Raw genomic sequence first — 564,366 nt, 5'->3', positions numbered from 1 at the left:
ACGCGAAGGACCAATCTCAACAAACATAACAATCCGAAAGAACATGCTCGACCCGCCACAATTTCCCACCTGAACCATCCAACATCCACACAACAGTATTGTTTTATTTATTTATTTATTATTTATTTATTTCGTCCAATACACATTGAAGGAACTAGACAAGTAGTAATATATATAAAGAAAAGGATAGAAGAAAAGATATAAAAATAGGGGAGAAGATATATGAAATAAAGGAGAGACAATTGACGGGAAGGCACACTAGTGCACTTATGTACACCCTCTTAGGAACCTGGAGAGGTCAGTCGTGGATAGTCTAAGGGAAAAATGTTGGGGGTTAGAGGTTGACACTACTGAGTCTGGTAATGAGTTCCACGCTTCGACAACTCGATTGCTGAAGTCATATTTTTTAGTCAAATTTGGAGCGGTTAATATTAAGTTTGAATCTGTTGCGTGCTCTTGTGTTGTTGCGGTTGAAGCTGAAGTAGTCATTGACAGGCAGGACATTGCAGCATATGATCTTGTGGGCAATACTTAGATCGTGTTTTAGGCGTCATAGTTCTAAGCTTTCTAGACCCAGGATTGTTGGTCTACTTTCGTAGGGTATTCTGTTTCGAGTGCAGGAGTGAAGGGCTCTTCTGGTGAAGTATTGTATTATGTTGTCCAGAGAGGTTCACTGATGCTGACCCCCTAGTACATTGTTAAGCGCAGTTATAGCTCTGGAATGAAAACTCTTCAGAAAACGTGTGGTTCGAATTTTAATTGTTCTGTAGAAGCGGAACGTCTTCCAAAAAACAAAAAAACCCAGAAAGTCCAGTTGCCTCTTGAAAAAGCACCTTTGAGACCACCATTTATTAATTTTATTTATTTATTAGATTTGTATGCTGCCCCTCTCCGTAGACTCGGGGCGGCTAACAACAATAATGAACAACATATAGCAAATCTAATATTTAAATTAATTAAAAGACCCTTATTTAAAAACCAAATATACACACAAACATACCATGCATAAATTGTATAGGCCTAGGGAGAAGGGAATACAGTGTTCCCTCGGTTTTCGCGGGTTCGAACTTCGCAAATAGCCTATACCGCGGTTTTTAAAAAAATATTAACTAAAAAATACTTCACGGGGTTTTTTCTATACCACGGTTTTTCCCACCCGATGACATCATACGTCATCGCCAAACTAATAATTTTTGCAAATACTGTAAATAACAAAAAAAAGGTATTATTGTTAATAAATAATTATGTTTATAAATATCAGGATCGCTAAGTGTCTTATTCAATGGTGAGTACCAGTAATAATTTTGAGTAAATGGTTGTTAAGGGAATGGGAAATGGTAATTTAGGGGTTTAAAGTGTTAAGAGAAGGCTTGTGATACTCTCCATAGCCAAAAATGGTGTATTTACTTCCGCATCTCTACTTCGCGGAAATTCAACTTTCGCGGGCGGTCTCGGAACACATCCCCTGCAAAAATCGAGGGAACACTGTATCTCAATTCTCCCATGCCTGACGACAGGTGGGTTTTAAGGAGCTTACGAAAGGTGAGGAGGGTGGGGACAATTTTGATCTCTGGGGGGAGTTGGTTCCAGAGGGTTGGGGCCGCCACAGAGAAGGCTCTTCCCTGAGTCCCACCAAACGACATTGTTTAGTTGACAGGACCCGGAGTAGGCCAACTCTGTGGGACCTAACTGGTCGCTGGGATTCGTGCGGCAGAAGGCGGTCCCGGAGATATACCATGACATGGATGACTGAGTCTCTCCATAGACAAGATCTAGAAAGATTTGCTGCAAACTTAATTTAGTTCACCTCCGGATGTAGGCCAGGTCTGAGATATGGGCATTTTGGAAAATGCATGCACTCTTGATTCAGAGGTAGACTGGCAAAATTGCTCTGGTTGCCAGGGCCAGGCAAATTCCCTTCCAATTCTGGTAATAAATGTTGTAGGATCTCATTCTTGGAGGGTTGGACTAGATGACCTGCAAGGTCCCTTCCAACTCTGATAATAAATGGTGTAGGATCCCCTGCTTGGGTGGTTGGACTAGATCAGGGGTAAGCAAAGTTGGCTCTTCTATGACTTGTGGACCTCAACTTCAAGAATTTCTAAGCCAATCATGCTAGCTCAGGAATTCTGAGAGTTGAAGTTCACATGTCATAGAAAAGCCAACTTTGCCTACCCCTGGACTAGATGACCTGCAAGGTCCCTTCCAACTCTGATAATAAATGGTGTGGGCACAGAAGCGAGGTTGCTGCCGGTTGGAGACTGTCAGGCTTGAATGCTGCCAAGTGCTTTTTTAATCAGAAAACTTTAGCAATTCAATGTAGGAATCTCAAAGGTTTCTACCAAGTTCTCTTGCTGTTCCAACGTGCATGAAGATACCCTGGTGGAATGATTTCTAGCAATTCTTTTCTCCAAAGGTTCTGCCTGTGCCCATTTAATTTCCATCTTCCTTTTTCTCCAAAAGTCTCCCAACCCCCAGTCAAAGAAATAGTACGTGAAAGACTAGTTTATGTTTTGTTTGGAAATTTATTTTTGGATTTTTGGATTTTGGATTATTTTAATAATTTCTAAAAAGTAAATTCATTTATTGCTATTTTCTAGATATAACTTTTTTATTTTTCTCTACCATAGAATAAAACAATACATAGTTACAAAACACAAAAACAATGCTTATAGTCAAACATATATAAAACTTCTTTTTCTTATTAAACTTTTAATGGAGGCTCTTATCTCTCTTTGCTCATCTAAAAAAACATTTCTATAAAATTTATACAACATTATAAATCGGTTGATGATGATTTATTGCTATTTATTTTATATCTTAGTTCCATAACTTGCTCAACACACAAAGTATTTGCTACTTAATGAATATGGAATATGAATGGATAATTAAATGCAGTTTACAACAATGGAAAGATATCACAAAAGGATAAATTCAACATGAATAAAAGATGGCAAGCACAATGAATTGGGAGGGTCTCAGTCTGTCTCACTAAAGGCCTAGGTGAAGTCCAGAGTAATAAAATATTTATGCATGCCCATAACAATATAACATAACAAAACAAAAAATAGTGATCATAATGCATTATCAAACAAGAAAAAACAAAGTGCTATAATTAAGTGAAAAAATTCAACAAAAACAATATATGTCAAATGGTCACAAATCTATACATCTAATGTAAATATTCAAAATGTGTATATGATACATTCATAAATTTTAACCTATTCTCTATAAATGTGCCCCATATTTCATTACATGTGCAATTTATTCACGAGGGACAACTGCAATCAAGTTTAGTCCATTGACTAAAAGGGAATATACATTCACAGTATATTTTGGAGTATAAGACACACCTTTTTATCCTCAAAAAGAGGGTGAAAACTTGGGTGTATCTTATACACTGAATATAGCCCCATCCAGCTAGCCACCACTCTTTGGCTTCTGCTTTCCAGCAATTCACCTCCTTGCAGCAAATTGCACAGAGCCTGATTAATACAAGCAAGTGATTATCAGCCTCCTGCCCCACAGCTGATTCAGCACAGGCAGGCTAAGTGCTAGAACTGAAAGTGAAACTAGCTGCAAGGAGGCAAATTGGTGGGGGGGTGGACTTATTTTTTAAGGACTGCTTTATTATTGTATGACTGTTTTAACCGTTTTAATCATTGGATTTTACTGTGCTTTGCTGTTGTGAGCCATACAAATCTAATAAATAATAATAATAATAATAATTATTTATTAGATTTTGTTAAGTTGTCTAGAACAATAATAATAATTATAATAATTATTATTATTATTATTGTTCTAGACAACTTAACAAAATGAAGAAGCTATTTAAAATAAATGCTTGATGTGAAGAGACCCAGTGCTATTGTATCTTCTTTTGAATAGTAGAGAATAACTATATTTCCAGAAAGCCACATTAAATTTAGAGTTCTGTAAAAGTATAATCTGAAATATAAGTCTCCTGTTTAATAGTAAGATAAGGCAACTGGGTTAAACCCTGACTTAGTCATATTTGGAGTAGATCTATTTAAATAATTGGATGAGTTAGTGTGATTACATTTAAGAAAACTTTCTGGAATTAATATGTAGTCACAATGTACATTTCTCCAATTTTTTGATATTTTTATGGGCCATACACATATGTACAGAAATACACAGCAAACAGCGTATATCAGCGATGGCCAACCTTTTTTTCTCGAGTACCAATGGGACCATACGTGCACACAATATCGCACACGTGTGCCCACACCCATAATGCAATGTCCCCCATGCACGTGTACACAACCTCCACTGTGCTTTCCCCACCCCCCTTGCATGTGTGCAGGCCTCACTGAAGCCTCCAGACTGGATGGCGAAAAATTGGCCCAATGTGCCTATCAGAAGTTTGAAAATGAACTTCTGGTATGTCGGTTGGGTTGGTTTTTTGCTATGCACAGGCTCTGGAGGCTCCCTTGATGTCTGGGGAGAACAAAAACTGCCTCCCTTGCCCTCCAGAAGGCCGAAAATCAGTTGGCCAGCACACATCCACTGGAACTGATGTGGCTCTGTGTGCCGCCTGTGGCATGCGTGCCATAGGTTCGCCAATGCTGGTGTATATCATCTGTATTTGCTATTTGACAAATTGCTGGGTGGCAGAAGACTTTTTTCCTTGTTTTCCTCCCCAAAAAGTAAGTCTACTCCAGTGTGTCTTATACTCCAAAAAATATGTTATCTTTCCAAATGTCAGTCTTTTGGTCTTAATAAGGCAATCAAGAATTCATTTATATTGATCAGTTGTCAAATTCCTTGTTCAGGTGTGTAGTTCAAGACAATGTTATCGGATAATTTTAGCTTCTGTAGCACAATTGTATTTATGTAATCCATTACTTTTTAAGCATTTATGGCTCTTGATTTTTATATCAAAATCAAATCTATGTCATATCAATGACACTGCTTCACATTTATTTTCCAGGAGTATATTATACATTCATTGTTTCTCATAGCATAACCATCAATGTCAGCATATTTGTTGCTAGCTTGCTCAGAAGACATTGCCAATTAAGAATAATATCTTCTCCTATGAAAAAAATAATAATAACATTTCATTGAACAAGAATTTTGGTAAATATAAAAAAAAATCAATATATGCAGTATAGAAATAAAAGGAAGGTACCCTAGTAAAATTACTTGTAAGCAAAGAAAAATATACAACTGAAATCAGCTACTTTTTAACAGGTTGGCAATGGAAAGCTAGAGAACGTACAAAGAAATTTACCTAACAGAAGTTGCTGCACAATAGCATGCCCATCCCCAAATTATATATGTGCTATAAGTTATTTTAAACCACCTGACACAGTCATATAAATGATGTATTTTCATCTTAAAATAGTGATCTTACCGTGAAATTATTACCTGTAGGTATGAAGACAAAGTGTGTTTTTTAGAGCGGGGAATCTTCATAACTAGCAACACAATACCTTCTTTGGGCTTCACAGGTACAATTGCTAAATTAATAGGGAGACCATATAATTGACAAGATAAACCAAATTATAAGACTTAAAAATACATATGCATTGTTTGAAATTGGCACATGAGAATGCCTGTGAGTTTATGGACTGCTCTTATTTTACCAATGCTAAACTCAAAATACTGTAAATGTGCTGATTGGAATGGCAAAAACCTTTTCCTCAAAATACGGTACATATATATCACTACATATGTCCTATATTGATATTTGGTAGAATATGTATCTCAAATTATTACTACACTTCCTTCAATATAAATAATGTAAACAAATAAATGCTCACCGTTTTCTCTTTTGCAAAAGGACAATCCACATCACACCACCCAAAATGAATAAAAGCAATAAGATACTTCCCACAGAACCTGTTAAAAACATATAAATATATTTTTATTTATTTAGTTATGATTTTCTCTAAAAGGAAAGGTTAAAGAAAGCACTGATTTTATTATATGTAAATTAAACTGAATATTATGCAAGCGAGAAGAGCAGTAAAATTTCTAACATTAAAATGCAATGGAAATGGACTTATTGTAATGTATTTAAGTAATGCACTGTAGAATCCACTCTCTAGAATTCAGAATATTCAGAATCACTGAATTTTCTTCTTCTGTCAAGTTGCTTCAACAACTTTGCTATTATATGCACAACAATATCTTTTCCATTATGGTCTTCCCTACATTATCATGATTGCTCTTTATTATAAGACCTCATCTGACAAAGACAACTAAAGAACATAGACATTTGATTAGTAGCCACTGGCCTGTCATATCTAGTGTTTATTGAAAGCAAGGTCCACAATGCTGTGCCTTTCTACATTCAGTGGAGGGTTCTAGAAATTACTTACCAAAACCTATTGTAGCAAAATTGTAGGAGCCTAAAGAAAGAAGCAAAGCAAGAGTTACAAACCATCAACAACAGGGGAAATTAAATTTATCAGCTCTTGAAAATATTTTTGAGAGATTCTCCAGACAGTATAAATTTAAACTTTCTGTCAAATCTTTAGAGCCTTATTTCTAACTTACTTTTTTTACCCAGTGTACATGCTGGCACAGAGACATCCCGTCCTATCTGCTGCGCTTGAATAGGAGAAGAATCATTCCTGACATAGCCGTTTTCACACTCCAGAGGCACTTTAGCGTTAGACTGAATCACATTTGTTGCTTCTGTTTTGGTGGTACCAGAAAGTGGTGGTACCGGGCAGCCATCTACTGAAAATCAAAGTTGAATAAAAGTTCTTAGACACTTTTTTTTTTGGCAGCAAGGAGCCACACTTGCCTTTACAACTTTGCCAGAGATCAAGTAATATCATTCTAAGAGGTAAAGCAAAAACATTTTTATTGGAGAAATTTAAACAAGAGTAATAGAAAATGGAAAAGTTGGTGTACAGTATTTTCATATTAATCCACATTTTCATCCTTACTGACAATCTCCTGTCTCTACCTAAATGAGCTTGTTGCTACCGAAGACACTTATGCTAATACATTTCTGGGAGGAGAAAATCTACTAATAAACCAGGGATGCCAAACCATGTGCAGGCCATGCCCATCCCAACTCCACGAAGGAAAAACAGCGATACATGACATAATTGCAACGTGACACCATGAGTTTGACACCCATATAATAGAGCGATAATTTATCTATAGCTGGCCATCATAGTTTTAGAGGAAAATGGACTCTCATGCTATCAAAAATTATCCTGGACAGGAAACAATTTTTTGTAAAGGTACTTTATTGGAGGCTGCAGGTTTTAATTTATCTATACAGTACTTTTGAAATAGGATATGGATCCTAACTAATTATTATATTATTCATCATTTATTAACATGCTGTATCTGGGGCCTCATTCTGGGATATTTATGAATTGCATTTAAAAATTCAAAACATCTAAAAAATCATTGATTTACAATACACATTAATGGATAATGTGATATTTAAGCAATAATAGCCTACGGCCTATGAGACAAGGTAAATATTTTATAAGACTCAAAAAAAATGGCAGAAATAGGCAAATGCTATTATTCCTTGTATGGATCCAAAAACTCCAGGGAATCAATTACAGACTTCATGGTGAATTGGTTCCAGAAGTCCAGTAATGAGGATTCTCTGTCTGCCATTTAGTTCAAAACAAAGCAAGCTCAAAATAAATGATATCCTTAGGCAGCATTGTCTGATAGCCCCACTTCTGAAGATTTACATTTAAAAGGATTTGAACAAGGGACAGTGTTGGATAGCTTTCATTTAAAGTTATCACTCATGTTTCAGGCCAATATTATGCAATTGTTTCTCTTCTATATATTTTAAATGCAAATATGATTCAGAATAATAATCTACTAGTTTTGATTAGAAACAATAACCATCCACACACCCCATTCCCACTTATTAAGTACATATGTAATTTGTCTAGATGTAATTGATACATAATTTCCTATTTCATAGTATTGCTTATATAGAAATATGCTATCAGGGCCGCCATCAGGAATTTTGGGGCCCCATACAGCCTAAGTGTCTGCCCCCCCCCCCCGCCATTTTAAAACTACTTTTTTAAAGTTTTTAAGAAGATGTTAGATAATCATCTGAAAATAGCTGTAAATAAAACCCGATGTTCCCAGAATTAACTTTATTCATAAGATTATGATAGCAACAACTTGACCTTAGTTTTACTGGAACTATAGAATAATCATATAATAACCGCTGATGTTACAGGCCGTATAACTATATAAAGAAGGAACTGTGAGGATAACAGTTCTAAAGGGACGGGGGTGGTGTTTGTTATGTTGTGTTGTTTTGTTGCTTGTCTTATAAAATGCAAATACAAAATTTAAACAAACAAATAAGTATATTGTAAAATGATAGATTATGTACTATCTTATTTTTTTAATGTTTACATAATAACTACTTTTTTTAAAAAAAATCATCTGTCTGAAGTAGTGTAGGATTCCTGTCTAAGCAGGGGGTTGGACTAGAAGACCTCCAAGGTGCCTTCCCACTGTTATTCTATTCTAATTATCCAGGGGGTTGTGTAGTTATCAGTGGTATTAAAATAGGAGCTGTTAAAAAAAAACCAAATACAATTTCATATTGCTTCACATCTCAATATCCTTTTCGATCTAGTTTTTACGCCCATCGGTGAACGCAGGTCTGAACGAGCCCATGGTATCCAAGTTAATTTCAAAGTACACTGCTCAAAAAAAAGTGAAGGGAACACTTAAACAACACAATATAAACTCCAAGTTGTCAATCAGCGTTGCTTCCTAAGTGGACAGTTTGATTTCACAGAAGTTTGATTTACTTGGAGTTATATTGTGTTGTTTAAGTGTTTCCTTTATTTTTTTGAACAGTGTAGATCAGGGGTCCCCAAACTTTTTACACAGGGGGCCAGTTCACTGTCCCTCAGACTGTTGGAGGGCCGGACTATTAAAAGAACGTGTGAACAAATCCCTATGCACACTGCACATACCTTATTTAAAGTAAAAAACAAAATGGGAACAAATACAATATTTAATATTTATTCTTCCTCTTTCTCTCTCTCTCCCTTTCTCTCTGTCCTTCTGTCTTTCTAATTCTCTCTCTCTCTTTCTCTCTGTCCTCTCTTTCTCTTTCTCTTTCTCTCTTTCTTTCTCTTCTCTCCTTCTCTCACTCACTCTCTTTCTATCTCTCCCTCTTTCTCTCTCCCTCTCTCTGTCTCCTCCTTTCTCTCTCTCTCTCCCTTTCTATCTCTCTTCTTCCTTTCTCTCTCCCTCTCTATCTTTCCCTCTTTCTCTCCCCCCTCTCTCTTTCTTTCTCTCTTCTCTTTCTCTCACTCACTCTCTTTCTATCTCTCCTTCTTTCTCTCTACCTTTCTTTCTCTTTCTCTCTCTCCCTTTCTCTGTCCCTCTCTTTCTTTCTCTCTGTTCTTCTCTTTCTTTCTCTCTGTCCGTCTTTCTTTCTCTCTGTCCCTCTCTTTCTTTCTCTCTGTCCCTCTTTCTTTCTCTCTGTCCCTCTCTTTCTTTCTCTCTGTCCCTCTCTTTCTCTCTGTCCCTCTTGCTTTCTCTCTGTCCCTCTTTCTTTCTCTCTGTCCCTCTCTTTCTTTCTCTCTGTCCCTCTCTTTCTCTCTGTCCCTCTTTCTTTCTCTCTGTCCCTCTCTTTCTTTCTCTCTGTCCCTCTTTCTCTCTGTCCCTCTTTCTTTCTCTCTGCCCCTCTTTCTTTCTCTCTCTTATCTCTCCTTCTCTCACTCTCTTTGTATCTCTCTTTCTCTCTCTCCTTCTCTATCTCTCCCTCTTTCTCTCTCCCCCTTTCTATCTCTCCTCTTCCTTTCTCTCTCTCTCTTTCTCTCTCATGCACCACGCCAGCAACAGAGAGAGAAAGAGAGAGAGCAGAGGGCGGCTTGCCGGTCCACGCCCGCCTGGATAAGCGGTCCCGCATGGCCCCAGCGCCGGACTCCCCCGTTGATCTCCGCCCCCGTTCGGCTCTGCAGCTGAGAAGCAGCAGCCACATCCACCCCTTCGCCCTCCCCCCGCGTCCCCGGCACCCAGCGTCTGGCCCCACACCGCCTCCACCACCCGGTAACACGCCCGATCTCTACCTCTCTCTTTCTCTCTCTGCTGCTGGTAAAGGCAGGCAGCCGGCAAAAGAGGGAGGGTACAGACTGGGCATGTGCAAGGAGCCGCTGACTGCGGGCCCCAATTTGCCCGGGCCCGGTACGGCGCTCCCAGTAGTACCGGTCTATCGGCGGCCCTGTATGCTATCACAGATACAAAAAAATGGCAACTTGCGCCCTCCAGCTGTGGCTGAGTTATAGTTGTATTTATTGTAAGCCATCCAGCATCACTTTGGATAGTGAGATGGGCAACATATAAATGCAAAAAATAAAATAATCATTACATTTCTTACCAAAGCTTAAGAAATATTGATATAGTTTTATAGAAATATAATGAATCATTAAACAAGAACACAGTTCTTCATCCTGCCTTCCTATTGGAAGCCAGGAAACGCACCTTCTCCGCTGCAATTTCTAACCTCTGGAAATGCATCTGTTTGGTTCCCACCATTCAGTTGGTCTGTTTGGTTCCCACCATTCAGTTGGTCTGTTTGGTTCCCACCATTCAGTTGGTCTGTTTGGTTCCCACCATTCAATTGGTCTGTTTCGTTCCCACCATTCAGTTGGTCTGTTTCGTTCCCACCATTCAGTTGGTCTGTTTCATTCCCACCATTCAGTTGGTCTGTTTCGGTCCCACCGTTCAGTTGGTCTGTTTCGTTCCCACCATTCAATTGGTCTGTTTCGTTCCCACCATTCAGTTGGTCTGTTTCGGTCCCACCGTTCAGTTGGTCTGTTTCGGTCCCACCGTTCAGTTGGTCTGTTTCGTTCCCACCGTTCAGTTGGTCTGTTTCGGTCCCACCATTCAGTTGGTCTGTTTCGGTCCCACCGTTCAGTTGGTCTGTTTCGGTCCCACCGTTCAGTTGGTCTGTTTCGTTCCCACCATTCAATTGGTCTGTTTCGTTCCCACCATTCAGTTGGTCTGTTTCATTCCCACCATTCAGTTGGTCTGTTTCGTTCCCACCATTCAATTGGTCTGTTTCGGTCCCACCGTTCAGTTGGTCTGTTTCATTCCCACCATTCAGTTGGTCTGTTTCGGTCCCACCGTTCAGTTGGTCTGTTTCGTTCCCACCATTCAATTGGTCTGTTTCGTTCCCACCATTCAGTTGGTCTGTTTCGGTCCCACCGTTCAGTTGGTCTGTTTCGGTCCCACCGTTCAGTTGGTCTGTTTCGGTCCCACCGTTCAGTTGGTCTGTTTGGGTCCCACCGTTCAGTTGGTCTGTTTCGTTCCCACCGTTCAGTTGGTCTGTTTCGGTCCCACCGTTCAGTTGGTCTGTTTCGGTCCCACCGTTCAGTTGGTCTGTTTCGTTCCCAACGTTCAATTGGTCTGTTTCGTTCCCACCATTCAGTTGGTCTGTTTCGTTCCCACCGTTCAGTTGGTCTGTTTCGTTCCCACCATTCAGTTGGTCTGTTTCGGTCCCACCGTTCAGTTGGTCTGTTTCGTTCCCACCGTTCAGTTGGTCTGTTTCGTTCCCACCATTCAGTTGGTCTGTTTCGGTCCCAACGTTCAATTGGTCTGTTTCGGTCCCAACGTTCAATTGGTCTGTTTCGTTCCCACCATTCAGTTGGTCTGTTTCGTTCCCACCGTTCAGTTGGTCTGTTTCGTTCCCACCATTCAGTTGGTCTGTTTTGGTCCCAACGTTCAATTGTTCTCGAAGCCTTTGAATATTGGGCTCTCCTCCAAAGATTAGTGGGGTTAAGGTGGTTGCTAAGTCCTTGGCAGTTGTCTTGTTGATTTTTGAATGTATTGTGTTTTTTACAAATGATCCAGTTACTTCTTCTATTTCATTATTCCCATCCTTGGTCATCTGAGAGTCTCTTGCGAGTTTGGTAGCCTCTGTATCTTAAAAAGAAAAAAAATGAAGAAATTCAGCATTCCATACCACTATGATTTTTTTTTTAAATAGCTTGATAACAAATAGTGTGATCAGTTTCCCTAAACCAAAAACTAATCATTTGCATGGTTTCCGCACTACAAAGAAATACTAATAGTCCTCAATTAATGGATCATAATTTCTCTTGCTAAGCAAGGAAGTTATGTTAAGTTAGGTCACACCCAACTTTATGACCTTTTTTGCCAAGATTGTTAAGCAAAACACTGCAGTTGTTAAGTGACTCACAAATATAGATTATTGATTTTACTTGTTGGAAGCTGGCTAGCAAGCTCACATGTGGCAATCACATGACCCTGGGACGTTGCAACCATTGTAAATACAGATTGGTTGCCAAGGGCCTGAATTTTGATCCTGGGGATGCTGTAATAGTTATAAATGCAAGTAATGGTTATAGGCTTCTTTTTTTCAGTGCTATTGTAAATTTGAATGGTTGCTAAACAAACAGTTGTAAGTCAAGGACTACCCATAGTGCCAAAATAATTAACAAAACAAAATGCTCATTAGCTTATGAAAGAATATTTGTATAAAACACCACTTCTAAATTTGCTCTTCTGGAAGAAACAAAGTTTAGCAGGACAACACAGGCCTTGCCTGTATTTTGGCACAATGCATCTTCATGACAAAGCTCTCAATTGTGACAGTGACAAAGCCCTCAATTCATTGGCCCATGTATTTCTCCCAGATATTGCCAGTTTTGGTTACTGAGGTCTAAGCAGTGTAGCTCTTAGGAGGAACCCCATGCCCTTGGCACCGGATGTCACTTAACACTATTGCGATACAATCAGTTTAACAACTAGCTCTCACATACATTCTCTTCTTTTACACTGCGGGACAGGTTGATTCCATGTTCCAGTAGTCTGGCAGTAAATGGTTGGTGCTCCAATAAGAAAAAAACCTGGATCACAATGATAAGTCACAGAGGTACCATAGGGGAAATCTTCCAAAATAGTCTTGTCTCGTTTGCTATGGGCGATATTTGGTGGCGCAAGGCAACCTACAGAGAAGAAGTGATGCAACTGTATTACCACAATGTTGATTTAGTTCTCAAATTCCACCCAAATTATGACATTCAGATTGACTTGGATGCACCATCCTAGTCCTTCAATAAATACTGCTTATAAAAATTATTAGCATGACAGCATACACTGTCCAATGATAGTACTCTTTGTCATCTAGCTTTAAGCACCCATCCCTACCAAGCCACCCCAACTCCTGTGAAAGGCAGCAGAGAATTCTGAACTACTGATCATCAAAATACATGCAAAAAAGGACCTTGGCATCTAGGGGTTTCACTCCATTTTACAGAGTTTGAGCTGTTCCAAATACACGTAACACTGTAGTTTCCAATGCAGGAATAGCCGGCATCACAAATATAGATTATTGATTTTCCATATGTGAAGTCTTCACCAACACGCTTCCCATGTATGATATTTGGGGGTGCGGGACAAAGCATAACTACAAAAGAGCAAAAGAGTGATAAGTATGGAAAGTATCTTCATTCTAGATCTGCCAAAAGCTATAACTATTCAAATATTTTCCACCAAGAAAATAGTTGTTGTGACAGATGTGATGCATGTATTCTCCAGAAACAAACTTTTGTCATTCTGCCCAGGGTAATCACCATTTAGAACAGACTGAGAATAACAGTGCATTCTTTTTTTGAGAGCTATTTATTTTCAGTCAGGCCAAGGGAGTTGAACAATCCCTAGTGAGTTAGAAGATAATGTTTTTTTCCACAATTCTGAATGGTTTCAAATGTGTGCTTGAAAAACAATAAATTGAAGGAAAAGACTAGTAGGTACAATATACAATCATGATAATCCATGTTAGCCCAGAAAGTACATATTGCAGTTGTTATTACCTTCACAGGAAGGCACAGGAAGGCTCCAGTTTCCAGAAGGTCCACAGAAAATAGATGCCTTTCCAATAAGCAAATAGCCCGGATCACAAGAATAGGTTACAGACATTTCAGAAGTAAACATTTTCAAAGCTAAACCATCATGTTTTCCATTGGCTATGCTTGGAGGGAAGGGACATTGTGATTCTAAAAGAAAAGAAAGAGAAAAAAGGAAGTCAGAGAACAGTGTTCAGAATTCCATTTCGATGAGATATTTAATGCAAAGTTGCAATTAAGGTCCATTTATTATAAGTTTTCCACTTTTCTATGGGGCTCAAGGCACATTGTGTGACACCTTCATGGCACTGGACCAGAATATCTCCGAGACCGCCTCCTGCCGCACGAATCCCAGCGACCGATTAGGTCCCACAGAGTGGGCCTTCTCCGGGTCCCGTCAACTAAACAATGTCGGTTGGCGGGCCCCAGGGGAAGAGCCTTCTCTGTGGTGGCACCGACTCTCTGGAACCAACTCCCCCCAGAGATTAGAACTGCCCCTACTCTCCCTGCCTTCCGTAAACTCCTTAAAACCCACCTCTGCCGTCAGGCATGGGGGAATTGAAACACATCCCCCGGGCATGTTCAATTTATGCATGGTATGTTTGTGTGTGCGTCTGTTAGTATATGGGGTTCTTTTAAATCTTGTATAAATTTTAAAGTTATCTGGATTATTTATGATTTGTTCTATCTTGTTGTGAGCCGCCCCGAGTCTTCGGAGAGGGGCGGCATACAAATCTAAATAATAAATAAATAAAATAAAATCTCTTCTTATATATTTTTTTCATTACTGCAGAACCTAGTGCAGTAGATTAGATATGGCTTAAACTGTGTTTTGTTAAATAGAGTGGTTCGCCTATAAAAGCCACAATCCACCTTTGTTGAGTTCACTAATATTCAAAGTCAGAACAAACAAACCATATTTTGGGCCTTAGTGCAATTAGGGAACCCTGGCAATATCTCATTTAAAGTAAGTGAGACTCATGGCTGAATAGATTCTTTTAACCTGCATGTCCAAATTCAATCCCAAAGTCTTCTTTTTATGCTATGAAGGTTTATGCTACCAGCAGCAATTAATTTTTAAAAATTACTTTCGCAATGGGGGGCAGGAAGGGTCCACATGCCAGAGTCTGTGCAATGAATAGTAGCATCTCCAACTAAGGTATAGCCAAAGTTGCATGTATATTTCACACACATTCCTCTTCTGAATACCATTACTTCCTGGTTGCTGTGATCCCCATTCTGGATAACTGGAGGTGACTTGCATTCAATCTCTGAAAAGAAAGATATAAAACTACTATTATTTTTAAAGAGTTACCGCTATCTTTAAAAGGTGTGCACATTCTTAGGAAAAATATAGTTTATAGCAGGCAAGAATGCATACAAAGAATTACTCAGGTCAGATGGCATCTCTCTCATGGATGGCCTATGGCAGTGATGGTGAACCTTTTTCCCCTCGAATGCTGAAAGAGCATGGGCATGTGCTATCACACATGCACAAGTGCCCACACCCATAATTCAATGCCTGGAGAGGAGCGAAAACAGCTTTCGCTGCCCCCCCCCCACCCCCCCCCTGCCCCCCCCCCCCCGAGGCCCTCTGGAAGCCGGGAAAAGACTGTTTCCCAACTTCTGGTGGGTCCAGTAGGATCATGTTTTGCCTTCCTCAAGCTCCAAAGGCTGTAGAAACGCCCTTCCCCATTCCCCCGCCCTCTTTGGAAGCCTGAAACATCCTCCCAGAGCCTCTGTGTGAGCCAAAAATCAGCTGGCCAGCACATACATGCAGATTGGAGCTGAGCTAGAGCAACAGTTCATATGCCAGCAGATATGGCTCCGCGTATCACCTGTGGCACCCGTGTCATAGGTTCGCCATCATTGGCCTATGGAATCTAAAAAGGGGTAGGGAGGGAAAGGACTCAGAGGACCCAATACCATTTTGATATCATATACAGTGGAAAGTTGTAATTAAATATGTTTCTGGTTTATTCCCTGTTTTTTCAAGCAGGGCCCTATTTCTAAACTCAGTTGATAAGAACAATACAATTGCAGGGGAATTTGCATCATTTTATGACTAAAAGATCATTTAATAGACTAGTGTTGAGGCAATCTGTCTATTTTTCTTTGCAAAATGCAATTGATATTTGAAATGAGGAATCTGGTTTATGAAAGTCAGATACATGCACTTGCAGATACATGCATTAGCATACTTTACTACAGAAGCATATCTTCATTAAATCATATGGATGTAAAATGTAAAGCATTATCTGCCTCTTCTTCAGAGAGACACTCACTTAAAAATGATCTTGCACTATAATATAAAAGGAATTCAGTGGTGCAAAATTAGCTCTGCTAAAGCTCATTTCTTCAGTTGTAGTTTGGATTCCTTGACTGAAGGAATCTTTGCATCATTTTATATACCACTACATTTTAAACCTAAATATTCCTTGGTCTGATGCTTTAGTAGTTTTGAAGCAACCTTATACTAGGGATACTGTATGTTCAGAATCATTCTATTCAATAAAAATCAGCAAAGATGTGTGAAGACTAATTATTTCTGTACCTCTCAGCCCATCCCAAGAAATGTACCTTCACAGTTAGGGGCAGGAGAAGACCATGTGCCATTATCCATACACTGAATGGTTGCATCCCCAATCAGAGCATAGCCATGATTGCATGTGTATTTCACAAGCATTCCACTGGGAAATAATGTTTCCTGGTTGCTGTGAATTCCATTTTGAATGTCTGGGGGTGGCTGGCATTGCAGTACTGGAAGAAAGGCGAAGAATAAATTAACCAATTGAACAAATTAAAACAAAGTTTACTTCACCGTGAAGAAAAGCAAATTAAGAATCTACACTGGCTACATTTCTTTCTAGTCTGAGCAGCTCTTCCTGAAAAAGAGATTGTGAAATGGTCCAAATCATCCTTCCAAACTAGGTAAATAGGGATTCTTCCATTCTGAATGTCTGAATTCACACAGTCTGGAACTAAAAATTGGCTGAGTCCTGTGCAAATAATGCCTTCTTGAGAACTAATTCACTGAACAAAGAGTAAATATAGATTTTTTAAAAAGACGTCCTAAGACCATGATACAATTTAGCTGAGTATTAATGGACAGGAATAAGAAGGGGAATAAGATCAAAGATATGCATGTGACACATTGGTCAGTTGATTCCTTGTTGCAGGAATTCATAAATTGATTCATAAATCAATGCATAGAAAGAGTTGATATTAAGATAGTCCTTGACTTATGACCATAATTGAATACAAAATGGGAGGGGAGGGGTGTGGAGGGAAGGGAAAGGGAAGGAGATTGTCTCTAATTAATATAATGCATACTTCATATTCAATAAAAGCTTTCAATGCCACTTTGTCAATAGAGTAGTTGCAACAATGACCATACAGTCCACTGTGAGAGAATGAAAAAGTAATGCTTAAGTCAAATGAAATAAAACATAGCAGCAAACATTGTTCAAAAAAGTGGAAAATCCAGATTTAAACTTACCCTGTTCACAGACAGGTATTGGGGGATCCCACCTACCATCCTCTTGGCAATAGATCTCACTGGAACCAACCATCTTGTGGCCCCCAACGCATTCCAAGCTAACTTTCTGTTTATATTTGAAATCACTGGAAATTCCAGCAGCAATCCTTCCATTCTTAATCTGAGGATATGGACATTGTGTCTCTGAAAAGGATACATACCGTATATCAGAAGCAGATAAGGAGAAAATTACTCTTTTACAAATGTTTCATTATCTTCAATATAATTTGCATCATTTCATTTGTCTCTATAGATTCTGTTTTAGAATTCTGGCATTCATTGAGCCTTCTCTTATGAATACCCTAGGCTAGATCTGCATTTTGGGTGCTGCTTACTCTGGCAATAAGGAGGGTCACCTGTCCATGCTACTGTTTTACCAAACAATGCACAGCTTCTGGAAGACTTGCCAATAAGCCTATACCTGTAGCAAGACAAAAGAAACATCATATAATAATTTTATTTTTTTTGTAGAAGAATGCAGAATATAGATGGTTGGAATCAAACGAGGTTTTACATCCTTTTGTTTACTCTAATTCAAAATGAGCTGCTTAGAGTTGTTTCCATTCTGAGGTGACTTTCAGGTCTGAATAAAATGCAGGGATAAAGATGACTAAGGACCTCATACAGTATTTTAGCATTCATTCGTCCCATGCTTTTTTATTCATGTGGTGTCAGTTGATAATTATATGTATTCATATGTGTAAACAGACAGCATATGTGTATATGTAGAGACAGATTTCTAGAAATAAAAATAGCAAAGAGTAGGAGAAATTAGTTTTCATGATTTCTAAATCTTATTTTGGCCAAAAGTCTTATATGTTTATAACCATAGAACAAAAGGAGAAATTTCCTACTGATTTGTTTTCTAGAGAAAATATATCAGAAAAAAGAACATGTTCAAGTCTTCTTTTCATTGATACAATCTGTGTACCTGGAAGTGGTCCTTCCTTTTAATTCAGTCTAGTCCTAATTTTTGCTTATGATTTTGTTTTATTTATTTATTTATTGGATTTGTATGCCGCCCCTCTCCATAGACTTAGATTGAAAGGGAAAGATACAAAAGCTGCTACAGCAGACTGGAGCCTCCCAACCTGGCCATGACAGGCTTCCCTGGATACTGGCCCAGATGACAGAACCTACCTCTGGGAATTTTGGAAAAGGACACAGAGCAGTGTGGGTAGGATGCAGGAGACTCCATGCCAGGAGTGGATGGGCAAGAGGTGAGGCCAGGAACATTGGAAGTACTACTGGGGTAGCAACTGGATGAGTGCCTGACTGAAGAGGAAAGAACAGAGATACAGGTGCAGTTGGGAAGCTTAGATGACCAGCTAGAGGTACAGGGTGAAGAAGAGGTATAGCTGCTCATGGTCAGTGGAGACAAGGAGGAACTGGCTCCCATTCCAGATCCAAGAGCATGTAGCAGAGAAAGGCACGTGCTAATCAGTGAGGCTACTCGTGAGAAAGCAGCCTCACCCCTCCTAAAGAGTTGCACTGGCTGGTGATAATAAGCCGGGGTGGCGCAGCAGGTAGAGTGCTATACTGCAGGCCACTGGAGCTGAGTTGTATATCTGAAGGTCAGTGGTTCAAATCTCATCACCGGCTCAAGGTTGACTCAGCCTTCCATCCTTCCGAGGTGGGACCTGGATTGTGGGGGCAATAGCCTAGCTCGGTTAAAAAAATGCTATTGCTAACATGTTGTAAGCCGCCCTGAGTCTAAGGAGAAGGGCGGCATAAAAATCGAATAAATAAATAAAATAAATTCAGTCTGATACATCGAGCAGACTGAAGTATAAATAGCCAACCATTCACTTCCTCCCAATTTGGACCAGCTCTTCCTGAACCATTAGCAACCCGCTGGTGATGTACGTAAGATTGGCATTGTGGATCGAAATTCTATTGGTTCCAGTCTCTGGACCCCCATTATTTTTTCTGATTTTTTGGCAAATTTTCCTGTGTTTGGATGGCTTCTGCTCAGTCTCTGCTTGGGAAAAAACCTTCCCACCTGCTCCCAGATTAATGCTGACCTTTATCTCTTTGCCCAAAGCACAGCTGATCAGCTTCTCAGATGTGTTTCGGGCTGAATCCACCTTCTGAGCATGCGCAGAAGTGAAATTGCACAAGGGGACATGCGGGTGCAAGCCGAGCACAACATCACAATGTGAACCGCTGGTAAAGGTAAGTGGAATTCACCTCTGATTCACTTCCCTGATGTGTACGTGTTCTGACGTCATGTTTCCTGATTCTGGACCTGTGCCTTGTTTTCTGACCTCATGTTAGGACCCTGGATTTTATGCCTGGATTTGGACCTTGGATACCAAGCCTGGACTTGAGGCTTGGGCCTGGACTTTGGATTTTGTGTTTGGATTTGTGGACTTATGCCTTGACTTCAGACTTCGTATTTCATGGTTAGATTTCATGCCTAAACTTTGTGGACTCTATTGGTGGAGGGTCTTGGTGGAGGGCCATTTGCTGACAAGCCTCTGCTCTGGCCCCTGGGGAATAACAATGGGGGCTTGCAGTGTTTGAATAAAATATTAAAAACTTATTGACATGTGTGTATGCCTCTTTCCCATTGAGGTACAGGCCTTGCCCAATGACTGGTGAGGAAAGTGAGATTTCCTATACACATACCTTCCCCAAAGAGTCCTCACTAAACAATTTCAGGTTACACTATTCAAAGGAAAGAAACAGGAAGAATCTCATCCCTGGAAATTTTGTTGGATTCCTTGAAACTTACCCTTCCTCACACTGATAATTTACCGTGGAACCAAAGCGAAAATCTCCTGTTACAAGCAACCTGGCACCCTCTGGTTCTCCTGGATGTTCACATGCTTTTCCTAGTGGAAAACAGAGATATTCTACTTTCCCATGTTATGTTTTGGGTAACACTAAATGTATAAAACTGATTCAAGGTTTCTATCTGTATTTAGCAACTGACAAATATATTCCCAAGGGTTAAGTTGTACAATTTGATACCCCATTGAAAAGCCATTTTGCACAGTTTGCAATGTTGCTTAGCTTATTATTAATTGAATACATGTGCTTTTATGTTGTTTCTTTTTTTAAAAAAAATAATCTAAATGTATAATTTTCAAAAACTAAATTCACACTAATATCACATCAGTCAGAACGTTTTCAAACTTTTCATAGCTCTCTGCAGCTATTCCAAACTGAACACTAGAGATGGGAAGAACAGCAGCACGAGGGCCCCAAATGGAATGGCCAAAGGAAAAGGCTTGTTGTCAACAACAAAGGGGCATGCATAAGTGCCCTAGAGTGCCTTCCATCCCCTGCTCTCCTATATCTCCTGTACCTTTCTTCTATTCCTATATCTCTTCTTCTATTCTTTCATTGATATATCTTATTCCCACATCTTCTCTTCTATTCTTTCTTAGATATATTTTACTATGAGTATATCCTCTATAACCTTCATTATGTATTTTACTATGAGTATATCCACTATAACCTTCATTGTGTAATGGACAAAATCAATCAATAAAAATAAAATAAATAAAATAGCATTTTCTCCTTTTCTAGCCCCCTTCAATGAAGCTTCAAATCATCAGTTATAAAATGTTGCACTCTACCCTAAATATTCCTAGTTCTGACATGAGAGCAGCTTTTGAAGCAAGTTAAGGGTTTTTTTTGAAACTCTTCATTTAGTAAAAAAGTAGAAATCCAGGTGAAGAGTGACCCTCTGTTTCTGGACCTCACTCCTTCAAGAGCTTCAAGAAAAAATATTGTGGTTATTATAAGAGTTACCTTCACAGTTAGGAGCAGGAGACGACCATTTCCCAGCATTTGTGCAATAAAGAGTTGTCTCTCCAATCAGATCATACCCGGGATTGCATGTGTATTTCACAAATATTCCACTAGGAAATACTCCTGTTTCCTGGTTGCTGCGAGTCCCATTTTTAATATCTGGAGGTGATGGACATTGAACCACTAAAGGAACGAAAGAGGAAATGTGGGGAAAAAACTAGAATAAGAATATACTCTGTGTTGATACATCAGGGAAAAAAGTAAGAGACTAGTTGTTTCCTAGCCCAGCTGCAAACACCATAGCTCCCACTAACTGAGAGTGAAAGTAAGTGGAATGCACAGTCAAAACAGAACAAAGGTTTAATAGTGTTCAAAAAATTGAAAATCCAGATTCATTCTTACCATGTTCACAGATAGGTGTGGGGGGATCCCAAGTACCATCCACTTGGCAATGGATCTCTCTAGAACCAACCATCTTGTGGTCCCCAATGCACTCAAAGCTAACTTTCTGATTATATTTGTAGGTGCTAGAAACTCCAGCCACAATTCTTCCATTCTTAATCGTAGGAGATAAACACTGTGTCGCTGAAAAATGAAACATAAATCAGAAGCACACTAGAAGAAAAAACTGGAATCACCCAGTAAAAGTGTCAGGCTTGATTACTTCAGTTTGGGTAGCTGAGGAATAGAAAGAGACAAAACTAGTTTGTCAATGTAAGGTCCCCAATGAAATATTTGAAGGAATCATTTTAAATATTTCCAATTAGCAACTGATGGTCCTTGCTTGAGAAGGAACACAAGAACGAAACATTGGGGAAGGAAAACTCACCTCCACAATATGCACGGCCACTCCATTCCCCATTTATCCCATCCTTAGATGTACAGGAAATAGAGACATTTCCAAAAAGCGGGTAGCCTTTGTCACATCTATAAGTTACAGTTGTCCCATAGAAGAATCTTGTCAAATATTTTCCAGTGTGCATGCCATGGGGAATATCTGGCGGTGATGAACACAAGATAGCTAGAAAGAAGTGGAGATTGCATAAGAAAGATAAATGAATTTCATTTTGCTTATTCGAGTGTGGATATAAAACCTGGAACATTTATAATATCCATGATTCTAATGTAATATGTGCTGTTAAAAAGTGGTCAAAGAGAAAGTGCATGTTATATCGAGCATCATTATCTGTTGTGGCAGTTGCAACTGTAAATGAATTACAATGGAGTTAATATTTTCCCTTTTTAAGGCTTTTACAAGCAATTGCATATTGACAATCTTAGTGCTCTCTTTTTCAAAACAGTATAACTATCTCTGACACTTAATTTCTCACATTGTTTCTTTGATATTGTTTCAAAGACGTACAGAAAAAGGATTTAAAAATAAAGGAAAAAAAGTCAAGCCATTTTCATTCAATTAAAAATTATTATCTAGTAAACTTTAATTAGGTAAAATAGTCCAAAGAGAAGAAAGTATTATTCAGGGAGAATCAACATGGGGAAAGAAATCATTGTTGAAATTAAATACTGAAAGTTACCAAAACAGAAAATACATCAACGTTGTGATGGAAGAGAAAATTTGTAGCACAGGGTTGAATTGCGGGTCTTTGGTGTCCTCTGACGTTGGTGGTTTTCTTCCAGATGTTTCATTACCAAACCACATAGCGTAATTACTTCTAAATAATTGTTTTTTGTCATGATCTCTGGGCTTTAAGCATGTCTGATTGAGTGATGACATTTAACAAGTGTTGCGGTATATTTGCTTTTCTCTTTTCTTGTATATCTGAAATGAACTTTAACTGATGCTGGGAAGTTGACATGTAGATGGAAGAAATTACTGGCTGAAGAAAATGAAGATTTGGGGTTTCATTGAAGTTTGGCACTGAAGACCATATCTTCAGTGGTGGCACAGTGGTTAGAATGCAGTATTGCAGGGTAATTCTACTGATTGCCAGCTGACTGCCAACAGTTCAATTCTCACCAGCTGAAAGTTGATTCAGCCTCCCATCCTTGTGAGGTTGGTAAAATGAAGACCCAGATTGCTGGGGACAATATGCTGATTCTCACTTAGAAAGGGCTGTAAGGCACTGTCAAGTGATAAATATATTTAAGTGCTATAGTTATTGCTAACTGCACTATAGCTGGATCACAGTCTGGTCAGCTTTCAGGTTCTTTCCCTCCAGGCCTCCCTATTGCAGCCCTCAAATCCATTTCTCTGGCAGCAATGGCACAATATTAAAAATGGATGGTCCCCCATATGACCAAGACTTCTTCTGCTGACAGCCGGGGACATCTATTCCTATAGCATTTTTAAATCAACCATTGCCACCAAAATACCGATTTGATTTCCTTTGAGAATATGACCCCAAATGAGCATAATAAAGAGAGGTGGGAAGTGATACAATTGGAATATTTCAGACCGCCTTCTGCCGCACGAATCCCAGCGACTGGTTAGGTCCCACAGAGTCGGCCTTCTTCGGGTCCCGTCGACTAAACAATGTCGTCTGGCGGGATCCAGGGGAAGAGCCTTCTCTGTGGTGGCTCCGACCCTCTGGAACCAACTCCCCCCTGAGATTAGGATTGCCCCCACCCTCCTTGCCTTTCGTAAACTCCTTAAAACCCACCTCTGCCGTCAGGCATGGGGGAACTAAAACATCTCCTCCTTGCCCATGTTGTTTTGCTGTTTGATTGATTGTGTGCTTGTTCTTTATATATATTGGGATTGTTTTATGAATTTCTTAACTTAAAACTTTAATTGGATTGGTGGGCATTGGATTTGTCACTATGTACTGTTTTTTTGCTATTGTTGTGAGCTGCCCCGAGTCTGCGGAGAGGGGCGGCATATAGAAACATAGAAACATAGAAGTCTGACGGCAGAAAAAGACCTCATGGTCCATCTAGTCTGCCCTTATACTATTTTCTGTATTTTATCTTAGGATGGATATATGTTTATCCCAGGCATGTTTAAATTCAGTTACTGTGGATTTATCTACCATATCTGCTGGAAGTTTGTTCCAAGGATCTACTACTCTTTCAGTAAAATAATATTTTCTCATGTTGCTTTTGATCTTTCCCCCAACTAACTTCAGATTGTGTCCCCTTGTTCTTGTGTTCACTTTCCTATTAAAAACACTTCCCTCCTGGACCTTATTTAACCCTTTAATATATTTAAATGTTTCGATCATGTCCCCCCTTTTCCTTCTGTCCTCCAGACTATACAGATTGAGTTCATTAAGTCTTTCCTGATACGTTTTATGCTTAAGACCTTCCACCACTCTTGTAGCCCGTCTTTGGACCCGTTCAATTTTGTCAATACAGTGGAACCCCGACATAAGAGCTGCTCTACTTAAGAGCAACTCGAGATAAGAGCTGGGAGGGGAGAGATATTTTTGTTCTACTTACAAGCCCAAATTCGAGATACAAGCGCCAAGGAGCTGTCTCCTGAAGCCAAACGCTAACTTCCGCGTTCGGCTTCAGGAGACAGCTGCGAAGCGGCGGCGTGTTTTAAAAGGTTGCAGCCGGCCTGGGGGGCTCGGGGGGGTGCTTGCAGCTTTCTTTCTTGCTCTTTTTCTTTCTCTCTTTTACCTTCCCTTCCTTTATTTCTTCTTTTCTTTCTCCTTCCCACCTTCTTCCCTCCCTCCCTTCACTCATTCCTCTCTTACTCTCCCCTTTCATAAGTTTCCTTGCTTCCTTCCTCTGTTCCTGTCCCTTCCCCCTTTCTTTCTTTCTTTCTTTCTTTCTTGCTCTTTTTCTTTCTCTCTTTTACCTTCCCTTCCTCTATTTCTTCTTTTCTTTCTCCTTCCCACCTTCTTCCCTCCCTCCCTCCCTTCACTCATTCCTCTCTTACTCTCCCCTTTCATAAGTTTCCTTGCTTCCTTCCTCTGTTCCTGTCCCTTCCCTCTTTCCTTCCTTCCTTCCCACCCTCCGTCCATTCATTCACCCATTCCTCTCTTGATCGCTTAAAGCCGGTCCCTGGTGCAAAAAGGGTTGGGGACCTCTGTCCTACAGGATTGGGTGGCAGAGAAGTTGAACATATGTAAATTTAAAAGTTTAAGAAAGTTTACAAGTTAAGTGAAAGAAACTTCATTATTCATTTATATGTACATGTACATTTCTTCATTAAAAACATGTCTTTCTGCATAATTTAGACTAACTTTGTGAGTTTTTTGAGGGCTGGAACCAATTAAAATTATTTACATTAATTCCTATGGGGAAAAGTCGTTCGAGATAAGAGCTGCTCGACTTAAGAGCCCAGGTCCGGAACGAATTAAACTCGTATCTCGAGGTACCACTGTATCTTTTTGTAGGTGAGGTCTCCAGAACTGAACACAGTATTCCAAATGTGGTCTCACCAGCATTCTATATAGTGGGATCATAATCTCCCTCTTCCTGCTTGTTATACCTCTAGCTATGCAGTCAAGCATCCTACTTGCTTTCCCTACCGCCTGACTGCACTGTTCACCCATTTTGAGACTGTCAGAAATCACTACCCCTAAATCCTTTTCTTTTGAAGTATTTGCCAACACTGAACTGCCAATACAATACTCAGATTGAGGATTCCTTTTCCCCAATAAATCTAATCTAATCTAATCAATGGGAGCTGTTTTTGAACAACATAGAATATTATATATAGAAATCCATAGGTTCATCAAAACTATGCTAAAGGCTCTGAAATGTTCTGAATTTTTTTTATAGACAATTGATTTCCCTGTGCCTACTAGCAATGGCAGTTAAATGTATATACTGCTTCATAGTGCTTTATAACACTCTCTGAGTGGTTTACAGAGACATTATATTACCTCCAACAATCTGGGTCTCCATTTTACCAAGTTTGTAAGGATAGAAAGCTAACTCAACCTCGAACCTGTGAGGATCAAACAAAATTCCATATGTTTTACTTTAGGTCATAACTCTCCTTTCCCAGATTCTAGGGGAAACCACAAAGATACGACAAAAAATGGATTCAGGCAAATAATGTGACTTTTGGATATAATGGCAGAAATATTTTTAATTTCTTAGAATTTACAAAATTAATTAATTCCATTGCAACACAATTGTGTTCATGACAGCTTATGTAAGCCACATTGAAAATGATAAAATGAACCTCCCACATTTTGTTTAGTTAATAACAATTTTTAAGTTATGCTATTTAATCAGTTTCTAATGGGATAGAACAACAGTTAGTTAATAGCAATTATTTTGTTCATAAATTCTTTAAATAAAAAATGTAATCCCTAAATGTGTATGTACCCAAGTGATTTATTGATAGATTTTAATACTTACATACTCAAATACAATTAAGATTATTTTATGATACATATAGTACCCAAAATTATATAGCGTTTGCACTGCTGTGCTCTAATATCAGACATTGATTTGAATGGAGTCTACAAAAGAGAGATTAATGGTAGGTTGGACCGCATTTTGGATAGTGATATTACCAACTCAGACGAACATGCTTCATACACTCAACTAAAGCTTTTTTCTTGTAACTTGGCATTCTCCAGGTTAATAGCATTTTAGCTTTCCAAATTCAATTCAATTCAGAATAGAGGTGGAAGAGATTTTTGGAGGTCTTTTAGTCCAACGCCAACTCCTTTCAGACAAATGGCTGTCCAGTCTCTTCTTCAAAGCCTCCAGTGATGAAACATCTACAACTTCTGAAGGCAAGCTGTTTCATTGGTTAATTGTGCTCACTGTTAGGAAGTTTCTCCTTAATTTGAGGTCGCTTGTCTCCTTGATTAATTTCCATCCATTGTTTCTTGTCTTACCTTCTGCTGCTTTGGAAACTAAGTTGGCTCCCTCTTCTTTGTGGCAGTGCCTCAAATACTGGAACCCTGCTATCATGTCTCCCCTAGTCCTTCTTTTCTCTAGACTAGCCATAGACAAATCCTCATATGACTTAGTCTCCAGGCCTTTAGTCATCTTAGTTGCTCTTCTCTACACTATTTCCCAAAATGAAGAATTACAAAAAGTACATGCTATGAAACACGATTTTGAAAAAAAGTCACAATGGAATAATTATTTAGCTAAAGAAATATGAGTGTATGCTCTACTTACGCTGGCATTCAGGAAGGCTGCCACTCCATTTTACTGTTTTTCCATTTAAGACACATTGTCTAGAAGATTGTCCAATCATTTTGTATCTGCATTAAAACAGAAACTATTATGGAATGGCCACTTATTCTCCGTGAGTTAAATTTTCTATCACCAATTCCCAAAAATGTGAATGGAAAATAATAGAACAGTTACAACTCAAGAACGTCTACATTACCATGTGGATATAATGCTACATATAAATAGTAAAAATCTATTACTTACAAAGATGAAACAACGTTTATGTATGTTGAAGAATTATTACAGGAAAAAATATCTCATCCAAGCCATTATTTTGCAGAGTCATCTTACAATATTCTACCTTTGGATCCTAATTACCTATTTCTCAATTACCCAGTCTTGTTTAAGTAAGCAATATAGGCCTTTCAATTTAAAATATCCATACATAAATATAGGTAGTCCTTGACCTATGTTTACAATTGAGCCCAAACTTTATGTTGCAAAGTAAGACAGTTAACTTAAGTGAGTTTTGCTCTATTTTATGTCATATTTGTTAAGCAAATCACTGCAGTTGTTGAGTTAGTATCAGGGTTGCTAAGTGAAACCAGCTTCCCCATTTGCTTGGCAGAAGGTTGCAAAAGGTGATCATATGACCAAGGACACTGCAGCCATCATGAATATAAACCAGTTGCCAAGCAACCACAGTACTGTCTTATGTCTAAGGATATTTACCCAAGTAGTAGGGTTGTATTACTATTATTCTCTTTTCTATCACATTCGCCACTGGGAGCTTATGATTATATACTTTGTTGTTGTATATGCACTGGGAGCTTATGCACCAGAGACAAATTCCTTGTGTGTCCAATCACACTTGGCCAAAAAAGTGTTCAGTTCCATTGTGTTGTGTTGCGTTGCGTTCATTGCATTGCATTGTATTGCGTTGCGTTGGCACATACATCCTGAAGATCTGACTTGAGCTCTTAGCTCTCAAAAGGATGTGATCCTTTTCTAATGGAAGAATATTATCGAGGGAGGACATTTTTAAATGTAAAGAGTAGTAGTATACATGTGCATGCAGAAGCATATAAAAGGCAACAAAAAATGTCTCATGCACATACCTTCTTTGGAAATATGCTCAGTTTACCATAATAACATTTTTCTTGGCCATTTATTCTAGCTCAAAATCTATTCCTCTGAAAAATCAGGATGTAAATTTCCATCCACCAGTCTTATTGCAAAATAAATGAAAATCATACAAGTTTTCTCTTTACTTACCCTTCCTCGCAAGTAAAATGTAATGTAGAACCAAACAGAAAATCTCCTGATACAATCAGCCTACCATTTTCTGGTTCTCCTGGATGTCCACATGATTTTTCTTGCAAAAAAGAAAACAAGTTGTATGTTTCTTATGCTAAGACATTCAGTACTGAAATTTATGACTATATATCATAGGAACACATTCACAAAACATTCAAAAATAGAGAATATTTCCATCTATTTTTAAGAATAGGAAAAAAACACTCACTTTTACAAAATTCTTGAACTTCTGACCAAACCTGATTCCGGATACATATAGAAGAAGCATTCATTCTAGGGTACTTAAAATAACCTGGGTTGCATTTGTATTTTACCAATGACCCAACAGAAAAGGAATTCATTTTCTGATATACATCGTAGAGCTCTGCAAAGTCTAATTTAATGGGGACATCACAGTTACCTCCTGATTTAAAAAGAAGAAATAAAGAAAAAAAAAGATCTCAGTGTTTATCGTTAGATTTTGTGCTTCAATCTTCTAATTAATTTCCTTTACTTAAAAAAAATACCTCAACATTTGAAGGGCCAATATACAAAATGCTGTGGTCATGTAAAGTACCTTCACAGTTAGGGGCAGGAGAAGACCACATGCCATTATCTAAACATTGAATAGTTGCCTCTCCAATCAGAGCATAGCCGGGATTGCATGTATATTTCACATACATTCTACTGGAAAATACTGTTGTTTCCTGGTTGCTGCGAGTTCCATTTTCAATGTCTGGGGGTGGAAGGCATTGCACCACTAGAAGAAAAGGGGGAAGATTGAGAAGTAAAACAGATTAAGAGTGTACTTTGTGCTGGTACATTTATTTCAAAAATGAAAGTTTTCCTTCAAAAAGTGATTGTAAAGTGTTCCAAAACATCCTTTCAATGGGGGTGGGAGAGGGATTTGGAAATCCTTTTGATGATCAGGTGACAGTTGCAGTAGGGGGGCATTTGCACAACTTCATTTTGTGCCCATTCCCAGACTGAGGGATCCTACTCATGATCATTTATGCCTTGGTCGCCTCCTGGTTAGATTAGTGGAATGCACTCTAACTGGAGCTACCCTTGAAGACTATCCAAAAACTTCAGCAGATGCAAATTAGAGAAATATAAGCAGTTATGTATGTTCCTGGTAAAACATACATTACATCTCTGCTTTGCAAACTGCATTGGTTTCGAGTTTGCTTCTGGTTCTAATGTAAGGTACTGGTGTTTACACTGAAAAGCCCTTCCTGGAATAAAAGTGGGATACTTGAGAAACTCTTTTTCCCCAAATCCATCCATACACCCCACCAGACCCAGCAAAGGGAACTGTGATGATCCGGGGCTGGGCATGGAAGCAGCCGGAACAGCCATGACAGAAACATGGGGTCTGTTGGCTAGGGAGCTACATTTGGCATCCCTGGGATAGTAGGCCTTTTTTGGCTGTGATAAATGCCATTACAGTGAGGTCTGAGCTTCTGAAGGTTCCTTAAGATTTGGTTATGTCAGCAGAACTGGCAGTCCCAGAGAACAGGAGAATTAATATATTTCGTTATTATTAACATCCTTTTGTTTGCTACCCCGGCCTAAGAAGGCCAAATGGGGAACTAGGATAGCGCTATTTCGGCCTTGTTCTGGACTTGATCCTGTGTAGGGTTTTTTTTTTTGTAAAATCAGACCTCGAAAAAACCCCTTTACTGGGATTTGCTCTGGCAAATCCTGCCTTGTAAGGCAGAATTGATTTTAATGCGAGCAAAGGCTCGCCCCTGGGCCCCTAGGCCTAACAGGCTGAAGGCCTCAACCAGGCCTGCAAGGCTACACACACACAACCCGGCACCAGGCCACCCCAGGCCGAAATGGGGGAAAAAAACCCCAGAGGGGAAAGGCAAGCGCCCAGGAAAATTCCCCCCCTGTATTCCGGGGGGGGTCTCTAATCTCTCCGCCCCCCCCACGACCCCCAAACCAAGCCTCGTCCACGTTGCAGCCTCTAAAATGGCCGACGCCACGAGGCTGTCTTTCAGAATGCTGAGGGTGAAGAGCGAACCCCAGCCGGGTGTTCGCTTGCTCGTCGTTGGGGCGAAAAGGAGGCCCCAAGCCTGCTCAGCCTCTTTTATAGGGCTGGCAGGGCCCGCCCCCAACGACGTCATCGGCCTGGGCCGATGACACAAAATGGCCGGGATCTCGCGAAATCTCGCGAGATCCCAGCATTCAAAATGGCGGCTGCGGCAAGGGCCATATCTCCCTGGCCCTGCAGCAAATCCGGGCTGGGGGTGAGTCACTGGCCGCGCATTATAGTGCTTCAGATTATACAGTATGTTTCCCCAGCCAGGAATAAACAACCCCAAATCTGTGATTTTTCCAAAGTTAAATTCATGCATCAGTCTCAATAAAATATTCCCAAACTATTCACAACTCACTGCAACCTTTCCCAGGTAAACACCATAGATGGGGACAGCAGCATCACCATCTCTCCCAAAAGGAATTGTCATCAGTTATTCATTTCAGGGTTATTCTCTTCAATGAACTGTCAAATCAATAGTTAGAAAATTCTGGACTCTACAACAAAATTTTCCTACTTCTGATACCAAATGTAAGTTTAAAAGCAGCCTTTAGTTGGGGATTTCTTTAGAAAAATCCAATTCACTCCTGAATGAGCTTACAGAAAAAACAAGTTGTGGTCACAAAAGTACCTTCACAGTTAGATGCAAGAGATGACCATCTGCCATTATCCATACACTGAATAGTTGCATCCCCAATCAGAGCATAGCCAGGATTGCATGTGTATTTCACAAATATTCCCCTAGGAAATACTCCTGTTTCCTGGTTGCTGCGAGTCCCATTTTGAATGTCCGGAGGTGGTGGGCATTGAACCACTAAAAGAAGAAAAGAGGAAATATGGAAGAAAACAAGAATAAGAATATACTCTGTGATGATACATCAGGGAAAAAAGTAAGACACTAGTTGTTTCCTAGCCCAGCTGCAAGCACCATAGTTTCCACTAACTCAGAGTGAAAGAAAGTGGAATGCACAGTCAAAACAGAACAAAGATTTAATAGTGTTCAAAAATGGAAAATCCAGATTCATCCTTACCCTGTACACAGATAGGTGCGAGGGGATCCCATGTACCATCCCCTTGGCAATGAATCTCTCGGGAACCAACCATCTTGTGGCCCTCAATGCATTCAAAGCTAACTTTCTGGTTATATTTGTAGGTGCTGGAAATTCCAGCCACAATCCTTCCATTCTTAATATGAGGAGATGGGCATGGTGTCACTGAGAAATGAAACACAGATAAGAGAAAAAACTGGAATCACTCAGTAGAAGTGTCAGCTTACTTCAGTTTGGGCAGCTGAGGAATAAAGATAACTAGTTTGTCTGTGTGAATTCTTCAAGGAAATATTTGAAGGAATCATTTTAGCAGCTGATGGTCCTTGCTTGAGAAAAAACACAAGAACTGAAGATTGCAGAAGGAAAACTCACCTCCACAATACGCGCGGCCACTCCATTCTCCGTTTAACCCATCCTTAGATGTACAGAAAATAGAAGCGTTTCCAATAAGAGGGTAGCCTTTGTCACAGGTATAAGTTACAACTGTCCCATAGTCGAAATACTGCGAATACTGTCCATTGTGCTTGCCGTGGGGAATATTTGGTGGCGTTGAACATGGAATAACTAGAAGAAATGGAATAGTCAAAAACTGAAAAGAATATTTTGTGCCTTTTTTAGCTGAATATGTTCTTGTCAATTAATTCATTGGTTCCTTTTCTTCTGGACTTAAATTGGCATGAAGCAACAAAATAATATATTGCACAGTACTACTTACTCTCGCAATGGGGAACTTCATCACTCCATTCCATTTTATTGTTCCGTACTTTGCACACTCTGGTAGTTGTGCCAATTACCCTATACCTGTAGGAAGACCAACCAAATCAAACCAAAACAAAACCAAAACAAACAAAACAAAACAAAACACCAGCATACTGTATAATCATTTTATTTTTTGAAGAAGAATGCAAAGTTTAAATGGTTAGGATCAAATGGATATTTTAGATTCATTCGTCTATTCTAGTTCAAAATGAGATGCTTAGAGTTGTTTTTAGAGGTTGGTCTGAGTAAAGTGCAGGGATAAAGATGACTAAGGACCCCATAAAATATTTTAATATTCATTCATTCCATACGTTTTTGTTCATGTGGTGTCAGTTGATATTTATATGCATTCAGAGCATATGTGTATGTCTAGAGACAGATTGCTAGATAGCAAAATAGCAAAGTGCTGTTACTTTCCCTAATTGCAAAGTCTTCTTTTAGCAAAAGTTTTATATATTTATAATCATACAATGGAAGGAGAAATTTCCTTTTTAAAAAAAAATCTTTAGAGGAAATATATCAGAACTCTGCTGTTTATTTATGTGATCTCTAAACCTGACAGTTGTCCTTTCTTTTCATTCCGCTTAGTCCTAATTTTTGCTGATGCTCTTGTTTTAGCATCTTAAATTTCAAAAGATGCAAAAAGGCAGCAGCATGTTGAAAGCTCCCAACCTAGCCACTACTGTTCCTGCCCCATTTAGGCACAAGCCTTGTCCAATTGTTGAAGAAGTGAGATTTCTTGCATCCAATTAAAAAAAAAAAGTTCTTACCAGACAATTGCAGGTTACACTGTTAGAAGGAGGAAGAAAGAAACAAGAGGAATCACACCACTGGAAATTATGTTGGATTCCATGTAACTTACCCTTCATCACACTGATAATTTGCAGTGGATCCTAAGGTAAAATCGCCTGTTACAAGCAATCTGCCACCCTCTGGTTCTCCTGGATGTCCACACGATCTTCCTAGTGGAAGACAAAAGAACGTCTACTTTCTCATGTGACCTTGTAGCACAAAATATATAAAACTGATTCAAGGTTTGTGTCTGAATTTAGCAGAAAAACATATTTTCTTGCATAAATTTATGGAATTTGTTTAATCACAATAAAAAAGACTTACCTTTACAGAGCTCCTGAACTTTGGACCACTTCTGGTTTAAAGTACAGCTACTAGAATACATCCCTGGCTTTTTCATGTAACCTGGTCGACATTTGTATTTCACTGTTGATCCAACAGGGAAGGTATCTTTTTCTTTATATTCATCCATTAACTCAGCATAATTTAACCTAGGTGGGTAGCCACACCTATCTAATGGGGAGAAAAAAACCAGCAATGACATTTGCACGATTCAAATTTCAATTTAATTTTCAGCTCACCATATCTTAGAAGCAGCTCATCGTATCTTGGAATATAAGGGAATGTGGTCATACTTGCAGAGCAGACTGGTTCACCCAAACCAGTAGCAAACCACTGGTGACATCACAATTACATCATGGAACTGGTTCTGTTGGTGCCGGTTTGTGGCTGCCACCATCTTTTTTTGGGAGGGAATTTTTTTGGGGGAATTTTTGCCGTTTCTGGCACTGTGTATGCACCACCACCTGTGTATGCCGTTTCTGGCACTGTGTATGCACCAACTAAAGCTTCTATTCTGGGCTTTTGGGAGGGGAATTTTTTGAGAATTTTTGGAACTGCGGATGCACACAAAATGCGTGCATGCTCACAAGGAGTGCCCAAGCAGCATAGGAGGAAGCGAACCAGCGGTGAGGTAAGTTAGAACTTACCTTTGTTACAGAATTAGAGCTGATTTATTCCAGAAAGTTCCTGGACCTCTCCCTAAATTTCAAATTCTAATTTTTAAAAATCCTCTTTCCCTTTAACAAATAAAAATGTAGATTTTGTTCAAGTCAAGAGAATAATGCACAGAATAATGTCTAATGGAAAGCAATTGTGCAGAATGAAACCTGAAGTCTTAGATCAGTGTTTTTCAACCAGTGTGCCGCGGCACACTAGTGTGCCGTGAGACATTGTCAGGTGTGCCGTGAAGCTCAGAGAGAGAAAGAAAGAAAGAGAGAGAGAAAGAAAGAAAGAGAGAAAGAGAAAGAAAGAAAGAGAGAAAGAAAACAAGAGAGAAAGAAAGGAAGAGAGAGAAAGAAAGCAAGAGAGAGAGAAAGAAAGAAAGCAAGAGAGAGAAAGAGAACAAGAGAAAGAAAGAAAGCAAGAGAGAGAGAGAGAGAAAGAAAGAGAGAGAGAGAAAGAGAGGGAGGGAAGGAAGGAGAAAGAGCAAAAAAGAGAGGAAGGAAGGAAGGAAGAGAGAAAGAGGGATGGAGAGAGAGAGAAAAAAGAAGGGAGAGAAAGAGGGAGGGAGAGAGAAATAGAGCCGAAGGGAGGAGAGAGAAAAAAAATTTGTCCAAACTTTTTTTACCCCCCCCCCCCAACTCAATGTGCCCCAGGATTTTGTAAATGTAAAAAATGTGCCATGGCTCAAAAAAGGTTGAAAATCACTGCCTTAGATCCATCTGTTGCCATAACAAAAGGAGCTCTACTTAACAAAAGAGGTTGTGGGGGGTGGGTTCTTATATTGATCAAAACAATATGCAAACATCTTCTTATGAACTAGTTTTTTTGGGGGAAAATATTCCTAAAGTACCCAGTACAGAAAGCATTTGCTTTTTTTTTTTTTAAGACTAATTCTTTTCAATAGAAAAGCTTTCATACCCATTCCCAACGTAGTAAACTATTCTTTTAATCAAGGGCATAAGATCTTGTGGGAAATTCTTGTTTCCCCTTTGCTATGTGTTTATTTAGATGATCAGGACTAAACCAGGCAGAGTTAAGCAGATCTAAGATGAACACGCGTGTCTTGTTTCAAAGCAGGAACCGTGTGCCTCAGCAATTCTCCCAAACATCCTGGATAGATTCCTGTTCAACAGGACTAAAACCTGGATTTCAATTCTTCTGGGGTTCAGTGGAAACAGAATGTGAAAGGGCGGTGTGAGTCAAGTATGGCAAGACTTGTGTACAGTAGTCCCTCGCTATACCGCGCTTCACCTACTGCGGCTTCACTTCATCATGGGTTTCTGAGGAAGTCGATCGGCAGATTTAAACAGCCCGCCGAACTCGATCGGCAGTTTGTTTAAAAAAAAATATATCTAAAATTGTAAATACTGTATTTAAATACTGTATCTAAAATAAATACTGTGTGGGAAGGGTGAAAAGTTATCAAACAATTACAATATAAATACTTAAATAAGTACTATCAGTCGATAAATTCCCCATCGCGGATTTCACCTATCGCGGCCAGGTCTAGAACGTAACACCAGCGATAGGTGAGGGACTACTGTACTGTTATCTCCTTCTTATTTTGCATGGTCCATGTGCTGGCCCACCAGCCCACCTTCCCAGAATTTTTGCTTCCTTTTCACTTCAGAGGTGGTTATAAGATGTTCTTTCAAGACAAACCATAGTAGATGGGAGATGCAATTAGAGGCTTATCTAATAAAGTTGTGGGGATATTTTGTGAAAAAAGCTTCAAAGGAGACTGGAGGGATCATACCATTTTTTAAAATACAGCGTTCCCTCGATTTTCGCGGGTTCAAACTTCGCGGAAAGTCTATACCACGGTTTTTCAAAAATATTAATTAAAAAATACTTCATGGGTTTTTTCCCTATATCATGTTTTTTCCCACCCAATGATGTCATATGTCATTGCCAAACTTTTGTTTGCCTTTAATAAATATTTTTTTAATAAACTTTAATAAATAAACAGGGTGAGTAATAATCTAAATGGTTGCTAAGGGAATGGGAAATTGCAATTTAGGGGTTTAAAGTGTGAAGGGGAGGCTTGTGATACTGTTCATAGCCAAAAATACTTCCACATCTCTACTTCGCGGAAATTCGACTTTCGTGGGCGGTCTCGGAACGCATCCCCGCAAAAATCGAGGGAACACTGTATTGCATTCTAACCCATAGCTCTATTCATTATAACAAGTCATGGGCTCCTCCCCCCACATGGGGGTATGCAGTCTGACCAGTGGAAATGGTCCAGGAATGGCACAATCGATAGATTTTGGCTCGGGAATGGCACGACGAACAGATTCCTGGTGAAAATCGCCAGGTTCCCCTGAAGAAAAAAGATTGAAAAACACTGCTGTAGAGCCTTACTTTTGTTACCTCGTCTCAGATGCAACTGTGTTACTGCCACCATTTTTCTTTGGCTTTTTGTCACTTTTCCCGAGACAATTACATTTTAAATTCAAGTTTTGGTTTTTAATATGGATCAAGCACATCTTGGGTCTGTATATTGGTTACTAGCAACTAGCTGTCCCATACATAGAGCATTTTACACATCTCCTGGGGGCAGGAAGTAACAAGACAAAATGTCGCAGGATGACCTGTTTTCTACCATCTAGTCTGTTGCTCTTCCTTATCTGTCCTACAAAGCAGACACGATCAAGAAACAGATGCTATGTATGCAGTGATGGGCTCCTATGGGTACGAACAGGTACGCATAACCGGTAGAAAAAATTTAATCAGGTACACAGAGCAGGTAGAAAAATGTTATTTTTTTTTGCCCCTTCAGGGCTCTGGGTATATTTTTCCTATTGCAGTAAATGAGGTTGAATGTGTATAATTTTAGAAGAGCTGTGCGGGTGTTTGTGTGCATACATACACTTACAGTTTATATAGTAAATAACGTATATTTATGTGTGCCTATGTGTAATATGTACAAATATGGCATATATACATAGAATGAAAGAGTATATTTTGGATGTTCATTAATAATAGATAGGGAAATTGTATCTCTGAGGCAAGGAGAAGTCAGGCACCTAAGCCTAACCCAAACCCTTAACATGAGTGACATCAAGTTGGCCACCTTTAAGCCAGTCACATGATATTTAAGCCCCCATCACCTGATCATGAAGCCACTCCCATCTGGTCACATGGCCAGCAAGCCACACCTACAGTGATAGTAAAAGGTTTTGCAGCCCTTCACTGTACGTAAAACTTTTTTTAAACAATTCTCTACAATAATTCTGAAAATCTGAAACGTTCCTCTCCCCGCTCTTAGGTATGTATGAATTAAGGCAGAGAGTTATCTAAATAATTTTCATAAATCTCCACTTGGTATGAGTTTAAGATATTTTATGCTCATTTCTTTGATAATCAATCTTTCCAACAAGGCCATTCCCTCTATGCCACTAGTTCTTAGCCTGGGGGTCAGGACCCCTTTGGGGATTGAACGACGGTTTCACAGGGATCACCTAAGAGCATGGGAAAAGACAAATTTCCCATGGTATTTATTTAATTGGATTTGTATGCCGCCCCTCTCCGAGGACTCAGGATTAGGAACTAAAGCTTCTATTCTGGTGCCTTGGAACATATTTTTACAATCCAACCAATCAGGCGTTTACAGTCTGGGTGGCCCTCTGATCTTCCTGCCAATCAGCTTAAAGTTCTGTGGGGAGAATTGGCAGTACACTTATGGTTAGAGGTCACCATATGAGGAACTGTATTAAGGGGTCGCGGCATTAGAAAGTTTGAGAACCACTGCTCTAAGGTATAGTCCCCCTTCCAACCCAGGGACATTTCCTACTACTCAAGATTCCGAGTCTAGCCTGGGCAACTTCTTTATATGTAAGAACGCAATTATGAAACTGTTCAAACATATTTGTGTCAGACAAGACATATTGCACTAATTAGAGCTGTCCGTGAGAAATAGTTAACTTTTTTCTGGATAACCAGAAGTTATGTTTAGGTTTCATCGTTGTGGAATAAGCAATTTCATGTTACATCAATTTCCAAGAGATTTCCCTTTAGTTTGTAAGTCAAGATAATTTCAGCAAATTGGAATTTTAATGCGAAGCACAGTGTCAGTAAACATATAAAGCTGGTATTTAAAAACATGCAGAGATTACATATTCCCCAGAGGGTACTAGCCCATTTTTTATTATTTCAAGTTTCAAAGTTCCATGAAAACAGAAAGCAAAATCTGTTGAAGGATCCTATAAAGACTGAGAAATAGTTAAATCTAAAGAAAAATGGCTTTATTATCTGCGGTTATAGCTATCAAAGTGTCTCTTCTGTAAAGAGTAGCTAGCTTCAAAGTATTGCTTCTTACCTTAAAAGACTTTCATAGCATGCGTCCAAATTATTTGAGGAACTGTCTCACGCCAATGGGATTGGCCCACCCCACCCACCAGAAAGGAAATGATGCAGAATGTGTTAGTCAAAGGCAGGCAGGGTCTAGGAGAACCTTTTCTGCTATGGAACATCTGTCCCCTCCTGAGGTAAGATCCAAACCCACATATTTTGCCTTACAAACAGGACCTAAAGACCTGGCTCTGGTCTGTGTCCCCGATGGGGGCATGTCATTCTTGAGGTGGCTAATTGGAGGCAGTGATTTCTTGCAGTTAGTTTGATTGCTAGGTGAGAATAAAACAGAGAAGACACTACATTTGCTACTTTATTTTGCTGGAATAATAAAAAAAGTATGTATTGGCAAATTTTAAAGATGTCAGTTTATTAAATCTGACAGAATTGTGCAAAAATTGGCAAGAAAACAATTTCCATTTCTAGTAAATTAAAACGTTGGCAAAGCTTTAACGAGAACCAATTCTCAGTCATACTCATCCAGAGAGTTCAGTGGATAATCAGAATTTCTCAGTTTAAACTAATAGTAGGGACTGAGAAGCTACATTTCAGTTGGTCTGCGAAGTCAAGTAAGTATCTTTAAATTTCTCATTTTTAATTTCTAACACAGCCAGTATCAATAGATATAATCCATATAAACCAAAGCTTTTTGGCTTCCTCAATCATTTTAAATAATGTAAATGGATCCTGAAATCAAACTGTTGAAGAATCATTTTTCTAAGACAGGCTTGAAATGCAACACAAAATGAATTCCTCTTAATTTTAAAACTATTTTAAAAGTATTTGCCTACCTAATACGCAAGGTAAAAGGCAAACGTATGGAGGAAAAGTAACAGAATTCTAAATTCAGCCAGGATGAAGACCAGTATTGGGATTACCTGATTGTATTTACAGGTCATATGTCAGCTTCTGTGAAGACCTATGTGTACCAACCAGGAACTTGTGAACATACCATAACAATAAAACTTGGTTGACAGCTAAACTTAAGCAATTTTGTCATTCTAAAGAGAGCCTACAGAAAAAGTGATAGAATGCTGTACAATCAGGCCTGAAAGGAAGATCAGAGCAGCAAAAAGAAACTACTCTGAAAAACTAAAGAATCAGTTCTCAGCAAACACGTGGAAAACTCTCAAAAACATCACCAGTTACAGCAAACCACCTTCCCAAGCTGGAGGAATTCAGCAACTGGCAAATGATCTGAATGTAGGCTTGAAAAGAAACTTGGTTGCTGATTGAGATACTTTTTTTTTACTTTTTAAGTTATTAATACCAGGTTAAACTTAGAGTTAGTTTACTGGTTTTCTTTGAAATAAATATTCTAAAACATTTAATCTACTGATGCCTCAATTAATGTAATTTTATTGGTTTCCATTTTTATAAGTTACCAATAGCCACTGCATTTTCCACCCTAGGCTTATACTCGAGTCAATAAGTTTTCCCAGTTTTTGTGGCAAAAGTAGGTGCCATGGCTTACAATCAGGTCGACTTATACTTGAGTATATACGGGTATTTAAAATGTGCAGTATAATACAGTAGAAACCTTCACTTGATTTAAAGCCATTAGATCTGAGCTGGAAATATCAAGACTAATGGAAAATAATAAGGAGATAATCTGCCATGATTTATTATTTGTTTTTGAAATTTGGCAAGCTAATTCCGATAGGCATAACTCCAATGTATACAAATAAGCTCTTTTCTCCCAGGTGAGGATCAAAATTCAGAATGAAAGAATTATCAGAACTGGAACAGAATACATAGCTAATTTTAAAACCATTTGTGCAGAGAGAGGGTTGACACAGAGAGAACATTACAGAAGCTTGAATGACTTCCATCTCCTCACCTTGATTGCCTAAAGCAGCAGCCAGGAAGGTAGCAGCAAACAAAAGGCTGAGTGTGCAGGCAGAAATCATTGCTCCTGTTTCAATGATGGCTATGAAGCTGGCAGCAAACTAATGCCCTTATATATATAAATACAAAAGAAGAAGCAGCAATAATAGTAAAAAAATTAAAAGGGGATTTTGTACCAAAAGCCCCAGGGGAACCAGATTTAGACAATGGGACTTTCTGTTTCTTCGTACATTGTGAATATTTCATTTTGCACATCCTGCGGTTTTATCAGTGAAATCAGTTTCGGAAGTACTGGTTCTAAGCACCCCCATAAATACAGCATATATACAAGTCAGTGTACGCCTATTGGTCACCCCAATAGTTCAGTATCCATTTAGTCTGCAGTGGGATAAAATGCTGGATTATTATCACGGTTGTTGTTGCTGTATTTGGCTAGGAAAAGTTAAGATAATATTTTAGAAATTAATGAATCTTATCAGCTAACACAAGGAGAAATTAGCATTGGAATAAAAATCATATACAGCAGTCTATTGTCAGTAATGATTGTTAAAAACAGGTACCAAACTGCATTTCCCAATTAGATAAGATGAATAGGAAGAACTGTTTGTTAAATGCTACATTTAATAACTGCCACAAAATCTCTTGTGGAAAATTGTTTTGCATGATCTTTAAAACAACAACAACAAAAAACCACCAGCCCATTTAAAGAAATGCAGTATTTAGAACTTTTTGTCTATTAAGATAAATCAATCAAAATAAAAAATAATTTTCTCCTACCATTCAAAATATGCAATTCTAACACACTTATATTTAAACCAGTAAAAACCTATTTTGTTGCTGTAAGACTTCACTTCTACTCACAAAGCTTTTTATTCCACTATGCATAATCTATCACTGGTAGTTTCTTGTCACTGTTAAGAATTTTCATACCATCAACTCCCCAAATAACTTTATATAGAACTGAGGTGTTCAGTGCAACTCAATCTTTAGTATTACAATTGCCAGACATTTATCTATATATAAACCTTGCATTCATTTTTTTTTCATATAAGGAATATAATAACATTTACAAATACAACTTTTGCAAACTAATGTAAAATACTTTCTTGAACATGAATACTTTCTGTATTCATGCTAGCCAGACTGATGCCAAAATGACATAATGTATGTTGCAATATCACACAGAACATCACAACACACATTTTGTCACCACCACCACCCTGCCGCAAACACCTAGGATTAACATTTCAGGATCAGTTCCATTCACTCAAAATATACCTTCTCATCACAGTGATGTTGATTGTTAAAATATAAAACAGAACATAATTTATATTAGGCAAAGCTTACTGTTCCAATATAAATTTTAAACCTCCAAAGCAACTTTTCTTTGGCTGTCACATGACCTCAGAAGCCTGATTTAAAATCCAGGCTGTTAAAAGAACCCTACAGAAGGACCGTTGACTTACCTGAACGGTCTTCTCGATGCACTGCAAGGAGAGTCCAGGATGGGATATTCTCAGCCTGATTGGCTGGGACTGAGTTTAATTTAAATATTTAATATTAGCCAGGCACCGCCCCCTTAGCCCTCCAGTCTAATAATTACGAAGGAGCAGTAATGCAAAAACTAACGATTTATTATCAGAAAAAAACATTCCCAAGTGTCAACAACCAAAAGGTAACTGTGACCCTGGTCCCGAGAACCGGGTGGGTCTGGACTCTCCTTGCAGTGCATCGAGAAGACCGTTCAGGTAAGTCAACGGTCCTTCTCCAATGCACTTGCAAGGAGAGTCCAGGATGGGATATACCCAAGTTTAGTCAAAGGGAGGGAGAAGGTTGGACCAGGGGCGCTGAAAACGAGCAGACCCCTTGCAAGACCCTCCTTCCAAAGGCTGCTTCTGATGAAGCGAACGAATCAATCTTGTAGTGTCTTATAAAAGTGGATGGAGCTGCCCACGTGGCTGCTCGACAAATGTCCTCAAGAGATGCTTGGGTCCTCCAGGCCGATGACGTGGCCGCACTCCGGGTAGAGTGAGCAGTTATCCCTTGTGGAGCTGTGGTGTTTTTAGCAGCGTAGGCCTCGGAAATGCAATCCTTCAACCAACGACTGATCGTAGGAGGTGACACTTTCTTCCCCATCGTTCTGGTGGAGAAAGATACGAAGAGACCTTCAGAAGACCGTAGGTCTTGGGTCCGACGAATATAAATTTTTAAGGCACGTCTAACGTCTAATTTGTGCCATCTCAGTTCAGAGGGATGGCTGCCATGGGAGCAAAAGTCTGGTACCACAATGTCCTGTGCTCTATGAAAGGAAGTGTTCACTTTCGGAATAAAGGCCGGGTCCAATCTCAAGACAACTCTGTCCGGGTAAAATCTACAGAGGTCCTGCCGTACTGACAGTGCCGCAATTTCAGAAACTCTCCTGGCAGATGTGATGGCTACCAGAAAGGCAGTTTTGATGGACAGAAACCTCAAGGAGATGAGCCTTAACGGTTCAAAGGGAGGGCCCGTCAAGGCATGAAGGACCAAGGACAAGTCCCAGGAAGGAAATCTGTGAACCACCGAAGGCTTCAAGTTGTTTGCTCCGCGCAGGAAATCTCTGATCCACTGGTGCCTTGAGAGGGACCGACCGTGGTCTTTGGCAAGGACCGTTGATAGGGCCGCGACCTGTCGTCTAAGTGTATTAGGAGCGAGACCCTTGTCCATTCCCGCTTGCAAGAAGGAAAGCACCATCAAGGGAGTGGCCCCCTGTGGGTCCACCTGACGTTGTGTGCAGAAGTCGGCGAACGCCGCCCAGGTCGCCTGGTAAATTCGCCTTGTAGACGGCCGGCGAGCCGCCTGCATAGTATCTATGACCGCGTCTGGCACGAGCTGACTCCTCAGATGTTCCCGCTCAAGTGCCAGACGGTCAACTGCCACCACTGGGGATCTGGGTGACTCATTGCTCCCTGTGTGAGGTGCAATTGGTGATCCGGAATTCTCCAGTGTGCCGCAATTGATAGTTCCACTAGATCGGCAAACCAGATGCGCCTCGGCCAGAACGGGGCCAGTAGGAGAACCTCCGCCTGTTCTTCCAATAGTTTCCGGATTACTTGCGGTATTAGAGGGATCGGTGGAAATGCATAAAGAAGGCCCGACGGCCATCTTTGATGTAACGCGTTCACTGCCTCCGCTCCTGGGGAAGGAAAGCGGGAGAAGAAACGGGGGAGCTGGGTGTTGTGGGCCGTCGCAAAAAGGTCCAATATCGGTAGGTCGAACCTCCTCACCAGCTCCCGGAAGATCGCGGGGTCCAGTCGCCACTCCCCGGGGTCTAGAGTCTCCCGACTCAGCCAGTCCGCGCATACATTGTGGATCCCCGAGATATGTTCCGCTGAAATAGAGGCTAAGTTGGCCTCTGCCCACCGTAATAGGGACTCGGCCTCCTCCATCAGGCGGCGAGAACGTGTCCCGCCTTGTCTGTTGATATGTGCCCGGGTAGCCACATTGTCCGTGAGGACCAGAATGTGTCGCCCTCGAACCCAGGGGGTGAAGCTCCGGAGGGCCAACGAAACCGCCTTCAACTCCAGGAAGTTGATGTTGACCTGTCGTAAATCCCGATGGTCCCATACGCCCTGGGCCAACTGGGAAGCAAGGTGGGCCCCCCAACCAAACAAACTGGTGTCTGTCGTCAGCGTAAGATGGTGTTTTGGCAGGAAGGAGGAACCCTTGTCCAAGGCCGGAGAAATCCACCAACGAAGAGAATTGCGAACCCCGCCCGGGAGCAGAATCCTCCTGTGCAGGTGGCTGGATTTTGCTTTTTGGAAGGGCAGCAGGAACCATTGTAGCGCTCTCAAGTGATGCCTGGCCCAAGGGACAACCTCTATGCAGGATACCAGGGTCCCCAAGATCTTTGACAGGAAGGAGAGTCTTGGGAACCGCTGACTGTTCAGATCTCTTACGAGTTTCCTGATGGAGGCTCTCCTCCCTGGGGAAAGAAACACCATGCCCTGGGTGGTATCGATGGTAGTCCCCAAATGAGCCAGCCTCCTTGTTGGTGTCAGGTGGCTCTTGTCCCAGTTCACTGTGAAGCCATGGCGTTCGAGCGTAGTGATGGTCAAGTGTAGATCCCGAAGCGCCTGGTCGTTTGTCTTGGCCAGTATCACAATGTCGTCTAGGTACGCCATGAGGCGCACCGACTGCTGTCTCAGGGAAGCTGTGAGAACATCTAAAAGCTTCGTAAAGGTCCTTGGGGCGGACGAAAGTCCAAAGGGCATTGACTTGTATTGGAAGTGGGTCCCTTCTAGGCAGAACCGGAGGAACCGCCTGTGCGGTGGGAAAATGGGGACGTGTAAGTAGGCCTCTTTGAGATCTATTGACGTCAAGAAGTCCTTGTGCCTGATAGATGCGAGAATAGTCCGCAGTGAGTACATTTTGAAACGTCTGTACTTTATATAAATGTTCAACTGACGCAGGTTCAGAATTAGTCTGACCCCCCCAGAAGTCTTGGGAATGAGGAAAACTGGGGAGTAAAACCCCTTCCCCTGCTCTTCCAAGGGCACCTCCTCTATGGCCCCTATTTCCAGTAGATGGGAGACCTCTTTGTAAAGGAGGCCCTTCCTTCGGATATCCAACGGGATGGGGCATGTGACGAAGCGGTGAGGGGGAAGTTGAAGGAATTCGAGCCTCAGGCCTTCTGCCACAGTAGTTGCCGCCCAAGTGTCTGAAGATAGCAGGGCCCATTGTTCTGCGAAGTGGATGAGCCTGCCCCCCAGTGGAACGGAGGTGAAGGAGTCATTTGTTTTTTCTAAAACCCCTCCCAGCCCCTCTGAAGGGTCGGCGTCCCTGATAGGATCTGCCGCGGTCGCTAGTAGCTGACCTGTCCGATCGGAATGACCCCTGGTTGAAAGAGCCCTGGAAGTAAGGCCTCGATGCCTGGGTAGAGCTCGAGGAGGGCTCTGACCGAAAGGGCTGGCGCCTTTGGTAAGGAGTGAACCTTCTTTCCGTCTTTTTGGACTTCGGCATGACTTTCTTTTTATCCTTGTCCTCGACCAAAACGTCGTCAAGGACTTCCCCAAATAATTTCCCGGCCTTAAATGGAGCTGAGGCCAAGCTCCATTTGGACTTAACGTCCGCCTGCCAGCTGCGTAGCCATATGAGCCGGCGGGAGGACACTGATGAAGCCATGGCCCTGGCCGCGAACTTGGCCGCATTGACCGTCGCATCTGCCGAGAATTCGGTGGCGGCTAAAATTTTGTTCAGGTCCTGTCGAAGGCGGCCGTCTTCAGGATCCACCCGTGATTGGAGGTCCTTGATCCAAAGGAGGGTTGCCCTGTTAAAAAATGAGGCCGCAGATGAGGCCCGAATGGCCCAGGCCGCCATCTGGTGGGTTTTACGCACGACATTTTCGGCCCTCTTGTCCTCAGCCCTAAGCCCCTCTTGAGACTCCGAGGGGACCAGGGCATTGGAGACTAGGCTGGTGACCGGTTTGTCCACTGTTGGGAACGTTAACAGGTCCTCCATTTGCTGGTCAAATGTATAAAATTTGCGGTCCAGGTTGGATGGGCCCTGAGCCGCTGCTGGATTTTCCCAGGGTCTCCGCACAGTCTCCAAGAACAGATGGGAAGAGGGAATGTCCACTGTTTCTTGCTTTGGCAGTACGAAGAGGCCCGCCTTGGGCTGGGATGAGTTGGGGTCATCCGGCTGGCTGCCCTCTCCTGCCTGCTCAATGGTAAGTTTGGCCTTATTGAGTAAGAGCCGGAATAATGATGACTTAAAGAGACCTGCGAAGACAGGTGGCTCTGGAGGGTGTTCATCCCCTGAAAGGTCATCCTCGTGGTCACTGTAGTCATCCCTAACAGAGTCCTCCTCTTCCATAGATTCAGACATGGAATGTGAGGCTGGAGCAGTCCAGGGACTCCTGTGTTTTTGTGGGGGGTGACCCATCACATTTTGCTGCTGCAGAGCCCCTGTCTCAACTCCTTGGGAGAATACATTGGAGATTAAATCCTGTAGGGCCTGTGGCATGCTCTGCCAGGAGTCCTGGGCGTTGCGCAGTCCTGCAGCTGTTGGTGTAAATGTGGAGGATGGTGCTGGGGCAGGTTGAAAAGGAACGTAAGATTGAGGACCCAGGTTGCCAGGCCACATGGTCGCTTGTCTGCCCCAAGGAAACCCTTCTGCAGGAGAAGGCAGTATGGGCCTTTCAGGGGACCAGTCCTGCTCCAAGGCCGAGCCTGCTACCCCTGTTGGGATCGCGGGGGAGGCTGGCGTGGGTGTGGGAGCAAATCCTTTAGCAGGTAGGAAAGCCTGTTTTTGAGAGGCTTCCAATTGCCTTTCCAGGGCCCTTATTCGCTTCTCAGCCTCTCTGAGTGAAGAACTCTGAGAAGATTTGGATTTTTGGCTTTTTTCCTTAGGGGTACTGGGCCTAGCAATGGCGTTGGCCTCCTCCCCTGCGTGAGATGGTGTTTCAGCCATGACAGAAAACTGAGATAACTCACGGTCAGCCAGGAAGAAAACTCGGAGGGTGAGCAAGAAATCTCTCTCGTTGTATTAAAACAATGACGGAGTTGGATTTCTGAGGCTCTAATGCGGCTGCGTAGCTCCCGGCAAACCAAGAATACAAGGAGAAGCTCTTCCTCGGCCTTTCCGGCCTTCGCGCTCTCCTATTGGTTTGCCGGAATGTCACTCAGACGTTGCCATGGCAACCTTCGATCCGGAGTGACAGCTACCTTGGCCTTATGGAGGGCAACGGTCCGACCACAAACGAGTAAACAGGAGGTGGGCGGGGATTCGACCTCCGCCCGTGCCTGTTACTGGCCTGTCGTTGTCATGGCAACCGCCCCTGCGGTCATGACGGAGCAGGCAAAGGAATGGCCGCTTTATTCAGGCGGGAACTCTTCTCCGTTCCCGCCTTTATCCCCCCCCAAGATGGCGACGCTCGAAGCCGGTACGTAGCTGTCCTCCCACTGGCTTGGTGCTCAGCGCGCCGGGGGGGGAAGGGAGGGGGCTCCGTCGGGGCGCGAGGCTTCCTTCTGTCTTCAAGCGGCATATCCGTCATGGGGAGCAGGCCCCCCATGGCGTCAGCCGACCGCCTATCCACCGGGCGCTGTCGCGGAGACAGGCAACCCGGGCGCTCCTCTCAAAGCCCTCCCTGAGCCTCCAGGCTTGTGGGCTAGTCAGGAGAGGAGCTGCAGCCTAGGGGGTTAGTCCCACTGGGGGAATTAACCCTCGCTGCCAACAAGAAGCCGCCCCTCGATGCCTGAAAAATAAAGGAAAAAGAAAAAAGGAGTTAAAAGCACAATATAAACATATATAACATTTATTAAAACTCAAAGTATACCCTATTAAACCGTGTTTAACAGGAGCAATAAACTCAATGTCCCATTACTGCGACTGAGTTTTTTTAGACTGGAGGGCTAAGGGGGCGGTGCCTGGCTAATATTAAATATTTAAATTAAACTCAGTCCCAGCCAATCAGGCTGAGAATATCCCATCCTGGACTCTCCTTGCAAGTGCATTGGAGAAGTTGTTGACTCTTCCATTTGAACAACAAACTCAATGACTCCAGACCTATTCCACTATTCATAGGACCCAAGAACAAAGAATACCATGATGACCCATCCAAAGCCAACCTCTTCAACTCTTTTTTTGGCTCTGTTTTTGTTAACAGCAATGGCTCTTCCCCCATCTTCGCAAATCGCACTTGAAACCCACTAAAAAACCTAACCCAAATCGTCTTCACTGTAGACCGTGTAGAAAAAGCAATCCATGACCTCAAACCTTCCCTATCTGCCGGACCAGACGGTCTCTGTGCATACTTCCTAAGGAAACTTTCTTCTGCTCTTGCTGAACCCCTAAGCATTATCTTCCAAAAATTCTTCAGGACCAGCACGTTCCCCAAGCTGTGGTCAAAATCAGTAGTCATCCCCATTTCCAAAAAAGGAGACCCTTCACTAGTGGACAACTAGAGACCAATATCTCTCTGTTGCGTCCCTTGTAAAATCATGGAATCAATTATAAATCGATCAATCACCCTCTACTTAGAATCTAATAACCTACTCTCAAACAAACAATTTGGATTCAGAAAGAAATTATCCTGCAACCTACAACTACTTCACTGCAAAAACATTTGGACTAGCCACCTCGACCAAGGAAAATCCATTGATGCAATTTATATAGACTTTTGCAAAGCCTTCGACTCAGTGGTCCATGACAAACTACTCCTAAAACTCAAATCCTATGGCATCTCAGGACTCCTCCACAACTGGATTACTGCACTCCTGTCAAACAGGCAACAAATTGTCAAAATTGGTAGCGCCATCTCCACCCCCGCCCCTGTCATAAGCGGCGTTCCCCAGGGAAGCGTACTAGCTCCTACTCTCTTCATTCTGTACATCAATGACCTCTGTGGCCATATCGAAAGCAACTGTGTTCTTTTTGCCGACGATGTGAAACTTTTCAACACCACTGATAACACACGCACTCTCCAAAAAGACCTGGACTTTGTCTTAGACTGGTCTAACACCTGGCAACTTCAAATATCAACCAACAAATGCTCTACCCTCCACATCAGCAAAAAGAATCCAAACCGCACATACGAACTGAATAAACAATCTCTCACTGCTAACCCACACTCAGTAAAAGACCTTGGAATACTAATATCGAATGACCTAAGTGCTAAAGCCCACTGCAACAATATCGCCAAAAAAGCTTCTAGAGTTGTTAACCTGATCCTACGCAGCTTCTGTTCAATCTCACACTACTCACAAGAGCCTACAAAACTTTTGCCAGATCTATCCTAGACTACTGCTCATCTGTCTGGAACCCATACCACATCTCAGACATCAACACCCTTGAAAATGTCCAAAGATATTTCACCAGAAGAGCCCTTCACTCCTCCACTCGAAACAGAATATCCTACGAAAATAGACTAACAATTCTGGGCCTAGAAAGCCTAGAACTACAGCACCTAAAACATGATTTGAGTATTGCCCACAAGATCATATGCTGCAACGTCCTACCGGTCAATGACTACTTCAGCTTCAACCACAACAACACAAGAGCACACAACAGATTCAAACTTAATACGAACCGCTCCAAACTTGACTGTAAAAAATATGATTTCAACAATCGAGTTATCGAAGCGTGGAACTCATTACCGGACTCAATTGTGTCAACCCCTAACCCCCAACATTTCTCCCTTAGACTCTCCACGATTGACCTCTCCAGGTTCCTAAGAGGCCAGTAAGGGGCGTACATAAGTGCACTAGTGTGCCTTTCGTCCCATCTAATTGTCTTTCCTTTCTTTCACCTATCATATATATTCTCTTCCTTTCATATATTCTCTCCTCTAAGTTCACTTTTACCCTTATATATATTACCACATGTCTATTTTTCTTCCTATGTATTTGTGTATTGGACAAATGAATAAATAAATAAATAAAATAAATATCATATCTTGATAGCAGCATAATAATGCATTATCCTTGAAGCAGAAATGTGATAGGTCCCTCAAATTCTGTAGCTGAGTGATAAGAAGCAGACACACTAAGAGATACTCTGAAAGGATTTAAGTACAAAGTATTAAAATGTAGACGCAGCCTATGTAGTCTTGTAGTTCATGTTGTTTAATGTGTAAACTGCCTCGTCCAATGGTCAAACTGTAAAACTATGAACTTTGAACTCAGATCTTCAGTGATTTCCTATCTTCAGTTGTCAAGTGAAGGTTATTGATGCTTTATTTCAGAAGTTCAATGGACTCAGATCAGTCTTTTAATTTTTCTTGCAAAGCCACATCTTTCTCTGCAACTACATGATAATTATCAGTAGAGCCAGGATAAGTGTTAGCTTTCCTGTATAAAAAAGTACAAATTTATATTTACAGTTTTCAAAGTTTTCAAAAATTATTTTCTTCAATCCTGTTAAAAAGCAAAAAAAGCAACTCACACAGATACACACTTAATCCTGTGCAATAAAAGAAAATGTATCTTAATTAGTAAAATCCACCTGTGGAAACTAAAGCATTTTACATTAATACAAAGAGAATATTTGACATACAAATATTTGACATACAAATGACATAGAAGGGAAGACAGATATCTTTAAATTAGAAATTAGAAAAATGAACAGATTCAAAAAGGAAAGATCCAGGAATTACTAATAAGCAATAAGACAGTATTTCATAAATGCTAGAAAATAGAAAGTCCACAATAATTCAATAATAAATTAATAATAAAAATAATAAAAGTTCACAGAAAGCAACAGAGTGGTCAATGCCTGGAATGCACTGCCTGACTGTGGTTTCTTCCCCAAACCCCTACAACTTTAATCTTAGACTGCTACTGTTGACTTCACCCCATTCCTAAGAGGGTCTGTAAGAGGCATGCATAAATGCACCATCATGCCTATCATCCCTGTCTTAATGTCCCCATTTATTTGTATCCATTTCATGTATTCATAAACAAGTTTATACTTATATCTCTTATCTTATTCATGATTGACAAAAATAAATAAATAAAGATATTTTTTTTGCAAAGCATCCCATTACAGCTTCCTACAGATTGCAAAGGTGTTAAGTCTACTAAGACTCTCAAAAACATCTATAATAAATACTCTATCAAAACATGTTAAGATATTCATGAATTGGGAGTGTCATGGTAACAAAGTTAGCCAATGAATAGGCATAGCCAGAGTCAGCCAATGACAGCTAACCACATCTGAGTCTGTGCAAAGAATCGAAACTGGAATTTAAGCTTAAGGCTGGGTGTGGCTCCAGGTCCAATCTGCACTCACTCTCTCTCTTCTCTCTCTCTCTCTTTCTCTGAATCCTGATGAAATGAAGCTAACTATTCTCTGCTGTCTGTAACTGCTCGAAGAACTCTGCTAATGGCATTGTAAATTCATCTGTGACTATGTTTATAAAGAGGTTTATGAATCCAGCTGAATCAGTCATCTGTGGGTGCTTCTGGTTTTGATTTTTGCAACAAATTTTAGTAAAACATTACATCTATATACATTTAAAAGTAAAAATAAGCACATGTAATGAGTGATTAAAGCATTACTGCTCAAAGTACCTGTGGTTAAGAAAACTGATTTGAAAATCAATTTCTGAACAAATCTAAATTAGTGCTTATAACATTTTGAAACTATATATGGATGATATGAAAATACAGTTAATAATGCTGTATCAAAAACAATACTCCTGCATAGAGACAGAAAGCAAGCAACATACAAGACAGGATTTCCATTGTAATCTGTCTAGAAAGATACCAAAATTGCAAGTCGACTAACAGCTGTTCCAAAAGAACAATACAAATTTCACTTAGAACCATTCCAATGATTCCATTTCATCAGAGTACCAGGAAGTCAGAGACAAAAAATCTCTGATATCAGCAGAGATCAGGGCAATATGAATAATCTTACTTTTTTCAACAAACATTACTAAGCCTGCAATTAAACAAATATTTTCCAGAACATTGGTGCTGGAGATGTGATTAAATTCAGATTAGCCATTCTAGACAAACTCTAATGTTTTGTTCTTCTTCCTCCTTTGCTGCAGATCTTTGCAATTGTTCAAGCACACAGCACAGAAGTTACTTCTGGAAACAAAGCACATTTATAAGAAAATTGTAGGCTGTAAAGATGGCACTGGCAAGTTAGAGATGGCTGCTCATGCAGCTACGAAGAAGCTAGAAAGAATCAGAGACAGCATATCACCCCTTACGATGGGACCATTTCACAGCTGCAAAAATTAAAGCAGCCAGAACTATAATGGAAATGACAGCTCCTTGAAGGAAAAAAATGTGATAGCTTCAAATTCAAAATTATACAAATCATCACATACAAACTCATTGTATATACAGCGGATACTAAAGGTCAGGACCCACAGACAATTTTGTACAGAAATTACAATACCTACCTTATTTGAATTAGTGACCATTTTTTTTCAACATTTCCTTATTTGTTGCATTACCTTTAAACACCTAGCATAATTTTCTTTGAAAATAAATAAATGAAATATACTCTGATTGGCCTATGGAGACTGACAATTGGTACACTCCCTTATGTATGCAAAAACATCTGACTGCAGGAAAAATGGGATTTGAATGGCTTTAAAAAGATGCTTTGGAATGCACAGAAACACATTTGCAGCATCCACATGAGATTAATTAAAGTCTACATTTTTTAAATCTGGGATCATGTGACTGCAAAATGGAAGCTTCAGATTCTGCTGAGCATTCCTGAATTCTACATAGCTGCAGCTTTATGCTTGTACATGTTCTGAATAGAATCTGAGGTTCAACATTCGATATTGAATCTTCATAGAAAAAAAAGTCAAATGCAATAATAATGAATAGTGATAAATGGCAAAAACCCCCAAAAATTATACCTAAAAATTACCTAGAACAGGATAATCTGCAGATTATTGCTTATGATCTTGTCTCTCTTGATTACAATAATTTTGTGCTGGTTACCAAAGTGTTTCCTTGCGTAATTAAAAGTTCTGGTTCTTTAAGACCCTCTGGGGCAGGGGTCCTCAAACTTGGCAACTTTAAGATTTGTGGACTTTCAACTCCCAGAATCCTGGGAGTTGAAGTCCATAAGTCTTAAAGTTGCCAAGTTTGAAGACCTCTGCTCTATGGCATGGGGCTGGGTAGCTGACAAATTACTTTTCTTTTATTGCTCCTACTCATTGCACTTTCCCCAAACTGTTTCTGCCCATCCCCAATCAAGAATGGTTTGCAACCTAACACTTTCAAAAATAGTAAAAACTGATTTTTCAGAAGGACTTTGGGAATTGGTTAATTACTGCATGCAGGTGTGTGTGTGTGTGTATGTGTGTGTGTGCGTGTGCACGCGCATATACATGAATATATGTAAAGGGTATACTTTTGTTCCGTGCTACTATTTGCTATATTTTTATGGAATTTTAAAAATATAAATTTTGCTATTTTAATATTTGCTGTCCCCTGTGATCCTTGAGAATATGCAGTCTGAAAACAGATACCTTGAATAATAAGCTTACTAGGAACCTATAGTTGTTCCATTTTTGGAGGGGGTAGGGAAGGATGAGAAATACAGTTGTCCTCTTGGAATGACCGTTTTCTGGAACAACCACATTTTTTTTTCTGTCTAAGGGATTCCAGTTGTGAAAATGACCCTGACATAAAGAATAAAAACCCTCACCGTGTAACCAAAATAATATCTCAAGTTGAAATATTCTCCCATGAGTTTAACTAACAAACTATCAAACAAACAAACACAGGAAACAAAATATTTAGCTTTCTAATTATTGAATTTGTATTATATATTGTTTTCTGTTACTGTTGTGAGCCGCCCCGAGTCTGCGGAGAGGGGCGGCATACAAATTTAATAAATAATAATAATAATAATAATAATAATAATAATAATATTTAAAAATAGCCAAAGCATGGGAAAAATTGTGAGGGCTGAAAAAGATCTTGCGTTATAAAAAGGGATGGGAGTCACAGCCCCGTCTAAAGACAAAAGGGGGAGGGGAAATTGTGCATTAAATAGTCTGTGTTCATTTCTGTCAAACATTAAATGCAACCACAGTAGTTCAATCTGTAAGTACTTACCAACAGCAATTCCAATAGCTTTGCTAGATTCTAAAAGAGAAGAGAATCCACACAAGAAACATGATCAAAAGCTTGAACATATTTAGTAAATGAAAGAAAACATTTTAGTTTCATGGTGTTTTAACATGCATGCATACTAAATCTATCATTTATTTATTTATCTGAGTTAAAAGGGATCTTGCAGGTCATCTAGTCCAGGGATAGGCAAAGTTGGCTCTTCTATGACTTGTGGACTTCAACTCCCAGAATTCTTGAGCCAATCGTGGTAGCTCAGGAATTCTGGGAGTTGAAGTCCACATGTCATAGAAGAGCCAACTTTGCCTACCCCTGATCTCGTCCAACCCTCTGCTCAGGCAGGAATCCTACACCACCCCAGTAAGATGGAAATCCAATCCCCTCTTGAATATGTCTAATGTTGGGGCATTCACAACCTCCACTGGCAGACTGTTCCATTGGTTGATTGCCCTCCCCCTCAGAAAGTTCTTCCTTATTTCCAGGTTGAATCTCTCCTTGGTCAGTTTCCACCTGTTGCTCCTGGTCTAGCCTGTTGGTGCCCTGGAAAATAGTATGACTCCCTCCTCTGTATATATTGCTATAATGTCACCTCTGGCCCTCTTTTTCACTAGACTATCCATGCTCAGTTCCAGTAACCTCTCTTTGTATGTCTTGGTTTCTAGTACCTTTATCATTTTGGTTGCTCTGTTTGGTATCTTTTCCAGAGTTTCCATGTCCCTTTTGTAGTGAGGTGAGCAGACTTGAGTGCAGTCCTCCAGGTGTAGTCTGAGTAGGGCATTATATAGTGGTATTAATACTTCTCTAGTCTTGGATTATATCCTTCTGTTGATGCAGTTTAAGATTGTGTTGGCTTCTGTAGCCGCTTTGCTGGTCATATTTAGTTTGTTATCTACCAAGACTCCGAGATCTCTTTCACAATCACTACTGCTAAGTGTGGTTCTTCCCAGTTTGTATATGTGTCTTGGGTTTTTCTTGCCTAGGTGTAGGACTTTTCTTTTCTCGACTTTGAACGTTATTTTGTTAGTTTGGGCCCACAATGTTAATCTATTGAGATCTTTCTGTATTTTGAGCCTGTCCTCTGGGGTGTTGGCTACCCCGCCAGCTTGGTGTCATCTGCAAATTTAATTAGTTCTCCCTCTATTCTTTTGTATAGATCATTAAAATGTTGTAGAGCACTGGGTCCAGGACTGAACCATGTGGTACCCTGCTGCCTACTTCCTTCCATGTGGACTTGGAGCCATTGAGGACAACTCGTTGGGTGCGGTTCGTCATCCATCGTTGGGTGCGGTTCGTTTATCCATCTACATGTTTTTTCTAATTTGTGGAGTAGGAGATTGTGATCTACTTCATCAAATGCTTTACTGAAGTCCAAGTATATTAGATCTACTGTGTTATGTTGGTTTACTGATTTGGTTACCGTGTTGAAAAAAATGATATGAGATTGGTTTGGCATGATTTGTTCCTGACAAACCCATGTTGGCTGTTGGTTGGTTTGTTTCTAGGTAGTGGCAAAGCTGTTTTTTGATTATTTTTTTCCAGTATTTTTCCATGTATAGAAGTCAGACTGATGGGTCTGTAGTGGCATGGGTCTGTTTTTTTATTCCCTTTTTGGGTAAACAAAATTACTCAAAGCATGTAAAAAGTATAAACCAAATAAATAAAAAATATGAAATATGAGATAGCTAAAATGATTAAGGTTAATTCTGCCAATATAATTCACTACTTGCCATATCTTCTCTTGTCCATACTTTCATTCATCAATACCTAAACATCTTTCCCACTTTTTTTAGTTTTGCACACACACACACACACACACACACACACACCCATGTACAGAAAACTAAAAAAGGGGAAAAATATTGACGTTCTAAATGAAGGTACTTGAATTTGAATTACTGAATTACAGTGGTACCTCTACCTACAAATGCTTCTACTTCCGAACTTTTGTAGATAAGAACCGGGTGTTCAAGATTTTTTTATTTTTCTCAAGAACCATTTTCCACTTACAAACCCGAGCCTCCAAAATTGTAACCGGAAAAGGCAGGGAGAAGACTCCACATGGAGCCTCTCTAGGAATCTCCTGGGAGGAAACAGGGATAGAAAAGGCGAGGAGAAGCCTCCATGGGGTCTCTCTAGGAATCTTCTGGGAGGAAACAGGACCTTTATCCTCTCTGTGGTTTCCTCAATCACACACATTATTTGCTTTTACATTGATTCCTATGGGGAAAAAAATGCTTCTTCTTACAAACTTTTCTTCTTAAGAACCTGGTCATAGAACGAATTAAATTCATACATAGAGGTACCATTGTATTCAAATTCCTTTGAAGGTGACTAAATTGTTTAATTTGTCAATTTATTATCTTTAACAGTGATTCCAAAAATATTTCAGTACTGTATTTTAAAATATAGGATTATACAAGAAATTTTGAAATACATTTGTATGAAAGTAGCCAGAAAGATTTAACAAGGGATTCCTGAATAATTCATAATATTCCCTCCCTCTCTTTTATCTCTCATATTTCAGAGAATTTAAAGAAAACTATTTCAGAACAAAAAGCCAAAGGTGACCTCTTATAGAGAGTCAAAAGGTAGTCTAAATAATTACTTTTCATCATTTATATTTTGGGGTTTTACCTGGTACATCCTTGAGAACTGTTTCAGTTGTAACTGGGGGCACAGTTGCTATAAGGGGAAAAAAAAAGGCTTAAACACTACTCTGGACTTTTTAGGCAATGTCATGCATAACATTTAACAGGATGAAAGACTTGTCTGGGAATAATGGTTCCTCAATGCACGTATTATACAAGAACATACCATACCGTACCATTAGTACAGTACCATACTAATACTATACTGTACTGTACTGTATTGTACTGTACTGTACTATGCTATATATTCAGCTTTTTTCAGTTAAATTGTTTATCTATCACACTCGTGCTGGCATGAGACGGACTCTACAACCCACACAAGTGGCTCAGATAGTGCAGCTCATCCAGGGTGGCATATCAATGCGAGCTGTGGCAAGAAAGTTTGCTGTGTCTGTTAGCGTAGTGTCTAGAGGCTGGAGGCGCTACCAGGAGACAGGCCAGTACAGCAAGAGACGTGGAGGGGGCTGTAGGAGGGCAACAATCCAGCAGCAGGACCGCTACCTCCACCTTTGTGCAAGGAGGAACAGGAGGAGCACTGCTAGAGCCCTGCAAAATGACCTCCAGCAGGCCACGAAAGTGCACGTATCTGCACAAACGGATGGTATGAGGGCCCAACGTCCACAGATGGAGGTTGTGCTTACAGCCCAACACAATGCAGGACACTTGGCATTTGCCACATTGAACACCAGGATTGGCAAATTCGTCACTGGCACCCTGTGCTCTTCACAGATGAAAGCAGGTTCACACTGAGAACATGTGACAGAAGTGACAGAGTCTGGAGACGCTTTGGAGAGCAATCTGCTGCCTGCAACATCCTTCAGCATGACCGGTTTGGCAGTGGGTCAGTAATAGTGTGGGGTGGCATTTCTTTGGAAGGTTGCACAGCCCTCCATGTGCTCATCAGAGGTAGCCTGACTGCCATTAGTTACCGAGATGAGATCCTCAGACCCCTTGTGAGATCATGTGCTGGTGCGGTTGGCCTTGGGTTCCTCCTAATGCAGGACAATGCCAGACCTCATGTGGCTGGAGTGTTTCAGCAATTCCTGCAAGATGAAGGCACTGAAGCTACGGACTGGCCCGCCCGTTCCCCAGACTTGAATCCAATTGAACACATTTGAGACATCAGGTCTCGCTCCATCCACCAACGTCACATTGCACTACAGACTGTCCAGGAGTTGGCGGATGCTTCAGTCCAGGTCTGGGAGGAGATCCCTCAGGAGACCATCCGCAACCTCATCAGGAGCATGCCCAGGCATTGTAGGGAGGTTATACAGGCATGTGGAGGCCACACACAATACTGAGCCTCATATTGAGTTGTTTTAAGGACATGTATCAAAGTTGGATCAGCCTGTAGTACGTTTTTCCACTTTAATTTTGTGTGTGACTCCAAGTTTAGGCCTCCATTGGTTGATAAATTTGATTTCCATTGATGATTTTTGTGTGATTTCAGCACATTCAACTTGATACAGAGCAAAGTATTCAATTAGAATATTTCATTCATTCAAATCTGGGATGTGTTGAGTGAGCCGCCCCGAGACTTTGGAGAGGGGCGGCATACAAATCTAATAAATTGAATTGAATTGAATTGAATTGAGTGTTCCCTTTATTTTTTTGAGCAATGTATATGCTAACATATGTTATAAGTAAAATTCTGAAAGAGTAAACTCAGTCAGTATATTAACAGCATCTAGCTTAGTCAGAATTAAGCAATGAAAACATTAATTCAACACAAAACCCAAGGCTGGGTGGGCCAGTAGAGGCAGTGGCAGTGGGTATATGAACTACATATGGACTACATATCTCAATCAGAGCAAATCAATAGATGCAATTTACAAAGACTTTTGTAAATTCTTTGACTCAGTGGTTCATGACAAACTACTTTTAAAACTGAAATCCTATGGCATTCTCTGGAGCCCTACATGACTGGATAACTGTGTTCCTATCAAACAGACAACAAGTGGTCAAACAGGGAGTGCCATATCTAATCCTGTTCCTGCTAACAGCGGTTTACCCCAAGGCAGTATACTAGGACCAACACTCTTTATATTCTCTTTAAATGACCTTTGCGATCATATTACACGCAACTGTGTTCTTTTCGCTGATGATGTAAAACTCTTCCTCACCACCGTTAACACTGCTACCCTCCGAAAAGACCTTGACTTTGTATCAGAATGGTCAAACATCTGGCAGCTCCAAATCTCAACCAAAAAATGCTCTTTCCTACACATTGGCAAAAAGAATCAGAATACCAAATACAACCTGAATAGATAAGACCTTGCAGACAACCCTCACTCTGTAAAAGACCTTGAAATACTCATATCAAATCACCTAAGTGCCAAAGCCCACTAAAACAACATTGCCAAAAAAGGCTTCAAGAGTTGTTAATCTAATCTTACGTAGCTTCTTCTCCAGTAATATCACACTACTAACCAGAGCATACAAAATTTCTTGGCAGGCCAATCCTTGAATATAGCTCATCTGTCTGGAACCCACACCATATATCAGACATAAAGACATTAGAAAGTGTCTAGAGATACTTTACAAGAAGAGTTCTCCACTCCACTATTCGCAACAGAATATCTTACGCAACCAGACTTGAAATCTTAGGCTTAGAAAGCTTAGAACTAGGATGCCTTTGACACAACCTAAGCCTAGCTCATAAAATCATCTGCTTCAACATCCTTCCTGTCAATGACTACTTCAGCTTCAATCACACAATACACGAGCACACAACAGATATAAATTCAAAGTAAACAGCTGCCTGACTGTAGAAAATATGACTTCAGCAACTGAGTAGTTAATGCCTGGAACTCACTCCCCAAAACTTTATCCTTAGACTATCCATTGTTGACCTCACCTGATTCCTAAGAGTTCAGTAAGGGGCGTGCACAAGTGTACTAGGGGTCTACCGTCCCTGTCCTAATGTTTCCCTCTTATTAGTACCCATCTCATGTATATTAACACCGTTATATCTATGTGTCAAGTATTCAATAAGTACTTGACAACATACTGTAAATAAATAAATTATTCCCACTTTGTATCTAATGACTGGAATTGCCCAAGCTTTGATTGTTTTGATGGTATTTCTTCCATTGAATTTGGACTTTAAAATCTTCACTCTGGATCTTTCCATCTCTATTTTATTTTTTACTTCAGTGTGCTTGATGTAGTCAGCTTTGAAGAACACCCAAGTATTTGTACTCATCATCTTCATCCAGATTTTTGATGTTGTTTTCATACTGCATCTTGATTCTTTCAGTTTTTCACTATTTTTCCCTTTAAGATGGTGGGAGTGGCATATTTTTCAGGTCAAAATTCTACTGCCATATTTTGCCTATAGAGCATGTAAGTGTTTAGCAGCAATTCTATTTTAGTTACTGTTTTTCCACAGTGTGTCATTAATGTGAGGGGGTTTGAACTTCTCCAATCTCTCACCTGCAACTGTGTCTTCCACTGTGCCAGTGATCTTTGCCCAAAGCTTCTAATATTTCTACAGAGTCCTGTTATTTCTAAGCACTTGGTTATAGAGTCACGTGGCAGAGAATTGAATGCCTTTTTGTAATCAATCCATGCTACGTTTAACTTGGTCTTTTTTCTCTTTTAAGTTTCCGCAAATCTTAATGTTGTTATTTCTGTTATTATTTAAATAAATTCCCCTACTGACAATGCATTGTCTGTTTAAAAAGAAAAAGCATAAACAACTGAAGCAGAAGTTAACAGGAACAATTAATAATAATTGCATTGAGTCAGATCTCCTGATGGCTGATGAAGAAGGTGCCTGATAGAATTTCCTCCTTTTAAAGCCTCAAAGGAACCAAAAGGGCAGAAGGAAGGTTAGCTGAGATGTATAGAACATCAAAGAAAAGCAAGATGCAGAAATACACTCTCTAAATTAGGCCTTCTGGGAAACTCTAGAATTAAAGAAAGTCCAAAAATCCCTAGCAATAAAATAAAATAAAACTAGGAATTCCAGCTAACTCACCTCTGAATTAAGACAACAAAGGTTGGCATTATTAAATATGTTCAGCTCATATTGGCATAGTTTTAGAGTAAATTTGATGAGTCAAAAATGTTTTGACTTGGAGAACTCCAGCTGATATATATATCATAATCAAGGGTGGGTTCTACTTACCTCCCCACTAGTTTGCATTGCGATGGAAGTACATGTTTTATCTTCCTGGAAATGATTCTCTGTACATGCACAGTACTTTAAAAAAAAGCTTTTGCGTATGCATAGAACTAAACAACAAGATGGCGGTGCCTAAAGCACTGCCAAAAGAAATGGCTCAGGGGCATGGCAGGCCTGAGTCGCTACCAGTTCCAGCAATCCAGGCCGCCAAGTTACTACTGCTTCTATAAAACCGGTCCAAACCGGCAGGAACCCAACTCTGATGATAATTTCAGAGATGTGTGTAGAACCACTCCCCCCCCCCTTTCTTGAAAGGTTTAAGATATATTTCCCCCCTTAAATCCACCCACCCACCCAGAAAATTATTTTGTGTACATAGACTCCAGATGCACTTTGGGGGTTAAAGTTCAGTAAAGAGATCCCGTCAATTGTGTTATACGAAAGCAGAAAGCTGAATTTTTGTAGCTACCTGCACTTTTGGTAGATAACTCACATAAAGCAAAGCTGCAAATATTGCCACAGCTTCCTTAGAGAGACTTCAGATCCCAAGAGTTATTGTCACATGTCAGCTGTTGATATATATTTACATAATGATTATGCTGGTTAATGAAAACTAGAAAGAAAGATCCAAATAGCTTTATTAGGCCAGAAATAAAGAAGTCCAAGTTCAAACAAACAGAAAGATGGTGCTTTTGAGGCACTGAGAAAATGGACCAACTCTATTTAATGTTAACTGATTGAAGAAAGAGCAATATATCTAATGACAAAATGTTGCTTTGCAGTAAGATCTCTATGACAGTCAGAGAGATATTTTGACTGGCATTTTTGTCCTCCTACAGATAGTTATTGACTTATTACCAGGATTAAGCTTAGAGTTTGGGTACAATGTGCGGCCGGTGAATCTTCCCCGGACCGGATTTGCCACAGGGCCAGGGAGACATGGCCCTCGGCCTAGCCGCCATCTTGGGGCCAGGATCTCGCAAGATTTTGCGAGATCCTGCCATCTTTGGGCATCGGCCCTGGCCAATGACGTCGTCGGGGGGCGGAGCCTGCCAGCCCTATAAAAGAGGCTGTGCAGGCTTGGGGCCTCCTTTTCGCCCCGACGACGAGCAGGCGAACACCCACCCGCCCTCCCTATCTTTCAGTGTGCCACTGTGGGTCGCCCTTACAGGGCCGAATAGGAATTTTTGGTGGTCTCGGTATTTTCTGCGACCGTTTTTTTGCCTATTCTACACTGTGGTGACGGATGGATGGTTAGGGGGCGCTTCGCTCCCCGATTAGTCTAATTGGCTTACCTTTGGTCATTTGGGTTGGCAGGTTAGGGGCGGAAATTGGGTGGTGTTTAGCAACTGCGTGTTCTCCATTGGGCATCTTTGGGGATGATTGACAGGTTTTCTCCAAAGGCTCATGGTGACTTTAGTTCGATCTGAGCAATTGGGGGGAACCTGCCTTTGGGTCCCGCCCATTTCTATCCCCTTGTAGGGGTTAGAAAGCGAGACCTCCCACATGCAGGTGCATGGCAGAGATCCAGGTGAGGGCGGGGCCCTTCACCTGGATCAGCATGGAGCTACGCCCATAAGTTGCCATGTCTTGTTTATTATCTTCTTTGCCTACATTTTTGATGTACTAGCTATGTAATACTTTGCCTTCTTTCTTTTTTATTCATCATTTGTTTTTTCTTCTAAGCCAATTTGGTCTCTCCAGTACTTAGTAAGCCTTCATGGTGTACTAGCTTCAGCGCATCCTTTTCACTATTCTTCAGATATTCTTCCAATAACCTTTTTTTCCTATTGTCTAGTATACTTGCAACATTCCAGGCCCAACTATGCTCCTTGATAAGCATATGGGTAAGTACTGGAGATGTGATATTTTGTACTTACTGGTATGCTGGATTCTCTATATACTGTATGTAAAGACAGTTGATGTTCCAGGCTGACAAACAAATGCCACTTGACAAATTTCTCTATAACCATAAAATTTGCAAGAAACTCAATGTCTGATTCCCAAAATGGCTATCGAACAACAACCACAGCAACAACAAAAATAGAAAGCAACGCAAACTGTTACACTGGATACATAATTATCACCTTCTAATAGAGAAAGCAAAAGTTTGCAAAATGACAACTAACATTTAACATGGGCTCCAGTAGATTACCAGTGTTTCATGCACACTTGAAAAAAGATGCATGAAGGTTCCCAGGAAACGTGAGTCATGGCAAAAGCTTTGGAAATAATTGAAGATGATGGGATTAGAATTTGAAGCTGTAAGAGCTTACGTCCTGCTCCCCAAGAGTGGTTCACAAATGGATGAATGATTGCAAAAAAGCAAAAAATACTTACTAGGCAATATTTTCAAGAATTTACAGTATGATACCCCAGCAAATAGAAAAAAAGCCCCTTCTATCTAAGGGGAAGATTTAGTTCTGCAACAATGAAACTTGCAAAACAACTCCTTCAAGGTCATTAGGTCAAGACTAAAAATCTCAGAGAAGAGCAGTTGTCCTAAATTCGTTCATGCATAATAACAATTAATTTTTAAAAACCCAATAAAATCATTGAAATGTAAAAATGGGTAAAATATAAAAAATTCCAGGTCAACGATAAGCTGAGAAAACACAGTATTATCCTGGTTTTGAAAGATCAGTGAGGGCTGCATCTAGTCCTCTGTGATGGTGAACCTATGGCATGCAAAGCCACATCTGAGAGCACACGAAATGTTGCTGTATGTCAGCTCCAGCATGCAAACCACCTGATTTTGGCCTTCTGAAGGCTGGGGAGAGACCATTTTCACCCTCCCCAGGCTTCAGGAAAGCCTCCAAAGGCTGTGGATGTTGAAAAATGGGCCCAATGGGCTTACTGGAAGTTTGGAAATGAACTTCCAGTAGGCCATTCAATGGTCCTACTAGATATTCATTTTCACAGGCTGGAGAGGCAACACAGGGGGATTGTGTGCGCATGCGCATGGCATTATGGCTAACCTTTTGGCATTCGAACAAGAAAAGGTTTACGAGCACTAGATTATATGAAGAGAATTCTTGCCAAAGAATCAATAAATTCCAGAAGACTGTCTACATAACGAGTGTTAAACTCGCTGCGTCATGTTGCTGTCACATGAACATTTCGTGATTTTTCTTCTTTCATGGAGCTGGGTTGGGTCTGGCCTGCATGTGATACACCCAGCCCATGACCCGCCAGTTTGACACCTCTGGTCTACATTAGTCAAAGTTTGAAAATCTGCAGAATCACCTTTCTCCATGAGTTTCTGCTGTGGCCCACCAAAAGAACAATGTCTTAAGATGTCGCTATTGTGATGCCTGCCTTTTAAAATCACACCCAAAGCTGACTGTGTTGCTCTTTAAGAGGGCCTTAAAGATCTAAACCACTAACATTTCTTTTAAAAGTTGTAAAATTCATTTACAACCATAGTAAAGTGTAGTCAGTCACACTATAGGATAATTTGTTTACAATCAGTGCTCCACGGGGGTCCATATTTACACCTGTTTCTTAGACCTCAGCTCATGTTCCATTCCTCAAGTATGCACAACCGCATAATTGTGAGCCATTCTGCAGATTAGCTGCACAAGAAAAGGATGGAAAGCTGATAATATAACACAGATGCGGCTACAGGGTCTTTCCTCCAGGAACAAATCATCTGAATCCTGGAAAAGGGCCGTGATTTGCAATCCAATCATGTGATGACTCACCTACAGTGATATCTTCTTTTGGAGTGCCAGGCCTAGGGGGAATTGGGGGAGTAGAAGGAACAGCAGGTGTGGGGTATTTGGTTGGTTTGGAAGTGGTAGGGGCTACACAAAAAGAGAGGGGAAAATGTTTATGTAGTTTTTTCCAGACAGAGGATGCTCAACTTTAAAGTTTTCAACACTGATGTTCAACAAAGTTTTTAAAAAGATTACTTATTCTCAGAACACCATGGACCAGCCGGTTTCCACTGGCTATCAGCATCACATTCACAGCCTCCTTTTTGCAATATACAGGTCCCCAATGAAAGGCAGATTGGTAGCAATTGTTTTTTCTGTAATTTTTAAAACTCTAAAGGTTCTGGAACTGAAGACCAACAATGCTGGAGAGTATTCAACTGGGAAAATACTGGCTGATGGTGCATGCTTGCAGTTGTAGTGGTATTCTTATTAAATGCTTTTTTTAAAAATCATGTTTTATAGAATAGCATGGAATAGGAATAGAGCTGAAAAGCACCTTGGAGGTCTTCTAGTCCAACCCTGCTCAAGCAGGAGAACCTGTGGCGTTTCAGATAATTGACTTCTAGTCTCTTCTTAACCCCCCCCCCCCAGTGCTGTGGTAACGTCAGTCATTATACAATGATTGTAAATCAAGGACTACCTGTACATGTGGGCACAAGCAACTGTATAAATTCTATTGAATTAATTAAAATATTTTTTTTAATTTAATTTTTGCCATTCACATTTCATTCTGTCCCTCCCTTTTGCATCCTTTCTTTAATTATTCTATTTTACATTATATATCTATATGTATCAGTGCAACTGTTGTCCCACAGTGAGTTGGCTGTGGTGAGTTGTTCTTCAGTGAGTTCACCATGGCGAGTTGGTTATGGGGAATTGTCATAGATCCAATGCTGCTGTTAGAAATCTACCACCTCTGAAAGAGGTGGGAAATATATAAAAAACCTTAGCAGGATCGAAAACTATGCCTTTGATTCCCCATACATATATCTTTGGAGACTTCTGAAAGAGACATGCAACTTTCCATGGACACTCAAAGATTTAAAATTTGGATTTGGATTTACTTTCCCAGTCGATGACCTGATAGCCTTTGAAAACATTTTTTTAATTTTACAACAAGGAAGCCTTTAGTGCCAGATAGCATCCAATAAGGGTAGAGTTAATACTAGGCTGATGAAAAAATATTTATTATGCTATTACATATGTCAAGCCAAATGTTAAAAAATTATTCAAGGTCTAGAACAGCACACTCTATAAATAAAGTATTTAAAATATATTAATTTTGTACTTACACTTAAAGTTAAGTACATATATTTCCTATATATAATTGTATTCAACAAAATATATAATGTTTATTGTTAAATCCAGAAGTGTCATATTGCATATGGAAGGGAGAAAGAATTTTTCTTACTTAATATAAAATTCTTAATGGAGAAAAAAGAACAAAACTCCAAAGTATGTTTTTTTGTGGAACCTGCTCATGCTATCTGTGGAATAGTATCACTGCCATACTCAACGTGTTTCTTTTTTTATAAACTTGGGAAAGTATCTAAGCATAAAATATTAAATATTATGCAAAACATCAAATTTAACAATTCATATTTATATGAATTCATATCTTTTTCTAAAAATAATAAAAATCACTGAATTAAAAAGTAAAGCATAATAAATATATAAATGTAAGTAAAGCATAATTTTAAAAAGAGGTTGTATTTTACCTTTGCATTCAGGAACAGACTCTCTCCAGATCCCAGTTTTATTATCTTCAGTTATACAATGCAGAAGATCATCTCCAGAAAGTGAAAAGCCAAGGTCACAGATATAAGTCACATTTGAGTTAAGGGGAAAAGTTCCATTCTTTCCTCTAGTATAATTTCCATTCTTTATTTCTGGAGGAGGAGGACAAGTGGGTCCTGAAACACAGATAACATTTTGTGATTGGTAAAAAATTATTATTATTATTAGGACAGGAAACGATTCCCTCTCTCTCTCCCTCCCTCCCTCTGTCCATCCATCCATCCAGTTGGATATGGATCTTATAATGGCTACCAGTCAGGACTGACCTGATTATTTGGGGGAGGGGAATTTGATAGATAGGCCTGAGGAATTAGATAGGATCTTTCAAGCTGTTAGCTTGGCCATCTTTGTATTAGATCAGTGCCTCTCCTGGCTGGTCAAGCAACCTTTGGTTGGGTTCTGATAATGGTGAATTCCTTTTGAGAAAGGGGGTGTTCCTGCCATCTCTTGGTTCACCTCTCACAAAGGGCCATTAGTAAGGTCTCACTGTACTTAATAATTTCCATCCAGTTGCCAACCTTCAATTTTTAGGAAGAATTGTAGAGAGGGCGGTTGTTCTAAAGATTTAGAGGGCCCTGGGAAAAATCAAATTGTCTGGAGCCTTTCCAATGAGGATTCAGAACTGATTTGGCAATGAGACGGCATTGTTTACACTCTTGGATGATGTCTAATGAGAGCAAGATGGAAGTGATGCGTCCATCCTTGTTCTTAAATCTCTCGGCAGCTTTGATACCCTCAATCATGTTACCTTCTGGGGTGGCTCTAGGACTTGGGTGTGGGTGCCATAGTGTTGTCCTGATTCTCCTTCCTATAAGGACAATTATAGTTGATGTTGATATGAGGGGGAGGACATAAGAGTCTAGCCTGTGTTCCCTCTAGTCACCCAAGAGTCTGGGATGAATTATAGTAACGTCACCCTAGCTACCTTAGTGTTGCTGTGGAGGCCCTCTCAATGTGTGGAAGTTATGGAGGCCTGAAGGGAGCCCAACAGGCGTCTGCTCAGCTTGAGCAAAAGCAAATGGTTTGGGGTTTTGCGGCTTCCTTGTTCCAGGAGCTTCCAACTTTGGTTGTAGATGGGTGGCACTTCCCTAGAGAGGCCTGGTATGCAACCTGAAGGACTCTCCTGTACTTGCTTCTCTTGCTCAAGGTTTTTGCACAGTTTTGGGCTGTGCATCAATTGTGACCCTGGGTCAGGGAAACCTGCTTGCAATCACTCATGCCCTTGTGACCTGCTGCAATGTCTTTCAATGGCATATGGAGGCTTCAGCTACTGGAGAATGCAGGGGAGTGTCAAGTTAATATCATTGGTTTTATGGCACATATATTACTGTTCTACATGCTGCATTGACTTCCAGCATGCTTTCAGGGACATTTCAAACCCTTAATGGGGTTTCCCCAATTATTTCCATCCATCCCAGATCTGGCATTGGCTAAGGTATGTTGGCTGATGGACTCAGGAAGATGGCGTTTTCTGCTGTGGCACCCGCCTATGGAATATCATTCTACCTGAGATTAGGTTAGCTCCAAACTTGCTGTCCTTGGGGGTATTATTTTTACCACTTTTGAATTAGATCTAGGCTCCTCTTGGTTAAGCCTTCTAGGAGGTAATCAATATCAGAATCCAAATGATGGTTAATTCCTTATTGAGTGAAGAATTGTGCCTGCTTCTTCAAAAAAAAATATCACTGGATTCAGTAGTTTCCATCTTTGGAGAAGGCAGCGGAGATTGTATATAGTAGCTCTATAGAGCTATGAAATGATAATTTCAGTTGAGTTTTCGATCTGAATGCAATAGTAACCTGATATTGATTGCACTTCAAAATCATCCTTCACAGGATCAGGATTAAAAATAATGCAATTTTCCTGGTCCTGTTTGATTTTTCCATGGCATTTGCTACCATTAACTATGGCATACTTGTGGACTATCTTAAAATGTTGAGAGGGGGGACACTATTACAATTGTTCTCCTTCCTTTGGAATTTGATCCAGTTGATATTAGTATGTAAAACAAATCCAGTCCAAGGGTCCTGTTGTGCAGTACAAGGCCTACCACTCTTCCCATTTCTGTTCAACATCTACATAAAGCCAATGAATGAATTCATCTGTCAGCATGGGAATATAGCACATGATACCTAACTTTTTATTTCAATTCCTGGCCAGACAAGCCATGGAATCCTAACCTGGTTCCTGGAGGGCATTCAAAATTACAAGGATGGAGAGAGGGAGGGAGGGAAAGAAAGAAAGATAGATAGAAAGAAAGATTAAAATAAAACAAACAGAAAAGGGAAAAAAGCCATGGATGCTCATATGACAGCTAGTTCTCTGTATCAGCTTTAATCTAATTTTTCAGCATCTGAAACTAACATGAGGAGCTGCTCAAGTTAGATGTGCTCCAGTGGGATCCCATACTGTTTGAAGCATTTCATATACCCATTCAGTCCCCCACTGCAAACCACAGGCAAATCCTGGGCCCAGGCTGTTCAAAAGAATTTAAAGAATCTTACTGAAACATATTGGAGGCTTTGGTTTCCATACAACTGTATTATTAGAAAATGAACGTGATAAGCACTGGATTGTAGGTGATCCAATTAATTCATACCTCAAGAAAAGAAAAAGAACATAATACATTTTAATTTCTTTCTCTGTTAAATATTGGAGAATACCATGGATAGCCAAAAAAAAAGACATGTATTATTGATATTTACTGCATTGTTTAAAGCATAAACCAGAGTGCCCCAAGCTTTTAGACCTCAGGGATCACTAAGGTCATAATTTTAAATCCTGTGGACCACCAAATTCATAATTTTAAATCCCACAGACCACTAATATGATTTTTTTAAATAAAAAGTTATATACATTTGTAAAATAATAATAAGAGAATTTCCATTTTATTTATTTATTTATTCATTCATTCATTCATTCAATTTTTATGCCGCCCTTCTCCTTAGACTCAGGGCGGCTTACAACATGTTAGCAATAGCACTTTTTAACAGAGCCAGCATACTTCCCCCACAATCGGGGTCCTCATTTTACCCACCTCGGAAGGATGGAAGGCTGAGTCAACCTTGAGCCGGTGATGAGATTTGAACCGCTGACCTTCAGATCTACAGTCAGCTTCAGTGGCCTGCAGTACAGCACTCTACCTGCTGCGCTACCCCGGCTCTATATTAATATGGAATGCACTTATTTAATGTAACAAAATGATAAATGCTTACTTAATTATAACAAAATGATAAATGCTTATATAATAATAAAATCTTTAATGGTTATTTAATTGTAACAAAAGTATTAAAGTTAGTGTAATTATTATAAAATAATTTAAGCTCATTTGATGGTGGCTTGCTGATGTTGTTGGGAAAGTCAGTCCCATATTCCAGAGCTATAGCTTTGTTTCTTTCCTCCCTTCCCTTCCCTTTTCTTTCCTTCTTTCCTTTCCTGATGAAGATGTTGAAAAGTACTGCGTCTAAAATAGAAACTTGGGGTACTCCACTGCATATTTCCCTCCATGTAGATGCAGTTCCATTGAGCAATACATATTGAGTGTGGTTGGTCAGTCAGTTTTGAATCCATCTGGTGGTATTGCACATTTTTCAACTTTATCTAGTAGTAGGTTATGGTCTATTTATCAAATGCCTTCCCGAAGTCCAAGTAAATTATACTGACAGCATTCCTCTAGTCCACTAATTTTGTCACTTTGTCAAATAATGCAATAAGATTAGTCTGGCATGATCTGTTTTTGACAAAACCATGTTGGCTTTTGGATATTATTTTGTTTGCTTCTAAGTGTTCTAGAATCTTCCCTAGTACTGAGGACAGGCTGATAGGTCTGGATCTATTTTTTCATATTTTTTTTGAAGATGGGAACTACATCAGCTCTTTTTCAGTCCTCTGGCAGTTTCCCAGTGCTCCACCATCTTTGAAAGATGTGTCGTTCTGAGATCTTGTCTGCCAGTTCCTTCAGAACCTTGGGCTGTAATCCATCCAGTCCTGGTGATTTGACCTCTTCTAGGGTAGATAGGTGTTCACTTACCATTTTCTTCCCATTTTTAACTTATCTTCCTAAACTATTTTGTGTGGGGCTGTTTTTGATAGGTTGGACTTTTTTCCCCCATTTGTGTAAAGACAGATGCAATATTATCAATTATATCTTTTATGTATACTGAGAGCTTATGCATCAGAGACAAATTCCTTGTGTGTCCAATCATACTTGGACAAAAAAGAATTCTTTTCTATTCTATTCTATTCTTCCTTCTTTTCTTTTTCATATTTGCTTACATTGTTAAGAAGAAATCTAATCATTTTATAAGTGGCAAAAAAAAGTCCAACTCCACTATAAAAAATTTCATCCATAGCAAAGAAAACTTGGGAAAACAAATCATGAAAAAGTGGAACATTTATTTTTTAAATTCAACCTGATGAATTTACTATTTACTGTGTTCGTGCCATGCCGACCACTTATCTCTGCATGCCCTCCACGCTACATCTACAAGTGTCTTGTCAGTCATGTACTCTTTTGTCTGAGTCTTGCTGCTTTACAAGTGCATCACTTAGCAAAAAAAAATTCCAGTCTCAATTGTTGTCTAAAATAAAGGATTACTTGTATAATAATTCGATTTTTCTAAGGCAGCCAATTTAATACACACCCTTCATTACACATGAAATTTACTTTTGCTTTTAGCAGGAAATCCATTGGAATAATACGGTCACCATTATCTGGTGTCCCTGGATCACCGCATGATTGTCCTAGGCAATAGAAAAACAATTGAGAATTAGCATTCTATGGTCCTCTATATTTATGGCAATAAAAGATAATTTCAATCCATCATAAAGAAAGCTTATACATTTCCTTGGGAGAACAGTCATAGTGGAAAGACAAGCTAATTTATATATTGTAATTTAATATAATCAACACAAATTAATGCCCTGAAAAATGCTGAACATTAGATAGAAGATAACTTTATTATAACACAGATATCAATGAATAAAATTATGAATTGCAGTTTCAAAATGTATTCTAGCTGAATTCAGATTGATGAACTCTAATAATATATATGAGCCCTGGGTTTGTAGTGGTTAGAATGAAGGACTGCAAGCTGCTTCTGCTGGCTGCTAGTTGTCTGCAGTTTGGCAGTTCATTTCTCACTGGCCTAAGACTGACTCAGCCTTCCATCCATCCGAGGTCAGTAAAATGAGGACCCAGATTGTTTGGGCCAATATGCCAACTCTAAATCCGTTTAGAGAGCTGTAAAGCATTGCGAAATAGTACCAGTATATACATCTAAGTGTTATTATTAATATTGTTATTAGTGAGCTAGTTATTATGTTCTGCCGACTTCTAGTACAAGCCTCCAATGAAAAGGAAATTGGTTCAAAACAGAAACACACACACAGTAGAAGTCCAGTAAATGTTTTTTATCTCAACAAGAGAAGCAAAACTCCCTTTTAGAATTCAAAGGTATTTCTTGTATAAACAAGGCAGTAATGGATTACAGTCCGATAACAAGGCAAGCAATAAAATAGCAATAAACCAGTACTGTGAAGTTTGGCACAAATACTGTTTGTTCCAGACGTGGTAAAAACCTACAAGGATTTCTTTTCTCAAACTCCATGACTCCCAACAACTACGATCAGATAATCTCCACGCTGCTTAGCCCGCACGCTGCCAATTTAACAGCTGCTATAATTATGTGAGCCCCACCCAACCCCAGGTGGCTTCTCTATCGCCTGTAATATTTCTTCAGTTGTTCTCTTCTATGCATAGCTCTACGCATGCGTGGATCTAGCAATTCCTCATCCTGGGCTTTCTGTCAAGCCCCCCTCTTCCAAGTCACCCCCACCTTCTTCTTCTTCCAAGGAAACTTCACTACCTGACTCTGTCAGCAATAAAACCGACCTATGACATGTTGATGTTTCCCCTGCATCCACCTCCACATTCCTTGTGGCAGGAGCTGGGCCAGAGCCCACCACAACATATTAATATAGACAGATAATGGGTATTATGCAAATAAATAACAAGATATTTATTTGATAAAAGTTAAGAAACCTAAAAAATCATCTGGACATCCAACAAGGACAGTAAAAGAAGTGAAATGAAATTGTTGTACATATCACCATACAATTTAGAACAGGTTAGAAATTATTCGAAGTGTATGTTGTGCAAGGAAGGAGAAGAAACAGTAGATCATATATTCAGTTCATTCAAGGATATTGTACAAATTGATTGTAAATGTTAATGTAACTCAAAATGATTTACTGGAACATTTGTAAAAATAATTATGTGTCAGAAATGAAAAACTGATGTGAACATACAGTAGAAAAAGTAGTTTAAAATATTGTGGGATTTCTGAATAAAAAGTGATAAATATTCTAGATTTATTTGTGATTTAAAAAAAGAAAATAAAACATAGATAACTGATGCAGCAATACTGGGATGCAGTAATTCTCCCTTATACTAGGAGAGATGACAAAGAATTAAAGCAAAGTATCAAGATCTGAAAATCACAGTTAAAAGATTATGAGCATGAACTGGCTATGTTATCCCCAGTGGCTATTGGTTATCAGCTCTCTGGTCACAATACCAAAAAATCTTTCACTTTGATTGCACATTGATCTGCAATTGACAAAATGTTCATTTGTCAATTACAAAAGGCTACACTTCTTGGATCTCCACATATACTATGCTATGTCAATATATTACAACTTCCTACATTCTTAAAAAAACCTCAATGCTTATAAAAGTCAATACCAGTTAAAGAGCTGGCAGTTATGATTTCCCATTGTTGTGTTATCATCCTCCTTCTCATCATCTCTTTTATTCATTAAACATGAAACTCAGACAACTGAACATTTTAAAAAGTGTAACAAATAACACTGACTAGTGCTAATGATTGATACGGGTTCCTGCCAGCTTCCTAGGTATACCCGTGTAACCCATATACCAGTTAGTGGTATTTGTGATACTTTTAAATGTTCAGTTGACTGAGTTTCATGTTTAATGAATAAATGAGATAATAATAATAACAACAACACTTATTTTTAGTTATTTTTTGGTTTTTTATATAGTCACCTTTTTCTTTCTAAGAAAATTATCAATATTTATAATTTTATTGTTCTGTCTGCTTCTTCCAATATCTGTATTCTGCCTAATTTCAAATATTGCTTCCAATATTTGCATTCTAATTTTATTGTATTACTAGTATAATGCATTGTTTTTTGTTTTGTTTAATTGTTTCATGTTGCTTATTTGTTTGTTAACCTCTCAAAGTCATATAAATGAACAACTATATTAATTAATTTATTATTATGAAATAATAAACTAAATAAATAAAATTATTGGTATCCATTCTGACATTTAAATTACATGTCAAGAGAAAGATAATATTAGGCAGTAAACCTAATTTGAACTATAAATGCAGACATACAATAATGATAATAATAAAAAATATAAATTAATGAGTATCAAACTGAAAGGTTTACATTTTGTAAATATCACTAGCACCCTATAAGCAGAAAAGATTGGCTGAATTACTTGTATTTGAAGGTGAATATAACCAACTACCCTAGATTTAACTTTCTCATTATGGAAGCCATTATTTAAGCCTGAATCAGAGCCATCACCCCTCACATCACCCCTCACCCATCCTCGAATACAGCTCATCTGTTTGGAACCCATATCACATCTCAGACATTAACACCTTCGAAAATGTCCAAAGATACTTCACCAGAAGAGCCCTTCACTCCTCCACTCGAAATAGAATACCCTATGAGACTAGACTTTCAATCCTGGGCCTAGAAAGCTTAGAATTAAAACGCTTTAAATAAGATCTAAGTATTGCCCACAAGATCATATGCTGCAACGTCCTGCCTGTCGGCGACTACTTCAGCTTCAACCACAACAACACAAGAGCACACAAAAGATTTAAACTTAATATTAACCGCTCCAAACTTGACTGTAAAAAATATGAGTTCAGTAACCGAGTTGTCGAAGTATGGAACTCATTACCGGACTCCATAGTGTCATCCCCAAACCCCCAACACTTTACCCTTAGATTATCTACAGTTGACCTATCCAGATTCCTAAGAGGTCAGTAAGGGGCGAGTACAAGTGCACTAAAGTGCTTTCCATCCCCTGTCCTATTGCTCTCCTATATCTCCTATACCTTTCTTCTATTCCTATATCTCTTCTATTCTTTCATTGACATGTTCTATTACTATATCTTCTTTTCTATTCTTTCTTAGATATATTTTACTATGAGTATCTCCTCTATAACCTTCATCATGTATTTTACTATGTGTATATATATATATACCCACTACAACCCTCATTGTGTATTGGACAAATTAAATAAATAAATAAATAAATAAAAATAGTTCTCAGGTTTCTGGCAGAAATAAAACAACAAATTTGAATACATATTTTATAAAGAAGGATGAAAAATTAGCCAATACCCACCATAAGATGAAATTATAATTAAAATTCACAGCAATTGATAAGCAGTTCCTCAAAAAGCAAATAATGTAAAGAAAATAAAAAATAATAAAAAAATAAAGATGCCAATAAAGCTGCATCTGAGACCAACCAAACTAAAAACATAGTGTATCAATCTTTTAAGAGCCTCAGAAGTGCAATTCAGGAATTCAACACCATTGCAAATATTATTAATAACAGACATCAGTTGGCCTTTGTAGGATCATATCTTTGTGAAATCATTACCAAATGAATCAGCAATTATTCAATGCAGTTTTGAAGGCAGTTTCAATGGAAGAGTCTGACCTTTACAAAAAACTGGGACTGATGACCAGGTATAATTCGAAAAGCAAGTACTAGCAGTCCTTTCTGGATGACCAGGAATAACGTAAGCGCTTCGATGGCAAACATATGGCACAACTGTTCCCACAGGATAGAAAGAAAGAAATGTATCGGTCACTACGCTAAATCTGGTCTCTCGTGGAGACTCACAGCCACCTGTGAACAAAAACAGATGAAGGTTTATAAGAGAAAGGTTTTGCTGAAACTTTTTTTTAACTTGTTAAAAATATGTGTTATGTACTATATTTATTATGGGTTGACAATTGACAGAAGAAAGTGGATACAAGTCACTAGTTGCTATATTTAACCTCTTCCAGGCAGCAAAATCACGCCCATGAAATGAGTCTACATTTCTTGCTTCATTCTGATTTTGATTGCCCCACCCAGGTCACTCCATAGAATGACACTAGGCCAAGGGAATGTGGCTGAAAGAATGATGAAAGCCAAATCACAATGCAGACATTGAAAGGAGGTAATAAAAAAAGTACAGAAAGATATCTGAAACAGGAAGAAATGTTCAAGATAAGGGTCTTCCAGTGTTTTATCAGATTTACACCATCTGGGTTTAGAAACTATTGAACAATATTTAAAACAGAATTCATAAATGAGGAAGGTGAAAAGATACTTCTATTTATAATCCTATTGAAATTATTTTAATTTTTTTTAAACCCAATTTTTATTATTTTGTTCAGATTTTGCTATGGTTTGTATTCAGTTAAACTTTTTTTATATTTGGCTCTTATTATACTTGCTAAATGACTACAATACTTTCTTTCTATGTTACAATCATTAAGTGACAGTGTAGGTCCGTGATGGCGTGCTACAGGTGGCACGCAGAGCCATACTGGAGGGCACGTGAGGTATTGCCCTATGTCAGCTCCAGCGCGCATGCGTGCGCTGGCCAGCTGATTTTTGGCTCTTGGGAAAAGCCATTTTTCCCTCCAGATGCTTCAGGGAAGCTTCCCTGGAACCCCGGAAGCAAAACAATATTTTCCTCTGTCTTCTTCGCTTGGCTCCCCCCCCCCCCCCCTTCGCTTTAAAATCTGCTGCTGCTTGCATGGAGGCAGGGAGCCGCTTTTTATATGCCTTCCTGGCTCAGCTCTGGGACCTTTGTGGGCTGGGAAGCATCAGGGCGAGAATTTGTGGAGTTGTGTCGGCCTCCAGGATGGTGGGGGCTGTGGACGGGTGGAGGGAGAGAAAGAGGAAAAGAAAGCAGGAGACAGCAGGAGAAGGAAGAAGGTGCTCTGCCCAGCGCTGGGAGACTGGCACACCTGTCCACTGGCTCTTCAGACAGGGGCACTTTCTCCCCCCTCCCACAGACCCCACCATCCCAGAGGCCGGCGCAGCTCCACAGATTCTCGCCCTGATGCTTCCCAGGCCACAAAGATCCCGGAACTGAGCCAGGAAGGTGCAGAAAAAGTGGCTCCCTGCCCCCGTACAAGCAGCAGCACATTTTAAAACACTGCCAAAGCAGCCAAGAGGAGCGGCCCAGCCACTTCTCGCTTACTTTCTCTCCTGGCCAAAAGAGTGCCCGCTGCCCGCTTGCTCTTGCTTTCCTGGCCAGGAAAGCAAGAGCAAGCCATTTTGCCTCTGTCTCCTTCGCTCGGTTCTCCCCACTTCTCTTTAAAACGTGCTGCTGCTTTCATGGAGGCAGGGAGCCACTTTTTCTGTGCCTTCCCGGCTCAGCTCCAGGACCTTTGTGGGCTGTGTGTGTGGGGGGGGAGAGAAACAGAAACAGAAAGAAGATTGGAAAGAAGCGAAGCGGCTGGCTGAGGAGCTGCCAGCTTCAGGAAGCAGTCCAATCTTCTTTCTTTCTCTTCTTGACAGCAGGAGAAGGAAGACAGTGCTGCCTGGCACACCTATCCACTGACTCTTTCTCCCTCCCCCCCATGGCCCCCACCAACCTGGAGGCCCGTGCAGCTGAAGATTCTCACCCTGATGCTTCCCCGCCCACAAGGGTCCCGGGAATGGTTTGTGCATTGGGCGGTTTTTTATACATACCAGGCTTCAGAATGGCTGTGCGCATGGGTGGGGGGTTGCACATGCATGGGGGGAGGGATGGGGTGTGGGCATGTCACTCATGCTAGCACCCCCCGCTCCCCCCTTTTTGGCACGCGAGTTAAAAAAGGTTCGCTATCACTGGTGAATGTTTTTGGTGTCTCACCATGCGCAGAAGCATAAAAACTTGCCGGAACAGCTGCGTCTCCGTACACGCTTTTGCTACCTGCATGGACGCAGCAGCATAACCCTGCTTAAACTCACGGGGCCACCAGAGCTGTGGAGGTGAGCCCGATTAGGCATTCCGACTGGTAGCCCAACCCTGGTTTCCCCCTCTTACAAACTGGGGCCAATATTTATAAGCTTGTACATCTATTTGCAAACCAACTGACTATATATTATATAGAAGAAATAAAAATAAATAACATTTTAAACAACAGCAAAGTTTAAGTTCAAAGTACTCTGTTAACAATCTGTTATTGCAGTGATGTCTTAGAAGCTCTACAGCAGTTTCTTATTTACCACAAATTACCTTGAACATTATCTGAATTGAGGGTAAAATACTCTTGTTAGATTCTTGTTTGGTAAAAACCTTTCCTTAGGTTTTTAATTGGAAATTTTCCTAACAATTGCATCTCATTTCCAAAGTTCATAAATATCTCTCTGCAACATCCAGTGTTGAATTCTCCTTAACAACACTACATTCTTCTTGACAAGAAAGTCCAGCCTATCCACCACTATATCCATTAGCTCAGAATTTCCTAGTCATTCTCCTTTCAGTCTTTTCTGCCAGATGTATATTTTTCAAAGTAAACACTTTTCCTTTGCATCTGACAGCAAAGGTCAGGGTCTATTTCCTCAAATTGCAAGGTTAGTTTTTGGGTGTCATCTTGAGTTTGCAAAATCATTATTGACCAATTATTATTTTTTTGGTTTATATTTTCAAAGAAACCTGTAAGTTGGAGATCTTTCCTTTCCTCCCCTCCCCTCTCTTTCCCTTTCCTTCTTTCCTTTCCTTTCTTCCTCCTTTCCTCTCCTTCTTTCCTTTCCTTCCCTTCCCTCTCCTCTCCTTTTCTTTTTCCTTTCCTTCCCTCCTTTCCTTATCTATGTCCCTAACTGGGGAAGAGGTGGATCCAACAGTCACTTTAAAGACTTGTCGTTCGGTCCTGATTGGCTAGGACAGTGAGCTAAGCCCACATGACTAATGTCTCCTTCCCCAGGATGGAGAAACACACCTTTGGGACAACCATGACCTGGATGATTGAGACTCCACAGACATTGAGAAGACTGCGGAAACTGCATGCATTTTTACAGCTGATTCTGATCAGCTGGAAGTTGTGGGTTCCATCATACTTTGAGTCATAAATGCAGCCTTCTGGGGTGATCACCATTTACTTTTATTTTTGTTTCACTCTTTTTTCTGTTTTTGTGATGTTATTAATATTAATTAATTAATACATTATTAATTAAAAAATGATAAAAATTAAAAAGGCATTGTGACTAATATGCAACAAGCACAATAAAAGTCCACTTTTATCGCAAGCATGTTCTTATCTTGTTTTGCATGCTAGTATCTCTAATTTAGAGATTACCTGAATAATTTATACAGCCTGCATCCCAACAATTAGAAAATAAATTTGTAGCTCTTTTATAGATCTTTTATTATGTTTCTATTCATTGACCAATTATTTATTTTTCTTTTGCCTGTCCAATATATAAATAAAGGATTATGGTCTGCCCAGGTATTTGTCTCTATTTCTATTTTACTGATTTGTTCCATTATATGGGCTGGAGCCCAGGCCATATCAATTCTGGACCAGGTCTTGTGTGGGTTGGAATATAAAGTATATTGTTTATCTTTTAAGTGGTATTCTCGCCATATATCTTTTAATGATAGTTCTGTACTCATTTTCCAAAATGTCACAGGTAAGATTACCTTTTTTTTCTTTTCTTTTCCCAGTATAATCCATTTGATCATCCGAGATTGCATTAAAATCTCCTATGATTATCATATTTTCAATTGATAATTCGCTTATTTTTGTGTGTAAATCTTTATAAAATTGTTTCTGGTTGTCATTTGGTGCATAAATTGAGACAATTACAAGAGGTTTTGTTTCTAAATCTAGTTGTACTATCAAAATCCTTCCATCACTATCATTATATATTTCTTTAGATTCAATTAATTCATCTATGTACATTTCCACTCCTCTTTTCTTTTGATTAGCCAAACTAGTATATAATTTCCCCAATTTTGAATTGTTAAGAAGACTTCATTTTGATTTTTTGATATGAACTTCTTATAAAATATTTATCTGTGCCTTTTGTTTCGTGAGTTTGGTTAATATTTGATTTCTTTTCCTTGGATTATTCAATCCGTTTACATTGACTGAAAAGATTTTCAAGTCATGTGTCATCTTTATTTGTAGTACCTTTTAGCTTCTTTTGGTTCTCGAAGTCTTGTTTCCAAAATTAATTCTTGTGAAGCCTGTAGTTGTTTCTGCTTCACTTCCTGTATTTCTTCCCCTCCTCCACCTGTGGCCCCCATCATGTCTTTACTACTCTTTGGTTCAATCCGGATTTGGTCTGTCCTGTCCAATCCGCTGCATGCTAGGAAAGATCTTGCTTGTTCCACATTTTCTATTTTCACTTTTGTTGATTGCCAAGTTAGAGTCAGGCCTTCTGGTACCAACCATCTAAAAAGGATGTTCTTTTTGATTAAGATACTTGTAAGAAAGTAATATTCTCTTCTGCTTTCTTTCTCTCTTTTCCGAACTTGTTTCAAAATCGTATTTCTTTTCCATTACGTTGGAAAGTCTCATTTCTTGTCAATCTCAGTATCTCGTCTTTGATTATTCTTCTTGAAAATTTAATATGAACTTCTCTTGGTAGGTTATGGCGTCTTATATATCCAGTTTGGACTCTGTAAACTTCGTCAATTTCTCTTATCAATTCTGCTGGGTCCGCTTGCTAAAACTTCTGCCATTTTTGCCGATAAATCTTCATATCTTTCTTCTTTGATATTTTGAAATCTCAAGCCATGTGATGCGGATTGGAGTTCGAGGTTAGTTATTGCTTTGTCAAAGCCTCTATGGGCCGCGTAGTTGTAGTCTTCATATTCTTTCACTTTCTGTCCCATAGCTTGAATTTTTTCTTCTGTCACTTTTATTCTTTTTTCACTGTCTTGTAGATTTTGTTGTATGACTTTTATGTTCCCGTCCATTTCAGCGACATTTCCTTTCACTTCTGTTATTTCAGTTTTAAGTTCACCTATTTCTTTTTTAATCTCATTTTTCATCTCTTTCATCTCTTGCCTCATTTCTTGCTTCATTTCTTCCAGATATATTTTCATTTCCTCTTTGTTAGTTTCAAGTTGACTTTTTGTCTGAGTTTGTGTCTTCTGCATAAAATCTTGGATACCTGCTAATGCATCTTGAATAGACTGGAAATTTGAATCTGTATGTGGCTTTTCTTTCTCTTTTTCTTTCTCCTTGGCCAACATTGTGGTTATAGTCCTTTGTTGTAATGGAGATGATGTTGGGGAGACTTTGGGTGTGGGAGCTAGAGTTGGAGTTGAAGTAGCCATTTGTTTTCGAGTTGTTGTTGTTGTTACCGAAGTCACACTTCGTACCTTATTTTGCAATTACTTAGATCAATTTCTTATTTATTCACAATTAAGGGAAAAAAATTAAATCTATAAGACTGGCAACAGAAAGTAAAGTTTAAAAGAGGAAAGAGATATATGAAATATTAATTCAATTCTATTAATACTGTAATTAATTAAAGAATAGAAAAAAGGAAAAGACAGTCCAATCTTTTAAAATCCAAAGCTTATGGGTGGGGGACCAGGTGGAAAAGGGAAGAAAACAAAACTTCTAGCACATCCTAGTTTTATTAATTAATAAAAAAAAAGGCAGACTACGGTACCAATGAAAAAGAAAAAAGGAAGAAAAGAAAGAAGAAAACTATTAAAAGTTATTTAAAAATTATTAGAGAGTTATTTATAATATTTTAAGGGGAAGAAAAAAAGGTAAAGGAATGAAAAGGTAAAAATAGAAATAGAAATTAAAAAAGGAGAGGGAATGTCAAAAATGTAAAAAAAAAAAAAAAAAATCCAAAAAGAGCCTAGTAAATCCAAATAGTCCAGATATAAAAAACGTAACTTAAAGTTGTTATGCTTTAATGAAAATGTCCAAAAAAGAAAACTCCAAAGCCAATATCAAATATAATATCTATAATATCCAAATTGAAATAAAAATAAAAATAAAATCTATTTCATCTTATTGTCTAAAAATAAAAGATCCTTACGCCTCCGAAGCCAGGTTGAAAAAATAATCCCTTTTACAGTGGAACCCCGACATACGAGCAGCTCTACTTACGAGCTACTCGAGATACGAGCTGCGAGATTAGAGAAATTTTTGCTCGACTCACGAGCTCACATTCGAGATACGAGCCGAGAAGACCCGGGCTGGCTTGCCTTGCTTCCGAGCGGAAAAGCCGTGCGTGTGTTTTAAAACATCGGAGCCGGCATGGGGAGGCTTTTAATCAGCCCCCGAGCCCCCAACCCGGACTCGGGGGTTGATTGAGAGCCTCCCCATGCCGGCTCCGATGTTTTAAAACACACGCGCGGCTTTTCCGCTGACTCCTAAAACGGGGAAGTTCGCCAGGAGGCAGCAGAAAAGGCGCACGTGTGTTTTAAAACATCGGAGCCAGCATGGGGAGGCTTTTAATCAGCCCCCGAGCATCCAACCCGGACTCGGGGGTTGATTGAGAGCCTCCCCATGCCGGCTCCGATGTTTTAAAACACACGTGCGGCTTTTCTGCTGCCTCCTGGCGAACTTCCCCGCTTTAGGAGGCAGCGGAAAAGCCGCGCGTGTGTTTTAAAACATCGGAGCCGGCATGGGGAGGCTTTTAATCAGCCCCCGAGCCCCCAACCCGGACTCGGGGGTTGATTGAGAGCCTCCCCATGCCGGCTCCGATGTTTTAAAACACACGCGCGGCTTTTCCGCTGACTCCTAAAGCGGGGAAGTTCGCCAGGAGGCAGCAGAAAAGCCGCGCGTGTGTTTTAAAACATCGGAGCCGGCATGGGGAGGCTCTCAATCAACCCCCGAGTCCGGGTTGGATGCTCGGGGGCTGATTAAAAGCCTCCCCATGCCGGCTCCGATGTTTTAAAACACACGCGCGGCTTTTCTGCTGCCTCCTGGCGAACTTCCCCGCTTTAGGAGGCAGCGGAAAAGCCGCGGGTGTGTTTTAAAACATCGGAGCCGGCATGGGGAGGTTCTCAATCAACCCCCGAGTCCGGGTTGGATGCTCGGGGGCTGATTAAAAGCCTCCCGATGCCGGCTCCGATGTTTTAAAACACACGCGTGGCTTTTCTGCTGCCTCCTGGCGAACTTCCCCGCTTTAGGAGGCAGCGGAAAAGCCGCGCGTGTGTTTTAAAAAATCGGAGCCGGCATGGGGAGGCTTTTAATCAGCCCCCGAGCCCCCAACCCGGACTCGGGGGTTGATTGAGAGCCTCCCCATGCCGGCTCCGATGTTTTAAAACACACGCGCGGCTTTTCCGCTGACTCCTAAAGCGGGGAAGTTCGCCAGGAGGCAGCAGAAAAGCCGCGCGTGTGTTTTAAAACATCGGAGCCGGCATGGGGAGGCTCTCAATCAACCCCCGAGTCCGGGTTGGATGCTCGGGGGCTGATTAAAAGCCTCCCCATGCCGGCTCCGATGTTTTAAAACACACGCGTGGCTTTTCTGCTGCCTCCTGGCGAACTTCCCCGCTTTAGGAGGCAGCGGAAAAGCCGCGCGTGTGTTTTAAAACATCGGAGCCGGCATGGGGAGGCTTTTAATCAGCCCCCGAGCCCCCAACCCGGACTCGGGGGTTGATTGAGAGCCTCCCCATGCCGGCTCCGATGTTTTAAAACACACGCGCGGCTTTTCCGCTGACTCCTAAAGCGGGGAAGTTCGCCAGGAGGCAGCAGAAAAGCCGCACGTGTGTTTTAAAACATCGGAGCCGGCATGGGGAGGCTCTCAATCAACCCCCGAGTCCGGGTTGGATGCTCGGGGGCTGATTAAAAGCCTCCCCATGCCGGCTCCGATGTTTTAAAACACACGCGCGGCTTTTCTGCTGCCTCCTGGCGAACTGCCCCGCTTTAGGAGTCAGCGGAAAAGCCGCGCGTGTGTTTTAAAACATCGGAGCCGGCATGGGGAGGCTCTCAATCAACCCCCGAGTCCGGGTTGGGGGCTCGGGGGCTGATTAAAAGCCTCCCCATGCCGGCTCCGATGTTTTAAAACACACGCGCGGCTTCTTTGCTGACTCCTGGCGAACTTCCCCGCTTCAGCCGACGTCTTTTCCCCTTAGCCCTCGGGCTTGCACGCATTAATCGCTTTTACATTGTTTCCTATGGGAAACAATGTTTCGACATACGAGCTGTTCGACGTGCGAGCCTCCTTCCGGAACCAATTAAACTCGTAAGTCGGGGTTCCACTGTATATATATTTTTAAGCACAAATTCTGAATAAGAATAAAAAATAGAATAAACAATCCAAAATTTATTCCAGATAGTTAAAAGTTCAGTGGAAATTCATTCAAATAAGGTGGTTTAAAATCAATCCATTTAATTCAGTTCATTTATTTGTGTATTCAATTCATTTAAATATTCCTACTTCAACATTCATCCAGCTTATCTAATTACCAATTCAGTCTTTTATTACTATTTAAAAAAATAAGGTGATTATAAAAAATATAAGTAGCATTTATTTATTTTATTATTTAGATTTGTATGCCCTCCCAAGTAGCATGAGAAAACCCCCCCCCCCCGCAATATAGTATTTAAAATTCAGGAAAATAGAAAAAAAAAAAAGAACAAATACGAGATTGTATTTACTGTCAGATTTAACAAAGACAAGTAGTTCCGGCCATTTTTCTTCTTAGCGTATGGATATCACTTACAGTTAGTTTGCTTTATTTATATTCGCCTTTCAAGCTGGGATCTTCTCTTTTCAAGTTCTAATCGTAAAATACCAAAGGATATTCTTAAGGTGCGATCAATCTTTTTTTTCTGTTGGTCTGATTCTTCGTAGACTTCTTATTCTATTTTTAGACTTCCTTCTTGTGGCCGCCGCTATAGTTGTGCCCGGGCAGCCGCCTAGGCGCAGTTCTCCGTCAGCATAGCTGCGGGGCTATTCCTACCCTCCGGGACCACGGCGATCCGTCCCGGGGGATCCGAGAGACCCTATAAGGAAGATTTTTAAAAAAAACGTACGCTCACAAAACTCTTCCAGTGTATTCCATCCTTTGTCTGATGAACAATATGCTATGAATGGTTTGCTGTTGTCTTGTCTATAGCCAGGAAGACATGTGTAGACTACTGCCTCACGAGGTTTGTAAACAGATTTAATAGGATCAAATGTATATGTATATTTCAATACTGGTGGAGGTCCACAGTCACCTAAATTAAAAAGAAAACATTAATTTTAGTCAATGTGTAGCTAGTTTACTCCACAATATTTTCGATTAGAAACATAGAAGACTGATGGCAGAAAAAGACCTCATGGTCCATCTAGTCTGCCCTTATACTATTTTCTGTATTTTATCTTAGGATGGATATATGTTTATCCCAGGCATGTTTAAATTCAGTTACTGTGGATTTACCAACCACGTCTGCTGGAAGTTTGTTTCAAGGATCTACTACTCTTTCAGTAAAATAATATTTTCTCATGTTGCCTTTGATCTTTCCCCCAACTAACTTCAGATTGTGTCCCCTTGTTCTTGTGTTCACTTTCCTATTAAAAACACTTCCCTCCTGAACCCTATTTAACACTTTAACATATTTAAATGTTTCGATCATGTCCCCCCTTTTCCTTCTGTCTTCCAGACTATACAGATTGAGTTCATTAAGTCTTTCCTGATACGTTTTATACTTAAGACCTTCCACCATTCTTGTAGCCCGTCTTTGGACCCGTTCAATTTTGTCAATATCTTTTTGTAGGTGAGGTCTCCAGAACTGAACACAGTACTCCAAATGTGGTCTCACCAGCGCTCTATATAAGGGGATCACAATCTCCCTCTTCCTGCTTGTTATACCTCTAGCTATGCAGCCAAGCATCCTACTTGCTTTTCCTACTGCCCGACCATACTGCTCACCCATTTTGAGACTGTCAGAAATCACTACCCCTAAATCCTTCTCTTCTGAAGTTTTTGCTAACACAGAACTGCCAATGCAATACTCAGATTGAGGATTCCTTTCCCCCAAGTGCATTATTTTACATTTGGAAACATTAAACTGCAGTTTCCATTGCTTTGACCATTTATCTACCGTGTTTCCCCGATAGTAAGACCCCCCCGATTGTAAGACATATGGGGGGTTTCAGGGGGGTTGGCTAATATAAGCCATACCCCGAAAGTAAGACATATGTCTTACTTTCGGGGAAACACGGTACTAAAAGCGGCGCTGGCGAGGGAGCTTCGCGCCCAGGAGAGTCTCCCAAACCCGGCGCGGATAAGGACTCCTCGGCCGGCGGAGGAAGCGCGGCGGCGGCAGCAGGCTCCGGAGGGAGCTCGGGCAGTGGCGAGAAGACGGGATTCCGGGTGCCGAGCGCCACCTGCCCGCCGTTCTCGCCAAGGACAGGCAGCCCCAGTTCCACCACCTCGGCCTGCTCGCCCAGCCTCTTGCCCAGCGGGAAGAGCAAAGGCGGCGGCGGGAGTAGTGGAGGCGAGGCAGAGAAGAAAGCGGCGGGTAGCTGGCGAGGCGCCGACTAGAGGGCTGGACCCCGCCGCTCCCGCCGCCGCCTTTGCCTCTTGCCCGGCGGGAAAGGCGACGAAAGGGGCTATCGGGTCCCTTCCAATTGCCCGGCCGGCGTCGCCTTAGTCAGCAGCGGAAAAGCAAAGGAAGCAGCAGGAGAAGCGAAGTTCTTGAATGGTGGCGGCGGCCCTTGATCGCAGCCGATGAGGTTCGGCTTTCTTCGCTTCTCCTGCTGCTTCCTTTGCTTTTCCGCTGCTGACTAAGGCGACGCCGGCCGGGCAATTGGAAGGGACCCGATAGCCCTTTTCGTCACTTTTCCCGCCGGGCAAGAGGCAAAGGCGGCGGCGGGAGCGACGGCAAAGCAGCGGGGTCCAGCTCTCTAGCCGGCGCCTCGCCAGCTATCTGCCGCTTCTTTCTTCTCCGCCTCGCCTCCACTACTCCCGCTGCCGCCTTTGCTCTCCCCGCCGGGAAAGGCGACGAAAAGGGCTATCGGGTACCTTCCAGTTGCCCGGCCGGCGTCGCCTTAGTCAGCAGCGGAAAAGCAAAGGAAGCGGCAGGAGAAGCGAAGAAAGCCGAATCTCATCGGCTGCGATCAAGGGCCGCTGCCACCATTCAAGAACTTCTGCGAAAGACGTATTTCAAAATAAGAAATTAAAAAATTGCCCGGGACAATATAAGACATACCCCCAAAGTAAGACACAGTGGGGCTTTGGGGGGTAAAAAGATTGTAAGACACTGCCTTACTATCGGGGAAACACGGTAGTAAAGCTAAATCATTTACCATATTACAGACCCCTCCAGGAATATTAACCCTATTGCACACTTTAGAGTCATCGGCAAATAGGCAAACCTTCCCTACCAGACCTTCCCCTATGTCACTCACAAACATATTAAAAAGAATAGGACCCAGAACAGACCCTTGTGGCACACCGCTTGTAACCTGTCTCTGCTCAGAATACTCGCCATTAACAATAACTCTCTGATGTCTATGCTTCAGCCATCTTGAAATCCACTGAACTATCCAGGGATTAAGTCCAATCTTCACTAATTTATCTATCAGCTCTTTATGTGGAACCGTATCAAAGGCTTTGCTGAAGTCCAGGTAGGCAATATCCACGGCACCACCTTGATCCAACACCTTTGTGACATAGTCAAAGAAATCAATGATATTAGTCTGACATGATTTGCCTTCAGTAAAGCCATGCTGATTTGGGTCCAATAAGTTATTGTTTTTTAGGTGCTGATTTATCCTCTTTTTGAGTAGAGTCTCCATCATTTTAACTACAACTGATGTCAAGCTAACTGGCCTGTAGTTACCAGCTTCTTCTCTACTGCCCTTCTTGTGGATAGGCACAACACTGGCCTTTCTCCAATCCTCAGGAACATCTCCTGTTAACAGGGATTGGTTAAACAAATCAGTCAGGGGGTAGCAATGACAGATCTGAGTTCTTTAAGAACTCTGGGGTGGATGCCATCTGGACCCATTGCCTTATTTATCTTTAATCGTTCAAGTTCTTCTAAGACATCGGCTTCTAAGATCACTGGAGCTGAATCCGTACAGCTGGAAGCAATGCTATATCCCTCTATAGTATTATTTTGTAGGGTGTCTTTTGAGAAAACTGAACAGAAGTAGCTATTGAAATGGTCAGCGATCTCCTTATTCCTTATTATATAATAGAACACTGGTTCTCAACCTTTTCTTTACCACGGACCTCTTTTAATTTTCTGGCCACAAACCCTGGCCATGGACCCCCAAGACTTAAGATTTAAATCATAAAATTTCTTCAAACCTTCCTGGATCCTATGTGACGACATGGCAACCCCCTCAGGGGTCCATGGACCTCAAGTTGAGAAGCACTGTAATTGAATGTATCATAACACAGTTAGTTTATACTAACTGCATGCAATAGAGAATGGATTTTGTTTATTGATTAATTGGAATTTATTTATTACTTTACTATACTACCAGCTTCAATCTATGTTTTCAGCCATAAAATCAATACAATAAAACAGTAATTTCTTTGTTGTTGGGACAAACTCTTCATGATGCCATGGACCATAGCACATCAGGCATACCTATTCTCATTGTCTCCCGGAGTTTGCCCACATTCAAGTCCATTGTATCAATAATCGTATCCTCTACTGTTCCCTTCTCCTTTTTTTTCAATCTTTCCCAACATCAGGATCTTGTCCAATGAGTCCTCTCTTCTCCTTAGGTGGCCAAAGTATTTGAGCTTCAGTTTCAGTATCTGTCCTTCCAAAGAACAATCAAGATTGGTTTCCTTTAGGATTGACTGATTTGATTTTTGCAATACTCAACAGTCAAACTATTTACTAGGTTTGCACTACTATTAATCTTCTCATTGTTTCCCATGGAACAAAGTTTATGTATGGATAGATAAGAAAAAAAAACAAAACAGAAAATTAAAAATATAGATGTTTTGGTTTAAATTTCTCTTTTTCTTTATAAGAATAATACTAGAATTAGTTTATATACATAGAATTGATAAGACTGTTTGGTTTTACACTATTACAATTATTTTTCTTTTTTTATAATATCAATTTTTCCTTATTAGATATTTTTGCATTAGTAGTATTGAATTATGTATTTAACTATGTATTCCTTTTTCTGTATCTGCATTTATACTTTTGAGAAAAGCGGGGAAGATACATCCCCACACTTTATGTTGAATGTTTGTAAGTCTGTGTGTTAATTTTAAGAAAATTAATAAAAAAATATTGGAAAAAAAAATCTTCTCATTGTTTCTATCAGCCATCTCCTCCCACCAATGACTATATGACTTTAATTTTGTTGCTTGTATCCTAATGATTTATATTGACTGGTTCCTAATATGATTTGATTGCTTTTTTGTACCCAGACTATCATTAAGTGTTGTACCTTATGATTTTTGACGAATGTATCTTTTCTTTTATGTAGACTAAGAGCATATGCACCAAAGACAAATTCCTTGTGTGTCCAATCACGCTGGGCAATAAAGAATTCTATTCTATTCTAACTGGTATTGAACAGTCAACATTGAAGTACCCCCAAATTCTCCAATTCTGGATTGAATAATTTAGGGCAGGTTGGTTCACCTACGAAGATAATCCTGAAGGTTTCTTAGTTCAATCCACGGAAAGTTTTAAAGTCAGTATTTTGAATTCCATTCAAAAATGTGTTGACAGCCAACAATGCAATTGCAATACAATGTGATGTGGCTGGAGTGGTTTTCAGCTGGAAAAAGGAGGAAGGCTGCCAATCAAGCAACTGAATAGAACTCAGCAGCATTTAAAATAAAATGAAAATTAGTAAAGATTCAGATAAATTAAAAAAGCCTTAATAGGTAATAGAATATAAAGGTTTAGGCTTTAGTGACTAGCCAGTATACTACCCCAGAGCCTTGTCTACAATACTCAGAAGACTAGAAGAGAACAAAGAAAAAAGTGCCAAGTTGTGGCAGAGAAAAGATTGAAGGAGAAAAGATAAAAGGAGAAAAGAGACCCTGGAGACCCATTGGGCTGGCGGCAGGCAGCCGGCTTTGCTGACCGGTGCAGGGCTCAAGCCCTGTGCCGGCCAGCAAAGCCGGCTTTCCGGGAAAGCAGCGCGCTTTTCAAATGCGCTGCTTTCCTGCACTTCTTTCCTGGGCAGGGGGGGGGGAGAAGGTGGCCGCCTCCCCCCCTGCCCAGGAAAGAGGTACAGAAAAGCAGTGTGTTTGAAAAGTGTGCTGCTTTCCTGGAAAGCCGGCTTTGCTGGCCGGCACAGGGCTTAAGCCCTGCGCCGGTCAGCAAAGCCGGCTGCCCACCGCCAGCCCGATGTCCGTACATGCGGGGGGGGGGAGCGAATCCGCCGGCCACGCCGCCAACTCGATGAGAAAGAGGGAATGAAGGAGGGAGAGAAAGAAAGAAATATAAAGGATGGAGAGAAAGAGGGAGGGAGAGAAAGGGAGGGAGGGAAAGAGAAAGAGGGAATGAAGAAGGGAAAGAAAGAGAGAGATATAAAGGATAGAAAGAAAGAGGGAGGGAGAGAAAGAGAGGGAGGGAAAGAAAAAGAGGGAATGAAGGAGGGAGAGAAAAAGAGAGAGATGTATAAAGGATAGAAAGAGGGAGGGAGAGAAAGGAAAGAGAGAAAAGGAGGGAGAGATAGAGGGAATGAAGGAGGAAGAGAAACAAAGAAAGAGTGAGAGATATAAAGGATAGAGAGAAAGAGGGAGAGAGGGAGGGAAAGAAAGAGGGAGGGAAAGAAAGAGTGATACAGTATAGAAAGGATAGAAAGAGGGAGGAAGAGAAAGGAAAGAGAGAGAAAAAGAGGGAGAGAAAGAGAGAATGAAGGTGGGAGAGAAATAAAGAGAGATAAAGGATAGAGAGAAAGAGGGAGGGAGATAAAGGAGAGATAAAAGGAGGGAGAGAAAGAGGAAATGAAGGAGGAAGAGAAACAAAGAAAGAGTGAGAGCTATAAAGGATAGAGAGAAAGGGAGGGAGGGAAAGAAAAAGAGGGAATGAAGGAGGGAGAGAAAGAAAGACAGAGATATAAAGGATAGAAAGAGGGAGGGAAAGGAAAGAGAAAAGGAGGGAGAGAAAGAGGGAGTGAAGGAGGGAGAGAAAGAAAGAGAGATATATAAAGGATAGAGAGAAAGAGGGAGGGAGAGAAAGGAAAGAGAGAAAAGGAGGGAGAGAAAGAGGGAATGAAGGAGGGTGAGAAAGAAAGAAAGAGTGAGAGATATAAAGGATAGAGAAAGAGGGAGGGAGAGAAAGGGAGGGAGGGAAAGAAGGAGGGAGAGAAAGAAAGAAAGAAAGAGATATAAAGGATAGAGAGAAAGAGGGATGGAGAGAAAGGAAAGAGAAAAGGAGGGAGAGAAAGAGGGAATGAAAGAGGGAGAGAAAGAATAGGGGAAGGTTTGGTAGGGAAGGTTTGCCTATTTGCCGATGACTCTAAAGTGTGCAATAGGGTTGATATTCCTGGAGGCGTCTGTAATATGGTAAATGATTTAGCTTTACTAGATAAATGGTCTAAGCAATGGAAACTGCAGTTTAATGTTTCCAAATGTAAAATAATGCACTTGGGGAAAAGGAATCCTCAATCTGAGTATTGTATTGGCAGTTCAGTGTTGGCAAATACTTCAAAAGAAAAGGATTTAGGGGTAGTGATTTCTGACAGTCTCAAAATGGGTGAACAGTGCAGTCAGGCGGTAGGGAAAGCAAGTAGGATGCTTGGCTGCATAGCTAGAGGTATAACAAGCAGGAAGAGGGAGATTATGATCCCACTATATAGAATGCTGGTGAGACCACATTTGGAATACTGTGTTCAGTTCTGGAGACCTCACCTACAAAAAGATATTGACAAAATTGAACGGGTCCAAAGACGGGCTACAAGAATGGTGGAAGGTCTTAAGCATAAAACGTATCAGGAAAGACTTAATGAACTCAATCTGTATAGTCTGGAGGACAGAAGGAAAAGGGGGGACATGATCGAAACATTTAAATATATTAAAGGGTTAAATAAGGTCCAGGAGGGAAGTGTTTTTAATAGGAAAGTGAACACAAGAACAAGGGGACACAATCTGAAGTTAGTTGGGGGAAAGATCAAAAGCAACATGAGAAAATATTATTTTACTGAAAGAGTAGTAGATCCTTGGAACAAACTTCCAGCAGATGTGGTAGATAAATCCACAGTAACTGAATTTAAACATGCCTGGGATAAACATATATCCATCCTAAGATAAAATACAGAAAATAGTATAAGGGCAGACTAGATGGACCATGAGGTCTTTTTCTGCCGTCAGACTTCTATGTTTCTAAGAAAGAGATATATAAAGGATAGAGCGAAAGAGGGAGAGAGAGAAAGGGAGGGAGGGAAAGAGAAAGGGCGAGTGAAGGAGGGAGAGAAAGAAAGAGATATATATAAAGGATAGAGAGAAAGAGGGAGGGAGAGAAAGGAAAGAGAGAAAAGGAGGGAGAGAAAGAGGGAATGAAGGAGGGTGAGAAAGAAAGAAAGAGTGAGAGATATAAAGGATAGAGAAAGAGGGAAGGAGAGAAAGGGAGGGAGGGAAAGAAGGAGGGAGAGAAAGAAAGAAAGAAAGAGATATAAAGGATAGAGAGAAAGAGGGATGGAGAGAAAGGAAAGAGTGAGAAAAGGAGGGAGAGAAAGAGGGAATGAAAGAGGGAGAGAAAGAAAGAGATATATAAAGGATAGAAAGAGGGAGAGAGAGAAAGGGAGGGAGGGAAAGAGAAAGGGGGAATGAAGGAGGGAGAGAAAGAGAGAGATACATAAAGGATAGAGAGAAAGAGGGAGGGAGAGAAAGGAAAGAGAGAAAAGGAGGGAAGAGAAAGAGGGAATGGAGGAAGAGAAACAAAGAAAGAGTGAGAGCTATAAAAGATAGAGAGAAAGAGGGAGGGAAAGAGAAAGAGGGAATGAAGGAGGGAGAGAAAGAAAGAGAGAGAAAAGGAGGGAGAGAAAGAGGGAATGAAGGAGGGAAAGAAAGAGTGACAGATAGAAAGGATAGAGAGAAAGAGGGAGGGAGAGAAAGGGAGGGAGAAAAAGAGAGAATGGTGGAGGGAGAAAGAAAGAGTGAGAGGTATAAAGGATAGAGAGAAAGAGGGAGGGAGAGAACGGAAAGAGAAAGGGAGGGAAAGAAAGGAAAGAGATGAGAGGAAGGAGGAGAGAGAGAGAAGGGGGAGTGAATTATGGATGTCAGAACTCGCGTACGCGTGATAGTGTGCGTCCACTCATTCATTCATTCATTCATTCATTCATTTATTTAGACTTCTATGCCACCCAGTCCCAAAAGGATTGCTGCTCAGACACTATACCTTTCTGCCCACACCGGAAAAAAATTAGAGGGAACACTGCTCTGAACTACTCAAAATGTTTGCTACCCGTCCTCCCAAGTCCCAACTACTCAAAATTTCCGCTCTCGGTTCTCCTGAACCTGTTACAACTCTCACCCCTGCCTGTTACCTTGTACACCATTCAGAAATAAATAAATTAAACTATCAGTTTCCTCATATAGGAAGCCTAACCACAAACAGTTTGAAAATCTAAAATTCGACAGCAGCAACGTCGGTAAATTTATATTTGATGTCCTTACAGTTCACACCATTGCCTGGTCAGAGCTAATATTAATAACTGGCTTCACAGAACATAAATAGCATTTTTTCCCCCATTCCTCTTGACCTTTATATGAAGTAGTAATCGAGATCACTGACTCTCTCCTATGATTATACTCTCTGAAGAAAGAGGAACGAGAACGGCAGAGAAACACGGATATCCTTTTTCGGAACAATCATTAGCAGGGACCGGCTGGCTAACCCTCAAATAAGTGGCCGTCCACGCGAAAAGACGCAGTTCCCTTTTCCCCTCCAGTCCTTCAGGCGTTACTTACCCTGCACTCCGGAAAACAATGAGAAGAGCACTAGGATTCTCGGACGAAGGTGCGGAAAGAAGTTCCGAAACATCACAGGGGGACTTCTACTCATCTTATTCTTCCTTTCAAAGAACGAATATTCAAGGCGCCAAGAATAAGGGCGCAGAACTGCATAGGGGACGGGCGATAAAGACTGATCTCGGAAATCCCTCGGCGGACAAGTAGGCTTAAGCAAGGGCTTCCCTGCAAATGAGAGGCCGGGCGTTATTTGCCGATGGCGGGAACCAACTGCCCCCCCCATCAGCTGGGGCGTTCGCCCCAGAGCCATCAGTGGCCGCTCGGGCATTCTGGGAAAGCCGGGGGGCGGGGCGTGTGCCCTTTATCAGGGCTTGCTGCCTCCCACCCCGGCTTCTCTTGCCCCCGAGCTCGCCAGACAGACACACCTTGCCTCCTTCGTTGGATCGGGCCGGCGGCCCCAACACCCCTTACAAGAGTTTCGAAGACCTTATGCAGCGACGGGACGCTCAGGGGCTTTGCCGGCTTGCCTGCTGGGATCGCGGTTTCGGGGCCTATGGTCCCGCCCGGGCAGGTGATCAAGGTCTCTAACGGCCCAGCTGGCGCCGCGCCGCAGCGTTTCGGTGCTAGGCAACCAAGCCGAGCGCTGGGGAGTGAGTGGCAGCAGCGGGGAAGCCTTTTTCCCTTCCCCCACGTGGTTTGTTTCGCCTTTGAATTCAGTGGTCTCGAGCGGGCCGCGTGCAGGGCGGCGCGGGGGGGGGTGCCACGTGGTGAGCCACTCACCCCTCCCCCGTTCCCGGCATGGCGCGTCGCGCCTAGCTTTGCTTTCGCGGGGGAGGGTCTGCCTTAAGCATGCCGAGAAGAAATTAAATTGATCTCCATTAATATTAATGGATTCCATGTACCAAAAAAGAGGAGTAAACTAAGACTTGATACAGATGTAATATTACAAAAGTATACATTAAAAAAGAGCACAGTAAACTATTGGAAAATAAAAATTAGGATACAGATGATGAAGGGGGAATTTAAATGACAGAATTAGAGACAGAAACGAAACCTATATTCCTGCACTGAATTCAAACTGATCTTGGGATATAAACAAAATGGGATATAGGATTCCTACCATTGTATGTTCGTATGTTATGTAATGTTTTGTGAACCGAGAATTTTCCCAACATTGATTTCAACAGTTCCCCCATGCAAGTTAATCAGAAATAGGGAAGCTTTGTGTAGTGAGAAGAGCTTTTTTCTGAGTTATTTTCTTCTCTCTCAGCCATTGTTTATAAACCAGAATAATTTTCATGATGCAGGAATAATAAATAATTCATTTTATTTTTACAAATGATGATTTAGTTCAACTTAGATGTCCATTTACTAATTCATTTTGTTCAGGTTTGTTTCTTCAATTTGGCAGAACTAGAGACATGATACTGTACTTGTATACAGTGATCAATAATTTACATTTAAACTATATTGCAGTTCTTATCCCAGTGTTATTTAATTGATGGCATAACATTTGTTTTTAAACAGTTCTTTGTTGCCAAAGTGCTACAAATTAAAACAAACAAGCAAAAACCTGATGGGAATTGTGTTAAGGGCAGGAGAAGAATCAGAGCAATATTTCTCCTCCACTCCTTTTAAATAATTAAATAAACAAATAGATTTAGTATATATGTATATATATATGTGTGTGTGTGTATGTATATATGTATATATGTGTGTATGTGTATATATGGGTGTATGTGTGTATATGTATATATATATATATATACTGTATACTGTATATATATTTTTTAAAAGGTGGATAACATTTTGATAAAATCAGAGTTTAGACCTATCAGAAATAGACAAACTTTTATATACCTGATATGCGAAATGGATGCATATTGCTTGGGCTATAATTATAGATATATGTACTGAATTTTTTACAAGCTATTAAGTTCAGCAGGCCTTTAATTTTATCTCTTTGAGAAGTAAGCAAACAAAGCTTGAAAACAGAAGAATTTATCAAAATAATCTAATTATGAAGAAAATCTGGTAGGATATCTGGCTCATTATCTTGGTCTATGAGGGGAGTTATGATGAAATAGAAACAATAGCTGTTATTGTTATGAAATGCCAATTTTCTCTTGTGCCTTAAAAAAGAGTACAGAGTTAATATAGAGTATTTATTTCATATGAAATATAGAGATATGGTTATACATCTTTCAAAGTAAATTTACTTGTTAAAGCTCGTTGAAAATTATTATTATTTTATTTATTATTAGATTTGTATGCCACCCCTCTCCGTAGATAGGTACAATGTAATCATACTGGAGATATACTTTACTATGTTTCATTTTCAATTTAAAACTTGGCCTTAATAGCAACCCTCCTTGTCAAACTTGTTTGCCTGTTATTCTTATGAATTAGCCTTTTCATCAGTATGACCATACTTAATTGGTTATGCATTGCACAAAGGGAGAACTGGTTCAACTTTATTCCTCTGTGCCAGCTCCTATTTATTTACTTATTGATTGATTGATTGATTCAATTTTATGCCGCCCTGCTCCTTAGACTCAGGGCGGCTTACAACATGTTAGCAATAGCACTTATGGATTTCCACTATTTATCAGATCCTGAAACAGTTGGGCGCAGTGATCATTATGATTACATGAATTGTGGAGCTGACATTCTACTTTTCACATTATTCAAATGTGAAGTCATTGTATGGATTGACTTTAATAGTATTTGTGCCGCCAGAAGCAGGCCTTCCTGGACTTGAGTAACTGAAAGATAATATTAATAATAAATAAAGTTATGGCAAATCCTCTCACGGGGGAAAACCAATTTATGGCTTGGGTGCTGCTAGATTGTCATTTCTGGAAGTAGTAGTGACTTTCATGCCCATGCTGGTGCAATGGCCATGAGACATCATTTTAATTTCCTAGTAATACCAGGCATCCATCTCCAGTTTTAGTTTAAGATGAAGGTACAAGCGAAATTATTGCACCAGGTTAGGATAAAGGTGTTAAGTTCAGGATCGAACTCCTGCAAGAAATAAAGCCATTCTATCACAGCTCCTTTAGAGTGTTCCTGTAAGACCCATTTCATTGTTATTGACTCTAGGGGGATAAACACTTCCTAATGCAGGGACCATGGTATCTATTATTATTAGCGTTATTATTATTGAGGTTATTGTTTTGTGATGGTATTGTTAATATTACTGCACTGGCTGCCGATCGGATTCCGGTCACAATTCAAAGTGTTGGTAATGACCTTTAAAGCCCTACATGGCATTGGGCCAGAATACATCCGGAACCGGCTTCTACTGCACGAATCCCAGCGGCCGATAAGGTCCCAGAGTTGGCCTTCTCCAGGTCCCGTCGACCAATGTTCCCTCTAATTTTTTTTCAGTGTGGGCGGAAAAGTAGTGTCTGAGCGGCAGTCCCCTTGGCACTGGGCGGCATATAAATAAATAAATAAGGAAAAAATCCCTTCTTTTTTATTAAAAGAAATTAATAATTTAAAAAAGCCAAAATCCATTACTATTAAAGCTAAATCAACCAGCAAAACCAAAAACATAACTATTAATAAAAACAGGTGAGGGCTGGTTTTTTTTCCTGTTATTATTTAAGTGCTTTTACCATATGCTTTAAATCAAGAGTCACTTCTCTCTGTTTCTCTTTCCTGTCATTCTCTGCCTCAATCATTTTCTCATTTCTCTTTTTTCCTCCCCTTTATTCTACCATTTCTCTCTTCCTTCCACTTTTCTCTCTTGCTTTCTTTCTCTCTTGCTTTCTTCCTCTCTTCCTTCCTCTCATCTTTCTCTCTCCCTCTTGCTCTCTTTTTCTCACTTTCTCTCTTTTCTTTCTCACTCTTTCTCTCTTGTTCTCTCTTTTACTATCTTTCTCTCCCCCTTCTCTCTCTCTTTCTCTCTATCTTGCTGTCTGTTGCTCTCACTCTCTCTCATTCTCTCTCCGTTCTTCTCACAGCGGAGGCTGGCAAAGGTGATTTTCAATGTCAGGCGCGCGCTCCCCATCCCCCTGCCAGCCCGCCCGGAACATTCAAAATAAGAAAAGCCTTCACCGGCGAAGGTTTTTCTTATTTTGCATGTTCCGAGCGGGTTGGCAGGGGGATAGGGAGTGTGCGCAACCGCCCGCGTGCCCCCGACATTGAATATCACCTTCACCGACCTCCGCTGTGAGAACGCCTGCCCCGCCTCTCCTGCAACCCCCTTGCTGAGAGCCCGGGATGAAAGTGCTCTCGGCAAAGGGACTGTGAGACGGGCAGGGTGTTCCTGGTGCGTGAGGAGCCGCACCCAAAGGCAGGAGGTGGCGGAGGAGCAGAGGGGGTGGATCAGGCGGGCGGCGGGCAGCGGCGAAATGCCGAGGGGGCCGGAGGCACCGTGGGGAGGCAGGGGCGGCCGTAGCTCCCTTCTACTGGCAGGGGAATGGGGATTGCGCGCCAGTGAAAAAGGGTGCGTGGGGGGGTATTTTGGGGCGCGCGCATCTTACGGGGAACACTGCCGTCGACCAATGTCGTTTGGCGGGCCCCAGGGGAAGAGCCTTCTCTGTGGCGGCCCCGGCCCTCTGGAATCAGCTCCCCCCAGAGATTAGAACGGCCCCCACCCTCCTTGTCTTTCGTAAACTTCCTAAGACCCACCTTTGTTGGCAGGCACGGGGAGTTAAATTATTCTTTCCCCCTAGGCCATTACAAGTTATGCATGGTATGTTTGTATGTTTGGTTTTTTATAATAAGTGTTTTTAGTTGTTTTATAAAATTGGATTGTTATATGTTGTTTTACCATTGTTGTTAGCCGCCCCGAGTCTGTGGAGAGGGGCGGCATACAAATCCAATAAATAATAATAATAAAAATTAATATTACATTGATTAAGTCATAGTGGTAATGCTAATCCAGTGGCTAACATTAAGGAAGGCATTGGCACTAGACAATTGGCATGACACTTGTCTCATAAATTTTCTTTCAATTATTTTGCCCCCTGAGGGAGCAATCAAAGGCCACCTGAGCAGGTTTCAAAAAAAAAAAAAAAAACTTCCAGGAAGCAGCAGCCAGGAAGGTAGCAGCAAACAAAAGGCTGAGTGTGCAGGCAGAAATCATTGCTCCTGTTTCAATGATGGCTATGAAGCTGGCAGCAGAACTCATGCCCTTATATATATAAATACAAAAGAAGCAGCAGCAATAATAGTAAACAAATAAAAAGCGGATTTTGTACCAAAAGCCCCAGGGAGACAAGATTTAGACAATGGGACTTTCTGTTTCTTCGTACAAGGCGAATATTTCATTTTGCACATCCTGCGGTTTTATCAGTGAAATCAATTTCGGAAGTACTGGTTCTAAGCACCCCCATAAATACAACATATATACAAGTCAGTGTACGCATATTGGTCACCCCAATAGTTCAGTATCCATTTAGTCTGGATTATTATCACGGTTGTTGTTGCTGTATTTGGCTAGGAAAAGTTAAGATAATATTTTAGAAATTAATGAATCTTATGAGCTAACACAAGGAGAAATTAGCATTGGAATAAAAATCATATACAATAGTCTATTGTCAGCAATAATTGTTAAAAACAGGTACCAAACTGCATTTCCCAATTAGATAACATGAATAGGAAGAACTGTTTGGTAAATGCTACATTTAATAACTGCCACAAAATCTCTTGTGGAAAATTGTTTTGCATGATCTTTAGAACAACAAAAACAAAAAACAAAAAAACAGCAGCCCATTTTAAGAAATGCAGTATTTAGAACTTTTTGTCTGTTGAAATAAATCAATCAAAATCAAAAATAATTTTCTCCTACCATTCAAAATATGCAATTCTAACACCAGTAAAAACCTATTTTGTTGCTGTAAGACTTCACTTCTACTCACAAAGCGTTTTATTCCACTATGCATAATGTATAACTGGTAGTTTCTAGTCACTGTTAAGAATTATCATACCATCAACTCCCCAAATAACTTTATATAGAACTGAGGTGTTCAGTGCAACTCAATCTTTAATATTACAATTGCCAGACATTTATCTATATATAAACCTTGCATTCAATTTTTTCATATAAGGAATATAATAAAATTTACAAATACAACTTTTGCAAACTAAGGCAAAATACTTTCTTGAACTTGAATACTTTCTGTATTCATACTAGCCAGACTGATGCCAAAATGACATAATGTATGTTGCAATATCACACAGAATATCACAATACACATTTTGTCACCACCACCATCCTGCCGCAAACACCTAGGATTAACATTTCAGGATCGGTTCCATTCACTCAAAATATACCTTTTCATCACAGTGATGTTGATTGTTAAAATATAAAACAGAACATAATTTATATTAGGCAAAGCTTACTGTTCCAGTATAAATTTTAAACCCACAAAGTAACTTTTCTTTGGCTGTCACATGACCTCAGAAGCCTGATTTAAAATCCAGGCTGTTAAAAGAACCCTACAGAAGTTGTTGACTCTTCCATTTGAATATATCATATCTTGATAACAGCATAATAATGCATTATCCTTGAAGCAGAAATGTGATAGGTCCCTCAAATTCTGTAGCTGAGTGATAAGCAGACACACTAAGAGATACTCTGAAAGGATTTAAGTGCAAAGTATTAAAATGTAGAAGCAGCCTATGTAGTCTTGTAGATCATGTTGATTGTTTAATGTGTAAACTGCCTCGTCCAATGGTCAAACTGTAAAACTATGAACTTTGAACTCAGATCTTCAGTGACTTCCCATCTTCAGTTCTCAAGTGAAGGTTATTGATGCTTTATTTCAGAAGTTCAATGGACTTAGATCAGTCTTTTCATTTTTCTTGCAAAGCCACATCTTTCGCTGCAACTACATGATAATTATCAGTAGAGCCAGGATGAGTGTTAGCTTTCCTGTAAAAAAAGGTACAAATTTATATTTACAGTTTTCAGAGTTTTCAAAAATTATTTTCTTCAGTCCTGTTAAAAAGCAAAAAAAACAACACACACAGACACACACTTAATCCTGTGCGATAAAAGAAAATGTATCTTAATTAGGAAAATCCACCTGTGGAAACTAAAACATTTTACATTAATACAAAGAGAATATTTGACATACAAATATTTGACATACAAATGAATTATTCTTTAAAGCACAATAGATCTAGAGTATAAAAATAATATAATAAATGTTTCTAGACAATTGCTGTGCAATCACAAATCAGAACCTCTTTCTTACTCATAAGGAAGCTACTTGGTGTCAATTCTGAAATCTTACAAGTCAACGTATTCAGTCAAAACCAAGCTTTGTCTACATCTAGCACCATTTTTATATTTGGGTTTCTTGTTTTTAGATTTTTTAAATGTACAATTGCTATTCTACATTTTAAATTATTAGATTTGTCAATACATATTGTTCTTTATCACTGTTGTGAGCCGCCTCGAGTCTGCGGAGGGGGCGGCATACAAATCTAATAAATAAATAAATAAATAAAGTTATCTCTGATGTATAGCAGTGATTAGAAGGATGGGAAGTATAATACTTAAGAGAACCCTTGGCATATTAATACATCTAATGTAGTACATCACTTCAAACTAGCTATCAGGAACTGTAGATTATGCCCAACACTAATATATAAATTAGAAGTTTATGTAAAAGTTGAGCTTCTTAGGTTTTGATGTTGACAAAAACATTTAAATCATCTATGGTAGAATCGTTCATTTGAACCATAAGTTAAATAGCAGAAAAGTTTAAAAAACATAATTACAGTATATTCTGACAAATTTCAAAATATAGGGAACCATAATTAAGTATAATCCTCGTTATGTGCTTATGTGTGTGTCTCTCTGTGTATTGCAGATTGCATCATCTGCAAACCATGAGTGAGCAATAAGAGAATCCATTAGTGATGAAGTTTATGCTCGAGTTGATTTACATGCTTAGTGCATCACAAATGTCAAGTCTGACATGAGAGCATGGCTTCTGGAAGTTTTTCCAATCTCTTAATAGCAGTTCTGCCTTAGGTCATGTGACCAGGAGAAAGCAGGTTTAAGAATGGAGCAAACCATAACCTTCTGAGCTACTGGCCAACTGCCTTTCCTATTGGGCTCCAGTATATTTTCAATCTCAATTTTTCATTACATTTGGACTGCTGGATTAGAAAGAAAATGTATATTACACATTACAAAATACAAATCCAGCAGGCAAGAAAATCTATATTCTATGCTCAGAATTATGAAAAGAAGTCAGTTGGTAAATTGACCAATAAAATGTCTTAAGTGTTTATGCAATTCCAAGAACTGTAATTTGGATCTATGACACATTTTTTTAGAAAACATATTTCTTATCTTTACTTTTACCTGCATTCCAGTGCAGGCAAACAAACACTACTCTTAATGGTAATGTGAGATACTTTTTAACATTGAGAACACTGTAGGACAACACGTATAATCCATACGCTTATTAATTATAGGATCTATTTGCATTTTTCACTTATGTATCCTGGTATATGTTAGCAATTTATTTTCAAAACATTATCTTAATGAAAAGATTTCAGTAAAATAATTTAATGCTAGCATAGCAGAGTTACAGAATCTTGGAACGTACATGAGAAATTTCCAATGCTCATCAACAGAAAGTTTATTAAGACCATTTCTTAAATAATTTGAAATGTTTCTTTCCACTTGTTCTAACGTAGAGCTTTTTGAGATAAGAGATCGGCCATTCCCCTTCCTCTAAAAGGAGGAATAAAGAACAATGCCTTTAGCAGCTGAAGACTGTTGTGATAAATCTTTGGATTTTTGTTTATGCATATGTTGCAACTGAACATATATGTTGAATGTGAAATGCTGGTATGACCCCTCCAGGAGCCATTGTTAAACCCCACCATTTAGGTGGCTTCAGCTCCAGAGGATCCTGGAAAAAAACCAGATTATCTGAACCCTTTTCTATCAAGTTTTAGACCCGAATATGGAATTAAATTGATTGCACTCATGGATGACCTCTAGTGGAAGAGGGATGGAAGTACTACATCCATCCTTATTCTTCATGATTTCTGGGCAGCTTTCGATACCATTGACCATGGTATCCTTTCGGACTGACTTAGGGAGTTGGGGTTTGCACACTTCTGGGCTGATTCACCACTTTCCTCCAAGGCTGCTCCAAATCAATGTTGATAAAGAGAATGAAGTCCAACTCTTGGCCTCTGCTAGGTACGCTCTCTACTTTTTAACATCTATATCAGGGCTGTCAAACTTACGGGCTGGATATGTCACATGCTGGCCACACCCACTCCAGTCTTAGCGAAGGGGGGGGGGGAATCATAATACATCACATGATGTGATGACGCGAGTTTGAAACCCATGATCTATATGAAATGCCTTGGTGACATCATCTGTCACCATGGGATAAGTATCATCAGTATGCTGATGGTATCCAATTATACATCTCCATCTCAGATGAAGTGAGTGATGCTATGGATGTTCTTTTGTGGAGCCTGGATGAGACACAACAAACCTTGGCTAAATCCTAGTGACTATGGATAGGGAGCTCCTTTGCATGCAGGAGTATATTCAGCAATATAAAATAACTGCTATTTATTATAACAATAAATAAGTTATATACGTTTCCAGTCTTCTGTGGATAATATAAAATTGATTGAAGAATGGTTCTTGATGTTATCCTGTAGCTAAAACATAAAACCTAAAAATAAACAAAATTTCAGCACCTTTATTAATGTTACAGTTAATTAGAGGAATAATTCCTAAATGAAGTATGAGGTACTAAAGTAAGGGAAGGGAGGGAGAAAGTGGGAAGGTGTGAGACTCTGGAATAAGAGCTGTTTTAAATATACAGTACTGTACATCATCCAAAAGGATGTTTTTGGCTTCAAGTTATTTAAAGCATTTGATCAGAAATCAAACGGTACAATTTATATAAGTTAATTTTATAAAAAAGGGAAGAAGGCAAAGAAAGCAAAATCAAATCGATTGAGAAAACAGCATTCCCACAACTTCTCCTGAGTGCATGTTTAAATCAGTTCACTCATCTTCATATATGAAGACCTCCCCTCCCCTGCAAAACAATGTAGTAAACTGGATGATGGCAATAGAAAATCTGAAAACAGAAGATTGATTATTTACAGAAGTGTTTTTAGTAAAATAAAGACTTAATTAGCATGCTGTGGCCTAAAAGACATAGAAGGGAAGACAGATATCATTAAATTAGAAATTAGAAAAATGAACAGATTCAAGAAGGAAAGATCCAGGAATTACTAATAAGCAATAAGACAGTAGAAAATAGAAAGTCCGCAATAATTCAATAATAAATTAATAATAAAAATAATAAAAGTTCACAGAAAGTAACAGAGTGGTCAATGCCTGGAATGCACTGCCTGGCTCTGTGGTTTCTTCCCCAAACCCCTACAACTTTAATCTTAGACTGCTACTGTTGACTTCACCCCATTCCTAAGAGGTCTGTAAAGGGCATGCATAAGTGGACCATTGTGCCTATCATCCCTGTCTTAATGTCCCCATTTATTTGTATCCATTTCATGTATTCATAAACAAGTTTATACTTATATCTCTTATCTTATACATGATTGACAAAAATAAATAAATAAAAAATTTTTTTTTGCAAAGCATCCCATTACAGCTTCCTACAGTTTGCAAAGGTGTTAAGTCTACTAAGACTCTCAAAAACATCTATAATAAATACTCAAAACATGTTAAGATATTCATGAATTTGGAGTGTCATGGTAACAAAGTTAGCCAATGAATACGTATAGCCAGAGTCAGCCAATGACAGCTAACCACATCTGGCTGGGTGTGGCTCCAGGTCCAATCTGCACTCACTCTCTCTCTTCTCTCTCTTTCTCTGAACCCTGATGAAATGAAGCTAACTATTCTCTGCTGTCTGTAACTGCTCCAAGAACTCTGCTAATGGCATTGTAAATTCACCTGTGACTATGTTTATAAAGAAGTTTATGAATCCAGCTGAATCAGTCATCTGTGGGTGCTTCTGTTTTAGATTTAGATTTTTGCAACAAATTTTAGTAAAACATTACATCTATATACATTTAAAAGTAAAAATAAGCACATGTAATGAGTGATTAAAGCATTACTGCTCAAAGTACCTGTGGTTAAAAAAACTGATTTGAAAATCAATTTATGAACAAATCTAAATTAGTGCTTATAACATTCTGTAACTATATATGGATGATATGAAAATACAGTTAATAATGCTGTATCAAAAACAATACTCCTGCATAGAGACAGAAAGCAAGCAACATACAAGACAAGGTTTCCATTGTAATCTGTCTAGAAAGATACCAAAATTGCAAGTCGACTAAAAGCTGTTCCAAAGAACAATACAAATTTCACTTAGAACCATTCCAATGATTCCATTTCATCAGAGTACCAGGAAGTCAGAGACAAAAAATCTCTGATATCAGCAGAGATCAGGGCAATATGAATAATCTTACTTTTTTCAACAAACATTGCCAAGCCAGCAATTAAACAAATAGTAATGTTCTCCAGAACATTGGTGCTGGAGATGTGATTAAATTCAGATTAGCCATTCTAGACAAACTATAATGTTTTGTTCTTCTTCCTCCTTTGCTGCAGATCTTTGCAATTGTTCAAGCACATAGCACAGAAGTTACTTCTGGACACAAAGCACATTTATAAGAAAATTGTAGGCTGTAGAGATGGCACGGGCAAGTTAGAGATGGCTGCTCATGCAGCTACGAAGAAGCTAGAAAGAATCAGAGACAGCATATCTTGGGCTGACTCACCCCTTACGATGGGACCATTTCACAGCTGCAAAAATTAAAGCAGCCAGAACTATAATGGAAATGACGGCTCCTTGAAGGGAAAAAAATGTGATAACTTCAAATTCAAAATTATACAAATCATCACATACAAACTCCTGACAGTATGTTCAAGATATGTTTCAGACACATATCACATTGTATATACAGCGGATACTAAAAGTCAGGACCCACAGACAATTTCATACAGAAATTACAATACCTACCTTATTTGAATTAGTGGGCATTTTTTTTCAACATTTCCTTATTTGTTGCATTACCTTTAAACACCTAGCATAATATTCTTTGAAAATAAATAAATGAAATATACTCTGATTGGCCTATGGAGACTGACAATTGGTACACTCCCTTATGTATGCAAAAACATCTGACTGCAGGAAAAAATGGGATTTGAATGGCTTTAAAAAGATGCTTTGGAATGCACAGGAACACATTTGCAGCATCCACATGAGATTAATTAAAGTCTACATTTTTTAAATCTGGGATCATGTGACTGCAAAATGGAAGCTTCAGATTCTGCTGAGCATTCCTGAATTCTACATAGCTGCAGCTTTATGCTTGTACATGTTCTGAATAGAATCTGAGGCTCAACATTCAATATTGAATCTTCATAGAAAAAAAGTGAAATGCAATAAATGGCAAGTCCCCCCAAAAAATATACCTAAAAATTACCTAGAACAGGATAATCTGCAGATTATTGCTTATGATCTTGTCTCTCTTGATTACAATAATTTTGTGCTGGTTACCAAAGTTTTTCCTTGAGTAATTAAAAGTTCTGGTTCTTTAAGACCCTCTGGGGCAGGGATCCTCAAACCTGGCAACTTTAAGATTTGTGGACTTTCAACTCCCAGAATCCTGGGAGTTGAAGTCCACAAGTCTTAAAGTTGCCAAGTTTGAAGACCTCTGCTCTATGGCATGGGGCTGGGTAGCCGACAAATTACTTTCCTTTTATTGCTCCTACTCATTGCACTTTTCCCAAACTGTTTCTGCCCATCCCCAATCAAGAATGGTTTGCAACCTAAAACTTTCAAAAATAGTAAAAACTGATTTTTCAGAAGGACTTTGGGAATTGATTAATTACTGCATGCAGATGTGTGTGTGTGCTTGCGCACACGCATATACATGAATATATGTAAAGGGTATACTTTTCTTCTGTGCTACTATTTGCTATATTTTTATGGAATTTTAAAAATGTATACAGTATTTTGCTATTTTAATATTTGCTGTCCCCTGTGATCCATGAGAATTGAGGTAATATTGAGTCTGAAAACAGATACCTTGAATAATAAGCTTACTAGGAACTTAGAGTTGTTCCATTTTTGGAGGGGGATAGGGAGGGATGACAAATACAGTTGTCCTCTTGGAATGACTGCTTTCTGAAACAACCACATTTTTTTCTGCCTAAGGGATTCCAGCTGTGAAAATGACCCTGACTTAAAGAATAAAAACCCTCACCGTGTAACCAAAATAATATCTCAAGTTGCAAAATTCTCCCATGAGTTTAACTAACAAACTATCAAACAAACAAACACCGGAAACAAAATATTTAAAAATAGCCAAAGCATGGGAAAAATTGTGAGGGTTTAAAAAGATCTTGCGTTATAAGAAGGGATGGGAGTCACAGCCCCTTCTAAAGACAAAAGTGGGAGGGGGAATTGTGCATTTAATAGTCTGTGTTCATTTCTGTCAAACATTAAATGCAACCACAGTAGTTCAATCTGTAAGTACTTACCAACAGCAATTCCAATCGCTTTGTTAGATCCTAAAAGAGAAGAGAATCCACACAAGAAACATGATCAAAAGCTTGAACATATTTAGTAAATGAAACAAAACATTTCTTTTGTTTCATGGTATTTTAACATGCATGCATAGTAAATCCATCACTTATTTATTTATCTGAGTTAAAGAGGATCTTGCAGGTCATGTAGTCCAGGGGTAGGCAAAGTTGGCTCTTCTATGACTTGTGGACTTCAACTCCCAGAATTCTTGAGCCAATCAAGGTAGCTCAGGAATTCTGGGAGTTGAAGTCCACATGACATAGAAGAGCCAACTTTGCCTACCCCTGATCTAGTCCAACCCTCTGCTCAAGCAGGAATCCTACACCACCCCAGTAAGATGGAAGTCCAATCTCCTCTTGAATATGTCTAATGTTGGGGCATTCACTACCTCCACTGACAGGCCGTTCCATTGGTTGATTGCCCTCCCCCTCAGAAAGTTCTTCCTTATTTCCAGGTTGAATCTCTCCTTGGTCGGTTTCCACCTGTTGCTCCTGGTCTAGCCCGTTGGTGCCCTGGAAAATAGTGTGAATTCCTCCTCTCTATATACTGCTATCATGTCCCTTCTGGCTCTCTTTTTCGCTAGACTATCCATGCTCAGTTCCAGTAACCTCTCTTTGTATGTCTTGGTTTCTAGTACCTTTATCATTTTGGTTGCTCTGTTCGGTATCTTTTCCAGAGTTTCCATGTCCCTTTTGTAGTGAGATGAGCAGAATTGAATGCAGTACTCCAGGTGTAGTAAGAGTAGGGCATTATATAGTGGTATTAATACTTTTCTAGTCTTGGAGTGTATCCCTCTGTTGATGCAGCTTAAGATTGTGTTGGCTTTTTTAGCCACTGCTGCACATTGCTGGTCATATTTAATTGGTTATCCACCAAGACTCCGAGATCTCTTTCACAATCACTACTGCTAAGTGTGGTTCTTCCCAGTTTGTATGTGTGTCTTGGGTTTTTCTTGCCTAGGTGTAGGACTTTGCTTTTCTCGACATTGAACGTAGTTTGGGCCCACAGTGTTAATCTATTGAGAACTTCCTGTATTTTGAGCCTATCCTCTGGGGTGTTGGCTACCCCCGCCAGCTTGGTGTCATCTGCAAATTTAATTCCTTTGCATAGGTCATTAAAATGTTGTAGAGCACTGGGTCCAGGACTGAACCATCTAGTACCCTGCTGCCTACTTCCTTCCATGTGGACTTGGAGCCATTGAGGACAATTCGTTGGGTGCGGTTCGTCAGCCAACTGTTTATCCATCTACATGTGTTGTAATCTACCCCATTTTTTCTAATTTGTGGAGTACGAGATTGTGATTTACTTTATCAAATGCTTTACTGAAGTCCAAGTATATTAGATCTACTGTGTTACATTGGTCTACTGATCTGGTTACGGTGTTGAAAAAAATGATATGAGATTGGTTTGGCATGATTTGTTCCTGACAAACCCATGTTGGCTGTTGGCTGGTTTGTTTCTGGTAGTGGCAAACCTCTTTTTTGATTATTTTTCCAGTATTTTTCCATGTATAGAAGTCGGACTGATGGGTCTGTAGTGGCATGGGTCTATTTTTTTATTCCCTTTTTGGGTAAACAAAATTACTCAAAGCATGTAAAAAGTATAAACCAAATAAATAGAAAAGATGAAATATGAGATAGGTAAAATTATTAAGGTTAATTCTGCCAATATAATTCACTAATTGCCATATCTTCTATTGTCCATACTTTGATTCATCAATACTGTTCTGATCGATTCAATCAGTTTCTTTAAAACCTAAACATCTTTCCCACTTTTTTTAGTTTTACATACACACACAAACACACACACACACCCATGCACAGAAAACTAAAAAAGGGGAAAAATATTGATGTTCTAAATGAAGGTGCTTGAATTTGAATTACTGAATTACAGTGGTACCTCTACCTACAAATGCCTCTACTTCCAAACTTTTGTAGATAAGAACCGGGTGTTCAAGATTTTTTTATTCTTCTCAAGAACCATTTTCAACTTACAAACCCGAGCCTCCGAAACTGTAACCGGAAAAGGCAGGGAGAAGCCTCCATGGAGCCTCTCTAGAAATCTCCTGGGAGGAAACAGGGCCAGAAAAGGTGAGGAGAAGCCTCCATGGGGTCTCTCTAGGAATCTCCTGGGAGGAAACAGGACCTCAAACCCTCCCTGTGGTTTCCTCAATCGCACACATTATTTGCTTTTACATGGATTCCTTTGGGAAAAATTGCTTCTTCTTACAAACTTTTGTACTTAAGAACCTGGTCACAGAACGAATTAAGTTCATACATAGAGGTACCATTGTATTCAAATTCCTTTGAAGGTGACTAAATTGTTTAATTTGTCAATTCATTATCTTTAACAGTGATTCCAAAAATATTTCAGGACTGTATTTTAAAATATAGGATTGTACAAGAAATTTTGAAATACATTTGTAGGAAATTAGCCAGAAAGATTTAACAAAGGATTCCTGAATAATTCATAATATTTCCTCCCTCTCTTTTATCTCTCATATTTCAGAGAATTTAAAGAAAACTATTTCAGAACAAAAAGCCAAAAGTGACCTCTTATAGAGAGTCAAAAGGTAGTCTAAATAATTACTTTTCATCATCTATACTTTGGGGTTTTACCTGAATCATCCTTGGGAGCTGTTTCAGTTGTAACTGGGGGCACAGTTGCTATAAGAAAAAAAAAGGCTTAAACACTACTCTGGACTTTTTAGGCAATGTCATGCATAACATTTAACAGGATGAAAGACTTGTCTGGGAATAATGGTTCCTCAATGCACGTATTATACAAGAACATACCATACCGTACCATTAGTACAGTACCATACTAATACTATACTCTACTGTATTGTACTGTACTGTACTATGCTATATATTAAGTTTTTTTCAGTTAAATTGTTCATCTATCTTCCCACTATTTGTTTTGTTAGATTGCTGTTATAGTTCATGGAGATTTCTTCTGCTTTTGTTGTTTCTATTTGTGTGAGCTGCAAGATTCAGTTTCTTTAAAACCTAAACATCTTTCCCACTTTTTAAAGTTTTGCATACAGACACACAAACACGCACAGAAAACTAAAAAAAGGGAAATATATTGACGGCCGAAACGTGGCCTCCAGGAAGGATGTCTTTGTGACGTCAAAGCTCCGCCCATGGAATTCCCTATTGGGATTCCCCACCTCCTTTCTAGCCTCCAGATCGGCCGAAAATGCCGCCGCCGATCACAAAAACGGCGCTCCACTGAGCGCCACCGCCCAGCTGTAACCTTCTGAAACAGCCGGGCGCTTCTTGGTGGCCTCCGGAACCCGAACCCAAACCAGAACTTTTGCCGAACTTCCTGGTTCGGGTTCGGGAGAATGCCGAGAAGCCCTCCTGCTGTTTAAGAAGGTGACAGGCGGGCGGCAGCGCTTCTCGGTGGCCTCCCGAACCCAAAAAGTTTGGGTTCGGGAGAACGCTGAGAAGCCCCCCGGCTGTTTTAAAAGGTGACAGCCGGTTGGCGGCGCCCAGCAGAGCGCCATTTTGCGATCTGCGGTGGGTTCATAAGGCGAAAAAAGTTCGTAAGACAAGGCAAAACTTTTCTGAACCCCGGGTTCGTATCTTGAAGTGTTCGTATCACGAGAGGTTTGTATCACGAGGTACCACTGTAATTACTTTTCATCATCTATACTTTGGGGTTTTACCTGATTCATCCTTGGGAGTTGTTTGAGTTGTAATTGGTGGCACAGTTGCTATAAGGAAATAAAAGAGGTTTAAACACTACTCTGGACTTTTTAGGCAATGTCATGCATAACATTTAACAAGATGACAGACTTGTCTGGGAATAAAGGTTTCTCAATGCACATATCACACAGGAACATCTTGCAGATCACACAAATACAAAATAACAAAAGCAGAAGAAACCTCCATAAATTATAACAGCAATCTAATAAAGAAAACAAATAGTGGGAAGATACAGTAGATAAACAATTTAACTGAAAAAAGCTGAATATATAGTATAGTACACTACACTACAGTACAATACAATACAGTATAGTGTTAGTATGGTATGGTACAGTACAATACAATACAATATAAATAATATAATATATAAATAATATAATATAATATTTTTTGTACTGTTAGACGCACCTTTTTCCTCCCTAAAGGAGGGTGGAAATGTCGGTGCATCTTATACACCGAATATAGCCATTTTTTGGCTCCAGAAGCCCTGACCCCATGTCCCATTTTGGGGGGAAATTGGCTCATTTTTCACAAAAATGGCTGCGCCGAGAGTTGGGCAGACTTGTGGGGAGCTCTGGGGGTTGGGGGAAAGGAATAAACCCTATTTTTTTCACAAAAACCAGGTAAAACTAAGACATTTTTGCCTTCCTCCAGCCCCTAGGAGCACTCTGCAGGACTTCTGGGGTGGAGCCACTGTCTGAGCCACGAGAAGCAGGCGAGGGAGAACAGAGCTCTATTCCCCAAACCTGGATCCTTTGTAATCGGGGGCCTCCCAAACCTTCTGCGCATCCCATTTTTCCCAAAAATTGGTGAAAATGAACCTTTTTTGCAAAAAGGGAGGCATTTTTGTCTTCCCCATCTCCCAGGCTTCCTGCAGAGGGATGCCCCATTTTTCAAAAAAATGGGTGAAAAATGGACCAATTTTTGCAAAAAAACGGGGCACGCAGAGAGTTTGGAAGGCTTGCAGTGTGTTCCAAAAACTTTTTTTTCTTATCTTTTTTAAACCTTGGTGAGTCTTATACTGGTGCATCTTATAGTCCAAAAAATATAACTACAATATAACAGTAATATATATTAAATAAAATTACACTGCTCCAAAAAATAAAGGGAACTCTTAAACAACAGAATATAACTCCAGGTAAATCAAACTTCTGTGAAATCAAACTGTCCACTTAGGAAGCAACACTGATTGACAATCAATTTCACATCCTGTTGTGCAAATGGAATAGACAACAGATGGAAATTATTGGCAATTATCAAGACACACTCAATAAAGGAGTGGTTCTGCAGGTGGGGACCACAGACTACATCTCAGTACCAATGTTTTCTGCCAACTTGATTGTTGGTTGTGCTTTCACACTTGTGCTGGCATGAGACGGACTCTACAACCCACACAAGTGGCTCAGATAGTGCAGCTCATCCAGGGTGGCACATTAATGCGAGCTCTGGCAAGAAAGTTTGCTGTGTCTGTCAGCATAGTGTCCAGAGGCTGGAGGCGCTACCAGGAGACAGGCCAATACAGCAGGAGACGTGGAGGGGACTGTAGGAGGGCAACAACCCAGCAGCAGGACCGCTACCTCCACCTTTGTGCAAGGAGGAACAGAAGGAGCACTGCTAGAGCCCTGCAAAATGACCTCCAGCAGGCCAGAAAAGTGCACGTGTCTGCAGAAACGGTTAGAAACCGATTCCATGAGGATGGTATGAAGGCCCGACGTCCACAGATGGAGGTTGTGCTTACAGCCCAACACAATGCAGGACACTTGGCATTTGCCACATTGAACACCAGGATTGGCAAATTCGTCACTGGCACCCTGTGCTCTTCACAGATGAAAGCAGGTTCACACTGAGAACATGTGACAGATGTGAGAGAGTCTGGAGATGCTTTGGAGAGCAATCTGCTGCCTGCAACATCCTTCAGCATGACCGGTTTGGCAGTGGGTCAGTAATAGTGTGGAGTGGCATTTCTTTGGAAGGCTGCACAGCCCTCCATGTGCTCATCAGAGGTAGCCTGACTGCCATTAGTTACCGAGATGAGATCCTCAGACCCCTTGTGAGATCATGTGCTGGTGCGGTTGGCCCTGGGTTCCTCCTAATGCAGGACAATGCCAGACCTCATGTGGCTGGAGTGTTTCAGCAATTCCTGCAAGATGAAGGCACTGAAGCTACGGACTGACCCGTCCGTTCCCCAGACCTGAATCCAATTGAACACATTTGAGACATCATGTCTCACTCCACCCACCAACGTCACATTGCACTACAGACTGTCCAGGAGTTGGCGGATGCTTCAGTCCAGGTCTGGGAGGAGATCCCTCAGGAGACCATCCGCAACCTCATCAGGAGCATGCCCAGGCATTGTAGGGAGGTCATACAGGCACGTGGAGGCCACACCCAATATTGACTTGTTTTAAGGACATATATCACAGTTGGATCAGCCTGTAGTACGTTTTTCCACTTTAATTTTGTGTGTGACCCCAATTTTAGGCCTCCATTGGTTGATAAATTTGATTTCCATTGACGATTTTTGTGTGATTTCAGCACATTCAACTTGATACAGAACAAAGTATTCAATTAGAATATTTCATTCATTCAGATCTGGGATGTGTTGAGTGTTCCCTTTATTTTTTTGAGCAATGTATATGCTAACATATGTTATAAGTAAAATTCTGAAAGAGTAAACTCAATCAGTATATTAACAGCATCTAGCTTAGTCAGAATTAAGCAATGAAAACATTGCTTAATTCAACACAAAACCCAAGGCTGGGTGGGCCAGTGGAGGCAGTGGCAGCAGGTATATGAACTACATATGGACTACATATCTCGATCAGAACAAATCAATTGATGTAATTTACAAAGACTTTTGTAAATTCTTTGACTCCGTGGTTCATGACAAACTACTTTTAAAACTGAAATCCTATGGCATTCTCTGGAGCCCTACATGACTGGATAACTGTGTTCCTATCAAACAGACAACAAGTGGTCAAACAGGGAGTGCCATATCTAATCCTGTTCCTGTTAACAGCGGTGCACCCCAAGGCAGTATACTAGGACCAACACTCTTTATACTCTATATAAATGACCTTTGCGATTATATTACACGCAACTGTGTTCTCTTCGCTGATGATGTAAAACTCTTCAACACCACTGATAACACTGCTACCCTCCAAAAAGACATTGACTTTGTATCAGAATGGTCAAACATCTGGCAGCTCCAAATCTCAACCAAAAAATGCTCTACCCTACACATTGGCAAAAAGAATCAGAACACCAAATACAACCTGAGTAGATAAGACCGTGCAGACAACCCTCACTCTGTAAAAGACCTTGAAATACTCATATCAAATCACCTAAGTGCCAAAACCCACTGCAACAACATTGCCAAAAAAGGCTTCAAGAGTTGTTAACCTAATCTTACGTAGCTTCTTTTCCGGTAATATCACACTACTAACTAGAGCATACAAAATTTCTTGCCAGGCCAATCCTTGAATATAGCTCATCTGTCTGGAACCCACACCATATTTCGGACATAAATACATTAGAAAGTGTCTAGAGATACTTACTAGGCAATATTTTCAAGAATTTACAGTATGATACCCCAACAAACAGAAAAAAAGCCCCTTCTATCTATGGGGAAGGTTTAGTTCTGCAACAATGAAAGTTGCAAAACAACTCCTTCAAGGCCATTAGGTCAAGACTAAAAAGCTCAGAGAAGAGCAGTTGTCCTAAATTCGTTCATGCATAATAACAATTAATTTTGAAAAAACCCAATAAAATCATTGAAATGTAAAAATAGGTAAACATAGAAACATAGAAGTCTGACGGCAGAAAAAGACCTCATGGTCCATCTAGTCTGCCCTTTTACTATTTTCTGTATTTTATCTTAGGATGGATATATGTTTATCCCAGGCATGTTTAAATTCAGTTACTGTGGATTTATCTACCACGTCTGCTGGAAGTTTGTTCCAAGGATCTACTACTCTTTCAGTAAAATAATATTTTCTCATGTTGCTTTTGATATTTCCGCCAACTAACTTCAGATTGTGTCCCCTTGTTCTTGTGTTCACTATAAAAAATTCCAGATCAACGATAAGCTGAGAAAACAGACACAGTATTATCCTGGTTTTGAAAGACCAGTGAGGGCTGCATCTAGTCCTCTGTGATGGTGAACCTGTGGCACGCAAAGTCACATCTGAGAGCACACGAAATGTTGCTGTATGTCAGCTCCAGCATGCAAACCAGCTGATTTTGGCCTTCTGAAGGGTGGGGAGAGACCATTTTCACCCTCCCCAGGCTTCAGGAAATCCCCCAAAGGCTGTGGATGTTGAAAAATGGGCCCAATGGGCTTACTGGAAGTTCAGAAATGAACTTCCAGTAGGCCATTCAATGGTCCTACTAGATATTCATTTTCACAGGCTGGAGAGGCAACACAGGAGGATTGTGTGCTCATACGCATGACATTTTGGCATTCAAACAAGAAAAGGTTTACGACCACTAGATTATATGAAGAGAATTCTTGCCAAAGAATCAATAAATTCCAGAAGACTGTCTACATAATGAGTGTTAAACTCGCTGCATCATGTTGCTGTCACATGAACATTTCGTGATTTTTCTTCTTTCATGGAGCTGGGTTGGGTCTGGCCTGCATGTGATACACCCAGCCCATGACCCGCCAGTTTGACACCTCTGGTCTACATTAGTCAAAGTTTGAAAATCTGCAGAATCACCTTTCTCCATGAGTTTCTGCTGTGGCCCACCAAAAGAACAATGTCTTAAGATGTCGCTATTGTGATGCCTGCCCTTTAAAATCACACCCAAAGCTGACTGTGTTGCTCTTTAAGAGGGCCTTAAAGATCTAAACCACTAACATTTCTTTTAAAAGTTGTAAAATTCATTTACAACCTTAGTAAAGTTTAGTCAGTCACACTATAGGATAATTTGTTTACAATCAGTGCTCCACGGGGGTCCATATTTACATCTGTTTCTTAGACTTCAGCTCATGTTCCATTCCTCAAGTATGCACAACCGCATAATTGTGAGCCATTCTGTAGATTAGCTGCACAAGAAAAGGATGGAAAGCTGATAATATAACACAGATGTGGCTACAGGGTCTTTCCTCCAGGAACAAATAATCTGAATCCTGGAAAAGGGCCGTGATTTGCAATCCAATCATTTGATGACTCACCTAAAGTGATTTCTTCTTTTGGAGTGCCAGGCCTAGGGGGAATTGGGGGAGTAGAAGGAACAGCAGGTGTGGGGTGTTTGGTTGGTTTGGAAGTGGTAGGGGCTACACAAAAAGAGAGGGGAAAATGTTTATGTAGTTTTTTCCAGACACAGGATGCTCAACTTTAAAGTTTTCAACACTGATGTTCAACAAAGTTTTTAAAAAGTTTACTTACTCTCAGAACACCATGGACCAGCCGGTTTCCACTGGCTATCAGCATCACATTCAATTATAGAAGACCCTACCAAACTGTAGCCAGGATTGCATTCAATAGGTAATTTATTCTGATACGTATATGTATGTTGATACACACTTGCCACTTTTCCATTTGGGATGGTTGGTCTATAGCACTTGACAACTGGAAAAGAAATCAGCGTTTAGTTTGCACCAGATAACCAACTGGCTTGATAAGGGGGAAATGAAATATTATATTCTGTGAGCCGCCCCGAGTCTTTGGAGAGGGGGGGTATACAAGTCTAATAAATAATAATAAAATAATATAATTTACCATGATGTTATTATTACACAAATGTCAGAAGTTATATATTTCTGTCAGAGTGGGAAATAAGTACATAATGGTGCCATGCACGCATATAGTGGCATCACCAGGTGATATAATTAAGGTTTGCTTCTGCCACTAGTAATTTTAGGCCTGGAAACCATTACATCCTAACCTTTGGCCAAAAAGAATAACTATCCAATATGGCTGCACCTTGTTTGCACGAGTTGCATTATACAAATTATTACCTGTAGATTTAATAATTACTGGTAACTAACCCAAACATATAACTGTTATTATATATACTACACTGACAGCCAGTGAGGTATAGTGTCTTAGATTAGGATGAAAGAGTTCACCCTAAGATTTCTTTTTTATGATTAAGAAACATGGTTCTCTTTGAATTGGAAATGATCTCATTAGTTTATAAAATACTATCCAATGTTTTAGCTGTAATTACTCCATAGATGGTGTGGAGCTTCATAGAGATGCTTTAGGTTGAAGAATCTACCACTTCTTTCTGCTTAAGTCCTTGGTTTTTAGTCTATTCTTTAATTTTTGCAATTTTAATTGTTCTTATAATTGTATGGGTATTGATATTTTTATTATATTGTAAGCCAGTCAAGAGTCACTTTGGATAGCAGGATGGGCAATATATAAATATAATAATAAAATAAATAAATGAGAAAGAAATAAAAGATAAGTTATTTTTATTATGCTCCCAACACAAGGGAGCACAATAAATCCAATCCAGCTCAAGGGAATTATTACCAAATTTTAACACAATTAATAAATTATTCAAACTATGTTTACATTTCTTTCAATACTAACTTGTACAAACTAGTTTCGCTCAGATAATTTCCACTTGGTAATCTACGGCTCCCCAATGCTTAGAAGACAAGATTACCAGATTTCAGCAAGAACCTAGATGTATGGAACTAACAAAAAAGCAATTTGACATATTGAAGGTAAGGAAAATAATAGAAAAACCATTACTTTTACATTCAGGTGAAGGCCAATTCCACTCTCCATCTACACCATTTTTTGCAACTACACATGTAATAGTAGAATTTCCAATAAGGGTATAATCAGCATCACACCGATAGGTTACTGCCCAGCCGGCATCATATGAATCTGTAGGACTGGGATCATATCTTCCATTGGGAATTACAGCAGGACGAGCACAAGGAATACCTGGAGAAAATAAATGCAACTAGGCTAGAACTGCAAAGCATTTGGATTTAAATTTTCTTATGGTGTAATTATTTAGCTGCTTGAATTAATTTATTGAATCCATCAAGTAAATGCACATCTTTGGAATTCTTTCTACTACCAAACAGAACACCAAAGTCAGTTTTCTCATGCTAGGGACAACATTCCTATCTAATAAGAATCTGCTGTCAAGATCCTGGGTAGGATTTCTTCATAATGTTATGATCAAAGTGCTCTTCCTCATTAGGATCTATTTCATATGCAAGTTTAAACTAGAAAAGATATGTTCTTCTTATGCGAGTAACATGAAGGTTACCTATCTCTTGACAGAATACAACAAAAGTATATACACAGAGAAAAGTGATATGACTGACTACATTGCATGACAAGTGATGCTCACAATAGAAGATTCACAGATTGAAAATCTCCCTGTTTAACATTGTGCCAATATGACTTGCCCTACAAGTTTGAGATTTAAAGAGGAAGGATTCAATGCAAGGTTCTGATTTAAAAAAAAAAAGAATTCATTCATAAATTATAATGGGAAAGCATTAAAATGCTTATACACTGCTCAAAAAAAATAAAGGGAACACTTAAACAACACAATATAACTCCAAGTAAATCAAATTTCTGTGAAATCAAACTGTCCACTTAGGAAGCAACACTGTTTGACAACTAATTTCACATGTTGTCAGCACGTTCAACTTTGTACAGAACAAAGTATTCAGTGAGAATATTTAATTCATTCAGATCTAGGATGTGTTCTTTGAGTATTCCCTTTATTTTTTTGAGCAGAGTATTTTGGCAAAATGCAGGAACAATAGTTACTTTAGTGGACATGAATCATGCCAAGGTTAAACTATTTCCAAAAGTTCTTCATTCCATTGCAATATTGCAATATTTTTTTCAATATTTTCTCCTATATCTAAACCAAGGATAGCAAAAATTAGGAAAAGGCAGCATTTGGTGGCTTCCTGTATCTACTTTTTCCTCTTTGTGCAGATTGGAACCACAATAGCTCTTCTTCACTTTTCTCGGTCATTCTCCCATGCTCCAGAAGTTATGAAAGACTATATTCAGTGATTCCAAGATTATGTCTGTCAGCTCCTTCAGAATCCTGAATTTAGTCTATCTGGTCAAATGTCTGTGGGAATTCTCATCCAGATCATAGTTATTTTAAAGGTGTTTTTTCAAAAGGCAACTGGACTGTCTTTGTTTTTGCTTGAAGATGTTTCATTTCTCATTCAAAAAGCTTTGGTAAGGTGAAGTTTCAGAACTGAACAACAAAGCACAACAAAGAATGTTCTCTCTGCACTAACTCAGGAAGCTCAAACTGCCCAAGGAGCTGCTGATACAGTTCTACAGAGGAATCATTGAGCCTGTCATCTGCACCTCTATAACTGTCTGGTTTGGTTCTGCAACCCAACAAGACCGGGCACTGACTTCAGAGGATAATCTGGACTGCAGAAAAAGCAATTGCTGCCAACCTGCCTTCCATTGAGTACCTATATATTGCACCAGTTAAAAAGAAGGCTGTGAAAATATTTACTGACACCTCACATCCTGGACATAAACTGTTTCAACTCCTACCTTCAAAATGTCACTATAGTGCACTGTGCACCAAGACAACTAGACACAAGAACATATTTTCCACGAATGCCATCACTCTGCTAAATAATCCCCTCAACACTGTCAAACTATTTACTAAGTCTGCACTACTATTACTAGTTTTTTCTTATCTCCTCTCACTTATGACTGTATAACTGCAACTTGTTTCTTGTATCCTTAAGATTTCTATTAATATTGATTGTTTCCTAAGTGCTTATTTGACCCCTATGACAATCATTAAGTATGATTCTTGACAAATGTATATTTTCTTTTATGTACATTGAAAGCATGTGCATCAAAGACAAATTCCTTGTGTGTCCAATCACACTTGGCCAATAAAGAATTCTATTGTATTCTATTGAAGCATCTTCTTGGATAAGAAGCAAAATGTCTTCAAGCAAAAACAAAGAAAGTCCAGTTGCCACCTTTGTGATATTCAACTAAAAACTAAGCAGACTGAACTTTTGCTATTAAGCTAAACAGAACAGCAGCAAAAGAAGCTTAAAATGAAATATCATCTTACGTTCACAAAATGGAACATCTTTATCCCACACAACTTTTCCGTCTTTCAAAATACATCGACGAGTGTTGCCACCTATAACTCTGAACCTAAAAAGGAGAAAAGTCTTATTTCTGATAGCTGAGTTTTTTTAGTGGCAATTTCTACAAGAAGCCACAACAGGTTGGATTCAGAGAACATGCTGACTCAAAATAAATAAATTATATTATGGTGTACTAAACTGTACGACTGAAGCCATTATATTACTCTGGTATTTATTTGCCTAGTAAAAACTCTAGAAGTATATCCTGAGAACTTAATAGGTGCTACAGTAGTCCCTCGCTACTTCACGGTTCATCTTTTGCGGATTCGCTATTTCACGGGTTTTCACAAGGGGCTTAAATCCATTAACAATTTTAAATCCATTAAAAATACATAAAATTCTTCTACAGTACTACTGTAGGATATCACATGTAGTTCCAGCTGAGAAACATTATAGAATGGCTGTTTAATGCAAAGGGTGGATTTTAGAAGTCCAAATACTCGTTAAATACATAAAAAAAAAATCTTTCCTCTACTTCACAGAAATTTGTTTTTCACGGGTGGTCTTGGAATGCATCCCCTGCGAAAAACGAGGGATCACTGTATATATAATAAGTACAGTGATCCCTCGATTATCGCGAGGGTTCCGTTCCAAGACCCCTCGCGATAATCGATTTTTCGCGATATAGTGGTGCGGAAGTAAAAACACCATCTGCGCATGCCCGCCCTTTTTTTCCATGGCCGCGCATGCGCAGATGGTGTTTTTACTTCCGCACCTGGGAAGACCCAGGGAAGGTTCCTTCCGCCGCCCAGCAGCTGATCTGCTCGGCAGCGCCGCAGCAGCGAGGAGCCGAAGATCCGGGTTTTCCCTTTGCGTGGGCGGCGGGGAAGACCCAGGGAAGGTTCCTTCGGCCGCCCAGCAGCTGATCTGCTCGGCAGCGCCGCAGCAGCGAGGAGCCGAAGATCGGGGTTTCCCCGCCGCCCACGCAAAGGGGAAACCCGGATCTTCGGCTCCTCGCTGCTGCGGCGCTGCCAAGCAGATCAGCTGCTGGGCGGCCGAAGGAACCTTCCCTGGATCTTCCCCGCCGCCCACGCAAAGGGGAAACCCGGATCTTCGGCTCCTCGCTGCTGCGGCGCTGCCGAGCAGATCAGCTGCTGGGCGGCCGAAGGAACCTTCCCTGGGTCTTCCCCGCCGCCCACGCGCCGCTCGAGAGCAAGAGGGGGAGAGATAGAGAAAGAGAGAGAAGGAAAGAAAGAGATGAGAGAGGGAGGAAGAGAGTGTGAGAGAGGAAGAAGCAAGATAGAGAAAGAGAGAGAGAAAGAAAGATGAGAAAGGAAGAGAGTGACGTCATCGGGTGGGAAAATATTTTTAATTAATATTTTTTGAAAAATCGCGATATAGCGTTTCGCGAAGATCGAGATCGCGAAAATCGAGGGATCACTGTATTCATCTTCAAACCACCCTTTTCTCCATTCCACATTCCGAAAGAGATACAATGAAGTAACTTTGATTTAGGAAGTCACATATATAAAGAACCTCTGAGGATACCTACCAGCACAGTAGAAACCTGATCCAGAAATGGCCAAAGGGTGGGGGTTGGTGGGTGGTCCAGGCTTTGGCAATATTTGCTCCATTAAGATGCACAGACATTTTTACCCACTTTTGGGAGACAAAGTGCATCTTATGGAGCGAAAAATATGGTATATATTTTTTATTATTATTATCTGTAGGAACATAGACTATTGTAATATGTAGTTCATAATTCAGTTATATTATTAATATTTTTTGTCCATTTTCTCCAAAGATATTTTTACAATTTGCTTCAAAAATAATCTTACCCATAATCACAACCAAGGGTTATTTCTTCACCAAGCCGGAGGTCAACTGAATCTACTATTCTGCCATTTTCAAAACGTGGAACGGGACATCGCTTTCCTAAAAGATTGGAACTGATGTTATCATGTGCCCTTGTGAGTTTTACAACAAAATAAACACAAGTCTAGAAAACTGTATTATTCTAGTTTCACACCTCCATTTTATATTATGGTTGTATCTGTCAAAAGAGTTTGCAATGCAGAGCTGTTTGGTAAACTATTCTCAGCTTCTCTATCTATCTGTTCAGTTCAGTGCCATTCATGCATTTACATATGAAAATAGGCAAAAATAGTTTATGAAGCAACTGCATGGATTGGGAAAATGCTGGATGTTACTGAGTCAGTCTTTCAAACATTCTCTGTGCATATTAAAATCTCTTGAAATTATTATATAGTAACAAAAATAATTACTAACATAATTATAATTTACATAAGCATAATATTTTCTATTGCGGCTTGATTTTAAGGCTCCAATCCTTCCCCACAGGGAGGCGGAACCAATTAGGAGGTTCCCCCCCAGACACCTGATGGATCCAGGTGGTTTTCAAAGGGCACTTGGGGTTTTGCCTGATTCGCTTGTACACAGTTCGTCAGAGTCTCTTGCTGCAGCCTGGAAAACGGCTGCGATGGAGGCTCTGGACCGAATTGTGCCTTTGCGACCTCTCTGTGGCAACAGACCCTGGAGATCTCCTAGGTTCACTGAGGAACGCATGAAACACCAGAAGAGAGGTCTAGAGAAGCATTGGAGGAAAAGTAGATCCGAATCTGACCGAACATTTGTAAAAGCTCATATGGAGATTTACAAAGCGGCAATCAGGTCAACGAGACATGCATACAATGTCAGCCTGATTGCGTCTGCGGAACCTGGCCAGCCACCCTGTTCAGGGTGACTCGCTCCCTCCTTAACCAGGGGGGAGTTGAGGAACCCTTGAAGAGTAGTGCTGAGGACTTTAACAAATTTTTCACAGATAAAATCGCTCAGATCTGGACTGATCTTGACTCCAATTGGAATGCAGTGTCGGCTGACAACAACTTCGTCTTAGTCCATCTATTTGAAGCGAGTTTGACCTGGTGACACTTGATGAAGTGGACATGGTCATTGGAGCTGTGAGTTCCGCCAACTGCTTACTGGACCCATGTCCCTCCTGACTGGTTTCGGCCAGCAGGGAGGTGACACGGGGCTGGATCCAGGAAATTACCAATGCTTCATTGAGGGAGGGGTCCTTCCCGGCACCCTACAAGGAGACACTTATGCACCCTCTCCTCAAGAAGCCTTCCCTGGATCCAGCCATATTTAATAACTATTGTCCTGTCTCCAACCTCCCCTTTATGGGGAAGGTTGTCGAGAAGGTGGTGTCGCTCCAGCTCCAATGATCCTTGGAAGAAGCTGATTTTTTAGGCCCTTGACAGGCAGGATTCAGACCTGGCTACAGCATGGAAACTGCTTTGGTCACACTGATGGATAATCTCTGGCGGGCCCGGGACAGGGGTTTATCTTAGTGGCTTTCGATATCATTGACCATGGTTTCCTTCCTTGCCGACTAAGGGGTTGGGAGTGGGAGGCATCGTTTTACGGTTCTCCTCCTACCTCTCTGGTCGGTGGCAGTCGGTGTTAGTGTGGAGTCAAGATCAACCCCTACCTTGTGGAGTACCCCAGGGGTCGGTCCTCTCCCCCGAGGGGGGGAATTGCTGACCCCTTCAGAGAGGGTCAGCAACATGGGCATCCTCCTCAATCCAGAGCTGACTTTAGAACACCATCTTTTGGCTATTGCGAGGGGGCGTTTACCCAGGTTTGCACGGTGCACTAGTTGCGGCCCTATTTGGACAGGGAGTCTTTGCTCACGGTCACTAATGCCCTTATCACCTCGAGGTTCGACTATTGCAATGCTCTCTACATGGGGCTACCTTTGAAGAGTGTTCAGAAACTTCAAATCGTCCAAAATACAGCTGCGCAAGCGGTTATGGGCCTTCCAAGGCATACCCATATTTCACCATCACTCTGTGGACTGCATTGGCTGCCGATTAGTTTCTGGACACACTTCAAAGTGTTGGTTATGACCTACAAATCCCTACATGGCATTGGGTCAGATTACCTCCGAGACAGCCTTCTGCCCCATGAATCACAACGCCCAGTCCCACAGAGTCGGCCTCCTCAGGGTCCAAACAACCAGACAATGTTGTTTGGTGGGGCTTAGAGTAAGAGCCTTCTCTGTGGGGGATCTGCCCCCCCCCCGAATCAGCTCCCTCCAGAGATTCGCCCTGCCGCCACCCTCCTTGCCTTCCATAAAAGTTTAAAAACCTATTTATGCCGCCAGATTTGGGGCCATTAGATCCTAGCCCCTTGACTAATGAATGTTTTAGTATGTTTTGTTGAATGAATGATGATGAATGCTTTTAAACTATATTGGAGGTTTTAAAGTCTTTTTAACAATATTAATTGAATTTTTTGATGTATTGCTATGTTCTTTTGATATGTTGTGAGCTGCCCTGAGTGCTCGGAGAGGGGCAGCATACAAACCCAATAAGTAAGTAAGTAAGTAAGTAAGTAAGTAAGTAAGTAAGTAAGTAAGTAAGTAAGTAAGTAAATAAATAAATATAGTAAAATAAATTACATGCTTAAAAAGAAAATAAACTAAACATATTTAAAACATTAAAGCAGACAATAAACCACTGGAACTGTGCAAATTTCAAAATTCCAAACATTTTTCAGTTGTTAAACTGAACCTAGGCAACACAGAATGGAATTCTTCAAACTTATCTCTGTTTTGACACAAAGCCAATTCAAAGGTCAGGTATTTAAAAATGTCATTAAGCCAATTGTTTTCTAATATATAAACATGTATGTGTTTATATATTAGGAAACATATACACATATTTATCTTTTTTGCAAAAGACAAAGCAGAACTTGCAAACTAAACTTTGTAGATGGAAACATTCCTGATTTGGAGGATATATTTTAACAGATCACTAAACAGCTTTCACTCTTTAACTTTCTTCCAAGTCATTCTTCATCACAGTCACAATATTTAAACACTAAGAAATACCATTGGCATGTCTATATCATGTGTAGCAAGATTGTTTTTCAAAATTATTACATCTCCATCATAAAATGAATGGTATCGATATTTTTACAATATTTGTTCATCAGCACAATAACTCACCTGTTATGATTTATTTGGCTTATTCAAGTTTTTAAATCACATAAAACTTATTCAGTGTTAACATTCTTTAAACCTGAAGGCTGTTTTTAGGAGAGAAAAATACTGTATGCTAGTTTGACCCTCAAACTCTCCTCTTCAATAAGAGGTAAACTTATTGGACAACAGAGGAAAATCTAATTCTTTATTTCAGATTTCTTGGAACATTTATTGTCATATTATTTTAAAATTTGATGTTAACAAATTGTGGATTTACGCAAAGCCTTGGCATCAGAACCGAACAATGAACATATCAAAAGCTTTAATTCTATGTGTTATATTCCTTTTACAGAATGTCAGAAGTGACCATGGTTTTTAAAAGTGTGACTAAATATTTTAAGAAAAATACTCTAATTTTTGCCCCATAAGGCCCAAATACTTTTGATCACCATCAAAGATTTAATTACTAATATTTTGAATCAAGTATTAAAAATGCTAAATAGTAAGTTGAGCCAACAATGGTTAGTCATCAAAATACCTTAAATAGTGGATTGTTATTAATAACTTAGCCCTTTAAAATCATAAAAATTAGAACCACAATGTATAAAAACTTAACTTTAAGAAATTATTGTTAATTGTTCCTTCCATGAATATGTCACTGTTAAATTATCAATCTGTTTAAAATATTTAAGTGAATCAACTACCTTGGTGCAATATTAATACTCCTCAAAAACAGAGATATCTTCAACCACATCTTAATATCCTCACTCATCTGGGAAATTTAAATTGCAATGCTCCTATCTGCTAGACAGGATATTTTTCCAAGAATAATAATCCCCAGGTATTTCATAGATTCTGGATTGCCTATATAAATGAAGCTTAATTTTTATTAACCAAGAGGGAAAGCTTGAGCTGTCAATATAGAAAAAAAAATTCTCTTTTTTCCCCATGGTTTTTCATTCTTTTTTGGTTGTTTTCTTTTTTTTTTCCTTTTTCCTTTTTTGTATGGTTTGTACCTTTTTGGTTGGTATGTGTTATATGTTACTAAGTTTATGATTTTTGATTCTTGCTTTTGTATGATATTTTAAATGTATATAAATTTAATTAAAATATTTTTTTTTAAAAAGCTTAATTTTTATGTCTATCTTTCAAGGCCATTTTATCAATAAATATAAAATTAAACTTATTTCAATTTATTAAATTCCATTTATTGACTACCCATATTGTTAATTTCTACACTATAAGGATCTCTGTCCCCTTCTCTCCCTTAATGTATTACAGTGATCCCTCGAGTTTCGCGATCTCGAGTTTCGCGAAACGCTATATCGCGAGTTTTCTACCCGGAAGTAACACCACCATCTGCACGCATGCGTAGATGGTGGAGTTTGCATTACCGCCGGGCAGATCAGCTGCTAGGCGGCCAAAGGAACCTTCCCTGGGTCTTCCCGCCGGCATGGGGGGCTTCCTAGCACCCCCCGAACCCCCAACCCGGGTTTGGGGGGGTGCTAGGAAGCCCCCCATGCCGGGGGAGACCTTTTAAAACACCCGTGCCGCTTCCCAGCTGAGTCCTGAAGCCAAGCGCAGAAGTTCGCCTTTGGCGCTTGGCTTCAGGACTCAGCTGGGAAGGGCGCGGCTGTTTGAAAAGGTGGCAGTCGGCCTGGGGGGCTTCCCAGTACCCCCCCCAACCCTGTCTCCTGCCGCCGGTTTAGCCAGGAGAGGAGCGGCAAAGTGACTTGGAGGAATGGGAAACTCAAACCGCCCAGTTTCAGCTTTCCATTCCTCCACGTCACTTCGCCGCTCCTTCTGGCTGGTGGGGGGGGGGAGTTAGGAAGGTTCTACTTCTCCCCCCCAGCCAAAAACTCAAAGCCTGTCTCCTGCCACACAGTTTAGCCAGGAGAGCAGCGGCGAAGTGACTTGAAGGAATGGGAAACTCAAACCGCCCGGTTTCAGCTTTCCATTCCTCCACGTCACTTTGCCGGGGGAGTCTGGGAGGGAAGATGACGCGCCGGCAGCACAGGGGCGAGGGGTGGGAGGCAAAGCTCTGCGGGTACAGCCCCTTTCGGCCAAGCCTCCCCCCCCCCCGCCAAGCAGCCAGGGAAGCCGAGCCGGGCGTGGAACATCGGCGCGGGAGGCAGGAGACGATCGGGCGACCGGAGCAGCAGCGCCGCCGCCGCCACGCCCGGCTCGGCTTCCCTGGCTGCGTGGCCGGGGAGGCTTGCCTCCCCCCCCCCTGTGCCGCCCGCGCGTCATCTTCCCTCCCAGACAAAAAGGCCACCCTTCGGCTCTGCAGTTTCAGTGGGGTTTCCCCGTTGCCCAGGGATTCCTGAACACACCACAGCCACCTCCGTTCGGGCGAAGGAATCCCTGGGCAACGGGGAAACCCCACTGAAACCGGGCGGGTTAAGCCTCCTTCGGCGACTGCGGAACTGCTTGCTGTCAACTTTGCACTGGGCAAAGAACTCTTCACCTCCCGCCAGGCACGGACGAAAGGCGTGGAAGTCTATTGTAGCAGCTGCTACAGCGGAGACATTTTGGGGGGGAGGCAGGAGGCAGGAGATCTGGCCCTTCACTTGCCCTCCCAGCAAAAGGCAAAGCCGCGCAGCTCCCCAGCCGCCAAAGGAGGCTTAACCCCACCCCTCTGTCCCACCCATCGCCCGTGGCCGGCAGAAAAGCGGGGATAGGCAGGAGGAGGTTATGCCGACCACGGGCGATGAGTGGGACAGAGGGGTGGGGTAAAGCCTCCTTTGGCGGCTGGGGAGCTGCGCGGCTTTGCCTTTTGCTGGGAGGGCAAGTGAAGGGCCAGATCTCCTGCCTCCTGCCTCCCCCCCCCAATGTCTCCGCTGTAGCAGCTGCTACAATAGACTTCCACGCCTTTCGTCCGTGCCTGGCGGGAGGTGAAGAGTTCTTTGCCCAGTGCAAAGTTGACAGCAAGCAGTTCCGCAGTCGCCGAAGGAGGCTTAACCCGCCCGGTTTCAGTGGGGTTTCCCCGTTGCCCAGGGATTCCTGAACACACCACAGCCACCTCCGTTCGGGCGAAAGAATCCCTGGGCAACGGGGAAACCCCACTGAAACCGGGCGGGTTAAGCCTCCTTCGGCGACTGCGGAACTGCTTGCTGTCAACTTTGCACTGGGCAAAGAACTCTTCACCTCCCGCCAGGCACGGACGAAAGGCGTGGAAGTCTATTGTAGCAGCTGCTACAGCGGAGACATTTTGGGGGGGAGGCAGGAGGCAGGAGATCTGGCCCTTCACTTGTCCTCCCAGCAAAAGGCAAAGCCGCGCAGCTCCCCAGCCGCCAAAGGAGGCTTAACCCCACCCCTCTGTCCCACCCATCGCCCGTGGCCGGCAGAAAAGCGGGGATAGGCAGGAGGAGGTTATGCCGACCACGGGCGATGAGTGGGACAGAGGGGTGGGGTTAAGCCTCCTTTGGCGGCTGGGGAGCTGCGCGGCTTTGCCTTTTGCTGGGAGGGCAAGTGAAGGGCCGGATCTCCTGCCTCCTGCCTCCCCCCCCCCCCCAAATGTCTCCGCTGTAGCAGTTGCTACAATAGACTTCCACGCCTTTCGTCCGTGCCTGGCGGGAGGTGAAGAGTTCTTTGCCCAGTGCAAAGTTGACAGCAAGCAGTTCCGCAGTCGCCGAAGGAGGCTTAACCCGCCCGGTTTCAGTGGGGTTTCCCCGTTGCCCAGGGATTCCTGAACACACCACAGCCACCTCCGTTCGGGCGAAGGAATCCCTGGGCAACGGGGAAACCCCACTGAAACCGGGCGGTTTGGACTTTCCATTCCTCCAAGTCACTTCGCCGCTCGTGTCCTGGGTAAACCGGGCGGCAGGATACAGGCTTTGAGTTTTTGGCTGCAGGGGGAGGGAGTTAGGAAAATCCTACTTCTCCCCCCGCAGCCAAAAACTCGCAAGGTAAGGTTCGGGGCGGGGCGGGCGGGGCCCTTTTGTGCCAGTCGGGGAGGCGGCGGCGGCTGCAGCAGAGGCGGGCGGGGGAGGCCGGCCCGCCGGAGGGGCGATGCTGGCGGCGGAGACAGGCGAAGTCCCGCCCGCCCCCCGCCCGCTTGGCCCCGGGGGGCTGAAGGGAGCCAGGCGGGGGAGGGCGGGGGCTACTCGGTTCTTCCTCAGCCGGGGGTAGCCGGAGCGCCGGCCAGGCGGGGGCGGGCGAGGCGAGGGCTGCGGGGCGTGCCGGGCTCCAAGTTGCCGCGCTGCCTTTGTAAACCTGCCCGAGGGAGGCGAGGGAGCCCCTTTGTTGGCCGGCGGCCTGGCCGGCCCTTGGCGCGCGGTGCCCGCGGGGACTGCTGCGGCGGGGACTGCCCACTGCCTTCGCCCAGACCAGAGGCATCGCTCGGCTGGGTTTGCAGATCCGCGGAGGCATCGCCGAGGGCGGGCTGAGCGGCGCTGTGTTGGGAGCCCGTGCCGTGGGAGCGGGCGGCTTGGCCTCGCTGCGGCGGCGGCGGCTTTGCGGGTCCTCGCTGGCGGCCTCGCCGGGCGGAGGAGGCTGCGGGGCTTTCTAAAGGGAGGAAGAACTTGCTATCGAGCCTGCTAATGAAATCCAACCGGCGGAGGGTCTGAAATTCCACCCGAGGGGAAATGGGGGAAAAAAGCCCAGCCGGGAGCGCGGCGCCAGGCATTGTTCTCCGGACCCCTCCCGCAGCCTGGAGAGGGAAAGGGCCGCTGCGGGTTGGATTTCATTAGCAGGCTCGATAGCAAGTTCGATAGCGGCGGGCGAACGAGGCGAGCGGCGGGCGAACGAGGGGAGTGGGGGGCGAACGAGGGGAGCGGCGGGCGAACGAGGGGAATGGGGGGGAGAACGAGGGGAGCGGCGGGCGAACGGGGCGAGCGGCGGGCGAACGGGGCGAGCGGCGGGCGAACGGGATGTGCGGCCGCCGAACGGGGCGAGCGGCAAACGGCGGGCGGGCATCAGCGAGGATCCGAGGCGGCGGGGAAGACCCAGGGAACGTTCCTTCGGCCGCCCAACAGCTGATCTGCTCGGTAGCGCGGCAGCAGCGAGGAGCCGAAGATGAGGTTTCCCCGTTGCCCAGGCAAAGGGGAAACCCCATCTTCGGCTCCTCGCTGCTGCCGCGCTACCGAGCAGATCAGCTGTTGGGCGGCTGAAGTAACCTTCCCTTGGTCTTCCCCACCGCCCACACGCAAACTTCACCATCTGCGCATGTGCGGCCATGAAAAAATGGCCGCACATGCGCAGATGGTGTTTTTACTTCCGCACCGCTATATCGCGAAAAATCGAGTTTCGCGAGGGGTCTTGGAACGGAACCCTCGCGAAACTCGAGGGATCACTGTATATTGAAAGAGGATAGCAATTTTATTTATTTATTTATTTATTTATTTTATTTATTTATTTATTAGATTTGTATGCCGCCCCTCTCCGAAGACTCGGTGTGGCTAACAACAATAAAAAAGACAATGTAACAAATCTAATATTAAAAATAATCTAAAAAACCCCAATTTAAAGAACCAATCATACATACAAGCATACCATGTATAAATTCTATAAGCCTAGGGGGAAGGGAAAATTTCAATTCCCCCATGCCTGATGACATTTGTCATACATAAGGAAGTGGGAGAAAAAATAATAATTTTCTGCATTATTGTCCAAAGATTGGGCAAGCATTTATTCAGGATGGTACAAGGATTTTTAGCTTGGCTCTTGAACTAGAAGATCCTCAACGTTGCTTCCAGCCCTTTTATTGCAACATTGATATATATTTGGTTAAAATTTAGTTAAACTTTCCTTCAGAGTAGTTTGCCAACAGGTGGAAATAGTTGTCCGTGGTCATCTTTTGCCTGCTTGTTTGCCTGGGAGTTTGGGACAACTCACTGTGACCAACTCGCAACAGGACAATTCGCCACAGGACAAGAGTTACAGTCACATACAAAGGGAGGCACCACGGAAAATTTCTAAAGCCTGGCAGGACTGTCTGTGCCATGTGGTAATCCAATAGTGATGGGGTCCTTCTTTCACACACTTCTTAGAACAGTGATGGTGAACCTTTTTTTCCTTGGGTGCCCACACCCATGATTCAATACCTGGGGAGAGCAAAAACACCTTCCCCCCCTTCCAGAGGCCCTCTGGAGCTGGTGGGCCCAGTAGGCTTGTGTTTTGGCCTCCCCAGGCTCCAAAGGCTTCCCTGGAGCCGGAGGAGGATAAAAACACCCTCTCCATCCATCCTGAGGCTCTCTGGAAGCCAAAATACCCTCCTAGAGTCTCTGTGGGAACCAAAAATCAGCTGGCTGGTACATACATACACGTTGGAGTTAAGCTAGGGCAACGGCTTGTGTGCCAGCAGATATGGCTCCGTGTGTCACTTGGGGCACCTGTGCCATAGGTTCGCCATCACTGACTTAGAGCTTTCTTTTGCACACTGGCCAGGACCTCCTTACGCAAAACAATGGCTGGAGCTTGCTTCTTGAAAAAAATTATTCAACTTTATATGTTCTTGGAACTTTTATTGGCTTTATCTTCTTTATTGCTATTTTAACTTCATCCTCTATCACAAATTTACTAAGATAATTTTTAATGTTTTTCTTCGGCACCTGTGCATTCATTTTGCTAAGCAATTTTTAATTTCTAAAAAAAAAATCATATTTTTGCTTTGCATGATTAAAACTTTGCATTATTCTTTTTTGTTTGGTTTAAATATCTTTTGTTCAATTCTCATGATCTAACAGTCAGAAAAATTTACAGTTATTGTTTTATTCCAAGTAAGTTATAGGCTGGAAATTGAATGTACAACTTTAAACCTGACAATTTTGAAGAACTGAATGTATTTAATTTCATTCGACATTTTATAGAAGCAACTGGTGTTGACAAAAGATACTCACCTTGACAAGGTGTAGGAAGATTTGACCACGTACTAGAGTCACGACATGTAATTCTAGGCATTATTCCAGATATAGGTTCATAACCTGTGATGCACTTTAACCGCAGAGCAGTTCCAACTGGATAGCTAGCTTCTAGAATTCCTTCTCTTAGTGAAGTATGGGGAGGCAGAACTGGAGTTGGACACTGAGCTGTAGATAAGTAAAAATGAGGAAGTTCTGAAGTAGAGAACAGAAGTAAAGGTCTGTTACATTACTGAAGCCCAACCATTCAGTTTTAAACTACTGGGGTCTTATGCCAAATACTCTTCAGTCCAGAAATGTAGGAATAATGTCAGGGTGACAAAAGCAGAAAATGAGGTAAGGGTAGCAAGAGGGCCATAATCCAGAAAGCTTTTTTTGAAATATGAAGAGCTAGAAGATAACAGAGATGGCAGGCCTGCTTATTTGGGATACAGAAATTTTAACAATGACCAAGAAAAAGCCAACAAACTTGACCTCTATTTTACCTCTGAAACACTTTGAATGGTACAGATTGGAAACAAATGCAGTATTGTAGGTACAAACCAATAAGGGTATAGTTACGGTGTTTTATTTGCATGGATCTTAAAGACAATACCATGACCCAAAGGCCAACATAGTTTTACAAACTAATAATAATAATGTGAGAGAAATACAGTAGTACCTCTAGATACGAGCTGCTCCACATGCGAGTATTCCAAGTTACGAGCCACGACGGGAGCGAAATTTCTGTTCGACACCCAAGCTCAAATTCGGGATACGAGCCGAGCTTCCATTAGGTGGCGCAATAATCCTTGCTTCTGGTTATCTCAGAGGGGAAAAACAAAGTCTAAAGCCATTTGTTCCAGATACGAGTTGTTCGACATACGAGCTCCGTTCTGGAACGAATTAAACTCGTATCTAGAGGTACTACTGTATTGTGTCCTCATCGGACAGGGTAACCATTCTATCGATGTAGAGGAATATGACCGATATAAAGAACCTGGATTTTCCAAAGTTATGAAGAGGTCTTAGTATTTCAAAGAATAACTTCAATGAAAAGCTATTAGTATAATTTAGAAGGCATTCCAATAAAACAGGGTTGGCTAACCGCAGAGAATCAGCATTCATGGATATCTGCCAAGATGGAAAGCAGTAGCTAGGAACACAGAGACTGGTTTTAGACCCAGGATGACTTAACATTTTTACTAATGTCCTGAATAGCTATCAAATGTATGAGTGACCCAAAACTGGAAATTCCAACTCACATACAGGATGAAAGCATTTGATTGCAATCTAGCCTCAAAGACAGGGTTGAAAGGAAAAACACATCCTTTAAGAGGGAATAAAGTGAAGTATAACATTTGGAGAGAAAAAAATGTGTAAGACAAACATACAAGATGGTGGAGTCATGGCTTGAAATGTGATATCTGAGGATTTAGATGTGGCCACTGACAAGAAGCTGACCACAAGTCAGGAAAATGGAAGAGTTATTAGGAGGATTAATACAAATCTGAACTGCATTGCACATCTCAACTGCATTCTCACTGGCTCAAGATTGACCCAGTCTTCCATCCGAGGCCAATTAAACGAAGACCCAGATTGTTGGGGGCAATATGCTGACTCTGTAAATTGCTAAGAGAGGGCTGTAAAGCACCCTGAAGTGGTATATAAGTCTAAGTGCTATTACTATTCAGAAGCACGCATTAAAACACATGAAATCATTGTTCCCCTCTACTTGGCACCAGCAAAACCACACCTGGAGCACTGCCTGATTCTGAATCCTACATTATCTGAAGGAGATAAATTAGAACTGCTTCAGAGAACAGCAACAAAAATTATGAGATGAAACTATTTTCTATGGCCACAGATATTAGCATCAAAAATAACAATTCAGAAAAAAAACCCATCAGAAATCCAGCTACCTGGATTTCTTTTAAATATGTACAAAAGCCTCAGGGGTCCCCAAACCTTTTACACAGGGGGGCCAGTTCACTGTCCCTCGAACTGTTGGAGGGCCGGACTATTAAAAAAAACTATGAACAAATCCCTATGCACACTGCACATACCTTATTTTAAAGTAAAAAACAAAATGGAGCGTACTATTTAGAGGGGGGGAAGAAGTCTGAAATTCATATGTGTTTATGTTTTGTTTTTCATTTTCTTTTGTTAACATCCGATTGCTATACAAGGTTTTCTTGGTTTATAGAAAAATGTATAAAGAAAGAAGGAAGCACTTTGGCATAATGATTAATAAGTTAGAAATATAATGGGTGTTGTACTTTTTGAAGGAACATTAAGGAGGGAATTTAATTAAAAGAAAAGTATTTACCTGGAAGACAACATTAGAAAAAAAACTTTTGCAACTTTTTTGATGATTGATATTAATTACTAACAAAATACTGCATTTTGTTCATGGAAAATTAGATGATATACTGTATTGTTTGAATGTATGTTGCGAGAATTTTTTTTTAAAAAAATTAGCCAAAAAAAATTAGGAAAAAATTATCTCTCTCTTTCTTTCTCTTGTTTTCTTTATCTCTCTCTCTCTCTCTTTCTCTCTTTCTCTCTTTCTCTTCCTCTTGCTTTCTTTCTCTCCCTTGCTCTCTCTTTCTTGCTCTCTCTCTCTCTCTCGCTTTCCCTCTCTCTCTCTTGTTTTCTCTTTCTCTCTCTTCCTTTCTTCTCTCTCTCTCTCTCTCTCTCTGTCGGTGGCGGGCACCTGCACTGCCTCTCTAACCTGCTTCCGAGGCAGCGCCGACCCAGAGGAAGAAGAGCGCACTCAGTCGCTCCATTGGTGGCACCGGAGAGAACGCTCCCATTGCCAACCTGCCATGCGCCTGTGGGGAGGGTGAGAGTGTCTCCCAGCAACCGCAACCGGGAGGCTCTGCAGCGAGAGTGGTTGCTGCTCCCTCTCTCCCTCCACTTCCTGTGTCAGGAAGCGACAAGGAAAGTGCAGAGGCTGGCGAAGGTTTTTCTTGTTCTGCCAGCCCACTTGCGGGTGGGGCAGGGAGGCTCGACAGCAGCCCATCCATGGTGGGTGGGGGCGGCCGCAGCTCCCTTTCCTTCTCCCACTACCTGTGTCTACCGCGGGCACCTCCTGCCAAGCCAGCAGCCGTGGCCGCGGGTTCCTCAGGCGGGAGCTGCCACTTCCCTCTGGGCAGCCCAGCCAGGCGGCCCTAGAAAGTGCAGAGATTATTGCCGCTGCCTCTGCCTCTACTCAGGGAGCCACCGTGGTCGAGCTAAGCGAGAGGAAAAGGCATGGCGACCACGGTGGCTCCCTGAATGAAGGGAGGTGGTGGCCATAGTTCCCTCTAAGCTGAGCAGTGAGCAATCGCTCACTTAAAAATCATCATCAACTCAGAGTTTTCCAAACCTGCCCAGAAGCCGAGAGGGAAAGAGTGAGAGGGAAGGCGAGAGAGAGGAAGAGAGAGAAACAGATAGAAAAAAGAAAGGAAGGAAAAGAGAAAGAAAAAGAATGGGAGTAAGGAAGAGAGAAAGAAAATCAAAATCTAGTTTGAAACTAGCTCAACTATTTAAGTGGCATTTTGATATTGATAGAGTTGCCCTATTATGAGCTCACTGTTATAGACACACAGTACAGTATTTTATTTTGAAATTCTCTGAGGCAAAACAGGGTGGGTTTTTAATTTGTTTGTTTGTTTGTTTGTTTATTTATTTATTTCTGTGCCGCCCAGTCCCGAAGGGACTGCCGCTCAGACACTATACTTTTTCGCCCACCTCCCAAAAATATTAGAGGGAACACTGGTGGTGGCAATAATCTCTGCACTTTGTACGGCCGCCTGGCTGGGCTGCCAGGAGGGAAGTGGCAGCTCCCATCCGAGGAACCTGTGGCGATGGCTGCCGGCTTGGCGGGAGGCACCAGCGGTAGACACAGGTGGTGGGAGGAAGAAAGGCAGCTGCCGCCCCCGCCCCCAGCAGATGGGGCGGTGTTGAGCCTCCCGGTTGTGGCCTCCCAGCCCCCCCTGGACGGCTGGCAGGGGGATAGGGAGCGCACGTGCGTGCAACGTTCAAAACAAGAAAAACCTTCACCAGTCCCAGCACTTTCCTTGTTGCTCCAGACCCTAACTCCAACACCCGACTCCTTTGCAAAAGGCTGCATGGGGAGTTGTTTAGAGGGAACACTGGCCAGGAGCACAGGATGCAGACGCATCCTGTGCTCCTGTCACTCACCCGCGGGCCGGATAAATGGCCTCAGCGGGCTGCATGCGGCCCACCGGGCCGTAGTTTGGGGACTGCTGCTCTAGATGATAAGATTGGTATAGCATTTAGTTGTGGAGGTTGTAGACTCTCCATTTTTGGAGATTCTTAAGTTGAATCCCTCATGGAATCTAAATAATTTTCCAATATTTTGCAGTATGGTTTTTTCCAAACCTACAATTTTCTCATTTCCCTCAAAGGAAATGCAAACTAAACTTTGTAGATAGAAGGGAATACAAAGGAATACTCTTTACATTTTTTAGAGAAGCTTAAAACTATCTAGCCTATCTTATATATTTTTTAAAAAGATTGGAAATCATTTATTTGTTTAGAGGTGGAAGAAACCTCAAATGCAATTTATCAATTTATCTTCGATGTTTCTATCAGATTTCCTACTTGGAATGCCCTCTGTGACTATGTGGGACAGATGGCGAGGAAGCTACCCATCAGATTGCAAGTGAGCAGTGAGACAAGGAGATTCAAACTCATTGATAGCATCGCATTAAGATAACAAGGACATATTTTCAACTTCATAGCTAACAATTGTTGGCCAAGAGAAAGAAAAATAATCAGAGAAATGATTGAAGCCTGTGAAACTGGCACTGCCAGTCAACAAGTGTGCTGATTTACCACTGGCTAATCAGGTACTTAGGAGCTAAGAGTGCAGCAGCAGAATAGCTAGCCATCAGCACTCTCATAACTAAAAGCTACATACAACCAGGAATTATATAAATACAACACGTAGAATAGCCCAGTGCACATATTCTGGAGAGAGAAAAGTTCCCCAACAATGAACTCTAGTATGAGCCTGAAAGCTTGGAAGAATAAATCTTGGATTCCCTGACCAATTCAGATTGGATCCTTCGACATTCTTTTGGGACACATATATTTACTTTCCTTCACAAAATTATTTTATGTGTTTGGGCTTTGCTTCTGCAGTTACAACAGACTCTGTAAACATAACCCTGCCTGTGACTTAAATAATCCTTAAACACACATTCCTCTGAATCTTGGCTTCAGAGTCCAGGGTTTACATTCTAAAACAAAAGAGCACTTCTTGGCTTTCAATGCCCGTCTCAACTGGTTTGGCTGCTGTAACTCAAGAAACCAACTCAAGTGAAACGGTCAAGTGAACAGGTCAAGAATGGCGATACCAACTTCTTCCCCTTACAATTAGTTACATTTCTGCTTGAGAAAGGACAGCAAACATTATCCATAAAACTGTGGTGATGTTATGCAAAGGAACACCTGCCCTTGTATAAAGCCTTGGCTCTGATCCGGAGCAGATGTAAACACTACAATTGTTTAAAGAGCCTCAGTTTAGGTACTCAATTATCTCTGCCTTCCCAAAGACAGATTAGATTAGATTAGATTTATTGGATTTATATGGCGCCCCTCTCAGCAGACTCGGGGCGGCTCACAACAATAGCAAAAAACAGTACATAGTGACAAATCCAATGCCCACCAATCCAATTACAATTTTAAGTTAAGAAATTAATAAAACAATTCCAATATATATAAAAAACAAGCACACGATCAATCAAACAGCAAAACAACATGGGCAAAGGGGAGATGTTTTAGTTCCCCCATGCCTGACGGCAGAGGTGGGTTTTAAGGAGTTTACGAAAGGCAAGGAGGGTGGGGGCAATCCTAATCTCAGGGGGGAGCTGGTTCCAGAGGGTCGGAGCCACCACAGAGAAGGCTCTTCCCCTGGGTCCCACCAGACGACATTGTTTAGTCGACGGGACCCGAAGAAGGCTGACTCTGTGGGACCTAACCGGTCACTGGGATTCATGCGGCAGAAGGCGGTCCCGAAGATATTCTGGTCCGGTGCCATGAAGAGCTTTATAGGTCATAACCAACACTTTGAATTGTGACCGGAAACTGATCGGCAACCAATGCAGACTGCAGAGTGTTGGAGTGATATGGGCATACTTAGAGAGGCCCATAATTGCTCTCGCAGCTGCATTCTGCACGATCTGAAGTTTCTGGAATAATGGCTGTTTCTGAATCCCAGTCAACCAAAAGGTCCCGGGGTAGGGAATGAAAGATAGAGAATCCACGGCCACCGAAGAGCCACTAGGCTTGATCTGTGGTGGCACAGTGGTTAGAACGTAGTACTGCAGGTTACTGCTGAGTGACTGCTGCCAGTTCGAGTCTCATTGGCTCAAGATTGACTCTTTAAAACTATCCTTAGAGAGGGCTGTAAAGTGGTATATAAAGTCTATTATCCAGCAGCTGTGGCCTAAAGGTGGAACTCTTGCTTCACAATCAATCACAATCCCTCACTCTATTAAAGACCTTGGAATACTCATATCAAATCATCTAAGTGCCAAAACTCATTGCAACAACATTGAGTTGTTAACCTAATCCTACCTAGCTTCTCCTCCAGTAATCTCACACTACTAACCAGAGCATACAAAACTTTCACCAGACCAATCCTTGAATACAGCTCATCTGTCTGGAACCCGCACCACATAAACACTCTATAAAATGTCCAGAGATACTTTACTAGAAGAGCCCTCCACTCCTCCACTCGCAACAGAATACCTTACGCAACTAGACTTTCAATCCTAGGTTTAGAACACTTAGAACTATGTTTATTTATTTATTTATTTATTATTTAGATTTGTATGCCGCCCCTCTCCACAGACTCGGGGCGGCTCACAACAAACACGACCTAAGCATAGCCCATAAAATCATCTGCTACAATGTCTTTTCTATCAATGACTACTTCAGCTTCAACCACAACAACACACGAGCACACAACAGATACAAACTTAAAGTAAACTGCTTTAAACTCAATTGCAGGAAATACGACTTTAGTAACCAAGTAGCTGATGCATGGAACTCACTACCAGACTCTGTATTATCATCACCTAACCCGCAAAACTTTACCCTTAGACTATCCATTGTTAATGTCTCCCGATTCCTAAGATATCAGTAAAGGGAATAAGTGCAGCAGAGTGCCTTCCATGCTGTCCTAATATTTCTCTTTTATTAGTGTCATGTATATAAATATTATATCTTTGTATGCCACCAATACATACTTGACAAAACAAACAAATAAATAAATGAAAATAAATAAACCAGGTTGTGAGTTTGATCCTAGGTAGAGCAGTGTTCCCTCTAATTTTTTTTGGGGGTGGGCGGAAAAGTATAGTGTCTGAGCGGCAGTCCCTTCGGGACTGGGCGGCACAGAAATATTAAACAAACAAACAAACAAACAAATAAAAAACCCACCCTGTATTGCCTCAGAGAATTTCAAAATAAAATACTGTACTGTGCGTCTATAACAGTGAGCTCATAATAGGGCAACTCTATCAATATCAAAATTTCACTTAAATAGTTGAGCTAGTTTCAAACTACATTTTGATTTTCTTTCTCTCTTCCTTACTCCCATTCTTTTTCTTTCTCTTTTCCTTCCTCTCTTTTTTCTATCTGATTCTCTCTCTTCCTCTCTCTCTCCTTCCCTCTCACTCTTTCCCTCTCGGCTTCTGGGCAGGTTTGGAAAACTCTGAGTTGATGATGATTTTTAAGTGAGCGATTGCTCACTGCTCAGCTTAGAGGGAACTACAGTATGAGGTAGAGGCAGGGGGATCTCCTGCTTAGGCAGGGGGGATTGACAAGATCCCTTCCAACTCTTGTTAACCTGTAAAATCTGCTAGCGTTCTTGATCCGATAGGGCAAAATAGGGCGTGGCCTTGTCAACCCCTGCCCTGAAGGCAGCAGGTCCCTGCTGGCGTCCTTCCTTTGTGAGCTGCCTTTGCGGTTTAAAGCAGCCGGAGGAGCAGCTCCGCCTGGCCAGGAAGGCCTTCCCGTTCCCGTTTGCAAAACGACGAGAGATTCACGGCTCTCCAGAGCGGAGACAAAGCGCCCCCCGCGACTTTCCCACTCCCTAAGCCAGGGGTCCCACTCCCTGAGCCAGGGGGTCTCCAACCTTGGCCGCTTTAAGACTTGCGGACTTCAACTCCCAGAATTCCTCAGCCAGCAAAGCTGAGGAATTCTGAGAATTGAAGTCCGTAAGTCTTAAAGCGGCCAAGGTTGGAGACTCCCTTCCCTAAGCCATAACACAGGCGCTCCCCACCCCGCCCCTTTTAGAGCCTGGACTTTAGCTGGCGCGTAGAGAGAGAGGGGCGCTTTTCTTACTCACACAAAGCCGTGGACGACAACAGCAGCAGGAGCGAGGCCGCCGAAAGAAGAACCTCCTGGGAACAAGAAGCCAAAAGCCCCATGGTCGTCGCGGAGGAGCAGATAGGAACCTTAAGAAACAACTCCGGGAGCTTAAAGAGACAGGAAAGGGCAGGGCGGCGCGGCGGAAAGCCTACCGGATGATGACGACAACCGCAACCCCGCCACTGTTACGGTCAATGGGCGTGAAGCGGCTTCCTCTTTATAGGTCGGCGTTTCAACGTCACGACATAAAGGAGGAAGTTTCTAAGGCGACGGCGGCCTTGCTCCGTCGATCCGAGTGTAGAGTCGGCGGGAAGGGCGGGGATGTGAGGCGCCACCGTCAAAGGAGTTTTAAAGAAACTTGCGGTGGTTAACTCGGAAAGGAAGAAAAGAAGCAACAACAACAGCCACACCCCGCGGACATTTTAAAACAGATGAATTCGGGTTGCGAAGCCGAATTCCTCAGTTTGTCGATCGCTGTGTTACCTTTCAGTTCTCATAAATGGGAATAGCATGACTTAACCGTCCATCTCTGAATAGAATTAGAATTATATTATTGGCCAAGTGTGATTGGACACACAAGGAGTTTGTCTTGGTGCACATGCTCTCAGTGTACATAAAAGAAAAAATACATTTGTCAAGAATCATGTGGTACAACGCTTAATGATTGTCATAGGGGTCAAATAAGCAATGAAGAAACAATATTAATAAAAATCTCAGGCCACAAGCAACAGTCATACAGTCATAAGTGGGAAGAAATGGGTGATAGGAATGATGATAAAAAACTACTAGTTATAGTAGTGTAAACATAGTAAATAGTTTGACAGTGTTGAGGGAATTATTGTTTAGCAGAGTGATGGCCTTTGGAAAAAAAACCTTGTGTCTAGTTGTCTTGGTGTGTGGTGCTCTGTCGCTATGTTTTGAGGGTAGGAGTTGAAACAGTTTATGTCCAGGATGCGAGGGAAAAAGAAAAGGAAAAAAGAATAGGCCAAGTGTGATTGGACACACAAGGATTTTGTCTTTGGGGCAAATGCACATGCTCTCAGTGTACATAAAAGAAAAGATGCATTCGTCAAGAATCATAAGGTGCAACACTTAATGATAGACCGGATAAAAATAAGCAATCAAATCAAACTAGGAACCAGTCAATATAAATCGTAAGGATACAAGCAACAAAGTTACAGTTATATAGTTATTAGTAGAAGGAGATGGGTGATGGAAACAATGACAAGATTAATAGTAGTGCAGACTTAGTAAATAGTTTGACAATGTTGAGAGAATTATTTGTTTAGCAGAGTGATGGCGTTGGGAGAAATTGTCATTGTGCCTAGCTATTCTGGTGTACAGTGTTGTATAGCGTCCTTCTGAGGGTAGAAGTTGAAACCGTTTATGTCCAGGGTGTGAGGGGTCTAAATATTTTCACAGCCTCCTTTTTGCAGTATGCAGGTCCCCAATGAAAGGCAGATTGGTAGCAATTGTTTTTTCTGTAATTTTTAAAACTAAAGGTTCTGGAACTGAAGACCAACAATGCTGGAGAGTATTCAACTGGGAAAATAATGGTTGATGGTGCATGCTGCTTGCAGTTGTAGTGGTACAGTATTCTTATTAAATGCTTTTTTAAAAAATTATGTTTTATAGAATAGGATGGAATAGGAATAGAGCTGAAAAGCACCTTGGAGGTCTTCTAGTCCAGTGATTTTCAACCTTTTTTGAGCCGCGGCACATTTTTTACATTTACAAAATCCTGGGGCACACCACCAACCAAAATGACACCCCAAGACACTCTCCTCTCTTGTTCCATCCCTGTCTCCTCCCCACCCTTGTGTGTGTGTGTGTGTATACACACTCTTGAACCATTTCCCAAAACAGATGAGGGCTGGGTTTTTTCCCTCTCTTATTCTTTGGGTGCTTTTTATCATATGCTTTAAATCAAGAGTCACTTCTCTCTCTCTCTCTTTTGTTTCTCTCTCTTTCCTCTCATTCTCTGTCTCAATCACTTTCTCATTTCTCTTTTTTCCTCCCCTTTTTATTCATTTCTATCTATCTCTCTCTCTCCCCCTCCCTCCCTTCCTCTCCTTTTCTCTCTCTCTCTTGCTTTCTTTCATTCTCACTCTTGCTTTCTCTCTCTTTCTCTTTTCTTTCTCTTTCTTGTTTTTTCTCTCACACTCTTTCTCTCTCTCTTTCTCTCTCTCTCACTCTCACTCTTTCTTTCTCTCTCTCTCTCACTCTCACCAAAATGTTGTGAGACCAGAACCTGAGCTTCCTTCTTCGCGGCACACCTGACCATGTCTCGCGGCACACTAGTGTGCCACGGCACACTGGTTGAAAAACACTGTTCTAGTCCAACCCCCTGCTCAAGCAGGAGAACCTGTGGCGTTTCAGATAATTGACTTCTAGTCTCTTCTTAAACCCCCCCCAGTGATGGAGCGCCCACGATTTCTGAAGGCAAGCTGGTCCACTGGCTAATTGTCCTCACTTCAGGAAATTTATCTTTAATTCCATGTTATTGACCAGCTTGGTGTAGTATTTAAGACACCAAGCCAGAAACAACAACAGCGGGGGTTTTAATCTAAGCTGAGTGTCTTTGACAACTAACTAACTAATTCTATCTGTCTCTATGTTTCCGTTTCTCTGTTGTCTCTCTTTAAGTTAAATCTATGGAGGAGGCAATAGCAAACCACCTATGAAATATTGCCAAGAAGACTGCAGGGACTTGTCCAAGTAGTCTTGATTCCTAAGCAACTATCTGGAGAAGACCCTCAAAGTATTGGCAAGATTTCAGAAATGGTTTGCCATTGCCAGTCATTCATGCAAAAGCATCAACAGAAGAGGAAGTAGGAAATTAAAATTACTTTTGGTACTTAATAATAAAGCAATTTGTATCTTGTATGTTTAAGTTAGTTCTAAATAATTTTTTTGCTTCCAAGCAACTTAGCTTTTCAACAATACAAAGGAAACCAGTTTTGAATAAGGACATATAGGATTGTGTAAAAAAGTAAATAGAGTAGAACATAAAATGCACTGTAAAACTGTTTATCTTTACTTTTTATCATGTATCTTTTCTTCAGTTGACAAAAGATTCTGTAAACATTTACATTGAAGAAAATTGTTTCTTAAGATCCTCATTACATATGAGACACCATGCTAAGTAAGACTAAAGACTCCATTCTATTTTCCAAAAGGACCAACCAGATTTGTTTATTTACCTTATGTTTTATGTGGTAGCAAATTCTATTATTTAATTTTATTCTGAGAGATGGAAAATACTGAAATAAGAGCATTTTAAAAAATAGCAGATTTGCTCTTAAAATTGAATATTTCTATTTTTTATTGAGAGCAATAAATTTAAACCAATATTTAACTGCTATGGTACTTAGAAAAGTTTCTGCACGGTAGTTATCCTTGATTTTTCATAAAAATGAATGGCTGGGTCTGAGTATAAATGCAAAGCTCTATGAAACAAGGTAAATGGGCTGAGAAGTTGATCCCTAGCTTAGAAGTTATTCAATTTATTTTGGAGAGGATTGCACTCCCCTAGTAAGAATAGAACTTAGTTATGTTTGTTGTTTTACATGATTCTTACAGAAACCATTGGGTAGAACAGCCTATTAACAATTTTGGCTTGTACAACAACTCCAGCCTTTCCTAACACATAGTTTTTGGGTTAATCACTTAAAGATGAAATTAGGGGATTTTCCTTGAGGGTTCAAAAGTTGCAAATAGCTCAGAATTCTACATACCTCCATTTCTGAAGGATCTACACCAATTCATTTAGCTATTCAGTCATTTTAATGTAAACCACTGTTGATTTCTCTGGTCCTAAACAACTTTGAACTAAGATCTGAATAATTTGTAACAGAGTCTTTTCATTCTGATAAGACTATTGATATTAATTTTAATGTAGAAATGGGCATTCTCAATTATGATACTAATCGTATGAAATCAACTCCCTATATCAATTCAGTAGAGACCTCACCACCACAAAATTGTGGAATATTTCTACTATATATTAAAAACTTAACTCTTTGCCCAGACATTTTTGTTTTCTCTCTGTCTTTCATTAGCTGTTCTGTAGTTTCTTAATAGTGTTTATTTATACTTCATTGTGTTTGTTATTTAATGCTTTAGTTTAGTTTTACATGTTTAAAAAGTAAAATAGTTTTAAATGCACACAAGTAGGTCAGCAATGATTTGAACAAATTTCAAAGCTTCCTTTCTACAATAGAAAGATGACAAAATTATTATTATTTATTAATATATGCCACCCCTCTCCGGAGACTCGGAGCATTGTTAAATATCTGCTAGTTTTTCATTGAGTTCAATTTATAATTTTTATACCTATGTGCTAGGCAAAAACTGAGAAAGGCTAACTAAATCTTGGGAATTCCAATTTATTCATAGTAAACATCTTGAAGATCAAAACTGATGAATATATAAATTCTCGGGCATCCAGCATAAACTGGGGAAGGCTACATTCACATTTTGTAATGGGAAAACAGATTAGCTAACCCAAGGAAAGACATGTGCAATCTTTCTATTGAGTCATCTATGTTTGAATAAAGCAATGCATTATGATGTCTCAAATAAATTTAGCTTATGAACAATCATTGACACTTGGACTTTCAGGAAACTTGATAGCAAGTATGTAATTTCCTCTTGTGTAAATATAAAACAAGCACTAATTCTGTTCAATAGGTTACATATTTTATAAAAAAAATAATTTGTTCTTTCTAAATAGGGTGGACACTGTTGAATCAAAAAAAGCTTACTACCCCACCCTTTTGTTATCCTTAGGCTTGTAAGATTACTTTTTGATTCATGCAACAAGCATTTCCTACTAGAATGAAGTGATGGTCATGACAAATAAATAGATAAGCTGAATGTTCAGTTGAAATGGCAAACAAAAATTTGTGGAGGATAATGATATAAATAAATAATTTCAAGAATATTAAATGCAGTCTCCACTGGAAAGCATTGGCATAATACATTATCCTGTTGTGAGCCGCTCTGAGTCCTTGGAGAGGGGCGGGATACAAATCTAATAAATTATTATTATTATTAATTATTATCCAGGGATCATCTCCAGAATATAAAATAAAAAAATGTGACATAGGTTAATGTACACATACCTTAGTACAGTGTTTTTCAACCTTTTTTCTTCAAGGGAACCCTTTCGTGTTATCAGATTTCTGGCGGAACCTGTACCAGTACCGTTTATGTCCCTTCAAGGCGAGATCCCAATTTTTTTCAATCTAAAAATGTTTGTGGGTGAGTTGGACTGTGGGAGACCATTTTGACTTTAAAATAGTCAACACTCTGCTATAGTACATCTTATGCCTGCAATTTTTTCCTCGCACATTTGAGAAAACTAGTTCACTAATTATGTAATTGTGTGGTTTACACATAAAAAAAAAATCACTGATCATAAAATACATTTAAAAAGCATAAAAACATTAATAAAAACTCTGCACAAACATACATTTTCTCACTCTCATGCCTAGCCAAATCTAGGTTCCGTTCAAAAGAAATGTTTCTTTTTCTCCTGCTTGGGCGAAGGGGATGGGGGGGTTGGACTAGATGATCACCTACAAGGTCCCTTGCAACTCTTATTAATCTGTCTAAATCTCATTTTTGTTTGTTTGTTTGTTCATTTTGCACATATTGTGTCAGATTCCGGCTAGCATTTGCTGGCTGGGGAATTCTGGGAGTTGAAGTCCAAATATCTTCATGTTGCCAAGGTTGGGAAACACTGCTCTAGAGCAATGATGGCAAACCTATGGCATAGGTGACACAGGTGGCACGTGGAGTCATATCTGAGGGCATGTGAGGCGTTACCCTATGTCAGTTTCGGCAGGCATGTGTCAGCTGATTTTCAGACTGTTCAGCTGTTTTCGCTCTCTCAAACCCTGGAGAAGGCAAAAAACTGCTCAACTGGAAGTCTGAAGGCTTCAAGTGAGGTCTGTGCACATGCGTGGGAGGGCAGTGCAGGAGGTTTTGCAAATGAATGGTGGACAGTACAGGAATTGTGTGCATGCGTGGGGGAGAGCATTAGATTATGTGTATGGGCATGCATGTGCATGCTGTTGCTTGCATGCACCTCCTTTTGGCACCCGAGCCAAAAAAGGTTTGGCATCACTGTTCTAGAGGTTATGAAAAGTTAGCAACAAGTAAGTTCACAAGCAAATCAGGCTCCCTCTTTGGTGAAATTGCCAGTGCCTGCTAGAAGCACAGGTTGTCTTCTGCATATTGGAGCTAGGTATACAGAGAAAGGAACTAGGTATACAGGAACTAGGTATAGAGAACAGGTACTAAGTATACTGAGAAAGGTCTCCCTATTTTCCTTTATGGAAGCCATCGGGAGTCAATAAAAGATACTGATACATGGCACCTTGTGTTATTGCATTCATTTTTTTGAAAAAAAAAAAAGTTCATGTTTCCTGTCTACTTTTTCTGTTTTTCGAGAAGAAATGTTTCTAAAAATAAACCCACCCACCCCGAACCTTTACTTTTACTTTTCCATTGCTAAAAAGAGAAAAGTGAAGGATAGGAACAGAATAAAGGTGCAGAGTGAGAATGACAGAAAAGCAGACATTAATATATGCCAGTTACCAACCATCCAGAACCATCCATAAGCGTGAAAAAGAGTCATAAGTCACTTTTATCAGTGCTGTGGTAACGTCAGTCATTAAACAATGATTGTAAATCAAGGACTACCTGTACATGTGAGCACAAGCAACTGTATAAATTCTATTGAATTAAAATATTTTTTTAAAAACTTAATCTTTGCCATTCACATTTCATTCTGTCCCTCCTTTTGCATCCTTTCTTTAATTATTCTATTTTACATTATATATCTATATGTATCAGTGAAACTGTTGTCCCACAGTGAGTTGGCTGTGGTGAGTTGTTCTTCAGTGAGTTCACCATGGCGAGTTGGTTATGGGGAATTGTCATAGATCCAATGCTGCTGTTAGAAATCTACCACCTCTGAAACAGGATCGAAAACTATGCCTTTGATTCCCCGTACATAAATCTTTGGAGACTTCTGAAAGAGACATGCAACTTTCCATGGACACTCAAAGATTTAAAATTTGGATTTGGATTTACTTCCCCAGTCGATGACCTGATAGCCTTTGAAAACATTTTTTTATATTACAACAAGGAAGCCTTTAGTGCCAGATAGCATCCAATCAAGGTAGTGTTAATACTAGGCTGATGAAAAAATACTTCTTATGCTATTACATATGTCAAGCCAAGTGTTAAAAAATTATCCAGGGTCTAGAACAGCACACTCTATAAATAAAGTATTTAAAATATATTAATTTTGTACCTACACTTAAAAGTTAAGTACATATATTTACTATATATAGTTGTATTCAACAAAATATATAATGTTTATTGTTAAATCCAGAAGTGTCATATTGCATATGGAAGGGAGAAAGAATTTTTCTTAATATAAAATGCTTAATGGAGAAAAAAGAACAAAACTCCAAAGTATGTTTTTTTGTGGAACAGCATCACTGCCATACTCAACGTGTTTCTTTTTTTATAAACTTGGGAAAGTATCTAAGCATAAAATATTAAATATTATGCAAAACATCAAATTTAACAATTCATAATTTACATCTTTTTCTTAAAATAATAAAAATCACTGAATTAAAAAGTAAAGCATAATAAATAAATACGTGTAAGTAAAGCATAATTTTAAAAAGAGGTTATATTTTACCTTTGCATTCAGGAACAGACCCTCTCCAGATCCCAGTTTTATTATCTTCAGTTATACAATGCAGAAGATCATCTCCAGAAAGTGAAAAGCCAAGGTCACAGATATAGGTCACATTTGAGTTAAGGGGAAAAGTTCCATTCTTTCCCCTAGTATAAGTTCCATTCTTTATTTCTGGAGGAGGAGGACAAGTGGGTCCTGAAACACAGATAACATTTTGTGATTAGTAAAAAATTATTTTTATTAGGACAGGAAACGATTCTCTCTCTCCCTCCCTCCCTCCCTCTCTCCGTCCATCCATCCAGTTGGATATGGATCTTATAATGGCTACCAGTCAGGACTGACTTGATTATTTGGGGGAGGGGAATTTGATAGATAGGCCTGAGGAATTAGATAGGATCTTTCAAGCTGTTAGCTTGGCCATCTTTGTATTAGATCAGTGCCTCTCCTGGCTGGTCAAGCAACCTTTGGTTGGGTTCTGATAATGGTGAATTCCTTTTGAGAAAGTGGGTGTTCCTGCCATCTCTTGGTTCACCTCTCACAAAGGGCCATTAATAAGTTCTCACTGTCCTTAATAATTTCCATCCAGTTGCCAACCTTCCATTTTTAGGAAGAATTGTAGAGAGGGCGGTTGTTCTAAAGATTTAGAGGGCCCTGGGAAAAAGCAAATTGTCTGGAGCCTTTCCAATGAGGATTCAGAACTGATTTGGCAATGAGACGGCATTGTTTACACTCTTGGATGATGTCTAGTGGGAGCAAGATGGGAGTGAAGCAACCATCCTTGTTCATAAATCTCTCAGCAGCTTTGATACCCTCAATCATGTTACCTTCTAGGGTGGCTCTAGGACTTGGGTGTGGGTGCCATATTATTGTCCTGATTCTCCTTCCTATAAGGGCAATTATAGTTGATGTTGATATGAGGGGGAGGACATAAGAGTCTAGCCTGTGTTCCCTCTAGTCATCCAAGAGTCTGGGATGAATTATAGTAAGTAACGTCACCATAGCTACCTTAGTGTTTCTGTGGAGGCCCTCTCAATGTGTGGAAGCTATGGAGGCCTGAAGGGAGCCCAACAGGCGTCTGCTCAGCTTGAGCAAAAGCAAATGGTTTGGGGTTTTGTGGCTTCTTTGTTCCAGGAGCTTCCAACTTTGGTTGTAGATGGGTGGCACTTCCCCAGACAGGCCTCGTATGCAACCTGAAGGACTCTCCTGTACTTGTTTCTCTTGCTCAACGTTTTTGCATAGCTTTGGGCTGTGCATCAGTTGTGACCCAGGGAAACCTGCTTGCAATCACTCATGCCCTTGTGACCTGCTACAATGTCTTTCAATGGCATATGGAGGCTTCAGCTACTGGAGAATGCAGGGAAGTGTCAAGTTAATATCATTGGTTTTATGGCACATATGATATTACTGTTCTACATGCTGCATTGACTTCCAGCATGCTTTCAGGGACATTTCAAACCCTTAATGGGGTTCCCCCAATTATTTCCATCCATCCCAGATCTGGCATTGGCTAAGGTATGTTGGCTGATGGACTCAGGAAGATCAGGATTAAAGATAATACAATTTTCCTGGTCCCGTTTGATTTTTCCATGACATTTGCTACCATTAACTATGGCATACTTCTGGACTATCTTAAAATGTTGAGAGGGGGGACACTATTACAATTGTTCTCCTTCCTTTGGAATTTGATCCAGTTGGTATTAGTATGTAAAACAAATCCAGTCCAAGGGTCCTGTTGTGCAGTACAAGGGCTACCACTCTTCCCATTTCTGTTCAACATCTACATAAAGCCAATGAATGAATTAATCTGTCAGCATGGGAATATAGCACATGATACCTAACTTTTTATCTCAATTCCTGGCCAGAGAAGCCATGGAATCCTAGCCTGGTTCCTGGAGGGCATTCAAAATTACAAAATTACAAGGAAGGAAGGGAGGGAGGAAGGGGAAGAAAGGAAGGAAGGAAAGAATAATGAATGAATGAAAGAAAGAAAGATTAAAATAAAACAAACAGAAAAGGGAAAAAAGCCACGGATGCTCATATGACAGCTAGTTCTCTGTATCAGCTTTAATCTCATTTTTCAGCATCTGAAACTAGCATGAGGAGCTGCTCAACTTAGATGTTCTCCAGTGGGATCCCATACTGTTCTAAGCATTTCATATACCCATTCAGTCCCCCACTGCAAACCACAGGCAAATCCTGGGCCCAGGCTGTTCAAAAGAATTTAAAGAATCTTACTGAAACATATTGGAGGCTTTGGTTTCCATACAACTGTATTATTAGAAAATGAACGTGATAAGCACTGGATTGTAGGTGATCCAATTAATTCATACCTCAAGAAAAGAAAAAGAACATAATACATTTTAATTTCTTTCTCTGTTAAATATTGGAGAATACCATGGATAGCCAAAAACCCCACATGTATTATTGATATTTACTGCACTGTTTAAAGCATAAACCAGAGTGCCCCAAGCTTTTAGACCTCAGGGATCACTAAGGTCATAATTTTAAATCCTTTGGATTACCAAATTCATAATTTTAAATCCCACAGACCCTACCTGTAATTCATAATTTTAAGTCCCACAGACCACTAATATGATTTTTTTTTTAAAAAAAACGTTATATACACTTGTAAAATAATGATCAGAGAATTTCCATTTTATTAATATGGAATGCACTTATTTAATGTAACAAAATGATAAATGCTTAATTAATTATAACAAAATCGTAAATGCTTATATAATAATAAAATATTTAATGGTTATTTAATTGTAACAAAAGTATTAAAGTTAGTGTAATTATTATAAAATAATTTAAGCTCATTTGTTGGTGGCTTGCTGATGTTGTTGGGAAAGTCAGTCCCATATTCCAGAGCTATAGCTTTCTTCCTTCCTTCCTTCCTTCCTTCCTTCCCTTCCTGAAGTCCAAGTAAATTATACTGACAGCATTCCTCTAGTCCACTAATTTTGTCACTTTGTCAAATAATGCAATAAGATTAGTCTAGCATGATCTGTTTTTGACAAAACCATGTTGCTTTTGGATATTACTTCGTTTGCTTCTAGGTGTTCTAGAATCTTCCCTGGTATTGAGGACAGGCTGATAGGTCTGGATCTATTTTTTCATCTTTTTTGAAGCTGGGAACTACATCAGCTCTTTTTCAGTCCTCTGGCACTTTCCCAGTGCTCCAGGATCTTTGAAAGATGTGGTTCTGAGATCTTGTCTGCCAGTTCCTTCAGAACCTTGGGCTGTATTCCATCCAGTCCTGGTGATTTGAACTTGTCTAGGGTAGATAGGTGTTCACTTACCATTTTCTTCCCATTTTTAACTTATGTTCCTAAACTATTTTTTGTGGGGCTGTTTTTGATAGGTTGGACTTTTTTTCTCCCTTTGTGTAAAGACAAATGCAATATTATCAATTACAGTGATATGTCATCTTATAAACTCCTTGTCATACAAACTTTTTGAGATACAAACTCGGGGTTCAATTTTTTTTTGCCTCTTCTTCCACACTTTTTTCACCTTACAAACCCAAGCCTCCGCCACTGGGATGCCCCGCCTCCGGACTTCTGTTGCCAGCGAAGTGCCGGTTTTTGTGCTGCTGGGATTCTCCTGCGGCTCCCCTCCATGGGAAACACCACCTCTGGGCTTCCGTGTTTTTGCGATGTTGCAGGAGAATCCCAGCAGCGCAAAAATGGGCACTTTGGCTGGCAAAAGGGGTGAGTTTTGGGCTTGCATGCATTAATCACTTTTCCATTGATTCCTATGGGAAACATTGTTTCGTCTTACAAACTTTTCACCTTACAAACCTCATCCCAGAACCAATTAAGTTCATAAGACGAGGTATCACTCTATATCTTTTATGTATATTGAGTGCTTATGCATCAGGGATAAATTCCTTGTGTGTTCAATCATACTTGGACAAAAAAGAATTCTATTCTATTCTATTCTATTCTTCCTTTTCTTTTTCATATTTGCTTACATTGTTAAGAAGAAATCTAATCATTTTATAAGTGGCAAAAAAAAGTCCAACTCCACTATAAAAAATTTCATCCATAGCAAAGAAAATTTGGGAAAACAAATCATGAAAAAGTGGAACATTTATTTTTTAAATTCATCCTGATAAATTTACTATTTATTGTGTTCATGCCATGCCGATCACTTATCTCTGCATGCCCTCCACGCTACATCTACAAGTGTCTTGTCAGTCATGTACTCTTTTGTCTGAGTCTTGCTGCTTTACAAGTGCATCACTTAGCAAAAAAAATTCCAGTCTCAATTGTTGTCTAAAATAAAGAATTACTTGTATAATAATTAGATTTTTCTAAGGCAGCCAATTTAATACACACCCTTCATTACACATGAAATTTACTTTTGCTTTTAGCAGGAAATCCATTAGAATACGGTCACCATTATCTGGTGTCCCTGGATCACCACATGATTGTCCTAGGTAATAGAAAAAAAATTGAGAATTAGCATTCTACGGCCCTCTATATTTATGGCAATAAAAGATAATTTCAATCCGTCATAAAGAAACTTATAAATTTTCTTGGGAGAACAGTAATAGTGGAAAGACAAGCTAATTTATATATTGTAATTTAATATAATCAACACAAATTAATGCCCTGAAAAATGCTGAACATTAGATAGAAATAACTTTATTATAACACAGATATCAATGAATAAGATTATGAATTGCAGTTTCAAAATGTATTCTAACTGAATTCAGATTGATGAACCCTAATAATATATATGAGCCCTGGGGTTGTAGTGGTTTGAATGAAGGACTGCAAGCTGCTTCTGCTGGCTGATGGCTGCACTTTGGAAGTTCAATTCTCACTGGCCTAAGACTGACTCAGCCTTCCATCCATCCGAGGTCAGTAAAATGAGGACCCAGATTGTTGGGGGCAATATGCCAACTCTAAATCCGTTTAGAGAGAGCTGTAAAGCATTGCGAAATAGTACCAGTATATACATCTAAGTGTTATTATTAATATGGTTATTAGTGAGCTAATTATTAATATAGACAGATAATGGGTATTATGCAAATAAATAGCAAGGTATTTATTTGATAAAAGTTAAGAAACCTAAAAAATCATCTGGACATCCAGCAAGGACAGTAAAAGAAGTGAAATGAAATTGTTGTACATATCACCATACAATTTAGAACAGGTTAGAAATTATTCAAAGTGTATGTTGTGCAAGGAAGGAGAAGAAACAGTAGATCATATATTCAGTTCATGCAAGAATATGGTACAAATTGATTGTAAATGTTAATGTAACTCAAAATGATTTACTGGAACATTTGTAAAAGTAATTATGTGTCAGAAATGAAAAAATGATAAGAACATACAGTAGAAAAATAGTTTAAAATATTGTGGGATTTCTGAATAAAAAGTGATAAATATTCTAGATTTATTTGTGATTAAAAAAAGAAAATAAAACATAGATAACTAATGCAGCAATACTGGGATGCAGTAATTCTCCCTTATACTAGGAGAGATGACAAAGAATTACAGCAAAGTATCAAGATCTGAAAATCACAGTTAAAAGATTATGAGCATAAACTGGCTATGTTATCCCCAGTGGCTATTAGTTATCAGCTCTCTGGTCACAATACCAAAAAATCTTTCACTTTGACTGCACATTGATCTGCAATTGACCAACTTTTCTTTTGTCAATTACAAAAGGCTACACTTCTTGGATCTCCATATATACTATGCTATGTCAATATATTACAACTTCCTACATTCTTAAAAAAACCCAATGCTTATAAAAGTCAATACTAGCTAAAGAGCTGGCAGCTATGATTTCCTATTGTTGTGTTATCATCCTCCTTCTCATCATCTCTTTTATTCATTAAACATGAAACTCAGTCAACTGAACATTTTAAAAAGTGTCACAAATAACACTGACTAGTGCTAATGATTGATACGGGTTCCTGCCAGCTTCCTAGGTATACCCGTGTAACCCATATACCAGTCAATGGTATTTGTGATACTTTTAAATATTCAGTTGGCTGAGTTTCATGTTTAATGAATAAATGAGATAATAATAATAACAACAACAATACTTATTTTTAGTTATTTTTTAGGTTTTTTATAAAGTGTCACCTTTTTCTTTCCAAGAAAATTATCAATATTTATAATTTTATTGTTCTGTCTGTTTCTTCGAATATCTGTATTCTGCATAATTTCACATATTGCTTCCAATATTTGCATTCTAATTTTATTGTATTACTAGTATAATGCATTGTTTTTTGTTTTGTTTAATTGTTTCATATTGCTTATTTGTTTGTTAACCTCTCAAAGTCATATAAATGAACAACTATATTAATAATTAATTTATTATTATGAAATAATAAACTAAATAAATAAAATCATTGGTCTCCATTCTGACATTTAAATTACGTATCAGGAGGAAGATAATATTAGGCAGTAAACCTAATTTGAACTATAAATGCAGACATACAATAATGATAATAATAAAAAATATAAATTAATGGGTATCAAACTGAACGGTTTACATTTTGTAAATGTCATTAGCACCCTATAAGCAGAAAAGATTGGCTGAATTACTTGTATTTGAAGGTGAATATATCCAACCACCTTAGATTTAACTTTCTCACTATGGAAGCCATTATTTAAGCCTGAATCACAGCCATAACCCCTCACATCTCCTAGTTCTCAGTTTTCTGGCAGAAATAAAATAACAAATTTGAATACATATTTTATAAAGAGGGATCAAAAATTAGTCAATACCCACCAGTATTCCATGAGATGCAAAACGTGCTTTAATTAAAATTCACAGCAATTGATAAGCAGTTCCTCAAAAAGCAAATAATGTAAAGAAAATAAAAAATAATAAAAAATAAAGATGCCAATAAAGCTGCATCTGAGACCAACCAAACTAAAAACATAGTGTTTCAATCTTTTAAGAGCCTCAGAAGTGCAATTCAGGAATTCAGCACCATTGCAAATATTATTAATAACAGACATCAGTTGGCCTTTGTAGGATCATATCTTTGTGAAATCATTACCAAATGAATCAGCAATTATTCAATGCAGTTTTGAAGGCAGTTTCAATGGAAGAGTCTGACCTTTACAAAAAACTGGGACTGATGACCAGGTATAATTCGAAAAGCAAGTACTAGCAGTCCTTTCTGGATGACCAGGAATAACGTAAGCGCTTCGATGGCAAACATATGGCACAACTGTTCCCACAGGATAGAAAGAAAGAAATGTATCGGTCACTACGCTAAATCTGGTCTCTCGTGGAGCCTCACAGCCACCTGTGAACAAAAGCAGATGAAGGTTTATAAGAGAAAGGTTTTGCTGAAACTTTTTTTAACTTGTTAAAAATATGTGTTATGTATTATATTTATTCTGGGTTGACAATTGATAGAAGAAAGTGGATACAAGTCACTAGTTGCTATATTTAACCTCTTCCAGGCAGCAAAATCACGCCCATGAAATGAGTCTACATTTCTTGCTTCCTTCTGATTTTGATTGCCCCACCCAGGTCACTCCATAGAATGACACTAGGCCAGGGGAATGTGGCTGAAAGAATGATGAAAGCCAAATCACAATGCAGACATTGAAAGGAGGTAATAAAAAAAGTACAGAAAGATGTCTGAAACAGGAAGAAATGTTCAAGATAAGGGTCTTCCAGTGTTTTATCAGATTTACATCATCTGGGTTTAGAAACTATTGAACAATATTTAGAACAGAATTCATAAATGAGGAAGGGGAAAATATACTGCTATTTCTAATCATATTGAAGTTATTTTAAATATTTTTTTAAAACCCAATTTTTATTATTTTGTTCAGATTTTGCTATGGTTTGTATTCAGTTAAACTTTTTTTATATTTGGCTCTTATTATACTTGCTAAATGTCTACAATACTTTCTTTCTATGTTACAATCATTAAATGACAGTGTAGGTCCTTGATGGCGTGCTCCAGGTGGAAAGAAAGAAAAAAAGAAAGAAGATTGGAAAGAAGCGAAACGGTTGGCTGAGGAGCTGCCAGCTTCAGGAAGCAGTCCAATCTTCTTTCTTTCTCTTCTTGACAGCAGGAGAAGGAAGACGGTGCTGCCTGGCACACCTTTCCACTGATTCTTCAGGCAGGAACACTTTCTCCCTCTCCCCCCATGGCCCCCACCATCCTGGAGGCCGGTGCAGCTCCCCTGATGCTTCCCCACCCACAAAGGTCCTGGGAATGGTTTGTGCATTGGGCGTTTTTTTTATACATACCAGGCTTCAGAATGGCTGTGCGCATGGGTGGGGGGGTTGCACATGCATGGGGGGAGGGATGGGGTGTGGGCATGTCACTCATGCTAGCACCCCCCGCTCTGCCCTTTTTGGCACATGAGTTAAAAAAGGTTCGCCATCACTGGTGAATGTTTTCGGTGTCTCACCATGTGCGAAAGCATAAAAACTTGCCGTAACAGGGACACACCTGTGTCTCCATATGCGCTTTTGCTACCTGCATGGACGCAGCAGCATAACCCTGCTTAAACTCACGGGGCCACCAGAGCCATGGAGGTGAGCCCGATTAGGCATTCCAACTGGTAGCCCAACCCTGGTTTCCCCCCTTACAAACTGGGGCCAATATTTATAAGCTTGTACATCTATTTGCAAACCAACTGACTATACATTACATAGAAGAAAGAAAAATAAATAACATTTTAAACAACAGCAAAGTTTAAGTTCAAAGTACTCTGTTAACAATCTGTTATTGCAGTGATGTCTTAGAAACTCTACAGCAGTTTCTTATTTACCACAAATCACCTTGAACATTATCTGAATGGAGGGTAAAATACTCTTGTTTGGTTCTTGTTTGGTAAAAAACTTTCCTTAGGTTTTTAATTGGAAATTTTCCTAACAATTGCATCTCATTTCCAAAGTTCATATGTCTCTGATGTAAATATCTCTCTGCAACATCCAGTGTTGAATTCTCCTTGACAACATTACATTCTTCTTGACAAGAAAGTCCAGTCTATACCTCATTATATCCATTAGCTCAGAATTTCCTAGTCATTCTCCTTTCAGTCTTTTCTGCCAGATGTATATTTTTCAAAGCAAACACTTTTCCTTTGCATCTGACAGCAAAGGTCAGGGTCTATTTCCTCAAATTGCAAGGTTAGTTTTTGGATGTCATCTTGAGTTTGCAAAATCATTATTGACCAATTATTATTATTTTTTTGGTTTATATTTTCAAACAAACCTGTAAGTTGGAGATCTTTCCTTTCCTGCCCTCTCTTCCCCTTTCCTTCTTTCCTTTTCTTTCTTCCTCTCCTTTCCTTTCCTCCTTTCCTTTCCTTTCTTCCTCCTTTCCTTTCCTTCTTCCCTTCCCTTCCCTCTCCTCTCCTTTTCTTTTTCATTTCATTTCCTTCCTTCCCTCCTTTCCTTTTCTTCTTTCCTTATCTGTGTCCCCAACTGGGGAAGAGGTGGATCCAACATTCACTTTAAAGACTTGTCACTTAGTTTTGATTGGCTAGGACAGTGAGCTAAGCCCACATGACTAATGTCTCCTTCCCCAGCATGGAGAAACACACCTTTGGGACAACCATGACCTGGATGATTGAGATTCCACAGACATAGAGAAGACTGCAGAAACTGCATGCATTTTTACAGCTGATTCTGATCAGCTGGAAGTTGTGGGTTCCATCATACTTTGAGTCATAAATGCAGGTCATCACCATCACTTTTATTTTTGTTTCACTCTTTTTTCTCTTTTTATGATGTTATTAGTTAATATTAATTAATTAATACATTATTAATTAAAAACCAATAAAAATTAAAAAGGCATTGTGACTAATATGCAACAAGCACAATAAAAGTCCACTTTTATCCCAAGCATGTTCTTATCTTGGTTTGCATGCTAGTATCTCTAATTTAGAGATTACCTGAATAATTTATACAGCCTGCATCCCAACAATTAGAAAATAAATTTATAGCTGTACATCTTTTGCAGCATTTTTATCTTCAATTGCTACATTAGTATTGTAATATTTAAGAATAACAGCAATTGCATATTCAAATGTAACTGAATGCCAATGGGGTAGCATAGTTAATCCTTAATTTTGAACTCATCTTGAATTGATAGAAATAAAGTAGAAATCTATCAGTATTGCAGTTACCAAGAAAATCAAGGGGGGGAAAAGCAGCACAGGATTCTGAAAAGAGCAAAGTTTAAACTAATTTTTAAAAAGAGTATACAACCTGTAAGTATGAAAGCATTGACCAACCTCAGCTACATTTACCCTTTTAATGCTGCCAGCTTTGCTAAAAGTCCAGTGGGTCAAGAGCTATGCTATCTCAATTTTGATTTCTTTCAGCGATCTGGAACTTTCAACTTTATGTTTGATCCCCCACCCAACTACTTATACAGCTAACTGGCTCCCTCCTCTAGAATGGTTTGGGGGAATGGGAAGATGAAGGAACAGTGGGCTCTTTATACCAGGGAAACAAGAATGGGGAGGCCAAAAGAGAAGGAGCACGTTGGAAGAAGAAGCCACTCCCAGGCAGTGCCATCAAAATGTTTTTAAAAATTGTTTAAAATGTTTTTAAAAATTGAAAAGGAAGAACAAAGCTGGGAGGAGAAGAAAAGACAAAATGAGGGTTAAAAAAGGTGTGGAAAAAAGGAGAAGAAAAATTGGAAGAGGAAGTAGAGAGGAAACGAGAAAGAAGAACAGAGCAGAAGAGTGAGGAGGTAGGGGAATAAAGGAAAGAAACAGGATTCAGAAAATGTGCCTCTATATCCTTGTAAGACAAACAAACAAACAAACAAACAGCATAAGTATTAGATAATTCTTAATTATTCCCTTTTAATAAGCCACAGGTGATATAACAAGAAAATATAAGGAAGCTTTTAAAAAAACTTACGCTCACAAAACTCTTCCAGTGGATTCCATCCTTTGTCTGATGAACAATGTGCTATGAATGGTTTGCTCATGTCTTGTCTATAGCCAGGAAGACATTCATAGAATACTGACTCACGAGGTTTATAAACAGATTTAATAGGATCATATGTCCTAGCATATTTCAATACTGGTGGCGGTCCACAGTCACCTAAATTAAAAAGAAAACATTAATTTTAGTCAATGTGCAGCTAGTTTACTCCACAATATTTTCGATTATATAATAGAAAAGTGGTTCTCAACCTTTTCTTCACCACGGACCTCTTTTAATTTTCTGGTCACAAACCATGGCCATGGACCCCCAAGACTTAAGATTCAAATCATAAAATTTCTTCAAACCTTCCTGGATCCTAGGTGACGACATGGCAACCCCCTCAGGGGTCCATGGACCTCAAGTTGAGAAGCACTGTAATTGAATGTATCATAACAGTTAGTTTATACTAACTGCATGCAATAGAGAATGGATTTTGTTTATAGAATAATTGGAATTTATTTATTACTTTACTATACTACCAGCTTCAATCTATGTTTTCAGCCATAAAATCAATACAATAAAACAGTAATTTCTTTGTTGTTGGGACAAACTCTTCATGATGCCATGGACCATAGCACATCAGGCATACCTATTCTCATTGTCTCCCGGAGTTTGCCCACATTGAAGTCCATTGTATCAATAATCGTATCCTCTACCGTTCCCTTCTCCTTTTTTTTCAATCTTTTCCAACATCAGGATCTTGTCTTCTCCTTAGGTGGCCAAAGTATTTGAGCTTCAGTTTCAGTATCTGTCCTTCCAAAGAACAGTCAAGATTGGTTTCCTTTAGGATTGACTGATTTGATTTTTGCAGTCCAAAGGACTCTCAAGTCTTCTCCAACACTACAATTCAAAAGCATCAATTCTTCAATGCTCAGCCTTCCTTATGGTCCAACTCTCAAAGCCACACATTACTATTGAGAAAACCACATTATGAACTATACTAATAATAAGATAATAAAGCCCACGGAGAAAGCCCTCTCTCGCAGCCCCCTGACTGGGAGCGCTTTCATCCCGAGGAGAAGCCGCAGCCACCAGTGCCGCAAGAGGGGGAGAGAGAAAGTCGTTCCCCAAGGCAGGAGGCGGCGGAGAAGGAGAGGGGGCGGATCGGGAGGGTGGGGGGCAGGGCCGAGAGGCCAAGGGCGCGAGGGGGCTGGAGGCACCATGGGGAGGCAGGGGCAGCCGCGGCTCCCTTTCCTCCTACTGCCGGCAGTTCCCTGCCCCCGCACACCCCCCCGCGGACTGGCAGGGAGATGGGGAGCACGCACCCATTGAAAAGGGTGCGCGGGGGGTATTTTGGGGCACGCACGCATGCACGCACACAGCTTACAGGGAGTGCTGCTGACATGTCCTTACAGCAAATAGCGAACAGCCAGGTCAGCTTCAGCACATTATTGCAGCCTGATCCAGCACAAGCAGCTGATTGGTGGATGAATTGGCCTCCTGGAATATCCCCAATCAACTGTTCCAATCTGCAGGGATCGCCACAGACCATTGCAGCCTCTGTGCCTCACATTTTTGGCCTTTGTGCCTTGCATTTTGGCCTCTATGCCTCGTGTTTTCAGCCTCCAAATGCTCCCTTTCAGACCTGTTCAAGGCTGCAGGGATCGCCAGAGCACAGCTGCCAATCACCGCCTCTACACATCACATTTTCAGCCTCTTTGCATTGCATATTTGGCCTTCGCATGCCCCATATTTGGACTCTGCACATTGCATTTTGGGGCAGTTCCAGATCGCCATTGGCAATCCCCACTGCCTGGAACTGCCAGAAAATGTGAGACACAGAAGCCAAAATCGCGAGTCATAGAGACCAAAAAAGAGGGGCACGGAGGTGATGATGTTCTGTGGAAATCCCTGAAGCCTGGAACAGGCCTAAAACACGACACACAAAGGATAAAAATGGCCAAAGGGTGGAGGCCAGCAGGTGGGCAGGGCTACGTTTGGTGTATAAGAGGCACCCAAATTTTTACCCTCTTTTGCGGTGGTGGTGGTGGTGCATTTAATAGTCTGAAAAATACAATACATACAATATCAATGGTGCTGGAACATAGAACAAATGTCTTGCAAAGAAACCCTTTTTTGCAGATTGTTTCTAAAGGATGCCTACATAGGCCCATACCATATTTTGATGGGAAAATGTTCCCTAATGTGAGCTCATTGCAGAAACACATTGTCTTTGAGTCTTCTCTCATCTGCAGAAAAAACAATTGCTGCCAACCTGTCTTCCATAGAGGACCTATATACTGCACAAGTCAAAAAGAGGGCCATGAAAATATTTACTTATTCCTTGCATCCTGGAAATAAATTGTTTCAACTTCTACCCTCAAAACAACACAATAAAACATTGCACTTCAGAACTACTAGTCACAAGAATAGTTTTTTCCCAAACGTCACCATTCTGCTAAACAAATAATTTACTCAACAGTGAAACTATTTACTAGGTTTGCACTACGATTAATCTTCTCATTGTTTCTATCAGCCATCTCCTCCCACCAATGACTATATGACTTTAATTTTGTTGCCTGTATCCTAATGATTTATATTGACTGGTTCCTAATATGATTTGATTGCTTATTTGTACCCAGACTATTGTTAAATGTTGTACCTTATGATTCTTGATGAATGTATCTTTTATTTTATGTAGACTAAGAGCATATGCACCAAAGACAAATTCCTTGTGTGTCCAATCACGCTGGGCAATAAAGAATTCTATTCTATTCTAACTGGCATTGAACAGTCAACATTGAAGTACCCCCAAATTCTTCAATTCTGGATTGAATATTTAGGGCAGGTTGGTTCACCTACGAAGATAATCCTGAAGGTTTCTTAGTTCAATCCACGGAAAGTTTTAAAGTCAGTATTTTGAATTCCATTCAAAAATGTGTTGGCAGCCAACAATGCAATTGCAATACAATGTGATGTGGCTGAAGTGGTTTTCAGCTGGGAAAAGGAGGAAGGCTGCCAATCAAGCAACTGAATAGAACTCAGCAGCATTTAAAATAAAATGAAAATTAGTAAAGTTTCAGATAAATAAAAAAGAGCCTTTATAGGGAATAGAATACAAAGTTTAGGCTTTAGCAACTAGCCAGTATACTACCCCAGAGCCTTGCCTACAATACTCAGAAGACTAGAAGAGAACAAAGAAAAAAGTGTCGAGTTGTGGCAGAGAAAAGATTGAAGGAGAAAAGATAAAAGGAGAAAAGAGACCCTGGATGTGGAAGACGCTGATAAAGGTTCACCCTTAGAAATGTCAGCTGACCATGTGAAAGCCATAAAGATGACCAACAAGGCGACCATATCAAAATGCTGTACAGTAATGAAAAGATAGAGTATAAGGAGAAAAAGAAAGCTGTGAATATTTAGAGATTGTAAAGTCAGAATGAAATGTATGGCAAGAAGCATTCAAGTCCTAGAGGTGAGTGGGGTGGGGGGGTATTGCTAAAGGGAACTCAGACCTATAGAGAAGGTGCACATACAACTGAGTCATTTCTTGAGCAGGTGAGATTGGCAGATTTAGTCATACAAAACTCCCAACCTTAATTAAAAAAAGGACTGTGGGGCATTTTTTTACAATACTGTATTCAAAAGTACAGGTAGTTATCATTTACCAATCATAATTGGGACTGGAAACTTGGTCACTAAAAAAAGCAGTCACTAAGTGAAACAGTGATTGTACCTGTACTTACAATCTTATTTCAACTTTCCTTTGCTTTATAAACCTACAATTATTATAAATGCAAGGTTGGTCTCAAAGGTATTTTTTAACATTGCCATAATTCAGACTAATATAAAATGTGACTTCAGTTAGACAGTTCCTTAAGTTTCTGTGAAAAATTGTGATGGAGCAAGGATTCCAGATGTCGCCTGTGCCCATTGTGTTCTGGGTGTTAAATCTAATAAAGAAATTATTTTGGCTGTTGGAAAAGTAGAAAGAAAAATGATAAAAATTGCAAAATGGGTCAAGAAAGAGCACTCCTGTGAAATATAAAATAAAAGAACTGAACAATGTACAGAAATAAAAAAATGTATACATTATGAATAAGATATTAGAAATACAGACAAAGATTTAGATGGTCTATGATACGCTTTGGAGTAGGATACTTACAGTAACTGTATCCTACTCTAAAGCGTATCATAGAAAAGCTTTATTTTTGTGAAGAATAAAACTTGACATTCCTTAATTAAGATACCTGGTGTGGATAAATCATAAACATTGCAATGGTGGTGAATATCTGTAGTTTGGGTGAAGGTTCATTCTCTGAGCTTGTGGGTTGGTTTCCAAATATTTCATTATCAGGCTAGGTAACATCTTCAGTGGAATTTAGGGGATGTTGGTTTCCCTGTTCATGAAAGCCATAATCTTCCAACCCCTAGGAATAAGAGGTGGGTTCCTCCCGGTTTGGACCGGTTCTATGGAACAGGTAGTAACTTGGTAGCCTGGAACCGGCAGCGATTCAGGCCTGCCACTCCCCTGAACTGGCTCACTTGGTGGCGCCATAGGCCCTGCCATCTTGTGTTTTGCTTCTGCACATGGGCAGAAGAAGACCAGAACCTTCCCCTGTTAGGAACAGCAATAGCCCACAAACCCGCAGCCATAATCCATTAGGAATTATCCAGGACTTGCCCGAAAGCAAAGAATTATTGGAATAAGGTAGAAAGATGGCTAAAAAAAATTACAGAACAAGAAATCAGGAAGACTCCAGAATTTTTCTTATTAGGTATTACAAATAATAAATATAAAAAAGAAATATATTATTTAATAACTCACATTTTAATAGCTGCTAGGATTGTTTTTGCACAAAGATGGAAAGAAATGGAAATTCCAAACTTTGAAGAGGTTTTCAGAAAGATTATGGAATGCGCAGAGCTAGATATGATGACGAGGCGGTTAAATAACCAAGAAGAATCAGAATTTTATAAAACCTGGCAGATGGTTTATAGTTGGTGGAATAGTAAAAAAGTTTAAGGATGTTAAAATAAAGTGCTAAATAGTAACATTTATTATATTGAATATATTATGTAGAGACATTCTACAGATGTGTATATTTTTCTGAATTGATCTAAACTATAATATGTTTTTTTCCTTTTTTGAATCAAGAAGACTTCTATTTTGAGCAGAGCGACTGTAGCTCCTTTTTATGTTATGTGTATTGTTTGGTCTTTTTATGTTTGTTTGAAATGTTTTGTCTTTTAATCTGAAAACAATAAAAACATTTTTTTAAAGAAATTATCCCGGAGCAAAGACAAGATAAAGAAGGATGGAAGAAACTATGTAATCAACAAAATCAACTGCAACCCTTGCAACCAATTCTAGGTGGGACAAACATCAACAATTATAAACCAAAATCCATGAACACAGGCTGGTAATCAAGTGCCACGATCCCAAATTTTTAATCTCTACCTACATTGATACCAAACAGCACCAATTTGATTGGAGAAAACACAAAAATAATTGGCCATGCTATCACCCACTACACACATGAGTTCAATGAAGCCTGCCACTCAACAAGCAAGTCTATCAACAGACACATTGGCTTACAACCAGCCTATGTACCCCTCAGAATCTGCATCCACTGCACAGCCAACCAGAGACAGCACCGATCCTCAACCAACCTGTACAACTCCCCCTCACCAGCAGCCTACTTCCCAATGACCCTGACCTGATATAACTTCCCTATCTCAAGACATGTCACAAGACCCTCGCTTGACACACCCAAACCTGAGGTGCTTATAAACAGAACACTGACACTGACATCCCCTGAACTCCACTGAAGAGGTTAATCTAGCCTGCTGATGAAACATTTGGAAACCAGCCCACAAGCTCAGAGAATCAACCTTCACACCAAATCATAAAAATGCCCACCTTCTTGCATGTGTTTGTACTGTCCTTACATGTGTTTAACTTCCTTACTATTTCATGGGGAGCTGAAGTCAAATCAGTATCCCAGGACTTGGAACTGGATGGTCACTGGAGCTAGAAAAACATCAGTTCCCTTACTTTCTTGCAACTAGTATTGAAGTTTTGCCAAGAACTGAGCAATGATCAGGAAATCAACCATCTGCTCATTTCCCTTCTTGGCTAAACTGCTCAACCTCTTCCCCATCTCCCATAAATACACATAAACATATACAAGCATCAGATTTCCTCATTCTCCAAATCAATGGTGATGACAATCATTTTTTGATGCAAAAAATTGGGCAGACTGGAATTATGTATTGCTTTTAGAAACAACAGAGAAAATGAAACAAAAAATTGAGTGATATCCAGCTACCTCAATCACTATCAGTCAAGCTATGAGAAAATCATCAGCATATACAATATTCATTGTTTGGCATATGGTAAAAAAGGAAATGAAAAAGGGAAGACGAAAAACTAAACTGAAATTGTATTTCCTGTGTACCATGTTGTGCATAGCTCCAGACTTTGGGAAAAAGCATTAACATTTCTAATGAATTAATTTTCTCTTAGTCCTGCCAACCTAGCAGTTCAAAAGCCTGTAAATGCAAGTGGATAAATAGGTATCACTCTGTTGGGAAAGTAACAGCACTCCATGTTTCGCAGCATACTCTGTACTGCGGCAGGATGTCATGCAAATGTCTTTGGACAGTTTTAGCTTAATGGCCTAGTTCCACACCCTAGAGCAGTGTTTCTCAAATAGTGAGGTGGGCCCCCAGGGGGGCGTGGAACAATACTGGGGGGGGGGGCTGACCCCAGGGAACGTGCTATTTTTGCCACAGGGAGTAGGGTTTTTTTTGCACCAAACAATAGCACAGAGCAGGAGATATGAAGTACAGATAACAAACCCTTAAGAGACACCATGGAAAATAACAGGGATGAAAAGAAAGGAGGAGAGACGGAGATAATGAGACAAACGTAAATCTCCCGAAAGCTAAGATGAGGAAATATGACGAAGTGTATGTAGCGCTTGGCTTCACTGTGACTATGGTGGGAGACAAGAAAAGACCGGTATGTTTACTGTGTCTAAAAATGTTGGCACTGGACAACATGAAGCCAAATAATTTAAGGTGTCACTTAAAGACATTACACCCCAATCACGCTGATAATCTACATGCATTTTTTCAGTGAAAACGTGCCAAATATTGCCAACAACCATCCTGGTGGAAAGTTGGGAGGGCACGAAATGTTTACTTCTTCCTAGTGGGGGCATAACAGAAAATAATTGAGAAGCACTGCCCTAGAGCCATCTATGATTAGTGGAGTAAAACTCACAGGGACTCCTTAAAGATGGTGCTATGCAAACTGATGCAAACTCTGAATTATTGCCTAAACATTTCTGAGGTTTACCATACATTCTTCTAGCTTGTGTAAGAAGAAAGAGAAATAGAAATCTTACACTGGCTTTCATTCGCAAGCCTAAATATGGATCCAGTTTATTGTTGAAAAACCATGTTCAAATTTGAACCAAGTTCACTAGGTCAACCATCTCCTGAGTTCTGAAAATCAGCTCCCCAAATCCAAAGGCAATGCACCTGAGAATTACTGAGACTTCTGCATTGCTGAATGTTGTGTTTCTAATATACAGTAATCCCTCGCTATTTTGCGGTTCATCTTTTTGCGGATTCGCTACTTCATGGGTTTTCAAAGGGGGCTTAAATCCATTAAAAATTTTAAATCCATTAAAAATTCATAAAATTCTTTTACAGTACTGCTGAACTCTATTAAAGAAACTGGTAGGATATCACATGTAGTTCCAGCTGAGAAACATTATAGAATGACTGTTTAATGCAAAGGGTGCCCAAATACTCATTAAATACATAAAAAAATACCTTTCCTCTACTTCACAGAAATTTGTTTTTTCACAGGTGGTCTTGGAACACATCCCCCACGAAAAACCAGGAATCACTGTATATCTGAAGGAACCCCTGCCTTGGGAACACTACATTAAGTCATTCTAGGCAAATAATGATATATACATTACTGTGGAAAAAGATATGTGTCTTGAATTGACATTCAGCAACTTTTCAGGTAGATATGTCAATTATTATGGAAGATGTTGTGCCTTTTTCATCAGTATAGTAGCAGAACCCCTCTCCTAGATCAGTGATGGTAAATCTTTTTTTCCTTTGGTGTCAAAGGAGCGTCTCCATGTACAATCGTGCATGTGCGGGTGCCCACAATCACAATTCAATGCCTGGGAAGAGTGAAAACAACTTCCCCACCTCACCCCACGAGGCCCTATGGAGGCTGGAAGCAGCATGTTTCCCAACTTCTGGTGGGTCCAGTAGGCTTATGTTTCGCCTTCCCCAGACTCCAAAGGCTTCCCTGGAGCCAGGGGAGAGGGTAACAACACCCTCCCCCATTCCCCCAGCTCTCTGAAAGCCAAAAAATGCCCTCCCAGAGGCTCTGTGCAAGCCAAAAATCAGCTGGCCAGCTCACACATGCACGTTGGAGCTGAGCTAGGACAACGGTTCGCCTGCTGGCAGGTATGGCTCCACTAGCATTGTCCTAGATATTTGTGTCTAAAATATTCACTTAAAGATATTTTATTTCCATCAATTTCCAATATTTGCGCCATGGCATATGTATGCAAATATGTGAATGATATAAGTTTGAATTTAACAAACATTCAGAAATAACAGATACACGCTCCCATCAATATTATTACCGAAATGAAGGTTGTACAGTAGTCCCTCACTATACCGCGCTTCACCTACTGCGGCTTCACTTCATCGCGGGTTTCTGAGGAAGTCGATCGGCAGATTTAAACAGCCCGCCGAACTCAATCGGCAGGTTTTTTTTAAAAAAAAAAAATCTAAAATTGTAAATGCTGTATTTAAATACTGTATCTAAAATAAATACTGTGTGGGAAGGGTTTATAAACACTTAAAACAATGAAAACTTACCAAACAATTACAATATAAATACTTAAATAAGTACTATCAGTAGATAAATTCCCCATCGCGGATTTCACCTATCGCGGCCAGGTCTGGAACGTAACACCAGCGATAGGTGAGGGACTACTGTACTTTCAAATATCGTCCAGTCTCCAACCTTCCCTTTCTGGGGAAGGTTGTTGAGAAGGTGGTGGCGCTCCATCTCCAGTGATCCTTGGAAGAAGCCGATTATCTAGGCCCCCAACAGTCGGGTTTCAGGCCCGGCTACAGCACGGAAACTGCTTTGGTCGCGTTGATAGATGATCTCTGGTGGGCCCGAGACAGGGGTTTATCCTCTGTCCTGGTGCTTCTTGATCTCTCAGCAGCTTTCAATACCATCGACCATGGTATCCTTCTGCGCTGGCTGGAGGGGTTGGGAGTGGGAGGTACTGTCCTTCAATGGTTCTCCTACTTCTCCAGTCAGTCGCAGTCAGTGTTAGTGGGGGGTCAGAGGTTGACCTTTAGGTTTCTCCCTTGTGGGGTACCTCAGGAGTTGGTCCTCTCCCCCCTGCTATTTAATATCTACATGAAACTGCTGGGTGAGATCATCCAAGGGCATGGGGTGAGGTATCATCAGTATACGGATGATACCCAGTTATACATCGCCACTCCATGTCCAATCAGTGAAGTAGTGGAAGTGATGTGCCGGTGCCTGGAGGCTGTTGGGGTCTGGATGGGTGTCAACAAGCTCAAACTCAAACCCGACATGACAGAGTTTTGCCTCCCAAGGACAATTCCATCTGTCCATCCATTATCCTGTGGGGGGGGGAATTATTGCCCCTCTCGGAGAGGGTCCACAACCTGGGCATCCTCCTCGATCCACAGCTAACATTGGAACATCATCTTTTGGCTGTGGCGAGGAGGGTGTTTGCACAGGTTCGCCTGGTGCACCAGTTGTGGCCCTATTTGGACAGGGAGTCATTGCTCACCTCGAGGTTTGACTACTGCAACTGTCTCTACATGGGGCTACCTTTGAAAAGTGTTTGGAAACTTCAGATCATGCAGAATGCTGTCGTGAGAGCTATTGTGGGGTTACCTAGTTTCGCCCACATCTTTCCAACACTCCGTGGCTTGCATTAGCTGCCGATCAGTTTCCGGTCACAATTCAAAGTGTTGATAATGACTTATAAAGCCCTACATGACATCGGACCAGAATACCTCCGGGACCGTCTTGTGCCGCATGAATCCCAGCGCCCGATAAGGTCCCACAGAGTTGGCCTTCTCTGGGTCCCGTCGACAAAACAATGTTGTCTGGCGGGCCCCTAGGGAAGAGCCTTCTCTGTGGCAGCCCCAGCCCTCTGGAATCAATTCCCCCCAGAGATCAGAATTGCCCCCACCCTCCTTGTTTTTCATAAATTGCTTAAGACCCACCTATATTGCCAGGCATGCGGGAATTGAGACATCTCCCCCAGGCTTATATAGTTTTATGTATGGTGTGTTTATGATGTATGTTTTTTAAATGACGGGTTTTTAGATACTTTCTTTTAAATATTAGATTTGTTACATTGCACATTGTTATTATTATTGTTGTGAGCCGCCCCGAGCCTGTGGAGAGGGGCAACATACAAATCTAATTAACAGTAATAATAATAATAATAATAATAATAATAATTATTATTATTATTATTATTATTATTATTATTATTATTATTATTATTATTATTATTATTACTGTTACCAGTGGTGAAATCCAATTTCTTAAGCTACCGGTTCTGTGGGCATGGCTGGGTGGGCGTGGCAGAGGAAGAATATTCCAAACTTTCCCTTCCCACCCCACTCCAGGGGAAGGATACTGCAAAATCTCCATTCCCTCCCCAGTCCTGGGGGGAGGCATGTTGCCGGTACTCTGAGCTACTCAAAATGTTTGCTACCCTTTTCCCCAAGTCCCAACTACTCAAAATTTCCGCTCTCGGTTCTCCAGAACCTGTTAGAACTTGTTGGATTTCATCCCTGCCTGTTACCTTGTACTGTACATGATTGACAAATAAATAAATTAAACTATCAGTTTCCTCATATAGGAAGCCTAACCACAAACAGTTTGAAAATCTAAAATTCGACAGCAGCAAGGTCGGTAAATTTATATTTGATGTCCTTAGAGTTCACACCATTGCCTGGTCAGAGCTAATATTAATAACTGGCTTCACAGAACATAAAGTGCATTTTCTTTTCCATTCCTCTTCGATCTTTATATGATGTAGTCATCGAGATCACTGACTCTCTCCTATGATTATACTCTGAAGATTAATTTTGAACGAAAAAAAAAAAAACAGGACCGAAAACGGCAGAGAAACACGGATATCCTTTTTCGGAACAATCATTAGCAGGGACCGGCTGGCTAACCCTCGAGTAAGTGGCCGTCCAAGCGAAAAGACGCAGTTCCCTTCTCCCCTCCAGTCCTTCAGGCGTTACTTACCCTGCACTCCGGAAAACAATGAGAAGAGCACTAGGATTCTCGGACGAAGGTGCGGAAAGAAGTTCCCAAACATCACAGGGGAACTTCTACTCATCTTATTCTTCCTTTCAAAGAACGAATCTCCAAGGCGCCAAGAATAAGGGCGCGGAACTGCATAAGGGACGGGCGATAAAGACCGATCTCGGAAATCCCTCGGCGGACAAGTAGGCTTAAGCAAGGGCTTCCCCACAACTAGCTGTCTTGGAAACAGGGCGGTGGGTAAATCAAACTACAAGTACTGTATTGCGAAAGCTCGAATTACGTTGCCCTGGTTTTTTTTTTTAAGAATTCCCTCCAATTCTTGCTCTTGACCGCTCTAAAAGTCTGACCGTGCTGTATTTGCGGCTCACTGCTAGGCGTATGTTGTGTCAAACACACATTCTGTCTTTCCCGTTTTCAGAAATCCGGAAATGACTGTATCACCACACCTAACTGGCAGAGCCAGGCTCCAAAATTGTCCATCTTATGACGCGCATCTTTGCGGGATTCTCCTTCCCTTCTTTTAAAAGACTCAAATTTGCAGGGGGTTGGGGGAGTTGGGGTTTAAACTGCAGAATTGTGCTTTTTCCAAAATGTATGACTGCTTTACTTCCCTTCCACAAGAACACTAATTCCAGGTTATATCATTACGTAGATATAATGTGTCAATACTATAATCCGGGATTTAAAAAAAACCTGTTTGAAATTGTATATGGATTTTATAGGAATTTATAATAATAGTGGCTATTTGTTTACGGAGATTCTCAGTAATCCAGGTCATGGCTGTCCCAAAGGTGCTTTTTCAAGAAGCAACTGTACTTTCTGTTTTTCTTTGAAGAGGTTTCGGTTTTTTAGAAGTCGTTTTCACTTCTCATCCAAGAGAGCTGGAGACGTTTCTTGGATGAGAAGCAAAAAGTCTTCAAAGAAAAACCACAAAGTCAAGTTGCCTCTTGAAAAAAGGCTATTGATTTTACAGTTGGCTAGTACCTCACATCTCTGTGCCATTGTGTTATAAATAATAATAATAATAATAATAATAATAATAATAATAATAATAATTTATTAGATTTGTATGCCGCCCCTCTCCGAAGACTCGGGGCGGCTCACAACAAACGATAAAAAACAATATTATACAGGCACAATTCTAATATTAAGAAAAAACTAAAAAACCCATCATAATTAAAAACCAAACAGCACATACATACCAAACATAAATTATAATAAGCCTGGGGGAAAGGTGTCTCAAATCCCCCATGCCTGGCGGTATAAGTGGGTCTTAAGTAGTTTACGGAAGACAAGGAGGGTGGGAGCAGTTCTAATCTCTGGGGGGAGTTGATTCCAGAGGGCCGGGGCCGCCACAGAGAAGGCTCTTCCCCTGGGGCCCACCAGACGACATATAAAGGTGTATGCATTTAACAACCACAATAACAAAAAGAGTTGGAAGGGACCTTGAAGGTCTTCTAGTTCACCCCCCCCCCCTTAGGCAGGAAAACCTACACTACTTCAGACAGATGGTTATCCAACATCCAACGAGTCTTCGGAGAGGGGCGGCATACAAATATAAGTAATAAATAATAAATAAATAATAAATCCTTTAAAAAACTTCCAGTGTTGAAGTATTCACAATTTCTGGAGGCAAGCTGTTCCGCTGGTTAATTGTTCTAACTGTCAGGATTTTTGAATCCAGTGTTGAAGTATTCACAATTTCTGGAGGCAAGCTGTTCCGCTGGTTAATTGTTCTAACTGTCAGGATTTTTTCCCCTTAATTCTAAGTTACTTCTTTCCTTGTTTAGTTTCCACCCATTGCTTCTTGTTCTACTCTCAGGTGATTTGGATAATAGTTTGACTCCCTCTTTTTTGTGCTATCATGTCTCCCCAGGTCCTTCTTTTCATTAAACTAGACATATCCAGTTCCTGCAACTGTTCTTCAGTCCCCTAATTATCTTTGTTGCTCTTCTCTGTACTCTTTCTAGATAAGGAAGTAAGAAACATGAAATATACTTCCAAATGTGAAGTCCAGTATGTTTGCAAATTTTATGATATAAAAATACAATTATGTCATTCAAAATATTACTGTGCTTCTGACAAAAATCGGGATGTAAATCATCCCAGATATGTGTATTTTTCTTTTATGTTTATGTTATATGTCGGTTTCATTTTAAATTAAATTTTTTAAAAAAATATATAAAAAAATATTACTTTATATTTATTGGATACCCCCACCCAACACTAAGGGGAAGGGCATTAGAGTTTGTATATTAGTTGTAAGAAATTTGAATATTCTTACTTCCACTAAGGTCTGGTCTAGTGTAGCTAGTGCCTTCTTTTCATTTTATATTACTACAAATGTTAATACAAGTTTTGGAAGAAATAGTATAGTGAAGGAACATAATGTGATATTAAACTATTATCTTTAACTATGGAATTTATCATTTTGTGAAGAACTTTGGAATACAACATAGAGCAGTGATGAAGAACCTTTTTGTGCTCAGGTGCCAAAAGGGCATGTACATGTGCGATAGCGTGCGCATGCGTGCACACATCCATAATACAATGCCTTCTCCCCATGAATGTGCGCAACCCTTCCCCCATGCTGCCCCCACACTAGTGATGGGCTACCAAAAATTTTACTACCACACTGTGGGTGTGGCTTATGCATTTTGTTTCAACATCTTTCAGTGTAAATTGGGTGCTTTGGGATGGAGCTTCATTTTCGCTATCCCACTGCGTTTCCCACCATCCGGGCAGTAGCCCACCCCTGATTATCTACTATATAAAGTGTATGTACACAGACACACGCACAGTTCTTCTAAAATTATACACCTGACCGTACCCGTAGGAGCCCACCACTGCCCCACACATATGTATGTGTGCTTAACTGAAGCCTCCGGACTTCCGGTAGGCCTGTTGGGCCATTTTATGCTCTCCTTAGGCTTCAGGAAAGCCTCCAGAGCCTGTGGATGATGAAAAATGGGCCCAATGGGGCTACCAGAAGTTCCGGTAGGCACATTGGGTCCATTTTTCATCATCTATAAGCTCTGGAGGCTTTCCTGAAGCTCGGGGAGGGTGAAAACGGCCTTTATTGTCCTCCAGGAGGCCAAAAATCAGCTGGCCAGAATGCATATGTGCGCTCAAGCTGACATAGGGCAACACCTCGTGTGCCGTCAGATATGTGCCATAGGTTCACCATCCCGGCATAGAGGATATTGTTGGTATAAATGTAAAAATGTATTTCTTGGTTTGAAGGAATGAGTTCAGGGCATGAGTTTGTTATTTAGTTCTAAATAGTCTGGGCTTTTTTTTTAATGAAAAGATGATGAGTATGCATTGATAGGGTTTAAATCTTATGAACTTCAGGATTGAATTAATTTTTTCTGTTATCTGTAGTTATGTGGATCTCTTGCCATCTCCACCCCCCACCCCCAGACACTATTTGAGTAGAGCCATAGTTGGCCCTAAGCTGATAAAAATTATTGTCCTTTATGCCACAGAAAATATCTAACAACTAATATGGTAGATTGATCTGAAAGCAGGGAAAGCAACAAATGTGATCCTTTTAGAGATATGCAACTTTTACAACAAATTGAACACCATTAGATCAATAAACCATATACAAACATCATTTCTGTCTTGACTGGATTGAAGTTCACATTTTAGTTGTTATCTTGTCCAGTACTAAAGCTGGATATTTATTTAGTAATTCTTTTTTCTCACTAGATACAAAAAAGAGAAATAGAGCTGGGTTTTACCAATCTTCTGAAGACATTAATGGCTCTTTTTTCTAAATCACTATATTATTTATTTATTGATTTCATATAGGTATTGAACAATATGGAGGATAAAATGTATTGGTCTCACAGTGGCTTCATTTAACAAGGTTGGAACTGATCTTTCTAAGGGGATAAATGTATAGTTTCAGTGACTGAGATGAGCTACTACTAAATATAATTAACCATGAGGAACAAAGGGCAGTATAACATAATGTTAACCAAGTTTTTCCAAACACTTTATTGACATCAATGGGCCTTAAAAACAAGGTGATTCTGAGATGGCCCTGAATACTTTTACAAATTCAAGTATCAGAATTGCAGAGTCTAAGTATAATTAATTTGATCAAATAGTTTGCTTTCAATGTATTTACCCAACATGTCCCAGTAAGCAGTAAGTTTTGATTTCTCACTGGACTGGATTCCACAAATTCATGAATTACTGTGAGAAAATTCCAGTGGTGTTACTGAAAGTATGTAATAGTAAAGGAAACAAATATTTTCACTTTCATCACTACCACAAAGTTGGCTCAATAATGAGTTCTTACTAGAGTTGGTTCAGAGCTCAGTTTTCCTTTACCTTCATTTCAGTCCCTTCTAACTTGTTCTTTTGCAAGTACTGAGGTACATAGCAAGCAACTGAGTGGGTTTGACATTGGAGATAACACACTCAAAACTTATTGTTCAACTGGCCTGTTCTTATCTTTATCTGAACAGACACAATTTTTAAAAAAGTTTGCAGTATAAAACTTGCCAGAACTTTCCATACTGCCCTGGTCTAATAGATTTTCCATTCCTAAGGGTTTGTCACTGGTCAATCTCAATGTGAAGATATCTCATCATAGCTGGTCTAAAATCCTCCACTTTAAGACCACCGTCTTTTTTCCCAATAGAAAATAAAGACAGATCCACAAAGCCCAGGCATATTGAGCCAATAACTACAATTTCCTGAATAAAATAAGAGCATCACAACTAAGCCAGTCCCAATACGAATGTTGACATTTCTCAGAACTTATGATTCTGTTGCATAAATATTTTTTCTGGATCACTTATGAAGGTTGGGAACTGATGGCATCATTTTATGGTGATTCTGCTCCTTATGGTGATTCTTTTACCATCAGTTGTCATTGGGTGTAGGAGAAAGAGTTTAGAGCTTTAGTTTTTGCATTATGAGATGACTCAAACCTCAGACATGTCCCTTCCTGTTTGGCATATATATGCGAGGGTCGCCCAGAAAGTAATCCACCATATTTCCCCCCTCAGCCTACAGTAATAGTACAAATGCAAAACTTTAGATATACTATTTGAATTGTCAGGAGTGCGTCTGTAAATTTTGCATTTCTTCAGACAGATAGTGTAGCTGCAGCAGTGTTTTGAAATGGCATCTGTAAGTGATGTACAAGCAGGGTTGGACAGTGTTATCCCATCCACCCTACAGCCCTGACCTAGCTCCCTCAGACTTCCACTTGTTTGGACCATTAAAGGATGCCATTTGCGGAAGATATTTTGAGGGTGATGAAGAGGTGATTTGCACAGTGCAGAAATGGCTTTGTGACCAGAACAAGGAGTGATACCGACAGGCCATACACACCCTTGTGTCTCGCTGGAGGAAGCCCATAGAGCAGGATGGAGATTATGTGGAAAAATTACTGTAATGTTATATTCAATTTCTGTTATTGTCTGCCATGGTACCATGTTGTTTTACATTGGTTGTAAGCTATTGCTTCTCTACAGTGTAGACGAGCTGTGACTAAAGCCGTTCATAAAACAAACAAATAAAAATCCAGCCATATGTGAACAATTCTGTCCAACTCTTTTTATTATCTAATGCGACTTCAAATCTTAATGGGATATTGATATACTCCAGAATGGGAAACAAGATGGTTGTTTTTCCCCAAGGTTTAGTGAGATATTTCCTGAACTTGGAATGTTTGAAACAGCTATGCTAATCTCAAAACATGTTTTATTTAGAATGTTTTGCTTATCTCATGGATTCTAGGCTTTTTAATACGAATAGTGCTGCTATAAAGTGTGTGAATTAGATTAGCTTTTTGCTGCCAAAGTTACAATCTAGTTGGTGTGAGAGAAAACATAAAAATGAAGAAATATCAAAACAAATCGTAATTATGAACTATTTGCTATGTTTGTCAGGTCAAAGGGGACTCTGCTTTGCCCTGTTCTTAAAATCCTGCAAAGTATGTGAAGTTGTGAAATACCTAGGTATGTTAGTTTCCAAAGATATTTACATTTATTTCTTTTGCAGAAAGTAGTTCGACTTAAATGCTATATGGATGTCAAATATATGAATGTAAATGTATTATTAGCAAAAGAGACAGAAAACTAAAAAACGCAACAGTAAATGCATTATTCAAGGAGATTATCATAAGTTTATTCAATAATCCCAACAGTGTTCTGGCAGACTGTTTTCAGAGTGTTGCTATATTCTTATTCAGATCTAAAAGCCATCAACAGAACCACCTTAATAAGCTTGCTCCTTGGTAGCACCATGTAGAGCAGCAGAGTTGGCTTCTGTTATAGCTGATAACAGAAACTGATTACAGTGTGTTTGTGGATATCCCCCTTTCCTACACAATTTCCCTTCCTTTTGATTTTAAGTTTCCCTCCAGGAGTCAGAATTCAATTTCAGATGCCAACTGCTCAGTCCTCACAAGTCTGCGGTTCTTGCAATACTTTTAATTTTGGGGTTAGAAGTTAAGAATTCTAAATCCTGATCAAAGAAACCATCACTTGGAGAATTCATCTCTACCTTTGCATACAAGAGAGATGAAATTTTGCCAGTAGGATAATCAGGTGTCTCTTTGTGACAACAAATCAGGAGTCTAGAAACTAATTTCTATGAAGATTTATTGAAGATTTTGTCAAGGTTCCAGGTAGCATCCAAGCTAAATCAGACTCCAAGTCAAAGTATTCCTCAAAGTTCCAATATATTGCAGGAACCATCCTGGCACCTACACTGGGAAACCTGAATCTGAGTTTTCCACCCAGTTGAAAGTTCACATCCCTTGAGCCCCACCCACAAATTTGTCACATTGCCCACTCAGATTGTGCCAGGGTGGCCAGTGCTCCTTCTGCTTCTGCCCAGGTGAGTGGGCATAGAATGGCCTTGAACCACTGTGGCTGCATCTGGTCCCTCATGAAAATAACCCCTCCCAAGTTCCCATAAACATCAGGCCTTCTATAGATAGTGTGGCAATTCATCACCAACTTCTGCACCAGCTTGGCAGACTTTTAATTAGAGAAGGAGCAATTGCTTCTATGCAGTTTTTCCTTTCCTTTTTTAAATTGCATCTGGAGATTGCAGATGGAAAATTCCTTAACTTCTAATGCATGTATAACATTTGTATGTTATAAGTATACTGTACTACGTGTTTATTTTCTTTTGTCAAGGAGAAAAGAAAACTATGAAATGTGAATATTGTTGTCTATTTAATATCCTCTCTTAATAAAGCATTAGAAACATAGAAGATTGACGGCAGAAAAAGACCCCATGGTCCATCTAGTCTGCCCTTATACTATTTCCTGTATTTTATCTTAGGATGGATATATGTTTATCCCAGGCATGTTTAAATTCACTTACTGTGGATTTACCAACCACGTCTTCTGGAAGTTTGTTCCAAGGATCTACTACTCTTTCAGTAAAATAATATTTTCTCATGTTGCCTTTGATCTTTCCCCCAACTAACCTCAGATTGTGTCCCCTTGTTCTTGTGTTCACTTTCCTATTAAAACATCTGTTTAGAAGTTGTGGTTCTAACAAGTAGTTCCCATAATTATATTCCTGTGGGTCTAATCTGGATGTATAAAGAGCAATTGTGCTGTACTTTGTAAGTTGTATTTTGCTAGTAAGAAAATAGGAGCAGCTCTAAATAAAATAGAGAAGGGAATATAAATATCAGGTTGGGGGAGTAAGCAGCAATGTATCATGCTGTGACTCAATTCACAATAACCCAACAAAAACCACCCTTCAAAAAAACATTTTTTTGAATGTTTCATCCACCTCGTGATTAAAGAGAACTGTGGAATAAGATAAGTGATATCTGATAGGACTGTTGCAAGTTTACAGCACTCATATTCTTTGATCAAAGATTAAGTTTGTTTATGAGAGAAAATCTATTCTTTCAGTTTTGGTTGAAAAGTTTTGGTATGGATGTCGGGTTGTTGTTTTCTTTCAAGTTTGTTTTTCTGTCAACAGTAACCTGTTCAAACATCTATGTTCGGGATCACTGCATTAAAAGAATAAGACTCAAAACCGAAACAAATCTTCCTGAGAATGTTTATTTTGAAGAGATTTAACAAGTCTATGCATCTGAATAAGCATTCAAAGAAGAATGTTCTTTTTGCACCAACTCAGGAAGCTCGAACTGCCCAAGGAGCTGCTGATACAGTTCTACAGAATAATCATTGAGTCTGTCGTCTCCACCTCTATAACTGTCTGGTTTGGTTCTGCAACCCAACAAGACCGACACAGAATTCAGAGGATAATCAGAACTGCAGAAAAAACAATTACTGTCAACCTGCCTTCCATTGAGCATCTGTATACTGCACAAGCAAAATGAGGGCTGTGAAAATATTTACTGACCCCATGCATTTATTTATTTATTGGATTTGTATGCCGCCCCTCTCCGCACCCTGGATATAAACTGTTTCAACTCCTACCCTCAAAATGTCATTACAGAGCACTGCACACCAAGACAGCTAGATACAAAAACATTGTTCTAATCTATATATATATGTTTGGTATTTTTACCTTAGTGTGTTATGGATGTGTATTCAGTCACAGGATATCAAATATGGCTTATGAATTGGCATTTTATTTGTAGCAGCCATCCAGGGTTTTTCCTGAATGACTTTGGGCCTGACTCTCATCTAAACAAATACTGTAATACCCTCAACACTGTCAAAATATTTACTAAGTCTGCACTACTATTACTACTATTTTTTCTCATCATTCCTATCACCCATTTCCTCCCACTTATGACTGTATGTCTTAACTTGTTGCTTGTATCCTAAGATTTTTATTAATATTGATTGTTTCTTCATTGCTTATTTGACCTCTATGACAATCATTAAGTGTTGTACCGCATGATTCTTGACAAATGTATATTTTTCTTTTATGTATACTGAGAGCATATGCACCAAAAACAAATTCCTTGTCTGTCCAATCATACTTGACCAATAAAGAATTCTACTACTTCTACTACTACTAACCACTACTAATTCTACTACTTCTACTACTACTAACTACTGGCTGTTTGCAGTGTTTTTGGGATTTTCAGTTTGGTGAGCTGGAGGGAGCAGAAGCTGGAAATGTGGGAGATTTTAATTGCTTTCCTTTGTTATTCTACTCACTGTTATGCCATTCTTTACTTTTTAATCTTTTATGTTATTGAGGATGAGGAGGGGAGGGATTCATTCCCATCCCTTCTGCTGCAATTGAATATGAGAAATACTGCTCCCACCCAGTACCAGCGAGAGTTATTTTTTGTCTAATTAATAATGCATACTTTGTATAAAATATTTTGATACCAGTTTGTCAAAAAAAAAAATCATATGAAAAAGTTAAAATATAAGTTGTTTCCCTAGTTGCAACAAGAAAGATTTTCCCACTAATTATGATTCAATACTGATTCAAAATGCAGCCACGCAAGCCATAGTAGGGGTACTAAGGTACACCTGTATAACTCCAACTCTCCGCGAGCTGCATTAGCTACCAGTTGACCTATGGACGCAATTCAAGTGTTGGTTGTCACCTTTAAAGCCTGGCTTAGGACCAGATTATCTACGGGATCGCCTGCTACCTCACACTTCCCTATGGCCAATAAGGGCCCACAGAGTTGGCCTTCTCCAGGTCCCATCTGCCAAACAATGTCAGTTGGCGGGGCCACCCCTAATATGGCAGCTTTGACCCTTTGGAACCAACTGCCCCCGTGGATTTGTAATATCTCTACCCTACCGGCTTCCAGAAAGCCATTAAGACCTGGCTTTTCCGGCAGGCCTGGGACCATGAATGATTGAATGTTTGAATGTTATTAATAGGGTTATTGTTTTTTATATTTTACACTTATATTGCAACTTTATATTGTTTATATGTTAGCCGCCCAGAGTCCACTGGAGTTGGGTAGCATACAAATCGTGTTAAATATTAAACATTAAACAAACATTATGAATGAAGATAAGTGGAACATACAAACAGAACTGAGATTGAATATTGTCCAGAAATTGGAAAATCCAGATTTATCCTTAAACCATTCACAAAGAGAGTCCCACGTATTATCCATTTGGCAATGAATCCCCCTGGAGCCAACCATCTTGTGTCTCCACCATGCACTCAAAGCTAATCCTGTGGTTGTGTGTAGGGGTATTGGAATTTCCAAATAGAATAACCTTGGAGGCCTTCTAGTCTCAGTTGTATGTCTCAGCTGTATATCTCAGCCCGTAGTGAGTTAAGTGATGCCATGTCCTCCCTCTTGCAGTGCCTGGTGGGGGTTGGATGGGGGAGCAATGAGTTGAAACTAAATCCTAGCAAGATTCTGGGTTTGGGGTTTGTTGACTGAAGGAGAATTGCCATCTTTTGTCTTGGTTGGGGTGGCACTACCTCAAACAGACCCTGTGTGTAATCTGGGGATTCTACTGGATTCATGACTCCTGCTCATAGAGCAGGTGACAGTCGTGGCCAAGAGGGCCTTCGCACAAGTGCAGGTTGTGGACCAGTTACGCCCTTTCCTGGGCCAGCAATCCCTACTCGGTCACTCATGCCTTAGTTACTTCCTATCTTGACTATTGCAACACGCTCTATATGGTGCTGCCCTTGAAGAGCATCCAGAAGCTCCAGTTGGTGCAAAATGCAGCAGCCCGCACGGTTTTGTGCAGATCCCTTTGTGTGCATGTATCATCTCTCCTTTGGGAGCTGCATTGGTTGCAATTCAAGGTGCTGGTAGTCAGATTTAAAGCCCTTCATTGCTTGGGACCAGGTTATCTAAGTAAACATCTCTTGCCAGACACATCTACCCAACCCATCAGAGCGGGGAAGCAGGGAATGCTGTGGGTCCCACCCCCGAGGGAGATACACACCCAAAAGAAGGGCCTTTGTGTGGCTCCCTCTCTCTAGAATATCATTCTTCTAGAGATTAGAACGGCCTCCACTCTTATTCTCTTCTGGAAAGTGCTGAAGTCCTGGTTCTGCCAGTGGACCAGTGGAAACCCAGAGCAGGATGGAGCCCATTAAATGGCTTGTGTGATCAGCTGTCACTGGGATGGGATGTGGGGGTGATTTTATTACATTGTTTTATTTTTTAATAGTTTTACTGCTTTTAAATATGGCTTTTGTATTCCGTAAGGTGCCTTGAGTCACCATGGGTATGGCAATATAAATTCAATAAATAAATATATACATAGTCCAATCCCCTTCTCAAGCAGGAGACCCTAAACCATATTAGACAAATGGTTATACGATATCTTTTTAAAAATCTCCAGTGATGGAGCACCCACAAGTTTCTAGCGCAAGTTGATCCACTGATTAATTATTATCTCAGGAAATTTATCCTTAGTTCTAGGTTGGTTCTCTCTTCGATTAGTTGCCACCCATTGCTTCTTATTCTGCCTTCAGGTGCTTAGGAGAATAAGTTGACACACTCTTCATTGTGATTGCCCGTTAGATATTGGAACAATGCTATCATGTCACCCAGTGATGGGTTGCCAACATTTTTACTACCACACTATGGGAGTGGCTTATTTTGTGGGTGTGGCATGATGGTCATGTGACTGGCTGGGAGTGGCTTGATGGCCATGTGACCAGGTGGGAGTGGCTTGAAAATCATGTGACCAGGGGGTGGCTTAAAGGTTATGTGACTGGGTGGGAGTGACTTACCAACCAAGGTAAGTTTTCAAATAAGTGCTTGGACTATATTTCAGTTGATTAAGTCACATTATTTGAATAGCCACAAAAAGGACAAATGATAGACAGCATTATTTGTTGAGGAGCACAGTAACATTTTAAGGTTTTGTACTGAACCCACAAGATTCAGTATGATAACAGATTAGGCAAGTAGCTCAATTTTCTTTAATTGCTATAAAAGTTCAGTTCTACATAATGATTAAAATGATTAAAGCGTTTATGGATAAAAACATACTATTTAATTATTTCTTATTTTAAAAGTAAGTAAGGATCATACTAAGGTACTAGAGAAGGAAGGACAATAAAAAACTATTGATTATTCAATAAATAGTGCATAAACTTACTACCCCCACTGCCTCTCCCCCTCAGTGGGGGGAGCAGCCCATTACTGAACTCACCCCTAATTCTTCTTTTTGTTAAACTAAACACCCAATTCCTGCAACCATTCTTCATATAATTTTAGCCTTTTCTCTGCACTCTTTCTATAGGCCCAATCTTTTCAGTCTTGGTATCTGAGGACATTGACACTGTGTCATTGAAAAGAAGAAGTATATCAGAAGTAGATAAGGAAAAAGAATTGGAATCATTCTGCAGACAAGTCAGGGCTGATTGGTTCAGTTTGGGTAGCTGAGAAATAAGGGTAGCTAGTTTGTCTATGTGGGGTCCCCAGGGAAATGTTTGTGGGAATAAGTTTAAATGTTCCAGGTTAACAGTTGATACTAGATGGCCTTTACTTAGGGAAAATCACAAGAAACAAGGATTGGAGCATGAAAATCCAACTCCATTCTCCATATATCCTGTTTTTAGTAGCATAGTAAGTAAAAGCATTTCCAATGAAGGGCTAGATTTTGTCATACGTATATGTTACACCTGTTCCATAGGATAAATCTTCCAAACAAGGGGCGTGCATAAGTGTACCAGTATGCCTTCCGTCCCCTGTCCAATTGTCTCTCCTTATCTCATTTATCTTTTCTTCCTTTCAAATATGTTCACTTATACTTTTATAGCTTTTCTTCTATTCTTTTCTTTACTTATATTATTACATATCTTTCTCTTCAATGTGTATTATGTATTGTACTAAATAAATGAACGAATGAACGAATGAATGAATAAATAAATAAATAAATAATTTCCAGTGTGCTTGCCATGGGGAATATTTGATGGTAGCAAACATGGAATAACTAGAAAAAAACAGGGAAATGGCAAGGCTTGTGTACTCTTCTCTCCTTCCTCCTTTTCATGGTCCATATGCTGGCCCACTAGTTCATCTTCTCAGAATTTCTACTTTTCACTTCAAATGTTAATTTAAGAGATAAGCCATCTTAATGGTTAATTTAAGACAAACCGTCAGCAGACGAGAGATGTTATCACAGGCCTATCAAATAAACAATTATGGAATTATTTTAATTAAAAAATATTAAATTTCAAGAAAAAATAAAATACAAAATAACAAAAAAGGGGCTCAGGTAATTCAAAGGGGCGGGCGGAATTAAAAAATGAAAAAAGTGAAAGCGGGAGAGGGAGAAACAATCTACAGCAGGGGTGTCAAAAGCCAGTGGGCCAGATCCGGAAAACGATGTGATCAGATCCAGACCGCGGGACCATCCTGCTCTACCCAATTCAAAAAGGGAAGATCAGGCCAGCACGGCTTCGGCCTGGTCTACCAATGCGAAGAGGAAACATGCCAGAAATTTGGGGAGTGGCATCAAGCTGGCCATGCCCACTCAGTCAGCCACACCCACCCACCCAGTTGGCCATGCCTCCCACCCTAGGTCAATCACAGCCTTGGTGCAGCGCTCAATGAAATTGAGTTTCACACCCCTGATCTACAGTATATGCAAGTTTAACAACATAAGTAATATTCTTACAATCCTGAATCCAATAAGACAATCATTAAATCAAAAATATTTATCAATCATTAATGAATAATGGTAAAATATTTTCTTTTAAAAATAGTTTAAAAATAAATATAAACAAAATGTTAAAATGACCATAATTTCAATACCTCCATTTAGTCATTTTTCCAAATCAGTTTCTTGTTACTAATTTTTATAGTTGTTTCATCTCTACACATTATATTATTTCACTTATAAGCCTTTAATTTTCATTATCTTTATGCCATTCATTCATTTAGAATATTAAAAACATAGAATGTTTTTCCTAAAGTTTAATTTTTATTGTTAACTAATTTATTGTTTATTGATTGATTTTGTCCAATACACAATGAGGGTTTTAGTGGGTATACACATAGTAAAATACATAATGAAGATTATAGAGGATATACTCATAGTATATCCTCTATAACAGTGATTTTCAACCTTTTTTGATCTGCGGCACATTTTTTACATTTATGAAACCCTGGGGCACATTGAGCGGGGGGGGGGTGTTAAAAAAAGTTTGAACAAAAAAATTCTCTCTCTTCCTCCCCTTCGATTTTTTTCTCCCTCCTTTCTCTCCTGTCCTTCCTCTTTCTTTCTCTCTCTCTCCATCCCTCTTTCTTTCTCTTCCTTCCTTTCTCTCTTTTTTGCTCTCTTTCTCTCTCCCTCCCTCTATGTCTCTCTCTCTCCTTCCCTCCCTCTTTCTCTCTCTCTCTTTCTCTTGTTCTCTTTCTCTCTTGCTTTCTTTCTCTCTTGTTCTCTTTCTCTCTCTCTTGCTTTCTTTCTTTCTCTCATTCTCTTTATTTTTCTTTCTTTCTCTCTATTGCTTTCTCTTGTTCTCTTTCTCTCTCTCTTGCTTTCTTTCTCTCTTGTTCTCTTTCTCTCTCTTGCTTTCTTTCTCTCTTGTTCTATTTTTCTTTCTTTCTCTCTCTTGCTTTCTCTCTTGTTCTCTTTCTCTCTCTCTCGCTCTTTCTCTCTCTTGCTTTCTTTCTCTCTTGTTCTCTTTCTCTCTCTCTTGCTTTCTTTCTTTCTCTCTCTTTTGCTTTCTTTATCTCTGAGCTTCGCGGCACACCTGACCATGTCTCGCGGCACACTAGTGTGCCATGGCACACTGGTTGAAAAACACTGCTCTATAACCTTCATTATACATTATTCATTATACATTATTCATTATACATAGTCTTAGTGTTCCACGTGAATCTTATACAATTTATTATCTTAATAGCATTTCAATGTTTTCAAATTTAACTTCTAAGAATTGTAACAAAATTTTAATTAAAAAATACCATCTCCAAAAAGTTTCCATTTTTTCATCATATAGAATAGTACCCTCTAATGGCCAAGCGAAGTAATTACAGTTTATGTTTTTTAATAGAAGGTAAGGCAGAAGGCCACAGAGCTGCTCCAATTACATTTCTTGTTATAGCTACACCAATCAGAACAGAGCTAAATAAAAACAACAATATTCCAGCAAAAGTCTAAAGTTAGAAAGGAAACATGCAGTCTGAAATACTACAGGTGCAGATTCTTTCTTTATTAAAGATGTTTTACTTTTTAATAAAACAATCTTCTTCATTCCCACCCCAAAGTTTTAATATCCAAAACTTCATCTACTTCTTCCGTAAACTAAATCCAAATCCCAAAACAATTTTTTTTACCCCAAATAAATCTGAAATATTGAAAACCATCAAGGGGGATAACCCAGGGAAGCCTCTCTTTAACTTAAAAAAGTTAAATAATTGGCTAAGAAATGGAGAGGCAAAATCTAGTGTCCACTTGACCTGGCTACTCCGAGCAACAGTTGACCTTGATGAAAACCCTGCCTACCAGTTGGCCACTTACCAAACAATTGGAAAAACACGTTTTGCAACACTCTCGCAAAACATGTGTGTTGATATCTTAGATTCTCCTTGTGTCTGGATAATTTTTCAGGTACCAGGAAGCCACAAAAATAAAGCTACCTCAAAAAAGCTCTTCAATCTGCAGAATTTAAATTGACTGTTAAAATATAAAATGCAGTGTAATTTATACTAAGCAAATATATATTAAGCTGGTCCCTGGCATCTCTGGGGAAGGCAGGACAGTAAACCCAGGAGTTGTAGAGATATGGACCATGGGTTTCAGCTCAACAGAGCAACTACAGCTAAAACAACTGGATGGGCAGTTGGCTGAGCTTGAGCAGAGTCACAGCTGCAATAAGTTAGAATAATTTACTTAGAATAACTTTATTGTCATTTTGAATGTACACTAATCATCATAATTAATAAATTAAAATGAAATTTTGTTGCATATAGCTCTCAAAGGGTAGCTCTTAAAGTTAGCCTCTGGACAAAGAGCGAGAGCAGCTGCCAGCAGGAAGAGATGGCCGACCACTCGAGGCTGACCAGCAGTTGTGGCGGGGCTGGGTAACACAGCCCACTGCCGGCAGAGCAAGGTTTTGCTGGGTGACCGCGGCGCATGCTCACCTGTCGTGCCGATCACCCGTCATGATCACCCATTGCGATCACCCGTCGTGCCCCGTGCATAGTACTGGGCATGATGGAGCCAGAGGGTGGGGCGGTGAGCTGCATATAAAGACAGGCTCAATGCTCCCCACCCTCTCTTCCATTGGCTCATCAGCACGCTCACAGGCATGCTGATGAGCAAATTCCGGGGCCACACGTGGGCCCAAACTTCACCTCATTCACCTCAGGTTCACCATGATGACCGGGAGCATGCCACATGTCTGGAGAGGTTTGGAGAAGGGCGAGGGCTGGATGGGCTCCCCTATGGGCGGTGGTGAGGTTTCTTCTTTGGTGGCTTTTAGAGGTGCATGCTAGCTGGGAGAATGCCACTGGTGTGGTGGTAAAGCTCCACGGCCCACAGAGGGCCAGACAATACTTCCCGATCCAGTGCTGGTCCTAACAACCATGCTCCAGGTATCGTGGGAACCTGCATGGTTTCCCCAGGTCCATTTGAGGTCACCAGGTGAGCAGGGAAATAGGCCAGTGACTGTGCTCCGGGTATCATAGGAATTGGCGAAGCCCGCTCGCAATGGGATGGGGGGAGGCCCACTCCTGTTTCCACCAGAGACACCTAATGGGAATGGAGAGGGGGGGAAGCAACATGTCCCTCTCTCTGCCCATGGGTCCCTTTGGGTGTGAATGGGCCAAGGGGTTGGACAGTGAGGAGCCAGTCCACAATCTTGGGGGGCTGGTGACTTTAGGCTCAGACCAGAAAGAAGGGGGGAGGTGGTGATTCTAAGGTGTCCCCCCACCCCACCAAAGGCCACGTGGGTGATGAGCTGATCCCTGCAAGGCTGCGGTGTCTGGAAAAATCGTTCTAATTAATTCATTTAATCTCAATCAATTCCAGTATACTAACTTAAATAGGTTAAATCGTGTTGAGCAAATGGCATGGCGATTAACTTAGATGGGATTATTGTGTTTAAGTAACCCTTTAAACACAATAATCCTGTCTAAGTTAATCACCATGCCATTTGCTCAACACGATTTAGCCTATTTAAGTTAGTACAGGGGAACTGATTGAGATTACATGAATTAATTAGAACAATTTCCTTTATTCAAATTATTATAATGGAATTGATTGCACTTAATATGAATTAATTGAAACAATTTAATTCTTTAAGTTAGTACATGTGAATGGATGAGCTTACAAGGACTTGATTAAAAAGCGCTACTTTATTTTATTTAGTTTACTTGCATTGATGGAGCTCACAATGAAATAATAAAATGATTTATTTATTTTTTAAAATAATCTTTATTAAGTTTCTACATATAAAAAACAGTCAAAATAATAAAATGACTTACCATTTATTTCAGTTAGTATACTTAAATTGATTGAGCTCAAAATGATTTAATCAAAACAATTTCATTTATTTATGTTAATATACCTGAATTGATTAAGCTTAAAATGAATTGATTAATACGATTTAATTCATTGAAGTGATTGAGTTTAAATGTACTGATCAGAATGATCTAATTTATGTAATTTAGTATGCTTGAATGGATTGAGCTTAAAATGAATTAATGTAAAATTATGATGATTTAAGCGAGGGGATAGCACAGGTGTTGGGGCCCCTCCAACTCCATGGGCATGTAGAGCAGCCCCTCGAGGCACTTTGTTTTACACACACAAATTGGGAGAATTAAGGCTCCAGAACGCAGGTTAACCATCTGGTGTAGGCCAATATGGGTGGCTATTTAAGAGGCACTGGATGGAGTGAGGCATATAAATATGAATTCAATAAACTGGCATAAAATTCAATAGAATCCAATGAACTGGCATATCAATCCAATAAACCTAAACCCAAGAAACTTAAACTTATAATGAGAGCTATAATGGGATATACAGTGAACCCTCGAGTTTCGCGTCCTCGAGCATCGCGAAAGGGCTATTTCGCTAGTTTTCAACCCGGAAGTAAACTCCACCATCTGCGCATGCGTGCCCTTCCACACATGCGTAGATGGTGGAGTTTCCCCGCCGGGCAGAGGCTTCCCTGGGTCGCGCGAGCTTGGGGCAGCCTAGCTCCGCTTCCCAGCTGGGAAGCGGAGCCGGCAACAGCGTGGGCGGGCGGGCGGCGCGCGCGAGCTTGGGGCAGCCTAGCTCCGCTTCCCAGCTGGGAAGCGGAGCCGGCAACAGCGTGGGCGGGCGGGCGGCGCGCGCGAGCTTGGGGCAGCCTAGCTCCGCTTCCCAGCTGGGAAGCAGAGCCGGCAACAGCGTGGGCGGGCAGGCGGCACGCGCGAGCTTTGGGGCAGCCTAGCTCCGCTTCCCAGCTGGGAAGCGGAGCCGGCAACAGCGTGGGCGGGCGGGCGGCGCGCGAGCTTTGGGCAGCCTAGCTCCGCTTCCCAGCTGGGAAGCGGAGCTAGGGTGTCCCCAAGCGCGCGCGCGCCCCAGGCGCGAGCAACGGGGTGGGCAGGCAAAGGGCGGGCGGCAGTGGAAGTAAAAACACCATCTGCGCACGCGCAGATGGTGTTTTTACTTCCGCACCGCTACTTCGCGAAAAATCGATCATCGCTTGGGGTCCTGGAACGGAACCCTCGCGATGATCGAGGGTTCACTGTACATCTAAATTGTAGAGGGATTAAGAGTCCATAATTTGAGAGGGATAACGACATACCTCTGATATTATCATAAGGGGGAACTGACCACATGACAAGGGCTATCATTGCTCCATCTGGTAGCAAGGCCAACAGCTCACTGGTAGCAAACAATCTTTATAGGTAGCTATTTGGGAGGGCTGTCTGATTTGGGCCCTGCCTTTTGGCCAAATTTGGCAAGGGCAATGGGTGATATGGCCAGGGTGGCCCAGTGGTCAAAATGCATTACGGCAGACTACTGCAGCTAACAACACTGAAATAATTTGCAGTAATATAAGTGGTGAGGGAATGGCAACGAGTTCAGTGGAATAAGAAAGCAGCTAGGCGAAAAGAAATATAGAAACATAGAAATATAGAAGATTGATGGCAGAAAAAGACCTCATGGCATAGTTCCCTCTAAGCTGAGCAGTGAGCAATCGCTCACTTAAAAATCATCATCAACTCAGAGTTTTCCAAACCTGCCCAGAAGCCGAGAGGAAAAGAGTGAGAGGGAAGGAGAGAGAGAGGAAGAGAGGAAGAGAGGAAGAGAGAGAAACAGATAGAAAAAAGAGAGGAAGGAAAAGAAAAAGAAAAAGAATGGGAATAAGGAAGAGAGAAAGAAAATCAAAATCTAGTTTGAAACTAGCTCAACTATTTAAGTGGCATTTTGATATTGATAGAGTTGCCCTATTATGAGCTCACTGTTATAGACACACAGTACAGTATTTTATTTTGAAATTCTCTGAGGCAAAACAGGGTGGGTTTTTTGTTTGTTTGTTTGTTTGTTTGTTTATTTATTATTTCTGTGCCCCCTAGTCCCGAAGGGACTGCCGCTCAGACACTATACTTTTCCGCCCATCCCCCCAAAAAATTAGAGGGAACACTGCCTCATGGTCCATCTAGTCTGCCCTTATACTATTTCCTGTATTTTATTTTAGGATGGATATGTTTATCCCAGGCATGTTTAAATTCAGTTACTGTGGGTTTACCACATCTGCTGGAAGTCTGTTCCAAGCATCTACTACTCTTTCAGTAAAATAATATTTTCTCACGTTGCTCCTGCTCTTTCCCTCAACTAGTCTCAGATTGTGCCCCCTACAGGCGACATGCCAGGTGGAGCCTTCCCACATGACTTGGGCATGGCTAAGAGCAAGGAAGGTCAAGGCCAAGGCCAAATTCATGGCCAGAGTCAAGGCCAAGGGCCTCACCCCTTCACTCAGCAGGCAGCTTCACCCATAGTTGCCCAGGAATGTTGAACATGATTTCCGCCCCATTTTTTCACCTCTACAGGTCCTGATTTAATAAATAAAGTGACCCATTAAATCCTAGCTCTTTGGTCCATTGTTTACTCCGGCATCCACTGCAATGAAAAGGTAAAGTCAACCTTCCTCCAGTTCTAAGGGCACACAGGACTGGGAGGCAACAGGAACAATGCCAGTTGGCCACTTTACTTGTGAGGTAAGGGATTATATCCGTGTTAAGGGTTTAAGCTTGCCCATGGGGAAGGATGTTTCTGGGAGAATATGTCTGGTTGCCTTGCTTTATATTCCTTTTTCCTGTGTTTCTTGCCTTCAAACTCATTTGTGGACCTTGGACCTTGATGCCTAGACCTTGTGCCTTGGCTTGTGGGTTACTCCTAGTCTTGGATTCTTGCCTTGCTGTATGTAGTTGTTCTAGCTGCCGCCTAAACTCAGTAATTTAACCTGCTCTTCTCAGAGCCTCCTGTGGAACCAGAAGAGAGTTTGAATTTTGATGATTCTAAAACTGCTGGGGACAGAATAATTGGGCATGGGCAGCTCAATAAAGACATTTAAACCATTGTGTTGTATGCATTATGTGAGCGGCACAGCACAAGTATAACAGCATAATGCACCATCCCTGCAGTAGAAACATGGTAGGTCCCTCAGATTCTTAGTGGACATTCTCAGATTCTTAGTGGACATGTTAAGAGCTACATACAAAAGGAGTAGTCTTCTAGATCATATGTTGATTGTTTCATAAATTAACTGGCTTTTACAATACCCAAACTGCAGAACTATGAGTATTACTAAAGCTTTGAACTCAAATCTTCCCTGAGTTCCTATTATTTTCATTTCTCAAGTGGGAATTTGTTGAAAGGTTAGGTAGTTTCATTGCAGACATTCAAAGGACTCAGATCAGTCTTTTTTCTTTTAAAGCCACATCTTTTTTTGAAACTACATGATAAGTATCAGAAGAGGCAGGATAAGTGTTAGTTTTTCTGTAAAAGAGGACACAAAAATTAAATTCATATTTACATATGCCATTTAAATAAGTTTCTAAAATCATTTCTTTTAGTTTTGTTAATAAATAAGCAAAATTGACACAACACATACAGGTATTACAATCTGTAAGACAAATGAAAATGCATCTTCGTTAGTAAAATCCAACATTGGAAACCAAAGCATTTTAGATTAATAGCTGCAGAATATTTGACACAAAAATGAACTGTTCTATAAGTATCACAGCAGATGTATTGTAGAAAAAAAGTAGCATAATGAATATGTTTAGACAATTGCTCTTGAATCACAAATCAGCATCTCTTTATACCCATGGGGAAGCTATATAGTGTCACTCAGTGGTGGGTTCCTCCCAGTTCAACCGGTAGCGGCAGGAGGCTCCACTCATCCACCCAGGACACTTTTGCACATGTGAAGAAGCTTCTGCACATGTGAAGGAACATTACGTGTGTGAGTAAGCGAATCAGTGATAAAGAGTTTTAGAACCCACTACTGGTGTCAATGCTGAAATCTCACAAGTCAAAGTCTTCAGATGAAAGACTAAACTTTGTCTACATCTAGCACTGAAGTTATCTCAGATATATGGCAGTGATTAGAAGGATGGGGAGGGGGTTATAATACTTAGAAAATTCTTGGCATATTAATACTTCTTATGAAATACTGTATATGTCTTCAAAAGTATATACATAGAGCAGTGATGGCGAACGTAAGGCACAGGTACCACAGGTGGCACGCGGAGCCATATCTGCTGGCATATAAGACATTTCCCTAGCTCAGCTCCAATGTGCATGTGTGTACCAACCAGCTGATTTTTGGTTCACACAGAGGTTCTGGGAGGGTGTTTTTAGCTTCCAGAGAGCCTCCAGGGGGATGGGAGAGGGCATTTTTACCTTCCCCCAGTCCCAGGGAAGCCTTTGGAGCCTGGGAACAGTGAAATGTGAGCATAGTGGGCCCACCAGAAGTTGGGAAACAGGTTGTTTCCAGCCTTTGGGGGGGCCTCCAGGGGTTGATAGCATGCACCCACCCTTTTTTGGCACCCTAGGAAAAAAAGGTTCACCATCACTGACCTTGAATATCTATGCTATTTCAAGAACTACAATTTGGAACTATCACACATCTCTTACAAAATGGAGTTCATTTCTATTAATCATTCAATAAAGTACAGTGGTACCTCTACTTATGAACTTAATTTGTTCCATGACCAGGTTCGTAAGTAGATAAGTGCGTAAGTAGAAGCAATTTTCCCCAAAGGAATCTATGTAACAGCAAACAATGCGTGCAAACCCATTAAGAAAATCCAAACTTTAAGGCTTAAAAAAAAAGCGGCAGGCGGACAGAGTGAAGGCTAACGGAGTGGAGACAGACAGCGAGGAGAAGGGAGGAACGGAGGTCCTAACGAAGACTAACACTGCCCCAAATCACTCCCAAAATCACCCCTCCAGCCACTTCCTATGATGTCCCAAATCGCTCCCAAAATCACCCCTCCAAAAGCTTCCTATGCCACACCAAATTGTTCCCAAAATCACCCCTCCAGATGCTTCCTATGCCGCCCTAAATCGCTCCCAAAATCACCCCTCCAAAAGCTTCTTATGCCACCCCAATCACTCCCCAAATCACCCCTCCAGACGCTTCCTATGCCATCCCAAATTGCCTCCAAATCACCCCTCCAAAAACTTCCTATGCCACCCCAAATCGCTCCCAAAATTACCCTTCCAGATGCTTCCTATGTCACCCCAAATCACCTCCAAAATCACTCCTCCAAAAGCTTCCTATGCCACCCCAAATCACTCCCCAAAATCTCCTTTGAAAGGAGAGGTGATTTTGGAACACTTTGGAAGTGATTTCGGGTGGCATAGGAAGCATCTGGAGGGGTCATTTTGGAGGTGATTTGGGGTGGCATAGGAAGCATCTGAAGGGGTGATTTTGGAAGCAATTTGGGGTGACAAAGGAAACTTCTGGAGGGGTGATTTTGGGAGCAATTTGGGGTGACATAGGAAGCATCTGGAGGGGTGATTTTGGGAGCACTTTGGGGTGGCATAGGAAGCTTTTGGAGAGGTAATTTTGGAGGCGATTTGGGACATCATAGGAAGCGTCTGGAGGGGTAATTTTGGAAGCGGTAGGCTAGGGGGTTTTTGACAGAAGGATGGGGTGGCTGTGTGGAGTGGAGGAAGCAGGGGGCTAAAAGGGAAAGTAGCAGGCAAATGGGGCGGCTGCGGAGAGCTCCTCCAACAAGTGCCATTTTGGCCGCTGCTCGCAGCAGCAGCCAAGAGAAAAGTGAGGGTTCATAAGCAGTGTTCCCTCTAATATTTTTTGGGGGTGGGCAGAAAAGTATAGTGTCTGAGCGGCAGTCCCTTCGGGACTGGGCGGCACAGAAATATTAAATAAACAAACAAACAAACAAATAAACAAACAAACAAACAAAAACCCCACCCTGTTTTGCCTCAGAGAATTTCAAAATAAAATACTGTACTGTGTGTCTATAACAGTGAGCTCATAATAGGGCAACTCTATCAATATCAAAATGCCACTTAAATAGTTGAGCTAGTTTCAAACTAGATTTTGATTTTCTTTCTCTCTTCCTTACTCCCATTCTTTTTCTTTCTCTTTTCCTTCCTCTCTTTTTTCTATCTGTTTCTCTCTCTTCCTCTCTCTCTCCTTCCCTCTCACTCTTTCCCTCTCGGCTTCTGGGCAGGTTTGAAAAACTCTGAGTTGATGATGATTTTTAAGTGAGCGATTGCTCACTGCTCAGCTTAGAGGGAACTATGTTCATAAGTAGAAAATGGTTTTTGAGTAGAGGCAAAAAAATCTTGAACATGGTTCGTATATCGAAAAGTTTGTAGGTAGAGGCGTTCATAAGTAGAGGTACCACTGTATCAGTATTTCAGCCTGCGAATACTTACCAATTGTAATTCCAATGGATTTGCCAGAACCTAGAAGTGCAAAGAACCAAAAGAAAAATGAGCTAAAATATTAATATATATATAATTTTTGAGAAAATTATGAAAAAAAGAAGTTAAAGAGAAATAAAGCATTTCTCTAGTAAGGATCACTGAATGTGTTTTACACTATTTTAGAAAGCACAGTATAGTATACATGATGGGTGAACCCAACGAAGTTCGGATTCGGCGAACTCACCCGAACTTTTCCGTGAAATTCGGGTGAGTTCGCCAAACCAGAACCCAAACCCAAACTTTTGCTTGCAGCAAGTTGCTGCGGTGTCCTTTTCTGTAAAAATAAACAAGGAGGTGGGGAATTCCCCACCTACTTTTGCTTCCTTTTATTTTTACTGAAAAGGATGCCGCAGCGATGCTGCAAGCAAAAGGAGGTGGGAAATCCCAAAAAGGGATTCTTGGGGGTGGGGCTTTGACGTCACGGAGACTCCTTCCTCCCCATTTTGGCCGGCCAGGAAGTAGTCTCTGTGACGTCAAAGCCCTGCCCCCGGAATCCCATAGTGGGATTTCCCACCTCCTTTTGCTTGCAGTGCCGCAAGCAAAAAGGAGGTGGGAAATCCCACGATGGGATTCCCCACTCTCCTCCTGGGTGGTGGCGTTTCGCGGTGTTCGGCCGAACCCGAATCCGAACCCGAACTTTACCTGAACTTTTAAAAAAGTTAGGGTTTGGGTTCAGCATGCCAAACACTAGTTATTCCTTTTCAGGCAAGCAAAAGTATGCAAAGCACAAAAAAGGAAGAAACATTAAGCAAAATGAAATAGAAAAATGAAATATGAGATATAGCAAAAATGATTATGATTATTATTTTGCCAATTACTCTTATTTTCCTATTATTGAAAACTAATAATTTCTATTAAAATATGAGACCCTTTAAGCATTTCTTTTGTTTTCTATTTTAAGGACTTCTGAATTTCTATAATTTCATTTTATTTTTTCTTTCAATCCATTAATTAATCTGTTGTGGTTGGCTTCAGGCCAGCACCTATGGCTGCTGATTTGGACTCAGATGAGGTGGAGCTGTCTGATCACAGAAGACCCGTTTGGCTGAAGGAGGAATCAGACAGTGAACCAGAAGGAAAAAGGGATGAGGAAAGGATTGGAGACGAAGAGAGGGAAATGGAGCCGGTCAGATCTCCAGCCAGAGTTTCATCTGAATCAGACGGGGAGGACTTAATGAACAATCCTATTCAGGTTAGGAGAATGCTGGGATGCCAAGATCAGCTGCGCAAACACAGAAACTGATTCTAGGTCACAGGTGCTAGGAATTAATTATGTTGCCACAGCCTTGAAAAAGGGGAGGTTTGCAGATGACGGTGTGGGAGTTTGTCGTTCAGTTTTTGGAGAAAGACTTTGATGAATTAATTGTGGTTTCATGTTTGCTGTGGATATCTTTGGACGTTCTGACATTCAAGCCATGAGTTAATTTTGCTGACGTAAGCCAGAACAGTTTCTGTGCTGACTTGAGTGACTAACTCTGACCTGTTCGACTCATAAACTAACATTACTCCGGCAGATACCGAGGGTTGCAATTTTCTGTACATAAAGAGAACCTCTTTGCTTCCTTTTTACAAGCCTCTCTCTCTCTGTGTTTTTGGTTAATTACTTCGTTTCTGGGTGGCCCACGGCCAGGCAGAACATTTTCTTCCTATATTCTCTTTGAATTCTGATTCCCATTCCCTCTCTAAAAAAATTAAACCACATCAAAGTATTTATTTTATTTTATTACTGGTTACTCTTGCATTTATTTAAAATTATATTACAACCCATGGTTGTAAGCCATTCTGTAGCTTTTCTACAAGAAGAAAAGTATGGAGAGCTGTTAGAAAATGCAGAAAATGTGTCTTTCCTCCAAGGTGTTGTGGTTGGCTCATAGCCAAGCCCTTTGGCAACAGATTTTAAGCCTGATGACCTGGGACCATCTGGGCACTGTCAGCCTGTGTGGCTGTTGGAGGAGTCTGACACCGAGCCGGAAGACAAGGAAGAGTCTGGATGTGAGGAGCCTACAGAGGCTGTAGAACCCCCAACTGGGGATTCACAGCCCCCAACTGGGGCTTTGCCAGGGTCTGAGGGGGAGGAAGAGCAGATAAGGAGAAAGATGTGGGGGTGGCAGGATCAGTTAAGAAAGTTCAGAAAGAGGAAGTGAGCTCAGCTGTGCATAGTCTGTATTCCCTGAGAGTATATAAGGGGGAGGAGTTGAAGGGTACTCTTTGCAAGAAGCCAATGTTCATGCCTCTGGAGGAGAAGAGCCTGTGAAGAGTGTTCTTGCCTAACAAACCTGGATACAGTACTGGACATTCATAGGGTTAATAATATTGTGAGTAGACTTTTGGCTGAGAAGCAAGTGTATGTGTCTTTATCTTATCAATTTGGCCTCATACCTGGATTTTGGCAGGGGAAAAGCTATTGTTTTGGTTTGCGTTTGTGCAATTCAACCAACATCTCATAAAAAGACTTCTTCTGTTTGAAACCTGTGTGTTTGAATTTTAATTTGGGGCTAATTACCGGCTGGCTGCCATGCAAGACAGAACACAAGGTAAATCATCTGACCCCGGAAATAGGACTGTGATTAGCAGTCCACTCATGTGATGACTCACCTTCAGTCTTATCTTCTTCTGGGGGGTTAGGGTGAAGAGCAAATGGGGGTTTGGTAGTAGTCATGGCTGCACTTAGTCAAAAAGAGATAGGAAAATGTTTATGTAGTTTTCTCCCGATTCAGGATGCCCAAATTTAAAGTTGACATCTTTAATATTCAGCTGTAATGTCATTAAAGGTTTAAGAAAAATTAAATACTTACTCTTAACACAGTGCGGAACAGGAGGATTCCATTTACTATTAGCATCACATTCAACATACCGTATATACTCGAGTATAAGTCGCGTTTTTTAGCCCAAAAAATGGGCTGAAAACCCTGACCTCGACTTATACTCGGGTGACTGACAAGTCACCACAAGAGGGCGCAAGCGGGAGCCTGGCTGGCATTGCTGGCTTGGGTGGGTTAGCCTCTTCCCGGCTAAAATAGCTTGCGCGCAAGTGGAAAAAAGCTGGTGAGGTGGGGGGGATGGATTCTTGCTTCTGTATTCTCGCCACCCCCACCTCACCGCAAGCAAAGGAGCCAGCCAACCACTCGAACACCGTGTTAGAGAGAAAAAAAGCCGGTAGGGTGGCGAGAATACCGCCTTCCCCCAGCCACTTAACCAAGCGCTTCAAGTTAACCGGCTGGGGGAAGGCGGGGCAGTTGCCAGTTCTTTCGAGCTGCAGGAAAGGCAAGACGGCTGCCTTTCCCTAAGCCGCTTCCTGGAGACCGCTTAAGGATATCGCTCTGGGAGAGGAGGCAACTGTTCCAGTTAAGAAGCAAGAATCCACCCCCCCACCGGCTTTTTTCCTCTCTAGCGCACAAGCAAAGGAACCAGCCAACCACTCGAATGCCGCGCTAGAGAGGAAAAAAGCCGGGTGTGTGTGTGTGTGGATTCTTGCTTCTTAACTGGAACAGTTGCCCCCTCTCCCAGAGCGGTCTCCAGGAAGCAGCTTAGGGAAAGGCAGCCGTCTTGCCTTTCCTTCAGCTTGAAAGAAGCGGCAACTGCCCCGCCTTCCCCCAGCTGGTTAACTTGAAGCGCTGGGTTAAGTGGCTGGGGGAAGGCAGTATTCTCGCCACCCTACCGGCTTTTTTTCTCTCTAATGCAGCGTTCGAGTGGTTGGCTGGTTCCTTTGCTTGCGCGCTAGAGAAAAAAAGCCGGTGGGGTGGCGAGAATACCGCCTTCCCCCAGCCACTTAACCCAGCGCTTCAAGTTAACTGGCTGGGGGAAGGCGGGGCAGTTGCCGCTTTTTTCGAGCTGCAGGAAAGGCAAGACAGCTGCCTTTCCCTAAGCCGCTTCCTGGAGACCGCTTAGGGATATCGCTCTGGGAGAGGGGGCAACTGTTCCAGTTAAGAAGCAGGAATCCACCCCGCCACCAGCTTTTTTCCTCTCTAGCGCACAAGCAAAGGAACCAGCCAACCACTCGAATGCCACGCTAGAGAGGAAAAAAGACGGTGTGTGTGTGTGGATTCTTGCTTCTTAACTGGAACAGTTGCCTCCTCTCCCAGAGCGGTCTCCAGGAAGCAGCTTAGGGAAAGGCAGCCGTCTTGCCTTTCCTTCAGCTCGAAAGAAGCGGCAACTGCCCCGCCTTCCCCCAGCTGGTTAACTTGAAGCGCTGGGTTAAGTGGCTGGGGGAAGGCAGTATTCTCGCCACCCTACCGGCTTTTTTTCTCTCTAATGCAGCATTCGAGTGGTTGGCTGGTTCCTTTGCTTGCGCGCTAGAGAAAAAAAACCGGTGGGGTGGCGAGAATACCACCGCACACACAAAATCAAACTTTAGCACAGTACTTTCAAGTGCCATGCAGATGACTCACTTCATTTTCTCTTGCAGCTGTGCTTTGCACAGCAGTTTCTAGCCCTGCTCTTCAATTTTGCCACCTGCCTTGCTCAACTCCTCCAGCTCACAGTCAGTAGCAGTGGGAGGAGAGAAGGAGGGGCAGGGGTGTGTGGAGCACACAAAGCCCGCAGGGTTCTGCTGCCCAGTGCTGCTGAAGAACAATTTCCCAGCCTGTCTGCTTCTGCTCACCGTGGACCAAGCAAGGAGGAGAAAGTAAAGGGGGGGGGAATTGAAACTTCCTGGGTGAATTTGGGCCAATCAGAGCAGAGTTCCAAGCAGAGTTCCAGTGCCATCTTAATTCTTATTGGGGTGGGAGGAGTGGAAATTGAAAAAAAAAATTGGGATAACAGAAGGATACTGGTCGAGGAAAGAAAATAACACAGTGGAAATTTCTTTACACTTAACTTTTTTTAAAGGACCCCTGGAGGGCCAATAGGCAAAAAGGAAGCTGTGTGCTCCCGTATTTGGGTATACCAGGGTGATTTGACAGAAAAAAGCATATGGCTCTTCCCTGGAACAAACTGAAGGGATAAGATCCTGTGGTCTAGAGGTTAAAGCTACTGCCTTTCAAGACATACCCCAGAGGTTCAAATCCTGGTATGGCTAGCTGCAGAGCTCAAAAGAGCTCAAAATAGACTATACTACTCTCCCCTTTTTTCATTATCAGCAAAAATATGTTGTTTGTTTGTTTGTTTATGTGTGAAGTACACACCAAAATAATAACAATCTCAAACTGAAATCCCATATAGCTGTTCTACTGAACACATTCTGCAAAGGAGGTTTTACAAAATCAATAACACTGATTTCGTTGTTGTCTTGGGTGACATCTATGGAAACAATTCAGCTACTCAGGCATGAAAATGTGCTGTTCAGACAAGGTACTTATCCGCACACACACACACACACACACACAAAATTAGAGGGGACATTGGACTCAGCCTATAATTTACACTTCTGAAAATGAGGTACAGTGATACCTTGTCTTACAAACTTAATTGGAGGAGGTTCATTAGGTGAAAAGTTTGTAAGATGAAACAATGCTTCCCATAGGAAACAATGGAAAACTGATTAATGTGTGCAAGCCCCCCCCCCAATCGCAAAAATGGGCGCTCCGCTTGGCACCACCACCCGGCTATCATCTTCTGAAACAGCCAGGGGCTTCTCGGCGTTCTCCCGAAGTCCACATTTTGGCTGGCCAGGAAGGATGTCTCCATGACATCAAAGCTCTGCCCCTGGAATTTCCTAATGGGATTACCCACCTCTGTTTGAACCTCCCAACCAGCCGACAGCTCCACGGCTCTTCTGTGAAGGTGACAGACAGGTGGCGACGCTTCTCGGTGTTCTCCAGAACCCGAACACCGAACCTGAACTTTTGCTGAACTTCTGGGTTCAGCATTCAGGAGAATGCCGAGAAGACCCCCGGCTGTTTCGGAAGGTGACAGATGGGCGGCGGCGCTTCTCGGCGTTCTCCCAAACCCAAACTCGAACCCGAACTTTTGCCGAACTTCTGAATTCTGAATTGTAACTTGCAATCTCTGGCAATCCCTTGTCTATAAGAATGGTCTAAGGCATCCTTCTAATTTTCGTGATCTTAATTTTACACGAGACCCCATTTTACAACTAATACTATTACCCAGAGCAACTCCAAATTCAACCTGAGACTTGTATGTATTCTGAAGCATTGTTGACATCACATTTTTAAAGTTGTTTAGTGGAATTTAACAAATAAATCTCTACGTATCATCCTTAAATAAACAAGTCAAATTATGGCAGAAAATGTAATAGGTATGAACTCTTGCATATCATGGCTTGGTGCTTTGTGTTTTAGCGCATTCTGAAACTATGCTTCAGATGGATTGAGAAATAATTTGTATTTTGGTACAGCATCATTTTTGAACTTATTTTATCATACTGGCATGTCAAACAAAGTATAGTTGAAACAAATCATGGCTTACCAAAATGTATTTATAGTTTTGTTGACCATCCTTTGTTCACTATAGAGCTAGACAAAGCTCTATTTATATAATTTAGGTTTGGAATAGAGTTGTAATAAGTGACTGCACAAAATCATCCTTGGACAGCGACCACTGTTTATGGAGTAATTTTCAGAGGAGGTCTCCATCTTTCTGCTTCCCAAGATCTGATATTGTATTTCAGTCTCTTCCAGTAAAGAAATGTAAGGAAATGTGACTATGAACAAGGCAGTCAAATACCTTATTCTGCAAGGGCCAATCTAACCAAAGCAGGGAGAGGAATGGGGAGTGCAGGAAGACTTTTCCTTCATGATCAAAATGGATTGTGTACGTATTCCTCTTTTGAAGAAACTGATTTATAACCAGTTAATAAGATGGGTTGTATATGAAAGGACAGAGGAATATTTCCAATAGCTCCTAAGACTATATGAATATAATTCATTATAATTCACATTATAATTCACCTATAGTTATTGTTTCTTATCATCTGATTGAACAGTGGTGGCCACTATAAGTTTACTTGCAAGAAAAGATTGAGTAGCAGAGGCAAAAAGAGAAAAGGATGGTTCATGTTAGTCAGGCAGAATGTTTTGTATGAAATGTCACCAAACTCTCCTGCAAGGCTGTAAAATAGTTACCTTTGTCACATTTGGGGACGGCAGGAACCCACGAACTGTTAGCCCCACATGTAATACGGAGTTCTTCCAGAGTAGAATAGCCAGGATTACATTTAAAGCTGATGGCTTCATTATAGGTATACGAAGGGTTAGGGGAATGTTGTATTTCTCCATTTTCCACTTTTGGTAGATCACATTTGACGACTGAAAGAGAAAGCAGAATTTCAACAAAACCATATCAGAATAACAGCCTATGCGTAAAAACAGCCAGGAGCTGCCCTTGGCTAAAAAGGATATATAATTAGCAGTTGCTTTTATTTTCCTTTTGTCTGTTAGCATCGGATATTAAGCAACTACAAGATAACATTTGGTTAATTTTTCATTCATTCTCTGTCTTTGGAGTTTTCATCACTTTTGGTAGTCTTCATCTTATGACCACAATTAAGTCCAAATCTTTTGTTTCTATGTGAGACAGTTGTAGGTGGAGTAACAACACGGACACAAAGAGCTGGATTTAAAATGGGTCATTTTTATTAATTAAATTTGCATAATTTATTCAATAAATTAGCATAAATTTAAATATAACCCTACCAAGGACCCGCAGGGTCAAACAATTGCTTCCGGGGCGGAAAATGACGTCAGAAAAACTTCCGGGGCAACTTATGGGCGTAGCTCCATGCTGATCCAGGTGAAGGGCCCCGCCCTCACCTGGATCTCTGCCATGCACCTGCATGTGGGAGGTCTCGCCATCTAACCCCTAGAATTGGAAAGAAATGGGCGGAACCCAAAGACAGGTTCCCCCCAATTGCTCAGGCCATTAGCACCATGAGCCTTTGGAGAGAACCTGTCACTCATCCCCAAAGATTCCCAATGGAGAACACGCAGTTGCTAAACACCACCCAGTAACAATTTCAAATCATCCTAAAGAAGACATCCAGATACTGGTAGCAGTAGTTGTTCTTCTCCCATTTTTTTTCTCACAAAAATGGGGGCATTTTTTCCTTTCCCCCAGTCCACAGGAGCTCTTTGTAGGCTCACCAGACCCTTTGCCCGCCCCATTTTTGTGAAAAAGCGGGCAAAAAATGGTCCGTTTTTCACAAAAACATGGCCATTTTTGCCATCCCCCAGCACCCAGGAGCTCCCTGCAGGGTTCCCACATGCTCTGTTAAAAAATGGGATATGGGGGCGGGACTTCATTCAAGACAGCAAAAATGAGTGTATTCGGTGTATAAGATGCACCAACATTTCCATCCTCTTTGGGGGGGGGGGGGGGTTGGGAAGGTGCATCTTATACTCCAAAAATACAATAGTTTCAACAGGAAAATTCCTATCTGGTAATCCACAGCAGCCCAATGCTTAGAAGACAGGATTCCAGCTAGATTCCATTAACAAATGGAAAGCAACAAAGGAAGCAATTTTACACAGTGAAGGTAAGTAAATAATATAAAATTCCATTACTTCTACATTCAGGCGGAGGTGAATTCCACATTCCATCTCTTCCATTTTCTGAAACTTTACAGAAAATACTTGAATCTCCAATCATGGAGTAATCACGATCACACTGATAACGTACTACCGAGGAATAGTCGTATTCATCTGAGGGATCACCGGTATATCTTCCGTTGGCAATTACAGGAGGGGCAGCACAAGTAATAACTGGAGAAGAAAATCAGCATGGATTCAACTAGAGTAGAATTGCAAAATATCCTGGTTTAAATTATCATATAATTTAAATGTTTATCTGCTTGAAATAATTCCCTAAATCCATCAGGTAAATGCACATATTTGGAAATTTCCTGCTGTTATCCAAAACATGAAAGTCACTTTTGTAGTAGGTTCCAGTAGTGGTGGGAGGGAAAAAAAAAGATCAAGCTTAAGGGCTTTCAATAGTATCATTTAAGGACTACATATATCCACGGGAGGAATCTCAAGCATGGTCAGGATGCATGCATATTGGGCATAACTTTATACCTTAAATTGAGATTCAAGAGGTGATATTGCTATCCTGATGCCTGGAGGCCAGAAGATGAGGAAGATGTTTAATCTAAGCAAAATAAAGTAACTATATTAGGAAGCTATCTGATTCCATGGAAAGGGGGGGGGGTTGTAGTTCTCTTTAGTTCAAGATATTTCATAATCTGCGGATCACTCCTCTGCAAGGAACATATGGCACCTGCCGCTAGTAAAGCCTTTCCACAGTGTCATTTTGTGTGTTAAGTTTCAACCTCTTTTGGAACAGGAAATTCCTACAATCACTCATGCCTGCCTTAAAAATCTCTTGGATGAGCTATTGTAACAAACTGTACATTGGACTGTCCTTGAAAATCGCTGAGAAGTTATAGCTAGCCCAAAATGCAAAAAGTTATGGGTGCATCTCATTTTGTCCCAACAACACCATTACTTTCAGAGCTGCACTTCAATGGGTTTATTCAACTTATTGGTTCTCCTAATTAAAGCCCTATACAGTTCAGTGTTCCCTCTAATTTTTTGGGGGGGTGGGCGGAAAAGTATAGTGTCTGAGCCGCAGTCCCTTCGGGACTGGGCGGCACAGAAATAATAAACAAACAAACAAATAAAAAACCCACCCTATTTTGCCTCAGAGAATTTCAAAATAAAATACTGTACTGTGTGTCTATAACAGTGAGCTCATAATAGGGCAACTCTATCAATATCAAAATGCCACTTAAATAGTTGAGCTAGTTTCAAACTAGATTTTGATTTTCTTTCTCTCTTCCTTACTCCCATTCTTTTTCTTTCTCTTTTCCTTCCTCTCTTTTTTCTATCTGTTTCTCTCTCTTCCTCTCTTCCTCTCTCTCTCCTTCCCTCTCACTCTTTCCCTCTCGGCTTCTGGGCAGGTTTAGAAAACTCTGAGTTGATGATGATTTTTAAGTGAGCGATTGCTCACTGCTCAGCTTAGAGGGAACTATGATACAGTTCATTACCTGGGTATCTTCAGAGATGCCCACTCCAATAACTGCCTCACCAATGAGATCTGATGCCACCCTTGTGTGGAACCACATTCCCATTACTCCAGAAATGAAAATGGCCCCAACCATAAACATCCAACTGTTCTTGCAGATCTTAGGACCTGCAATGTTGCACTACAAGAATATTTTCTCTTTAAACAAGTAAACAATTCACTACAAGAATTGTTTACTTATTTAAAGAGGTTCACATCCTTTGGGCTATAGCTGTTGCTGCACTTTATGTTACAGCTTTTATTTTTACTTTGTAATTTTCACCTGGTTTAGGAATATCTGTACTGTTGTGTATTGCTCAAACAATGGAGGAAAGAGTATGATAGATAAATTGTGTTGACATGTTCCATTTAGGCATTTCCCATATTTTTAAGCAGGCAGAATAATTTTACTGGTGACTAGTCAGACTGAACTTTTGCTATTAGGAAGTTAAAAATAAAAGCAGCAAAAAGAAGCCTAATAAGCTTAAATGAAGTATCACCTTACTTTTGCACTGTGGAAGTGGTCTATCCCAATCAACACTGCCAAAAGTCACAACACACCATACAGTGGAAATACCTTTCAGTCTATACCTAAAAAATAATTAGTAAATGAATTATTAAAACTACAGTATACAGATTATTTAACCATGGAGTGTTCAGTTTCAATGTCTAAAATAAGCCACAACAGGCTGGAATCACACAACCATTGTTCCAATCAAAACCAATTATATTATGATGTACTGAAATGTAGGACACCAATCATGATAATACTCTGGTTCATATTTGCCTAGTAAGAATCTATAGAAGCATATCATAGGAACTTGATAGGTGTGTATTCAAGAAATGTTTGTCTTCAAGTAGTCAGTGTCAAAGCTTTATATCACAACCATCCTAACTATTCTAGTTCTGCACTCTCTCCCTATACCACAATCAGATACTGAGATTTAAGAAGTCACACATATACATGCCAGCACAGTAGAAACCTTCTCTATCTAACTCAGTTACTGAGTTATGTATTAAGATTACCTTAAATACTTTCATCAATCAAACTGTTTTAGTTTTAAGTTACTTTTGAAAGGTTTGTATCTTAAAGAAGAAATACAAATAGTGATAATACATAGTTCACAATTGAGATTTGTACTATCAATACTTAATGATACAGTACATGTTTATCAGTTGTCCTTAAATATGTATATTTTTAGAAGTTACTTCAACACACATTCTCTAATTTACCCATGATTGCAAGCAATGGTTATTTTATCTCCAAACAGGAAGCCATCTCGCCCAGATTGTATGTTGCCATTGTCTACATGTGGAGTAGGACATCGTTTTCCTAAAAGAGTGAAACAGAGTTATTTATTTATTTATTCATTCATTTTTATGCCGCCCTTCTCCTTAGACTCAGGGCAGCTTACAACATGTTAGCAATAACAGTTGCTGGAGAGACGGAGTAACGACACGGACACAAGAGCTGGATTTAAACTGGGTAATTTTTATTAACATAAATTTGCATAATTTAGTCATTAAATTTGCATAAATTAGCATAATCAACTATGACCCGGAAATGGACCTGCAGGGTCAAACAAATACTTCCGGGGCGGAAATGACGTTATGACAAAAAACTTCCTGGGCAACTCATGGGCGTATCTCGATGCAAGTCCAGGTGAGGGACCAGTCCATCACCTGCGACCCTGCCATGCTTTGCATGAGGGGGGTCCCACCGGCTACCCCGAATCCGGGAATTAAAGGTGCAGGACCCAAAGACAGGTTCCCCCCAGCTGCTCAGGCAGGCACTCCCTCCATGAGCTTGCGGAGAACCTGTCAATCATCCCCAAAGATGCCCAAGGGAGAACGCGCGGTTGCTAAACCACCCCAGTTTTCCGCCCCTAACCTGCCACGGAGCGGGGGTCAGATCTCTATCTTGGCCCCCCGACTCTCCCCTCTAGCTGCACCAGCTCACGCAGAGACCGCTGCAGGTCCTGTAAGAAAATGGCATTCCCCTGTTCTGACAGGTGAACGCCGTCGGCCCGGTAAAGCCATGGCCGGTCTATTGTGATAAGGGGATGGGCCACTACAACCCCACCTAGTTCCGTAACTGTTGTACCCAGAGCCCTATTCACCCTACGTCTCGCCCGGTGAATGGCCCTAAGGGAAGAGGCGTCCCTCCACACAATCCTAGGTAGGATCTCTGACCACACCACTTGTGTGGTGGGCCACACCTCACGAAGCCTTTGCAGGTCTTCGCGTGCCTGGATGATCAGCGCCAGGCCTCCCAGCATGCACAGGTCATTGCCTCCTAAGTGCAATACCAGCCACCTGGGTGCGGCCACAGGACGCTGCCCACCCAAACCCACCTGGGCACGAAGCCTTTGCAGGTCTTTGCGTGCCTGGATGATCAGCGCCAGGCCTCCCAGCATGCACAGGTCATTGCCTCCTAAGTGCAATACCAGCCACCTGGGTGCGGCCACAGGACGCTGCCCACCCAAACCCACCTGGGCACGACCCCGAGGAGCCGCCCCAGCCATACTGCCGGGCGCAGCCACAGAATGCTGACCGCCCAGCAACGCCGGTAGGAGACCCTCCCACCGCATACCTCTCCGGCCCATCCAGGCAACCTTGACCCACTGCCCCAGGGACAGCTGGGTCCCGATGGCGCTCCTGGCTGCTGAGCGGCCGGCCCAAAATATCATGCTGTGGCCACACAGCAGCGCCGTCGGTTTCATGTTAGCCTGGGGACCTGCAAGAGGACACACACAGAGAGGTTACCCAGCCTAAGCCCTGCCTAGGATCCTCAGTGAGCCTAACATAACCCAAATATGCCGCTGACCGCCAGCGGCCGATCTCCCGAATCCGATGGGCCGGGAAACCAGAAAGTGCCACGCTAGTGGCGGCGCCGATGCGGAACGAATGCGTTCCATAACCGGCGGGATCCATGCCTACCCGGGCCATTGCCCTGGACACTAGCACCCAAAATTGGTAACGGGTCAGAGGGGTACCGTCCCAATGCCTAAACAGGTACCCTTGCCCTGACCCCCGCAGACCACAATAAAGCTGTAGGGCGGCCACCGGACACACCGACTGGTCGGCGGCCGCACTAAGCTGGATAACCCCTCTGTGTAGCTGATCCGTCTTAGACTGCCTTACTACAAGGGATACCCCCCCTTATCTAAAGGCCAGATCAGCGTACTGGAAGGCCCGGAGCAGAATGTCAGCCTGAGACGACGCATGGCCTCGCTGACCCTGAGGGCCCCAAAAAACATGACACAAGTCGCTGCCCTAAAAAGACGGGCCTCGTACAATGAGGCACACAGACTGTCAAAACCCCCGTTAATTAAAGACAGCTGCTCCACCGTCAGAGCCCGACGAGTGTCACCAGGGCCCCCCGCTTGCTCCCTCAGCCAGCCTTCCAGCATCTTCCGGATGCGAAAGGCACCCGAAAAATCTGCAACCCCCCCCCGCCTTGGACAGAAAGGCGAGGCCGGCTAACCCGGACCGGATCATCCTAACTGACAGGCCACGCTGCCTAAGCTGGACGCAAAACTCGGCCAGGTGCTCTACAGGGACAGGCCAACTAAGTTGGTAACCCCTGCCCTGCCTGAAATCCCCAAACTCCTACCTGCACGCTGGTATGCCCTGAGGGTGCCGGGCGCTACAGACAAGGAGATTGCCTTGGATGCCTCGTCTCTCCACCACTCTGGATCCCCCCCAGACTCCAGAGGTGGCCGGGGAACGCTTCTGGCAACTCTCGGGCCCACGGGGCCAGGGTCCGAAACCTGGACAACTGACCACGGGACAAGGCATCAGCGACCCCGTTATCCAACCCGGGGACATGCCTAGCCAAAAACAATGCGTTTAGGGACAAGGACCTGTGCACAAAATGGCGGACAAGCCGCATGACCCTGTCGCTCTTAGAGGACAGGGCATTCACCACATGGACAACCGCTAGGTTGTCACACCAAAAGTGCACGGTCTTGTCCCTAAACTGCTCCCCCCAAAGCTCTAAGGCCACTATTAAGGGGAAGAGCTCCAAGAACGTCAGGTCCTTAACCAACGAAGAGGCACTCCATTCCGGAGGCCATGCCGACCAGCACCACTGGTCACCTAACACTACCCCGAAACCACAAGTCCCCGCGGCATCAGAGCAGAGCTGCAACTCAGCTTCCAAAAGAAGCTCGTGCCTCCAGAAAGACAAACCATTAAACCTGACCAAGAAATCCCGCCACACGCCGAGGTCAGCCCTGACCCCAGCGCAGAGGCGGGTACGATGATGGGGCAAACGGAGCCCCTTCATCGCGTCGTATAACCTCCTGGAAAAAGCCCTACCAGGAACAACTACCCGACAGGCAAATTAAGAATGCCCGCCAATTCCTGAAGCTGCCGTAGGGTAACCTTCCGGCAGTCCAGCACCTCATCAAGCTTCCTTCGGATTTTGAGCAACTTCTCCAGGGGCAATCTGGAAGATTGCCCCTCTGAGTCCAATTCAATACCCAGAAAAGTAATCCTGGTGGCGGGGCCTTCGGTCTTCTCAGAGGCTAAAGGCACCCCTAAGTGAGCACAAAGGGCTTTGAAGTCCCGCATTAGAGCAAAGCATTGCTCCGAATGCGCAGGCCCCGCCAACAAGAAATCACCAAGGTAGTGAACGACAGTAACCAGACCACTTTGCCTCCCGAGCGCCCATTCCAAAAAGGTGCTAAAACCCTCGAACAGAGAGCACGAGACAGAGCAACCCATAGGTAAAGCCACCCTCGAAATGGAAGCCCTCGAAATGGAAGCCCAACAGCTCAAAGTCGTCGGGGTGTATGGGGAGGAGCCGAAATGCCGACTTAATGTCGCATTTACCCATAAGGGCTCCTGTCCCACACTTCCTAACCATAGTCACGGCCGCATCAAAGGATGCATACCGGACCGAACAAAGCTCGTCAGGAATGAAGTCATTCACTGACTCCCCTTTTGGAAAAGACAAATGGTGAATCAACCTAAATTCACCACTCGCCTTTTTGGGGACCACACCTAAGGGAGACACACGAAGATTCGGGAAGGGCAGTTCCGGGAAGGGCCCGAGGACCCTGCCCTCGGCCACCTCCTTCCGAATCTTCTCCCTAACAATGTCTTCATGACCAACAACCGACCTAAGGTTGTCAGACATGAAGGCCCTCCTAACACCCATGTAAGGGATCCTAAATCCCTCCGAAAATCCTAGCAAGAGAGCGGCCGCTCTCGAGCGAGGGTGGTAGTCGCCCAACCAACCCTCAAGCACTTGCAAATTGATTGGACTGGGCCCTTTTACCCCCAACAGGTGGGGGAGGCTTTGGGGGACCCCTGCCCTTCCTTTCCGCCCCCTTCTTGGGGCGGGGACACACGGCTGCGGAGTGGTTCCCCCCACAAGTCCCGCATGCATGACGAAACCTGCAAAAGGGACGAAAACACGCCCCTTTTGCGGCGAACTTGTGGCACACCAGAGAGGCCCCTTTTCCCACTCCACCCGCCGCGGCCTTGGCCGGCGCGGGCGTCACGGGCTCCTCTTCCATAAAGTGACCGCTGTCGGTCCTATCACATCCTTCCTTCCCGGACATATGCGTGGCCTGGAACCAAAGGTCCGGGACCACCATATCCGAGGGCAAGTAGGGGTCATGGGCGATACGCATCCTAAACCCCTTATCGTAGTGCCTCCAGATCGTACCTGCGTACCCAAAGTGGGCTCTCGCTATTAGGTCTATGTATTTCAGCAGTGCCGCGGCCCTACCCGGCTGCCTCTGAATTACTACCGAAGCGAAGGTCAAAAAAGCGTACAGCCAAGAGCTGAAACACTTTGTGACCTTCGTTTTTTTAACCTTCTCCCCAGGCACCACCTCCTTGTCCTGCTTGGGGACCTCCCTATTTAAAAGGGAGAAAAGGTCGACATATTCCCCCCGCCAGATTGCTTCCTTCACAGACGGGTGGAGATGATAGCCCAATGGTGTCGCGGGCAACCCACAAGGGATGGCCCCAGGCTTGATGCTGGCAAACGGGTCCCACACCGTGGTGGCCCCCATCCCCAGCACACCAAGCCCCGGTGGATACACCAAAGGGGGCGGTGGCATAATGGCCGACGGAGGAGGGATCCAACCCCCCACCCCTGCCCCAGGTGGGAAAGATACCCCTGGCGCCCCTACCGGCGGAGCCGGCGGGGACCAAACCTGCCCACATGTGCCCGCAGTGGCCCCCAGGAAGCTATTGCCACTCCCCAATGCAGGCGGGATAAAACCGGGACCCTGCACGGGAAGGAGCGGTGTAGTGCCTGCGTGTGGTGCAACCTCACCTGCCCCGTAAGGGGTGGAAGCCATCCACGGGGGGCCCATCCTCGCCGAGCCCTGGAACGATGACCACTGCCCCGACTGGGCCATCTGCCCGGTGTGGGCCGTCTGCCCGGTCTGGGCCGACTGCCCGGTATGGGCCAGCTGCGCGGTGTGGGCCATCTGTCCCTCCTGGGCTGGTTCCTCTTCGTGGTCGTTACCCCATGCTGCGGAGGCAGTCATGGGAAGCCCCTCCGGGCCTGCCCCAGACCGCCACCGCTCCAGCTCATCGAGCCTCTCCAGGACCCTGGCCCAAGAGAGAGAAGGAGAAACCTCGGTTTGAGGGACCGTGGGCATGAATCCCACCCCCCTGCCGCCGGGACCACCCCCGGGGGCCCTTCCGCACTGGCACGAGCCCGAGCAGAAGGCCTCGCCGCCCTCCTAGGCCGAACCACAGGTTGGGCCGGAAGGGCCTGGGCTTGCCTCTTTTTAGGGGCCATGGGCCGGCCTCAAACTATTTTTATGTTAAACAGAATAAAGAAGGGGGTGGGAGAGAACTACCCCCAAGCAGGCTGCACCCACGAGGCAAGGCCTGCTTATGCTGCAGGCCTCCCAATGCACCCCCTGGAGGGGAAAACCTCCACCCTCCCCAGCGGTTGCAGCAAGGCCTCGCTGCACCGCTTTATAGGGGCCTTTATTCCAAAGGCCTCACCCCCCCAGGGACCCTGTGCACCCCAGGAGGCCACCGGAGGAGAGCACCCCCACACCCCGAACCCAGGAAACTGGGGGGCAAACCAGGGAGGAGCACAGCTGCTGCTGGCTCCGCAATGAATCCTCTTTGCCTGAAGGCAAAAGGAGGCCTTCTCGCCCACCACAGGCTGCACAAAATAGTGGCTGCTGCATGAGGCTCCTCCAAAATGGCTGCCGCAAGCAGAACGGACAAGTGTCTGCTCGTGGCTTGCTGTCCGGGTGAAAAGGAAGAGCCCCGGGCCTGCTCGCCCTTATATAGGGCAAGCAGGCCCCGCCCGGACCAATCAGCAGCCGGGCCAGACAGGCCCGAACTCCCGAGCGAAGTCTCATCTCACGAGACTTCGCTCGGGATTCAAGATGGCTGCTGCCATGAGGGTCCGGTGTCTCCCGGTCCCTCCAGCAAAGCCTGCTGCCGGGTAAGTCCGGTGCTGCAATTTTTAACAGAGCCAGTATATTGCCCCCACAATCCGGGTCCTCACTTTACCGGCCTTGGAAGGATGGAAGGCTGAGTCAACCTAGAGTTGGTGATGATATGAACCGCTGACCTACAGATCTACAGTCAGCTTCAGTGGCCTGCAGTACAGCACTCTACCTGCTGCACCACCCCAACTCATATTATCTTTCTTTCTTTCTTTCTTTCTTTCTTTCTTTCTTTCTTTCTTTCTTTCTTTCCTTCCTTCCTTCCCTCTCTCTCTCTCTCTCTTTCTTTCTTTCAATTATCTAATCTATATGCTGCCCAATTCCTCAAGGACTCTTGGTTACTTGCAACAAATAAAAACAAATGAGAACAATTTAAAAAATAATTACAAAATCCTAGTAAAAACCATACATATCTCTCAATATCTCACATGTCCGACTCTAGATGGTATGTTATTCAGTCAATGGTCTCAGGCTTGCCAGAAAAGCCAGATATTTACAGCTTTGTGGAATGCCAGTAGGGTGGGGAGGGTATGGGGGTAGGTGGTTCCAGTGAGCCGGAGCCACCACAGAGAAGGCCCTTCCCCACAGCCCCCCCAAAGTTGTTTGGTTGACACGACCCAGAGAAGGCCAACCTCAAGGCCCCTTTGAGGTTGCTAGAGGTATAGGGTAGGAGGTGGTCCCAAAGAAAGTCTGTCCCTAAGCCATGTAGGGCTTTATAGGTGATGACCAACACTTTGAATTGCATCTGGAGACTGATTGGGAGCCATTGCAGCTCCTGGAGAGTTGGCATGGTGTGGGTGTACCTAGGTACACCCAAAATAGCTTGTGCGGCTGCGTTCTGGACTGGTTGAAATCTCTGAATGCTTTTCAGAGGTAGCCCCATGTAGAATACATTGCAGTAGTCAAGTTGTGAGGTAATAAAAACATGAGTGACCATATAAAAAGCCTCCTGGTCACGGTAGGATTGCAACTGATTCCCATTCGCTTCTGTCTATTCATTCAGCAGAGGGTGTTTCAACCTTTGCCTCTGGATTACTCATTCTTCAATCCATATTATCATGTGTTATCTTTGTGATTCTTACAATAAAATAAACACAGAAGCTTAGAAATCCTATTATTCAACCTTTATATTTCTCCATTTTTATTGCATCAGTTGTTTTGCTAGGCAGATCTGCTTGATAACCTATTCCAAGCTGTTCGTGTCTATCGGTTCACTTCCGTGACTGTTCATGCATTTACATGTGAAAACATCCTGAAGTAGTTTATAAAGCAGTTGAATTTTAACAACTTTAAAAAGTTGTTTTTCAATATTATTGAAGGTTTTCTTTAGAATGTATTTGCTACTTTCAGCTCTCAAAGGAGAGGCAAAATATAAATTTAATAAATGATAAATAAGAATTCTGATTTATCATAAATAATAATACAGAGAGTAAATTTTGATTGATTTCTCCTAACTTCCATAGTCTTAGCATTACATCCATCCTAGGATCCTGGGCTTGCTGTTCTCCAAAAACATCTGAGTTAATAAACCAAACTACCTAGTTCTGAGGCAGCATTAAAATGGTTGGTATATCCTAGTATTTTTAATTGATTCTGCTGGCAGAAGAAATCAGGGGGAAAATTCCGAACACCCACCTAAATGCTGCTAAAATTTTCATCATCCAATAGTCAAAACTGGGCATAGCTAGTCTAGTGACAAAAAGGACCAGGGGAGATATGATAGCAATGTTCCAATATTTGAGGGGCTGTCACAGAGAGGAGGGAGTCAGGCTATTTTACAAAGCACCTGAACACCAGATAAGAAATAATGAATGGAAACTGAAGAAGGAGAGATTCAATCGGTAAATAAGGAGAAATTTTCTGACAGAGAAATCCATCAATGGAACAGCTTGCCTTCAGAAGTTGTGGGAGCTTCATCTCTGGAAGCTTTCAAGAAGAGACGGGACTGCCATCGGTCAAAAATGGGGTAGGTTCAACTTAGATTAGATGAGATTTATTGGATTTATATGCCGCCCCTCTCGGTAGACTCGGGGCGGCTCACAACAATGGTAAACAAAACATAGTAACAAATCTAATATTTCGCAATCTAAATTACAGTTTTAAGTTAAAAAATCCAAAAGAGCCCCAATATATAAAAAACAAGCACACAATCGAATCATACACAAAAACTACATGGGCAAGGGGGAGATGTTTCAATTCCCCCATGCCTGACGGCAGAGGTGGGTTTTAAGGAGTTTCCGAAAGGCAAGGAGGGTGGGGGCAATCCTAATCTCTGGGGGGAGCTGGTTCCAGAGGGTCGGAGCCACCACAGAGAAGGCTCTTCCTCTGGGTCCCGCCAGACGACATTGTTTAGTCAACGGGACCCGGAGAAGGCCAACTCTGTGGGACCTAACTGGTTGCTGAGATTCGTGCGGCAGAAGGCGATCCCGGAGATATTCTGGCCCGATGTATTGGGTGGGAGATTGGGCTAGATGACCTACAAGGTCCCTTCCAATTCTCTTAATTTAATCTAATCTAAGAAGAATTTTCAGTTGCTGTTTTATTCAAAGTAAGATATTGGCTAGGAATTAAATGTACAACTTTAAATCTGACAACTTTGAAGAATTAAACATATTTCATTCATTATTACACAATTCCTACTGATGCCAAAAGGTACTCACTTTCACAAAGTTTAGGAAGATCTGACCACAAATTAATATCAAGACATGCCATAATAGGTTTTGCTATACGCAAATAACCAGGGATGCACTGTAAGCGCAGAACAGTTCCAATAGCATAGCCATCTGCTAGCTCTCCTCCCTCTTTTAGTGAAGAATCGGGAGGGAGAATTGGAGTTGGACACCCACCTGTAGATAAGAAAACATAAAGAAGATTTGAAGTAAAGAACATAAATAAATGTGTATAATAATACTGAAGTTCAACCATTCAGTTTTAAAGGAATTGGGACAAGAAATTTCAAGATCTCTGACAGATATCCCTTTCTTCATTCCTGGAAAACTGAGGAATGTAGTCCCTGTCTTCAGGAAAGGTAGGAAAATGGGATCCCAATAGAATGAGGAGCTTAACCTTAATCTCTGGAAAGATGCTATAATAGGTAATAAATGGGACCATTTATGACGATACTGTGACCACCACCACTTTTCTGATAAATGGGCAGTTCTTTCAATGGTGCCATAGGCACCACCACCTTGTGTTTTGCTTTGGCTTCTGTGCAGCTTTTAGTACTGTACATACATGCGTGTGGCCCCATGTGATGCAACCCTGAGCGAACCAGCAGCAAAGAAATAGAATAGAATAAAATAGAATTTTATTGGCCAAGTGTGATTGGACACACAAGGAATTTGTCTTGGTGCATATGCTCTCAGTGTACATAAAAGAAAAAGATACATTTGCCAAGAATCATATGGTACAACACTTAATGATTGTCATAGGGGTCAAATAATCAATGAAGAAACAGTCAATATTAATAAAAATCTTAGGATACAAGCAACAAGTTACAGTCATACAGTCCTGAGTGGGAGGAAAAGGATGATAGGAATGATGAGAAAAACTAGTAGAAATAGTAGTACAGATTTAGTAAAAAGTCTGACAGTGTTGAGGGAATTATTTCTTTAGTAGAGTGATGGTGTTCGGGGAAAAACTGTTCTTGTGTCTAGTTGTCTTGGTGTGCAGTGCTCTGTAGGAGTTGAAACAGTTTGTGCCAGGATATTTTCCCAACCCTCTTTTTGACTCGTGCAGCATATAGGTCCTCAATGGAAGGCAGGTTGGCAGCAATTGTTTTTTCTGCAAATTAGGAACCTATCCCTGTTTCTAATATATATAACATGAGCAGTTAAGACAGTTCAGCTAAGAACCCATTAAAATGAGCATATTGGGGATATCCTGTAAATGTCTTTACCTGAATGTTGATTCCTTGTATTCATCACATATGCATTTTATTACTGTATTTTCTTTTATCTATTTTACCCTTTAAAAAAGATCTTGTGTTTTTGTTTGTGTTCTGCTATGATTGTAAGACCAATCAAGTAATAAAATAACCATTATTTTACTGGATTATTGTTGTGGAGGAATTCCAGCAAGTGCTAATATGCCTTATTGGCATTTGTTAGCTAGCAAGATAACTTTGTGACCAGAATTGGCACTGGATGTGGGATCTGAGTTGGCATCATTTCTATATAATCAAATGATAGAAACATAGAAACATAGAAGACTGACGGCAGAAAAAGACCAAAATAGGCAGTTGACTCCAAAATCCAGACAGCTATTCCTTGTGAGTAGACCACAGCAAAAAAAATTTCCTATAGTTATCTTATGAGTGGAGTGGCTGAGAGTCAGGATTTACACTAAGGTCAAACTTTATGGATACTGCATTTGACCAAGTTTATCAGATTTTTGGGGGGATTTGCCCATGGTTTCCACTTTATACATATTATTCATCCATTTTTGCCCCCACCATTTGTCTCAACTGCAAAGCAAAAATATTGTAACACTTTGCATATACAGTGGTACCTCATCATACGAACTTAATTGGTTCCAGGAGGAGGTTTGTAAGGTGAAAAGTTCATAAGATGAAACAATGTTTCCCATAGGAATCAATGTAAAAGCAAATAATGCGTGCAAATCCTTCAGGAAAATCCCAAACTTTAGAAGGGAGGTGAACAGAGGGCAGGGAGGAGCAGCTAAAGGGGGCAGGAGGAAGAAGCAAGGCTAGACTAAAGGGTGAGTGGGAAGGAAGAACGGCAAGGGGGGCGCCCCTCCCTTTTCTTTCTCCAAAAGACACCCTTTCAGTTCCTTTGCAAGTACGTTGTTCTCTACAAAATCTTTCCTCCTCCAAGCCGCCCCTCCCTTTCTTCAAAAAAGGGGGGGAAAAGAAACCCCTTCATCCCAGCAGCAGCTGCTTGGGTTCGTAAGGTGAAAATAGTTCGGAAGAAGAGGCAAAAAAATCTTAAACACCGGGTTCGTATCTTGAAAAGTTCGTTAGAAGAGGCGTTCGTAAGATGAGGTACCACTGTATAGGAGTAAATAATTTTCAACCAGCCAAATTCCTGGAAATCTGTTATCCCTGAAAATTAATTGCATTAGTTTTTACTTCAAGTTCAGAATTAATAGGACACTTAGAATTTATAATTGGGAAACAGATGGAAGGAGCCCAACTTTGAAGAATTAAACATATTTCATTTACTATTTCATAACAGCCAACTATTGTTGACAAAAGATACTCACGTTTACAAAGTTCAAGAAGAACTGACCATTTATTAGTGTCAAGACATGTCATAGTAGGAATTGTTCCAGATATATTCACATAACCTCGATTGCACTGTAACTGCAGAACAGTTCCAACAGCAGAAACATTTGCTAGTTCTCCTTCTTTTAGTGAAGAATGGGGAGGGAGAACTGGAGTTGGACATTCACCTGTAGATAAATAAAAAGGAGGACATTCTGAAGTACAAAACAATGATAGAGATCTGTTACAATATTGAAACCCAACCATTCAGTTGTGAAGGAATTGGAAGAACTATCAAGATCACTATTAATAATTTTTGCCAATTCCGGGAAAATTATGGAATGGGCCCAGGAAAGAAAAGAAAAGATCCCAACAGACTAGTGAGCTTAACTTTAATCTCTGGGAAAATGTTATACAGTAATAGGTAATAAAGTATGCAGTTTGCAGGGATCTTAAATTCAATATTGTGATCCAAAGGCCAATATAGGTTTGGATATATAATGGTCCTGACAGAAACACCAGCCTGAAGATGACGAGTGAGACCTCGTCGAAACGTCACCAGAAATTTCCAAATCCTACACGGGAAGAAACCCGAATATACCAAGACCGTCATACCTGTACCCGTGAAAATCTACGAAAACAAATATATATATATGAGAAATGTTGTCTCATCCTCTGACAAGATAACCATTCCACTGATGAAAAGGAATATGACAGATATAAGGAACCTGGATGTTATCCAAATTTTGAAAAGGTCTCAATATTCCAGAGTTATCTTCAGGGAGAAATGTAATTTAATAAATTAAGTATTTTTTTTTAAGCTGATTGTGAATCAGTAATGAGAAGCAGCTATTGGAAAGATTAATACAAATCTGAACACTTATTGAAAAAAAAGCACATATGAAATCATTTCTCCTCTCTACATTGTACTGGGAAGACCACACCTGGGTACTTGTGTCTGATTCTGAATTCTACATTAGAATAATAATAGAATAATAGAATTCTTTATTTTATTTATTCAAGGAGATTGAGAGGTTAGAACTTATTCAGAGAGCAGTAAGAAAGATGATAAATGGATGGTGACATGGCCTTGAGGAGAAGTTGAAGGAATTTGGGATGGTCAGTCTAGAGAAGACTTAAGAGGACATATGAGTTATGCTATAGTATAGTTCAAGTATAGTTCAAGTAGGGAAATTGCAGGGAAGGCGGAAACTATTCCTCAAGGTTCAGAAATTAGGATCAGGAACACCAAGTTGTAGCTGCCTGGATTTAAATTAAATTTATTTTAAAAAGCCATCTGATGATAAGACCTATATAAGAGTGAAACAATTTAGTTGAAGAGATTGTAGATATTCCATTTTTGGAGGTTCTTAAGAAGACTCTAAATAGTTTTCCTGCTTTTTCTGTGACACAGATTAGATTATTTGTTTTTTCCCAAGCCTACAATTTGATTTTCATTTTCCTCTTCACTACACAAAGGAATACTCTTTCCCCTTGTTACAGGGGACCCTTAAAGACTTGGATTGACCCCATCAGTGTTCCTTCTAATTTTTTTTGGGGTGGGCAGAAAAGTATAGTGTCTGAGCGGCAGTCCCTTCGGGACTGGGCGGCACAGAAATAATAAACAAACAAACAAACAAATAAAAAACCCACTCTGTTTTGCCTCAGAGAATTTCAAAATAAAATACTGTACTGTGTGTCTATAACAGTGAGCTCATAATAGGGCAACTCTATCAATATCAAAATGCCACTTAAATAGTTGAGCTAGTTTCAAACTAGATTTTGATTTTCTTTCTCTCTTCCTTACTCCCATTCTTTTTCTTTTCCTTCCTCTCTTTTTTCTATCTGTTTCTCTCTCTTCCTCTCTTCCTCTCTCTCTCCTTCCCTCTCACGCTTTCCCTCTCAGCTTCTGGGCAGGTTTGAAAAACTCTGAGTTGATGACGATTTTTAAGTGCGCCATGGCTCACTGCTCAGCTTAGAGGAAACTATGGGCCCCATCTTTGTTTGCTTTTTAACATAGATATTATACCCTTGGGCTTTGCTTCTTCTGTACAACAAAAGGTCTATATGAGTACAGCCCTACCCAGGGATTAAATAAATATACACAAATCCATCAGAACCTTGGTTTTTGAGTCTAGGTTTATGTTCTGAAATAGAAAAAAAATAGAATTCAAGAATAGCTAACTGCTAGCTGTAGTCTCGCTCTCGGTCACAAAGCAGCAAAAGAATCGCGCCTTCCTGCCTGCTTGAGCAAATACTTGGAGGTAATGAACTTGTAGACAACCCTCACCCTGCCAAAGACTTTGGAGTACTCATATCCAATGACCTAAGTCCTAAAGCCCCCTGTAACAACATTGCCAAATAAGCATTAAGAGTTGTCAATCTAATCTTACGCAGCTTCTTTTCTGGTAACATTGATCTGCTAAACAGAGCTTACAAAACATTTGTCAGACCAATTCCTGAATACAGGTCACCTGTATGGAACCCGCATTGCATTTCAATTGAGAGTGTCCAGAAATATTTAACAAGAAGAGTCCTTCATTCCTCTTCTCACAACAAAACACCTTACTCCACCGGGTTTGAAATTCTGAAATTAGACAATTTACAACTACGTCGCCTTCGAACTGATCTAACCATAGTTTACAAAATCATATATCAAAATGTCCTTCTTGTTAATGACTACTTCACTTTCAACAAAAACAACACACGAGCATGTAACATATTCAAACTAAATTCAAACTAAATTTAAACCACTCCAAACTAGACTGCAGAAAATACGACTTCAGCAAGAGTGATCAACACCTGGAATTCACTACCTGACTCTGTTGTTTCTTCACCCAGCCACAAAATCTTCAATCTTAGGTTGTTTACAGTTGACCTCTCCCCTTTTCTAAGTGGTCAGTAAGGGGCATGCATAAGCGCACCATCGTGCCTACCGTCCCTGTCCTATTTTCTATTGTCTTTTTTAAATCATTACTTTCTATGTTATGTTTATATAAACTACTACCCTATACTTGATTGAATATATATATATATATATATATAAAATTTTAAAAAATATTAGCTCCTCTCTATAAACAATACTTTAAGGCGCCTCCCTTTCCCCCCCTCCAAACATTTTAGAATAGGAGTCTCCAACCTCTGCAGCTTTAAGCCTGGCAGACTTCAACTGCCAGCTGGCTGGGGAAATTCTGGGAGTTGAAGCCCGCCAGGCTTAAAGTTGCCAAGGTTGGAGGCTCCTGCTTTCGAGGCACGTCTTACTCACCCAAAGCCGTGGACGAGAATAACAGCAGGAGCAAAGCCGGCCAAAGGACCTTCTGGACACAAGAAGCGAAAAGAACCATCGCAACAGCTGACGGCAGTCGGAGCAACCCACTCCTGGATAGAAAAAGAGCGGCACTCCCAAATCTCACCGGCGGACGAAAAACACACCACCAGGTTTTTGGCTAAACGAACGTGAGGAGCGTCGCGCTAATAGCGGGGCTTTCAAACCCCAGCTTAAAAAACCGAAGAAAAGTTTCTACGCCCGGAGCGCGCCGCGTTGTTCTGGCGGTCAGGTGTCAAGGCTCAAAAGCGCGGGTTGCATATTTAAGGAACGGGATCGTGTTTCCCTGGCCAACGGGAGGCAGGTGTAGGATGGGCAGGGATTTGGCATCCCGCTATAAAAGCGGTTTGTAGAAACGTGCGTTTGTAGAAATCTGGAGAGAGAGGGGGGGGAAAAGAGAGAAATCTGGAGAGAGAGGGGAAAAAAAACCCCCAAACCCTCACCGTGGAGATTATGGAGATGGATCCAGGTTACAAAGCTGGTCATTTGAATCTTCCCCAGCGTGTTGGCAGCTTTGTTAGGATTCAATTCTCATAAATATGAACAGCGGATCTACTATCCATCTTAGACTGTCAAGGTTCTGGGAACGTATCTGCTGGAAAGTCCCCCACTTAACAATACTTACTGATGTTGCATGCCTGCAGAGACTATTGACTGGTTTGGTATTTTAAGACACCAGGATAGAAACCAGGACAGCATATAAACATAGAAACATAGAAGATTGACAGCAGAAAAAGACTTTATGGTCCATCTAGTGTGCCCTTATACTATTTCCTATTTTTTATCTTAGGATGGATATATGTTTATCCCAGATATGTTTAAATTCAGTTACTGTGGATTTACCAACCACGTCAAGCATCTACTACTCTTTCAGTAAAATAATATTTTCTCACATTGCTTCTGATATTTCCCTCAACTAACCTCAGATTGTGCCCCCTTGTTCTTGTGTTCACTTTTCTATTGAAAACACTTCCCTCCTGAACCTTATTTAACCCTTTAACATATTTAAACGTTTCAATCATGCCCCCCCTTTCCCTTCTGTCCTCCAGGCCAGTGATTTTCAACCTTTTTTGAGCCGCGGCACATTTTTTACATTTACAAAATCCTGGGGCACACCACCAACCAAAATGACACAAATCTAATAAATAAATAAATAAATAAATAAATAAATAAATAAATAAATAAATAAATAAATAAATAAATACATACATACATACATACATACATACATACATACATACATACATAACCCCCTCATATATACAATCCCATGTAACATCCCCTTATAAATACAGTCAATTATCAATCATCCCTCCTCAAATTTATACCACTGTCTCATTTCTGGGTACTTCTCCTGTCTTTCCCCCTTTTCTCTCTCATGTTTCTCATTTCTCTCTCTTCTTCCCTTTTCCCCTCATTCCTTCTCCCTCTCACTTCTCCTCTTTTTCCATCCCTGTCTCTCTCCCCCCTTTATGTGTGTGTGTGTATACACAACCATTTCCAAAACCAGTTGAGGGCTGGGTTTTTTTTCTCTTTTATTCTTTTCAAAAACAGGTGTGGGCTGGGTTTTTTTTTCTTATTATTTGGGTGCTTTTTACCATATGCTTCAAGAATCACCTCTCTCTCTTTTGTTTCTCTCTCCTCTCATTCTCTGCCTCAATCATTTTATCATTTCTCCTTTTTTCTCCCCTTTTTGTTCTCATTTCTCTCTCTCTCCTTTCCTCTCCCTATCTGTCTCTCTTGCTTTCTCTCTCTCTTGCTATCTCTATTTTTCTCTCTTGCTTTCCTTCTCTCTCACTCTCATTCTCTCTCTCTTGTTCTTTCTCGCTCATGCTTTCTCTCTCTTGTTCTTTCTCTCTCTCTTTTGCTCTCTCTCGTTCTCTCTCTCATTTTCTTTCTCTCTCTCTCATGCTTTCTCTCTCTTGTTCTTTCTCTCTCTCTCTCTCTATTGCTCTCTCGTTCTCTTATTTTCTTTTTCTCATTCTCTCTTGTTCTCTCTCTTGTTCTCTCTCTTATTTTCTCTCTCTCATGCTTTCTCTCTCTTGTTCTTTCTCTCTCTTTCTCTGTTGCTCTCTCTCTCTCGTTCTCTCTCTTATTTTCTTTCTCTCTCTCTCTTTTGTTCTCTCTCTCTCTTTTTCTCTCATTTTCTTTCTCTCTCTCTTGTTCTTTCTCTCTCTCTCTCATGCTTTCTCTCTCTTGTTCTCTCTCTCTCTGTTGCTTTCTCTCTCTCGTTCTCTCTCTTCCTTTCTTCTCTGTGGAGGCTGGCGAAGGTTTTCCTTAGTTTGAATGTTCTGAGCAAGCTGGCAGGGGGATGGGAAGCAGCCCCTTTACTGACAGCCCGGGACGGGACTGTGAGAGGGGTGGCGTTCCCACAGTGCTCGAAGCGGCTAGCGGCCGGATTGCCAGCGCCGCTGCAGCCACCAGGAGGAAACGGGGGAGCTGCCTTTCTGGCAGCAGTCCAAAGTGGCAGGATTAGTCATCTGTTGTCCTCCTGATGCTGCTGACATGGTGCCAGGGACAAAACGCCCACCCACTCATGAGGGAAAAGACGGACTGATTGGGATGGGAATTAGCATCTCTCCCACTGCGTTACATAGGCAAGGCAAGGCAGAAACTCGCCGGACACAGATCCCAAAAAAAGCGCCTCAGGAAGGCAGAAGCGAAGCGCCCCCCATCGCCCGCTTGCTTTCCAAAGCTGCACCGTTGCGCCGGGCTCTTTGCCTGAATCCGCCTCCTTTCTGAGGCTCGAGCGAGCCTCCTTCGCCGGCAGCCGGGGGGTCGGCTTCACCCCCTGCCCAGCCAAAAATGTGCGTGTGAGGTGGGGAGAGGTTAGCGAGGAGAAGCCATGCGTGCGAGGGGGCCGACTTTCAAAACAACCTTTGCCGGCCTCCCGCGGGAGGGTGCCAATAGCAGCGGCGGTGGCGGGCAATAGCCGGGGGGGGGGGCGGCTTCAGCCCTGGAGCTCCCGCTTGCAGGAGCCGCCTCGCGGCACACCTGACCATTAACTTGACTTCTAGTCCTGCCTTAGCCACAAAGCCAGTTGGGTTACTTCAGACCAGTCACTCTTTCTAAGCCCTAGCCAAACCAGATTTGAAATCGTACCAAGAAAACTTTAGGGACTCATCCAGGCAGTCACCAGGAGTGAATACGGCTCAAAGACACAATAATCATCATTGGGATTCAAGGGACGCATTCAGTGAAGGGCTACCAAAATTTTTATTAACAGACCATGGGCATGGCTTATGCATTTTCTTTCAACATCTTTCAATGCAAGTTGGGTGCTCTGGGGTGGAGATCCATTTTCGCTACCCCACTGCGTGTTCTTCTGCCTCCCCCGGGCAGTAGCCCACCCCCGGACACATTGAATTGGGGTGGGAGGTGGGGAAGTTCTTAAAGTTTGTGAGATCTTAGTGAGTCACAGCATGAGTATTGTCATTTTGCAAGCATTGGTCCTTCTGTACAACAAAAGATTGTACAGCCCTACCCAGCGACTTAAATAAGTACAGCCCTACCCAGCGACTTAAATAAATATGCACACATTCCTCAGAACCTTGGTTTTTGAGTCTAGGTTTATGTTCTGAAATAGAATTCAAGAATTAGAGTGCACCTCTGCAGGCTAATTAAGCTAATTGATAGCTGTAGTTCATCAATTCAAATCTCATCACCAGCTCAAGATTGACAAAGCCTTCCATCCTTCAGAGGTGGGTAAAATGAGGACCCAGATTGCTGGGGGCAATATGTGGAGTCTGTAAACTGCTTAGACAGGACTGTAAAAGCATTATCAACCGGTATATAAGTCTAAATGCTATTGCTATTGCTATTTTGGCATTATTTTTCTTATGAATGTTGGGATCCCCTAAAATGATCAATTGATTCCCGAAATTTCCCAATTAATAAAATGCAGGCTACCATACATAGTTTACAAACATTTGGGTGATGGAAAAGAAGTACTGAAAGTGTCTATGGAGATTCTCAGTCATCCAGGCCAGGTTGTCCCAAAGGTGTTTTTTTTAAAGAGGCAACTGGACTTTCTGGGTTTTCTTTGAAGATGTTTCATTTCTTATCCAAGAAGTTCTTCAGATGAGAAATGAAACGTCTTCAAAGAAAAACTAGAAAGTCCAGTTGCCTCTTGAAAAAGCCCCTTTGGGACAAATACTGAAAGTGTAGGGCCAACCAATCCCATCATCATCATCATCATCATCATCATTATTATTATTATTATTTATTAGATTTGTATGCCACCCCTCTCTGAAGACTGCTAAATGGCAAGTAAGACAGATAAGTTGCTTTCAGTCGGATAGGAGGGGAAAAAAGGGCTCAAATTGGTGGCCTCTTATTCAAAACTTTGTCCAAACTACAGATAATTTAGTTGGTGAGTCTCATTAGATAATTTACATCCTTTAGTACTTCTGATATAATGCTGTTAAATAACTTCTAATTGTTTGCTGCAGGTAGTTCCACCTTATGACCACAATTAAGATCAGACTTTCCTTGGTTAAGCGAAGTGGTGGTGAAATGAGTCCTGCCTGATTTTATGATCTTTTTTGGGGGGGCCACAAATCGGTGCAGTTGTTAAGTGAAATAGGCAGTCGTAAAGTGAATCCAGCTTCCCCTCCCCCATTGACTTGCTAGTTAGAAGCCATCTGGAAAGATGGCAAATGACGATGTGATCATGACCTTGGGACGCTCCAACAGTGGTAAATATATACTGACTGCTGCCAAGCACTCAAATATTCCTTTGGTGACTGCAGGGATGCAGCAACAGTGGTAATTGAAAGGAACAGTTGCAGTCAGAGCAACATTTTTCAATGCCACTGTAACTTAGAATGGCCACCAGAGAGATAATCCTTGACTTTCGACCACACTTGAACCAAAAAATTTACATTTATTTATTTTATTTTTATTTATTAGATTTGTATGCCGCCCCTCTCCATAGACATTGCTAAATCAGAAATGTGTTAAGTGAGTTTTGCCCCATTTTGTGACCTTTGCCAAATTGATTAAGTGAACTTTCACCGAACGTACCTTTGAAAGAAAAGCCAAGAGTCATTCTGTTTACTTTTTATCCTAGCTATTATAGCTTTGGCCTTTGCTCTTGCTGTACAACAAAAAGCCTGTGTGAATTCAGGCCTGCCCATAATACAGGCCCACCCATAAATAATTTTGACTGTAAATAAACAGCGTGGCAATCTGGAGACAACCTGGAATTGCTGTTCTTACCCGAAGCCTCTGCAGAACTTTGGTTATTGATCAGTTATGCCCCCTTTTTGAACCAGTGAACCCTGGTGAAAATCACTCATGCCCTTTTGACCTACATAATAATAAGATCCTTTTGGTCTTATTATTATCTTTATTATTTCATTTTATTTTACTAGATGTATACTAAATAAGGACTGTATTTCATCAGGTTAAATGAAGACTATGTATCTTGTTCAAAGATTTGCTTATTTTCCTATTTTTCTTGCAACTTTTATTTTATTGAAAAGATTGAAATACAATATCCAACAGAGGAAAATTTACATAGGCAAAATTAGGCAAATACATTAAAAACTGTGGATTAAAAGAACAAAAACATTTTATTATTGCTCTAGTTGAATACTGGCAAATCAATTACAATAGCTTCCTCCCTTGCAAAGAAGAGGCAAAATTTGAGCTTCCACAACTATTTGCAACTCAATTGACTTGTTATACATTGCATATATGAAAGCAAAAGATAGTAATGAAAGGTTTTTAATTGGGAACTTTCCCAAAAATTGCATATCATATCCAAAGTTCCTAAGCCTCTATTGTAAATATCTCTGCAACATCCATTGCTGAATAATTTTCCTAGGCAGTGCAGCATTCCTCTTGCCCAAAAAATTTGGGCCATCCTTCATCTATTCTATTATATCAGAATTTCTTAAATTCATATTCTTTTCCATCTTTTCTGGCAGATCTACATTTTTCACTCCAAATACTTTCTGCTTTATTTCAGATGAATTTTTTTAACATTTTAATAATCCGTTTTGATTATTGATAATTATGTAGATGTAAGGAATGAATTTTGTGGTGAAATGTATTTTGTATTAAGTATATATACAGATGTAAGATGCATGTGTCTTTGAAGTGGGATTTTTTAATATACAGTATAATGGATCAATTGAATAGAGGAAATATGGGACTTTTTGTTTTGTATGGCTATATTGGTAAAGGAAATATATTTGGTTAAGTATTTGTATCTGTATTAAATAACATGGAAGCCTTTCCTCACTTTTCCTTCCTTTTTCTTTCCCCCCACTTTTTCACCTTTTGAATTCACCCTACTTTTTGTAGTTATTTTGTGTTTCATTTTCCCTGAAATTTAATAAGGTATTAAAAAAAGAATGAAACTCATGGGGTAACCCTTGCTAAATCATTCTCAGTACAAATTTCTTAACAAGGCTGTTTGAGGAATAAAATAAAAGCGACCCCATATATTCCTGCTTTCAGAAAAAAAATATGGAATATAAATGCAATAAACAAACCAACAAATTAATGGTTTTAGGAGTTTGTATTTTATGTTTAGCAATGAAATAAATAAATCAAGCAGATACTCAATATAGCCAAATAAAATCTTGGTAGATTATTCATAGGTTCACTGTCATGAGTTCACCAGCAATTATACAGAGCAGCCAGGAGGATGATCAGTTTTCCTAGGAAAAAGTGGTAAGAAATAATTAAAAACCTTTTACCTGAAGCAAAATGAAGCAGGCGTTTCATACAATGTTCAATATCATTTTTTACGTTATAGGATAAGTGGCTGCTAAAATATTGCCCAATTTCAGGGCGTGATTTTTCATATTAGAGTTTCCCTTAAAAATGAAATCATCCAAAATTGGGCTAGAGAGTCATATAGACAAGCACTTGTATTACACATATTTCCTCCTACCACTACTACAAATTAGGGTCAAAATCTTTGGCTTGCTATTCCCAGTGAGAACATTGTCAGAAGAAAGAATAGAAGAGAGAGGAACGGAGAGTGGACAGAACAGAAGGGAAAGGAGGGGATGAGACAGGGGAAGACAACTCAATGTGGGACAAAATTTACATTAACACTGGTATCAATGAAATGGTGGAATAGAATCATTAAAGAAAGAATGCAAAAGGAGGGACAGAATGAAATGGGAATGGTGGAAATTATTATTTTTTAATTTATTTGAAATAATTAAATTAAATTGTTAAATTGTCCCACAGCAAGTTGTCCTGGAAAGTTGGCTGTGCCAAATTGTCCCATTCCCTTCTCACACTCAGTGCTCCCCTGCCAGGTCTCCCCTGTGCTATACATTATCCATATCTATGATTTTTTCTGCCTAGGCGTAGAACATTATTTTGTAACCCCTGAACATCAACCTGTTGAATATGACTCCGTGTTCAATTTTATTCAGGTTATTTTGAATTGTGATTTTGCCACAAGTAATATCTCCCAATGCCCTCTCCAACTTGGTGTTACCTGTATATTATTTATTTTCTGTTCCATCCTTTAGACTATTTATAAAAGGTTAATTATCACATAGACAAAGACCTTCTGGACACCAGGAACCAGTTCTGTGGAGAGAGGTTTTCCAAGGACTGGAGGGGGCATGGTTTGGCATGCTGCCTACATCCCATGGATGAGGCTTCGATTGTTTGCTTGTCATGCTGTGGTTTCTGTCATGCTGTGGCCTAGTGCTGGTCCATGAACTGGGGGTTGGGGACCCCTGCCCTATTCAACCTTACCCTTCAAAAAACTGCAACTTGGTCCAATTTAATGAGGGGTTTTTGGTCTTTTCATGCCACCTCACCCTTCTATCAAATGTAGCTCAAGAACAAAGCTCCTTTAGAATACCTGGCCGGTGCTTCACTCCCCGGCCCATTTTGCTGCAGGGCCAGGGAGACACGGCCCTTCGGCGTAGCCGCCATCTTGGAAAGGCCGAGATCTCGAGAGATTTCGCGAGATCTCGGCCAGCTTCTGGAAGCTTTGGCCCAGCCGATGACGTCGTCCAGGGGCGGAGCCTGCCAGCCCTATAAAAGGGGTGGGCAGGCTCCAGGGCCTCCTTTTCGCCCTGGATGATGAAGCAAACACCCGGCTGGGGTTCGCTTTCCTCCTAGCAGCCATTTTGGGAACAGCCTCGTGGCGTCGGCCATTTTAGGCTGCAACATTTGGAGGCCTGGTTTGGTGTCGTGGGGGGTGGAAAGCCGCGGATTCCCTATTTACAGTCTCCTTCCCGGGAGCCTTCCCCTTGGGGTCTTTTCCCCTCATTTTCCCCTTATTTGGGCCGTATTTGACTGTCGCCAGGGGGGGAGGCCAGGTTAGGGCCTGTTATCCCCTTTGTTTGGGAGAAGGCTGCTTGGTATTATTCACTCTCCAGGCAGGATTTCCTTTGAGTAATTCCCAAGCAGCATGTTTTTTAATTGCTCCCTTCTGAGCCATCCTGTATCAATGGCTCCCAAAAGGCAGAAGCCTCTACCATCACCTACAGAAACTGGGGCTCGGCCCAGAAGGGCCTTGAGACCCTCTGCTAGGGTCCGGCTGCCTCAAGCAGATGCTCAACCTGGGGTCAGTAGGACGGGCAGGATGAAGGGTCCTTCTGCACCTGATTCTAATATACCTGCTCATTCCTGGTCCAGGATCATCGAGAGGCTGGATGATTTAGATGCACGCTGGAGATCAGTATACGGGCCGGGCGGCGCCACTCCTTCTGCTCCAGCGGCACTTGGCAGGCCACCAGGTGAACCAGCAGCCCAGACTGGGCAGATGACAGCAACACCTGGCTCATTAGGAGCTGGGTCCTCTTGGATGGCTTCTACCCCTTTGGGGGCAGGTGAGGTTGCACCACACCCAACACTTTCACCGCTCCTCCCTCTGACCGGACAGGCCGTTGTACCACCGGGTTTTGGGAGTGGGGTCAACACAGGGGGTAATTCAGCCATCACCTGTAGTCAGGTGTGGGCTTCCCCCACTGCTACTGCAGTGGCACAGGCCCCTTCGACGGCTTCGGTGCCATCGACGGGGTCGGGGGAGGCAACAGTAGGGGTTCCCATGGTCTTAGACCCTTTGGCTGCTGTTAGAGCAGCTGCCATTCCATGGGTGATGCCCTCCACGCCTTTGGGTTTTCACCTTCATCCCACTATCAGGGAACGTATTTGGAAAGGGGAGTATGTAGATCTTTTCTCCCTCCTCAACAGAGAAGTTCCTAAAAAGGAGAAGGAGGCTAAGGAGAAGGAGGCTAAGGTAGATAAGCCCAAGAAGGTCAGGGTTAGCAGGTGCTTCAGCTCATGGCTGTATGCATACCTGACCTATGCTTCAGTGGTGATTCAGAGGGAGCCCGCTCGGGCTGCCTCTATGCTTAAGTATATTGACTTGATTGCCCGTGCTCATTTTGAGTACAAGGGCATGGTGTGGCGCCACTACGATGAGGCCTTTAGGATGCGCTCCCTTGGGATGTGGTTGTCCCCGATTTGTGGTTTAACGCAACCCAAATGTCCCGGGCCGGGGGAGGCGACCACACGGATAGTGGTCACTATATGGAGGATGAGCTGGCGGCATCGCCCGCGGCCCGGGCAGTTGGGGGAGGTGCAGCAAAAGCTGCCCCTCTGTGTCATGAGTTTGCAGCCAAGGGGGCGTGTTTTCGTCCCTTCTGCAGATACAGACACGTGTGTGGGAACTGTGGGGGCTACCACGCCACCAGCACTTGTACCAAGCCCAAAGGGGGTAAGGATAGGAAGGACGGGGGGGACAGGCTAAGTGCCCCCACCTGCTGGGGGAAAAGGGGCCCAGCCCAGTTAAGCTGGGAGTGCTGGAGGAGTTGTTGAGGGAGTATCACCCTCGTAGGAGGGCAGCTGCCCTCTTACAGGGTTTTACCGAGGGTTTCAGGATCCCATATGTTGGGCCTAGGAAGGCCTTCATGTCCGACAACCTTAGATCGGTTGTGGGTCATGAAGACATTGTTAGGGCTAAAATTCAGAAGGAGGTGGCTGAGGGCAGGGTACTGGGACCTTTCCCGTGCCTGCCCTTGCCAGCTCTTCGGGTCTCCCCCTTGGGGGTGGTTCCCAAGAAGGCCAGTGGTGAATTTAGGTTGATTCACCACTTGTCCTTTCCGAAGGGAGAATCAGTGAATGACTTCATTCCTAATGAGCTTTGCTCAGTACGCTATGCATCCTTTGACGCGGCGGTAGCCATGGTTAGGAAGTGTGGGGTGGGAGCCCTTATGGGTAAATGAGACATTAAGTCTCATTCCGGCTCCTCCCCATACACCCAGACAATTTTGAGCTCCTGGGCTTTCACTTCGAAGGTGGTTTTTATGTAGACAGAGCATTGCCCGTGGGTTGCTCTATATCTTGCTCCCTGTTCGAGAGCTTCAGCACCTTCTTGGAGTGGGCACTCAGGAGGCGCTCTGGTCTGGGTTCGGTCATTCATTACCTCGATGATTTCCTATTGGTGGGGCCTGCGCATTCAGAGCAATGTTCTGCCCTGATGTTGGCCTTTGAAGCCCTTTGTGCTCAATTGGGGGTCCCTTTGGCCCCTGAGAAGACCGAGGGCCCCGCTACCAGGATTACTTTTCTGGGTATTGAATTGGACTCGGAGGAGCAATCTTGTAGATTGCCCCTGGCCAAGCTGCTCAAGATTCAGAGCAAGCTTGACATAATTTTAGATAGCCGGAAGGTGACCCTTCATCAGCTTCAGGAACTTGCTGGGCTTCTTAATTTTGCCTGCTGGGTGGTGGCTCCCGGCAGGGCCTTTTCCTGGCGGGATTACACTGCGATGCGGGGGCTACGTTTGCCCCATCATCGTACCCACTTGAGCGCTGGGGTCAAGAATGACCTGCGCGTATGGCGGGTCTTTTTTGCCTACTTTAATGATCGTTCCTTCTGGAGGCACGAGCTTCTTTTGGAAGCTGAGTTGCAGTTATGTTCGGATGCCACGGGGACCTGCAGTTTTGGGGTTATCTTAGGCGACCAGTGGTGCCATTCCATGTGGCCTCCGGAATGGAGAGCCTCTCCCCTGGTCAAGGACTTGACCTTTTGGAGCTATTCCCCCTGATTGTAGCCATATAGCTGTGGGGAGAGCAATTTAGAGACAAAACTGTGCACTTCTGGTGTGACAACTTGGCAGTGGTCCACGTTGTGAATGCCCTGTCATCTAAGAGCGACAGGGTTATGGGGCTTGTCCGCCATTTTGTGCACGGGTTGTTGTCTTTAAATGCCCTGTTTCTGGCTCGACACATCCCCGGGCTAGATAACAGGATTGCTGATGCCTTGTCCCATGGTCAGTTGCCAGGTTTTGGACGCTGGCTCCCTGGGCTCACGCGTCGCCGGAAGTCTTCCCCGACCAACTGTGGAGCCTGGGTGGGCTCACGAATAGTGGAGGATGGAAGCAGACAATGCCATGGCTCTCTCAGTGGCACCAAGCACCTTAAGGGCTTATCAGAACTCAGGTAAGGAGTTTTGGGACTTCAGGCAAGCCAGGGATTACCCTCACATTTGGCCCTTCCCAGTAGATCACATTATGGAGTTCTGCGTGCTGCTTCGGCAGCGCGGCATTGCAGTTAGAACCATCAGGTCCAGGTTAGCAGGCTTGGCCTTTCTGTCCAAGGCCAATGGCTTTCCTGATTTTTCCTGCGACTTCCGCATTCAGAAGATGCTTGAAGGTTGGGTTAGGGAGCGGCCTGCGCCCCCATCGGACAGTAGGGCTGATAAAGATTCAGGAAATTGATGGTAAACAGAGCTGTAAAGCTTTCCATCAATTGCAGAGCAGTTCAGCTTCTCATCACTTCATAGAACAGCCAACAAGGGAAAAAAATGAATTTCTGTCCAAGATGATTTCGTGGTAAAGTATGAAAAATAATTCAGTTGCTGAAATTCTTGTATTCTTAAAAGGCATAAATGAAGTTTCTGTGTGAAGTTAGAAAAAACCCCTCTCAATTAAGAGAGCTGCTAAAATCTAAATTCAGTGACAACTCCAATATATCAACACTAGAGAAAGAAAAGTTTACCACGATGAACATTTTGAGTTTTGCATAATACTGAACCTTAACTATTCCAATTCCATTGTAATATAGTATTTAAGGTATTACACTGAAATTGGGAAAACTAAAGTTAAAGACTTCAGCTGTCTATATAATTCACTATTTGGGCTTTGAATACATCACATCAACCTATCATGTATGAATCATGAACAGATTGTAACATTAAGTAATTGTAAATAGGTAATTAGGTACTTATTTTACCTAATAGGTAAATAGGTACAATAAGTATATTGTAAATAGTATTCCATTCACATGAACGTCTTTATATGTATTTGGATGTTTATTATAATTTACTATTTGGCCTACCACGTATGAATTATGTCAACCTACCACGTATGAATTATGATTAGATTGTAACAATAAGTAAATAAATATTCATCATTCATGAAAACAGGATAGCATTCACTACACTTTGAAATATCTCACCATGTAATTACTTACCAAGTACTGTAGTTTTGTGGTATTCTAAAACAGAAAAAGGGGATGGAAATGAGCTAAATCTTTGAGACATTGGAATCAACATGTGCTTTTGCTTTCTGGTTATTTAAAATATTCTCATTTGTTACTAAATAGTAAAGAGCCAGTGTAGTGTGGTGTGTTAAATGTTAGATTACGAATTTAAATATGTGAACTAAAATGGGTACAGTGCACAAAAATCAGAACCTGGACAAATACTAGGAGTAAATCGCACTATTCATTACTATTGAAAGCTTTGATCTGTTTGTTTTGTTTTTGGCTAAATTGATCTCTATTTGGGAGGATCTAATTTTGGAAGAGACACTTTCTACAACAGATAGGAATATGGTGCTCAATAGGCAAAAAGGGACATTGTTGTATCTATATTGCTTGGAAGGATACAAAAATTGTACAACTGTTTCCATACTAGCATTGCTGAAAATGCCATTTTTGTTTGTTTCTTTTCTTTCCTTCCTAAGTCTTTTATTACAAACTGCCAGGGTTTTCACTTTATGAAAAGAAACCATGTTGCTGGTACAAGTGCAATAGCTCACCTCATACTATTTTAGTCTTACCTGCATAATCTGTTGAAGAAGTATTTGGCTTTTCAGTATTTTCTGTTAGAAAGAAAATATTGATAAAATAAAATTCACTGTGAAAATACACAGCCCCAGGGAGTGAGAATGATTTTTTAAGCAATATATAAAGAAAGATATAGCCTCTTTCTTGCACCTTTTTTCCTTTCTTTTTTCTTGTAAATTTATATTATTTTTTTATTTTATTTAAAACTTTCAATAAAAACCATTATGAAAAATTATTTTAACTTGGAGCAAATGAGAGCCAACTAAATTCTTTCTAAAGAAAATAAAAGCATTTTATTGCAAATTTGTGATGTAGCAAACAAACAAACAAACAAACAAACAAACAATACTATGACAAGTCCTTCTCAATATTGAGCTTGAAGAGAAAAAAAATGTTTCCACCCAGTGAATATGTTGCAAATATAAACTGGTAAAATTGCTTTTATATCTAAAAACAGATAAAATAAAGTCTAAAAACATATTACAGATAACATGTTCATATGATGCATAAAAAGGCAATTTTGACTGCAAACGTTGTGTATAAAACTCTAAATCTATATTATTAATAAGGGAGAGATAAAAAATCTAATTGATAAATATTGATATTCAATATACAGTAGGATCATAAATACTCCAGTCCCCCCAAAATAATATCAACTCTAAAAAAACCAAGTTTGTAAGAACAATCAACTAAAACTATGGGAATAATATCCTGTCATTTTGCCAAAGTTTTCCATTAATTGTCTTCTTTTCAGTTCTTCGAAGGCTACATGTTTTTCCCCATCATTTGTGGGTCATAACCGCTGTTCCCTCTAAGCTGAGTGGCCGTGCGGCCGCGCACACAAAATCAAACTTTAGCACAGTACTTTCAAGTGCCATGCAGATGACTCACTTCATTTTCCCTGGCAGCTGAGCTTTGCACAGCAGTTTCTAGCCCTGCTCTTTAATTTTGCCGCCTGCCTTGCTCGACTCCTCCAGCTCACAGTCAGTGGCAGTGGGAGGAGAGAAGGAGGGGCAGGGGTGTGTGGAGCACACAAAGCCCTCAGGGTTCTGCTGCCCAGTGCTGCTGAAGAACAATTTCCCGGCCTGTCTGCTTCTGCTCACCGTGGACCAAGCAAGGAGGAGAAAGTAAAGGGGGAGGGGAATTGAAACTTCCTGGGTGAATTTGGGCCAATCAGAGCAGAGTTCCAAGCAGAGTTCCAGTGCCATCTTAATTCTTATTGGGGGGGGGGGGAGTGGAAATTGAAAAAAAAAATATTAATTTGGGATACCAGAAGGATACTGGTTGAGGAAAGAAAATAACATAGTGGAAATTTCTTTACACTTTACTTTTTTTTAAAGGACCCCTGGAGGGGCCGATAGGCAAAAAGGAAGCTGTGTGCTCCCTCCCATATTTGGTTATACCAGAGTGATTCGACAGAAAAAAGCATATGGCTCTTCCCTGGAACAAACTGAAGGGATAAGATCCTGTGGTCTAAAGGTTAAAGCTACTGCCTTGCAAGACATACCCCAGAGGTTCAAATCCTGGTATGGCTAGCTGCAGAGCTCAAAAGAGCTCAAAATAGACTATACTACTCTCCCCTTTTTTCATTATCAGCAAAAATATGTTGTTTGTTTGTTTGTTTATGTGTGAAGTACACACCAAAATAATAACAATCTGAAACTGAAATCCCATATAGCTGTTCTACTGAACACATTCTGCAAAGGAGGTTTTGCAAAATCAATAACACTGATTTCGTTGTTGTCTTGGGTGACATCTATGGAAACAATTCAGCTGCTCAGGCATGAAAATGTGCTGTTCAGACAAGGTACTTATCCGCACACACACACACACAAAATTAGAGGGGACATTGGACTCAGCCTATAATTTACACTTTTGAAAATGAGGTACAGTGATACCTTGTCTTACAAACTTAATTGGAGGAGGTTCATAAGGTGAAAAGTTTGTAAGATGAAACAATGCTTCCCATAGGAAACAATGGAAAACTGATTAATGTGTGCAAGCCCCCCCCCAATCGCAAAAATGGGCGCTCCGCTTGGCACCGCCACCCGGCTATCATCTTCTGAAACAGCCAGGGGCTTCTTGGCGTTCTCCCGAAGTCCACATTTCGGCTGGCCAGGAAGGATGTCTCCATGACGTCAAAGCTCTGCCCCTGGAATTTCCTAATGGGATTACCCACCTCTGTTTGAACCTCCCAACCAGCCGACAGCTCCACGGCTCTTCTGTGAAGGTGACAGACAGGTGGCAACGCTTCTCGGTGTTCTCCCGAACCCGAACACCGAACCTGAACTTTTGCTGAACTTCTGGGTTCAGCATTCAGGGGAATGCCGAGAAGACCCCCGGCTGTTTCGGAAGGTGACAGATGGGCGGCGGTGCTTCTCGGCGTTCTCCCAAACCCGAACCCAAACTTTTGCCGAACTTCTGAATTCTGAATTGTAACTTGCAATCTCTGGCAATCCCTTGTCTATAAGAATGGTCTAAGGCATCCTTCTAATTTTCGTGATCTTAATTTTACACGAGACCCCATTTTACAACTAATCCTATTACCCAGAGCAACTCCAAATTCAACCTGAGACTTGTATGTATTCTGAAGCATTGTTGGCATCACATTTTTAAAGTTGTTTAGTGGAATTTAACAAATAAATCTCTACGTATCATCCTTAAATAAACAAACAAGTCAAATTATGGCAGAAAATGTAATAGGTATGAACTCTTGCATATCATGGCTTGGTGCTTTGTGTTTTAGCGCATTCTGAAACTATGCTTCAGGTGGATTGAGAAATAATTTGTATTTTGGTACAGCATCATTTTTGAACTTATTTTATCATACTGGCATGTCAAACAAAGTATAGTTGAAACAAATCATGGCTTACCAAAATGTACTTATTGTTTTGCTGACCATCCTTTGTTCACTATAGAGCTAGACAAAGCTCTATTTATATAATTTAGGTTTGGAATAGAGTTGTAATAAGTGACTGAAGAAAATCATCCTTGGACAGCGACCACTGTTTATGGAGTAATTTTCAGAGGAGGTCTCCATCTTTCTGCTTCCCAAGATCTGATATTGTATTTCAGTCGCTTCCAGTAAAGAAATGTAAGGAAATGTGACTATGAACAAGGCAGTCAAATACCTTATTCTGCAAGGGCCAATCTAACCAAAGCAGGGAGAGGAATGGGGAGTGCAGGAAGACTTTTCCTTCATGATCAAAATAGATTGTGTACGTATTCCTCTTTTGAAGAAACTGATTTATTACCAGTTAATAAGATGGGTTGTATATGAAAGGACAGAGGAATATTTCCAATAGCTCCTAAGACTATATAAATATACTGTAATTCATTATAATTCACATTATAATTCACCTATAGTTATTGTTTCTTATCATCTGATTGAACAGTGGTGGCCACTATAAGTCTACTTGCAAGAAAAGATTGAGTAGCAGAGGCAAAAAGAGAAAAGGATGATTCATGTTAGTCAGGCAGAATGTTTTGTATTAAATGTTACCAAACTCCCCTGCAAGGCTATAAAATAGTTACCTTTGTCACATTTGGGGACGGCAGGAACCCACAAACTGTTAGCCCCACATGTAATATGGAGTTTTTCCACCGTAGAATAACCAGGATTACATTTAAAGCTGATGGCTTCATTATATTTATACGAAGGCTTAGCGACATTTTCTATTTTTCCATTTTCCACATTTGGTAGATCACATTTGACGACTGAAAGAGAAAGCAGAATTTCAACAAAACCATCTCAGAATAACAGCCTATGCGTAAAAACAGCCAGGAGCTGCCCTTGGCTAAAAAGGATATATAATTAGCAGTTGCTTTTATTTTCCTTTTGTCTGTTAGCATCGGATATTAAGCAACTACAAGATAACATTTGGTTAATTTTTTATTCATTCTGTGTCTTTGGAGTTTTCATCACTTTCGGTAGTCTTCATCTTATGACCACAATTAAGTCCAAATCTTTTGTTTCTATGTGAGACAGTTGTCAGGTGAATTTTGTTTGCAGCAGAGGTGGAGTAACGACATGGACACAAAGAGCTGGATTTAAAATTGGTCATTTTTATTAATTAAATTTGCATAATTTATTCAATAAATTAGCATAAATTTAAATATAACCCTAGCCCTAACCCTAACCCCCGCAGGGTCAAACAATTGCTTCTGGGGTGGAAAATGACGTCAGAAAAACTTCCGGGGCAACTTATGGGCGTAGCTCCATGCTGATCCAGGTGAAGGGCCCCGCCCTCACCTGGATCTCTGCCATGCACCTGCATGTGGGAGGTCTCGCCATCTAACCCCTAGAATTGGAAAGAAATGGGCTGAACCCAAAGACAGGTTCCCCCCAATTGTTCAGGCCGTTAGCACCATGAGCCTTTGGAGAGAACCTGTCACTCATCCCCAAAGATTCCCAATGGAGAACACGCAGTTGCTAAACACCACCCAGTTTTCCGCCCCTAACCTGTCTACCCAAATGACCAGAGGTAAGCCAATTAGCCTAAACAGGGGGCGAAGCACCCTCTAACCACATATCCGTCACCGCAGTGTGGAATAGGCGAAAAAATGATCGCAGAAAATACTGAGACCGCCAAAAATTCCTATTCGGCCCCCTAAGGGCGACCCACAGTGGCACACTGAAAGATAGGGAGGGCAGGTGGGTGTTTGCTCTGTCGTCGTCGGGGCGAAAAGGAGGCCTCAAGCCTGCACAGCCCTTTTTATAGGGCTGGCAGGCTCCGCCCCCAACGACATCATCGGCTATGGCCGATGCTTCTGGAAATGGCCGAGATCACATTAAATCTCACTAGATCTCGGCCCCAATATGGCGGCTACGCCGGAGCGTCGTGTCTCCCTGGCCCTGCAGCAAATCCGGGCCGCGGAGTGAAACACCGGCCAGGCATTCTAGGTGAGACAGTTGGCAGGTGAATTTTGCAACCTTTTTTATCACAGTTGTTAAGTGAATTACTGCAGTTGTTAGGTCACAAAAAGGGATCACATGACCCTGGCCCACTGCATGAATGTGTGTCAGTTACCAAGGAAACAAATTGGGACCACATGACTATAGGAATGCTGCAACGTTTGTAAGTGTGAAAAATGAACATAAGTCACTTCTAAAGTGCCATTGCAACTGTGAAGAATCACTAAACGAATTGAGGAAAGCCAGGAACTACCAGTACTACCACTACTACTCCATGGTTTGTGGTTTTAAATGATTGCTCATGTAACCTAATAACTCTTGGATGATGATTACTAGTTTTTGCTGTAGAAATTGGAAATTGCAGTCATTTTGAAAGCAATAACCAAAAAGAGATGAACTCAACGTAAAACATTGTTCATAATGAATCTGAATGTTATTATCTTCCAATAAGCAGACTATTTATATGTGCCTAACATATAGGGATTTCTAATATTATATACTACACACTACTATAGTATTTCTGATAGCTGTCTTATGAATTCCATTCTTCATTTAAGCTATTTCCTGCAATTATGCATGTGATTAATCATTGACTTTCCAAACCGGGAGAAACAGTTTGAAAGATTACTACTCATCCATAGTAATATTTGTAGTTAGAATCAGGAATTCTATCAGGCCTAAGGCAAAGGATGCCTGAAGGAGGGGATAATTGAATTAACCTTTTAATTAGATAAAAATTACAGTTGACATATTCGGTATACATTATAAACTACTACAATGTTTTTCAAAGTAGTGTATGATACTGTCACCCTTGTTATTTTTGAATTTCCCTTCTCATTCAGGGACCAAAGAGCTTCAGAGTTTATGTAATGATTTTCTCCCTGCAAGAATTTTATTTACCAACAAGAAGAGCTAGAAAAGCAATTCATCTGATTAAAGACATTTCCATTTTTCCTTACTTCTACATTCAGGGGCAGGTAAATCCCACTTTCCATTTTGGCCATCTTCTGTAGTTATGCATTTGATGGTTGAATCTCCAATGAGGGAGAAATCACTGTTGCAGCGGTAGATTACAATTGATCCAATGTAATATTCGTCTTTAGGGTCACGATCAAATTGTCCATTGGGAATAGTATTAGGAGGCTTACAAGGGATGTCTGAGGAGAGAGAATGATTTCTCTAAATTCCCCTTTTAATTAGAATTACATTTAGATTTTGGCACTGCAAGAATATTCAGGCCGTTTCAAGTAGTTACTACATTACAGGCAAGTTCATAGAATTGTTCCCCTTCCACAGTTGAGAGCGAAATGTTTACTTGTAGCAGAGTAGAAACCATATTATAGAACTATTTAAACTTTTATTATATTGTAAGTCATCTAGAGTCACACTACGAAAGAGTTGGGACACATAAAAATTAAATAAACAAACAAACAAACACAAGCAAACAAATATTATTTGGACTGTACCCTATTCATGATTGAAGTTTGTCACCATGTTGTTGCAGTCAAAGACTACAGCTATAAAAAGGATTTTGCTAATATCCTTAGAATGGATATTTCCAGAATATTGATAGAATTGAAAGAGATTTACTGTATTTTTCAGAGGATGAGATGCACTAGACTAGACAATAAGACGCACCTTAGTTTTGGGGGAGGAAAACAGGGGGAAATATTTGCCTACCAGATATTCATCTGGCTAGCGTCCATAGTCTGGTCAGCTTCAGCACATTATTTTATCCCCTGGGCTTAAAAAAAACTTTTTTGGAAGGAGTAACGATAAAAGTGTTTGCAAGCCAGTAAGAGCTGGGAACATTGTTAGTACCTGGTTAGGGCTGGAAAGAAAAATATTTTGAGCAAATAGAGCAATGAAAAAATTCTGCAATGACTTAAGGCTGGAAAAACATTCTTCGCAGCAAATAACAATGAAAGAGCCTGCAAGGTAAGATCTGGGAAGATTGTTAGCACATAGTTTGGCTGGAAAAAAAGCTTTGAAAAATGCTACGTACAGAGTACAAGACACAGCCAAATTTTCAGCCTTGTTTAGGGAGAAAAAGGGTGCGTCTAATACTCTGAAAAATGATATTTTGGCGATATTGGGGAATTACTTTAACATACATTAGGCAACAGACGGACTGATAATTATTGTGGAGAAGTATAAAAATGGAAAGCAGAAGCATTATTGCAAGAAATTTGGGATTTGGAATATGCAGGAATAGCAATAGGTTATTGTATTTGGAAAGTAGGGCAGATTTCAGGATGAACAGACGGACTGATAATTATTGTGGAGAAGTATAAAAATGGAAAGCAGAAGCATTATTGCAAGAAATTTGGGATTTGGAATATGCAGGAATAGCAATAGGTTATTGTATTTGGAAAGTAGGGCAGATTTCAGCATGAAGAACAGTAATACATACTTTAAACAAGAATGTTGAAGGATGTCCTTCTCTACAGTATAGGTAGTTCTTACTTAATGAACAGAATTAAACAGATCAGTTGTAAATTTGAGTCAGATCATACGACCTGACTCAGGTTTAAAACTGTTTTTGAAAGCAGTCATAGAGGAAATCATCACAGTTGTTCAGCAAATCACGTGGTTCTTAAATAGACACTTTGGTTGATAAATTAATCCAGCATATACAATATGTATTTTTCTATTTGATGCTGGAAATAGAAAATCATGTATCAAAATCACTATGATGCTGGAGGCTGCAGCTGTAGATTATCCATTTTCAAATCACCTGAGGTTTCATGAGGGCCTCTAGATGAACCACGTGTCAATTCAAGGACAGGCAATAACTATCATTTTTGACTCTGTCATAACTTTGAACTCTCGATAAATGAACAGTCAGTGAGCGAGCATTGCCTGCACTCTTTACATACAGGAATCCCAATCTGTCTTAGATTTTTCCATCTTGTATCAAACCTAAAGTGAGCAATGCAACTTTTGGAAGCTGTACTAAAAATCACTGGCATAATGTTTAATGACTTTGAAGCAAAATCTCCTCTTACGTTGGCAAAATGGGAATTCTCTATTCCAGTCAACCTTGCCTTCTTTCAGAATACACTTAACCATAGCTTCACCAACAAGCCGATACCTAATGACAAAGAAAAACTATTCAGAATATACATTTCTCATGTTGTTATCTCGTAAAAATTAGAAGCGACCAAGATGTGTGGTATTCAAATTTAATAAATGATCAAATAAATAAACAGAACAATGCTGGTTAAAAATATTTAAAGAAAAGGAGGTCTTAAAGAAGCTGGAGTCCCCCAAAGCAGTTTTTAAGCAGGAGGTTAAAGAACTCTCAAACAAAGAGAACAAATTGTTGCCAAGGTGAATGTTCCACAGTTGGGATCAAAGGACTCATTTTATTTCTCACTAAATTATTTATATTTATACATACCAGTTGTGGGAAGATGTACATTTCATGATATATATATAAAACAGAGGATATATTTTTGCATTTGAGAAGAACAATTTAGAACAAGCTTAATTTTATTATAAACTAATTTTTTGGGTATTACTTCTACGGCAACTATTTTGAGATGAACTACAACTCACCCATGATTACAGGAGAAAGTTACACTACCACCCAGACGGATGTCGTTATCATCATCAGCATCTGCAGTACCATTTTCTATAATTGGAGCGTGACATTGTTTCCCTAGAACAGTAATTAGCATGCATATTATTCTCTTAGTTTAATGTAGATGTCATTCAGATCTGACATATAATGGGGGTCCCCACAAAGAGTAAATCAATCATGTGGTAATGCAGCAATTCTACCTCTGGATCTAAATCCAAGCTGATTTGAGGAGCTTCTTTCACTCCTACACTGTGGCCCTGGCCCTGGAACTATGCAAAGTTGCTAGTTTATCTAAAGCTGCATTTATATCTGCTATATTAAGATTGATATATACAGTGTGACTGAACTTTAAACAAAGATATGTCAAAATATAATATCAACTTGTGTTATTGATAGTGTTAATTTGTTGGTACTTATCAGTAAATAAAGTGAATTATGCAATTTATATAATTAATGCCAAGTATAACATTAATTAAAGATTGACCATACCAAGCAGCATACATTTACTTATTTGATGATATGAAAAAGCATATAAATCTTTGAGCCTAGTGCCATTATCTACAGTATTATATTGTCATTTGGAAATGCTATAAATAAATGAAAATAGAAAATAAATCTATTAAAATAAGATATATAAGTAAGTAATCTTGGAACTCCAGAAATAATTGTCTCTCCTGCCCTATTCTCAATCCTACCTCATCATTGTCTCTTTCTGAGGAAACCATTGATCATGATTGCCCAGTAGATACTAGGAAACCCCAATCATCTGTTTGGAAGGTTTGGAATTGTAGACATGATTGTAAAATAGTTAGAAGCATGTCCTAAAATTGAAGTAAATCCCACAGTACAACAGAACTTGCGACATCGCACATGCAGGCTCTGCATCTACATTATAAACATTAATAGGAAGGATGTTTGCCAGCCAAGTTGGAAAAGATCCTTAAGAGTATCAATATAGACATTCATTATGAGTAATACCCACTTGGGTTCAGTTCAAGATCAAGGGGATGTTAAAGGACTAGAGTCACATGGAGAAAGTCAGTGACCCTCATCCACACTCTTTTCCAATCACTAGAAAGTATGAAATGGGTGAGGAATTAATATATTATAGACTAGACTAGATTGGGGTAGATTCCCTTTTGCTCCATCTGATATTCTTTTGTCTTGTTCAGGAAGAGTCTGATGGCACTATTTCTACGTAATATATTTTTATTGAAAGACATATACTTTTTTGAACTCTGCTGACTCCTCCACATACATTTTCCCCCAACTACTCTCATGAATGTTTAAAATTCCAATTTCATAGTTACAACCTATAGACTTAATCCCCAATAAATAACAAAGATGATAAAAGATATCTCTGTCTTCTTCCTTTCTGGATTTCACATGTTCTTATCAAGTCTCCAGTCAACATTATCAGAGGTTTCTGGAGTGTACAGAAGGACTTTAGAGCCTGGATAAATCCTGATCCAAAGCGCATTTTTCTACTACAGTGGTACCTCTACTTAAGAACGACTCTACTTAAGAACTTTTCTAGATAAGAACCGGATGTTCAAGGATTTTTTTGCCTCTTCTTAAGAACCATTTTCTACTTAAGAACCTGAGCCTGGAAAAATTACCCAGGAAATTTGAGAGCGGCATGAAGGCCTGGCCAGTTTTCTGCCAATCCCCCTGGGTTTCTCTCTCTGGTGCAATGTATGGGAGGCAGCCTTGTGCTGGTGTATGGGAGGCATGTGCTCCTCCTCGCCGCCTCCGAGTCCCTCTTTTTTTTTAAGCCTTAAAGTTTGGAACTTTTTTTTTCTTCCCCTCACCTCACCTTCTTCCTTTGGCAGCAACTGTCCTTCTCCTCTTCTTCCTTCTTTTCCTCCCACCCAAATTCTGAGCTTTTATTTCTTTCCTAATGGGTTTGCATGCATTATTTGCTTTTACATTGATTCCTATGGGAAAAATTGCTTCTACTTACAAACTTTTCTACTTAAGAACCTGATCATGGAACAAATTAAGTTCTTAAGTAGAAGAGGTACCACTGTACTTTAAAAATAAAGGCCCAGTTTAATTGTCAAATACTTTTTTAGTCTGTCTAGTACAATGACATGGGATTTTATGTAGGAAAAGGTGTAATTTCAAGATTGTAAGAGATTGTCTTCTGTTTCTTCATTATCAATTCACCATATATATTAGAATGCTAAGGTTCTCCTCTAGGATATATGAAGCACTTGTTTTGGATTTTTATTGAATTTTATAATGATATTTGGGAGGAGAAAGTGAAACCGATACATAGGAATAGTAAATATAGATGATCTATTTTTAGAAAGAAACCATCATGAAGATACTCACCCCGACATAATGATGAAATTTCAGACCATGTTGATGTGTTCAGACATGTAATTGAAGGGTTACTTCCGGGGATATATTCATAACCTGTGATGCAATCGAATGTCAGGACAGTTCCAACTGGATAACCTTCATTCAGAGAGCCTTCCTTTAGTGTTGAGTGAGGTGGTGGCACTGGAGATGTGCAGTTATCTGGAAATTGACAAAAAGCTTTTCAAGCAGGAGTAGTAAATAGGCTTTTAAAAAATGAAAATGTGGGATGATTTAAAAGACACAAACCATTTGTGTGTTTGTATAGTTGTGTGTGTATAAAAGAGACCATGTTCTAATAAAATTTAGTCAAATTTGGTAAATTTGACCAAATTTTGGTCAAATATGACCAACTTCAAGCACTTTCTTTATTTTTGCATCCATATTGTATCAGGGCAATTCTCAACAATGCCAACAGGAGAAACCAATATGTTGTACATCAAAATATACTGGAAGTTCTCTAAGTAAAATTGTTGCACTATTACATGAACATCAGACCAAAAAGGAGCATTTGAAAGGTGACCAAAAAAATGAAAAGATAGGTAAGAATATGAATGTCATTCCTGTTTATCATGTACACAACAGTGCTCTTCCATCCACAAAGTAACCAAAGAGTTTGAAGCAGGATTTAAGTTTGTGTATTGCAGTGGTAGGGAAGCTCACTATAATAATGCTTTAGTGCATAGATTGAATACTATAATAATTAAGAACATAAGAACATAAGAAGAGCTATGCTGAATTGGGCCAAAGCCCATCGAGTCCTGCATTCTGTGTCACGCAGTGGCCCACCATTAAGTTTATCTATGAATTGTAACTTGCAATCTCTGGCAATCCTTTGTCTGTAAGAATGGTCTAAGGTATCCTTCTAATTTTCGTGATCTTAATTTTACACGAGACCCCATTTTACAACTAATCCTATTGCCCAGAGCCATAGTTCCCTCTAAGCTGAGCAGTGAGCAATCGCTCACTTAAAAATCATCATCAACTCAGAGTTTTCCAAACCTGCCCAGAAGCCGAGAGGGAAAGAGTGAGAGGGAAGGAGAGAGAGAGGAAGAGAGGAAGAGAGAGAAACAGATAGAAAAAAGAGAGGAAGGAGAAAGAGAAAGAAAAAGAATGGGAGTAAGGAAGAGAGAAAGAAAATCAAAATCTATTTTGAAACTAGCTCAACTATTTAAGTGGCATTTTGATATTGATAGAGTTGCCCTATTATGAGCTCACAGTTATAGACACACAGTACAGTATTTTATTTTGAAATTCTCTGAGGCAAAACAGGGTGGGTTTTTTATCTGTTTGTTTGTTTATTTATTTATTTGTTTGTTTATTTATTTATTTAGTTATTCATTCATTCATGTATTATTTCTGTGCCGCCCAGTCCCGAAGGGACTGCCGCTCAGACACTATACTTTTCCGCCCACCCCCCAAAAAAATTAGAGGGAACACTGCCCAGAGCAACTCCAAATTCAACCTGAGACTTGTATATATTCTGAAGCACTGCTGACACCACATTTTTAAAGTTGTTTAGTGGATATTTAATAAATAATTCTCTACTTACTTAAACAAATAAATCAAATTATGGCAGAAAATGTAATAGGTATGAACTCTTGCATACCATGGCACAGTGTTTTGTGTTTTATCGGATTCTGAAACTATGCTTCAAGTGGATTGAGAAATCATTTGTATTTTGGTATAGCATCATCTTTGAAATTATTTTATCATGCTGGCATGTCAAACAAAGTATAGTTGAAACAAATCATGGCTTACCAAAATGTACTTATTGTTTTGCTGACCATCCTTTGTTCACTATAGAACTAGACAAAGCTCTACTTATATAATTTAGGTTTGGAATAGAGTTGTAATAAGTGACTGTGCAAAATCATCCTTGGACAGCGACAACTATTTATGGAGTAATTTTCAGAGGAGGTCTCCATCTTTCTGCTTCCCAAGATCTGATATTGTATTTCAGTCTCTTCCAGTAAAGAAATGTAAGGAAATGTGACTATGAACAAGGCAGTCAAATACCTTATTCTGCAAGGGCCAATCTAACCAAAGCAGGGAGAGGAATGGGGAGTGCAGGAAGACTTTTCCTTCATGATCAAAATAGATTGTGTACGTATTCCTCTTTTGAAGAAACTGATTTATTACCAGTTAATAAGAAGGGTTGTATATGAAAGGACAGAGGAATATTTCCAATAGCTCCTAAGACTATATGAATATAATTCATTATAATTCACATTATAATTCACCTATAGTTATTGTTTCTTATCATCTGATTGAACAGTGGTGGCCACTATAAGTCTACTTGCAAGAAAAGATTGAGTAGCAGAGGCAAAAAGAGAAAAGGTTGGTTCATGTTAGTCAGGCAGAATGTTTTGTATTAAATGTAATCAAACTCTCCTGCAAGGCTGTAAAATAGTTACCTTTGTCACATTTGGGGACGGCAGGAACCCACGAACTGTTAGCCCCACATGTAATATGGAGTTTTTCCACAGTAGAATAGCCAGGATTACATTTAAAGCTGATGGCTTCATTGTAGTTATACGAAGGCTTAGCGACATTATCTATTTTTCCATTTTCCACTTTTGGTAGATCACATTTGACGACTGAAAGAGAAAGCAGAATTTCAACAAAACCATCTCAGAATAACAGCCTATGCGTAAAAACAGCCAGGAGCTGCCCTTGGCTAAAAAGGATATATAATTAGCAGTTGCTTTTATTTTCCTTTTGTCTGTTAGCATCGGATATTAAACAACTACAAGATAACATTTGGTTAATTTTGTATTCATTCCGTGTCTTTGGAGTTTTCATCACTTTCGGTAGTCTTCATCTTATGACCACAATTAAGTCCAAATCTTTTGTTTCTATGTGAGACAGTTGTCAGGTGAATTTTGCAACCTTTTTTATTACTGCAATTGTTAGGTCACAAAAAGGGATCACGTGACCCTGGCCCACTGCATGAATGTGTGTCAGTTGCCAAGGAAACAAATTGGGACCACATGACTATAGGAATGCTGCAACGTTTGTAAGTGTGAAAAATGATCATAAGTCACTTCTAAAGTGCCATTGCAACTGTGAAAAATTACTAAACGAACTGAGGTAAGTCAAAGATTACCAGTACTACCACTACTACTCCATGGTTTGGGGTTTTAAATGGTTGCTCATATAACCTAATAACTGTGTTGGATGATGGTTACTAGTTTTTGCTGTAGAAATTGGAAATTGCAGTCATTTTGAAAGCAATAACTAAAAAGAGATGAACTCAACGTAAAACATTGTTCATAATGAATCTGAATGTTATTATCTTCCAATAAGCAGACTATTTATATGCGCCTAACATATAGGGATTTCTAATATTATATACTACACACTACTATAGTATTTCTGATAGCTGTCTTATGAATTCCACTCTTCATTTAAGCCATTTCCTGCAATTATGCATGTGATTAATCATTGACTTTCCAAACAGGGAGAAACAGTTTGAAAGATTACTACTCATCCATAGTAATATTTGTAGTTAGAATCAGGAATTCTATCAGGCCTAAGGCAAAGGATGCCTGAAGGAGGGGATAATTGAATTAACCTTTTAATTAGATAAAAATTACAGTTCACATTTTCGGTATACATTATCAACTACTAAAATGTTTTTCAAAGTAGTGTATGATACTGTCACCCTTGTTATGTTTGAATTTTCCCTCTCATTCAGGGACCAAAGAGCTTCAGAGTTTATGTAATGATTTTCTCCCTACAAGAATTTTATTTACCAACAACAAGAGCGAGAAAAGCAATTCATCTGATTAAAGACATTTCCATTTTTCCTTACTTCTACATTCAGGGGCAGGTAAATCCCACTTTCCATTTTGGCCATCTTCTGTAGTTACGCATCTGATGGTTGAATTTCCAATCAGGGCAAAATCACTGTTGCAGCGGTAGATTACAATTGATCCAACGTAATATTCGTCTTTAGGGTCACGATCAAATTGTCCATTGGGAACAGTTTCAGGATGCTCACAAGGGATGTCTGACGAGAGAAAATGATTTCTCTAAATTCCCCTTTTAATTAGAATTACAGTTACATTTTGGCACTGCAAAAATATTCAGGCCATTTCAAGTAGTTACTACATTAAAGGCAAGTTCATAGAATGCGCTGCCGGGGATTAATCCCCGGCCCGGATTTGCTGCAGGGCCAGGGAGACATGGCCCTCGGTGCAGCTGCCATTTTGAAGGCCGGGATCTCGCGAGATTTCACGAGATCCCGGCCATTTTGTGTCATCGGCCTAGGCCAATGACGTCATTGGGGGCGGAGCCTGCCAGCCCTATAAACGAGGCTGTGCAGGCTTGGGGCCTCCTTTTCGCCCCAACAACAATGAGCAGCGAACACCCGCCCGCCCTCCCTATCTTCCAGTGTGCCACTGTGGGTCTCCCTTAGGTGGCCGAATAGGAATTTTTGGTGGTCTCGGTATTTTCTGCGACCGTTTTTTCACCTATTCCACACTGTGGTGACAGATAGGCGGTTAGGGGGTGCTTCGCCTCCATTTAGGCTAATTGGATTACCTTTGGTCATTTGGGTAGGCAGGTTAGGGGCGGAAAACTGGGTGGTGTTTAGCAACTGCGTGTTCTCCATTGGGCATCTTTGGGGATGATTGACATGTTCTCTCCAAAGGCTCATGGTGCTTTTAGTTCAATCTGAGCAATTGGGGGGAACCTCTCTTTGGGTCCTGCCCATTTCTATCCCCTTGTAGGGGTTAGACGGCGAAACCTCCCACATGCAGGTGCATGGCTGGGATCCAGGTGATGGCGGGGCCCTTCACCTGGATCAGCATGGAGCTACGCCCATAAGTTATGAGGTCATTTTTCGCCCCGGAAGTAATTGTTTGACCCTGCGGGTCCTTGTTAGGGTTTTTAGTTAAATTTATGCTAATTTAATGAATAAATTATGCAAATTTAATTAATAAAAATGACCCAGATTAAATCCAGCTCTTTGTGTCCGTGTCGTTACTCCGCCTCTGCTGCAATTGTTCCCCTTCCACAGTTGAGAGCAAAAAGCTTACTTGTAGCAGAGTAGAAACCATATTATAGAACTATTTAAACCTTTATTATATTGTAAGTCATCTAGAGTCACTGTACTAAAGAGTTGGGACACATAGAAATTAAACAAACAAACACAAACAAACAAACAAACAAACAAACACTATTTGGACTGTACCCCATTAATGATTGAGGTTTGTCACCATGTTGTTGCAGTCAAAGACTACAACTATAAAAAGGATTTTGCTAATATCCTTAGAATCGATACTTTCAGAATATTGATAGAATTGAAAGAGATTTATATTTTTTCAGAGGATGAGATGCACTAGACAATAAAGTGCACCTTAGTTTTTTCTGAGAAAAATGGGGGGGGGGAATCTGCCTACTGGATATTGCCTGCATTCGTTACATACAGGAACCCCCGCTGTCTTAGATTTTCCCATCTTGTATCATACTCTAAAGTGAATACTGCAACTTTTTGGAAGCTGTACCAAAAATCACTGGCACAAAATGTAATGACTTTAAAGCAAAATCTCCTCTTACGTTGGCAAACTGGGAATTCTCTATTCCAGTCAACCTTGCCTTCCTTCAGAATACACTTAACCATAGCTTCACCAATAAGCCGATACCTAATGACAAAGAAAAACTATTCAGAATATAGAAACATAGAAACATAGAAACATAGAAGACTGACGGCAGAAAAAGACCCCATGGTCCATCTAGTCTGCCCTTTTACTATTTCCTGTATTTTATCTTACAATGGATATATGTTTATCCCAGGCATGTTTAAATTCGGTTACTGTGGATTTACCAACCACGTCTGCTGGAAGTTTGTTCCAAGGATCTACTACTCTTTCAGTAAAATAATACTTTCTCATGTTGCCTTTGATCTTTCCCCCAACTAACTTCAGATTGTGTCCCCTTGTTCTTGTGTTCACTTTCCTGTTAAAAACACTTCCCTCCTGAACCCTATTTAACCCTTTAACATATTTAAATGTTTCGATCATGTCCCCCCTTTTCCTTCTGTCTTCCAGACTATACAGATTGAGTTCATTAAGTCTTTCCTGATACGTTTTATACTTCAGACCTTCCACCATTCTTGTAGCCCGTCTTTGGACCCGTTCAATTTTGTCAATATCTTTTTGTAGGTGAGGTCTCCAGAACTGAACACAGTACTCCAAATGTGGTCTCACCAGCGCTCTATATAAGGGGATCACAATCTCCCTCTTCCTGCTTGTTATACCTCTAGCTATGCAGCCAAGCATCCTACTTGCCTTTCCTACTGCCCGACCACACTGCTCACCCATTTTGAGACTGTCAGAAATCACTACCCCTAAATCCTTCTCTTCTGAAGTTTTTGCTAACACAGAACTGCCAATGCAATACTCAGATTTAGGATTCCTTTTCCCCAAGTGCATTACATTACATTTCTCATGCTATTATCTCTTAAAAATTGGAAGAGAGCAAGATGCATTGTATTGAAATTTAATAAATGATCAAATAAATAAACAGAACAATGATGGTTACAAATATTTAAAGAAAAGGAAGTCTTGCAGAAGCTGGAATCCCCAAAGCAGTTTTTAAGCAGGAAATTAAAAAACTCTCAGACAAACAGAACAAATTGCTGTCCAGGTGAATGTTCCACAGTTGGTGTTGTGGTTAGCTCTGGCCCAGCTCCTGCCGCAAGGACTGTGGGTGTGGGGAAGACATCCACATGCTGCAGGCCTGTTTTACCCCCGGTGGAATCTGATGATGAAGGCTCCTCTGACCAAGAAGACATGAGTGACAGGGAGGAGGAGAGTGTGGCAGACAGCTCAGAAGTAGATCAATTATCTAGCTCCTCCTTGGATTCAGAACAAGAGTTAATGATACAGCCACGCATGCGGAGAGCGATGCATAGGCAACAACAACTGAGAGATTATTATCAAAGAAAATGAGGCCACCTGTGGTTGGTTGGGGCTGTGGTAATTAGTGAGGCTGCTATAAATAGCAGCGTGTGGGTTTGGCCATTGTGGAGGATTATCTGATCCTTGTGTTTCATGACTGTGTTACTAACTTTGATTTTGTGTGTGTTGATTTTTCCCTGCTTTGAAACTAAACCAGAGCAAAGTGTGTTTCACTTTGTGAAAGAAGGACTTTGAATTGCCTCACAGCTGCAAGCTAAGTATCACAGGACTGATAAGGGGCTTGTATAAATTACCAGTTTGTTTGGAGACTAGTGCTCTTTGCTATACCAAAAAAGGGCTTGGTTTAAGTGAATTTTCATTATAAAGAACATTGTTTGGAATTTTCAAACGTGTGTGTGTCTGAAATTTGTACCTGTGACTTTTTGGGAGGATTCTACCAGAGAGCCTGACAGAAAAGTTGGGATTAAAGGACTCATTTTATTTCTCACTAAATTATTTATATTTATACATAGAAGCTGCGATCAGGTGTACATTTCATGATTTATATATAAAACTGAGGATATATTTTTGCATTTGAGAAGAACAATTTAGAACAAGCTTCATTTTATTATAAACTGATTTTTTGGGTATTACTTCTATGGCAACTATTTTGACATGATCTACAACTCACCCATGTTTACAGGAGAAAGTTACATTGCCACCCAGACGGATGTCGTTATCATCATCAGCATCTGCCTCGCCGTTTTCTATAATTGGAGCGCGACATCGTTTCCCTAGAACAGTAATTAGCATGTATATTATTCTCTTTGTTTAATGTAGATGTTATTCAGATTCAACATATCACAGGAGGGGAACAGGGGTCCTCATAAGAGTAAATCAATCGTGTGGTAATGCAGCAATTCTACCTCTGGGCTATAAAGCTAATCTAAATCCAGGCTGATTTGAGAATCCTCTTTCACGCCTGCACTGGGGCCCTGGCCCTGGAACTGTGCAAAGTTGCTAGTTTATTTAAAGCTGCATTTATATCTGCTATATTGAGATTGATATAAACAGTATAACTTATTCTTAAACAAAGATATGTCAAAATATAATATTAACTCAAGATACTGATATTATTGATTTATTGATAAGTATCAGTAAATAAAGAGAATTATACAATTTATATAATTAATGCTCAGTATAACATTAATTAAAGATTGATCAAAACAAACAATGTACATTGATTTATTTGATGATATGAAAAAATATACAAATCTTTGAGCTTAGTGCCACTATCTACAGCACTATATTGTTATTTGGAAATGCTATAAATAAATGAAAGTAGAAAAAAATCCATTAAAATAAGATATATAAGTAAGTAATCTTGGAACTCCAGAAATAATTGTCTCTCCTGCCCTATTCTCAATCCTACTTCGTCATTGTCTCTTTCTGAGGAAACCATTGATCACGATTGCCCAATAGATACCAGGAAACCACAATCATCTGTTTCTTCATTATCAATTCAACTCCTCTCCATATATATCTTATATAAAGTTATCTTATATATTTCATCAAGAAAGGAATTGGTTATCACTGTTTGTTCATTATCAATTCACCCTATATATTAGAATGCTAAGGTTCTCATCTAGGATATATGAAGCACTTCTTTTGGATTTTTATTGACTTTTATAATGATGTTTGGGAGGAGAAAGTGAAGCTGATATATAGGAATAGTAAATATGGATGATCTATTTTTCAGAATGAAACCATCATGAAGATACTCACCCCGACATAATGATGAAATTTCAGACCATGTTGATGTGTTCAGACATGTAATTGAAGGGTTACTTCCGGGGATATATTCATAACCTGTGATGCACTTGAATGTCAGGACAGTTCCAACTGGATAACTTTCATTCAGAGAGCCTTCCTTTAGTGTTGAGTGGAGGGGTGGCACTGGAGATGTGCAGTTATCTGGAAATTGATAAAAAGCTTTTCAAGCAGCAGAAGTAAAGAGACATTTAAAAAATGAAAAGTTTGGATGATTTAAAAGACACAAACCATTTGTGTGTTTGTGTGTGTATAAAAGAGACCATATTCTGAGAGTTTGGCAGGTTTGCACGGTGCTCCTGGGGGGTGGGAAAAGGCAACCCTCCCTATTTTTGCAAAAAAACTAGGCAAAACCTGGGACGATTTGCCTTCCCCCAGTCCTTAGGAGCACTCTGCTGGCCTCCCAAACTCTCTGTGCACCCCATTTCCCCCAAAAAATGCTACCAATTTTTTCTCAACTATTTTTCCAATAATCTTTTTTCTTCCATTTGCAACATTCTAGGCCCACCTATGCTCCTTGGTAAGCATATGGGTAAGTGCTGGAGATGTGATATTTTGTACTTATTGGTAGGCTGGGTTCTCTATATATGTAAAGACAGTTGATCTTCCAGGCTGACAAACAAATGCCACTTGACAAATTTCTCTATAACCATAAAATTTGCAAGAAGCTCAATGTCTGGTTCCCAAAATGACTATCAAACAACAACTACAGCAACAACCAAAATAGAAACCAATGCAAACTGTTACACTGGATACATAATTATCACCTTCTAATAGAGAAAGCAAAAGTTTGCAAAATGGCAACTAACATTTAACATAGGCTCCAGTAGATTACCAGTGTTTCATGCACACTTGAAAAAAGATGCATGATGGTTCCCAGGAAACCTGAGTCATGGCAAAAGCTTTGGAAATAATTGAAGATGATGGGATTAGAATTTGAAGCTGTAAGAGCTTACATCCTGCTCCCCAAGAGGGGTTCACAAATGGATGAATGATTGCAAAAAACCATTGTTTGCCTTACTAGGCAATATTTTCAAGAATTTACAGTATGATAGCTCAGCAAACAGAAAAGAAAGTCACTTCTATCTAAGGGGAAGATTTAGTTCTGCAACAATGAAACTTGCAAAACAATTCCTTCAAAATCATTAGATCAGGACTAAAAAGCTCAGAGAAGAGCAGTTGTCCTAAATTTGTTCATGCATAATAGCAATTATTTTAAAAACCCAATAAAATCAATAAAATATAAAAATGGGTAAAATATAAAAAATTCCAGATCAACAATAAGCTGGGAAAATAGACAGAGTATTATCCTGGTTTTGAAAGAAAAGTGAGGGCAGCATCTAATCCTCCACAGACTAGATCTGTGATGGTGAACTTGTGGCACACAAAGCCATATCTGAGAGCAAATGAAATGTTGCTCTATGTCAACTCAAGCATGCTGATCAGCTGATTTTTGGTCTTGCGGAGGGTGGGGTGAGACCATTTTCGCCCTCCCATGATTTCAGGAAAGCCTCCAAAGGCTGTGGATGATGAAAAATAGGCCCAAATGACACTTTAAGTTCGGAAATGAACTTCCAGTAGGCCATTGAATGGCCCTACTAGATGTTCATTTCCAGAGGGGCAGCACAGGGGAATTGTGCATGCATGTGCATGGCACTGCATTATGGGTAACCTTTTGGCACCAGAACAAAAAAATGTTTGCTATCACTGGACTATATGAAGAGAATCCTTGCCAAGAAATCTATAAACTCCAGAAGATTGTCTACATCACAGGTGTCAACCTCGTCGCGTCACGTTGCTGTCTCATGAACATTTCATGATATTTCCCCCTTCGCGGAGCTGGGGTGGGTGTGGCCTGCATGTGATACATACAGCCCATAGGCCGCCAGTTTGATACCTCTGCTCTACATTATTCAAAGTTTGAAAATTTGCAGAATCCCCTTTCTCCATGAGTTTTTGCTCTGGCCCACCAAAAAAACAATGTATTCAGAGATCCAAGATGTATATTTTCTCTATTGTGATGCCTGCCCTTTAAAACCATACCTGAAACTGACTGTGCCACTCTTTTAGAGGGCCTTAAAGATTGAAATCACTAACATTTCTTTTAAAAGTTATTAAATTCAGTTACAACAATAGTAAAGGGGAATCAGTCACATTTATAGGATAATTTGTTTACACTCAGTGCTCCACGGGGGTCCATATTTGTGTTGTGAGTGGTCCACCACCCACTCAGTTAGTCACAGATTGTGAGGAGGATGAACTAGGTTCATCTTGGTACCCTAGCCCAGTGTTGTTGGGATTTTTTTTTGGGGGGGGGATAATTTTTCCCCCCCATACAAACTTTTTCAATACATTTTCAAAATACTTTCATAATACAATAAAAACAGTATTGAGTTAGTAAGCCAATTATAATTGCCCCCCCAAAAAATTATAAGTTCCCAATTAATTACTTCCTGTATTTATCAAACCCACCAAACCTCGACATCTAATTTGTCATCTAGATAACTAATTTTAATAGTGTTCTTGACAACTGAGTCAGAGAGTGAAAGTGAAAGAGAATTGGAATCTGAGAAACCTTCAACAAAGTTTTTAAAAAGATTACTTACTCTTACAACACCATGGACCAGCCTGTTTCCACTGGCTATCAGCATCACATTCAATTAAAGAAGACCCTATCAAACTGTAGCCAGAATTGCATTCAATAGATAATTTATCCTGATACGTATATGTAGGTTGATACACACTTGCCACTTTTCCATTTGAGACATTTGGTCTATAGCACTTGACAACTGGAAAAGAAACCAGAATTTAGTTTGCACCAAATAACCAACTGGCTTGATAAGGGGCAAATGAAAAATTATACCATGATGTTATTATTTCACAAATGTTGTCAATTATATATTTCTGTGAGAGAGTGGAAAATAAGTACATAGTGGTACCATGCAGGCATATAGTGGCATCACCAGGTGATATAATTAAAGTTTGCTTCTGGCACTAGTAATCTTAGGCCTGGAAACCATTACATGGTTACCTTTGGCCGAAAAGAATAACTATTCAATATGGCTAGTAATACAATACAAATGATTACCTGTAGATTTAATAATTACCAGTAACTGACCCAAATATATAACTGTTATTATATATACTACACTGACAGTCAGTAAGGGGTAGTGTCTTAGATTAGGATGAATGAGTTCACCCTAAGATTTCTTTTTTTATGATTAAGAAACATGGTTCTCTTTGAATTGGAAATGATTCCATTAGATTATAAGATACTATCCAATGTTTTAGCTGTAATTACTCCATAGATGGCGTGGGGCTTCATAGAGATGATTTAAGTTGAAGAATATACCACTTTTTTCTGCTTACGCCCTTGGTTTTTAGCCTATTCTTTAATTTTTGTAATTTTAATTGTTCTCATATTGATATTTTTATTATATTATAAGCCAATCAGAGTCACTTTGGATAGCAAGATGGGTAGCATCTAAATGTAATAATAAAATAAATAATAAATATTTTTTTTTACTATGCTCCTAACACAATGGAGAACAATAAATCCAATTCAGCTCAAAGGGATTATTACCAAATTTGAACACAATTAATAAATTATTCAAACTATGTTTACATTTCTTTCAATACTAACTTGTACAAACTTGTTTCGCTCAGATAATTTCCACTTGGTAATCCACGGCTCCCCAATGCTTAGAAGACAAGATTACTAGATTTCAGCAAGAACCTAGATGTATGGAACTAACAAAAAAGCAATTTGACATATTGAAGGTAAGGAAAATAATAGAAAAACCATTACTTTTACATTCAGGTGAAGGCCAATTCCACTCTCCATCTACACCATTTTTTGCAACTACACATGTAATAGTAGAATTTCCAATAAGGGTATAATCAGCATCACACCGATAGGTTACTGCCCAGCCGGCATCATATGAATCTGTAGGACTGGCATCATATCTTCCATTGGGAATTATAGGAGGACGAGCACAAGGAATACCTGGAGGAAAAAAATGCAACTAGGCTAGAATTGCAAAGCATTCTGATTTAAATTTTCTCATGGTGTAAATATTTAGCTGCTTGAATTAATTTATTGAATCCATCAAGTAAATGCCAATCTTTGGAATTCTTTCTACTATCAATCAGAACACCAAAGTCACTTTTCTAGTGCCAGAGACAACATTCCTGTTTAATAAGTATCTGCTGTCCAGATTCTGTGTAGGATTTCTTCATAATGTTATTACGGAAGGGGTCTTCCTCTTTAGGATCTATTTCATATGCAAATTTAAACCAGAAAAAGTATGTTCTTCTTATGGGAGTAATGTGAAGGTTACCCTTGACAGAAGGGTGCATACTTCATTGAGAAAAGTGATGTGACTGACTACATTGCATGGCAAGTGATGTTCACAATAGAAGAGTCATAGATTGAACAATCTGCCTGAAAAGTGCTTTTTCAAAAGGCAACTGGATTGTCTTTGTTTTTGCTTGAAGATGGTTCGTTTCTCATTCAAAAAGCTTGGGTAAGGTGAAGTTTCAGAACTGATCAACAAAGCACAAAAAGAATGTTCTTTTTGCACCAACTCAGGTAGCTCAAACTGCCCAAGGAGCTGCTGATACAATTCTACAGAGGAATTATTGAGCCTGTCATCTACACCTCTATAACTGTCTGCTTTGGATCTGCAACCCAACAAGGCTGACACTGACTTCAGAGGATAATCAGAACTGCAGAAAAAAACAATTGCTGCCATCCTGCCTTTCATTGAAGTCCTGTATACTGCACGAGTCAAAAAGAAGGCTGAAAAATATTTACTGACTCCTTACACCCTGGACATAAATTGTTTCAGTTCCTACCCTAAAACATCGCTATATAGCACTACACACCAAGACAACAAGACAGAAGAACAGTTTCCCCCCAAACGCCATCACTCTGCTAAACAAATAATCCTCTCAACACTGTCAAACTATTTACTAAGTCTGCACTATTATTACTACTAGTTTTTTCTCATCTTCTCCCACTTATGACTGTATGACTGTAACTTGTTGCTTGCATCCTTAAGATTTCTATTAATAAAGTTTCCTGATTGCTTATTTGACTCATATCACAATCATTAAGTGCTGTACCTCATGATTCTTGACAATAGTATCTTTTCTTTTATGTACACTGAGAGGATTTGCACCAAAGACAAATTCCTTGTGTGTCCAATCACATTTGGCCAATAAAGAATTCTATTTTATTCTATTGAAGCATCTTCTTGGATGAGAAGCAAAAACAAAGAAAGTCCAGTTGCCACCTTTGGGATATTCAACTAAAAGCTAACCAGATGGAACTTTTGCTATTAAGCTAAACATAAAAGCACCAAAAGAAGCTTAAAATGCTTAAAATGAAATGTCATCTTACGTTCGCAAAATGGAACATCTCTATTCCAGTCGACTTTTCCCCCACTCAAAACACATCGACGAGTGTTGTCACCTATAAGTCTGAACCTAAAAAGGAGAAAAGTCTTATTTCTGATGAGCTTTTTAGTTGCAATTTCTAAAATAATCCACAACAGGTTGGATTCACAGAACATGCTGTCTCAAACTAAACAAATTATATTATATTATGGTGTACTAAACTGTAGGACTGCAACCATTATATTACTCTGGTATTTATTTGCCTAGTAAGAATCTCTAGAAGTATATTTATTATTTATTTATTCGATTTTTTATGTCGCCCTTCTCCTTAGACTCAGGTTGGCTTACAACATGTTAGCAACAGCACATATCCTGAGAACTTGATAGTGCTATATATAAGACGTGTTCATCTTCAAACCAGTAGCAAAGCTTTATATCTACACCAGTCTAAATCTTGCTCGCCTCTTTCCTTTCCACATTCCCAAACAGATACAATGAAGTTACTGAGATTTGGGAACTTAAAGAATGTCTGAGGATACCAGCACAGTAGAAACATGATCTATTTCAGTCCCAGACCTTAAATCCTGACCCTTTTCCTATCACCTGATAGAATCAATGGTCTATAACTGCTCCTTTCCTGGTTTGAAAGTAATTTATTACATCAAGCTAGCAAGAAATGAAGGTTAAGATAAACAGGGCCAAATACAGTAAGTTCAACTTCTTACAAGTTGGACCTACCTTTAATATCCATGTTTAAGGCACGATAGCAATTTGCAATGCTGACCTAATAAAGACAGCACCAGAGGGTTTTTTCAGTTGATTCTGTCACCTCAAAACCCAAGGTGAATAATAAACATTTATTTATTTATTTTATTTATTTATTATTTAGATTTGTATGCCGCCCCTCTCCGCAGACTATTGATATATTGGAGAATTTTACTGAGTTACATATAAAAGATGCCTTTAAATAATTTCTGGAGATTTCTACAAATCTGTTTTAAGTTACTTTGAAAGATGTGTATCCGCACGAAGGTCAAAAAGAGGCTGAAAAATGGGATGTGTGGAGGCAAACCTGGCCCAGAGATCAAAAACAAGCCAAACAACAGGGTGTGCAGAGACTTAAAGCTGAAAAATGGGATGCAAAAGTCCAGAAATGGCCAAAGGGTGGGGGTTGGTGGGTGATCCAGGCTTTGGCAATATTTGTTCCATAAGATGCACAGACATTTTAACCCACTTTTGGGAGACAAAGTGCATCTTATGGAGTGACAAATAGGGTATATATTATTATTGGAAGTTTTTAAAGTAGATTTTTGTGGATTGTTTTTATGTATTAATTGGATTGATTTTATTATTGTCTCTTTATATATATTGTGAGCCGCCCGAGTCCTCAGAGAAGGGTGGCATACAAATCCAGTAAAATGAATAAATAAAATAAATAAACTTTATTATCTATAGGAATGTAGACCATTGTAATATACCGTTCACAATTCAGTTTTGTTATCAATATTTTTTGTCCATTGTCTCCAAAGATATTTTTACAATTTGCTTCAACAAATAATCTTACCCATAATCACAACCAAGGGTTATTTCTTCACCAAGCCGGAGGTCAACTGAATCTATTATTCTGCCATTATCAAAACGTGGAACGGGACATCGCCTTCCTAAAAGATTGGAACTGATGTTATCATGTGCCCTTGTGAGTCTTACAATAAAATAAACACAAGTCTAGAAAACTATGTTATCCTAGCTTCCCACTTCTCCATATTAGATTATAGTTGTATCCAGAGGTGGGTTACTGCCATTATAAGGAGGGGGCGTGCAGTGGGATAGTGAAAATGGAGCTCAATCCCACAGCACCCAATTTGCACTGAAAGATTTTGAAAGAAAATGCAGGGCGTCCTGCATAAGCTACATCCACAGTGTGGTATTAAACATTTTGGTAGCCCTTCACTGGTTGTATCCATCAAAAGAGTTGTTTTGCAAAGCAGAGCTGCTTAGTAAACTATCCTCAGCTTCTCTTTGTATCTGTTCAGTTCAGTGCCATTTATGCACTTACATATGAAAATAGGCAAAAACAGTTTATCATAAACTATCATAGTTTATGATCCAGCTGAAAGAAAGCTGGATGCTACCGAGTCAGTCTTTTAAACATTCTCTGTGCATATTAAAATCTCTTGAAATTATAATTATATAGTAACAAAAATAATTACTAACATAATTATAATTACATATGCAAATCTAATAAATGCTAATGCTAATGATAACGACAGTGACAACAATAACAACAGCAATAATAATAATAATAATAATAATAATATAGAACTATAAATTACATGCTTAAAAAGAAAATAAACTAAACAAATAAAAAACATTAAAGCAGACAATAAAACACTAGGACTGCAAATTTCAAAATTGCAAACATTTTTCAATTGTTAAATCATAAACTGAACCTAGGAAACATAGAATGGAATTCTTCAAACTTATCTCTGTTTTGACATAAACCAATTCAAAGGTCAGGTGCTGAAAAATGTCATTAAGACAATTGTTTTCTAATATATAAATGTTATATTTAACCCTTTTTGCAAAAAACTAAGCAGAAAGTGCAAACTAAACTTTGTAGATGAAAACATTCCTAATTCTGAGGATATATTTTAACAGATCACGAAGTAACTTGAAATTGAATTGAATTGTCCTACAGCAACTTCTCCCATGAAGAATTGACTGCAGCAAGTTGTCTGATTCTGTTGCTGGCATTCTCTCCACTGGTCTTATCATCCCAGCCACATACAGGGAAAGGCACCATGAAAAGTTTCTAAAGCCTGGCAGGACTGTCTGTGCCATGTGGCAACCCAATACTGATGGGATCCTTCTTTCACACACCACTTAGAGCTTTCTTTTGTACATTGGCCAGGACTTCCTTATGCAAAAAAATGGCTGGAGCTTGAAAAATAATATCTTCAACTTTATAGATGGAAACATTCCTGATTTGGAGGATATATTTTAATAGATCACTAAACAGCTTTCACTCTTTAACTTTCTTCCGAGTCATTCTTCATCACAGTCACAATATTTAAACATTAAGAAATACCATTGGCATGTCTACATCATGTGTAGCAAGATTGTTTTTCAAAATTATTACATCTCCATCATAAAATGAATGGTATCGATATTTTTGCAATACTTGTTCATCAGCGCAATAACCAATCTGTTATGACTTATTTGGCTTATTCAAGTTTTTAAATCACATAAAACATATTCAGTGTTAACATTCTTTAAACCTGAAGGCAGGCTGTTTTTAGGAGAGAAAAATACTGTATGCTAGTTTGACCCTCAAAAAACTCTCCTCTTCAATAAGAGGTAAACTTATTGGACAACAGAGGAAAATCTAATTCTTTATTTCAGATTTCTTGGAACATTTATTGTCATATGATTTTAAAATACTGATGTTAACAAATTGTGGATTTACGCAAAGCCTTGGCATCAGAACCGAACAATGAACATATCAAAAGCTTTAATTCTATGTGTTATATTCCTTTTACAGAATGTCAGAAGTGACCATGGTTTTTAAAATAAAAGTGTGACTAAGTATTTTAAGAAAAATACTCTAATTTTTGCCCCATAAGGCCCAAATACTTTTGATCACCATCAAAGGTTTAATTACTAATATTTTGAATCAAGTATTAAAAATGCTAAATAGTAAGTTGAGCCAACAACGGTTAGTCATCAAAATACCTTAAATAGTGGATTGTTATTAATAACTTAGCCCTTTAAAATCATAAAAATTAAAACCACAATGTATAAAAACTTAACCTTAAGAAATTATTGTTAATTGTTCCTTCCATGAATATGTCACTGTTAAATTATCAATCTGTTTAAAATATTTAAGTGAATCAACTCCCTTGGTGCAATATTAATATTCCTCAAAAACAGAGATATCTTCAACCACATCTTAATATCCTCACTCATCTGGGAAATTTAAATTGCAACGCTCCTATCTACTAGACAGGATATTTTTCCAAGAATAGTAATCCCCAGGTATTTCATAGATTCTGGATTTCCTATATAAATGAAGCTTAATTTTTATTAACCAAGAGGGAAAGGTTGAGATGTCAACATAGAATTTTTTTCTCTTTTTTTTTGTGGTTTTTCATTCTTTTTTGGTTGTTTTCTTTCTTTTTTCCTTTTTCCTTTTTTGTATGGTTTGTACCTTTTTGGTTGGTATGTGTTATATGTTACTATGCTTATGATTCTTGCTTTTGTATGATATTTTAAATATATATAAATTTAATTAAAATATTTTTTGTAAAAAAAGCGTAATTTTTATGTCTATCTTTCAAGGCCATTTTATCAATAAATATAAAATTAAACTTATTTCAATTTATTAAATTCCATTTATTGACTACCCATATTGTTAATTTCTACACTTTAAGGATCTCTGTCCCCTTCTCTCCCTTAATGTATTATATTGAAAGAGGACAGCAAATTTATTTATTTATTTTATTTATTTATTTATTTATTAGATTTGTATGCCGCCCCTCTCCGAAGACTTGGGGCGGCTAACAACAATAAAAAAGACAATGTAACAAATCTAATATTAAAAATAATCTTAAAAACCCCAATTTAAAGAACCAATCACACATACAAGCATACCATGTATAAATCCTATAAGCCTAGGGGGAAGGGAAAATTTCAATTCCCCCATGCCCGACGACATTTGTCATACATAAGGAAGTAGGAGAAAAAAAAATAATTTTCTGCATTATTGTCCAAAGATTGGGCAAGCATTTATTCAGGATGGTACAAGGATTTTTAGCTTGGCTCTTGAACTAGAAGATCCCCAACGTTGCTTCCAGCCCTTTTATTGCAACATTGATATATATTTGGTTAAAATTTAGTTAAATTTTCCTTCAGAGTAGTTTGCCAACAGGTGGAAATAGTTGTCCATGGTCATCTTTTGCCTGCTTGCTTGCCTGGGAGTCTGGGGCAACTCACTGTGACCAACTCGCAACAGGACAATTCGCCGCAGGAAAAGAGTTACAGTAGTATTAAATAAATGGTAGAATAGAGTCATTAAAGAAAGGATGCAAAAGGAGGGACAAAACAAAATGTGGCAGGCAAACATTAAAATAATTTTTATTTTAAATAAATTGAATTGAATTGTCCTACAGCTAGTTCTCCCATGGAGAGTTGGCTGCAGCAAGTTGTCTAATTCTGTTGCTGGCATTCTCTCAACTGGGCTTATCATTTCAGTCACATATAAAGGGAGGCACCACAGAAAATTTCTAAAGCCTGGCAGGACTGTCTGTGCCATGTGGTAATCCAATAGTGATGGGGTCCTTCTTTCACACACTACTTAGAGCAGTGATGGTGAACCTTTTTTTCCTTGGGTGCCCACACCCATAATTCAATAGAGAGCAAAAACACCTTCCCCCCCTTCCAGAGGCCCTCTGGAGCTGGTGGGCCCAGTAGGCTTGTGTTTTGGCCTCCCCAGGCTCCAAAGGCTTCCCTGGAGCCGGAGGAGGATAAAAACACCTTCTCCATCCATCCTGAGGCTCTCTGGAAGCCAAAAATACCCTCCCAGAGTCTCTGTGGGAACCAAAAATCAGCTGGCTGGTACATACATACACGTTGGAGTTATGCTAGGGCAACAGCTTGCGTGCCAGCAGATATGGCTCCGTGTACCACTTGGGGCACCTGTGCCATAGGTTCGTCATCACTGACTTAGAGCTTTCTTTTGTACACTGGCCAGGACCTGCTTACGCAAAACAATGGCTGGAGCTTGCTTCTTGAAAAAAATTATTCAACTTTATATGTTCTTGGAACTTTTATTGGCTTTATCTTCTTTATTGCTATTTTAACTTCATCCTCTATCACAAATTTACTAAGATAATTTTTAATGTTTTTCTTCGGCACTGTACATTCATTTTGCTAAGCAATTTTTAATTTCTAAAAAAAAAATATCAAATTTTTGCTTTGCATTATTAAAACTTTGCATTATTCTTTTTTGTTTGGTTTAAATATCCTTTGTTAAATTCTCATGATCTAACAGTCAGAAAAATTTACAGTTATTGTTTTATTCCAAGTAAGTTATAGGCTGGAAATTGAATGTACAACTTTAAACCTGACAATTTTGAAGAACTGAATGTATTTCATTCAACATTTTATAGAAGCAACTGGTGTTGACAAAAGATACTCACCTTGACAAAGTGTAGGAAGATCTGACCACGTACTAGAGTCACGACATGTCATTCTAGGAACTTTTCCAGATATAGGTTCATAACCTGGGATGCACTTTAACCGCAGAGCAGTTCCAACTGGATAGCTAGTTTCTAGACTTCCTTCTCTTAGTAAAGAATAGGGAGGCAGAACAGGAGTTGGACACTGAGCTGTAGATAAGTAAAAATGAAGAAGTTCTGAAGTAGAGAATAGCAGTAAACGTCTGTTACACTACTGAAGCCCAACCATTCAGTTTTAAGCTACTGGGGGCTTATGCCAAATAATCTTCAATCCAGAAATGTAGGAATAAGGTCAGGGTGGCAAAAGCAGAAAATGAGATAAGGGTGGCAAGAGGGGCATAATCCAGCAAGCTTCTCTTGAAATATATCAAGAGCCAGAAGATAACAGAGATGGAAGACCCACTCCGTACTTGGGATCCATAAATTTTAACAGATGAGCAAGAAAAAGCAGACAAACTCGACTTCCATTTTACCTCTGAAATGGTTTGAATGGCACAGATTGGAAACAAATAAAAATATCGTAGGTACAGGCCAATAAGGGTATAGTTAAGGTGTTTATTTGCATGGATCTTAAAGACCCAAAGGCCAGGATAGCTTTACAGAATAATAATAATAATAATAATAATAATAATAATAATAATAATAATAATAGTAGTAGTAATAGTAGTAGTAATAATAGTAGTAATAATAGTAGTAGTAATAGTAGTAGTAATAATAATAATAATAATAGTAATAATAATGTGAGAGATATCTCGTATCCTCATTGTTCTGTGCACGGCCCTCTGGGAGAACCCACCCACTCAAAAGTCCCTTATTTCAAACTCTTTATTGATAAAAGCACACAAAAAACAAGCAGATTTTAACGGCAAGGAAAAGGGAGTTATTTTTCTCTCCGGAGCTAAGCATCAACAGAGTCTGGGAAATGTGCCAAACTCGGCCTAATTGGAATTCCTTAGATAACAAGTCCATTTATCATTTAAGCATATGAATCAGTTCAACAAATTCCTGAGCAAAAATCCTCCAGCAGACAATGTCTTTTATTGAGACAGAAATTATGGTTTTGAAGCCTTGTTCAAGCACACTTGCACTCCACAACCTCTTCCATTGAACGGCGCTGTAACCCCACACCCAACTACCCAAATCCTTTGCTTTATCCTGCCTGGGAATGACATTACACCACAAAGAGGCTAAGGCTATAAGCTAATACCTTTTACTATGCAACTCCTCTCACCTTCTCAGCAATCTCCTATAATGAGGGTCTATCCAATGACTATCCACTCTAATGTCTTCCTCATCCTCTGACTGGGACCACTGTCCCATTGTCATATCATCCCCCTCTAGTGGTTCCTCGGGTTCACTTAGGTCAATTTTTCACTCACTCTCACTCTCTGCATCAGCTGGCAACCCCCCTGGCCCAGGATCTCCAGAGGGGCCTGGCTCATCATCCTCAGAATCTGACATGATCTGAGGTGGACAAGGAGCACCTACAACATTGAGGAGAGAAATGCCATCTCTCTCTTCTTCTCCCAAGTGGCAGCCGTGTGTCCAAAGATGGCAGGCCAGATACAGTGAGCCAGATGCACCACTGCTACTCAGGAGAAGAAGAGATAGAGGAGGTGCTGTTAGCCCATTTCAATGTTCTATTTCTGGGCAGCAGCAGCATGTTCAGCTACCCAAATGTGGTCTGCCAATCTTAGCGTGGAGGGATGGAGTAGCAAAGAAACAAGACACATACAGTGAGCATGGGCTCCCCTTGCTGTCTCTGGACACATGGCTGCCATTTGGGATGAGACAGGTGGCGGTTCCCTCCTCACCAGCTGAGATTGCTGGACCAGATTCAGGTAGTTGAATGTGCTACTGCTGCTCGGAAAATTAACACAAGAACCGGACTGAAAGCGCATCCACTCTCTCTTCTTCTTCTGAGTGGCAGCCATGTGTCTAGAGGCAGCAAGGGGAGCCCCAGTTCATTCCACCTGGCACCCCTTATCACTGGCTGAGATCAGTGGGCCAGATTTGGGAAGCTGAATGCGCTACCGCCTCCTGGAAAAAGAACATGAGAAATAGGGTGACAGCACCTCCTCCCTCTCTTCTTCTCCTGAGGGGCAGCAATGCATCCAGCTCACCGTATTTGGCCTGCCACTCTCTGGACACATGGCTGCCACTCAGGAGAAGAAGAAGAGAGAAGAGGCACTGCGAGAGAACTCATTACTCACAATATCTTCCCGGGTGGCGGCAGCTCATTCAGATGTTTTTCTTTACATTATAGTTTCTCTGCAAAGACTAGATGAGAAATAGTAGTGGCGGAGAGAACCCAGATGCTTGTAAGATGCACATCGCATGTCCCACCCCTCTCCATCCCCTGCCTCTTCCAAACTGTGCCCAAACGTTCACCAGTGTCTGGCAGTAAATGATATTTGTTATCACATTACAAGCAACTGTGTTCTCTTCATCGATGATGTCAGACTTTTCAACACTTTTTAACACATCTACTCTTCAAAAAGACCTTGACTTTATGTCTGAATGGTCAGACATCTGGCAACTTCAAATTTCAACCAAAAAATATTCTGTCCTACACATTGGCAAGAAGAATCCGAACACCAAATGCAAGCTGAATAAACAGGACCTTGCAAATAACCCTCACTCTGTAAAAGACCTTGGAATACCTACATCAAATGACCTAAGTGCCAAAGCCCACTGCAACAACATCTCCAAAAAGGCTTCTAGAGTTGTTAACCTAATCCTATGTAGCTTCTGCTCTGGTAATCTCACACTATTAACCAGTACATATTAAAGTATAGCCGGGGCAGGTTACCATTTCCAGCTCCACTGGAATGGGATGGGAGTGTGTGTGCCCCCCCTGCATGTCCCTGTCCCTGTGTGCGCGTGCCCCCCCTGTACGATTCAGCATCTGTGCATAGTCCAAAGCCTAATCTCATGCGAGGATGAGATTTCTGGGTTTTTTTGCTTCTGCGCATGCCCAGAAGCGAAAACCCCCGGGAATAGCCTAAAAAAGGGTAAGTGGCTGCTTGCTGCTGCCATTCGCCCCACTCACCACCATTTGGCCCCCTACCCATGCACCTGTCAGGGTGGCTCCTTGCCGCTTTTTGCCCTGCCCACCGCTGATGCCTCTCACTGCAGCGGCGGCCTGCAGTCACCGGCTGCCTTTTGCCCTGCCTGCCCCAGCGCCTCTCGCGGCAGCGACTCCCCATCACCACCCACTCCTGCCTGCCATGCCATGCTGTGAGCGGCTTGCCCGGTCCTTACCTTGCCTGTAGGAGCACCACAGGCATGGTGCGGCCGGAGATGGGCAGCAGCCGGAACGGTGTGCAGGCGTCTTTCCGGCAGCAAAAATTCCATGCATGTGCGGAAGCAAAAAAGCCAGTACTTTTTTTACCAGAATTGCTCTGGCTGCTTGTGCACGCATGTGCACGAGCAACTGGAACCGGAACGGGCCTACGCGCTCTGCTTTCCCCAGGTGAATGACCATTCCTGGCGTTCCGGCTGGAGCCCACTCCTGAGTATAGCTGAGTTTCTTCTTTGTTTGGTTTTTTAATTTCCTCCCAATAGGTTTTAGAAAAGGAAGTGCTTGTAAATCATTTATTGGGTGGCAGCATTTGCTGAGAGCAAGTCCACTATAAGGTGGAAGAAATATCATGATGTTTGTCCTCCTTTGCTTACCTCTGTTTTTTTTTTTAAATCGGAATATGGAAATACTTTTCCACCAACTGTCTTCCAAATTTGCTGGATGTATTTTAATTCCAATTTATTTATTTATTTGTTTGTTTGTTTGTTTGTTTGTTTGATTGATTGATTGATTGATTGATTTTTATGCCGCCGTTCTCCTTAGACTCAGGGCGGCTTACAACATGTTAGCAATAGCACTTTTTAACAGAGCTAGGCTATTGCCCCCACAATCCGGGTCCTCATTTTACCCATCTCGGAAGGATGGAAGGCTGAGTCAACCTTGAGCCGGTGATGAGATTTGAACCGCTGACCTTCAGATCTACAGTCAGCTTCAGTGGCCTGCAGTACAGCACTCTACCTGCTGTGCCACCCCAGCTCTCTTTCTTCTGATCTTTCACACTTATGTTCTTAGTCAAGATTGTTGCCCTTAATTTAATTATTTTTAAACCTACCATTTCTCCAAACATTTTGATCTCCATTGTAACTTATTCAATGTTTTCTTGCATGTCTAGTACATTCAGTACCAAATCATCAGCAAATGCATGTAGTTTATATTTGTGTGCTTTGATTTGTAGTCCTTTTGCTTTGTTATCTTTTCTAATCTCTTTATTAACAGTTCTGGCATTATAGGAGAACTAAGTGAAGGCTGAGATATAGAAAATGTAAACATGGATAATATATTTTTAAGAATGAAATTGTTAAATACAGATGTATAGTGCACAAATTTGCATGGTTTCCACTGATTGGATAATCTAGTGGTGGGAGGAATAAACCATCTTGACAATACTCACCCCGACACAATGATGAAATTTCAGACCATTTTGAAGTGTTCAGACATGTAATTGAAGGGTTAATTCCAGGAATATATTCATAACCTGTGATGCAATGGTAGGTCAAGTTAGTTCCAACTGGATAACTTTCTTTCAGAGAGTCTCCCTTTAGTGTTGAGTTGAGTGGTGGTACTGGAGAGGTACAGTTACCTAAAAATCAAAAATAAAGTTTTCAAGTAGGAGTAATAAGGAGTGATCTTCAATGAAAGTGTGGGTTGATTTATACAGTGAGGAATGGTTTATAAAGCCAAAAACTATATGTATAAAGTATTGTAGCTGAATCAAATTCAACAACCAACTTTGTTTTTCTATCTGTATTGTACCAGGGCAATTTCCATCAAAGGCTAATTTTAATTACATTAGTTTCTTCACCATAGATTTATCTACATTATTAGTTATATGTTTTTTTCTTTGTGGTGGAATCTAGTGCTAAAGTTGTGGGAGGAATTAAAAGACTGGTTTTATCTGGAATCAATGTAGGGGAGGAAACGGCAGAAGACAAAATAAAATAAGATAAAAATAAAACACAGGAAATTAAGATAAAATATAGGAAACAGTATAAGGGCAGACTAGATGGACCAAGAGGTCTTTTTCTCCCATCAATCTTCTATGTTTCTATGTTTCTAAGATAGATCCTCCTTGTATTTTGGAATGCTGATCTAGTTGTTCTGTAATTAGTGTAATTAGACTAAATAAATTCTTTTTTTAAAGAAATTTTTATTGAATTGTATTAAAAAGTATAACCAAAAATGTATATACATTTGTACATTTGCAATATTTGCAATACACAAAAAAAGAAAAGAAAAAATACAAACCAAAACAAATAGAAAACAACAACAACAAAATCAAAACAAGAAAGATACAGAAATATACAGTGGACAATTACAACAATAACCACAATAAACAAATAACAAAAAAATATCTCATCAATATCCTCTTGATAGGAGCAAAGTTGCAATCCTTCCTAATATCAAATTATTTTCTGGTGAATAGAACCATTGGTATTCACTATTGTTCTTTTTGGTTATCAATGTCTTCTTTGTTGTTATTATTTTTTAAACCGCCTTCTATACACTTGTTACACTTTGTTAATTAATTTAATTACATAAAGATTTTGTCTTCACAAAACGATTGTATATGCATCATATCTCATCTTTCTGTCAATAAATACATGTCTTAACATATTATTATTATCGTATTGTAATTTAAACTTCTATTTCTCCTCTTAAACCAATCATAAAATGAGTTCCATGTTTTATAGTAATCGGAGTCTTCTTTGTTTTTTAATTTAAGGGTTAAAGCATAAAGTTCTGCACAATCCAAATTTTTAAAAATTATTTGCGAGTCTTCCGGTGGGTTAGATTGTTTCCAGCATTGGGCTATTGCTATTCTAGTTGCAGTCAATATATGTATCAGTAGGTAATACAGTACTTATTTTTGTCTAATTTTTGATTTATTATTCCTAAAAGGAACGCTTCAGGTCTTCTATTTATTTTAATTTGAAATATATCCGTTAGCCAATCTTGTGTTTTAATCCAAAATTTCTTTATTTTTGGGCAGGTCCACCAAATGTGGTAATAGGTCCCCATGTGTTCCTTGCAGCTCCAACATTGTGGATTTATCCCAGTATACATTTGTGCTAGTCTTGCTGGAGGGAGTTGCCATCTATAGTACATTTTGTACAAATTTCCCCTGAATGCTGTTAATTTCGCTAGTTTGTAAATTCTGGACCATATTATATCCCATTTGTCTAGATTTACACTATAACAAAAATTTCTACCCCAACTATGAATATTATTTTTAACTATATAACTCTCCATTTTATAGTTTAATAAATACTTATAAAATTTCAAAATCATTTTCTTATCTGGACCTAATATTATTTTATCCAGTTCTACTTCTCCTTTTTGTGTCCCATTTGTTCTTTTATCTTCTTGATACTTTGATTTTATTTAATTGTATGGCCACCAATCTATTCTAATTGCTCCCTTTTTTCTAGCCACCCCGAGTCTACGGAGAGGGGCGGCATACACATCCAATAAATATTATTATTATTATTATTATTATTATTATTATCCTCAATTCACCTCTTCCATCCAGTAACTCCCTCCTTTATTTAACTCCCTCCTTTTCCTCTTTGATCCCAAACTGAAGACTCAAAAATGAACAAAAGACAATATAATTTCTGGTGCACCTTAGATGAATGCAACATTCTTAACTAATCTTCTGCTTGTATTTGAGCCTTTTTTCTATAGATACAAAGACAAATCATAGTTATCCTTTTTTGTCATCCTTCATAAATGACCTGGATAAGGGAATAGTAGGACAACTATCAAATTTGCAGATGATACCAAGCTGGCGGGAATAGCAAACACCCAGAGGACAGACTCAGAATCCAGAGGGACTTTGACAGACCCAAACACTGGCTGAAACCAATAAAATGAAATTCAACATGGAGAAAAGTGAAATCCTATGCCTAGATAAGAAGAATTAAACAATACACATACAAACCGGGTGAAACCACACTCAATAGCAGCAACTGAGAGAGGGATCTCTGAGTCTTGGTAGACAGCCAACTAAATATGAGCCAGCAGTGTGCAACAGCATCCATAAAGGCCAACGCTGTCCTGAGCTCCATAAATAGAGGGATACCACTCTACAAACTCTTGGTCAGACACCTAGAGTGCTGCATCCGGTTTTGGTCACCACACTATTAAAAAACACACTGAAACTCTAGAGAAAGTGCAGAAGAGATCAACCAGGATGGTTCTGGAAAATAAAATCTACGAAGAGTAGTTGCAGGAACTGAGCTTGGCCAATCTGGCAAACAGAAGGACCAGGAGTGACATCATAGCAGTGTTCCAATACTTGTGGGGATGCCACAGAGAGGAGCAAGGGGGTCAGACTGTTCTCTATGGCACCAGAAAGCCAAACAAGGAATATTGGATGGAAGCTGGCCAAAGAAAGATTCAACCTGGAAGTGAGGAGAAGCTTTCTGATGGGGAGAACGATCAGCTAGCGGTTGTTAGAGCCCCAATACTTGTGACCTTCAAGGCGAGATTGGATCGCAATCTGTCATGGTGTAGGAACTCCTGCTTGAGCGGGGGTTGGACTAGATGACCTGCAAGATCCCTTCCAGCTGAAATAAATAAATCTCAGTAAAAGTTCAAATAACCTTTTGTCTTTGTGACATAAAAACAATTAACTTGAAAGAAAATCCCGTTCTGTATCAAATCTCATTCTGCATGCTGCTCCTTTAATAGGGATCTCAGTGCCACCCCTTCTCCTCTTTGTCTCTGCGTAAGCACGCAGAGGCCACTGGGCGATCCCGTGCAGCAGAGTGAGACAGTCCCCCCTCAAAGGAATGACAGGTGCCATGTTGATCTGCTCCCTCTGCAAATCTCAGCCCACTGCTAAAGGCAGCCGGCCTCTCAATTCTGCAAAAGTTTTTTCATCAATAGCTTGAATTTCTTTAGTTTTCTTGCTGCGATATTGTTAAACTGGAAAAACACCGTCCCATTTAATCTCTTTAATCTCCATAGGTTGTTCTTTTAATATGACCTTTCATATCTGAATTTACAAATGTAATCAAAATGTCTGTAAGTTTTGTGTGTTCCTAGAAGAGTAAACAAGTAATCATGCTCAATATCTTTATCCATCAAATTCATATTAGACCTCAAGTCATTAATTTTAGGAATGAGATAAATTGTCAAATTATTTATTTGGCTTTTCTCTGCTACTCCTTTAATCCAGACATTATTTTTCTTGCTAAAATCCAGTACATCTGCCAATTCAATTTTTATTTCAGAAACACATTTTTCAATTTTGTCTCTCTCAAGAATGTTATTTGTAGCCATATTATAAGCATTGCAAGATCTCTGAGCAATTTCTGCTATTTGCTGTCATATTTCCTTAGCTTGTTTATTCATTTCATTCTTCTTCCTCAACATTCTCCATTCTCTTTTCTACCTCCATCATGTGAAGACATATTTTTTGTGTTGTCCCTTGAGACATGTTTTATTTTCTATTTTTATAATAAAAGAAATCTTGTTTTGAACAAATGACTAGGCTTCATCTATCGCCTCCGTGGGATTAAGGTTTTAATGGACTTTAATCACTCACAAACCGCAACAAACTGCTCTGGCATATATACCATATATATTAGATATTCCCACAGCATGTTTATCCCATTCTGTATTTAGTTCTCTTTTTTAAGCTTATTTTATTAATTGTCCAATTACCATATTAGTGTCTGTTCTTCCTTGTTGGCAATCATTCCCTCTGTTGCCTCTTTTATAGAGAGCCTCCTCAAGCTCCTTCAAGTTTTCCAAGAAGACATTAATCCCTTTTCCTTTGCACAGAATTTCTTTTCTAAAAATATTAATTTACTAATTTCATTAATAAGGGAAAGTGGTAATGTTCAATTGGCTATATATTAACTGGCTAATTGGATCAGGAGAAGAGCAGAAAACATAACATGCTATCTTCAACAGTGGCAATAGAGGTGTTAATGCAATTAAAACTAGCAATAATCAGCTATAGCCAAAACCAATTTAAATTGTTTTTTCAACAATTGTATTCTTCAAATAATTCATCAGCAATAAAAATTAACAAATTTTTAAAGAAAATTCCCAGAATTGATTCTTGATGTATGATTGTATAAACTATTCGCTAGTTAGTTAGTCAACTAAAAGTGACTGTTAGCAAATTATTAATATGAATCAATCAATCAATCAATATGAATCAATTGGCTTTATTCCAAATCAAAACACCTCTATGTCTGTCAAAAATTATTAAATATTATATAGCTTAGTCAAAATAATAAGGATTCCCTAGTCATTTGATCTTGTAGATGTATGAAAATATTTCTGGATAAACAAGAACTCAGATAAGACTATTATGATTCAGATTCCTTCATGAATTCAAGAGGTACCGAGCAGAGTTCCCCAGTATCCCCTATATATAGCCAGCAGTGTGCAGCAGCTGCCAAAAAAAGACAACAGAGTTCTAAGCTGCATTAATAGACAGATAGAACCAAGTTCACATGAAGTATTAATACCATTTTATAATGCCTTGGTAAAGCCACACTTGGAATACTGCATTCAGTTTTAGTCACCACAATATAAAAAGGATGTGGAGACTTTAGAAAGAGTACAAAGAGGAACAACCAAGATGATTAGGGAACTGGAAGCTAAAACATATGAAGAATGGTAGCAGGAACTAGGTGTGTCTAGTTTAATGAAAAGAAGGACTAGGGATATCTTTAGTTTTTAAAATTTTTTGCAAACAGGTCCACCTGGAAAGGTATATGTATGTATGTATATGAATATATATATATATATATATATATATGTTAAAATGTTTTCAGCTGGAATTTTAAAATTAAGGGAGACTAGGATGGTCCCATTTCGGCCTTATTAGGCCTCATCAGCTAGCCACACCCCTTTCTTTTACTGGGATTCGATCTGGTGAACTCTGCATTGTAAAGCAGAGAACTAGCAGTTAGAGCTATTCGATCTGAATCCTTCCAGCTCTGTACCAGGGAGGGGCTATATGTTTTTTCTTAAGTCGGATCACCCTGGTATATTTAAGGAACGTCACAGCTCCTTTTTGCCTCTAGGCCCAACCCAGGACCACTACAAGGCAGTTAATATATTTATAGCCGACAACTATATTCTGTATGTGTTAAAATGTTTTCAGCTGGAATTTTAAAATTAAGGGAGACTAGGATGGTCCCATTTCGGCCTTATTAGGCCTCATCAGCTAGCCACACCCCTTTCTTTTACTGGGATTCGATCTGGTGAACTCTGCATTGTAAAGCAGAGAACTAGCAGTTAGAGCTATTCGATCTGAATCCTTCCAGCTCTGTACCAGGGAGGGGCTATATGTTTTTTCTTAAGTCGGATCACCCTGGTATATTTAAGGAACGTCACAGCTCCTTTTTGCCTCTAGGCCCAACCCAGGACCACTACAAGGCAGTTAATATATTTATAGCCGACAACTATATTCTGTATGTGTTAAAATGTTTTCAGCTGGAATTTTAAAATTAAGGGAGACTAGGATGGTCCCATTTCGGCCTTATTAGGCCTCATCAGCTAGCCACACCCCTTTCTTTTACTGGGATTCGATCTGGTGAACTCTGCATTGTAAAGCAGAGAACTAGCAGTTAGAGCTATTCGATCTGAATCCTTCCAGCTCTGTACCAGGGAGGGGCTATATGTTTTTTCTTAAGTCGGATCACCCTGGTATATTTAAGGAACGTCACAGCTCCTTTTTGCCTCTAGGCCCAACCCAGGACCACTACAAGGCAGTTAATATATTTATAGCCGACAACTATATTCTGTATGTGTTAAAATGTTTTCAGCTGGAATTTTAAAATTAAGGGAGACTAGGATGGTCCCATTTCGGCCTTATTAGGCCTCATCAGCTAGCCACACCCCTTTCTTTTACTGGGATTCGATCTGGTGAACTCTGCATTGTAAAGCAGAGAACTAGCAGTTAGAGCTATTCGATCTGAATCCTTCCAGCTCTGTACCAGGGAGGGGCTATATGTTTTTTCTTAAGTCGGATCACCCTGGTATATTTAAGGAACGTCACAGCTCCTTTTTGCCTCTAGGCCCAACCCAGGACCACTACAAGGCAGTTAATATATTTATAGCCGACAACTATATTCTGTATGTGTTAAAATGTTTTCAGCTGGAATTTTAAAATTAAGGGAGACTAGGATGGTCCCATTTCGGCCTAATAAGGCCGAAATGGGACCATCCTAGTCTCCCTTAATTTTAAAATTCCAGCTGAAAACATTTTAACACATACAGAATATAGTTGTCGGCTATAAATATATTAACTGCCTTGTAGTGGTCCTGGGTTGGGCCTAGAGGCAAAAAGGAGCTGTGACGTTCCTTAAATATACCAGGGTGATCCGACTTAAGAAAAAACATATAGCCCCTCCCTGGTACAGAGCTGGAAGGATTCAGATCGAATAGCTCTAACTGCTAGTTCTCTGCTTTACAATGCAGAGTTCACCAGATCGAATCCCAGTAAAAGAAAGGGGTGTGGCTAGCTGATGAGGCCTAATAAGGCCGAAATGGGACCATCCTAGTCTCCCTTAATTTTAAAATTCCAGCTGAAAACATTTTAACACATACAGAATATAGTTGTCGGCTATAAATATATTAACTGCCTTGTAGTGGTCCTGGGTTGGGCCTAGAGGCAAAAAGGAGCTGTGACGTTCCTTAAATATACCAGGGTGATCCGACTTAAGAAAAAACATATAGCCCCTCCCTGGTACAGAGCTGGAAGGATTCAGATCGAATAGCTCTAACTGCTAGTTCTCTGCTTTACAATGCAGAGTTCACCAGATCGAATCCCAGTAAAAGAAAGGGGTGTGGCTAGCTGATGAGGCCTAATAAGGCCGAAATGGGACCATCCTAGTCTCCCTTAATTTTAAAATTCCAGCTGAAAACATTTTAACACATACAGAATATAGTTGTCGGCTATAAATATATTAACTGCCTTGTAGTGGTCCTGGGTTGGGCCTAGAGGCAAAAAGGAGCTGTGACGTTCCTTAAATATACCAGGGTGATCCGACTTAAGAAAAAACATATAGCCCCTCCCTGGTACAGAGCTGGAAGGATTCAGATCGAATAGCTCTAACTGCTAGTTCTCTGCTTTACAATGCAGAGTTCACCAGATCGAATCCCAGTAAAAGAAAGGGGTGTGGCTAGCTGATGAGGCCTAATAAGGCCGAAATGGGACCATCCTAGTCTCCCTTAATTTTAAAATTCCAGCTGAAAACATTTTAACACATACAGAATATAGTTGTCGGCTATAAATATATTAACTGCCTTGTAGTGGTCCTGGGTTGGGCCTAGAGGCAAAAAGGAGCTGTGACGTTCCTTAAATATACCAGGGTGATCCGACTTAAGAAAAAACATATATATATATATATATATATATATATATATATATATATATATATATATATATATATATAATATTTTTGCTGATGATGAAAAGGAAGGGAGATTATTATAGATCTATTTCGGGATTATTTGCCTTCATCAAATCACTGGGATTTGAACCTGGGGCTCTGCCTTGTAAGGCAGTGGCCTTAGCCTCTAGGCTAAAGGCTCATCTCCTGTATCAGTTTGCACCAGAGAAAGGTTATGTGTGATTTTTTTGATGAGTCACCCTGGTATATTGAAGGAACATCACAGCTTCCTTTTTGCCTCTCGGCCCCACCAGGGGCCATATTCCAAGGCAGATAAACTTTTTATAGCTGACAACTGTAATCTATCAATGTAACATATTTTTGCTGATAATGAAAAGGAAGGGAGACTACTAGAGATCTATTTCGAGTTCATTTGCCTTCATCAGGTAGCCACATCCTTACTGGGATTTGAACCTGGGGCTCTGCCTTGTAAGGCAGTGGCCTTAGCCTCTAGGCTACAGGCTCATCTCCTGTATCAGCTTGTATCATGGAATATATATATATATATATGTATGTGTGTGTTGTGTTGTGTGTGTGTGTGTATGTTTGTGTGTGTGTGAGAGAGAATGAGTGAGTGTGAGAGCGTCTTTACTTTTTCTTTTTAGTCTTTTTAATGCATTTTTTATTTTTATTCTTTTGTCCTTTTCAAAATCTTACGTAATGATTCTCTGATTTTATGATTTTGAAAATATGAAAGCGATTTATGTTTTTCACCCCAGAGAAACCCATGCCAACTAACCTGTAAATCGTGTCCCTCGAATGTCAATATTCTTTTATTTCTAATTTGTATCCAATCTGTGACTCATTGTAATGTGGCTGCCTGATAGTAGATTTCCCAATTTGGAAGTCCAAAACCCCTTGTTTCCTATTATAGGTCTTTTAATCTGATTCTCCCTTTTTTCCCTGGCCAAATAAATTTCAATGTCATTTTATTTATCTAATTTAATCAGAATCATTTGGAATAAGTATAACAATTTTGGTAATACTACCCTTTAATGGTTGCTATTCTTTCAATCAAAGCGATCGGCAATTTTTTTACATTTTTCTGAATCTTTTTCTATTTGTTTACTTAGTACTATGTAATTATTCTTTAATTGTAATACATTTTGCAGTTAATATTATTCCTAAATTTAATTTTCTTTACAGTTTGAATTTCAAAATTCTCTTCCAGTTCTTGATTTTGTTTATTTGATAAAATTTTAGTTATTATTTTGGTTTTCTTCCTTTAATTTTAAGGCCCACACAATTCCAAATTGGTTAATTTTGTTTATTAGTTTTGGTCCTATCTCTATTGGATTTTCTATGTTAAAAACCACATCATTGGAACAGGCTTGTAGTTTGTATTCTTGAGGAACCATAATTTTATCAAACTTGGCTAGAGTTTATTATTTATTTTAAAAATAACAATACATTATAATCTAGTTTACTCCTCATATATGATGAATTTTATAGTACTGATATTTTATTTAGATGGTGCTGAATATTTTTTGTATTTTTTTTTTCAACTTATTTTGGAATTATGTTAACGCATCTATCTGATATTATAAAAGCAAAAATAAGTAAACGCACTACATAATTACATAAAAATAGAAAAGACAGATAATCCTTTTCAAGCGCTTCTATTTTTAAAATAGAGTCTTGAAACCTATTTCTATGTAGAAATACTAGATAAGAATCAACTGTAAAGCACACCTAAGGATGCTAGTGATGGAGAGCGACAGACAAACAGAGAGAGACAGAGAGAGTGAACTTGTCCAAAATCACATTTTTACAAACCACAAATTGATGTAAATGTCAGAAATCCTGCGTCAGGGGAACAATATCAAAGCAGTAAGACAGTCCCTTGTCTACAGGCAGAGGGACTGTTTCCATATTGACAAGAAAGTCCCAATACAAAGAATAACTGAATACCATAAAGAATAACATAAAGAATAATTAGAATGTTAGATAATGTGTCTTATAGGGGCAAGTAATCCACCCCTCCACATGCCACATGAATACTGCTTTTAAAAGGTCGCCTCTGCAGGTATTAGGACTCTGTCACTTACCTTGAACATCAGGCAGCCAAAAGAGCGCTGGCAGAAACAGCCAAGCCCACATTGAAAGGCTTCTCTGATCAGCTTGAAAAAACAAGCTTTTCAAAGTGAAACACTTGAGCTCTCCACAAGAGCAGCTGGGAGAATGAACCTCAAGGTAGGGCAGCACAACAATATCCTCAAAGCAGCACCTGACAAAAAGGGCAGGGCACCCTTGACGAACCTTCTTTTCCCAGATAAAAGTAATAGGAAGTGAACTCCAGGAAATAGTTTGTCCCAGAGGTTGTCTTCTGCTTGCTCATTAGTCATGGAAAATGAAGTGTTTCAAATAGTTTCCTTTCATGACTACCAGCCTTTTGTGTGTTCTTAGATCTCATTTGTGGTCTTTTTTAGATGAGTGGACCAATAGGAAACATTTTTCATATTTTGACATGTCTACTTTTAATAACCAGAGAACTACAGAGAAATTTCATTTACTAAAGAATAATATTTGCAGTTTCAAGCCTTTGGTTTGCTTCTTGTAAGCCGCTGCAAGCTGATCAATGCAAAGAAATACTGCTTAAATGCCCTACCCTTAAATTGTTTGTATGTGTAATTTATGACAGTGCTATAAATTTTCTGTTTGCTTCCATGACAAAGAGAAATTAACCAAATAGAAGGTAGCACTACCCGGAAGTGTTGAGAGCTGCTTTTAAGAGTTGCCAATTCAACTTCTATACATTCAAAAGCCTCATTTTTGACATGTTGCACTTTTCTAATATATTAGGTCTACATGGCAATTTTGTTTGAGTTCTGGAATACATTACTAATGCTTTGGATTGCAAAAGCAATCCTGCAGTTTCCATATTCTTTTAAATTCAAAAATTACACCAGCAGTATTATGAGGAGGGAACTGAAATAGAATGTAAAATTAAAGTTAATTTTTACAAAAAAAATACTAGAATTCCGTGCATTCAGAAGCACCTTTGGCATTGCATTTTTTTAGATGGACCATTTAGTGGATATTTAATACAAGTGATTATCATATGTCACTATTAAATAAACAAATAAACCAAATTATTGCAGAAAACTTGATGGATTTGAACTTAGCATTTCATATCATGGTGCCTTGTTTTACCCTATTCTGAAACTATGCATCAGATGGATTCAGAAATCATTTGGATTTTTTGTGCAGTATAATTATCAACTCAATTTATAAATAATGCTTTATAGTGTAGCTACTATATATCCAAACACATTATAATGGTGTCAAACAAACTATAGTTGAAACAAATAATGGCTTAGCACAATGTATTTATTTTTTTGCTGACTATCCTTTGCTCGCATTATGGCAAGACAAAAGCTCTACTTATATAATCCAGATTTGCAATGAAGATGTAATAAGTGAGTGTGCCGAGACCACTGGTTATGAAATAAGCTTTATTTATTTTATTTATTTATTTAATAGATTTGTATGCCCCCCCCTCTCCGGAGACTTGGGGCGGCTAAAGCAATAATAAGACAGCGTATAACAATAATCCAATACTAAAAACAATTTAAAACCCATTATAATAAAAAAACCAAACATACATACAGACATACCATGCATAAAATTGTAAAGGCCTAGGGGGAAAGGGTATCTCAATTCCCCCATGCCTGGCGGCAGAGGTGGGTTTTAAGTAGCTTACGAAAGGCAAGGAGGGTGGGGGCAATTCTAATCTCTAATCTCTTTAAAGGAGGCCTCCATTTTTCTTCCTCCCAAGATTTGATCTCTTGTTTTAATATGCTTCACTAAAAAATTATGTAAATGGAGTCTAATCTGTAACTATCAACAAGACAATCAAGTGCCATATTCTGCAGGGATCAATTTAGCCAAAGTAGAAGGAGGGATCAGGTGTGTAGGAAGGCTCTTCATTAATTGGACCAAAATGGTTTGTGTACATATTTCTCTTTTGAAGAAACTCATTACCATTTAATTAAAAGGGTTGTATCAGAGGTGGGTTCCTCTTGGTTCAGACTGGTTTGCCCGAATCAGTAGAAAACCGCTGATGAAGTCACAATGACATCACAGAGTTGGTTTAATCTGTGTAGGTCCATGGGCACTGGCATCTTTTTTTTCTTTTAACTGATTTTTGTTTTTGAATTTTTTAGGTGGAGTGAAGTTGGGGTTTTTTTTCCTTCTGCACATGCACAGAAAGTGAATTTCCAGCACTCCCAGGGGGAGATTTTTTGCCACTGCGCATGCACGCATGCAAAGTGCACACGTGGCCATGCAGTGTGGCCAAACGTCATAAGAGGAAGCAAACTGGCAGTGAGGTATATTAGAACCCATCTCTGGATTGTACATGCATGGAGCTGCTTTGCTATACTGTATACTCTATTAAGGGGTGGTGATTTCTGACAGTCTCAAAATGGGTGAGCAGTGTGGTTGGGTGGTAGGAAAAACAAGTAGGATGCTTGGCTGCATAGCTAGAGGTATAACAAACAGGAAGAGGGAGATTGTGATCCCGCTATATAGAGCGCTGGTGAGACCACATTTGGAATATTGTGTTCAGTTCTGGAGACCTCATCTACAAAAAGATATTGACAAAATTGACAGGCTACAAGAATGGTGGAAGATCTTAAGCATAAAACATATCAGGAAAGACTTAATGAACTCAATCTGTATAGTCTGGAGGACAGAAGGAAAAGGGGGGACATGATCAAAACATTTAAATATGTTAAAGGGTTAAATAAGGTTCAGGAGGGAAGTGTTTTTAATAAGAAAGTGAACACAAGAAGAAGGGGACACAATCTGAAGTTAGTTGGGGGAAAGATCAAAAGCAACATGAGAAAATATTACTTTACTGAAAGAGTAGTAGATCCTTGGAACAAACTTCCAACAGACGTGGTTGGTAAATCCACAGTAACTGAATTTAAACATGCCTTGGATAAACATATATCCATCCTAAGATAAAATACAGGAAATAGTATAAGGGCGGACTAGATGGACCATGAGTCTTTTTCTGCCGTCAGTCTTCTATGTTTCTATGTTTTTAATCTTTGGAACAATGATCATGTAACGTGTGGGCTAACACCCATAAACATTTACAATTCTATGGAAAGTCATATTAGAGACATATGTATCTATAAAAATGCCTGGCTGTTCAGGTCATAGTACACGTCCTGTTTTTCTGGAAGTGGACTTTAACATTACCAACTCTTTTTTATATTCTAATTGCTTGGGCTGTAGCCTTCTGCTCCACAATGTTATTGTTTAGCAGAGAAAAGCTGTTCACATTATGAGAAGTATTTTTCAGCTTATATTTGTGGCTACAAATGAAAAAGAACTTCAAGAGTCTTTTTTTCTGGAGTTATACCCAAATTGAATATATCACTTTACTCAAGATAATTCCAAGGATGTTTTTATATCAGATTTTTGGACATCATGTCACAGGTTTAAAATCCATTATTCTGCTTTTGTCTTCCTGGTTTCTGGAAGAAATGGCATCTGAAATTTCTTCACTTAAGTTTATGATCAAATATGATTTTAATACATGCGTACAGTATATTCAGGATTGTGGAAGAAAGACCGGATTCTTCACCCACGGCAGTTGAAATTACCTATCTATTTTGTTTCTCTAACTATCTGAAAGATATTAATATATCAAGTTCTCTTTTAAAAAAAAAAACAAACCACATAACATAAATAATAGGTTAAAGCTACAACTGGAAAAGAAGCTGGATCATAGCTAAATATCCACACAAAATTTCTAGATATCTTACTTCAACAATCTTAGAGAAGTATTATAGACAGGGTTCTTAGATCAAAAGATATTCAAAATTGAATTTTTTAAATAAAAATACCCCTGAGAGAATAAAAACATTATTACCTAGTCAATTGGACAACCCTTTTTAGTACTATATAAACATTATTTACAAAGAAACCACAAATTTAAGAGCTATATTCAAACCAGTCATTATCTATTGTCTTTCTTCCTTCATTTACTTGGGAAGAGATTTAATAGTTTTAAATGATTTTATTCCATTACAAGCTTTTGTAGATTTTCAGATCTGATTTGGGGCTTTGGGGCAATAGAATGTGAGGTTTTTTTGGCCCTGTATGTCTGTTTTTAATAAGGATAGAACTTTAGAGAATATTTTTGATTCAAATTAAATTAATTAATTAATTAAAATTCAATCTTTTTCATTATTTCTTGTGTACATATGTTGCAACCAGTGTTTCCTATTGTGAAATCAGCATTGTATAGAGTGTAGAAAAAGAGACAGTTCCAAGTTCATTACTTGACATTTTCAATACAATGCAATGTGTTATATATTTATTTTTGAGATTTTAGGGAGTTGCTGCAAATCAAATTGGAATTGTTGAATGAATCTTTTTTTTTTTTAAATTCCTTGGCAGATGTAATATATTAATTTCTATATATCATTCATTGTCCTGAATCATAGCTTTTATGAGCTCAAGGGTTGGCCAAAGAGATGTTGAGATCCTATCCAGCTTTAAAATGTAAGCTTTTACTAAATTTAAATTAGTTTAGATTTATTAAAAAGCTCCTGGAACCTGTTAACAGATGTTTTGTTAATTATACTTGTGTTTTAATAGTCAAAAATAATACTGGGATGCAGGAATTATGATCAATCTTTCTTTCTCTTAGTTTTCTGAGTAAGTAGATGAATGAAATCTCTGTATGTAGTAGAGTCAAACCTCCTGGAAGCAGTTAGCTGCCCTAAGTTGCTTTTTAGACTAAGATGGATGGCGTATAATTTTTAAAATAAAAAGTTTTTATTTATAATATAATTAAAACCATACATACAATACTGCAAAAAAAGCCAAAAAAGAACATAAAAATAAGTACATGATGGGTTATCCAGTTTACATATTTACATTAGTCATTCCTTTTCCCATTTACTTACTATATTAAACCAAATTTTAATTAAATTTCTAAACCTTTCTGACTATTCTGCTAACACATAATCTTGGCTTTCCTTTTTTCCTATCAATCATATAATTTATCCAAGGTTTCAAAATACTCTGTATCCAATTTGTCCTTCACCTCTAGTGTTAGTCTATCCATCTCTGCACATGAAAATATTTTATATAAGTGCTCTTCCTATGTGGGAACATATTTATCTTTCCGGGCATAGACCAATCTCATTGCGGTCAACATGTATAACATTAGATATAGTGTGTTTTTTCCATATTTGCCAATCATTATTCCCAGCAGAAAAAGTTCTAGAAATTTAATCTTCTGTATTTCCTCCACCCATTGCCTTATTTTGTTCCAATACTCACATGCCTCGTAGCATTTCCACCGCATATGTTCCAGGTAGTCTTTTCATTTCCAACATAATGCTGAAAGATTTGGATTCATTTGGCTAACCATATTGATGGGAAATGCCATCTGTAGGACATTTATTTATTTTATTTATTTATTCATTTGTCCAATACACAATACATATGGAAGAGAATAGACATGAAGTAGTATATATAAAGATAATATGTAAAAATAGAGGAGAAGATATATGAAAGGAAGAAAATATATATGAGATATGAGATAAAGGAAAGACAATTGGACAGGAGACGAAAGGCACATTGACCTCTTAGGAACCTGGAGAGGTCAATCGTGGATAGTCTAAGGGAGAAATGTTGGGGGTTAGGGTTGACACTATTGAGTCTGATAATGAGTTCCACGCTTCGACAACTCGATTGTTAAAGTCATATTTTTTACAGTCAAGTTGAGGTTCTCTTTATATGATGTGGATAAGGTAAATTTCCAATTTCTGTGCCATATATCTTGCCAGGCATTGAGATTGATATTAAATCCAAAGTCTCTACTCCATTGTATCATGGTTTCCTTGACCTGTTCTTTCCATAGTGCTTGTTCTAAAAGATAGTGGTTTATTTTCCTGATCATTTTTCTTCTACTCTTAATATTATTTTATCCAGCTCCGTTGCTTCCATTTTAATGCCTCGTACCCTTTTATCCTTTACGTACTTTCACTGTACTTGTGAACAAGCCCACCATTCTAGTTCTATACCTTATTCATATAATTCTTTCCTTGATTTTAGTTTTCCTCTTTTATCTAATAGGTTTTTATATGTTATTGCATTCCCTAGATGCATGAAGTTTGGTTGAATATACATCTCCGGTGTGGATAGTCAATTAGGGATTTGTATGTAATTTTGCCATACCTCAATCAGGGCTCATCTAATATAGTGCCTCTTGAAGTACAGGTGGATTTTGTATTTTTCTTCCTATAAAAAGGCATGCCAACCAATATGCAGGTCACGACCTTCCAATCTTAATAATCTTTCATTTTTTTATTGTATCCAATCCCTTATCCAAATTAAAATAGAAGCCTGATAGTAGTAGTAGCAGTCTGGGAGTCCAAATCTACACCACCCTGTAATAGTTTTGTTTTGATCCTTGCTTTTTTCTTTTGCCATATAAATTGGATGTAATTTTAGTTTAAGTTATGAAAGAAAGTTTTCTCCAATTTTATTAGTATGCATTGATACTAATAGAAATAATAATTTGGGTAATATATTCATTTTGATTAGTGCTATTCTCCCTATGAAGGACTAAATTTGATAAATAAACGAATGGTCAGTTGACTAACCTTGCAAACGCACATGTGCAAGATTTCCAGTTCTGACAGTATGTTTGGGGGTCTACTTGAGGCATGTGAAGATTCTCTGCAGAAGCTGCTCCAGATGCTTTCTTCCAGCAGCTGATTGCATCTCTCTATGATTGTGCCCCTATTGCCCCAATAATTTACTCACTGAATACTTGACTCAAATGGATAAACCTTAACTTTAGAGAAAGAGTAAAAAGCCTGACAGCATGTGGACAGAATAATTCATGTTTTAATGTAACATGAATGGCAGTTTTGTCTCTACTTCATGATAAATTAGTTAAATTATTTATATAATAACAACATGTATTTAATTACAACCTGTGACTGTATTGAGAATATTTGTAGCTCATTTGGGTCATGGTGGTGATGATGGCAGTAAGATTGCATTTACCCATTTAGTATGAATAATTAATAGGTAGAAAAAAATATAGTCGAAAATCGCCGAAATCTCACTCTCGCACATGTCCTCAGACAAGATTTCACTTCCTGCACATGTACAGGAGCCAAATCTCATGCTGATAGGCTCACACGCACCCAATAGGCATGTGTGTGCCCACAATATCCTCCGGTATTGTTGTGGTTAGCTCTGGCCCAGCTCCTGCCCCAAGGAATGTGGAGGTGGAGGTGGGGGAGACATCCGCATGCCGCAGGCCTGTTTTGCTCCCAGTAGAATCTGCCGATGAAGTCTCCTCTGACCAAGGAAGCATGAGTGACAGGGAAGAGGGGAGTTTGGCAGACAGCCCAGGAGGAGATCAGTCATCTGTATCATCCCTGGATTCTGAACAAGAATTAATGACACATCCACACACGTGTAGAGTGATGCATAGGAGACAACAACTGAAGGATTATTACAAGAGAAAGTGAGGCCACCTGTGGTTGGGTGGGGCTGCTGTAATTAGTGCTACAGATAAAAGTGCATCCTGGTGTTTTAGCCTCATGGCAGTTTATCTGATTCATTGTTTCGTCAAGATTGTGGTTTTTGCTGTTCAGGATTGTGTGTGTGGACTCTATGGACTTTAGAATTGGACTCAATTTCCCAGTTATTGGGTGAGCAATTGGATTGCATTTAACCTGTGCCTTGTGTGTACCAGAAAATCCCTTTGACATTTAAAAAGGGAGCTGTTTCTGGTTTTCTGTTTATAAAAACTTTTGGGTTTTCCTTTTATCATGTGGTGTGTGTCTTCCTGGACTAATTACCCTGTAATTACGGGCGGTTGAGACACGCCGGCAGAACAGGTATAAGGTAAGATAAGCAGCCCTTCACTGCTAGATACTATCTGTTAATGCAACTTCAGATTGCATTAGCTTTTTGGCTGCCACTGCACATCGCTGGCTCATATTTAGTTGGTTGTCCACCAAGATTCCAAGATACCTCTTGCAGTCGCTTGAGGTATCACTGAGTGTGGTTTCACCCAGTGTGGTTTCACCCAGTTTATATATTTGGCTTTAACTACCTAGGTGTAGGATTTTAATTTTCTCTGCGTTGAATTTTATTTGATTTGATTGGGCCCAGTGTTCAACTCTGTCAAGATACATCTGGATCCTGAGCCTGTCTTCTGGGGCATTATTCACTCTCGCCAGCTTGATTCCCGAACAGTGAGGGTTTCTTTCATTCTTTCTTCTTTCCTTGAAGCCCCCCCTTCTTTTGGGTCTAGCAATCTTCCCAACAACCTTCATACCCCACACACCCCATTTTGGGCTTAGCAAGCATCCTACAGCAGTCTGGGAGCAAAAAGGGGTGCTGGGGACCCTGAAAGCAGGGGTGGGTTCTAAATAATCTTTCTGCCAGTTCCCTTCCTCTCTAACCTGAATTGGGAGGAACCCACCCCTGCTCCTTACCCATTGGTCACTCGCTCACTTGCTTACCCCACCCATCCGCACCTTACTTGTCCTGCCTGCCTACCTGACAGCTGCTCACTGAATTGCTGGTTTGTCTTTCACCCTGCCTGTTTATAGACTGCAGTCACCACACAGTCTGGCTTCTCACATAGGTAGTCAGGTAGTCAGGTAGTGACCCTCGTGTTGACTTCCCAGCTTGCCTATCTGAGTTACTGTGGCCTCCTCTTGCAGCTGCCTAAAGATAAGCTAGCCTACAGCTGTGGGCATGGACAGTAGGAGGTAGGAATAAACTACTGAGAGTGGCACCAGGCTTCACAATGTACTCGAACTCCGGTAATGGCTGAGGTCTTCCTTGTAACCATTCTCTCATAGATTAGGAAGCCTAGTGGCACTTGGCTGAGGCTTTTCTTATGTTCCCCCAGTCCCCCGCCTTCCTTGCAGCCTTTTCCTGGGCTCACATAGATCTGGAAGCTTGGTGCTCAGAGGAAGTCTTTACGGGGTGCGCCATGGCGGGAGGTAACTACCAAGAGCAGCACCGGATTTCATGGTCTGCTTGAGCTCCAGGAGGCTTCTCTGCAGCCATTCCATGGGCTCGCATAGATTGGGAAGGCCAGCGGCACTCAGAGGAAGTCTTCGTGAGACACACAATGGCAGGAAGTAACTATGAAGAGTGGCATTGGATTTTGTGGTCTGCTCGAGCCTTGGGAATGGCAGAGGCCTTCTTTGCAGCCATTCCCTGGCCTCTTGTAGATCCGGAAGTCTAGCAGCACTCAGCTGAGGCTTTTATTGTGCCCTCCCAAGTCCCTGGCCTTACCTGGCTGACTAAACCACCTCGGCTCAATGCCAGGCAATCCTAGCGAACTGTGTGCCTCCAGTCCAACTTACTTTCATCCAAACTTGGGAGCATCTGATCTCCTGCTGCATCATTCCAGCATCCATCTCATTGGAGAGCACTTGATTCTGCCCACTGGTAAGTGCCTGGGTTTTTTTAATTTATGCTTTTAATGTTATTTTTAAAAGGATATTTTATTGTTAATTTTTTTCAGAGCATTTCATTGTACTTAGGAAATGCCTTTAAAAAAAAAAAGATTGTTCTTAGGAAACGTTTTATTTGTAATGCAGAATCCTGCTTTTAAGTGCAGGTTGGTCCTTGACTTACAACTATTAGTTTGGTGACTGTTCAAAGTTACAATGGCATTGAAAAAAGTGGCTTAAGATCATTTTTCAAGTCCAGAAGTCTTAAGTTTGAATACATCTGGCCAGTAATGGGCAGCCAAATTTTTTACTGCCACAATGTAGGTGTGGCTTATTTTGTGGGTGTGGCTTGATGGTCATGTGACTGGGTAGGAGTGGCTTGCCAGCCATGTGACCAGGTGGGAGTGGCTTGAACGATCATCATCATTCAAGTGAACTGTTGAGTCCTTGACTTACAACTTCAGTGTCGCTCTCTGGGGTGACAATTTGCTTCGCGTTTCCCGCACTCTCCTCCCTGGGTAACTCCTTGCCTCAGGCTGGGTACCTAGATGAATGGGTGCCAATTAGCTGTTGAAAAAAGAGGGGGGAGGAAATGGCCCCCCTGCAACTCCTGCTGGTGCTGATATCCCTGCCGCTTTCTGAGGAGGAGGGTGGGAGGGTGGCATGGTCAGCTGGAGCTGGGCACACAGCTTTATTTATGTTGTAAGCTGCCCGAAATCCAATCAATCAATCAAAATCAATAAATTTCCACTGGTGGAACTGCGTTCCACCCCGTCCTGCTTGCTGCCCACCCCTGCCTCTGGCTCCTGGTTTGTGGGATTTTGGTTCAATACTGTTGCCTAGTAGAAAATAACCTATACTATTCTTTTTTAAAAAAAAAAACCCATAATATTAACATTTTAAAATTAAATTTTATTAGTTTTCAAATCTTTTCTTTAAAATAACTGTTAATAATCATTTGAGCAATTCTGCATTGTTACATAATTCCATTTTTGTCTATCCATTAACACATTACACTTATTCTTATTTCAATTATCGTTATTACGAATTGTTTTACTGTATCCGGTTAGTTGCAGAATGTGCAGCATTTGATCCAGTTTTTTTTCAATTATATCCAACCGTACTTCAAGGGATTCTGTTTTTTTAAAAAAGGAAATATATTTGATTACTTGAAAGAACAACAGAGGGCAATCTCTAAATAAACAGTGGGCATTTTGAATTGGGGGAGCCATATAAATTAATATCAGAAACAAACAAACAAATGCAATGTCTTTTATTCCAGATAAGATCATGAATGTCATATGCCAAATTAGCTGAGCCTGAATCTTGGGTATATCCAAAAATTATTTATTTATTTTTATTGCCAAATGAAAGATTGATATTAATCTTTCTCTAATTTCCTCTCTCCTTGAGAAACTTTCTGAAAATTTGGGTTTAAGAAGCAGGATCTTACGTATTAAGCGACAAGCATTGGTTTTTAGCAGCTATTAACCCATTCATACCTTGGAGCATTCAGGATTATTGTTGTTTTTGTTATTAGCATATTGCATTGTTACATTAGCCAGGTACTACAGTGCTATAGCAAAATAGTAGATTTGCTTCCAATTTACCAGCTTCGTTGTAGGAAACGCTTGTGTGATTCCCACACAAATGGGAGTCACAACTGGGAAGGTTCAGAGCTGGTAGGAATGTGAGTGCCTGAATGGAGCATAAACTCATCTCCCCACTGAAGTGGTACCTACTTAATTACTCACATAGAAAATGCTTTCGAACAATTAGGTGGACAGAAACTGAGGCAAGTGATGGGAGCTCCTGTTGGAAATGGACTTGAACCACTGGAACAGAGCATCATTAAGCCACTAAGCCACTACACCTCATATTAAGGATTTTTAAATATACAGTACATAAAAAGGTGTTGGTTATAAATGTATATGTAGTTTTCTGAGAGATCCAAATACTCTCAGCTGACTCTAGCCTTGCCCATAGACTCTAAAGATATCATTCAATATTTGTAGTCTACAATATTTATGTACAGGGCCGCCATCAGGAATTTTGGGGCCCCATACAGCCTAAGTGTCTGCCCCCCCCGCCATTTTAAAACTACTTTTTTAAGTTTTTAAGAAGATGTTAGATAATCATCTGAAAATAGCTGTAAATAAAACCCGATGTTCCCAGAATTAACTTTATTCATAAGATTATGATAGCAACAACTTGACCTTAGTTTTACTGGAACTATAGAATAATCATATAATAACCGCCAGGGCCACCATCAGGAATTTTGGGGCCCCATACAGCCTAAGTGTCTGCCCCCCCCCGCCATTTTAAAACTATTTTAAGTTGCCAAGCCACTCCATCCCCCGGGGATCATTTCCCGCTTCACGCCAAGCAAGGCGGTCCCATAGGCCAGTGTTTCCCAACCTTGGCAACTTGAAGATATCTGGACTTCAACTCCCAGAATTCCCCAGCCAGCAAACGCGAGGAGCTGGAAAGGACGAGGGGAGAGAAAAAGCAGGGTACCAGCAGTCAGGCGGGTGTCTTGAGGGGGCACTCCCATCTGAAAAGAAGGGAAGAAAGGCGAGGGCGAGCTATGAAGGAAGGAGGGAGGGAGGGAGGGAGGAAGGAATGGTAAAAGGGGCGATCAAGAGAGGAATGGGTGAATGAATGGACGGAGGGTGGGAAGGAAGGAAGGAAAGAGGGAAGGGACAGGAACAGAAGAAGGGTGCAAAGGAAGCAAGGAAAGGTGTGAAAGGGGAGAGGAAGAGAGGAAGGAGTGAAAGAAGGGAGTGAGGGAGGAAAGAAGGGAGGAAGGAAAAGGAAAGCAAGAAATGGAGGGAGGAAAGGAAGGAAGGAAGGAAGGAAGGAAAGAAAGGGGGAAGGGACAGGAACAGAGGAATGAAGCAAGGAAACTTATGAAAGGGGAGAGTAAGAGAGGAAGGACTGAAGGGAGGGAGGGAGGGAAGAAGGTAGGAAGGAGAAAGAAAAGAAGAAATAGAGGAAGGGAAGGTAAAAGAGAGAAAGAAAAAGAGCAAGAAAGAAAGCAAGAAAGAAAGAGAGAAAGAAAGAAAATGAAAGAGAAATAAAAATAGAGAGGGGGAATGAAAGAAATGGAAGGAGGGAAGGAAGGAGAGAAAGAAAGAGAAAGAAAGAAAGAAAGCAAGAGAAAGAAAAAAGAATGAAAGAGCAAGAGAGCAAGAGAGCAAAAGAAAGAAAGAAAGAAAGAAAGAAAGAAAGGCAACTTCAAAGAAAGGCTCACTGAGCATCTCTCACTCTCTCTCTCTTTCTATCCCTCTTTCTTTCTTTCTTTCTCTTCCTTTCTCTCTCTCCTCTTCCTTTATCTCCTCTCTCTCTCTCCCTCTCTCTTTCTCTCCCCCCTCTCTCCCCCTTTCCCTCTCTCTTTCTCTCTCTCCCTCTCTTGCTATCTCTCCCCCTCTCCCTCTCTCTTTCTCTCCCCCCTTTCCCTCTCTCTTTCTCTCTCTCCCACTCTTGCTATCTCTCCCCCCTCTCCCTTTCTCTCCCCTCTCCCCCCTTTCCCTCTCTCTTTCTCTCTCTCCCTCTCTTGCTATCTCTCCCCCCTTTCCCTCTCTCTTTCTCTCTCTCCCTCTCTTGCTATCTCTCCCCCCTCTCCCTCTCTCTTTCTCCCTCTCCCTCTCTTTCTCTCTCTCCCCCTCTCTCTTTCTCTCTCTCTCCCCCTCTTTCTCTCTCTCTTCTTCTCACTTTCTCTCTCTTGTTTTCTTTCTGTCTCTTTTGCTTTCTCTCTCTCTCTCTCACTCTTGTTTTCTTTCTCACGCTCTTTCTCTCTCTTGTTCTCTCTTTCTTTCTATCTCTTTCTCTCCTCCCTTCTCTCACTCTCTCTTTCTCACTTTCTCTCTATCTTGCTGTCTGTTGCTCTCACTCACTCTCGTTCTCTCTCCGTTCTTCTCAGCGGTGACGCACGCACGCCCTGCCCGCCTCACCTTTGCCGAGAGCACTTTCGTCCCGGGCTCGCTGGCAAAGGTTTTTCTTATTTTGAATATTCCGAGTGGGCTAGCAGGGAGATAGGGAGCGCGTGCAACCGCCCGTGCGCCCCCGACATTGAATATCACCTTCGCCGGCCCCGCCTCTCCTGCAACCCCCTTGCTGAGAGCCCGGGACGAAAGTGCTCTCGGCAAAGGTGAGGCGGGCAGGGCGTGCGTTCCGGGTGCGGGAGGAGCTGCGCTGAAAGGCAGGAGGTGGCGGAGGAGCAGAGGGGGCAGATCGGGCGGGCGGTGGGCAGCGCGGAAAGGCTGAGGGGGCCAGAGGCACCGTGGGGAGGCAGGGGCGGCCGCAGCTCCCTTCCCTTCTGCTGCTGGGGGATGGGGACTGCGCGCCCATGGAAAAGGGCGCGCGGCTGAGAGAAAGAGAGAGGGGGCAGAGGGGCTTACTACCCGCTGCGGCTGTCGCTGCCGCCACCATCACCTTCCCGCTGCGCGCCGCCCTCCCGCTACCGCTACCCTCCCACCAGCCCCAAAGCTCATCTTCTGCAGCCGCCAGGGAAGCTCCAGCCGGGCGGGGCGCTGCAGTTGCTAAGAAGGAAGCTCAGCTTCCTCTTCTCACAACTTTTTGAACAATTAGGGGCCCCGGCCTTCTGGCGCCAAATTTGCAGCTTCTTGCACATGCGCAAAAGGGCCCGGTCTTTTTTCTGAGGTGACAGTCTGCGCATGTGCAAGGAGTTGATGACTATGGGCCCTCTAATTGGTCAATTTCACCGGGCCCGGTACGGGGCTCCCAGTAATACCCGTCTATCGGCGGCCCTGTTTATGTATTGCACATTGTGAAAAACGTATTCACTTTACATAAACAGAATGTTTCCAAACATTACACAGATAAAGACAAAACTGAATCTCATCCAAAAGTTTTTCATCATACTTTTTTTCTAGGATTCTCTTTGAGTACTAATATTTTAACAGATACTGCTAACAACTTTCAACATTGTTCACAAATTCCAAAAATGGAAACCTTGCTTTCTTAAACGTGAATAATATTGAGAATATACTTATAGTCATGTGACAAAGAAAGTACACAGATTTTGGCTCCCATTGTTTTACATACAGTACTTAGTTACTTTTTAAGTACAACTAAGATACTTAGTTGTTTTTAAGATAGATAAACACAAACTCAAACGAACAACAACACATGACATATACCATGTCATCATCTATTTTACAAAAAGAAAGCCAAATGGAGAAGAATCCGTGTGTGAAAAAGTAAGTACACCCTTACTGCAGGAAGAGGTTAAGTAGCAATCAAGTGCTGCTAATCAAGCACTGTTGATCAATTGATCATCAGCAAATGTGACTACCTATATAAAAGCCAAAGCTTTAGGAGTTTGATGGTCTCCAGCATTGGGGTATGTGTTAATTCAGTGCTAAAGAATAAAAAAAAAATGAGGAATGCTCTTAGAGAAGCAGTTGTTGCTGCCCATCAATCTAGGAAGGGATATAAGGCCATTTTCAAACTGAAGTGTTTGGAAATGGCCATCTTTCTACACTGAGGAAGATTATTCACTAATTTGCTGTGTCTCTAGCATTGAGGTGAGTAGATATATATAATGCCAAGGAATAAAAGCATCAGCTTTGATATTTAAAAAAAGCAATTATTGCGGCTCCCAAGCACATCAGCAAATTTAAAACAGAATGGCTGGAAAAAAAGAACCAAGGTTTGCAATAAGCCATTCAATCCAAACCTCAGCCTATGTGAAATGCTAGGGTAGGACCTCAAAAGAGCTGTGCATAAATAAAAGTCCACAAAACTCAATGAACTGAACTAACATTGTAAAGAAGAGTGGGCCAAAATTCCTCCACAATGATATGAGAGACTGATGAAGCCATAGAGAAAACAAATACTGCACGTTATTACTGCTAAAAGTGGATTTCCAAGTTATTGAATCATATGCCACCACATATGGCTTCTCCTTTTTGACTTTGTTTTTATAATATAAATGATGACATGTCTATGGAGATTTTCATTCATCCAGATCGTGGTTCCAAATGTGTTTTTCCAAATGACTTTTTTCTTCATTTTCTTTTTTGGTTTTGGAACTGAAGAAGCTTCTTGGGTGAGAAAAAGAACGTTTTCAAGAAAAAAAAAACCAAGTTGCCTTTTGAAAAGGACCTTTAGAATAAATGATGATATGGAATAATATATCATGTGTTGTTGTTCATCTGATGTATTAACCTGCTTTTAAGCACCAGATTATTTTTATTATGTCCTTATATGTAAAACCATAGAACTCAAAGAGAGTGTACTTGCTTTGTAACGTGACTGTAAATTTTCTAGCCAGTCAAGGGCCTTTCTAGTAACGTTCTACACTAATCCAAACTAGCAGTCCGATCACATGATGCACTTTTATCTTGTTCTGGAAGGGTAGGGGAAAGAGCAGATTTTGGGTCTTTGATAACACCAGCCAAACAGAGAGGGAAAATGTTTATGTAGTTTTCTCCAGCCCCAGGATGCCCTACTTTAATGTTTTCAACACAAATGTTCAACAAAGTTTTTAAATGACCATATGATGTAATTATGGTTTGCTGCAACAATTAGGAATCTTAAGCCTGGAAACCATTATTTGCTTAGCTTTGGCCAAAAAGAATAGCTACCTAATATGACACTTGGTTTGCAGGATTTGCAGATTAAATAGTTGATTAAATAGTTACAAGTGGTTTACCTGCAGCTTCAAAAAACTGAAAAAATATGTAACTTTTATTGTAAAAGTATGGTACCTATTTATCAGCTTGCACATGCTTTCAAACTGCTGGGTTGGCAGAAGCTGAGATTAATGACAGGAAATCACTCCATCTCGCAGCACTTTGCTTTTGAACTGTAGACCTTTAATGGACTAATACTGCACATAAGCATATGGGAAGATAACAGAGTTCCATGTTTTACCATATATCTTGTGCTATGGTCTGATTTCATGCCGGCCACAAGAGTGTGGAAATGTCTTCAAAGAACTCTGGCTCTTTGGCTTAAGAGATGGAAATGAGCACAACTAGTGGAGTAAAATCCACCGGGATACCTTTATTACAAAAATGTAATACCGACAGCCAATGTGGTATAGTGTTTTAGGTTAGGCTCAAGCCCTCTCCCTAAGTTACAAAAGCTCTCCGTGTGATTATGAGCCAGAAATTCGCTTTCAGAATAATCCGTTTGTTGGTGTTATAGGAAAAATAGACAAGTGTATTATACTGAGAGCCAAGGTGGTATAGTGGTTAGAGTGCAGTATAGTGATTAGAGTGATTGCTAGGTGCAGTTCAAATCTCACTGGCTCAAGGTTGACTCAGACTTCCATCCTTCTAAGGTGGTTAAAATAAGGACCCAGATTGTTGAGCAATGTGTTGACTCTGTAAACCACTTAGAGAGGGCTGTAAAAGCGCTACGAAGTAGTATATAAGTTTAAAAACTATTGCTATTACTATAGTGAGGTCCAGGAATAGAATGTATTTCTAGTGAATAAATAAAGTATAGCAATTATGAAAGATTTTGGAGTTCATCAGTTGAGAACTTATAAAATAAATATTTGGGATATCAAAGAAGTACTATAAAACCTGCAAGAGAATAATACTGTCCCTAATTTACAAAATCATGATTGACAAGCTGAAATAAATACTCTATTTTTTCTGCCTCATTCTTGAAAAATGTTCTGAAAGCTAACTGTGAAAAAATATTAACCAATTATGCTACATTTTTAATACTATTTCTAGGCTACCCAGCACTAAATATAACTTAATTCACAAACTTAGTCCTGTAGATATAGTAATTTTTTTTTTTTTGCAAAACACTCAAGCAACCAAAAATAATTGAGGTCAGTTATCCACAAGTGATTTTAAAGTAATTAATAGGAAACATGATTATTTTTAAATGACTTGGATTTTAAGTAAGATTTCTTGGCATGGGGAATCGTCTCATTAAATTATAAGAAATTGTCCAATGTTTTACCTTGTATTAGAGGGAAACAAAATTAAATTATTTTTATTGTCCCCTTAACAAATAATAATATAAGGCTAATAAAGTTCAAGGGGGTAATTTCCAAATCAGAATACAAGTAATAAAATAAATTATTCAAACTATGTTTGCATTTCTTTCAATACTCCCCTGTGAGAACTAGTTTCAGATGGATAATTCCCACTTCATAATCCATAGCAGTCCAATGTTTAAAAGACAAGATTACCAGATTCCAGCAAAAAATACTTAACAAATGGGGGGGGGGGGGAAGAAAAGAAACAATTTTACAGTCTTGAAACTAAGGAAAAGAACATAAAATTCCATTACTTTTGCATTCAGGTGAAGGCCAATTCCACTCTTCATCTACACCATTTTTTGCAACTACACATGTAATAGTAGAATTTCCAATAAGGGTATAATCAGCATCACACCGATAGGTTACTTCCCAGCTGGCATTATATGAATCTGAAGGACTGGCATCATATCTTCCATTGGGAATTACAGGAGGATGAGTACAAGGAATACCTGGAGGAAGAAAATGCAACTAGGCTAGAATTGCAAAGCATTTGGATTTAAATTTTCTCATGGTGTAAATATTTAGCTGCTTGAATTAATTTATTGAATCCATCAAGTAAATGCCAATTTTTGGAATTTTTCTACTATCAACCAGAGCACCAAAGTCACTTTTCTAGTGCCAGGAACAACATTCCTATCTAATAAGCATCTGCTGCCCAGATTCTGGGTAGGATTTCTTCATAATGTTATTATTAAAGTGATCTTCCTCACTAGGATCTATTTCATACGCAAATTTAAACTAGAAAATGTATGTTCTTCTGGAAATAATGTGAAGTTTACCCTTGACAGAATACAACAAAAGTACATATAGTGGTACCTCTATCTAAGAACTTAATTTGTTCCTCTGACTAGGTTCTTAAGTAGAAAAGTTTGTAAATAGAAGCAATTTTTCCCACAGGAATCAATGCAAAAGCAAATAATGTGTGCAAACCCATTAGGAAGGAAATAAAAGCTCAGAATTTGGGTGGGAGAAGGAAGAAGAAGAAGGAGACAGTGCCGAAGAAAGAAGATGAGGTGAGAGGAATCAAAAAATCCAAAACTTTAAGGCTTAAAAAAAAAGAGGGACTCTGAGGTGGCAAGGAGGAGCACGTGCCTCCCATTCATCCAACATGAGACTGCCTCCCATACACTGTGCCAGAGAGAGAGAAACCCAGGTGGGCGAGAGGGGGAAAACCCTATTATACCTTATTATTACCCTATTATTATAGGGGAAACCTTCGGCTCCTTTGACCGAAAGGTGGCTGCTGCTGCTACCTGCTTCCTCTTCCTTCCCATGCTGAAGTGCTCCCCTCTTCTCTCGCTCACTCACTTTGTAGCCAGCACATTTCCTTCACTGTGGTGACTCCTCAGTTTGGCTGAAGCCAAGTTGATCTGGCCGGGGTGAAGCGCTCCCTTTTACCTTTCCATGCCCAGACGCTCCGGGAGGGCAACCTCGCGCCAGTATATAGGAGGCAGCATGAGGGAGTCACCACAGCAAAGTGGTTTATTCTCTCTCCAAGTGCCCAGAGAAAGGAAAATGCTCTGTTCACTCTGGACTGCCAAAGCCTCCTTAAGCACCACCGAAAGGCTCCTCTGGCAGCCCAGAAAAGCCCGAGATGGCCGGGATTAAAGGGGGAACGGCAGGAAACTGACTGGGCCTTCGTGCCTCTCAAATTTCCTGGGAAATTTTTCTGGGCTCGGGTTCTTAAGTAGAAAATAGTTCTTGAGAAGAGGCAAAAAAAATCTTGAACACCTGGTTCTTATCTAGAAAAGTTCTTAAGTAGAGTTGTTCTTAGGTTGTGATACCACCGTACTTCATTGAGAAAAGTGATATGACTGACTACATTGCATGACAAATGATGCTCACAATAGAAGAGTCATAGATTGAAAATCTGCCTGTTTACATTGTGTTAATATGACTTGTCCTACAAGTTTGAAATTTAAAGAGGCAGAATTCAATGCAAGTTTGTGATTTTAAGAAAAAAGCTTATATTTTGGTAGAATACAACATTGACAGCAGGAACAATAGTTTCTTTAGTGGACATGAATCAGGCCAATGTTAAACTATTTCCAGAAGTTCCTGATTCCATTGCAATATTTCCTTTTCAATATTTTCTCCTACACCTAAAGCAAGGATAGTAAAAATTAGGAAAAAGCAGCATATGGTGGCTTCCTGTATCTACTTTTTCCTCTTTGTGTAGATTGGAATCACAATAGCTCTTCTCCAGTCTTCTTGGTCATTCTCCCATGCTCCAGAAGTTATGAAAGACTACGTTCAGTGATTCCAAGATTATGTCTCCAGCTCCTTCAGAATCCTGAATTTAGTCCATCTAGTCAAATGTCTGTGGGAATTGTCAGTCATCCAGATCATAGTTGCTTTAAAAGTGTTTTTTCAAAAAGCATCTGGACTGACTTTCACCCTAAGGAAGAATAACAAAATGTTTTGCTTCTCAGCCAAGAACTGATGAAGCTTCTTGGATGAGAAGCAAAATATTTTGTTCTTCTTGCTCAGGGAAAAAAATCCAATTACCTTTTGAAATAGCATGTTTGAGACAATCCCTCTGGCCCTTTGAATTTGAACTTACCTACATTGTCTATCTATATCCAGGTCATGATTGTCTGGAAGGTGCTTTTTCAAAAGGCAACTGGACTGTCTTTGTTTTTGTTTGAAGATGTTTAGTTTCTCACTCAAAAAGCTTGGGTAAGGTGAAGTTTCAGAACTGAACAACAAAGCACAACAAACAATGTTCTTTCTGCACCAACTCAGGAAGCTCAAACTACCCAAGGAGCTGCTTATACAGTTCTACAGAGGAATCATTGAGCCTGTCATCTGCACCTCTCTAACTGTCTGGTTTGGTTCTGCAACCCAACAAGACCAGCACTGACTTCAGAGCATTATCAGAACTGCAGAAAAAACAATTGCTGCCAACCTGCCTTCCACTGAGGACCTGTATACTGCACGAGTCAAAAAGAAGGCTGTAAAATATTTACTGATCCCTCACACCCTGGATATAAACTGTTTCAACTCCTATCCTAAAATGCTGCAATATAGCACTGCACACCAAGACAACTGGACAGAAGAACAGTTTTTCCCTGAATGCCATTACTCTGCTAAACAAATAATCCCGCCAACACTGTCCAACTATTTACAAAGTCTGCATTATTATTACTACTAGTTTTTTCTCATCTCCTCCTACTTATGACTGTATGACTGTAACTTGTTGCTTGTATCCTTATGATTTCGATTAATATAGATTTTTTCCTGATTGCTTATTTGATCCCTATCACAATTATTAAGTGTTGTACCTCACGATTCTTGACAACAGTATTTTTTCTTTTATGTACATTGAGAGCATATGCACCAAAGACAAATTCCTTGTGTGTCCAATCACGCTTGGCCAATAAAGAATTATATTCTACTGAAGTATCTTCTTGGATGAGAAGCAAAATTTCTTCAAACAAAAACAAAGAAAGTCCAGTTGCCACCTTTGGGATATTCAACTAAAAACTAAGCAGACTGAACTTTTGCTATTAAGCTAAACATAAACACCAAAAGAAGCTTAAAATGAAATATCATCTTACGTTCACAAAATGGAAGCTCTTTATTCCAGTCAACTGTTCCCCCTCTCAAAACACATCGACGAGTGTTCTCACCTATAAGTCTGAACCTAAAAAGGAGAAAAGTCTTATTTCTGATAGCTGAGTTTTTTAGTGGCAATTTCTAAAATAAGCCACAACAGGTTGGATTCACAGAACATGCTGACTCAAAATAAACAAATTATATTATGGTGTACTAAACTATAGGACTGCAATCATTCTATTACTCTGGTATTTATTTGCCTAGTAAGAACTCTAGAAGTATATCCTGAGAATTTGATAGGTGCTATATATAATAAGTATGCATCTTCAAACCAGTAACAAAGCTTTATATCCACACCACCTGGGGCAGTCTAAATCTTGCTTGCCTCTCTCCATTCCACATTCCCAAACAGATACAATGAGGTGCCTGAGAACTTAAAGAACTTCTGAGGATACCAGCACAGTATGTCCGTGTCCCTCCTGGCTGGTTTCGGCCAGCAGGGAGGTGACACGGAGCTGGGTCCAGGAGATTGTCAACGCTTCTTTGGGGAGGGGGTCCTTCCCGGATTCCTACAAGGAGGCACTTGTGCGCCCCCTCCTCAAGAAGCCTTCCCTGGACCCAGCCATTCTCAACAACCATCGACCAGTCTCCAACCTTCCCTTTATGGGGAAGGTTGTTGAGAAGGTGGTGGCCCTCCAGCTCCAGCGGTCCTTGGAAGAAGCCGATTATCTAGGTCCTCAGCAGTCAGGATTCAGGCCCGGCTACAGCATGGAAACTGCTTTGGTCGCGCTGATGGATGATCTCTGGCGGGCCCGGGACAGGGGTTTATCCTCTGTCCTGGTGCTTCTTGACCTCTCAGCAGCTTTCGATACCATCGACCATGGTATCCTTCTGCGCCGGCTGGAGGGGTTGGGAGTGGGAGGCACTGTCCTTCAGTGGTTCTCTTCCTACCTCTCTGGTCGGTCGCAGTCGGTGTTAGTGGGGGGTCAGAGGTCGACCTCTAGGTTACTCCCTTGTGGGGTGCCTCAGGGGTCGGTCCTCTCCCCCCTACTATTCAATATCTACATGAAACCGCTGGGTGAGATCATCCAAGGGCATGGGGTGAGGTATCATCAGTATGCAGATGATACCCAGCTTTACATCTCCACCCCTTGTCCAGTTGGCGAAGCAGTGGAAGTGATGTGCCGGTGCCTGGAGGCTGTTGGGGTCTGGATGGGTGTCAACAGACTGAAGCTCAATCCGGATAAGACGGAGTGGCTGTGGGTTTTGCTGCCCAAGGACAATTCCATCTGTCCATCCATCACCCTGGGGGGGGAGTCACTAACCCCCTCAGAGAGGGTTCGCAACTTGGGCGTCCTCCTCGATCCACAGCTCACATTAGAGAAACATCTTTCAGCTGTGGCAAGGGGGGCGTTTGCCCAGGTTCGCCTGGTGCACCAGTTGCGGCCCTATTTGGACCGGAAGTCACTGCTCACAGTCACTCATGCCCTCATCACCTCGAGGCTCGACTACTGTAATGCTCTCTACATGGGGCTACCTTTGAAAAGTGTTCGGAAACTTCAGATCATGCAGAATGCAGCTGCGAGAGCTATCATGGGCGTTCCTAAATTCGCCCATGTCACACCAACACTCCGCAGTCTGCACTGGTTGCCGATCAGTTTCCGGTCACAATTCAAAGTGTTGGTTATGACCTATAAAGCCCTTCATGGCACTGGACCAGAATATCTCCGGGACCGCCTTCTGCCGCACGAATCCCAGCGACCAGTTAGGTCCCACAGAGTTGGCCTTCTCCGGGTCCCGTCAACTAAACAATGTCGGTTGGCGGGGCCTAGGGGAAGAGCCTTCTCTGTGGCGGCCCCGACCCTTTGGAACCAACTCCCCCCAGATATCAGAGTTGCCCCCACCCTCCTAGCCTTTCGTAAGCTCCTTAAAACCCACCTCTGTTGTCAGGCATGGGGGAATTGACATGTTCCTTCTCCCTAGGCTTATAAAATTTATGTATGGTACGCTAGTGTGTATGATTGGTTTTTAACTTGTGGGGTTTTTAAAATTAATTTAAATATTGGATTTGTTGTACATTGTGTTGCTGTTGCTGTGAGCCGCCCCGAGTCTGCGGAGAGGGCGGCATACAAATCTGATTAAACTTAAACTTAAACTTAAACAGTAGAAATGTGATCGATTTCAGTCCCAAACTATAAATCCTGACCCTTTTCCTATCACCTTATAGAACCAATGGTCTGTAACTGCGCCTTTCTTGGTTTGAAAGTAATTTATTACATCAAGCTAGCAAGAAATGAAGGTTAAGATAAACAGGGCCAAACAAGTTCAACTTCTTACAAGTTGGACCTAAATTTAATATCCATGTGTAAGGCACAATAGCAATTTGCATTGCTGACAAAATAGGCAGATAAAGACAGCACCAGAATTTTTTCCAGTTGATTCTGTCACCTCAAAATCCAGGGTGATTAACAAACACCTGCTTTCGTATTGGCAGAATAAATGATGCCTATAATTTCTGCAGATTTCTGCAAATCTGTTTTAAATTACTTTGAAAGATGTGTATTTGCACAGAGGTCAAAAAGAGGCCAAAAAATGGGATATGTGGAGGCCAAAACGGGGCACACGGAGATAAAAAACAAACCAAAAAACAGGGTACGTGGAGGCTAAAAGGCTGAAAAATGGGACATGCAGAGGCTAGAAATGGCCAAAGGGTTGGTGGGTGGGTGGGGCTTTGGCAATATTTGCTCAATAATTTATTTATTTATTTATTGGATTTGTATGCCACCCCTCTCCGTAGACTCAGGGCGGCTCACAACAGTGCTAAAAACAACATGCAACAATCCAATACTAAAACAGCTAAAAAGCCTTATTTTAAAAATCATACATACAAACATACCATACATACAAACATCATACATACAAACATACCATACATACCATACATAAATTGTAGGAGCCTAGGGGGAAAGAATATCTCAGTTCCCCCATGCCTGACGACAGAGGTGGGTTTTAAGGAGCTTACGAAAGGCAAGAAGGGTGGGGGCTATTCTAATCTCTGGGGGGAATTGGTTCCAGAGGGCCAGGGCCGCCACAGAGAAGGCTCTTCCCCTGGGTCCCCCCAAACGACATTGTTTAGTTGACGGGACCGGAGAAGGCCCACTCTGTGGGACCTAACTGGTTGCTGGGATTCGTGCGGCAGAAGGCGGTCCCTGAGATAATCTGGTCTGGTGCCATGAAGGGCTTTATAGGTCATAACCAACACTTTGAATTGTGACCGGAAACTGATCGGCAACCAATGCAGACTGCGGAGTGTTGGTGTAACATGGGCATATTTGGGAAAGCCCATGATTGCTCTCGCAGCTGCATTCTGCACGATCTGAAGTTTCCGAACACTTTTCAAAGGTAGCCCCATGTAGAGAGCATTACAGTAGTCGAGCCTCGAGGTGATGAGGGCATGAGTGACTGTGAGCAGTGACTCCCGATCCAAATAGGGCCGCAACTGGTTCACCAGGTGAACCTGGGCAAACGCCCCCCTCACCACAGCTGAAAGATGTTTCTCTAATGTGAGCTGTGGATCGAGGAGGACGCCCAAGTTGCGCACCCTCTCTGAGGGGGTTAGTAATTCCCCCCCCCCAGGGTAATGGATGGACAGATGGAATTCTCCTTGGGAGGCAAAATGCACAGCCACTCCGTCTTATTAGGGTTTTGTTTGAGTTTGTTGACACCCATCCAGACCCCAACAGCCTCCAGACACCGGCACATCACTTCCACTGCTTCACTGACTGGACAAGGGGTGGAGATGTAAAGCTGGGTATCATCTGCATATTGATGATACCTCACCCCATGCCCTTGGATGATCTCACCCAGCGGTTTGATGTAGATATTAAATAAGATGCACAGACATTTCTATTCACTTTTGGGAGACAAAGTGCATCTTATGGAGCGAAAAATACAGTGTTTATTATTATTATCTATAGGAATATAGACAATTGTAATATACAGTTCACAATTCAGTTTTATTATGAATATTTTTTGTCCATTATCTCCAAAGATATTTTTACAATTTGCTTCAACAAATAATCTTACCCATAATCACAGCCAAGGGTTATTTCTTCACCAAGCCGGAGGTCAACTGAATCTATTATTCTGCCATTATCAAAACGTGGAACGGGACATTGCCTTCCTAAAAGATTGGAACTGATGTTATCATGTGCCCTTGTGAGTCTTACAATAAAATAAACACAAGTCTAGAAAACTATGTTATCCTAGCTTCCCACTTCTCCATATTATATTATAGTTGTATCCAAAGGTGGTCTACTGACCGCATGGGGGGAGGTAATGCAGTGTGGTAGTGAAAATGAAGCTCCATCCCAGAGCACCCAATTTGCACTGAAAGATGTTGAAAGAAAATACAGGGCATCCTGCATAAGCCACACCCACAGAGTGGTAGTAAAATTTTTGGTAGCCCTTCACTGGTTTTATCCATCAAAAGAGTTGTTTTGCAATGCAGAGCTGCTTGGTAAACTATCCTCAGCTTCTCTATGTATCTGTTCAGTTCAGTGCCATTCATGCATTTACATATGAAAATAGGCAAAAATAGTTTATCCAACTGAAAAAAAGCTGGATGCTACCGAGTCAGTCTTCCAAATATTCTCTGTGCATATTAAAATCTCTTGAAATAATAATTATATAGTAACAAAATAATTACTAATTACATATGCAAATCTAATTATTAATAATATTATTATTATTATTATTAATAATAATAATAATAATAATAATAGTAATAGTAATATAGAATTATAGTAAAATAAATTATTAAAAATAAAGCAGAAAAGAAAACACTGGAATTGTGCAAATTTCAAAATTCCAGACATTTTTCAGTTGTTAAATCATAAACTGAATCTCGATAACACAGAATGGAATTCTTCAAACTTATCTCTGTTTTGACACAACGCCAATCCAAAGGTCAGTTGCTGAAAAATATCATTACGACAATTGTTTTCCAATATATAAACATCATATTTATCTTTTTTGCAAAAGACCAAGCAGAACGTGCAAACTAAACTTTGCAGATGAAAACATTCCTAATTCGTAGGATATATTTTAACAGATCACGAAGCAACTTGAATTTGAATTGAATTGTCCTACAGCAACTTCTCTCGTGGTGAGTTGACTGCAGCAAGTTGTCTGATTCTGTTGCTGGCATTCTCTCCACTGGTCTTATCATCCCAGCCACATACAGGGAGAGGCACCATGGAAAGTTTCTAAAGCCTGGCAGGACTGCCTGTGCCATGTGGTAACCTAATACTGATGGGGTCCTTCTTTCACACACCACTTAGAGCTTTCTTTTATAAACAAGCCAGGACTTCCTTATGCAAATAGCGTCGGCGGACTTACCCGCTGGTGCCTTTTGCCGGAGGGCCGGGCAGACATCAGGACACATGGCGTAGCCGCCATGTTGTTTCGGCTGAAGTCTCGCGAGATTCGCGAGACTTCGGCCGAGGTTCAGGCCAGAATGGCCTGATCGTGATGTGTCCGGGCGGGGCCTGCCAGCCCTATAAAAGGGCGTGCAGGCCCAGGCTCAGCCTTTTCGCCCGGACAGCGTCGTGAGCAGACACTCGGCTGGGTGTCTGCTCTCCTTGCAGCCATTTTGTGGCGGCCTCGTGTTGCGGCCGCCATTTTGTTCAGCCTCATCGGAGGCTTGTGGAGCGGATCGGCTTTCCCTCGGCGAAAAGGCGGTGACAGCGGCTTGGGCCTCACAGGAGCCTTGCCGCTTTTGGAGGGTTATATTTAGTTCCCCCGGGATCGGGGGGATCATTCTGTCGCCCCCCTCGGGAGCGGGGGGGATCGACCGGCGGGCCGGGGGGCTTGCTGTACTTCGGTGTGTGTGTGTGTGACTTGCCTCCCTGGGATCGGGGCGGCGTTCCGGGTTGGGGGGGGCCTCCCACGCGGAGGGCAGTGAGGCCTTTAGGGGGCATTTCACGTTGCCCCCTTTGCCCATTTGGGACTGAGGCCGATCGCTGCCCTCTTTTGGGGCTTGGGGCCTTTCTGGCCCCGGGTACTTCAGTTTAAGCAAGAACATTTTCTTTTTCCAAAAAACCCCCCAGTTTATTATATATATAACATATTATTAATAAATAGATAATTAATACATTATTTATAAAGACTATATATAGCATATTTAGCGTAAGTTTCCTTGTTTATTGATAAATTTGTTGTATATTATGGAATGGCCCCAAAGAAGAAGCAGGCTCGGGTGCCCCCGGCTCAACCGGTGGTGCGGCCTAGGCGGGCTTTGAGGCCTTCAGCCCGGGTTCGGGCTAATCAGGAGGGGGCCCCTGTGGGGGTCCCAGTGGAGGGAGTTGGGTTTATGCCTCCTGTGGCTCAACAGGACTTGTCCCCCTCTCTTTCCTGGGCCAGGGTCCTCGAGCGATTAGACGAGCTTGAAAGATGGAGGTCCGGTTCCAGCACGGGTGGAGTCCCCACGTCTGCTCAGGCTGCCCTGGGAAGGGACCCCGAGGAAGCGGTAGCCCAGTCAGGGCAGAGGGCCCAGCCAGGGCTGATGGCGGCGTTGCAGGGCCCCGGGAGGCCAGGGCCACCCTGGATGTCTTCAACTCCCTTTGGGGCAGGTGAGGTTGCACCACACACGCCATCCACCTCACTCCTCCCTGTGCCCGGTCAGGCCTTTGTCCCGCCAGGTTTTGGGAGTGGGGCTGGTTTCATGGGGTCACCGGTAGGTACATGTAGCCAGGTTTGGTCCCCGCCAGCTACCGCGGCGGTGACACAGGCCCCTGGGGCAGCTTATCCGCTGGGGCCTGGGGTGTCGGGAACAGGGGGGTGGACCCCACCGGCACCGGCTGTCATGCCTCCACCACCTTTGGTTCCTTACCCGTCAGGAATGGGGGTGCTAGGAATGGGGGCCACCATGGTGTGGGACCCGTTCACTAGTCTGAAGGCGGGGTCTATTCCATGCGGGCTGCTGGCTACTCCCCTCAGGTTCCACCTTCACCTATCGGTGAAGGAGGCTATATGGCGTGGGGAGTATGTGGACCTTTTCTCCCTTTTAAATCAGGAGGTCCCTAAGCAAGACAAAGAGGTAGTCCTGGGGGAGAAGCCCAAGAAACCCAAGGTCAGTAAGTGCTTCAGCTCTTGGCTGTACACTTTTCTGACCTACGCCACTGTAGTGATTCAAAGGCAGCCGACCAGGGCCGCGGCCTTGATTAAATATATAGACCTCATTGCCAGGGCCCACTTTGAGTATAAGGGTACCATATGGAGGCATTATGATAAGGGGTTCAGGATGCGGGTAGCGTTTGACCCCACCCTACCTTGGGACATAGTTGTGCCGGACCTTTGGTTCCAGGCGACTTATATGTTGGGGAAAGAGGGGTGTGACAGGACGGATAGTGGGCACTCCATGGAGGAGGAGCCCACAGCTTCCGCCCCTGCCAAGGCTGCAAGGGTGCCTCCCCCGCATGTCATGAATTTGCTGCAAAAGGGGCTTGTTTTTGTCCCTTTTGTAAGTACAGACATGCGTGCGGGAATTGCGGGGGTTCCCATGCCGCTTCTGTGTGCCCCCGCCCCAAGAAGGGGACAGATAAGAAGGGAGGGGGCCCAGCAAAGCAAGCCCCACCTGCTGGGGGAAAAGGGGCCCAGCCCAATTGATCTTAAGGCACTCGAGGGTTGGTTGAAGGACTACCACCCTCGATCGAGAGCGGCTGCTCTCTTATTAGGCTTTTCTAAGGGATTTAGGATCCCTTATATGGGGGTTAGGAAAGCCTTCATGTCCGACAACCTTAGATCGGTTGTGGGACATGAAGATATCGTTAGTGCTAAGATACGGAAGGCGGTGGCTGAGGGCAGGGTCCTTGGGCCTTTCCCGGAGCCGCCCTTCCCGAATCTTAGGGTGTCACCGTTGGGGGGTGGTCCCCAAAAAGGCGAGTGGTGAATTTAGGTTGGTTCACCACTTGTCTTTTCCAAAAGGGGAGTCAGTGAATGACTTCATTCCTGGCGAACTTTGTTCAGTCCGGTACGCATCCTTTGATGCGGCCGTGGCCATGGTTAGGAAGTGTGGGGTTGGAGCCCTTATGGGTAAATGCGACATTAAGTCGGCATTCCAGCTCCTCCCCATTCACCCAGACGACTTCGAGCTCTTGGGCTTCCACTTTGAGGGTGGTTTCTATGTGGACAGGGCTTTACCTATGGGTTGCTCTGTCTCCTGCTCTCTTTTTGAGAGCTTTAGCACCTTCTTGGAGTGGGCGCTCAGGAGGAGCAGTGGTCTGGGTTCGGTCGTTCACTACCTTGATGATTTCTTGATGGCGGGACTTTGAAGCCCTTTGTGCTCAGTTGGGGGTGCCTCTAGCCCCTGAGAAGACCGAGGGCCCCGCCACCAAGATTACCTTCCTTGGTATTGAATTGGACTCAGAGGAGCAATCTTCTAGATTGCCCCTAGACAAATTAGTCAAGATTCGGGGTAAGCTCGATCTGGTTTTGGGCTGCAGGAAGATCACTCTTAGATAGCTGCAGGAATTAGCGGGGATTCTCAACTTTGCCTGCCGGGTCATTGTGCCTGGACGGGCTTTTTCCCGGAAGTTGTACAGTGCGATGAAGGGGCTCCGTTTGCCCCATCATTGTACCCGCCTATGCGCTGGGGTCAGGGCTGACCTCTGTGTATGGCGGGAGTTCTTAGAACGGTTTAATGGGTTGTCCTTTTGGAGGCACAAGCTTCTTTTGGAAGCTGAGTTGCAGTTGTGTTTGGATGCTGCGGGAACTTGTGGCTTTGGGGTTGTGTTAGGGGACCAGTGGTGCTGGTCTGCTTGGCCTCCGGAATGGAGGGCCTGCCCCCTGGTTAAGGACTTGACCTTTTTAGAGCTCTTTCCCTTGATAGTGGCCTTAGAGCTTTGGGGGGAGCAGTTTAGGGACAAGACTGTGCACTTTTGGTGCGACAACTTGGCAGTGGTCCATGTTGTGAATGCCCTGTCCTCTAAGAGCGACAGGGTCATGCGGCTTGTCCGCCATTTTGTGCACAGGTTCTTGTCCCTGAACGCCTTGTTTTTGGCTAGACATGTCCCTGGGTTAGATAACGGGATTGCTGACGCCTTGTCCCGTGGTCAGTTGTCCAGGTTTCGGACCCTGGCCCCGTGGGCCTGAGCGTCTCCAGAGGCTTTTCCCGACCACCTTTGGAGCCTGGGAGGGCTCCCGAGCAGTGGAGAGAAGAGGCCTGCAGGGCTATGGCCCTCTCAGTGGCTCCAGGCACCCTGAGGGCTTACCAGCATGCAGGTAAGGAATTTGGGGATTTCAGGCAGGATAGGGGTTACCCCGATAGTTGGCCTGCCCCAGTGGAGCACCTGGCAGAATTTTGTGTCCAGCTTAGGCAGCGTGGCCTTTCAGTTAGGACAATTAGGTCCAAGTTAGCCAGCCTCGCCTTTCTGTCCAAGGCGGGGGGTTTTAGGGACTTTTCTGGTGACTTCTGCATTCGGAAGATGTTGGAAGGCTGGGCGAGGGAGCGACTGGGGACCCCCTGATACTCGTCAGGCCCTGACGGTGGAGCAGCTGTCGCTTATTAATCAAGCTTTGGACAGTCTGTGTGCCTCTCTATACGAGGCCCGTCTTTTTAGGGCAGCGACTTGTGTAATGTTTTTTGGGGCCCTGCGGGTCAGCAAGGTTATGGCCTCCTCGCAGGCTGACACGTCGCTCCATGCCTTCCAGTATTCTGATCTGGCTTTTATGCAGGGGGGTGTCTCCCTGTTGGTGAGACACTCCAAGACAGATCAGCTGCACAGAGGGGTTAGGTTAGAGCTCAGTGCGGCCACCGACCAGTCTGTGTGCCCGGTGGCTGCTCTCCAGCACTTTTGTAGCTTAAGGGGGTCAGGGCAAGGGTACCTGTTTAAACACCAGGATGGTACGCCTTTGACCCATTATCAGTTCTGGGTTTTAGTGTCCAGGGCCATGTCCAAGGTTGGCATTGATCCCGCCGGCTATGGAACGCATTCGTTCCGTATTGGCGCCGCCACTAGCGCGGCACTTTCTGGTTTCCCGGCCCAGAGGATTCGGGAGATTGGCCGCTGGCGGTCAGCGGCATATTTGGGTTATGTTAGGCCCGCTGAGGATCCAGGTCAGGGTCTTAGGCTGGGTAACCTCTCTGTGTCCTCTTCCAGGTAGCCATGCCAGTACGAAGCCGACGGCGTTGCTGTGCGGCCATAGTATGGTCTTTTGGGCCGGCCGTTCAGCAGCCAGAAGCACCGTGGGGACCCAGCTGTCATTGGGCTGTTGGGTCAATATCGTATGGATGGGGAGAAGAGGTATGCGGTGGGAGGGTCTCCTGCCGACGTTGCTGGGAGGGCAGCATCACAGGGCTGCGCCCAGAGGTACTGGGAGGGCGGCTTTTCATGGCTGCGCCCAGGTTGGACTGGGAGGGCGGCATCCCATTGCTGCGCCCAGATGGCTGGTCTTGCACCTCGGTGGCAATGACCTGTGCCTGCTTGGAGGTCTTCCCCTGATCTGCCAGGCTCGTGAAGATCTGCGGAGGCTTCGCGCTGTGTGGCCTACCACGCAAGTGGTGTGGTCCGAGATCCTCCCGAGGATCATTTGGAGGGACGCCATTTCCCTTAGGGCCATTCACCTGGTTAGACGGAGAGTCAATAAGGCCCTGGGTAAAATAGTTAGGGAATTAGGTGGGGTTGTAGTGGCCCATCCCCTCATCACTGTAGATCGTCCGTGGCTTTACCGGGCCGACGGTGTTCACCTGTCAGAACAGGGGAACACCATTTTCTTACAGGACCTGCAGCAGTCACTGCGCAAGCTGGTGCAGTTAAAGGGGGGAGTCGAGGGGCCAAGATAGGGATCTGACCCCCGCTCCGTGGCAGGTTAGGGGCGGAAAATTGGGTGGTGGTTTAGCAACTGCGTGTTCTCTGTTGGGCATCTTTGAGGATGATTGACAGGTTCTATCCAAGCTTGTGGTATTGGCGACCTGAGCAGTTGGAGGGAACCTGTCTTTGGGTCCCGCACATTTAAGTCCCCTGGTAGGGGTTAGCCGGCGGGACCTCCCTCAGACTTCGGCCGAGGATCGGGCCAGAATGGCCTGATCGTGACGTGTCCGGGCGGGGCCTGCCAGCCCTATAAAAGGGCGTGCAGGCCCGGGCTCAGCCTTTTCGCCCGGACAGCATCGTGAGCAGACACCCGCCCGCCCTCCCTATTTTCAGTGTGCTATTATGGGTCGCCCTAGGGGGCCAAATAGGAATTTTTTGCGGTCTGGCCTGTTAGCCGAACCGTTTTTTCACCTATTCCACACTGTGGAGAAGGATAAGCGGTTAGGGGGTGCTTGCACCTGTTAGTCTAATTGGCTTACCTTTGGTCATTTCGGTAGGCAGGTTAGGGGCGGAAAATTGGGTGGTGGTTTAGCAACTGCGTGTTCTCTGTTGGGCATCTTTGGGGATGATTGACAGGTTCTATCCAAGCTTGTAGTATTGGCGACCTGAGCAGTTGGGGGGGAACCTGTCTTTGGGTCCCACACATTTAAGTCCCCTGGTAGGGGTTAGCCGGCGGGACCTCCCACATGCAAGTGCATGGCAGGGTCTCAGGTGAGGGAGCGGTCCCTCACCTGGACTAGCATGGAGCTACGCCCATAAGTTGCCCAGGAAGTTTATCTGACGTCATTTTCCGCCCCGGAAGCAATTGTTTGACCCTGCAGGTCCATTGTTTGGGTCATACTTAGTTATGTTAATTATGCTAATTTAATTAAATAAATTATGCAAATTTATTTTAATAAAAATGACCCAGTTTTAAATCCAGCTCTTGTGTCCATGTCATTACTCCGTCTCTTCTGCAAAAAATGGTTGGAGCTTGAAAAAAATTCTTCAACTCTATAGGTTCTTAGAACTTTTATTGGCTTTATCTTCTTATTGCTTCTTTAACCTCATCCTGTATTACAAATTTACTAAGATAATTTTTAATGTTTTTCTTCGGTAGTTTACTTTTATTTTGCTAAGCAATTTTTAATTTCTAGAAAAACCCCCACATTTTTGCTTTGCATTATTAAAACTTTGCATTATTCTTTTTGCTTGGTATAAATATCCTTTGTTAAATTCTCATGATCCAATAGTCAGAAAAATTTTCAGTTATTGTTTAATCCCAGTAAGTTATAGGCTGGAAATTGAATATACAACTTTAAGCCTGACATTTTGAAGAACTGAATGTATTTCTTTCGATATTTTATAGAAGCAACTGGTGTTGAGAAAAGATACTCACCTTGACAAAGTGTAGGAAGACCTGACCACTGATTAGAGAAACGACACATAATTATATCAATTGTTCCAGATATAGGTTCATAACCTGCAATGCAGTTTAACCACAGAACAGTTCCAACTGGATAGCTATATTTTAGAGTTCCTTCTCTTAGTGAAGAATAGGGAGGCAGAACTGGTGTTGGACATTGACCTGTAGGTAAATAAACACAAGGAAGCTCTGAAGTACGCAACAGAGATAAAGGTTATTACAGTACCATTATCATTGTAACTGAGTCTGCTCACCCTGTTACTGACCACCCTTTTCTTATTTCTTCCATTTTTCCCAGCACCAGAGCTTTCTTTATAAAGCTACCCTTCACAGTTCAGCCACGTAGAAAGGAAAATATGAGTTCTATAATTGTACATTTCAGGACAGCAAAAATCATCTTGCCCACAGGTGGCACGCGGAGCCATATCTGCTGGCACATGAGCCATTGCCCTAGCTCAGTTCCAATGTGCATGTGTGTGCTGGCCAGCTGATTTTTGGCTCACACAGAGGCTCTGGGAGGACATTTTTGGCTTCCAGAGAGCCTCTGGGGGGATGGGGAAGGCGTTTTTAACCTCCCCTGGCTCCAAGGAAGCCTAATGGCCCCACCAGAAATTGGGAAACATGCCATTTCCAGAAGGCCTCCGGGGGGGAGGGGAAGCTGTTTTTGCCCTCCCCAGGCATTGAATCATGGGTGTGGGCATTCGGTCATGTGCGGTAGTGCACGTGCACACTCTTTCGGCACCCGAGGGAAAAAAAAGCTTCACCATCACTGATCTAGCCCATAGCAGTTCTTAATAATAAGTAAATACAACTATAGATGAACAATGGCACATGACATATCACACCATGCTATCATTTATTTTACAAAATGAAAGCCAAAATGGGGAAAAATCCGTTTGTAAAAAAATAAGTACAATCTTAATGTTTCCACAGGTAGGAAGAGAGACTATCAATCAGGTGCTTCTAATCAAATGCCCTTGGTCAATTGATCATCAACAACTGTGATTGACTCATTAAAATCTGAAACTTTATGAGTTTGCAAGGCTGATCATTTATGCTTCAACGTTCTAGGCTGATTTGTTTGATTTCTTGGCTGTCTATAACATTCTTAGAAGTTTTTTAAATTATTATTTTATTTGTTTGTTTTAATTCAATTCGTACCCAACTCCAATGGATTTTGTTTCTGCAACGTCAACATCAAAGTTCAAGAGAGTCAATATTCTTTTGCTTCTTGAAAACCAAACATTTGCTTCCATAAAAACTGCTGCAACTGCTAACCTACATTGGCATACTCACATAATATTTATGACTATGTTGCTTAGCACTGGAATTGTCAATCTAAACTATTGTCATTAAGTGAAGACTACCTGTAATGACTGATGCACCACTACATATCATCCATGCAGTATTACTGCTTTCAAGCATTTGGCAAGGTATTTCCAACACATGCAGTATTCCATGCAGTAACTGGATCACTTAATACATGGTGCTTCCATGAACTAACTAGATCAGACACTAGTTTCTTTCTACATGAATTTTCAGAAAATTAGAATATGAAAACTGGTATAGAGCAGGGTTCATCAGATGATCTAGGATACACAGCTGTTAGATATTTATCAGACCTGGTCTGATGATAGCTTAGCAGAATGTTTGAAAATTAAAGTCCAATTTTATGTTATTTACAATGGCTGTTTGTACAATCTGAAACTCAATTGATCTGTCTGTTATTAACTTTTAAAACTTGAATCTTCACAATTTTGTCAGGCAGGGGACCATGCTCAAAATAGCTCAATCCCAACTGTTTTCCAAACATTAATTTTCCAAGTACAATGTATTTCTCATGGAAACTGGGCTTTTGTATGTTGGGTCAAAAATGTGAAAGGTCCTCATGATTTATGCTCTGAGTAACAATTCTGGCTAATTTGTTCTATGCTCACAAGACTTTATGTAAAGCAAGTAACTAAAGGTAAAAGGAAGAAGAAACCGCTATGGTTTAGCAATGATGTAAGGGCTATAGTCAATGAAAAAAAGGCTGCCTATAGGAGGTATAAGGAGTCTGGAAGTATAGCTGATAGGGAGGTGTATAAAATGAGACAGAAGGAGGCGAAACAGATAATATATGCTGCTAAAGCCTCAAAAGAGGAAGAAATAGCAAAATCTGTAAAGAAGGGGGATAAAACCTTCTTAAGATATATTAGTGATAGGAAGAAGAAAAACTGCAGCATCACAAAGCTTAGTACCGGGAATAATACATGCATTGATGGGAATAAGGAGATCGCTGACCATTTCAATAGCTACTTCTGTTCAGTTTTCTCAAAAGACACCTTACAAAATAATACTATAGAGGGATATAGCATTGCTTCCAGCTGTACGGATTCAGCTCCAGTGATCTTAGAAGCCGATGTCTTAGAAGAACTTGAAAGATTAAAGATAAATAAGGCAATGGGTCCAGATGGCATCCACCCCAGAGTTCTTAAAGAACTCAGATCTGTCATTGCTACCCCCCTGACTGATTTGTTTAACCAATCCCTGTTAACAGGAGATGTTCCTGAGGATTGGAGAATGTCCAGTGTTGTGCCTATCCACAAGAAGAGCAGTAGAGAAGAAGCTGGTAACTACAGGCCAGTTAGCTTGACATCAGTTGTAGTTAAAATGATGGAGACTCTACTCAAAAAGAGGATAAATCAGCATCTAAAAAACAATAACTTATTGGACCCAAATCAGCATGGCTTTACTGAAGGCAAATCGTGTCAGACTAATCTCATTGAGTTCTTTGACTATGTCACAAAGGTGTTGGATCAAGGTGGTGCCGTGGATATTGCCTATCTGGACTTCAGCAAAGCCTTTGATATGGTTCCACATAAAGAGCTGATAGATAAATTAGTGAAGATTGGACTTAATCTCTGGATAGTTCAGTGGATTTCAAGCTGGCTGAAGCATAGACATCAGAGAGTTATTGTTAATGGCGAGTATTCTGAGCAGAGACAGGTTACAAGCGGTGTGCCACAAGGGTCTGTTCTGGGTCCTATTCTTTTTAATATGTTTGTGAGTGACATAGGGGAAGGTTTGGTAGGGAAGGTTTGCCTATTTGCCGATGACTCTAAAGTGTGCAATAGGGTTGATATTCCTGGAGGGGTCTGTAATATGGTAAATGATTTAGCGTTACTAGATAAATGGTCAAAGCAATGGAAACTGCAGTTTAATGTTTCCAAATGTAAAATAATGCACTTGGGGAAAAGGAATCCTCAATCTGAGTATTGCATTGGCAGTTCTGTGTTAGCAAAAACTTCAGAAGAGAAGGATTTAGGGGTAGTGATTTCTGACAGTCTCAAAATGGGTGAGCAGTGTGGCCGGGCGGTAGGAAAGGCAAGTAGGATGCTTGGCTGCATAGCTAGAGGTATAACAAGCAGGAAGAGGGAGATTGTGATCCCCTTATATAGAGCGCTGGTGAGACCACATTTGGAGTACTGTGTTCAGTTCTGGAGACCTCACCTACAAAAAGATATAGACAAAATTGAACGGGTCCAAAGACGGGCTACAAGAATGGTGGAAGGTCTTAAGTATAAAACGTATCAGGAAAGACTTAATGAACTCAATCTGTATAGTCTGGAGGACAGAAGGAAAAGGGGGGACATGATCGAAACATTTAAATATGTTAAAGGGTTAAATAGGGTTCAGGAGGGAAGTGTTTTTAATAGGAAAGTGAACACAAGAACAAGGGGACACAATCTGAAGTTAGTTGGGGGAAAGATCAAAGGCAACATGAGAAAATATTATTTTACTGAAAGAGTAGTAGATCCTTGGAACAAACTTCCAGCAGACGTGGTTGGTAAATCCACAGTAACCGAATTTAAACATGCCTGGGATAAACATATATCCATTGTAAGATAAAATACAGGAAATAGTATAAGAGTAGACTAGATGGACCATGAGGTCTTTTTCTGCCGTCAGTCTTCTATGTTTCTATGTTCAATTTCTTGGTTTATTTCCTGGTTGACTGTGTGTATCAAGGACAGTGCTCGAAGTGGAGGCAGACCTAAGTCCTACTTCTTAAAACTGTAGTACAACATATAACTGATAAGAAAACAGTAGGGTAGGTAAAAAATTAAAACTGTTCGAAAATAATCTATTAGTTTTCTACCTCTCTTCCTATAATGCCAGGCTTGTGTCTTATAGAATTCTTTATTGGCCAAGTATAATTGGACACACAAGGAATTTGTCTTTGGTGCATAGGCTCGCAATTTACATAAAAGAAAATATACATTTGTCAAGAGTCTTGAGGTACAACACTTAATGATTGTCATAGGGGTCAAATAAGTAATGAAGAAACAATCAATATTAATAAAAATCTTAAGGATACAAGCAACAAGTTACAGTCATACAGTCATAAGTGGGAGGAAATGTGTGATGGGAATGATGAAAAAACTAGTAGTAATAGTAGTGCAGGCTTAGCAAATAATTTGACAGTGTTGAGGGAATTATTTGTTTAGCAGAGTGATGGTATTTGGGAAAAAACTGTTCTTGTATCTAGTTGTCTTGTCGTGCAGTGCTCTGTAGTGACGTTTTGAGGGTAGGAGTTTATGTCCAGGAAGTGAGGGGTCAGTAAATACTTTCACAGCCCTCTTTTTGACTCATGCAGAATTATTAGAGAATTAGTAAAGCAAATAAAAGCAGAAGCAGAAAGACACAATGAAATATAGTGACACAGGGAATAGATAGGTCCATGAGAAGGAGATTACATTGCCACTTCCTCTACTTAAAAGCAATTAATATTTTTGCCAATTCCTGTGTTAACGTGGCCCCATTTTGCCCACCCTTAAAAGACTTCATACTGCAGTGTATTCAGAAGTCAAGTCTGACCAATGGTTCTATCCTGGATTGGTAAACTTGAGCCCATCTTCAAAATGCTAAGAACTGAGTTCTCAATTATAATGATATGACCAGCATAGAAATAAAAAAGGCCTTTAGTACAGAAAACACAATTTTAATATTCCACCCACACTGGAAGGAATTGAGCAGTGAGAGAATGGATGAAGTTCCAAATAATGTTAACCTGGTCCTCCAAAGAGTCCTGGTATACACAAAATATGAAGTGTAAAAAAAATTAAATAAATGGGACCATGGCTTGAGGAAGCCTCCGTTCTCTCTCAGAAAGCAGTTCAGCCCCTTTTCTTTCAGAAGCCAAAAGCAAACTCCAAAGAACGCATTTTACTTACTTTGAACTTCAGACAAGTTCAGCAGCAGCAACATCCAAACTAGGAGCCTAGCCTGGTTGCAAGATAGTGCCATCATTAGAGCCTCAGTAGGGAATTTTCTGATATTCAAAAGAAATCAGAGAAGAACACTGGCAGCTTTGGACAGGCAAGAATTTTCACAGCCGAGGTCTAAAGGGGAGTGTCTTTATTTTCAATAGGAAGTTGACGTCTTTTGTTGGTGAGCCAGAGAACCTCCTGTTTCAGAACAAATAAATGTTTTATATATACAAACTTTAAGGATTAGAAGTCAATCCAGAAACAGAGTATGTCAAATTTGTGGTGATGTAAATTTACTAAGCGACTCACAAAATAGACGTCTCAGCAGTGTTCAGAAATAAATGCAAACATGTTTTTATATTTATTCGTACAATTTATACATTGCCTAACTGTAATCAAGTCTGAAAAGCTTGACATACAGATACAAATCACACACATCCAGAAAATAAGTCAAACAGAACAACAAAGCAACCTGCTGTGTGTCAACAGCCAGCCTTATCTTAGGCTTGGGAGAACAGCCAAGGTTTTCAATGACTTTCAATAATTGTCAGGGTGAGTATCATACATAACTCTGAGAGGTGCTGTTCCTGAGGGCAGAGAACACATGCTTCCTAGTCCCACTGGAGTACATTGTTGGATTGAAGCAATCTGGAATGCACCTACTTTGCCAATCTTACTGGATGGGCAGATAGGCAATCCTTCAAATAATCAGACCCTATGCTATGAGGCAATAAACGGGGATTTTTAAAAATTGTTAACAATATGCTTATTTACAACAAGAATAGAATAGAATAGAATTTTTATTGGCCAAGTGTGATTGGACACACAAGGAATTTGTCTTGATGCATATGCTCTCAACGTACATAAAATAAAATATACATTTGTCAAAAATCATGTGGTACAATACTTAATGAGTCATAGGGGTCAAATAAGCAATGAAGAAGCAATATTAATAAAAATCTTAGGATATACGCAACAAGTTACAGTCATACAGTCAACATGGGAGGAAATGGGTGATAGGAATGATGAGAAAAACTAGTAGAATAGAAGTGCAGATTTAGTAGAAAGTCTGACAGTGTTGAGGGAATTATTTGTTTAGTAGAGTGATGGCGTTCGGGAAAAAACTGTTCTTGTGTATAATAAAAGATTCTGGTGTGGTACTATCACATGTGGTGGATGTGCCCAGAAATAAGGCAGTATTGGAAAGAAATACAAAAGTGGATCGAGAAATAACTAAACAAACTATAGAGGTCAAACCAGAAACTTTTCTGTTAGGAATATTTAAAACAAAAGTAAAAAAAAACCCTCCAATATCTCACATTATATATCATAACGTCTTCCAGGATCTTATATGCACAATATTGAAAACAGATATAGTCCCTACAAACACCATGATAATAACCAAAATATTGGAATGTGCGGAGATGTGCAAATTGACAATGCAATTATAGGATAAAGATGATACAGAATTTTATAGAATTTGGGAAAATTTGTATAAATGGATGGAACTTAAAAAAGAATTGAAATAACTAATAATAAACACATAAGACATTATGGCTGATGGAAACATAATAAGAATAAATAAATTAAAAGTAAAGAATGTATAGATTTTTGATAAATGGAAGGAACATGATAGCGATAATTGCTGCTGCAATATACACATATTATTCTTTTTTTATGTTTTATGTTATTAGGTTAGGTTGTTTATGGTTGTCAGAAATAGACGATATATTACAGTCCGTGTGAACCATAATAAATCATTTCTGGATATCGATGGATTAAGAGAGAAAATTTGCTTTTAAACGAGGTTTCTTTTTATTATAAAAGTAGAAAAATAAAGTATGCCATAGGAGGCAAATAAAATGTGTCTTTACATCATGGCAGCTAACAAAAGATTAACAATATAAAATGGAGAATCTCGGGAGGATGGATGTGATGCATAAATGATGTGGCAGGATTTTACATCATAGTAGGAGGAGCTAATAAAACACACACACTGTTAACTATTTAATTACTGAATAACTCTGAATGTCTCTGGGGCTGTCAATACTCAGCGTGACAATGGTATTGTATAGTTTTTTGTAATGTCGGATTTGTATATATGTATATTTTGTATTCTATGTATATTTTTTTGTATGTTGGATTTGTATATATGTATATGTATATGTATATTTTGTATATGATATGTTGTTTTATTTAAAATATACTCAATAATTTTTTAAAAAAAGATTCTGGTGTGAAACTGATGAAGTCAGTTTCAGGAAGGAGCTACTAATTAATTGTTTTTAGGGACATGCTGCACTGCAGATAACAAAGAGATAACTTCCTGGGGCATCCTCTCAACCCTGCATACATGCAAACCAGCATGTTCATTTCCTGCATTGGATGAAGAGAGCGGTATGTCTTGATCACTCTTTACAGAGGTACCATTGAAAGCATTTTAATAAACTGTATCACTGCTTGATTTGGTGGCAGCAGTGCCTCAGATAGAATAGAATCCATTCAAAGAGTGGTAAGGACAGTCAAGAGGATTATAGGAAGCCCACTTCCTGTTGTTCAGGATACTGCTTATAAGCGCTATATGCTTAGAGCTCAAAGCATCTTTAGAGACCCCACAAAACCACTTCACGGTCACCCATTTCTGTTGCTCCCCTCTGGGAGGAGGTTTCAAAATATTTCTACCAGGACTACCTGGTTCTGTAACAGCTTATGTCATCCATCTGGTAAACTTGCCATGTACATGTATACATCCGAACTAGACTATGTTGTTTCTCTGTGTCATATAATATATATGGATATATGCATAATTTTGTATTTATTCATTTATCTTGTCATGTTTATGTAGTGTATATACGAGGTGGCATCCCTTTGAGAATTGCATGCAACAAATTTCATTTTAATGTATGCCGACTAGTGTACATTCAAAATGATAATAGAATAGAATAGAATAGAATACAGCTCATCTGTTTGGAACCCATATCGCATCGCATATCGTAAGATACATGATGAAGGTTATAGAGGAGATACTCATAGTAAAATATATTTAAGAAATAATAGAAAAGAAGATATAGTAATAGAACATATCAATGAAAGAATAGAAGAAGAGATATAGGAATAGAAGAAAGGAGTAGGAGATATAGGAGAGCAATAAGACAAGTGCACTCTAATGCAGTGTTTCCCAACCGGTGTGCCGCGGCACACTAGTGTGCCGCGAGACACCGTCAGGTGTGCCGCGGCGCCCCTAGGAAGCTCCAGCTGGTCGGGGCGCTGCCGGTGCCAGACCGCCGTATCCAGCGTTCTCCTGCTGGGCCCCAAAGAAGGAAGGCGGGAAAAAGGAGGCAGGGGCAGGGAGGTGCGGCAGTAGGAGTAAAGGGAGCCGCGGCTGCCCCTGCCTCCCCACGGTGCCTCCGGCCAAACGCGCCCCTGGCTTCTCCGCCCTGCCCCATTGCCCGCCCAATCCGCCCACTCTCCTCCTCCGCCGCTGCCGCCACCTCAAGCCTTGGGGCGCGTTCCGCCCCCCTCTCCTCCGCCGCTGCCTCCTGCCTTGGGGCGAGCAATCCAGGAGTCCGGGACTGTGTGGCTTTGCGCCATGAAGAGAAAATGGCCGACTTTTCCCTCCTGCCGTTTTCTCTTCATGGCGCAAAGCCACACAGTCCTGGACTCCCGGATCACTCGCTTCTCCGGTCAGCAAAGCCATCTGCCCAGGAAAGCGCTGCGCTGGCCGGAGAAGCGAGCGATCCGGGAGTCCGGGACTGTGTGGCTTTGCGCCATGAAGAGAAAACGGCAGCAGGGAAAAGTCGGCCGGGCTAACGGGAGGCGGCGCGAGGCCGGGCGCTGGGGACGTCTGGGAGGGCGAGGAGGCTGATGGCTGCTGCGCACTCCACTCTCTCTCCGGCTCTCTCTCGCTCTTTCTTTTTCTCTCTGTTGCTGGCATGGTGAACGAGAGAGAAAGAGAGAGAGAGAAAAAGGAAGGGAGAGAGAATGAGAGAGAAAGAAAGCAAGAGAAAGAGAGGGAAAAAAAGCAAGACAGAGAGAGAAAAAAAGGGGGAAGGAGGGACATAGAGGGAGGGAAGGAGGGAGAGAGAAAGAGAGCAAAAAAGAGAGGAAGAAAGAAAGAAAGAGGGATGGAGAGAAAGAAAGGAAGGAAGAGAGAGAAAGAGGGAGGGAGAAATAGAGTGAAATGGAGGAAGAGATATTTTTTTGTCCAAACTTTTCTTTAGCCACCCCGCCCCCCCGTTCAGTGTTCCCCAGAATTTTGAAAACATGAATAATGTGCCGCGGCTCAAAAAAAGTTGGGAAATACTGCTCTAATGCACTTGTACTCGCCCCTTACTGACCTCTTAGGAATCTGGATAGGTCAACCATAGATAATATAAGGGTAAAGTGTTGGGGGTTTAGGGATGACACTATGGAGTCCGGTAATGAGTTCCACACTTCGACAACTCGGTTACTGAAGTCGTATTTTTTACAGTCAAGTTTGGAGCGGTTAATATTAAGTTTAAATCTGTTGTGTACTGTTGTGTTGTTGTGGTTGAAGCTGAAGTAGTCGCCGACAGGCAGGACATTGCAGCATATGATCTTGTGGGAAATACTTAGATCTTGTTTAAGGCATCTTAGTTCTAGGCTTTCTAGGCCCAGGATTGAAAGTCTAGTCTCGTAGGGTAATTCTATTTCGAGTGAAGGAGTGAAGGGCTCTTCTGGTGAAGCATCTTTGGCCATTTTCAAGGGTGTTAATGTCTGGGATGCGATATGGGTTCCAAACAGATGAGCTGTATTCGAGGATGGGTCTGGCAAAAGTTTTGTAAGCTCTGGTAAGTAGTGTGAGATTGCCAGAGCAGAAGCTATGTAGGATTAGGTTTATATCTCTTGAAGCCTTCTTGGCTATATTGTTTCAGTGGGCTTTGGCACTTAAATCTTTTGTTATTAGTATACCGAGGTCTTTAACTGAGTGAGGATTATCTGTGATAATTTGATTATTCAGTTCGTATTTGGAGTTCAGATTCTTCTTCCCAATGTGTAGGACAGAGCATTTGCTAGTTGAGATTTGGAGTTGCCATATGTTAGACCACTCAGAAACAGCGTCAATTGGAACCCACCCCTACTTAACATGTTGGTTAGGTTGTGAATCTGACATTAATATTTAATTACATGATTTGGTATATGCACTATTTATTTTGTTTTCTATGTCAGCAATTTTTTAAAAAGTGTGATCATTTGTGCAACCTCATTGCCCCCAGTGACATATCTAAGCATATTCTTTGAGGATTAGAAAGCATATATTTTATTGGAATATTATTTTGTTGCAAGAAAGAATGTTTTGTAGCAACTATCATCAGTCAATTGTTTTTCTGTGTCCAATTAATTGCAGGAAATCCAAAATTAGATCCAGTTTTTTTTTCTCAATCTTATCCAACCATCTTCAAGGGATCTTTTTAATCTAAAAAAAAAGGAATAAAATATTTGATCACATAGAAGGACAACACAGTGCACTCCTCTAAGTAAACACTAGGCATTTCTGAATTGTTGCAGCCATATAAATTGAAATTCTAAAGAAACAAACAAGTAAAATATCTTTTATTTCATATGAGATCAGGAATGTCATATACTCGAGTTAATTGAGACAGTGTGTCAGGTTTATCTCAAATTTATTATTGTTCCATTCCCAAAATGAAATATTTACATACTTTCTTCTCCAATTTCCACTCTTGTACTTAAGAAACAATCTTTGAGCTTTGAGAAGTGGAGTGCTATGTACCAATAGACAAGTATTGTGTTCTAGAGACTATCAACCAGTAGTGGGCTGCTGCAAGTTTCAGTTATTGCGAATTGGTAGTTCCAAACTTCCGACGATCAGCTGGCTCCATCTACCTGCCCTTGCACTATCTTGTCTTATATTTCCTTCTTTCTGGCTCAGCTGATTCGTACGACACAGCTGATTCTACTTACCAGGACTGCCTTAGAAGGTAAGCAGCTGAGATTCAAATTGCTATATTTTGGTACAGTATTTGTAAATATCTATACAGTATATAAAAACTGCTGATTATAAACTCCTATGTAGTTTTCTGAGAGATCACTTATTCCAAATAATGTTGGCTCACCTTAGGCATACCCACAGACAGTAATAATATCATCCAATATTTGTAGTCTACAGTATACAGTGGTACCTCTACTTAAGAACGCCTCTCCTTAAGAACTTTTCTAGATAAGAACCAGGTGTTCAAGATTTTTTTTGCCTCTACTTAAGAACCATTTTCTACTTAAGAACCCGAGCCCGGAAAAAATTCCCAGGAAATTTGAGAGTGGCATGAAGGCCCAGCCAGTTTCTTGCCATTCCCCCTTTAATCCCAGCCATCTCTGGCTTTTCTGGGCTGCCAGAGGAGCCTTTCGGTGGCGCTTAAGGAGGCATTGGCAGTCTAGAGCGAATAAAGCATTTTCCTTTCTCTGGGTGCTTGGAGAGGGAATAAACCTCTGCCAGTGCCCAGAGAAAAGAAACACTCCCTTCATTCTGGGCAGCCCAGAGCGAACGGAGCATTTTCATTTCTCTTGGCGCTGCCTCAGAGTCCCTCTTTTTTTTAAAGCCTTAAAGTTTTGGATTTTTTTTTATTCCCCTCACTTCACCTTCTTTCTTCAGCAGCGACTGCCCTCCTCCTCTTCTTCCTCCTTCTCCTTTCACTCAAATTCCAAGCTTTTATTTCTTTCCTAATGGGTTTGCACGCATTATTTGCTTTTACATTGATTCTTATGGGAAAAATTGCTTCTAATTAAGAATGTTTCTATTTAAGAACCTGGTCATGGAATGAATTAAGTTCTTGAGTGGAGGTACCACTGTATTTGAGTTGAACATTTTGAAAACTCACTTTAACATAAACAGGATCTTTTTAAATATTATACAGGTATAGTTAAAAAGGTATGTCATTAAAGACATCTTCACCAGAAATTCTTTCAAGAATTGTCTTGGATTCTAACATTTTAGCAGATACTATCTAAACAATTTCAACATTGTTCACACACCCGAAAAACCAAAATCCTACTTTCTTAAATAAGAATTACAGTGTTTTGGATATACTTAGATATTCTAGCCAGTCTAGCACCTTTCTACACTACTGCAAATTAGGAATACAATAATAAAATGACTCACCTTTAGTCCTATCTTCCTCTGGGAAGGGCTAGGGTTAACCTTTTTTGCTTTTTGAGTGCCCAAAACATGTCTGTCCACTTCCCCCAAATGCAACATGAGTGCGCCTCCATGCATGTTCCCTGCCTCTCCATGCATGTGTATGCATTCCCCATGCATGCACCTATTTTTTGCTTCCAATTTGGTGCAGGAGGCTTTCCAAGCCCAAAATCGGATGCAGAGGACTGCACTCAGCACCCCCGCACCCCATTTGGCTTCCAGGTTGGTGCATAAGGCCTTCCAGGTCCACAACAGGACATGGGAGAGGCACACACATGTGCAAAGCCTCAAAATACAATGCAAGTACCCCCTTGCATGCACCTCACCCACCCATAATGCATGCACATGTCCCCCACATGTGCTCTGCTCCCCTGCACATGCACAGCAGACCTGCTGTCTTAAATGCATGCACATGTCCCCCACATGTGCATAATGCATGCACATGTCCCCCACATGTGCTGTGCTCCCCTGCACATGCACAGCAGACCTGAAGACCAGCTGGCCAGCGGGAGGAGCACGCAAATGCACGGAGCAGAGCTGAGCTGGGCCGACGGCTGCCGTGACTGCAGAGAAGGCTCTACATCCCACCTGTGGATGCATTCCATAGGTTTACCATTAGGGGGCTAGGGGGAAAAGGAGATGTGGGGGTGGTGGCTGGTTTGAGGGGGGTCATTACTACACCAAGCTGAAACCGTAATTTCCCAATTTTAAATTTATAAATTTAATATTCCGCACTGATGTTCATTAAAAAGTTTAAGAAAAAATAAATACTTACTCTTAACACACTGTGGAAGAGAAGGATTCCATTCACTATTAGCATCACAGTGAGGAGTTGATGACCCTCTCAAAGTGAAACCAGGATTGCATTCAATTTTTATGGTATGCCTATATGAATATGTTGCATGAAATCCATATGGAAATCTCGCATTTGGGATGTTTGGTCCAAGACAATTGACCTCTGGAAAAGAAGGCAGCATTTAATTTGGAAGTGTTTGCACCAAATAACCAGGTGCCCTGATGGTCAGTAGAAGGGCAAAAGAGAAAATATGGATTAAGTTATTGTCACACAAATATTGTGATTTACATAGTATAGAGTCACCTTGTAGGAAAGATGGGAAGCATAGAATTTTAATAGATAAAAATTAAAAATATTTATGTCACAGAATGGGAAACAAATATATAACTGACAACATCTTGCCAGTCCTTGGACTTTTAAGCTTGAAAATTATTATTTGCTTAACTTTGACCAAAAAGTATAATCATCTAACTATGGCTCTACTTTAAGAGCTGCATAAAACAAGATTAAATGGACACAAAGATAATTTACCTGCAGCTTCAAATAATTGAACCAAATACAGTATATAACATATATTATAAAAGTGTAATACTACCAGCCAGTGTAATATAGTGTTTTAGATTAGGATCAAGGATTCACTCTAAGTCACAGAAGCTCACTGCATAACTTGGAGCCAGAATCCCCCTTTCAGAAGAATCTGTTTACAAGACTGTTGTTGTTATAGGAAAAATAAGAGAGCATATTATATATGGGGTTTTGAAAGAGAGGTATAATATAATTCTAGTGAATAAATAATATGTAGCATTTAAGAAAGATCCTGGAGTTCTTCAATTGAGAACTAATAAAACAAATATTTGGGATATCAAAGAACCAATATGGTGCTAGTTATGACCTATAAAGACCTACATGGCTTAGGACCAGGTTACCTACAGGAATGTCTTCTGCCTCATGTACCCCAGCAGCCGGTTAGGACCCTCAGAGTCGGCCTTCTCCAGGTCCTGTCGGTCAGACAATATTGTCTGGAAGGACCTAGGGGAAGAACCTTCTCTGTGGCGGCCCCGGCCCTTTGGAATGAACTCCCTCCAGAGATATGTACCACCCCCTCCCTCCTGGCCTTTCACAAAGTTTTGAAGACCCATCTCATGGGAGGCCGTGAGTATCGAGATCAATTCCGGCAATAATAATAATAATAATAATAATAATAATAATAATAATAATAATATAATAATAATAGTAGTAGTAGTAATAGTAGTAGTAGTAGTATAAAGTTTTAGGAGAATATACTGTACCTTATTTTAAAAATCATGTTTAGGACAAGTCAAAATAAATACTGTACCTCAACTTTTCTCTATCACCCTTGAAAAATCTTTTGAAAGCTACGTGTGAAATATTATTAACCAGCTATGCCACATTCTTTAATAATATTATTTCCAATAGTATTGTTAATTGTTCCCAACAAAGCTATAACTGAACTGCTGGTGCTATGTGGCTATGAACAAAGCAAGTGTTTGTACATACACCCACTTTAATTTAATTTAAATACATCCACTTATAAACCCTGTGGTGTTGTTGAATCTCATGGAATAGGCCAGCCCTACTGCTGATATACTGAGGATTGCAGCTGAACTTCTACATAGTTTCACTTAATTGTGGGAGAATGTTGTTCCCAGTATTGATTTTTGCATGTGTAAAAATCTCATTTGACTAAAAGATATTACCCAATGTTTTTTATTGCTATATTAGTAGAAAACAAAAGTATAAATTATTGTTATTATCCTCCTAACAATTAGCAATCCAATTCAATGGAGTCATTTGGGGGAAAGATCAAAGGCAACATGAGAAAATATTATTTTACTGAAAGAGTAGTAGATCCTTGGAACAAACTTCCAGCAGACGTGGTTGGTAAATCCACAGTAACTGAATTTAAACATGCCTGGGATAAACATATATCCATTGTAAGATAAAATACAGGAAATAGTATAAGGGCAGACTAGATGGACCATGAGGTCTTTTTCTGCCGTCAGTCTTCTATGTTTCTATGTTTCTATTACCAAATATGAATATCTTAACATATTTTTCTTTCCTCTTTAAATTCTATTTTTTAAAAATTCTTACGCATTTTTTATGATTCCTACAAAGGCATTATTACTAATTAGGTTTTACAATATGGATAATTTGAATTATTGAAATTTTAATGGGTCTTTCCCCCCTTGATTTGTATATTAGAAGGTGTTGGAGGTTTTACCTTTATTTTTTAAAAAATTCCTTTTATTTTTTTAAAATTCCTTTTTAATGGGCATTTACTAATAAAAAGGGTTAATAAATATATATGAAAATTAAAATGGAAGAGATGTGGAGAAATTTGAAATACTACAGACTAATTAACTTGAGCCATTTAAAATTTGGATCAGCTTAAAAGATGTTTTAGCGAATAGCATATTAATACAATATAAGAAATTTGAGCAGCTATTTATTATCCAGATGTCAAAATTAAATTGGATTTGTATACCATAATTTTTAAAATTGAATTATTGATGTATTTAAACAATTTGAAGTTGTTGGTACTTAAAATTGTACTGTGATTGGTGAGAAAATAAAAAAGGGGGAAAAACACAAAATCAGTAAATTTACAGACAGAAAGTAAGGAAAATAACATAAATTCCATTACTTTTGCATTCGGGTGGAGGTGAATGCCACTTTCCATCTATACCATTTTCTGCAACTGTACATGCAATTGATGATTCTCCAATAAGGGTGTAACCAGCATCACACCGATATGTTATTACGGTGTATACGTTGAATTCATCTGAATAGCTAAAATAATCTCCATTGACAATTGAAGGAGGGGTGGTACAAGAAATACCTGGAGAAGAAAATCAACAGTGATTCAGCTAGGCTAGAATTGCAATGCATCTTGATTTAAAATAATACATAGTATACTGTAAATGTTTAGCTGCTTGAATTAATTACTTCAAACCATCAAAGAAATGCACATATTTGGAATGCTTTCTAATATCAACCAGAATACTGAAGTCACTTTTCTAATGCCATGGATAATATTCAAATCAAACAAATATCTGTTTTCCAGCTCCTGGGTGAGGCGTCTTCATAATCTTATTATCAAAGTTGCCTTGCTCATTAGGATCTCTTCCATGTATAAATTTAAACTAAAAATGATACTTTCTTCCTCTGGAAGTAATGTAGAGTTATCCATCTCTTAACAGAATGCAAAAAAGTCCATACTTCATATGAGAATAGTGATCACATCAACCACATTGGGGGCTGGGTAAAAAATTGTAGAAGAGCTATTAAATGAAGGTTTATCACTCCAGATTATGCTAATCCCCCCTAATCTGATTTAGCCAAATTTCACCTGATTACCTCCAATGATTCCTAGATCCTTTGCAATAATTGTTAAAATGTTAAACCAGGATCAAACAAACACAGCATAGGGTGGCTTCCAAATTCTTCAACAAAGCATCCCATTTTATGATGAAGCAAGCACTGAAAATGATGAACACTTTTGGGAGCAACCCAGGGACATGTGGCCTTTCCTAACTCAACAGTATGAGGTCCAGAGATCTTGAAAAGGTAAGTGCATAATGGCTGAGGGTCATGTGGGAATAGGATTGGGACCTGTGGGATCTGGAGGACCAGGGAGGCATTGGAGGAGGGGTCATAGGCAGGGGTACTGCAGAATTCCTGAGGTTGATTGCAAGGATGAATGGCTGTGAGGGTACTGTTATGGCTGTAATATTGAAACAGCTTCCTAGGTAGCTTTTGTGGAGTCTATATAACTTTGATCAGCCACTAAGTGGCTGGTTATGAAACAGAGACTTCTTGTAACACTGGAGAAAGTGGGATTCTGGATACCACTGCTCATGTATAAAATGTATCAGAAAAGACTTAATGAACTCAATCTGTATAGTCTAGAGGACAGAAGGAAAAGGGGGGACATGATCGAAACATTTAAATATGTTAAAGGGTTAAATAAGGTTCAGGAGGGAAGTGTTTTTAATAGGAAAGTGAACACAAGAACAAGGGGACACAATCTGAAGTTAGTTGGGGGAAAGATCAAAAGCAACGTGAGAAAATATTATTTCACTGAAAGAGTAGTAGATCCTTGGAACAAACTTCCAGCAGACGTGGTTGGTAAATCCACAGTAACTGAATTTAAACATGCCTGGGATAAACATATATCCATTGTAAGATAAAATACAGGAAATAGTATAAGGGCAGACTAGATGGACCATGAGGTCTTTTTCTGCCATCAGTCTTCTATGTTTCTTCTATGTAATTCCATCTAACCCAATTTAAGCAGTTAGTGCAATCAACTATACCATTAAAAAGATATACCTGCATTTGCTTTACTGTGAGTAGAACCCACTAGATTAGAGAGCTTGATGAATCAAAAGGGGTGAGGTTCCAACAGTATGCTGATGACACTCAGCTTTATATTTCTACCCCATGCCAATTTAGTGAAGCAGAAGTCAGTGCTTGGAGACTGTGAGGTGAACAGGTTCAAACTCAACCCTGACAAGACTGAATGGCTGTGGGTGTTGCCTCCCAAGGGCTGTTCCATTTGTCCATTCATGATTCTGGGTGGGGGACGCAGCACATCTGCAACTTGGGGATTCTCCTAGCTCCACAGCTGAGGCTAGAGCAACACCACTTGGCTATGGCTAGGGGGGACCTTCGCATAGGTCCATCTAGTACACCTGTTGCAACCCTATTTGGATTGGGATAATCTCCTCACAGTCACTCATGCCCTTACCATTTTGCGCTCAATTATTGCAATGCGCTCTACATGGAACTACCCTTAAAGAGCTTTTGGCAATTACAACTAGTCCAAAATGCATCTGCACAACCTATTGTGTGTGTGTACCTAGGTACCCCCACATAACTCCATTGCGATCTTTACTGGCTACCGATTGGTCTCCGGACGCAATTTAAGATGTTGGTTATTTCCTATAAAGCCCTACATGGCATCAGACCAGACTATTTATGGGACTGTCTTCTGCCACGAAACTCCCAGCGACCAATCAGGGACCACAGAGTCAGCCTTCTCCTGGTCCCGTCGGCCAGACAATGCCGATTGGTGGGGTCATGTGGGAAGTCCTTCTCTGTGGTGGCTCCAGCTCTATGGAACCAACTACCCCCAGAGACTCATACTGCCCCACCCTTCTGGCCATCCAAAAGGGTGTGAAAACATGGCTCTGCTGGCATGAATGTTATTGAATGAATCTTTGTTTATGGGTGCATCTAGTTATGGGTGTATCGCATTTTGGCAATATAACACCACTACTCTGAGACCTGACATGCAATAGATTATCATCATTAAAGCTTCATATAGCTCATGACCTGGGTACCTTCAGAAATGGAACTCCAATTGTTTAGTCATGAGATCTGATTCCATTCTTGTTTGGAGAAGCATTTTCCCCAGAAGATGAGAATGCCTCAACTATGAACACTTGGCTGTCCCTGCAGTTCTTGTGAATTGGAATATTACATGTTGTTCTCTCTTGCAATGAAATGTTTGCTTGATCAATGTGATTCACATTACTTGCAGTATTGGATGTTGCTATACTTTTGTCACTGCTTTTATTTTTATTTTGTAATTTTCACCTGGTTTAGTAATTTTGGATATGTATACCATACCACTCAGATAATGGAGGAAAAACTACAGTAGATAAATTATGTTGACATGATTCAGTTAGGCATTTCCTAAATATTTGTAAGCAGGCAGAATAATTATACTGAAGACTAGGCAGGCTGAACTTTTGCTATTAGGAAGTTAAACATAAAAACACCAAAAAGAAGCCTAATAAGCTTAAATAAAGTATCATCTTACTTTTGCAATATGGAAGTCGTCTATTCCAATCAACTTTGCCAAAACTTAAAACACACCGTAGAGTGGAAGAACCTATCAGTGTATACCTTAAAAAAAAAGTAAATGAATTATTAAAACTATGCAGACTATTTTACCATGGAGTGTTCAATTTCAATGTCTAAAAATAAGCCACAACAGGCTGGAACCATACAACAAAATTATTCCAATGAAAACCAATTATATTATGATGTACTGAAATATAAAACACCACTCATAATATTCTTGTCCACATTTGCCTAGTAAGAATCTGTAGAAGAATATAAGGAGAACTTGATAGGTGTTGTATTCAAGAAACGTTCATCTTCAAGTCAGTGTCAAAGCTTTATAACATCCTGGCCACTCTCTCCCTATTTTACAATCTGATATTAAGATTTAGGAAGTCACATATATAAAGAATGTCTGAGGATGCCAGCACAGTAGAAACCTTCTCTATCTATTTCAGTTTCAAACTTAAAATTGGGCCTTTTGAGGAAACTCACTTGTTTGAGCCAGTGCTGTGCAGCTGTTGTTTGTGGCTATACAGTAAGTATTCTCTCTCCATTCTTTTACCAAATAGCTACTTTTATAATAACTTCAATAAAGCGGGACACCATTGGCGGGGGGGGGGGGGGGATGGACTTTAACTCCCAGAATTCCTCAGCTAGCAAAGCAACAGGCTACAGAAGGAGGCAAAAGACCCTTCCAAAAGTAAATTGCTTTTCTCCTCTCGGTAGTCACCATTGCTGCACTCAATATTAATAGAGAAGTCAGGCTGAAGGCCTTGTAAATATTGGAATCCATACTAGAGTATGCCTGCTGGAGAAATCTCAAAACGCCTGCTAAGTACAGCCACCTCTGCTTTCAAAACCTGGTGCCAAGAGTACTCAAACCAACTGAACAAGAGCACTTGCCGAACAATCGCACTCAAACCGCTTTGAATGGCGTGTGCAGAAAAGGCTGCCGGGAAACAGTGTCCTATCAGGAGAACCTAATGTTCGCAGAGCTACATCTCTGAGCATGGCAGTGGGAGAACCTTTAAAAACTACATTTCCCAGAGAGGCCTGGAAGCAGAAGATGGTTAAATTCGATTCAAATGTGATGCAGAAAGCACAGGAAGTGGTATCCCCCTTCCTAAGAAATTAAAGCACTTCATTGTTCTTGTTGTATTTGCAAATTATGTCCTGTATATTCTGGGGGACGCATTTGATACTTGGCTGTCTGTAATGTGTAAAAAATATGGGGGGTTGTAGAAATACCCAGGGTTTTACCATTATTATTCATATTTTTTTGGTCCTAAAGTGTTTCCTTTCTGTGGGTGCTGGGAGTTTATTCCCTCTCCCAGCGCCCAGAGAAAGGAAGCACTTTATTCACTGTGGGCAGTCCAGAGAAAGGAAAATCGGGACTTTTTTAAAAAACCCTGTGGAACGCGGAACAAATTATTAAAAATTGGGACTGTCCTGCCAAAAACGGGATGCCTAGTCACTTTATATTTTCAGCAAGAGCATCAAGAACTCCCACTTCACCAATTTCAGCCATTACATCAGAATATTACTGAGTTATATATTAAGATTGCCTTAAATACTTTCACCAGTCAAACTGTTTTAATTTTAAGTTACTTTAGAAAGGTTTGTATCTTAAAGAAGAAATACAAATAGTGATAATACATAGTTCACAATTGTGATTTTTACTATCAATATTTAATGATATAATACTGTTTATCAGTTGTCCCTAAATATATTTTTATAAGCTACTTCAACAAACATTCTCTAATTTACCCATGATTGCAAGCAAGGGTTATTTTATCTCCAAGCAGTAAGTCACCTCCAGATTCTATATTGCCATTTTCTATATCCGGAATAGGGCATCGTCTTCCTAAAGGAGTAAAACAGAAATATTATCATGCATTATCCTTTTGATTCTTACAATAAAATAAACATAGAAGCCTAGAAATTCTATTATTCTTTATATTTCTCCATTTTTTATTGTATCAGTTGTTTTGCTAGGCAGAGCTGCTTGATAAGCTATTCCAACCTGTGTGTTCATACAAAACAGCCTGAAGTAGTTTATAAAGCAGCTGAGTGGATTGGAAAAAGAGCTGGGTGTTCTATTGAGTCAAAGTCTTTCAAATATTCTCTGTGCATATTAGACTTAAATTCTGTTGAAAGATCTTATGTCTGAAGTTGGGACTAAAGTCCCAACTCCGAGTCTTTGGAGAGGGGCAGCATACAAATCTAATTAATAATAATAATAATAATAATAATAATAATAATAATAATAATAAAGAAAATGAAATACTTGGGAGTTTGGTAATTGAGCAATCCAGGGAAAATTGTGGAGGTAAACTATAGACAGATATGGAGGAAAATGTTAAAACAGATGAGGACTTGGAAAGAGAAAGGGTCAAGGAGAATGGCCAAAATAAGAGCATTAAAAATGATGACAGTTCCCAAGATGATGTATCTGTTTCAGGTAGTGCCAGGTGGTATATCAGTAGCAAAGTTAAGGGATTGGAACAAAAAACTTAATTATTGGGTTGAAGAAGATAAAAGATCGAGAGTAAGGAAAAAATAGTTAATAGCTAATGAAAAAGATGGTGGATGCAGAAACCCTAGCTTGGAGCTGTATAGAGATGTGTTTCAAATGGAAAGATTAATTGAGTTTCAACTATTCAAAAATAAATAGGTGAACTTGGAAGAAGGGATGAATGGGATACAGAATAGAAAATTAATATTTATAAGGTGGAATAAGAGCGATATAGATAAACTAATAGGTCCTTTGAAATGGACTGTGGAAATTTGGAAAAAATGGCAGGGGAAACTAGGATTATACAAATAAAAAATGTCATTGTTATATATAATAAACAGATAATGAAACAAATTTAAATAGGGTAATAGGAGAGTTGAAGGGAAAAGGGATAACTAGGATAGAACAGTTATACCAGAAGGATAGGAGGATAATAATAATAATAATAATAATAATAATAATAATAATAATAATAACAACAACAACAACAATAATAATAATAGCAATAGTAGTAGTAGTAGTAATAATAATAATAATAATAACAATAATAATAATAATAATGTATGCCACCCCTCTCCGAAGACTTGGGGCAGCTTCGGTAAGTAGAAATTGTATAGAATGGTGGCTGGGCTAGGGAAGATGGCTACAAATAAATGCATGTATGTATTTCTATGTACCTTGTATTATATTTGTAAATAATTTTTTTCTAAAAAAAATGGAAAGAAATAGAATTAGAGAAAATAATAAGAGAAAAAAGTGATGGCACCAAGGCGCAAGCAATATATATAAGATGTTATTGCAGGCAGATCGGTGTGTGATCCAAGGATTGACTAAATGGTGGTAAAGTGAATTACAAGTAGATGTGCAAGAGATGAAGAATATAGTAAAGAATATAAAGAAAATCAAGAATATAAGGGTTAGAGAAATGAGAAGGAAAATACTACATAAGTGGTATCACACACCTGTTCAACTTGCATACTTCTAGCAGAATGTTAAGAATAATTGTTGGCATGGGTGTCAAGATAAGGGAGTGTTTATGCATATGATTTGGGAATGCCCGGTAGTGCAAAAACTTTGGAAAGAAGTGCAAGAGGATATTAATAGGATGTTAAATATACGATAGACAATTACAAAGGCAATGGCAGTATTAGTCAAAGGGGATGATATGGAAGAACTTAGGGAAATAAAAGAAGCAGTGATAGAAAGTGCTCAGACGGTAATAGTCCTAGGCTGGAAGGATGCGACAAAATGGACAATACAAAACTGGTATCAGTACATAGTGGATCATATTCAGCTTGAGATTATGGATAAGAGGATGAATTCAGCCAATGAAACTAATCTGTGGGAACTGGTGGGATGATGGGACAAGGTAAGAGGATATGTGGTTAGTAGAATCTGATACCAACGTGCAAAGAATAAATTAGAATTACTTTATAATATGTAAATAGATATATTGCTCTTAAGTTAAAATGGTATATAGAAAATATGCCCCCATTCTGGTGGAGGGTTATGAATGTTGTTTGGTGAATGTTGAATGTTGTTGGGCATTGAGCACACTGTTATGTGTTGTGTGAATGCTTTACTATTATTATAAAAAAATCAATAAAAATTATATATACTGTATATAAAAAGAAAGATCTTATATCAATAATAATTATATATCCATAATACAGAACGATAAAATAACCTACAGGCTTTTTTAAAAAGCTAGATAAACTAAAAACTTAAAATGGACAATAAAACCCTGTAGCTATTCAAATTTTAAAAATCTATTGCTCTTCTATAATTTCAATTTCATATTCTTATCATTAAAGTTTTGTAATATAAAATTATTTTTAAGTTGTTAAATAATGATCTGAATCAAAGCCATGGAGAATCATATTCTTCAAACGTGTTTTTCCATTGACACAAAGCAATTCGACGGTCAAGTGTTGAAAAATGTCATTAAGTCAATATTTTCTAAAGTATAAAATTCCTTCTAAGAATTCATAATCACTTTTTTTTTTTTACAAAAGTCCAAGTACAATATAAAGACTAGAGGAAAAATTTCTAATTTAGTAGATATATGTTTACACCCTATCGAACACCTTTCATTCATAACTTCCTTACAAGATTCTAATTCATCAGAATAATAAAATTTAAACAATAAGGATTTACCAGTGGTGTGTCTACATCATATATAGCATGAAGATTAGTTTTCAACAATTATCTCATCTCCATCATAAAATGAATGGCACCCATATTATCAGGCACAAAAGTCCACACAAGAAGATCCACACTAGAACATTCAATTAAGCTGATTTATTGCTAAAAGCCTATGCACAAGAATCTTCTCAAGTAACAATCAGCACTTGGTTAGAGTTAAATAAGGGATAATGACAATCAAGGGGGCTGGACTTAATTCACTTGCAGCTCTGAAAGGATTCTAGGTTGATCTCTATTTCAATTTTTCCCTCAGAATTTTGCCATTCCTTCTCTTACATATATTTTTATATCTTTTCATTAGCATAATACCCTTCCCAAAGTTATTTTGCTTAAATCATATGAAAATATTTAGAGCTAACATCAGTGTTCCCTCTAAATTTTTTGGGGGGTGGGTGGAAAAGTATAGTGTCTGAGCGGCAGTCCCTTCGAGACTGAGCGGCACAGAAATAATAAATAAATAAATAAATAAACAAACAAACAAACAAACAAACAAACAAACAAAAAACCCACCCTGTTTTGCCTCAGAGAATTTCAAAATAAAATACTGTACTGTGTGTCTATAACAGTGAGCTCATAATAGGGCAACTCTATCAATATCAAAATGCCACTTAAATAGTTGAGCTAGTTTCAAACTAGATTTTGATTTTCTTTCTCTCTTCCTTATTCCCATTCTTTTTCTTTCTCTTTTCCTTCCTCTCTTTTTTCTATCTGTTTCTCTCTCTTCCTCTCTCTCTCCTTCCCTCTCACTCTTTCCCTCTCGGCTTCTGGGCAGGTTTGAAAAACTCTGAGTTGATGATGATTTTTAAGTGAGCATTCCTTAAAACCTAAATTGTTACTGTATACTATATGCCAGAGCATAAAGAAAATGGAGCTGAAATAAACAGACATTGATTTTTCTTCTTCTTCTGGATTTACAAAAAAGTTCTGTTGAGGTTTGGAAGGACATTTTTTTCAGAAACAATAAGCCTAAGGATACATTTTATTAATGATTTCAAGAGAAATCTACTAAAATTATGAAGTAATTCTTGGACTTTTTCTGAAGGAGTCAAAGAATATCTTTTAAAAAAGGGAAGATTTTTTTCATTACAGTGATCCCCCGGTTATTGCGTTCCCGATCATTGCGAACGGGCTAATTTGCGATTTTGCAACCCGGAAGTAAAAAACACAATCTGCGCATGCGCGCCCTTTTTTCTATGGGCACGCATGCGTAGATGGCGCTGGGCAGATCAGCTGCTGGGCGGCTTCCCTGGGTCTTCCCCCTCTTGCTGGCGGGAGGGCGAAGCCCCCCCCAGCACCCGCTCACCCGCCGTTCGCCCGCCCTTCGCCCGGCCACCCGCCATTCGCCGCTCGCCCGCCCTTTGCCCGGCCACCCGCCGTTCGCCCGCCCTTCGCTGCTCGCCCGCCCTTCGCCCGGCTACCCGCCGTTCGCCCGCCCTTCGCCCGGCTCGCCCGCCCTTCGCCCGGGTTGGGGGCTCGGGGGTTGCTGGAAAGCCCCCCCAGGCCGGCTCCAATCTTTTAAAACAGGCGCGTCGCTTCTCCGCTGACTCCTGGCGAACTTCCCCGCTTTAGGAGTCAGCGGAGAAGCGGCGCGCCTGTTTTAAAAGATCGGAGCCGGCCTGGGGGGGCTTTCCAGCAACCCCCAAGCCCGGGTTGGGGGCTTGGGGGTTGCTGGAAAACACCCCCAGGCTGGCTCCGATCGTTTTAAAACAGGCGCGCCACTTCTCCGCTGACTCCTGGCGAACTTCCCCGCTTTAGAAGTCAGCGGAGAAGCCGCGCGCCTGTTTTAAAAGATCGGAGCTGGCCTGGGGGGGCTTTCCAGCAACCCCCGAGCCCAGGTTGGGGGCTCGGGGGTTGCTGGAAAGCCCCCCCAGGCCGGCTCCGATCTTTTAAAACAGGCGCGCCGCTTCTCCGCTGACTCCTAAAGCGGGGAAGTTCGCCAGGAGTCAGCGGAGAAGCGGCGCGCCTGTTTTAAAACTATTGGAGCCGGCCTGGGGGATCGGAGCCGGCCTGGGGGGGCTTTCCCTTTCATTTGGGAAGCCGCGCGGCGGGCGCGGCAGCAGCGAGGAGTTTGCGTGGGCGGCGGGGAAACCCCAATCTTCGGCTCCTCGCTGCTGGGAAGTAAAAACACCATCTGCGCATGCGCAGATGGTGTTTTTACTTCCGCAGCGCTACTTGGCGAAAACCCACTCGTTGCGGGGGGTCCTGGAACGGAACCCTCACAATGATCGGGGGATCACTGTATTCCATAACAGCAAAATAATAATAATAATAATAATAATAATAATAATAATAATAATAATAATAATTGTTGTTGTTGTGGTTAGCTCTGGCCCAGCTCCTGCCCCAAGGAATGTGCAGGTGAATGTGGGGGAGACATCCACATGCTGCAGGCCTGTTTTGCTCCCAGTGGAATCTGCCGACGAAGTCTCCTCTGACCAAGGAGGCCTGAGTGACAGGGAGGAGGAGAGTTTGGCAGACATTCCAGGAGGAGATCAATCATCTCTATCATCTCTGACTTTTGAACAAGAATTAATGACACATCCACACATGCGTAGAGTGATGCATAGGAAGCAACAACTAAAGGATTATTACAAAAGTAAATGAGGCCACCTGTGGTTGGGTGGGGCTGCGGTAATTAGTGCTGCTGCTATAAATAGCAGCGTGTGGGTTTGGCCGTTGTGGAGAATTATCTGATTGTTGTGTTTCATGAATGTCTTGCTGTTTGTTGACTTTTCACCACTTTGAAACCAAAGCAGAGCAAAGTGTCTTTTACTTTGTGGAAGAAGAAGGGCTGTGACTTTCTTCACAGCTGCAAGCTAAGTACTTACGAACTGATAAGGGACTCGTACAAACTACTAGGTTGTTTTGGGACGAGTGCTCTTTGCAATACAAAAAGAGTGCTTAGTTTATTTTGAATTTTGTGATAAAGAACATTGTTTTGAATTTTCAAACGTGTGTGTGTCTGAAATTTGTACCTTTGAATTTTTGGGAGGCTCCTACCAGAGACTCCGGCAGAACAAATAATAATAATAATAATAATAATAATAATAATAATAATAATAATAATAATAATAATATTTGTATGCCACCCCTCTCCGGCGAGACTTGGAATGGCTCACAACAGTGATAAACATTGTAACAAATCCAATACTTAAAAAAGACATCTAAAAACCCATATCATTAAAATAATCAGACAACTCAGTCATACCATACATAAAACATATTAGCCAGGCAATACCTCATAGTAGTTGACAAAAGGTACTCACTTTGACAAAGTGTAGGAAGCTCTGACCACTTATTAGTTTCAAGACATGTCATAGAGCGAAATTTTCCAGATACAAATATATAACCTGGGTCACACTGTAAGCGCAGGACAGTTCCAACTGGATAGGTATTTGCTAGATTTCCTCCTCCTCTTGGTGAAGAATTGGGAGGCAGAACTGGAGTTTGGCACTTACCTGTAAATAAGCAGAAATAAGGAAAATGTGAAATAAAGAAAAGAAGTACTGAAGCCCAATTGTTCATTAAAACTTAACCAAATTTCCTCCATGATGATCTGTCTCTAACTTTCAGGTCTTCTAATGACATACTGATCATCACTGCAAATGAGTCTGCTCACATTTTTGCTAGTCATCCTCCTCTTCTTCTTTTTTCTTCCACTGTTCCCAGCATTAAAGCCTTCTTTAGAGAGCTACTTCATCACACAATTTATTTGAAGTTCAAGCCTGGTCATATATGTCTCAGGTAAGAACTCTGAGTTGATTTAATTGATTGTCTCTTTGTTTGTTTGATTTATTGACTGTCCATAATATTATCAGGAGTTTATTTTTAAAATTATTATTTTATGTGTTTGTCTTAATTTAATGTTTTCCCAACTCCACTAGATTTTATTTCTGCAACATCAACACCAACGTTTCAGAGAGTCAATATTCTTCTTGAAAGCCAAATTTTGCTTCCATAAAAACTGCTGCAACTGCAGTTGTAAATTTATTTTATTTATTTATTTTGTCCAATACAAATTGAAAGTTAAAGAGAATAAAAACATGTAGTAGTAAATATCAGGGAAAGGATAGAAGAAAATAGAATAGAATACATCAATGAAGAGTAGAGGAAAGGATATATGAATGGGAGAAAAGATATATAAAATATAGGAGAGACAATTGGACAGCGGACAGAAGGCACACTAGTGCACTTATGCTCGCCCCTTACTGACCTCTAAGGAACCTGGTGAGGTCAATCATGGATAGTCTAAGGGAAAAATGTTGGGGGTTGGGAATTGACACCACGAAGTCCGGTAACGAGTTCCACGCTTCGACAACTCAGTTGCTAAAGTCATATTTTTTACAGTCAAGTTTGGAGCGGTTGATATTAAGTTTGAACCTGTTGCGTGCTCTTGTGTTATTGCGGTTGAAGCTGAAGTAGTCGTTGACAGGCAGGCTGTTGCAGCATATGATCTTGTGGGCAATACTTAGATCATGTTTAAGGCATCGTAGTTCTAGGCTTTCTAGACCCAGGATTGTAAGTCTAGTTTCGTAGGGTATTCTCTTTCAAGTGGAGGAGTGAAGGGCTTTTCTGGTGAAATATCGTTGGACATTTTCGAGGGTGTTGATGTCCGAAATGCTGCGTGGGTTCCAGACAGATGAGCTGTATTCAAGGATGGGTCTGGCGAAAGTTTTGTAAGGTCTGATGAGTAGTGTGAGATTGCCGGAGCAGAAGCTACGTAGGATCAGGTTGACAATTCTAGAAGCCTTTTTGGTGATATTGTTGCAGTGGGCTTTGTCACTTAAGTCATTTGATATTAGTATTCCAAGGTCTTTTGGCACACTCACATGATGTTGTACCTTTCAAACATGCTGCTTGAGTCCCACTGGAATTGGGCAGCATAGAAATCGAATTAATAAATAAATTTCAATTATTGTCATTAAGCAAACATTACTTGCAATGACTGATTACTAGATACTATTACTATTGATGCCAGATCTGCCAGACCATGGTTGTTCTATATATAAATTTTGTAGATGTTGCCTCCTCTAAATGTAGAGCCTATGCTGTTGGCAAATATCCCTTCACAATGACTTAACATCTTTTAAATCAACACAAATAAATAATGCCCAGGTTTTTTCCCCCCAGAGTTCAGGTTCATGTTTTCAAACAGGACTTTAGCCTCTTAAACTTCAGTTGGTGTTTGCAGTCTATCCATACAAAAAATTACCACTAGAAAAAAAGTCAAGTGAACAAATCACTTAGGTAGAAGCCAAAGAATGTCTTTCAAGATCTTGGCTACTATGCAACATCATGAAATATGTTTGGACACAACCTGGCTCCCTTACTTCCAACATGAGTACTATGGTTTATTTTATTTTTTTAAAGAAAGAAGTCTCAGTTGAAGCATGATATTATATTGATATATAATTGATTGATTAGGTGCCATAGTCTTTTGAGACTGAAGGATACCAATGCCAGGTGCCATAAAAGTGGTGTCAATTTCAAAAATCCAGATGATTATATACTCTTCAGACTGATCTAATTTCAATTTGACCTTTAAAGTCTCTGAATGGAACATTAATTATTGTTACATTCAGATCTATCCACCTGGCTACTGGCTCTTCCTATTTCCCCATCAATTTTCCAAGCACAGTAGATTTCTCAAAAGAACTGGGCTTTTGTATGATGAATTCATAATGTGATATGTCTCATAATTGCTGCGCTGAGTAAAAATTATAATTTGCTCTATGAACCATTTCTGTGTTTTTCTGCAATTATCAAGGACAGTGCTCTCAGTAGATGGAAATAAAAATCCTACTTGTTAGAACTATAGCACACATATAAAAGATTGCAAAAAGAATTGGGTACTTAAACAGTTAAAATTGTTTGAAAGTAATCTAACACTTTTCCATCTCCCTTTCTGTTATAGCCATTATGCTATAATGGCATGACACTAAAGAATTCCCATTGATATGCCTTTGTATGATGAGTTTTGTTTAGTTAGTTTAGTTTATTTAGATTTGTATGCCGTCCTCTCCGAAGACTCGGGGCGGCTAACAACAATAAAAAACAATGTAACAAATCTAATATTAAAAAGTAATCTAAAAAACCCCAATTTAAGAGACCAATCATACCAACAAACATACCATGTATAAATTCTATAAGCCTAGGGGGAAGGGAGAAAAAATTTTCAATTCCCCCATGCCTGACAACAGAGGTGGTTTTTAAGGAGCTTGCAAAAGGCAAGGAGGGTGGGGGCAATTCTGATATCTGGGGGGAGCTGGTTCCAGAGGGTCGGGGCCACCACAGAGAAGGCTCTTCTCCTGGGTCCCGCCAAATGACATTGTTTAGTCGACGGGACCCGGAAAAGGCCAACTCTGTGGGACCTTTGTACGATGAGGTTTCTGGAGTGCCAGGAGTGTTGATTTATTTATTTATTTATTTGATTTTTATGCTGCCCTTCTCCTTAGACTAGGGTGGCTGATCAAGAATACTCATAAAACTAATAGAATTACTAGAACAAGCAGAAGCAGAAACAGGCAATGAGATATAGTGCCATAGAAATAGATAAGCCTATGAGAAGGAAGTTCTATTTTTAAAAACAATAAATAATTAGGTCTGTGCCTGTGTTAACCTGGCCCCATTTGTCCATCCTCAAAAGACTTCACACCGTATTCAGAAATCACATCTGGTGTGTAATTCTGCACTGGAGTTGTCAACATGGGTCCATCTTCAAAACGATGAGAACTGAGTTATCTTGACAGGACCAGCATAGAAATAAAACAATTATTTAGCACAAGAGAACACCATTTTAAAACTATCCACACTGGAAGGAATTGAGTAGTGACAGAATGGATGAAATTTCAAGCAATGTTAGACCTGCCTTCCGAAAGGCCTTGGAAAGCACAAAAGAGTTTTTTTAAAAAACAAAAAAACAAAAACAAAAAAACCCAGCAGGACCATGACTTGAGGAAGTCTAAGTTCTCTCTCAAGAAACAATTGTTACTTGGACACCAGTCAGCCCCCTTTCTTTTAAAAACCGAAGGCAAGCTTCCCAGAGTCCACTTTACTTACTTTGAACTTCAGATGAGGACAGCAGCGGCAGGAGGAGCATACAGGCTAAGAGCCCAGTCTGGCTGCAAGGAAATGTACCCATTGCAGTAGCAGTAGGGAAATCTCCGACCTTCAGAAGAAGTCCTAGAAAAATATTGGCAGCTTAGGACAGAGCAAGAACTTCCACAGCCTAGACCCAGATAGGGTAGTGTGTGATACACCAGTAGGAAAAAGAGTGTCTTTATATTTACAGTCAGTAGGCAGTTTATTTTATTATTTCTTTTGTTGGTTAGCCACAAAGCTTTTGTAGTTGGACAAAATGTCCAAGGATTAGGAGAAAATCCAGATATCGAGTGTGCCAAATTTGTGGTGACTTAAATTTACAAAGTGACTCACAAAGTAGAATTCTCAGCAGTGTTCAGAAATAAATGCAAATATTCTTTTTGTATTTATTCATACAATTCAAACATTGCCAAACTCTAACTAAATCTAGGAGCCCCATACTTTAAACCACAAATCAACAAACAGGCAGAAACAGATCATATGTGTCTAGAAAAGGAGCCAAACATAACAAGAGCTTTGGTGGCACAGTGGTTAGGGTGCAGTACTACAAACTACTTCTGCTGATCACCATCTGCCAGCATTTTGGCAGATTGAATCTCAATAGGCTCAAGGTTGACTCAGCCTTTCATCCTTCCATTTCACTTCTCATCCAAGAAGCTTCTTCAGTTCTGACTGGATAGTGTGGGAGTGTAAACAGATTTCCAGAAAAATTGCAGACTACAGGAACAAGATAAACCTCCAAATGCCTCAATGACTCTCTAAAAGGATGCAAATGACCAGTTGTCTGCAAGGAATATAAATCCTTCCATTCCGAACCATTCAGTCAGAACTGAAGACACTTCTTGGATGAGAAGCAAAATGTCTTCAAAGAAAAAAAACAGAAAGTCTATTTGCCACCTAAAAAAGCACTTTTGGGACAACAATGTCCAAGATGCCTCTCCATAAACATGATGTTCATTTGTGAATATGGCATCAATATTAATGTAGATTCAGTGATTTGGTTATGTATTGTTTATTTCAGCTATTCTTTTTTAAAGGTGAGGTCATTTCTCCAACTTTATAGCCATCCCCAAATCTAAGCATATATTTTGAGAACATAAGTTTAGATAGAATATAAAAAAAACTGTACAGTGGCAAACATTATTGGTCAATTCTTTTCCTGTGTCTGGTTAGTTGCAGGATGAGCATGTGCAGAAATAGATCCATTTTGTTTTCATTCTTATCCAACCAATCTTCAAGCTTTTGGGAGGTTTTTTTCTGAACAAAACAATTTCTGTTTAAAACAGAAAACATTGTTTTATCACCTGGAAGGACAATATAGTCATACCTCTTACTAAATAGTGGATATTCTTGAATTGGGGAAGTGATATAAATGGAAATTATAAGAAAAGAAAAGAAAAGAAAAGAAATGTCTTTTATTTTTAATAAAATCAGAAAGGTCACATTCTTGGCACATATTACAAATTAGCCTGAAATTCAGGCCTATCTCAAATTTGTGCTTCTTGTGTCACCACAATTAAAGATTTATATTTGCCTTTCTCCAATTTCCACTCTTCTTGTACTTCAAGAACACTCTTAAGAATTTGGACTTTGAGAGGAAGGTATTGTGTAGTAAGAGATAGATATTACTTCCTGTAGGGTATTAGCACCTTTGTACCTGTATTCAGGAATATAAATATTCTTGTAAATGGTTATAAAGTATATAAAAGCTGTTCTTATGTAGTTATCAGAGAGATGGCTTTTATTTTTCCTATGTAGAGCCCCCAGGGGAATGTCAGTGGCTCAGAACACAGCAACCCTTCCACAGCCTCAAATTAGATAATGTTATGGTTATCCGATATCTAAACAAGACAAACAGAGATAGGGACAATTGAGTGTGAGGACACCTGCGAGAAAGGAGAACACCGTAACTTTAAATTTCTTGAAATCAGCAACAAAAATTACAGCAAGCTATCAAAAACAGTGATGACGAACCTTTTTTGGTTCGCATGCTTAAAGAGGTATGTGTGGGTGTGCTAGCATATGTGTACATGCCCAAACCTCTTCCCTCCCCATCATGCCTGCACACACACACACACACACACACACACACACACACTGCCCCTGTACATGCGTATAGGACTTTCTGAAGCTTGGCAGGCAATGGTGGGTTCATATCAATGTGGTCCGGAGTCCCGCAATGTTAGGAACCCACTGATGCAATTTTCAGCAATTTTTTCCAGTGTTTTCATGTTAGAAGAAACCCTCCAGCCAGGCAAATGACAAGAACTGTATATATTCAAACAGACACAAATCTGGTATTAAATTTTTCCTTCTTTCTCAATAGATGTATGAGACATTGATATGTACTCTAAAATCGGACTGGCTTTCTTAAAACCTCTTTATCTTGATTTATTCAGTGCTTTCTTTTACTTATCTATAATTTCAAATATTAGATATAAGGAAATGAGCTGCTGAAAATATATCTAGTTCATAATCTCAATACAGATCTCCCGTACACCCACCCACCCTTTTCTTCTCTCTACTCTTTTCTTTCCCTTTCTTTCTTTCTTTTCTTTCTTTCTTTCTGTATGTTTGTATGTTTACCGACTTTTTTTGTTTATTTGCCTTGGTCTATTGTCTAAGTATATTGTTTAGACCAGTGATTTTCAACCTTTTTTGAGCTGCGGCACATTTTTTACATTTACAAAACCATGGGGCACATTTGGAGGGGGGGAGCAGCTAAAAAAAGTTTGGACAAAAAAATTCTTTCTCTTCCTCCCTTTCACTCTATTTCTCTCTCCCACTCTCCCTCTCTCTCTCTTTCTTTCTCTTGCTCTCTCTCTTGCTTTCTTTCTCTCTTGTTCTCTTTCTCTCTCTCTTGCTCTTTCTTTCTCTCTTGTTTTTTTTCTCTCTCTGAGCTTTGCGGCACACCTGACCATGTCTCGCGGCACACTAGTGTGCCACGGCACACTGGTTGAAAAACACTGGTTTAGACTATAATCCGACATGATTATTGTTTTCTGTAATCCGAAATGTTTTTATTGTCAATCGCAATTATATGTATTCATTGTATATTTGTAAATAAAATATTTTTAAAATTAAAAAAAAGAAAAAAGAAACCCTCCAGCCCATCTTTATCTTAATGTCTTTGCCCAAAGAACAGTAGAGAAGCTCCTTCTCAGGAAATGTTGGGAAAAAATCACCGAAAATTGCATCAGTGGGTTCATACCAATGAGGCACTCCAGACCACACAGGTATGAAGCCACTACTGCTGGTAGGTGAAAAAAAAAATGCCCAAATGGGCAAACTGGAAGTGCGTTTTTCCAAACTTCCGGTTTGTCCATTTGGGGATTTTTTTGCCTCCGAAGTTTCCCTGAAGAATCTAGAGGACAAAACAGCCTTTCCTAAGGCTGAAAATCAGCTGGCCAGTGCGCGCATGTGCACTGGAGTTGAAACATGGAAACATGGAAAAATCTTGCGTGCCCTTCTGTATGGCTCCGGGTGCCATCTGTGACACGGATGCCATAGGTTCGCCATTACGGCTCTAAGGCCTATATGTGTATGGAATTACATTTTCCAGTATCAGAAAAACTTCTGGTTTTTCAGTTGAAAATCCCCACCCCCTTAAAAATTTTTATCTTCAAGAACATATGCTATCAATGATATCAAATAAATGGCGTGCTTTTCAAATGTCAATATAAAAACATACGATAAGTCATGCGATTTATAGGTTACTATGATCAGATTCAGTGGATTGAAATTGATTCATGGGTCAATTAAGTATTCAGATGGGAGACAGGAAGATTTAAAAAAGGACGTGCCCTTCTTTTGCAGGATTTCTGGTAATCCTAGACAGGTTGAAATATAATAAACTGACAAGGAAAGGTGTGTCATTGCTCTCATTCAACAGCCATATTTATTTTATTTCACTGCTTTTGTTGATCACCACAGCTTCCTGATTCTTATTTGTCATTTCTATCCCCCTTGCAAGATTCATGTTTAAGCTTTGCTTTTTTTTTTTCTAAAAGAATAGATGGATCACAAGGAAGATAAAGAATATGATATTTACTTTTTTTTGGTCTGTCTTATTGTATATTTGCATTTCTTTGGCAGCTCTAGTTCTTTCACCAATATTTCTGATTTGATTGATAGCCCTTTCTTTGTGTGTATAAAGTTAAGGATTAAGGTTAGGGTTAGCATTATAGATAGATAAGATAAGGCAAAAGATAACTGATTGCCCTTTTATTATTTTATTTATTAATTGGATTTGTATGCCACCCCTCTCCATGGACTCGGGCCCTTGAATCACTGATTCCATTTGGGATATTAACCCAATTTCATTTAGATGCTTAAATTTTTGAAATGAATTATTACCTGGTGATAAAGTTTATTGTTTAAAGGAGATCAAGATAATTATATTAATTAAGACTATTATCTCTTTTCTGTTTACTTTTTGTTAAACTATAGAGAATGCACATAGTTAATATCAGTATACAGACTTGTTGCACACTCACCCGCTTCTCATTGTGAGTTTTAATTTTGTATGTTTGTGTTGTCTTTGTATATTTGTTTATATATGTAAATAAAATTTAATTAAAAAAGAAATGAATCATTTTGGAAAAAACATTTTTGTGCATATTCAAAATATCTAAATCAGTTTAGTGGCAATCTGGCTCAATCAGTGTTGAACCAAATCTCTGTATTTTGACATAGGTAGAATTTCTAATTACATGCTGGTGACCTTTACTATTTATATCAGCCGTATTGTTGTATTACACCAGATCCTGGATGCCAATTTATTTATTTATTTTATTTATTTATTAATTCTCCTTAGATTCAGGGCGGCTTACAACATGTTAGCAATAGCACTTTTGAACAGAGCCAGCATATTACCCCCACTATCTGGGTCCTCATTTTATCCACCTCGGAAGGATGGAAGGCTGAGTCAACCTTGAGCCAGTGATGAGATTTGAACCATTGACCTATAGATCTACAGTCAGCTTTAGTGGCCTGCAGGACAATTGAATTATATGTTCTCAATAGCTTCCAATAATTGATATGGTGAAGTGTTATAGGATACAATCAGTAACATTTTTTTTTCTAGTCTAAGATAAATTATCAAATTTCCAGAAAAATAATTTGAGCCATCCATTAGAGAAATAGAGATAAGAGAGTGGCGAGTAAATGAGACCACTATTGGGTTCCTACCTGGATGGGGGGGATGGCATTTGGATAGCGAAAATGGAGCAGCACGAGCAGTTCTGGGTGACCGGCCTGGGTGCATGCACGTCAGAGGGAGATTTGGCTGCTGTGCATGCAAAGGAAACAAAATCTTACCAGAGGACACCTGGGCTTGTGATATTTTGGCGATTTTTGGTGATTTTCTTTGCTTACACGCATGTGCAGAAGCAAAAAAGTAGCCGAAATCTCATGCCCCTGTGCGTCCTCTCATGAGATTTGCTTCCTGCGCATATGCAGAAGCCAAATGTCACTCCTACATGCGTGCCCACTGGTCACCAGGAGCTGTGCGCATATCTGCACCGGTAGTGGAGGTAAGTTGCAACCCACATCTGGATGAGACAGAAAGAGACAGAAGCTCCCTTATGATGGGCTCCAGCACAAGTCTGAAAACTTGGAAGAATAAACTTTTGGTCCAGGTGGCCAATCAGATTGCATTCAGATTGTGTTCTGATTATCTTGTCAGGTTTCAACTCCTCAGTCATTTTCTAAACTGCTTGGTGGTTTTTACGGAGAGCAGACACCCTTCGTTGGAGCTCTCCGATAAGAAAGATATGAAAATCCAGAGTGCTGACTTTTAGTCAAAAAGTCTAACAGCGGCCATGCTTGATAACAATCGAGGCAGAAGTCCCTAGGGCAGTGATGGCTAACCTTTTCTCCCTTGGATGCCAAAAGCACACACACATGCATGCATGCTCACACCTACAATGCAATGCCTGTCCTGTGCACCCGACCCTCTGCACATGTGTGCAAATGCCTACACATGCACACACATATACTGTACACCACTTTCGCCTCCCATCCCAAAACATCACTGGGAGGGAGAAAAAAAGCCTCCTATCCCCAAATAGCAATGGTGAGGGGGAGGAATCTCTGGAGATCTGGGAAGGCACGGGCAGCAGAAAGTGAGGAAAAAGCTAGCCTCCCTGGGCATGCACGCACATCTCCCGCAGGCAGGACAGACCTGAAAATCAGCCAGTTGGCAGGAGGTATGCAGGTGCACGGTGGAGCTGAGCTGGGGGCAGCTTGCATGCCCGGTTTCAACTCCTCAGTCATTTTCTAAAGGTCTTGATGGTTTTTATGGAGAGCAGACACACTCTAGGCACCAGGGTGACTTATTTGGAAAGCCTAGATACCATCCAATCCTGAGAGTGGAAAGCCCTCAGCTATTAGGCTTGTCAGACCTTAACCCAAGTCGCTTCCTCCCTAACTAGGATATGGGTGGCACCGAGTAGAAATATACATTTAGATTTTATAAGTATACAGTATACAGTATATATGTACTGTTGATATTGGATGCAAATGGATATTTCACCTCTCCCAACAGTTTCACATACAGAGAGATAGAAAACACACACACACACACACACACACATACACACACACACACACACACTAAATGTCTATATGTTCAAGAAGACCTGCCCATGGAAAAAATATTATTGGCAGTTTCTTCACTGAGCAGCACGGGAACAGAACTTTCCAATTAATGAACCTGATATCCTATTTTCTGGACTCAATTCTTTGTAGCTTATTCCAAATACAGATTTAACAGATTAACAGAGTTGGAAAGGAACTTGTAGGTCATGTAGTCGAACCCCCTGTTCAAGCAGAAGAACTCCTCTGCACTTTTTCTAGAGTTTCAACATCTTTTTCGTAGTGTGGTGACCAAAACTGGATGCAATACTAAGACTTTATAGAGTGTTATTAATACCTCCCTTGATCTAGATCATATCCCTTTTTGTATGTAATTTAGGATTGTGTTGGCTATTTTGGCTGCCGCTGCACATTGCTGGCTCATGTTTAGTTGGTTGTCCACTGGGACTCACACTCTCACAGTCACTGCTACAAAGCCTGATTTCACTCAGTTTATATGTATACTTTTGAGATTTTTTACCTATGTGTAGGACTTTAGTTTTTTCTACATTGAATTTCATTTTGTTAGATAGGACCCAGCACTCAACTCTATCAAGATCCATCTGGATCCTGAGTCTATCTTCTAGGGTGTTAGCTATTACAGTACTGCCAGTTTAGTGTCATCTGCAAATTTGGTAAGTTTCCCTTCTATTCCCTCATCTAAGTCATCTATAAAGATATTGCAGAGTATTGGGCCTAAGACAGGATCTAGTGATATCTCACTGCTTATTTTTTTCCATGTGGACTTTGACTCATTAAGGACTACTCGTAGGGTACAGTTTGCCAGCCAATTGTGGATCTATCTGGTGGTGAGGTTGTCTATTCCACTTTTCTCTAGTTTATGAAGAAGTAGGTTATGGTCTTGTCCAATGCCTTGCTGAAGTCTAGGTATATTATGTTCAGTATTTCACTGGTCTACTAGTTTAGTCACAATGTTGAAGAATGAAATGAGATTGGTTTGGCATGATCTGTTTTTAACCGTGTTTACCTTTTCCAGTACCTTCCCAGGTATTGATGTTAGGCTGATTGGTCTGTAGTTTCCTGAGTCGTTTCCCCCCCCCCTTTTTTTGAAGATGGGAATCACACCAGCTCTTTTCATGACATTAGGCTGCTGTAATTTTTAATGACTATGCTGGAGATGAAAGAAAAAGAGGGGAGAGAGAGGCAGAGAGAGGAGAAAGAAAGAAAAAGAAAAAAAAGGAAGGAAGGAAAGAGAAAGGGAGAAAGATAAGAAAGAAAAAGGTAAGAAAGAAAAGAAAGAAAAAGGAAGAAAGAAAGAGAAAGGAAGGAAGGGAGAAAGAGAGAGAGAGAAGAGGAAGGAAACACCACAAACCTTGGCACTTTCCTTGCCGGAAAGGAGAAGGAGTTTACTAGGACAAGGCTGCCATGGAGAGGAAGGCAGTCCTTGACTTATGACCACAATTGAGCCCAAAATGTTGGTTGCTAAGCAAGAGTGTTTTTAAGTGAGTTTCACCATATTTTACTCAACCCACCACATCTCCTGGCTCTAACAGTCATGCGGAAACTAGAGAAGTACATCTGAAGGCATACAAATCCAATTAAATAAATAAATGTGTAATTGTTTTTAGGAAATGTTTGTTTTGTAATGAGATTTTGGTTAACAGAGTTGGAAGGGATCTTGTAGGTCATCAGGTTCAACCCCCTGCTCAAGCAGCAGAACCTAAACCAGTGATGGCGAACCTATGGCATAGGTACCACAGGTGAACATGCGGAACTATATCTGCTAGCACGCGAGCTGTTGCTATAGTTCAGCTCCAACATTGATGTGTGTGCTGGCCAGCTGGTTTTTGGGTTGCATAGAGGCTCTGGGAGGGTTTTTTTGGTATCCAGAGAGCCTCCAAGTGGGATGGCGAGGACATTCCAGGGAAGCCTAAAACACAAGTCTACTGGGTCCACCAGAAGTTGGGAAACAGGCCATTTCCAGCCTCCAGACAGCATCTGGGGGGCAGGGGAAGCTGTTTCCACCCTCTCCAGGCATTGAATTGTGGGTATGGGCACTCGTGCATGTGCGACAGATTGCATGCACACCCTTTTGGCACGCAATGAAAAAAAGGTTCACCATCACTGCCCTACACAATTTCTAATAGCTTTGTGTATTTCTGTGTGATAATCAATTTGCAACAATCACCTTTTATGTGACTCCACTGCTTTTTTAATATGTTCATCTGTGTGTGGCTGTTAAGTGCAGGTTGGTCCTGGAGTTAGCTTAATGACTGTTCAAAGTTACAATGACAGTAACGTATGACCATTTCACACACTTAACAACCGTTCCAGCACCCCAGGGTCATGTGTTCAAAATTCAGACACTTGGCAACTGATTCATATTTATGACCTTTGCAGTGTCCTGGGCCACTCCCACCCACCCACATGACCATCAAGCCACCCCCCACCCACTCACATGACTGGCAAGCCACCCCTACCCTATCACAGGGCCAGCAACCTACTCCCATCCGGTCACATGACCATCAAGCCACACCCACAAAATCATGCCCACAGAGTGGTAGTAAAAAAATTAGGAATCTGCCTCTGATAATGCATCTATTCCTGGTGATTTATATCCATCAGCTTCAGGCAGGGGTCCTCTTACTGGTTTTTTTAAATTTTTGCTTATTTTGCTTAGTTATGTTTCTAGTAGGTTGGGCTATTGTTTCTTTTTGTGTGAAGACCAATGAAAGAATGAGTTAAGCAGTTCTGTTTTCTCTCTGTTGCCTGTTACTTTCTTGCCATCTTTTCTCTTTAGTGGACCAACTGTCCTAGTGTTTGTTAGTTTAGTCAGGATTTCTTAAAACTGCTGACTACTTACTGGGGGATTTTATATTGCACAATACTGTACTTTAATACAGAGGGGTTAATGGTTTGAGCTCCTTAGCCTTATATTTTTTAGAATCATTCATCCACCAATTAAATAGAAAAAAGGGTTTTTTCCCTCTCTTGCTGTTGGGAATTGAATTACGTTTAAATCTTTGCTCTCTCTTGTTCTAGGGAATTGAAATACAGTTAGATCTTTGATACATATATGTTGTTTTTCACAATTCAGTAGTTTCAATGTAACTTTCTGAAGAAAATATGTTGCAATATGTTAGTTAGATAATATTGCAAGTTGCAATATGTTTGTTAGATAATAATTATCTAACAAACACCCTATTCAAGCTCTATTCCAATGCACAAAGGGCAAATTAAAGCTTATTAATGAAAAGAAATTAAGAATTTTTAAAAAAAGGAAAATATTTTTGTTACTAAAATCAGTTGTTTATTTCCCATAAGAACTCATTACCAAACATGTTTCTAACATGTTTCTGTTTAGCAGCTATAGCATCATTATCAACAGGCATTTGGTTGCTGGTAAAGAAACAAAGTACAGTATTGCATTCCAATTTAATTTTAATTTTTTGTGCCTCTGAGTCAGTGTGGACTCTGGACACTGGTGACGGCCTGGGCAAATCCTTGCAGTTTTGCAGACTTTGGAAGTTTTTGCCAACGCCTTCTTCTTAGGACTGAGACAGACTGGCCCAAGGTCATCCTGGACTTTGTGCCTAATGGGGGATGGGGAAACTAAAAATCAGCCTCCCAGTTTTTAGCTTGATAACTCAATAATTTAAACACCAAACTAGCTCTATAGTCCAAAGGCCTGTTGCCTTTTTGTTTTTTTATTAATATTTCAAGGCATATTCACACTCATTGTTTAAACTGTTCCTAAGTGCTGATCAGTTTGTATCAATTTAAGGGATAGGAAAATAAAAGATAAAATATCAACTACTTCTTTAAATTTGGTTAAGAAATATCTGGCCAACTTTCTCTTGAAACGAAAATGAAAATGAAAATTCCTTTAACATTGCAATTAGGGCAAAAGAAGGACAATAGAGAATGGGATGGCTGGATTGAGTCACTGAAGCAATAGGTGTGAGTTTAAATGGACTCTAGAGGATGGTAGAGGATAGGAAGGTCTGGATGAACATTGTCCATGGGGCCGTGATGAGTAGGACATGACTTCACAACTAACAATAACAATTGAAATTGTTTGATTTGTGTATTTTCTGCCAGCACCTATTCACCGAAAAGAAATATAACTTTCTGAACAACTGGTTGGAATTATGAGATTAATACTATAATGAAAACTGCTTCTATATTTTAACTATTTTATTTTAAGAAATTAGTATAGGAGATGATAGATAAAACTTTCAATGAAAATAGCCTCCTATTTTTCACTATATAATCATCTTTCTTACAATCTTCTTTATTTCATTTACATCCTAAGAGAAGGTAGCACGAGGAACTTTAACACAATATGGCAATAAATCATAAGATAGCTAACCTTTAAGTCTGGTCATGGCTGGGCTTGACTCATAGCTACAATTAGGCAGGATTTACAAACTTTATTGCAGAGAAGCATAAATCCTGAAATACAACACTTTATTGGCCATTCTAACACAAGGAAAAAATTGGTGCTTCACATGCCAATCATATGCTAATTCCTGTCTCTCCTTACAATTACAATTGAGGGAAAATGTTCTGATCAGTAAATCAGAAAATTCTGATCAATCATTAGTGATGGTATAACTGGAGGTGAACTTGTTTTCAGCAAACCAAGTCAGCTTCTACAAAGGCAGATAAGGACATTTTTATTTGTTATGTATTGGTCAATATTACTTCAGCACATTCATGTGTGAGTTTCAACAAGTTTTGTTCTATCTTCAGCAGTTGATTTACCACTTTTCTTAGGATGCCTAGAGAGAAGGGAAGGCACCAGTGTCTTGCTCAAGAAGGGATATGATTCTGAGTAGAAACAGCACTGATCTCTTTGACTGATGATTTTTGTTGCAACCTACATGGTCCGAATGCACCCCTTCTGATCACTCAGCAGTTTTATGCCATCAATCATGCTATCATTCTGGACTACCTGTAAGGACTGGGTATCAGGATCCTGTTTATATTAGTTCCACACCTTCCCAAGTTGGAAGTTGCAGGTGGTTTTGTGACTAGTAAAAAGACTTTTGGAAGCAGTAAATTATGTGAAAGAATGATGAGTCAAAGCAATAGATATTATGCACTAGTTGATTATTAAGCATCATCATAATTTATTATATAGGCACTAAGCATGAGTACCATTGTAAAGAACTACAATTAGCACAGTATTGCATTTCAGACATTAATTACAAATGGGTACACTTCACATATGTTTCTAACCCACTTTCATGTTAAGGCAACAATATGTCACTTACACCAGTTTAAGTTATACACACTTAAAAAAGAAAGAATTTCTCCCTGACTAGAAAGAATTTCAGCTATCACAGTCTCCTGGTGACTCAAAATTTTGATAGGTTTAATCACTTTAGATTCAGAATTTTTCTTTCATGTGTAGATGCTAGTATCAGAGAAAGAAATTATTATCAATTAAGGAGATAAAATTGCTGAAATTACATTAATACGTTCTAGCATAAAAATATATATTATTTATCTCTTGACATTATCAGGGGTTCACTCTGAGAAACATTTTCATTACTTGTGCAAAATATTGGGTTTGTTGTGCATATCTGTATTAGTGAAGTACAGAATGTGTTGATGTGTTTAAATTAACCCATACTATGAATTTAGATAAAATACGTAATACCGCTGTGTAACTTCTTTATTTTGCAGGCTACTCTAATTTTACCCTTTGCAGTGAAATTGTAATACTATGGTTAAAATCCTATGTTTAGGATATTTACCCCTGAATAAAAGCTAGAGTTGCCTGCATAAGCTAATTCGAATTCTGGCATTCATAAGAGTCACTAGTCCCTGTCTTTTTCACATGGAATGCACCATTTCCTGAATAAACTGAGGAAGAGTGTGAGGATAGTGAGGAGGGTAGGGTGAGGGTTCTTCCTCCCTTCTAACAATGATAATCTGATTGCACATGGCCCACGACTTATTTATGGTTATGTATTTTCTGTCAGAAAATAAAGATGAAAGAAGGTTCCACACATGTATTTGGAGATATTCATTTTAAAATAAAATTTAAAATGTGGGGAAAAAATATCCCCACCTAGTATGAGAGTTAAGAATTTTTAAATTTAAAAGAGAAGAAAAGGGAAAAGTCACCATTGACAAAGGTATCATTACCATCCACCTTTAGAGGGGAATTTATCCCCTTTATTCATATTTTGCTCTGTTTAGAAATCAACTATCTCATTTGCACAAGAAATCCAAAACACTGCCACTAACTTTTTAAAAAAAACTGCACTTAATGAGCAACAACAAGAAGCTATGTATCCGGTTATATAAATCTTTCAGATATACTGCTTTAACTTATCTGACATTCTATCTCTATTCAGGATACAGGGAGAAAAAAACACAGTAAGTTCTGTGCTACTTTTGCATGCCCAACATATATGAATTCTACTACAAGTAAGGCAAACTTTAAATGTTATAGACCAAAACAGGAGGATAGAAGTTATGCTTTAAAGATCTTTCCAATATCAATTATTAATCATTGTGCATCAACCACAGAACTCAATTCCGATATCAAATGTATCTTAGCATTTCATATAAGTTTTAAAAATATAAATTGCAGACTTAAGCTTCAAGGTATTTGTAAAAGCAAAAGCAAACAGACATTTAATGTCATGCCAGTTTGGCCACTGCCATATAGGTCCATGGGAAAGTCAACATCAACAAAATGGTAGGCACAGGTTCACTATTTGCTGCCATAGGTACAAAAAGAACATAACAATACCACTTAAACTTATATACTGGTTCACAGTGCTTTACAGCCTTCTCTAAGCAGTTTACAGAATCAGCATATTGCCCCAACAAGCTGGATCCTCATTTTACCGACTTCAGAAGGATGGAAGGCTGAGTCAACCTTGAACCAGTGAGACTCAAACTGTTGAACTGCTGGCAAATTGGCAGACAGGTGAATTACCCTGCGGTACCGCAATCTAACCACTGTGTCACCATCAAAGCATGTAGCTTTAACGATGATACCACAGCATCCATCTTGCAGATTTTGATCTACTCCACTGCAAACATATTGGCCATATTTTTTCAACACAAAAAATAGAATCATGTAGAACAGAGTAGCAATTAAAAACCTTTAAAATATGGCAAGCAGAACTTTACCTGATTTTTTAGAAATCCAGATCTTCCTAGTTTGGAGTTATGGAGCATTAACTGTTCCAATTAGTTAATATAGATTGCACTTTTGGAAAAATCCTATGACTGACCTAAGTGGTCTACTTTTGCTACTTTTATTATACATTAAGACAGTGGTCCCCAATCTTTGCAGCTTGTGGCAGAGGAGAAGAGAGGATCAAGGCCACATGAGCAGCGGGCGGTGTACATATATGTGTGCAGCTCAACTTGTGTGAGTGAGAGGCTGTTGGGCACATGCATGTACCTGCAGCTCAACTTGCGCACATTGAGCTGTGTGCGCATGTGCTCATGCACTGGCTCACCATTCATGCAGCCTGATTCTGAATAGACTATGGCTCAGTAGTAAGCCATGGCCCATAGATTAGATTAAAAGTAGTATTGGGCGAACCGAACCCGCACAATTCGGGGCCATACCGAATTTTGTGGTGTTCGGCATGCCGGACACGAACCTGATTTTTTTTAAAAAATCGTGCTTTAGTTTGGCCTTTGTGCCGAACACCGTAAAAGCCACCACCCGGCTGTCAACTGCTGAGAAGAGGAGGAGGAGCCAGGCGCTGGTGGCGGTGGAGGAAGGCGAACATTGGGGAGCTGTCAGCTGGTTGGGAGGCTGGGAGGGAGGCACAAAATTCCATGGAATCCAGGAAGTGATCACTTTGGCGTCCTTAGCAACCTGTCGGTATACGTGACGTCAAAGCTCCACCCCCGGAATCTCTTCGTGGGAGGGATTCCCCAGCTCCTTCAAAGGGAAGTCTTTTCATATAAAAAAATTTTTTAAAATTATTTTTATGGAAAAGGATACGGTCTTTTCAGGCAAAAATAAAAGTTTTTATTTTCACGTGAACGGACCTCCCTTTGCTTGCGCCGCCGCTGCAGCATCCTTTTTTGTAAAAATAAAAATAAATAAAAATAAAAAATCCGTAAAAATAAAAAATGATGGGATTCCGGGGGCGGAGCTTTGGTGCCACAAACCGTTCAGGTTCGGGTTCGGGCAAATTTTGTGCGAAGTTCATCTGAACTTGCCGAACCCGAACACCGTTGGGTTCGCCCATCACTAATTAAAAGGAATACTTTGTTACTAAGAATTGCTTTCCACCCTTACATCAGTGGTACAGTTTACTTAAAATTACCCCTAGTAATATGGGGAGATAGTTGTTTCAAGCTGGTTAGCAAGCAATAATTCTACTTTTACTATTTATTAATCTTTGACTTTTCTCCTGAAATGAGAAAGGAAATAGCAAAGTCAAATTTATTTTGTCTTTGCTATTGGAGACCTTATTGCTATCATTTTGGCTAAGAAGTTTATACCCTGGAATCAGCATTTAAAAATGTTTATCATATCCCACAATGAGGATAAGTACCTGAGAGCTAGTCACTCAAGAACTATTGAAGACAAGAATTCAAAATTAAATGCCCTTGAAAGAAACACTTCAAATTTTCTGAAGAATCAAGTAAGACAGACTAAACTCTCCTAAACACTGAAGGAGATTCAGATGGACATTCTTGCTATTATCTATTAAGCAAAATATTCTGTATAGATCTTTTATTGTAAAATAATGTCTAATATAAATGTTACTGCACTTATAACACTATAAATTCAAGTTAAAAGACTTGAATAAATTCAATAAACTCAAGTCTTTTTTGAATTAGCTTCAACATATTTGAGAAGTAGATTCTTATGCAGTTGTTTTTATATAAGGAAGATAAAATCATATAGTGCAATCCACATACAACATTTACTGAAGAAACCAAAATAATCAGATTTGTATATGTATTTTGGAGAGGCAATTTCTTTTGTATGAGTCTCATCTATACAACAAATCTCAACCTATTTAAATGTAGCTTAAATGTTATGGTTTTTCTATAAATGTTTTACAAGAATGGTATTTCTTAGGATTTTAATTTGGTAGCCATAACATTTAAACAGACATGAAATTGATTTATAATTTTAATATCGATGTTTTTTAAGTTCCAGAAAGATGTGACTTACAAACAACCAATAAGTGCATTATTAGGCCTTAAGAGTTTTAAAGCAAGCTTGTTCTAAGTTCAAATGCTGATAATTTAATATATATATATATATCATGGAGATATGTTCAGTACTCCATTTCCAGAGACACTAGAGAAGTTCAAAAAATGAAACAGTCCATCATGCTTTCAAGCCCCTGAGACAGCAGAAGCAGCTTCATTAAATAACCTTTCAAGTAGTTCCAGTCGAAGGTGATTTTTCCCCAAAGACATCCATGAAGTTTTTTTTATGACACAAATGGAATACTTCTACATTGCTAAGCCAGATTTTTTCTAGAAAGGAGAAACCAAACATAACAATTAAAAGATTGAATACTTTTATCTGAAACAATTTCATTATAAACTAGGTTCCTCATTTTTTAAACAAATGTAAACAATGGTCCCAAAAGATTAAAAACTGTTTTTGTCTTCTTAAAGACGTTGGACCTCAACATTTTCATCCTTATACATTTAATTATCTATATATTTTTTGAATATCTACTGTACTTCTGATAAACATTTTTTCCATCATGCCATTTTATTCTAATGCAGTCTAACTGGTCTGTATTTATCTGGAACTTGAAATATCTCTGTTTTCCTTAAAATGTTCATTATGCCTAACTTGGTATAACACAAAATGTGATTTTTAAAAATACATCAGTTTTATAGATAATATTACTGCAGTGGCATGTAAAAGCAATTTGCAGTCATCAAGGTCATCCTTTAATTAGCTGGAACATGATTGCTATTTCCTGCTGCTAGTTCCACAAGTTGGTGTGCAAGAGGAAACAGAAGCTAGCTTATAGCTTGCTTGTAGTCTTGAAACAATTATGCAGTTTTCATGAAGGATATTTTAATAATAATAATAATAATAATAATAATAATAATAATAATAACAGCAGCAGCAGCAGCAGCAGCAGCAGCAGCAGCAGCAGCAGCAGCAGAGTTGGAAGGCACCTTGAAGGTCTTCTATCCCAAACCCCTGCATGGGCAGGAGACCCTACACTACTTCAGACAAATGGTTATCCAACATATTCTTAAAAACTTCCAATGTTGGAGCATTCACAACGGCTTTACTGACTGCTCGCATCCTGGAAATAAACTATTTCAACTCCTACCCTCAAAACATTGCTATAGAGCACTGCACACCAAGACAACTAGACACAAGAACTATTTTTCCCCAAATGCCATCACTCTGCTAAACAAATAACCCCTTCAATACTGTCAAACTATTTACTAAGTCTGCACTGCAATTACTACTAGTTTTTTCTCATCATTGCTATCACCCATCTCCTCCCACTTATGACTGTAACTTGTTGCTTGTATCCTTAAGATTTATATTAATATTGTTTCCAGATTGCTTATTTGACTCCTATGACTATCATTAAGTGTTGTACCTCATGATTCTTGACATATGTATATTTTCTTTTATGTACACTGAGAGCATATGCACCAAAATCAAATTCTTCGTGTGTCCAATCACACTTTCTTCTTTTGATAAAGAATTCTCTTCTCTTCTAATCTAATTCTGGAGGGAACCCATTCCTGTGATCAATTGTTCTAACTGTCAGGAATGTTTTCCTTAGTTTTAAGTTGCTTCTCTCCTTGATTAGTTTCCACCCATTGCTTCTTGTCCTACCGTCAGGTGTTTTGGAAAATAGCCTAACTCCCTCTTCTTTGTGGCAACCCCTGAACTATTGGAAGACTGCTATCATGTCTCCCCTAGTCCTTCTTTTCATTAAACTAGATATACCCAGTTCCTGCAATATTTGGTAATCAGTTCATTTTGCACATTGAATAAGGAAAGGACATCATCTATTGTTTGTTTTAGGCAACAAAATCTTTGATGGACCCTGACAACTGTTTTTCTAGCTTGAGAATGAATATAAATGTTCTAACTGAATTTAAGACAGATTGATTCATTCTCCTAAAATCCATGTATCCATTGAAATATCTTCCACATAATAATTCTGTTTAAGCTTCACACAGATTTCAAATCACTATCACAATACTAGATTTTTTTATTTTTTTAAATTTTTTTATGGTATATCACAGTTATTTATCATGTACCACAAATTATAACAAGACCCAATAAGGCCAGATTCCTAAACAAACATAGCCTCACTGTAATTAGGGATGCTATATTATTAAGATATGATTCTTAATATTTACAGAGATGTTTGATGGACATCTTTGATTTGCTCATTAATTCTTGTTGTGCATATATAATAGAAAATACCTGCTCACTAAATTAATTATGTCTGATAGGCTTGCCACGAGGGGCAAATAAAAATACGTCTTCACATTATGACTGCTAACAAAGGACTGACAATATAAAATGGAGAATCTCATAAGTTAAGAAATGTGTGGATGGCACAAATTTTTGAAGACAAAATTTTAAAAATCTTTTAAAAAATGTAACAAATGCAGGAATATAAAAAACTACTTTGCAAAGCAGTCTGTTGTTCTTTCAAACTGTACACAAATCAAAAAGTACTATTACATTTCTACTATTGCAAGAATTACCATATTTTTGAAGTATAAGACGCACCGGAGTATAAGACGCACCTAGATTTTAGAGGTGGAAAACAAGGAAAAAAGTATTCTGAAACAAATGAGTATTCTGTAGCCATCCCAAGTCTTGGGGGGGGGGGCATAGAAATCAAATAAATAAATAAATAAATAAATACATACATACATACATACATACATACATACATACATAAATGGTGTAGTAATATATTATTTAATAAAATACCAGTGTAGCAGAATACCTTTTACAAACATGTATACCTTTACAACCATGTACAATTTTTAGAAACTTTGAACTTGGCAGCTTTAAGACTAGTGGACTTCAACTCCCAGAATTCCTCCTCCAGTCATGCTAGATGAGGTAATTTGAAGGCAAAAATGGAGAATAAGTTAATTTTTTTAAAAAATGGGTAATAAAATGGGAAGGGAGATATGAAATTGGAAAATAAATTAGAAATTTAGGCCATTTAGAAATGATAGAATAAATAAAATGATGAGTAAAGATATAAATTGAGGAGACGGAAAGTACCACCTAAAATTAAGAGATATAAGAGATAATGAGTAGGTCTGCAAGATAAGCTATAGTGATTAATTTGGAGGAATATTGAAAATTCAAGGTGGTAGACCCAGGTGACAAAAATAGGAGGAAGGAGGCAGCATTAGAATAATATTAGATCTGCAAAAAAATATTATATATATATATATATAAACAAATATATACATATATGTGTGTGTGTATGTGTGTGTGTGTGTGTATATATATATATATATATATATATATATATATATATATATATATATATATATATATATATAGAGAGAGAGAGAGAGAGAGAGAGAGAGAGAGAGAGATAGATAGAGATAGAGATAGAGATAAAGATAAAGATAAAGGGGTGCTTGTGCGTCCCAGTGAGATTTTGCTTCTGCGCATGTGACATTTCAGTGATTTTTTGCTTCTGCGCATGCATGGAAGCAAAAAAATCTCTGAAATCTTTCTCTTGTGTGCGTCCCCTTGTGGGATTTTGCTTCCTGCAAATGCTCAGAAGCAAAATCTTGCTGGGACACACGTGCACGCATGACAGAGGCCTGAAGCATCATACCAGTAGCAGCCATAACCAGACGGGCAATCCCCACCTGATTATGATTAGATATACTCAGAGAAAGATAAGAGGGAGGGAAAGGAAATAGAAAGGAAGAGGAGAGAGAGAGGAGGGAAGTAGGAAAGGGAGAGAGGTAGAAAGAAGGTAGAGGGAAGAGAGGGAAATAGAGGGAGGGGAGTAGTATAAAATATAGAAGGAAAGCAGACGGCAGATAAAAGTATAAAATATAGCAAATTAAGGATATATGTTTATGACATTTTGGACAGAAATGTATAACTATTGATGTTTTGGTTATTGTATTTGTTTGGATGTAAGTTTAGTGAAAAAAAGTTAAAAAGAATTAATTTTTAATGCATTGGATTTAATAGTAGTCTCCTTTGATTCAAGTTCAACTCTAAATGGTATCTTGGAGATAACACTTTGTATCAGAGAGTGGAAACAGGTTTTCTAGGATTGGGAGTGGCTGGGGTTTTTTTCCTTGTTTTCATAGAAAATCCAACAACACTTGTAGACTTTCCTGGTGGTTTCCAATCAGGGTATTATTCTGCTTACTTTTGGGGAGCTCAGCCAAGGTTGTTTGTGTATTGCCACCAAGTTGGACATAGTGACATTAAGTGATGCTAAAGAAAATACATACAATAGTTCAACTATTTTATTTAGCTAGCCCACAAGAAAATCTGCAACTTATACACACATATTTAAGGTATATCATTACCATATTAATTTTTTAGTTTTCTTTATGAGAAAGTTAACTATAAAAAAAGGTGTTATCTACTTATTCAGCAATATAAAATTCCTTTTCAATGCACAAGTACTTGAATTGTGCCTAAAATTCTCTAAATTGAAACACATTTGACCATAAACCATATTGTATTTTCTTTTAACTTCAAATCCTGCATAAATCTCTTTTAGCTTATGAAGAAAATGACACTTTAGGTAAGAAATAGAAATATATATTATTAAAAGTAGACTACTTTTTTAAAAAAAATCTGCACATTCATTCTAGACATCCATTAATTTGCATCCTTTACATTCTTCATTTTTAATATTTGAAATATGTGCAATTCTGAAGCTTAGTTTTAATAGATTTGCAAACTCCATTAAAATAACAATTCTCAATAGAAACAGTTATTTTACTACACAAGAATACAAGTTTCTTAGATTAATTGAACAATACATTTTTGTTGTGAGCAAATTAATATTTAGAAAACTGAAACACGGCTATTGTGTATAACAGCTTCTGAACACAAGTCTAAATATGGCTTTTATTATAAAGGCACACAACACCAACTGGTTCAAAGGACTTCATAATTATCTTGTGCTTCAATTTAGCTACAGTTACTATAGTTAGCATTTGGATTCCCAAATAATAAATCAAGCTGTATAAAATGTCTATGGAGATTCTCAGTCATCAAGGTCATGGTTTGCTTTTTCAAAAGCAACTGGACTTTGTTTTTCCTTGAATACATTTTGCTTTTCATCCCAGAAGCTTCTTCAGTTTTTATTGAATGGTGGAGGATGGGAGGACTTATATTCCTTGCAGTCATCTGGTTGTTAGTACTCTTTCTGAGAGTCATTGAGACTACTTGGAGATTTATCTGTGCCCTCCGGGTCTGAATAGTATATATGGGGGTGTGGAACCTTCCTGGAACTGCTGGAAGGACCCCTTTCCCTCCCTCCAAGTGGTCTCAGTAACTTTCAGAAAGACTGCTAATGAGATTTAGCACTCTTTCTAATAGTGTTCCACCATTCAGTTAGAACTGAAGAAGCTTCTTGGATGAGAAGCAAAATATCTTCAATAAAAACAAAGTCCAGTTGCCTTTTGAAAAAGTACCTTTGGGACAAGCAGTATAAAACCATCCAGAGGAGTGGGTGATAGTCAAATCATTGTATCTTCTCAAAAGCTATTTTAAGGCTATTCCTATGTTGTCTGAACATGCATCACATGTGTTGTGGTTAGCTCTGGCCCAGCTCCTGCCCCAAGGAATGTGGAGATGGATGTGGGGAAAACATCCACATGCCACAGGTCTGTTTTGCTCCCAATACAATCTGCCGACGAAGTCTCCTCTGACCAAGGAAGTGAGAGTGACAGGGAAGAGGGGAGTTTGGCAGACAGCCCAGGAGGAGATCAATCATCCTTATCATCCCTGGATTCTGAACAAGAACCTATGATGGACCCACGCATGCCTAGAGTGATGCATAGGAGAGAACAACTGAAGGATTATTACAGGAGATAAGTGAGGCCACCTGTGGTTGGGTGGGGCTTCTGCAATTAGTGCTACAGATAAAAAGAGCAGCGTGCTGGTTTAGCCTCATGGAAGTTTATCTGATTCATAGTTTTGTCAAGATCGTGGTTTTTCTGTTTCCCTGTCCAAGACTGTGTGTGGAATTTCTGGACTTTGGAATTGGACTCAATTTCCCAGTTACTGGGTGAGAAATTGCATTGCATTTAACCTGTGCCTTGTGTGTACCAGAAAATCCCTTTGACATTTAAAAAGGGAGTTGTTTCTGCTTTTCTGTTGACAAAGACCTTTTGTTTTCCTTCTATCGTGTGGTGTGTGTCTGTTTGGGACTAATTAACCTGTCATTACGGTCAGTTGGGACACGCCGGCAGAACAACATGTACAGATGTTTCATTTTACAATGAACGCCACTTTGTTTCACCAAAGTGATGCTTCACAGATAAAAATTTCAGCAGTGCAACAACTCATATCTTTCACATGATACAAAATATCAATGCTTCAAGCACTGAGTTTGGAGGAACCTTATGACAATCTCAGCAGAAATGTTGCCTCTGCATGGACACACATAAAGAACCTTCACAACAACAATGCCAAGCCTTTCACCTTGCTCTCTAATTTGAATCACAATAATTTGTCTATGAAATCCATTAAATATTTATTATAAAGTGACAGATGAAGAAACATGACTAACATTTTTAAGGGATTCTCCACGTATTTCAAACACTAAGTTCGTATTTTACTGAACTTCACTGAACTATTCAAAGTAGTGTCATAAATTCCTAGGAGAGTCAAATTAACTCCTAGGAAGTTTCATTCCACTTTGAATAGTTCAAAGGATAAAAAGAGAACAAAGATATTATAAATTCTAGGAAACTGTTTTCTGAAATGAACCTCTTAATGTCCAATGTATTTTAGTGAAACTTACTAAAGAACATTTCAGTGATTCAACTTGGTGATAAATCAGTGCTATTTTTTTCTGTCTTTTGAACTATTAAAGTTCAAATAAGAGATTGAAATCACTACATAATTTTAAAATGTCCTGTTTAGGATTATTCCTACTTAGAAGAGTGCTGGGACAGAAAAAAAGAAAAGGAGACAGAAAGATTAAAAAGACAATCTGATTTTTTTAGAAAACCAAAATCTGGTTGCTGGCATTTGGGACCTTCTCTGATTGATTTTCTAAGCAGTGGTTCCCAACCTATTTTTAGCCATGCCCCACCTAAGCATCTCTAAAATCCTGAGGCCTCCTCCCCTCTCCCCCACCCCAACATATAATTCTTATTATTCAAAAAGTGAAGTACAGTACTCATGTAGAGGAAGCCTAAATGCCCATTAACTTGGTTTAAACAAGGTTCAACTGCACCCATTAAAAATCAAATTACACCCCTGTTGGGAACCACTGGGCTAAAGTTTAAGACTGTTGTAGACTAATCTCCCCTTTATATTTCTCCTTTCAAATGTAAAAATAAAATGTAAAAATAAAATCAAACAGTCAAGTAATATCACATTATCACATAAATCAAATATCAAGTAATATCTTCAGACTGTTTATACAATTGTGTCATAGAACAACATCTAATATTTCATTCACAATGTTTTAGCCTCAGTTCTTAATGTTCTGTATATAAATTGTAGCAATTATTTTCCTTTCCACATAAAAATTTCTATATACAGTACTTGTGTAATACAAGAATGAATTAACAACAGACAGCAACAATTTAATTGGTGGAGGAATTTTAAAAAACTCTATCTTCAGGTCTTTGTTCGTTTGTTTGTAAAAAGCTATTTCACCTGACTCATTTCTTTTTTATCTGGATGTAAAATGATTCAGCTAACAGTTTATTGTAGCAGCAAAATTGGCTATGTTGAAAAGGACATATTTGTCTTGTCTTGTCTTGTTGAAGTGAACAATATCAAATCAGTCAAATAATTGATAAGCGTAGCAAGATAATCATTCTATATATTTCTGAGCAAATCCATTTTTTAAATTAAGCATTCTGTAACATAGGATCTCCCTCCTAAACCTTCAGGGTAGAGATTAAAATTTTACTGGATAATTCCTAAAGGAAATATATATGACAGTATAACCAACCCTTTAACCATTTTCATCTTATTTGAATATACTTTAGAATGCCATCAAAATTCCTGAGATTTTGGTGCATACAACATTAAAAACTAGATTTTAAGATACTGACGCTTAGGATATGTAAGAGTTGGCTTGCATTACATTATATTTTGTATTTTGGTACTTGCTTATGGAACATTCTCCTCCTTGGACATCCCTTGTTATGTTCCAGGAGTTCCTCAAGACCTGTTTATGTCTGGGCATCCCAAGGAACCAATGACTTGTTAGATGGCTCCACTGTTCTGGTGGATTACCCACTCTCTCTGCTTGGGGTTTGTATATATTTTTAGTTTTAATCATCTCCATTTCTAATGCTAATTTTTCTATTTTTAAATGTATTTATATATTGTATGCTGCCCCGAGTTTTCGGAGACGGGCAGCATACAAATCCAATAAATTATTATTATTATTATTATTATTATTATTATTATTATTTATATATGTATTGTTTTTATTTACTTTTATATGCCACCTACAGTAACTTATGAGTTATTCATAATTCATAAGATTCATAATTTATAATCCATGAGATACAGTAAGTTTCATATGCATAGTACTCATGCTATTAATGTTATTAACATACAAATAAAATGTCACTATCTATTCTACAATCATAGCAGAAGGCACTGTGAGCACCTGTTTAAGAATTCGTTCAGAGTCCTGAAAGTAGAGTAATATTCTTGACGTAGTACAGTGATAGCAAACACTTTCTCGCTCAGGTGCCGAAAGTGTGTGCACACGCACTGTTGCACGTGTGGGGGTGCTCACACCTATAATGCAATGCCCCTCCCGCACATCCCTTCCCCTGAACGTGCACTTGTGACACCCTCAGATGCATGCATGACCCACCCTCCCCCTGTTCTAGCCTCACAGTGGTGGGAGGGGGAGGGGAAAACCCTCTCATTCCCAAATAGAGCTGGGAGGGGGAGAAGCCACCTTTCCCCAGAAGGAACTGGGAGTGGAGGAAAGACTCCTTTCACCCAATGGAGATAGGAAGGGAGATAAGACTCCTTTCCATGAACGGAGCTGAGGGGAAGCCTCCTTTTCCCAAACGGAGCTCGGAGGGGAAAAGCTTCCTTTTCTCAAATGGAGCTAGGAGGAGGGAAAAGCTTCCCTTCTCCAAAGGGAGCTGGGAGGGGGGAGAGCCTCCTTTCCCCAAATGCAGCTGGGGGATGAAGGGGGAAGCATCCTTTCCCCAAATGGAGCTGGGGGGGAACCTTGTGTGCCCAAACAGTGCTGGGGTGGGATCTCCAGTGATCTGGGAAGGCAGGGGACACAGAAAGCGAGGAGGAAGTATGCGTGTATATGACCCCAAAACCAGCTAGCCAGCAGTAGGCACACCCACATGCAGTGGAGCTGAGCTGGTCACCAACTCGCATGCCTGCAGAGAGGGCTCTGCGTGCCAACTGTGGCATGCGTACCATAGGTTCGCCATCCCAGACATAGTATATAAGCAATTAAAGCTGCTTTCTTTATCAGTTTTCTGAAGCAAATCATTAACCACAAGGCTTGCACTGCAACAAAAAGCATTGTATAGAAAAGCAGAAATTTCCAGCAGACACGGTTGGTAAATCCACAATAACTGAATTTAAACATGCCTGGGATAAACATATATCCATCCTAAGATAAAATATAAAAAATAGTATAAGGGCAGACTAGATGGATCTTGAGGTCTTTTTCTGTCTCTATGTTTCTATGTTTCTAAATCACCTGACAAAACTATACTGCATCTGTTCAGAATATCAGTGATCTGTGAGTGTGCATACAAGCACCTCTTTTCAAAACCCCTAAGCAACCTATCATCCAGAAATCTTGAAGAATGGCTGCTAGGTGCCTCTGCAGGGCAGAAAGTTCAGCTAAGAAGAAAAAGCATCTTGTGGAAATAGCTGGGACCAACCCTGATACCAACCATATTAGTACTGCAAATATCATATAGGTTCCAATGAACCTTCATTTTGGAAAATTTTCCACAATTTGTTTCTATGATGTTGAAATACACATCAGAGCAAGGCAATCAGGAAATTTGATGGATTCTCCAACAGATTGAAATTAAAATTATTCCATCTTTTTTTTTTATTTCTGAAGAAGTTAGAAATAAGTTAAAAGATCAGTTTGACTATTCCCAATAACCCACATCAAGTTTTTTTTCTACAAGTGTAGTCAAAAATTATTTGAAGGAAACCAAATGCATATTAATATACTACAATAGTGAAATTCTGTTTAATTTGTTTAGTAAGATTTTCTTTTATTAAAAGAATTCTTTTCCTTTAATTGTAGATTTCTTTTCCCCCTTATATATTCTAAGAGAAGATCCTAATAGGCAGAAAGTTCAACTTAGTGAACTACTACTTGGGAAGCTTATTCTCTACTCCAGATTCTAAATCTACATTGTACGTTATTATTTAATTTAAAATATATTTTCATAGGTTATATGCATATTTGATATAACTGTCCTTAAGGGACAGTCATTTTCCTTTTCCCCTGTATGTTAACCTATCTTTCAGTTCCTTCATTAATCAGATTTTTAGATTAATTCAAGTTAGTCTATATCTATATATATCTAGGGTACTTCAATTAATTCTCTTTGTGATCATTAAACCTTTTCTTTTTCTTTTTCATAGAATAATAATAACAATAAATTGAGAGGCTGGAGATAAACAAATTAACAACTTTGATATTTCTAAAACTTAAATAAATTTTTTAAAAATCTTAAGTTTCTGATTATAGGAAAATGTAAACACTGGATAGGGAAATTTATGAAAATATTCAAAGAAAATAATATGAACTAACATGTTCCATGGGAATAATAAAAGCAAATTGTATAGGAAAATGATTTTCAAATTAGCTTTAGAATATTTTTATGTAAGGCAAAGCATGGGACAGTACCAAATATCGAAACCATCTGCCAATGTACATTTATCAACAAGGATAAATCATTAACAATACTTTTGCATTTCAAGGTGATTGAACTGCATTTGCAAAGATCGTATGACTATCATAAATTAAATGTTATCTATCTGCAAAGCTCAAAACATTTCTGTTAGATGCTTATCAAGTAAATTTTACTTTCAGTAATATGTACAAAAGGAAGGTTCACTTGACAAAACAAACAAAGCATCACAAACAAAGCAAACACAACATCAACAAAAGATCACATTCACATATGTACACAATTTCATGAAACAGGACGTGAAAGCTAGCATATCAAAACAAATTTGCCAGAAAAAGGAAGTGCAGGGAGGCATCAATGCAAAACAAAGCATGAAGCATAAGGGACTGGCCACTCTCAACACAGGTTTGGAACAACTGCTTCTTTCACCATCAATCTCACTTGGGAGTCGAGACAGAGACCAGAGGTTCTCAGATGACTGCATCTGATTTCTCCCTATAGAAAGGGGAATAACAAACTATTGGCACAAACTCTTTCATTATAGGATGAAAAATAAACTGCACATAATTTTTCATAACCCTTCTGTTTCTTTTCTGGTAATGTTCACAGTGCACTCAACTAGTTAGCTTTTTAAAGTTATGTCATATCAGAAGAAATACACTTCTTTAAGAGGATGACAAAGTTATCAAGATATCGTGTATGCACTTGAAAACTTCTAAAGGAAATGCTCATGGAGGAGATCTATAATTCTAGGATAACTGCATTGGAGCCTTAGAATACATTCCCAGCTGACACAATAAGTATAACATACTATTTGCTTTTTAAGGAGGTCCGCATGGCATTTCGAAAACAGGTAGAATTTTAGCTGACTTTCTAATTGCATTTTATAACTATTTAACTATATTTTTAATTTTAAAACCATGTCTGCATTGTTTTTAATTGGCTCCTGTCAACATATTTAACTAGAAAACTACTAGCTGTTCTTCAAGAGCCGTGTGTACATAAGACAGCACTGCACTGATTCACGTTAGCTGACCAGGAAAATTTACGGTAACATGGTCTATACTTGTGCTCAAAGTAAACTTCAACAAAGATAGTTATATCTGATCCTTTTTACTTGTATTAGATTAATCTTAGTCATGTGAAATAAATGTTAATCTGGTGACCATACCATATTTCACCCATCCAAAATGGATTTTAATTTTCACTAAGATGATTTCATACAGTACTTTCTCTTTATGTAAACTTTTCTTCTAAAATTCTCTTCTTCTCTGGGAAAATGTCTGTTAATCAAAAACATATGAGACCTGTAAGCTGTTCTTAAGGATACTCACATGCAAGGACTTTCCATCTGAAGCTGCAAAGAAAGAAAATAGCACAGGAGAAACTCAAGCACCAGTTCTAGGAAGTCAGAATAAGCAACAATAATAACAACATGCAATGTACAGAGTATTTCATATAAGTTACTGTCCATGTATCTATTATGTATTAATCCTATGCACCCTAGAAATCCACCTTAACATCTCTTTTCTTTTGTATGTTAAAATGAAGAAATAAGAGATAATAAATTATTACTGTTATTATTTTATTGCCAAATTTAAATTATTACACAAGAGTAATACTCAAGTGTAATCCTCAAGGCAAAAAATGTTTTAAAAAAGGAAAATAGCTTTTCTTCAAATAAAAACCATACCAGACCCACACATTCCTTTGTACCAATCTTTAAAAGTCTAACTTTATGTTACAAAATCACATTTTATTAAGTTACATTATAAAAAGGCTTCAGAAGAACATCCATCTGATGTACAGATGAAGCTAGAAAAGGATCATGACAGTGTGCCATAGCTAGGTTGGTAGACAGACAGACAGAAAGACAGACAGACACATTATGTCACATTTTGAAAATATTTAAATATACAGTATCTTTATTTATAACACTGAAGAAATGACACTTGACTACAATGTAAAGTAGTGAGTATATAGCTTGTATTATAGCTTGTAAGTGCGCTGTCGCCTCAATATAATGCAACATTTTATTCATTTATTTATTTGTTTGTTTGTTTGTTTGTTTGTTTGTTAAAAATAATGTCCAAATGGGGCCCAAAGCGTCAATATTTTGTGTGGTCATCATTATTTTCCAGAACTGCCTTAACCCTCTTGGGCACAGAGTTCACCAGAGCTTCATAGGTTGACACTGGAATTCTTTTCTACTCCACCATGACAACATCATGGAGCTGGTGGATGTTAGAAGCCTTACACATCTTCACCATCCATTTCAGAATGCCTCACAGAGGCTCAATAGGGTTTAACCTGGAGACATGCTTGACCAGTCCATCATCTTTACCCTCAGTTTCGTTAGCAAAGCAGTGGTCATTTTTGAGGTGTATTTGGGGTCGTTATCATTTTGGAATACTGCTCTGTGGCCCAGTCTCCAAAGGGAGAGGATCATGCTTTGCTTCAGTATTTCACAGTATATGTTGGCATTCAAAGTTCCCTCAATGAACTGTAGCTCCCCAGTGCCGGCAGCTCTCATGCAGCCCCAGACAATGACTTTCTTTCTTTCTTTCTTTCTTTCTTTCTTTCTTTCTTTCTTTCTTTCTTTCTTTCTTTATTTATTTATTTATTTATTTATGTTGTTGTTGTTGTTGTTGTTGTTGTTGTCCAATACACAATGAGGGTTTTAGTGGGTATATATCTATATACACATAGTAAAATACATGATGAAGGTTATAGAGGAGATACTCATAGTAAAATATATCTAAGAAATAATAGAAAAGAAGGTATAGTAATAGAACATATCAATGAAAGAATAGAAGAAGAGGTATAGGAATAGAAGAAAGGTATAGGAGATATAGGAGAGCAATAGGACAGGGGACGGAAGGCACTCTAGTGCACTTGTACTCGCCCCTTATTTATTTATTTATTTTTGAGAACATAATTTTTGTTACTTTATTCCATCTGTATAAATGCAGCTGAAATATTTAATACTTTAAAAGATCACACACATCAAGAAGCACTTGTTAAAAACTACATCAACTTTAAAGGAACAAAACCAAGATCCAAGATGTTGTTGCATTACGGCAGAAATATACAAAGGAAACCATTGTTTCCACTATAGCCTGTACTGGATGTCCCAAAAACTTGTAATGGGATGGGAAGGAACCACACTGACAAAAATTACTGCAAACCACAAACCACATTCCCACCACCATGCTTGACTATAGGCAAGACACATTTGTCTTTGTACTCCACACCTGGTAGCCACCACACACACTTCACACAATCTGAATCAAATAAGTTTATCTTGGTCTCATTGGGCCACAGGAGATGGTTCCAGAAATCCATGTCCTTAGTCTGCTTGTCTAAAGCAAACCATTTGTGGGCTTTCTTGTGCATCGTCTTTAGAAGAAGCTTCCTTCTGGGTTGACAGCCCTGCAGACCAATTTGATGCAGTGTGCAGCATATGATCTGAGCATTTACAGGCTGATTCCCCCACCCCTTCAACCTCTGCAACAATGCTGGCAGCACTCCTGCATCTATTTTCCCAAGCCAACCTCTGGATGCTGAGCATGGGCACTCAACTTCTTTGGTCTGTTCTGAGTTTAAACTGTCCTGTTAAACCACTGTATGGTCTTGGCCACCATGCTGCAGCTCAGTTTCAGGATCTTGGCAATATTCTTATAGCCTAAGCCATCTTTACATTGAGCAACAATTTATTTTTTTCAGATCCACAGAGATGGTGGACTTCCAGTGACCAGTATATGAGAATGAGAGCGATAACACCAAATTTAATACATCTGCTTCCCCTTCGCATCTGAGACCTTGTATCACTAACTAGCCACAAGACTCCAGGAAGGGAAAATGAGCCTCATTTAGACATTATCACTTAGGGGTGTACTCACTTTTGTTGGCAGCAGTTTAGACATTATTGGCTGTGTGCTGCATTATTTTGAGGGGACAGTACATTTACACTTATATAAGCTGTATACTCACTACTTTACATTGTAATAACAACAACAACAACAACAACAACAACAACAACAATAATAATAATAATTTATTAGATTTGTATGCCACCCCTCTCCGAAGACTAGGGGCAGAGCGAAGTGTCATTTCTTCATTGTTGTTAAATAAAAAAATATACTTAAATATTTACAAAATGTGAGTGGGTACTCACTTCTGTGACATACTATAGACGATGGATGGTAGGTAGGTAGATGGATGGATGAGTGGGTAGTTAGAAGGATGGTGGTGGATGGATGGGTCGGTGGGTGGAAGGATGGATACATGATAGATAGATAGATAGATAGATAGATAGATAGATAGATATGTAGATAGATAATAACAAAATAAAAATAATAACAAAAACAATAAAATGGTTGTTTACTGGAGCCTGGCCTATCATAGCAGCTTCAGTTTAGCTTTCCTTAATTTTGTAGACTTGTAGGACTGAAAATCACCTAATTTTGTTGCATAAGTTATACCCAGTTGTTTCAATTTTAGTAGCATTTAGGAGATAAGAAATGGATCTGTGTTGTGAAACAATTGCAGGTACTCTTTAACTGCCCTTTTTTTTTTCCTTGTTTGATTTGGCAGGGGTACAAATTGGAATAGAGATTTAGGATATTACCGCCTGAACACTCTCTTGAAGCTTTTGTTGATCTCGAGCCTCCTGGAACAACAGGGATCCTGCAGGGTTGAGAGGTTGACTCCCAACACTGTAATTGCGAGACCGTTTTACTGTGTCCGGACTGGCTAGTGGTGTAAAGCTGTTCCTTCTCATCCTTACAGGGGTTTGGCTCTTTGGGAGGTTATTCTGATTAAAAATGGAGGATACCATAAGCATGAGAAACTAACCCACAAAGGAAACACAATGCCACTGACTGTTTCTGATGCCAGGCTATCCATTTAGGTGTCTCTCCCTCCTTCTCCCCCATAACCTCTGCCCTACAGCACACAATGTGATAATTAAAATTCTGCTTCCTAGGACATCTGAGAAATGTGAATATGAGTAATATCCAAGAGTGCTGCAAATGACTTTGAGATAAGTAGTTTTGCTGAACCCACCCTTTTATCCACTGCTTTTCCCATGCCCAGCCCCAGAAAGCTCATCTGACAGACTGAGGAAGCCATGCAACAGTATGGAATAGCAGCAAATGAATTTAGGAGGCAAAGGAAATAGGCAAAAATTTGGTGCGTAAGTCATCATGGGATACAGTGTTCCCTCAATTTTCGCGGCTTCGAACTTTGCGGAAAGTCTATACCTCGGTTTTTCAAAAATATTAATTAAAAAATACTTTGCGGGTTTTCCCCCCTATAACAAGGTTTTTCCCACCCGATGACGTCATATGTCATCGCCAAACTTTCGTCTGCCTTTAATAAATATTTTTTAAAATAAACTTTAATAAATAAACATGGTGAGTAATAATCTGAATGGTTGTTAAGGGAATGGAAAATTGCAATTTAGGGGTTTAAAGTGTTACGGGAAAGCTTGTAATACTGTTCATAGCCAATTATAGTGTATTTACTTCCGCATCTCTACTTTGCGGAAATTCAACTTTCGCGGGCGGTCTCGGAACGCATCTCCCGCGAAAAGCGAGGGAACACTGTACAATCTAATTTTATCCACGTCCTCTGGGACAAAATGGATTTTGCCATAAAGATCCGCAATCTATCAATTCCTGAACCATGTCAGGTCACACTATCAAAATGCATGATGTGATTTTTCTTCTTATTCAAATAAAAAAATAATTAAGTTTTAACATTCTGAGAGAATGAAACACCAATGTTTTATTTACCCTCCTCCCAAGCATGCGTGGTTCAATAGATGCAGTCCTGTCAAACTTTATACTAAGGTAGATCCAACAGTAAATATCAACTTTTCAGAAACAATACCCTCAGACTCAGAGGTTCCTCAGGCCTAATAGAGCTAGGACAGTTAATTTATTGAAAAGTAATGTATACCCTGGTATTGATTCCTGTAGAAAGCAGATCAAACTTAGTTTCAATTATATGTCAACTCTGTGTTTAAATCTTAGATCTTTAGAAGTTATATAAGCTGTTTAGTTTTGTCCACTCACTTAGTGCCTCCTACTGGTCAGCAACTAATATAGTATCCAAAACCATATAACACATGGGCACACATACACCCATAGATAGTGATGGCCGAACCCAATGGTGTTCAGGTTCAGCAAGTTCAGACGAACTTTACGCAAAATTCGGCCAAACCCGAACCGAACCCGAACTCAAAGTCTGAATGCTGTGTGACGTCAAAGCTCTGCCCCCGGAATCCCATCGTGTTTTATTTTTACGGATTTTTAATTTTTATTTATTTTTATTTTTACGAAAAAGGACGCCGCAGTGGTGCTGCAAGCAAAGGGCGGTCCTTTCCCGTAAAAATAAACATTTTAATTTTTACATGAAAGGACCGCCCTTTGCTTGCAGCGCTGCTGCGGCATCCTTTTTCGTAAAAATAACAATGTTTATTTTTACATGAAAAGACGTCACCGGCAGGTTGCTAAGGACACCAAGGTGATCACTTCCTGGATTCCTGTCAAAGCTCCGCCCCCGGAATCTCTTCGTGGGAGGGATTCCCCAGCTCCTTCAAAATAAGGTATTTTCACGTAAAAATAAACATTGTAATTTCTACAAAAAAGGACGCCGCAGAGGCACTGCAAGCAAAGGGTGGTCCTTTCACATAAAAATAAACATGTTTATTTTTACGAGGTGGTCACTGCCTGGGCCTTGACATCATGGAAACGTCACTTCCTGGCTTTCGGTGCAGAGGCTGGGGGAGTGGGGGGGTATTCCCCTCTGCCTGCCACCGCCCCCTCCCCTTTGACATTGGAAGGAGGATGGGCACGCGTGGTGTGTGTGTGAAGCGTTTTTCCATTGGGAAAGTAAGATGGTGGCAAGTTTCTTGGCGGGGACTACCTCGGCGGCAGCTTTAACGCGCCGAGAAACTTGCCACTGTCTTACTTTCCCAACGGAAAAATGCTCCCCACATGCACTGTGCGCGCCCATCCTCCTTCTGACATCAAAGGGGAGGGGGCGGTGGTAGGCAAAGGGGAAGCCCCTGCCCCCACTCCCCCAGCCTCCCCACGATGGGATTCTGGGGGCGGGGCTTTGGCATCACAGAGACGTCACTTCCTGGCCAGCTGAGGTGACCAAATGCCAAACGCGACCCCGAACTTTGCCCGAAGTTTTGAAAAATTTCGTGTTCGGCATACCGAACACTGCAAAATTCTGTACAGACCTGAATTGTGCGAGTTCGGTTCACCCCTCACTACCCACAGACACAAATAGACAGACAGACAGACACCATTCTGGGGACAGGCAGTTTTGAGGCCTCAAACACAAGACCCAGATTAATGAAAGTTCAAAACTGTCTGACATGAAAGCACATTGAAAACAAACAGAAAACAATGTACTGCATACCTACTAGACCTTTCCCTGCACTTTTCAGTTAATGGATTTCTTGGCATTATTTTGTCAGCCTTCATTGCTGGGTATATTTTTCCTTCTTTACATAAAGGTTTTGTGGGGCTGAAAATGGTTCCTTTTTTGCCAACATAACCTTTACAAATTCCTCCCTTTTCTGATAATGTCAGAATGTCTCTAGAGCCTTCAGCAGCTGAATTTTAAAGAAGTGACAGTTGCTCACTTCTTCAATAAAACAAGTGGGGGAAATCATAATGGAGTAAGGAACTAATTTTGCCCGCTCTTTAACTATTAAAGGTTCTGCAACAGTGTGTTAAAAAATAGAAACTATCCTATGTTACCTATGTCTTCATTGCACTTATTGCAAACTAAGAGAAGATCCTGTCTTTTAAAAGATTAATTAATTAATTTCCAAATTAATAAAACATAATGTTCAGCAAGAAATTCCCCTTTTCTTAACATAGAAAAATGACTAGGAAAATTTGTTTCTCATAAATGACTACATTGGAAAAAATTAAGCATAACAAAAAAAACTACTTACATATTAACTGCCGCTTGTACAAGCTAGAAAATATTTTTTTTCACATAAATTCTGTAATTTTAACTTTTATTTTAAAACACAAATTTTGATTTGCATAACTAAGGCAATTTTGACACCAGAGGAATTTTGTTTCAGTAAACTATGCTATAGGAGCTCATTCTGACACTGCAATTGGTTTACAGTCATCATTTTTAAGGTACGATTGAAATATGTGATATCTCTGTTATGCCACCTGTATTGGCCACAATTATGTTTTCAGGTAAAATTTACATTGAATTGAATTGGGATGAAATTCAAAGAAAGAAATTCAGATTTCTCTCCCTCTCCCTCCCCCTTTAAGTACCATTAACAGCTATTCAGAGAGGGGCAACATAGAAATCCAATTAAGAAATAAAATAATAAATAAATTCTGTAGCCTGGGAGATACAACAGAGCTAATATTACAAGTACATGGGGATTACAGATAGAAAGGAGACTTTTCCTTTTCTAGTTTTGTTAGTTTAAATCTTTCTCATCAACACCACTGTTTTGTATATTATTTCTGACATAAGATTGTTATCCAGTTCCCACTTAAAAGCCTACAGGGACTTTTAAACTTATATTTTAGGTTTTTTTTTTTCTAATATAGGAGCAATATATATTGGTATTACATAAGAATTTGTACAGTATCTACTGTTGCAGCCTATGAAGAAATAATTTATAGTTTAGAAGATTGAAGTGAGATTTTATTGCTTCCTGTGGCCAACTAGATTCCTGAGTGGGTAGAATGCATGACTAAGTCCTCCACACCCTACGACAGTACATATGGGGAAAATTTATTTGCATAAGGACACAAATATTTTCCATGGATATATATCTTGTGACTAAATGACTAGGAAACTTCAGTCAGCTTTTAAAATAGAAATTATTGTTATGGCCTTCACATTTTTGTAGTTTAACTCTCAAATCAACAGTTTTTCCCCTAGATTATGGGGGGGGGGGACTATTCTTTTTCTATAAATAGCATTTTATGACAGAGCTTAAAGCTTTGAAACGTAGAAATAAAAGTGTATCTGAAAGTAGATATCTAACCAAGAATATTGAATTGGAATTATCTCCTTTCAGTTGACCTTGAATACTGGGGAGTATGTGGACATTGTTTTCCTGGCAATAATACAGAAGTGAATTGTTCTTCCTTTGTTTGGGATTTCTCCTAGCCCCCCTCCCCAATTAAAGTTGCTGATTTAGCTTGCAGCCCAGATATTTCGCTGCTATTCCATCCAAGAACTAGCTAGTACTTATTTTGCTTTGTGACAATGCCAAGGTTAGATACATGCTGTTATCTAGAACATTACCAATTAATTTAAAAAGATTCAAAAGCACATACATAAGTAGCTATTTGCATCAATATAAATGCATATTTGCAAGTTTAAAAATTAGTACTGTTCATTTCAATAAAAGTATTTCCAAGGATCTCCAGAATGATTTTCTCTAACCACTATGTTACATATTCTTCTCCATAGTTTACACATTGCATTAAGCCACAGTTTGTTTTAATCTTGGTTTGGTGAACAGGCCACATAACACTGTTGGGATGGGGCCTATATGTGGGTTATTAAAAGCCTAGCCAGACAATAGGAAACTACGTTTAAACAGAATGTCAGTATTGTTTTTATACTTAATATCAAGAAAACAAATACTAAAAGTTATGTTACATTTGCTGCGAGAGTCAAAGCTACTGCATTTTTTCTTTAAATTAACAAGTAAGAGATCATGCTAACAATGTAAACAAAGCCAAAGAAATATTATGTTATGGGATATTTGATCTGCCATGCAGAAATGTAATTAATTAAAATTAGACAGTGTTGCCAGGTACAATCTGGCAAAGAACTCAGAGCAAAAGAAGCTTTGGAAGATTGATTTTTTGGAAAGCACAATCACAACAAATACAAATGAAGCATATTCTACCTTACATGTGAAATGACATATTTGCTAAGGCTGGAAGAAGTAACTGTTCTTTTTATTGACAAAGCACTTGTTTATTGATAGGGCACTTTTCATTTCCACAAGGTCTTATCTGCAAATTTTGTAACTCCAAAAAGTTTTTTTTTTTACATGTATGAAATTTATGCAGAAGCCTCTTTTGCTGCTTTGCAATAGATTAATAGAAGAGTCACAGAGCCCCCTGTACAAATGCAGCACCTACACAGAAATGTCTTCTGTAAAAGTAAAACAACATGGCTCTTGGAGGTGGGGGTCACTATTTCACAAGCATCATGAAAGATGCTTCACATAGGTCTTTATCACCACAAAGAACCATTTTGAAGCTTTGCCGAAGCCAATATTCACAAACAGAATAAAGTCATTGCAGTCCCTTTTCAGAAATGAAATGTTTACAATATTTTTATATAAACTTTTACCAATGAAGTTACACAGTTCAGAGTGGATCTAAAATTAAACTTAGATATAGATATTGTATCTTGATCTACTCATGTTCAATAAGATACGAAGCAATGCCCTTGATCAGTCACTGATTGACAGGTGACAGCTGACAGACTTGTTCCCTATTTAAAATATTCAATACAGTATTGCCTTTCTAGTAATTCTGAAAATTATCTGTTATACTATTCCACAATACTAGTATTCTCTGAATCTTTTTTTTTCTAATTTGGCTCTTGTAAGAAGTGTTCAGCTAAGCTGATTCTCCTAATAATTCTTTGATATTTTTAAGTCTGCATTTTGTGGATGATTTGGTAAGTGCATCGTAGCTGTCCACAAACTGTCACCAAATATTTATCAGTATAAAATAAATGTTTATGCTTTTCCCACAGATTTAGGGAGAACAAAAGAAATGAAAAACACATTATAAATACATATTCTTTTCACCCTTTCGTTTCTTAAGAACTACGTAAGATTGGCTATGACTAAGTCAGGAATAAAATATAAAAGAGATAAGAAGATAGAGGAGTTATAGCAGATTTTTTTTTTAGTACATACCACTGTGGATGGCTTGTCCCGGTGGGTGTCTACTGCTTCAACATTCAGAGAAATCATTTCTAATTTACAGCCTTCATAAAATTAAAAATATAAGGAACTTTAGGCACCAATTTTGGAATTGGAATTTTGGAAGTACTATAATATCATCAGAGAAATGAAAAGCAATATATATCAAGAAAGAGACCTGAAATACTTGAATATCTCTTTCTTGACAGACCCCAAGAAGGACTATGTCAAAGTAGACAAAAATTGGACATATAGATGGAAGATATACCGTAGATCTCACTGTAATGATTTAATTATTTATTCCCCAATAAGTCACATTTAATCAGCTAAATTGTGCTCGCCGCCGCAGCTCATAAGTTCTTGCGGGGCCAGCGCAATTTTGCTGATGCACCTGTGGAGGCAGCAAAATCGTGCACGGAGCCGCAAGAGCGCCCGTGTTTCGGCATGCACGTAAGCAAAAATCCCTCGCCGAAACATGGGCACATCTGTGGCTCCATACGCGATTTTGCTACCTCCACAGGTGCAGCAGCAAAATCGCGCTGGCCCCGCAAGAACTTACGAGCCGTGGTGGCAAGCATAATTTAGCATTCCGGCTCGTAGCCCACTGCTGCATTTAATGCATTTTACCATTGATTTAATGAATGTTTTATTAGGAAGAGTATCATGATTTATAAAGGGAAACTGAGATGGGTAAAAGCCCTACCTGTACTAAAAATAATATAGAACGGTACTGATTATGTTTTATTTATAAAAAAACTAGAATATTCCTAATCTAATGAAACAAGTGATAAAGTAAATAGATATTTGCATTACTGCTTTTCTCTCCCACGTTCCCACATAAACAAATAAATACTTGCCATAAGCAACTGGTGTAAGCTTAAAGATGTTATGAAGAGGACATCTTAAATAAGGCAATTCATCTAAGATAAAGTGATAAAAGTTAAACAGATATGCTGGATAGTAATATAAAACACACAGTATATTTTGATTCAACAGGAACTTAATTAATGAACAAACCTACAGACTCTGAAGAGTGACAAACAGAGAATGTTAGAATTAGAATTGAGGTATAGAATAGAGGTAATACAACTATATTCTCAACATTTGAGTATTCTAAATATTCTGCTGTGCATAAATTTAACAATTTCAACATGGAACTCAATCTAATTACCATAAATCTATTACATAATAGTAATTCTCTAAAATTATCTAAAGAAAATTTATTTCAAGTCAATGGACATATCTAGGTAGCTTGGCTGGTGGCAATATGGAAGTGGTTTGCTGTTGCTTCCTGAGAATATTTTTACATTTCCTGATGACCCTTGCAGTTCTGATATTCTCTGGAAGTCTCATATTGAAGCATTGATCAGACATGATCTAGATAACATTGGCCAGGAAGTACTACTTCCTATGATTATAGATCTTCTACACAATAGCATGGTTTTCCTCATCTGGACATCCTCCAGTTGCGAGTGTTTGTGTGTGTGACAAAATCTACATAATAATCATAGATTTGACATTCTCAATCATGCATGCAATATTGATACACATTCAAAAGGACTTTGGATTATGATGCTACATATTCACATTTTGTCACACAGACCCAGACACGCAACACACCTGAGCCATTTAGCAAGATAGATAAGAATTCTGGAAATGTTAGTCCTAGCTATCTAGATTATATTAGACTGGGAATGGTTGATATAGCAAGTATATTAACCCAATAATACTGAAAAACATGAAAAACAAAATTCCCTTAAAGAGTTGCTAGAAGAAAAGAATTAAAAGCTGAAGTTTTATGGCAAGCTATGATGATCAACTTCAATTAAATGAATTGGGGACCTAAAACTTAGAGAAGGAACTATATATAAACTGCTCACCTCTACTCTAGACAATCACTGCCTTATTTCCATTTGCTATAAAAACAATATTTTTTTTACCTGCACTCTTGTCAAGAAAATAGGCTAATAGACATCTCATAACTGCCTGGTGAGAAATAACTAGGACATTCTCTTGACGTTCCAGTTCCATAATTACAGGTTCCAAGCGTTGGACCAAGTCTTGATAAGACTAAAAAAGCCCAAGAAAAATATAAATCAAAAAGAAGGAAGTTTCCAATAAATGTGTTTTTAAAGTATCCAAATATTTTTTTTACCTAGCTGACTATTTATGATATTTACCTACTATATTATATATATTACATCATGGAAAATTTAACATAGCTTACATGAATAATTTTGATTTGGGGAGGGGAGGCAACATTATAAATCAACAACTTCCTTTTTCTTTATTGGCATCACTATAATGCAGAGATGTCAAACTGGGGGCCCACGGGCCAGATGAGTCATGCGTAGGTCATGCCCACCCCAGCCATGTGAATGGGGAAAATGTTGTGAAATGTCACGTGATAGCAATGTGATGTGGCAAGTTTGACATCTATGCTATTATGCCTGGAAAATCTGTCAGTGAGTATAATTGCATAATTTAGATATTCAGACGGTTCTGATAGCATTTCAGATTTCAAAATCTAAGACTGTATTAGAAGTTAAGTCTTTGAAGATCAGAACAAGAATTTATGGAAGCAATTATGTCACATTAAGACTTGCTGTGTTTTTGCCTCAAAATGATAATACAGTAATACCTCGTCTTACAAACGCCTCGTCATACAAACTTTTCAAGATACAAACCCGGGGTTTAAGATTTTTTTGCCTCTTCTTACAAACTATTTTCACCTTACAAACCCACCGCTGCCGCTGGGATGCCCCACCTCCGTACTTCCGTTGCCAGCAAAGCACCCATTTTTGCGCTGCTGGGATTCCCCTGAGGCTCCCCTCCATGGGAAACCCCACCTCCGGACTTCCGTGTTTTTGTGATGCTGCAGGGGAATCCCAGCAGGGGAATCCCAGCAGCGGAAAAATGGGCGCTTCGCTGGTAATGGAAGTCCGGAGGTGGGGTTTCCCAGCAAGGGGAGCCTCAGTGAAATCACAGCATGGCAAAAACACAGAGGTCCAGAGGTGGGGTTTTGAGGACTTTGGTGTTTTTGCGATGCTGAGATTTCACTGATGCTCCCTTCGCTAGGAAACCCACCTCAGGACTTCCGTTGCCAGCGAAGTGCTCGTTTTTGCGCTGCTGGGATTCCCCTGTAGCATCGCAAAAACACAGAAGTCGGGAGGTGGAGTTTTCCATGGAGGGGAGCCTCAGGGCAATCCCAGCAGCACAAAAACGGGTGCTTCGGCTGGCAAAAGGGGTGAATTTTGGGCTTGCACACATTAATCGCTTTTCCATTGATTCCTATGGGAAACATTGTTTTGTCTTACAAACTTTTCACCTTAAGAACTTCGTCCTGGAACCAATTAAGTTTGTAAGACAAGGTATGACTGTACTTTATTATGCCATTTCTCAATCAGCTCTAGGAGAGTTCCATATTATAGTCTTTGTTTAACTTTAAAATATGTTTAAGGACTATTATTGCAACATACTGAATACACTTCCAACTCTATCAAATGAAAGTGGTGATATTTAGTTTAACATAGCAATGATTAAAAAACACACTTCTCCTCCAGGGTAGCGATAAAGATACTTTTCTTGATCTCGGAGTGCAAACTCTTCTGGATATTTTCCCTGAATCTCGTCATATGTCATTTCTTCACATACTCCCTAGAAAATTAAGAGCAGAAGTCAACTAAATTTAATTGAATTTAAGCAGTTTATCTTTTCCATTTTTACAAACATGACAGCAGACATATTATGCCATCTATTATTCCAAAAGCTTGGAAAGAGCTTGACAACACTGAACCTAATATATTGATAAAAAGTGCTTCTTGACTGCAGCATAATTGTCCTATTGAATTTGGATTTATTTTTGAATTTAATTTATGAAATGGATGGATGGATGGAGATAGGGAGAGGAATGGAGAGGGAGGGCAGATGGACGGACAGACAGACAAATAGATGAAATTGTATGCAGCTTATCTTTATTGCAACAAAGGTTATTTTAAACTACATCACTACTATCTTTTAACTTTTCCGCCATTCTACTCACTGCATCAATTTCATTCAGTATCTTCCATTGTTCGTATGGCACTCCTAGGGCTTCTGCTGTTTGGATTGTTCTTTTCAACTGGCTAGTCCAAACTTTCAGATCCATAATCTCCTGCTCTTTGATAAACCTTTTCAATGCCTCAGCAAACTATAAAACAACACAGTATGATTAAGATTTCCACTTATATATTATGAAGATAAGGACAGCAACTTGTATTTGGTGCTGCTTACATTATCAAGATAAAAATGTAAGGTGGCATTGGGAACAGCAATTTGGAAGCTGTAGAAAGCAACATTTCTCCCCAAGTCATACACAGCTAAAATTTTATAATCACAAAGTTCAATTAACATTTTTCTTGTATGGTATACAATGTATGGTATACAATGGTCATATTCCTTTTTTTTGTTTCCAACTGCTATGCTATAATTCCAACTGTAATAGAAAGTTTTTTGATCCAAAAAAAGCTTCTATCAGTGTACCATTCTGAAGCATTCACCCATATTACAGCCAATTTTGGAGAACTTCAGTGGGCTGTAACAGAGCATGAAAGAAACCTTCCATCAAAGAAAGGTAACTTGACTGCAAGCCATTGTCTAAAAATAACGTATCAAACAATGTATTATACAATTACATTTAAGCATATTTCTATTATAGATGGTTCTATCCAACTTGCAGAGTTTCTGTGATTACCATGAAATATGATTTATACTAGAACAATACTAATAAGGTACCAAGGAATAGGTTACTTTGAGTAATCACAATCTTTTACAGTAAAATGACTAGGGATGGAGAATATCACAGAGGAAATTTGAGATATAAATGCTAAGGAAATCTTTTATTTTTTTTATTCCATTTTATTCCATTCAATTTATTTAAAACACATCTGTATCTTTCTTTAAAAAAGTAATGATGTAAGGTGATGATGTCTTTGGGGTATTTGTATAGTAAATTGAAATATTCTTCCAGCAAACACTAATAAATTTAAAATGTAACATTCATTTGAGTACATATTTCTGGTCTTCAGTTGAACTGAAAGTAAATGTGGGCAGAAAATCTTTAGCTGTTAGTATGCAAATTCATGTAGATCCTGTTTATCATTCATTAAAGCAACATGAATGCAGGAAACATGTTATGTTTAAATAGTTGTTGATAACTAAAATGTGTGTGCTCTGTCTACCTTTTTGTCTTGAATCCAAAACATAGCAGAGCTCTAGAAAATATGCAAACTTCCTATGAATGAGATCATACCTGCTTCCCACGTGTTGCCAGGCCCGAATCTCCACCTATCTTTCTAATGAGGTTGCATTCACTTTCTCCATGTCTACAGAGATAAATTGTGCGTGGTTGAATGTGAATATTCATGAGATAATAGACGATTTTACTTTGGATGTAGTCTTGGACCCGGTTGACCAGAAAGCGCTGTCCAACATTAATAACTTTAATGAAAGAACGGTCTCTGTAATTTAAAAACAATACCAGAAATCATTAAGTATCAAGCCATCACACAATTATTAAATTGTTTTTGTAACTAAGGGAGAGTGGATGACAAAAAAAAAAGGTAAAAGGCTGATGCATAAAATAGATGAACTTGGTTATTTTAATATGAGAACCAGTTTCTAATTAGATTTAATTAGATCTCATTAGAAATATTAGATCTGGGAAGTGCTTAGTATTCACTTTCAGAGGTGCTGGAGGATTTCACAGCATTGGACTTGCACAATAGCTGCAGAATGTAATGTGATCATAGAAAAAAATAAAGCTGCATTTTACTTCTGTACCAATCCAAAGCACCTTTTGGAAATCTAATCTAAAGTGCAGATTGATTTTCTTTCTCTGTCTCTGTGTCTATCTCTGTCTCTGTCTCTCTCTCTTTCTCTCACACACACATATATACATACACACACCACTACTCCAAAGCAATAACTATGAATGAGAAGTGGCAAGGTAGTAGTAGAAAGATATTGGAAAGTGGAAAGTTAAATACTTATTTCTATGAAATCATGAGAGGAAAAAGACCATTGTATTTTAGCTAGTATTTTCAGACATATAAAAAAGTATTTCTGACTACTGAGATACTTTTTAAAGTATACTATTTTAAAAAATTATTTCTAAATATTGCTAAAAAGAAGTGATCCTTGCACCAATCCCAAACCAAAATAGGTGTTATAGAACCTGATTCTTATACTAAAACTTCTTTCCATTCTTATTAAGTAAAAAAAAAGCCCTTGCATGCATAAAATCTCTCAATTCTCCACTATTTTCTACAATAACCTTCCAGACATCATAATATCCTCCCATCTGTTCTTCCACTCCATTTCTACTCCAAACACATACAATAACCATGATCCAGAGAAGTATCGATGGAATGAGGCATGGTAGAAGGTGACTTTTCAATTCTTTTTTTCCCTGGCAAACTCACTATCCAGTTTCTCTTGAATTTTGGAATGCCAAAGCATTCTTTTAGGGTGGACTAAGGCAAAGGGAGTTTAGAACAAAACAAATGGGCAGAGTATTGTGAGTCCAGCATAATCTTCCATTTGAATTGCCTCAAGTTTATAAGGAAGACCTTATGTTCCCCTGTCACAACCGAAACCTATTCAGGAAGAGACTTTTCAGGGAAGGTCTCTAGAAAAGTCACCTCTGCCTGTTCTTCCATTGGTGTGTCCTGGATCCAAGCCTATGATCAAGAATGCCCATGATTCCTTTGCTGTGCATCTTACTTGTCATAATCAACAGGATCAAGGGGTTGGTAGGTGACTTTATAGCATTCTATTCTCTTCAGAAAATCATCCATCACATTCTCTCGGTTTCTTTCTGGATAATCTGGACTGGAGACTTTAACATCCTGGTGCAACCAAAAAACAAACACTTGGGAAGACAAGCTCTAACTATACAAAGTCTTTATACATACATAAATAAATAAACAATGGTGATAATCTTAAAATCTACTTTTAATAAACTACTTTTAATAATTATTATCTTCTAACAAATTATAGAAAGTTTTGACAATTTTGGAATAGAGATGATTTTTTTTTTAAAAGCATTAATTCTAATGCTCAGATATGCTTTCCAAGATTAATATCCAGCTTCCACATGTTGATTTGTTTCATGTAACTAGATACCGTTTTTGAAGTTTCTGATGCCCTTATAAATTTAAGATACTTTTAAAAAATCTTATAATCTTATAATATACGATTTTAAAAATCTTATGAAATTTATCTAATGAATATATTTTAAAATGTATTGCACCAATATTTGGGAAAGCATTACCTGCTTTAATATTGTCTATTTAACTGAATCAATGCTATTTTAAGCCTGCTAACTCTGGCTATAGAGCCTAAGCTTAAACAAGCTAATTCTTTCTTCAGCAGGATTGAGTCAGCAAAACAAAGCTAAAGAATGTAAAACACTAACCAATATATTGGCAGCAATGACTTCGGGATCATCACAGACAGACTCCACAAAAAAAACCTACACAAGGAAAAAAATGGATTTTATTTTCTAAAATACAAAAATTCTGGAGCAAGATAAGATTTTTTTTGTCAAGAACTGTCTTTCTAAATAAATAATTTGTTCATGGCTGCATTGCATACCAAGATGTGGGAGGTCAACGAAAATGGTGAGTGGAACCAGACCACAAATGGGTGGTGTCCTATCTTATAGTACTATATACTTTCTCTTTGAGTCTCTGTCTTTCTCTTTTTTCTCATTTCTCTCTCATCCTCTTTTCCCTCTCTTACATCTTGCAGACTACAAGAAAAGGGACAAATTGTATGAACTGGTTGCTTCCAAGGATTTTTGAAACTGAACCAAAGTTCACCTTTGACTAGAAGATGAAGATTTTCAACTACCATGATGTGACAAAATGGATATTTTAAAAATGTGATAAAAATCCAAACAACTATTGGATCCCAAAATGCATCATTTCATTGTCTGCATATTTAATCAGCCAATAATTAGCCATTAAAAACACATAGCAATATATTTGGAATATATTTGCAAAAGTTGCTGTATAATCAATTTAGGGTTGCTTGCTGACTCAGCATGTGTTTTGGAAAGACTGGTAAATTTTCCAATTTTTGGAATTTGTCTTTGTCAAATATGACAATGCTGGATATAAAGTCAGTTGATAGGAAAAAGTTTAATGAAACTAAGGTACTTATTTATATTGTAGAAGTAACAAAGTTTGTTTATTTTCAGAAATCCACAAATGGGCATATAAGATTGTCTATCGCAGAAGTACCTTTTCATCTGGCAAATCAAAGTTAAAGCAAAAGACAAATGTCCATTTGCAGCATCCTGGAATCTCATGATTTCCATTTGGACTTGTCTGTGACTTTATACTACAGCAACATAAGCCCCCAAAGAGCTTCCCCCCCCCCAAAAAAGCAACTTCCCCTCTGAAGAAGCTTCTTGGATGAGAAGTAAAATGTCTTCAAGAAAAAACAAAGTCCAATTACTTTTTGGAAACAAACACTTTTGGGACAAATGTGACCTGGATGACTGAGAATATCCAGATATCCAATATCCTGAGAATTCCACAAAATAGTCACCTTAAAAGAATTTTCTTTGGCAAAAGCTAAAATCATATCCCGTCTTTCTCGTGTTGTGTTGGTTGCATCAAAGACCTGAACAAAAAGCATAAAACAGAAATGGATCATGTTGGAAGTGACTTAAAATTGGTTCCTACCCTTATGACCACCCCAGATCCTCATGGTTACAAGATCTAAATTTATACACTTGGCAGCTAGCATATATTTATGACATTTGCAACATCCTAGGGTATGTATGATTGGAATTTGGGATCTTCACAGGGAAAGTCAATATGGTAAGCTGGATTCACAAAACCAATGTGGTGATTTGTTTAAAAACTGCAAAGAGAAGCCCAAAAAATCAAATGCAAATGCAACATATTAGTGATAGAAGTTCTGGTTCCAATTGCAGTCATAAGTTGAGGACTATCTGCATGCTGCAAGAGAGAGAATTTCACAGTGAAGTCTGGCTTCAGCATCTGGAATTCCTGGTCTATTCTAGGCCCTACCATCCTAGCAAAGTCATGGTTGATGCCTGGCCAATACCTCTTTAAAAAAATCGGTTTCCTGCTCTATGTGTCTATCCTGGATCCTCCAGATGTTGCTGAATTATAAATCAGCCAGAAAGGCCAAGGGTGTTGTGAGTTGCAATGTAACAGTATCTGGAAAGCCAGATTTCAAATCTTTCCAGCTATATGTCCCAATGATCAGGTGTGCACTTACAGCAATCTGGCCAGACTCTTCCATGAGATAACCTTTCACATCTTCAAGGGCAACCAAGGCACATTGCCTGCAAAAAAGGTGGGAGGGAGGGAGGGAGGAAGGAAGAAATGAAGGAAAGAAGGAAGGAAAAGATAATTTAATGAGAACTCAAATAATCCATTCCAAAGTAATTTCAGTTCAGTTTCATTGTTATAATTTTATCTTGCTCATGCACAACACTATTGAAGTAAAGGTTAATATAACCCTGACAAAACACATACAAAGTCAATGAAATTTCTGAACTACCATATATTAATTCACAATTTAAAGACCATTCACTATCGACATGAAAAAACGTTAACCATGAACAGCAAGGAAAAGAATGTATGCCATCTAGTGATGGAAATAAGCAATTGATAATCTAAAATGAAATAAAGTATTGTATATTTATTTATTTATTTATTTATTTATTTATTTATTCATTCATTCATTCATTCATTCATTCATTTATTTTGTCCAATACACAATAATACACAATGAGGACACCTTCGAGGAAATAGAATTAGGGAAAGAATAGAAGAGAGAGTATAGGATAAAATAATCAATGAGAGAATAGAAGAAAGATATAGGGGAAGAGCCTTTTCTGTGGCGGCCCCGACTCTCTGGAACCAGCTCCCTCCAGAGATTAGAACTGCCCCAACCCTCCTTGCCTTTCGTAAACTCCTCAAAACCCACCTTTGTCGTCAGGCATGGGGGAACTGAGATATTTCCCCCGGGCTTATATAATTTATGTATGGTATGTTTGTATGTATGTCTGCTTAATAATGGGTTTTTTGAAATATTTTAAATTGTAAATTATTAGATTTGCCATGAACTGTTTTATTGTGTTGTGAGCCGCCCCGAGTCTACGGAGAGGGGCAGAAATCAAATCAAATCAAATCAAATCAAATCAAATCAAATCAAACCAAACCAAATCAACAAACAAACAAACAGGGAAATAAGAGAAGATATAGGAGATATAGGAGAGATAATAGGACAGGGGTCAGAAGGCACTCTAGAAAAACAAATAATGCTATGAATAAGCAAAAAAAGAGGTTTAGAGATCAGATTAACCAAAATATCATACGCATATCTACAAGTTTTAAAAATCCATACAATCTATCAGCATCAGTAGGACAATGTGAAACATGCCAGATACTATGTTTAGGAGGAGCGGCTTTTATGTATATGATGAATGAATATTGAAGAAGTATTTCTCTGACATTGTGGTTGCTTCTAATAAAGATATAAAGAGAGCCAGTTTAGTTTCTAGCACTAGGCTAGAATGTAGACTTCTAGTCCTGCTTGAGACACAAAGCAAGCTGGGAGGTCTTGAGCCAGTCACTCTTTCCGCCCAACTCACCTCACAACAGGGTTGTGATTGTAAAGAAAATAGGAGGAAGAAAGTGTGTTGAATATGTTCGCTGCCTTAGGTTATTTGTAAAAATAATAAAGGAGGGATACAAATTAAATAAAAAGGGTATTAATCAGCTATGCTGACAACAAGGGCATAAAAATAGAAAGATTACTCCTTAGGAGCCACACCCATTGACATCATTCATTTCCTTTTTGCTTCCCAGTTTCCTTCAAAGAGATAAAAGGGAAAAATTCCATTGTTTTGCCCTTGAATGGCCCTTCAATTTTGAAGACAAGAGGCCACATACAGACAAATCCAGTGACACAGTTGAAGAACAACTATGGCTGACAAAGTGAGGGGATCACCCATCACAGCTCTGTCCTGAGTGAATCACCGTGAAAATCTGCAAAGCTCAGAGGGGATCACTGTGGCACTTGGAGAGAATCGCTCCTCCATGTGGCTGGGAAGGATCGCCGAATCTTTCAGAAAGATTCACAGAAAGCCTCCACCCCAGTGGCTGGGAAGAGATCGTCGACAACCTCCACGAGGCTGGGAAGATTGCCAACAACCTCCAAAGTGTTCAATTGTCTGGTCACTGGCAACCGGTGAGGAACGTAAAGATCGTGATTCCCTGATATCATCTGACCTGGTGAGAGATTGTCTGGCCCAATTGAACCCCTGTGAGATCTGATCCCATGTGCATGCATGGACCGCAACGAGGATTGGAGAAATGCCCATGTCAGCGTGTGGAGAGCATGTTTTGGAGTGTACCCTTTCCGAAGAGTCACCATTATGTCCAGAGCGTTCCAGGGTGTGTCAGTCTGTTCCAAGTGCATCAAAAGAGCCTGCTATGGCACAGCTTGATCCCCTTACACCCAGCAGAATATCCTGTGGCCACTATTAAAGAAATAAAACCTCACAACTCAAGAAATACTTCCTGGATGATAGATTAGTGTTGTGGTTAGCTCTGGCCCAGCTGCTGCCCCAAGGACTGTGGGTGTGGGGGAGACATCCACATGCTGCAGGCCTGTTTTGCCCCCGGTGGAATCTGATGATGAAGGCTCCTCTGACCAAAAAGACATGAGTGACAGGGAGGAGGAGAGTGTGGCAGACAGCTCAGAAGGAGATCAATTATCTAGCTCCTCCTTGGATTCAGAACAAGAGTTAATGATACAGCCACGCATGCGGAGAGCGATGCATAGGCAGCAACAACTGAGAGATTATTATCAAAGAAAATGAGGCCACCTGTGGTTGGGTGGGGCTGTGGTCATTAGTGAGGTTGCTATAAAGAGCAGCCCGTGGGTTTGGCCATTGTGGAGGATTATCTGATCGTTGTGTTTCATGACTGCGTTACTGACTTTGACTTTTTGTGTGCTGATTTTTCCCTGCTTTGAAACTAAACCAGAGCAAAGTGTGTTTCATTTTGTGAAAGAAGGACTTTGAATTGCCTCACAGCTGCAAGCTAAGTATCACAGGACTGATAAGGGACTTGTATAAAATACCAAAAGAGGGCTTAGTTTAAGCGAATTTTCATTATAAAGAACATTGTTTTGAATTTTCAAATGTGTGTGTGTCTGAAATTTGTACCTGTGAATTTTTGGGAGAATTCTACCAGAGAGCCCGACAGAACAATTAGGATTGATAGATTGAGATTGATCATTGATTGTTTAGTTGACTAATTTAATTGATTGATAGATTGGGAGTGATAATAAGACCATTGATTGTTTAGTTGACTAATTCAATTGATTGATAGATTGGGAGTGATCATAGGACCATTGATTGTTTAGTTGATTAAGGGATACCTACTAGATTATTAGCCAGATTAATTGAACAGAGTAGCTCTAATTGATGAACAACTATCCAACTAATTACCTAATTGATTGATTGTCTCACATATTGAAAATGTGCAAATAAGGGATTAATTAGGACCTAAATTTTCAAACTAGACAATTTGAATTATAGAACTCTAAAGCCTGAAAATAGGCACACTTTAGAACTGTACACTTGAGCTAGGCTTGACTTCTCCAAATACTAAATTTTAACTGACCTGAAAAAACAGGTCACTTGAAGTGTTACGTGAAGTGTTACAAGAACACATGAAGTGTTAATACTACTTTATAAGGCCTTGGTAAGGCCATACTTAGAATACTGCATTCAGTTGGGGTTGCCATGATGCAAAAAGGATATTGAGACTCTAGAAAAAGTGCAGAGAAGAGCAATAAAGATGATTAGGGGATTGGAAGAGAATGGTTGCAGGAATTGGGCATGACTAGTTTAATGAAAAGAAGGACCGGGAAGACATGACATGATAGCAGTCTTCCAGTATCTCAGGGGTTGCCACAAAGAAGAAGGAATCAACGTATTCTCCAAAGCACCTGAGGGTAGAACAAGAAGCAATGGGTGGAAACTAAACAAGGAGAGAAGTAACTTAGAACTAAGGAGAAATTTCCTGACAGTCAGAATGGTTGATCAATGGAACAGCTTGCCTCCAGAAGTTGTGAATGCCCCAACACTGTCAGTTTTTAAGCAGATGTTGGATAACTATCTGTCTGAAATAGTGTAGGGTTTCTTGCCTAAGCATGGGGTCAGATTAGAAGACCTCCAAGGTCCCTTCCAACTCTGTTGTTGTTGTTGCTGTTATTACCGGTATCGCCAATTGGACAATTTCCTCTTACAAAACTAGGGTAAAACACTCTGTCACTCTCAACTTGCGCAACAAGTATTGTGATCTACAGAATATGTTCCATGTACACATTTATGCTCATACAATACCAAAACTATATATGCACCAAATGCAAATTAATCAAATTACTGGAAGAAAAAGATCTTCTCAAGAAGATCTAGAGAAAAATCTAAAGGCTCTGAAACTCAACCAACAAAAGAAGAAACCCTTACAAAATAATATTCATAAATTTAACATAAAAATGACCAAACAATTTCCCCCCTTGGAGGAAGAAAACAGATGGAAATATGTCATCCATAGAAAAAAAACCAGAAACCAAATACAAAACCACTGTCCAAGCCAACCCACCCTGATGCAACCCACTGCCTCTAAGCAATCAACAGTATGGACTTCCTATAGAAGAAAACCTACAAAAATCAGCAAAATCAGCACCAGCAAAAATCCTCAACAAACAGCACCATCAAATGCCACTGTGATAGAGAAAAAAAACACCCCAAACATCTCCAGGAAAAAAAGGCGAGTGCTGTGACCGGAGATTCAATCATCAAGACCAGACAATTAATCCAGAGAGGTATGCTGTCTCCCTGGAGCTAAAAATCAAAGGTGTAGCTGAGAAACTAACCAAAATAATAAAACTCACAGACTACTACCCCCTTCTATTATTCCATGTAGGAACAAATGACACAAAAAAAGAACTCAAAAACAATATTGAGTGATTATGAGCAGCCAAGCAAGAAAGTCAAGGATTCAGGTGCTCAAGTAGTTTTTTTCATCTATATTACCAATGAGAGGACAATATCCAGTAAGGGAACAAAGAATTTTAGAAGTGAACCACTGACTAAAGGGTTGGTGTTGCCCAAAAAACCCTTTTGGATTCCTGGACCCTGAACTGTTCTATCTCCAAGATGGGCTTTTGGAAAGGGACAGGTTAGACCTCACAAAGACTGGGAAGAATGTCTTTGGAAAATTACTGGCTCAATTTATTAGGAGAGCTTTAAATTAAAATTTTGCTGGGAAGGTGACCTATCTATAGGATCTCCAGGATACAGGAAGCACAGTCCCAGAGTCAGACACAAAGATTTCGAATGTCTATATACAAATAGAGAAAGCTTGGGAAATAAATAGGATGAACTTGAAATATTAATACACGGAGGTAGATACAAAATAGTTGGAATAACAGAAATACATGATTGGAACATACTGATAGAAGGATACAAACTCTTTTAAAAAATCCAGATCACATAAAAGAGGAGGTGGAGTTGCACTGTATGTAAAAGAGCACTATGTTGTTACAGAGCTACATATAACCAAAGAAGAAAACCCTTTAGAATGCATATGGGTCAACATATGCATGCAACGTCCTTCCAGTCAACGACTACTTCAGCTTCAACCGCAACAACACAAGAGCACACAACAGATTCAAACTTAATATTAACCGCTCCAAACTTGACTGTAAAAAATATGACTTTAACAATCGAGTTGTCGAAGCGTGGAACTCATTACCGGACTCGATAGTGTCAACTCCCAACCCCCAACACTTCTCCCTTAGACTCTCCACGATTGACCTCTCCAGGTTCCTAAGAGGCCAGTAAGGGGCGTATATAAGTGCACTGATGTGCCTATCGTCCCCTGTCCAATTGTCCTTCCTTATCTCATATGTCATATATATTCTCTCCTTATCTATATCTATATATCTATATCTATATCTATATCTATATCTACATCTACAGCTATATCTATATCTATATCTATATCTATATCTATATATATTCTCTCCTTATCTCTTATATCATATATACTCTCTCCCTCCCATCTACTTCTCTTCTTTTTGCTTTCTATCGTCATATATATTACTTAATGTCTATTCTCTTCCATATGTATTGTATATTGGACAAATAAATAAATAAATAAAAAATAAATAAATAAAACATAAAAGAATAAAGGGATGACATGACAATAGTAGTATACTATACGGTATAAAATGGAAAGCAGAAAAAATGGATATCCTTTTTGCCCACCAATTAATGAACATACTGTATGTAGTAAACACAACCCAGATATCGACTGGAAAATTTATTGTGCATCAAGTGAGAAATTAAATAGCTTCGTAACCAACCTTGTTGACAACTTTATTGTCCAAAAGATAGAGGAGGGAACTAAAGGGACAGTTATATGGGACTTAATACTTACAAACAGAAGAAATGATAGAAGGAGTTGAGACTGCAGAAACGGTGGGTGACAGTGACCACGTCATACCAGAATTCAACATAACACAAACACAAACAATTGAATACAATGATACTGAAGTCTTAGATTTTAAAAAAGCTGATTTTAACAAACTCAGAGAAAACTTGCCAAAGATTCCTTGGATAAAAATCCTAAAGGGAAAAACAACTCAAGAAGCTTGTGAAATTCTGAAAAACATGATTTAAAAGTCCAGAACAGCACAATACCGATGAGAAAGAAAACAAGATATCAAAACAGAAAACAGCATGGCTAAATAAAGACCTCACTGACAAATTGAATGAAAAAAAGACAAATTAAAAAAAATGGAAAGAGGGACACATAACTAAGGCACAGTATCAACAGATAGTCAGAATCTGTAAAGAAAAAATATCAGGAAAGGCCCAGAATAAACAAAGACTTACAACGAAAATCAAAAATAATAATAAAAAAAGTTTCTTCCAACACATAAATAACAAGGGGAAAAAATCAAGGAAATAGTTGGTCCAATTAAAGAGAGAAGACGGCAAAGAAGTAACAAGCAACACAGAGAAAACTGCTTAACTCATCCTTTGCATCTGTCTTCACACAAAAAGAAACTGTAGCCCAACTGACCAGAAACACAACTGCAAAAGACAGAATGAAAACCAAAGTGAATATAAGCAAAGAAAAAAGAAAAAAGCCACAACAATGGTAAAAGATCACCTGTCTGAACTTGATGAATACAAATCACCAGGACCAGATGGATTACATCCCAGAATCCTAAAGAAGCTGGTAGATGTCATCTCAGAACCACTGCACCACATCTTTCAAAAAAATATTTGGGAAAACAGGGAACTACCTGAGGACTGGAAAAGAGTTGATATGGTTCTCATCTTCCAAAAAAAGAAAAAAACAGACCCAGGAAACTACAGACCAATCAGCCTAACATCCATACCCAGAAAAATACTGGAAAAGATAATTAAAAACAGATCTGCTATCACCTAGAAACAAGCAAAGTAATAACCAGCAGCCAACGTGGGTTTGCTAAGAACAAATCATGCCAAACTAATCTCATTTCATTCTTCAATACTGTGACTAAATTGGTAGACCAGCAAAATACTGTGGACATAATATACAGTACTTAGACTTTGGCAAAGCATTCAACAAAATAGACCACAATTTACTTCTTTGTAAGCAAGAAAAAAGTGGGATAGACAGCTACACCACCAGATGGATTCACAACTAGCTGTTTAACTGTACTCAATGAGTAGTCTCTAATGGATCTAAATCTACATGGAGAGAAGTAAGCAGTGGGGTACCACAAGGTTCCGATTTAGGCCCAGTACTCTGTAATATTCTTGTAAATGATCTAGATGAGGGAATAGAAGGGGAACTAATCAAATTTGCAGACGATACTAAGCTGGCAAAATAGCTAACAACCCAGAGGGCAGGCTCAAGATCCACTGAGCCCTATCTAATAAAATATTTATCTAATATTATCTAATAAAATAAAATTATCTAATAAAAGTGATGAACACTTCAGTTTAATTCAGATTGTGGGGGGCAATATGCTGGCTCTGTCAAAAAGGGCTATTGCTTACATGTTGTAAGCCGCCCTGAGTCTAAGGAGAAGGGTGGCATAAAAATCAATCAATCAAACAAACAAATTCAGCTTAAATCGACCAATCCTTTTTTGCAGCAAGCCACCAGCCTCTAGAAATACGCAAGCACATCATTTCTGGCCTAAATTGATAAGGAGATGTGGATTTATGGTAGTGGTTTGAATCAGGTTTAGAGAACCCACTTGGCTTGGAATTGCACAAACCAAAGAAACTACAGAAATCTTTTCATTTTGGCTTTCCATATTACCACACATTCTACTTGCTTCTCTCTTTGTTGAAACAGGACATTTTGTAACACACCCAAGTTTCTGCTGGTCTGTGCTGTACAGTAATTGGATATATTGCAATGTTTGCAGATTTCTCCATCTAAAAGTTACCAGCAAGCACAAAGCTTTTAAGAATGTGAAAGGCCTGGGAGGAAAATGTTCCTTTGAATTCTTCCCATCCCACTTTCTTCTTGCTGCAGTCTAAGACAATGAATTTTTTTCTCTCCATTGTTTTTTGTTTTGAAATCAACAAAAAAACTGTCCTTATATCTTAAATGAGATATAAATCTCATGTTCTGCCATAAATTTTAAAAAAATTATTAATCCATTGAAATATTTGAAATATTATGTGCTATGTCATCCCATCCACCCCCCTTCTCTATTGTTAGCAATAGACCCTATTCATTTCTGAACTGTGAGGCTGAAGGACTTCCCCAGAGCTATATCTGGAGGAAACGCTAAAATGAAGAATACAATTGTGTGACTTTATCTGTGGTACTATCACTGAAGAAGCTGCCTGGATGAGAAGTGAAACATCTTCAAAGAAAAACTAGAAAATCCAGTTGCCTTTTGAAAAACAGCACCTTTGAGACAAGTAAGACCCAGGTTTTCCTGAGTATGTTTAAGTTCTTCAAAAATAATCCAGAGATTTTCAACCTTTGCAATACAGACATTACTCAACATATATCCTAACCATTGGAGCCAGAATTTTGGACACTGAGTGATGCAGTAGTAGACAGAGAGAGAGAGAGAGTTTTGGTGCTATGAGTTTTTGATAGTACACAAACCTGCTTAACTTTAAATAAAACTTGTGTCTCTTCCCAACTTTGCTCAGTTCTTCAAATTATGATTTAAATTTAGAGAATATTGAATTAATTTAAAAAATAATAATGTCTAAAAACTGAATCTAAAATACTGAATCCTGACTACTGATTCACTGAAGTAGACTTTTTTTCAAATTGTCTACTTTTTTCCAATTTATTTGTCCAATTTTTTCAAATTGTCTACTTTTTCTACATATTTTATTCTCTGGATTCAGAATATTCCATTATCCCTATAATAAAGTGCTTTTCTGAAAAATGAGGGAGGGAAGGAAACAAAATAATTTAGTACTTATGTTTCTAAGCCTAGTTGTAAAACCTTTATCAGAGAATTAAACTTTATTCATCAAATGAAAATACTGTTTTTGACCTATTACTATAAGCCAGAGGTCCCCAACCGCCGGTCCGCTGGGGCTTTTCAGCCGGTCCGCGGCGCCAGGGCCCCCTCGGCCTTTCCGCACCACCAGCGGCGCTCCCCCCGCCAGCCAGCCAAGCCCCGCGCCCGCCGGAACCGGCTCCTCGCTCTCCCCCCGCCGCCCGCCGCGTTTGCAGGAGGTGGGGAGGGTTGGGCGGCCCGCCAAGGCCAGGAGGGACGCCGCTGCCCCCCCTTCCCTCTCTCCGCCCGCCGCTGCGCCTCCTTGACGCCGAGAGGAAATGCCGGCAAAGGCTTTCCTCAGCGGAGGCCGGCGAAGGTGATATTGAATGTCGGGGGAGAACGGGCGGTTGCGCGCGCTCCCTATCTCCCTGCTAGCCCACTCGGAGTATTCAAAATAAGAAAAACCTTTGCCGGCGAAGGCTTTTCTTATTTTGAATATTCCGAGTGGGCTAGCAGGGAGATAGGGAGCGCGCGCAACCGCCCGTTCTCCCCCGACATTCAATATCACCTTCGCCGGCCCCGCCTCTCCTGCAAACCCCCTTGCTGAGAGCCCGGGGCGAAAGTGCTCTCGCAAAGGTGAGGCGGGCAGGGCGTGCACGCGTCATCGTGAGAAGAACGGAGAGAGAACGAGAGTGAGTGAGAGCAACAGACAGCAAGATAGAGAGAAAGTGAGAAAGAGAGAGTGAGAAAGGGGGGGAGAGAAAGAGATAGCAAGAGAGAGAACAAGAGAGAGAAAGAGCGTGAGAAAGAAAACAAGAAAGAGTGAGAGAGAGAGAAAGCAAAAGAGACAGAAAGAAAACAAGAGAAAGTGAGAAGAAGAGAGAGAAAGAGGGGGAGAGAGAGAGAAAGAGAGAGGGGGAGAGAGAGAAAGAGAGGGAGAGGGAGAAAGAGAGGGAGAGGGGGGAGAGATAGCAAGAGAGGGAGAGAGGGAAAGGGGGAGAGAGGGGGGAGAGAAAGAGAGAGGGAGAGAGAGAGGAGATAAAGGAAGAGGAGAGAGAGAAAGGAAGAGAAAGAAAGAAAGAGGGATAGAAAGAGAGAGTGAGAGATGCTCAGTGAGCCTTTCTTTGAAGTTGCCTTTCTTTCTTTCTTTCTTTCTCTTTCTTGCTTTCTTTCTTGCTCTTTTTCTTTCTCTCTTTTACCTTCCCTCCCTCTATTTCTTCTTTTCTTTCTCCTTCCTACCTTCTTCCCTTACTCTCCCCTTTCATAAGTTTCCTTGCTTCCTTCCTCTGTTCCTGTCCCTTCCCCCTTTCTTTCTTTCTTTCTTTCTTTCCTTCCTTTCCTCCCTCCATTTCTTGCTTTCCTTTTCCTTCCTCCCTTCTTTCCTCCCTCATTCCCTTCTTTCACTCCTTCCTCTCTTACTCTCCCCTTTCACACCTTTCCTTGCTTCCTTTGCACCCTTCTTTTGTTCTTGTCCCTTCCCTCTTTCCTTCCTTCCTTCCCACCCTCCGTCCATTCATTCACCCATTCCTCTCTTGATCGCCCCTTTTACGGCGCCGCTGACAGCTAGCTCCCCCCCCCCACCGGGCCATGGAAAACTGGTCTAGCTTAAAGCCGGTCCCTGGTGCAAAAAAGGTTGGGGACCTCTGCTATAAGCCACTTAGAATCACTCAAATACACAGCATAGAAATAATTGAAATAAATAAATAACCATTTTATTGTGAGCGGCATATAAATTAATCAATCAATCAATTCAATCAATCAATCAAACAAACAAACAAACAAACAAATAAATAAATAACTCCTAAAAATTTGTTTCATAACGTAAACTTTTCAAACTAAAGAGCCTTGAAATTTCATGCTAACAAAATAACACAGGATGTATAACTAAATAGAAATAAATAGAAATAGTACTAGAAAAGTGTATTATTAGTTGGAAGCACTAAATTAGAAGCAGAGGGAAGAAATATATTTTTACATCAGAATGATGAGACGTTTTTATCAATTATTTCAGCAAAGTTGGAAATTTTTCTTCTCCTTTGTTAAAATATTTTTATTTTATCCCTTATTTTAAGAATCTTTTTTCTTTTAATCACTGCTTCTCCCCACCCCCATTATAATCATTGCACAAACCTACCCCTGGTTATTTACAATATTCGATAGAGCAATCTTTAGGAAAGTGAGTGTCTACATCAAATTTTGAAATTATCTTAGTGAATTCTATAATTAGTAATAAGAATTGGTTAAAGCATATTTATTATTTAGCAAACATTTAATGTGTAGTTAATGTTAACTTACTTTCTAATCCTCATGGCTTCTTCATTATCATGTCTGAAGAAATCATATGATTTATATGATCTAACCGCTTCACGACGATAAACCCCTAAATTAAAAACTTTTTAAAAACCATGAAATTTAGTTAGTAATGTTCCATAGTAAGTATTATCTAATTGAGCAAATGTATTCATTACACAACTTGTTCAATGTACTATAATCTACAAATAAAATGCACATATTTTAATAACTATATTCATTAAGCTAATGTCTGTACTGTAAGTATAATTATTCCCATTTAGATGTCATTAATTTAATTGAAATTACAGTAAAAAGTTACCATATTACTTAACTTGTGTAAGCATTAACATTGGAATTTGGAAACCTGGATTTAGGTTCTCAATAATTCATTGAGGGTCCTCAGCCATCAAATACAAATCCTCAACTTACAAAAGTTCATTCAAAGTTACATAAGTCATGGAAAAAATGACTTATTCTTCACACTAACAACTGCTGAAACATCCCCGTGGTCCCATGATCAAAATTCAGATACTTGGCAACTATTTATGATGGCTGCAGTGCCTCAGGGTCATGTGATGCCAAGCAAAGCCAATGGGAACCAGATTCACTTGCAGCCATGCTACTAACTTAACAACTTAAATGGTTCACTTAACAATGTGGCAAGAAAGTCATAAAAATGAGGCAAAACTCACTTAACTGTCTCACTTAGAAACAAAAATTTGGGGTTCAATTATGGTTTCAAATCAAGGACTACCTTAGTATAAATTCTTGAGACCATCTCAATTTCAGTTCGCCATTAATAAAATGGACAGAGGGATGACTGAACCCTCACTGGAAAGGGCATGATGCTGGAAAAATTGAGCATTTAAAGTTGTTTGCAAGAGGAGAAAATAAATACGTTTAGCTTGATACATAAAATGTACTATATTTTAAAATACAATTCTGATTTTTTTAAAAGTGTGTTTTAAATTACAGCTCATTTTGTATGTCAAACTTATCTATCCTGACAATTGGAACCTGCAATCAACAATATCTGAAAAGCCTTACTATGTCCTGCAGCGGTACTCTGCAGGGGATGAAATGTGCATTATTCTCATAATTCTCATCATTCCTATCATCCTTTTCCTCCCACTTAGGACTGTGTGACTGTAGCTTGTTGCTTGTATCCTAAGATTTTTATTAATATTGATTGTTTCTTCATTGCTTATTTGACCCCTATGACAATCATTAAGTGTTGTACCACATGATTCTTGACAAATGTATCTTTTTCTTTTATGTACGCTGAGAGCATATGCACCAAGACAAATTCCTTGTGTGTCCAATCACACTTGGCCAATAAAATTCTATTCTATTCTATTCTATTCTACTCTACTCTATTCTACTCTATTCTATTCATCATAAACTAAAGGCCAATGACCATAAAATAAGAATTAATTTGGTATCTAACTGCTAGTTATTTATATCCTCTCTTCCCTTTTTTTCTAGAATTATATTTGGTGAACAAGATTAACACCTCATCTACCAAAATATCTAAAGCTGCCTGAACATAATTCATATTGTGTTGGTTGGAAGCTTATGAAAAAGAAGGAAATTAGGTTTAATATTAACTATATATTCCATATGAGGAACTAACAAAGAACATGCTGAGCTCAGTGGGATTTTCAAAGAATACCTTAAGGCAGGGGTCTCCAACCTTGGCAATTTTAAGACTTGTGGATTTCAACTCCCAGAGTTCCTCAGCTAGCTAGCAGAAGAACTATGGGCATTTAAGTTCACAAGTCTTAAAGTTGCCAAGGTTGGATATCTCTCAGTTAAGGCAGCGTTTCCCAACCGGTGTGCCGTGGCACACTAGTGTGCCGCGAGACATGGCCAGGTGTGCCGCCAAGCTCCAGCTGGGCGGGGCGCTGCCGGTACTTCCGTCCTGGGGCTCCCGCTCACAGCTGTCCCCCGGCTCCTGCTCGATGCCGCGGTTTTCGGCGCTCTCCTGCTGGGCCCCAAAGAAGGAAGGCAGGAAGAAGGAGAGCTCCATTCTTCGCGCCTTTTTCCCGCCTTCCTTCTTTGGGGCCCAGCAGGAGAGCGCCGAAAACCGCGGCATCGAGCAGGACCCGGTTGACAGCTGCGAGCGGGAGCCCCAGGACGGAAGTACCGGCAGCGCCCCGCCCAGCTGGAGCTTCTCTGGCGTCGACGGCAAGTGTCCTTTGTGGCCCGGCGGGAGGGCACTGGCAATGGGAGCGGGGGGGGTGGCGAGAGGGAGCGCTCTCTCTCTCTCTCTCTCAGCTGACTGCAAGCGGGAGCCCTGACGGTGGCGGTTGGATGTGCTGCTGGACGTCGTACATGCTGGCGCTGCGGGCCTGGCATATACGGTGTCCAGAAGCACGTCCAGCTGCCGCCATCAGGGCTCCCGCTTGCAGTCAGCTGAGAGAGAGAGAGAGAGAAAGAGAGACATATAAGAGAGGCAGAGAGAGAGAGAAAGAGAGACATATAAGAGAGGCAGAGAGAGAGAGAAAGAGAGACATAGCAAGAGAGGCAGAGAAAGAGAGACAGAGCAAGAGAGGCAGAGAAAGAGAGATAGAGAAAGAGAGAGAGAAAGAGAAAGAGAGACATAGCAAGAGAGGCAGAGAGAGAGAAAAAGAAAGAGAGACATAGCAAGAGAAAAAGAGAGACTTAGCAAGAGAGGCACAGAGAGAGAGAGAAAGAGAAAGACAAAGAAAGAGAGACATAGCAAGAGAGACAGAGAGAGAGAAAGAGAGAGAAAGAAAGAGAGATAGCAAGAGAGGCAAAGAGAAAGAAAGAGACATATAGCAAGACAGTGAAAGAGAGAGAGAGAGCAAGAGAGAGAGAAAAAAAGCAAGAAAGAGATAGCAAGAGAGACAGAGAGAGAGAGCAAGGGAGAGAGAAAGACATAGAGGAAGGGAAGGAGGGAGAGAGAAAGAGAGCAAAAAAGAGAGGAAGAAAGAATGAAAGAGGGATGGAGAGAGAGAAAGAAGGGAAGGAAGGAAAAGAGAGAAAGAGGGAGAAATAGAGCGAAAGGGAGGAAGAGAGAGGGTTTTTTTGTCCAAACTTTTCTTTAGCCCCCCCCCCCGCCCCCCCCTTTCAGTGTTCCCCAGGATTTTGAAAATATGAATAATGTGCCGCGGCTCAAAAAAGGTTGGGAAACACTGAGTTAAGGGACACATTGCTTTAAAAAATTGCACTTTTGAAGAGATTAAATTAAATTAAAATGTCTTGGTTTGGTACTAAAATAGTGACATTGTTGCCAAAAATGCAGTTCAGAATAATCAACAATTTATCCTAGTCAAACCTCAATGGATAATAGCTTTTAATTATATTCAATCAACCAAGATAGTATTTCTCTAACTTTTGGATTAGCTGCTTTGTCAGCTTTCTATCGATATATAGCTTATCCAGTTGCATACTAAAGATAGAATCAGTTTTTTTAATCAATTCAACCAATATATTATAGATGACAAGAGCAACAATAACAATAATCTTCAGGAACCTTTTGTAGGCACTCCAATCCAGTTGAGGTAGCGAGTTAATTTCTTGGATACATAAGTCTTGCCTCTTGCAGGAAGACCAATCATTACAATCAATGTTGGCGAGTTAGTCATATAAGAAGCCCATGCTATTAAAAAAGGGAGAAGAAAATCAATAGTTTATAAAAAGTTGGGGGGGGGGACATTCTTGAAAATTTTCATATTCTATTTTCTGTCCATACTTCTGAAGTTATTATGTTCCTTCCCCAGAATCAATCAATAGACTGTGACATTATGGACTGCAGCGGTTGCTAATGAATGTGGTCAGCCAAATAAAAATAGCCAATGATCAAGGGCTTCAATTTTCCTTAAAATATTTTCCAATTAAAGAAAAATATTTTTCAAACTTTATTGGAAAAGGGTAACATATGTCCTGAAAATATGAATATGGAAAACTGAACGAATATTTTATTTCCCTTGGGCTGATGTTAATCTAACTTTCATTAAAGATCCCTTAGTGAAATTAATTTACATTAAGACCTTGTTTTAGGTTACTCAGAGTCACTTTTAGTGAGATGGTGGCCATATAAATGTGATTAATAAATGAATAAAATAAAAGATATGCTATTTGGTTTATAGAGCAGTGTGATAGTTGTGGTTAAGACCATGAATGAAATTCAATTTTTTTCCCTATCAGTTCTGTGGGCGTGGCTTGGTGGGCATGGCAGGGGAAGGATACTGCAAAATTGCCATTCCCACCCAACTACGGGGACAGCCAGAGGTGGTACTGTATTTGCCAATCTGAATTTTTCAAAATTTCTGCTACCAATTCTCCAGAATCTGTCAGAACCTGCTAAATTTCACCCCTGCTTAAGACACTGGGCTTGGCTTGTCATTTGGAAAGCTGGCAGTCCAGGTTCGAGACCTGAGCATTGTGCCCCAGATCTTGCCTATCCAGCAGTTTGAAAGCATGCAAATGCAAATAGATAAGTAGTTAGCATTTTGGTGCATTTTGGTGGGAATGTAACAGCACTCCATGATGTCATGCTGGCCACATGACCGTGGAAAATCTTCAGGCAATGCTGACTCAACAGCCTTTGAAACAGAGATGAGTACTGCCCCCTATAGTTGGAAATGACTAGTGCTGTAAAATCCACAGGGACTTTAAAAAAATTGGTTTACACATTCATAAACACATAGAGAGAGATAATGGAGGGTGTTGGTGGAAAATTGTTTAAATGTTCTTGTTTTCTATCTCTTACCCTTTAGGGTGATTTGCATAATGTTGCTTAACCCAACATGGAGTAATGTGATGGTATATGTATGCATATGTAAAAGATACTTGCAACTTTCAATATATACTTTGTTATGCCCAGTAGAGTAGGGACCAGGAGAGCAAGATTACAGATATGCAACAGGTACATACCCTGTTTCCTCGAAAATAAGACGTACCACGAAAGTAAGGCATGTCAGAGGTTTTGCAGAATTTGCTAATATAAGGCACCCCCCCCGAAAATAAGGCGTAGTCACGTTTACATACGGTACGGTGGAAAAACATACGGTACCATTCAAAGCTGTTCATAGCGGTATCGTAATAATGTGGCGTCCCCTGTTGGCCTCTTCCATCACTTTGTACCATCCAGTACAGCAGACACAGTCTGCTGCTGTCTCACTGCCATTACAGTCTCCACTACAGTGTGTAGACTGTAGTTCCTCTGCTGGCCAGAAGCTGCAATAGTGGGAGTATACTGTTCTACCATATAAGTGCCGTCGTTTGTGTGTGTGGGTGCTATACTGACAGGTACCGTACCATAATCAGTGTACCGTACGGTACACTTTCCTTGGGGGTGTCAGCTTTTCTGTCTGTGAATTTGTCTTATTTGAAAAATATAAGGCACCCCCCGAAAATAAGACATAGCACAACTTTTGGAGCAAAAATTAATATAAGACAGTGTCTTATTTTCGGGGAAACACAGTAGTATGGATATTCTTTCAAACGTTGCAGGCTCCATTGAGTAATATAATGAACAACTGTATGACATGTATAGATACATATTACTGCATAGGGTCAGGCATTCTCTGACATCTCTTTTTTTAAAATCCTTCACTGCCAAATCCCCTTTTTTGCATCTCCAAAAGCTTGCTAGAGATCTAAACTAATAATTTGTTGAGACTGAGTCAAAAGCTGGATTGTCCATTTTTGCTAAAGTTAAGGAGTAAGTAAATCACGTGGGTGCTGACATTTTACAGAGATAATATGATTAAATCAATTTCTGATTAAAATCTAAAGCTGCTTTACTGGTTTCTGAAGTTCAACTGGCCTCTCAAAATAAGATGTTGACTGTAAGCTTGTTCATTTTATATATTTTTTTTCTAATTACCCTGATTTGCCCTAGCAACATTTTTACCAAGTTTTAGGACATTGGACTGTAAATTTTTTTTAGATACATTAGGTTGTGAGCTTCATAAAAGCCAAAATGAAAGCTTTAAAAAAGGAAATCTTGTCAGGAAATTTGTCTTCCTGTCACTCATGTTGAGCAAAGTAACTTCCCTATCTCTGGTGTAAAAGAAAACAAACAGTAGGTTAATAAAATGAGCAAAGAACTGTCAGAAGCAACATGTTTATTGAAGATTTATTTGGAGGATTTGAATGAAACAAATTTAGCTTTAGTGCTACAGTTCTTAAATATTAATGACAATAGGACACTATCTAACCACAAGTAACCAATTGAAAAAGAGGAATATAGCTTAGCTGAAATGGATGCTTTGTTGAAAAATGAAATGTTGTTTCTAAATTCAGCCTTCAAAAATGCTAAAAAGTAACAATAAAAGCCAAATCTCACAAAAAAGAGGCTATGAATATTCACCGGCAGATATGACATTCACAATGATGTGTCCCATAACAGAGATTATGCAGCAGGACACAATATAAACAGTTAGTAATTAAGAATTACATTATATTCCAGAAGAGAAATAAGTATCTTCCCTTAAAAGTCAAAATGAAAGACAAGTTATAGATGGTAAATAGATTTGGAAGCTGATGAATGGAAAAAAGAAAGGTGAATGGAGCAGAAGGAGATCTAATCTATTTCACTTGTAATCAGAAAATAGGAGAGAAGCAAAAAATTGCTGGTGCTGGAGGAGTGGAAGTGTTTGTACCAAGGAGAGAAGATCAAACACAACACAAGTAAAAAAAAAATCAGGCAGTCATTCTCCATGTTGTTTTGCTACTCAAATGTCAAGTAAGATAGGATTCTTGAAGTAAAACAAGCTAGTGACATTTAAATTCTTCCAGAAAGAGCATCCAAGATGTAATTTAGATAATTATTTAATTAACTATTACTCTCCTAGCATAAATAAATGGATACTAACCAGCAAAAACTATTTCCAACTACTGACATATAAAGTAAAAACACCCCAAAACACAAAAAAATCTACCAATAAGTGATATGAGCATTTCATCTAATTGCAAAAGAGTTCTGCATTTGTTTTACAAGATAGCTAACTGAAGACATCCTGCCTGACATTAGCTGGTTTTAATAAACTGTTTAATAAATCAGCATGATTTATCTGCATCCAGCACATTACTTCTTCCCTAGCTTTTCCCAAGAGGATCTACAATAATTAAGATATATTAAAATCCTGAAAAATCTACATTAAAAATCCTAAAACTGAGGCTATTCACATTTTTCCATCCAAATATTGTGCATTTGTCACAATCATTAAAAATCTCCTGGATACTTAAGTCCCACTGCATATTAAAAAGCCTTTGTCAAATATTCTACAGGAGCACAACTCTTCAAAACGGGGAAGGAACTACTTCCAGAGACATGCAGCTTCAAAAGTATATGTTTTCCATTCTGTTTCCACTTTGCTATTCCTTTGTTTGTTTGTTTGTTTGTTTGTTTGTTTGTTTGTTTATTTATTTATTTATTACTTAGATTTGTATGCCGCCCCTCTCTGAAGACTCCGAAGACTCCTTCCAAGTGGTACTAGTAAATTTACCATTAAACTAATAACCTCTTCTTTCATGGCATATCCATGTACTGTATATGTGTGCTGCTTTGAGTGAGTTTTTCACTTCTGATATCTGCCTGTAATTTTTGCCCTGCAATTTTCTTGGCAAGGTTTTTTCCCCCCAGAAGTGTTTGCCATTAACTGCTCTCTAGGGTTCAGTGAGAATGACTGTCTGAAAGTCATCCAGTTGGCTTCATTCTAAGATCTAAGGCAGAACTACAACTCATGGTCTCTTGGTTTTTAGCCACTACACCAAACTGCTTTCCACCCAGCAGCTAACATGAGTCTTATCTCACCAATGATATTTTTCATTATTAGAATAACCCCATGATCTTAAATGAATGATTATCTTGAAAGTCAGTCAATGGGAGCCCCAACCCATATGTAGATTCAAATCAGGATTTGCATTTTGTAAAATGGAAAGCATTGACACCAAAGATTTTGGGTTCTGAACCAGGATTTAGATACGTCAAGTAGCTTAGTCTCCAGATACCAAGAGTTTTGCCTCAAAAAAGAAATCTCACCCCTCTGCTTGAGACCGTGATCAAAATAATCCTAAGTGAATCTTTCTCTCTCCCCAAAAAATATCAGCAGAATGGCTGGCATATAGGTTAAGTGTTAGATGCTTAAGTTCTGATACCAAAGTCTCTGGAGAGGGGCGGCATACAAATCCAATAAATAAATAAATAAATAAAATAAAGTAACCTATATATTATAAAGTTGTATGCTCTTGTATGTTATGTTTTTGTTTGTATGTTTTTTTGTATTTTTTGTTGTTTTAAATGTAAATATTCAATAAAGATATTTTTTTTAAAAAAAAATCACAAAGCAATCACAAATACTCACAACACTTCTTCTCTGGTAGATTTGAAGGTTTGCTTTCTTGGCTGTCACTGTTACCATTTATGTTCTCTGGGATGGCAACAGCATCTGCTGACATTGCTGCAAGGCACACAATTCCTCAGTTTTGGATTACCAAATTCCTTCTAAGGACACACAGGGGGTAAAAAGAAAAGGAGGTTGTGAAGTGTGAAATTATTCTCTAGAGAGAAAAGAAATAATAGGCATAGTCTATTCTATGAGATTCCTTATTGCTGAGGTTTGCCCCCCCCAAAAAAGACCCTACATAAAAGTTCTTCGTCAAGGTCAACACATGAGAGAATTTTCTATTAATTATAATTTTCCCACAAGGAAAAGTATCATCTTGAATGAATATAAATATGAAGAAAACAAATTTAAATACGAAGAACGTAGTCCTCAAAGGGAAGGAATAACGATGCTCTTACATCTTCGTTTTCAGCCGTAGGAGTCCCTCCTTCTAACTCGGCAAGGAAGGACCGCGACGGAGATGCCGTGCGACTACTGAGCGAGATCGCCGCCCACCCTTCGGTCACTTCGGCTCCGGTCCTTTCTCCCGATCCCTGCAGACATACCTGCGAAATTCAGCACGCCCGCGCTGGGGACAGCAAGGCCAGAGTCCTGGGCGGTCGGGCGAGCGGAACCGATCCTGTCCGCCAGAGATCCTTCGCAGGAACGCAGCCAAGCCACGGCCAGGTACCCGGGCGCAGGTGACCTTGTCCCCTCCCAGGCGGTGGGCGGGCAGAGGGTGGCAATTCTTCGGAGATGCGGCTATGCCAAGCGGCGTGAAGGCCAGGCAGAACAATGCCGGATACGCCAAGACAAGTGACGCAAAGGAACTCCGAAAAGAGGGGAAAACGTCTAAGTCAATGGGAATCGGATTCATACCTGTATTCGGAGCTGCATAAATGCAACTTGCAAATGTATTCACTATGCGGGAGAAGCCAATTCCCTACCCCTCGCACAGAGTGCAAGCACCCAGGTATGTAATATGTGTTGCATGCATGCATGCATACATGTATATGTTCGTGTCATGTATTGGCGTTCATTCACAGTTTGAACTCAAAAAGCAATCCGTGGAGACAGTAGGCAGATGGTGACAGGTGTTCACCTTCACGAATTCATGTATTTGAATGCTTAGAACGAAAGTCAAAGCGAAATTAATCCATTGTCCTTGGAAAGGAGGCCACCGGGAAAACCTAGAGCGGTCTAGGTTGGGGAAGTTAAGAAAACATTCCGGAAGAAGGCAATTGCGAACTACTTCCGTACTGTTGCCAAGACAAATGTACCGACACGTCCCTACAGCCGCCAGACGTTAAGCGTCATTGGAAGGAGGCTTTAATTTTTACGCATGCGCAAAGAGGCGCCTCAGCGGCAGCTGCAATTACCCAAAGTTAAAGCTTCAAGAAAGTGGGCGGGCAAAACACGGAGCCTGGATTGCGTCACACCCCTCGGCACTATCGTCAGCTTTATGCGCAAGCGTACTGAAAAAAAAAGCAGCACGAACGGATGTTTATGCTGATCCTGCGGTGAGAGTCCTCCCGCGATTCTGATTGGTCTCTCTGCCGATTGTGCATGCCAGGAAGAGGTAGAAGCGACCAATAAGGAAGCCCAAAGGGAAGGGCTACGGGGGTTGCCTGGCTGCCGGGAGTTGCAGCCATTTTTGCTGCGGGGAGGGGGGGCGGCTGTGAAGTGAAGCCCGGCCGCCCTCGGAAGGAGCATTACAGCTCGGGCAGCGATCATGTTGCGGCTGCGTTGTAAAGCGCGGAGTGGGTCCTTTCCGCTTTCTGGCCTCACGGCACATTCCCATCTACATGAACTCCAGGCCGTGATCGCTGCCCTCACCGGTGTCCCCGTCCAGGCCCAGCGCCTGCTGCTCGGCTTCCCCCCCTCGTGCCTCGACCTTAGTGATGGAGAGCAGCGCCTCGGAGAGCTGGGCATTCATTCGGGTAAGTGGAAGGGTCTTTTCCCGGGCCCTCAGGCCGTTCCCGGTGAAAGTTGGGTCTCTACCTGCCCTTCGCCCCCCTCCCCGCAAACATCAAAAAGCGCCTCTCTACAATGGCTTCCAGTCCTGCTCGGCGTGAGTCGCCGCTGTTGTCCTTTTGGGAACCAGGAATCAGCTCGCCACTTTAAAATCGTGGGACGAAATCTTTTCTGTCCAGGCCATTTCATTCGTTGTTTTCTGAATAAAGGACATGGGATCTAAATGGTGACCTTATAATTTGTTTTTTAAAAAAGGAAGAACAATGCTGAATACTTAAAAGTGAGGCGAAGCTGCTTTTAGGTTTGGAGAAATCTGGCATAAACAATCTGGTTGTTTATGCTAGGATGCAGTTGATATGTATTGAATGCAGGATCATGGCTGGTAAGAACTGAAATTGAATAGCTTTTCTTCTAGGAAAAAAATAGGTTTGCTTACTTGGTAATAATCATCTTTTTTACAGATATATTTAAAGATGTGCTCCTCAAGAAGAAAGCTACCAAGGTTATCCGAGAGTAAGGTTACTCTTACAGGAAGTTGGTGTTTCTATTGTGTAGTGGGAAGCCAGCGGAAGAGAGTGAGCAGTGCCAGTGGTCAGTAGATCAACAACTGGCATTGTGTTGAAGGTTAGAGATGTGCTTCCTCATTCTGTTTTCCTCCAAATGCGAGGTGGGCACTGCAATACACTACCTGAATGCTAAGGGCCTGAAGGCTGCTGCAATGGGTGCCCAAGATACTTACTGAAGGGCACAAAATTGGCAGTCAGTGCCACTCGAGAATTTCCTGACCATTTTGAGATTGAAGGCAGGCTTTTCTCAACTATATAGTGACGAGATGAAACTTGGGCTTATCACCATACTCCAGAGAGCAAACATCAATCAATGCAGTGGCGCTATACCCATTCTCTTTCAGCCCCAAAATTAAAAACTCAATAAGCAACGAGAAAAGTCTTGGGCACCCATGCGCACAAAACTTGGGGCACCAATCGCAGCAGTGTTCATGCCCTTAGCATTCATGTAGCACATTACAGCGTGCACTTCGCACTTGAAGGGAAACGGAATGAAGACGCTCATCTCTAACCTTCACCGCCATGCCAGTTGACGATCTACTGACCACTGGCACTGCTCGTTCTCTTCCACTGGTTTCCCACTACACGATAGTAATACCAACTTCCCCCATGGACCTTCCGTGCGAGAGCTACATGCCTTGTACTCTCTGGGTAACCTTCTTTAAGATTGCATATTTTCTCTTTGTCAGAACAGGAAATTGCAACGCCATGACACAAATGTTTTGACATCTTATACTTGTTTACATTTGGGAGCACCCATCAATTATATTTAACAATTTTGCTCCTGTGTGAAGCATAGCTTCCCTGTCTTGAGAAACAAGATTGCTATAGTTTGTAATCTCCTGCATCTTTCTATAATTTTTTTAATATGAAACACAATTGTTCATTCACAGGTTGTTTTTTTTCCTGGTAAAAAGAGGTAGGTAGAATATAAGATGCACTGGAATATAAGACGCACTTAGATTTTAGAGGTGCAAAACAAGAAAAAAAGTATTCTGAACCAAATGATGCAGTAATATATTATTTAATAAAATACCAGTGTAGTAGAATACTTTTTACAACCATGGACAATTTTTACAAACTTCAAACTTGACAGCTTTAAGACTTGTGGACCAACTCCCAGAATTCCTCCTCCAGTCATGCTAGCTCAGGAATGGGAGTTGAAGTCAACAAGTCTTAAAGTTGCCAGGTTTGGAGATCTTTGCACCTTTAATCCCTAATCCAGGGGTCTTCAAATTTGGCAACTTAAAGACTTGTGGACTTCAATTCCCAGAATCCTCCAGTCATGCTAGTTCAGGAATGGGAGTTGAAGTTCATTAGTCTTAAATCTGTCACGTTTGACCCCTGGTTTAGGGATTAGGGTGCACTGCAAGGGTATTCGAACTTCCTGAGCTAGTCCTCCTCTAACTGTGGCTACTTTGCTACTTAAACCTTTTAGCTCTTAGTATTGAATTCAGGTTTCTTTCAGTGTAATAACTGGAAAAGGAGGTGAAGTTTCTGTGCACATGCATTGTGTCTCTCTTTTCATTCTGCTTTGGCCAGCCAGAGACATTTGTGGGACGAGGCTAGCCAGTGATAGAAATGAAGGAAATTTGCATTAGCTACTGTAGAAGGTGGCTGCTCAGAAGGAGGCTTTGCATAATGATATAAACCCTTCTCCCTTCTGTCCTCTTTCTCTTCTCTTTCTCTCTCTTTCTCTCTCTCTCTCTCATACACACACACACATGCAAACACTCACAACAGTGTCTGGGACTCACATCATGCAGGGAGAGCAGATTCTCCCGTCCTTCCCAGAAAGCGTTTCTGCTGAAGGGGGGGGGGCATTCCCCAAAAGTGTTTGCCTTTTGAGGCTGCCTGCTTTCCTTCTCCACCTCGGGGGTTCTCCCCCCCACTGCTCCTCCGTGTTGGCCACTTCCATAGCTAACTTCACTATCTCCCTCTTCGTTCTTCCTTTCTGATTGGTGTTTGGATCAATCTCCTGGAATACCACCAATCAGCTGTCTGTTGCCACCAATTGCGGCTATTACTGCTGTCCCGCCAACTCCCTTCCCCCTCCCCAGGTGCAGCATTCGGTGTATAGGACGCACCCAGTTTTTGACTCTCTTTTGGAGGGTAAAAAGGTGCGTCTTATACTCTGAAAAATACGGTATATTCTTTATTCACAATACATCTATTTCTACAGAAGTAATATATAAGAATTTGTTCATTAGATATTTTTTCTTCTTTCTGAAAGCCTTATTAAAGACATTTTCTATTATAAAAACTCCTAGTTTTTATAGGAGTCAATCTCCTAGATCTCTTCTTCATAGTATTTCTTTGATGAGTGAAATACTTCATATCATTAGAGTAATCACTGCAGCAAAAGTAATATTATAGCCATATGACATACTGAAGGAGAGGTACCTGAAAGAACCATGATAGCATCATAATATAATGTTATTGCTTTGTTCTGTTTTTTTCTTGACAGGTGATACTTTAATAATTGAAGAAGATGCAACCAAGCCCAACTCTGATTCACCTACAGCTACAAAGCGGACTGTTTCTAATTCAGTTAGAGAAGCTGTACCTGTGCTTGCCCGAAAGGTTGTTCCAGCTGACAACTCGTGTCTTTTTACCAGCATATATTATGTAGTAGAAGGTGGGGTTTATGAACCAGGCTGTGCCCCAGAAATGAGAAATCTCATTGCCCAAATTGTAGCAAGTGACTTGGAATCCTATAGTGAGGCAGTCCTAGGAAAAAGCAATCAGGAATACTGTGACTGGATCAGAAGAGAAGATACATGGGGAGGTGCAATTGAGGTTTCTATTTTATCTAAATTCTATCTGTGTGAAATTTGTGTAGTTGATACCCAGACAGTCAGAATTGATCGTTTTGGGGAAGATGCTGGCTATTCTAAACGGGTGCTTCTAATTTATGATGGTATTCACTATGATCCACTTGAACGTAAAATCCTCAACTCAGACATTCCTCCCCAGACAATTTTTTCTACAAATGATGATGTTGTCCTGGCACAGGCTTTGGAATTAGCAGACGAAGCCAGAAGAAAAAGACAGTTTACCGATGTAAATCGGTTTACATTGAGATGTATGGTTTGTCAGAAAGGATTAACAGGCCAAGTGGAAGCCAGAGAACATGCCAAGGAGACGGGACACACCAACTTTGGAGAAGTGTGAATTTTCTGTGAGGTTGGTCATGTTTACTACCTCACTGATCCAGAACAAACCTCCAGATTTTTAAATAAGCTATAAGTAATGTTACAGATTCATTTGAAGTTTGAAAGCGCTAAATTTAATTATGGCTGATATGCACAGGGTTGCAGTTGATAGTGTAAAATGTTTACAAGAGTGCATACAGTGGTGTCATTTTCCAATGATCTTGGAATATTCTTTTGCACAGCTAAGAACCAGAGATAGCAACTGATACCAACAGGTATATCAACTCTTGAAAAAAAATCTGAGCAGCTGCTGAAGGAATTCCTGTAACACAACTGAATATATACATTGCTGTAACTAGCTAGGCCTGCATCAAGGACTTTAGAATCACTGATGAAATAAAAATCTCAGCTCCATTACTGGATTTTTTATTCTGGAATCTATGAAATAGTTAACCTGGTTCCATTCATATCTGGAAAAATTACTTGCATCTCAGTTTCGTTCATGTGAAATGTGTATGTTTTTGTAATTTAAAGCAGTAGTCCCAAAGCTATCTTATTTGAAATTGCTGATTTGGAAAACTGTAAAAATAAGGAATGCGAGTTACATTTTACTTTACTTAGAAAGTAAAGTTACTAATAAATTTGGATAATTCCATAGTGCCTAATATACCAGTATACATTAATTATATTTTTAAAAGATCTGTTGGGGTGTTAATATGTATAAATAATAGGGCCTTCAAAATTGTAACAAACTCAGCAATATTAATCCGTATATTCAACATATGGATAAATAATATATTGCAGCTACAATATTTCAAGGAGAGGCTATTTCATGACATCATGTTGTTAAATTTAATGTCAAGCCATAGGGGCAGGGTGGTATGTTTCCAAATTGTTCACTTTTCTAATCAGTATCCCAGATAGCTGTCAAATTATTTTCCTTGAAAGTAGTATGTTATAGAGAAAACCTTCAGATATGGATACATTGGAGGTAGAGGAAGGGAGGAGAAGGTAATTGCCAACTGGGCTGGTGCTTCATATTAAAAATAAAACTTGGTGACCTACATCCAAAATTACAAAGTTGGCTATTGGAAACCATTGCACTCTGATCAGATTCATTACGTAATTTACATGCACATATCCTTTCACTGTTGTAGCTCTTAACTGAAAAACACATTCACTATTGTAAGCCTTATAAGTGTGTGTGTGTGTGTGTGTGTTGCATTCATAGACAAATTATGTTTGCTAATAAGACATGTTTTATGAATAATATGGTTTGCATGTGGTAGAAAAGTTATACTTAATCTGGAGGGCTTTTGTAGGCAGTAGAAAATGTATTTTGGGGATTATCTGAATTAAACTAACTTACAAGTAAATTTAAAAGGAAAGGATTTAGCATTTGAGAGAAGGAAATTAAAATGTGAGATTGTAATGGTATATGGTGATCAAAACTGGTTTAATGCATGCTGACTTAAAAATAACTCAAATTATCAGAAAATCAGTGGTTTAACCATTTAGTTGCCATCAGTAAAATAGGCATTAGGAAATGAGTAATTTGGATCTCAACATATAATATTTCTTGGTACCAAAGGAAATACTTGTACCTTTTTAGGTTCCAAATGTATGCATGGTTAATTGCTTTTTCCATGTATTTTTAATGTAACATGGCCTATAAAATTTCAAGCAGGCATAGACTGGGTCACATATCTCATTGAAGTTATGCTTTAGTGCAAGGACCTGCAACTTTGTGGGTCTTATGGATATATTTGGAATCTTGAAAACCAAGAATATGTTGCAAAATGGCTGCCAGGATGGGTTTCCAATCTACAAAAATAATTTTATTTTTAATGGTAACCTGATTTTCTGCAAAGCAGTATATACTGATAGCTGTAGAGAAGATAAGCATCAATTTACCTTAACTCCCCTCCCTCCCCCCCAAAAAAGAATTATGTTGCAGCAGCACATTAGTTTAAATATTTTTAAGAAAACTTATAATGGTATACTGCTTTGTATTAAATGAGGTTCCCATTAAAAATAAAATTATTTTAAATTATATATATTGTAAAACACAGGTAAAACACTAATCAAATGAGATTAGAACTAGGCTATGTTAGTGTCAATATTAGGATTTGATTTGAAGTTCCTGATATGAAGTTAAAAGATTTGGATCTAATTTAATGTGCTGACAGTCAATGTGAAAAATGCACTTTTTAATCAATTCAGAAATGTGAACTGAATCAAGTGATTTACATACTGTATTCTTATTTGTAAGTGGCAAAATCTGACATGCTGTACTTAAGGTGTTTTTGGGTTTTTTCAGTGACTTATAATAGTAACATATAACTTGAAGGCTTTGCATTTGAATCAGATATTTGGAGTTAGTTTCTGCTCTTGTATATTAAAATGAAAGTTCTCAATCTAGAAACATCAAAGAGATCTGCAGTCACTAATTTCCCCATATATCATGGGTTAAATAATGTAACTAAAGATAATTGTAGATCTTAAATGGAAAACAATACTAAATTAAATGTTGATTTTAAGAAAGGCAATCCTATGCACAATTGCTCAGAGTGAAACCCAAAGTAGTAAACTTCCAGGAAAGTTTGTTACAACTACACTAGCTAATTTAGAGATATTAAGGATAACTCAGTTAAGACTATTAAAGTGGTACTTTTGCCAAAAGCCTTAAACAAAACAACTGCAATTGTACTTGTTACAGTATAGGAAAATATTACCAAACTCACTAAGCTGCATGCTTTTATTGGCCAAAAAGACTATTGGACAAGAATATTATCATAATTTAAAGTTTTGCTTTAAATAATGGGAATCAAAAGCATAGGAAATAAAACCATTTTACAATTAATATTGATACTGATCTCTTTGAAATCTAAAATCAAATTAATTGACCTTAAAGTCCTGTGTATATATATACTTGGACATAAGTAGACACTGGAGACTGCTTCTCTATCAGAGAGACACACAGACAAATATAATCCTATTCAATTTTTTATGGCTCTGTTGCCAAATATTGTGTGTAATTTATACAAAACATGGTCGTGTAATATATTAAGCATTTGATTTGTAACTATATATCTATATTTACTTGGGGAAAATGTGATTAAAATTAATAAGACTTAGAGGAAGAAAATATGTATTCCGAGACTTGAATATATTAATACACTAAGGCCTTTAAAACTTGTGGTTTGGGAGGAGAAATCATGTTTGTTCACAGACTGGCGGAGATTACAGTTAAACCTAGATATTGTATTAATCTCATTTTTGTTTGCTGTAGAATTGATTACATGCATCTATCAAAGGTGATGAGAAACTGACCTGTTTATATTGCATTTAAGCAAAGGTGCTAAGGGAAGCTTATTTTGTATATTGTATTCTATTAAATATTTTTGATGTTAGAGTATGTACTTTTTGCAGTTTTGCTTTAAGGTTTATCTGAAGACATAGGTTTAAATCACACTAGTTCACTGCAGATTATTTTAGTAAGCAAAAGTATTCCTATTTTACCATCAGTATTATAATTTTTAATTTTTAAAATATAGCAGAAGTTAGTTTTTATTGAAATATTGTCATAAATATGTTTCTTTACAGATGCACACATGCACACATAAAGATCAGTAATTGCATGGAAATGCATTCAAGAACTAAATGTTTATATCAAATAAATGTCTACAAAATTACATTGGGTATTGCTAATAGAAATGTCATAAACCAAATAATCTCTTATGTCACTTCTTAGCTTTTTTCTAGTAGTGTTAAAATTAATATTTTTGTTGTAGAAAAAAAATTCTAGTCCTCCACATCTAAGTTAACTGGGAGATGAAATTTTCCTGTTACACTATTTATTTTATAAAGGAACCTATGTCTACATTATCTTTAAAAACTATTATTTGCACCTTGTTATGGATATAGAAATCAATTTAAATTAACTTCAATCTGGGAGTAGAATAATATATCTGTTTTATGTTCTCGCGTCTATATGTATATGTATATATACAGTTTAATATCCTTGAAAGTATCACTAACTTTAAAATTCTCAGAAATTGAGAATAAGAGTGCAATTTGAAAACTGACACTGAAATGGTAACTACTATATAGTAGTTCTGTAGTATTACTTGATTGGATTAAATGTTGAAGATGTGTTCCAAAATTTGCATATCTGGTAATAGCACCAGCATTAACATTCAGAAATGTGAAAATGTCTGTTTCAGCATATGGCCTTTTGTATACTTTTACATTACATCAGCGTATCAAATACAGCACTTTAAATGCTTGCCGATCATGATTCATCAATTTAGTGTGCTTTACAAAGGAATTAAATGGGTGCATTATTTTTTATTTTTTTGTAAACTGCCATACATTTTTAAAACATCTAATTTAATATTTGTCAGTGCTACCACATATTGCAACAGTATTTCATGGAAATACATACTGTATATGTTCTGTTTAACATGCTCTCTTGAATTTAATTATAGTAACACTAACATGTAACATTATGCATGCTTGTCCCACTTTGTATTCACTTGTATTTCTGCTTTCTGTCTTTAATAAAAATTGATGCCGGTACATATACATAGATCCCCAAAGCTGTTGCAGAATGTATTACAAATTATTCTTATTACCAAAAAATTCTGGGATGGTTTTTAAAAAAATGAAATTGGACTGTTTTTGAATTTTCTATGGATTTAAATCAGTTTGAACTGTTATGAAACTGCTTTATATTAACATTGCTGTTCTAAAAACCCTGTTCTTAGCATCTCAGGCAGAGATTTGTCCCATGTATCTCCAGTGAAAAGAGCCACTGAGTATGAGGGAGAAAGGGAGGGGGGACAGAGTATATGATTAAAAAAACTATGGTTTTTGAGCAAAGGGGCAAAAACAATATTAATAAATATGTTATGCTTGCATAATATGCAGGAATGGATGATGACTGTGCAAAATTAAAACAGTATTTAAGAATGAATAATTTTGAAAAATAAGTAAAGATTAGATTGAGAATTAGTTACTTTTAATATGTGTTCATTAAAATATTAGGGTAATATTATTCATATCCTTAACTTTTTATGATGAGATACTTGAAGAGCAAAAGCACTTTGTAGTCCTTTACAGCCCTTTCTAAATGGTTTACAAAGTCAGAATACTGCCTCCAACAATTTGGGTCCTAATTTTACTGACCTCAGGAAGATGGAAAGCTGAATCTCAACCTTGAGCCAGTCAGAATCGAACTCCTTTTAGTTGGCAGAATTGGCCTGTAATATTGCATTTTAATCACTGTCACCACAACTCTTAAATAAAATATAGTGTGAACTTACTTAATTTCCAACTTACTGAGACATCCAGGACATATCATTTTCAATTGTTGACATCGTTAGATTTCATCTAACTAGAATTCAGTTGCATAATAAACATTTCAACTACATGTAATTTAGCTGATAAAAATATTTTCCAAGTCACTGAAAAGATTTTACAGCTGAAAGCAATCTGTTCCTAAATCCAAATCATCTGCATGTTAAAGGTAGTTGTTCTTTAAGAGTTTAGATGTAATAGTGCAAGAGTCCCCAATTTTTCCAGCTTGCCAACCCAGCTGGTGGAGCATGTGAATGGCAGGCACACCATTTGCTGCAAGCAATGCACATTGGGGTGGTTCTAACTTACCTCACTTCTGGTTTTCTTCCCGTGCCACATGGCTGTGCTGCATGGGCACATGCATGCTTTGCGCAGTGCAACCCCACCCAAAAAGCTGAAAAAATGGTGACGCATGTGCAGTTCTGGAAACTGCTTCTGCACATGCGCAGAAGGAAAAAAATCATAGAAAAAAATCCGCCCCCCCAAATTGAAAAAAAAGATGGTGCCCATGGACTTTCACTGACCAATCCAGTTCTGTGATGTCATCGTGACATCACCAATGGTTTGCTACTGGTTTGGGCAAACCAGTCTGAATTGGGAGGAACCCACTTCTGGTGTCTGCCCTTCACTTGCACAAATGGGGCTTTGTGTACAAGTGGGGGTGGGGGGCTTGTGCTCCACACAGTTCCACTTGCAGGAGGGGCTTGTGCTTGTGGGAAGTTCCACTCGTGAAATATCCATAACATTTATGAGCTGTGGTGACACAGTGGTTAGAATGCAGTGCTGCAGGCTACTTCTGTTGACTGCCAGGTGCCAGCAGTTCAGCAGTTTGATTCTCACCAGGTCTTCCATCCAGAGGTCGGTAAAATGAGGACCCAGATTTTTGGGGTCAATTTGCTTTTTCTGTAAACCGCTTGGATAGGGCAGTAAAGCACTGTGAAGCAGTACAGTATATAATTCTAAATGGCATTGCTACTGTACGTGCTATTTACTAAAGTGATAAAAGGATAAAAATGTTATGGATATTTCTTTAATCATTTTTTCCTATTTCTGTTAGTTTTGCCATTTTTACTATTTCAGATATTTGCACATATAAAATTTCACAGCTGTAATTGTATATAAAAATAGTCTGTGGCTTGGTTCTAATTGGCTGCTCATTAATCCCAGCAAGAAGAATTCTGGTTTCTATTGAATATTCTTTAAAAATTGTATTATCGTTATTTGAATCCAGAAATTTCTGGTTCTTTTTAAAGTCCTCAAGGCATGATAAAATGATTCTTCATGTAATTCACATTTCCAACATACTTATGAAGTATCTTTATACATTCTAATAGCAACATCTTTTTATATAGAAAAACGTTTAGATGATAAAATAATGTAAATTTCAATTCTTTTATATTTTCTCACTGTTCCATCAACATATTGTGTCCAAAAATTATAGTCCATTTGTCATTCAAATTTTCACTAAATCTGTTTCAAATTTCAATCAAATATATGCATTTTAACAATTGCATTTTCATCATTTATATATACGGTAATTCATCTTTGTCAACTGTGCATATGAAGGCCATTGAAAACTGAATCCCTTTGCAGTCACTCTTTCATCTTATATTTCCCATGTTTTAACAATTCTTGATACATTACCGGTAATCATTTTCGTTTATTTACTGTCAGAATAGGTATTGTTTGAAACAAAACATCATCCTTGGCAAAAAGAAATAAAATTTATGAGTTCTACTAACTAATGTATACCAAATGAATTAATGTAAAATGACCACTGTTATAATGGCTTGTTGAGTGGTGCTAAAAAGTTTCAGTCAAGCACATCTCCCTATTGATTCATACTGTTTATTTTATTTTATACAATGGGCAGAATTTGTTAATATTCCACAGCACTGGTTCTTTCATGATGATTTATATATAATTTTTAGCTGTTCCCTATGGCCACTTGTTAAGTCACTGTATAAGAAAGCAAGAAGTTTATTTATTTATTTATTTATTCAATTTTTATGCCGCCCTTCTCCTTAGACTCAGGGCGGCTTACAACATGTTAGCAATTATATTTGAACTCTGGGCTTTTAATTCTTGCCCTGCTTTTTGCATCTTGATATAAATGTATTCCCAGTAGTACATGACATGATTAATATTCTGTCTTTATATAACATTTATTTTTGAATGATCTGTTTTCCCCACAACACCAAAAATTAAAGAGGTCTCAAACAAATGAACTAAAGTATTTTACTTTGTTCTTTGATTTGTTGAGGGAAATGATCCAAAGTTACATTCTTTTCTATGTGTGTTTGCTTAGTTTCTTGTAATCCCTTCCTCTTCAATGAATGTAAATACAAACATTAATTTCCCTTCTGGCTAATTATCCCAAAGGACAGAGAAGGAAGAAGTGGAAGCTGAAGTAAAATTGCAAGTACAGTCACAGTCATGCAATTTTCCACATAACCACATCACTTAGCACCAACTGTGGTCAATAAACAAGAACTACCTGTTTTAGGACATGTATGGAGAACAGATGTTTTAGGTTATTTTTATACAGAAATGTTGAAAACTCAAAAGGGTTCATAAACTTAATCATTACAGTAGCTATTGAGCTAGAAGTCACACATTTCTAAATATTGCTGTGCAGAGGTGGGTAGCGGCGGCCCGTTGGTGACATAAAGATGTCACCATCATGACCCTCATCTTAGGAACTAATTGAGTCCTTGCCATAGCACAGCTCTCCTATTGTTCCCATTCCATGTCTTGCTTCCCTGCTAAGAGGCAAAGATGGAGAACAACTCTCACTCTCCCTCCTCCCTCTCTCCTCCCTGTGCCTCTTGGGCTGTCCCATTAAAGGTGAGGAGTCAGAGTAGCCTAACGGTTCCACAGGGACAGGCCAGCCCTGGATCCCACTGCGAGCCCGGGCTCATTAAGAGTGGTGGGAGGAGTCAGATGGCAATGGCTGAGGCTGTTGGTGAAGAAGGGAGCTTAGGAGTGGCCAAAGAAGCGGGGGCATTGCCACCACCACCAACTCAAACCCCCCACAGCGGAACCAGCAAGACCATGGTGGTAGTTCTTCTAGGAGGCTTCACCTATCTCCATTCCCCCCTACATCATTTCCCCCCACCTCAGCAGCCCGAGAAGCTCTGAACACATGGCGATGACCCAGGTGGTGTCACACTTGGAACTTCTTGGACTGCTGAGGTGGAGTGGAACAGGCAGCAGGAGCGGCAGAGATAGCCACATCACAAAAGAAGCCACGCCCACAGAGTTAGTAAAAAAATTAGGGACCTGTCCCTGTTGCTGTGTGTTAAATGATGCACTCCTCATATTTGGCGTACTATATAATATATAAATAAAAGTCCTGTATATTTTTGTGACATACGTTTTCATGGATACATAGCGGTTGTACATTTTAGTGACAATTCTAACCTGATGTCCAAGTGTTGTCCTTTCAAAGTAAGAAATAGTGTAAGAAAAACAATTCTGTGACTTGGTATGGATTATTTAAATTGTCCGTTAGCATTATCGATGTGCACTGTTTTACAAAAGAGGCCTCTGACTTAAATACATTATTTGAATTACAAAATTTCAAAAGTTATGTAAATTGCATCAGTCTGGAGAAAGTATGACTTTCTGATGGAACAGAAAAAAAATGGTTCATGGCACAGTACCTTGCTCAAGAGAAAGGTGCATTGTTTCAAATATTTGAATGCTCTTCATTCATGCTTGGTAACCTATTGACTTCAGTAATGCATTGGTGTGATGCCAAAAAATGCCAGCTTCCCCTTCCCCCACCAATCAAGGCCATTTTAGTTAATAATTAAGAAAATGGAATGCTAAACATGTGCAGAAATGACATCTCTGTGCCAAGACAGTATTACTTCAGTGAACATATCTGGAAGTAGAAGGACCGGATTATTCAGATAGATAAATCCCAAAAACTCCACGATCAACATAACATTTCAAACATAATACTCAAAGGTTTCATGGCAATCACATTTAATTTTATTTTGAGAATCACATTCAGGTTCTTTTATGGAATAAAACTTCGCACTGATACTGAAATGAATAAAGTTCACTTGCCAGATAACAATAAAGATAGCTTGATCTTTGTTCTATAATATTGAAATTGGAATAAATCTTTTGGAATGCTAGTGGAATGTCACAAGTAGTAGAACATAGTAGAACGTCTTGTTGTAGAACTTCATAACATTACAATCTATTAATTTTATAAATGTAATAAAATTGATATAAATTTTCTAACTTTTCTTGTTTTAGAAAGTACATCATTCGGCCAATAACTAACTCACTACATAATGTTAATAAAACCTATTAGATTCCAGATAGAATGATGACAGTATAGTTTGTACTTCCTGTTTTCTGAACATTTACATATGATTTATTTTGGGACCGAGTGCATTTGTGACTATTCTGAATGTTTTAGTGAAAAAGAAATATACAGCAAAAATATCAACTGCCAACCCCTAATCTTTAAGACATGGTACATTAGTCACCCAGAATAGTGAATCTGTGATGAATTTACATATATTCCAAACCACATCTTAGAAAGAACAGCTTAATAAGCAGGAACATAACTGGAGTCAACGCTATGGGTTTCTCTTTGAAGATATCACTAGCAAACTATGCAGAAGAACAACATGCCAAATATAGGTGGTGCCTGCTAATGCTTATGAGACATCTTAAGAAAGAAATATAAACTTTTACATTTGGAAAAATGGGCAGGAGGATATCTTATTACAAGTGGAGAGAAAGGGGAGGTCTTCCTTTTTATTAATCCATTGATCTTCAGTTGATTGAAAAGCAAAATGGATAAGTGATCAACTTATAAAGTAGTCCTACCTTTTGCAGGAAAAATATCCTAGGTGGGTACTTTTCCTGCAAAAAAATACTATTGCAGAATGAAAAAAAATACTTTCAATATACTATTTAAAGCCAGGTAAATATTTATTCTCTCAGGCAAATGGAACAATGGGTTTGGTTTGGTTTGGTTTCCACATTTGACATCTATCATTTTTTAAAAAGAAAATTAAGCAAAAGTGACAATATCCTAAAATAATATGCCCAATAGATCACTATTGGACTTTTTAAAAAATTATGTCACGTTATTTATTTATTTATTTATTTATTTATTTATTTATTTATCTATCATTCATTTAACAAAGATATATGGCTGACCAACTCACACATGTTGACCCCATGTTTTTAGGATAAAGTTTATTTTAGATACATTTGATTGAGAAAAAGTTCATTCAATTTTATTCTTTAAGTTCCTTTCTCAAGTAAATTGGAATAAATATAGAAGAAACAATATCATCATTTACTACAAATTATTATTCTTCATCCTTGAAGAGGCTTTGGATGAGTAGTGAAATGTTTTCAAAAAATCCTGTTGCCTTTTGGAATAGTACTGAGTATCAATACAGCGTATAATACAAGCTAAAGCAAAACACTTATTTAGTGTTTTAGGCTTAAAGCATGTTATGTAGAGCAGTGTTTCCCAACCTTTTTTGAGCCGCGGCACATTATTCGTATTTTCAAAATCCTGGGGAACACTGAAAGGGGGGGGGGGCTAAAGAGAAGTTTGGACAAAAAACCCCTCTCTCTTCCTCCCTTTCGCTCTATTTCTCCCTCTTTCTCTCTTTTCCTTCCTTCCCTTCATTCTCTCTCTCCATCCCTCTTTCTTTCTTTCTTCCTCTCTTTTTTGCTCTCTTTCTCTCTCCCTCCTTCCCTTCCTCTATGTCTTTCTCTCTCCCTTGCTCTCTCTCTCTGTCTCTCTTGCTATCTCTTTCTTGCTTTTTTCTCTCTCTCTTGCTCTCTCTCTCTCTCTCTTTCACTGTCTTGCTATATGTCTCTTTCTTTCTCTTTGCCTCTCTTGCTATCTCTCTTTCTCTCTCTGTCTCTCTTGCTATGTCTCTCTTTCTTTCTCTTTCTCTCTCTCTCTGTGCCTCTCTTGCTAAGTCTCTCTTTTTCTCTTGCTATGTCTCTTTCTTTTTCTCTCTCTCTACCTCTCTTGCTATGTCTCTCTTTCTCTCTCTCTCTGCCTCTTATATGTCTCTCTTTCTCTCTCTCTCTCTCAGCTGACTGCAAGCGGGAGCCCTGACGGCGGCAGCTGGACGTGGTGCTGGACACCGTATATGCCAGGCACGCAGCGCCAGCATGTACGACGTCCAGCAGAACGTCCAACTGCCACCGTCAGGGCTCCCACTTGCAGTCAGCTGAGAGAGAGCGAGCGAGCGATCCCTCTCGCCGCCGCCATCTCCCCCGACTGCCTGCGGCCGCTGCGCCCCCCCCCCCGCTCCCATCGGACACTTGCCGTCGACGAAAGAGGAGCTCCAGCTGGGCGGGGCGCTGCCGGTACTTCCGTCCTGGGGCTCCCGTTCGCAGCTGTCCCCCGCCTCCTGCTCGATGCCGCGGTTTTCGGCGCTCTCCTGCTGGGCCCCAAAGAAAGAAGGCGGGAAAAAGGTGCGAAGAATGGAGCTCTCCTTCTTCCTGCCTTCCTTCTTTGGGGCCCAGCAGGAGAGCGCCGAAAACCGCGGCATCGAGCAGGAGACAGCTGCGAGCGGGAGCCCCAGGACGGAAGTACCGGCAGCGCCCCGCCCAGCTGAAGCTTGGCGGCACACCTGGCCATGTCTCGCGGCACACCAGTGTGCCGCGGCACACCGGTTGGGAAACGCTGATGTAGAGCAAAGATTGAATTCAGAAATTACTGTTAACCAATTATCTTTATATGGCACCAAGCTATCATCTAGGGAACAACATATACAATAATAGTTCCTTCTAAAACAGCTTTAATTTCATAGAAGCAAACATCTGTGTTAACAGGAAAAAAAATTAAAACATCATTTTAAAAGTCTTTCTTTATCCACACGGTAGAAACCAATAAACCTGGCAGCTATCTTAATAGGGGTCCCAGAGGCCCAACAATCCCGGGATTGGAACCAAAGCCAAGTTTTATAAACTTTCCAGAACTCTAGGAGAAAGGGTGCAGTCCTCCTTTTGGGTCAAATTCAATGGTGTTCCAGAAGTGGCGCTGTGACAGAGAAAGTGTATTTCCTCAATCACACAAGATGACCACATTTAATAAAAAGGTCCTGGTGCACACCCATTCTGCTAGAATGTGTAGGGTGAGTAGAAACAACTGGAGACAAATGGTCTCTTAGTTATGCAGGCCCTATGCTATGCAGGACTTTGTAGGGTAATAATCTATACTTTTTAATTGCACTCGGAAGATGATTGATAACCAATGCACACCAATCACTCCTCCACTCGAAACAGAATACCCTACGAAAATAGACTAACAATCCTGGGTCTAGAAAGCTTAGAACTACGATGCCTAAAACACGATTTATTAAGTATTGCCCACAAGATCATATTCTGCAACATCCTACCTGTCAATGACTACTTCAGCTTCAACCGCAACAACACAAGAGCATGCAACAGATTCAAACTTAATATTAACCGCTACAAACTTGAGTGTAAAAAATATGACTTTAACAATCAAGTTGTCAAAGCATGGAACTCATTACCAGACTCAATAGTGTCAACCCCTAACTCCCAACATTTTGCCCTTAGACTATCCACGATTGACCTCTCTAGGTTCCTAAGAGGTCAGTAAGGGGCGTACATAAGTGCAGTAGTGTGCCTTTCGTCCCCTGTCCAATTGTCTTTCCTTTATCTCATATATCATATATATTTTCTTCCTTTCATATATCTTCTCCTCTATTTTATATTTTTCTCATGTCTATTTTCTTCTATATGTATTAGGTATTGGAATAAATAAATAAATAAATAAATAAATAAATAAATAAATAAATAAATAAATAAATAAATAAATAAATAAATAAATAAATAAATGAATGAATGAATGAATGAATAAATAGACAGACAGACAGACAGACAAACAAACAAACAAACAAATAAATAAATAAATAAAAAAACATGTGGCAGTAGTGATATATGAATACTGTACATTGAAAGGCAAAGACATCTATTACTGCCCATATTGCTGTATTTTGAACAAACTGTAGCTTCTCACTATTCTTCCAGGGTAATCCTATAGAGAGCAGATTGCAGTAATTTAATTGGTTAGTGACCATGGTGTGAGTAACAATCTGAAGGGCCTCCCAATCAAAGAAAGGATACAACTGGTCCATAGGATGAACCTATGCAAAAGCCTACCTGGCCACTTCATTCAATATGTCCAAAACATGGAGATTACAGACGATCTATTTCTAAAATTGGTGGAGAAGTCCTTAATAAATAAGTAACAGTAAAGAATAAAACACTATATCTCTATATTTATAATTTACTGATTGGATTCCAATATTTTTTGTGAAAAAAATGCCATGGATATGAATACACATACTTGCAATGGTTCCATCTTCTTATGTCAGGTAAATAGGATTCTCTCCTATATCTCCTATATCTTCTTTACTATATCTCTATAAGATTCATTGTATATTATTGTGTATTGGACAAAATAAATAAATAAATAAATTAAATAAATAAATATCCAGGGGTGAGCTGCTGCCTGGATGGGGTAGAACGTAGTGGGGTAGCAAAAATGGAGCTCCACCCCAGAACACCCAATTTGCACTGAAAGATGTTGAAAGAAAATGCATAAGCCACGGCCACAGTGTGATAGTAAAAAAAATTGGTAGCCCTTCACTGATTATATCCATAAAAAACTATTCATAGAGTAGATCAGTGATGGCGAACCTTTTTTTCTTGGGTGCTGAAAGCACACACACACCAATAATTCAATGTCCCCTGCACTGCACTGCCCCCTGTGCATGTGTCCATCCCCCCATTTCCTGACTTCTGGTGGGTTCAGTAGGCCCATTTTTCCCAAGAGCCCAAGGAGGACAAAAATAGTCTCCTCTGCCCCCTTGGAGGCCCTCCTGATTTCTGGTGGACCCGGTAGGCCCATTTTTTGTCCTCCTCAAGCTCCAGAGGTTTTCTTGAAAATGCCCTCCCATGCCCCCCAAAGATGCTCTTGAGGCCAAAAATGCCCTCCCAGAGCCTGAAGCTGAGCTAGGACAACGGCTCGCATGCCAGCAGATATGACTCCACGTACCACCATCGCCATCATGGGAGTAGATTAATTAAGGTAGTCCTCAATTTAACACAGTTCATTCAGTGGCCGTTTGAAGTTACAACAGTGAAAATAGAGACTTATCACTATTTTTTACACTTATGACCATTGCAACATCCCAGTGGCCACGTGAATCCCATTCAGAGGCTTGACAACAGACTCATATTTATGTCAGTCGCAGTATTGAGGAGTCAATTTTGCGACTTCCTGACAAGCAAAGTGAATGGAGATCCATTTAACAATCATGCTGATTTCACTACTGTAGTGATTCACTTAATAAATGTAGCAAGAAAATTCCTAAAACGGGACAAATTTACTTAGTAATTTTTTCCCATTAACATCAAAAGTTTTGGACCTGTAATATCAAAGAAAGTTAAGATATTAATAGAATAGACTTTGACTTTAGTGGATTTAATTGTGAGTATACTTTCAATCTTGCATGGTTTCCTTTTTGTTTTACTCTTGCTCCCAATTTTTTTTTAAATTACCTACTTCCTGTACTTGCTAAGGAACTCAGCCCTAAGCAGCATTTTAACTAGAAAAGCATTTAACCTTAATAACCCTCCATTTTCAAAGAGATATTCATCTGTTTTGCTTCATTTCTGGGTGCTACTGTTTAGAATAGAAGGAAAAAAGCATGTGGTTAGCCAAGAACTCTGTAATCCCGCCTCCTCTTTTCTTTAGGAAACAGCTGGAATGAAGAGTTTAGAGGAGGAGTCAGCTTCAGGGTGGAGAGAGAAGAAAGACAGGAGGAATTTACCTGTCTAGGTAAGTCAGTGGGAGGTCAAGAACAGAACAGAGGAGGTGGTATAGCCTGTTTAATGTGTTGGTGCTCAGCAGAGTACGTGGAATTGTTTTCATTTCCTAGTGAAGGTGAGTTAAACTCTAACTAAACTATGTTTGCTTAAAAGGATAAGGTGCGTTACTGTATTTATTTGTCCTTTCTTGGCTTTATTCTCACTTATACCTCTGAGTTGCTACTAAATGATTGTGGAAAGGCTAATCTCTCCTTATGAAAGTAAGTCGTATCCAGTACAAACTTTTCTTTACAAAAAGTTGCTGATAGAATCAAGAGAACAGTTCTTACTTAAGCAGATTCCAGTTTCTAGAACTACATGTATGGAATAACTAAGAATTTCTTATGCTTACTATGCAAAATTACAAAACAATAGGGATTGTATGTTAGGAAGAACAGGTATTGGATTAAAAATACTGAAAGGTGGAACGGAATAGAAATGTTTTTGTTATAAGATAAAGATATAGATAATTTATTGTATCAGCAATATGAAACAAAGGCTACTTTAATTCAACTGTAGTTATAAGATATTTGAATTTATTTTAACATGGGTGGAAATTTATAATTTATTTAAGTTTAATGTAGTGAAACAAAAGGCTGTAATTAGATATTAATATAGTTGGAACTGTGCGGATCTGCAGCTGTAATTGGCGATTATTAGAGACTTGTCTTTTGTGCATATAGGGTCAAAAGACTTGTGCATACACGTTGGAATTCTGTCTTGTTCTGAGATAGTTTAGCATACATGACATTGAAATGCAATTAAGTAATGTAAATGCATTCAAGAGCCTGTCTTTAGCATTCATTCTGTTTCACAGATAGGCAAAGCTTTATTCAGTGCCAGTGGCCAGAGTTGCACAGAATTTACGATTTATCTGAGTATTTTGCAAATTATATTTTAAAGTATTCAGCATCTTTTAGAACATATATGTATTTTCTGCTTCAAAATACATGTGTCACCGAAATTCAGTGCAAAAGGTGTTCTGAGGGACTGCATGAGACTTTATGTGGATTACATAAAGTCCCATCCTATATAAGTCCCATCCTACACTATAAAGTGTAGGATGATTTTGGTATTTGTCTTGTTGTATGACAAATGCTAGCAAAGTGAGTTATTTCAAGCAATCGGATGTTGCGTCATAAGAAACTACATATAAACCGCAACAGTATAATTGAGGGGTGCTGGCTTCGTAGTATTGACTCAAGCTATTGTGAAGTATAGCAGAAAAATAGCTGATGGTAGAACTAGAACAGGATTCTCTAATTGGAAATGGAATGAGCTGGATATAGTCTGCAATTTAGGCTACCAACTTTTTTTTTTAACACTCAACGTAAGTAAGAGTGATATCAAACTGCTGTTGGCTAGGTTCATCTGACTGGATCACAAACAAGGCAGGCCTGCAAATGATGTGCTTAGTTAATTAGTGGAGGAATAAAGCTTAATTATTCATTTGAGCTTCCAACCTCTTCTTTTCCCCACAACAACAACAACCCTGTGAAGTGGGTTGGTTTGGGAGAGTGTAGCTAGTCCAAACTCACCCAGCTGGTTTTTATGGCTAGGAGGGGACTTGAACGCAGAGTCTTCCGTTTTCCAGCAGAGTGCCTTAACCACTAGACCAGACAGGTTCTTGTATTTTTCTAGGAACCATAGAAACTTAGGTTTAAATGTTCATTCAGGGATATATTCAATGAAAGATACAAGTTAAGTATTCAAGTTAAACTGAATGGCAAATAAAAAAGTGAAAATATGTGGACCTCTGTCACATTTATTGCTAGCTATCAAGCAATATTTAGTTGTTTGTTTGTTATTATTTGTTTATTTATCATATGCCACCCAATTTTGCCTTGAACAACTCTTACCATTCTACATTATAATACTTAAGAGTTCCATAACTGGTAGTAATTTCTCAGTGTCATCCGATATGTCTTCTATGGCTCTGCTTTAAAAATATTCTCCCAGTTATGAAGGTCACATGAGAAGGACTGATAACACTTCTCTATTGCAGTTAGCTCACTTATGTATTGTTGATATCTTAAGCGAGGGCGCACCTAGTTTCATTTCCTCAAATATGTACCCAGAAAAAAAAGTATAGCTGTGCCCTGTGTTCACAGTTTGATACCCTGAGACCTAGTATTCGAGGATGTTGGTTAATATTTAATATAGCTTTTAAAACTCTTCTAAGTGCTTAAATTCTTAGTGTTTTGTGATGTTCAAATTTCTTTACAAGCGAAACTGATTTTTTTGCCATCCACAAGTAATGTCAAGTCTTGCACAAGTTGGAGAAAATTGGAACCACACCTTTCTGCTTCATACCCTTACTTTTGAGTTTCACTGTTCATAAAAGAGAAATCTCGAATCCAGGATTTTTCTCAAGCATAGCTTGCTCAGACTCTAGAGTCTGTCCTATCAGTCAGGTTCCTTGTGGTTCAGAATGGATTGTCCGAAACAGTAGCAATCCGCTGGTGATATCATGCCATTATCACAGATCTGGTTCAGTCAGTGCCGATCCATGGGCGCCACCATCTTTGTTTTGGTTTTTTTTTTTCTGTTTGGATGTTGTTTCCTCTTCTGCTGCTTGAAAAAAAGGCCCTCCCGCCCACCCCTGGGTTTAAACTTACCTTTATTCCTTCACACGAAGCACAGCTGATTAGCTCCTCAGCTGTGTTTTGGCCTGATTTTAGCTTCTGACCATGCGCAGAAGGAAAATGTACATGAAGGGATGTTCACAGGCCCAAAAGTCATGATGGTGAGCACGGTAAATAGAACCCACCACTGCTCTCAGTGAAACCTATTCTTTCTAAGTTTTGCTAATTATAAATGTTTAGTTTTACTAAATAAAAAAGTCCCCGTTTCTAAGAGGTCTGTAATGGGCTTGCATAAGCGCACCACTGTGCCTACCGTCCCTGTCCTATTGTCCTCTTATATCCTTACTTTTTACTTTATGTTATGTTTATGCAAACTACTACTATCCTATACATTTTTGGTAAGTAAGTAAGTAAGTAAGTAAGTAAGTAAGTAAGTAAGTAAGTAAGTAAGTAAGTAAGTAAGTAAGTAAATAAAATAAAAAACAAATAAACAAACAAATAAACAAACAAATAAATGGTATTTGAAGAAAATCAAATTTTGGGGGGGAAACAACTCATGACACAAAGCAGTTTGAACCCACAGCAATGTGTGTGGCAATAAAAATACAGACTTGGGTGATCCATAGATTCAAAAATATTATTTAGATGCAAATATTTTTATTCTGACAATTGAATGACCCAAACCTCACTGCAGAAACAATAAATGAGGTGAGCCAATTTAAGATCCCAAGTTCAAGTATATATCATGACTGTTTCAGGGGCAATTATACTCAGTTGCTTCTTTTGTTTCTCCTTTCTCTGCTGTATGTTATTAAAACCTTTTTTTCCAAAACAAAAGAAAACAAAAGCTCTGGTAAAAGAAGATTAGAGTTCACTCCATATTCTTGTGTTCATTATTGAACTGGACTGTACACTAGGATGCTCTATCTATGTTTTACTTGTGGCATTAAAAGGACATGAAAGAGTGGGTTTTTTTTTTAACAATATATAAATGGAAAGTTGACAGCCCAGGTTTGAGACCTGACTGCTGCATAACAGAGTGAACTGCCCCAGCTCCTGCTTACCTAACAGTCTGAAAGCATGTAAACACAAGTAGATAAATAGGTACTACTTTGTTGGTATAGTAACAGTATTTCACCTTGGTATATTGTCACTCTGGCCACATGGCCACTGAAGTGTCTTAAGACAATGCTGGCTTCCTCAGATAGGAAATGGAGATGAACACCACTCCCTAAAGTTGGTCAAGTCTGTGCAGGGGAAATCTTACTTTTACCTTTACTTTTATAATATATAAATGATACAGAAACTCTACTTTTCCAATAGCTCTAGGAACTAGCTGGCATAAATTTAATGGAGCACAAGAACGCATTCTGTACCCACATGAGAACTTGGGTGGTGCAGCAGGTAGAGTGCTGTACTGCAGGCCATTGAAGCTGACTGTAGATCTGAAGGTCAGCGGTTCAAATCTCATCACCGGCTCAAGGTTGACTCAGCCTTCCATCCTTCCGATGTGGGTAAAATGAGGACCCGGATTGTGGGGGCAATATCCTGGCTCTGTTTAAAAGTGTTATTCCTAACATGTTGTAAGCCGCCCTGAGTCTAAGGAGAAGGGCGGCATAAAAATCGAATAAAATAAATGAATGAATGAATGAATGAATGAATAAATAAATAAATATCTCCATCTGTATATATAAATACGTTCTGAACTTGTGTACAGAAACTGAATACCTGATAAATACAATAAAGGAAAGGAAAATAAACAAGGACTATGCTAAGAAGTGCTTAAGTCACAATAATGAATAAACAATCTCTTTGCTAGCTTGGTTAATTTGGTGTAATTTGAATCTTAGTACTCATCACCTCCATCCTCATTAAAAAACATACATATTAGGAAAGCATTTAAGCCAACTCTGTAGATTGCCAAAATGTTTGTTCCATATAGAAATATGATGGGTGGCTGGGGACTTTCAGTCTCCAATGCTTCTGAACTTGACTGTAAGAGTCGAACTCTGAGAGTTTGAGGAAAGCTTTCAGAGCATGGGGAGCATGGGGAGCATGGAGCCCTATGATTCAAGAGTTTCACCGTTATATATTTAGAGTTTAAAGTGTGAGATGACTGCTTTACTGATCAAATTCTTTGTAATTATATCTGTGTGGCAAGAATCTCTTGATTGTTAGATAGGGTATTATTTTGGAAAAATGCCTAATGCAAAGGATTTGTAAACCTACCAAGTCATCTTTGCTGCCTTCCTTCCAGTTAATGATATTATTGGGTGTCACTGATGATCAAGATAAAGAATATTTGTTTGAGAGTAATCATGTATTACATTAAGGCAGTAAAGGGCAGACATGCGAGAGCAATCATGGGCTTCCCTAGGTATGGCCATGTTACACCAACACTCCGCAATCTGCATTGGTTGCCGATCAGTTTCCGGTCACAATTCAAAGTGTTGGTTATGATCTATAAAGCCCTTCATGGCATCAGACCAGAATATCTCCACAACCGCCTTCTGCCGCTCGAATCTCAGCGACCGGTTTGGTCCCACAGAGTTGGCCTTCTGCGGGTCCCGTTGACTAAACAATGTCATTTGGTGGGACCCAGGGGAAGAGCCTTCTCTGTGGCGGCCCTGACCCTCTGGAACCAGCTCCCCCCGGAGATTAGAACTGCCCCCCCTCCTTGCCTATTGTAAACTCCTTAAAACCCACCTCTGCCATCAGGCATGGGGGAATTGAGACATCTCCCCGGGCCTAAACAGTTTATGCATGGTATGTTTGTGTGTATGTTTGCTTTTAATAATGGGTTTTTAGTGTTTTAAAATTATTAGATTTGTTGGACATTTTTTTATTGTTGTTGTGAGCTGGCCCGAATCTTCGGAGAGGGGCGACATACAAATCTAATAAATAAGTAAGTAAGTAAGTAAGTAAGTAAGTAAGTAAGTAAGTAAGTAAGTAAGTAAGTAAGTAAGTAAGTAAGTAAGTAAATAAATAAATAAATATAAAAACAAACAAATAAATATAAAAACAAACAAACAAATAAATAAATAAATAGCGACCCTACTGGAACGTTCCTATGAAGGGATGCATGGTGCATGCACTGACTCTTCAGCTTCCTGCGCATATGCAGAGTCATGGCCCAAAGCAGTCCTGCCCAGGAGCCACCAGCAGGAAGAAATCCTCCAGGAAGGAGAGCAGCTCATTGGGGAGAAAGTGCTCCCCTGTTGCCCCTGTTGCCCACTTGCCAGAGTCATCCCGATGAGCTGCTCTCCTTCCTGGAAGATTTCTTCCCACTGGCAGCTCACGGCCGGGACTGACTCGCATTGAGTTATCCCGCATTAAATGGTCCCACAGTGAATTGTCCCATGGTGAGTTGTTCCACGGTGAGTTGGCCAGGGCACATTGGCCTATATGAGTCAGCTGTGATGAGTCAGCCACGTTAAATTGACCGCAGCAGATCAGCCGTGGTCAATCAGCCAGAGTGAGTTGTCCTAGACCAGTGATGGTGAACCTTTTTTTCCTTGGGTGCTGAAAGAACGTGCATGCACACTATTGTGCATGTGCACATGCCCATACTCATAATTCAATGCTTGGGGAGGGCGAAAACAGCTTCCCCCAGCGCCAGAAGCCCTCTGGAGGCCAGAAATGGCCTGTTTCCCAACTTCTGGTGGGCCAAATAGGCTTGTGTTTCGCTTCAAATGCTGCCTTGGAGCTGGGGGAGGGTAAAAATATCCTCCGCCATCCCCCCAAGAGGTTCTCTGGAAGCCAAAAATGCCCTTCCAGAGCTTCTGTGTGAGCCAAAAATCAGCTGGCCGGCACACACATGCACATTGGAGCTAAGTTAGGGCAATGGCTCGTGTGCCGGCAGATATGGCTCCGCGTGCCACCTGTGGCACCCGTGCCATAGGTTCGCCATCTCTGTCCTAGACCCTCAAGGAAAATGCTTTGGGAAGAGATGTTGAATCAATGTAGTTAATTCAATGTTTATTATCATTCCCAGAAGCAGAAACAGCAAAATAGGTGCTTGATATTTGGAATGTTGGGTGTGTACATGAAAAATTCTGGTTGTTCATATATTTGTGTCATTGGACATTCTATCTTCTCTTACTATTACATTTCTTGTTTTGTTGTCAATTCAGGAAAAAAACCCCAACCTTAAATAGCTTTCTTTTTCCATTATAATCTCTTTGGTGAGTCTCTTCTCCTTTTAAATAGTAATTTGATTCTTATACTTTAAAAGATAAAAAAAATAATACAAAAATAACAAAATGAATAAAAGAATAAAAATAAAAATAGAAAGTGCAGAAAAGAAAAGAATAGAAATTTAAAAATAATATAATAAAGAGAAGGAAAAGAAATACATAAATAAATCATTTCTCTCTTTTAAAAGTCTTTTAGCTTATATTTAAAACTTCTTTCACTAAGGACTGAAGTACTATAAAGCCTGTCACTTCAAAGAGTCTAAATAGCTCCTTTTTAGCTATAATTAATTATATTCAAAAATGATTAAGAAATTAAGCTCATGCTAATTTTATGTCTTCAAAGGTTATTTTACAGCAGTGACCTTGATGAAACACCCCACCCTACCTCCCACTATTCAATTCATAAATTAATTGCAAAGACCTCAGTTCCAGAATTCTGCTCACAAGGAGTAATCATTTGGATTGCCAACCTCATGATCACTCTTTCTGGAGAGATTGTGCTAGCCAAAATTCATCTTTTGGCTGCTGGTCTCCATCACAGTGCTTTTCTGCTCCTTCAGAAACATTTGGTTCATCATAAATCCTCACCAACTGGGTTTCTTCCCCTTGGTGCAGTTAGAACTAGGGTTGTACCATATGTAATTTTCGTAACAAATTCTACCACACCCCAACATGATGGAAAGAAGTCTCCTTTTGAAAAACAGATCCTCAAGTTGAACCTACAGCTGTAATCCCTGATTGAAATAAAAATGTTATTACTAGTTTCTTTACTAATGAAAAATGGAAGTTGAATGTGTTTTTTTGTCTATGTTTTTGTACAGAGTGACAGATCCCACCTTGTTTTATTTTTATTATGTTTTATTGTTTGTTATATTCTGAGACATCCAGAGTTGATGTGAGAGAGTGAGCCGCCCATGTTGGCTGGTGCCTAAATTGAACTTAAAAACAAAAAAACCTACACCCACATATTTTGAAGATGTGTAATGTAAGAACTCTAACCTTTAAAAAAAATCTGGCATATTACATAATACTATAACTCTTGAGATTTCAGACTGCCTTCTGAAAGAAACATACACAGCTCAAAAAATAAAGGGAACACTTAAACAACACAATATAACTCCGAGTAAATCAAACTTCTGTGAAATCAAGCTGTCCACTTAGGAAGCAACACGGATTGACAATCAATTTCACATGCTGTTGTGTTCATTCAACTTTGTTCAGAACAAAGTATTCAATGAAAATATTTCCTTCATTCAGATCTAGGATGTGTTATCTGAGTGTTTCCTTTATATTTTTGAGCAGTATAGCTAAACCCATTTGTTCATTTCTAATTTGACTCAGTAAATCAGGAGGCAAAGAGATCTGGATTTCTGAACTAAAATTAGGATGAAAGTGGGTGAGCTCCAAATCAATCTGAATTAATATTAGGACTGACTCACTCTTCTGTAAAACTAATTTTAGATTCTTTTCCTATATTACAGAGCCAAAAGTGTTAGAAAATTGTTTTACCCAACTTCTCTGTACCCCTGTATTGAATACTGTAACACAAGACAAGTAATTTGATTGAAAGTTGCCTATGATAAGAGGAATTGGGATTAATGTTGATAAAGATGCTGTGTTAGAACTTCAGAAGAAAAGGATTTAGGGGTAGTGATTTCTGACAGGCTCAAAATGGGTGAACAGTGCAGTCAGGTGGTAGGGAAAGCAAGTAGGATGCTTGGCTGCATAGCTAGAGGTATAACAAGCAGGAAGAGGGAGATTATGATCCCGCTATATAGAGTGCTGGTGAGACCACATTTGGAATACTGAGTTCAGTTCTGGAGACCTCACCTACAAAAAGATATTGACAAAATTGAACGGGTCCAAAGGTGGGCTACAAGAATGGTCGAAGGTCTTAAGCATAAAACGTATCAGGAAAGACTTAATGAACTCAATCTGTATAGTCTGGAGGACAGAAGGAAAAGGGGGGACATAATCAAAACATTTAAATATGTTAAAGGGTTAAATAAGGTCCAGGAGGGAAGTGTTTTTAATAGGAAAGTGAACACAAGAACAAGGGGACACAATCTGAAGTTAGTTGGGGAAAGATCAAAAGCAACATGAGAAAATATTATTTTACTGAAAGAATAGTAGATCCTTGGAACAAACTTCCAGCAGACTTGGTAGATAAATCCACAGTAACTGAATTTAAACATGCCTGGGATAAACATATATCCATCCTAAGATAAAATACAGAAAATAGTATAAGGGCAGACTAGATGGACCATGGGTCTTTTTCTGCCGTCAGACTTCTATGTTTCTATGTTTCTACATTTAGGCAGCCACTTGTAAAACAGGACTGGCAGCTATTTAGCACCTTTGAATAGCTGTCAAGGCCTTGACATGGTGTTCTTTTGGGTCTTTACCTATACTCTCTTTTATAGATTTTTCCCCATGCTGGTGCTAGATGATCACATTCTGAAACCTTATGGAAAATTTAGAATGGTGACTAAATCCAGGCACGTATCCTAAGAGTGTTTCTATTTTATTATGTGAAAATTAAATACTAGAACCATAGCCTTCAAAATCCTGTGATCTGAAATCTTTCCTCTTTGCTGTGTAAGACAATTGCAGCGGAAGCAGAGTAACAACGCGGACACAGAGCTGTATTTAAACTGGGTCATTTTATTAATTAAATAAACTTATTTTAATTCAAACTAAAATGGGACCCGCAGAGGTCAACTAAGAAACATTTGGGGCGGAAATGACGTAACAAAAGCTTCCGGGGCAACTCGAGGCCATGCCCTCACCTGGATCCCAGCCATGCAACGCATGTGGGAGGTCTCGCCGTCCAATCCCTGAAAGGCAATTGAAATGGGCAAGACCAAGAGGCAACCTCTCCCCAATTGCTCAGGCAGGTTTAAAAGCCACCACGAGCCCTTGGAGAGAGTCTGCCAATCATCCCCAAAGATGCCCAACGGAGAACCCGCAGTTGCTAGCACCTCCCAATTTCCGCCCCTAACCTGCCAACCCAATGACCAAAGGTAAGCCAATTCGAACTAATCAAATAACGAACACCCCCTAACCATCCATCCTGCACCGCAGTGTGGAATAGGGTGAAAAAATGGTCGCAGGTAAATGCCGAGACCGCAAAAAATTCCTATTCGGCCCCCTAAGGGCAACCCCTGTAGCACACTGAAAGATAGGGAGGGAGGGCGGGTGTTCGCCTGCTCGTAGTTGGGGCGAAAAAGAGGCCCCAAGCCAGCACAGCCCTTTATAAAGGGCTGGCTGGCCATGCCCTGACAACGTCATCGGCCGGCGCCAATGACAGGCATGGCCGGGATCTCGCGAAATCTCGTGAGATCCCGGCCAAACAAGATGGTGGCTGCGCTGGGGACCACGTTTCCCCGGCCCCGCGGAAAATCCGGCTGGCGGTAAGTCACCAGCTGGGCATTCACTGGAGTGATGATGAGATTGAGATCCTTTTTGTACATTGAATAGACACATCCTCTAGCAAAGGTGTTTCATTATTTTATTAGACGTAGCACAGTACTATTAAGGTTAAATATGTGTAAGAGGAATAGTCTCCTCATCTCTTGAGGGAAGTATTTACACAATGTGACACAAGCATGGGGTGGAGTTAAAAACATGACTGACTGGAATAAAGCTTGTGACTACACCATCACAAGATAGTATGGCCTAATGTATTTAACAAAGCTTGGATAGGGAGTGGTAGGAATGCTCTCAGACGGATTTATCTTTTTACAATGCTATTAATTGCTTAAGCAAGTACAACAAAATTATGATATTAACATTAAAATGTATCTTAGATTAAAATTCAAATCTTTTCATTTTGGGTTATTTTTACATAGTCAACATTTTCAATAGGAGAGTCAGAATGCCCAAAGATTGGATTTCTGTGCTTTTTATTTTAAAAGGGTAAAAAGGAAGATCGGGAGAAAATAAATGGCAAAATTAAAAATAGTTAGATAATTCATTGAAGACATGAAAGGTATTACTAGTAGTCGAGATGACACCATCATGACTTGAGACCTGCAAATGGACAATGCCAATATGTTGCAGAAATACATATTCCTATTCTATAACTTACTAAACCTATAGTCTAGCACTGCATTGTCACTGGATCTTCCTAGATTTAAAGTCTGTAATTAGCTCAGATACAATATTATAGAAAATTTTGGAAGAGATAAAAGCACATATTTTTCTGACAAGTTCCTGCTTTTAAATGTAATGACAACATTTATTTATTTATTTATTTATTACTTAGATTTGTATGCCGCCCCTCTCCGAAGATATGTGCCTTTGGGAACAAAATCTATTAATTTCTTATGTTCTGTTGCATAATTGTCAGTCCAGACTAATCCACCAAAATAAAGGAAAGTATACTGTTATGACACAGTGATTAGGGACTGATGGAGGATTAAATTCTTATTATTGTTGGTCACACACTCAGCCGAATAGTTAGACTGGTATTGATATTTTTATCCTCCTATTGAATCCTTCCCAAGGATCTGGAATAGGCAGATATTGATATTTGACAGTATTGTTGAAAGATATAAGCTGTTCCAATTAAAACTGTCTTTTTGCAATTAACTGATGGTAGTTTTCTCAATGCTGATAGTGCTCAAATGGTGCTGCAGATTTTTGGGGATTGCACCTAAGGTGCCTATGACTCTAGGTATTATTTTTGCTTTCTTCTGCTGCAGTTGTTCTACTTCTATTTGCAGGTCCCCAGTTTGTTCTAATTTACTGTTCTCAGATATTACCATGTCCACTCTCCAGACTTATAAAAACTCTTATTGATAATTGTTAAATCTGGTGTGTTATCTGGCATGTGTCTGTCGGTTTGAATTCTAAAGTTCCTGCGCACTTTGGTTTCTTTATATTCCATTATTTTCTTCATTTAATGGTTCCATTAGTTCTTGCTTGTAGGCAAATGTTATTTTTTTCAGTTTTTCTAACTTACAATTTTTGCTAAATTGTTGCGTCATTGTTTGTAGTCAGTTACTGTGATTTTGTCACAGTAGTGTTTCACTGTTTTTAAGAGTTTTTTGTTATTGTTGTTTGCAAAGATAATACTTGCTGTCTATTGTTTTCTCAGTTCTGGTTTTGTATGCATTTGTTCTTAAGACTTGGCCTTGTGCAAGCAGAATTAGCCTCTGTGCCTCTTTTTTCAAGTTTCCTGCTCTTTGTTGTTATTATCTGCTTTATCTGCTGTTTTTTTAATATATTGGCCATATAATAACTTATTATTAATAATAGTAATAGTTGTAGCAAGTAATTATGGTTTATCACACAGTCTCCCAGATATTTAGATTGGATTTGTCATTTTTATCCACCTATTGAGTCCTTCCCAAAGACCTGGAGTTTGAAGATTGTTGGTTCACAACAATATGCCTGTTCTTTATGTGATGAAGAACATTGCCAGTTCTTTATGTGATGTTAGCCTTCATACTCACTGAGTTCTTTCCAAGGTGATGGTGAACCTATGGCATGTATGACAGAGGTGGCACGCAGAGGCTTCTCTGTGGGCACACGGGCCGTCTTAAGCTGGTCTTCTGATTTCTGGGGCACAAGTGCATGCTGGCCAATTGGTCATTGCACGTGCCAGAAATCCGGGAGCCCTGGGAGTTTGCCGGGTTCCAGTCCACGTGACGACCAGCTGGCACACACAGGCGCATCAGCCAGCTGGTCTTCATGTTTCCGGGGCTCCGGTGTGCATGAAGACTAGCAGGCCAATGTACATGTGCACAACAGGAACCAGAAGACCAAGTGGCCAGCACAGACATGCTCTGATGCATGTATGCGCGCACACACACAAGTTTGCGCATCGGTTTGTGCACTCAGTGCCAAAATGTTTTGCTATAACTGACCTAACATGATGTAATGCAGAGGTTTTCAAACTTGGAAACTTTAAGACTTGTGGACTTCAACTCCCAGAATTCTCCAGCCAGCTATGGAGTCCACAAGTCTTAAAGTTGCCAAGTTTGAGGACCCCTGATATAATGTATCTGTTCTGTGCACGGCCTCTTGGAGCGAACCCACGGACTCAAAAGTCCTTTATTTCATGGTAAAATCACACTCTTTATTGATAAAAGCAACACTCAACATAAAACAGATTGGATTTCTCTATTCAAAGTGAAACATCAACAAAGTCTTGAGAAAGCGCCAACTTGGCCTAATGGCATTCCTTAGATAACAAAGTCCATTTAGTACAAACAGGAACAAGGAGAGGTATATATGCCCATAAGCATATATTCAACAGTATAAATCAGTTTGCCGAAATCCCGGACAAACTTCATCTAGCAATGAATGTTTTTTTTAGTGAGGCAGGAATCATGTTTTTGAAGCATTTTTCAAGCACCCCCCCACTCTAGAACCTCTTCCATTGAACGGTGTTGAAACCCCACACCCAATTACCCAAAACCCTTTGCCCACACCCAATTACCCAAAACCCTTTGCCTGGAAGTGATATCTCACCCCAAAGAGGTAGGCGGTAAGCTAATACCTTTTACTATGCAATTCCTTTTGCTTTCTCAGCAATCTCCTATATCGAGGATCTATCCACGGATTATCCACTCTAATGTCTTCCTCATCCTCTGACTGGGACCACTCACCCATTCTCATATCAGCCCCCTCTAGTGGTTGCTTGGGTTCAATCAGGTAACTTTCTCCCTCTCTGCATCAGCTGGCAACCCCCCTGGCCCAGGGTATCTAGAGGCTCATCCTCCTCAGAATCTGAGATGACCTGAGGTGGACAAGGAGCACTAACAACAGTATCAGTGTCACACATGTACATTAATATTATTATCCTGATTTTTTATTTGTAAATCAATGTGGCAAACATACTCCTGCCTCTCTCTCTCTCTCTTTTTTTACCACAAGCCAGTGAGGAGCTAAATTCCAGAACCAAATTTATCAATTGACCTGAGATAAATTATAAGCTTGCAACCAGATTTACTCGTATGATTACTGAGGACAACACGTATATACTGACTAAACCTAGAATTTCTGGATATGGCTACATTCTAGTCTTGCAGGCACAGTTTAGAACTTCCTGTTTGTAATCCAGACTTCAACTCATTGAAGAATGAAATATACTTCTTATCTCCATCTCCACCCCCACCCAAAAAATACAATACATGTTGTTCACAGTAGAAAGATGTAGTTATCTAGTTGGCCCTAATTTAAAATGTTCCCGTGTTAAAAGTGGTTGCATTGAGTGTATACCTGTCACTTTAATGCATTCTCCTTTCTCTAAGGAATGTCAGGTATGTGGCAAGTAAAAACACACCCTGGCCTCTGCCCTAAGTAAATAGGCTCATTACCTATGACTGCTTGCAACTTTGAATTATTTAATGTTAATCTTCATTTCTTCAGTATTGTTAGCCAGTAGGTATTAGAACTATTAGTTAATAAAGGAAGACAGCATTTAAGGAGGCCATTCTCATATTCCTTGCCTAGGATTTTATGTGGGAATAAATTTGCTTTGTCTTCACAAAGGAAAAGAAAATGTACTTCTCTAATGCCTTTTCCCATTTAAAATGACCTTGGGGAAATTAAAAAGATTTTCACTTACTGATTAAGCAGGTAGTAGCACCTGACTGATCTGGACACGGAGGCTAAGCCGAGTCAAATCTGATTAATACTTAGTTGGGAGACCAACCAACATACATCAGAGCTGGGAACTGAGCTGGAAATTCAGCTGAAATATCTTGGAAGAATTGTTACCATGTTTCCCCCCCCAAGAAAACTAACTCGGCATGCTCATGAAGTTGCATAGGTTGAGCTCTCTTTGGAAACTTTATAGCAATTAAACCGGGTCAGAGTCTACAGCAGTATTCATTAACCTGATGCCCTTTGGATATAATCCTCAGCCAGCTTGGCTAACTGTTCATAAAAAGATAAGGAACTGTTCATGCCTTTTGGAAATATTGGGAAATGGTGCTCTCTGAGCTTTCTTGCTTTCTTGCAAACATTTCATTTCCCTAATGAAACAGCATCATCACTGCTGTTTGCTCTCAGTTTATATTTATTTATTTATTTTGTCCAATACACAATGAGGGTTTTAGTGGGTATATATCTATATACACATAGTAAAATACATGATGAAGGTTATAGAGGAGATACTCATAGTAAAATATATCTAAGAAATAATAGAAAAGAAGGTATAGTAATAGAACATATCAATGAAAGAATAGAAGAAGAGATATAGGAATAGAAGAAAGGTATAGGAGATATAGGAGAGCAATAGGACAGGGAGCGGAAGGCACTCTAGTGCACTTGTACTCGCCCCTTACTGACCTCTTAGGAATCTGGATAGGTCAACCGTAGATAATCTAAGGGTAAAGTGTTGGGGGTTTGGGGATGACACTATGGAGTCCGGTAATGAGTTCCACGCTTCGACAACTTGGTTACTGAAGTAATATTTTTTACAGTCAAGTTTGGAGCGGTTAATATTAAGTTTAAATCTGTTGTGTGCTCTTGTGTTGTTGTGGTTGAAGCTGAAGTAGTCGCCGACAGGCAGGACATTGCAGCATATGATCTTGTGGGCAATACTTAGATCTTGTTTAAGGCATCTTAGTTCTAAACTTTCTAGGCCCAGGATTGAAAGTCTAGTCCCATAGGGTATTCTGTTTCGAGTAGAGGAGTGAAGGGCTTTTCTGGTGAAGTATCTTTGGACATTTTCAAGGGTGTTAATGTCTGAGATGTGATATGGGTTCCAAACAGATGAGCTGTATTCGAGGATGGGTCTGGCAAAAGTTTTGTAAGCTCTGGTAAATAGTGTGAGATTGCCAGAGCAGAAGCTATGTAGGATTAGGTTTACAACTCTTGAAGCCTTCTTGGCTATATTGTTGCAGTGGGCTTTGGCACTTAAATCTTTTGTTATTAGTATACCAAGGTCGAGTGGGGTCTTATTCTGGTGTCTTACTTGTCTGTGTGGGTGGGAGGTGGTCTTAGAGATTCTGTAGTTGGTCTGCTTATTGAGGGCAGTTTCTTTATTGGGGTATTGCTTTCTTGATTGTTGGTCTGAAGTTGACCTTGGAGTTCATCTATGCCAGTGTTGGTGAACCTTCTTTGGCTCATGTGCCAAAAGGGTGCGGGCACGCTAGCGCACATGTTCAAGTTCACACTCATGTGCACAACTCCTGCGTTGCCCACACACACACACACACATGCACGCAAACCTCGCTGAAATCTTTGGACTCCTGAAGCCTGGGGACGGCAAAAAACAGCCAAACAGGTCAACCGGAAGTTTGTTTCTGAACTTCTGGTTGGCCCCTTGTAGTGTTTTTTGACGTCCCTATGGTTCAGGAGGCTTTCTTGACTCCCAGGGAGAGTGAAAATGGCTGAAAAAAAGGGCAAAAATCAGCTGGCCAATGCATGCATGCACACTGGAGCTAACATAGGGCAATGCCTCCCATGCCCTCAGATATGTCTCTGTGTGCCATCTGTGGCTCACGTGCTCTAGCTTTGCCATCACTGATCTATGCCAGTGTTTCCAAACCTTGACAACTTGAAGATATCTGGACTTCAACTGCCAGAATTCCCCAGCCAGAAAATGCTGGCTGAGGAATTCTGGGAGTTGAAGTCCAGATATCTTCAAGTTGCCAAGGTTGGGAAACACTGATCTATGCTGATCTGATTGCTGATTATTGGTGGAGAGGCATGGGAATCTCTTTCTCTTATGGGGTTGGTTATCTCCCCCCCCCCAACCAGGATTGTATTACATGTAATAGGCCAATTGAGCCCAATTTAGAAAATAATGCTTGAATTATTTTGCAAATAATAATTTAATAATTTTGCAAATGGAGATATGAAGCAGGTGGATAACTTCTGCCTTTTAGGGTTGATTGTAAAGAAACCAAAAACGAAGAACTACACTGCAAACCTGTACTTGGTAATAATGAAGCCTTGAAAAAATATTCAGAAGTTGTGAAATATCAGAAATTGCACAAGCCATCATTTTCCCTGTGATACTTTATGGAAGTAAAGTATGAACTATGAAAAGTAGAATAGAAAGAGCGTTAATGCTTTTGAACTTTGTTGTTGGATGACTCCTTAAGAATTTCATGGATGATTAAGAAAACAATCAAATGGTTCATAGAACAAATCGGTTCAGAGTTTTCACTTGAGGCAAAAAGGAAAAGGCAGTTCAAATTGTCATTATTTTGAATACATAACATATTCTTAACTCTGTTAAGAAATCTACAATGTTGGGAAAGGTATAGGGAAACTGAAGAAGATGACTAGCAAAAAGATGGGTGGATTTGGATACAGTGGTGATTATAAAACATGAACAACCACTTAGAGTAAGATCAATCTAGAGAAGGTGTATGTGTATGATTACTAAGAGTGGACTGTAATTTTATAATGCATAATCAACACACCATGTAAATCAGGTTTGTAGGAGTACTGGTAACCACTTTCAGGTTAAGAGCATGCTCATTAATTATATAATCTTAATGAAATAATGATATCCATAATTCCAGAGAATTTCAGTGGTGTGAATTTGGACACTTGTATATGCATAGTCAGGAATTGCTGCTACAAAACCACAATAGTCATTTCATAAATGTATTCAGTGAGCATAAAAAAAAAATACAAAAAATGAAAATGTAAAAAAAAGAAATCTTAACATTTTCCTAAATATGTCTTGACCAGGAGCGGATTGCCATTACCACCGTTACTGGTGCGCTGTGCATGCAGTTTCAATTCTCTTGCATGCTTGCATGCTACGCATGTGCATCCTAGCATGTTTTTTGTTTCTGTGAATGCACAGGAAGCAAAAACATGCTGAAATCTCATAGAGAGACATGTGTGTGTGAGATTTCAGTGAGTTTTTTGCATCCGCGCATGCGCAGAAGCAAAAAAAAAGCCAAAATCTTGTGCATACATCTCTTTGCAAGATTTTGCTTCTGCGCATGTGCACAAAGCAAAAATATGAAAAATTGAATTTAAAAGATGGCAGCACCCATAGGACTGGCACTATAGTGGCCACAGGCAAAATGCTCAATCTGCCAGCCACAACCAGTGCACCGTCCCCTATCGTACCAGTAGCAACTCACTACTGGTTTCGACATTGCAGAATATATATGATTTTATTTTCTTTTTATCCTAGATCTCTTGAATCATACGGATTGCTTTCTTATTTAACTTGATATGCCTAAAAAAGATTTATGGGTAGAAATAGCTGAACCAGATCTCACACCAACTGTTGACAGTGCAGGCAGCTGTGACAGTGTGATCAGCAACAACTCCAGTTCTTTTGAAATGGTAATATTCTATTTATTTGTGTATTGATTTATTTTGAAACCTGTGTGGTATCTATTGCTTTAATGGCACTGGATAATTTGTAAAGTATAGTAAAAATATTCCTTATGTGTATTATTAAATAATACTAGCTTATTATATATAAGTTAATAATATTAATGTTTGTAAGCTGCTCAGAGTTGCCTCGAAACAAGAAGGGTAACAAATAAATCTAACAATAAATACAAAATGATGTTTTATGTAGACATTTCTTGTATATTTTAAATATGGGCTAAGAACTGTAATCACCAATAATGCCCCATCAATTGATTCATGTCCTTAAAAATGTTAAAATGGTATCTACTAAAAAATGATTCATGAAAAAATGTATCTAGGGTGTATTAAACTCCAAGAATATATTTGAAATGATGCATATCAGATTTTCTGTTTTTCAGATATAAAAAATGTGAGAGTTTATTGACCTCTAATATGGGTTCTATATGATAATCATGAGATTATTAGGTATCTTTTCAGAGTAACGTGCTAATGTATAATACATTTTTAGGAAAACTTTTAAATCCTTAAATCTTAAAAATGTTAATGAGGTAGTGTACTTTATTCCAAAACTGAGTACAGTGGTACCTCTACTTAAGAACTTTTCTAAATAAGAACAGGGTGTTCAATATTTTTTTGCCTCTTCTTAAGAATCATTTCATACTTAAGAACCGGAGCCCGGAAAAATTTTCCAGGAAATTTGAGAGCGGCACGAAGGCCTGGCCAGTTTCCTGCCATTCCCACTTTAATCCCGGTCATCTTGGGCTTTTCTGGGCTGCCAGAGGAGCCTTTTGGTGGTGCTTAAGGAAGCTTTGGCAGTCCAGAGTGAACAAAGCATTTTCCTTTCTCTGGCCGCTTGGAGAGGGAATAAACCTCTGCCAGTGCCCAGAGAAAAGAAACACTCCCTTCGCTCTAGGCAGTGACTGTCCTTCTCTCCTTCCTCCTCCTCCTCCAACCCTAATTCCGAGCTTTTATTTCTTTCCTAATGGGTTTGCACACATTATTTGCTTTTACATCGATTCCTATGAGAAAAATTGCTTCTTCTTAAGAACGTTTCTACTTAAGAACCTGGTCACGCAATGAATCAAATTCTTAAGTAGAGGTACCACTATATTTAACAAGAATTATGGTTCTATAGATCATGAGGTAGAGCAGTAGCTGAAAGAATCATACTGAGAAATTAGAAAAGTGTTGTTCTAATTGTTGAGGAATGATTGCCAGAAATATGTGATGTATTATATCTGTTGATGCATTTTTACAACCCCATATTAACATTAAAATTCATTTATATACGGTATCTGGTTTTTATTTTTTATTGTTGACCCTTAGATCTAATTTCAATTTCAGGTAAGGAACTGAGACTATCTGGATCAAACCACAAATGACATTTAATCATTTTATTTCAATTAATGTACAGTTTGTCCAATTTAACTATTTTCAGCAATGGTGCAGAAAACAAACAAATAAACAAATGCATGCTCTGTTTTGACAAAAAGTTAGAATTTTATTGACCTTGATTAGAAAGATTGGTTAATGTTCCCAGGAATTACATAGGAAAGTTTGAATGGAAGACAAAAAAAATGGAGATAAAATTTCCGTTTTTAAGAGCAAGCTTTTATGACTCTTCCTTTACTCAGGAGTTTTTTGTTCTTTGTTTTTGTCTCAAAGAGTGACAGTGATTATCTAACAGTTGAAGAAAAAGAATGCCTTATGTTTCTTGAAGAAACTTTGCATTCTTTAGATGCTGAAGCAGACAGTGGACTTTCTACTGATGAAGCAGAAGCTGCTGAAGTTTCCAAACTTCCAAGGACATGGCCTACAAGAGATGTTCCCAAAGGTAAGTTTGTGAACTGTTTTATAAGCAATTTGTAGTGGGAATACTTCAGCTGAATAGTAATTATTGACTGATTTTTGAAGAAACAAGACACAGATTTAAATTCTTGTTTGTATAAGCATGCCTTAAGGTCACACAATAGTTAATGTTTATTCTGTGATCCAAATTATTGGAAAAGGCTTTAATACAGTACAGATTGTCCCATATAATGTTTTAAGACTTGATAACTTTAAAATATGATGCTCTGAGATGAATTGATTTAATTTAGTCAAATGAATTGATTTAGTCAGATGAATTGATTTAATTTAGTCAAAATTCACATCATCAAAATAAGGGAGGTTATATTTTTTAGCCTTTCCTTAAAAATGTATAACCAGATGAGTCTTACATCTAGTTCTCATTTTTTAATATGGTTAATATATACCTTGAAAACGTTGAATAAAATTTTTATACAGTTGTACTTTGAATTTATCTTCCTTCATAAAAGATGGTATTTTATGACTGAACAATATAAGTACAGTAATACCTCATGATACGAACTTAATTGGTGCAAGGAGGAGTTTCGTAAGACAAAAGGTTCGTAAGAGGAAACATTGTTTCCCATAGGAAACAATGTAAAGTCAATTAATCCGTGCAACCAAAAAACCCCCCGCAAAAAAACGGCTTTCGGCGACTGCTGCAAAGCTGCGCGGCTGTTTTAAAAGGTGACAGCCGGCCTGGGGGGCTTACCAGCACCCCCCCGAACCCGGGTTCGCGGTTCGGGGGGGTGCTGGGAAGCCCCCCAGGCCGGCTGCGACCTTTTAAAAGAGCCGCGCCACTTCCCATCTGTCTCCTGAAGCCGAACGGCAAAGCCGAACTTCCGCGTTCGGCTTCAGGAGACAGCTGCGAAGCGGCGCGGGTGTTTTAAAAGGTTGCAGCCGGCCTGGGGGGCTTGCCAGCACCCCCCCGAACCTGGGTTCGGGGTGGGTGCTGGCAAGCCCCCCAGGCCGGCTGCGACCTTTTAAAACACCCGCGCCGCTTCCCAGCTGTCTCCTGAAGCCGAACGCTAAAGCCGAACTTCCGCGTTCGGCTTCGGGAGACAGCTGCAAAGTGGCGCGGGTGTTTTAAAAGGTCGCAGCCGGCCTGGGGGGCTTCCCAGCACCCCCCCGAACCCCGAACCCGGAAGTTCGGCAAAAGTTCGGGGTTCGGGGGGGTGCTGGCAAGCCCCCCAGGCCGGCTGCAACCTTTTAAAAGACCCGCGCCGCTTCGCAGCTGTCTCCTGAAGCCGAACGCTAAAGCCGAACTTCCGCGTTCGGCTTCGGGAGACAGCTGCGAAGCGGCGTGGGTGTTTTAAAAGGTCACAGCCGGCCTGGGGGGCTTCCCAGCAACCTCCCGAACCGAACCCGGGGTTCAGCAAAATTTTGCCTCTTCTTACGAACTTTGTTCGAGTTACGAACCGGCGTTCGGGAGGCTTCTGGGAAGCCCCGCCGCCCGGCTGTTACCTTTTAAAACAGCCGCGCGGCTTCCCAGCAGTCTCCGAACGCCGGTTCGTAACTCGAAAAAAGTTCGTAAGAAGAGGCAAAATTTTTCTGAACCCCGGGTTTGTATCACGAATTGTTCGTAAGACGAGGGGTTCGTATCTTGAGGTACCACTGTACTTGAATTTGCTGTAGAAAACCAGCATGTTTATAATTTCTCTCATTTACAAATCTTGGAGGAAATGTTCAAACTCTTGGAGAATGTGTTCAAATATCTTATGATTCCTTATTATGTTTTATTATTTCATCCAAAGTTTATCAAATTAATATAATGACTGTGCAAAATGTATATGAATATTTGGTTCTATTCCTCCTTGGTTTATATTTCCCCTATTGATAACTTTCTTTCCTCTTTGCTAAAAAAAAGGGGGGGGAGAGATATTACTATTTGCTGTTTACCTTGTCTTCCCCCTACCTCTATTTTTTATTTTGTAGAACTGGATCCTGACTATCTTGGAAAGCATAAAGAAATTGATCCAAAAGGAAACATCTCTCTTTCTGGTTCAATACCTGCTACCATCTTAAGTCCAGGCCACCACAGCCTTCCAAAATATATAATGGCAAAAAATACTGTTCAGACGTCCAAGATTTTTGTTGCCGAAGCACCAGAAACTAAGGCTGATGATCTTAAACCTCTTCCTCCATTACATCCAACTTTATGGGACTCTTCTAAGCATGAGACATTGGACATATTGAAAGAAGTGCCTGAAATTGGCACTCAAGGAAGAAACTCTGAGTTGGAATCAGTAGTAATTCCACCTCCTGAACCATTCCAAGACCAGAGGAAGAGCCATCTCATAATACAACCTGAATCGATCCTTACTGATTCTTGGAAACATGCTGAAAATGGGGCAACATCTCATTATGAAAGTAAGAGGAACCAAGGTGCAACAGAAGAATATGAGGCAAGAGCTGCCGAACAAGAATTCCCACCAGAGATGATGGAGACAGCAGTTGGAAATGAATCCTTTGTGAAATCTCTCTCTCCTAAATGTAACAAGAAAAGTTCTGAGCAAATTGTTAATCATCAAGAAATTGAACATAAACCTATACTGGAAGAATCTCAGTTGGATTCTAGTTTCAAGCAAGGTCCCCCGATTGCTCCCAAACCCAGAAAATTGCCCCCAAATATTATTCTCAAAACCAGCAAAAGTAATGTTGCATCACTTAATATAGATCCAACACATAAGATAAAAGTATCTTTGCCACTCAGTGGGAGGCCTAGAGCTGCAACTGGTGACTTTTCCATGGATAAAACCTATGCCCTCCAAAAAGAACAAGGGAGGGCAAGGAGGGAAGCTCTTGAGAAACTCGGACTCCCTTTGGATAATGAAAATAATCCAGATGACCAAGTGACCAAAACTTCTGTTTACTCAAAAGCAAGAGAAACGTCCTTCACTGGCAGTAGAGAGAATGTAAACACGGATGACATAACTCTTAATAAGAAACCTGTCCAGCAGTCTGACCAAATTGATGTCAAAGAAGTCCAACCAACTGAGATGAGCATCCAAAGGATCAAACAGGCAAATTTTAAATCTAACACACTGGAACGGTCTGGTGTGGGTCTGAGCAGTTGCAGCACTTCTGGAAGTGAGGGAGAGAACTTTAAGAACAATAAAAGATCTTTTCTCAGCAAGATCACTCCAAATTTTCTCAGGAATAACCGGATGCGCCCAGCATCTCTTGGCACAGGGAAAGACTTTGTTGATCTGAAGGAAAACAAACATCATGTTGAGTGGGACAAAAGTCATGAGCGACGATCTTACCCACTTCAGCATCCTTCCAAGCTTCCTAAGCCAGCATGTGTTAGTGTAAAAATCACCCCAAAAGGGGACACAGAAGAGCACAGAAAAGAAGCTTTAAAAAAGCTTGGCTTATTGAAGGAATAAACATAGTAGCTGACTTAATACAAAAACTGTATGTTCAGTTTTGGTTAACGTACCTATTTAATATAGTATTCTCTTTTTTCATCCAAATGGAGAAAATGAAGCTTACTTTATACCTATTAAGATTTTGTATAATGTGAACATTGATGGGTGGATTAACATTGATTTTTAAAAATTCATTCAATTCTGCCATTTATTATACAGTACAATTCCCATCAACAAAGAAATTTTCCATCCCAACTGTATATATGTGCAAATATTTGACTATTATGATGTGTAAATATATGATTGTAAGTGGGAGATACATTTGATTAAAGGGGGCAATCTAAAATGTTAGTGCTAATTGCATGGGGCAAATCATGAATTTTTGAAACATTGTACAGACTTGTACCATGACAATAGCAGTATGGCTAAAAATCTTTAGCCAATATTGGGCTCTAGTAGTAGTATGTTGGTTTCTTTTTAAATGACTGGGCCTAATATAACCTTGCTCACTGAAACCAGCAGTACTAATTTGGCTAATATATGTGGATGATTCAGTGCCTGTTTAATGAATGAATAAATACATTGCATATAAATGTGAAAAATGAAGAACTTGCCCATTCACTTATAACTTGGCTTCACATTCTAAATTAACAATTAATAAAACATAGGTGCTAGAAATAAAGTTGATTTGACCCACTTTAATTTGCCACACCTATTTTATGTGAATTGATTATTGCTGTATTCAAATTTAAAATCACACAGCTATTTAGAATGGAATGTATGAGTACATGCTTCTAAAAGATTGAGTAATAAACTTTTGTATGGAAAAAGGTTGTGCTTCTATCTGCTTAGAAAAACTATCTTCTTGTAAGAATGTAAAACAAAATATATTGCTGCTCTGAGTTCAATACATCCAATAAATAAATATCAGAGGTTATAAGGTACAAAAATATCACTAGTACAAACCTTTGTAACTTAGTCATTTCTTTTTGTGTGAAAACAGTGACAGGCATATTAAATGTAGGCTTCTTTTAATAGTTACTAAAATAATTGCTTTGTAGGTTGCTTAAGAGAGCATTCCCCAATCTTTCTGGCTTTGTGGACCAATATAGGAGGGGAGGGGATGGTTTTGTGCATGCGGTATTGGGCCATTGCCTGGGGATTGGGAACTCCCAGTTTAGGCTATGGCCATAAAGTTAATACATATTACATTTTTTCTAGTAATTCTAGTAATTCTCCCTTCGCAATTATGTATATAGAAGGACACATTCTCTTTGAAGGAACAATGGCAATGATTATCTGATAATTATATCAATTAAATTAAGACTCTTAGATTTCCTTCTGTGAAGATTTGTCTTCACAGAATGAAGATTTCCTTCATTTACTGAAGGAAAATGATTTTTTCAGCCATTCCAGTAATTTATTTATACAATATTATTATATGCTGTTGATCAAGATCCCTGCAGCAAATGTAATAATGTAAATTAATAGCAGAGGAAATAGCAGAGAAATAACAGAGGTATTTTTCAATAGGTAGGGGACAACATTACTATGGTTTAAACTCATATTAATGGACTAATTCAGAGGAGAAATTTGCATTATTTTTGAAGTATAATACATGGAAGATTACATCGTTGAAACTATTTCTAGAAATAGTGCTAGTTATTTCTAACCATAGTATAACTTCATTTTCTAAATAGACTCCTCTGGATTAAAAATTACAGAAGCTGATTATAAAGAATTTTGTCTTCCTTCATGTTATAAACAGTGTTCAGCCCTATTATTTAAATTTGTGAGAGTTTGTTTTTGTGGGGAACACCCTAAATCTTGATTAAACACATTTATGCTTGGATGCTCAATTTCAAGAGTTCCTGATTCAACAAGTGATATATGAGTGCATATTTCATGCAGATCTCTATAATTGATTGGGTGGGGTGAACATTAGTTTAAATTAAACTTTCTTTCATTGTTTTATTAATCAAAACAACCACTTCAGCTGCAGATAATTTTGAGTACAAAACACAAGCGAGGTTTTTATTTAAATCACTTAACAACTTTTTATTTACTAAGCAAAAATGTAAATGAAAAATAATGGATCAGCTTTTCAAGTATATGCAGGCACCTTATGTTAAAGTCTGGATTGTGACAAGCCCATACATGTGACTTTCTAGTGCAAGAGTTTTCTTTAACATGACACAACTTATATGAGATCTGCTTAGATGTGAGATGTAACACAAATGTCATGAAAGACATACTGCATTTAAGCAGTTCTGAAACAAAACTTTGTGCCTCTTATTAATCTTAAATATATGAATATCACATTTTATTTTTAATATATAAATAAAAAGCTTTTTGTGAAAGTTTATTAACTATTTCTTGCATCTGTACTGTGGGTGTTTTAAATAAAAAAACCTATCCAAATAATAGTATTTGGATATTACTATTTTCAATATTATTACTTTGAATTCACCACTTAAATCTGTGCTATCTTCTTGCATATAAGCAGTTGAATTTTTGACCGAAGTTAAAATCTTATGATTTATTTTAGACCTCTGGTATAGCTTCTATTGTCATAGTACATCATGTATACAACAACATTGGTAATTGATATAATAATCTATCTATCTATCTATCTATCTATCTATCTATCTATCTATCTATCTATCTATCTATCTATCTATTTATTGGATTTGTATGCCGCCCCTCTCCGTAGACTCGGGGCGGCTAACAACAGTGGTAAAAACAACATGCGACAATCCAATACTAAAGCAGCTAAAAACCCTTATTTTAAAACCAATCATACATACAAACATACCATACATAAATTGTAGAAGCCTAGGGGGAAAGAATATCTCAGTTCCCCCATGCCTGACGACAGAGGTGGGTTTTAAGAAGCTTACGAAAGGCAAGAAGGGTGGGGGCTATTCTAATCTCTGGGGGGAGTTGGTTCCAGAGGGCCGGGGCAGCCACAGAGAAGGCTCTTCCCCTGGGTCCCGCCAAACGACATCATTTGAATAGAGACATATAAAAGTTCTCATCTTAATTTTTCATCTATCAATTTAAATGTTCCTTCAAGTCACATTTCACTCCTGATGATTTCACATCACTGCAAATTTCTTGACCCATGTATGCAGAGCTAAAATAAAAGAAGATACGGGACTCCTAATCTTCTCCAGGCAGGATAGAACACAAGGCAGATAAAGCTCCAAAAGGAATTTGAGAACCAAGTCATCTTTTAAGAATAAGATCATTGGAGCAAAGGAAAGAGTATAAAATCTGAAAGTAAAGAGAAAAAATGGAGGATGGGACAAATGTTGTTTCTCTGCTACCAAACAACAGAGGACCAGGGGAAAATATGATTAACTATTTACCATTATTGTTTTGATGTGAAACAGGATGCTTCAATGAAAAGTTAATGTAATTACACCAAATAATGGAAGGGGGGAGAAATGTGTGATGCTCCTATTTTGACCTGAATAGCCTATGCATTGTCTTCAAAGTAAGTGAGATTTAATTAAAATTTCACTGATGTTAAAATACATGGTTATGTTTGAGGGTTATGTAACTCGTGACTAACAATGATAATTGCCTACGTAAAGAAAAAAATTGTTTTCATAAACAGAATTATACCAAGCAACAGAACAATGTTTGTACTATTTGTCAAATGACTTTCAGAAAACAATACCTGGATTATCCAGAAGCTGCAGTTTATACAATCACAAGAGTTAAGGTTATACCTCTTTGCAAGATACAATGCTTATATGGAAAGGACTGCAGTACTCGGCAATTGTTTATCAAATATAATTTATGAAATTGCTGTTAACTTTAAAAACCTAAACTATTTAAAGTGCACCTATCTGAGGGATACCTTTCTTTTACAAGCCTGTGTGATCATTAATGCAAGAGAGAATATTTTTTAGAATGTTCCTACTCCTTTATCTGGTATTCAGAGCATAGGTTCCTCTTTATCTGGTATTTATCTGGTATATATAGGTTCCTCTTTATCTGGTATTCAGAGCATAGGTTCTGGTATTCAGAGCATAGGTTCCTCCAGGATCACCTCCAGGATCACCTTCTACTGAACATAGAAAATTGTGTCTGGTCTTGATGAGAGTAAAAATTGTAAAGTTTATTAGTTGCCTTGAGTACATGATGGAGTGGAAAGATACAGTAGGATGTAAATCAAATATCTAAAAATATATCACAATTGCATTAATTATAATGATTCTCAGGCCATGGTATGATCCATCAGAACCAAATAGTAATTATTTTGAGATAATTCTAAGAATGAGCCAAGATGGAAGCAACTTGAAATTTTCACATACAAATACCTTGGTATTCATTAATTGGTTCCAAGAGGCACAAATTCATTTTTCTACATAACAAATGATATGGTCACATGGCAGCTGACACTAACAAATTTTATCTTGTGTGTTGAGAACCAAATAAATTATGAGTATTGGAATAAAATGTGACAAAATTCATTGAGTACTAAATTTGATACGTTTCAAAACAATTGAGTACCTAGATATTCCTGGTTTCATCATAATTCCATGTTCTAAATACCAGATGAACAAAGAATCATGCTGAGGAAGCAGGATTAATGGATCCTGTGGGCAAATAAATCTTTTAGTAGGAAGATAGATCTTTTAGTAGCTGCCCCAGTGATTTTATTCATTCATGGAACCCTTAAAGCCTAAATGTGGCTATTAACCATTAAATTAATGCCTAACTTGTCCTGTATTAGAGTGTGTAATGTCATCTTTCATGTACTGATGAGTGCATGATATACTGCTCAAAAAAAATAAAGGGAACATTCAGATGTTCAATGAAATCCTAGATTTTTGCATTCCAGATCTGAAATATTTTCATTGAATACTTGGTTCTGTAGGAAGTTGAATGTGTCCAACAACATGTGAAATTGATTGTCAATCAGTGTTGCTTCCTAAGTGGACAGTTTGATTTCACAGAAATTTGATTTACTTGGAGTTATATTGTGTTGTTTAAATGTTCCCTTTCTTTTTTTGAGTATAATTGAAACAAAGCAATATGTTCTAACTGCATATAAACAAACTATTTTTGGACCTACATCTTTTTTTCCTTCTTTAACAACACTTTTTTCCTGAATGTTATCCCTCTTGTGATTCAAATTAGGTTTGAGTAAATCAAACCTTCATGTGGCCTAAATCTGGAGTCTGCCTATATCAGAGAAATATGTGTGGAATACGTTGGCGAAGTTACTCCCATATGATAAAATAATACTTTTAAAATAAGCTGGTATAATTTGCAACTTGAACTACTGTCACTTGTGAAAAGAAATGCACACACCAACACACTTCATGAAACAAGATTGGGTTGTGTAGAGTCTTAACATGAAGCATGTGTGGTATGTTCCCTAACTAGCTTGACTTATCTGTTTATGTGGGTGGAGAGACCTGTTTATGTGGGTGGAGAGAATCCACAAGCACCCTTGTCTAGAGGTTCTCTAATCTTAACTTTGGAATTCTCCATGTTCATGTTGTGAAGATATTAGGTTGGAACAAGATAATTATACAGAAAAGAAATCTCTTGGTGCTTGATTAACTGCCTTTTCAGTTTTTGTGAAAATCAGTATTGCATTGTTTCTGGACAGCTATAATAATCAGTGGTGGATTGTTTTGTCGATAACATGAGCTTTCTTGAAATCTTAGTCTTATTACTTCCTAGGTTTCAAACAGTATGATAAGAAAAAGTGCTTAGGTGTGTTCCTTTTTCTAATATGCAACTCTCCCTTCAGAGTTTTAATCTTGCAACACCTATAGGAATGCTGATCAGTGAGTTGATGTAGTGATTTATACTTCCGGTTTCTTACATCCTTAGAATTGTTATGTCATTAGTGTCATATACAAGCCTTCTTTAAATCCATACTCAGACAAATGATTTCCCTTGCAATAACTTGCTTTCAACATATTCCTATCTTTGGTATGTATATGTGTGCCTGCATGTGTCTGCGCGCACATACATGATATAATTTTGGTTACTATCAATGTACTCCTTTTATATATTTCAGAATTTGCTAAAAACTAATATTGATGAAGTTTTTGGACATAGCACAATCAGGTCGGCAGCAAATATTAATGTTTAGAAATTTTTAAAAATGAACAAGATTGACTTTCAATGAAAATTATGAAAGAGATAAATATTTCTTATACTAGTATAATGAAATTAAACATAATCAAGACAGTTCAGTCAGTGGACGAGGACATATTTGTATTATCCCCAAGTCTGTAAATTCAAAATTTACTAGAGGGCCAGCTTCTTCTATGTGGGGAACAATTACAGCTCAGTTGTTAAATATTCTATATGGAATACCATCAGTGGTGGGCTGCTGCATGGTCGCAAGTGTTTGGGTGAACCCTTATCTCTGATTGCTGGTTGGGCCTGCGCACCCACCCTTGTGTCAAGTGAACAAAAAAAGCATCTGAGAAAAATAATGAACTTCCACGTCTTATTTCTCTAGCGTAGAGTCATATTTATTAACAAAGCTAATCTGGATTCAGCATGCTTCATTCCAACTTAAGGTCCCTTAAGATTACATCCAGGTCAAAAGCTCATCTCCCATCCCCACACCCACAAGGGCAATCCATGTGGACAAATCCAATGCAGGGATTTCTAATTCCTTCCTGTGTTCAGTTGCTTTGGATTCTGCGTGAAGGAATGTGTGCTACGTGGCATATTCTCTCACTATCTCACTTTATTTATTTATTTATTTATTTATTTATTTATTCTCATACTGTGTCAGGCCAGCCTTCGAATTTTCATATTAACCCTGGGCCTGACACCTTGATTGATTGATTGGTTGATTGGTTGGTTGATTGGTTGATTGGTTGATTGGTTGATTGGTTGATTGGTTGATTGGTTGATTGGTTGATTGGTTGATTGGTTGATTGGTTGATTGGTTGATTGGTTGATTGGTTGATTGGTTGATTGGTTGATTGGTTGATTGGTTGATTGGTTGATTGGTTGATTGGTTGATTGGTTGATTGGTTGATTGGTTGATTGGTTGATTGGTTGATTGGTTGATTGGTTGATTGGTTGATTGGTTGATTGGTTGATTGGTTGATTGGTTGATTGGTTGATTGGTTGATTGGTTGATTGGTTGATTGGTTGATTGGTTGATTGGTTGATTGGTTGATTGGTTGATTGGTTGATTGGTTGATTGGTTGATTGGTTGATTGGTTGATTGGTTGATTGGTTGATTGGTTGATTGGTTGATTGGTTGATTGGTTGATTGAGTTAGTTAGTTAGTTAGTTAGTTAGTTAGTTAGTTAGTTAGTTAGTCCAATACACAATAATACACAATGAGGGTTATAGAGGATATAATCAGGTAGAATGTATTAAAGGGGGAATAGGGGAGAAAATAAAGGAGTGAAATATAACTATGAGAGAATAGCAGAAAAAGATATAGGTATAGAAGAGAAGATATAGGAGATATAGGAGAGACAATAGGACAGGGGACGGTAGGCACTCTGGTGCACTTATGTACCGCCCCTATGTCAGTGATGGCAAACCTTTTCTCCCTTGGGTGCCAAAAGCATGCCCACACTGTAATTTAATGCCCTCCACACACCCTGCCTCCCTGAGCATGCGCGCGTGATCCCCTGTGCTGCCCTGCCCCTATATGTGTGTGCATAACCCTCTTCCCCACTCCCCCATTTCCTGACTTCTGGTGGGCCCTGTAGGCCTATTTCTTTGCTCTCCCCAGGCTCCATAGGCTTTCGGGGAGGCCATGGAAGGCAAAAATGGTTTCCCCTGCCCTGGGAGGCACTCCGGAGACCCTCCGGAGGCTGAAGACACCCTTCCAGAGCCTCTGCACAAACCAAAAATGAGTTGGCTAGTGCATACATGTGCATTGGACCTACGTGAGGCAACAGCTTGCGTGCTGGCAGATATGGCTCCACGTGTCACCTGTGGCACACATGCCATAGGTTCACTATCATAGTTCTATGCTATCCATTTATAACTTACTTTCTGGTTCATTGGCTATCCTAGTTGCATTTCGCACCACCCCTGCTTTTCTCATCGGAGCTGCCTGAGCTGATTAAGAGCCTGTTTCTCTCCCAAAAGAATCCGTGTACTCACAACCAGCAAACTCTTTGTTAAGGAAACTGCAGCCCACCTCTGGATATCATTGATATGTTGATATGTATCCAGAAATTGGCAAGTGACACAATGTAAAACAACTAAGATATTAGGTGGACAAAGTGATGTGCGCAGTAAAAATTCTGTATTGTTGCCAATTGCTTACAAAGAACATAATTTAAGATGCTGATAGTAACTTTCAAATGCCTGGAGTCCAACAGTGAAGTATTGAGATATGTACTTGGAGAAGAGAGATACAATTTTATTTAACTGATTTTGATCTTCAACACATTTTTTAAAATGATAAAAATGGAATAGGAGGAAGAGAAAGGAAGAAATAGAGAAGAACAACTGCATGGAAATGGTAAATGGGAAAAAAATTGAACTGGAAAAAAAAAGAAAAGAAAAAGAAATCCTACACAAAAAGGCAGAAAGGGAATCATGCTATCCTTCAGCTATAGCTAGGTGGATTCCTTTGCTTTGAGTCACTTGCAAATATGGAGATGTCATCTTACAACTTTTAGCTTTGAAAAATGCCATTGTTCACTCTTTCTCTCACTTGTTTTCTGGTCAATGACTTGGTTAGCAGATTTCCAGGAATCTAGTAAAGACGTGAAAGGAATTTAATTTTAAAACATTGAGAGTCATCTTTACTATAGGAACTCCTGATATTTTTCTTTCAATATATTCTGGTTCCTTCCAAGTAGCATCAATTTTTCATAGCAATCTAAATTTCTGATTCTGTTATTCTATTTTGTACTGTTTCCATTTATCTGGACATCTCTCAATTTTCAGACTTCCACAGAGACCACTCTTTTGAAAAATGCACAATTGCTGCTCCTTGGATTTCTGCGAGATATTTGCTTTAGCTATTTTATCAGGTTTCCACTTATAATAATTCTTTAAAATAATTGCAAATATACGATCAAAAAATCCATACATTTTATAATTCATATAATCGTAATGGATTCTGCCATACTGAATGTGACTGGCAATTCAGATATGTGGGAAATATCTTTTTGAAGATGACAATCTATCAAGCACATGAGAGAACATTTGCTGGGCTGCATTCAGGTTATACATTGCAATCCCTTGAGAATGGCATTTGACTCCATTCTCTCCAGATTATAGATTAAAACAATCTGTAAAGACACTTGCTTTGGCCATTCTGTTGGCCGATAATTAATTTCAGTATTAACTTTAACATTTTTTTTAAAAAAAATGAATATTCTCCTAAGTGGAATGCCAAGAATAAAGAAAATACCTGCTTTGCATAATAGTTTCCATCCTTGTCATTCTTAATTATGTCAGCAAAGTACCTGCCTGAAACTCAAAGCCCTTGAAGCTGCATGTAGCAATTGGAACCCTTAGGTGTGGTTCTAAAAAATTCCACAAGTTACTATCAAACAGTAACTTTGAATGTGATGTTAAATAAAAAAGTTACAGTAGAACCTCTGGTCATAAACACTAAAAAGTTCTAATTATTTTCCTACGGCCGATTGTCCCTTCCATGCCTTTATTTATTTTTGTTTGTAAGTGCCAAATTTCCAAAATTAGGCTCAGGCCACAACCGAATTGATTTGTGACTAAAGTTATGGAATGAATTATGATCATGACCAGAGGTTCTACTGTATGTAGAATTATAGAATTTGAAGACTTTTTTAGACTGCCTGATAATCCAATCTCGAGTTCAGCTCAGAAATTTAAGGTTGTCCAGGCCATCTTAGACATATCCAGTAAAGAGAAGCCTATCCCTTCTCCAAATAATTGGTTCCTCTGTTCCATTACACTTACTATTAGAATTTCCCTCCCAGTTGTCTCTTCTGAAGACTACAATTATCAAATTGCAGTGAGTAAGAATGTAGCTTGCAGATCTGGCATTTGCTTGTACACTTGTTTGGGAGGAGGTCAAAGTAATTCAGATAATTATTATGCAAGTAATTCTGACAACTATAATATATTCTAAGAAAGCTTGAGGGAAAGGGATTGCATGAATAGCCCTGCCTCCTGCTGGTTCTGCTTCTTCTTTGTGCAGCAGTGGTGTTAGTCCCAGGTTTTTGAGGCAAAATAGAAGATCTCTTTAGCATTATGTTTTTAGTTTTTGAAGGTAGTAAAATCAGTTATGGATGTCCCACCACAGGTAGTCCAACCTGTAGATCTGATATCACAGTATGGTAACTAAGAGTAACATTTTCACAAAGGTGAAACCTCAACAATGTGCTTTTTCTTGGAAAAAAAATAGACATACATGAAATTTTAAATGAGAATTGAAGTCATCCTTGTTCATCCAGGCATTTGCATTACAGAATAGCAAGTGATTTAGATTAATGTTGTTTAATAGTTTAACAACTAGTGATAGGTGAACCCAACGGTGTTCAGGTTCGGCAAGTTTGGTTGAACTTTACGCAAAATTCGGCCGAACCCGAACTGAACCCGAACCCGAAGGAGGAATCCCACCCACGAAGAGATTCCTGAAGCAGAGTGGAATCCAGGAAGTGATCACCTTGGCATCCTTAGCAACCTGCCGGTGATGTCAAAGCTCCACCCCCGGAATCTCTTCGTGGGAGGGATTCCCCAGCTCCTTCAAAGGGAGGTCTTTACGTAAAAATAAACATTGTTATTTTTATGAAAAAGGATGTCGCAGTGCACTACAAACAAAGGGCGGTCCTTTCACGTAAAAATAAACATGACGGTCAAAGCTCCAAACGCCGAACACGACCCCGAACTTTGCCCGAAGTTTGAAAAAATTCCGGGTTCATGTTCGGCATACCGAACACTGCAAAATTCGGTACAGACCCGAATTGTGCGGGTTCAGTTCACCCATCACTATTAACAACTAACACACTTGTTTACCAATTATATTAATTATCTCATTTTATTGTTCATTATTTTATTGAATAATTTGATATTTTACACTTCTGTATACTATTAGAGGAGGAATGAAACAATTGAGAATACAAAATGAAAATTTAAAAAATGTTGAGTAGAATTTATGGTGCCTTGAGTGGCCAGGATCTTTCCTCATACTTGCCTAGTGGCAAATATGCGGTATAGATTTTTTTTCTTGGACGTGTCATTGTACCTTAAAAACTAATTCATTACCTTACAAAAAGAACATTACTAAAATTCAATTTGGAAGCTACATTAGATAGCCAAATGAAGCTAGGTCAAGGGACATGTTAGGAGAATTGCGGCATTGTCTTTATTGTTGTACTGTGGCCATTTGAGTACTTCTACCAGCAGCAGCTTCACATATTTTTTCTGATCCATTCTCTTCGCAGAACAGTTGTGCTCACTTGCACAGGGCATATATAGAGAGAGCAAAGATCAGATAAAAAGAAAAATGGAATGTAGTGTATAAACCTGGAAAAAAAAAAGATGTACCTGCAGGTCCATATATTTCACCGCCTTTGGCAGTGAGATATAGTATGAATTTGGTAAGGTGATAAAACCAGGAAACACACCCAGGTATAGATGATTCAAGTTTTAACCTGCTTAGTTCTTCTGGTGCATGAGATATTTCCTGTGGGACATTGTTATAAAGTTTAGCTCATGCTATAGTCATTTAAAAATGCAAATCAAGATTTCACAATTACTCTTGAAATGGGCATATGCAATGTAACAAAATAAAACGTTGGCATCGGTAAATATGTAAGTACAGTATGTAGAGAAGAAATTGACATGGTCGGTAGTAAGGGATGCTGCATTACAAGAATATCTTCAGACCCACATTATCCATCTCGATTATATACTGATATAAGCCAAAGAAGAAAAACCAGCTGCTGCAAAGTCAGAAGATCAAAAAGATTAAAGGATAAGCCTAATTAAGCACAATAACTAAGAATAAATCCAACAGCTGGGACTATACTCTTCAAAAGTAGATAACTTTCTTTTCTTCCCATACTTGGCCATGTAAGCTATATTTTCTACCATGAAAAACAGTAGGTTTGGGATGAAAAATACTGTGGGATGAAAAATATGAATGGTTACATATCTACGTTATTTCTCTGGATGCTTGTCTTTGGTCAAGATATGGACTCCAAATTAATTTAAGGAGAATAACAGAAAATTCTGTTTTAATAATAATACTAATTTAATAATAATAATTTATTAGATTTGTATGCCGCCTCTCTCCAAAGACTTGGGGCGGCTCACAACAACAATAAAACAATATTACAATGAAACAAATCTAACATTAAAAACATATAAAACCCAATCATTTAAAACCATGTAGCACACACATACCAAATATGAACTATAAAAGCCTGGGGGAGGTGTCTCAGTCCCCCCATGCCTGGCGATACAGGTGGGTCTTAAGTAATTTGTGAAAGACAAGGAGGGTGGGGGCAGTTCTAATCTCTGAGGGAAATTGATTCCTGAGGGCCGGGCCGCCACAGAGAAGGCTCTTCCCCTGGGGCCCGCCAAACGACATTGTTTAGTCGACAGGACCTGGAGAAGGCCAACTCTGTGGGACCTTATCAGCTGCTGGGATTCGTGTGGTAGAAGGTGGTTCCAGAGGTATTCTGGTCCGATGCTATGTAGGGCTTTAAAGGTCATTACCAACACTTTGAATTGTGACCGGAAACTGATCGGCAGCCAGTGCAAGCCACGGAGTGTTGGAGAAACCTGGAAAGCCCCACGATAGCTCTCGCGGCCGCATTCTGCACGATCTGAAGTTTCTGAACACTTTTCAAAGGTAGCCCCATGTAGAGAGCGTTGCAGTAATCGAACCTCAAGGTGATGAGGGCATGAGCGACTGTGAGCAGTGACTCCCGGTCCAAATAGGGCCACAACTGGTGCACCTGGCGAACCTGGACAAACGCCCTCCTCACCACAGCTGAAAAATGGTGTTCCAATGTTAGCTGTGAATCGAGGAGGACGCCCAAATTGTGAACCCCCTCTGAGGGGGTCAATAATTTCCCCCCCCCCAGGGTAATGGACAGACAGATGGAATTGTCCTTGGGAGGCAAAACCCACAGCCACTCCATCTTGTCAGGGTTGAGTTTGAGCTTGTTGACACCCATCCAGACCCCAACAGCCTCCAGGCACCGACACATCACTTCCACTGTTTTGTTCTTTGTTGCACGCTTTACATATTGGAACATTGCTAGTATATCACCCCGGTCCTTCTTTTCATTTAACTGAACAAAGCCAATTCCTGTAACCATTATTTTTTTGTTTCTGTTCCCTGAAAATGCTTTTAACTGTTAACTTTTTAAAATATGTGCAACATACCTCCTTGTTATTTTATTGGATGGGAATTAAAATATTTTTTGAACTGTGAGAATGTTCAGATCCATGCCATCATTTCTGTTCATAATAATATTTTTATAATTTTCTATTTTTTCAAGGTATCTTTACTCAAGTCTTAAATAATACATACAGGAAATCAGCAAAGGGTGCAGACTTAAGAAATCATTGGGATTGGAATAATAATCTAGGCCTTAAGTACTTTACTAACTATTTTTCATCAAAAGATTTTAAGTTACATAATGGAAAAATTTGAATTAAAACAATTAAAAGCTACATTAACCTTTATTAAGACCGTAAATCATAGTATCAGAGAGATTATACTGCTGATGATGATCATTTCTGATTTTTCCATTTATCTTTCTAGAGCAGTTTCTCTCATTGGTCTGTCCTTCTGGCAAGTTAAAACTAGCATGAGGAATCAGCAACTGCATGAAAATCTCCCACCCATAAACTGTTCACATTATAGTTTAACCTGCCATTATCCATTTATCATAAAACAAATAAGCATTATGGTAAGTATATAAGGAAGTAATATAATGAAATGAATAATAGTTTTTTAAAATGCTAATCCTGAACCAAATGACAACATGCTATAAAATATGAGTTTCAAGTTCCTTTTACTTGTAGGCCAGGTCTAAAGAGGTTTCTTTTACAGATTTAAATCTCTAATTATTATTTCCTCAAGTGCAATTCAGAATTCTTTTCTTCCTTAGCTGACCAAACAAACAAAAGAAACCCTAATGCTCAGTTTGAGTTCACTCTACTATTAGTGAACTTTCAAGGGCAGTTTTTTGACAGCAATTTGTTGACAGAAAGCACAAATACTGTATGAAGCGACATTACTCTCCATATCACATTTGCTTACCTTATTGGTTGGATACAGATTGCGATGGAAAAGATCTTGAGTACAGACTATATATAAAAATAAATCAGGCTCACCTAACAACAACAGTTTAATGTTTCCAAATGTAAAATAATGCACTTGGGGAAAAGGAATCCTAAATCTGAGTATTGCATTGGGAGTTCTGTGTTAGCAAAAACTTCAGAAGAGAAGGATTTAGGGGTAGTGATTTCTGACAGTCTCAAAATGGGTGAGCAGTGTGGTCGGGCAGTAGGAAAAGCAAGTAGGATGCTTGGCTGCATAGCTAGAGGTATAATAAGCAGGAAGAGGGAGATTGTGATCCCCTTATATAGAGCGCTGGTGAGACCACATTTGGAGTACTGTGTTCAGTTCTGGAGACCTCACCTACAAAAAGATATTGACAAAATTGAACGGGTCCAAAGACGGGCTACAAGAATGGTGGAAGGTCTTAAGCATAAAACGTATCAGGAAAGACTTAATGAACTCAATCTGTATAGTCTGCAGGACAGAAGGAAAAGGGGGGACATGATCAAAACATTTAAATACGTTAAAGGGTTAAATAAGGTTCAGGGGGGAAGTGTTTTTAATAGGAAAGTGAACACAAGAACAAGGGGACACAATCTGAAGTTAGTTGGGGGAAAGATCAAAGGCAACATGAGAAAATATTATTTTACTGAAAGAGTAGTAGATCCTTGGAACAAACTTCCAGCAGACGTGGTTGGTAAATCCACAGTAACTGAATTTAAACATGCCTGGGATAAACATATATCCATTGTAAGATAAAATACAGGAAATAGTATAAGGGCAGACTGGATGGACCATGAGGTCTTTTTCTGCCGTCAGTCTTCTATGTTTCTATGTTTCTAAACAAACAAACAGAGTTGGAAGGGACCTTGGAGGTCTTCCAGTCTAACCCCCTGCTTAGGCATTTCTATGGATATTTTCCCAATGACCCTTAAAATGACTTATCCACAGGTATTCCCTGCTAGGTGAGTGATCATTTAAATTATTTTTACAGTATCAGCATCCATCATTTCAGTGCAGTATTATTTCAATGGAAAATATCCGAGCAATCAGCATGGTGACTGCTGAAGCAACTTCAATGTTACAATGGGGAAAACAAATTACTTCAAGTTAGTCAGAAGTCCATCTGCTGGTGACAGTTTTTTTTACTAATAAAAATAAATATTTATGTCAGATTTATATCTGTAATGTAATTCTGTGTGGTTAGGAGAACAATGGTAAAAATGAAACCAACAAAGAAAACATTCCATTCATATTTATAATAACAGAGTTTCGGTAAGCAGTTTATTGGTCTTGGAAATGCCCATGCTAAATGGTTAATCATAAACAAGTGAGGCTTGTTTGTAATTAAATGAAGGTAAGATAAACTTCCAGTTTATCTTAATGAATGCTTTCGGGAGCATTCATTAAGCTAATTTTTATAGAAGATCCCCTGAAAAGTTAGCTGTTTCCAACTCCACCAAAAATCATATTTCAGGAAAAGGTTGGTTCAAAGCTTAATTGCCGTATTTTTTGGAGTATAAGACACACCTTAGTTTGGGGGAAGGAAAATAAGAGGAAAAAATCTACCTACCAGGTATTCATCGTCCTTTGTTCAGCTTCAGCACATTATTTTATCCCCTGGTTCAAATAGGTCAGAAAAATAAAGATGGCTTCAGCAATTGAAGAGGCGAACCTCCACCTCTTTCTCATGAGTTACAGTTACAGCCTGCATCCTGGTTATTTCATTTTTACTCTCTTTTTGTTCTTTGAGTCCAGATTGCAGCAATGTTTTTTTTAATAGTTACACTTTTATAAAACACCTTATTTATGCACATCAATACTTTCAGACAGCCACATGATGGCAGCACTAGTTCATATATGCTAAACTACAACCACAATTTAAAAACAAAAAAAGTGCTGTTACTTGAACTAAACAAAACAAATGTATATAAGATTTTAATGAAATAGTTCTCTGTCCAAATGCAGCAGAAAACCATGTTGCAAATTTTTGGGCCCACAAACATTAGAACTACCATATACATCTGGGCTGCAAATATTTATAATGGCCTCTAAATGTCAACAACAAAATAGAATTTAGATGCTTATTGTTATCTAGTGGTTACCCAGAGTTTTGAGCCAAGATATGAAAGTCCTACAAAAGATTGCACTTGGCAAGTAGACTCAATTTCTATTGTGGTATAGACTATCATATATGTTTGTTCTCAATTTTATTTTGGGAAGTTTTTTTATCCTGTGTTGAAATATTGTGGGCACAAATATCAATAATTTCATATTTTGAAGAATATATAAAATTGAGACAGCTCATTATAATGTAATTTTTGGACATAGAAAATCTGTAGGATACCTTCAAAGATATAACAATAGCACTTAGACTTCTATACCATTTCACAATGCTTTACAGCCTTCTCTAAGCAGTTTACAGAGTCAGCATATTGCCCCCAACAATTTAGGTCCTCATTTTACCAAACTTGGAAGGATGTCAACCTTGAGCTGGTTGAGAATCGAACAGCTGGCATATATACATATATACAGTATTTTTTTTTAAAAAAAATTGCATTGGAAGACAAAAAAAATTATGTAATACAAAAATATGAACAAAATTTGATGAGATAGTCTGCTCTTCTAGTGTAAGAACAAGCTGTAGATATATGCAACATCTGTGCAAATTTGATATTTATACAGAAGTATCTTTCAATGGCCATATGATGGCAGCAATTTCCTACAATGTGATAAAATCAGCTCTCCAAACCAATTAGGATGCAAACATCACTAAGTACTGGAAATACTGAACTCAGGGATGGGCAACAGACAGGACGGGGTGGAACGCAGTTCCACTGCGGAAATGAAGATGCGTGCGCAGCTCTAGCTGATCGGCAGCTGTCACTTCCTGGATTACTGGTCTCAGCTCAGCTCTCCCTTTTTTCCCCTGTTGTTGCTGCTGCACCTGCGCTCCTTGTTTTTTTCCTCTTTCCTCCTTCCTGGCCTAAGACGAGCTTCCCTCTCTCCTGCCCGGCTTCCTTCCAACCTCACGCGGCCACCTCCTGGCTAAGATGCAAACAGAAGGCGTGAATGGAAGCGGCACTGGCAGCATTTATGCTTCTGGCAGCCCCCGTTCGCCTTGCTATCCAGCCTGAGATGGGGGAGCGCCCCAGGAAGGAGAGCGCAGGAAACACGAAGCAAATTTTCACCATAGCGAGCGACACTGGTAAAGTTGTAAATCAAGGACCTAACAGTTCACTTGAACGATGATGATCATTCAAGCCACTCCCACCTGATCACATAGCCAGCAAGCAACTCCTACCCAGTCACATGACCATTAAGCTACACCCACAAAATAAACCACACCCACAGTGTGGCAGTAAAAATTTTGGCTGCCCATTACTGGCTGAACTCTATTACTAGTTGCAAAAAATTGCAATGATATATAGATATGTACAAACAATAAGTGATAAAATAAACAAAGACATATAATGAACAAACCTCAATTAAACCTAAAAGAGGCAGAGAAAACTTAGGTAGTTTTATGAAAACCCAACACTATTTTGGAAGTGGATAAAAAGTGCTAAACAAGAATTTTTGCAAGAGAATGAAATAAAAAAATAAAAGTGTCCAGAGTGGTATAGGATCTTCTACTCAAGAAAGAGGTTGGACTAGAAGACCTCTAAGGTCCCTTACCACTCTTGCTATTCTGTATTCTGCAAGTAACACTTTTTGAACCATATCACAGGCTTGAACTGTTACTGAATGAGTGATGGTTAAACGAGGACCACCTGTAGGAAGCATGTTGCCTGCAGAAGAAAATGTCAGTTTGTAAAAAGATGCAAAAATTGATGTGTGTAAGAACATCTTTCTAACCACTTTGTTATATGAAAGTGAGTATTGTGTACATAAAAGTTGAATGCAGTAGCAAAGAAATACTTAGAGTCCATGTGGTAAAGCAAGATCAAGAGTCAAGAATGAATGGATGGTGAATGAATATTTATTTAATACAAAATGAATGACCACTATGAAAAAGGTATATTGTGCTGATTTTCCGGGGGGAAATCAACTCTGTTAGAAACAAATATATGAAGTAAGAGTGAATGGTTTACCAGAAGGAAGAAGAGAAAGTTGAATCATATTCATCCTTCGAAAGTGAGACATGAAAGGTTTTCAGAATAGGTGGCAACATATAAATGAGAGTATACACATGGTAGAAACAAGAATGTTTTGTGAGAATAGAAATGTATAAGGATGATGAAAATCAGATATAATAAAATTTCCTTTTTCTTACCACATGCTTTAAATTTTCCATTTTCTTCTTATTGTTATTTTGCATACTGTTTCTTACCTCTCAAGGGAATATTGTGATACATGTCTATGTGAAATAAGTTGCTGCAAAGGGTCATGCCTCGTTTTTCATACATTTTACATAGATTCTTGGCTTGCTATTGTGTTTGCATAACTTTTTTTTTTCAAAAAAAAATCTACTCAATCTTGACACCTGGTGACTGCCTAGCAAATCTCTGTGGTTTTCTTGTCAAGATTTTTTGGAACTGCTTTCAGAATTGGTTTGATACAGAGTGACTGGTCCAGAATCACTCAACTGGTTTCATAACACAGCCTGGGGTCATAACCAAACCAGCACCCCAAAGTGGCTGCCTTGCATTACTATTTAGTATAGTTTATACTAAAATGGATGATATTGAACGGTGCAGGGAGCCAGTTTGGCACAGTGGTTAAGGCATTAGTCTAAAAACCAGAAAAGAGTGAATTATAGTCAATTGGATAGTCTCTCCCCCTCCCTCTCCCCTCTCTCTCCCTTCCCTTTTCTTTCTCTCTCCTCTTTCCCTCCCTTTCTCTCTCCCCCTCCCCATCTCTTTCTCTCCCTTCCTTCCTCCCTCCCTCCTATGAAGGGGACAATGGCAAACAATGCCTGAAATTTTGCCAACAGGAACTGTTGGAACACATGGACTAAAAGGTGCACACACACACAAAAAGAAAATAATGCATTATAAAAGGATAGTGTCAAATATAGGGAGATAAAAGAAGCTCTTCATTATAATCTGTTACTCGGGGGTTGAAAAACCTAGTGCCAGCTGCTAAAGAAGCCAGTACTCTACAGTACTCTAAAGTATTTCAATCAGAGGTTGGCAATATTATCAAACAGGCACTTTCCCAAATCAAAGTTTATTTCTTTTTCTTCCTGCTTTCTCTCTTCCAAGAAGTTAGAACCACCCTATTTAAAGGTTCTTAGGAAAGGGGATAGCAAAGACTTGAGATAGCCTTCAACTAGCTGGTGCTTGTGGGCTAGCAAAGACCTTTTCATTCATGGGAGTCATCTCCTTTCAGAAATCATGTAAACTAAAACATTCCATAATCCCCAATTTTAAAAAATATAAATACTATCAATTTTATTTACTAAAAATACTATAAATTTTATTTACCGTCATAGACAAGCTTCGAAAATCTTCTCTGTTGCCTTCTTCATCACTGCTCCAAAGACCTCCTTCATTCTGTTGTGAATGAAGTGGAGACATTGAAAAGATTGTTGAATATCCCCAATTCACCCCAAGGTGAATTATCTGCGCCAATTTATTTTGAGCCATCATACTGAAAAATTAAAAATCCATATTTATATTGAGGACAAGCAATTGAGGTAAAAATGATACCTCTAGGTCTGTTTGGGTGACATTTACATCTTCCTAGTTTTAAAGCCACATCAGTCATTTTAAGTTCTCGGTTATTTTTTGTGCCACAATGATCATTGTATTTTGATACCTCTTCCAGTAATTTATTAGCGAATTTAAATGATTTGGAGGGGAGGGGAGGGGAGGAGGAAGTCTTCTGCAAGTTGGAATATCCCTAAATATAACTAAAACTACTGTTGTTGCTTTTATAAGAAGGCAATTTTGATTATGAAAAGTAATACAGTTTATAATGGTATCAGAAATCAATGGCTGGTGACTTATTTTACAAATTAACAGAGTTGGAAGGGACCTTATAGGTCATCCAGTCCAACACCCGCTCAAGCAGCAGACCCTAAACCGTTTCTGACAAATAGCAGGCCAATCTTTTCTTGAAAGTCTCAAGTGATGAAGCTCTCACAACTTCTGAAGGCAAGCTGTTCCGTTGGTTGATTGTTCTTACTGTTAGAAAGTTCTTCCTTATTTCTAGGTTGAATCTCCTCTTGATCAATTTCCATCCATTTTGGCCTTGAGGGGCTTTGGAAAATAACTTGACCCCTCCTCTCTGTGGCAGCCCCTCAAATATTGGAACACTGCAATCATGTTTCCCCAGGTCCTTCTCTTCAGTAGACTAGCCATGCCCATTTCCTGTAACCATTCTTCATATGTTTTAATCTCCAGTCCCCCAATCATCCTAGTTACTCTCCTCTGCATTATTTTTAGAGTCTAAATATCTTTTGCAGCAGAGGTGGAGTAACGACGTGGACACAGAGCTGGATTTAAAACTGGGTCATTTTTATTAATTAAATTAGCATAAATTTAATTAAACCTAACAAGGACCCGCAGGGTCAAACAATTACTTCCAGGGCGGAAATGACGTCAGAAAAACTTCCGGGGCTACATATGGGCATAGCTCCATGCTGATCCAGGTGAAGGGCCACGCCCTCACCTGGATCCCAGCCATGCACCTGCATGTGGGAGGTCTCACCGTCTAACCCTTGCAAGGGGATAGAAATGGGCGAGATCCAAAGGAAGGTTCTCCCGAATTGCTCAGATCGAATTAAAGGCACCATGAGCCCGTGGAGAGAACCTGCCAATCATCCCCAAAAATGCCAAACGGAGAACACGCAGTTGCTAAACATCACCCAATTTCTGCCCCTAACCTGCCAACCCAATGACCAAAGGTAAGCCAATTAAAACTAATCGGGGAGCGAAGCACCCCCTAACCATCCATCCATCACCACAGTGTGGAATAGGCAAAAAAACAGTCGCAGAAAATACCGAGACCGCCAAAAATTCCTATTCGGCCCCCTAAGGGCGGCCCACAGTAGCACACTGAAAGATAGAGAGGGCGGGCGGGTGTTCACCTGCTCGTCGTCGTGGCGAAAATGAGGCCCCAAGCCTGCGCAGCCTCTTTTATAGGGCTGGCAGGCTCCGCCTCCCCCGATGACATCATCGGACTGGGCTGATGACCAAAAAATGGCTGGGATCTCGCGAAATCTCACGAGATCCCAGCCTTCCAAAATGGTGGCTACGCCAGGAGCCGCATCTCCCTGGCCCTGCCACAAATCCGGGCCGGGGATGAGTCACCGGCCGGGCATTTTTATAATGTGACCAAAACTGGATGCAGTACTCTATGGCTTTATATATTGGTATTGATTGTATCTCACTGTTAATGCAATTTAGAACATTGCTGGTTATATTTAGCTGGTTGTCCACTAAGACTCCAAGATGCATCTCACAGTCACTGCTATTAAAACTAGTTTCACCCAGTTTATATGTGTGCTTTTGTTTTTTGTTTTTTTACTTAAGTGTAGGACTTTACATTGAATTTTATTTTGTTAGATAGGGCCCAGTGTTCATGTCTGTCAAAATCCATCTAGATCTTGAGCCTATCTTCTAGCTATTCCTGCCAGCTTAGTATCATATTCAAATTTGGTAAGTTTCCCTTCTATTCCCTCATCTGTCATTTATGGAGATATTGAAGGGTACTGGGCCTAAGACAGAACCTTGTTGTATTTCACTGCTTACTTCTCTTCATGTAGCCTTAGACCCATTAAGGACTACTTGTTGAGTACAGTTTGTCAGATGTCAGACAGTTGCCAATCCATCTGGTGGTGAAGCTATCTCACTTTTTTCCAGTTTATGAAGAAGAAGTTTGTGGTCTACCTTGTTGAATGCCTTGCTGAAGTCTAAGTATATTAGCAACGCATTTGACAAAGTTTGCCTATACATCAAAAATAATACATGATAATATGTAAGGAGACACATTTACAAAGTTGAGACATATCAGGAGTACTCTCACAAAAGGGCCACATGCAGAATTTTGCATATGCACCAAGTGATTGTCATAATGATATGATCAGCCATAAAATATCAATTTAGTTAAGAAACAATGGAAAATTGCTCAATTTCTACTACTTTCTCTAATTTCAAGAATTCTCTCTACCACCTCTCCTTAGTTGTGGCTACTGTATTTTTCAATGTATAAGACGCACCTCCCGCCTAGAGGGTAGAAATATTGGTTCATCTTATATACCGAATGCAGCCATTTTTGGTCTCCCTAAACCCTGTCCCCGCATCCCATTTTGCAAAAATGGGGTACGCAGAGGATTTGGGAGGCCTGAAGAGTGCTCCTGAGTGCTGGGGGAAAGCAATGTGGCATTTTTGCAAAAATAGGAAGATTTTTGCTTTCCCCCAGGCCCCAGGAGCTTCCCAAACTATTTTCATACCCCATTTTTTTTAAAAAGGGGGGAGGGGTGAAAATGGTCTGGGTTTTTTTTCAAAAAGGGGGGTGTTTTTGTCTTCTCCCAGGCCCTAGAAGCACTCTGCAGACTTCCCAGACCCTCTGCATGCCCTGTTTTTTTGAAAATTGAGTTTGGTTTTGGAAACAATGCGATGCACAGAGGGTTTGGAAGGCCTGCAGAGTACTTCCGGGGGCTGGGGAAAGCAAAGCGCCTCCATTTTTGTGAAAAACGGGGTACGAAGAGGGCTTCGGAGGCTTGCAGAGTACTTCTGTGGTCCGAGGAGGACAATTTTTCCCCCCTTACTTACCTTTTTGAAATCTTGGTGCATCTTATACAAAGGTGCTCCTTATAGTCTGAAAAACACAGTAAATAGGTATTTTCCTAAATTAGCAGGCAGCATCTCCTCATCCTTTTTCTTGCTTAGGAATACCCCAGTAGTCTACAGGAGGCCCAGAAACTTTTTAGAAAAAAAGATAATGAAGGGCTTCTGCAGCTTCCTACATTCTCAGGGTTTTGTTTGTTTGTTTGTTTGTTTATTTGTTTGTTCATTTATTTATTCATTTGTCCAATACACAAGGAAGAAAATAAACATGAAGTAATATATATAATGATAAAAGTTAAAACAGAAGAGAAGATATATGAAAGGAAGAAAATATATATGATATATGAGATAAAGGAAAGACAATTGGACAGGGGACGAAAGGCACACTAGTGCACTTATGTACGCCCCTTACTGGCCTCTTAGGAACCTGGAGAGGTCAATCGTGGATAGTCTAAGGGAGAAATGTTGGGGGCTAGGGGTTGACACTATTGAGTCCAGTAATGAGTTCCACGCTTCGACAACTCAATTGTTAAAGTCATATTTTTTACAGTCAAGTTTGTTTGTTTTGAATCAAAATAATTTAAAATCTGTTTTTTAAACTATAAGAATCTAAAATTTAAGTCAGACATGGAAGATGTGGTGAGCCTCAAGGGAAATGACTTTATGAACTAATTTTCTGATTTGTGAAGTAAGTGCCAATATAACATACTAGACTTAGATTTTTTTTAAAAAAAATCTACAGCTTGTCCATCTTCAGGGGATTTTGTTTCATTCTGACCCCAGGTCCTTCCTCTTCTTTGAATCAAGAACCTCATTATACTACAGATGGTGGTAACTGAGATATATAAAGCCAGAATTGTGGCTTCCTCTTTTAAATAGGCAACTGTTTTCCTTTTTAGCCTAATTGCTAAAGAAGATATAACATAAAACTGAATGGCTGGACTGAAATAAATTAGCCGTATCTATAGTAAGAAAATATTTTGGAATGCAACCAATATTTTATGGATTTTTAAGTCAGTGATGCAACTAACAAAGATAATATCTGGAAAATAGGTATGTGAAGTAGTCATCATTAGGTAAGTGCAATGCAAGCTTCCATATGGAAAGGAAATGTCAAACAAAGATGTTTTATGAATAGCATCATATTGAAATTATGGCAAAGTGGCTTGCATATTTATATTTATATTTATATTTATATTTATATTTATATTTATATTTATATTTATATTTATATTTATATTTATATTTATATTTATATTTATATTTATATTTATATTTATATTTATATTTATATTTATATTTATATTTATATTTATATTTATATTTATATTTATATTTATATTTATATTTATATTTATATTTATATTTATATTTATATTTATATTTTTTATATTTATTTGTTCCATTTGTGTGCCGTCCAACTCCCTAGGGACTCTGGGTGGCTATGGTAAATTATATTTAAAATGTACATTGTGTTTTATAAAAGCGAGTTTTTCCTGAAACTAGTAGCCTGTTGACATCATGCCAGACTGAATACAATGAATCTTACTTTTGTGGTCACTTGAACCAGATTGCAACATAAATGTGTCTCAGAATTCTTGATCACAGGGACATTTATTTTAAGTAAACGTGCATGAGATTACATTGTCTAACAAAACTCTCAACTTTCTATTATGCTGATCTTACTAAGTATTACTTTATTAAAAGTAGCCACAAAAGTGAATCTCACCTAGCAGCTTTCGGAGGAATATTCTGAACTGCAACAATAGTGCTAGGTATGAACAAGGAAGTTTTGATGGGCGAGGAGCACAATTGTTTCTTGGAGACCAATGTCAGCAAAGTGAATGGGGCTATTCCAGAAAAAAGAACAAGAGTTGTTTTGGGGATGGAAGGTTGTAATAATCCTGTTGGAGGACTTATATTGCCAGTCTCACCCCCGCCCCCTTCTTTTTCAACATGGCACAAAACTGCTGTCAATTTTCATTAGTCACAGTCAGAGAAAATTCCAAAGGCCACTGAAAGGAGACTTAGAGCCTTCAATGGCCCTGGGACTGTAGGTTGCCCATTTTTGGCATAGGAAACAAGCAAATTCTTCTCTTGTTTCAATTCAAATCGATCAATTTAATGAAAGAGAAAACTTGATTAGATTAGGATTAGAATTTCCCTATTGCAATATTCACCTTGATTATAAAGTGATTTCAAATAAATAGGTGCAACATTATAGGCTCCAACCAAATATTCATAAGAGCATAAGAAAAGCCATGCTGAATCAGGCCAAAGCCCATCGAGTCCAGCATTCTGTTGGCCCACCAATTGTAGATGCGGATCTTGAGCAGAAAGAGAAAGCAAAATCTTCCCTTTCCCTTGACCCCCAACAAATGGTACTCAAGGGAATCCTGCCTGCCTCAACCAACATAGAGGCAGCACATGGACATCCATTTCAATAACCACCAATACACTTGGCATCCATGAATCTGTCTAATCCTGCCTTGAAGCTATCAAGGCTGATATCCAATTTTATCAAGGCTATTTTTCGATGTATTCAACGTTTTCAAAGCATCTCGCTGTTCTAGGAAGGTGCATAACATTCTCCGAGACACTTCTCATCCTGCCTACAATCTTTTTGAACTCTAGCAGAAGATACAGAACAATTAAAACTCAGACCACACATTTTCTGAATAGTTTTTATCCCAGAGCTATACTCGCACTTAACAATGAACTAAGGGGTCACCATCAGTGAGCTGTTGGACGGTATTACTTGGTCTGTTGTGTAAGTGTTTGGGTGATTCAGGGTGGGGAATTTGTGGTGGGTGTGGCATGTTTTTGAGGGAGGGGGATTGTTATATGTGTTGGGACTGGTCTCTGGGCATCATGTGACTTTCGTTGTATGTGTATATTGTGTATACACATACAATGACAATAAAGTATTTATTATTATTTATATGACATTCTCTGGTTTCCATTGAAAAATGAAAGACTGACAAGCAACCATTTGCATATTTTTTGGAAGACAAGATGACTAAAATAAAATAAATTTGCCCTGCATATTTGCTGTATTAGGATGTGACCCATGGTGTCTTGGTATATGCTATAAATTACACGATTCATTTCTGCATTATCAAAAAAGGTAAAAAAATAGAATGCAGATTTGTGTTAGATTGTCATAGTATGTACAGACATAAATTTAGAAATAATAATGGCATTTTCATGAAAAAAATTATATTACAATAACTGCAAAGGTTGTGTCAAGATGATTCATCTACAAAAAGATATTGACAAAATTGAACGGGCCCAAAGACGGGCTACAAAAATGGTGGAAGGTCTTAAGCATAAAACGTATCAGGAAAGACTTAATGAACTCAATCTGTATAGTCTGGAGGACAGAAGGGAAAGGGGGGACATGATTGAAACATTTAAATATGTCAAAGGGTTAAATAAGGTTCAGGAGACAAGTGTTTTTAATAGGAAAGTGAACATAAGAACAAGGGGACACAATCTGAGGTTAGTTGGGGCAAATGATCAGAAGTAATGTGAGAAAATATTATTTTACTGAAAGAGTAGTAGATGCTTGGAACAAATTTCCAGCAGACGTGGTCGGTAAATCCACAGTAACTGAATTTAAACATGCCTTGTATGAACATATATCCATCCTAATATAAAATACAAGAAATAGTATAAGGGCAGACTAGATGGACCATGAGGTCTTTTTCTGCCATCAATCTTCTATGTTTCTATGTTTCATGTATGTATTCTGTAAATTCTCAGTAGACTGCCATGGATCTTGTTTTCCCCTTTTAAATGGCCATGCTATCCATAGAAGACAGGGCATTGCTAGACAGAATTCTGGTTTGACAGAATGCTTGCATAAAAATACTGTGCTTTTTCAAGAGATAACTGGTCTTCCTGGTTTTTCTTTGAAGATGTTTCACTTCTCATCCAAGAAGCTTCTTCAACTCTGATTGGATAGTGGGAAATGGGAATGGGAGTGGAAAGAATGGAGCTGAACATGAATTACTCTACTTGGCAAGGGGTTTTTCCATTGCTGCTTAAAACCTTCCCCTAAATATGGGGTTATTTTACTTTAGAGAAGAAGAGTAATGGGAGTAATGATAATTGGTTGGACTTTGCATTGGAGACAAGGATATATAGAAACTCTTACTTCCTTTTTACAGAAAGATTAGCCCTTGTGGCAAATGGAGAGAGATTAATTTATATGGCAGAGAGCCTCAGGTCCAATTGAACTACACAGGTTGGGTGTTAATATGTGTTGTACTTGATCAAATTTGAACTTTTGCTATGAATTATTATTTACATTTAGAGAAAAGAGTTGGGAGATAGAGCATAGTGAAAGATCATTTGTTTAAATAGCTCAGTAGATAAAAACTAACGCTATGGTTAAATGCTCTAGATCAGTGTTTTCCAACCTTGGGAACTTGAAGATATTTGGACTTCAACTCCCAGAATTCCCCAGCCAGCATTCGCCGGCTGGGGAATTCTGGGAGTTGAAGTCCAAATATCTTCAAGTTGCCAAGGTTGGGAAACACTGCTCTAGATAATGTGCAGACAAGCATTGATTAGGATAAATGGTTAGGTTCCAGGTAGGATTAAACATACTGTTAGATCAGGGCTGTCAAACTGGCAGCCCATGGACTGGATGCATCATGCACAGACCATGCCCATCCCAGCTCTGTGAAGGGAAAAACATAACACAATGTAACTCCACAAGTTTGACACCCATGTTTTAGATGCTTTTCAATAGCACTTATTTTTTTTAATTCAGATGAATAGGAGTTCTGATGATGACATCTTGAACATAAATGTTGTTTTAATTCATCTGCTGACAATGCTATTTAGAAGTTCTAGCAAAAGAAAAATAGGGAAAGAAAGATGGATCTTAGAAATGAATTTGGAGAAGTTTTGGAAGGAAAAAAACCTTTTGGGGAAGCTGCTTATTTCTGCAGAAAGCATTTAACTAAATGTCCCATTGCTGCTATGTAAATGTTAAATACTGAATTTCACTGGCTCTCTCTCTTCCCCCATCTTCCCCCATACTTAATGATGTCAATGGGAGTAAAAGGCACAGTGCGTAATCTAATGATACAAAATGATGGATGCCATCTTGTTTTTCTATTTTTATAATTTGGGTGGAACTGTTTATTTTTCAAAGTAGTATTAAGTTTATTTTTATATAATGTAGTTTTCATATGGTTTCTAATGAAAAGTGGCAAGAAAAATTTGACTATAGGTCTTCAAAATGGGGTACCATTTCTTTTCTTTTTGATCTCTAATAATTGAAATTATTTTTATATATCTATCAGGAATTGCAAGACAGCTTGGATTCTCTTCTGTTTCTACCATTTAATTCAGATATTTTTCCTCTCAAATATTTCTGAATTCAAGCAGGATGCTGATTATCTTTATTTTGTTCACTATGATACATGGTGAGTAGCAGAACTTATATCTTGTTAGCTTGTTCCTCACATGTTAGCAAAGAATGACACTAATGATCCAATCAATGTTTATTCAGCAGTTAGATGTAGGATTCTCGTAAAAAGAAAGCTATCAAAAAGTACCAGGTGCAGTATATTCAGCCATTCTTAACTGGTTTTGACAGGAAGAAAAAATAATTGAAGAACAAGAACAAGGAAAAAAGACTGGACAATTATGTGAATAAGACAGGCCATGCATCCTTTAAACAGCAATTGTGTGTGTGAAGCAACTCCCAAATTGATTGTGGGGGTTCGTTTTTTGTGCTATACCTTTTCTATGTATATCAACCACTCAAACTTTTATTTATGTATTCATTTATTATTTATGTCCCACCTTTATTATTTTTGTAAACAACTTAATGCAGCAACTCCTATTTTCCCCACATTAAGAACTATATGAGGTAAGTTGTGCTGAGAGAGAGGGACTGGCCCAAGGTCGCCTAGCTACTTTTTATGACTAAGGTGGGACTAAAACTCACAGCCTTTTACTATAGCTCCTACTTTCTAGCCTGGTGCCTTAATCACTAGACTGGCTAATTTATGGACTAAATGGTTTCTTAATCAATATAGCTAATACATTGCTAATAGATTCCACCTCAGCTTTTATTCTTCTTAAACTAGTTCCTATAAAGTTTGAATGTTTATTTTAATATTGAATAAAATGGCTCTTAGAGTTTTTTTCAGAAGTATACATTTATATTAAAGAATATGTAAATAAAGCAAAATTTACCAAACTATATTTTTTCTCTTGGATATTTTCAAATAATTAAATATTTGTTAGCTTATTACCTTGTAATGTATTACTTAGTAATATTTAAATAAATATGCAGATGTCTATAATTTCTTGTCTTGCTGATAGAATGAAAGAAGGGTTGCAATAATATAGAATAATCCCACGGACTCCGGCTCTACTCCAGTACTTACTGTCAAATGAGATTATATGGCAATAACTGTAATAAAATATGTTCTATTAATTCATAATTACTAAGGTTTTATCTGATTTAACTGGATCTGGGTTATTAATTATTAATTTTCTTTCTAAGACTTCCTTGTAAATATTTCTCTTCATTTTTGGGGAGGAATAATGTGCTGACTTCATTCCTTCTTTTTCTTCAAAATAGTTTCAAACACATTATATGGACCAATGCTACTGATACGTCATGTTGGTGGATCAGTGACCATCAAATGCTATTATGTACCCACATCAGTGAATAGGCATGACAGAAAAATTTTATGCAAGGAAATGCCAAATCAAATCTGTCAAACTACTGTTTCTACCAGTGGTTTCATTGATGAAAATTACAAAGAAAGGGTGTCAATGTACAGCAACCCTCAACAAGGGGTTTTTCAAGTGACAATAAGAGAGCTGAAAAAGACAGATTCCAGTTATTACAGATGTGCCATTGGCAAGACATATGATGGTTTATATGTTAGAGTGAATTTAACTATTTTAGAAGGTAAGTAAACATCATAAATGTTTTTTCCCCCAAAGAGCATATATATGTACCCTACTGATGGCTTATACTACAAAATGCAGCTGCGAGAGCTATCATGGGCTTCCCTAAATACGCCCATGTCACACCAACACTCCGCAGTCTGCATTGGTCACAATTCAAAGTGTTGGTTATGACCTATAAAGCCCTTCATGGCACCGGACCAGAATATCTCCGGGACCGCCTTCTGCCGCACGAATCCCAGCGACCAGTTAGGTTCCACAGAGTTGGCCTTCTCCGGGTCCCGTCAACTAAACAATGTCATTTGGCGGGATCCAGGGGAAGAGCCTTCTCTGTGGTGGCCCCGACCCTTTGGAACCAACTCCCCCCAGATATCAGAGTTGCCCCCACCCTCCTTGCCTTTCGTAAGCTCCTTAAAACCCACCTCTGTCGTCAGGCATGGGGGAATTGAGACTCTCCCCCTAGGCTTATAAAATTTATGCATGGTATGTTAGTATTTATGATTGGTTTCTAAATTGGGGTTTTAAATTAACTTAAATATTAGATTTGTTTACATTGTATTATTATTGCTGTTAGCCGCCCTGAGTCTGCGGAGAGGGGCGGCATACAAATCTGATTAATAATAATAATAATAATAATAATAATAATAATAATAATAATAATAAATCAAATAGTAATAATAGAGTTAGTACTACCAATACTAATCCTATTATTAATTAATCAACTTGATTTTAGATACACATGGATATCGCTTGATTCAAAGAAGGAAAAAGAACAAACAATTTTATATAAAATAGCAACTTCTTGAGTTGCTACTGTACTAACTCTGCCTTTTAAGAAATTATTTTATACAAAATTATACATTCCTTTATTCTCTTTGCACCAAGTGACATCCATATTTAACCATGCTTATATACTACTGATTGTAATGTTAAAATTACACATTTGGACTGTATATATGTATATCACTAGACATTTGTAAATACAGTTTTTTAAAAAAAGCAGAAATATAAGCAATTCAGAGAAAGATAGATAGTAACTAAAAGACATAAAACACATTTCTTGCTATGTTTCAAATCAAACACATTTGACAGGCAAGTGTTATAACCACTGTGATGGTGAGAAAACATTGCAGTAATACCCTAGGTGTGGACGAAAATGAGGAAAAACAGAGAAAATACAAGAGAAGTGTTTTATTTTAAAGCTCTTGTGCATGCATATATTTTAATGCTTTATTTTTGTAATATCAGTGATGGGTTGCTGCCAGTTCAGGCTGGTTCACCTGTACCGGTGGCAGAAATCTGCACCCACTTGCCAAACCAGCAGTGACGGCTGGCTGTTCATGCCCCTGAGTCTTCGGAGAAGGGCAGCATACAAATCTAATAATAATAATAATTGGTTCTCCAGTCACTGCAGCCAGCATAGAATCTGCCTGTGCAGAGGGTCATTTACGCAGGGATACAGTTCTGTTGCAATGCACACTGGCAGGGAAGGCAAGTGGAATCCAACCCTGGTATACATGAGTTTAATTTTGTATGCAAGTTTTATATATAATACATATACACCGGGGGTGATTTCTAACTTACCTCACTGCTGGTTTACTTCCTCCCGCACTGTGTGAGCTCACTGTATGGGCATGCTGCCTGGGCTCACCATGTGGGTGCTCCTCATGGGCGCCCTCACACTTTGCATTAGGTTGCCTATGCTGAAAAATCTTCCCAAAATTAAAAAAAAATATAAAAAGGCATAAACAAGGTGACGACCATGTGCACAGTGCCAGAAACCCTGCTTTTGCACATGCTTAGAAGGAAAAAAAAATCTCTCTTAAAAAAAAAATCAAAAACATTCAAAAACATTTCAAAAAATAAAAGACCTAAAAAAGTTTAAAAAAAACATTTTTTTTAAAAAAGAAGATGGCAGCACTCCCTGACCAGCACCAACTGAACCGGTTCCATTATGTCATTGCACATTGTATCTCAGGATTAGACTCAGCCTAGTCTGGACACAGGTCTGGTTATTGTCTGGAGGTAAGAATTCTTTTGGAGGCACCTAAGATCTGAAAGTTCTTTCCCAGAGGGTTGTGCTTAATGCACGATATATTATTTATTACATTTGTATGCCTATCCCAAATACATGATTCTGGGCATCTAGCAATGATACATACACAAAAACTAAAAATTCAGAGCAACCAGGAAAATGATAAAACATGAATCAATCTTTCGACACTACTACCAAATGGACTCCATCCAAGGTCCAAGGTCAAGCACAGAGTCAAGATTCCAAGGCCTTATAGAAAGCCAATTGGCGGGTAGGAATCTGATCTCCAGAGGAATGATATTCTGCAAGGCAACTTCATGGCAGAAAAGGCTTCCTTTTTGACCCACACACCTGACACTGCCAGATTGGATAAGATGGGCAGAAATGACTGCTATGAGACAGTCCTTAAAAATATAAAATTAAATGTGACAGCAAGTTACTAATAAAGTTATTAAAAAGATATATTGAAGTTATCTCAGTCTAGTAATATTGAGAATCTGGGAAACCAGATCACAAGAGAAATCTGTTAAATTTATTTATTTCTTTGAATTTATTAGCTCAATATTTAAATCTGCTAAGTCATTATTAATGAGTTACATAAGTGGTTGGAATCGCTGATAACAAATAAGTTCTAATTGCAAGATTCAGAAGTTGTCATATGATTTATTAAGGAACAGATAAATTTATCTTTAGGGCTGTGTTTTGAACAAATCATGATGGTATTTAGATAAGTTTCTGTAATGTTTCATTTAGTTCACAGCAGTTTTCTGGCAGAAACAATAATAAATGTACTTTGTGAACTATTGAACCCATAATTAACCTAGCTACAAATTGAAAAAACAAACAAACCAACAAAAAAATAAATAAGAGCTGTTGCTCTTGGTGTTATTTTATTTGACTGATCGTAAATGAATATTGTTCATCCATTTCCAAACCCATGCTTTTGGATATTCCAATCTGAGTCATCTGGGAATGAACGAAATAATAATCAAAACCATCTGGTGTGGTTGAAATTGGGTCTGTTTAGCTCTGGTCCCCAAAGTGTAACAACTTTTTAGAATGATTTAAATTAATGGTTTTTGTTCAAAGTAGTAACTGTGAGAGGGATCTTGGAGTTCTAGTGGACAACCATTTAAATATGAGCCATCAGTGGGCAACAGTTGCCAAAAAAGCCAACACAGTTCTAGGCTACATTAACAGAGGGATAGCATCAAGATCACGCCAAGTGTTAACACCACTTTATAAGGCAACACTTTGAATACTGCATTCAGTTTTGGTTGCCACGATGCAAAAAAGATGTTGAAACTCTAGAAATAGTACAGAGAAGAGCAACAAAAATGATTAGGGGACTGGAGGCTAAAACATATGAAGAACGGTTGCTGGAACTGGGTATATCTAGTTTAATGAAAAGAAGGACCAGGGGAGACATGATAACAGTGTTCTAATATCTGAGGGATTGCCACAAAGAGGGAGTCAACCTAGTCTTCAAAGCACCTGAGGGTAGAACAAGGAGCAATGGGTGGAAACTAAACAAGGAGAGAAGTAACTTAGAACTAAGGAAAAAATTCATGACAGTTAGAACAATTAACCAATGGAATAGCTTGCCTACAGAAGTTGTGAATACTCCAACACTAGAATATTTTAAGATGTTGGATAACCATTTGTCTGAAATATTGTAGGATTTCCTGCCTAAAAGGGGAGTTGCTTCCAACTCTGTTGTATTATTATTATTATTATTATTATTATTATTATTATTATTATTATTTTAAAAAATGTAAAAAGTGACTGATTAAAATTGCTAGGCATACTAATTTATTTGTTCCACATGCTGTGCATTTGAAATGTATACCTGGAATTGTATAATGTTTCATTGTTATCTGATGAACAAATTGTCAGGCCTTTTATTTTATTTTTTTAATTTAACAAAGGTCAGTATTTGCCCCAATCCCCTCAAATTGTTTGGGGTAAGCTGAATGGGTCAGTGGAGCTCCAATGTCCATCTGAAACACCAGGGCTAGAAATGAAGAAATTCTTGTGCAAGATGACCCATACTGGTTGTTTTCCCATACTGGAGAAAAGCAAGAATAGACACAGAATTATTATGACCAATGGAAACAGCTCAGGAACTTTCAGTGTTACTATAAATTATTTGAAAAGAAGAGACACTGGATTCTATGTATGTGGGACAAGAAAGTTGGACAAGAATGCAACGATACAACTGGTGGTTGTGGAGGGTAAGCATTAACAGAAAAACTATAAAAGGTAATTGTAGCCTCACAAAAGAAAACTGCACAGGAACAGAGGAAAATTTGAGATGAAACTTTCTTCATTGTACAATCCATTACTTCTATTCAGTTTTCTGATTCTGTGCTGTTGACTCAAGGCTAATATGCTACTGCAGTAATCACCTATTGGAAGTGGTGAGCTTCTGCCGGACAGGCTAATTGTGCACAGATCCATGGCTTTGGAGTGCAAATGTGGGCTTCGAGTGCTATTTTGCTTCCCACACCTGTGCAGGCAGAAAAATCTCACACAGGGTAGCAAAAAACCTCACTGAAACACACCTGCACACACATCCCTATGCAAGATTTTGCTCCCTGCACAGGTGCAGGAAGCAAAATTATTTGTTTATTTCTTTGCTTGGTCAAGTACTGTATTGGTGGCATACAAAGATATAATAATATTTATATACATGAAACTAGTAAAAGAGAAACATTAGGACAGGGGACGGAAGGCACTTTGGTGCACTTATGCATTCCCCTTACTGACCTCGTAGAAATCAGGAGGTGGTCAACAGTGGATAGTCTAAGGATAAAGTTTTGGGGGTTACGTGATGATACTAGAGTCTGGTAGTGAGTTCCATGCATCAACTACTCAATTACTAAAGTCTTATTTTCTGCAGTCGAGTTTAGAGTGGTTTACTTTAGGTTTGTATCTGTTGTGTGCTCTTGTGCTGTAGTTGAAGCTGAAGTAGTTATTGACAGGAAGGACATTGTAGCAGATGATTTTATGGGCTATGCTTAAGTCGTCTTTAAGGCAATGTAGTTTTAAGCTTTCTAAACCTAGGATTGTAAGTCTAGTTGCGTAGGGTATTCTGTTGAGAAGTGAAGGGCTCTTCTAGTAAAGTATCTCTGGACATTTTCTAGAGTGTTTATGTCCAAAATGCGGTGTGGGTTCCAGATAGCTGAGCTGTATTCAAGCATTGATCTGGTGAAAGTTTTGTAAGCTCTGGTTAGTAGTGTGATATTACCAGAGCAGAAGCTACATAGGATTAGGTTAAAAACTCTTGGAGCCTTTTTGATGATGTTGTTGTTTCAATGGGCTTTGGCACTTAGGTCATTTGATATGAGTATTCCAAGATCTTTTACAGAGTGAGGGTTGTCTGAAAGGTCTTGTTTATTCAGCTTGTATTTGGTGTTCTGATTCTTTTTGCCAATGTGTAGGACCGAGCATTGTTTGGTTGAGATTTGGAGTTGTCAGATGTGTGACTATTCAGATACAAAGTCAAGCTCGATCCCGCACTTGTGCTCCAGAGCTGTGGAGCTGCTGCACAATTAGCCGTTCCGGAAGCATCCCACCACAGCGAATATTGGCTTCAATTGAGGGTGGATCTGGAATATAAGATCTGCAGCATCATGTCTATGGAGATTCTCAGTCATCCAGGTCATAGTTGACCCAAAGATGCGGTTTCAAGAGGCAATTGGACTTTTTGGTTTTTCTTTGAAGATGTTTTGCTTCTCATCCAAGAAGTTCTCACTGTCCACCATCTCTCATCTCAAAATTTTTCTATTATATTCTTCTTTCAACTTTTATTTGGTAGATTTCAGCTCCTGAGAAGCGATTGTTAAATTTCTTGCAGTTTTGTGGGCTGGTTGAAAGATGAGCTGACCCACAGCTCCTAAAATGCCAGTCAGCTGTTTGGTAGCTTGTGGCATGGCAATAGTAACAGTGGAGTTATCAAAGCTGGTGATAATACATATATATCAGTGGAGAACTGCCTATATTTGATTTAAATTAACATTAAGCAGCCTGACCATCCTGTAATTCTATTTGTCTCTACTTAATATATCAAAATGGCATCAAGCCATTGTATTTTGTTCAAACAATCTGTTAGCACGAGATAGAGTTTGTGCTTGCACTAATGGGTTTTTTTCTCATTCATAATTTAGACAAAATTCCACTATTAAACTAAGCTGCTTCCCAAAATATATGCAAATGAATCATATGCAAATTTGAAATAGACTTAATACTAATTTACCAAAATCCCTTCTGATTACCATTTACCTGAGGGGATTATCAAATTCAGCATAATATAACTTGTTAAAACGTTTAGCTTTCCTTATATTAAAGGCTTATCTGAAATTCAGAAATGACTAATGTTGAATTTTTTCCTCTGGTAACTCTGCATAAAAAAAAATAGGAGGAAAGAAAACTTTCAAAATAAAATTTCCAAAAGAAAATTCTCTTTGTATATAAATATAGTTATTAAATTATTTTTCTACAAATATTCTTTGTCCATAAATAGGGCAAAACTTCCTATATTATGTGAGATTCTACTTGCAGTCCTGCTAATGCTGTTTACCTAGCATTAATTTTTGAACAGTTGCTGGGCAGTCCAGAATGTTTATGTATTCGTAAAAGGAAGAGCTGAAAATCACTGGTAAAGCAAATGCTTTGTAGGCCACAAGTCAGAGGATAACTGGATCAGGGCTATCTTAATCTCCAGAGAATACATGCTGCCACAGAGAAGTTATGGCTCTGGCATCCAACGAGATCATGTCATTTAATGGAAGGGACCAGTGAAAGGCCATCATTTTCGGTGCCACTGGAATGGAGCCTGGAGCGCAAATGTGTGTGTGTGTGTGAGCTTCCAGCGCGGGATTCAGCTTCTGCGGCATGTGCAGCAGCCAAAATCTCTCATGGATGTCTTTCCGGCAGCGAGATTTAGGAAATTTTTTTTAATGGAATCGTGCTAATTGCGCATGCATTGCACATGCACACAAGTTGGCAATGGAGTAAAGCTACGCACTCCATTTCTGCCACTAGAACAGCATTCACGCCGTACCGGCTCATGGCTCATCCCTGGAAGGGACTTAGATCACACTTTCCCTGATGGATCAAAGGCGATGGGGAATAGACCGACCTGCAAATAGCTTTGCATAGTGTTTGTCATATTCGTCCACCACTGCTTTTTATAGAACAAAAGATAAGAATTGGAAGGCCCCCTCAGATTTCAGTTTCCAATATTTAGGCCTGTCGGCTACAATTCTGATATGTTTCTGACAATTCCAAATAATGCTGATTTTTAACATATAAAAACAAGGAAGTTACACCTTGATTTAGATACATTATTTAATTTCAAGCTATAACATTATTCTATTTTATTTTTAAAACAGAATCAGTTTTCTTTAATATCTTGAATGATGCCTCAGTTACATATGAATCACAGACTACACCTTCGTATTGGTATTGGCATGTGACATCTACAGATGAAGTCTACAAAGAAAGGTATGAACACAGGTGATTTCTAATTAAAACATTTTCCCATTCATTAGTGATAATTATTTTTCTGAAATGTAAGCTTCAAACATTTTATCACAACTTGTCTCCCAACTGTTTAATTCAAAATGTGAGTGGTATATTTTTTTATACTTTAGGTCAAAATTTGAAAATTGGATTTCCCACAGATGGCCTTATACACTAGTATTAAATGCAAATATTTTCTGGCATATTATACAAATATATCAACAAGATGGATATATTAGCATACACTAGATTGTTAACAACTCCACCAAAAATTATACTTGTCCATATCATATTTAAGAAAAAGTTTGAAATGATTTTGAAGTTGCAATGAATGAATGAATGAATTAATTAATTAATTAATAAAAGATAAGCCAGTAGATGGCAGTCCTCTCTTATGGCTTATTATATTGATGGAGATGGTTCATTTCAGTTAGGAAAAAAAAATGCAGTTTTTGCTACAAAAAAGCAGATAATCTGTGTTGACATCTTATCATCCAGTCAGTTTATTTTTCCTAATAAGTATGCAGAACACTTAACCATAAACTTGTTCATTGGACGGTTCAAGAAAGACTTTTAACAGTAAAACAGGCCAATTTCAGAACAGGTTTTTCTGCTAAGAAACAATGCATTACTTTGCACCACTTCTTGTGAAGTAGGCTATTCCCTTTGTTGCTTTTATCACTCAAAATGCAGAGTTTGACTCAATTCCTCATGAGTAGTTGTTGCAAAAATTAGCAGCTTCCTTTACTGACTGCATGTTTGTGCAATTTATGATGTTGCATGAAGCAGATCCAATACTCAAATAGTGAAAAATTGACTCACTTTATTCCAAATTCTAAGAGAGTCAAAAAGGACTCTCCCAGGCCCATTATTTATTTTTTAATGTCCGTGTCATTCACTGTCAGATTCTTAATAAAGCAGAATTCCATCCCACTTTCTTGGCCAGAAAAAAACCCTCCAATCTGCTAAATGCTAATGATGGCTGATCTTGTCTATATCTCAAATAGAATTGCAACGCAGGCTTCACATAATAACTTCCCATTGCAAACTAAAATGCTAGAAATTAGTCATGCCCAAACAAAGATGTATTCACATTGCAGTACACTAATCATCCCCACAGTTGGAACATCAACAACAACTGAACTGAGCAGGTAAATGCTTTTAAATATCTTGACATTTATTTCCGGTCATCTTCTTGAAGCTTCACTCCTCAGATCCTTCTCTGCATGCCTTAACAATTTCAGTGCAATAATTACATATTTAACTCGTAGGGCAACAAACACGTCTGTGCAGTTATTAAATATTTTAAAGCTAAAGTGCTGTAACTTCCTATGACCAAATTTGCAGTTTCCATATCATTCAAAAGTAATTTTTGATTCATTAATCTTGTTTTCAGCATTAATCATGAGTTTTTTTAAAAAAAGGAAAAAGTTTCCAATCATGTACAAAAGACAGATGCCAAGGGAGCAGCTCTTAATGCTCTCTGGTGACTCCTAATGTTATTCTTACATATTTCTGGTTGTTCGGTTTAATTTGATTTGATGCCACTTGTCTCCAGATGATTCTGGGTGCCTCACAAAATATCAAACAATGTGAATATAGTTTAATACGAGGCAACAAGCAACAAAACCAAAAGAGAATAAAAGAGAAAGGGAAAAAAAGATTAAATCAGGCAGTCACCCAATAAATTTCTACCTCCAACAAAGAGGGGTTTGGTCACCCTGACATAGGAGAACAATGAGATGTTTATAGTGACTTCAACATGCTCCTTCATCTCTACTTCCGTCTTATATTTGTTTCAGATTAATGCCATCAATTTGATTTAATTTTGCCTTTCTCAATTTATTGCAAAAACCTAGTGGTTAGACATTGACCCCAACTTCCTCTGCATGGCATTAAGCAGGGGAGACTTTCTATAACAGTGATGGTGAACCTTTTTTTTCTTAGATGCCAAAAGCACACACATACACCCACACCCATAATTCAATGCCCCCGATGCCCCACCCTCTGTGCATGCGCACATGATTCCCCCCTCCCACTCCCCTGTTTCCCGACTTCTGGGTGGGCTGTTTTTTGCTCTCCCCAGGCTCCAGAGGCTTCCATGGAGTCTGGGGAGCGTGAAAATGCTCCCCTGCTCCCCCTAGAGGCCAAAAACACCACCCCAGAGCCTCTGCATGAGCCGAAAATCCCACTGGAGCTGAACTACAGCATGCGTGCCATAGGTTCACCATCACAGTTATATAATATGATGTAAATATGATTCTCCCAATTCCTACTTTGACCATGATATTTTTTATTGTACAACACTGAGGAGAGCACTCTCTAGTTAAACCATGCAAGGTGTTTGAAACTGAGACCCAACCATTATGTGGCCCAAATCCAATCAATCTTTTCCTTGTAGGTTTTTGATGTCTTTTGCTGGTTTCCAGCAAAAAACGCCCATTCAAATGAATAGATTTGCTTGACAACTGCAGCATTTGCTTAATGACTGCTCTGAAAAGGGCAAACAAATACTTGCAGTTACTTACAATCATACATCCAACTCAATCATAGTTGTAGGTTAAGGATTAGCCCAAAGCTGGGTCAGGCGTTTAAGGTCCTCCAGAATGCCATCAGCTGCATCAACAGAGATAAAAGTAACTAGTCTTCCAGTTAAATAAACTGGGGGTACCATATTTCAAAGCACTGCCATCTAGCCAGAAAGGCACACTTCCAAGGTCCCTATAGAAGTGTGCCTATACTGCTTTAAAAAAGGGGTGCCAAACTTGTTGGATCAAGGCCAATGTTATAAGAAAGGTGCGTGAATAAAACCAGGTGAAATAGGGCCTCACAAATCATGATAAGAAAAGTAACAAACAATGTAGCTCATTTAACAGGGGTATAATATGCCCATCACTGTTCACACTGCTGCATTCTGGAGCAGTTGAAGTTTCCAGAGGTTTCCAGAGGGTTTTAACTCACCAATTTTAATTCCTACTCACTTACTCAAAGAGGTAACCAAATCTATATCTCACCCATCCACTCACGCACATACATACATACATACACAAAATAGAAGAATGAAGAGGTAGTTTCTTAAAAGCCAGAACATTCAATGTTATCATCTACAATTTACCTCAGTGTTAGGTGGAATCATTTTGATTGATAGAATCCTCTTCATTATGAGAACAGTTAGATTTCCTGATGGTTGGTATTAAGCTAAGTGTACAATAGGCATTTTAACAGCATATGTAATAAATTTCTAATATATATTTAAAAGTTTTTATGATCCAGATGACAATTCTCCACTTTTCTTTGGCCAATTTCCAGATACAGGAAGTTCTTGACTTACAACAGTTCATTTAGTCACTGTTCACAGTTACAATGGCACTGAAAAAAGTGAATTATGACCATTTTTTACACTTATGACTGTTGGAGCATCCCCATCATCATGCGATTTACATTTGGATGCTTGACAATATTTATTACGGTTACAATATCCCAGAGTGCTGTGATCCTCTTTTGCAACCTTTGAAAAGCAAAATCAGTTGGGAAACCAGATTCCCTTAACAACCATGCAACTAATTTAACAACTGCAGTGATTAACTTAACAAATGTGGCAAGAAAACTCATAAAATGCAGCAAAACCCCCACTTAACAAATTTCTCACTTAGCAACATAAATTCTGGTCTCAGTTGTGGTCATAAGAGGTTGCAAAATACTTATCAATAGATATGGCTTATAGAAGTGATTTGATTCCTTCCTTGCTTGCATTATTAACTATTCAAACTTTTCTTCTAAATTTTAATTACTTTTACATGTCTTAATCTGGGCTATTTATTTATTTAATTTATTTGCTGCCCATTTCACCTCAAGGCAACTCTGCCAGCTTTCAAAGTTAGAAGCAATAAATAATGCGAGTCTATATTTCAATAAAATTATAAGTTAAGATAAAAAGATGGGAAGGGAAGGAACAAGGTATGCAGAGGGCAAGGTGGGATCTGCTATTAGTCCAACAACCACCTCCATCATGAAACCTACTAGTGAGACCCAAGACAATTTCCAGATTGAGGTTTTCAGGCCCTTATGGAGGGTTAGGGGAGTGGGGCAGATCTCCCATGGGGGGAGGGCAGGGGCAGGGTAAGATGTTCCAAAGGGCAGGAACCACAGTAGAGAAGGTTCATCTCCTGGACCCCACCAGCTGAAATTTCTTGTCTGATGAGATTGATGCATTTTTGTGGATGAATAAATAAAAACTCTAGTGAAGGATCTCATGGACATTTATACTTTATCTATTTTCAGATCTTCATACAGTGAGCAAAACCTATTGGCAATTGTAATACCAGTTCCTGTTCTACTTCTTGCTGTCATAGTTATTTTGGTTTTTGTTAAAATAAGACAAAGGAAGATTGGTAAGTAAAATTATAAATTATTGTTGGATCCTTCAGAATTGAAATTTTAAAATGAAGGGAAAATGTTGGATAAAGCGCTATCTGCAACGAGCCATAATTATTTTAAAACGAGAAGAATACCATGTTGTTTTCATGCAAATACCATCATTATATAACTTTCAGTCTAATGAAAGTTCAAAAACTACAGCATTTATGTGACAGTGTCATTATGCATGTTTTATAATTTGTCTTCTTTGATCTCTGCAGTATCCCATGCTTATTTACAGTAACACTGTAAACACATAATATTGAAGATCAGCCAATTATTTAATATGTAGTGTAGGTTTACATTAAGTAATGAAGATCAACAAATATATGTGCTGAAATAAGTACCATGATAATAAATATCAAAAATGTAATGTCAAGAACTAAGATGGACTTAGTTCTTGACATTATATTTTTAAATATACAATATTTTTACATTACAGTATATTTTTTTACATTATAAACTTAGTTCTTGAAGAACAAGAATTTTCACTGGCAGAAAGAATAACATGGACCATATAAGAGAATATGTTCCCCCACTAAAATGCATAAATCCACAATGGCTCTGTTCTTCATGAGCATCATTCTCACCTCATCCAAAAAGCATCAGTAATCAGAGATTTCTGTCCCTGAGACTGGCATATTTTCAGTAGTGAAGGTATTGCCATAATATTATGGATGCAAGCTACATGGGACTTTCACTATCACTATTACAACAATGGGTAGAATTTAACCTCAAAACTAGCTGGCCATTGATGGAATTTTTCCAATTTTTCCACTAATTGCACAATATGTTCTGAGTGGTTGGAACACTAAGTGACTTACAATCACATTTCTGAACAATGGACTTTCTGAACTGTCTTCAATAACAGTCCTTCACCTAGGCTTACAGAAATCTAGAAGAAATCTAGAAGTCACCCAATTAAAAATAATAATTCTAAAATCCCCCAAAAGAAAACATCTTAGTCAAAGAAAGGGTACAGAGGAGAGGTAAGGAAAGAGGAGGAGAAAAGAGATGAAGGGAAGGGAGCAGATGGCAGAGGAGAGATTTTGGAGTCATGGCATTTCTAGATGTGATCCTCCAGATTGCAAAAAAAATTATGGCATATTTATATGTTCCTAGTAACTGCACCCATTCAATAGTCTAGGAAACCAGGTTTTTAGTTGAATATACAGAGCACCTACATCCGTGTTTGTCAAGTCAATAACACAAGACTAGAGTAAATACTGTCATTTATTTAAGAGTCCTAAATCATTTTGAAGCTCTCTACAAGAGGGAGGAAATATTTTGAATTCATTTTCACTGTTAAATATTCAAAGCTGAGCACACGTGAGGTATTTCTTCTCTTTTATATGAAATAAGTATTTAAGAATTGGTCTCACTACATTTTTAATAAGCTCTAGGACATTGAAGGTGAACCTTTTTTGGTTTGCGTGCCAAAAGGACATGTTTGGGTGTGCTAGCATGCCTGCACACACAGTAATGAGTTGCCAAAATTTTTACCACCACACTCTGGGTGTGGCTTATTTTGTGGGTGTGGCTTGGTGGTCATGTGACTGGGTAGGAGTGGTTTGCCAGCCATGTGACCAGGTGGGAGTGGCTTGAATGATCATCATCGTTCAAGTGAACTGTTAAGTCCTCGACTTACAACCTCACCAGTGTCGCTCGCTGGGGTGACAATTTGCTTTGGGCAAAAATGGGCAAATGGCCAAACCAGAAGTTCAGCAAGTGCACTTCCGGTTTGCCCATTGTGCTGTTTTTTGCATTCTGTCTCTCTGTTTCTTTCTTTCTCTCTCTCTCTCTCTGTCTCATACACACACACACATTTAGTTACTGCCTTTAGTTACTTGACATATTTTGGCAGCCAACTTTGGCAAAATGGATATTTTCAAAGAGTTATACGTGTATGTATTTCTGTGCACAGACATACGAGTATTGGTACAGGGGTGAATGTGTACATATGTATATGTATGGTTTGTTCCCCCCACATTTCAAGAAGAATCAGAGAACAGTAATTTTATTATGTTATATCAATGGTTAATGGATAAAAGTGTAAGGTTCTGTTTTCTTTTTTAAAGCATCGCTTAACATTCAATCAAAAAGTCCTGAAGGAGAAATGCTATCGACTAGTCAAAAGCATTCGGAAGAACATATCCAAAATGATAGTAGAAATTCAGCAGATGAAGATGACGGTGCTCTCAATTCTGATGAAGGTATTATTTTCACCTCTCTGACTCAAAGGTCTTTCATTGGATTCATACAAATAGCAATAATTCTGACTCCCAAATTCCTTTCAATTTTTCAATCCTTACCAAATAGACCTAATTTAACAGCCTTTGGTGCTCTCTGACTTTGGTTATTTTCATGCAGATGTTTCATTAGCCAAGCTAGGTAACATCATCAGTGCTAGTGGAAGCTCAAAGAGCACCAAGGACTCCTCATATAATGTTCAAAGTGAAAAAAAATATCAAATGATTTATATGGGATTTTAAGATGGTATAATTTTCATTTTTTTTCAAAGCAAGTAAGTGCATACTTATCAGCTAAGACAGTAACATTATATAATAGAAATATAAAGCTTCAGAAATTGAAAAATGATTCAATTTTGTTTTTAAAAAAATCTAAAATATTACATGGGATAGGAATTTTCAATATCAAGACTTCCTTTCTGTCAATTTTGTATAAATACAATTATTCTAAAATAGTTAAAAGTACTGTACTGAAATTCATAGGATATGAAACTAATTCTTCATTTTTTTATTCTCTTTTAGCAAATGCCCCAGTTACTATCTATTGTTTAGTCAGTCCTGAAGACTCCAGTAAAAATGACTGACCACCTTCAAAATAACTTTGCTCATATTATACAGAGACGTTATGTTAGAATATTCAGACACGGTTACCACTTTGTATTACTGTAGCTTTTTTTTCTCCAGCCTATTTTGTAATGCAATCTCATCCCATGACTATTTTATTGGAATGAAATTTGCTAAGATTTAGCAGTATGCTTAGGAATTTGGGGGTAATGGCGGAATATATAGCCCTCATGTGTTATAATGTCATTGTGCAAATAGTGTGACTTTCTTAACTGCAACAGTCTTCAAAATGACAATGATACAAATTACACAATGTCATGATGCACTGAGACAACATCATAATGCACTCGACAAACAACCAGTTTGCATCACTAAAGATTCAAATGATCACCAGGTGGTACAAATTAGGTCTCACAAATTACAAATGATGCAAATCAGCATGTATTGAACACCATCTTATTTTTATTAAGGAACACTTGGATATCTGATAAAGGCTGTTCCAGTGCAGAAGCTGACAATACAGGAGCTGCTGGTTGTAACTATCCCAGTGCTCCCAGGGCTAAAGTTATTCATTTTCTTTTCTTAAATTATTGTGTCATCCTCATTAGTAAGATATTCCATATACTTTGCTCATTCAAAAAGAAAAGCTAATGCTTTGAAAAGTGTTCGTTGAATAAAAATCCTGGTTCTACACATGATACAACTTTCTCTCACTTTTCATGCTTCACACCAGGTAAATATATTTTACCATTTAGAGATATTATTTTACCCCTTGAAGTGCATGTAGTTCTACAGACATTTAATAATTGGCCCTCAGTTTAATTTTCACAGAGAGAACTTACTGTGCTAGGAGCTCTTTTGGATATAACATGCTGTAGCAATTTTATACAACAGTGTTTTGTTTTGACCAGCTGGAGGCTTTTAGAAGATTTTAGATTCATAATTAAAATGACCTTTTGCCTAATTTGCATCTTTTAGTATGATTAGAAATAGTACATTTGTCTACATGTTAGAGAGTAGATATAGCTGTCAAGCTCTGCTGTAATACTTTTTCCTGTGTACAAATGTGTATTTAAAATAAAATTATTAAATACACATATATTTATACGTTTGCCCAGGTTCTCCTGGTGCACCAGTTGCGGCCCTACCTGGATCGGGACTCACTGTTCACAGTCACTCATGCCCTCATCACCTCAAGATTCGATTCGACTCCTGTAACGCTCTCTACATGGGGCTACCTTTGAAAAGTGTTCGGAAACTTCAGATCGTGCAGAATGCAGCTGCGAGAGCAATCATGGGCTTCCCTAAATATGCCCATGTTACACCAACACTCCCCAGTCTGCATTGGTTGCCGATCAATTTCTGGTCACAATTCAAAGTGTTGGTTATGACCTATAAAGCCCTTCATGGCATCGGACCAGAATATCTCCAAGACCGCCTCCTGCCGCACGAATCCCAGCGACCGATTAGGTCCCACAGAGTTGGCCTTTTCCGGGTCCCGTCGACTAAACAATATCGTTTGGCGGGTCCCAGGGGAAGAGCCTTCTCTGTAGCGGCCCCGACCCTCTGGAACCAGCTCCCCCCCTGAGATTAGAACTGCCCCCACCCTCCTTGCCTTTCGTAAACCCCTTAAAACCCACCTCTGTCATCAGGCATGGGGGAATTGATATAACTTCCCCAGGCTTATATTGTTTATGTATGGTATGTTGTGTGCATGTTTTTTAAAATTATGGGTTTTTAGTTTTAATTATTAGATTTGTATTCTACATTGTTTTTTCTATTACTGTTGTGAGCCACCCCGAGTCTAAGGAGAGGGGCGGCATACAAATTTAATAAATAAAATAAATAAATAAATATATACAGTAATGGTAAACTATTAGCACAATTAAAACTTCAGGTGCCAATGTAACATGTGCTTCTGTAGAAATATGTAAAACCCACCTAGCTTGAACTCTTTCTCTCTGTGTCTTTCCTCCTCCCATCCTCCCTCCCACCCTCCCAAAAATGTTTCAAAGAAAGATAGACAGTTCTTCATTGCACCTTGTTACAGTCTCAAAATTTCTCATATTGTTGCCACAGATAATAGTTCATTTCCTGGCAATGCTGGATGAAAGTTATTCAATTCAGCTAGATCCAGGGAAGGCTTCTTGAGGAAGGGATTTACAACCGCTTCCTTCAATGGTTGTGGGAAGGACTCCTACATCAAGGAGGCATTAACCAAAACCTGGAGCCAGTCAGGAGGTCCAATAAAGAAGTGGAGGAACTCGTCACTTTCAAAGATTAACATCAGCAGTTATTGAAATCAGAATTGAAGTTCTAGACCTAGTTTAATATGATAAGAACTCATAATTAGTATACAACTCACCATAAATCAGCTGCCGAGCAATAAGTCAATATTTTGCTCTTCAAGTTGCGACATAATGTCCAATCTAAAGAGCTAAACTAAATAGTTCAGGAAGTTTACAGTCAAGGGCAGAATTCATCTGATAATATTTAATGGCAAAGTGTCCAATAATTCTCCAATGAAGAAACCTGGACTCTGATTGGGCAATTCCAACCGAGATGACAGGGGTAGGTCTTAGTCCTATTGTGTGGGATGAATTTGATCCTATGACTCCTGAGGATGTGGACAAGGCTATAGGAGTGTTGAGTTCCTCTACTTGTTTATTGGACCTCCTGGCTGGCTCCAGGTTAAACTCTCCTTGATAGAGGAGTCTTCCCATAACCATTGAAGGAAGTGGTTGTAAGACCCCTTCTCAAGAATCCTTCCCTGGATCCAGCTGAATTGAATAACTTTCATCCAGTCTCCAACCTATCCTTTGTGGAAAACGTTGTATAAAAAGTGGTGGCACTCTAGCACCTATGGTCATTGGATGAAATTGATTATCTAGACCCTTTTCAATCGGGCTTCAGACCTGGCTACAGCACATAAACTGCTTTGGTCACTCTGATGGATGATCTCTGGCAAGCCCAAGATAGAGGTCGCTCTTCTACTTTGGTGCTACTTGACCTCTCAGCTGCTTTCGATACCATTGACCATGGTATCCTTCTGCAGTGGACTTGGGAGTGGGAGGCACCGTGATATGGTGGTTCTCCTCCTACCTCTCTGGTTGGCCACAGTCGGTGTTGGTAGGAGGACAGAGTTCAACCCCTATGCTGATAATACCCAGTAATATATTTCCAACCCGTGTCAGTTCAGTGAAGCTGTGGATGTGATGTGCCAGTGTCTGGAGGCTGTAAGGGTCTGGATGGGAGTTAACAGGCTCAAACTTAAACCTGACAAGACCGAGTGGTTGTGGGTATTGCCTCCGAAAGCTGACATTGATTGTCCATCTTTGGTTGGGGGGGGGGGAATTACCCTCCTCATAATGGGTTTGCAATTTGGGTGTCTTCCTAGACTCATAGCTAGGATTAGACCAATATCTGACAGCTGTGGCTAAGGGGACCTTTGCACATGTTCACCTAATGCACCAATTGCAACTATACATGAATTGGTAGGCTCTTCTCATGGTCACTCATACCTTTATCACCTCATGGTTAGATTATTGCAGTGGTCTCTACATGGGGCTACCCTTGAAGAGAGTTCAGAGACTACAGAATGCAGCCACACGAGCTGTTGTGGATACACCTAGGTACATCCACATTACACCAATTCTCCGTGGACTGACTGTCTCCCGATTGGTCTCCGGGCACAATTCAAGGTGTTAGTCATTACCTTTAAAGCCCTACATGGCTTAAGGCCAGACTCTCTTCGAGACTGCTTTCTACCACATAGCTCCCAGCATCCCATAAGGGCCCACAGAGTTGGACTTTTCCGGGCCCAGTCAGCTAAACAGTGTCAGCTGGGAAGCCCGTGGGGGAGGGCCTTCTCTGTGGCTGCTCTGGCTCTTTGGAACTAGCTACCTCCTGAGATCCAGACTACCCCAACTCTATTGGCCTTCCAGAAAGTTGTAAAGACCTGGCTTTTCTGGCAGGCTTGGGGCCATTGATCTGATGGCACGCCATCAGGATATGGCCATTAATGACATGCATGGTTTTAACAGTTTTAATTATTCTTAATTGTTGGGTTTAAATTGTTTTAAATTGTTTTAAATTGTTTTTAAGAGGTTTTAATATTACATTGTATGTTTTACTTTTTTGGTTGTGAGCCGCCCAGAGTCCCTCGGGAGTTGGGCAGCATATAAATTTGAATAAATAAATAAATAAATAACTGTGGTTATGCAATCCAAGGGACTTTGGCCTTTTGTGTGTGATAAATAGTGTAAACTATATGTTATAACCTAAAAACTGGAAAGAGTTTAACAAGCAATTCATTGTGTGGCATACATACAGGGGTGAGCTATTGCCCGGACCGGGGGGGGGGGGAACGCAGTGGAGTAGCTCCACCCCAGAACACCCAATTTGCATTGAAAGATGAAAGAAAATGCAGAGCATCCTGCATAAGCCACGCCCATAGTGTGGTAGTAAAAATTTTGATACCCCTTCACTGCATACATATAATGAGAAAAATCAGAAATGTAACCACCCTCTTGAACTTTTATCTCCTATAATTTTTTATATAAATTACTACAGTACTAACCCTTGTTGTGGTTGATTGCACAATCAGCTAGATGTTTAACTTGGATTGACATTTTTACCCACCTAAGATCTTTCCAAAGATCTAGGATAGGTAGATGTTAACAATTGTTTAATAATGTTAAAGATATTGTTGCAGGAAATAATCTGTTCTAAGTAAAACTGCTTTTTGCAATTGACTGTTCAGTGGTGAAATCCAATTTTTTGTACTACAGGTTCTGTGGGCATGGCTTGGTGGGCGTAATGTGGCTTGGTGGGTATGGTTTGGTGGGCATGGCAGGGGAAGGATATTGGAAAATCTCCACTCCCACCCCACTCTGGGGCCAGCCAGAGATTGTATTTGCCAGTTCTCTGAACTACTCAAAATTTCTTTTACTACTGGTTTTCTGAACTGCTCAATAATTTCCAATACCGGTTCTCTATAACCTGTCAGAGCCTGCTGGATTTCACCCCTGTAACTGATGGTGATTTTGTCTTGACTATGCTATTCAAATGCCAAATGTTCCAAGATACCTATTACTATGGGTTCTATCTTTGCTTTCTATTGTCACAGTTGTTCTGGTTCTATTTGCAGGTCTTTGTATTTTGTGATTTTCCCCAGTTCTTTCCCTTCTATTCTTTTTGTTATCTCCAGGTATTGCAGTGTCCATTATCCAGACTTGTTTGTCTTATCAACAAGGATTATGTCTGGGGTGTTGTACGGCAGAGGGTTGTTTGTTTGAATTCTAAAGTCCCAGAGCAGATTAGCTTCTTCATTTTCTATTATTTTGCCTGTTTATGGTCCTACCAGTACTTGCTTGCCAGTCCAAACTCCAGTGCAAAATATTGGCTATATATTTGGATAATGTTAAGTAGTGATTCCTTTTCAGATGGTCTTTTCCATACACCTTCAGATCAACCCTATAAAGGGGCCGGCAGATATTTTAGATGTTTGATACTCGTGTCTGACTTGTTCTGTATTGTTGATAGAGGAATCAGGGCTATGAGAAACAGTGGTACTGATAGTAAATTTATGTGAAAGATTCCTCTCTTGATATTAATCTCTCCCAATATATATCACCATTGACCAGCAACTGTGTTGTTCATTATGAAATTGATATTTTCACAATTTTTTGTGTTTTTACTGACTCCTATTATTTTTATGCAGTTGTTTATCTATTAATGTGGCAGTCAGTCTGATGCCTTCTTATAATCAATCCAAGCTACATTCAAGTTGGTCCAAAAACATATTGTCAATTAGGAACAGATCTTTTCCCCCCTCTCTGCTGGTTTTTTCTGCTTTGGTGGAAATAACTTGTTTTCAACTCAATGCTGTTGGACCGCATCTGCTACCATACCAGTTAGCAATTTTAATGTTGTTGGTAATTAGGTAATTGGCCAGTAACTGCTAATTACGTTGAATCCTTCATTAACTTTTTGTTGACCCTTTCATTAATAAGTATGTTTAGCCAGATATTAATAAATATTTGCAATGGTGGCAGATATCTTTAGCTCGGAACAGGAACTGGCCCAGAGCCAATCACAAAACTTATAAACTTTTCTACTTAAGAACCTGGTCATGGAACGAATTAAGTTCTTAAGTAGAGGGACCACTGTATCTTGTTCATATTATTTGAGCAACATTGCTTATTTTCTTTTAACAAATTCTGGACTGCTGCTATTTCAGATGGAAACTAATTCGAGTGCTTTGAGAAAGATGAACTTTGAGAAAGATGAAAGAAGGTATAGAAGTATGAAAAGTGCTAAGTAATTTAAAAAATGAAATATCTTTGTATTGAGACAGTACTATTGTAAAATTGATATATAAGTAAGGAAAATATTGTTCAACGTAAAGATGAAATTATGTAAAGGCATTATATGCTTATATGTTTATATTATATGTTAATATTGTATGTTCATCTAAATGTAAATTCAAAAGAGGGAGAAACAAGTGTGAAATGGATGTAAATAAATATGGCACATGTGTCAAATAAGTAGATCATAAAAAATCTTTTTTTAACAAAAAGCGTTTAATAAAAATTATTAATTAAAAAAAGAGAAAGATGAACTTTGGAGCTTATTAAGCAATTCATTAATTAAACATTTTCCCCCTTCTCCACTTTCTGTATCCAAGCTGCAATCTTGTTGTATTGTACCATAGTTGTGCCCAGAACTACAGCTTTTTCTTGTCATATGTTGGCTGGTTTATTGCACTTTCTACTTTGATGGATTGGCAGAAACATTTCTGGTTAAACTGAAATTGGACACTCTAGCTGTAAGGTGTAATCCAAGCTTTGTACCTGCTGATATTCTTGGCTACCACTGTTATTTCCTGCTTTACTTTTCCCAGTGCTTGGCTCTTGGTTTTATTTCTGGATTAGATATTCTTTAGTGTTCTTTTTTTAAAGCTTTTTAAGCTACTGTTATAGCTTGATTGCATCTGATTTTATCATACAGTGGTACCTCAAGATACGAACCCCTCGTCTTACGAACAACCCGAGATACGAACCCGGGTTTCAGAAAAAATTTGCCTCTTCTTACGAACTTTTTTCGTGTTACGAACGGCAAACCCGAACTTCCGGGTTCGGCGTTCGGGAGGCTGCTGGGAAGCCCCGCAGCCCGGCTGTCACCTTTTAAAACAGCCAGGGGGCTTCCCAGTTGCCTCCCGGAGCTAAACCCGGAAGTTCGGGTTTGGCGTTCGGCTTGGAGAGGCTGCTGGGAAGCCACCCGGCTGTTTTAAAATGTGACAGCCGGGCTGCGGGGCTTCTCGGCGGCAGCGGCAGGTACGTAAGATGGAAAACGTTCAGGAGGCCGCTTTGGGTTTTTGGCTGGGAGGGAGGGCAGGAGGTCCGACGCTGGGGGAGGGAGTCAGGAAGGTCCTCTTGCTCCCCCCCTCAGCGAAAAACACAAAGACGGTCTGCCATCGCATGACAGGCAGGGCGGAGCAGCGTGGAGCAAAGGGAGTCTGAAACCGCCAGCAGCTTCAGTTTCCCATTGCTCCGCGGGCGGCGGCAGACCGCCTTTGTATTTTTGGCTGGGGGGGAAAGCAGGAGGCGCAGGATCAGGCCGGCTGTGGGCACGGGAGAGGCAGCAGGTCTGCATCCTGGGCGGGTGGGCGGGCCGCGGGCGAGGAGGCGCGACCGAGCGGGCCGGCTCAGGCTCTGGCTAGGACGGGGCGGGCAGCGGCTGGGCGCGGCAGCGAGGGTGCGTCTGACTCGGGGCTTGCGGCGCCTGACGCAGCGGGGAACAACAGCGTGGGAGACAGGAGAGGACCAGGCAACCGGAGCAGCGTTGCCGCTGCTCCCGGCTTGGCTTTCCTGGCCGCCTTGGCTTCCCTGGCCGCCTGGTGCTGCGATCTTCGAATCTTCCCTTGGCGATCTTCTGATCTTCCCTGGCTTCCCTGGCCGCCTGGTGCTGCGATCAGAAGATCGCAGCGCCAGGCGGCCAGGGAAGTGGCCAGGGAAGCGGCCAGGGAAGCCAAGGGAACATCGGAAGATCGCAGCGCCAGGCGGCCAGGGAAGCCAAGGGAAGATCGCCAAGGAAAATGCCCAGCCCAGCCCCCCCCGGAGGCGTTTTCCTGGAAGGAATGCCATCCACCACCGAGCTTTTCGTAATCTGTTTAAATTTCCTTCACTCCCCCAACATTCCTCGCCTTGCCTCGCTTGACTGGCCAGAGGACATGACATTCACCGCCTCCCGTGCCTCCTTTGGCTTTGCGATTGGACGCGCCTCCCGCCGCTCTGCCCAATCGCAAAGCCAAAGCAGGCACGGGAGGCGGTGAATGTCATGTCCTCTGGCCAGTCAAGCGAGGCAAGGCGGGGAATGTTGGGGGAGTGAAGGAAATTTAAACAGATTACGAAAAGCTCGGTGGTGGTGATTGCACTCCTTTTAGAAAAACGCCTCCACGGGGGCTGGGCTGGGCGTTTTCCTGGAAGGAATGCCATCCACCACCGAGCTTTTCGTAATCTGTTTAAATTTACTTCACTCCCCCCCCCAACATTCCCCGCCTTGCCTCGCTTGACTGGCCAGAGGACATGACATTCACCGCCTCCCGTGCCTCCTTTGGCTTTGCGATTGGACGCGCCTCCCGCCGCTCTGCCCAATCGCAAAGCCAAAGCAGGCACGGGAGGCGGTGAATGTCATGTCCTCTGGCCAGTCAAGCGAGGCAAGGCGGGGAATGTTGGGGGAGTGAAGGAAATTTAAACAGATTACGAAAAGCTCGGTGGTGGTGATTGCACTCCTTTTAGAAAAACGCCTCCACGGGGGCTGGGCTGGGCGTTTTCCTGGAAGGAATGCCATCCACCACCGAGCTTTTCGTAATCTGTTTAAATTTCCTTCACTCCCCCCCCAACATTCCCCGCCTTGCCTCGCTTGACTGGCCAGAGGACATGACATTCACCGCCTCCCGTGCCTCCTTTGGCTTTGCGATTGGACGCGCCTCCCACCGCTCTGCCCAATCGCAAAGCCAAAGCAGGCACGGGAGGCGGTGAATGTCATGTCCTCTGGCCAGTCAAGCGAGGCAAGGCAGGGAATGTTGGGGGAGTGAAGGAAATTTAAACAGATTACGAAAAGCTCGGTGGTGGTGATTGCACTCCCCCCTCGGCTCCCCCCCTTACCAGCCCCGCCGCGGAAGGCTCCATTCTGTTCCCTGCCGGCCCGATTGAGTGGCCGGCGGTCTCCATTCAGGGAACAGAATGGAGCCTTCCGCGGCGGGGCTGGTAAGGGGGGGAGCCGAGGGGGGAGCCGAGCCCAGCCCCGTGGCATTCGCTTTCCTCCCGCCCACAGCCGACTGATCGTGGGCTCCTTCGCAACCTTGTAGAGCTTCCTGGTTTTCGTGAGCTTTCATGCCCTGGAAGCTCTCCGAGGTTGCGAAGGAGCCCACGATCAGTTGGCTGCGGGTGGGAGGAAGGCGAATCCCCCGTGGGCTCCGTTACATCTTCCGCTGCCAGCCAGGCCATGCTGGCGGCAGCGGAACAATCGCCTTCCTCCCGCCCGCAGCCGACTGACCGTGGGCTCCTTCCCGAGCTCCCTTCCTGAGCCTCCCGTTCTCTCTCCCCCCCCTCGCCCCTTCGCCTCCCTGTGTTCCTAGGAGAAGTGCTGGGGATTGAGGCAAGACAGACCTTCTGCTCCTCACCAGCACTTCTCCTAGGAACACAGGGGGGCGAAGGGGCAAGGGGGCGGAGAGAGAACGGGAAGCTCAGTATTCCGTCAGCCGCAGCGCTGGCTGTCAACTTTTCTTTTTAAAACTGGGCAGGAGCTGACTTGCCTCCCCAGTGCTAAAAAGAAAAGTTGACAGCCAGCGCTGCGACTGACGGAATGCTGAGCCTCCCGTTCTCCCCCCCCCACCTTGCCCCTTCCGGTTTCGGCGTTCGGGAGACCGCTGGGTTCCCAGCTGTCTCCGAATGCCAAACACCAAAGCCGAACTTCCGCGTTCGGCTTCAGGAGACAGCTGGGAAGCGGCGCGGCTCTTTTAAAAGATGACAGCCAGCCTGGGGGGCTTCCCAGCACCCCCGAACCTTGTGCTGGGAAGCCCCCCAGGCCGGCTGTCACCTTTTAAAACAGCCGCGCCGCTTCCCAGCAGTCGCGGAAAGCCGTTTTTTTTGCGGGTTTTTTTTTGGTTGCACGGATTAATTGACTTTACATTGTTTCCTATGGGAAACAATGTTTCGTCTTACGAACCTTTCGTCTTACGAACCTCCCCCCGGCACCAATTAAGTTCGTATCTTAAGGTACCACTGTACTGGTTTTCTTTTCTTACCCTATCTTTCATATTGGTGGTACACAGTTTATCCTTTTTTTTCTTGTTCATTGATTGCTTTTGTATCCAAGATCTTAAGTTATAACTGCAACTGTGTTGTACATCAGTTGATTTGTTTCTTGCAGTGAGTTAGTGGTTATATTCGATATTACAATATTGGCATCTTTTAATGTTTTTTTGTTTGTTTGTTCATTTTCAAAGCAAAATTGTTCTATTTTGTTCTATTATTTTTGTGCTGTAACGACTCTGGCATAAGCCAGTGAAAGTGGTCCCAGTGGTACTTGGCACGCTGGGCGCAGTGCCAAAGGATCTCAGCGGACATTTGAAAACCATCGGAATTGACAAAATCTCCATCTGTCAATTGCAAAAGGCTGCTTTACTGGAATCGGCAAACATAATTCGCCGCTACATCACGCAGTCCTAGGTGCTTCGGAAGCGCCCGACTGGTGATGAAATACAAAATTCAGCATAGTGATCTCGTTTGCTGTGTTGTATTGACATAATAATAATAATAATAATAATAATAATAATAATAATAATAATAATAATATTGGAGAAAATAATAGTGGAGAAAAAGAAAGTATGGATCGTCGATATCGCAATCCCAGGAGACAGCAGAATTGAGGAGAAGCAGCTAGAGAAATTAGTGAAATACGAAGATCTAAAAATCGAGCTGCAACGACTCTGGCATAAGCCAGTGAAAGTGGTCCCAGTGGTACTTGGCACGCTGGGCGCAGTGCCAAAGGATCTCAGCGGACATTTGAAAACCATCGGAATTGACAAAATCTCCATCTGTCAATTGCAAAAGGCTGCTTTACTGGAATCGGCAAACATAATTCGCCGCTACATCCCGCAGTCCTAGCTGCTTGGGAAGCGCCCGACTGGTGATGAAATACAAAATCCAGCATAGTGATCTTGTTTGCTGTGTTGTATTGACATAATAACAATAACAATAACAATAACAATAATATAATATATCAGCATCCCAATAAACATCCGAGAAATAAATCAGAGTCCAAACTTTGGCCTTCTTACAAGTTCCAATTTATTAATAGAATCACGTGGGATACGAGCTGTGGTCAAACTGATACTAACTTTTCCTACAGTTTCCTACCCAGCTTAAGGTTCATCCTTTGTCTCCACACCCACAAGTTCATCATGTGGAGGACTTCGGTTCTTGGGAACATTCACAGTCCTCCCCTATACTTCCACTGATGCTGAACAAAGGATGAACTTGAATTTTCTGGAAGGAATTGTTGTGGCTAGTATCTGTCCTCCTCATGCAACCACTCCTCCCAATTCCCACAGTACTAGTCTACTTGTGGCAGGCCAAAGTCTCTAATTCAAACTGATGGCTTCGGCCTGACATAATTTGTACACAAAAGTTAATAGAATAATAATCATAACTGTGGATTTCGCTTGCCTTTTCCTTATTTTATAGATTTGAGAGTTAGAAAAAGTAAATGCATGCCAGCATAAGATCAGCTGGATATTTAAAGGATACTTAAAACTGAAATAGTTTCTATTGTCATGTGAAGGTATGATAACAATATTTCATGATGTAATTGTGGAAAGTACATCTTAAACCAAAATGTAAAGCCTGATATATTGTTTTATAGTTGTTTTTTAAAACTTAAAGTACAGGACATGTGATTTATGGTAAAGCGAAACTATCTTTCTCTTATTCATTCTTGTGATGAGAAACAGATCAGAAGTTTCTGTTTCAGAAAAAAATCTTGTCCGTCCGGTTCTTTTACTTTCTTGTGAAGCCAAATGACAGAAGAGTCTGAAGTCCACATCTCAGCCACCCTAGACAGAGAGCTCTTAATAATACTATAATTGGCCTTCTCCGGGTCCCGTCGACTAAGCAATGTCGTTTGGCGGGACCCAGGAGAAGAGCCTTCTCTGTGGCGGCCCCGACCCTCTGGAACCAGCACCCCCCAGATATCAGGGTTGCCCCCACCCTCCTTGCCTTTCGCAAGCTCCTTAAAACCCACCTCTGTCGTCAGGCATGGGGGAATTGAAATTTCCCTTCCCCCTAGACTTATAGAATTTATATATGTATGAGTGGTTCTTTAAATTGGGGTTTTTTAGATTGTCTTTTAATATTCGATTTGTTTATATTGTCTTTTTATATTGTTGTTAGCCGCCCCGAGTCTTCGGAGAGGGGCGGCATACAAATCTAATAAATAAATAAATAAATAAATAAATAATACTTTATAAACCTTTTTTGTTGCTATATATTATCATTTATGTTGCAATATATTACCATTATTTTTGTTGCAATATTTATTTAGGTATTTAGGTATTTAGGTATTTAGGTATTTAGGTATTTAGGTATGTATGTATGTATTTAGGTATGTATGTATGTATATATGTATTTATGTATTTATGTATTATTTATTTATGTTTTATTGATTGATTGATTGATTGATTGATTGATTTTTATGCCTCCCTTCTCCTTAGACTCAGGGCGTCTTACAACATGTTAGCAATAGCACTTTTTAACAGAGCCAGCATATTGCCCACACAATCCGGGTCCTCATTTTACCCACCTTGGAAGGATGGAAGGCTGAGTCAACCTTGAGCCGATGATGAGAACTGGACCGCTGACCTACAGATCTACAGTCAGCTTCAGTGACCTGCAGCAATGTTCCCTCTATTTTTTTTTTTTGGTGTGGGTGGAAAAGTATAATGTCTGAGCGGCACATTTTTATACCTTGGTTTGGATCCGTTAGAAACAAAAGGGGGACACGTGACCTCAGGACACACAGCAATGATCATAAATATGGAACGGCAGCAAAGTTTTGATCCTGTGATTGTGGGGCTACTGCAAAGGTCCTAAGTGTGAAAAGGGTGCATAAGTCACTTTTTTCAGGGCCGCTGTGGCTTTGAACAGTCAGTAAATGAACCATTGTAAGTCGAGGGCAACCTACCTTCCCCCCTAGATGTTTTCTGTTGAGCTTCAAAATGGACTGCTGATCTGCTTCTAAAAGAGTGCACTGGTCAGACAGATAATCCTCGACTTCTGTTCTGACCCCTATCTCCTGAGTAAGAAGGTTATTAAGTAAGTTCTGCCTCACTTTACCACCTTTCTTGCCAGAGTCGTTAAGTGAATCCCTGCAGTTGCTTGTCAGAAGATCCCAAAAGATGTTCACATAACCCTGGGACATTGCCACCATCATAACTACATTGTCCAAAGTTTGATCCAATAACCCCTTTATTTTTCTAACAAAGTCCTTCCTTCCTAGAAGGAAGAATAGAAAGAATAAAATGGAAAGGGGGGTTAAAAGGGGATACAAAAAAATAAAAAAGAAAAGGGTACGGTTCAAAGTTCTGCTCAGATTAAAGAAATTGGAGTTTGAAAAGGGAGGATTAAGCTTGGAGTATTGTTTTGCTTGCTCTTTTTAAAATTATTTTTTCTATTTAAATATATGAATTTAGGAATTGCTCATCTGTTTTAATAAATTTAGAAGTATTGATTATAATAAGATATGTAGTAGGTGATACTGATTGTTGGATTAATGCATAAATGGAATTGAATTTAGAATTGTTGGGGAGATTAATGATATTAATGATCTTTACTTGATTGAAAATAGAGAATATTTAGAATTTTTTCCCTCTTTTTTCTTTTCTCAAATTGAAATTTAAGATTAATAATTAAGTAAGAAATATAGATAAGTATTAATTGGCTAAGTGTTAGATGGGCTGAAATAATTTTTAAATTTTGGATTAGGTAAATGTACTGTTTAGAGGGGGGCAAGAAGTCTGAAATTTGTATATGTTTATGTTTTAATTTTCTTTTGTTAACATCTCATTAGCTATACAAGGTTTTCTTGGTTTATAGAAAAATCTATAAAGAAAGAAGGAAGCATTTTGGCATAATGGTTAATAAGTTAGAAATATAATTGGTGTTGTACTTTTTGAAGGAACATTAAGGAGGGAATTTAATTAAAAGAAAAGTATGTACGTGGATGACAACAGTAGAAAAAAAACCCTTTTGCAACTTTTTTGATGATTGATATTAGTTACTAACAAAATACCACATTTTATTCATGGAAAATTAGATGGTACACTGTATTATTTGAATGTATGTTGAGAATTTTTTTAAAAAAAATTTACCCCCCCTCCCAAAAGTCTTTCATTCCTCTGTCCCTCCATTCATTTCATTCTTCCTTCGTTCGTTCGTTCGTTCGTTCCTTCCTTCCTTCCTTCTCCCTCCCTCCCTCCATTTCGTTTTTTGAGATGGCACCTTTCCCATTTCTATTTTGTTGTTAGTTGTGAAGTCATGTCCGACCCATCATGATCCCATGGACAACATTCCTCCAGGCCTTTCTGTCCTTTACCATCCCCTTGAGTCCATTTAAGCTCACGCCGACTGCTTCAGTGACTCCATCCAGCCACCACATTCTCTGCCATCTCCTTCTTTTGCCCTCAATCATTTCCAGCATTAGGCTCTTCTCTAGTAAGTCCTTCCTTCTCATTAAGTGGCCAAAATATTTGAGTTTCATCTTCAGGATCCGACCTTCTAAAGATCAGTCAGGGTTGATCTCATCTAGGACTGACTAGTTTGTTCGCCTTATGCATTCAAGCTGTTTTTGGCATATTGACCCTTCCTTGATTTGAAAGACAAAGTAGTTTGGGTAAATGTGCTTAAAAAGCAATCCAAAAGTCAAACAAAATAATTTGTACTGTAGGAAAAGCAAATTACCCAGGTCAGAACCCAAGGCATAGTCAGGGAACAGGAAGCACAATGCAGAATTATAGTAATCCTGGAAGCCAGAACTAATTGGCAGGGAGACAAATAATAAATAATAAATAATACTTTAGTACTAGGCTGCTGCAGTCTTACTAAGCCTCAGCTATAAGATTTGGAAGTTACACTTGAGGAGCCCTTCTCTAAAATCTACAATTTCTGTGTCCTTGATGACTCTAAAGCATCTGCATTACTTAGCTCCATGTAATTTAACGGGATATCAATTTGGCTGGAATTTAATATGTATTCTAACTTTTTGCCTTGTGATTTCTTTTACATTTTTAATAATGACTCTTTTTATATGTTTATTGTTTTATTAATTGCTATACGTTGCCCAGCATCACTTTTCATGATATGGGCATCCATATACAGTAGTACCTCTACTTAAGAACGCTTCTACTTTAAAAAATTTCTATATAAGAACCGGGTGTTCAAGAATTTTTTGCCTCTTCTTAAGAACCATTTTCTACTTAAGAGCCCAAGTCTGGAAAAATTTCCCAGGAAATTTGAGAGCAGCACGAAGGCCCAGTCAGTTTCCTGCCATTCCCCCTTTAATCCTGGCCATCTCTGGCTTTTCTGGGCTGGCAGAGAAGCCTTTCAGTGGCACTTAAGCAGGCTTTGGCAGTCCAGAGCGAACAAAGCATTTTCCTTTCTCTGGGTGCTTGGAGAGGGAATAAACTTCTGCAGCACCCAGAGAAAAGAAATGCTCCCTTCGCTCTGGGCTGTCCACATTTCTGCTATAGAATTGGCAAACATTATCCAGAAAAGTTTTATTTTATTTATTTTTATTTTCTCAAGTACGTATTGGTAGTATACAAGAAATAATACTGTTCTGTTTTCTTTCTTCCAATACTAATATTTATTAATATTCCCTATTGCCATTATAAAACATTGGAAATGCAATAACATTGTGCAGGCCAGAAATCATATTTTCTACATATATGTGCTTGCACAATTATATGCATAATATCTTTATGGCTGTGTGCATTTGGGTGGCTGATATTCCTTTAAGAACATTAACAGGTGGATGGATGTGCTGGGCTGGAGTTAAGAGGAGGTCTTTAAATACTTTCAGTTCCTAAGAAATCCAGTATTGCACCAGCAGTACTTAGTTAGTCCAGGGACAAAGAGCTACAAAGGGGGAAGTGTTAAAAAAAACATAGGAGGAGAATTGAAAAAGGAAGATTTGAATCAGTAACTTAGTCTACTCAGCTAAACCAGGACAGTGAGTAATATTTTTTTTTACTATTCCATTACTGAAATTATATAAATGGCTGTAATAATGGTCCTAAAAAGCAACAACAAAATCCCAAATTAGAAAACAAAGCAGATTTTTAAGAAGTGTTATAGTCTTAGAGCTCATACTCAGCCTGTATGTACTATATATTAAAATATTTAACATTGTTCAATTATCAATCTAATTATTCTTGTATATACTCTGCAGAAGAAAAAAATATGAGAGAGTAGCAACTCACCAAGTGTAGAGGAATTTTCATGTATTTGCAAACATCTCAACTATATTTTCTTGAGGTAAGCCTACAATGAGCTCACTTCTAATAGCTCCACTTAGAATTTCAGCCTGTGAATAAATAAAATTATTTTTAAACAATATTTGCCCTATAGGTCCAATAAAGACTTTTATAGAATCTTAATGTGTTTTTTATTTATTATTTTGTCACAGTCCGAAACCTTGCATCTAAACAGGCTTAAAATACCAATATTCTCATATCGCTGTTCTGATGACTTTTAGTGGTGAGGTTGAAGTGGTCCCTGCTATAGCCGTGACACAAGAGTCAGCAAGTAACTTTCCAAATGTTATTGGACTGCAGTTCCTATAATATTTTATTTCTGATGCTATTCACTAGCTCTGTTGAGAACTGGGGATCAATGTATGTGGAGGGTCATAAATCAACTCCTAAGTGCACATTTTGCAGCTGAGGTCAGCAGTCAGCTAACAAAGGTTTGGATATTTGCTCAAATTCTGGAGATATGACAAATTGTTTTGTTTTACTCATATATTTTATTTATTTGTTTGTTTGTTGTTCTTGTATGCCGCCCAAATCTTAAAGGACTCTGGCTGGCTTCCAATGAATCAAAAAAATACCTTAAAATGTGCATTAAAGGCATCTTTTAATTGTACTGCAGTTGGATCTTGATTACTACAAGTGGGTTAAAATCAATTCAGTATTTTAGTTTTTGTCTTATCCCTCTTACAGGGAGGTCCCCAGTATGCCATTTAAATATTGCCAAGCATTTGCAGGAAACACTGTGAATCTTTCATTCCAATCTTTCATTGGAATTTCTTCGAAGGAATTTTGGAAATTTCAAATGACCATTAAATTGACAACATAAGTGGAATACAGTATAATGGAAATGTACAGTTGCCGGAAATTTAACAACTTCTAAACATTTTTATTTATTTTTCTATACTTCCTGTTGTATTGTGCCAAAACTAAAAACTAAGACTAGATCCAAAAGCAATCCTAAAACATAATTGTTCATAGTAAAAAAAACCACAACCTTAACCAGGTCAGAACACGAGCCATGGTTAGGGGACGTGAATCACAATGCAGAACTATAGTAGTTCGAAAACCCAAAACTGAACATGCAGGGAGACAAATTATAAAGAGCAAATCACATTTCAGTACTAGACTGCTGCAGCCTCACGGCACCTCAGCTATGAAATTTGAAATTTGAAAGCTATGAGATTTGAAATGATATTTGATGCGCTCTTCTCCAAAATGTAGCCTTTCTCTGTGTATTACCCTGTGATAATCCCTTCATCATCCCTTCTGGATACAGAATTATAGAATCATAATACTGGCAAAGACCTTGGAGGTCTTCTACTTTAACCTCCTTGCCCAAAGCTGGTGTCCTTATACCACCTCGGACAATGGTTGTCCAATCTTTGTTTTGAAAACTTCCAGTGATGGAACACCCACAACTCCGGGAGGCAAGCTGTTCCACTGATTAAAGATTTTCACCCTCAGGAAATACCTTGTCATTTCCAGATTGGATCTACCTCTGATAAATCTTCACCCATTGTTTGTTGTCCTGCTTTGTAGAATAAATCAATCCCCTGTGTGACATCCCTTCAAATATTGGAAAATTGTTATAATGCCACATCTAAGCCTTCTCTTCATTAGGCTAAACCTGGTTCCTTATTAGCCTGGCTGAAATTACCATCTGTTCTCTTTTGTTTACATTTATAATAGCAACTGTATTTCTGGGATTAGCATTCATTAATTATTATATATTACTCATAGTCACTTTTTCTAACAGGGGTAGCCATATAACTTTGCTGTGTTAAACAAAGAAACAAACATTTGTATAAGCAGTCCAATGCTGTGGTCTTCCTGAAACTTAATTTTGTTTCTGTAAGGCAAGTAGAGTATATACCCATAACTGGCACTAAATCAATCCCGCTTGATATTATTCAAGCTCCTGATTTATCATTTCTCGATTTATAATACATTCTCATATATTAGCAAAACAAGAACATCAAGAAGTTAAATAGAGCTGGAATTGCAGCACAAATTTAATCTGATAAAACATTAACTCAGTTCACAAATAAGGTGCCTTCTAATAAATCTGCTGAATAAGAAGACCCCAGGGTCTTATTCTGCCTTGATCCACATTTAGTTTATGGAATTGGTAAATATCCAGAGAAGTTGTGCTGTCTTTCTCTCTGTTCATTAGTAGTCCTCATTACTAATAAGGTCCAGCAGATTAGCCTATATGGCATAAAGATGTAAGCTTTTGTATGTTATGTTTTTGTTTGTGTATTTTTTCTTTTTGTGTGTCTCTGTCATTTTAAATGTAAGTATTCAATAAAGATTATACATACACACACACACACACACACACACACACACACACACACACACACACACACACACACATATATATATATATATATATATATATATATATATATATATATATATATATATGTAGATTGTTCTGAGTTCGGGTTTTGCCCTGTGTAATGTTTTGCATGTCTATGCGACGTTTCGGTGAAATCACATTCACCATCATCAGGCTGAAGTTCCAATCTTTGTGTTGTTGTAAAACAACAAAATATATATGACGGTCTTGGCATATTCGGGTTTATTCCCGTCTAGGATTCAGAAATTTCTGGCGACGTTTCAACGAGGTCCCACTCATCATCTTCAGGACAGAAGCACCAGCCTGAAGATGACGAGTGGGACCTCGTCGAAACGTCGCCAGAAATTTCTGAATCCTACACGGGAAGAAACCCGAATATGCCAAGACCGTCATACCTGTATCCATGAAAATCTACAAATATTAGGTAGTGTATTAAGAAATAAATATAGATCACAGTATAATTTGTGCATGGCTACAAAAATAGTATAATAATATTGTGCAGATTACAAATCATATCTCCTACATATAGGTGTCTGCACAATTATATGCAGAATAATAATTCCTTTAATAATATCAACAGATGGATGGATGTGCAGTGCTGGAGTTAAGAGATCTTTAGACATCCCATTGTTAAGAAATGGAGTATTGCACCAGATGTTAGTGATTAGAGGAAACAAAAAGAGAAGTGTTTCAAGATTTTTTTTAAAAAATAGAAGGATTGAAAAAAAAAGATTTGGATCAGAAATTTATTTTGCTCAGCTGAGCCTTGAATAATCTTCTTTACTATTTCATATCTGAAATTATATTGATGCTTGTAATATGGTTCTGAAACACCAGCATCAAAATTATCCCAAGCCTCCCAAACAAAACAGATTATTATCTATAGCTAGACCTTTGGAGGTCACACTCAAAAAAATCAGCCCATACGTATAATTGAATATGATTGTTCCAGAGCTATATTCTGTAATTATTTTCTATTTATTTGTGATTTGATTTGATTTGATTTGATTTATTTGTGATTTGATTTGATTTGATTTGATTTGATTTGACTTGACTTGACTTGACTTGACTTGACTTGACTTGATTTGATTTGATTTGATTTGATTTGATACTCAGGGCGGCTTACAACAAGTACCATGATAGAAATCTATATAAAATTATAAGTAAAAATCACCATAGTTAAAAACCAACCAAACAGATTCCATCATCATACATCAGAAATTCATTCATTGTGTGGGGGAAGGTATCAAAATTTCAATGGCCCCAGGCCTGCCAGCAGAGATGGGTCTTTAAAACTTTACGAAAGGCAGGGAGAATGGGGGAAGTATGGATCTCTGGAGGGAGCTGATTCTATAGGGCCAGAGCCACCACAGAGAATGCTCTTCCCCTAGGCCCTGCCAGATGACATTGTCTGGCTGATGGGACCTGGAGAAGGCCAAATCTGTGAGACCTGACTGACCGCTGGGATGTATAAGGCAGAAAATGGTCCCATAAGTAATCTGGTCCCATGCCATGTAGGGCTTTACACTTTGAATTGTGTTTGAAGACTAATCGGTAGCTATTGCAGTTCATGGAGTGCTGTACTGACATGGGCATATCTCGGGCGGCCCATGATTGCTCATGCGGCTGCATTCTCTGAACACTCTTCAAAGGTAGCCTCAAGTAGAAAGCATTGCAGTAGTCAAACTTTGAGGTTTTTGTAACTGTTTTGCATCAGACAATATTTATCAATGGGTAGCAAAATTATCAGTTTTAGAAGTGATTTGATGCAAGGACTGTTTTTGCATACATTTCATGTATAACCAGAATTTGGGAAAATGTTGGGGATATAGCCAACTTCTTTAAGCTACATGCTGCTCTGGGCTTCAAAATGTGCACTTAGGTATTGATTTATGATCCTGAGCCCCAGCTCTTATTAGATGTAGTTAATAGCATCAGAAGCAGGGAGTGGGCTACTGCCCGGACATGGGGGGAAATGTAGTGGGGTAGTGAAAATGGAGCTCCACCCCAGAGCATCCAATTTGCATTGAAAGATGTTGAAATAAAATGTAGGGTGTCCTGCATAAGCCATGCCTGCAGTGTGGTAGTAAAAATTTTGGTAGCCCTTCACTGATCAGAAGTAATATATAGTAAGAACTACAGTCCAATATTATTGTTGGTCCCTGTGTTATATCTATAGCTTTAGTTTCCCCCCCATAAGTCATCAGAGCAAATGAGTGACTTATGTCTCCAGACACTGGGTTTCAAATTTGTGACAAAGTAATAAATACTAAATGCATTAGTATTCTGTTATAATCTTTATCTTTATTCACTAAGACTGAATTTGTCAGTGGAGCTACTTGAAGTGAATTACAGTATATCAAAATTGTAAGCTTACTTCCAGGAAGCATACAGGTAGTCCTTAACTTAAGGTCACAATTGCAATCTGATGTATTGCTACTAAGCAATGTGGTCATTAAGTGAGTCATCCGTGACCACTCCCAGGTTTACAACATTTTTTAACCATGGTTGTTAATTAAATCCAACTTCTCCCATTTCTTATATGAAGTGGCCAAGAAGATCGAAAATGCAACGACATGGTCCTTGTGACACTGCAATCATCATAAATACATGCTGGTTGCCAAGCATCTAGTTCTTGATCATGTAATTATAGGAATGCTACAACACTCATAAATGCAAAGATAAGTCATAGATCACGCTGTTTAATGCCATTGTAACTTTGAACAGTGATTAAACAAATGGTCGTAAGCCAAGGACAACCTGTTATTCTGAGAAAATAAATATTCTAATTCCAGGTCCAGGTACTGTATAAGGATTTAGAACTTTTTTTAAAAAGGATGAAAATTTAGTTATGTTTTGAGTTATATTATTATAGGAATAAGAAAGAAAGAATCCTTTTCCCTGAATCTCTCAAAGACATAAATATGTTCCTCAACTTTCAAAAACATGATACTTTGAGTCTAGCATTCAAGGAATAGTTTCATTTAGTTAATAGTTAAGTTTAGTTAATTATTTTTGGGGCTTTGGAAATCTTTTTTTTTTTTTTTTAATATTTTATTTATTGATTTTTAACAATTTAAAATCACACAACATAAAACAGTGCATAGTGAAATGTGAATTGTGCCCATCACCCCGACATACACACATTCCCCACCACCAAATTGGGGGTATTTCTTTTTTAATCCACTTAACCCAAGAGCAATATATCTGTCTACATATTATAGAGTGATTCTAGTTTATTTCTTGTAGCTTGGTCTCGGATTCTGCTCGTCATATATCGTCTTACCTTGTCCCACCGTCCCATCAGCTGTCCCAAATCAGTTTCATTATCCAAATTTATCCTTTTTTCCATAATTTCAAATTGAATATGATCCACCATGTACCTATACCAATTTTGCATTGTCCATTTTGTCGCATCCTTCCAACCCAAAACTATTACTGCCTGAGCACTTTCTATGGCTGCTTTTTTTATTTCCCTAAATTCTCCCATCGCATTGCTTTTTACTAGTACTGCCATTTCCTTAGTGATTGTCCATTGTATATTTAACATTCCATTGATATCCTCTTTCACTTTTTGCCAAAATTCCTGCACTATCGGGCATTCCCAAAACATATGCATAAACACTCCTTTATCTTGACAACCATGCCAACAATTCCCCCTAACATTCTGCTGAAAATGTGCAAATTGAACGGGAGTAAAATACCACTTATGTAATATTTTCCTTCTCATTTCCCTAATTCTTGTATTTTTAATTTTCCTTATATCTTCTACTATATTTTCCATTTCTTGTACCTCTACTAATATCTCATTTTGCCACCATTTAGTCAATCCATCAATCGTGTCCCCATCTGACTGCACTAGCAGTTTGTATATATTAGTTGCTTGCGCCTTTATCCCCTCACTTTTTTCTCTTATTATTTTCTCTAACCCTGTCTCCTCCCGCCATAATACTTCTTTATTCTCCCTTTCATTTAGATATTTACATATTGCATTTATTTGTAGCCACCTTCCCTTACCTAACCACCATTCTATGCGATTTCTACTTGGCCTGCCATCCTTCTCGTATAACTGTTCTATCTTAGTTATCCCTCTTCCCTTCAACTCTCCTATAACCCTATTTAAGTTAATTTCGTTTTCTCTATTTATTACATAAAGCGATGACAGTTTAGATTTATATAATCCTATTTTCCCTTGCCATTTTTTCCAAATTTCCATAGTCCCTTTCATTGGGCCTATTAATTTTCCTATATCTCTCCTATTCCACTTCCTAAAAATTAATTCTCTATTATTCATCCCGTTTATCTGTTTTTCCAATTTCGCCCATTTATTTTCACTTAATTGCAACTCCATTAACCTTTCCATTTGAAAAGCTTCCCTATACAGCTCCAAACATGGAACACCCCATCCCCCCTCTTTTTCATTCGCAATTAACCACTTTTTTCTTATTCTTGGTCTCTTATCTTCTTCAATCCAATAATTTAATTTTTTGTCCCACTCTTTAACCTTACATACCGATAACCCCCCCGACAGCACCTGAAATAGGTACATCATCTTGGGAGCTATCATCATTTTTAAAGCTCTTATTTTAGAGAGTCTCCTTAGCTTTTTATCTTTCCAGCTCCTCATCTGTTTCAACATTTTCCTCCATGTTATTCTATAATTAATCTCTTCCATTTTCACTGGGTTTTTTAATAACCAAATTCCCAAATATTTTATTTTTTTAATTCCTAATTTCAACCCTGATTCTTTCCTAATTTCTATCTGTTCTCTCGGATCTGTATTTAAACACATAATCTCTGATTTTTCCATATTAACCGACAGTCCCGATTCCTGCTTAAACTCTTGTAAAATATTTATTATACCTTTAATCATCTCCATCGGGGTCTGGGTCAATATAATTGCATCATCTGCAAATAAATTTATTTTCATTTCTAATTCCCCTATTCTATATCCTGCCCAAGTGTTATCTTGTCTTATCTTATTTGCTAAGATCTCTATTGCTATTACGAATAATTTTGGAGACAGAGGGCATCCCTGCTTGGTGCCGTTTAATATTTTAATACTCTGCGTTCTTTGTCCATTCACTCTTATATATGCTTCATTTCCTTTATAAATCTCTTTTATAGTTTCACAAAATTTTTCCCCCATATTTAATTTGTTACATAATTTATATAAGTAACTATGGTTAACTTTATCGAACGCTTTATAAACATCTAATTTCAAAATTCCCAATTTCCTTTTAGTAGCGGTAGCATGGTGCATCACATTCATTACATTTCTAATTGGTTCACTTATTTTCCTTCCCTTCACGAATCCATATTGATCCTCTTCAATTATTTTTGGTAAAATATTTTCTAATCTATTTGCCAGTATTTTCATAAATATTTTATAATCCTGATTTGCCAAACTGATCGGACGGTAAGACCCAGGCTCTCTTAAATCTCGACCCATCTTCGGAATGGTAACAATTTCTGAAAGCTTCCATGTCTGCGGGATATCACGATTTGACAATATATTATTAAACAATTTCCCCAAATGCGGCAGCAAAACATTCACATAAGTTTTATAGAATTCCCCTGTAAACCCATCTGGGCCCGGTGCTTTGGCTTGTTTTAACCCTTTAATTACTCTAGCAATTTCATCTTGTGTAATTTCTGCATTCAAAATTTGTTTGTCTTCTTCACTTACTATTTTCCCAACCTTGAGGACTTCTATCTTCACTTGCTCCTCTTTATACAAATCTTCATAATATTTCCTCATTATCTCCTCTAACTGGTCATTACCATATCTAACCACTCCACTGGTGTCCCTCAATGCTAAAATACATGATTCTTAAAATAAAATAACGTTTAGCTCACATGAATCAGTGGTGTATTTCATAGTTGCAATGCTAGAAAAGAACTAGCTTTTAAGTGGCAAACCACTTCAGGCACATGTATTTCACTCTCAGGAGCACTTTTGCTTTGAATTCAGTCTTAGAAGCCATTAATAAGACTAAATGCAATGAAGTGAAATAAAGCGGGTTTTTTTAAAAGAAAAAATGGTACCACTTAAAATTCATTTATTATTTGGGTTTTTTATTTTACAACTCTCTTTTTTTAAAATCCCAAGTCTTTATTTTTTACAAGTAACTCAAAGTGATGAACATACCTTCCTTCCTTTTATTTTTCCCACAACTACAACCCCGTGAGATGGGTTGGATTGAGAGAGAGTGATTGTCCCAAAGTTACCTAGCTAGTTTTCATGGTTAAGTCAGAACTAGAATGATCCATCTCTTGGTTTCTAGACTGGTGCACTAAATAATGTGTGTGTGGGCGGTATCAATTCTATGAAAATGTCTATATTTTCAAAGTTTCTGAAAAAAGAGCTAACTGCCTGTTGGATAAAGCACAATTGCTTTACCTTATAGGAAACAAAGGAAGGTGCTATTGATTTATAATGAGTAAATAAGCCACTCACATTGTCAGTGCAACATCTATATTGACTTTGCCATGTTTTCACAACCTATGACGGAGACTTTTCATTTTATGACAATCAGCATACAGATCTGTCAGAGGAAGGATTAAAAATGTCAAGAAAGTAAATGCATCTAGGCCATCGAAGCTCTACTCCTTTTAATATATACCTTGTTGCCAACATCTTAACTTTTTTTTGTTCAAACCCCAATGTGAATGGTTTATTGATCTTGGAAAGCTCTCTGACTTCCAGTCTAATTAATTTTGGTGTGAGCTCTACTGATTTAATTTAATTGACAGTCACACAATGTGGTAGAGCATAAATAAATAAATTTTACAGACCATGTTCTATGTGCAACGTATCACACAGACAAACTAGATGTCCTGTTTTCCAACAATAATGATCTTATCAGAAAAAGTGCACTGAAATTCATTGGCCTTATTCAGACATTTGTCACAGATGAAGCACCAAAATATTTTTCCCATCCCTTTCAATGTAAATCACTAAATATTGATAATATGATTTCCTGCTAGTTTCCAGTGTGAAAAAAATGAAGTAAGGTCTACTAAAAGCCTCTTGAAAGGCTTAGTGTATAATAAATATCTCCCCAAACTCTAAGAATCCATCTCATTAAAATATAATGCAAAAAAAAGGGACTCATTAACTTACACAATATCAAGTAGCACTACAACTGAAATAGAGGAAAATGTTTCACTTCTCCATGTTGTGGTCAAGTTCTTGTGCAAACATTGGCCACCAAAAATTGGGTAATTCTGTAATTGCAAGTAATTGTCTTGGGAATGACAGAAGTGCTTATGGATAATACTTACAATGGTAAAATCCTACTGAACACCCGCATTTGATTCTTCCTATAGCTGGATTTAAATAATCATTTATATGTTGGAATTCTATTATCTGTCCAGTTGTTTTGCTTAAGTCTTGCAATAAAATAATTAATAATTAATAAAATAGGCTGATTAAAAAAGTTTCAGGTCTATTATCTTTTCCTTCTTTAATCACTCCAGGAAATGTTTCCTGAATACATTTGAAGCAGGAACAAGGGGTACTTATATGGACTCATAATTTTCTAATTCAAAAAAATGTTTACCAAAATCAATTTAGCCTTTTCAATTTTCTCTATTTGCATTACTAATTCCCATGTGCATGGCCATTGGGATTATGTCCTTAATTATAAATGTAATGCAACACATTTGGAGACCCTCCAGGTTTCAGAAGACTGATATAAGACAAGTAAAATATTTTTCATCCATCAAACTCCAATCAGAATGTCAGTATTTAAAATGCTGTTATCAAATTAGAAAGAGCATATAAGTCATGGCTTTGGGAAAAGGATAGATGGCATTAATTTCTATAACATAATGAATATATTTTTCTTGCTCCCCCTTTTTATATGCTAAGGTTGACATAAAAAGTTCTTTTATGAAATTATTTGCAATTAAAAACAATCTTATTCTGATGACAATAAAAACTCTGACCTGAATTGCAAATACCACTTTTCTAGAGTTCTTTATTTCGATCATTGCAAAGATACCTATCTTTCCACCCAGATAGGATGAGACCAAGACCACAGACACATTCCAGCCAATCTCAATGCCTTTACATATGAGTGAGATTTTCTAGACTAAATATATGCATATAATGTAGAATATGTACAACATAGAAACATAGAAGATTGACAGAAGAAAAAGACCTCCTGTCTGTCCTTATACTATTTCATGCATTTTATCTTAGGATGGATATATGTTTATCCTAGGCATGTTTAAATTCAGTTACTGTGGATTTACCAACTACGTCTGCTGGAAGTTTGTTCTAAGCATCTACTACTCTTTCAGTAAAATAATATTTTCTTACGTTGCTTTTGATCTTTCCCCCAACTAACCTCAGATTGTGCCCCCTTGTTCTTACGTTTACCTTCCTATTAAAAACACTTCCCTTATGAATCTTATTTAACCCTTTAACATATTTAAATGTTTCGATCACGTCCCCCCTTTCCCTTCTGTCCTTCATACTATACAGATTGAGTTCATTAAGTCTTTCCTGATAAGTTTTATGCTTAAGACCTTCCACCATTTTTGTAGCCTACCTTTGGGCCAATTAAATTTTATCAATATCTTTTGGTAGGTGAAGTCTCCAGAACAGAACACAGTCCTAACCCATAAACTTCCTGCTTATAAATGATAGCCAATTATATTAATTTATGATATGTTGATTCTGCTGTTGCTACTTATTCATATCAGCAGCATGGAATTTGTCCATTTCCAAGTACTTCAAGATTTAATAGCCATTTTAATTATGAGTTGCAGGTTGATTATCAGGAGTTAATTTTAATCCTAAATGATATCATCATACTCACCAGGTGATCCATTGCTATTTCATTCTTTACAAATATATTATTATATTTTCCTCTCACTTTTATTGTTGGTCACTTCAAAGTACAGTAATATACGTTGAATAGTCTGAATGCTTTCCGTGCAACAACAATGCTGTGAGGTGAGTTGACTAACAGAAAATGTTTGGTCAAAATAGCTGGCTTTTATACTTTAAGAGGGAACTAGACTTCCTGGCTTTCTGGTTTCTCAACTACTACATTCTTGGTTTCCAAGATTCTAATATTATAATTTGAATTGTAGGCACAATGTTATCACAAATAAAAGGTATAATGGCAACCTCAAATGGAATAAGAAAAGTGGCTCCCTATCTATTTTATTATAACTTTTATTTGAGGCTTAACCATATTTAAAATCATAACAATGAATTTTGACTCCTAGTAAATACTTGGATATGTCCATATTGTTTTCATGGTATGTTTAAGCAAGTGGTTTACCAGTGTCTTGTTTTGACATGTTTCTTTCAAATTTCCAATCTTATCTAAAGTTTTGGAAATTTTACATTGTCTACCATCATAAACATTATGTGGTATTATAAGCCATCCTGTCAGACAGAAAAGACCAGGTACAAACATGAAATTTCAATTAAACTATTGCTAAAAGATTATCATGCAAACACCTTCTCAACTAACAGTCAGCACCTGATTATAGTTATAAAAGTGTTGGATCCCTCTTTTTACTGCCGGATCATGCTTTGTTTGCCCTAGCACAAGCCCAAATGCACCAGCCTGAAGATGACGAGTGGGACCTCGTCAAAACGTTGCCAGGAATCTCTGAAACTTACACAGGAAAAAACTCGAATATGCCAAGATCTTGACCTATAGATTATAGTTATCGACTATTAAAAAAACAACTTATCTGCCTTGGAATATGGCCCCTGGTAGGGCCAAGAAGCAAAAAGGAGCTGTGACGTTCATTCAATACACCAGAGTGATTAGACAAAACAATCATACACACACACATACACACATACTGAGCGGTGGGTGCTTGCTGCCATGGCTCGTAAGTTCTTGTGAGGCCAGCGCCATTTTGCTGTCGCACCTGTGGAGGCAGCAAAATCGTGCACGGAGCCACAGGTACGCCCGTGTTTTGGAATGTGCTGAAGCAAAAAAACTCACCAAAGCACGGGTGCACCTGCAGCTTCATGCGCAATTTTGCTGCCTCCACAGGTGTGGCAGCAAAATCACGCTGGCTCCTCAAGAACTTTCGAGCCACGGCAGCAAGCACAATTTAGCATTCCGGTCCATAGCCCACCGCTATATACGTGTGTGTGTGTGAGTATATATATATATAAAATGGTTTACAAAATTTCTATTTGAATCCCTTTTCAATATAGTGGTGGAAGTGATGTGCCGGTGCCTGGAGGCTGTTGGGGCCTGGCTGGGTGTCAACAGACTCAAGCTCAAACCGGATAAGACGGAGTGGCTGTGGGTTTTGCCTCCCAAGGACAACTCCATCTGTCCGTCCATCACCCTGGGGGGGGAATTATTGACTCCCTCAGAGAGGGTCCGCAACTTGGGCGTCCTCCTCGATCCACAGCTCACATTAGAAAAACATCTCTCAGCTGTGGCGAGGGGGGCGTTTGCCCAGGTTCGCCTGGTGCACCAGTTGCGGCCCTATCTGGACTGGGACTCATTGCTCACAGTCACTCATGCCCTCATCACCTCGAGGTTCGACTACTGTAATGCTCTCTACATGGGGCTACCTTTGAAAAGTGTTCGGAAACTTCAGATCGTGCAGAATGCAGCTGCGAGAGCAGTCATGGGCTTACCTAGGTATGCCCATGTTTCACCATCACTCCGCAGTCTACGTTGGCTGCCAATCAGTTTCCGGTCACAATTCAAAGTGTTGGTGATGACCTTTAAAGCCCTTCATAGCATTGGACCAGAATATCTCCGAGACCGCCTCCTGCCGCACGAATCCCAGCGACCGATTAGGTCCCACAGAGTGGGCCTTCTCCGGGCCCCATCAACTAAACAATGTCAGTTGGCGGGCCCCAGGGGAAGAGCCTTCTCTGTGGCGGCACCGGCCCTCTGGAACCAACTCCCCCCGGAGATTAGAACTGCCCCTACTCTTCCTGCCTTCCGTAAACTTCTTAAAACCCACGTTTGCCGTCAGGCATGGGGGAACTGAAACATCTTCCCCTGGGCATGTCTAATTTATGTATGGTATGCTTGTGTGTATGTCTGTTAGTATATGGGGTCTTTTTAAAATCTTTAATATTTTAAATTGTCAGATTATTTATGATTTGTTTCCACGTGTTGTGAGCCGCCCCGAGTCTTCGGAGAGGGGCGGCATACAAATCTAAGTAATAAATAATAAATAATAATAAATAATAAAAAACTTTATTTTGGTCTTAGTACAATGAAAGTCAACAGTTATTATATACGTAATTGTTAGAGTCTGCCTTAGTTTCCAAGGGGATGCTTGGAAAATGCGCCTTGGTAACATGCATTAACATTGTGAAAACACAAACAGACTGTTCAGTATGAAATTCCATTAACCAGAATACAAATAATTATGCAATTGATTTCAAGGAAGTTTTACACTGTAAAACATATTGGTCATTTTAAAAATTATAATAGCAAAGCTTGTGAAAGCAAAGCATAGAATAAATTATAAAAATTCTGTTTACTGTGTGTTTTTTATGGTATACTGTAGATGCTGGAATAAATATTTAACCTGCAATGCAATTTGATAATTTTTAGTATTAGAATTACAGTAATAACTACATAAAGAAAATCATTTTAGAAAGCTGTCACCCTTCTTCCAAAGTTCTACTAAAAAAGTACCATACTATTACTAAAAGGTTTAAATGTACATGTTTTCAGGAGATTTATAATGACATTTCTTAAAGGGGTAGAGCTGTGCAACTTTAAAGATTTTAATAAAGTTACACTCACATCTGCACACACCTCAGATTTACTATTTTAGGTGTACATACATATTTTGCATAATTTTAGTGTCTGTATGACAAATGAAATACGATCAGCTATGAAGAAATTGGTTACATTACAAGTTTCAAATAGGCTTAATACTCCAACAATTCTGTTAAATATTTAGTAATAGCAGAAGTAAAGCTGGGAACAGCACTACATGTTTTTCTCATAAATCATTACATGAATAATAAGAATTTTAAAAATACTCTAAACCACTGCATAGCCAGGTGGTAAAAGAGCGAGCATGCAAATGTACTTGCTCAGATTAAGTCTGCTTATACCACAAGTTCCTGTAGTTTGATATACACATCCGTGATTTATATTACCATAGTTAGTCAGTTTTCTCTCTCTAGTGGACGACTCACTTTTTCCCTGTTGCAATAAATAATGAACAGCAATGTTGAGATGCTATCTTTAGTAATTTAATAAGGGCTAAATTCTAAGGTAGAATTTACATATTGCACATACACATAGACACACAGATACACACCCTCCAGTAGATAGGTAAGTAGATAGGTGGGTAGATTGATTTATCAATGGATAGATAGATAGATAGATAGATAGATAGATAGATAGATAGATAGATAGATAGATAGATAGATAGATAGATAGATAGATAGATAGATAGATAGATAGATAGATGGTAGATAGATGTATACCAAACAAAAAACTGCATATTGTGGAGATTTGGAAGCACTAACTCTGAGTTTTCTAGAAATATGGTAGTTGTAGAGGAGATAAGGTTTTGGCAAAAGCTAAATGGACAAAGGTGCATTGAAAAATGTTCTAAATGCAAGTATAGTTGAAGCCAAGCTTACATCTGGTTGCAGAATATTCTGTAATATGGGGGTTGCCATGGATAAAGCCTCATGCCCATGCCCTTTTTGACTTTTATGAAAGAGATAACCTAAGTTGAGCTTTCCCAGATGCTTCAGTTGGAAAGGAAGATCATATATGATGAGGCTAACCTGGCCCTTGCCATAACCAGCACATTTATTGGCCCCAGAGGTCTACTGAAAATCAATATGGTAACTTTAAGTTGGGCAGAGCTCTGCAATAATAGATTTTCTAGCTAGCAGCTTGGTTATCACAGTCTAAACCAATGGCATCTTCCAAATCATTTTTAATCATGTAGAGTGCATTGAAATAATCCAACATAGGTTAATATTATGTATTGTGTCTATGAAGGGGGAATGGTGCAGCGGACTATAGTGAAGGAATTTCCCAGGAAGAAAGGAACATATTCCAAGGGAGGCAAGACAAGGGACAGCAAGACAACAGACAGGAGTCTGGTTGGAGAAAGAGGAAGAGATTTAGGATGACTACTCCCTAGGATCTACCTAGAAGGGATGCAGTGGCTCAGTGACTAAGATGCTGAGCTTGTCAATCAGAAGGTCAGGAGTTTAAATCCCTAGCACCGCGTAATTTAGTAAGCTCCTGTTACTTGTCCCAGCTTCTGCCAACCTAGCAGTTCAAAAGCAGGTAAAGAATGTAAGTAGAAAAATAGGGACCACTTTGGTGGGAAAGTAACAGTGCTCAGTGTGCCTTCAGAATTTATTCATACTGGCCACATAACTATGGAGACCTCTTTGGACAGCGCTGGCTCTTCGACTTAGAAACGGAGATAAGCATTGCCCCTAGAGCTTATGCTGGTGAGGGGGGGACATTTACTTTTACCTTTAGGATCTTTCAGGGTATTAAAGAGTTAGAATAATATAGGTTAATGTGGCAAGATACATGATGTGAGCAAATAAAGCACTGAACTTTGGCTGGGATGTGCTATGTTGTTCTTGACAAGTAGAACCATAAGCAGCCAAAGACAAAGCTATAGTGTGCACACACTCCAATCATCAAGGTTATAGTTTCCACCTTCTGCTCAAGCCACAACATTTAGTGCAAAATTACAATTTAAAGTGTTGGTAGTGACCTATAAAGCTCTACATGGCATCGGACCAGAATACCTATGGGACCGTCTTCTGCCGAATGAATCCCAGCATCCGATTAGGTCCCACAGAGTTGGCCTTCTCTGGGTCCCATCGACTAAACAATGTCGTCTGACGGGACTGAGGGGAAGAGCCTTCTCTGTGGCAGCCCCAGTCCTCTGGAATCAACTCCCCCCATACATTCAAACTGCCCCAACCCTCCTCACTTTCCGCAAGACTTTGAAAACTCATCTATGTCACCAGGGATGGACTAACTGATGTATCCCTAGGCTAGTAAGATTTATATATGGTTATGATTGGGTAGTATGGTTGTTTTTTAATGATAAGAATTTTTAGTCATGGTTTTAATTATTGGATTTGTTATACAATGTTTACTGTTGCTGTGAGCTGCCCCGAGTCTTCAGAGAGGGGTGGCATACAAATCTAATAAATTATTATTATTATTAAGTGATGGATCAGCATTTTCAGAGGAGCATAACCATATCAAGAGCAATTACCAGGTTGAAGTTATCACATAGCTATTATGTTTATAAGTGCACAAAAACTCTGTCTTGGCTTGATTTTATTTTGGGCTTGGTTCTCTCCATACAATCTCTTAAAACCTCTGGGAATTAGTCTATGGAGATTCTCAGTCATCCAGGTCATGGTTGTCTCAAAGGTGCTTTTTTCATGAGGCAGCTGGACTTTCTCAATTTTTCTTTGAAGGATACAACATCGTCTAACTCCAATATACAACACAGTTCTTTCAACAATCCCAAAAGGCTCTACACTAATTTGCACCACTCACGTGATCCTAATGACACAGATAAACTTCCAGGTGACTTTAATGACCTGCTAAAATAATGCAATTGAACAGCTAAGGAATATAAATCCTTCCATTCAGAGCTAGTCAGAGCTGAAGAAGCTTCTTGGATGAGAAGCAAAACGTCTTTAAAGAAAAACCTAGAAAAGTTCTGTTGCTTCTTGAAAAAAACAAGTAATTAGGTTTAAAAATTCCTTAGCATATCCAGACCAGCCTGGGGCAGCAGTGTATAACTGAGTGTCATCAGCATATTGAATGAGATCTCACTCCAGAGATATATAGAAGTTAATTAACGTGGAATAATTGAGAAGAATATAATATTGGATGGTATTAAGGTTAAGGTGACCAGACATCCCGATTTCCATGGGACAGTCCCGCTTTTTGCCAATTTGTCCCGCATCCCATCGTGTTTTTAAAAAGTCCCGCTTTTTTGACATACCAGCTGGCGACTTGAACACTGGCTGGAGATTGCATTGGAGCTGCCTACTGTGCGATCGGATGGCTTGAAGGGATCAGCCGGCAAGCAGCTCAGCTTCCACCCTGGGGGGATGGGATAGGCGTAGGGGACGTTGATGCTGCTATAGAGGCACTGACACCACTGCTCCTCAGCCTGCCTGCTGCGCCCCCTCGCAAGGAGGGAGACAGGATAGGCGGAGCGGTTGGCGAGTCTCAGGTGGTTTCCCATAGAAGCCAAAGCAGTGGATTCACCATCTTGGCTCTTCTTCATCAGGTGTTCCTGCTGCTCAAGGATTCATCAGCAGCACACTGGGTGCTCTTTAGATGTTCCCACCTGGAGGCTGCATGGAGGAGCAGGAAAAAGAGAGAGGGGGGAAGGAAGAGAAAGAGAAAGAGGGGAAAAAAGAGAGAAAGGAAGGTAGAGAAATAAAGAGAGAGAGAGAGAAAGGAAGGGAGAGAAAGAGAAAGGGAGAAAGGGATGGAGAAAGAGAAATAAAGAGAGTAAGGGGTAAGGAGGGAAGGAGAGACAAAGAAAGAGAAAGGGAGGAAAGAAGAGGGAGAGAAAGAGAGAGAAAAAATAGAGAGGAATGAAGGAAAAGAGAGAAAGAAAGAGGGAGGGAGAGAGAGAGAGAGAAAGAGGGAGAGAAAGGGAGGGAGGAAGGAAGAGAGAGATAAAGAAAAGTATTTTGTTGCTCTATATACACCAAATTTTTAATCAAGAGGCCCACACCCTCTCCCCGTCAATGGTGACCCTTTTTAGCAATGTTAAAATCTGGTCACTTTAGCCAAGGTGCATAATTATCTTATAAGAGAAATGGTCCTCCCATCCTAAAGCTAATGAAAAATTCTGAAATGAAATCCTATGATACAATCTCCAAACTTCTGGAGGAGATTTTAACCCTTGTAAGGTTTCTAATAGAACAAAAAAGTCAGTCATCAGAAAGAGAACATTAAATTCCACCGCAGATAACTGCCTTTGTTTATTTTAATGAAACTAGTAGCTCGGATGTGTTTTAAAAGTTTACTTTGGGCTTTAAATTTTAAAAGACTTTTTTCCCACTGCTTAGGAGTTAATCAACAGCCTGAAGCATTTAGTCATTGGGCAATATCTTAGCAGGAGGAAGAAAACCCAATAAAAGATTATTTAACCAAAGGAGGAAATAAAATATTTTTGTTGTTGGGAAATACCCTTTACAACAAAGTCCATACTTGAAGGCCAAAAAATAAATTCTTTGGTAATTTAAAACAGCCTCTGAAAGTATAAAGGATGAAAACATCATTCACTGGGCATTTACACCAATAACCATTTGTTCTTGTTATTAAATAAGGAAGTTGGATCAAAATTTTACTTTCCTAATAATCACACCCACAACTCTACTTTTCAGGCACAAGTATCCACTGTGGAGGGAAGTGACATTGCATGCATCTTCACATTCTGCAAATGCCACAGACTTTGTAATGCAATATCTTTGTGACATTATCGTAGCTTTTACCAAACCCCTGTATCTTCATATTTCCATTTACTTGGAATGATTTCCATGTCTTTCAGATAGTTATATAAACAAATAATAATTTTCTTAAGTTCAGTACATGCACAAAAAGTTAACACAAAAGTAAAATCACAGCAAAGCAAGTCTTAAGTATAAAAATAATTGCATGTGTATTTTTTTAAAAAGGTAAATACTGCTTTCCTATAGCAACAAGAGATATGGGCCCTATTGCACACCATGTCTAACACAATAAGTCTCTAATCTAGTCATATGTTGATCAAGGAATAACCATTTTATGTCTCTCCGCCAACCCCTGAAGTAGCACAAGGAGTATGGAGCTGGTAATAGGCCTTCCAAGGTACATTTCCCATTTTATGAACTCCATCCCTTTACCAAAGTACCAATGGTCCCTATCTTAATGGCATTTTGCAGAATACCCCTATTTCAACAGGTGGCTTAGGATAATTTAAGTTATTAAGAACCTATGAGGATTTTCATCTGGTTTGCCCAGAGTAAACTATGACTGAAAACACAAACATTTATCTTGTAAACTTCATTTTTCTCCTTCAATGTGGACAGGGAACAAAGATCAAATCTGATGTAAACTTAGAATTTTAAGGAGTGGTTTTGGCAAGTCTTCAGTAGCCTAGGATTCTCTTTTTCTTCTTCTGATGAATACTTGTGTAAAAGACCGCAAGGAGAATGCCAGGGAAAAAAATAGGGGGAGAAAAAAGGTAGGTACCAAAGCGCAGTAATGGGGTAAAGTTCTAAAGAGTTTTGTTTTGTAGCATCTTATCAAAATCGCCTACACCAGACATTGACAGAATCATCAAATTTCACTTTGTTATAATTCCCAGAAGGATAGAGAAGATATGGGAATAGTTTCTAAATTGGAATCTAATTAAAGTTCCTTGGTGTGGATCTGGATTCCAAATAACATTTAAGAAACTTACAATTTTGAATATGAAAGCTGACTTTTATTCTGACCATTATAAAATTAGGTGATTTCTGCCTTATTCTTCAGCTTGTCTTGGTTCAGACACTGAGTCCATGAAATAATTACCTAAATCTACTTTTTAAAAAGTATAAATTTTATTTTTTTACAAATTCAATATCTATATAAACTGTGCTTCTGAGTACAAGTGAGCTGGAGATATATTATTGGTAATATTAAAAATAATATTCTTAACATCAGCAATGATCACCTAATAATAGTAATATTTACTTACCCGATTTAGTAAATCTTCATTGTAATTAATCCTTCTCTTATACATTTAGGTTTGTAACTTCTGTTTCTACTGATTAGCCATTCATAAAACAAATCCCATGTTTAAAAATATTCAGTTCCTTCTTTCTTCTTAATTTTAAGTGTTAATCTATCTGCATTCTAATATTTTTTTAAATTACAATTTCATCTGTAGGAATCTCTTCATTTTTACATTGTTATGAAAACACAATGGCTGCTATTAATACATTTAGAATTAGATATGTATTACATTTAATATATTTCACTGGTAAAATACACAATAAAAATATTTATGGCTTTAGATCTCTATATGTTGCTTTGCTATTTTTTCTAACCATGTATATATTTTTGTCCACTATATTTTTGCCTATGGGAATGTCCACCACATAAGATAATATGAGCCCAGTATCTGGTTACATTTCCAGCACTTAGCAGACATATCCTTAAACATCTTTGCTAATCTTGCGGTTGGAAAGTGCCATCTAAAAAACATTTGATATAAATTTTCTTTATATGTAGTTCTTTATTGTTATTTTATAATTCCTATCCCATAGTTTCTGCCATTTCTCTAGCTCTATAGTATACCCAAAATTCTTTGCCCATACTTTCATTATTTCTTTTAATTGATCTTCTTCCATTTTGATCCTCAGTAAGAAGCTATAGATTTTTAAAATTACTTTTTCATCTGTCCCTGTTAATACTTAGTCAAGTTCTGTTGGTTCTTTAGAGAAACCGTACACTTTAGCATCTTTCTCATATGTTGATTGTATTTGCACATTTATTTATTTATTTATTTATTTTATTTATTATTTAGATTTGTATGCCGCCCCTCTCCGAAGACTCGGGGCGGCTCACAACAGAGTAAAACAAATCATAAATAATCCAAAGATTTAAAAAAACCCATATACTAACAGACACACACACAAGCATACCATGTATAAATTAAACATGCCCAGGGGGAGATGTTTCAATTCCCCCATACCTGACGGCAAAGGTGGGTTTTAAGGAGTTTACGGAAGGCAGGAAGAGTAGGGGCAGTTCTAATCTCTGGGGGGAGTTGGTTCCAGACAGTCGGTGCCGCGGCCACCATGCTAAATCTATTCTTTTCAATTCTTGCTTGGTTTTAAGTTCCTCCTTTTTATTCAAGATGTACTTATACCTTGTAATATTTTCAGTGGTAACAATATTCGGATATATCAATGACTCCATTGATAGAGAGCCAGATTGGTATTTTTTAATATGGTTTTTCTTAAAAAATTGTGCACACTAACAATAGTGCATTTCTAACATAGTGTCTTTGAAAATATCTTTATGTTCTATGTTTCCCATACCATAAAAAGGCATGCCATCCCAATTGAAGATCATGTCTTTCCAATGTTAATAATTGTCTATGCCTCAGATTTATCCATCCATGTAAGTAGAGAGGCCTGATAATATAATTCCCAATCTGGCAATTCAACCCCCCCCCCTTTGTTTTTAGAATATTGTAACAATTTTAGTCTTATTCTTGCTTTTATCCCTTGCCACACGTATTTTGACATAATTTTATTTAATTCCTCAAAATATTTTCCCCAGTGTTATGTCTGGTTGGTAACAGCCGGCCGGGAGAGCAGTCTATTGGTAGCCGCTATCCAGGGTACTGATTGGTTACAGACGCCCGGTTACAATGTCAGCGGGAAAGTTACTGTTTGTGGATTGGCTTCTGCCTCAGCCAGCCAAGTGTATAAAGCCTGTTCTTACTGTATATTCCCTAAGCCTGTACCTGCCTTGTCCTGGCATGACTTCTGTTAATAAAGTGTTGTTCTAAATAAGGCCTCGGCTATTACACTGGCGACGAAGGATCGAGCCTTTTGGTCACGGAATTCTAGTGACGGTAGTGACAGTAAGTGAGGATGTCTGTACAGCTGACCTTTCCCCCTTTTAATCCACAAGGGGAGACCTGGGACTCCTATGTTGCCTGTTTTGACTGTTTTTTAATTTCTAATGGCTACACGGAAATTTCTGGCGATAGGAAGAGGTCTTACTTTCTCGGGTTTTGTGGTCCCGAGATGTTTGAGACGGCTCGGGCTTTATTCGCCCCAGTCTCAATCAATGATATTCCTTGGCAGGATTTTTTGAAGACCTTGCAGGAACACTATGCCCCGGCCCCTTCCTGGTGCGCCCGCCGTTATACATTTTATCAGAGAAACCAAGCGGAAGGGGAATCGATTAACGATTTTGTGGCTGCCCTCTGCAGAGCTGCATTATACTGCGAGTTTACAGATTTAAATGATTATTTGCTGGATAGGCTGGTGTTTGGAGTGAGAGACAGTCGCCTCAAGCGGCGTCTTTTGGCAACCCGGGACTTAACCTTTCAAACAGCATTAGCGGAGGCTCGCGCGTTCGAGCTGTCAACGCAAATCTTTAGCCGCCATGGACAGCACAGTTAATGTAACTCAAAAAGTGCCAGTTTTACCTGACAAGACGAAGGTTTCCCTCCCTGAAGATGACAGCGTAAGGGCTGAGGAAGAAGAAGTTTGCCGGCTGGCGGCCAATCGCAGCCGAGAGGTGCCTGCCGCGCGCCCTCGTCCCCTGGTGTCACCCTGTTGGGGTTGCAGGGATAATCATTTTCGCTCAAATTGCCCTTTCTGGGATGCGGCATGCCGCCGATGCGGTGGAAAGGGTCTGCCGTTCTCGCAGATCTCCCCCTGCGGCGTCTCGGGAACAGAGGGATTTCCAAAATTTCACCCCCCGATGGCAACGGAAGTTTTCCTCCAACCGCAAGGAGGATTGTAATGCTGTTTACAGTCAACCGCGTGCTGCAGCCACGTATGTCAGGGAGACGTCTGCCTCCGCAGAGAAGATTTCAGTGGAAGTTCAACTGGGCAGGTCTCCTTGCCAGATGCAGGTGGACACGGGTTCCGCTCATTCGTTGGTTTCCTGGGCCACATTGAAGCGCTGTTTTCCCGGCATGAGCAAGAATCATTTGCTGCCGTGCTCTCTGAATTTGAGGGACTACCAAGGATCACCTATACCATTGCTCGGGGAGGGTCGGTTTGCTGTCCGCTTTAAGACCTTCGTGGGCAAGTTGCCACTAATTGTGGTGAATGGACCGTTTTCCAACTTATTAGGACTAGACTGGTTTAAGTCATTGGGTCTCTCAGTCATTGGGGTGAACTCTGTTAAGGGAAATTCGGGGTTTGACCAACTGTCTAGGGAATTTCCTGCAGTTTTTGATGGCAATTTGGGTCGTTATACTGGAACCCCGATTTCTTTCAGTTTAAATCCCCAAGTGCCGGCGGTGCGTTTAAAGGCCCGCCGTGTTCCGATTCCCCTAAGGCCAAAGGTGGATGCTGAGCTCGATAGACTCATAGCCCAAGGCGTGCTGGAGCCGGTTGATCAAGCTTCTTGGGAGACTCCGGTTGTAATAGCCTTTAAGGGGGATGGGGGAATCAGATTGTGTGGGGATTATAAGTGTTCCGTGAACAAAGCGCTGGCCCATCACTCATACCCACTGCCTGTAGTGCAGCAATTGCTGCATACCCTTGGAAAAGGTAAAGTGTTCACGAAGCTTGATCTCTCTCAGGCTTATCAGCAGCTCCCAGTTGACCCCCTGACTGCAGAAGCGCAATCCATTATTACCCACCGGGGGGTGTTCAAGTGTCACCGGCTGCAATTCGGGGTATCTGTGGCCCCAGGAATTTTCCAGGGGTTGATGGAAAGATTACTGTATGGGCTGGAAGGAACGGTGCCATACTTTGACGACGTTCTTGTGTCGGGGAGTTCCGAGGATGAATTGCTGGTACGTGTAAGGAAGGTTTTGTCAAAGTTCCATGAAGCGGGATTGAAGCTGAAGGCGAAGAAATGTGTGTTTGGGGTGCCTAGGGTGGAGTTCCTGGGATTTAAGGTAGATGGGGAGGGTATCCATCCTACCCTTGAAAAGACACGGGCAATCAGGGAAGCCCCTAGGCCACAGTCGAAGGCTGAGCTCCAAGCCTTTTTAGGTCTTCTAAATTTTTATGCAGTTTTCATACCGCATAAGGCATCGGTGGCAGAACCCTTACACCGTGTTCTGTCTGGGTTTTCCCAGACCTCCACACCCACTGAAAAAACAGCCAGACACTCTGGTAAAATCCAAAAGTATTTTATAGCAGGAAAAAATAAGCACAAAGGAAAACCTGTCTTCACAGCAGACAGGTTACAATACGTTACAACAGGGTCCTGATGTCCAGTCAATTTCACAAGCTTCTTGCTGGCACACCCCCCCAAGGTTTCAATAGTCCAAGGCACAAACCAGGATTGTAGCCACCAAAGTTCACAGACAGGTCTCACGAATCTCCAAGATAAAACTCCACAAGCCAGGAAGGGTGGGGCCGCCTTTTATCCTTTCCCAAGCACCACACCCAAACCCAGCTGTGACCTCTAATGCTGGAAATACCTAGCCAATTGAGTTCGTCTTTGATTAGCTCTCCTTTGTCGCATATCTATGATGTCATGAGCATCTTCCCCCAGGGAATCCAGGCTGCTTGCTGGGGAGAGCTCCCCCTGGTGGAACTCTGGCTGTCCATCTTCTTCAGCCTGGGATTCCGCTTCCTCGTCAGTCTGCACCTCCTGGTCCTCAGCCTCTCCCTCTGAGCTGGAAGCCGACAGCAAATCAGCCATTCCCGGAGGGGTCCCAGGCTGAACCACAACACACCGTTTGCTGGACAACACACCGTTTGCTGGACAAGCACACAAATTGGCATTGAGGAAAAAGGGAGGAGGATGCATTTGAGGGGGTTAAAAAAATACTTACCTCTAATAGTGTTCTGGCCCAATATTCACCGGGGTTACCATTGGTTCTCACATGTGATGCTTCGCAGTATGGGGTGGGCGCAGTCTTGAGCCATAGGTTGCCTAATGGGGCAGAGGCCCCCCTGGCATTTTTTTCCTGCACATTGGCCAAGGCGGAAAGGAATTATGGGCACATAGACAAAGAGGCTCTAGCACTTATTGCTGGGGTCCGCAGATTCCACGACTATTTATATGGACGGCGATTCGAATTGGTGACCGATCACCAACCTTTACTGGGGCTATTATCAGGCGACCGCCAAAGTCCCATAGTATTGTCTCTGCGCATGTCGCGCTGGATTGTGTTTTTGGCAAATTATAGTTATTCTTTAACCTACAAGCCTGGGCGCCACATAGCCCATGCTGATGCCCTGAGTAGATGCCCTTTACAGGATATTTTAATGGACCCAGCACCAGCTGGCTCTGTGTTCGCCCTGTCAGAGGGACCCTTCATTTTGGTTGCAGCCGATGTAGCAAGGGAGACGGGGCGGGATTTGATATTGGAACAAGTAAGGCAATGGGTTCTTAGGGGGTGGCCAGTTTCTGCCCCGGCCGAAGTTTTTGTTCCATTTTTCCATTGTCGGAACGAACTGTCTGTGGAGAAGGGAATCCTGTTGCGGGGAAGCAGGGTAGTAGTTCCAGGGAGGCTTCGTGGCCAGGTATTGGCACTTTTGCACAAGGGTCACCCGGGCATGGTGCAGGAAGAGGGAAGAGGGAGGAAGAGGGAGATTGTGATCCCCTTATATAGAGCGCTGGTGAGACCACATTTGGAGTACTGTGTTCAGTTCTGGAGACCTCACCTACAAAAAGATATTGACAAAATTGAACGGGTCCAAAGACGGGCTACAAGAATGGTGGAAGGTCTGAAGTATAAAACGTATCAGGAAAGACTTAATGAACTCAATCTGTATAGTCTGGAAGACAGAAGGAAAAGGGGGGACATGATCGAAACATTTAAATATGTTAAAGGGTTAAATAGGGTTCAGGAGGGAAGTGTTTTTAACAGGAAAGTGAACACAAGAACAAGGGGACACAATCTGAAGTTAGTTGGGGGAAAGATCAAAGGCAACATGAGAAAGTATTATTTTACTGAAAGAGTAGTAGATCCTTGGAACAAACTTCCAGCAGACGTGGTTTGTAAATCCACAGTAACCGAATTTAAACATGCCTGGGATAAACATATATCCATTGTAAGATAAAATACAGGAAATAGTAAAAGGGCAGACTAGATGGACCATGGGGTCTTTTTCTGCCGTCAGTCTTCTATGTTTCTATGTTTCTATGGTGCGCATGAAAGGGTTGGCAAGGGATTACGTTTGGTGGCCAGGGTTAGATAGAGAGGTAGAGCAACGGGTGGCATCGTGTGGGGTGTGTCAGGAGAATAGATCTTTCCCCCCCGGGCCGAACCGCTGGCCTGGGAGCCGCCCGTGGGTCCATGGGCTCGCCTGCACATTGATTTGGCTGGCCCTTTTATGGGCCAGACCTTCTTGGTAGTCGTTGATGCCCATTCCAAATGGGTGGAAGTAGCACACCTGAAGTCAAGCCAGTCCCAGGCCGTCATTGACTCTTTGATGACATTATTTGCCACCCATGGTTACCCCGATTTATTAGTCTCGGATAACGGACCGCAATTTACTTCTGTTATGTTCGAGTCATTCCTGGCGTCCGTGGGCATCCGACATGCGCTAACCTCGCCTTGGCATCCGGCCAGTAATGGTCAGGCAGAACGGGCAGTGCGCTCAGTAAAGGAAGCCCTAAAGAAGATGCCACAGGGTTCTTGGCAGAATAAGTTGGCAGACTTATTAATGGCACAGCACTCCACCCCGTGTGTGGCCACTGGCAGGACCCCGGCCGAATTGTTAATGGGTCGCAAGAAGAATTGTTAATGGGTCGTAAGAATTGTTTTAGACAGGCTTCACCCTTGGTATTCCCAGGCCGTGCCATGGCCGGAACCACCGGCCAGGGAGGTGAAAGTGGGGGATGCGGTTTTTGCTCGTTCATACGCTGGGGGGTTACATTGGGAAAAGGGAACTGTAAGCCGAGAGCTGGGGCCTCGGTCATTTGAAATAGAATTAAGTGACGGCTGTTTATGGAAAAGGCACCTGGACCAACTTCGTTTGGATAGAGGTGAGGTGCAAGGCGGAATTTGGGACAATGGACATTCTGAGGAAGCCCCCAGGGAATTAATTATTCCAGCCTGGAAACCGGAGGAGCCGGCTAGGGCGGAATTCCAAAGATCAGAGATCGAGCCGGCTTCCAGAGAGGAACCGAGGGCACCGCCCCCAGAGCCCAGGGTCGAGCGGTCCGGGGAACCCTGGCGCTCTGAAAGGATTTCTAGAAGACCGGCCTACTTGAATGACTATGTATGTGCTAACTAAAGGGGTAGGAGTGTTATGTCTGGTTGGTAACAGCCGGCCGGGAGAGCAGTCTATTGGTAGCCGCTATCCAGGGTACTGATTGGTTACAGACGCCCGGTTACAATGTAAGCGGGAAAGTTACTGTTTGTGGATTGGCTTCTGCCTCAGCCAGCCAAGTGTATAAAGCCTGTTCTTACTGTATATTCCCTAAGAGTGTACCTGCCTTGTCCTGGCATGACTTCTGTTAATAAAGTGTTGTTCTAAATAAGGCCTCGGCTAATACACCCGCCCCAGCTGTATTGGTATTGTTTGGAACAAATATAATAATTTTGGCAAATATTTATTTTTATAGAAGCTATGCTTCCTCTCAAAGATAAGTGCAAGTTTTTCCACTTCTCCAAGTCTTGTTGCAAGAGCTTAGTGTAATTGTTTTCTTGCTCTCAATTCCTAAATATTTTATTCTTAACTATCTAGGTATCTGTTTTCTTCATTAAATCTTTTTTCTGTTCATCTGTAAGTTTATATATATATGTGTGTGTGTGTGTGTGTGTCAAATGTTTTGGTTTTTTTTAGCTGACACATACAGAATATAGTTGTCGGCTATGAATAAATTAACTGCCTTGAAATGGTCCTGGGTTGGGCCTAGAGGCAAAAAGGAGATGTGACGTTCCTTCAATATACCAGGGTGATCCGACATAATGTGTAGAAACTTCCTGGTGAGTCAGTGGGGTAACAATTGGGGTCGTTGATGTAGCTGAGGTATGCTGATTAGTTAATGGTTGTAGATTAGGCGTGATATCCTGAGTAGTTGGAACTTGCAGGCTGCTTGATTGCTTTACAATGTGTGTTCTGAGTCTGGTTTCTATGGCTGGGATATGTTTGAGGGCTGGTTTCCAGATGTCTGGTAAGCGAGAGGTATCATCCCGCTTATTCATATTTTGGGGATGTTTTTCTATCTCGATTGCTTCCATGATTATTCTTTTGCTGTAGTGTTCTGTTTTGGAAATTAATTTGGTACTGTCAAAATCAATTTCAGGTCCTGTAGTTTTGAAGTGTTGGAAAAGGGAGGAGGTTTTTTCTTTTTTCTTTAATGCATTCTTATGTTCTGCAACACGTGCATTTACTCTCCTGTTCGTTTGTCCAATATATGTGGCTGGGCAGATTTTACACGGTATTTGATAAACTCCCTGGTTTTCTAGTTGGATATTGTCTTTCGGGTTTCTTAGGATGTTGGCTATTTTTTTATCTGTACCAAAGGCTGTCTTGATGTTGTGTTTGCGGAGAATTTTACTGATTTTATCTGTGGTGCCTTTGATGTAAGGGAGGAGGGCGGTGCCATTGTCCTGTTCTGTGTCTTGGTTCTTGGGGGGGTGTCTCTTTTTGGATTAAGTTGTTGATTGCCTCTCTTTGGAATCCATTGGAAATTAATACATTTGTGAGACTGTGTAATTCCGGTTCTAGGTGGTCTTTGTCGGCTAGGTGTTTGGTTCTGGAAATGAGGGTCTTGGCTACGGAATTGATCTGTGCGGGGTGGTGGTGGGATTTTGCGTTCAAGTAGCGGTTGGTGTGTGTCTTCTTCTGGTAGACTGTGTGTCCTAGGGAGCCATCGGGTTTTTTGTAGATTAGGACATCCAGGAAGGGAAGTTTGTTGTTGGTTTCTATTTCCATGGTGAATTGTATTTTGGGGTGTAGGCTGTTGAGATGTGTGAGAAAGCTGTCCAGTTTTTCTTTCCCATGTGGCCGAAACGTCACCAGAAATTTCCAAATCCTACACGGGAAGAAACCCGAATATACCAAGACCGTCATACCTGTACCCATGAAAATCTACGAATATATATCTCAAATGTTTGTTTTTAATCCTGCCACTTCATGATGCTCTTCTATTTATTTTTTTAATTAATTTATGTCCAGTTAATTGTGGTTCTTCTAAAATAAATACCAGGTCATCTGCAAATGCCTGTAGTTTGCATTTTTCTTTCTTTGCTTCCCTTTTATTTCTATATCTTAAATAGTTTTTAATTTCTATATCTTGTCTAATATTTCTATTATTTATTTACTTACTTACTTATTTACTTATATTTATAATTATATTCTCTATTTAACACTTCCAAAATTGATATCAATAATAAAGGAAACAATGGACATCCTTGCCTTGAACCTTTGTTTTTATTAAAATTCTCTGTCACATTTCCATTGACCATCATCTTTGTAATCTGTTTAGAGTATATTGCCTTAATCATATTAGTAAATCTTTCACCAAAGTCCATATACTTTAGTTGCAACAACGTGAATTGCCAGGTTATGTTGTCAAAAGCTTTCCGCACATCTAAAAAATCAACAGACACTGATTCCACAAAATTTATTATCTAAACCTACTTTTAAAAATTTTTGACTGAATATTAATACAACATTTATGATGATGATAAAGGTAAATATGAAGAATTAGAGATCCAAGAGAAAAAGACTTGTTTCTGAGTTTGGTTGATTTCTACTGAGAAACATTAAAAACACTGAAGATTAGACGGGGAAAGAAGGAAGGAAAGAATTATGTGTAAATTGTAGGTGAAGACAACTATGCCCTCTTGTGGCTATTGAAACAATTAAGCTAATAAAAGCTGTTTAATTTTTTTAACCAATTAACTGATTAGCTGACAAAGTATGAATATAGTATTACATGTAAATTGTTTTGAGAATGTTTACTACTGATAATAATAATAATAATAATAATAATAATAATAATAATAATAATAATTTATTAGATTTGTATGCCACCCCTCTCCGAAAACTCGGGGCATCTCAATTTATTATTTATTTAATTTGTAGTTTGGCGTAATACTAGTTTTGGGGGGAAAAACTAATCTCAAACCAGATTCTGTAACAGTTGTGTTCCCTGTGCCATTCGTCTAGTAAATTGAAAGATTCATTTTTCTCGCTGTGTCCATGTATACATCTGAACTAGACTGTGTTGTTTCTCTGCATCTTATAATATATGAGTATATATGCATGTTAGTTAGTTAGTTTGTTTGTTTGTTTTGTCATGTTTATGTAGTGTATATTGGAGGCGGTGACCCTTTGAGAGCTGAATGCAATGAAATTTCAGTTCAATATATGCTGATTGGTATACAAAGTGACAATAAAGTTATTCTATTCATCTATATAAATTAAATAATTAATTAACAACATAACTCCAAGTTAATTAAATTTCAAATACGAGGAGTAAGATGTGTTTGATATGTTCACTACCTAGAGTTATTTGTAAAAATAAATTAGGGAAAATTGTCTAATTAGGAGAAGTATAGGAGTCAAATTGCAACAAAGGCATAAGATATGATTTAGGCTATATGCTTGGGTCATGTCTTCTACAACATGATCATGGAACTTGACTACTGCAACATATAATGACATGCTTATGTTATATGAATCCTGATACTCAACACTGCCAAATGTATTATGGTTTTAATGCTTTATTATTGCACATTGAGAGGAACTATTTAAACAAGTCAATTTGTTGGCTGTATGATTGAAGGTATGACTATTCGTTACATGTCTGCCATGTACACACATGTTGTCATACCTGCCCTCTTGACTTTTTAACTCTTCATGCAGATATCCTTGGCCAGGACAAGAGAATACATGATTACATCTACTATTGAATTTACAGCTAGTTTCATTCATTCTTATAATAATTTTCCCTTTATACATTACAATTTGGGTCGGGGTTGCATTTGTAGGTTGAAGATATTGTGGTTATGGGTGATAACCACAAATGTGGTGAGACCACATTTGGAATACTGTGTTCAGTTCTGGAGACCTCACCTACAAAAAGATATTGACAAAATTGAACGGGTCCAAAGACGGGCTACAAGAATGGTGGAAGGTCTTAAGCATAAAACGTATCAGGAAAGACTTAATGAACTCAATCTGTATAGTCTGGAGGACAGAAGGAAAAGGGGGAACATGATCGAAACATTTAAATATGTTAAAAGGTTAAATAAGGTTCAGGAGGGAAGTGTTTTTAATAGGAAAGTGAACACAAGAACAAGGGGACACAATCTGAAGTTAGTTGGGGGAAAGATCAAAAGCAACGTGAGAAAATATTATTTCACTGAAAGAGTAGTAGATCCTTGGAACAAACTTCCAACAGATGTGGTTGGTAAATCCACAGTAACTGAATTTAAACATGCCTGGGATAAACATATATCCATTGTAAGATAAAATACAGGAAATAGTGTAAGGGCAGACTAGATGGACCATGAGGTCTTTTTCTGCAGTTAGTCTTCTATGAAGATTAGTGCAATTTGGAACCCCAGATTCTGCACTTTAATCATAGCATGTTGTGTAAGTCAATCACTGTGGTTGCTATAGTAATTATAATAAATTTCTTTCACATGTTGTTTATCTTTTAGGGTGACTGTTCTAAGTACAAATGTGTTTCCATCAATTTTCTTTTTCCTAAGAACTGCAAAATGTATTTGTTTATTTAAAACAATTACAATAGTCCCTTATCTTATTCTGGGTGGCTGCCAATCAACTAAATTGACTTCCATTTCATCCAGAAACATGCACCTTGGATATTCATTTGCTTTTGCTGACAAAAGGTGTCTTTTATTTGCACAGTGACAAAGCTCAAAAGTCATAATTGCTCTTTGATCAATGCAAAGTTAAGTTGTATAGTTGCTTTCTTTTTTAATGCCGACGACAATATTATTAGCATATAATACATATTAGTTTGGAAGTAGAGATGAGTGCTTTTATTGTACATAGGTACCAGGTTTGTCTTTATGTTTATATAGATAGTGATTGATAGCAGCACAGTATTTGAATATTTTGAGAGACATCTCATTACTTTCACAAAGCTTCTCTTTCATGTAAGGAAGTGCAGGACTGAAGTCCTATGACACAAAATTAGTGATCTGGAAAATACTGATAATCTTGAAATGCAACCATGTTGATGCTGAAATCTGGGTAGTAATGGAAGATAAAATAGCCTCTCCCTTTAAGCCTATCTGGTATTGCTTGTACCTTGAAGAAAGCTTCAGTGTATACAATCTTCATATTAGTGGTAGATTCTCATGATGCTTAATATTCATGTTTCTTCTGAGTTATTTACTTGATTGAATCTATGCATACCTATAAAATACATTAATATTTACCAGGCTATTTGGTTTATTTTAAACTTTGGGTTTCAGGACTATATTTTGAAATGGCTCTCCTGTTCTTGGTCTTGGTCTTAACTTTTATCCAGGCTGAATTTGAAAGTGGTGAGTATTTAAATAAGCATCAGAAAAAATAACTGTGTTAAACAAAATGGAGATGTAGTTTGTCACCTTAGCACAAATTGGTGGCTTTTAACCCACAGACACCTAAGACAGAGCAAATATACAAGTAACAACCAAGAAGACAATAGTTCAGCTTTGGTTCTTTCCATGTACATAGATTTATTTTTAAAATTTACTGTAACAGTAAAATCTAATGCAAACTAAAAAGAATAGAAAGGAGTAAAAAGTACAGGGAAAAAACCTAAGAATATAATTTATTTTATTTATTTATTTATTTATTATTTAGATTTGTATGCCGCCCCTCTCCGCGGACTCGGGAAGAGAATAAAGAGAAAAATATATAAAGAATTAATGTTTAGCCTTCATCACACGTATTTAGTGATTTAGTGTTTCTTCATCCCACTTCCTCCCCAAGGTTATAAGCATTTATCTCTACACTCCAAATCCTACTATCTATAATGTTGAATATGTTTAATACTTCTTACAAAAAACAAAATAAAATATATTGCCCATAAGAAGCTAACACTTGTAAGAGCTCATATTAAGACTTACAAAGTGGCGCTCAAGGCGGCAAGATGCGCGTATCATGCCGCCTTGATTACATCAGCGGAATCCTGCCCGGCCGCTCTATTTAGGGTAACCCGCTCCCTTCTTAATCAGGGGGGAGTTGGGGAGCCCTTGCAGAGTAGTGCCAAGGATTTTAACACGTTTTTCGCTGATAAAATCGCTCGGATCCGAGCGGACCTCAACTCCAATTGTAAAACAGAGTCGACTGGCAACGAGTCAGTCGAGGTGACTGGGGCTAAACATCTTTGTCCATCTGTCTGGGAGGAGTTTGACTTGGTGACACCTGATGAAATGGGCAAGGCCATTGGAGCTGTGAGTTCTGCCACCTGTCTACTGGATCCGTGTCCCTCTTGGTTAGTTTCGGCCAGTCAAGAGGTGATGCAGAGCTGGGACCAGGAAATTGTCAACGCCTCCTTGGGGAGGGGGTCCTTTCCGGCCCTTTATAAGGAGGCACTTGTGCGTCCCCTCCTCAAGAAGCCTTCCCTGGACTCAGAGGTGCTCAATAACTACCGTCCAGTCTCCAACCTTCCCTTTATGGGGAAGGTTGATGAGAAGGTGGTGGCACTTCAACTCCAGCGGTCCTTGGAAGAAGCCGATTATCTAGGTCCTCAGCAGTCTGTATTCAGGCCCAGCACGGAAACTGCTTTGGTCGCGCTGATGGATGATCTCTGGCAGGCCCAGGGCGGCATACTAATCCAATAAATAAATAAATAAATAAATAAATAAATAAATAAATAAATAAATAAATAAATAAATAAATAAATAAATAAATAAATAAATAAATAAATAAATAAATAAATAAATAAATAAATAAATAAATAAATAAATAAATAAATAAATAAATAAATAAATAAATAAATAAATAAATAAATAAATAAATAAATCTTATGTCTACAATTAATTCAAAAATCTTCATCCTACACTCCACTTTTATTTACAATATTTCATACTTTTGTTATGCCTTCTAAAAACTAAAATTAAGCACATCACTGCATAGGTTAAGTGAATTGTGAAGTTTAATAGATTGTGGTAATGATCTTTGGGAAATAATGCTACCCAGGAAACAATCAGACAAGGGAGGCAGGAGCCCCCAGTAGCGTAACAATCAAAGAAAGAATCTTAGAAAGGACCCACCCTCAAGGAACATTTAGAAAAAGTGGTCTCGTGAAGTTTTGAAGGCTTAATAAGATTCTGTTAATGCAGCCTTACAATAAAGCAGATATAGGCCACGTAGCTGTGTTTCTTGTCTACCTTGGAGGTATGCAATAGTTAACCAAATCTGGCTTCCCTGAGTGACTTTGCTTGTTGGAGGGTGGCTGGCAAGTTTTCAACTCATAATCATGTTAATCACAAGACACTGTTGTAAATGTGAGCCAGTACCCAAATTGCAATCATCTGACCTCAGAGGTAGTTTGATTGTCATAACTTCAAGCTGTGGGTTGGGCTAGAAGACATCTGAAGTCCCTTCCCTCCCTCTGATTCTATGTTCTGTATTGTAAGGATAGCTCATATGTTTTTCCAAGGCCTTTGAACTTTTGAACTGTCATTAAATGAACAGCAGTAAGTAAGCAAGCAAGCAAGCAAGCAAGCAAGCAAGCAAGCCTAGCTGTACATATATAATCCCAACAAGCATTCTATAATTTGAGTATTATTTCATTTTCTCAGTTTCAGCTTCAAATATCCTCTTTGGGCCAAAGCAGATAACTGGATTGGTGGAAGGTTCTGTGCATATCAAATGCTTCTATCCTTCCACGAGTGTGAATATTCATTCCAGGAAGTACTGGTGCAAGGAATCAACAAGACATTGTTACACCTTTATTTCAACTAATGGCTTTGTTCTCAAAGATTACAAAGACAGAGCCTCCATAACTGATTTTCCAGAGAATGGAATGTTCATCATAGAAATATCAGACCTGAGATTCAAAGATGCGGGTCTATACAGATGCGGCATTGGTTTAAATGACTATGGATTGTCCTTTAAAGTCAAGCTGGAAGTTACTCAAGGTACTATTTTCTAATCCTCTAGATATCTAGTTAATTGTTATATTACTCAGTTTTATTGCAGTTATTTAGTATTTCATGAATTGCATTATAGATTGAAACATATATTTGTGTACCTGTGAGTGTGTGTTTGTGTGTGTGCCTGTATATGTAAGCCAACACAGTTCCAGGTTGCATAAACAGAGGGATAGAATCAAGATCACATGAAGTGTTAATACCACTTAATAATGCCTTGGTAAGGCCACACTTGGAATCCTACATTCAGTTTTGGTCACCGTGATGTAAAAAGAATGTGGAGACTCTAGAAAGAGCACAGAGAAGATGATTAGGGGACTGGAAGCCAAAACATATGAAGAATGGTTGCAGGAACTGGGTAGTCTAATTTAATGGAAAGAAGGACCAGGGGAGACATGATAGCAATGTTCCAATATCTCAGGGGTTGCCACAAAGGAGAGGGAGTCAGACTATTCTCCAAAGCATTTGAGGGTAGGACAAGAAGCAATGGGTGGAAATTAATCAAGGAGAGAAGCAACTTAGAATTGAGAGAAATTTCCTGACAGTTTCCTAATCAAATTTCCTAATCAGTGGAACAACTTGCCACCAGAAGTCGCAGATGCTCCAACACTGGGGTTTTTAAAGAAGATGTTGGCTAACCATTTGTCGGAAGTAGTGCAGAGTTTCCTGTGTAAGCAGGTGGTTGAACTAGAAGACTTCAAAGGTCCCTTCCAACTTTATTATATTATAAAATATTCTCTGAAAGAACTGCCTAAAAATATTGGTGCATGGGAAAGGATTACAGCTCAGTATAAACTTCAGTAGGCAGGGAGTAAAAATGTCTTCAGGTTTTCTTTTGCTTGCTGCATTTTGTTCTATCAAAAAGTAGACATTGAATTTTGAAGCGTCTTTCAATGATTTGTTTCCATACCATAATTGGGCATTAGGGGGTTAATACAGTCTGAGATATCATGTTAATGTATAATGTAGCATAATGACATTATAGGGCATAGGATCTGAAATCAGCACAGAGTGGCAAATCAAGAGTAAGAACATGCACACCATAAGGTATCCATTCATTGTATTAATAAAAGCATCATTTTTGCTCTTTCTCCTCCACCCCTAATGATTAGTCATATTGTGCTTTCATCACTAACAATGAGAACTCATGGAGAACTACATTGTTTTGTTTTGTGTCATTAATTGCAACAGGAAAACAAACAGTCCATGCTGATCGGCTGGCCAGAAAGAAAAGTGGGCAAACACTTTGCTTTTGGAACAGCACTTTTCATGACCAGGATCCAGAAGCAGCTCCCTCATGCTAAGAGAATGAGCTCAATTTGTAGGGTGCCAAGCTAGACACAGTTTACCTGGGTTGATAAAGCTACTTTTGATAGTACTTATCTGTTATAGTTGTAGTTGTAAGCTAAAATGCTAGCATAAAATAAATAATTCTTAGTCAAAATGTTGTTAGCCACCCCAAGTCTATGGAGAAGGGCGGCATTCAAATAAAATCAAATCAAATCAAATCAAATCAAATCTCAAATCAAATCTCAAATCAAATCTCAAATCAAATCTCAAATCAAATCTCAAATCAAATCTCAAATCAAATCTCAAATCAAATCTCAAATCAAATCTCAAATCAAATCAAATTTACATCATTGTGTGATATTGCAAGAAGACAACATAAGGGAAGGCAGGATAAATGAATCTAATGACTTGTTGTTACTTTAATGCAGACCCAGTACGACCCGAAGAAGCAGAACTTTATTATGCCGAACAGCAGAAAACAGTAACTATGACCTGTGAGTTTGGTATTCAGTATGCAAGTTACAGGAAGTACCTGTGCAAGATGACAAAGAACAACTGTTACAATGTGATTGATACATATGGAAATGCGGATCCATCCTACTTAGGAAGAACTCTGTTGACCAATCTTGGTACACCTGGATCTTTCAAGGTCTTTATGAGCCAGTTAAAGAAAGAAGATTCAGGTTTATATCTTTGTGGTGTTGGGAATTATGGAGCAGATGGAGAATCCAAAAAGCTTAATTTACATGTCTATGTAGGTGAGTGAAAGAGCTCTTGGATTCCAAATGTGTTTCTACAAATACATAAATAATTGAAGAAACAATTATAATAGCATTTTAAAAATAATTTTATGCTCTTATTTCTATCTGTAGATGGTTTGGCACCTAAACAACAGTCAGTGTTAAATGGAGTCCAGGGTGGTTCTGTGACTGTTGCATGTCATTATAATCCAAAAGAGAATAATACATTGAAATACTTGTGCAAGTGGAAACAACATGGATGTACTGATTTAATAAGCAGTAATGGCTTTGTGCTGGATTCCTATGAGGGAAGGCTTGTGATGCACGATGATCCCGAAAATGGCACATTCACTATCATACTGAACCAACTGCAAAAGGATGACATAGGCTATTACTGGTGTATGACTAATGGAAAAACGGAAAGGACGTCCTCAGTAGAGGTGAAGATTGTGGAAGGTACTGCTTGGTGTAATGAATCTTAAGAATGTCCTTTGCCTATTTTGATGAGTCCTGCAAAAATGAACCTACGCTGTCTCAACCATTCTCTTGGTTTTAAGCAAGATATATTTACAGAGATAATGTTATTCCACATGATTAATATAAGGCCACCTGCTCAGGCATCTAATTAAAAAAAAAACCCAGCAAATTAAAACTTATTGTACCAAAGACAATTAACACATTCCGACAATTAAAATTGACTTTTAGAAGAGCATGCCCTTAAGACCTTTTGAAAGGGAGGCTGGATTTGGCGATCTAAACTTTGGGGGTTGCTGTTCCAATTCCAGATGGAAAGTCAAAATAAATAGAATAGAATAGAATAATAGAAAGAATATGTAAGAAGATGAGTAGGGTAGTAGAATAGAGTAGTAGAGTAGAAGAGTAGAGGAGAGGAGAGGAGGAGAGAGGAGGGGGAGAGGAGGGGAGGGGAGAGGGGAGAGGAATGGAACGGAACAGAACGGAACGGAACAGAACAGAACAGAATGGAACAGAACGGAATGGAACGGAACAGAACAGAACAGAATAGAATAGAATAAACAGAACAGAATAGAATTTTTTATTGGCCAAGAGTGGGTGGACACACAAGGAATTCGGTTTTGGTGCATATTCTCTCAGTGTACATAAGGCAAATAAAATACATTCATCAAACCATACTAGGAAACAAATAAAAACAATATAAATTCAAAGATAACATGCTTATATTTATAAGTGGGAAGAGATAGGTACTAGGAAGCATGAGAAGAAAAATAGTAATATAGTCTTAGTAATACAGTCTTATAGTGTTGTGGAAATTAGTTGTTTAGCAGAGTGATGGCATTCAGGAAAAATCTGTTCTTGTGTCTAGTTGTTCGGATGTCCAGTACCCTTAGTGTCATTTTGAAGGTAGAAGTTGAAACAATTTGCCTTCAAAATGATGCTATGCACATATAGTCAATCATTTTAATGAAGCTAAAAATAAAGCACTCTGTTTTCAAGTGTTTGGCAGGGTTATTACACTTTTTTTTTTCTCCTGACACAGGGCAACCTACATTACTAACAAAGAAAGAAGTTCAGATTGTTGCTGGCACCTCTCTGACTATAACATGTTCTTATCCATGCAAATATTCTACATATCAGAAATATTGGTGCAAATGGAAGAACACTGAATGTAAACCTCTCATCTCATCTGACCAAAACCAGACTGGCGTGGTAGTTAGCTGTGACAAAAATAGTGGAACTTTATCTTTGAACTTTGACCAGGTGACACCCTTAGACCAAGGATGGTATTGGTGTGGTGTCAAACATGGGCAGCAATATGGAGAAACAGCTGCATTGCATCTGCGAGTACAAGGAGGTAAGTCTAATCAATAGGGAACCAAATTAGATTATATCCATTCCAATTTTCAACTGCACTTAGTCTAAATCTTGTCCAAGTCTTGGAAATTATTTCTTGGCCACCAACATAAAACTGTTCCTTCTTTCAGGATGATTTTCTCAACTTCCCAATCTAGCTGCAGCCCTAGTATTTCGTGGTGGTGTTCATCTAAGTATTAACAAAGGCCAAGCCTATTTAATTTTTTAAGATTGACCAAAGTTGTCTGGTGCTGCCATCTAACTGGGCTGGTTTAAAATATATTATCTGCTAAATCTTAGTCACCTTATGATGCTACAATACCTGACGATTCCCCAGGCAATTATCGAATTAGCAAACTTATGTCTATGATTAGTGTCTGAACTTGAGTTTCTGTGTGGCTATAAGATAAATACTGGATATTCCAAGTACAGTGGTACCTCTACTTAAGAACGCCTCTACTTAAAACTTTTCTAGATAAGAACCAGGTGTTCAAGATTTTTTTGGCTCTTCTTAAGAACCATTTTCTACTTAAGAACCCGAGCCTGGAAAAACTTCCCAGGAAATTTGAGAATGGCAGGAGTGGCCAGTTTCCTGCCATTCCCCCTTTAATCCGGGCCATCTCGGGCTTTTCTGGACTGCCAGAGGAGCCTTTCGGTGGTGCTTAAGGAGGCTTTGGCAGCTCAGAGTGAATGGAGCATTTTCCTTTCTCTGGGTGCTTGGAGAGGGAATAGACTACTTCACTGTGGTGACTCCCTCGCGCTACCTCCTACACACCCGGCGCGAGGTGGCCTCCTGGAGCATCTGGACATGGAAAGGCAAAAGGGGCGCTTCACCCCGGTCGAATCAACTCAGCTTCAGCCAAACTGAGGAGTCACCACAGTGAAGGAAAGGCGCCGGCTACAAAGCGAGCGAGCGAGAGAAGAGGGGAGCCCTTCAGCATGGAAAGGAAGAGGAAGCAGGTAGCAACAGCAGCAGCCATCTTTTGGTCAGAGGAGCTGGAGGTTCTCCCCTTTTACCCACCAGGGGTTTTCTCTCTGGCACAGTGTATGGGAGGCAGCCTCGCTCCGGGTGTATGGGAGGCACGTGCTCCTCCTCGCTGCCTCAGAGTCCCTCTTTTTTTTTTAAGCCTTAAAGTTTTAGGTTTTTTTGATTCCCCTCACCTCACCTTCTTCCTTCGGCAGTGACTGTCCTCCTCCCCTTCTTCTACTTAAGTTCTTAAGCAGAGGTAACACTGTATAGTTATATTTTTACATCAAAATTCCCTTGTTTGTCTTATACTGAAATAATGGGAGCTATTGTAAAAAATGATTTATCAAAGCTAGATATGCTTGCATATGTCAGCAAAAGCCATTAGATTAGTGAGGTGGGCCCATAAAGCAGAGGTGGGTTTCAGCAGGTTCTGACCAGTTCTGGAGAACCGGTGATGGAAATTTTGAATAGTTTGGAGAACCAGTAAATACCACCTCTGACTAGCCCCGCCCCTTCTGTTCTCTGCCTCCTGAGTCCCAGCTGATAAGGAGGAAATGAGGATTTTGCAGTAACCTTCCCCTAGAGCAGGGAGGGAAAGGAAATTTTGCAGTATCCTTCCCCTGGAGTGGATTGGGAATGAATATTTCACAGTATCCTTCCTCTGCCATGCCCATCAAGCCACACCATACCCACCAAGCCATACCCACAGAACCAGTAGTAAAAAATAATTGAATCATACCACTGCCCTAAAGTAGTGGAACAAGGGTTGGATCTAGTCCATGACCATCAACCTCTTACCTCTGTCTGCATGTAAACTATTAACACACCATTTAATATAAGACTTCTAAGTTTGTCATTCATTCAGATGCATATAAGAAAGTGGTCTCTCACCCAGGAAAATGTATACCATATGTTTCTTTAGTCTTTAAATAGACACAGTAATTTATTACTATTATTTTAGTCAAACAAAATCAATTTAATGTCTAACATACTATACTTAGGCTCTTCTTACAAAAAGTTTGGGTTTCTGAATGTTCACTAGAAATTACTTTCTATGTTGCAGGACAAGACAGTTTTTGTTATGGTATCCTTTAGTAAAGTTAGTGGGATGCGTTTGTTTGTGCAAGAAGTATACCCAAAGAAAAAGAAATGCAAATAGGAAATCATGATTTTACAAAACAAAAAAGAATACTCCATCATTGCTTGAATTTATATACTTGGCTATGGCATAATTGTCTTTATTAGCTGACTTAGTTAGAAGAATATAATTTAAGTATGAACACATCGATTTATTTGCTCATTTTCCTCCTTGCTTTTTATGTTCCCATTTGCTTCTGGGTTACCAACTCCCCAAATACTCCTAATTAGTACTAAATGTTGAAGAAGCATCTAGAATCAATGAAGAGGAGGTTGTCATTCCTGGAGGAAATCCTATTAATAGGAATTCTCCCATAGACAAAGCCAATCAGGCACCTGAAAGTGAAACTTCATCAGGCAGGTAAGCTACTTTGAAAATAATTAATAATGAGTATTGCATTGGCAGTTCTGTGTTAGCAAAAACTTCAGAAGAGAAGGATTTAGGGGTAGTGATTTCTGACAGTCTCAAAATGGGTGAGCAGTGTGGTCGGGCGGTAGGAAAGGCAAGTAGGATGCTTGGCTGCATAGCTAGAGGTATAACAAGCAGGAAGAGGGAGATTGTGATCCCCTTATATAGAGCGCTGGTGAGACCACATTTGGAGTACTGTGTTCAGTTTTGGAGACCTCACCTACAAAAAGATATTGACAAAATTGAATGGGTCCAAAGACGGGGTACAAGAATGGTGGAAGGTCTTAAGTATAAAACGTATCAGGAAAGACTTAATGAACTCAATCTGTATAGTCTGGAAGACAGAAGGAAAAGGGGGGACATGATCGAAACATTTAAATATGTTAAAGGGTTAAATAGGGTTCAGGAGGGAAGTGTTTTTAACAGGAAAGTGAACACAAGAACAAGGGGACACAATCTGAAGTTAGTTGGGGGAAAGATCAAAGGCAACATGAGAAAATATTATTTTACTGAAAGAGTAGTAGATTCTTGGAACAAACTTCCAGCAGATGTGGTTGGTAAATCCACAGTAACTGAATTTAAACATGCCTGGGATAAACATATATCCATTGTAAGATAAAATACAGGAAATAGTAAAAGGGCAGACTAGATGGACCATGAGGTCTTTTTCTGCCGTCAGTCTTCTATGTTTCTATGTTTCTATGTTTCTATTTATGAATGCATGCATATATAGAATCAAAAGTATTTAAGGGAAACAGCATCCCCATATAATTATTGGCTTAACCAAAAGCAAAATTAATTTGCAATTCTGGAGAGCCATATATGATATAAGGAGTGGCAGGTTAGTGTGTTTTAAGTACTGGGTTATTGCAATTGCACAGATACATAGCTCAGGAATCCATTTCATTTCTAGAAGAGAAATATAACTAGTACCAGGCAATCTCAATCAGATTTTTAAAGTCAATCCAGGTATGAAACATGCTGATTAAGCACTACATTGCTCAACAGGATATTATCCAGGCAGGTGGCCATGTTCACCCAGAATTCCTTAGTATACTTGACTATTACTGAGAATAATGAAAAATAATTATCATAACTTTCCCCAGGTTTATACAGTATGTTCTTTCATTCTGTATGGCCATATGTGGATATTGTAGACTTTTTTCTGCAAATACAGAAAACTATAATCAATCAGAAATTAAAAACTAATGTTTCCCATCTGTTCCTTACAGCCAAGATGGAAATATTAAAATAATTGCAATTGATAGAATGAATGAAGTTCATTCCTATAGCATTAAGTTCTGGAATTTTTCCATTGTCTTTCTGAAAAATATTATTAAGTCTGTACAAATTTTGTATATTTGCTATTTTGCTTCTTTTTCAGCCATGATGAAAATAAGAATTCTGTTGTTCTTCTTGCCACTTTGATCCCCTTTGGAATTGTTTTTCTGCTTCTCATTACTGCTTTTACCATAAAGAAGTTTAGATTATTTAAGAATTCTGGTGAGTTTATGCTAAATATAATGTCTTTGGGAACCATTTTAATTTTTATACAGATTGCTTTAGCATATTTTTAAGCATCAAATAGAACAAGTAATGCTTGTTCTATTTGAAATAAAATTACAAGATAAAAATTAAAAACTTAACAGTCTCAATTATAAATTTACTATGGCCAAATAATTTTTAAAATGTGGAAAGAATAAAATACCTGTTTTGCAGAAACATTTATAATTCTGACTAGTCAAGTCAGTCAAAAGACTGCTTCAACGCAGATAGGTTTAAAATCCTTCAACCCAACAGTGATAATATTGAAAAAAGGTCTGCGGCAAAACAACTGTTCTCATCCAAAACATGAGGGATGAAATGATTCTTTTATTTGTTCTATTTCCCCCTTTCCCCCCTCTCCTATTAAACCCAGAAGGAATGAATTAAGGTTATCTGTGTGAGGGTTGTCACTGTTTATAGGTTTCTTTAGCACAATATTAAGGGAATCAAGAGCTTAGATTTATTCCTAAAACTTTCTCTAACATACTTGTGTATTATGGCCTTATAAATGGAACAATGCAAGAACCATATTGTGAGCCTTTCTGACCCAAACTGGATCTCTGGTAGCTCCTTCTAATAGTATTTCTGCTGTACACAAGAAGATTTCAGCAATAAGTCCACAATCTATATCACTGTTTCTCTCCTAGAATTAGTACAGCATGTATATAGAATCTAAGGTGCAACGAATTGGGGTGAAATGCTTTTTTTTTTCTTTTTATAGATCTTGTATCAGTTGGAAGCTACAGAACAAATATCAGCATGACAGAGTTTGAGAATGTGAGACAGTATGGGGCAAAGGATAATGCACATATGGAAGAATTTCATGAGAGCCAAATGGGAGAGAAGGATGGTAATGCTATTCAAAATGTGTTCTAAATATGGCTTGCTACTTGTCAGCCAAATACAATTATCACTTCTTCAGCAATGAAGTTACATTATTTAGCCAATTATAAAATTGATGGATACATGAAGTTCTCTTTTATTCACATTCAATCTATCTTGTGTGTGTTTTCTTTTAAGAGTCTTCAGGCAGTCCTAAGGAGGATAAAAAATCAAAGAAACCAAAGAGGGTAAGAGCAAATTATATTATTTTGAGAAGACTATAAGGGATTAATATTATTTAGTCCTTGGAGAGGAGCGGCATACAAATATAATAAATAAATTTATATTTATGTTTATTTATTTAGTTTTAGAGCTTAAGATAGTATGCATTTCTCTATTAATATCTTTCATATCTTAGTCTCTTTTAGCAATACTCCATCAAGCACAAACTTTCTTATGATTGTCACTAACTGCAGAATTTTATGTACTTTGGAGTAAAGTTGGCTATCTTTTCCCTCAATTTTGAGGAAAATAAATATCTATCACGTCATAGTGATAGTTTTGGAAGTTGGATTTATTTATTCATTTATTAATCAAATTTACATAACAGTCCATCTCACCAGAAGTTACCTTGAACAACATACAAAAATCAATGGATGTTGGGCCATTTTAAAAAGATTGTCATTATTTTTATATGTAATTTTATATTATCATTTTAAATTAGGAGCTTATTTTATTCGATATCCTAAAACCTTCTTCCAAACCTTTTGTAAGCAACGATGTTTGAAATATTGTACCAAGTATTGTAGACAAGAAGATACATAGTTTAGAATCTCGCAACAGTTCCAGTTTTAAATTCTATTTCTTGCTGGGGGAAAAAATGGATTTGAAACTCTGAAAGTTGTTTCTCATTAGTGTCAATAATGGGTTAAATAAACGCACGATCTCATGCAGTCTAGATTCATAATATTGTAGGAATTAGTTGCGCACTGGATGAAGTATAATGAATATTATTGCATTAAAGTTTATGCTGTAATACATTTATTAGTATTTAAGGTAGCCATACTGTCTGATTTGTACAGCTGAGATTACACGCCTGGAGAATATCCAGTTTGGGGATGACTGTTTTAAAATGCAGATGACAAATTTGGTTAGATTCTTCAACAGATTAAGCTCAGGCTCCATTAAAATAATGCTGGGATTTCTATTCATTTTAGGGCTCTAAAGAGGAAGCTGAAATGGCTTATACAACATTCCTTCTTCAGTCAGAAAACATTTCTTCTAATATACCTTCATCAGACCAATCAACTGCATAATCTCATTTGGGACAGCTCCAAAGATCAATGAAAACCAATTATGCCTTAATGATTGAAGATAAATCATGACTGGAATCAACAAACACATTCTTATACTCATTTTGATAATTTCCCAGATAATTTCAGTGTCATCACAACTTATCCAATTACACACTACTGAGTCTGCTATATTGATTTAAGAGTTAAACAGCTTTATTCAGATTGAACCATAAACAACTTAATTTTATAAACATAACCAACTGTGTTTTGAAATGATATTCAGAAATTTTTTGGTTGTCTTTCTATAAGAGGCAGAAGTTCTACCGATCCTAATGGAAATGCATTTTCATAAAATACTGGGTTACTCAATAAAGAGGCATGGAAGGATCCCACCCACGTTAGACTAACCAAACATTAAGCATACTTTATCCTTGTAGAGATAGAGGTCATGTAGAGGTTGTGTGCAGTGAACTGCCTACCGCAAACAGGCCTCATAGACCTACACAATCTTACCCAGTTCATATCACCAGGATGATATAGGACACTATCCCTGGCTGGTACGTGATCTCATCTTGGTTGTATCAACAGGATGTTCTTAAGGATTGGTGAAAAGAATTCACCAATAAAAATACTGTTGCTATTTGTTATCTTTTGCTGTTTAGAAAATGATATAAAAGCAATAAACACTGAGAAGGCAGTCAAACATCTTAGCATCCTGCAATGACAGGTCTCTAATTGCATCATCTGGTGCCCAAAGTGGGGCATTCTTACACACACACACCCTGTGGGGAGCAACACCTAACATTCTTACAATTGTCTGGAACAGACTCCCTTTAAAACTTTACCCTTCAGCTGTAAGACTCCTCATTGGTAAGTATGGGTTGTAATCTACCTCAACACCAGCATTCTTTTGTTGTTGTTGAATCATTGATAGCAGCAATCACAGCAACAATTACACCTATAATACAATAAGAATATATATTTTATAGGGTCTTCCAATGAATGCTCTCTCCTTGGGCCTTTTACAATTTTATAAAGACTCAAGCTACAATACACTTAAAAACCCCATTGATACCATATGCCAGAATGCTTTAAATGTAAATGTATTGAAGAAACACAACTGTGTATTGTTTTATTGTTCAAATTAACAGTCTGAGTATTTCCATGACAACTGCATGATGTCAGTTGTGTAGTCTGCAAACCCTCCACTGTTTTGCAACCATCCCCATGAGCCAAATGGCTTCATAAATTTTAACTGGGTGTACTTAAACATTTTGCATTCACTACAATGAATTTGATTAAAACCATGTAGAATCATCATCCTCATACAGATATTTTAAAGTCAAAACTGATATTGATAAGGATCCCTGAATAATAAATTATCCTTTGCTGAGTTTAGCTATTGAAGTATTTTTGAAAAATATTTTTTTAAAAAACAATTAACTGTCTTTTGTAATGCTAATGATTTTATATGATCACTATGGAATGAATGATTTGAAGACACATAACATGTTTATAATGTTACGTTTCCATGAATAAATATTTGATTAAGAATTTGAGCATGACAGTTGGTTTTATCTTTATTACTGGCTTTGAAGCGTAATTTCTTTTTTTTCTTTTTGTTTAAATATTTTTATATTTTATACCATACATTTCTTTTCTGTGTTGAGCAGTATGCTCTCTACATGTCCAAGATATGAAACATAATTGCAAATGCCATAGGTCCCCTTCATGACAAGATACAAACCTCAAATCTCATCACCGGCTCAAGGTTGACTCAGCCTTCCATCCTTCCGAGGTGGGTAAAATGAGGACCCAGATTGTGGGGGCAATGTGCTGACTCTGTTAAAAAGTGCTATTGCTAACATGTTGTAAGCCGCTCTGAGTCTAAGGAGAAGGACGGCATAAAAATCAATCAATCAATCAAACAAACAAACAAATAAATAAATAAGCAACTTGAGTGTCCTTCTGGATCCCAGCTGAGCCTTGATTGCCATCTCTTGGCTGTGGCCAGGGGCACTTTTGCCCAGGTTTGCCAGATATACCAATTGCCCTATTTTGACCAGGAGGCCTTACGCACATTTACTCAGGCCCTCATCACCTCCCGTCTTGATTATTGCAATGTACTCAGCACTTCAAGAGTGTTCAAAGACTGCAAATAGTCCAAAATGCAGCTGTGCAAGCCTTAATGGGTGTACTTGTCTGTCTTTATCAATTGTATATAGCTTGTTGTTATGCCCTTTGCTAAAAGGGCACTATAAATAAATGTTGTTATTGTTATTGTTATCTCAATACACCCATATAACACCAATGTTCTGCATGCTGCACTGGCTACCGATTAGTCTCCGGTCACAATTCAAGGTGTTGGTTATTGCCTATAAACCCCTATGTGGCTTAGGACCATCTCCTGCCGCATACCTCCCAGAGACCAATAAGATCTTACAGGCTGGACCTCTCCAGGTCCTGTTGACTAAGCAATGCAGGTTGGTGGGACCAAAGGGGAGGGTCTTTTCTGTGGCTGCCCTGGCTCTATGGAACTAACTCCTCCCCAGTGTCCATACTGCTCCCACCCTACTGGCCTTCCAAAAGGCCGTGAAGACCTGCCTTTGCCAGCAGGCCTGTAGGCCATGAATATTACATCTGTCACGGCCGAATTGTGCATGAGTATATGCATGTGTGTTGATTGGACTATAAGGAAGAGGCAGAGAGAAAAATACAGCAGGTTATAGGATTTTAAAGCATGTAGAGACCATTCATTCTCTTTAGTTTGTAGAGTCATAGTAATTAATTGTCCTCAAATTTTGATATTATTACTAACCACAGTAAGCTAATATAATTCAGATTTTGGAGACACTGCTGTTGCAGTTTCTTTCTCCTGAACAACACTGGGACAACTTTGAATTTTCTCATCATTAAGTTTGTAACTTTTATTAAATTATAAACTTAATTAACTGCAATAATTAAATCTAATACAAACTAAAGTAAAGAAGAATGGGAAAAAAGTGAAAGATGCAAAAGCGAAGAAAAAGTATGTAGAAAACAGAAAGAAAAAGGAAAGGAAAGAATATAGTGAAGAGAGAGAAAAGAATTAAAAACCTTCAACACAAGTATAAACATGTTAATAATTATTTATCTCCCTCTATTTACATCAATAACTCTTCATTCATATCTTATCTATAGGCAAATTCATAAAATATAATCTATCCATAGAAGCAAGAAGTTAATATCAACTTCTAATTTAATTTTTCCAAAGTGTCCTTCAATATTTTCAATGTTAAAATATTTTATACATCCCAGTAAAATTAGGGTTAATCAGTCTTATGTATGTTTTCCCTTAAGTAACGTCTTTAGTTCCCTCTAGTGTCCAGTTTTCAAAACTGCTTAAGTTTATTTTGTCTTCTTGCACAAGTCCAACCAAATCTACCTCCTATCAGAAATATTTTTTATAATTAATTCCAAATCTTATTACAAATTCATCTATTATCATAATTTTATTTAGATTTTTGGTAGTTATTTCAAAGTTCTAAAATTATTAAACTTATGATTAAGTGTCATCATACTAAAGACCTCTAATAGTTTAATAGACATTAACAATTTACAAATATGTTTAGGAAAAGACATTTGCAAAGTTAGTGCCCTTTAAAAAGCATCGACTGTGGTTCTGAGCAAGTTGACTCTCAGTGCCTAAAGCCACCAGAGACTCCTGACTTGTGATGATGGTCTCCCATCTTTTCTTATTAAGAGAAAATCTAGCTGGTTTATTCATCAGCTATTTCTTCTTCACTGCAGTCATCAATTCTACCTTTCACAAAGCCATCTTTGATCTGCCATTTCTTCTTCTGGAAGTTAACAATAATAGCAATAACAACAGAGTTGGAAGGGACCTTGGAGGTCTTCTAATCCAACCCCCTGCTTAGACAGGAAACTCTACACTACTTCAGACAGATGGTTATTCAACATCTTCTTTAAAACTTCCAGTGTTGGAGCATTTACAACTTTTGGAGGCAAGCTGTTCCACTGATTAATTGTTCTAACTGTCAAAAAAATTCCTCCTTAGTTCTAAATTACTTCTCTCCTGGTT

The 564,366-nt window shown here is 39.6% G+C and overlaps 11 protein-coding genes and 1 long non-coding RNA gene across 36 annotated transcripts; 4 read left to right on the top strand and 8 right to left on the bottom strand.

Annotated features, from left to right (window-relative positions):
- Nucleotides 1–3,847: 3,847 nt before the first annotated feature.
- LOC139165326 (complement receptor type 1-like) lies at nt 3,848–41,009 on the bottom strand. Its single transcript, XM_070748524.1, has 28 exons — nt 40,361–41,009; nt 33,487–33,675; nt 33,233–33,332; nt 32,327–32,412; nt 31,984–32,175; nt 31,594–31,776; nt 31,194–31,376; nt 29,096–29,278; nt 28,748–28,942; nt 28,498–28,597; nt 27,226–27,311; nt 21,998–22,189; nt 21,571–21,753; nt 21,169–21,351; nt 20,144–20,243; nt 17,742–17,827; nt 17,368–17,550; nt 16,449–16,628; nt 14,957–15,139; nt 13,836–14,018; nt 13,247–13,429; nt 12,783–12,968; nt 10,480–11,922; nt 6,529–6,714; nt 6,351–6,380; nt 5,790–5,868; nt 5,395–5,486; nt 3,848–5,059 (listed from the first exon to the last, which is right to left on the bottom strand). The coding sequence occupies exons 1-27, from the start codon at nt 40,428–40,430 to the stop codon at nt 5,423–5,425; spliced, it is 5,211 nt and encodes a 1,736-aa protein (XP_070604625.1). The 5' UTR covers nt 40,431–41,009; the 3' UTR covers nt 3,848–5,059; nt 5,395–5,422.
- Nucleotides 41,010–49,897: 8,888 nt separating this feature from the next.
- Nucleotides 49,898–93,909, bottom strand: LOC139164020 (complement decay-accelerating factor, GPI-anchored-like). Of its 10 annotated transcripts, XM_070745583.1 has the most exons (12): nt 93,591–93,909; nt 93,166–93,390; nt 84,308–84,493; nt 75,021–75,212; nt 70,891–70,990; nt 68,752–68,846; nt 66,169–66,363; nt 64,436–64,537; nt 56,589–56,636; nt 53,940–53,969; nt 52,057–52,126; nt 49,898–50,192 (listed from the first exon to the last, which is right to left on the bottom strand). In XM_070745583.1, the coding sequence occupies exons 2-12, from the start codon at nt 93,257–93,259 to the stop codon at nt 50,105–50,107; spliced, it is 1,200 nt and encodes a 399-aa protein (XP_070601684.1). In that variant the 5' UTR covers nt 93,260–93,390; nt 93,591–93,909; the 3' UTR covers nt 49,898–50,104. The 10 variants fall into 10 exon arrangements, with proteins under 10 accessions (XP_070601684.1, XP_070601677.1, XP_070601679.1 ...); XM_070745576.1 differs by lacking the exon at nt 93,591–93,909 and having other exon boundaries at nt 93,166–93,550; XM_070745578.1 differs by lacking the exon at nt 93,591–93,909 and having other exon boundaries at nt 75,021–75,134; nt 93,166–93,550.
- A 5,236-nt stretch (nt 93,910–99,145) lies between these two features.
- Nucleotides 99,146–169,972, bottom strand: LOC139164019 (complement component receptor 1-like protein). The gene is made up of 17 exons (XM_070745575.1): nt 169,760–169,972; nt 158,386–158,571; nt 154,598–154,789; nt 151,848–151,944; nt 149,740–149,834; nt 147,505–147,699; nt 131,391–131,579; nt 121,379–121,475; nt 119,522–119,607; nt 117,175–117,372; nt 115,855–116,037; nt 115,641–115,742; nt 110,422–110,469; nt 109,367–109,414; nt 106,703–106,732; nt 104,935–105,004; nt 99,146–100,054 (listed from the first exon to the last, which is right to left on the bottom strand). Exons 1-17 carry the CDS (start codon nt 169,851–169,853, stop codon nt 99,976–99,978), a joined length of 1,989 nt encoding a protein of 662 aa, XP_070601676.1. The 5' UTR covers nt 169,854–169,972; the 3' UTR covers nt 99,146–99,975.
- Nucleotides 169,973–189,002: 19,030 nt separating this feature from the next.
- On the bottom strand, nt 189,003–220,087 carry LOC139164022 (complement decay-accelerating factor-like). 3 transcript variants are annotated; one of them, XM_070745588.1, is made up of 10 exons: nt 220,018–220,087; nt 216,249–216,437; nt 213,686–213,871; nt 204,817–204,916; nt 204,089–204,174; nt 202,083–202,280; nt 200,646–200,828; nt 196,219–196,284; nt 193,573–193,602; nt 189,003–190,653 (listed from the first exon to the last, which is right to left on the bottom strand). In XM_070745588.1, the coding sequence occupies exons 1-10, from the start codon at nt 220,058–220,060 to the stop codon at nt 190,610–190,612; spliced, it is 1,125 nt and encodes a 374-aa protein (XP_070601689.1). In that variant the 5' UTR covers nt 220,061–220,087; the 3' UTR covers nt 189,003–190,609. The 3 variants fall into 3 exon arrangements, 2 of the variants coding, with proteins under 2 accessions (XP_070601689.1, XP_070601688.1); XM_070745587.1 differs by lacking the exon at nt 220,018–220,087 and adding an exon at nt 219,515–219,811 and having other exon boundaries at nt 189,004–190,653; XR_011558558.1 differs by lacking the exons at nt 189,003–190,653; nt 220,018–220,087 and adding an exon at nt 219,515–219,811 and having other exon boundaries at nt 196,219–196,289.
- A 4,942-nt stretch (nt 220,088–225,029) lies between these two features.
- LOC139164018 (C4b-binding protein alpha chain-like) lies at nt 225,030–278,699 on the bottom strand. 2 transcript variants are annotated; one of them, XM_070745573.1, is made up of 20 exons: nt 278,430–278,699; nt 268,350–268,538; nt 263,836–264,024; nt 259,203–259,299; nt 257,643–257,728; nt 256,047–256,244; nt 254,845–255,027; nt 252,194–252,382; nt 251,100–251,202; nt 249,066–249,151; nt 247,318–247,515; nt 245,918–246,100; nt 243,474–243,662; nt 241,112–241,214; nt 240,559–240,644; nt 238,510–238,707; nt 236,170–236,352; nt 232,629–232,670; nt 232,039–232,062; nt 225,030–226,245 (listed from the first exon to the last, which is right to left on the bottom strand). In XM_070745573.1, the coding sequence occupies exons 1-20, from the start codon at nt 278,479–278,481 to the stop codon at nt 226,202–226,204; spliced, it is 2,622 nt and encodes an 873-aa protein (XP_070601674.1). In that variant the 5' UTR covers nt 278,482–278,699; the 3' UTR covers nt 225,030–226,201. The 2 variants fall into 2 exon arrangements, with proteins under 2 accessions (XP_070601674.1, XP_070601675.1); XM_070745574.1 differs by lacking the exon at nt 232,039–232,062 and having other exon boundaries at nt 232,608–232,670.
- A 10,041-nt stretch (nt 278,700–288,740) lies between these two features.
- LOC139164025 (complement decay-accelerating factor, GPI-anchored-like) lies at nt 288,741–317,326 on the bottom strand. Of its 2 annotated transcripts, XM_070745591.1 has the most exons (8): nt 317,277–317,326; nt 316,932–317,165; nt 311,689–311,877; nt 303,526–303,622; nt 299,442–299,527; nt 296,133–296,330; nt 290,268–290,403; nt 288,741–288,984 (listed from the first exon to the last, which is right to left on the bottom strand). In XM_070745591.1, the coding sequence occupies exons 2-7, from the start codon at nt 317,005–317,007 to the stop codon at nt 290,294–290,296; spliced, it is 756 nt and encodes a 251-aa protein (XP_070601692.1). In that variant the 5' UTR covers nt 317,008–317,165; nt 317,277–317,326; the 3' UTR covers nt 288,741–288,984; nt 290,268–290,293. The 2 variants fall into 2 exon arrangements, with proteins under 2 accessions (XP_070601692.1, XP_070601693.1); XM_070745592.1 differs by lacking the exons at nt 290,268–290,403; nt 317,277–317,326.
- A 4,895-nt stretch (nt 317,327–322,221) lies between these two features.
- On the bottom strand, nt 322,222–342,808 carry LOC139164024 (zona pellucida sperm-binding protein 3 receptor-like). Its single transcript, XM_070745590.1, has 7 exons — nt 342,594–342,808; nt 338,801–338,992; nt 332,582–332,678; nt 330,789–330,874; nt 327,606–327,800; nt 324,917–325,099; nt 322,222–322,404 (listed from the first exon to the last, which is right to left on the bottom strand). Exons 1-7 carry the CDS (start codon nt 342,673–342,675, stop codon nt 322,400–322,402), a joined length of 840 nt encoding a protein of 279 aa, XP_070601691.1. The 5' UTR covers nt 342,676–342,808; the 3' UTR covers nt 322,222–322,399.
- A 15,547-nt stretch (nt 342,809–358,355) lies between these two features.
- Nucleotides 358,356–410,202, bottom strand: PFKFB2 (6-phosphofructo-2-kinase/fructose-2,6-biphosphatase 2). 4 transcript variants are annotated; one of them, XM_070745566.1, is made up of 18 exons: nt 410,084–410,191; nt 409,497–409,636; nt 404,657–404,782; nt 401,161–401,257; nt 389,578–389,644; nt 388,876–388,950; nt 387,737–387,793; nt 387,043–387,167; nt 385,571–385,778; nt 384,323–384,469; nt 383,833–383,937; nt 382,221–382,350; nt 381,138–381,200; nt 380,275–380,345; nt 373,948–374,133; nt 370,652–370,674; nt 369,759–369,812; nt 358,356–358,721 (listed from the first exon to the last, which is right to left on the bottom strand). In XM_070745566.1, exons 2-17 carry the CDS (start codon nt 409,588–409,590, stop codon nt 369,788–369,790), a joined length of 1,599 nt encoding a protein of 532 aa, XP_070601667.1. In that variant the 5' UTR covers nt 409,591–409,636; nt 410,084–410,191; the 3' UTR covers nt 358,356–358,721; nt 369,759–369,787. The 4 variants fall into 4 exon arrangements, with proteins under 4 accessions (XP_070601667.1, XP_070601670.1, XP_070601668.1 ...); XM_070745567.1 differs by lacking the exon at nt 358,356–358,721 and having other exon boundaries at nt 369,028–369,812; nt 409,500–409,636; nt 410,084–410,202; XM_070745568.1 differs by lacking the exons at nt 358,356–358,721; nt 373,948–374,133 and having other exon boundaries at nt 369,028–369,812.
- A 70-nt stretch (nt 410,203–410,272) lies between these two features.
- On the top strand, nt 410,273–415,877 carry YOD1 (YOD1 deubiquitinase). Of its 2 annotated transcripts, none has more exons than XM_070745572.1 (2): nt 410,273–410,490; nt 414,525–415,877. In XM_070745572.1, exons 1-2 carry the CDS (start codon nt 410,313–410,315, stop codon nt 415,229–415,231), a joined length of 885 nt encoding a protein of 294 aa, XP_070601673.1. In that variant the 5' UTR covers nt 410,273–410,312; the 3' UTR covers nt 415,232–415,877. The 2 variants fall into 2 exon arrangements, with proteins under 2 accessions (XP_070601673.1, XP_070601671.1); XM_070745570.1 differs by lacking the exon at nt 410,273–410,490 and adding an exon at nt 410,980–411,457.
- A 14,006-nt stretch (nt 415,878–429,883) lies between these two features.
- C3H1orf116 (chromosome 3 C1orf116 homolog) lies at nt 429,884–454,619 on the top strand. 5 transcript variants are annotated; one of them, XM_070745563.1, is made up of 5 exons: nt 429,884–430,099; nt 430,367–430,450; nt 448,383–448,537; nt 450,236–450,404; nt 452,354–454,619. In XM_070745563.1, exons 3-5 carry the CDS (start codon nt 448,424–448,426, stop codon nt 453,805–453,807), a joined length of 1,737 nt encoding a protein of 578 aa, XP_070601664.1. In that variant the 5' UTR covers nt 429,884–430,099; nt 430,367–430,450; nt 448,383–448,423; the 3' UTR covers nt 453,808–454,619. The 5 variants fall into 5 exon arrangements, with proteins under 5 accessions (XP_070601664.1, XP_070601663.1, XP_070601662.1 ...); XM_070745562.1 differs by lacking the exon at nt 429,884–430,099 and having other exon boundaries at nt 430,178–430,450; XM_070745561.1 differs by lacking the exon at nt 429,884–430,099 and having other exon boundaries at nt 430,265–430,555.
- A 42,342-nt stretch (nt 454,620–496,961) lies between these two features.
- Nucleotides 496,962–499,617, top strand: LOC139165690 (uncharacterized). The gene is made up of 3 exons (XR_011558786.1): nt 496,962–497,043; nt 497,788–497,922; nt 498,481–499,617. It is a non-coding gene; the product is annotated as an uncharacterized lncRNA (long non-coding RNA).
- A 15,016-nt stretch (nt 499,618–514,633) lies between these two features.
- Nucleotides 514,634–561,844, top strand: PIGR (polymeric immunoglobulin receptor). Of its 4 annotated transcripts, XM_070745558.1 has the most exons (12): nt 514,684–514,815; nt 515,035–515,120; nt 547,575–547,646; nt 549,897–550,235; nt 551,966–552,295; nt 552,410–552,733; nt 553,794–554,108; nt 556,446–556,575; nt 558,008–558,126; nt 558,890–559,018; nt 559,189–559,238; nt 560,208–561,844. In XM_070745558.1, the coding sequence occupies exons 3-12, from the start codon at nt 547,589–547,591 to the stop codon at nt 560,304–560,306; spliced, it is 1,893 nt and encodes a 630-aa protein (XP_070601659.1). In that variant the 5' UTR covers nt 514,684–514,815; nt 515,035–515,120; nt 547,575–547,588; the 3' UTR covers nt 560,307–561,844. The 4 variants fall into 4 exon arrangements, with proteins under 4 accessions (XP_070601658.1, XP_070601661.1, XP_070601659.1 ...); XM_070745557.1 differs by lacking the exon at nt 515,035–515,120 and having other exon boundaries at nt 514,634–514,815; XM_070745559.1 differs by lacking the exons at nt 514,684–514,815; nt 515,035–515,120 and adding an exon at nt 534,530–534,707.
- The last annotated feature ends 2,522 nt before the right edge of the window (nt 561,845–564,366 follow it).

The sequence above is a fragment of the Erythrolamprus reginae genome, chromosome 3 (genome assembly GCF_031021105.1).
Source record: "Erythrolamprus reginae isolate rEryReg1 chromosome 3, rEryReg1.hap1, whole genome shotgun sequence".
NCBI lineage: Eukaryota > Metazoa > Chordata > Lepidosauria > Squamata > Dipsadidae > Erythrolamprus > Erythrolamprus reginae.
The sequence above is the reverse complement of the archived record's forward strand: the minus strand, read 5'-3'. Positions and strand labels throughout refer to the sequence as shown.

Excerpts from the sequence above, each read along its gene's own strand:
- LOC139165326 (XM_070748524.1), bottom strand. The coding sequence starts at position 40,430 with ATGATTTCTGCCTGCACACTCAGCCTTTTGTTTGCTGCTACCTTCCTG. Across the intron at positions 27,312-28,497 it reads CATTTTACTTGCGAGGAAGG|ATACAAAATGATTGGACAAT; the intron begins GTAAGTAAAGAG and ends GTTTTAATGCAG. Across the intron at positions 21,352-21,570 it reads CACACCTATCTGTGAACATG|TGGTTCAATGTCCATCACCT; the intron begins GTAAGAATGAAT and ends TCGTTCCTTTAG.
- LOC139164020 (XM_070745576.1), bottom strand. The coding sequence starts at position 93,493 with ATGCCCGAGCGGCCACTGATGGCTCTGGGGCGAACGCCCCAGCTGATG. Across the intron at positions 75,213-84,307 it reads ACTGGAAGAGTTTTGTGAGC|GTGGCTGTGAGTCTCCACGA; the intron begins GTACGTTTTTTT and ends TTTTGTTCACAG. Across the intron at positions 64,538-66,168 it reads GTCTGTTCCTGAATGCAAAG|CCCCTACCACTTCCAAACCA; the intron begins GTAAAATACAAC and ends CTTTTTGTGTAG.
- LOC139164019 (XM_070745575.1), bottom strand. The coding sequence starts at position 169,853 with ATGAGTAGAAGTTCCCCTGTGATGTTTGGGAACTTCTTTCCGCACCTT. Across the intron at positions 154,790-158,385 it reads ACTGGAAGAGTTTTGTGAGC|GTGGCTGTGAGGCTCCACGA; the intron begins GTAAGTTTTTTT and ends TTTTGTTCACAG. Across the intron at positions 151,945-154,597 it reads AGTCCCAGTTTTTTGTAAAG|GACAATCATGTGGTGATCCA; the intron begins GTCAGACTCTTC and ends TCTATTACCTAG.
- LOC139164022 (XM_070745587.1), bottom strand. The coding sequence starts at position 219,593 with ATGGTTCTTTTCGCTTCTTGTGTCCAGAAGGTCCTTTGGCCGGCTTTG. Across the intron at positions 213,872-216,248 it reads TCTTCTTGAACTTTGTAAAC|GTGGGTGTCCAACTCCAATT; the intron begins GTGAGTATCTTT and ends TCTTATCTACAG. Across the intron at positions 196,285-200,645 it reads CGTCCCCAAATGTGACAAAG|CCATGACTACTACCAAACCC; the intron begins GTAACTATTTTA and ends GACTAAGTGCAG.
- LOC139164018 (XM_070745573.1), bottom strand. The coding sequence starts at position 278,481 with ATGTGGGCTTGGCTGTTTCTGCCAGCGCTCTTTTGGCTGCCTGATGTT. Across the intron at positions 259,300-263,835 it reads TCTTCCTACACTTTGTCAAG|GAAGGCGATGTCCCGTTCCA; the intron begins GTGAGTATCTTT and ends CCAATCTTTTAG. Across the intron at positions 252,383-254,844 it reads TGGTCCATGGTGTTGTAAGA|ATAACTGCACATCTCCAGTG; the intron begins GTAAGTAATCTT and ends ATCAATTTCCAG.
- LOC139164025 (XM_070745591.1), bottom strand. The coding sequence starts at position 317,007 with ATGATGGCACTATCTTGCAACCAGGCTAGGCTCCTAGTTTGGATGTTG. Across the intron at positions 299,528-303,525 it reads ACCCTTGGCTGTGATTATGG|GTTCAGACTTATAGGTGAGA; the intron begins GTAAGATTATTT and ends TCTCCTTTTTAG. Across the intron at positions 290,404-296,132 it reads GCCTTCACCTGAATGCAAAA|ATGGGAGTGCCCCCTCAAGA; the intron begins GTAATGGAATTT and ends CCTTCTTTTCAG.
- LOC139164024 (XM_070745590.1), bottom strand. The coding sequence starts at position 342,675 with ATGGGTACATTTCCTTGCAGCCAGACTGGGCTCTTAGCCTGTATGCTC. Across the intron at positions 330,875-332,581 it reads ACCCTTGCTTGCAATCATGG|GTATACACTGATAGGTTCTT; the intron begins GTAAATTAGAGA and ends TTTTTTTTTAAG. Across the intron at positions 327,801-330,788 it reads ACGACTTCCATATTGCAAAA|GTATTTCTTGTACCACCCCT; the intron begins GTAAGATGATAC and ends TTTCTTCTCCAG.
- PFKFB2 (XM_070745566.1), bottom strand. The coding sequence starts at position 409,590 with ATGTCAGCAGATGCTGTTGCCATCCCAGAGAACATAAATGGTAACAGT. Across the intron at positions 380,346-381,137 it reads GCTTACACCAGTTGCTTATG|GCTGTAAATTAGAAATGATT; the intron begins GCAAGTATTTAT and ends AATTTTATGAAG. Across the intron at positions 374,134-380,274 it reads GGGACAAGCCATCCACAGTG|AATAACCTCCCAAAGAGCCA; the intron begins GTATGTACTAAA and ends ATTTTTAATCAG.
- YOD1 (XM_070745570.1), top strand. The coding sequence starts at position 411,250 with ATGTTGCGGCTGCGTTGTAAAGCGCGGAGTGGGTCCTTTCCGCTTTCT. Across the intron at positions 411,458-414,524 it reads AGAGCTGGGCATTCATTCGG|GTGATACTTTAATAATTGAA; the intron begins GTAAGTGGAAGG and ends TTTTCTTGACAG.
- C3H1orf116 (XM_070745563.1), top strand. The coding sequence starts at position 448,424 with ATGCCTAAAAAAGATTTATGGGTAGAAATAGCTGAACCAGATCTCACA. Across the intron at positions 448,538-450,235 it reads ACTCCAGTTCTTTTGAAATG|AGTGACAGTGATTATCTAAC; the intron begins GTAATATTCTAT and ends TTTGTCTCAAAG. Across the intron at positions 450,405-452,353 it reads TACAAGAGATGTTCCCAAAG|AACTGGATCCTGACTATCTT; the intron begins GTAAGTTTGTGA and ends TTTATTTTGTAG.
- PIGR (XM_070745557.1), top strand. The coding sequence starts at position 547,589 with ATGGCTCTCCTGTTCTTGGTCTTGGTCTTAACTTTTATCCAGGCTGAA. Across the intron at positions 556,576-558,007 it reads AGTGAAACTTCATCAGGCAG|CCATGATGAAAATAAGAATT; the intron begins GTAAGCTACTTT and ends CTTCTTTTTCAG. Across the intron at positions 559,239-560,207 it reads AATCAAAGAAACCAAAGAGG|GGCTCTAAAGAGGAAGCTGA; the intron begins GTAAGAGCAAAT and ends TATTCATTTTAG.